Here is a 576,716-nt window from a genome sequence, read left to right on the forward strand (position 1 = left end):
TGCTTAAAACTAATTCCAAATTATGAACATTCTAAATTATTATTGTCATTGAAAACTGATGAACAAACTTAGTGTGATAATTCAACAAAATAGGCATTAAAGTTGGGGAAGACATCAAGTATGAATTTCTCATGATGCCTTTGATTATTACCAGAGGCTCCATGGAGGCCCAGGTGAATGTCCCCGCAAATATAATGATGTCCCTACTGTCGTGAGATCCATGGTGTGCCACAAGTTTATAGCAACCTTTTAGTTCGATGTACATTGATATGACGGTCGGGCTGCTCTAAATAGGAAGGTAATTCATCTGACCATGTGATATGTTTCCACTGATCTCCGGCTTAATCTCGACTATCCTCTGCCCACTGGAATCTTAATTGAGGCTGTCGTTGGGTCAGCATGGGAAGGAATAGGTGTCGTCTGCTGCAGAGCCCCATGTTCAACAATGTGCTCCAAACCACTTGTGCCAGCACTAGCGTTGTACGCTGTTGTGTCACAGATCACCAACTGCATTACTTTCCAGCTCAGGCCAACCTCCAGACTCCAGGTTATGTAGACGCCAAACACCTTGTCACCTACTATTTTCCATACATGCTCTCGACAGTTGCAATTGAACAGTCGACCAGCTTCGCCACTTCTTTGGTGGTGAAAGACGCACATTGCTTTCGTAGCTCTTCCCCAGTTTTGTCATTCCCTTACATGTTACTGTTCTACCAGGGACGTTCAGTAAGTAATACAACACATTTTCTTTCAGACGAGAGATTGTTGGAAATCGTGGAATATTGCCGCTTCAGCCTCCTGTACTTTTATGAAGTTCCGGTAGGTGGCGGTGCTATATGCGGACTAGAAAATGACGTCTGTAACGGGGATGCGTTCCAAGCAGAGAGCTGTCATTGAGTTTCTTTGGAATCACAGATAATCATAGCCGCTCACAGAATGTCTACAGACCTGACAGTGGACAAGGGCACCATGGGTAGTCGGTTAAAGGGTTTGTCATCATCGCAACAATGTCGCACAAACGTGCGGAAATAGTCATTCGATGTGATCGACGGTTCATAAACACCTTGCTGCATAACAGGTGGTAGTGCTGACACACTAGTTCAACAGTTGGGGGTACTCAAGGTATGTGCCCGCTGGGTTCCTTGTGCCTAACAGAAGACAATAAAGGGCACCTTGCACAATGAAGGGTGCACTCCATGGGATGCAGTACTTGGATGATGAAGAATGTATTGGTGCAGCAATACATTTTCGCCGACGTCGACCACATTGGGCTTTACAACAAGATGACGCAAGGTATTTACATTAAAATGGGGTTATGCTGAAAAACAGGGTTTTATAGCCAAAATAGTGCGGAATAAAATCGTGTATTGGACTCTCGAATAAAACCAACCTGGTTTCAGAAAAAATCTGTTCCATTACTTATCGTACACTACTCCGTTTACATGCCTATGCTTGGAGGAGAAATTCTGCAGAGCGTTTTATTTTATTTTGTTTTTCATTTGTGAACAACAGCCTCATACCTTACCACACACTTATTCCTGAGGGCTGAGGGTAGCAACCTGCATTGAATAGGAATATGGCGTCGTACCTGCATGTCACCGGATGCTTCCTTTCTCACCTTCTGGGGAGAATTTATTTGGATTTCCTTTCAAACTTAGTAGGCGAGATAAGTCTCAACAGCATAGCCGGACTTCCCTGGCACCTTCAAAATCTTGTTGTATTATTGGTCGTGTAGCTTCTCGCGCAAAATATTCGAGAAAATTATCGAAGCTTTTCGTCTTCTGAAAAATCTGAGGGCGACGACCACCCGCGCTTTTCCAGCCCCTCTTATCGTCTTAATGCGTCGCGTTTTCCGTGGGACAACTGGCGCCAAGGGTTGGGTTGGAGGGTGGCTAGCAACTTCAGGTCGACACTCTGCTTTGGGGACCAGTTGAGTATGGATTGTCTGCGGAAACGTGGAGGTGTAATTTTAAGTCGGGTTGTATCTTCCGTGTCAGGATACATTTAAGCATGTTGTTATCAGCATCTTCAGACGTAGTGAATGACCATATTTATTTTTAAATTAATTTTTGTGCGTGACGTTTTGTTATCTCAAGTAAAACTTAATGTCATGAATTTCGTTTGATGTAAGGTGCTGTATCCATTACTGTAGATGCTCTATGATATTCGTTGTTAGATTGGTACCGATCCTCCCCGTCCCAGACCATTAAATTCAACTAGATGCGAGGAGCTTCATTTCGCTTTTATCCCAGTAGGGGTGCTGAGTGAGATTCTCATTTCTCACTGTGCAATGGAATGGCGTATGGTCATCCATCAGAGCTACTTAGTTAACGTCCACTTCATCTGGAAACATCTCTGAACCGCTCAATCATCAGAATTTGTACTGTCGATATAAACACAATAATTCCCCCCCCCCCCCCCCCCTTGTACTTCGCGGTGGAACAGTGCACGACGATAAGAATATCCTCAGCTAGATAAGTATAAAGAGGCTTTCTTATGCTGATCGTTACTCAAATTCAGTTTATTCCCCAACATTGTGTTTAAATATGGGCCTATAGCAGTCACTATTTATCAAAGAGGAGGAATTAACCTTTGTCAATAAATAACTAGATTCATTAACGCTAAATTCATTGTCAAACAAGATTATTCCGAATCCCACTCCTTTTATAGAGCAAACATTGTGAATGAGTGGCTTGCCAAGAATGCTCACTGAAATAAATCAAATAAATTCGTCCCTACACGGTTGTCCCGGATTTTAGTGTTTCCATTGCGTTTGCTTTGTTTGATGAGATACAGCAAAATTATATAGCTTAAATGCTGCATAATGTAGTAAGAATCATGTATGAGTCTGCAGGTGCAGTGAACGACTTCTGTCTTCCCTATACGCAGGGTAGTCCACTCAAACGTTTCAGCGCAGATATCTCTGGAACAACAATATATACTGAAATCCTACTTTGATGACAATGAATGTAAGACAGGGGCTCATGAAAATAAATATTAAGAGACATTCTAAAACGTAAGCAAATAGTATTTTTTTAATCTAACCCCGTATTATTTCTTACACAATGAATCCATGAAAAACCACAAAAAGAATGACGTTGGTTTCATCGCAATACGTCAATTACATGCGCGAAGTTGAAGCTCGAAATAAACGAAATGGGCCGCTGTCGCAGATCCTGAGATGCAAGCGTGACCCTTGTAATGCAGTGTGGTTCTCGTGCTGTAATGCGTCAGACGCTGCACCTATTGCTATTTACACTGCTATTAAGTGGGCTGGACACAGTACAGATGTCCAGTCACACACAGTGAAAAATAAGGAAAGGGTTTACTCTTTGGTGCTTTATTGAGTTCTACTACAGTACTAGAACGGACATAACGGTAGCGAAAAACCGAACATCAGCGGACAGGGTAAACACGATTAATCGATAAGTAGGGAGCTAACACAGGGCTAATTGGTATTTGCTCTAGATCTGCCACTGGACATCTGTAATGTTCCGAGACCACTTAACAACACTTTAAGCAGCAGAAGGCGCAGAGTCTACCGCATAATAGTACATCAATCACATCGAATTAAGAACAATGTGAGGTTCAGGCTTGCATCTCGGAACGGGCAATAGCTGTGCGTTTCGTTTATTTCAAGCGTCAACTTCACTCTGCAATTCCTCAGGATGTAAATCAACGTCATTCTTAGTGTGACTCTTTGTTACAGATTGTGCAAGAAGTACACTGAAGCGCCAAAGAAACTGGTATAGGCATACGTATTCAAATACAGAGATATACACACCTTAGAAAAATGTTTGCATCACCCCGGTTTCCAGAACTCCTGAAGGCAGACGTTGACTGTGGATATTGTATCACAGACAAAGTCCCTTTGACTGTTCAGAGACGTCACAAAACCCGCCAAACATCTATGAATGAGCAGCACCTATTAGAAGGAGGGGGTCAGACAGCCGATCGGTTCCAGTCATTCCAACAGGACGAGGTACACGACTCGTGTTGTCTGTAGTTCAACCATGCCTAGACTGTCTATACCGCGATTCGATCGCGTCCGCATTGTTACTTTGTTCCAGGAAGGGCTGTCAACAAGGGAAGCGTCCAGGCGTCAAATCTGAATCAAAGATTTGTCAGTGTTTTTATTACGCCTAACCTTAGCTGGACGAGCAGGTGAAAGCCATATGCATTCTCCTCTTCATCCTCAAGCACTCTTTTCTTTTCTTGTCCCCCTAGGTCAACCTGATTTTCAAACTGAGCGACATCGATTCTGCTGTTGTCGATCTTGTTAAATATCGCGAGAGTCGAAGCTCCTGGGCGCAACCCTAGTACATAGTCTGCCAAGATTACCACAGTTAAAAAATAAACAAGCATCATACGCTGCAAGTTCATCAGCAGTTGTGGAAACAAATGTTGTCTTCGGACATGGTTCTTCTATCAGAGCTGTAAGTTTCTTTGAGATTTTGACTTTTCCACCCACACACTTTTATAGAACTTCTAGATCTACTAAACACCTAAATATTTCCTAGATCGTAACCGCAGAAAACTGGATGGAAGCACCGCAGGAATAAATAATACGAGGAAATACACAAAAACAAAGGTGAGAGCCCACGTTTATGCTTTTGTTAGTTATTATTTTTATCACACTTAGAAACTGAATTGAAACGTAATGTTCAGGAAATGAAATTTAAATACCATGTAGTAAATGATGGTCGAATCACTTTTTTTTTTTTTAGAATTGTGCTCGCTTTGACGTTTCCACCCATTAAAGAATAGTTTAGTTTCTCTGCATTTGTTTGAGAACAGTTGCATAGCAAAATAGCATGCGAATCCAAAATAGTTGTTGTTTTAATAATTATGTTTCAAATAAAACGTTTTCCGAAAAAGTTTTTTAGCTACTTTCATCGTTTACATATAGTACATTCTTTCAGATGCACAGCAGATAATTCAACGCCCAGAGCTGGCCGGAGTGGCCGAGCGGTTCTAGGCGCTTCAGTCGCAGGTCGCAGGTTTGAATCCTGCCTCGGGCATAGATGTGTGTGATGTCCTTAGGTTAGTTAGGTTTATGTAGTTCTAAGAGACTGATGACCTCATAAGTTAAGTTCCATAGTGCTCAGATCCATTAGCCAACACTCAGATTTCTGCTTCCCTTGAAGCAAACCTAGATCTTACAATGAAATGAACACCCTTAGCTGTTTTCAGGCGTTGACATACGTCAACGGGGACAGATGAAAATGTGTGCCCCGACCGGAACTCGAACCCGGTATCTCCTGTTTACATGGCATTCGTGGTGCCCCCGATCCATTATACTCATTACTCGCGGCGCGTTGCCGATTCCCGTAAGAGTTGGTGCACTGTTTGTGCATTCGCACATACGAAGAAGATGGTCAAGTAGTCGGTGAGCCTTAACTATATACATACTAAATATATATAAATTTTAGTATATATAAATGTAAATCTGACACGATTTGTCGCGTGACACGACGATGAAGTCGGCCATGAGGAGCCCACGACAAAGAATTGCAGCAGTAATTTCAACAACGCAGTACAGTGCGCCGGAAGCTTCAAAATAGCTGTGCTACAACACGAGCTAAACATGAGGGTTTTTCCTCATATTTTCTTTGATTTCTGCATCTCAACCAGCCTTCGTTACGTATTGAATCATTCAACCCACATATTCGCATGCTTCGCCTACAATATTTACATTTGTTGTAAACGTTTTACTTACATTACGATGTGCTGCCATAATTACCATGAGATGTCACTCTAAACGCCAGTTCATAACAGTCATAACGTTTATAACATTCGTGCCTCCAGACAACTTTCGTGGCATGCTCTGCTTGCATAACGTAATTTATGTGAAGGTGATATTCACTTACGTAACGTTGTTCAGTGAATTATAATCGTAGCCCCAGGATAAGAGCTGGCCGGAGTGGCCGAGCGGTTCTAGGCGCTACAGTCTGGAACCGCGCGACCGCTACGGTCGCAGGTTCGAATCCTGCCTCGGGCATGGATGTGTGTGATGTCCTTAGGTTAGTTAGGTTTAAGTAGTTCTAAGTTCTAGGGGACTGATGACCCCAGTAGTTAAGTCCCATAGTGCTCAGAGCCATTTGAACCCCAGGATAAGAGACGCTGCACCAGACTAGTCGTTACTTAACACAACCCGTGCGAAGCTGGTCCGGGCTGATAGTAACTGATAAATGACTATGGTGAAATCAGGATACGTATGGCTTTCATCTAACAACCGCTCCCAGAATAAAATCGTTAAAATGTAGACAAGGATAAATGCGCGCACCCGTTACAGGGCCATGAGAACCAGCCTTCTCTCAGAGTCGCTTATGTCAGCGGATTTCCACGGTTGGGGCGCGTATCGTCAGAATTATTCCCTGTTTGTCTCTGTTCTGTTTGTATACTGCTTACGCGGAACACCAGCTGGCGGCATCCAATTTCACGGCAGACCCTGGTCGCAACGTTTTGTTTCATCAGTGTAAGTCAGCGTCAAATGCGCAGTTCGGCCACTGCCTCGCCATTGTGTTTCCAGAAGCGCTGCTTCTATCCATTTTGTCTGGAATGCGCCTTCAGCTATTAATTTTGGCGGACGCGTGCACTGGTTGCGTGTGCACGTAGCGTATGGGTTTTATGCGACCCGCCATGCCTTTATGTCCTGTGGTAACCCCGTTCATGTCAGCTTATGTCAACAAGCACCCCTTCATTTCAACGTCCTCAGTTATTTGTTGCATATATTCCAGCAACACTTGAGTTACTCTCTGACGTAACGCATTTCATATCGTCACGTGCCTTCTTCTAGTCAGTACAACGCTACGGACTTGAGCGAACGAAAATAGTCCTTTTTTGTGATCAGCCATCTGATTGGCTTCGTCTAGTAAAACTCAATTTCTCTCTTGTCTTCTGATCCAGTCCCTTGCTCTCAGAGTATCACTTAAACACTACTTTTATTATGTAGTCCCTTATTACGACGTGTTCTTACACATGTTCCTCTCCGATTCTGCAGAGAACCGCCTCATTTCTTCTTCTAATCTGTTCAGACAATTGTCATCATTCTTATGCAGCGCCGGACGCTTCGATATATATCAATGCAAGTGCTGTACTCTGGATTTACAGCCCCAAACATTTCTTCCTCGAATTAAGGCCTTTGCTTGATAACTACATACATTTTTAAGCGAAGACTGTTGTATAGCCGGCCTGGGTGGCCGAGCGGTTCTAGGCGCTACAGTCTGGAACCGCACGACCGCTACGGTCGCAAGTTCGAATCCTTCCTCGGGCATGGATGTGTATGATGTCGTTGGGTTAGTTAAATTTAAGTAGTTCTAAGTTCTAGGGGACTGATGACCATAGAAGTTAAGTCCTATAGCGCACAGAGATAAAAAAAAATGTTCTGTATACTTCTTTTGTCTTCGCTTCTTTCTCCTTCATGCGCTATTTTGCTTTCAACATACCAGTACCGAGTCACTTTCTGTAATATAATACCCAGACAGGGGACTGTACTGCGTGTGGATAGACATTCAATTACTAAAAATATTTATTGCCCACCCAACCAACTATTTAGGGATAATAATTACAAACATCTTAAATTGGGCCCATAACATAGAAACTGTTTTGGGCGAGGCGTACCATAGACTGTGTTTTATTGGAAACATACCTAAAAATGCCTATTTCTCTCCTTCAGGTAATTCATTATCTATTTGGGGAATCTTTTTTTTCTTCCTATAAAAATCACCCATTTCATCTACTCTTTTCTATCTTGTCACTAACTGAAAAGATTTTTAAATTCGCTCTTATTGTTTCACTACTTATTTAATCCATTTCAATGCAGAAAACTAGGTAGACCACGTAAGAGGTGGATAGATGGGTGACAGCGACGGAACTGGTGATTACAACATTTAATCTTTGGAAGGAGATGATGATGATGATGACTTGTCCGTTCTCTTCTGGAGTATTGTTGTTCTGTACGGGATCTTTAACAGATAGGACTAACAGAGAACAGCGTAAAAGTTCAAAGACGTGCCGCTCGTTTTATATTACCGCCAAATACAGGTGACAGTGTCAAGTGGATATCATAAAGGTTTTAGGGCGGCAACCATTAAAGCAAAAGCGTTTGTCGTTGCGTCGAGTTATTTTCAAGAAATTTCAATCACTAATTTTCTCCTCCGAATAATAGACTACACTCCTGGAAATTGAAATAAGAACACCGTGAATTCATTGTCCCAGGAAGGGGAAACTTTATTGACACATTCCTGGGGTCAGATACATCACATGATCACACTGACAGAACCACAGGCACATAGACACAGGCAACAGAGCATGCACAATGTCGGCACTAGTACAGTGTATATCCACCTTTCGCAGCAATGCAGGCTGCTATTCTCCCATGGAGACGATCGTAGAGATGTTGGATGTAGTCCTGTGGAACGGCTTGCCATGCCATTTCCACCTGGCGCCTCAGTTGGACCAGCGTTCGTGCTGGACGTGCAGACCGCGTGAGACGACGCTTCATCCAGTCCCAAACATGCTCAATGAGGGACAGATCCGGAGATCTTGCTGGCCAGGGTAGTTGACTTACACCTTCTAGAGCACGTTGGGTGGCACGGGATACATGCGGACGTGCATTGTCCTGTTGGAACAGCAAGTTCCCTTGCCGGTCTAGGAATGGTAGAACGATGGGTTCGATGACGGTTTGGATGTACCGTGCACTATTCAGTGTCCCCTCGACGATCACCAGTGGTGTACGGCCAGTGTAGGAGATCGCTCCCCACACCATGATGCCGGGTGTTGGCCCTGTGTGCCTCGGTCGTATGCAGTCCTGACTGTGGCGCTCACCTGCACGGCGCCAAACACGCACACGACCATCATTGGCACCAAGGCAGAAGCGACTCTCATCGCTGAAGACGACACGTCTCCATTCGTCCCTCCATTCACGCCTGTCGCGACACCACTGGAGGCGGGCTGCACGATGTTGGGGCGTGAGCGGAAGACGGCCTAACGGTGTGCGGGACCGTAGCCCAGCTTCATGGAGACGGTTGCGAATGGTCCTCGCCGATACCCCAGGAGCAACAGTGTCCCTAATTTGCTGGGAAGTGGCGGTGCGGTCCCCTACGGCACTGCGTAGGATCCTACGGTCTTGGCGTGCATCCGTGCGTCGCTGCGGTCCGGTCCCAGGTCGACGGGCACGTGCACCTTCCGCCGACCACTGGCGACAACATCGATGTACTGTGGAGACCTCACGCCCCACGTGTTGAGCAATTCGGCGGTACGTCCACCCGGCCTCCCGCATGCCCACTATACGCCCTCGCTCAAAGTCCGTCAACTGCACATACGGTTCACGTCCACGCTGTCGCGGCATGCTACCAGTGTTAAAGACTGCGATGGAGCTCCGTATGCCACGGCAAACTGGCTGACACTGAAGGCGGCGGTGCACAAATGCTGCGCAGCTAGCGCCATTCGACGGCCAACACCGCGGTTCCTGGCGTGTCCGCTGTGCCGTGCGTGTGATCATTGCTTGTACAGCCCTCTCGCAGTGTCCGGAGCAAGTATGGTGGGTCTGACACACCGGTGTCAATGTGTTCTTTTTTCCATTTCCAGGAGTGTATTTTGTTGACTCATATTTGCATAAAGAAAAATGACTACCGTAATAAAACCAGAGAAATAAAATCTCGCGCGTTAAGTTTTAGGTATTCATTTTTTCCCGGTACTATTCCAGACTGGTGAGGTTCAGTACCAAAGAGGCTCTGTGAACGCTATGCGAAACACTCAAGTATGAATTGTAATAATTTACATAAACGGGATGGAGCAAACAAAAATGGCCCAGACGAGTGGATACTAATGGTCGTGAATGTATGCATGTAGCCACACCTCGTGAGCACACATCACGTGTACGCCCGTCACGTGATCCACACCGGTTCAGAGCGTAGTTCGGGCAGTGTCAGTGTGGGTGGAGCGATGCATGGGGGACGATGGTACCCACAGTTGAGCGGCGTGTGTTCGTCGTGGAAAGTTACGTGGCAACAAAGTCGTGGAAACGCTGTAGTCAGTTGTTTGCTGAGAACTTTAGTGACGTTAATCTTTACGCCTGACAAAGTTGTTAGCAGAGATCAGTCTTGTCGCGTTCCTAGCTGGTCACCCATGTCACATGAGCTGTCAGTATGCGATTATTTTTTGTGTGGAGTCGTCATTGTCTTCAAGAACAATAGAAATTCCAGCAGTCTAGCTTCGATCCAAATTCACCATCTGGCTTACCAGGGCATAAAAGTGCCAACATATGGTCATTTTCAACATCTGATATAGTCAGCTGACAAGAATAACATACAAAAGAATGGAAATGAAAATTGAGGATGAGTTAGATGGCGATCAGTTTCGCTTTGAAAAAGGTAAAGGGACGAGAGAGGCAATTCCGACGTTGCGGTTGATAACAGAAGCAAGACTAAAGAAAATTCAAGACACATTCATAGGATTTGTAAACCTGGAAAAAACGTTCCACAATGTAAAATGGTGCAACATGTTCGAAATATAGGCGTGATTGGACGACCAAGAACGAAGTTCTCGATTAAAAAGGGTGTAAGACAGGGGTGTAGTCTTTCGCACCTACTGTTCAATCTGTACATCGAAGAAGCAATAATGGAAATAAAACAAAGGTTCAGGAGTGGAATTAAATTCAAGGTGGACGGATATCAATGATACGGTTCGCTGATGACATTGCTATACTTAGTGAAAGTGAAGAATTAAATAATCTACTGAATCAAATCAACCGTCGGATGAGTACATAATATGGATTAAGAGTGAATCGAAGAAAGATGAAAGTAACGAGGAGTAGCAGAAATGAGAAGTGCAAGAAACGTAACATCCGGATTGATGGTCTCGAAGCAGGCGAAGTGAAGGAATTTTGCTACCTAGGCACTAAAATGACCAATGACAGAGCAAGGAGGACATCAAGAGCAGACTATAAACAGCAAAAAGAGCGAAGAGACGTCTACTAGTATCAAACATAGGTCTTAATTTGCCGATGAAATTTCTGATAATGTACATGTGGAGCACAGCATTGTATGGTAGTGAATCATGGACTGTTGGAAAACCGGAACAGAAGACAATCGAAGAATTTGACGTGTGGTGCTACAGATGGGTGTTGAAAATTAGGCCGGGCGGTGTGGCCGAGCGGTTCTAAGCGCTTCAGTCTGGACCGCGCTGCTGCTACGGTCGCAGGTTCGAATCCTGCCTCGGGCATGGATGTGTGTGATGTCCTTAGGTTAGTTAGGTTTAAGTAGTTCTAAGTTCTAGGGGACTGATGACCTCAGATGTTAAGTCCCATAGTGCTCAGAGCCCTTTCAACCATTTGAAAATTAGGTGATAAGGTATGAGGAGATTCTGAGCAGAATGGGAGAGGAAAGGAATACGTGGAAAACACTGATAAGGAGAACGGACACTATGATAGGACATTTGTTAAGAGATGAGGGAATGACTTCCGTGGTACTAGAGGGAGCTCTGCAGGAAAAAAAAGTGTAGAGTAAGACAGAGATTGGAATGCGTCCAGAAAATAATTGACGACTATGTTGCAATTGTTACTCTAAGCTGAACAGGTCGTTACACAAGAAGAATTCGTGGCGAGTCGCATCAAACCAGTCAGAAGACTGACGGGAAAAAAAGAGTGCTGTATTTCCTTTCCCCTGCTCAGTTTCTTTGTGTCCTGGAACTCTAGTTTCCGGGCAACTTTTATTTCCACCACAGTGTAGATGTGGATGCAGTAGTTGTAGGTTTCTGCCCGTTGTGGAGAGATACTAACTATGCGGCAACCACTGGAAACACTGTACCGCTGTAGACGGGATCACCGATGCGGTAGTCTCGCCTAACGCCACCAACGACCACTGCCGTATGTGTTCAGTAATTGGGAGTGAGTCCTTAACCAGAACCCAAATTGTCGAGCGATGTTTTTTGCTACACTATGCAGTATCTATGCTTGTCACCAGAGTAATCTCTTTCAGTAATTCTAGAAGCACTTCTTCATGAAAGTCTAGACAACGGGGCAGTATAACTGACAAGTCACAATCGCAACTGAAAAATTCCATTATGTAAACACCAGCACAACGTCACAACCTGAACCTCAAAACAATATTGAGAGCAAGAAAAAGGACCACAACAACTGGAGTACCGGCAAGTGAAATGAAAGCTCATTCCTGTAACCAGCTATGCCTCTGTTATCATTATGTATTGAAAAGATGTTACATGCAATTTTTCATTCCAATTAGCCTACGCTGCTACCACCTAAAAATATTTATTACTCCTCTAGGAACTCCCCATATTTATTAAAACCTCGTGTAGGCTCGCAAACTGATTATTAATACACTCTACAGTCCCACTAATAAAACCACTTCTGAAAATCCTTAACAACCAATCTTAGCAGCTGGGATCGCTGCGAGACGTTCAGGAAGAGAGTCAGTGAAGTACAAGAAGGTGTTGATGGGGATACGGAGCCACGCCGACTCCAGAGGCATGGTCAGCTGCGCTACGTTTCTCGATTGAGGGCCCATGGCGGGAACAGCCCGATAGAGGTGGTCCACAGATTCACGATAGGGTTTCAATCCAGGGACTTTGACGACCGGGGTAGTACGGTAAACTCGACCGGGTGCTGTTCGAACCACGCACGTACAGCGCGAGCTGTGTGACAAGTTTTGTTGTCCTGATGGTAGATGCTTGGGTGTAGAGAAATAAAAGGTACAGGTAAGTGTGGACTTGGTCTTCAAAGATAGATGCATTTCCGTATTGATACACTTTGGGTGCCATAATTACGAGATCTCCCAAGGAATGCCACGGAAACATTCCCTAGATCATACTCCTTCGACGGAAGGGGTGCTTCAGCCAGTTGGAGAGTACTTGCTTTCGTAAGTATCACACCGCACACGCCAACGGCTTTTGTCTAATGGAGCACAACATGTGACTTGGCTACCTGTCGCCACTTACACTTGAGGAACTGGCGTGCAAATTCCAACCATCGTCACCGATAAACAGTAAGCGTGGGCGCCTGGTGGAAAGGCGTAAACGCATCAGCGTTCTCTGAATAATCGTTGAGGAGACACTGCTCGTGGCCCCTTGGTTCATCTGGGATGTCAGCTGCTCAACAGTTGTACGTCTATTCACTGTACGAGTCTTCACAGCTATCATTCTTCCCTTTCATCTGTGCGCCTTGGAGCACCGCAGCTACATTAGCGTCGGTTTTGGATGTCGCCAATTTGCCGTGGCAGTATACTGTAACGACAGGGGCACGCGTTTACAAACTTAGCAGTTTCGGAAATTCTTCCAGCCTTAGCTCGAAATCCAATGAGCATGCCGTTTTCGACGTTCGATAAATCGCCCCGTTTCCTCTTTACTACAACGACTGCATTTCCAGTGTTGGTGCTACCACCTGTCGTACGTGAGTGCTCATTGCATGTTGACTTCGAACATAGGGGTTGTCACGTTAATGTGATATAACGTGTATAAATACACTGAAGAGCCAAAGAAACTGGTACACATACCTAAAATCGTGTAGAGCCCCTGTGAACACGCATAAGTGCCGCAACACGACGTGGCATTGACTCGACTGAAACCTGGTAGACAAGGGAAGGCAGGATTCGATTACGATTGTGGATGGGGCCGTAATCAGTTACTATTGGTTGCCTTTTACAGTTACACACAATTTATTTTAAACCAATAATTCCAGACTCAACAATAAATAAAAATACCACACGTTATTAATGAAGGAATAATCAACTGTGTAAATATTAGTCTTTCCAGTTAGTTACAATTTAGCAGATCACCATTAAATACAGAGACAGCAGATAACGTTTTAAAAGCAAGCCACTGTGGTCTGCGCAGAAGGCCTTACACGCCAGGAATGGCAACAAATTATGAATTGTTCAAAACTCGCGGCAACTTACGTATTAAAGGTATTGAAATATTAAAGGAAAATCGCCACAAACACAGCAGAATGCAGCAGTAAATAAGGTTTTAAGGCTTATTGCGTAAATACAAATACCAAATTAGAATTTTAAGGCAAGCGACCACAATCACGGGTGAAGGCCTTACAAGCTAAGAACGGCAACAATATAAAAATTTAGAAACCTGCTGTAAAACAGTAAATACAATAGAAAAGGTTAATTAAAGTAACAAGCAACTAATCACCAAACGGGTGAAATAAGATGATAGTAAACTTTGTAATAGAATCCTTAACATACTCTGAACACTACACTGCTAGATTTATTCCAGAAGACGACAAGAACTATTAACTAGACATATATAACCTTTAATGTAGGCCTTAAAAGGTATTTTAATAAATAATACAATAATAAAACAGAAGGACCAGTACATAAATTCCTTAAAGGGTATTGAGGCAGATTACGCCCGCAGAAGGCGTGGACTCAAGGAGCGTTACACTGAACTACTGGCCATCAGACCTCCTTTCAGAACACATGTCTTACATGAACCAAGAGGCCACAGACGGTGCTCTAGAAATCGACCTCTGAGAAGGTCCAGCAACAAACACTTTCGCGAGCGATGAGATAGGCAGCCAAGAGTTTCATTCATTCACAGGATGGTAAGACTAGTGACAGTCTAACTAATGACTAATGATAATCTTGTCGAAGCTACCTGACGTCCGATAAACCAAATACAACGATGGAACAATACGCCAGAGCCGTAACCGGCGGTCTGCACTACGTCCCCAGAATACTGTGTTTAGAGCGCCTGGGACGAGAAAGGAATCACTACCACCAGACTAGAGGAATCACCAACCGGTCACCATGCAAGAAAACTTACCGCTGATTGAACTTAACAAATTGCAACAAGTTCAACGTAGTAAATAGTAACAAGAAGATCCGCCATCCCCAAGCACTCCACTAGCTGTTCTTCGTCTCGGCGACACTACAAGCAGCAACACGAACCCAAGTCACTGGAGAATCGCGAGATATCACAATAGTGACGGTTTCTCTTCTTGGATTTAAATGCACTCATCTTAAAGCTTGCTGGATCCGATTTACGGCGAGGTCGTGCACCCTCGTGACCACAGCCCTTCCATCCGGCATCCATGCGTGCCGCCAGAGGTCCCGGCGTTTTCTGGCACTACGTGGACCTCGCTCCTCCTGACTCCCCAACCGAAGTGGCCCACTCGCACGACCCGGAAGAACAACGACGTCGCCCGAAAGATAGGACAACAGTTACTACATATCGATAACCGCCACTGCTGCCATTAGTGGACAGGCAACGCTTGCGAAACCGAGAGGCGCCAGTCAACACTAGAGGAAGACCAACAACCACAACCATGCCAACTAAACGATACCGTCTGGCTTCCAACAGAGAGTGGAAACCTACAAACAACATCAATGCGAGCCGCAGCACGGCTCATCGACTATCTGAAGTAATGCTGGACGGAGTAGACACGATGAATCCTGCAGGGCTGTCCATAAATCCGTAAGAGTACGAGGGGATGGAGATCTCTTCTGAACAGCACGTTGCGAGGCATCCCAGATATGCCCAATAATGCTCGTGTCTGGGGAGTCTGGTAGCCAGCGTGTGTGTTTAAACTCAAAAGACTATTCCTAGTGCCACTCTATAGCAGTTCTGGACGTGTGGGATGTCGCATTGTCCTGCTGCAATTGCCCAAGCCCGTTGGAAGGCACAATGTGCATGAATGCATCCAGGTGATCACACAGGATGCTACCGTACGTGTCGCCTATCAGAGTCGTACCTAGACGTATTAGGAGTTCCATATCACTCCATCTGCACTGGCCTCCCACCATTACAGAGCCTCCACCAACCTTAACAGTCCCCTTGCTGACATGCAGCGTCCATGGATTCATAAGGTAGTCTCCACACTCGCACATGTCCATCCACTCGATACAATTTGAAACGAAGCTCGACAAATGAGGCGACATGTTTCCAGTCATCAACAGTCCAATGTCGGTGTTGACGGGCCCAGAGGAGATGTAAATCTTTGTGTCGTGCAGTCCTGAAGGGTACACGAGTGTGTCTTCAGCTCCGCAAGCCCATATCGACGATGTTTCTTTGAATGGTTCGCTCGCTGACACTTGTTGATGGCCCAGCATTGAAATCTGCAGTAGTTTGCGGAAGGGTTGCACTTCTGTCACGTTGAACGATTACCTTCAGTCGTCGTTGGTCTCGTTCTTGCAGGATCTTTTTCCGTCCGCAGCGACGTCGGAGACTTGATGTTTCACCGGATTCCTGATATTCACGGTACACTACCTCGGAGACGCTGTGTCCCATTTACTGTTGCGCCGACTTTAACACCACGTTCAAGCTCACTTAAATATTCATAACCTGCCATTGTGGCAGCAGTAACCGATCTAACAACTGCGCCAGACATTCATTGCCTCATATAGGCGTTGCCGACTGCAGCACCGTATTCTGTTAGTTTACATTTGGAAATTTGCGGTAAGTTCCTATGGGACCAAACTGCTGAGGTCATCGGTCCCTAGGCTTACATACTACTTAATCTGACTTAAACTTACGCTAAGGACAACACACACATTGATGCCCGAGGGAGGACTCAAACCTCATACGGGGAAGCCGCGTGAACCGTGGCAAGACGCCCTCCCAGACCGCGCGGCTACCTCGCACGACCCCGTTTACGTATCCCTGTATTTGAATACCCATGCCTATACCAGTTTCTGTGGCGCTTCAGTGCATCTAAGGGGTTCTGTGCAGAAATGGATGCTGAATCTTTACGTTCTTCCACAGGATTTAGGTGGATTGGTTTCGGTCTGTGGGTTCTGCAGATGTGAGGCTCAATTTCACAATTAATTTACTAAACGTCAGAGTAGGTCTGACAACATAGTAGCTATACAATTTCAGTAATACACGTCCTCCTTCTGTAGCCCGTAACGATAAATTCAATCAATACAATGAAATTTCGTCCACACAAGACACGGACCTGCAACACGTTACACAGAAGCATACATAAGTCCACTGTTACTGCCGACACCAGAATGCTACCACAACAAGCTACTCACAACGCCCTAACAAACTGTCTAAGCATATATCTTAATAAATTCGTATACAGCGAAACATTTACACAGAACCAATAAGAAGATGAACCCTCAGTGCAACTATATCTGACTTAGGCTCATGGCGCAACTCGTACAAAAACACTTTCTGCTTAATTCAGTTCAGCTCACAGTGAGTAATTCGTCCAATTAACTTGCTCCCGCTCACACTGCACATCCTCACACACATCTCATGCCATCAATAAACAACCGCAGACCTCCGTATTAATCTTATACAACACAATATACCACAGTGTACTGTACTAACCACATCATCAGCGTACAACCGTCAGCTGCTCAAGCACTCAGGTACTGCTCCTCTTGATACGCAGAAGCCCATTTTTCCACCTCCACTGAAAAAGAATCCAACTGCTCCACCAGGCTGTTTTTTCACGCAGCGGCCACACCCCACGCTGACTGTAGTAAGGTCTGAACGAACCGCAGATCACCAGCCTTTTGTTGTCCTCGGTCTTGGCTCTGTCCAGAACACTCTCGTTCGTACCTTTGCAATAACTCACTTCACTCCACCTTTTTCGGAAATGCCCAAAATTACAGGCACCTCGGCTGCTGCAGCTGTCCGGCCACTGGTGACGTGCAGCAGGCTTGCCCACCGTTTCCACCACGGAGATGGTGCTGGTTGTACTTTCTCCAGTTGAGTGCATACACCGCCCTTCCCGCTTGCTACTATACAGGGTGGTCGAAAATTCCCGTTAAAAACTTCTATGACATGTAGAGGGTAGTGAGTTGAGAACATTTTGAATAGGAGTCAATATCCGTGCAGCACCGATAGAGAAAACATGTATGCGGAATACACAGACATGCTCCTTGTGTATGGCGAAGCTGGAGGTAACTGAATAGCTGCTAGTCGGCTGTATCACGAACGTTTTCCACACCGTCACACTCCATCGTACAAACTGTTTGCCCAAGTTACACAACGGCTACGAGAAACGGGTACCTTCACCGTCAGGAGGCAGGACTGTGGCGCTCCACGGTGACGCCGCACTCCCGAATTTGAAGAAGGTGTACTGCGTTGCATTGAGGATAACCCGTCAACGAGTTCGCAAACAATTGCGCGTGCAATGTCTGCTAGTCACAGTACCGTCTCGGACGTCCTGCATGAGCAAAAATTACATCCATACCACTTACCAAGGATACACGCTATGGGTCAAGCAGATTTTCCACAACGCGTTGCCTTCTGCACATGGTACCTGCACCGTTGCATCGACGCGCCCCTCTTTCCACGTCGAGTTATCTTCACAGATGAATGTAGGTTCACAAGGGATTGTGTTCTGAATGTTCGAAATAGTCATGTCTGGGTGGACGAAAACCCTCATGCCACGCACGTTCAGAAATTTCAAGAGAGGTTTGAACTTAACATGTGGGCAGGTATTCTGGACGGTCATGTGATAGGACCACACATCCTTCCATCCAAGCTCACGGGTCCCGAGTACTTAGTCTTCCTGCGACACGTAATGGACCCATTCTTGGAAGTTGTGCCATTGAATGTCCGTTTCAGCATAATGGAGCAGCACCTCACTTTTCAATGGCTGTCCGGAGACACCTTGAAACGTCCCCTTTGAACAATTTATACAGGACTGTGCTTAACCTGACACACAATATTTTTAGCGCAACGCAATCTGACTTTCAGAAATCCCTACAAAAGAATGTCCCTGACTAACATTAACCTATACCTTTCACAAATCACTTACCTCACAAAAATCTTCATTACTCGAACTACTGCAATACAGCGAGCGCCACTACTGCCAGCTAAATAAAAGATTCAAACTACGGAAGGCACTAACTACTGATAGGCATAGTCAGCAAATGAAAGATTTTAATAGAGAACAAACAATGTATTTACCTTAATAATCATAATATATCCATTTTTACAAATATCAAACCTCCGCCATCTCTCTCCCCACATACAGCACTGCTGGCGGCTCACCTCCAACTGCGCAACGCTACGCGCTGTTCACATCCAGCTGCCGCTGCCCAATACTACAATGGCAGACAACAATGCAAGCTAGCCACAGACTGCACACAGCACAGCCAGTGATTTTCATACAGAGCGCTACGTAACGTTGCCAATAAGAAAACCTAAACAGCCTACTTACAACCTCAACTGACGGTATGGTGAAAGATGGATAGGCCATGGTGGTTAAACCACGTTGCCACCACTATCGCCGGATTTAACCCCTAAGGACTATTTCTTGTTTGGTCGTATGAAGAGCCTAATTTATGAGACACCTGTAGAGACAGAGGAAGATCTACAGGCACGAATTCTGGCCGCTCCACAAGACATTGAAGAGACACCAGGTGGGATGGGGAGAGTGTACCAGAACATGCCTCGGAGGTACAATGTGCGTAACAACGTTGGTGGTCGCGACATCGAACCGCTGTTGTAATGCATAGATACGTTGCGGCTGGTGCCGTAGATGCTGGGTTCTTGTTGTTGTCGACTAATGTAAACCACAAGGTGTAAGTTGTAAAGCAAATGTGTAAGTAATAACGGAACGAGTCAGCATTCTTTTCAAATGGATTGCAACAATTGTACTGGGTCACGCCCAAGTACATTCCTCACGTGGGTGTGGATGACATAATTACCTGAACTGAAACTGTCTTAGAACGGAAACGATACGTTCCCAGGTTCCTATTCAAAATGTTATATACTCACTACCCTCTACATGTCCAAAAAAGTTTGTAAAGGGAATGTCCGACCACTCTGTATACGCTGTTCACCGTAAGAACGATACTGATGTAAATATACATATTTGCGGCGCTTGTTTAGCGGTTGTGGAGGAGGAGATTTAGTGTTTAACGTCCCGTCGACAACGAGGTCATTAGAGACGGAGCGCAAGCTCCTGTTAGGGAAGGATGGGGAAGGAAATCGGTCGTGCCCTTTCAAAGGATCCATCCCGGCATTTGCCTGAAGCGATTTAGGGAAATCACGGAAAACCTAAATCAGGATGGCCGGAGACGGGATTGAACCGTCGTCTTCCCGAATGCGAGTCCAGTGTGCTAACCACTGCGCCACCTCGCTCGGTTTAGCGGTTGTAATACATGCTCACCTGTGCTGTTACACCAGTGGAAGGATCCACTAATTATGTATTAAATCTATAGGAGAACTGTACAGTAGCTGTGTTGGTCACTACATAAGACGCCACCAGACAATAAACCAATAATTTTATTTGACGCGTTTCAGGAAAAATCCAATACTCACGTTGTCTGCAAACCAGAAGTACATAGCAAATAACGCAAGATCTGACTATACAAAGAATATACAAGACTATGAAACTGCAAATATCGTCAGTATTAAACATCTGAAATACACGCCATGAAATCTTGGTTTTTCAGACAGTACGCAACAAACTAAACTGTCTTGGCTGAGTTTATGTCACAATTACAAGGAATGAATTAGATATTTTGTGTCGTACTACCGTCAATGAAAATGAGACGTTCTAAGGCATTAACGGACAGCAATGCAGTATGCTAATGCTTACATCATGTATTTCGTCGGCCGAAGTAGCCGAGGGGTTCTAGGCGCTACAATCTGGGACCGCGCGACCGCTACGGTCGCAGGTTCGAATCCTGCCTCGGGCGTGGATGTGTGTGATGTCCTTAGGTTATTTAGGTTTAAGTAGTTCTAAGTTCTAGGGGACTGATGACCTCAGAAGTTAAGTCCCATAGTGCTCAGAGCCATTTGCACCATTTTTTGTATTTCTTATTTCAAATAGTGTACAGCCACTTTCTCGGAACAGTTCTGTGGACGACGTTGTGACTAGCTATGATGGGCACATGTTGGCTTGGGTCGTAAATACACTCTTAGTTTCTCCTCTGAACGTGAAATGCCGAAACGGTTAAGTTTTCACCATCTTTTTAAACAATTTGAGAAACGTGGTGTAGGACCATTATAAAATATCACCAAATCTAGGAACTTGTGGTAGCGTATTGGATATAGTAACTGGCTTGTATACACAAGGTTGTGGATTTAGCTCAATTCTAAGTTAATTTTTTTCATATTTATCGCAATAACATCCTGTGTTCTACACTTGAGAGTAGATGGAATGTGCAAAGGAAAGTGAACCCTTGTATGTGACAATACACTTGTCACCATTGCTCAATTTCTTAAGGGGAGTTGGAACGCCTTATTCCAACAATATTAAACTTAGTGACTTGGCTTCCCTGAGTTTCAGGAACCACTGTAGCCATTGGCATGAAACTTTCATAGGTCATTAAACTGTATTTTCTGAGTCTAATGAACTCTCGTAAATGAATTTCAGCCACTGCTTTCGGTAAATACAATTTTTTAACTACACAGTTAAAATTTTGTGTACTTTTTTGTACGTTATCATAAATAATGTAAGCAATACATAACATTATGTTTGTCTTTTTGTTCAGTAGACTCAGGTTATGTATGTTATCACTCCCAGAAAATCTGAATACTTTACTCGAAGTGGTTTCTGAGATTAAGGAAAAAATACAACTGAAGTTTGAAAAGAACGCAACTCACTTAATATACACTCCTGGAAATGGAAAAAAGAACACATTGACACCGGTGTGTCAGACCCACCATACTTGCTCCGGACACTGCGAGAGGGCTGTACAAGCAATGATCACACGCACAGCACAGCGGACACACCAGGAACCGCGGTGTTGGCCGTCGAATGGCGCTAGCTGCGCAGCATTTGTGCACCGCCGCCGTCAGTGTCAGCCAGTTTGCCGTGGCATACGGAGCTCCATCGCAGTCTTTAACACTGGTAGCATGCCGCGACAGCGTGGACGTGAACCGTATGTGCAGTTGACGGACTTTGAGCGAGGGCGTATAGTGGGCATGCGGGAGGCCGGGTGGACGTACCGCCGAATTGTTCAACACGTGGGGCGTGAGGTCTCCACAGTACATCGATGTTGTCGCCAGTGGTCGGCGGAAGGTGCACGTGCCCGTCGACCTGGGACCGGACCGCAGCGACGCACGGATGCACGCGAAGACCGTAGGATCCTACGCAGTGCCGTAGGGGACCGCACCGCCACTTCCCAGCAAATTAGGGACACTGTTGCTCCTGGGGTATCGGCGAGGACCATTCGCAACCGTCTCCATGAAGCTGGGCTACGGTCCCGCACACCGTTAGGCCATCTTCCGCTCACGCCCCAACATCGTGCAGCCCGCCTCAAGTGGTGTCGCGACAGGCGTGAATGGAGGGACGAATGGAGACGTGTCGTCTTCAGCGATGAGAGTCGCTTCTGCCTTGGTGCCAATGATGGTCGTATGCGTGTTTGGCGCCGTGCAGGTGAGCGCCACTATCAGGACTGCATACGACCGAGGTACACAGGGCCAACACCCGGCATCATGGTGTGGGGAGCGATCTCCTACACTGGCCGTACACCACTGGTGATCGTCGAGGGGACACTGAATAGTGCACGGTACATCCAAACCGTCATCGAACCCATCGTTCTACCATTCCTAGACCGGCAAGGGAACGTGCTGTTCCAACAGGACAATGCACGTCCGCATGTATCCCGTGCCACCCAACGTGCTCTAGAAGGTGTAAGTCAACTACCCTGGCCAGCAAGATCTCCGGATCTGTCCCCCATTGAGCATGTTTGGGACTGGATGAAGCGTCGTCTCACGCGGTCTGCACGTCCAGCACGAACGCTGGTCCAACTGAGGCGCCAGGTGGAAATGGCATGGCAAGCCGTTCCACAGGACTACATCCAGCATCTCTACGATCGTCTCCATGGGAGAATAGCAGCCTGCATTGCTGCGAAAGGTGGATATACACTGTACTAGTGCCGACATTGTGCATGCTCTGTTGCCTGTGTCTATGTGCCTGTGGTTCTGTCAGTGTGATCATGTGATGTATCTGACCCCAGGAATGTGTCAATAAAGTTTCCGCTTCCTGGGACAATGAATTCACGGTGTTCTTATTTCAATTTCCAGGGGTGTATGTTTAATTTTTATTTTTTATTTTTAGTCAGTCAGAAGCACCCTGCACCGTACTGTAAATCATCCTCTTGACCTATTTCCAAGTTTTTTTTCTTTTCTTCTTTCTGGACTCCTTAGTGGCGAACTAGGCTTCATACTCTCCTCTATCAATGCGCACCTTGTCCATCAAGCTGGTTCAAATGGCTTTGGCCACTATGGGACTAACATCTTAGAACTTACAACTATTAAACCTAAATAACCGAAGGACATCCCACACATCCATGCCCGAGGCAGGATTCGAACCTGAAACCGTAGCAGTCACGCGGACTGAAGCGCCTAGAACCGCCCGGCCACAACGGCCGGTCCTTGTCCATCCGTTAAAATTCTCTGATGCAGTATGCTCCAGGATATATTCCCATATGCTGTGGCACTTTCGCCCTATCACTGATGCCATCATTAAAAGCAATAACAGCATCACTGACCCCACACTTAAGTGTCTTCATTCGAAACAAAAACATTTTTTGGTAAGCGAGTCCATATAAAATTATTGAACGACTCATTAGGATTTTGAGTCTGACCATGGAGACATTTCTTCAGTAATTCAGGATTTGCCAGGTCTCTGTAAATAGGTTTTACGATAGCCATGACTGCTGCTGGGATGGAATGGTTAAGGCTGTATGAACTGTCTGAGACTGGGCATTGCGGTAATTGCACCACGAAGCAGGTCCAGGAGGGAACAGGAGGCGTACTGGTTTTTCATCAGTTGACAGTCTAAGGAAGAAGGTAGCCTATACTGCCTGCTTCATTTTCAACAGATCCTCAGTAATATTCCTGATGACCATCCCATAATACTGCTGTAGTTCATCAATCATTTTGTCTGTCAGCCTGCCTCTTATGGTTTTACCATCAGAAAGTTTCTTGTCTCTCAAACTTTGTTTCAACTTCCTTAACCTGGTGCCCATCCTCTTCTGGACATGACCAATACAAACACATAATTTAACCTTTACAACACAGCTATCCACAGCCTTCTATATAAAAAATTACCGATTTTATTTTATTCGGAAAATTGCAAATTTTATAATGAGATAACAATCAGAAAGCGTTAAAAATGTTTGTTTTTCTTCTAACTCCCTTTATGTGGTGGTATTCCTGTGCGGGAGCTTTCACCGCAGATATGTACAAAATGGTGACTTTTAAACTGAAATCCGCCCGATCACGGCATAATAGCCGAGAATACTTTATTAACTGTTAGTTTCATAAATTACTCTGAATAAACATCCAGATGGCAGGAGGGTGCAAAAAAACCCTCTCCCACTGTGACCACTGAAGAAAATGGCCGGAAGTCCCCCGCCCCCTATTTCTAACCGCTTGTCAACCAACACTGCGGCAGTCACTGTGGTTGTACTCCGTCGTTCGTATTTCCCATGCTTATGGTGAATATGGCTGAAACTTAGTCATGTTATTTTTGAAACTTCGAAGCGGAACACCGTTACAAAGCGATGAGAACTCGTGAGTCCTCAATGCTTTTGAGAAGTTATCGGGTAGACTTCCGCCGCTACCCATAAAGGAACTTGCAGCAATGACATCCGAGTTTACCGGTGTTTTTGTGTGACAAGTGTAATATTTGCTCGTGAAAATATACGCAATACAGGTAAGCTGTCAGCTTCAGGAGAGATAAGGAAACTTCAATCGTGTGTTTTGGAAAAAGTTCCGATTTCGTTAAAAAAAAAAAGCTGTGCGATCAAAGGTGCACGTATTTCTCTTTTGGAACGAAGCGCCTAAAATGAATAAGGTACTTCAAGCTTCAAATAATGACAATGAGTTGCCCACTTCTAAAAGAATGAATGAAATTTCATAAACTCATAAAATATACTGGTTTTCAATTGAAAAGTAGGAAACGAAGTAGTTTAGTTGTAGATGGAGAGGGTACTGCATTGTGCAGGAGGCGTTGAATCCAGCAGATTCAACAGTTCAGACGCAAGAAACGAAAGATTTATTATCTTGACGAGACCTGGCTTTACATGGGACATGTGAAACGCAAGATGTGGACTGGAAAACCAGTGTCTGGTAAGAAAAACTTTCGTTGCATGTCTATCACAGGGGTTGAAAATCCGACGGGAAATGGAAAAAAGCTAATTATAGTGCATGTAGGAAGCAACTGTGGTTTTGTCGAAGGTGCTGAATTGATTTTTGAATCAAAAAAGACAGCAGATTATCATGAAGACGTAATCGGTGAAGAGTTCCTAAAATGGTTTAAAGATATTTTACCCAGATGAGAGCCCAACAGAGTTACAATTGTGGACAATGCATCATATGATATAGTTAAGCGTAGACCACAAAAGAGTTTGGAAGAAGGTAGACATTGTAAACTGGCTGATGGCGAAAAAGAGCACATGCCTATCCTACTGCGATTAAGCTTGAATTACTGAAACAATTTGAAACTTACATTATAGATCAGTGCATAATTGATGAAACAGCGCAGTCTCCAAGTCACATCGTAGTTAGGATACCGTGTACCATTGCAATATGGACCCCGAATAACTTACTTGGTGCCAACTTAAAGGACGTGTCGCAAGAAGTAATGTATCTAAGTTTCCAGACGTGCTTAAATTCATGCAGGAAGCTCTGTCGCACGTCACTGCCGAACGCTGATGCGATGCAGAAAACACATAATAAAAGAAGAAGGTAAAATGTGGCATAAAATGTGGCACTTGTACTGTCTCATAGATAGTCTTCTTGATCGAATACTCATCAGTGTTGAAGATGATATTTCCAATGATGAGATGTCTTCTTCAGACTCACATTCAAGGATGGAAGGAGTTCAGATGAGTAATACCTTAAGTAGCTTCGCTATTTTATACAGTGTATTATACTACAAAATATGTGCAATCCTCCCTTAAAGTTACACATTGCTCTTACAGAAAAATTATACTGTGTATATGGAAGTATTTACTGATGCATTTTCTCTAAGTTAAAATATGTTACTGCCCGGTCTCTTAAAAAGAGTATTACTGGAGTTTACTCTATGGTAAGGTGGTATAATTGCGATATAGGTACGATTCCGATCAACAAAAGCTTTCGAACCACTTTTCAGTTGCGTGGTGTTGGTAGCACTTGCCTTTGGGTAGCGTTGTAATGCGGAAGGTTTCTCATTTTTTTTCTCCTTTATTGAGATTCGATTCCCCCCAAAGGGGAGCAGACAGGCAGTAGCTTAGGACGCCGCTCTTCAGCCTACAGAATAGTGAAAAACATAATAAGAAGATAATAAGCAATAAAAAGAGTCGATAAAACGGTGACATTTTAAAACTGTGAAATGGCGGAAGAGTTGTGGCAGTTAAAATATAAAAACAAAGGGTTGGTGATGCTACTTAAGACACACAGTAAGTAGACAGGTACAATAGTAGACAGACAATTAAAAAACACGGCGACAGTCTGGTTTCGGTTCGCAAGAGATAAAAAATCACACCTAGTGACAGTATGGTTTCTGTTCGCAACACTTAGAAAAGGGATGCACAACACATAACACTCACTGAAACACAACACTATAGACACGAAACTGACACACCACAGCCTAAGACAGATGGGAGGGGGACTCGGAAGGACCTGGACAGAAAGAAAGAGGGGCAGGAAGGAAAAAAAAGAGCAAAGGGTGGGGGCAGGAGCCAAAGATTTCTCTTTTTTCCTCCTTAATTGCATTTCGATTCCCACCCCCCTCTGAGGGGCGTAATAGGCCGCTCTACAGCCTACAGAAAAGTTGAAAAACATAATGAATATATAAACAAAACAACAAAAACAGCTTATAAAACGGTGACACTGTAAAAAACCGTAAAATGGCGGAAAGTTATGGAATTTAAAATATAAAAACACGGCGTTGACAATGCAGATGAAGACACACAGTAAGTAGGCAATCTGCTTTCTGTTGACACGAGATAAAAAACACAACTAGCAACATAATGGTGGCTGCAACAGGGGATGCACAACACTGAACATTCTCTTTAAACAACACTATAGAGACGACACAGTGGCAGATGGGGGCGGTGGAAGGACCTAGACCAATGAGGGGGAGAAAAAGTAGCGTGGCGAGGAAAAGGGGGGCGGAGTCGACGAAGGGAGCGGACATAGAAAAAAGAGGCAGGGCGGATGCAGAAGAACTGGGGACGGCAGTGGAGGGGAAAGCAAAAGGACTTGGGGGAGAGAAGGGAGTCCGAGAGAGGGTAAACAGAAAAAAACAGGATGGAAAGGGGGGGAGAGGGAGCCCAGGAAAAAGATTGAGGGATGGAGGGGGAGGTGAGGATCAGAGTTGATAGGAGGGATAAAGGGATAAATGGACTGAGAGAGGGCATCAAACGGGAGGGGGACTTGACGGAAGCCACCTTGGGAAACGAGAAAGGTTTCTCTAGCACATCCTGTCTTTTCCCTGAGTACACCAGTTTGTGCTATAGAGATATAATTTTTTTCTTGTTGAGAGGAAAGAGAAGTTACTTAGTTTCATGCTCTCTTATAAATCGACTAGCTTTCATATGCTTGTAAATTCTGTATTAGTGAGGTTGGAGACCTATTTTGCATTCCGGTGTGTTCAGAGGCATCTTTATAGAAAGACTATATGACTGTAGACATATTAACATATAATACAAAGTTACCACAGATAAGTTGTGTACATTTAAACATGTTTTCTCTCGCGAGTTCTTAAAGCAACCCCTTATTTATTTTTCTTAGATGCCCTGAAAACGACCAAAGAAAAAGATGGAGCCCAGCTGTAAGATCTGAAGTTATAAAGAGTGTTATGAATTACGCGATATTCTTGTCAGCACTTTGCACGGTAGAGTTCAAATTATAAAGATGGTGCAAGCTAATGTCCAACGGTACTCAGTTCTGAGTTGGAAGATACTTTAGTTAGTTGGGAGTTGATAGAGGGGAGGGTACTAAACTGCGAGACCATTTGTCCCATCGGATTAGGGAAGGAAGTCAGCTATGCCCTATTAAAGGAACCATCCCAGAATTTTCCTGAAGCGATTTGGTGGTATGACGGGAAACCTAAATCAGGAAGGCCCTACGCGGGTTATCACCGTCGTCGTCTCAAATTCGAGTCCAGTGTACTAACCACTGCGCCACCTCGCTTGGAGATGCCTTGGTCCAGAGAGCTTTATTTCTAGAGCAGTAATGATTGGGTCTGTCGCCACTCCAGTTAAGAAGAGCTTGATTTCGGCTGGCTGAGAAAAATAATTTGAAACATCCATGGAACTTAGAGAGCAAGGTTGCTCGAATCGACTGGTTTAGAGCATTTATTAAGAGATGCACTTACCTTATCCTGCAAAAGGCCGAGGGTCTTTGACGAGCTAGAGCTGAAGGCTTAAACAAAGTGAAAGTAAGCAATTTCTTCCAGAACTTGGAAGAAAATTTAAAGGAATATGCTTTGTCTGATAACCCAGAGTGTATTTATAATATAGATGATTCCAGCTTTCTTTTAGAAACAGATCCCCAAAAACCGTGAGATGTAAAGGTAAGAGAGAAGTTGTTTGAATAACAAACGTGGAAAGATGGGAAAATGTGACTGTTACTGCATGCATGAATGCAGCTGACATGTATTTATCACCAATGGCAATTTTCAAAGAAGTGGAAAAATGCCCTGAATTTCAAAGTCGCTTACCTCCCGGTTCCATTACGGATGTGAGTGAATCGGAGTACATTAATTAAGAACTTACAGTTCTTATTATTGACAACCATGGCAACCATACAAGCTTGAATGCTGTAGAGTATTATTGGGGAAATGTGATGGACGTTTTGGGATTGCTTCCGTACAGTATAAATGTACTATAGCATTAGACAGAACCTTCTTCAAGTCTCCAAAAGCTCAATATCACAGAAATCCATCTGAGTGGATCCATTGAAATCCCAATGGCCCAATGGAAGTATTACAATACAAAGATTCTGTACTATTTTCTGTGATACCTGAAGCAGAACTGCGTCTGTTGGGTGTGCAGTCAAGGGTATCCAGTCAACAGGAATAATGCCTCTTGTTTCCAAAGAGAAATTTGCAACCTTCAACGTTATTCGAGGCTCCTTCAACCCCCAACAACCAAGCTTTCACCAGTATTATGGGCGAAAAGCACGTATCTTTAAAACATGTAACTGAAGAGCATAGCAAATCTGTAACACCAGCATCCAGTACCATTTCTCAGTACGATGCTTCAAAGAACATACTGCCAACTACAAAGTCTCGGAAAAGAAAACACAGACATCAGTTCGACTCATTTCAGATGAAAACCTGGAAAACCTCCGGAGCAAGAGAAATCTTTCTCAACGGGGAGCAAACAAAGAAATAAACAAATGGAACAACAACAATAAACAGACATGTAGTATGTGAGAAATGGTAAAAGAAGTATTAAAAGCTTCAAATCACCAGCTAACAATGAGAATAATTGTGAATTTTGTTTCTTGAACTCTTATAAAGCGGAATCATTGACAAAGGGTGACTGGATTTGCTGCCGAAAATGCAATGTTTGGTACCAAGAAGTTTGCGTTGGTGTCAGAGGGAAAAAGTGCTTTTTATGGGGAAGATGTCAGTGATCATAACTGACCAAGAAGTGATCACAATTTTATCTAGTGTGACATATTTTCCAATAGTTTTACTGAATACTGTAAACTTTTCTTGTGTTTAAACCAACACCTTTGATGGTGTAATATTTGTGTTACATATTCGATAAACATAAAAGAACAAGTGCATAATGTAAATCATTTCTTTTCTGAATGTGTTTCAGTTACAATAGCATTTGTTCGCAATGATCGAAGTTGTACCACCTTACACTATATTAATTCAGATCTTCTAAAATTTAAATGGCTCCTCCAGGTTTGTTAGTTTTCTGTTGCTTATCAATTTTATTAACTGTGCGGTCTAATCTCTTCCGAACGCATTATTTCAATATTTTTGACGAGAACGGTATCAGTGTTCCAGCGTTTTCAAACATCTCTCTGTGACAAGTGTTAAAATGAATCAATAGGAAACAGATTGAATGAAACGTTAGTAACATTCAGTTGTGGAATATCGAACAGAAACAAGCTTCCACACGATGATCTGCCGTTGTTCACAATAGTGTAGGCTTCATGGACCGACTTCCATGTTCATATACGCCGATAAAGCACTCTGCGTATCTTCGCTGAATGGTGCGGGTGAGCTTGACTACCTCATAAAACTTAAGGTTGTTATTGCACTCGACTATACACAGCTAAAGATCCGCGGGAAACCAATGAGATAACAGCAAAAGTGGAAGAATACGCAGACTAATGTTTGCATCACAATTGTCTTTACGAAGAACAGACGGTAGCTTCGCTAAGGAAGCGCTCGCGCAGTCACGTGACCATTCAAAATGACTCTCTGGGGATGGGAAAAAGAACAGTGCCATTCGACGTGTTGCTATCTGAATAGGTCTCGTAGCGTCGGACAACATTAATACCATACGCACCTAATTATCAAAAGGACATACACATTCTGAAGCTTTCTGGTTTATTAAAACTAGGTACTGAACTGCAACGTGAACCTTTGCCTTTCACAGGCCAGTGCTCTTCCATTCTTCTAGGAGACCTAGTTACGAAATATATGAAGAACTTCTTTTAAGTTTGGAAGGTAGGAGATCAGGTACTGGCGCAATGAAGGTGTGATGACTGGTCGTGAGTGTCCTTGGATAGATCAATCGCTTGAGCAAAAGGCAACATTTCCAGGTTCGAGTCCAAGTCTGGTTTCAATCTGACAGGAAGTTTTAAAACAGCCTACACAACGTTGCAGAGTGTAAGTATATTCTGGAAGTAGATGGGCTGCTTATATTATCTTTGTAAACACCAACTGAAGTAAGTGTAAGGCATTTGTGGATGCCCATTACCTCTACATTACAGAAAGCAAAATCAAATTAACAATCACGGAACACTAAGAGCCCTTGACTGACTTCTCACATTTATCACCATTAGCAGTTACATATCGCGAATTCGAATATCATGTATATTTTTGCAAAAAGCAAGGTCCCAACGGTAGACTTGATGCAAAGTCAACACGAAGCAAATGCTACCGCCAAGCTCAGGATTCGTGAAACTAATTTAAACACTCCCATACATATATGAAGAAGGAAAAGGATATGTTGTAAAATTATAAGAATTTGCAAGAACCAGGAAGCTAGCTGTTCGTAGTGTATATACTTACATGGCATGTAGTGCAGTGTGTGCTGAAAAGGAGACAACGATACGCAAGACCACATACACTGAAGAGCCAAAGAAACTGATACACCTGCCTAATATCGTGTAGTGCCGACGCGCGTACGCAGAAGTGCCACAACACGACATGGCACGGACGCCACTAATGTCTGAATTGATGCTGGAGGGAAGTGACACCGTTAATCCTACAGGACTGTCCATAAATCCGAAAGAATACGATGAAGAGGAGATCTCTTTCGAACAGCACATTAAAAGGTATCCCAGATATGGTCAATAATGATGATGTCTGGAGAGTTTTGTGGCCATCGGAAGTGTCTAGTGTTCCTGGAGCCGCTCTGCAGCAATTCTGGACGTGTGAGGTGTCGCATTGTCCTGCTGGAATTGCCCACGTCCGTGGGAATGCACAATGGACGTCAATGGGTGCAGGTGATCACACAGGATGCTGACGTACCTGTCAGAGTCGTATCTAGACGCATCAGGGTTCCCATATCATTCCAGCCGTATACGCCTTCACCAGTTTCATCAGTACCTTACTGACATGCAGGGTCCATGGGTTCATGAGGTTGTCTCTGTCGTGTCACCGCCAGACACCACACTTGCTAGGTGGTAGCTTTAAATCGGCCGCGGTCCATTAGTACATGTCGGACCCGCGTGTCGCCACTGTCAGTAATTGCAGACCGAGTGCCACCACACGGCAGGTCTAGAGAGACGTACTAGGACTCGTCCCAGTTGTACGACGACTTTGCTAGCGACTACACTGACGAAGCCTTTCTCTCATTTGCCGAGAGACAGTTAGAATAGCCTTCAGCTAAGTCCATGGCTACGACCTAGCAAGGCGCCATTAACCATATTCTAGAGAGAGTCTCACTTGTATCATCCAGAATGCTGTATACAAATGATGGATTAAAGTTAAGTATTCCAGCAGCTACGTACTTTTCTTTATAGCATTAATTACGTATCCTGTTTCAGACCTAAGCAAGCCTGCGTGAATTAAACGCGTGCTTTTCGGTTACCCGTCACTGTGGACTGGCTGTCTTGTCAGTCCACTACAGTCTCCACACACTTACACGTCCATCCTCTCGATACAATTCGAAAAATGAGACTCGTCAGGCCAGGCAATATGTTTCCAGTCGTCAAAAGTGCAATATCGGCGTTGACGGCCCCAGGCGAGGTATAAGACTTCGTGTCGTGCAATCATCAATGGTACACGAGTGGCCCTTCTGCTCCGAAAGCCTGTATTGATGACGTTTCGTTGAATGGTTCGCACGCTGACACTTCTTGAGGTTCCAGCAATGAAATCCGCAGCAATTTGCGGAATGTCTGCACTTCTGTCACATTGAGCGTTTCTCTTCAGTCGTCGTTGGTCGCGTTCTTGCATGATCTTTTTCCGGCTGCTGCGATGTCCGAGATTTGATGTTTTACCGGATTCCTGATATCCACTCATGATATAGACGTACGGGAAAATCCCCACTTCATCGTAGCCTCGGAGATGCTCTGTCCCATAGCTCGCGTGCAGACTGTAACACCACGTTCTACCTCACGTAAATCTTGATAAACTTCCGTTGTAGCAGTAGTAACCGATCTAACAACTGCCCCAGACACTTGTCTTGTATCGGCGTTGCCGCCTGCAACGACGTATGCTGTCTGTTTATATACGTCTCTATTTGATACGCATGCCTGGACCAGTTTCTTTGGCGCTTCAGTGTATGTAAACGCTGTAATTTTGTGTGTGTGTGTGTGTGTGAACAAGTTTCAGTAAGCACGTAGCACGAAACAGGTTTTACATGTGATACACACACCAATGCCATGTATCTGAAAATGGCCAAAGGCCGAAACTGGTCAGTAATGTGAACTGCATACTTGGTGCAATAACGGCACTTTGCATGATGAAACTGACAGCGTACGGTGGTTTCTAAAATTGTTTCATCGTTTTAATATTTAGTTCATGTAGGTCCACTTCATTAGTCGAAAATATTAATCTCCTTCTGGAAATCTATATTTTTTTACAATCCAGAATTAACCTCGGTTATTAAACGCTATAATTTCCTACAATCACTAAGAAACTAAGGAGGTGCAGATTTTATGTAAACCGTAGTTAAATTTTTAATTGCGAATGAAACGGTAATGGGAAAAAAACGAATCGCCTTAATTGTGCTCTGTTCATTTAAGCGATCGGAGAGAGATCGAATGACTTAATTCGACATTAATGTCAGAGATGGAAGGCAAATTTAAACGTGGTGAGAGTGCCAGGCATTAAACTCAACATAAAAAATGAGAACTTTTATGTATGACATTTTTACGCATGCCACCAAAAGCTGCTAATGGTGTAACCAACTTGCAGGAATTATATCATCATCAGGCGAACTTCAAACTCTGACAGATAAGTAGGGGTAAACAGTTGCTACAAGACGAGTGACAAAAGCTCTTGAATAACGACTAGGAAATGAAAAAGCCGTAGCATAAAAATTGTCACAGAGGAAAACTAGTCTCTAAAGGAAAGTTTTAGGAACTTGTAAAGTATTAACAGAAACTCTAACATTCACTGTTGTATCACGAGATACTAATAGGATCAATAGTTCTCATGTTATTTGGAAGCAGTGCCTACCATTTTGTAGCAAGGGCCACATGTCCTCTTTTTGTGTGTGTATGTATGTGTGTGTGTGTGTGTGTGAAGGCGATGTATGTCCTAACTTGGAACAAACTGCTATTCTGCTAAAGTTACTGTGCTGTGACATTGTGTTGGGTCATCATGTGTGGGTACGTTGACTGTTTTGTGCGACAACATTGCGGCGGTGGCTAGAGGGACTGCTTTTATGTGTTATATGTCGTATCAGTTTAGATTACATTTGCTTGATGATGTTTGGTCGTTTATTATGTGTCTCTTTTCTGTTATTGCCTTTTCAATTTGGATGTTTTCTTCGGATTAGAAGATGTTTCTTGATGCTCATTATTATTAATTTCATATCTGTTTGTACTGTGTTTCTACTGTGTGTGGGCGAGGAGTGTTTTTTCTAGTTGGAGATGTTCTGGAAATATTGAATGACTCGTACCACACATTTATCTTGTTTATATCTTGTTCTAAATAGTTTTCCGGTCTGTCCTAAGTACAGCTCATCAAGCTGTTACCGCAGAGTTGATAAATGCCAGATTTTCCATACGTCGGTGTCGTCCTAATGCTACGAGAGAACTTCTGAACTAAAACCGCAATCAGAGAAAAGAAACACATAATAAATGTGATGATGATGATGTTTGGTTTGTGGGGCGCTCAACTGCGTGGTTATCAGCGCCCGTACAATTACCAATCTTTGCTCAGTCCAATTTCGCCACTTTCCTGGATGATGATGAAATGATGAGGACAACACAAACACCCAGTCATCTCGAGGCAGGTGAAAATCCCTGACCCCGCCGGGAATCGAACCCGGGACCCCGTGCTCGGGAAGCGAGAACGCTACCGCGAGACCACGAGCGGCGGACACACACATAATAAATGACCAATCAGATATTGTCTGCCAAGGCATTTAAATTAATAAAACCTACAGAAGATAAATATCAATCCCACCAGCCACCAAAAAAAGAATATTACATCAAACAGTCAACATATTTACTCGTTACCGTAGCTTTAACAGAATAGCAACTTATGCACACGGAAGTTAGTACATATTATTCCCTACTCAATCGGTTTCTCACTCACTTACTCACCGTCAGTGCAGTGCAATGTTCTAAAAGGCCGAACAACTATGTGTGGAAGCACATTAGGAATGAAGTAGGAGGCAAAACATCGTGAATAATAATTGTAATTCAATACTATTTCATAGCTGTAATGTAAGCCATGATAACTGGCTACGATCTTGACAAACCGATTTATAAGAAAAACAAAATTGTTATATTGACAACTGAAAATGCTTTGAAATCAATCGAAAACCATGTAGTATACATAAGACTTATTACATAAACAAAAGATGGTTGCAGTCTATATTACTAGGAGACCTTGTAAGATGGACGAATTCTGGTGTAATTTGTGACACATTGTTCCGTCAACACAAAGGAGCTACTCAAGCTTTTACAAAATTCAGACAGCGAGCTCTAAATGTAGGGTATTTTGGCGCATGAAAAGGCCTCTGCCTGAATTTACGTGACCTGACTACAGAGTGCTTCTCTGCACATGCATACCGCCGACTGCCCTTAAAAAGTAAGACAAGAGTGGAGAATAGTTCGTAAACACGGGGAGAGACTGTTTGCTCATGCGTCGTCTTTTAAGGACATGAAAAGAGCACATGTGACATATAAAACCACGTGCTCCTTCTGCTAAATTACCAATTGAGACGCTCAAAGGAAATGGCAAATACTGAGTAATAGTGTACATACTCCAAAAATGTATTTTAATTTTACTTTTCAGTTTCCCCTTAAAGATAATCACAGGAAGCTGGCATTTAATTAATTTGTTTAAAAGATACAGACTGCTTAGTGTATAGCTTTAGCTTTTTAAAACTATAGTAAAATTGAAACTTCCTAGCAGATTAAAACTGTGTGCCGGACCGAGACTCGAACTTGGGACCTTTGGTAAATTTGTTGTCTACTTGTAGGAAACAAGTGTCTAACAATTTCATTTCCATCTAAAGACTGTGACTGATTCCGTTTGAGTTAGAGACGATTGGTATAAGCAGACACAAAATATCTTACCAGTTGTAGGATATCAAGCTCTCAGTTCACTAAAGCCTTTCTATAGCTTTCGTAAGGAGTTTGCAAATACCTTTCACAAGACCAGTTGCTAGCAGAACTCTAAGAGGGAAGTGCTAGAAACTGAAAATAACGTATAATATTAGCACCACTGCCAATGTTAACATTTGAAATTTCCATTAAAAATGAAAACATTGTTTATGTAACGTACATGTGTTTTCGTCGCATTGACTCATTGTTTATCATACAATTTCATACTGATCCATATTGTACGTACAGATTTGAAGTTGCGAAAACGTGCATGACCAGCAGCATCTGAGAAACACCATTTTCTTGATCGTGCCTAAAGCACTGAAGGATACAGTCTGATGAACATTTCAACTGAACAGCAGATTTTCAGGTATTGTTGCTTATTGATAATTGTAAATGTCATACATATATTTCACACGATTTTATCTGAGTTACTAGACGTAGGCTCTTCATGGTTACTTTAATAAAGAAGCCAAATATCATTATTTTCGAGTTTTGCTTTAGTTGTTAGCTATTTCTGTTGTTGTGCTATGGCATCACTTAGCCTAACGAAACAGTCCCGTAACTGATTTAGCAGAAAAATGGTATAGTATGGAGATTCATGAAACCTCAGTGGCAGGGGACAATTAAATGTTCAATCGCGACAAGAATTCTGCATGCTTGTTTCATCATTCATTAGGATATATTTATTCTTTCTGAAATTGACTACAGGGGAAATCGTTAAAATGAATGTCAATAACACTATAAAGCATACTGACTGGAAGTAGGATGTCCTGTGTAATTTGCATGTCTCTCTTTGTTAACCCAGTGATGGATTTTAATGGATTATCAATGATTCAGTGGTGCGTGGGAATCTGATAGACAGTGGACTTGAGACAGCAACAGGAAACGCTTTAACCAAGTAGGTTGGTGATTGCTGAAGTGAGGTCGACTCAGATCCAACAAGGGGCGGCAAGCATTGTCATTCCACGCAACTAATTGTGGCTAAAGCCCCCCATTCACAGACCGACCGGTCGGCCAACATCCCCTTCCCATCTCCTTTGTGGTGCGATTTTGTAGCGATCAGGTCCATGGTCCACTATCTACTAGACCCGACCTCTACCTGCCAAATTACCCTTCGTACTTTTCCCGTCTCTTTTTGCGTGGCAAAAACTTCCACGTGAAAGAAAGAAGGAAGGAAGGTTAGGTTTCACGTCTCGTCGACATTGAGGTCGCTAGAGGCGAGCACAATCTCTGATTGTGTCAAGGATGGAGAAGGAAATCGACCATGTTCTTCTTCACACGAACGGTCTTGACACTTGTCTGAAGCGCTCTGGGGAAATAGAAGAACCTACATCTGGATGGCGAGACCCAATTTTGAACCGTCATCCTCCGGAATGCGAGTCCATTGCCCACTGATCCACCTCACTCAGTACTTCCTCACGACTGGTCACAGATACAGTCTGCACACACAGTTGCAATGTGCCACATGCAGACGGGTTGGCGACTCGCGGAGTTTGAGGGTTTGGCTGACCTATCGGCCTGTGTAAGGGAGGCTCAAGGTCCAAACAAAGATGTAGGTGCTTTGTGCGGGAGTGAAGGGCGCGTTTCCATGTTTTTTCTGACTTCTTTTGAAGATTATCACATGCCGTTTGTAGAATGTACAAGTCACAGAAAAACAAAATCTAGCTTCTTAGCCACCATATTTGAATTTCTCGAAACTAGTTATGAGACTATGAACATTGGCATTAGAACGTGGAGTTGGTCTTAAGATGTGTGAAGTCAGATCGCAGTGTTGAAATCCATCCTTTTGGTACTAGAAGAGAATTTCATGTTACCACTGGATGCTGGAAGATACGAGCTATTTTTGGCGAGATTGTCTGTTGGAGAGAATCCTTGTGACTGGGCAGCAGTACTTCGTAATTTTGCGATACGAGACTGGCAACTTTTGGTGACAACGAACACGAAGAGCGTTAGTGACCGCCGCAAGAGAAGCACCCGGTCGTAGGAAGCGAGAGTTTCTGGTTCAACATTCCTGTAGGATTCAAAGGTGTCCTTCTTGACTTGACATAGCAGCAAGATGGAGGTTGCCAGATCTTGGTTTCCAGGAAAGGTGCTGAGATTTCTGTGTTCACGTAAGGGCCAGAAAATCGGCAGTGCACGGTTCAGTGCCTTCCGGTCATACTTACAATGAGCATAACTCACAACACCATCAGAGTAGTTCAGTATGATTTCCCCACTTGTAGAATTCAGGACGATCGCCTGTCTCGTCCAATTTTGCACTGATATTGAATATGTGGACTTCTGGGATTTAGTTAGCAACTTCCAGTCACTCTTCCGATCGAGAATCACAAGGCCAAATAATTGTCGGTTATCGTGAACATCGAGAGAATTAATTTAACTGATAGAAGAGTGACACAGCCTTCAAACGAATTTGGATAGATGTAATTGCCACACGTCTTATGATTATTCATTTAATATGTTGATCCCGTACATGTTTCTATTTTTTTAATAATTGAAAGTATTGAATTTAATAGTTGTTTCTGTTCGAACTAATCACTTACTTTACGTTGTGGGCTTGTAATCTGCGTCCAGGAAAATATTCCCAGTCATGTCAAAATTTTAATCAAAATATTACTCCAGCCAGATATCGTTAGTCAGAGTGAGACATTTGTTTTTCAATATCCTATCCATTTAACTTCTCACACAAACATTTAGAGGTTAGTTGTTAAAGAGGTGACCTCCCCCCACTTAGTTTTGGAGGGTTGAGGGAATTCTTCATCGCGCGGCTTTGCAGGGTTCTAACTCAAGAAGCCATATTCAGTTAGTGAAGTCATCACCCAATTCACGAAAAATACTTAGTTGCTACACAATCAAGGTACAGCCAAGGCTGTAGTATTGCTGTCAGAGCAGAAAGGCTAGGGCACTGAGGCGGTGGTATCACGAGTGCCCAAACCCGTGCCTCACGTCTCTGTTCTGCTGTGACTTCTTGCTTTGAGTCATCAGTCTCCTGACTGGTTTGATGCGGCCCGCCACGAATTTCTCTCCCGTGCCAACCTCTTCATCTCAGAGTAGCACTTGCAACCTACACCCTCAATTGTCTCTGGGATGTATTCCAATCTCTGTCTTCCCCTTCCCCTTTTTCCCTCTACAGCTCTCTCTAGTACCATGAAAGTCAGTCCCTGATGTCTTAACAGATGCCATATCATCCTGTCCCTTCTCCTGGTCAGTGTTTTCCATATATTGCTTTCCCCTCAGATTCTGCGCAGAACCTCGTCATTCCTTAACTTATTCAACATTCGTCTGTAGCACTACATCTCAAATGATTCGATTCTCTTCTTTTCCGGTTTTCCCACAGTCCATGCTTCACTACCATACAACGCTGTGCTCCAAACGTATATTCTCAGAAACCTCTTCCTCGAATTAAGCCCTATGTTTGATACTAGTAGACTTCTCTTGCCCCAGGATGCCCTTTCGCCTATACTAGTCTGATTCTGATGTCCTCCTTGCTTCGTCCGTCATTAATATTTTGTTGTCTAAGTAGCAGGATTCATTAATTTCATGTATTTCGTGACGATCAATCCAGATGTTAAGTTTCTCACACATCTCATTTCTGCTACTTCTCATTACTTTCGTCTTTCTTCGATTTACTCTTAACCCATACCCTGTACTCATTAGACTGTCCATTCCATTCGGCAGATCATGTAATTCCTCTTCAATGTCATCAGCGAATCATATCATTGATACCCTTTCACCTTGAATTTTGATTCCACTCCTGAACCTTTCTTTTATTTCTCCTGTGACCTAGGGGACGGAAAATGGTGCTGCTTCACAAATGATTGCAGACCGAGCTCATATGCAAACTGCCTATTTTAAACAAGTAGATTCAGCCATCAAGAGGATCGTGCTTCGAGGAGAAGGCCACGCTCGTCATCATCCTGCAATGGGTCATCAAGTTGTCGACGCTAGAAGCTGTCTTCAGTAGCTGGAACTCAAAGAGCAGTGCCTAACTCTGAATGCCGCTGACTTATTGGCCTCTAGCTGAGGGGGTCACCTGCCGACTGACTTGCATACACTGCTCACCATCTATCTGGAGGCCTGTCGTCGATTTCTGAGCCACCTAGCTGCCGATTCGTCATCGTATTGTGCGGGAAAACTGTATGGGTAGACTCTGCTGTTGCTCGCTGCTGATTGTGGGTAACTCCTGTCCGTGCTGAGGCTGCCGTCCACGCCGGGGTCCTTGGTACCACTGTGCATGCCTTGGCGCATCCTGCACTGACATGTGTGCCTATGCCAGACAGCATGGGCATCGCCGCAAATGCTCCCAGTGCTGTATGCCGCCAGGACCAGAATCCTGACTTGGTAGTTCCTCGCATCCACCCTGCTGGTGAAGGACGCGACCACTACCGCCAGCAAGTACCATGGACAGTCCATGGCTTCAAGACTACTCCCTGAGATCAGCACCTCGAGCACTCATGAACACTGACCTGCCCTCAGGCTGCCAGCCACAACATTATTATTGTTATAAAGATGTTAATGAACTTGTGCCAATCTTATGCTCTTGGTTTATCGGATGTCGTTCACTTGGTTTTTATCAACAGTTTTGTTGCAACCACAACCAGATTGAAGAGCTGAACATCATCCTGTCCACTACAAGTACGAATCCGTCACCTACCGTAGAAGTCATTCACCCTTGACCTCTACATTTGGAATCAGAAGCGGCTGCTGCACCGACTACAACCGATGGAAGAAACGGTAGACACTTCTTCCTACATTTGGTAACAGAGTGGCAGCTGACGTCTCCAGTCGGATCGACTATGTTGTCAGCAGCCGTAACGTGCAGCGTCAAGAGTACAGCATCGTGAATGCAGAAACGATTTTCTGTCTGTTTTTCGCTATCGAGAGTGAGTTAGTCGCTTACTGAATTTTCGATTCTGGTTTGCGTATGCACTGTGTGTCTCAGGCTCAGGCGGTAATTTTAGTGTTCGTACAGTGAATTTTGAAAGGAGCATATCTTACTTTGCTCATTCTTGGAATGAGCGAAATATCTTGTTGCAAATAAGGGATATGCGTCATTGTCTTGAAATACACAAAATCATGAGCAGCACTGAAGTTAAGAAACTGAGTTACAGGAAGAATTGTTAAGGTAGTGATACTCTTAAATATCCTTCTCCTTATCCTATTTCGTTTTTATATTGTATTTTTGTATTTTTGAAAGAGGGTCCACAGTTCGAGGGTCAGGAACACGAGCATTAATCACTCAGGAAGGGACTGAACTATTGATAGAACAGGTAGCTCAGTTGAGAGCAGCCAATCTAGACCTCCATAAGCAGTTAGATGCTTTGATGTAAGATTATACGAAGTTGAATACTGTAAGGGCCTCAGTCAGTGCCGGCCGGGGTGGCCGAGCGGTTCTAGGCGCTACAGTCTGGAACCTCGTGGCCGCTACGGTCGCAGGTTCGAATCCTGCCTCGGGCATGGATGTCTGTGATAGGTTCGTTAGATTTAAGTAGCTCTAAGTTCTATGGGACTGATGACCTCAGAAGCTGTCCAATAGTTCCCAGGGCCATTTGAACCATTTTGAACCTCACTCAGTTTTATCGCTCACTCATTAAATTCGTTATCGTTGGCATGATTAGTAATTTTCCGAGCAGAGCAGTAAATGACCTGTTGTCAGCTGTAACGATGAGTATCTTAAAGGATGAGCAGTTGTTACGAATGACCCAGTTGGTCTTGACAGTGGCAGCAAAGCCATATGTTACGTATCACGAAGCCTTAAGAAATGGACTGACATTTGAGCAATTTGCCAGCAGTTAAATGAGGTATTATGAAGGCAGAATGAGTCAGTAGAAAGTTTTGCGGCTGTAACAGGAAAGGTTAACACAAATGCCTATGAATTGAAGGGAATGACTAAGCGAACCAATTTATTCTACTGGAAACAGACAATCGGTTGCTCGATGCTTTCTTAGGACAACCGCCTTCTGATATGTCAAGACGCATGCAGACATAATTGCCGAAGTCCCTGGCTGAGCAAACAGTGAGCCCACAGATTCTGAAGAAATGCATATAGTAACGAAAGCAAGGCACACAAGGAATATCTTCTTTACTGAATGAGGTGTTATCGATGTGAAAGTTCGCGTCCTATTGGAAGGAATTATCGCCAAATATAATGTAAAAATTATGGTGTTGTCAGGCACTAAGGATATAACTGTAGCAGTAAGCCGGCCTGAGTGGCCGAGCGGTTCTAGGCGCTTCAGTCTCGAACCGCGCGACCGCTACGGGCATGGATGTTGTGTGATGTCCTTAGATTAGTTAGGTTTAAGTAGTTCTAAGTTCTAGGGGACTGGTGACCTCAGATGTTAAGTCCCATAGTGCTCAGAGCCATTTGAACCATTTTTGTAGCAGCAAGAGGCATAATGGGAATGGACAGAGTATGAATAATCCGTCGCAAAACACCAACGGTAGCTCCAAACCAGGCAGAAGGCGTACACAGTTAGTTTCAATGCTTCAAAGTCCTATGCAGTGTTGCGTAATTAGCGGAAAAGAGCATGACCACCAGAATATGTGAAACATTTTTTTACCCTGCCTAAGGCACTGAAAGAAACAATTTGATGAACGATTCAGCTGAACAGCAGATTTTCACATATTGTTTCTTATTGATCATTGTAAATGTCATACAAATATTTCACACGATTTTATCTGAGTTACTGGACGTAGGCTTTCATGGTTACTTTAATAATTGAGCCAAATATCATTATTTTCTATTGTGAATTTAGATGTTAACTATTTCTGTTGTTGTGCTATGGCATCACTTAGCCTAACGGAAGTGTCACGCATCTGACGTAGCCGAAAAATGACATGCTAGGGAGATTCATGAAACCTCCGTGGCAGGGGCCAGTTAAATTTTGAATAACTACAAGCATTTGGCATTATGTGTGACACTGGAACATTTGGAAAGAACAGAGGGAAGCAATGGAGAAGCTATTTTTAGAATTTGAGTACATACTTAAGTCTGAGGGATCACTGATAGCAACCAGAATGACGCAGCATAGGATCCCCACTGGAGATAAAACATTTGTACCGTTCGTTTACATTCACAGCTAATGTCACTGCGTCTGTCATAGATCTCTCTGCCACTGATCTGCAAGCAGGATGCAGTGAAAAACTATAGCTATGAAATTATGCAAGAATTTATAATGATATATTGTTTTCCATGCTGTTAACCCGTCTCCAACAGCACACATCCTGTACACAAACATAGTATTGTTTTCATTATATTCATTGTCTTCTTTCTTACAGGTACTTAAGATATTTCTTTGACGATATCCGAGGTCGATCGCAACACAACTCAGAAAAAAATATGTTACTATATAACATGGGAAATAACTCAATGGTCCGCAGCTCGTGGTCGTGCGGTAGCGTTCTCGCTTCCCACGCCCGGGTTCCCGGGTTCGATTCCCGGCGGGGTCAGGGATTTTCTCTGCCTCGTGATGACTGGGTGTTGTGTGATGTCCTTAGGTTAGTTAGGTTTAAGTAGTTCTAAGTTCTAGGGGACTGATGACCACAGATGTTAAGTCCCATAGTGCTCAGAGCCATTTGACCCATTTGAACTCAATGCAAGACAATAAACAGTGTAGCCAATAATTGAAAGCTTATAACAAGAAAAAATTGTCCTTATACAAACGAATTCAAAGAAGCAATCGCAGTACCACAAGTGGGAGTGGAAAACTGCCGTTAAAAACTGACGTTTAGGAGTTTTAATAGGGATTTGGTCTAAAATACTTTTGTATTTGCACAAAGAAAATTTAAACGATCATAATCACCAATAAAAGAAATTCATATCTTCATCATTTTGAAGGTACCTTCTGCCCTTAAAGGTAGCGCACTGTTATGGGATACCTGGTTACAGAAGTCTTAGGATGACAGGTCAAAGAGTAGACGAGCATTGTTGGTGGAAAACACGATGTGAATTCTGTGTTCCATGTGTGCAACTTGCAGATTGAAGTCATCAACAGGTGCCACAACAGAGGTTGCCAGAGGCCGCTAAACATTTGTAGATGGCTGATATGAATACTTCATGACCTTTTCGCCAGATACCAGCGGGAAACCGCTTCGTGCTAACTACACTCCTGGAAATGGAAAAAAGAACACATTGACACCGGTGTGTCAGACCCACCATACTTGCTCCGGACACTGCGAGAGGGCTGTACAAGCAATGATCACACGCACGGCACAGCGGACACACCAGGAACCGCGGTGTTGGCCGTCGAATGGCGCTAGCTGCGCAGCATTTGTGCACCGCCGCCGTCAGTGTCAGCCAGTTTGCCGTGGCATACGGAGCTCCATCGCAGTCTTTAACACTGGTAGCATGCCGCGACAGCGTGGACGTGAACCGTATGTGCAGTTGACGGACTTTGAGCGAGGGCGTATAGTGGGCATGCGGGAGGCCGGGTGGACGTACCGCCGAATTGCTCAACACGTGGGGCGTGAGGTCTCCACAGTACATCGATGTTGTCGCCAGTGGTCGGCGGAAGGTGCACGTGCCCGTCGACCTGAGACCGGACCGCAGCGACGCACGGATGCACGCCAAGACCGCAGGATCCTACGCAGTGCCGTAGGGGACCGCACCGCCACTTCCCAGCAAATTAGGGACACTGTTGCTCCTGGGGTATCGGCGAGGACCATTCGCAACCATCTCCATGAAGCTGGGCTACGGTCCCGCACACCGTTAGGCCGTCTTCCGCTCACGCCCCAACATCGTGCAGCCCGCCTCCAGTGGCGTCGCGACAGGCGTGAATGGAGAGACGAATGGAGACGTGTCGTCTTCAGCGATGAGAGTCGCTTCTGCCTTGGTGCCAATGATGGTCGTATGCGTGTTTGGCGCCGTGCAGGTGAGCGCCACAATCAGGACTGCATACGACCGAGGCACACAGGGCCAACACCCGGCATCATGGTGTAGGAGCGATCTCCTACACTGGCCGTACACCACTGGTGATCGTCGAGGGGACACTGAATAGTGCACGGTACATCCAAACCGTCATCGAACCCATCGTTCTACCATTCCTAGACCGGCAAGGGAACTTGCTGTTCCAACAGGACAATGCACGTCCGCATGTATCCCGTGCCACCCAACGTGCTCTAGAAGGTGTAAGTCAACTACCCTGGCCAGCAAGATCTCCGGATCTGTCCCCCATTGAGCGTGTTTGGGACTGTATGAAGCGTCGTCTCACGCGGTCTGCACGTCCAGCACGAACGCTGGTCCAACTGAGGCGCCAGGTGGAAATGGCATGGCAAGCCGTTCCACAGGACTACATCCAGCATCTCTACGATCGTCTCCATGGGAGAATAGCAGCCTGCATTGCTGCAAAAGGTGGATATACACTGTACTAGTGCCGACATTGTGCATGCTCTGTTGCCTGTGTCTATGTGCCTGTGGTTCTGTCAGTGTGATCATGTGATGTATCTGACCCCAGGAATGTGTCAATAAAGTTTCCCCTTCCTGGAACAATGAATTCACGGTGTTCTTATTTCAATTTCCAGGAGTGTATTATAGATCATTTTTCTCGCTATATTCCGATGATTGCTATTCCAGGCACGCCAATATATGTCATGATAAAGAACTTGTTAAAGTTTGCTGTTCCAGAGACGATAATCACATATCGCGGCATTAAATTTAATTATTTTAAATACGTTGAGATATAGCACCAAAAACCATCATAATACCTGGGATACTTTCTTACCATACGTAATAGCTACGTATAATTGAAAAATCCACCATAGGACGGATCTGTCGCCATATTGTTGTAATATAGCTACATATAATATGCGTATGTTCGTGAGTGAAAATGGACTCGATAAGCAACCCGAGCTATCAGTAAACGGAATCTAACCTACATAACACTGTGTACGTACTGTAGGAGTGTTAGTTTCACTGTCATTTAAGCCCTCAACAGAATGTTACATGCAAAACTTAAAACTAACATTTGGATAAGCTATCTGATCGCGTATTTGAGTATGGAAACCTATAGGAACAAATGAACCTGTAACAATGAATAACTAAGCTATCTGACTGCGATTTTGAATAAGAATTTACAAGTGATACAGAATACACTTGTACAATTTACTGGATTAGAAAACATGACGGGTTATGGTGTGTCAGTGGCTCTGTTTTGGCCCTAAGTTTTGCACTCACCTGTTTAGATGACTGCCTTTTTCCATGTGTTTTACAGCAATACGCAGAAGCATGCAGCAGCAGCGGCTAAAGTTTATTGTTACTAAAAATGAATTACCAAAAAGAAGTTTTCTTGGGTTCTGTTAACTACTAAAGAACATGTAAGAAGGGATTACATGAATTAAGTCTATTTAAAAACTTCAGATATCGTCTATGACAGTTACATAAGGACCAATAATGGCTGAGTGCCAGATTAACAAATTATTTCAATTTCAAAGTTATATTAACATTTAATAACCACAACGTATTATTTAGAAGTGGGGAATAATTATTATTATCTGGAGTATGACAAGCAAAACTTAGGATTATCGCAAACTCGGACTAACAATCACGAACCTAGCCCTGTAATTGCGCTTTACGCTATACTTGCAAATTTTACCTTGAATTCCATATTCAAGCTTAGTTAAGCCATCTACATCTCTCCTGGACATATAAATGAAATCAGGCATTGAGTGTGGTAAGATCTGCCATCAGTGGCGTGAGCGCAGCGTGACACGTCTTCTGTCTCCGAGCTCTCGACCAACACTACTACTTCCTATCTCGCAGACAGGCCTCGTCTCACAACAACGCTTAGAATCGCGTTCCGGTGTTTCGTTCTCAGACTGTTACTATCGATATCTGAGTGCTTATTTATTTCAAATTTTACAAAATGCAAATTAGAGCGTTAAGTTGGCTATATTGTTTTCAATGTAATGGAGAGTTCTGACACACTCCTTACATGTTGCAAATGCTGTGAACATTACTAAACTCCAATTGTCACAATTCGTTCACCTTTCTGTTTCCCAATCATCGTTCCTCGTGTGCAGCCATCCTGATGTTGTCTTTGGGCCTTGTTATAACGAAGAAAACCCATCACAGGGCACCGTAACTGCTTGATGATTAATACACACTGACTTTTCTCGTTATTTTGTTGTCTAGGTAGCAGGATTCATTAACTTCATGTATTTCGTGACGATCAATCCAGATGTTAAGTTTCTCACACATTTCATTTCTGCTACTTCTCATTACTTTCGTCTTTCTTCGATTTACTGCCTCGTGTTGTGGCGCGAGACCAATTTGGCACTAAATGTGACGTCCAGCTTTCTGTGCACGACAGGGAGACCTCTGGCATCATGCTCCCGCACTTTCATACATTTACACCAAGTTCTTAATATATTACGGTACTTTATACAGCGTGAAAAGTATTTAAACCGACGAACTCTGCGAGGTTGCAGTGGACATCAAAACAAATATTTTTCCCTAATGTCATTTTTTCCCATGGGGAAACCGGTGGAGGCCGTATTACGCTCTTCAGTTGTTATAGGTCGTATTACGATCTTGAGTTGTTAGAGGGCGTATTACGCTCTTCAGTTGTAGGCAACTGCTGTCCACCAGAGTAGTAGTGCATTGTCTCTGTTTACTAATGGAGCGATACACCTGGAGTGAGTACACTGATATGGTTGGTGCGTACTACGTAGCGCACCACGACGGACGAGCTGCACAGCAGGTTTATCAACAACAATATCCTAATCGCCGTATCCCGCATCATACGACCTTTGCTGCTGTGTACCAACGTCTGCTTGAGACCGGGTCATTTAGCAGATTACCTAGACAGGGACGCCGTCGCACAGTAAGAACGCTGCAATTTGAGGAAGCTGTCTTGCAGCGGGATCCTTGAATCAGCACTCGTGCAGTTGCACGTAACATGGGGTCGAATCAGACGAATGTAAGAACAGTCCTTGGAGAGCAATTGTTACGTCCATTTCACTTACAGCGTGTCCACAACCTAGAACCAGTTGATTATCCACCCAGAGCACAGTTTTCGCAGTGGTACCTGGAACAGTGTGAAATGCATCCTACATTTCCATCCTCTGTGTTCTTTACCGATGAAGCAACGTTCGGGCGTGATGTTGTCTTCAACATGAACAATTCGCATGTTTGGAATGAGGATAACCCACATGCTACAGTTACTAGCGCTCATCAAGTGCTATTTTTCGTTAATGTGTGGGTCGGTGTTGTTGGGGACTGTTTAATTGGGCCGTTTCTGTTACCTACGCCATTAAATGCCAGGCACTATTATAATCTTCTCGCCAGAGCATTGCCAGAATTGCTGGAAGACGTCCCGTTCCCTACAAGACAATGTGTGTGGTTCCAACGTGACGGGGCGCCTGCACATTTCATTCTTCGTGTGCGTCTATTCCTGGAACGACGGTTCCCAGAAATGTGAACTGGCAGAGGTGGTCCTGTACCATAGCCTGCTCGATCCCCAGATATGTCCCCTCTAGACTTTTTTGTGTGGGGAGAGATGCGCAACCTTGTTTACGCAACTCCTGTTGCATCAGAAGAGGATCTTGTTGTCCGGATTGTAGCAGAAGCAGGAACAATTCAGTTACTTCTGGGGTTTTTGCCCGTGTCGGACAGAACACGATCCGACGGTGTAACCTTTGTTTACCTGTCAATGGAGGCATTTTTGAAAATCTACTGTAATTGAAATTGGGTTGTATTAATGCCTTGTCTCTTGGTCATAAAAAAATGGAAAAGTGTTTGTTGGTTTAATTAATTTGCCGCCAGAGAAATCTTCCTCTACCTGTTTAAATACACCTCATAAGAAAAAATTGCATTAGAGAAAAATATTTGTTTTGATGTTCCCTACAACCTCCCAGAATTTGTCGGTTGAAATACTTTTCACCCTGTATTTCGCGACCCAAAGTCTTAAGGAGCAGTGTATATTGGCATTGTACCAACCTACTTCGTGCGGGAGTGCTAAAATGCTAATCATTCGTATAGCCAAATGTGAAGTATACTTAATGCTAGTACCTCACGCTGTTGGAATTTCAATATTCAGCGGTGTAACACAGCCCGTGGACACCAATTAGCGTTATCTTTTTAAAGTTGTCGTTAGTGCGAATGTCCATTTCCGATGTGACGTGGCGCGTACTGCCGCGCATTGAATGAACTGCTTGGGTCGGTCGCTAGGTTTCTCCCCCTGGTCTGAAGTTGCAGTGGCTGCACACTCCCAGGTGAGCTCCGCAGCGGATATTATGAATGCACCGGACAGTAAATATTCATGAAGTTGGCGACTTACCAGGCAAGAAGTTGCGAAACTTAAGTTCACATTATTACCCAGTTTTGGGGACGGAGAGCGCACGGCTGCTCCTGCAGATGTCCTGGCGCGCTGGATATCCCTGGAGACAAACTGCTGCCCCGCCGAGTTTTACAGTCACGCTATATGGCAAATCCGGCCTGAGAGGGTCTCTTCTTTTATCTCGTATTTTTGTAACTTGTTGCAGCATAGTTACGACAGCGACGTTATATCTTTTTGCTGCATTAATTCTACATCTCTAGAAACGGTAAGAAATACATTTAATTTCAGTACCTAGTTCCTCCACCTCCTCTTGGATTATGCCTCAGAACACTGGAGCGTCCTTTCAGTGCCTGGAGTATTTAGAAAGCTAGTTTCTACGTAACTAAATCTTCGTAACATGATACAAAGCGGTAAGAATCCGGTGTCTTAAATGCACTGATGACGAAAACATTATCACCGCCTACTTAATAGCGGTTCGGTCTGCTTTTGAAAAACAGAGGTTATTAGTGTCATCTATTCGTCATGTCCTTGGTAGGCTTCCAGTTTCCAGAGGTGTTCTCCGTTTCAAACCTAATGACGTTTCTCAAATCAGAATTCCTCTTTCTGGCAATATATTAGAAACATTAATATTCCGTAAATGGTATTTTATTGCTACTATGTCAGAATCAGTATAAGACGATTTATCAGTATCTCGTTACGTGAATACTTACGAAAATTTTTCCATCGCTGATCACATCTGGCCGGCCGAGGTGGTCGAGCAGTTCTAGGAGTTACAGTCTGGAACCACGCGACGCTACGGTCGCATACTCGAATTCTGCCTCGGCCATGGATGTGTGTGATGTCCTTAGGTTAGTTAGGTTTAAGTCGTTCTAAGTCAAGGGAACTGATGAGTTCAGATGTTAGAGCCAGGCCGGCCGGAGTGGCCGAGCGGTTCTAGGCGCTACAGTCTGGAGCCGCGCGACCGCTACGGTCGCAGGTTCGAATCCTGCCTCGGGTTTGGATGTGTGTGATGTCCTTAGGTTAGTTAGGTTTAAGTAGTTCTAAGTTCTAGGGGACTGATGACCGTAGCAGTTAAGTCCCATAGTGCTCAGAGCCATTTTGTTAGAGCCATTTGAACCATTTCTGAATCTAGACAAACCATCGACAACCACTGCAAGACCAAATCGCTTTGGAAAGAAGTGTTTAGTGGGATCAGAAGGGTGTCATCTATTATGAGATGGCTAAATCCTGGTGAAACTGTTAACACTGATCACTGTCAACAACAAATGATCGATTTAAGTCGAACATCGTGTAAAAAAGTCCGGAATATGGAAAAAGGCAACACAAACTCATATTGCTCCACGATAACGCCCTATCACACACAGCAAAACGGCTCAGGGAAGTGACCGAGGCGTTCAGTTGGGAAATACTAGGGCATGCGGCTTATTCTCCAGATCTGGCTCCGTCCGATTATCATCTGTTTGCATCACTGGGACACACCATCGATGAACGACGCTTCGATTCGTATGAAACTGTGCGAAAATGGCTCGTTGACTAGACTAGTTCGCTTCGAAAGAACTGGTTTTTTTTTTTTTTGGAGAAATATATAAATGCCAATGGAGATTATTTCGAATAAAATATTGTTTAACAGTTTCCACCAACAGACGTGTAATTTATGAATGCATTGTTTCGCGGCGATATGGATTAATAATTGACGTCCTCGTTCGACGGAAAACCAATGGGCACCTCAGCCACAGTGTCTACAGGAAACCGACACACACAGATCGGTACCTGCACGCTCTCAGCCACCACCATCCGGCACAAAAACGTGGCGTTCTGAATACCCTCGTCCATCTTGCTAAAGTCGTCTCAGACTCTGAAAGTCTGCCGCTAGAACTGAGCCACCTCCGCAAAGTCTTCCGGGAAAACGGGTACAGCCACGGACAGGTGTCACAGGCTATATGTGGTGTGACACGCAAGAAACACACCAACAGAGAAGAGAACACCACCGAAGAAGAAAGCAAGAAACTTGTGTTTTTGCCTTTCTGTGGTACAATGTCGGGAAAGATTAGCTGGCTCCTGAAGAGATATAACATTTCATCGGTGTTCAGGCCCCCAGCAAAAATTCGTCAGCTCATGACGCCTGCGAAGGACGATCTAGGGCTCAGAACGCCTGGAGTGTACAAGATACCCTTTCAGTGTGGCTGTTACTCAGTCGGCCAAACAGTACGCACTGTGGAGCAACGTCGGACGGAACACGAGAGGTGCTTACGCCTACGCTATCCAGGAATATCAGCCGTGGCAGAACACGTCTTAGAAAATGGACACCGAATTCTACTCGACGATACATCTTCGTTATGAAGACGAAGGTATTTTCGGATAGCTTCATAAAAGAAGCTATTGAAATAAAAACCTCTGGAAACACCACCAACAAGGACGGCGGTTTGAAGCTTAGTACAGGATGGGACCCGGCTACTGCGATGTTAAAACGGGCGCGACGGACGCGGGATGAAAACATTACCGTATACGATGAGGAAGAGAGCACCAGTGACGTCACAGCCACCAATGCGGCTGTATAACGAAGCGGCCACGGCGACACAGTAGTCAGTCTTACCACTTGACAATGACTGGGGAGAGCTCGGTCGAAAGCTCGTGGGATTTTAACCACCTGACGCGGCTGGAAGCCCGAGAAAATTTTATTAAGGCGTGTATTTATTGCAACCAAATTCAGTTTCACCTGCTAATTAAATAATAGTTCAAACAAGAGTAAATAATCCAAGGTGTATCGCTACTGGGGCTTGTTACCGTAACTGGGCTACGCACCAAATGGCAGATGGCCGGTTGTTAAAAATGTACGCCTATAACCGCAAGGACTCCGAAACACGGAGTAAGAGACTGCGCAAATAGAAACACATTATTCACTCGTGCGTATCTTTAAGCTGAGCGCGCACAATTTTAATTGCAGGCCAAATCTTGTAACTCGCCCTAGGAAGGGCCATGGGGTCTACAGCAAACAGAAATTACAATCAGCAGTATCAAGCAGTCAATGTTAACAAAGTATGGTTTGAAGTATCAGATTAAAATTGTAAAATACCAGCTTGGAGCCTACAGAAACCTCCAGACTGTCACAAAGCTCCAAAAGAGGTCACCGTAAGTCATAAAGGAACCAGCCGGCTGGGGTGGCCGCACGGTTCTAGGCGCTGCAGTCTGGAACCGCGCGACCGCTCCGGTCGCCAGGTTCGAATCCTGCCTCGGGCATGGATGTGTGTGATGTCCTTAGGTTAGTTAGGTTTAAGTAGATCTAAGTTCTAGGGGACTGATGACCTCAGAAATTAAGTTCCACAGTGCTCAGAGCCATTTCAACCATAAAGGAACTGGATTCCTGGCAAGCTCGCACCGGGGCAAAATTTACCATCTTCACGTAAAGCACTTACTGAACAGTCTTCATACACAATTTCAAATAAATGCCAAGGAGTCCATTAGTCTCAAGACTCCAGGTAGGCCCTCCTTCTCGTAGCTCCTAACAAGTTGACCAGTACGTCTCGGCGTGTTTACCACACCACAGTTGACTGGTACAATTAGTAACCAAGTTTCACAGAATGGGAGCAGCTCGTAGCCAGCTCAACTCGCCGATAACAACGGTGAACGCTGCAGGGAAACGGGGGCATCCAAGGCCCAGTGGTCAATGGTTTCGTCACGTTGCAATAGGCAGGACCCCGAGCACTGAGGCACACGTGTACAGCTCCGTGTCCCACACACCACTCACCACAACGCAGCTCCAGAGTGAACATATAACCAAGCAAAGATAATACGATGGAGGACCAGAGTCGACGGAACGCGAGACAAGTGGACGCAGTGGAATCGCGCGCGCGCCCTCGTTGAAGCCGCCACGGCTCACAGATAACAGGTCTTCATGGTCGAGGTCTACATCCATGTTCTGCAGACTACTCTGAAGGGCATAACAAAGACTATGTACCACTGCAATACAATTTTCGGTTTCTATCCGTACCAATCGCGTATGGAGAGCGTCCATTCTACCAGTAAATCTTAAATCAATGGACAATTTGTGTTAATAAATGTTGGTTGGCACCGAGTTAACCGCTTTTCGGAAGTGAAGCAAGACTCCATCTGCTTTATTGCCTTGTTCCATGGGTTTCAGGACGCCATATTAGAAAAGCGGAAGTTGGACTTCATATGATCATTGTTTTCGAAATTTGTGCTGCGTAGCGTCGATGAGGTCAAACAAGTTTATATTTACGCTCAGAACATATTCCAGGATTCTACAACAGACGGTCGTCAGCCAAACAGTTTTATGGAAAACCTTTTCTAATCCTCTTGATGATAGATGTGACCTACTTTTCTTTCCAGCCACTGGGAACAGATTTTTGTTCGAGGAATGTTTGTTATATATTAAGATGAAGATAAGGTGGCGGCAAATTATATTTAGGCTATGACAGATTCCAGAGTTTTCGTCTATTCAGACTAATATCGCTCATCCTTATAGAGGTCCCAAATTTAGATCGGGACAGGACTTCTATATCTTCCTTTGCAAAGGAACTTTAGAAAATGCAGTTCAGTATCTTTGTTCTTGTTTTGCTAACCTCAGTTTCAGTTCTTGTGTCATTCGTGAGAGCCTGGACACTGCCTTTGGTAACAAAAATAGTATTCACACATGACCAGGATTTAATTAGATTTTGTGAGGGTTTTTTCGATAATATTGTACTACAGCAGTCACTAAAAGCTTCAGGCATTGCCTTATTGCCAGCGAAACCTGTTTCGTTCAGCACGTCTTCCCGACGATTTGTTTTATATTTATTACGCGGTAGTCACTGTTCCATTACACGTTTGCTTTTACAATGACTATATACCATGAAATTTTCTACTAACTACATACCTATTTATTGCCTTGTCAACCATTGAGCTAATATTCCTCTAAGCGCTCGAGGCCAGAGGTGAAACTTCTAAATTCCTCTTTGATATTTCATACTAATTCTGCTTTATCTACCTTACTCAAGATTTAACTCTTTATAATTGTTTTAGCTACCTTCTATATTTGAATTATCACTACTTCTACAACTGCCTACAAAAATAGCCACATTTCAGTTTCAATGTGGATACCCTCGAAGAGGACAAGTTTGGTGATAGCCGTTAGATCTATTATACCTGCCGCGCAGGATTAGCCGAGCGCTCTCGGGCACTGCAGTCATGGACTGTGCGGCTGGTCCCGGCGGAGGTTAGAGTCCTCCCACGGGCATGGGTGTGTGTGTTTGTCCTTAGGATAATTTAGGTTAAGTAGTGTGTAATCTTAGGGACTGATGACCTTAGCAGTTAAGTCCCATAAGATTTTACACACGTTTGAACATTTTTTATTATATCTGTGTTATGAGTCGGCTTTTCAACTACTTGTTGCAAGCAGCTTTCAGAGACAATTTTGTATTATTTCACAGTGTGTGTTGTCACGCCCTCTGTAATATTTCTGGCTTGGCAGCCGTCATATTCACCTACAAGAAGCTCTTTTTAGAGCAGCTGAGAAGGCAGCAGTGATAAAACGACACAATGTGGTGAGAGCTAGCGATGACAAAGGGTTTGTTCGGTACGGGTATCTTGACAAAGCCCGCCTACATTGTGGTCCTCCTCCGCTACTGCCTCTGCATTCGGAAGTTGGGCGCCAAAATGATAATTTTCTGTTATTAGTTTTAGGCAAACTAAACAGCGTATTTACTTGAATTTTAAATTAAAACATCTCTCAATAGCGTGCTTCCAATCCATTGTCCGTTCCAATAGCTGAATGGTCATCGCGTTGGAATGCCACGCACGGGGGCCCGGGTTCGATTCCCGGCAGGACGGGCGATTTTATCTGGGTGTTGTGCTGTCCTCATCATCATTTCATCCCCATTGTCGACGCGCAAGCCTCCCACTGTGGCGTGGCACTCATTAAGACTTGCACTTGGCGGCCGAACATCCCAAATAGGAACTCCCGACCACTGCCGTCATACGCTCATTTCCACCATTCCATTATTTCAGAAGTATTAATAACCAGCAGCATAATAAACAACTGCTTAACAAAAAGACAGGCGAAGCACTTCGGAAATCTACGATCGCGCCTAAACTGGACGGCTGGCGAAGCGGTTCAGCTGTAAGACCAGAGCTGGTTCGACAGTCTCGGAGGGCGGACGTAGTCTGACGCAGTATCACTTTATTTGCGATATCTAGTTTGTAAGTGTGAGAGCTGGTTGGGCACCCTCGGAGGACAGACATGTTGTCTGCCGCATCCATTGTAAAGACTATTAGCAAACTCATTATTTTCACGTGTATTCGAGAACAGTGTAACAGTAATTACGCATATACGCAGTTCATTATTTTCTTGAAGAATGCAAATTATTTGTGACTCTGAAGTGGGATGTAATTCTACAGTTTCTCACGTTGTTTCTAATAAAAAAAGAGTGGCATCCAACGGAAACAAACTTATTGCAGATGTAATTATTCGTATAATATCAGTTCCTCGCCAAGGGTTTCTTACAGTCTCAACATAGCGGATTCGCCACCTACGTGCTTTTTTTCTACGCAGGGGACAACTATAGAACACACCAGGTTGGTGAACATTTATTAGAACTTATGCATTCCACTCACGGCAGTGGAATCAAATAGGCCCCTCACGTGAACTGCAGTCTTAGTACAAATGAGACTAGTGACACATCATCTGTGGTAACACAGAGGAAGTATAAAAGAGAGAAACATTTTAAGCACATATATACACTATGTGATCAAAACTTCTCGGACACCTGGTGCCCTTCATCGGTAATCCTGAAAAGCCTTGATGACAGCTTCCACTCTCGCAGGCATACGTTCAAGGTTTCTTGGGGAATGGCAGCCCATTCTTCACGGAATGCTGCACTAAGGAGAGGTATCAATGTCGGTCGGTGAGGTTCCGCACGAAGTCGGCGTTCCAAAACATCCCAAAGGTATTCTATAGGATTCAGGTCAGGACTCTGTGCAGGCGTCCATTACAGGCATGTTACTGTCGTGTAACCACTCCGCCACAGGCTGTACATTATGAGCAGATGTACGATTGTGTTTTAAGATTCAATCGCCGTCCCCGAATTGATCTTCAACAGTGGGAAGCGAGGAGGTGCTTAAAACATCAATGTAGGTCTGTGCTATGATAGTGGCACGCAAAACAACAAGGGGTGCAAGCCCCATCCATGAAAAACACGACCACACTATATCAACACCGCCTCTGAATTGTACTATTGGCACTACACAAGCTGGCAGATGACGTTAACCGGCATTCGCCGTACCCACACCCTGCCATCGGATCGCCACATTGTGTATCGTGATTCGTCACTCTAGGCAACATTTTTCCACTCTTCAATCGTCCAATGTTTACGCTATGTTTACACTATGTTTACGTCCAATGTTTACACTAAGCGAGACGTCGTTTGGCATTTACAGGTGTGATGTGTGGCTTATGAGCAGACGTTCAACCATGAATTCCAAGATTTATCACCTCCCTCCTAACTGTCCTAGTACTTGCAGTCTATCCTGATGGAGTTTGGAACTCCTGTGTGATGTTCTGGATAGATGTTTGTCTATTACACATTACGACCCTCTTCAACTGTCAGCGGTCTCTGTCAGTCAAGACACGAGGTCGGCCTGTATGTTTTTGCGCTGTACGTGTCCCCTCACGCTTCCATTTCACTATCACATCGGAGACAGTGGAGCTAGGGGTGTTTAGGAGAATGGAAATCTCGCGTAGAGACGTATGACACAAGTGACACCTAATCACCTGACTACGTTCGAGGTCCAGGACTTCCGCGGAGCGCCCCATTCTGCTCTCTCACTACTGAGGTCGCTGATATGGAGTACCTGGAAGTAGGTGGCAGCACAATGCACCTCATATGAAAAACGTATGTTTTTGGGGGTGTCCGGATACTTTTGATCACATAGTGTATATCCCCCTCTCTCTCCCTCTTACTCTCTCTTTTTTCAACTTGCCGTAGCTCCAGCTACAAAACTCAAAACTGTAATCATCCCAAACGACTGTTGAATGAGTTAAATGATTAAACCCTCCAACAACTGTGGTACGATTACGGAACATCTGCGTCAACATCATACTCTGCAAGCCGCCTAACGTTGTGTGGCGGAAGGTACTGGAACAAAATTATCGTAAGAATAAACCTGATGTAAGCAAACAGAAACGTGATGATTAGTCAGAACCGTAGAACACGTACACTAGTGTTTTCAAAAATGGTTCAAATGGCTCTGAGCACTATGGGACTTAACATCTATGGTCATCAGTCCCCTAGAACTTAGAACTACTTAAACCTAACTAACCTAAGGACAGCACACAACACCCAGCCATCACGAGGCAGAGAAAATCCCTGACCCCGCCGGGAATCGAACCCGGGAACCCGGGCGTGGGAAGCTAGAACGCTACCGCACGACCACGAGATGCGGGCAGTGTTTTCACGCTCTTGGGAGTAGAGCCTACGTATGTATTAGGCATCTTATTACTAAGTTTCGTTAAATGGCACTTTAAGATATTCCAATGTCCTGACAGCCATCAATTTTTTCATAATCGCGCTTTAGGTCAAAAATCGTGTACAGTCACAGTCTCTGTACTGTTGTACTCTGATTGTCCTGCTGTTAACACGCTGTATGAGAATGGCTGAGGCAGCTTTATGCGTAGTCAAACACGCATGTGGGACACGGTTAAAAATTCCGAGAAATAGGTTGTTCTTGACTTGTTTCACAAATTTACATAAAATATCGACTCTGAAGTTTTTCGAGGGACAATATTTCATACAGCCGTCATATAAATACACACTGGGTGTAGTCGCGGCCTAGTGATCAGCCGTCGTGGACGTACGGCACAGCGTTCCGTGTTGTGACTGACTGGTTACGTAAACAAGTACTACGGTACGTTTATATTGAGTTTAAAAAATTGTTCATATGGCTCTGAGCACTATGGGACTTAACTTCTGAGGACCTCAGTCCCCTAGAACCTAAAACTATTTAAACCTAACTAACCTAAGGACATCACACACATCCATGCCCGAGGCAGGATTCGAACCTGCGACCGGAGCGGTCGCGCGGTTACAGACTAGAACCGCTCATTGCGTTCCTTGTGCAGACACAGAACTTATAAGTAGTGATACTTCTTTCGTCGTCTTCATTGTCTTTGTGTACTGTTCGTGAAGCGGGAGGTTCCGCTTCGTATCCGTAAATAATTTGTGTGAATTCGATCAGAAAAAATACTTTGAGCTTCGCCTTTGACAAGAACAACAAGACGTGTGCAACCCATGGCCATGGAAGTTCATGACTGACAACATGAAAATAGATAATGAGAAATACTGTGTTTTTGCAGAATTGCATAGTTCTGTTATGTTAGGTAGAAACGAAACTCCTCCCGCACAGACCATAAAGGCCCAAAGGTACCGACTGGCCGCCGTGTCATCCTCAGCCCAGAGGCGTCACTGGATGCGGATATGGAGGGGCACGTGGTCAGCACACCGCTCTCCCGGCCGTATGTCAGTTTCCGAGACCGGAGCCGCTACTTCTCAATCAAGTAGCTCCTCAGTTTGCCTCACAAGGGCTGAGTGCACCCCACCTGCTAACAGCGCTTGCAGACCGGTTGGTCACCCATCCAAGTGCTAGCCCAGCCCGACAGCGCTATACTTCGTTGATCTGACGGGAACCAGTGTTACCGTTGCGGCAAGGCTGTTGGCATGTTAGGTAGAACATTACTGAAAACCCAGGGCAAATTTTAATTCCGTCCTCGTGATGATTCAGTGAGTGCCGTTGATGTAAGTAACGCCAATAGTGAACTGAATACCGTCAGGATGTTAAACCTTCCCCCAGCGCCTGACAACAAGAGCTTAAAACAGGAACTTTCTAAATACGTACAATTGAAATAGGATCGAATATGAAAAGATATAAAGCCCAGTGTTGCAACTGGATTAGATCTGTACTAATGTTTGTTACTTCCGATATCCCTCCCCACATTCTTGTAGGGGGTTGCAAGGAAGACATACGTTGCGCAAACTCCACCATGTCACGTGTGCAGTGAACCAGGACACTTCCAAGAAAATTGCCAGCGGCGCGTGTTTATTCTAAAAAATAATCGGCAACAGCAGGTAAGATTACAGACGCAAGAACTGATTCCTTCAAGAACTGCAACGCTCAACACCGAAAATAGTCACATGGAATCCACTGGCCAATTTCCCAGTTTAGTTGTAGAGGAATTCCGTGCGTTCAACAAGAGATTAGCAAGAAATAAAGTGCACAATAATGCACACAACGATCAAAAGGATGAAACCAACAAAGACGACACAGGCGGACACAGATATTCTTAAGTCCCGACAACCAAAGTGTCGAGCCCCTTGAGTCAGCCAGAGAAGGAAATAACACTCCAGTAAACAACACAGGAACAACTCGAGCGCCACCGAAGCAGCCGTGTGTGGAGCATGTAAATGCCAAAGCAAAATAGATATTGAGAGTGAGAGGCAAACCAGTTATAAATGCGGCTCGCCGTAAAAATAGCGAAGATGCAGGACGAGAATACTGAGAAGACGAGGAAGGAGAAATGGAAAGTGAAACTTCTGGAAACGCATCCACACAAGGCAACTAAGCAAAGGAATATTAATGGACGTGGACAATAGGAGGGTGCTTACCCTCCTCACGCTAAATATCTGCGGAATGACAAGTGAAAGAAGATTAGGATTGTGGAGAATTCCTTAAAAACCAATGACATTTATTTCCTCCAGGAAGTAGCATGCAAAGTGATGAATCAACAACAGCAGTAGAATGCGTACAATCATGTCGGCTGTAGAGGTAGGGATTGCTGCATTTTAACCAGGATAGAAATTAGAAAATTTAGAAAAGCAACCGATGGGTGCGTTATCAAAGCCTAACTAAATAAAATAATAATTTTAAACTTTTATGCCCCATCAGGAACATATAACAGAACTAGCAGAGAAAAATTTTCTAGTGAAACTATCCTGTAGTTTATGAGACATGCAAAGGGTGACTTAATAATCCGAAGATATTTTAATTGTGTTGTAATTCCACAGAATGAATGAAAACAGAATTTCAAAACGTATTCTTAAAGTCATCAACTCAGGCAGGTGAAAAACAAAATGGATAAAAGAAGTTGAAAAGGATCTCAGACAAGCACACATACCAGTAAACGATGCAGAAAATAGAACTGAATTCAGGAACAACATTAAAAAACCTAAATTTGACACCACAACACCGAAGCGACCAGGACGCAAATAGACAGCGGAGCGAAAGAAACAACACAGTGAACACATGAAGAAAGTTTGGGCTCAGAAAAAACATAAACAATCATCATAAAGGAATTCAAGTTCAAACGCTCTCTTAAATGGGAATCATCGAAAATAATAATAATAATAATAATTGTGTTGTAAGACCGGCAGACACAACAGGATACACCCCTAACTGCGACCCCTTAAATACCATCATTGGAGGACTAAAACTGATAGACGTCATAGGTGACTAGCCGTCAGCCGATCGCTCTATACGTATGTATCTCCACTGTCAAACCTCGATACTGGACAGATTTTATACCACAACAGGAATAGCTGTACAGAACTTTGAAGCTATCACCGTCAGCTTCTCGGACCACCATGCAGTTGTCGTTCAAATAAAAGGCTTACCCCAGCTCACCGTAATGGGAAAGGGATGCTGGAAGTCAAACTGCAATCTACTCAACGTTGAATGGGGAAAAACAGAATTCTGCGATAATTAGCGAAGATGGGTTCATCGGAAGCGGTTCTTCAGTAGCGTTCTCGAATGGGGGATAAACAGGTGAAACCTGGAGATCGTAAACTGTTCAGAAACATAGCATATAGGATCAGTGACACTAGAAGGAACAAAGTATCGAATTCTGTTATGTGATTATCTGTGAGTTGCAAGAAAAAGAGGATAACGGAGAAGACCGATCTCGCAAATTGAAAAAATTCTAAAAAAGATCCTAGAAAACAGGAAAAAGAACTCGAATGCCAAATAACCACTTGCAAAGGTAAGGGATACATTCCAGGCTAACTGCGGAGCATCTACAACCTCAGCAGAGACCAAGAACGATGCAGAGAGAGATATATCGGAAATCTAACATCTTCCAATTAGAACGACACTGTTAGTATGGAAGATATTACATAGCATTTCAGCAGACCGTTCGGAGAACGACCATCAGCTCCTACCGCAAGTTTGTTGCAAAGCTGCACGACTTCCCTCACCAACGACAATGTCACTACATTGAGAGAGCCCATATCTGAAGAATTTTTTTTTCTTCTTTATTGTGATTTTTATCACCTTACACAAGGCAGGCTGTCAGCAGCTGAGTACGCCGCTCTTCAGCCTTGAGTTATACAATAAGTAATACATAGAGGGGGCACAGAGAATACAATCAAAACGGCAGGCAAAACAATGTAGACGCTAAAAAACAAAAACCATGGAGCCGTTCACGCTGGACGAGAAAACATCACTGACACTAGTTGACACGGCGCACATAACATGGATGATGGCGACGGTACACATGAACAGTGGCGGCGTAACGGCGAACAAACACTAAACACAAACGAAGGCACACACACGAGACACTGATGGCAATGACCTCCGGCGCGCGAATGTTCACTGTGCGTGTGCGAGTCCGGGGACCTGCCAAGAAAGGAGGAGGAGGAAGGGGAGTGGGAGAGCGAGAGGGGAGAGCAGAGATGCCACGGGCAGGGGAGATAGGGGGAGGGAGGAAGGGGGAGGGGAAGCCCGGGGGAAGAGGGGTGGAGGGAGGGGACAGGGGAAAAGGAAAGAGAAGGGAAGGGAAGAGAAGGGAGGGAGGGTGCCTAAAGGAAAGGTCACCGGAAGTGGGGGGTGGGGCAGAGTCAAAGTTGATAGGAGGGGTAGATGGAGGGGAGGACGACATCATCAGGGAGGGGGAGCTGGCGGAAGCTACCTTGGGAGAGGGTAAGGACGGTGGAGAGATGGAGACCGTGTGGGACGTGGGAATACAGGTGCGGCAGCGGGCGGGGTTGGGGGAGGATCGGGGAGACTAGCAGGTGAGTAGGATCAAGTTCACGGGAGGTGTACAGGATCCGTATCCTTTCAAGGAAAAGGAGGAGGTGGGGGAAGGGGATGAGATCGTACAGGATCCGCATGGGGGAGGGGAGACGGATGCGATAGGCGAGGCGGAGAGCATGGCGTTCAAGGATTTGGAGGGATTTATAATAGGTAGGGGGGACGGAGATCCAAGCCGGATGGGCATAACAAAGGATAGGGCGGATGATGCATTTATAGGTGTGGAGGATGGTGGAGGGGTCCAGACCCCACGTAAGGCCGGAGAGGAGCTTGAGGAGGCGGAGTCAGGAGCGTGCCTTGGCTTGGATTGTCCGGAGATGGGGAGTCCAGGAGAGCCGACGGTCGAGGGTGACGCCAAGGTACTTAAGGGTGGGAGTGAGGGCGATAGGACGGCCATAGATGGTAAGATAGAAATCAAGGAGGCGGAAGGAAAGGGTGGTTTTGCCTACAATGATCGCCTGGGTTTTGGAGGGATTATCTGAAGAAGAAATCGCAGACATTATAAAAGCAATTATCACGAAATAGGAGTCCGGGCATACCATATAAATTTTACAAAATATTCTAGTCTGTTACCAAATTTTTATGCACGGGAATTACGAAAGAGAAACAAAAGAGTTGGTCAACTATATTCAGAAAATGAACCAGGAATTGTTACCCTTTTACCCAAAACTTCGAAACCAAGAAGAAGAATGAACACTGACTATAGATGTTGTGTACATATTTCCGCTTAGTCAGCGAGTACACAACTTTCCCACTAGAGCGCGCCCCGCTAAACACAACAGCGCAGGCGCAGCGCTCGTCCGTCTCCGCACTACGAGATGGCGCTGCCATAAAGACGGACCAAATTCTGCTTCCGCCGATCCGCGTATTAATATGTAACGCAGCCAATGAGATTGCTGCTAACGTAGAACCTTTTCTCCTCGCGGATCACACTCGCGCAGTGATAGCTGAACGCGCGAGGTATTATAACGAGTGTACAGACCTCCGATTAGTCAGTCTGCATTAGTCTGTAGTCAAGTTTCAGTCTGCGCCTAATAGGATTACCATATTCCAGTACATAGCCATGAAGAGGAATGTATAGACACTTTGTCAAGTATCAGAGATATGTAAGAATAAGATTAACGTACCAAGACCAAAGGAACTTCTGATTGTCAATTGTAAACAGCATCCAGAATAAAGTTACGTAATGTCTATGATTTTTATTATTTTAAGAAATGTGTGTGAAAATTAATCAAGTTCTGTTTAAAGTTGGTCACCGTCAATCTGCTACTCTAAGCGTGCAAGTGGCATTTCTATCGTCTGACCTAACGGCAGAAGGTAAATACGCCACGATAAGACCACGAGACATATTGCTGACATTCGCCTACTTCGTTAGAGCGACAAGTCAAATAATCTGATAGTGTGTGTACCGAAGGTCTTACAGTACGCACACCACAATAGACCAATAACTTTGTCATGTACCGACTCAAAAACAATGGCGCGCATAATAACCGCAACACTAAAAGGGATTGTTTCAGAGATAGCCGGGCCTGGCCAAACGTGTTGTGTTCCCAACATGTAAATCTTTGATGATCTTTGCTCTCTGAGAGACACGACCTTCTTCTCATGGATGTACCAAACTGTAACAGTAGGATCGTTGAAAATTGACCTAGAAAATGCCTGTTACAAAGTCAGTCACCAAGATCTACAAAATGTGCTGCAATGCTGTAACTTCCAACAGGCAACAACAGAACTGCTGCTACCATACTGGAATCTAGTGGTCTCCAAAATACAAATAAACAGCCACTTGGCGGGTTGAATTCTCAATTCAGCGCTCAGTCCGGCAGAGATGCCCTTTATCCATGATACTATGAAAATTTCCTAGGAGCCAGTGATCTCCTCAATCACCAACCAAATCTCTGGGATAAATGTAGGTGCACAAAGATACGCCGTTAACGCTTATACCAATTACATACCAATTTTACTCACGCAGCATGAAGACATTAGTAAGATGTTCGAAATAACGGATTCTCATAAGGAAGCAGCAGAAGCAACTATAAATAACAATAAAACCCGGCTCCTATGCTTGAACAAAAATTCATGACTCACACCACATCCCTTCATAGAATTCGACGAAATGGAAGTGCTCGGCGTTAAACTGAAGAAGAACAAGAACGGAATGGTTGAGGATAACTCCAGATCAATACTGGAAAGTGTAAGAGGAGACTTAATAGCGAACAGTGCTAGGTTCTAAAATCTTATTCAAAGGATACAATATGTCAATATGCTGACTCTTTCAAAAATGTGGTATACAGCTCAAGCAATACCCGCAGAGCGACAATATAATGCTCAAATCAGGAAGTAAATAGGATGCTACTCTGTGTAGCCAGAGGTTGTTGTTGTTGTTGTCTTCAGTCCTGAGACTGGTTTGATGCAGCTCTCCATGCTACTCTATCCTGTGCAAGCTTCTTCATCTCCCAGTACCTACTGCAACCTACATCCTTCTGAATCTGCTTAGTGTATTCATCTCTTGGTCTCCCCCTATGATTTTTACCCTCCACGCTGCCTTCCAATACTAAATTTGAGATCCCTTGATGCCTCAGAACATGTCCTACCAACCGATCCCTTCTTCTGGTCAAGTTATGCCACAAACTTCTCTTCTCCCCAATCCTATTCAATACTTCCTCATTAGTTATGTGATCTACCCATCTAATCTTCAGCATTCTTCTGTAGCACCACATTTCAAAAGCTTCTATTCTCTTCTTGTCCAAACTATTTACCGTCCATGTTTCACTTCCATACATGGCTACACTCCATACAAATACTTTCAGAAATGACTTCCTGACACTTAAATCTATACTCGATGTTAACAAATTTCTCTTCTTCAGAAACGCTTTCCTTGCCATTGCCAGTCTACATTTTACATCCTCTCTACTTCGACCATCATCAGTTATTTTGCTCCCCAAATAGCAAAACTCCTTTACTACTTTAAGTGTCTCATTTCCTAATCTAATACCCTCAGCATCACCCGAATTAATTCGACTACATTCCATTATCCTCGTTTTGCTTTTGTTGATGTTCATCTTATATCCTCCCTTCAAGACACCATCCATTCCGTTCAACTGCTCTTCCAAGTCCTTTGCTGTCTCTGACAGAATTACAATGTCATCGGCGAACCTCAAAGTTTTTATTTCTTCTCCATGGATTTTAATACCTGCTCCAAATTTTTCTTTTGTTTCCTTTACTGCTTGCTCAATATACAGATTGAATAACATTGGGGAGAGGCTGCAACCCTGTCTCACTCCCTTCCCAACCGCTGCTTCCCTCTCATGCCCCTCGACTCTTATAACTGCCATCTGGTTTCTGTACAAATTGTAAATAGCCTTTCGCTCCCTGTATTTTACCCCTGCCACCTTTAGAATTTGAAAGAGAGTATTCCAGTCAACATTGTCAAAAGCTTTCTCTAAGTCTACAAAAGCTAGAAACGTAGGTTTGCCTTTCCTTAATCTTTCTTCTAAGATAAGTCGTAAGGTCAGTATTGCCTCATGTGTTCCAGTATTTCTACGGAATCCAAACTGATCTTCCCCGAGGTCGGCTTCTACTAGTTTTTCCATTCGTCTGTAAAGAATTCGTGTTAGTATTTTGCAGCTGTGGCTTATTAAACTGATTGTTCGGTAATTTTCACATCCGTCAACACCTGCTTTCTTTGGGATTGGAATGATTATATTCTTCTTGAAGTCTGAGGGTATTTCGGCTGTTTCATACATCTTTCTCACCAGATGGTAGAGTTTTGTCAGGACTGGCTCTCCCAAGGCCGTTAGTAGTTCTACTGGAATGTTGTCTACTCCGGGGGGCCTTGTTTCGACTCAGGTCTTTCAGTGCTCTGTCAAACTCTTCACGCAGTATCGTATCTCCCATTTCATCTTCATCTACATCCTCTTCCATTTCCATAATATTGTCCTCAAGTACATCACCCTTGTATAGACCCTCTATATACTCCTTCCACCTTTCTGCTTTCCCTTCTTTGCTTAGTACTGGGTTTCCATCTGAGCTCTTGATGTTCATACACGTGGTTCTCTTATCTCCAAAGGTCTCTTTAATTTTCCTGTAGGCAGTATCTATCTTACCCCTAGTGAGATAAGCCTCTACATCCTTACATTTGTCCTCTAGCCACCCCTGCTTAGCCATTTTGCACTTCCTGTCGATCTCATTTTTGAGACGTTTGTATTCCTTTTTGCCTGCTTCATTTACTGCATTTTTATATTTTCTCCTTTCATCAATTAAATTCATTAAATCATGATAGAAGGTTGTATACATGGAAGAACCCTGGAGATACTAAAAGGTATCAGATAGATTATATAATGGTAAGACAGAGATTTAGGAACCAGGTTTTAAATTGTAAGACATTTCCAGGGGCAGATGTGGACTCTGACTACAATCTATTGGTTATGACCTGTAGATTAAAACTGAAGAAACTGCAAAAAGGTGGGAATTTAAGGAGATGGGACCTCGATAAACTGAAAGAACCAGAGGTTTTACAGAGTTTCAGGAAGAGCATAAGGGAACAGAGGCCGGTTAACAAAACAGTCAAACGAAGGTGGATTAGGCTTAATAGATTGTGAGAAAAAAAATGCACCACCTTCATAGTTAAAAATCTTATAAAATCCTTGAAGTTACCAGCAAGTCAGTCGGTTTTGTTAAAGGCCGCGTGAGGAATTATCACAAGAAGCAGAACTCAAGGACGGACATCCACGCGTATTACTCGCACTCTTAAAATCACAACGGGAATTGTGGAAAAACTCCCCAATGAAAAGAACTTCACAACGATACAAGAATGTGGGAGAGCTACAGAAAGAAACAGTCCACACATCAGTCAGCCAAGTAAAACACAAAGATCGTAACTGGAAGCTAGTGTGGCCTAACTTCTCAAATGGGACTACGTTCAACGCCGCCCTTTGCCACGTACATGATCTTAAACGATCTGCTTCCGACTGCATCACGGCGGCACCACCTGAGACTCACGGGAAACCCTAACTGTGGACATTGTGGATTGACTGACACAGCGCTGCACCGAACGGTACGCTGTTCACGAATCCTAGACATGTGGAAGTGGATTAAATTTAAACGTATAATGCTATTAACGACAACTACGTCTGAAATTAACACCAAGAAGATGATGTTTATTTATTTATTTATTTATTTATTTAATTATGCATTTATTTTACCTGGCAAGATTAGGGCCTTCAGGCCCTCTCTTACACCTAACCAGGCATACTCAGATTCAACAAATTTCAGTTTCTACAGAACATTAAGGACATATAACATGTTGTACAGTATTAATGTTACAGAAAAAAATTAGAGATTATAAAAGTAGTACAATGATAATTATAACAATCAAAAAAATAATTATAACAATCAAGAATAGTAATAATAGTAATGGCTATGTATAGGAAAGTAAACATATTTTTTCTTTTATGAATGTCAGTCCTATTGCTAGTTGGGAATTTTCTCGTTATATTCTTGCAGCTTGTGAGTTATTCTCATCAAGCAGAGGCATAAGACGATAGAATGGGGTGAAAGAGATATAGAAGAGGTAGATAGGTTAGAGGAAGAGAAATAGAATGGTAAAATTCGGAGCTATGATGGAGAGGAGAAAGAAAAAGATGAGAGGGGCACGACAATGGTGGCTATACCGTCCCTAATATGTAAGTTTTGAGTTCCCTCTTGAATGTTAAGTGGTTCTGGATAAGACGCAGATCACAGGGGAGCGCGTTCCATAGTCGTATGGCTGAGATGGAGAATGACACAGAGAAAGATTTTGTGTTATGTAAAGGTACAGCCAAGATGCTAGACGTATCCGATCTGGTATTGCGGTTGTGGAATGATGATAGGTGTTTAATGTGAGAAGATAAGTATTGAGGACACCAGTGGCTAAGAAATCGATGAAGTAAGCACATCGTGTAGAGATCGCGTGCCTTATTTGGGCGTATCCAACCTAGCTGGGAGTATGAAGGACTGATATGATCATACAACCGTATATTGCATACGTATCTAACGCAAGCATTCATCACTAGCTCGAGGCATCTCGAATTTTCACTATTTGTGCCGTGTTGAACTACATCACAGTAGTAAAGATTAGGCAATACTAGTGTTTGGACTAATTTTTGTTTAACATGGGTTGGAAATATTTTTCTAAATTTTTGAATTGCATGTAGGGAGGAGAGCGATTTCCGGCAAGCTGTGACTGATTGTTCTTCCCAGTTTAGGTGTTCATCCAAGATTATTCCAAGGTCTTTTACTGTTTTTTGGTATGGATTTCAAAGCGTTCCCGCCTTAAAAGACGCAAACAGTCACGTGGCTTATATATTGCTACTCAAACTATGTCATCAGAAGGTGAATCTGTAACCAAATTCAAACTGTACTTGTACAAGAAATGGACAAAATTGTCAGTAAAAACTGGAAAAAGGAAAAATTTGGCCCATTCATACACACCTTTTATAAAAATAAAGATGTTTAAATACGGAAACACCAAACAATCACTTTTTGAAGGAAATCTCGAGTTCATGCAGAAGTAGAGGTTAGTACCCTTATTTCAAATGCAGTCAGAACATAATTTTCATTCTTCTAAAATGCCACAAATTAAATAACAACATGCCCTGAAGAAGAAAGAGGTTTTGGTTTCGAGAATAAATTTTAGTTAAATTTGAAGATGAATTTAGTTATTTAAGAGAAAAGAGAGGGTGCGTAAGAGACTGGTAATGTGGTGCGTTTTATGAATCGCTGCTTCAAGTCTCGCTTTGGCCATCCTTGTTTTTATTTCAATTTGAAATACCTACATCTCGTAATTGTAAAATTTGTCATCGTTTATAAGAATAATGCACGTCTTCTTGTTTCTGATAACACACTACACGCGAATTTCCTGTTTTCATTTCAAATGTAAACACGAAATTATCGACATTTTGTGAAATATTGTTAAGAAAGGTTGCTTAAATAAAGAAAATATAACAATTTAATTTTTAAGGACAATAATGAAAAACCAAATACGCTTTATTTGTTTTATTCCACAGACGTAGTCTCAAGAGCCAGAGTGACAGGTGTCGCAAAAACACGAAAAACAATCGTTTTCACCGCATTGAGCACATCATACAAATGCAGCATTTTTAGATTTTCCACTCTACCATTACAATATGAATCTAACTGATCTGGAGCTAAGGCAATGGATTTGGCAGCTTAAAAAGACTTTTACGCTGCCAGAACTGCTGTAACTAACGCCGCACGCAGCTTTTACACACGTTATGCGGAACGCTGGCGGGATACAGAACGGCACGTCAGAAAGGAAGCGGAGAAAATGCGGCGCCTGGGTGGCTTCGTGTAGCACATGGCAGTTCCAGAACTGAAATGTATTTCTCGGATTAGGATAAGCAAGGAGCTAAGAGATTACCAGACGACTGACTCTAGTTAATACCTTCAAGAGTACTGTTAAATCCCTGCAATAAGCTTTTGCATCACACATAGCTCGCTCAGAAAAATTACCCTGCGTTTAAGTTAGGAATTTTCATCACTCTTGTTTGTAATTAGAATACTACGTTCGGTGAGAACGAGAGCATTTTATGCTTTCCGTCTGGTCACGGAAGAAGCTTGCTGTAGTGATGGAGCTTTACCGAATATTACTTCATTCTCTTTAAAAATTAAATGACAACCGGGGCTATGTTGTTTCCCTGCTCGACTCGTTTTACGTCTCAACTGCAACTGCTCTCATCATTGCAGATTATTTGGGCCATCTGACCGGCCAGTGCTGTCCAAGTTAAAATCGCCGGTAAAGCTGTTGTCCTGCACTATCTCTCGGTCCATGTGCGTGTAACACAGCATAAAACGTATCCTTATGATCGTACGTGACTGCTAGACACAGCTCGGCTTCCAATCCAAGTGAAACGAAATCCAATGAGATTCAAGCAAACGCAGAAGCATACATGGTGTAATGTTTACACCAGGTTTACTCTTACGACAGACACAGTACGGAGAGTGCAGGTTTTCTTTATTGTTTGCGGTAACATTTGGAATAGAGTCTGGTTGTCGATTAATGGGTGAAACCTCTCTTAATATCGAGTCTTACCCAAACTATCTTGTGAGGTTCCTCTTATTTGAGAGCATTTTAGTTTTTAAATTTTATATTTCATTGTGCCACTGCAGCTAGAAGAAGTAATTCGCTTTATTAAGCAGCACCGCAGAATAGAACATAATATAGTGAGGAACTGTTTCCCACGCAGACATTGCTAACTAATGTACTACACTCATGCTCATAAATCAAGGATAATTGCCGAATGTGGTACCACACAACGTGGCACTGCACAAAAGTGGCAATAATAGCATAGTTACATGGGGAACACACACGACACAGATCTGTAAGTCCATGGTGTTGGTGATAAGTTGAGAAAACCGTCCCGAAACACATGTGCTACAAAACGCCACTGTTTCCTGTGCATGTACCTCGAAATCAATATGGGATATGATCACCATGCACACGTGCACAGGCCACACAACGGTTTGACATACTCGGGATCAGGTGGTCGAGCAGCTGCTGGGTTATAGCCTCCCATTCTTGCACCAGTACCTGTCGGAGCACCTGAAGTGTCGTAGGGGTTTGAAGACGTGCAGCTGTACATCGACCGAGAGCATCCCAGACGTGCTCGATGGGGCTTAGGTCTGGAGAACTGGCAGGCCACCCCATTCGCCTGATATCTTCTGTTTCAAGGTACTCCTCCTCGATGGCAGCTCGGTGGGGCCGTGCGTTGTCATCCATGAGGAGGAAGATGGGACCCACTGCGCTCCTGAAAAGGCGGACATACTGGTGTAAAATGACGTCCCGATTCACGGGACCTGCTACAGTTCCTCTGTCAAACACATGTAGGGGGTACGTGCACCAATCATAATCCCACCGCACACCATCAAACCACGACCTCCATACAGGTCCCTTTCAAGGACATTAAGGGGTTGGTATCTGGTTCCTGGTTCACGCCAGATGAAAACCCGGCAAGAGTCACTGTTCAGACTATGCCTGGGCTCGTCTGCGAACATAACCTGGGACCATTGTTCCAATGACCATGTACTGTGTTCTTGACAGCAGGCTTTACGGGCTCTACTGTGACCAGGGGCCAGCGGAATGCACGTTGCAGGTCTCCGGGCGAATAAAACATGTCTGTTCAGTCGTCTGGAGACTGTGTGTCTGGAGACAACTGTTCCAGTAGCTGCGGACGTGGTGTTGTACACTGTGGACGTCCCGTACCTTAGCGCCTGGACACGTTTCCTGTCTGCTGCAATCGTTAACATAATCTTGAGATCACACTTTGTTTCACTCGGAAGACCCGTGCTACGACCTGCTTTGTTTGACCAGCCTCCACTTTCCCTAGTATTCTACCCCTCATAACGTCATCAGTATGAGTTCTTTGAGCCATTTTAAAACACACAGTCACAATTAGCACGTCTGAAAACGTCTGCACACTTACTCGCCGCACCGTACTCTGACATGCACAAACACACCTCTGCGTATGTGGATAGCTGCCAGTGCCACCGTGTGACGACCACAGGTCAAATGCGTGGCCATACCGCGAGGTGATTTAAACCCCCAAACCGCCCACCAGGGCGTTGTTTCACCATGTATCAGAATTATTCTTTATTTATGAGCATGAGTGTATATGGTACCATACTCAGTCATTTGAGTAGGGAGGTAAATGCGAGCCATGAGAAAGAATCTTGCTTGGCGATGTCGTGGGCCCACTCGTAGAATGTAAAACTCCTCTTTAATAAATACTGATTATTGGAATGCACCTTTGGCAAAGATGGTAGGAACCTAGTTCTCATTTAAACTACGACGCTACAATACCGCTATGCAGTAAACCCGTTAAGTGTGAAAACAATTGAAAACTATTAGACTATCCGTCACATACCAGTAGTTATGAAGTTGAATTAAACATGCACGATATTTCTACTGTGCGCCAGTCTAGTCAGTCGATGGACTTTCCACAGCGAATATATTCTCTATACTAGTCGTCTTAACTATGCTCTCAATTTTTACTAATTTTTGTGATGAATTGTTTCAACTACTTAACTGTAACTTGTTTTACGAAGTTCGTTAGTAAATGTATCGTAATGGCAACCTGAGATCTATCTGAAATAGATTAGCTACCTGCACTCCCAAATCAGAGCTACGCAACATATCCAAATAAATCCGAAGTGCTGCAAGAATGGGCTATATCAACGAGAGATCTACAGAGAGCAGTTAGGAGGACGTCCTATGCAACGATTCGTTAAAGTAATACAGGAGAAGGTTAATATTATTTCTTGACCATTTATACTATACGTCGAACATACCACTTTTTACAGACTCATGACCAAACTGAGAAACATTCGTGTAGGTTTGGCACCAGGAGAGAATCTTTCAATCTCTCACACAGCTTCAAATTTGATCTTGACAGCCGGCCGGGGTGGCCGAGCGGTTCTAGGCGCTACAGTATGGAACCGCGTGACTGCTTCGGTCGCAATTTCGAATCCTGCCTCGGGCATGGATGTGTGTGATGTCCTTTGGTTAGTTACTTTGAAGTAGTTCTAAGTTCTAGGGGACTGATGACCTCAGCAGTTACGTCCCATAGTGCTCAGAGCCATCTGACCCATCTGATCTTGACAGGTTTAGTTTTGTTTCCTGTTGTAACAAAGACTTCACCTCCATTTCCCATCAGCCTGTCAGTGGGAGGGCAAGAAGACGTATTGGTCAAATATGAACACCGGCTATTCCTCAGACTGTGGCAAGTGGAGGCGAGGACAGATAACATCATCGTAAGCCCTCCACCTTTCCCATCACTCTCCGGAACCCCCTTTCTTGAGAAGAGACCAGTCAGAATGCTTCTAAGCCATCACTCAAATATATAGATCTCCCAATAAAAGTGCAGTATTTTATCGTCCCATCGCTTTTTCAACTCTTTCAAAAAGCGCACCACTTTCTTGGAAATGGCCAGTCAGAAAGCTTCTAAGCCAACACACAAATAATTAGATCTCTCAAATAGAGCACAGTATTTTACCACCATAAAAAATGGAACATGTAGTCAGTATACAACCCGAGTCAACAGCCTTGTTATCTCCACCTCCGATTTCGTACACAAATACTGCTATAGCTATGTGAAGACAAGCAACAAGCATCATTTACACGCCCAGTAGTACTGGCAGTTATTGTAATAAATACGACCAAAGTCAGCTTGATTGTACTCCGACCCCACATTTTCCGACACTTTAGCACAACAAAGCATACTGAAAATGATTTTTTTCGATTGATCTATAATGCAGTGTATCAGTCTGCCTGTTTCGTGATACACAAGTTATCTACGAAAAGTAGCAAATTTGATGTGTCAGCTTTGTAATCACTTAGAACAACAAGATGACTGCTCGGTTTGCTTCTGTCAAAGACATTCCACATTCTGTTAGGTATATTAGTATGTTGGACAAGGTTCCACATGAGTGTAGTTCAATCTGTGAACCAAAGTAAAATACCACGTTAAGAATCAAAAATTTGACAGTATTATTTTTGTTTAAGAATAAAAGAAATGTGCCTCACTCATTGGCACTACCGATCTTACAGGATAAGTTACATACGAGGGTTGAAACTTTAATAGTGGCAACTATTTATTTACAGCTCATACAAAATACACACGTGTTTCAAAAGTCTTACTGACCTTCAAAGTAGTCACCAGCATTGTGTATAACCCGTTGCCAGCGATGTGGAAGTCGTAGGATACTATTAGCAGCGCCAGTTGTGTTGACAGTTCGAGCGGCGCGGTCTGTTTCCCGACGAATTTGTAGCAGTTCTGAAGCGAATACCGTGAAGTGTTTCCTTAAGTTTAGAGATCGATTTGAACTCACGATGGCCTAAGTCAGGGGAGTGCAGTAGGTGGTATAGCACTTAGCACCCCCATTAGTCAAACAAATCAGTAACAGTTTGCACTGTACGTGCTTCAGCGTTTTTCTGCAAAATGATAGTCAGGACCTGCAGAAAGGGTCATCAGGTCTGTCTCTATGGTGTTCATTTTTGGAATACAACCTACGATGACTGATGGGGCTGCTAAGTGCTGTAGCAGCTGCTGCACTGCCCTGATTTAAGCCCTCGTGAGTTCTACTAGAATTCTAAACTGCAGGAAACACTTCGCGGCATTCGCTTCAGAACTGCTACAAATTCGTAGGTCAATATACCGCGCCGCTCGAACGGTCAACACAACTGGCACTGCTACATCCACATCGCTGGCAACGGGTTGTACACAATACTGGTGACTACTTTGAACGTCGGTAAAAATTTGAAACACGTATCTATTTTGAACCAGCTGTAAATAACTAGTTGCACTATTAAAAGTTCCAACTCTCGTATTAGTTCCACATTCATACCAAAGTAAAACTGCCATTTAAAGAAATTTTAAGTCGGAATCATCGTCCAGCTGAGTTCCGATGACCAACGAATACCTATCTGAGGCCGCCTCAGGCAGCGGTGGCAGACCAGCCTGACTGCTGCTCGCCATACAGCATGATGGCGATGAGTAATTTTCCGGGGTGCCATTTCTTTTCATAACTGCACTCTTTGGTTGTCATCCACGCCACCCTTACAGCCCGGCGGTACGACAACGATATCCTACGTCTCGTTTTGTTGCCCTTCATGGTAAGCCATCCTGGGCGTACGTTTCAGCAAGATAATGGCCAACCCCACAGAGCGACAGTTTCTACTGCTATTCTTCGTGCCCATTCTCTCGAATAAATCATCCAGTTTTTATGAATTTGTAATCATTTGTTTCTCCGAACATATAAACATCACATGTGCTTATTTCTGTCTCACTGGGTTATTTCCTCCATGATATAAATGTTTCAAATGGCTCTGAGCACTATCGGACTTAACTTCTGAGGTCATCAGTCCCCTAGAATTTAGAACTACTTAAACCTAACTAAACACACATCCATGCTCGAGGCAGGATTCTAATCTGCGACCGTAGCGGTCGCGCGGCTCCAGATTATAGCGCCTAGAACCGCTCGGCCACCCCGGCCAGCCTGTGTGTGTGTGTGTGTGTGTGTGTGTGTGTGTGTGTGTTTACAACAATTGTGTGTGTTTGTGTTTACAACAACTGTGTGTGTGTGTGTGTGTGTGTGTGTGTGTGTGTGTGTGTGTGTGTGTGTACAACAACTCTGTGTGTGTTTATGTGTGTGTGTGTTTTTGTGTGCGTGTGTGTTTTCTTAGAGTGTTGGAAACAAAATGTACAAACTTGATCCTTGAGATTCTAACATCCGCAAACAGATTTTTTCCTTACTAATCTATCCGAAACTGCGTATTCTTAGAGTAGCACACGTGAAGATCCATGGCGGATTTATCATCTAAATACACTCCTGGAAATTGAAATAAGAACACCGTGAATTCATTGTCCCAGGAAGGGGAAACTTTATTGACACATTCCTGGGGTCAGATACATCACATGATCACACTGACAGAACCACAGGCACATAGACACAGGCAACAGAGCATGCACAATGTCGGCACTAGTACAGTGTATATCCACCTTTCGCAGCAATGCAGGCTGCTATTCTCCCATGGAGACGATCGTAGAGATGCTGGATGTAGTCCTGTGGAACGGCTTGCCATGCCATTTCCACCTGGCACCTCAGTTGGGCCAGCGTTCGTGCTGGACGTGCAGACCACGTGAGACGACGCTTCATCCAGTCCCAAACATGCTCAATGGGGGACAGATCCGGAGATCTTGCTGGCCAGGGTAGTTGACTTACACCTTCTAGAGCACGTTGGGTGGCACGGGATACATGCGGACGTGCATTGTCCTGTTGGAACAGCAAGTTCCCTTGCCGGTCTAGGAATGGTAGAACGATGGGTTCGATGACGGTTTGGATGTACCGTGCACTATTCAGTGTCCCCTCGACGATCACCAGTGGTGTACGGCCAGTGTAGGAGATCGCTACCCACACCATGATGCCGGGTGTTGGCCCTGTGTGCCTCGGTCGTATGCAGTCCTGATTATGGCGCTCACCTGCACGGCGCCAAACACGCATACGACCATCATTGGCACCAAGGCAGAAGCGACTCTCATCGCTGAAGACGACACGTCTCCATTCGTCCCTCCATTCACGCCTGTCGCAACACCACTGGAGGCGGGCTGCACGATGTTGGGGCGTGAGCGGAAGACGGCCTAACGGTGTGCGGGACCGTAGCCCAGCTTCATGGAGACGGTTGCGAATGGTCCTCGCCGATACCCCAGGAGCAACAGTGTCCCTAATTTGCTGGGAAGTGGCGGTGCGGTCCCCTACGGCACTGCGTAGGATCCTACGGTCTTGGCGTGCATCCGTGCGTCGCTGCGGTCCGGTCCCAGGTCGACGGGCACGTGCACCTTCCACCGACCACTGGCGACAACATCGATGTACTGTGGAGACCTCACGCCCCACGTGTTGAGCAATTCGGCGGTACGTCCACCCGGCCTCCCGCATGCCCACTATACGCCCTCGCTCAAAGTCCGTCAACTGCACATACGGTTCACGTCCACGCTGTCGCGGCATGCTACCAGTGTTAAAGACTGCGATGGAGCTCCGTATGCCACGGCAAACTGGCTGACACTGACGGCGGCGGTGCACAAATGCTGCGCAGCTAGCGCCATTCGACGGCCAACACTGCGGTTCCTGGTGTGTCCGCTGTGCCGTGCGTGTGATCATTGCTTGTACAGCCCTCTCGCAGTGTCCGGAGCAAGTATGGTGGGTCTGACACACCGGTGTCAATGTGTTCTTTTTTCCATTTCCAGGAGTGTATTAATTCTGACACGACACTTGGCTTCCCAATTATACTGAACCAAGTATTTCAACCATAAAGTCACGCAATACACAAGCGAAGAGACTTATCTCTACTCCTCATAGACAATGAATTCAAAACTACTCGGAAGTAAAGGTGCACCTTACTGTATATGAATGTTACATCCCCAGTGAACAAATCGAACTTGGTCCGAATTCATCCAATCGAGCAACTCCTCTGGTTAGAAGCTGCCAATGAGCTGGCGCTGTTCTCGCCATCAATAGCGCTTTTTAATTTCTTATTAAATTTACATTATAGAATTCCTGTGAGTTTGAAGGATACGCAGGAAGTCTGGCAACAAATAGTATCACATCCGTTGTCTATTAGTCTCTGCTTTTGTGTGGAGAAACCAATGGCTAACAATTAACATCTTAGTTTCTTGGTCGTCTTTCCTACGGTCGCCCATGTGCGAAAAATTCCAATGACTCCGCCATGCGGGCAGAGGAATGTGGAACAGGAGGCGAAACATTTACGCATCGTCACCATGCTGTTCCCGGCGCCATTCTCTGGCTCGCAGTGACCCTCTCCAGTCCTCATTCCCTCACTTGATTCCGATACTGCTCGTACTGTCTGTAAGCTGTCACAAAAAAGAAGAACACGGTCTTACGGACCACAACAGCGCATTTGGCTCTGAACGGTCCACCATTTCAGTAAATATGGGGTGAATCCGGTTTCTCCGGCAAAATTTGGCGAATCATTAAGAATATTTCCTGTTTTCTACGGGACTCATGCTCGTGACAGGGTAACTGCATTTCGTTTGTTTTCCTCCTATGTACAGTAGTGCAAACCATTATAAAGGCAGGGTTCCACGTTTTGTAAACCCTCGTCGCCAGTATTGTAAAGGCCTCGTCGCTGCTGCTGTGGATCCCTGTTGTAAAGGTAAGTCGAGTTCATGAGTTCGTGAAACGGCTTCTGGTGCAGACACGCAGTAAGATAATTTCTCCCTGCCGCCATTATACAACTATGCCCCAGAGTCAGGTAACAACATAGGTGATCGAAAGTTCTACAACACTCCAACAAATTAGTAACAAACTTTGTAGAACATGGAAAGTGTAATTTACAACAGTTGCATGTTCACTTCTAAGAGTTCACTAAACAAAGTTCCCTGCCTAAATCAACCCTGGACGATGATCTATAACCAAGTAACGAGAGCTGCTCTTCTGTCTTCCGAGTAGGCCTCTGTCCGTTGTCGTCTGGTCAGTGGCGGATTGTAGTCGGCCGGCAACTGGCCGAGGCAAAGTCGATATCTTCATCCTCAGCGCCGCTCGTGACCCTGGTGAAACTCGCGCATGTGGCGAGTCTCTATGACACTGTCACCAGCTCGCATCTTTGCGTCTGTGGTGCGTTTTGCCCTGGCTGTGTCTTGTTTAGACGACACACCACCACGAAAGCAACAGTAGAATGTCTTAAGCATACGTGAACCGAATTTACTATGAAAGTAGTAGATACATGTAAGACAATCATGACCGAATTATATAGTTCCTTTCATAACACTAGTAACAAAATAAGGTATTTGCTTCTCCTGGATGGAAATTGGTATAAAGACACTCACTATCTGTTGTGTTACTGCAGTGTTGATATTTTGTCCAACCTCTGTTCTTCCCAATTGCCTCAAAAATTCTCTTCGGCATTGAATGTGTTAAGTATTGTAGTTCTTGCAGTGACATTGTTTCCCACTCTTCTCGTATAGCTCTTTTCAGCTCACGTACTGCCTCGCATTGCATTCAATTGCGATAAACACACCTTGCAAGTACTGCCCAAATATATTCCACGTGGTTTGTGCAGACCGGTGCAAGACATGAATTTCCTTACTTTCAGGCCACTTTCCGGTTGTAACAGAAACTTGCACAGATGCTTGCATTTTCTTGTTGAAACATTAGATTTCCATCCCAAACGTCCTCATACATTCCAATAAGTTATGACTCTATCATCGCAGTCTACATGGTGGAGTTTATTCTAGTGTTCAGTCCAGCAGTGAGTGATTTACCGTAAGCGCAAAAGGCTGCCCAAATCGTTACACTTCCACCACCACAATTTCTGCTTATTCTTACTTGCTGCTCTGTTCTCGGATCATGCCAATAATACTGAAATCCATCCCGCCCGTCTAAATTAAACTTATTCTCCTCACTGAAGTTCACTTTATCCCATGCTGAAACCATGACATACGTTTTTCAGGAAACTCCAGTCTAGCCTGTTTATGTCTGGGTGTCGTACGCATCTACAGTTACTGGAAACTGTCAATCGGCAACAAGTTTAGAAGAATAACGGTTTGTAGACCTTGCTTTAGGCAAAAGTAATCGTTTCTATGCGTCAGACAATTTTCTACTTTGCCCTCGCTTTCCGTTCTCTCCATATCGTGCGCCCAATCTAACGCAATTTTCCATCAGTGCTCTTGAATAGTCCAACCCCTTGGCAAGTTGACGATCAGACAGTCCCATCTGCACCTACGTGCCAATCACACAATAACTGTTTTCCGTGTAGTACTATTACTGTCGTGGTTTATGTACACAAAACGCACTGTCACTAATTGTGTCTCCTATCTGCAGTAACACCGAACAGAGCCGTCTGGTTTTATGCCGAATACCACCCTCTAGCACCTGAATCGATAATACCTTGTTATATACTGTACTATTGACTTAAAATGTGATACTATGTGATTGCGTATTGTCGGTACACTGGATTTCATACAACTGCATATACATTGTGCGCAACTATTCCAACTGACAATGTTAATTTTCCTGCAAACATCCATGCCTGTATAATGATTTCTACTACTGTCTCTGTATCTGCTTTGCTCTGAAAATATGTGCACAGTAGTCTAAATGTGTACAGCTTGCGCTGGTGTCTCTTTAGGAAACAAAGTTGTTCCACTCAGCCGAAGTACTCTCAGGTGGCAACAGTAATGCCCGTTTTACTGTTCTACTCGACCTCGCATTCTAGCGGTGTTAGGTGCACGTTAGCTGTGACACGCGACAGTACGGATAGGTTTAGGATTGAAGAGCTGGACGATATGCACTTCGTGTATGGGTTCACTGAATGCAATGGTAGAATGACGAACACATCTCAGAATTTTTGCATCTTTTCGTTGAATTACTCTGTGTTTTGTGTTTTGCTGACCTCCCATTACAGAAATTTCCCCTGTGGTGAGGGTATTATCACAAAAAAAACAAAGGGAACAAACCGAATAAGTCACAATCGCACTATTTTTAAAGATCCACTAGAGACCACGATACCTGAACAATACCTGAACAACCTCCTAAAATTGTTTCCCCAGATTTGGGGATGACTCTGTACATGCAAGACCACTCCAAAGTCTGTGCGGTGCATTTCCCTCCGGAGTACAAGATATTTATACCAGCGCGGGCAGTTCGTCAATGTTGTAATCGGAGGAAGATTATAGTGCACTCCTCGTAGACCGTGATGGCGGCCACTTACTAGTAATTTCATTAACAAGTAGGGCTGAAAGCAGCGGTACACCCGGCGAATGCGTCATACAGTCACATGCGTTTGCACAAGAATGATGCAGACCTGAACCACTTCCACGGACGCTATCAGATTTTGCCTCTATGCTTCATCGCCCGACAGTTGCGAACAACTGTTGCTCACTTCAGGCCATGCACAACGGCCTGAATCCACCGTTAGAATCAACACGCCTTCTAACAACCACGCGAGAAAAATATCTCCATGGACGTGGGATCGCTTTCGGATCGGGTAACGTCATTTTCTTTTTCTTGTCTTGTCTAGCAGTGTGTGAGAAACAAATGAAGTAATGATACACAATGGAGACCAAATGAGCGACTTACTGTCGACGCGGGTGAGACAGTGTGTAGTATCAGTGCACTGCTATCGTATTGAATACGAATTCAACATGTTGAACGCATAAGTCGGTTCCCTACGAAATGTGTGTTCTTAGAAAACGTAGCTAAACAGAAAATAGCCAATTTCCAAGACTAAATGAAGATATACATCTTTCAGGTGGCAATGCTGAAAGAATTAAGTGTGTACTTTACACAACTGTACTAAAACAAACTTTAAAGAATTGTAGAGAAGCTTTTGAGGAACAAATTGAGGATATTAACTCAGCGAAAAGAGCACCACATTTTCTTTTATTTGATTTCAGGCATCCATAACCTCGGCAGCAAACATCAGTTAATACGCTGACTCCACTGCGGTTAGCTGTCTCTAGAGTGTGTCTGTGAGAGTTGCGGGCTCTTTCAACGCTTACAAGTCCAGAATTCTGTTAGGTCAATTGCGACAAGTTCTGTTTAAGGTCGGTCAGTACACGAACTGACATTCACTGCCGAATGGATGGCAAATCAGTGGGCATAAGTCCTTTGACTTGGACGCTCTGTAGCGCCTTTTTTTATAAAAATTACCGTATTACCGAATGAAATATACGTCCTTCACAAATTTTTGCACAAAAATTTATTACGTCAAGATCGCTTTAAAATATGTAATATTGACTATATCGATTTTGACACCAGGCTGCCATCTTCAGATGCGCTTCATCCACTATTTTATTAAACCACGACGCTTTTTAGTGGATTAATAACATGTGAGAATGGCAGCTTGGTGCCGAATTAGATAACGGAAATATTAAAATTTTGAGCAATCATGACGTAATAAATTAATATTCAAAAGTGTAGCGTAGCAGTAAATTCATTCTGGACATGGGATTCCATCCTCAATTTTTCCTCAAGGTACCCTCTAGAATCGCTTATAGTTTGTCGGTAACGTTTTGTTACAACCTGTATATCAAATCGAGAAACAAGATTATGTATTTTGGAAACTTAGCAATGGTGTTAAATCCCATCATCAAGCTGAAAGCAGCACTAACGTAATCAACATCGAAACTCTGCTAATAAGTACAGAAACTTATTACAAAGGTTGGGCAAAGTAAGACTGACCCAGAATAACATGCCTTGCGCCTTAAGACAGACAGCCAACTTCCAACTTCCACACTCATTACAGGCGATGGAAGCTCTGTTGCTTATATTTAGATGCATGAGACAATTTTACAAACATTTGAGTCCAGGATCTGTGTAGTTGTCGTTCATCATTCGTGGTTATATTATTAAATCGTTTTCTTTCATTTCACAAACTGAACGACGTCTTTGTGAGCATTACAGCTCTAACCCTCAGTAGTCTAGGAATTACAGAATGAATATTCAAACTGATCATATTTCTCCACTCAAAATTACTCTGTTTCACAAGTAGGACTTCTTAACAATCTTCGCAGTACGTAGACAATACTAAATTTCTGCCACCACACGTTTCACGGATACGAGTGCAACCATCACTACATATTTTGAAATTGATTGTACAAATAAAATTCACGAAATAAACTTCAATATTTACTACCTTCTTTTATAAAGTTTCACTTTCAGTATTGACAAAACAACTGAAACACGCTCAAGATATCTGTCATGCCAGAACTTTAACGATATGGGGGGGAAGAAGCGTAAAAAAATTAGCTCGAAATATCAATCTTTGGAAAAGTTTATCTGTATGAGGTTGCTAATGACTAAGGTGACTCTGCTATTTAAGGAACCTTGGAGGATTCGGAAACATAATGAACAAAGTCAAAATTTATTTTAAAGTTGTCAAACAGTGGTTAGTCTTGCGAGGTGAAACATTTCTCAGTAAAGTAGAGTGCTCATAATATACTTCACGATCATACGAGAATTATAATATGTTCTGTCTTTTTCTCGACAGTTTTATTATGTTGGCAGCCGGCATAACCAACACAACGGCAATAACTCGCGAATATGAAGAAAAATAGTTCATTAGTTTCCATCTACGCGCTGTTGTTAATTCTGAGCTTCATACAATTAAGGTAACATTAGGCGTTCACTATGGAACGATGATGATAAAATGCCAGGAAGTTGACATCGTTTTTTTAGCGCCAGTACGAAGATAATAATAAAAATGATAAACCTTTTCAATTTCGACTAAAGTTAATTTAAAACATTACCCTACAACGAACACACACACACACACACACACACACACACAAAATCACTCACAGAAAATTCGAATATTCTGACTGTGCTTAAAACTTAAAATAGAGAGAAAGGTAAGTTGAGCAACTATTTCTTAGTTTCACTTAGCCCACAAGTCGTTCAGCCCATTTTGCAGTATCCCCAATGATTTACTGTTTGTTGTCTCTGAATTTCCTTACATATAAAAACTTCTGAAAATAGTATACTGGAATGGCGCGACGTTTCGGCGGGTGCAACGCCCATAATCTTCTTCTGAATTGGTGAAACGATGCCTTGGTAGTCCTTATATAGGTCACCCTGCGGCAGCTGCGCTCCTCCCAGTGCCACAGGATGGGGTTGCAACACTTGCGCGGAGTGGAATTTGGACAGACTGACATTTTCACGGAGCCTGGGGCTCTTGCCGAGCTAACCGGCTTTTCACAGCTACAAGCACGCTGAGAAGCCAAGCAGTCCAGCCCAGCTGCTCGTGCGAACTGGCTCGCTCTCACACCACAGCAGTGAGCAACCGCGTATCAATTCAGGGTGGCTGATTAACGCGTTTCGTGGCAAACTTATTTTTCAGACTGTTGTATTAATGACAACTGGCAATGAAATTCAACGTAGAGAGAACTGATAATGAAATTCAGCATCTCTCTTAATATATTGATGTTGAAAAGAACGGTGGGCAGCTAAGTAAGAAACATGGTATTTCAGTAATTAAAACTTCCGGGCTAAGAGGTCGTGGTCCAATAGTAGAAATACTTCTCCCTGACCTTTCGTTGCCAGCTGCGGGCAACATCATCTGAGGTCAGTCTACGACTGGCTGCTAGGCCGTGGAGGTCCTGTTTATATAGAGCGTGTAGAGAGCGCCACCGCTCGTCACGTGTTGTCAACAGATAAGTAGATCTGCTATTGCCGAACATTGTTTGGATATGGTCCCCCTATGTTATATAACAATTCAGAGATATTGACATACTTGTCCAGCTATTGGGACAGTGTTATTAAGGAAGCTATTGAGATTAAATTAGAGAGCAACCTTGTAAACAGCGATGGAGGTTTTTGTTTAAAGGATGGTCCCGGCGGAGGTTCGAGTCCTCCCTCGGGCGTGGGGCAACATTGTTTTTTTGTTTAAACTCTGCTTGGAATCCTGCTCTCTCCCTTGTCAAAAAACAAAGGGACAAAGTCAATGTAACCTCACCTGCTAGTGCGTATTCTTTCACCATTGATACCTCTCTGCTGAGTGTGGTCGTCTTTGGTGGCACTACTGTTCAGTATCTTTGTGTTATCTTTCCTGAATTAGTACAAGAACCGAGGTTTTAATTTGCTTACACATCGCCTGTCCGTTGCAGTTCGTGCCTTGAAAATGGCGGGGGGTATTCCCGCCGAAATATCGGCGGTCGCTGTAAATATGACCTGGCTGAACTCTCGTAAGTTATTTGAACAATCGTTGAGTGTTCCTCCTGAAAACAGAAATGTATTTTCGTAGTAAAAATGTTGGGAAATTATCGAGACGTTTGTTTCTCTGCTCCAATATGATGAATACTTTCTTCAGTCGTATCGCATAAAGCCTTCTTTATTTTTATTTTTTCACATCGTTTTCTCTCTGTTCACCTTCCATGCGTCCATAATCTTTTGCATGAAATCTGTTGTTTTCTTGCTGTAAACTGAATTTTTTCGTTTTGTTTTGAAGCGCATTAATAAAACACTAAGAGCACCAAGACACCATTGCATACAATAAACATGTAGACTAGGCATCCTGCACTGATACGTTGATGTTGATTTGTCTAACCCGACCATCGTGCTACTTTTCATTCTATCAGAAACAGCTACTCTCCATTTTAAGGGGAGACTCCACCCTAAAACTCCAATTTTTTTCAAAAAAATTTAATGCCTTGTATCACATTTCTGGAGTGTTTACTCTTAGATCCCGAAACGATCTGGCTGTATTCGAATGACAAGTACGTCTAAGAAATGTTTGAAATATGGTCTGCGTAAGGAGCTGCAACTCACCGAAAGATGCGAAAGATAATTTTTTATTTCCGTCACCATCAAATACAAACATCTTTATTCTGAACTTGGAATAAACTCAAACTGGGGAAAACAAGTTGCAATATTTCCATAAAAACTGAAGCGAAACAGTTGGCTACCAGACGTTGAAAAACAATTACCTTGCATGCTGGCTGTGTCAATATAAATTTATGGAATATCTGTTGACAGTGTGAGTATAAATTTAGGGATTACACTTGAGTCCTGTTATTATCGACAAGCTCCAAGGCATTGGCTTGCAATCAGATATCCCTACCACTACCTCTCCACAAGAAGTCTGTGAGTAACATTGTATTAAAAAAAATAAAAAAAAAGGCTACTCTGATCTTGAAATTACAAGAGCCAGCCTTACGTAAGCAGGAAGGGAGAACGTTATAGTGCCAGTGAACTTTAATGGGGCTGTGTCTTGTCGTAATAGTCATTTTTTGATAAAATATTAAACCCTAATTTACGGTAAGTTTGTTTTCCTAAGCTCAGTGCCAACTATTTAGCATAAATAATAATTAATTGAAACCCTCAGCTGCCGAGAGGTGTTGTTGATATTCCTCGGTGTGGACAGCTGAAAATGTGTGCTCCGATCGGGACTCGAACCCGAGATCTCCTGCTTACATGGATGACGCTCTATCCAACTTTTTTTTTAATCTCAATTTGTTCGTTATAGTTCATTGCAGTTGTTCGTGGCGGACGTTCTCTGACGCCCGTTGAAGTTCATTATTGATCCATTCACTCAGTTTTTTTTTTTTTTTTTATTACAGAGGGCAGCCAGCCCTCTGACCGAACACGCTGAGCTACCGTGCCGGCATATTTATTAAACTTCCTGGCAGGTTAAAACTGTGTGACGTACCGAGACTCGATCACGGGACCTTTACCTTTCGCGGGCAAGTGCTCTACCATCTGAGCTACCCAAGCACATCCATCTGAGCTACCGAGGACACAGATGAATAGCGCGACTGCAGGGACTTATCCCTTGCACGCTTCCCGTGAGAACCACATTCCCAACTGTCCACAATTCTACATATGTAATATTCCTACTAGATATTTTCCCATCCACTCACTACTCGCACACACTTTTGCGATTCACGTAAGAGTTCGGGCGAAGGTCAATGGCTGGGTAGCCTTTATATATGAAGATAGTAACTGTTCCCGAAAGAACAGATACAATTGATGACTGTGCAGCTTCTCTAGAATAAATGATAATTAATTGAAACCCTCAGCTGAGTCACGGTCATCAATTGTATCTGTTCTTTCGAGAACAGTTACTATCTTTATATATATTTTTAGCATATATATTAATCAATGTAAATTAAATTGTTGCAGGAAGTAGTCTAGATGTGTTTGGATACTACTGTGCATTCACGTTATTAAAAATGTAATTGTTTATTTTGCAATCACATTTATGTACCGATAATTAAAGAAAATTAAGGCTGATATTAAAAATAAACTCTAAAAACTGATTATTAATATTTCTCTTAAAATGAAAGCACGGAACGGTAAAATTATATCTTGTGAATGTGCCTACAAAACCTGGCATGTGAAAATTGTGGTGAGAGTACCAAAAGTTGGTACCGGCTGTCCGGACCCCACTGCCTCTCCGTCCCGGCATATTAAAAATTCAAAAGTCGAAAAAACCAACAAAGTTATGGAATTCAAAACTTTGTTATTGCTACACCATTACGCAACATACATGATTTTACAATTTGGTTGCTATCGGCAAAGCAGAAGAAAAATGAAATTTTTGGGTGGAGTCTTCCCTTAAGCACTGCGCCGTATGTATTGTCATGTTTGTATCCAAGGCTACGCCGAACCTAATTATGATCATTCCTCTGAAGGCAGAGTATTGTTTGTACGTCTCGTGTGCTACCAGTCGGCCGTTAAGCGCTACGGGACAATGGGAATGGCAAAATAAAAGCAAGATTAATAATTTTCTCAGTCTACTATCCACAAGCAGGCATTGAACATGTTTAACGACCATAATCTGAGCCACCTAACTGCATTTTTATAATGCTCTACTGTTTCCTCTGTGGCACTGCCAAAGCTAGAAATGCTACAATGTTCAACACGGCAACAGTTCACACGGAGAGAATGATAACTTGATTTGTATTCTGAAACGTTACTTGGCTGCACCATTCACATGCTAATACGAGGACTGTGTCAGAATTTCTCTCACAGCCACCGAGCGGGTTAATGCATTGATTAGCACGCTGGACTCGCATTCGGGAGGACGACGGTTCAGATCTGCGTCCGGCCATCCTGACTTACGTTTTACATGATTTCCCTAAATTACTTACGGCAAATGCCAGAACGGTTTCTTCGAAACGGCGCGGCCGCTTTCTTTCTCCATCCTTTCCTAATCCGAGCTTGTGCTCCGTCTGTAATGACCGCACTGTCGACGGGACGTTAAAGGCTAATCTCTTCCTCTCTCCCAGCCGTATCACACGATTGTAGCGGTTGGCTTCTAGTATCGATATTTTGTCCGTCATCAAAGTCTACTATCACGGAAGTATATTCCTGATCAGCATACGTCGCACAACACAATACTTATACAATTGATCTGCATACACGTGCATAGTCCGCAAGCCATGATACGTTGCGTGGCGGAGGTTGCCTTGTACCACAATTCATTATTCCCTTTTCTGTTCTACGCGCTAATGGAATTGGGGAAAAAGGACTATCTATTTGCCTTCGTATGAGGTCTAATTTCTCTTGTCTTCATCTTTCTTGCACGAAATTTGCATTGGCGCAGTAGAGTCATACTGCAGTCAGCCGCATTTTCTGAACAGTTTTTCGCGAAAATAATTCCGTCTTCCCTTTAGCGTTGCTCATTTTTCTTCATTCATCTCCGTAATACACACTTGCTGATCAAACCTACCGGTAACAAATCTAACAACATGCCCCTGAATTGCTTCAGTCTCTCCCTCTAACCCGTCTTGTTAGTTATCCGAAGCACTGGAGCAGTACATGATGGGTCGCACTGATATTTCATACGATGTCTCTTTAGAGATGAGCTACACTTTCCTACAGTTTTCCTGATAAATCGAAGTCGACCATTCACCTGGCCAACCTTGCGTGCTCGTTCCATTTCCTATGGTTTTGCAATGTTACGCCTAATATTTAATCGACGTGATTGTGTTAAGCGACGTCCTCCTAATATTACACTCTAAAATTGCAGGATAGATCTTCCTACTTACCTGCAATCCTTGTGTTTCACTTCACAATGACTACATGGCGTAGTCAATGAGCAGACGCGGGTATACGCGAATATAAGTACTTTCAGCGTCAGCAATCGTAAGTTTCGAAATAATTATGAAAAATCAGCCTCTATTGCACAAACTACCTGGTGTTTACCTAGGTTTCAGCGTAAGTAACCACGCCTTCTTCAGAACAAATTGTAAGTAGGCTGTTTATGTTTTCTTATTGGCAACGTTACGTAGCGCTCTGTATGAAAATCACTGGCTGTGCTGTGTGCAGTCTGTGGCTAGTTTGCATTGTTGTCTGCCATTGTAGTGTTGGGCAGCGGCAGCTGGATGTGAACAGTGCGTAGCGTTGCGCACTTGGAGGTGAGCCGCCAGCGGTGCTGGATGTGGGAAATGAGATGGCGGATTTTTGAGTACAGAATGGATATTATGAACTGCTATGTATATTATGCTTTTTCAATACTATTAAGGTAAATACATTGTTTGTTCTCTATTAAAATCTTTCATTTTCTAACTATGCCTATCAGTAGTTAGTGCCTTCCGTAGTTTGAATCTTTTATTTACCTGGCAGTAGTGGCGCTCGCTGTAGTGCAGTAGTTGGAGTAACGGAGATTTTTGGTGAGGTAAGTGATTTGTGAAAGGTATAGATTAATGTTTGTCTGGGCCATTCTTTTGTAGGGATTTTTGACAGTCAGATTGCGTTGCGTTAAAATTATTGTGTGTCAGTTTAAGCACAGTCATGTATAATTTGTTCTAAGGCGACGTTTCATATGTCGACCCTTAGCCGAGGATACCTCACTGGAATCTTCTGATTTTTTCTTGTAGTTTGTGTAATTAGTGTAGATTTTGTTTGTTGCTAGCGCGTAATTGTAGAGAGAATCTCCTTTGCAGTTGCAGACTTTCATTGTTGTACAATAAAACAGTTGTGGCATGTATGTAGATTTGCACCAAGTATTTCGCAGCTGCACTTTCAATTAACTAGATATTATTTTCAGTGCTATGTTAATGTGTTCCCCTATTTTTGCTCTTCAAATTGTGTTTTTCTGTGTTGTGGTGTGAAATATTGTGACAATAATGGCGTGTGAAAAACGTAACACTAGGCTCCAAAGTAAACTGAGAAATGACAGTGAAGACGAAAGCAGTGTGTTAACGCCACCATGTAATGAATTAACTAATATTCAAAGTAGTAATTTGGTAACGGTGTATAGGGAAATGGAGCGGGCGTCAAATAATGGTGTAGACAGTGAAACAGGTAGTAAACAGGGAAGCATTATCGATCGATCGGTCGGCAACATCTCGCCTCAGGAATCGTGAATGATAGAACACAATATTGCAAGTACTGTAGACTCAGGTTTTGGGTTCTCGCCGTTTTCTCAAATGAGTCAAGACACATTTTCCGCTTGTCAAAATGTGAATGTTGGCGGTGCAAATTCACTGCCGAAAAGCACTGAGGAAAATATTTCAGACACCAGTGCATTGTTATTACAGTTAATGCAACAAATGGCACAAAGGCTACAAAACTTAGACACAACACTTGAACAAAATCAGAAACAAATCGGACAAAATCTTCAAAAGTTAGACACAATGGAACAAAATCTTCAAAAGTTAGACACAATGGAACAAAAGCTTCAAAAGTTAGACTCAGTGGAACATAAGCTTGAATAAACACGTGAAGATTTAACTACTGAGTTACATAACATTGAATCGAAATGTCAAAAAGTCTGTAATGATGTAAAAACACAAATTTGTGAGCATTTTCAACTTATTTTTTCGCGGCATGAAAATGCATTACAGAATCACGAAGCAGCCATAAAAGAATTCCAAACTATTGTTCATGAAAATCACGACACCTTGCAAGCTAAAATTGACTCAGTTGCATCTGCCGATTCGGTTACGCAACTTGCAAAAACTCAAGAAAACTTAAAGGACACAGTAGATACGATTTCAACACAAATGGACACTCTGAAACTTGGTTCAGAAAAACACACTGAGGAAATAAGTACACTATCGGAGAAAGTAGCCGAACTTTCGGATCAGTTCACTAACTTATCTGCAAAGGTAGATGATGATCTGAATGACACAAGACCTGTAGCCATCACTGACACAGAAGACTGCGAACAAATTAGGAAATTCAAATAAAATCAGAATCAAATTAATACGCAGCACCAAAGAGAAATCCGGGAAGTACAAGATCAGCTGACACAGGTAATACAAGAATTACGTATTTCAGAGGCCACTCGCGCTCCAATACGGGAAGAGGGACATAGAAATACGGAACAGCCACAAAATAATAACTCAGGGCACTTCGGAAATTATGAAAGAAATTGGCAAGGTACACCGAATTTTGAGATGGAACCGCCGACACGACGTAACTATGACCGATATGCTACTCGCCGACACGATAATTTTGACTATAAGCTGTTCATTACTACACGTAAATTCAAAACGTTTAAGAATTCTGGCAACGACATTCATCCTCAAGCATGGCTCCATCAATTCTCTCATTGTTTTCCTCCAAACTGGTCATTGGAGCACAGGTTAGAATTTATGTGTGGCTACTTGGAGAATGAACCAGCTGTAAGAATGCGATCGGTCATTCATGATTGTCACAGTGAAGGGGATTTTTACCATGCCTTCCTCTCAGCATATTGGTCTCAAGCTACACAAGACCGAGTAAAACATAGCATCATGATGATGAAACACACTGAACAATCTGAATTTTCCAGTCTTGTCAAATATTTTGAAGACATGTTGCATAAGAATCAATATCTTTCAAACCCATATAGCCCTTCAGTACTCATCCACATTTGCTTAATGAAATTGCCTGAACATTTAAGAAATATTATTTTGGCAGGACGTTGCAAAGACGACATTGAAGCTTTTCAGGGACTCTTACAACAATTAGAAATTGACACAGACAGTCGCGGGATGCAAAAACAGGGAAACAATCACTACAGGTCACGTCCGTCACAATTCCGTGACGACAGAAATAATAACTGGACACGACAAGGCTATTCTCACAACACAAATCGTGACCAAAACAGACACCACCCATATGACAACCACTGGCAGAGTAATAGTTACAGAGAAAGATCGCATTTCCGTAGTAATTAATATGATAGAGGCAATCATAGAAACAGACAATATGGTAACCAGAACTATTATTATCAAGGGAGACAGAATAATTTCAGACGCAACAGTTCAGTGGGCAGTTACGATTCAGGGAGAAATTCTCCACGACGTGACCGACAAGAAAGAAACTGTGGGATCTACCGACATGATGACAGACAATATAATCATAACGACAGACCTGAATTTTATCAGAACTGGCGGGATTCAAATAGAGCAGGGCACTTTCGACAACGTGAATTTGTAGAAGCTAGGTCTCCTAATCCCAGTAACGACGCGCGCCAGCAAAGAAACAGACAATGACTCACACTGCAGGTAGCCACCTGCGCCCACTGGCTCAGGGAAAAATAACATAGACGCTAACCTTGAGAAAAATTCCAGTATTCTTTACCGATGTATATGACATGATAATTCTGTTGAAGCTCGAGCTTTGCATAGTAGGAAGAGTAAAGGCTTGCACCACATTTCACATGTAAAACCGTTTATTGAGAGATAATCTGTTTTTTTTTAATTTGGTCATTGCTATAAATTTTTTCACTTCAAGTTACTAGTACTCTTTGTCACACTTACTAACTGTTAACATGTAACTATGTTTTAAAGCTAACTAACCGTCCAGTCAAGAACATAGGTAACTTAGACAAGTAATTGCGAATGCATTGTTATTGCGAACAGACGACACAGTGTTGTTATTTATACATTCTTGCTTGTTAGTTGCACGATTACGTAACGACTATAAGGCTCACATACTTAGAACATATACTGGTACTGCTAATGAGATTTTAATGCAACATTTTGGTTTACTTGAAAATACATTCTGAATTAAAGTACTTTCTGAGAGATACCAGATGACACAGTGGTTAGTTTATGTGACAGCTACACGATTATATCACGACATTACTAATGAGTGACAATTTACAATGTTGCTTTTGTGGTGTTTCTGTTTTATATCTGCACACTTTTTCTGAATTATTCTGGAAAGTAAAACATGTTTTAGTAGTAACTTTTGTGGTATAGCTACAATGAGACAGCCTCTTTCGTAGCACAACAATACGTTACAGCACAGTACGTTCTTCATCACAACAATAAGCGTAATAACTAAGATATCTCTACGCAAAGCATTTCACTTTTGTGTATCATGAGGTAAGTACATTGATTTCTGCAGAACTTAGCTTTCAGAGGAAAATAACTACGACACTTCCACAGAGATTATCTTACAACAAGATGCACATCTAGCGCTACAGGACACGCATTTCAGTGATTAATTTTGTACTTAAACATTTATTTTTAAAGATTTTTGAATTACAAAGAAAGTTTTCCATGATACATTTCATTCCATTGCTGTAATCTGTAACACCTGAAGGTATAATTACATTAATCCTCAGGGGGGTACACGCCTACTTTGTGTACCATGTGTTTGGCAAGCACAAGGAGCCCTAGCTAATATGGTATTTGCTTATACAACTTTACACATTGGTACCATATTTCTCTAACACACAAATTACTCAGCTATCTGATCATTTAACTGAGAGATAAACATTTATTTTACTATGTCAGTGACACATGTTTACACAATTACACAGTTGGATAACTTCACACTTACGAAATTGTATTTTGTCTGTACTTTGTGAACTGTTCATATTTTTTTCTGAACCATTGTGATAGTACGAGAGCTTTGAATGATATATTTGGTATGGGATCATGTTTTTAAAGTATGTTTGAGGCAGATGACACTATTTAAATGAGCAGAGAATTCTTTTTAGGTTTTGAAATTATTGGAGGAAGCTACGACGATTTTGAGATTTGACTGAGGTGTTATGATGTTATTACGACGACGATGTGTATTATGCTGTTGAGGTATGTTTATGTCAATAAGATGATGCTACCATATATGAGGAATGTGATTACATGTTTATATGTATATGAATAATGAATAGAAGTTGGGGACTCTGGTTTGTGGAAAAGGTTGTTGGAAACCAAGAATCGTACTTCAAGAGTTATGAAATGTATGTAAATGCGTGAATGTATCACAATGCCGGTGAAAAATTTTTGGACACTGTTATATCAATATGATTTGGTTTCTACACATTTATAATGCAAATTCTTGACCTGTGAAATATTTTTATTTGAGACTGTCACTGTAGCAGAAACTGCTGTCGTAAATATTTCAGTAAGAAAGGTAAGTGACCATGACGTAATGCGTTTTGGGCGCCCAGCTGAGAGGTAGTCGTCTGACAAAAGAAAGCCATTAGGTGGAGAAAAAAAGAGGCCATTATCCTCGCCATTAACATTCCTTTAGAGAAAGCACCACAAATACGATACGTTCATTACTTGGAAAGATACTTACATCTGCACACTTGACTATGACAAGCGTCTTTCTACGAGAGTTGAGAGATTTTTCTACTAACTTATGAAATGTCACATGACTATTGAATGATATTTTTATGCTTTGCTTTTCATAGTTGCTTATTTCATTTGATATCTAGTTTCCAGCTGTGTTGCAGCATTGGTTTTATAAAATAAAATAAAATTCATTTGCTAATGTGAACACTTTCCGTCAACAGATCTATTAAATAATTATTTTCTGATCCACATTCTTCGAAAAAGGAGCTCTTGGAATGGAAAGAACAATGAGAAGGGACTAATAACAATAACTGCATATATAATTTTCTTTCAAGTACTTGGTAATTTTTTTCGTAGAATAATTTGTGGTGCACCACTTTAATTACATAGACATTAAGATGTGAATATACATTTCCCTTATCTGCATTGTTGTTTTTACTGTAATATTTTTTCTGCTTGAACTATGTCATGTTTAGGTATAAGTTACTGCTGTTTGCCAGGCATAGTGTTACTGAATTTGACTTTGTGTTACTCTGCTAAGCCAGTTTATCACTGATTTATTTTTCTTGTTTGCTGCTCATTGCATATTAGTTGTAATAATGCTGCTTGCTCTGCAAATTTGAATTTTTTGTCATTGCTGTTCGTGTTAATTGTTTTGTGCTGCTGCATTGCCTCGTCCCTTAGTTTAGCATGTGAGCTCAGTAGATTTAAGTTAGCTTAAGAGGGGTAGACTATATAAGAAACTAACTATGATGAATTGGAAGAAATGCATTGAGAAGCTATAAGAAAATGGTGAGGCCAAAAAAAGAATTTTGAAAGAGGATATGAACAAAAAAAAGTAGGGTTTAGGAACAACAGGTTTAGGTAGGATTTTCTTGGAACTAATGTTGAGGTAAGACAATGGTAAATAAATAATGAGGTAAGAAATGTGTGAACAGAATACAGAAAGCATGCTTGGATAGAATTTTTTGGCTGGAGCAAATCTCGAAATAAGAGGAACGATCTATGGAATGAAATTTTGGGTTGGACTGCAGTTCCAAATGTTACACTGAAAACAAACCCTGTCCTTTCCTTTTGTGTTATCCCACTATGTGTTTGTGTACCCTTGTGTATTTGTTTTCTTCCTGTCTCTGTGTAGTTTCATAGATTTTTTCCTTCTTTTAATATTAAGCTACATTCACTATGATGAGAAATACTGTTCTCCTCAAATATAATTGGCATTAATAATATGTTATTTACCTTGTAAAGATGTTTAGACATTATTTATTCTATTCTGTTTTAATGCTCATGTGTGAAGTTGATGTTTCAATAATTATTCTGATTTTTTATGTATTTATTTATGTCATAATTCCTGTAACACGGATGTATATGTTTATTTCTATTCTGTTGTAAAGCCTGTACTACAAATGTTATCTGTATTGTTATGTTCTTTAATGATGTATTTTGTACCTTTGTTATTGTATTCTTATGTTATAAAATTGTAATTGACACCAATTCATCAAATTAAGTGACTTGTAAGTTACATTTCACTACACACATTTCTGTTGGTCATAGTATATGGACAATATGTGAGAAGTAGGGACTGTTAGTGTTTGCACGTGTGTTAATAATTCAGCAAGGGACTGGATAACAGCATTGCTGGTTCTAAAGACAATTCCAAAAACTTTGTGAGTGTAGAAGTGGTGGTTTATGGACTTGCTATCTTCTCTGCAAGACTCTTCGATGGTGATTGTGCACCTACCAATATTCTTCAAAACTTCGACTGACTCTACTGTGGGTTTGCTCTGTTGTGGCCCATTACCTGTCTGCATGTCAAGAGTCAGCACTGTCTTTCCGTTGAAAGGACAACACTACTTCTTCAAGACTGCATGGAAATCCACTATTTCTGTGTGCAATTTCTTTTACTAATGAGACTTTGTGAAACAAAACTGTAATTACTATTAGGATGAATGATCAGGACTGTCTTTATGGACTGTGAGAAACTTTTAGCTTTTGACCAACATTGTATTAATAAGTGTGTGCATTTTATATCTTTCTTACTGTAATTATGAAAAATTTTTTTCAAATCTGTATTGGCCACTGCCCAAAACAATTTGTAAAATTTTTTGTGGGGAGCTTGGGGGCTATGTAAGTAGGCTGTTTATGTTTTCTTATTGGCAACGTTGCGTAGCACTCTGTATGAAAATCACTGGCTGTTTTGTGTGCAGTCTGTGGCTAGTTTGCATTGTTGTCTGCCATTGTAGTGTTGGGCAGCGGCAGCTGGATGTGAACAGTGCGTAGCGTTGCGCAGTTGGAGGTGAGCCGCCAGCGGTGGTGGATGTGGGAAATGAGATGGCGGATTTTTGAGTACAGAATGGATATTATGAACCGCTATGTATATTATGCTTTGTCAACACTATTAAGGTAAATACATTGTTTGTTCTCTATTAAAATCTTTCATTTTTTAACTATGCCTATCAGTAGTTAGTGCCTTCCGTAGTTTGAATCTTTTATTTAGCTGGCAGTAGTGGCGCTCGGTGTATTGCAGTAGTTCGAGTAACGGAGATTTTTGGTGAGGTAAGTGATTTGTGAAAGGTATAGATTAATGTTTGTCTGGGCCATCCTTTTTTAGGGATTTTTGATAGTCAGATTGCGTTGCGCTAAAATTATTGTGTGTCAGTTTAAGCACAGTCATGTATAATTTGTTCTAAAGGGGACGTTTCAAAATATAAAACAGCTTGCCTAAATAGGCATAGTCAAAGGCTAAAATCGCTGTGGGTGTTGATTTTAGCCTTTGACTATGCCTATTTAGGCAAGCTGTTTTATATTTGTTCTGAAGAAGGCGTGGTTACCCACGCTGAAACCTAGGTAAACACCAGGTAGTTTGTGAAATCGAGGCGGATTTTTCATACTTATTTCTATAGGCGAATATGTCTCTTCCAGCTCGAACTGTTTAAAGATAAGCACGGAAATGTGTCGACTGTTCTGTTCGGCGACGTACTGGTAAACGCATCGAGAGTTTCTCATTATAGTCGCAGTGGAACTTTTGTCCAAGCTCCGACAACTAGCCGCCACCTATGGAACTTCTCCAAATACTTTCGCGCGAAAACCCTCATACGACTATGCGTCGAGGTATGGACAAAAAATTCCTGAACTTTGAACACAAGATTTTTCTACGCCTACCATTCACTTATTGTGCATGGTCTCCTCCACAGCTGACACACGGCTCCCAACGCCGTTTTCGCTCCCGGATGCACTCTTGATACGCTTCTGGCTGGATCACGCCACGTGCGAATTTTCTTCTATGTCGTCTATCGATGCAAGTCTTCGTCCTTTCAACGAGGTTTTCGACTTTTGAAATAAATAATAGTCCTCAGTCGCCAGGTCTGGAGAGTACAGAGGATGAGGCAGCACAGCGATTTCATTTTTTGTGCAATAGTCACGCACCAATACGGATGAATGTGCGGGTGCTTTTTTGGGATGCTTAATTGTCTCGGCCCATTTCAGACCGTTTCGTTCTCATATTTTCTCACAGGTGTCGCAACACATCACGATAGTACCTTCGATTAACAACTTGTCTCTGTGGCACGAATTCATGATGAACTAGTCCTTCAAAGAGAACAATTTTTTGTATCTTTTCCGACCTATTGTTATGAAGAAACCTTGTTCTCAGCATCGTTAGCGTAGATCCACCTCTGAGCACCAGTTATGATTGTCTTAAGGAACATCTCATGCTCATATGCGTGATCGCAAAGGTCTTCACGGATTACAAGGCGAAGGTCTTTCTGGTCTTGACTCACCAACCTTACGGCAATTTGATGCCTTCCACGATGCCATGCAAGGATTTTATGACATTTTCCAACTGTAATGTTACATTCTTCTGCAACCTCTGGGACAGTCAGTCTTCGATTGGCGGGTACAATTTCTTAGACGATCTTCACATGAGCGTCGTCGGTAAGCGTCCAGAACGAGGCCATTTTTGAAACGTGTGAACCATTCTTACCACCGAGTACTGCTTAATCACTCATCACCATAGGCTCCCTGTATCATTTGGTGTGTATCTGTAAAGGTTTTCTTGAGTTTCACGAAAATTTAATGCAGACGCGTTGCTCCTCTACTTCTGCCATCTCGAAATTTGCAAACTGAGCGACGTCCATCACTGTGTTACACCGAAGACGAAAAACATGCACTGTAGTGTGACCGCCACAGCTTCAAACCGCAATTACGATATGACCAGATGACCAGCTGCGCTGGCTTGTGCAGCACCTGTCTGACCCATCGCCCCGCGTCCCCTGTATAACAGCAGGAGCCGGCACTATGCACCCACACACATCTTCACACGTGAAAGCAGCAGCGGCGAGCTCCATTAATCTTCATCCCGCCAGGGCGGGGCTCATATTTCTCCTCTCTCGTCCGCAGCCTTACTCCAGCACTCCTTCACACGCCCGGCTATCTGATACGCAAAAATACTGGAACCACACAGACATATTGCCGCAAGCTGTACTGCACGAAGAGAGGCGCTGCTTAGCATCGTTGGCTATCAGGCTGCGGTTTACCCGTTCAAGCCCGACCACAAACAATTATTCAAAATTTATCATTTCCGGAAGGTTCTCCAAATATCTTACGCTTGCAAATTTTGTATACTCTGGAATATTCGAATTTATGTAAACAGCTGCACACTATATCTGCATCACAATCCGCAAGCCACCTGACGATAAGTGAGGGAGGGTATTTCTGTACCACTAACAGTTCCCCCCACCCCACCCCCTCTTTCCCTGTTCCACTCGCGAATGACACTTGGGAAGAAATAGTACCGGTAAGCTTTCGTTTTATCTACAGATGTCGTCCTCGTCATTTCGCTAGAGGAGTGTGGGAGGAAGTAATATGTTGTCGGACTCTTCCCCTCTGTGATGCAAAACGCTTCTCTTGTAGCGTCTGCCATTGGAGTTTGTTCAGCATCTCTGTGATGTTCTTGGGTCTGACCAAACGATCCAGTGACGAAACTCACTGCTCTTCGGTGGATCTTTTCTGTCCCTCCTATCGGTCCTGCCTGGTGTGGATTCCAGATAGATAGCAATAGTAAAATAGTAAATAATCAGTCGAACAAGAGACTTCTATGCCACTTCATTCGTGGATGAATTACACTTCCTTAAGATTTTTCCTTATAAATCTGTCTGTCATCTTTCTATTTGCTTCATGTGGTCACTCCAATCAAGGTCGCTCTGGATAGTTCTCCTAGATATTTTGTGGTAGATATTGTTTCCAGCAATTTGTCATCAATAAGGTAGTGTATTTCTTTTTCAGCGCGTGCGAAATATGTTAATTCAAATGTTTTTTATTTCAGTCTTCGATCACAATATCGATTCTTTTGACGATGACCGGTTTCAGTCAGTAATGACCATCCTCAGATCTTTTCTACACCATGTCCTAAAGTGATAAAGAATTGATACTATGATCAAAGACTGGAATAAAAAACATTTGACAGTACTGGATCACTGCTCATATACGTGACTATGTCGCAGCTGGTTATATGCTACATTTATTGATCTCGAGGGTCAACTGCCTTTCATGAATCCTCTGCAGGTCATTCTCAAAACCGATACTGTCTTCTGTAGTTATTATTGTCTTATAAAATACCACATCAAATGCGAACAGTCTTAAGCTGCTTCCGATGTTTTCTGTTAGATAATTTAAATACAATGAAAGTAGCAACGGCCCTGTCACACTTCCTTGGCGTACTCCGAAAATTAGATTGACACCTGTCAGATTTGTTCCGTTAAGAGCCTCGTGTGCGGTTCTATCTGCAAGGAAGACTTGAATCTATACCGATGGTCTGTCATCTCGAAATTTTTTCCCACTAAACGGCAGTGCGGGACGGTGTCAAATGTCTTCCTGAAGTCACGGAACACAGCATCTACCTGAGAGTCGTTGTCTACAGCGCTATGGATCTCATGGAGGAACAGAGTGCGCCGAGTCTGTAAGATATCTGTTTGAGGAATCCATGTTGATAGTTGTACAGGAGATTTTAGTTCTCCAAAAAAAACGAATAATTGTTGAGCATATAACATATTCCATAATTCTACAAGAGACTGACGTCAACGAAATAGGTAAATAGGTCTATAAGTATGTGCACCTACGATGATTCGTGAGAACGGGAGTGTTCTGCACTTCTTTTCTAGTCGATAGGTACTTTTCGTTGCACCAACAGTATCAACGATAAGCGGCTGCTAGAAGAGGAGCGAGTTATCCCTCTCAGTCTTTCTGTCAGAATTTCATACGAATGTCATCTGGTCCTGATGCCTTTCCAGTACTGAGCGACAGTAGTAACTTCTCTCTTCCGCGATCGATTATCTCAATATCTGCCACCGGCGTTCGTACTACGATTGAAAGCAGGGACCGTGTTACAATCTCCAGAGGGAAACAATTTTGGAAGACATAATTCAGTATTTCGGCCTTCTCTCTGTTGTCTTCCTTTCCGGTGCCAGTGTGGTCACTGAGTGCATGAAGAGAGGATATGGAATCGCATTCCGATTGTATATAAGACCGAAACCACTTAGCACTTTTACTCAGATAGGTTTGTAACCTCCCCCTCACTTATCGACCTAACAGTGAAAAATGAAACCGCGTGTACCTAATGGGAATTTTGGAAAAGCAATCGTCACCGAAGTTAACCTGTCGCTAAAGAGGGAGAAAAGGGTTACATCTAAATGAAAGGAAAAATAGTAACTGAAAAAGAAAGGTTATTACACATATAATTAGCACTAGAAGCGTGGCAACTGAAGGTTGACACGTGTAGTGTGAAAACAGAAAGTTTGTCAGAAGTAATAAATTTCGCTACACTCTGACTTAATTTAGCAAAAGAATTAATAAAACTGGAAAATCGAAAGTTAATTTAGTGACTGAAGTTAATAGTGAGCTTTCTTTCTGAAGCACATCGAAATTCAGTAAAATACGGTTAGTCTTGGACTACCTCAACAATCATTTCAAAAGCTACTTGAATCTACGCAATTTAGAAATAAGAGATTTAACTTTGAACTTGAATTAAATGATTCTGAACAATTAACAATAGTAAAAGTTAGTACGTACCAAGCTGAGCTGCAGTCACAGGTAAGCTAAAATACGGTAACAAAGCTCGCACTCTTAATTCATGCTTGTGTAATCTGAATATTGTAGCCAGCTATGAATGCCATAACTGAACTTTGAAATTAAAGCAGTGAAAACGAGTTAGTTATATTACTTTAATGCTGGCGTTTGAATTTCAACGACACTCGGGTTCATTTCGGAAAAGAAAGGGACTCTGCTTGGTAATGCAATTGGGACAATGAGCAACAAACGTTCATGCTAAGTTGCTGTAATTATAGTGACGAAAATGGAACAGTTTGAAAAGCTGAGGTCTGCCATACACTTCTAAAACTTTACGTGCGTCCAGTCTTCCTTGTTGGTTGATTGAACGTTTGAAGCCGTCGATCGAGGAGGTGGCGACAGTCACTCATTGTCGGCCGTCGCTGTTGCAGAAGCTGGATGTTGGCGCGCCTTCTTCTCGACACGGTCACCAGGCGAAACGGGCTCTTGATGTGCGCCAGCTAATGCTTCCCGTCCGCGACACCATGTCAGAATCTATCATCGCGAGTCGAGCGCAATTACATGCTGCCAAACCCCGAAAGCGCGGCAACTCGCGGGCGCGTCGCACAACACACCTGCTCCACTCGCTACTCCCGCCAGACCCTCCCTCTGCTCAGCCCGCGCTCCATGCGGCAGAGTTAACACTACCAAAGATCCTACACACTTTGATTCTTCACACGACCTATCGATGTAATCGTTCGATAGCAGTTTTCCCTAGGCAAGACCCGGCGTAAAAATACAAATAATATTTACGAAACAAACCAATTATACATCGACATAAATGCATAAATATACAAATAGTAAAACAATTACAATATACAAAGAGACAGAAATGTCATATCTTGAGGTAACAAAGCAAGGAAAGAAAATAATAGCACAATAGATGAAAATAGGAGGATACGCATTTCCGGCGTTACAGGTTGACAAAATTTTACTTTCAAAGTCACTGAACGCCTCTCTCATTGCTCTACCTAAGCATAACTCGGCTCTTTCTCAAAAATCGCGATTTCCGTGCTAAGCGTAGTATTTCATAGACGGCCCCTCTTTCTGATTTGGGTTGTGTGGTTACGATGTGACATTGGATGGTGGTGGCCCCGAGTACTGCGAAATATCTGCATCATCATGGTTCCAATTAGGCAATGTAAAGCCATCGCCTACGCGGACAAGAACTGGACTACAAGAAGTACATAGTTCCCGAGGTTTTCATAATCAGGAACCGATGAATTTCAAAACAGATTTAAGACAGCCGCTTCAACCATCCATCAGTGTTTTCCAGAAACGGTGGTTCGGATCCGAGATATGGCTGAAAGGATTTAACCGAGTCGCCACATGTAACAGGTGTATTGGCATGGTGTATGTGGCAAATTTGTACTTTTTTCTTTGACGTCTCATCACAGCAGAGGTTCGAGAACGACGAAGAGAAACTCGTTATCTGAGAAAATTTCCGGGCCGAACTGAAGGAAACATTTGGTGACAGTACCCCGGATAAGGTGCTCCTCAACACGATAGACAGCATACTTCGACATCTTAAATGGACAATGTGCATTTGTTACCTAGATTACGTTGTCATTTCGCGGACATTTGAAGAAAGTCTAAGTCACCTGACAACCTTGTTGAAGAGTGTTCATGGGACACGGTTGTACGAAAGCTACCTCTTTGGTGCCCAAAAAATAAAAATTTTGGAGCGTCTAATGAATGTGAAACTTTCGTGTTAAACAGCACTTTCATTTCCTCCCCAGTTTTCTTTTCCTTAGATCACGAATTACGCTTCGCATACATTTGCAAAAAGGTGTCCTGTAATAGGTACCAATAAGTCATGCAAACTCTTTGAGCTATATCATTGTGAATCTCTGCTCTAATTGAGTGTTTCACCTTTGGCGAGTTCCGCTAGGCTACACCCAATCAGACGTTAGACAGTTAACTTTGGCAACGTGTTCAATTCATTTTAAATCCCCACTCGCGTTCTGGACATGGCGATCGGAAAAGTGTAATACAATCGGACGTGGCGACTGAGGCTGAAGATTTGGTGTGACCGTTACAGTTATTTGCAGTGGTTATTAACCCGCAACGTGTAAGATATATCATTCGGTAGATTTGGTATTTACACATGTATATTGCTACCATGTCGCATTTTGCATTGATAAGAAATGGTAACACGGTCCAGTATTTAGTCACGTGGTATCACAGAGGTTCGGAGATCGATTACTTTTCCCAAGTTGGAAATTGAATACAGAGCTGTATCATAGTTGTTCAGTCTAATGTTTTATGCACTCAGTTTCGTCATTCTCTCCTGCATTTCAGGTTACTAAAAGTGTTAGTGGAAGAGAAAAGTTGTGTTTCTCTGATTGCTAGGAATTCTATTCGTATTCACTTATGTAGTAAAATCGAGGTGGTGTATACCTACTCTTTGATTATTTTTAGCTGTATCTATATATTTCTATGTGTACCAATACAAAAATTTGTGAAGCGGTAGTGTCTGCTTGACTGTGTGGTTGAACATGCTGATCTCCAAAACTTCTGGGCGAAACTTCACAGTGTTTTCACAGGTGACTGGCACGTAGCTTGGAGCAACGTATAGGCTATATTTGATCAAAATCGGATTACGAAAGTAAAGATATGAAAACTCACAGTTTTATCTAAAGCTGTTGTGTCTGTCAGCTTCAACAAGATAATCTCCAAATCTACAGCACAAATTTTCCTTATGTTTCTACGGTAACATCAGTGTAGCTTGGTGCAACGTATAGGTCGTATTTCATCAAATCGAACAATGGGGGGAAAAGATATCAAATTAAAAATTTTATCTAAAATGGTCTGCTCAGCTCCGTAGTTCTCATGTTTACCTCAGTGACACAACTCTCATGGCACATTACACCAAAGAACAAATATATGGCGCTGTTAGTTTTGTAGTGTAATAAAGAACTAATAGATGGCTCTCTTAGTTTTTTAACTCTGTGACAGATGTGTTGAACACTGAGCGAATTGGGGAAACATATTTACTCTTTGAAAATTCCAATACCTCTCCGAACTTTGAACTTTATTATATTTGTAAAACGATTTTATTGGTTGATAGGGCCTTCGTAATACGGTTCAGTGCAATGTATATAATTTTTATACAATCCTCAACACGTTTCATCCATATTTACATGCCAAATTATTGAATGCGAAAGTAACTCTCTGTGTTACATTTACGCAACTATACTGATGAACCGAGGTAAATGAAGTTTTGGGAAGGGATATCATGAAATATATGGAAGAAATAGGCTATTTCAGAAAGTAGAAAGAAGATGTCATTCTCTAAGAACGTGAAGCAGCGAATGGAAACTTTTTCCTCAGTGAAAGAACCGATGTAAAAAAAATAAGTTTACTAGTCAATGTACACATTCTGTAGTTGATAGCTACTTCAATAACACGATGAATAGAGTTGGGGAGAAACGGGAGGGGGGATGAAATATGACGAGCTGCCCTGACCAAACTGGCAAACACACGAGGGCAGCTGACGTTTCTGCACACACAACAGCTTACTTCCTCACCCTCAATCCTCTTAACAAAACTACTCTTACATGAACGCAACTGTAGGTAGCAGCTAGCACCGAATATCAATGCAGCTTTGTCGATAATAATTTATGCTCTTCTCAATCATTTATTTAATTTTCGTGCATAATATTGAAGCACATGTTACGTGATGTCATCTTGGACGCACTTGTTGCCAATAGTGATCTTAAATGATACGGATAATGAAGTAAGTCAGTAATATACAGTTTGTCGCACGATTTAAAAATAAATATCCCACTCTGCTTGTATAATTTTCGTCGATAATGTCGGGACGGAGATTCGTTGTCGTAGATTAGTGCAAGTCTTTTGGTGTTTTCATGTAATAATTTATGTACAACATGGTACTGGGGACTTTAGTTTTTGGAATGGTTTATGAATATTTCGTCCTTGGAGCACATCAGTATTCAATTACTTTGGTGAAGTATTTTCGGTTATTACATTAAAGGTAAATCATCTCACAGCACCGCATTTACACTATAATTTTTAGAAAATTATTACACACTATTTGCTGTTCGGTTACGCAAGCTATGCGCACCTGTTTCATGTTGCACAGATTTTCTGTAACTTTATGCTACTGTAATTACTGATTCTGCTTACTTTATTGTCAGACAAGTACTCATTGTTGTGGCTAAAAGCGCCCATTGGCGGGCTATTGTCACTGTTCCAGCGCGTGTAATTCTTTCCGCGCCTCTAGCGCTTATTGCAGCGGCGTATATTTGGCACGCTTATGTGCGACTGTTGTGAGGTTAAGTGATTGTCTAATAACTGAATAGCTAACAATTCGAAGGTTTTCGCATTAGTAACGCTACTGCTGAAATAAAAATTATTTAGCATTCATTTTCATGTTCTGAGGAACGGTTTTAGTGGTAGAACTAAAGGAAATACGGATTCTTGAAGAATATTTATTAGAAATTACTCTTGGTATGCTATAGCTCAAAGCAAGGTTAGTTCAAATGGCTCTGAGAACTATGCGACTTAACTTCTGAGGTCATCAGTCGCCTAGAACTTAGAACTAATTAAATCTAACTAACCTAAGGACGTCACACACATCCATGCCCGAGGCAGGATTCGAACCTGCGACCGTAGCGGTCGCTCGGCTCCAGACTGTAGCGCCTAGAACCGCACGGCCACTGCGGCCGGCTCAAAGCAAGGTATTGCACACAATACAACATCGCGCTCTTCTCAATATATACGCGTTTCTCTTCTTACTTTTTCCCGTTGTCATCCAGTTTGCTGCAACACACTCGGCATTTTCGTGTCGGCGCCTTCTTATTTTCAGTAGCTGAAATGTGTCTGGGAAAACTCCGTCCTACCAAACGTGTTGGGGCTGCAACTTGGCAGGGGCGTCCAACCTTACTATGCTGAAAGGGCGAACCAACATGAGCACAGTATTTTTCCAGTGAACTTCCGATTTGACGAATTTGAAAATCGAGTCGTCCCATTTTACACCAAGTTTCTTTTATATAAGGTAGGAATTGAGCGAATGAAATAGCGAAAGAGCTTCATATAATATTATCGCAGGAGGCTTCTGGTGACAGTATGATTTGTCATGTACTGGTCAGACAACGCCGCCAATTCTGTCATTGTATTTCAGTATAACTTCAACCTTTGTTTTTACTGTTCTCCTCAGCTCGTTTCAGTTCGTTACTATAGATATTGGAAGGAGTACACATCTTTTATATTTCGTCATCCCATGGCCATCAACTTTCCTTTATAAAAGATCTTAACTTGACCCTTCTCGAGCTTTCCTTCCCTCAAAGCTCCTGGCATTTCTTTTCTGTTCATCATAACTGTTCCAATACAGTCAGTGCTATTAAATACAAGAAAATCTAACACCTGGGGACTTGAATAGAATCGGTCAGTATAATCCGTACATCGCTTGTCAAAATACCTTTAGAGTAAGGACAAAACAACTTTCGACGCTGAAGAACATTCAGTATATTGTGGCTCAAACACTGTATCTTTTCCTGTGTAAATGATAATGCGACACAAATTGCCACTTTTTGCTTCCCATAGACAAGATGACTTAATTCTTTTTTTTAGGTGGTCAGGGTTTCAGTTTGAACAGTTTGGAATGAATTCCACAGTCTTACGAGTACCAAGTATTGTCATGGAAATGAAGGAACTTCAAGAGAAGACTAAATCTGCTTTCAGACATAATTTTTCGGAAAATTCTTTTGACGAATAATACATTTCGAATTCAGGATTTTGCACAATTCCTTGGAGAAATAGCAAAGCAAACAACGAATAGATTTCTCTATTATTTGTAGGTAGCAATTGTGCACACTGTTTCAGTTTGTTTGCATATGAACTTGTAAAGTTTTCTGCATATTTGTTTGTTTCACTTGATATAATTGTTAACAGCTGTCATTAAAAAAGAAGGTAAAAGTATTTAATGGATATGGAGGATCGTCGAAACTGATTTTTACTCCTGGAGTGCCTGTGAAAGGAAACTTTCTCCTATTAGCACTACATTTAACTGACCAAGAGCTTTGAGTCAGCAGTCAACATCGGCAGTCAGCACTGCCTCTTCGACGTCCTCTACCACATTTAACGTACTGCCACTAGACTGCTCAATCTCGCTTTGGTTTAATAACAGTTCAATGTCTTCATCAATCAAAGACGAAGAAGAATTTTTTTGGTCATCAGTCTACTGACTGGTTTGATGCGGCCCGCACGAATTCCTTTCCTGTGCTAACCTCTTCATCTCAGAGTAGCACTTGCAACCTACGTCCTCAATTATTTGCTTGACGTATTCCAATCTGTGTCTTCCTCTACAGTTTTTGCCCTCTACAGCTCCCTCTAGTACCATGGAAGTCATTCCCTCATGTCTTAGCAGATGTCCTATCATCCTGTCCCTTCTCCTTATCAGTGTTTTCCACATATTCCTTTCCTCTCCGATTCTGCGTAGAACCTCCTCATTCCTTACCTTATCAGTCCACCTAATTTTCAACATTCGTCTACAGCACCACATCTCAAATGCTTCGATTCTCTTCTGGTTCCTGTTTCCCCACAGTCCATGTTTCACTACCATACAATGCTGTACTCCAGACGTACACCCTCAGAAATTTCTTCCTCAAATTAAGGCCGGTATTTGATATTAGTAGACTTCTCTTGACCAGAAATGCCTTTTTTGCCATAGCGAGTCTGCTTTTGATGTCCTCCTTGCTCCGTCCGTCATTGGTTATTTTACTGCCTAGGTAGCAGAATTCCTTAACTTCATTGACTTCGTGACCATCAATTCTGATGTTAAGTTTCTCGCTGTTCTCATTTCTACTACTTCTCATTACCTTCGTCTTTCTCCGATTTACTCTCAAACCATACTGTGCACTCATTAGACTGTTCATTCCGTTCCGCAGATCACTTAATTCTTCTTCACTTTCACTTTCTGTATCACTCTCACTGAAATTTTCATCACTGTCTCCTCCACCGCTCGAAAAAACTGCCACTAGACCGCTCATTCTCGCTTTGGTTTAATAATAGTTCAATATCTTCATCACGCAAAGACAAAGAAGATGCGCGCTTCGACACGTCTGCACTTGGAAAATTCTACTGTCTCATAAAATACATTGTTTCACTGAAAAGACCAACAGCGACCTCCTTTGAAAGAACTTGACACTGTGTAGAGTGACTCTAGCGGCTGATATAGACGTCAAAATGAATTTCGTAGGCGATCGACTGCACGCCTGAGTGCCGTTCGCCGAGCACGCACCACAGCGCCAACAGGTAGCCGAACTCAATTCGACGAGCAGACCCGGCAAGAGAGCACGGCTGGGCGAAGACAGTTCGTCGAGCACGACGACAGTGCAGCAATGGCTCCCGAATCCAGTTCGTCTAGCACGGTCGAGGGGTTAAAAAACTAATTTCTATTACTAATATCTGCCAGGTATTTTGCAAAGAGTATTGCTATTACAATCATCACTAGTATGTGTTACTGAATGAAATGGCATAGCATGGCGAATTCTCTTAAATTTAGCGCGGCTGTGGCTGGAAGGTAAGGGCAATGTTAGAACTTAGTAAATGATTCTACGAGACATGTTACCCAAACCGATCGCAGGCAGGAATGCACAGCCTGGCAGGCACTGTATACAAGTGTGAAGTAACCAGCGTAGCACAAGACACTGACATGCTGTGAAGAATCGATATGTTATAATTACAACAGCGTCTAATGACCAGTGTGTAGGGGCAGGCTGAGGAAATCTGATGAACTGATAATTATTAAAGAGCGCTTCATTTGTCCCCTCCAGGTTAACTACGTCAGGGGCGTAGGGAGAAGACATAAATAAGCGGGCCTGGAAGCTCTAATTAGACAGTCATGTCGCCAGTCTAATCGCGTCTAGAACCGGAGAGAATGACGATTGTTTAAGTTGCAGGCCGATCACGACGACTTTCTGGTTCTGGATATTGGCGGCCAACCGGCCTGCTGACCTCCAACCTCCGCTTCACGGGCGCGTCGTAGCTGTGGCGGGGCGCGCCGCACGTTGGAGCAGCACTGGCGCTAGGAGCTGTGTGACACCGTCCGGCGGAGTGCAAGCTGCCGTCCGCAGGGGTGGGACCGGGGAGCGAAGTCGCGGCCTTCCGGCTGCACAACTGTCTGCGGTCACTGAAAGAGCTTCCTTGGGCGGATGGTCGGAGCTGCTAAGGCTGACTACGACGACGGTGATCGGCTCTTTCTCTTCGGCGCTCAACATGGGGTCCACGAGTCGCTCTTGACGGAGCATTCGGCCGTGTTCCAGGCTATCATGTGCAGCAACACATTCGGCGGCCACATAGCAGTGGCCTGAATAAGAGCACTACGTCCGCAAGGCTGGGCGACCTGGCGCAGACGCAGCAGATTCCGGCACTGGCATTGGTGCCGACTCACACACGCACGGTGTGCGGCGCCATCGCCGAGTTCAGTAAGAGGCCTGCTGTATATCTTCGATGTGATAAATTCAATTACACGCTTGCCTGTGTTTCTTTGCACGCTTCGGCGTGAGCCATTCCTCTCTCCCACATCATAGCTCTCGCTCGTTCCGACGTACTACAACCTCTGAGCATGGGGGGGGGGGGGGTTTGAAGCACAAGGTATTAAAGGGCTTTGGCGGAGCTGTTACTTCTACTCAGGAGATTTATTTGAAAATGTTTCCGACCTGATTGCGGCTGCACCATCGGAATTAACGAGTTTTGAATGCGGAATGGTATTTGGAGCTAGAAGCGTGGTCTGCACTGTCAAAAATTTGACGAGAATACCATAGTTTAGGCATTACATCTCACCACGGAAAATGCAGTGACTGACCGCCTTCAATTAACGATCGAGAGCAGCGGCGTTTGTGTAGGGCTGACAGTGCTAACAGACAAGTAACGCTACTTGAAAACACCGTAGAAATTAATATGAGACGACATACGAACATATTGTTAGGACAGTGTGGTGACATTCGGTGTTAATGGACTGTGGCACTAGACAACCGAAGCGAGTGCCCTCGCTAACAGAACGACATCGCCTGCAGCGGCTCTTCTGGGCTCGTGACTATATCATTTTGACCCTAGACGACTGCAAAATCGTGGCGTGATTTGATGAATCCACATTTGAGCTGGTAATAGCTTTTGGTACGGTCGGGTGTGATGCAGACCCCACGACGTCATACACCCAAGTTGTTCAAGCTGGTGGTGGATCCATGATAGTGTAGGCTGTGATTACGTGGAATGGACTGGGTCCTCTGGATGTTCTGCTATTGGAGGCCATTTACAGCCTTTCACGGACGTCATGTTCCCGAACAACGGCGGAACATTTGTGGATGACAATGGGCCTTATCACCAGACCACAATTGTTCGAAACTGATTTGAAGAACATTCTAGACAAATCGAGCAAATATGGTTTCGCCACCCGGTTCGTCGACATTAATCCCACCGAACATTTATGGGACGCAATCGAGAGGTTAGTTTCTGCACAAAGTCCTGCATCGGCACCGCTTTCGCAATTACAGATCGCTGTAAAGGCAGCATGGCTCAATGTTTCTTGCTGAGTCCATGCCATGCCCAGTTGTTGTACTACACCGTGCAAATGGAGGTCCAAAACGATATGAGGAGGTATCCCATGACTTTTGTCACCTCGGTGTATTTTTACTTGCAGACCAGTTCTTATGTATTTGCGTCAACCATACATGTTACCTCACATAAAGTAAACAGATGCTATATTATTTGTTTATTCCTATTTACATTAGTCTAAAAAATGTGGAGAAAATGCTATTCTTTCGTCAGTTCTTAATAAGTTTATGATTCAAGTGATGGTAAAATTGAATGGAAAGATACAAACTCTACTGCCTTCTTTTGTGAAAATTGGGTATTATTAAAAGGGTGGGAATATTTAAGGTCAGTTATCACGGTACTGTTATTGAATTTCTAGAGTGGAGAAGTAAAATTTATTTGTGTGTTACTGTGTGTAGGATTTCTGGTACTCAGCGCTTAATTAAATGCTGTGGCTACAGTGCAGTAACACACGGTGTCCATAAAGTCCCTTTACAAATTCCAAATTTTATTACTACAGCAGTTGTTGAAATATTTCAACAACAGTTACTATACTGTAATCAGTGTGTATAATAGTAGTTTTGACAGTGTTTAATCGACCTCTATATAGGCGCCTTTAGTTGCACGAAGCACATCAAGTCGATACTCGATTTCTTGCCATGTTCACTATAGTATAGCGTCATCAATGGTGGCAATGTCACTACGAATCCTTTGCTTCAAGTCAGCAGTGTCCCTTATCTGTATTTGATACACAATATCTTTTACATACCACCATAAATAAATTACCAAGGGAGTGATATCTGGCGAAGGCGGTGGTCAAGCAATTGACCCATCCCTCCCAATCCATCTGCTTGCAAATGTTTCATCGAAGAACAGACGAACATGCAGTCTCCAAAGTGGTGGTGCACCATCTTGCTGGAAAATGATAGTTCAAAATGGTTCAAATGGCTCTAAGCACTATGGGACTTAACAGATGAGGTCATCAGTCACCTAAACGTAGAACTACTTAAACCTAACTAACCTAAGGACGTCACACACATCCATGACCGTGGCAGGATTCGAATCTGCGACCGTAGCAGCCGCGTGGTTCCGGACTGAAGCGCCTAGAACCGCTCGGCCACTGCGGCCGGAAATATGATAGTTGGTTTAAGTCAATCGCCGGACGTGGTGGCCGAGCAGTTCTAGGCGCTTCAGTCCGGAACCGCTCGACTGCTACAGTCGCAGGTTCGAATCCTGCCTCAGGCATGGATGTGTGTGATATCCTTAGAATAGTTAGGTTTAAGTAGTTCTAAGTTCTAGGGGACTGATGACCTCCGATGTTAAGTCCCATAGTGCTCAGAGCCATTTGAACCATTTGTAAGTCCATCAGTGGTGGTGCTACATATTCGGTCAGAAGGTAGAGGTAAACATCTGCAGTAATTGTTGACTCGTTGAAGATAAATGGATCAATTGTTCGGTTGCACATGATTCCACAACACGCATTCACTTTTGGACCATCGCTGTGAAGCTCCTAATCACATGGGGGTGTTCTGATCCCCTGATTCTCACATTGTGTCTGTTTAATGTCCCAGAAATATAAAAAGTTGCCTCGTCATTGAAACAAACTCGCTTGAGGAATGCTTTATCCTCCGAAAGGCGTTCCAGGATGTCGATTGCAAAATCTGTCCGTTTTGGCCTGTCATTTGGCTCAAGCATCTGTAACAGTTGCACTTTGTAAGCGTACAACCGTAAGTTCTTGTGGAGGACCTTATACACTGTTGAACGTGGTAGTTGCAACATTGCGGATGGACTTCGTAGGTGAACGAGTGAAGACGTTTAAAACACGATCGATGTTTTCCTCGGCTGTTCTTGGTCGCCCGCTCCTCCCTTTACCAAACACAATCCCTGTCTCCATAATTTTTTATGCCGTTCACGGATTGAAAGGCGCGATGGTGGATCTCTTCCATACTTCGTTCTGAAGTTTCGTTGAGTCTGAACATCCTATTTTGCCTCAATAAACCAGGACACACATTGTGCCTTCACTTGAGGAGTTGCCATTTTCTAGAGGTTCAGTTCCTTCCATCAACAGAGTATCTGAAACATAAAATTTTAGTATATATAAAAACTTTAGTAAACAGTGATTACAATAAAATAAATGTTGTTTAAATATATCAACAGCTGCCGTTGTAATAAAATTTTGAAGTTGTAAAAGGACCTTATGGACACCCCGTATTTCTTGGATTTTGCTTGCGAAGAATACGTTCTTTTCGGAAATTTTGATGTTATTGCAGAGTCAGTTAAAGCTGGGAGTCATACTTACAAATTATTTACCGTTGCTATTACTTGGTAAATTTAGTCATATATAGTGCTTAAGTCTACATACTGCAAACTTTGCACACAATTCTTGAACTACCCGGTATGTGAGTGTGATCTAATTACATGAGAAGTGATGTGGTAAGAAAGTTGTTTGCAATGATCACGGTGGAACTGTTATTTTTCTGTTGCTCTTTGAATACACCTTCGTGTATTTGCTGTCCTCCTAAAGTGCATACTGTCTGTGAGGAACTTACTTTTCCATTGTGTGTATTTGCAGTTGCTAGAAATTTCTTTTATTGTTATTATTCTCGATTATCCCCGTTCTTGAGAATGTGTACTAGAGGCAATGGAGGCTTCGCCTGATTTCCTTCTTTTATTTTTTCTCCAAAACCTGTTCATTAAATCTGTGTTTCCTTCTTCCTTTGTTCTGTACATTTTTTCCTTGTTGTTTCTTTCGTTGAGGTTTGTTCGAGTTTCTTATTTTCTATTGTTTTCTGTACGCAATTTCTTCTTCTGAAATTTTCAAATGTTGCAGGTCCTCATCCGTTCTTCTTCTTGAACTTTCTTGTATCAACGACACTGAAAATTGTTTTCATCTGTCCTACATATGTGTCCAAAGAACTCTAGGCGTCTTCTCGTACATTTTTTGTTATGTTGTCCCTGTCGTCGTAGAATTCAACTGTAGGTCGACTGACCCAAATTCCGGCTCTAAGAAGAACAGTGCAGATTTTTCTAAGAATTTTTCGTTTTTGTTTGTCTATGTCAGTAGTTTTTGTCATCCCTCATAGTCCTGTGGTTTCTGTCAGGTATAAGGCTTCCGATGAAACAACCGTATCGTAGTGTCGTAGTTTTGCGTTAAGGGATATTTCTCTTGTACTGCAGTGATTCCATGTCAGTTTGTATGCCTTTCGTAGTTTGAATATTCTTGCTGTCTTGGATATCGGGTCTAGTCCTCCGAGTTGGATGGTTCCTGCTAAGTACTTCAAGTGAGTGACCTGTGAGATTTCTCCATACTCTGTTTTGAGGGGGAGTTTTCCTTCTGAATTGATATCCATGTACTGAGTTTTGTGTTAGGTTTTACAGGAGATAAAATCCAGTTTATCTAGCGCTACTTTTGTTTCAGCTTCATTGTTCGTTAATACAGCCGAGTCATCTGCAAAGGCCAAACATTTCTTTTTTCCCACTCTTTTCCAATTTGGATACTTTCGACGTTATTCTCCCATTCTCTGTTAATTTTTTCCTGTGCGATGCTGAATGGGAGTTGAGACAAACCGTCTCTTTGTGGGACTCCTGTATGATTTTCGAATAAGTTTGAGATTTCTCCCATGAATTTCACTTTTAAGATGCTTCCTGATAAAGTCTCCTAAATTATGCTCTGGTCGTCTGTCGACCCCTAACTCTTGTAGGCCATTAAACAGCCTTTGTGCGTACGTCTTTTGAAATCTCTTAATGTGTCCATAATGTTCCGGCATTGTCTGAAAGTGTAATGTGGTTTTGAGGTTACTGATCTGTTCACTACACGATCTCCGTCTCCTGAATATCGCCTGGTGCTCCCAAGTCTATGGTCCCCTTCAGATACGCTTTAGAGAAAAAACCGACAGAGAACTGAGATTCCTTAGTAACTGTTCGGATCTGTTTCGCCTCTTTACTTGTGGAGTGGGTGTATCAAGGCGCTCTTCGATTCTTTTGAGACTTTCTCTGTTTTCTAGACGTCTGACATAATTCTGTGAATTTTTAGTGTTACGTGTTTCCGGCCTAATTCCCATATCTCTCGACAGATGCTCCATTGTTTTTCAATGATTTGATTATTTTCACTGTTTTTTTAGTATGATGGTGGAGGCGAATTGGGACTTGATGTTTTGAAAATGGAAATTCTTCAGATGGCTATTCGAAGCTGAGGAGCGTGGTGAAATAGTGGGCTTGAATTTTACATTTATTTCTTGCATTACTTCCCAGGGATCCATCAGGTCATAGGACGTTGGTAGCTACCTAAATTTTTTTCTAAAGATCTTGTAAAAATTGCCGATGCTCTTCTTGGTAAAGTCTTCTTCTATTTCGTTCAGCCTCTTATTATCAATGTTGCGTTTTTATCGCCGAATAATTTTAGAGACTTTTTCCGTATTTCTAAGAATACTTGCTTTTTTTCTGTTGCCTTACGACTATTGAAATTACTCCATGCTTTAATCTTATATTCAATAGCATGATGGCATATAATGTTCCACCAAGTATGTTTTCTCCCTCTCGGGACTTGACCTAATTTCATTGTTTGTTTCACTTTTCCCGAGAGTTCAGGCCAGTTTTTGGTATCCACCCTAAGGATTTCTTCAATAATTCTTTTCTTGTTCAGTTGTAAGTATTCGGGAGAAATGTTTTCAATTGGAAAGCGAGTTTATTTTGATTTAGACTAAGTGGTGGTCTGAAACGAAGAATTTTGATATTTAGACTGAGGACTTCTTTGCTGTTCCTCCTGGAGACGCAGTATCGTCGATTCGGAATTCTCTGAGAGCTATCTCAGAGGATTTGGATGTCTTTAGTTTCTGGAATTAAAATTTTGTCAGGTTTGTTATTAATCCCATTGTGAGCAGTGTACGCCTGTGATTCTCCCGCTTTTCTTTTCTTTTGTTATCAGCCCACTTTCTCCGTGAGTTCAGATCAGTCTGCGGTATTCCTCCTGAGAATATCTTCAATGATTACCTTTCTGAATTCTAGGTTTTTGGAAGTAGTCCGGACATTGTGGTTTACGCTTGTCCATTTTCTGTTGGGGTGCAGTATTACTTTACTAGTAGAATGCTGACATGATGTTCAGGAATTATGATAGGTGATTTCTTCCAGATGTTCCCATAAGTCTTCCGTCACCCGGTGATCTCCTCTGTTGTAGCCATCTGTTTGTACATGCACATTAATCGGAGAATCTTTCCAAAGGTCACGTACTGTCGATGACTGAATCAGTGATGGACCTGTGAATCGCAAAACCTGTGCCAAACTGTTTTGGTATCATGTTGACCTGTACTGCAGCTTTTCTTTTATAGAACCCGTCATTCTCAGAGATGAAGGGATTTTCTGATTTTGTTACGTTTACTCGTTTGGTGTTACATTTTCTGTGGTTTATACGGAGTTTTTGTTATGTACGAAGAGGTTTTGAGAAGATCCAATCCTTCTCTCCGTAGCATGTGTGGTCCACCAGAATCCTGTTACCAGAACGGGAATCCACTCTGTTGACTGAGTCCTGGAGTAGTGGAATACATTCCTTTTCCGCAATTCCTGCTTCAAGTTAAGATTGATTTTTTGGTAATCTCGGTTGAAGATGAGGAGATTTTAAGACTTATTTGCTGAGATGAAGCCATATGTCTAACAGCTGCACCAACTAGATCAACTAACGCTGACCACAGTCCGCTTTTTACCAGGTTAAACGTCGACGCCCGGACACTTCCCCTGATCCACTACCGCAGGAATCACTCCACGGTGATCTAAGAACCCCTTTCGTAACACAGAGGGAAGAGTTTACATCTTATTTGTTATAGAGAGACACAGTGAAGTATTTTGGGCTAAATCAAAGTGGAATACTTTTGGTATACGCTTTTCAACATTTGTGGATAGTGATATGATTCAAAACTAAATGTAATTAAGTTCTTTGCTGAAACTTGTGGTACAGTGAAAGGTACTCTTTTCAAACTCATTACGTGCTTTTGGCATTGGCATTGGCATATTGCATATTCAGTGTTAGGTTATTACACAGTGCAGAGGTCCCTACACTTGTAAAGTGCAACCTTTTTATTTTTATTTCATCTACGAAGTATTTAATACTCTGGGCCTTGCAGTTCAAGGTACTATTACTTATTCATTGGGAATTAATTTACGGTTTGGAGTAGGATTGTTGTTTTGCTACGTACTTTACACAAGTCAGTGACTGAAATGCAATTAAAGGGAGCCGTGTCTGATTTTCTCACGTGGTGTTTCATTATAATATGAGAAGAAGAAAGCTGAGTGATTTCGATTCAGTATTTGAAAACTGGAGAATTCCCCCCACAAACACATGCATTTTAACAGGATGAAATTGTGAGGAAAGATGAGTTAACACTTGTTCTCGTATTAATAGAGGACGGTGAGTACGTAGGATTAATGAACATTTACTGATGGCGAGATGTTAGTGTCCATGAGGCTCAACATTTCGGGCAGCGATCACATCGCGATCGTGAGGGGTGTTGCTGAATTGACTGCTTAGGGGCTGGCATGGCGCTTTTATCTCTTCCTCTCTCCTTCCGTCCTGCCACTGTGCCAGCCATCCATGACATGAAAGCTGATGGCAAAAGAAAAAATTGCACAAAAGAATGGAAAATAAAACTGAGGATCTGTTACAGGACGATAAGTACGGCTTTTGCAAACCATCTCTGACATTACGCTCGACAGGAATTAAGAAAAATCAAGACACTTTCATAGGAGTAGGTAACAGGAAAAATCACACAAATCTAAAACCTGTCAATTCAACTCAATATCTAGGGATTACAATTAGGAACAACTTAAATTAGAATGATCACATAGATAATGTTGTGGGAAAGGGAAACCAAAGACTGAGTTTTATTTGCAGAAGACTTACAAGATGCAATAGGTGTACCATAGAGACTGCCGACACCACACTTGTCTGATACAAAAATGTAAACTTTCACGGCCGGAAATGTAATGTCCATTATAATTATCAGGGCTGTTATGCCGTGGTCGGTTGATGAATTCTGTGTCAATTCCCAACGTTTCGTCATTACGAAGTGTCGTATTCATGATCTATGGAACAAGTATTAATCTAATCTAATCAAGGGGGTCCGAGGCTCGATGGAAGGTCCAACACTCCCACTGGCTCGCTACTGACTGCCACTAAATTCCGTGTCCGCGCGCTTCCGCGCCGCGGCGTGACATCACATATTTTGAAAACGTCAGTGCAATTGGCCGCTGTCCGTAGCCGTCGATCGCCGTTGCCATCACCCAGTAGTGGATGGGTGGTACACATCTTCTTTAACACCGGCATCCATATACCGTTTAATTTCACGCCCTCCTTCTTTCGATTGAAATTATTAGGGTGTTTAGCGATTTCTATTGCCTCCCTGTAGAGCCTTTCGTAATATCCGCTTGTGGCTGCTAGTACTTGCGTCTCCTCGAAACGAATATTGTGGTTCCCTGGCTAGAAAGCATGCTCCGTAACAGCTGATCGTTCCGTTTCTCATCTTCTACAATTGTCCCTGTGCTCTTCCAAACGTTTAGAAACAGTTTTTTTAGTGGTACCCACATAAACATCTCCATAGCTGCATGGGATCCTATACACTCCAGCTTTTTGCAATGGTTTGCGAGCGTCCTTGGCGGGCTTAAGGTATTCCTGTATCTTCCTGGTGGGCTTGTAAATTACGGTAATATTCCGCTTCGTCAGGATCCTCCCTATTTTTTCCGTTACATTTTTAACAAACGGCAGGAAAACCTTAGACTTTGCAGTAGCCTGTACGTCACTATGATTTCTGCGTGGCTGCCTCAACGCACGTTTTATTTTGGCGGACGAATATCCGTTCTTCGTTAGTGCATTGTGGAGATGTTCCATCAGGGAGGAACTAAGCCAGTTCCACGAACATCTGAATAGTATAAACTCGAGAATTCAGTTTACAATGGAGGAGGAGGTAGACGGCAAATTACATATTCTCGATGTGCTTGTTTTTAGAAACGAAAATGGTAGTTTGGGCCACTCAGTATACCGCAAACCGACGCACACGGACCGTTATTTGCACCGGGATTCGAACCACCACCCACAACAGAAGCGGGGTGTTGTCAAGACGTTAGCGGACAGAGCTAGAAATATTTGTGAACCTGAGTTGCTCAACGCTGGAAGATACAGGAATACCTTAAGCCCGCCAAGGACGCTCGCAAACCATTGGAAAAAGCTGGAGTGTATAGCATCCCATGCAGCTGTGGAGATGTTTATGTGGGTACCACTAAAAAAAAACTGTTTCTAAACGTTTGGAAGAGCACAGGGGCAATTCTATAAGAGGAAAAACGGAACGATCAGCTTGTTGCGGAGCATGCTTTCCAGCCAGGGAACCACAATATTCGTTTCGAGGAGACGCAAGTACTAGCGGCCACAAGCGGATATCGCGAAAGGCTCTACAGGGAGGCAATCGAAATCGCTAAACACCCTAATAATTTCAATCGAAAGAAGGAGGGCGTGAAATTAAACGGTATATGGATGCCGGTGTTAAAGAAGATGTGTACCACCCATCCACTACTGAGTGATGGCAACGGCGATCGACGGCTACGGACAGCGGCCAATTGCACTGACGTTTTCAAAATACGTGACGTCACGCCGCGGCGCAGGAGCGCGCGGACACGGAATTTAGCGGCAGTCAGTGGCGAGCCAGTGTGTGTGTTGGACCTTCCATCGAGCTACGGATCCCCTTGAAGATGTCTCCCGCAGTCGCAGAGGAAACGTTGGGAATTGACACAGAATTCATCAACTGACCACGGCGTAACAGCCCGGATAATTATAATGGACACTACACTTGTCTGTCCTCTTCTGTAGTATTTCTGTGCAGTAGGAAATCCTTACCAGACAGGACTGACGGAGGACATCGAAAAAGGTCAAAGAAAACAAGCTCGTTTTGTACTATCGAGAAATATGGGAGAGATTGCTATGGATATATGACACGCGGGGATATATTTTCACGAATTTTCAGTCACCAACGTTTTCCTCTGATTGCGAACATATTTTGTTGACACCAACCTACATAGAGAGAAATGATCATTATATGAAACTAAGATATAGGGTGACAATTATTGATCTATATAAAATAGAAGCGTAAATTAGTTCACACACTTTGTTCATCGTGCAAACAGCACTACAGATATTCAGATTGAAGTCATGACATGTTCGACATGCCTTCCATCATTGGCGACGATATGGCGCAGGCGAATAGCGAAATACCGCATGACCTAATGAAGTGTCGACGACCTCCTAAATGGCTGTTTTCAGCTCATCAGTAGTTTTGGGGGTTATTGCTGTACACCTTTTCGTTAATGGAGCCCCACAAAAAGGAGTCGCGTGTGATCAGATCCGGAGACTATGGGGGCCAATAGAGGCCCATCCCAGTGGCCACTGGGTACCCCAGAACTAGAATGCGGTCCCCAAAGTGCTCCTCCAGAACATCAAACACTCTTCTGCTTTGATGGGTCGATTTCCGCTTTGCATGAACCACATATTGTCGAGTCAAGGTCGCTTTGGATAACTGATAAAATCGTCTTCCAAAACCTTCACATACCATGCCTTCTAGGAATATCCCACCGATTACTCTGTGACTGAACATTGTACGCCACACAGTCACCCATTGAGGGTGAAGAGACTCTTCGATCTCGAAATGCTCATACTCAGTCCCCCAAATGCGCACGTTTTGCTCATTTATGAACCAATCCAAATGAAAGTGGGCTTCGTCCCTAAACCAAACCATGGCATGCGCACCCTAATTCCCATAGTGTCCCGCGGTCAACAGTGTAGTTTCAACGTCTTAACGCAAACCGTTCAGAAGTTGTGACGATTTTATTTCAGATAGTTCTAGAATTGTCACCCTGTAAATCAGAGCTCGCACAGAAAGATTTAAGCGGTCATTTTTCCAGCGCGCTTTTCGAGAGTGAAGCGGTAGAGAAACGCTATTCCGTGAAAGTGCATCGATGAACACTCTGCCAGGCACATAAGTGTAAATTGCAAAATAGTCGGGTAGGTCTAAATGTAAATTCGACAATGTAAAATGGTGCAAGTTTCCAAGAAAATAGGTATAAGCTGTAGGGAAAGACAATATACAATATAGCAGAACTAAGAGAGAACAAAGACAATGTAAGACCGAGAACGAAACGCTCAGATAAAAATGGTGTGAGACAGGACTGCACTCTTTCGTCACTATTGTTCAATTTGTACATCAAACAAATAATAACGGAAACAAAAGAAAGGTTTAAGCGTGGGATTAAAATTAAGGGTGAGAGAATATCCATGATGACTTTCGCTACAGACATTGCTATCTTCATTGAAAGTGAATAAAAATTAGACGACCTGTTGAATGAAACGCATCGTCTGATAGCGTGAATCCAAAGAAAGACGATGGTAACGAGGAGCAGCATAAATGAATTTAGTGAAATCTTAACATTAACACTGGCGACCAAACAGCAGACGTGAAGGAATTCTATTGCCTTGGAAGCAAGGAAACGAGAAACAGACTATAACAGGTGGAGGGAGGATTCTTTGGAAAAAAAGAAGTCTACTGTAAGGCACAACAAAATTGTTTGGAACCCTGTAATTGCCTCCCTTTACACAGTTTCAATCTGCCAGGAAGTTTCATATCAGCGCACACTCCGCTGCGGAGTGAAAATCTCATTCTAGCCTCAGGCTTGTCGACGCTTCAAACAGCAAGGTGTCGAAGCATGAGAAACCACAGCTCTGCCCAATGCCACCGTGGACGTATCGCGATGGGCAGGTCATCAAAGGCCCTCTTACCTATTCTTTTGACGTTTATTCCACGGAGGTCAGAACGGCGACACACAGCGTTGAAATCATGCGTTTAGCTTAGGGAAGGGTGACACATCTCAGAGTGGAAACCAAAAGGCATCAGGGAGTGGCATTAAGGGCGTCAGTGAAAACACCCCTTTCCCTGGAGCGTTGTTTCACACAAATTTCGCAGTTGAAAGCGACAGTTCGCATGCGTTAAGGAACAGGAATATGTTCTTGACAACCTTTGACACCACTGATACCCTCGGACGTTTCAATCCTTCTCAAAGGACATTGCGGGGCTCCATTTTCACTGATTGTGATCACACCCCTTCAGAGTGCAGCGCGGCCACCGTTAAACAAGGTAATTTTGCGTTTCCAGCCCTCCTGTTTTCCGTCTCCTGTGGACTGATCATGCAGAAGTGCAGCATTAACATGTGCTTGAATAATACGGCAAAGGGAGCCTCTAAGTCCCCTCCCTGCCACCCACCTCCCTTCGGCCATCCACGCAACTTTGTTCATCACGTTACAAATATATCTATCAGCATCTTAGAGGCCAATTCAGCATGTAGGCTGCTCTAGCGTCTTAAGGTAGGCAACTACGAAAAGGAGAGTCGAAGGAGTTGCCTAGCCCTCAGGCGCTAGAGCAGCCGCTAGTTTGATTAAGTGTCGAAATTGCTAGAGATACTCAGATCACAATTTAGTAATTATGAAGAGAAAGTCGAAGTCTAGGAACTAGACAGGAAGAATCAGTAGGTAAGGAAGTGGGATTGGGAAGAACTTAGGAACCAAGAGATACTCTTCAAGTTCTCTTAGACTATAGATACTGCGATAATTAATAGTACAATAGGAAGTTCAATTGAAGCGAAATAGACATATCTGAAAAGGGCAATCACAGAAGGTGGAAAGAAAAACCTAGGTACAAGAAAGGTAACTGCAACGAAACGATGCGTTACTATAGTCGATCGATGAAAGCAGGAAGTACAAAAATGTTCAAGCAAATTCAGTAATACAGATATAATAGTCACTTAGGAATGAATAAATAGGAGTGCAGGAAGCTAACGCGAAATGGCTGCTTAAGAAATATGAAAAAAATAAGTAATGGTTGTGGTAAGGACTGACTCAGCACATAGAAAAGCCGAAAAAAAACCTGCGGTGAAATTAAAAGCAAGGGGCATAATACTATATGTGCAATGGGAATTCCACTGTAGACCCAGACGACAGAACGGATAGGTGGAAAGCGTACACTGAAGGCCTCTCTGAGCGGGAAGACTTGTCTCATGACGTCATATAAGAAGAAACAAGAGTCGATAGGGCAGACATAGGGGATCCAGTACTGCAATCGGAATGTAAAAGTGGTTTGGAGGACTGAAGATCAAATAAGGCACAAGGGATAGATGGCAGTGCATCAGAATTTCTAAAATCATTGGGGGAAGTGGCTACAAAACTACTATTTACTTTGTTGTGTATAATGTATGAGACTGGCGATATAGACCTACCATCATCCTCTTTGAAACACTTCATCCTCACAATTCCGAAGGTTGTAAGAGCCGACAACTGCGAGGGACAATCAGCTTAAGACCGAATACATCCAATCTGCTGACAAGAATAATACACAGAAGAATGGAAAAGAAAATTGAGGATGTGTTAGACGACGATAAGTTTAGCTTTAGGAAGGGTAAAGGCACCAGAGAGGCAGTTCTGATGTTGCGATTGACAATGGAAGCAAGACTAAAGAAAAATCAAGACACGTCCATAGGATGTGACGGCCTGGAGAAAGCGTTCGGCTTGTTAAGTGGTGCAAGATGTCCCAAATTCTGAGAAAAATAGGGATAAGTTATATGGAAAAACGGGTAATATACGTTATGTACAAGAACCAACACGGAACATTAAGAGTTGAAAACCAAGAACGAAGTGATCGGATTAAAAACGGTATAAGACAGATGTAGTCTTTAGCCCCCTCAGTTCAGTCTATACGTCGAAGAAGTAATGAAAATTTCAAGACTAGAATTAAAATTCAAAGTGATAGCATATCAATGATAAGATTCGCTGATGACATTGCTATTCCGAGTGATAGTGAAGAAGAATTATTGAACGGAATGAACAGGCTAATGAGTAAAGAATATGGATTAAGAGTAAATCGAAGAAAGGAGAAAGTAATGAAAAGTTGCAGAAATGGGAACAACGAGAAAGTTAACACCAGAGTTGATGATCTACACGTACATCTACACAGATACTCGCAATCCACGGAACGGCGCTCAGCGCTCGGCGCTCTACTAGTCTTTTCCTTTCCTGTTCCGCTCGGAAATGGAGCGAGGGAAAAACGACTGTCTGTATGCCTCTGTACGAGCCTTAATTTCTCGTTTCTTATCTTCGTGGTCACTACGTGCAAAGTATGCTGCAGGCAGCAGACTCGTTCTGCAGTCAGTCGGTTCTCTACATTTTCTCAATAGCGTTCCTCGAAAAGAACGTCGCCATCGCTCCAGGGATTCCCACATGAGTTCCCAAGCATCTCCGTAACACCTGAGTCACGTCAGAACGTCCGATGTCTTCCTTTAATCCGGATCCCAAACACTGGACCAGCACTAGAGTCCTATATGTGAGTCTCCTCTACGGGAGAAACCCACTTTCCTATAATTCTTCCAATAAAGCGAAGTCGACCATTCGGATTCCTTATCAAAATCCTCACATGCTTGTTGCATACCATGTCGCTCTGCAACGTTACGCCCAGATATGTAAATGACTTGACTGTCAGAGAGGACCCTACTAATGCTGTATCCGAATATTTTCGGTCTTTTTTTCCAACTTGTCCGCAATAATTTACGTTTTCTACATTTAGAGCTATCTGCCATTAATCACACCAACTAATAAGTTTGTCTAAGTCATCCTGTATCCTCCTACAGTCACTCCACTTCGACACCTTACCGTCGGCAAACAACGGCGCTCTGCTGCCCATGGAGAACAATAGCGGTGATATCACGCTTCCTGAGGCACTCCTGACGATACCCCCGTCTCTGATGAACACTCGCTTCGAGTAGGACATACTGAGTTCTATAACTTAAGAAGTCTTCGAGCCATTCACATATCTGTGAAAGTATTCCATCTATACGCTCGTTCTTTCTTTAAGAGCCTGCAATGGAGCGCTGTCTCAGACGCTCTCCGGGAGTCCAGATATGTGAAATCTACCTGTTGCTCTTCATCCATACTTCGCAGTGTATCATGTGAGAATAGGGTAAGCTGAGTTCCGCAGGAGCAATACTTTCTAAAATCATGCTGATTCGTTGACATTAGCTTCTCGGCCTCAAGAAAATTCATTATACTCCAACTGAGAATATGTTCAAGGATTCTGCAGCAAACTGATGTTAGGGATATTGGCCTGTCATTTTGAGGGTCCGTTCTTTTGTCCTTCGTATACACAGGAGACACCTGTGCATTTTTTAAGTAACCTGGAACCTTGAGCTAGATGAGAAAGCAGAAGTTAGGCAAGAGGCCAATACCTTAGAGCACTCTTTGAAAAACCAACCTGCGACTTCATCGGCCGGCCGTTGTGGCCGAGCGGTTCTAGACACATCAGTCCGGAACCGCGCTGCTGCTACTGTCGCAGGTTCGAATCCTGCCTCGGGCATGGATGTGTGTGATGTCCTTAGGTTAGTTAGGTTTAAACAGTTTCTAAGTCTAGGGGACTGATGACGTCAGATGTTAAGTCCCACAGTGCTTAGAGCCATTTGAACCATTTGAGACTCCATCCAGACGTGGTGACTTATTTCTTTTCAACCCTTTCATTTGTTTCTCTACGCCAGGGCTGCTTGTCGTCCATACGGGAGTCTGTCCAATGGCCAAACGACGGATATTTGTACGATTCTCCTGCGGGAAAGATTCCTCGAATGTGAAAATAAAACTTCAACCGCCACACCACGCTGTTCAACAAGTGACTGCATAGAAGCCTTAGACCCATTTAACGATTTTACATAACATCACAAAGTGGGTGAAGTTAAGGAGTTCTGCTGCATAGGCAGCAAAATAACCCATGACGGACGGTGCAAGGAGGACATAAAAAGTAGACTAGCCTTGGCGAAAAGGGCATTCCTGGCCAAGAGAAATCTAGCAATGGCAATGATGGGCCACAATTCGAGGAAGAAATTTCTGAGGAAGAGATATGAGGACAGCATTGTATGGTAGTGAAACCTGGATTGCGGGGAAACCGAAACAGAAGATAATAAAACCATTTGAGATGTGGAGCTGCAGAAGAATGTTGGAAATTAGATGTACTGGTAATGTCTGGAATGAGGTGGTTTTCCACAGAATCGGCGAGTAAAGAAATGTATCGAAATCGCTGACAAGAAGAAGGGACAGGATGGTAGGACATCTGTTAATACGAGAGTTGTCCAGAAAGTAAGTTCCGATCTTTCGCTAAATGGAAACCACAGTTAAAATCAGAAAAAATTCATTTTCAAGAGTTAGCTACACTTTCCAGATAGTTCTCTACATAGTCGCCTCTCCGCCTTAGACATTTGTTGGAGCGTTATACCAAATTTCCAACACCATCGTCATACAAGGCAGCCACCTGTGCTTTCCGATAATTCTCTAAGCTACTCTATAGCGCGTAGCCTGCGCCCAAGTGTTGTCTCCGTATCCAGCGTTTCATGTGAACAGAGATCATACTTAGGAGGAGCCAATTAGGACTGTGTTGTTGGTGATGGAACACCTCTCATCGAAGAGGCTGCAGGAGCTTCTTCACTGAACCTGCAGAGAGCGGCTGAGAATTGCGATGAAGACGGAAGTGCGTGGCAGTTGTGTCAGGTGGGCTGCATTCATTAAGGCGAAGCCTCTCAGCAGGCCCTCCTACTTGGCGGGAGACATCATTGTTCTCGGCACCTTTACTCGCTCACAGTGCGCTCAAACCCGGCAAGAGCGTCTTGATGCGATCGACGGTCATACTAGAGACACTACCCAACACATCTGTGCAAAGCTTCACCAGGTTTTCACAGTTGTGAACATTTCGCAACCGATCAGAACTTACTTTCTGGACAACCCTCGTACAATGTTGAGTAACTTCCTTGGTGCTAGAGGGATCTGTAGAGGGCAAAAACTGTAGAGGAAGAGAGAGCAAATAATAGAGGTCATAGGCTGCAAGAACTAGTTTGGCACAGGTGAGGAATTCGTGGTGGACGTCATCAAACCGGTCAGAAGATCCAAAAAACAAAGCAAAAAAATGTACGCACTTATCAAAAGAGCGTGGGTGGTGTTGAGGGTGTTCTCGATCTGTGGTTTCTTAGAGGAACCCTTTCGCGTTTTAGTTACGCTCATTTTTTGTTACACACCCGCATGATCATAGCAGGGTGAAGGGAGGAGAACTGAAAAACCGCATCATTTGATGTTTCAGACCACGTTTAAATTTCATCGAATCGTTTTGAACGGTCCCTAGGGGTGCAAACAGATACTTTAGAGCAAAAATTGCGGTCGGGCTGCAGTCGAAAGGGTTGTCCTAGGCACCTTTACTTGTTCACATTGCGATCACAACTGGAAAGAGGGTCTTCACGCGTTCGACGGTCATACTAGAGACACTACCCAACACATCTGTGCAAAGCTTCATCGGGTTTTCACTGTTGTGTCCATTTCGCAACCCATCAGATGCAGCCCCACAGTGTCTTTATGGAAGCGTTGAAACGTCCGAGGGTATCAGCATTGTCAACGGTTGAAGGGAACGTCTTCCTGGTGCTCATTCACACTGTTAACTGTAGTTTTTAGCCGCGAAATGTGTGAGAATCAACGCCACAGGGAAAGGTATGGTTTCATTGATGTGCGAATTGTGGGTAAGAGTGAGTGTCACGACCCTCTCATTCTGAAATACGTCCAGGGAGGAAATGGGCAGAATTTGTGGTGAAATTTGATGCCAATGTGACATCATTAACCCACCTTGCAAGTCACATGAATTTTTGAGCTGTGCCGGTTTCGACCCCTTGATGTTTGAAAAGTCGCCGAGCACGAGGGTGAGGTAGCAGTGTGCCACGCTTTTGCACCATTACAGACGAAGGCTGTAGGCATCGTTGAGTCATCTGAAACTTATGCGACGCAATGGGAGGCAGGTACGGGATTTCGAAGAAGTGATCCTTTTATAACCGCGTGACCGCTACGGTCGCAGGTTCGAATCCTGCCTCGGGCATGGATGTGTGTGATGTCCTTAGGTTTGTTAGGTTTAAGTAGTTCTAAGTTCTGGGGGACTGATGACCTCAGAAGTTAAGTCCCATAGTGCTCAGAGCTATTTGAACCATTTGATCCTTTTATTTTGTCACGCAGAGCAGTATCAAATATCGGCCTTATTTTGTGAAAGAGATATCTGTAAATGTATGTCTGGAATACATCAGTTTGTGGAAGTGAATCAAGGATTTTGCGAATACCGGAAAAAAGATAGTGGAAGTATTTCAGATGTGGTAGTAGAGAAAGATGTTGAATATAGGTGGACTGATGAGATAAGAGTTGCGAACGTTCTCTGTGGAGTCGGCGTGGAGACGGAAATATGGAAAACAATGACATGACGAAGGTACAGTATATTAGGACTTGTGTTAAGACATCAGGGAACAACTTCCCTGGTACTAGATGGAGCCCTAGAGGGTGAAGGCTGAAGGGGTAGTTGAAGATAGGAATCCATCCTACAGGTAATATAGCAGTAAATGCTAATGTGAGATGAAGATGTTAGGACAGGGGAGGAATTCTTTGGTGTGACATACCAAATCTGTCAGAAGGTGAGATAAACCATCCCCTCGTAGAAGTTATTGTCCTGCTCGTAAATTCAATGTCATCTTCTTATTCATTCATCAAGTTTCACTTTTTTGAGTACATCATCATATTTTACTTTTCATACCAGTTTTAGTTATGTACGTATTAAGAGTAGACCAGCGGAGGCAACGAGAGCTTTCTTCAGTACAAGAGCCCTACCACTATCAGACACTGATACGGAAATGAGGAGAAAATTCCTGCAAGTGTGCGTCTGCAATAAAGCGTTGTACGGAAGTGAAACGTTTTGCCGTCGGAAATCCTGTAATCCAGGCGTGTCCAACCCAGGGCCCGTGAGGCGCATGCGGCCAAAAGCAAGTCTCATTGCTGCCCAAAAAGTGACCATCCGTCACACAACCGAGAAAGGAAGAAATTGCATAAAATTACTTTCATGTAAAGTTATGATGAATATATTCAGTCTGAATTTCCCGTCACACGATGATATTCTCTCATTGATCGATCCTGGTTCTTTTTTCGGCAGTTAAAGCGCCATAAAGGGAACAGAAACTTCAGCGTCATAAATTCGAGCGTATTTCAGAATTTTAAGCACTTATTGTCTTCCAGCAAACTTATAGCACAATTTCAAACCTTCTGAAACTTTTTATCACTTACATGCTTAGAGTAACTAATTCGCAAAGTAATTAATGTTCAAGGCAGTTTTGTACATGAGTTTTATTCTTTAAAGAATAAAGAATCATGTGTTTACTGGTTGTACAAATTGTACACGATCGCGGTCGGAGGTGTCGGTAGCTCTCGAGGTTATACGAGGTGCATTCAAGTTCTAAGGCATCCGATTTATTTTCTCCAGACTGGAAAGAGATAGAAACATGCGCATTGTTTTAAAATGAGGCCGCGTTCATTGTCAATACGTCCCAGAGATGGCAGCACCGTACGGCAGATGGAATTTTACCGCCAGCGGCGAGAATGAGAACTGTTTTAAATACTTAAAATGGCGACGTTTTCCTTACTTGAACAGCGTGCAATCATTCGTTTTCTGAATTTGCGTGGTGTGAAACCAATTGAAATTCATCAACAGTTGAAGGAGAAATGTGGTGATGGAGTTATGGATGCATCGAAAGTGCATTCGTGGGTGCGACAGTTTAATGAGGCAGAACATTGTGTGACAACAAACCGAAACAACCTCGGGCTCGCACAAGCCGGTCTGACGACATGATCGACAAAGTGGAGAGAATTGTTTTGGGGGATCGCCGAATGACTGTTGAACAGATCGCCTCCAGAGTTGGCATTTCTGTGGGTTCTGTGCACACAATCCTGCATGACGACCTGAAAATGCGAAAAGTGCCATCCAGGTGGGTGCCACGAATGCTGACGGACGACCACATGGCTGCCCGGGTGGCATGTTGCCAAGCAATGTTGACGCGCAACGACAGCATGAATGGGACTTTCTTTTCGTCGGTTGTGACAATGGATGAGACGTGGATGCCATTTTTTAATCCAGAAACAAAGCGTCAGTCAGCACAATGGAAACACACAGATTCACCGCCACCAAAAAAATTTCGGGTAACCGCCAGTGCTGAAAAAATGATGGTGTCCCTGTTCTGGGACAGCGAGGGCGTAATCCTTACCCATTGCGTTCCAAAGGGCACTACGGTAACAGGTGCATCCTATGAAAATGTTTTGAAGAACAAATTCCTTCCTGCACTGCAACAAAAACGTCCTGGAAGGGTTGCGCGTGTGCTGTTTCACCAAGACAACGCACCCGCACATCGAGCTAACGTTACGCAACAGTTTCTTCGTGATAACAACTTTGAAGTGATTACTCATGCTCCCTACACACCTGACCTGGCTCCTAGTGACTTTTGGCTTTTTTCAACAATGAAAGACACTCTCCGTGGCCGCACATTCACCAGCCGTGCTGCTATTGCCTCAGCGGTTTTCCAGTGGTCAAAACAGACTCTTAAAGAAGCCTTCACCGCTGCCATGGAATCCATGTTCTGGGAGCAGCGAGGGCGTAATAATTACCCATTGCGTTCCAAAGGGCACTACGGTAACAGGTGCATCCTACGAAAATGTTTTGAAGAACAAATTCCTTCCTGCACTGCAACAAAAACGTCCTGGAAGGGTTGCGCGTGTGCTGTTTCACCAAGACAACGCACCCGCACATCGAGCTAACGTTACGCAACAGTTTCTTCGTGATAACAACTTTGAAGTGATTCCTCATGCTCCCTACTCACCTGACCTGGCTCCTAGTGACTTTTGGCTTTTTCCAACAATGAAAGACACTCTCCATGGCCTCACATTCACCAGCCGTGCTGCAATTGGCTCAGCGATTTTCCAGCGGTCAAAACAGACTCCTAAGGAAGCCTTCGCCGCTGCCATGAAATCATGGTGTCAGCGTTGTGAAAAATGTGTACGTCTGCAGAGCGATTACGTCGAGAAGTAACGCCAGTTTCATCGATTTCGGGTGAGTAGTTAATTAGGAAAAAAATCGGAGGCCTCAGAACTTGAATGCACCTCGTATACCACTGATGCACACACACACACACACACACACACACACACACACTGCGGCCCCTCTAGTGGTCTCATTGCTGCCGACTCCTCAAGTTCGTTCTCGTAATTTTTTTTACTCAGTTGTCTTTCTTCCACGAAAAGGAGAGCAGGGGCCCTTGTAAAACATATTCCTTTTGAGAACATACCAGGCGTAGAAGTATGAAACCGGAATTTGGTTGCAATGATCACACGTCTGTTGTTTGAAACTGATAAACAATATTTTATTCAAAATAATCTCCATTGCTATTTATACATTTCTCCCATCTTCCCGGCAAGCTATGCCACGCCACGCCACGCCAATAAAACAGTTTTCCTTTTAAAGCGAACCAGCCAGTGAGCCCTTTTCGTACATTTTCATAGGAACTGAAGCGCTGTTCAGCGAGATCTTGTCCCCGTGATGAAATGAAGTGAAATGATTGTTGGCCGGGAGGTCCCACGCGGGGCAGTTCGGTCGACGTATTGCAAGTCCTTATTAGTTGACGCCACTTCTGCGACTTGCGAGTCAGTAATGAAGGGCACACAGCACCCAGTCATCTCGGGCAGAGAAAATCTCTGACCCCGTCAGGAATCGAAACCGGGATCCCCTGCGTGGGAAGCGAGGAGCGAGAACGCTACTGCAAGACCACGAGCTGCGGACAGTCCCAGTGATGCTAACAGACGATAACCGTAGGGAGTCAAGTCTGGAGAATACGCCGCATGCCCTATTACTGAACGCGTGGAACGTTTCCGTGACCCGTTTTGCTGCTTATGGTTATCGTGGAGCAATATGACTTTGTGTTGCCTTTTTGTCATATTCCGGTCGTTTTTCACGTAATGCTTGACTTAAATCGATCATTTGTTGTTGGTAGCGATCAGTGTTCAGTGTTAACGGTTCCACAAGGTTTTAGCAGCTCATAATAGATGACACACGTCTGGTCCCACAAAACACAGGGCGTTGTCTTCTTTACAAGGCTGTGTGGTCTTGCAGTGGATGTCTGTAGTTTTCCCGGACTCACCCATGATATGCGACGCTTAGGACTCTCAGAATATATCCGTGTTTCATCACCTGTCACTACTCGTTGGAGAAAGGACTTCCTTTTGTATCAGGGAGCAGCATTTCACAAGGGGTCTTTCGATTTGCTTGCTTGCTTTTACTCATTTCATGTGGAATGCATTTTCCCACATTCCGTATCATTCCCATAGCTTTTAACCGAAGATAAATGGCATTCTGTTTCACATTCAATTGTCCAGCGAGTTCCTGTTAAGTTTGAGTGCCATCTTCATCCAATAACGTCTGCAGTTCATCACTTTTGAATTTTTTGGACCCCTCGAAACACTGCATTCTTCCAAGAGCATGTTCACCGAAAGCTTCGACAAGCATTCGAAGCGATTCTGCAGCAGTTTTCTTCAAATGAGAACAGAAAACCAATGCTCTCTACAAATCATTGTTTGTAGGCGCAAAAGTCGACATATCTGCGGGACTTAAACAGATACTGATCTGTGGAACTTGGGTTACTGTGTGTTGACATTCGTCGTCAGTCGTTACAGGAAGGAGATGAGGCTGCAGACGCTGTCTCACGGGCCCTACACCGACGGGAAACTGTGGTTTTGTACTTCTACATCTGGTATTATCGGAAGTACATTTGTTTATTAAAGAGAGTATTTGTCTAACAAATAACTTTTTCTCTCTCCTCTTGCGGCCCTTTACGTAGTCACAGTGAAGGGTTTGCAGCAAGCGGTTTTACAAAGTCTGTACAACCCTGTAACACAGTATAAGAAGCGGCGCGCCTACAATCGGGGGTTTTCCGGCAGGCCGCGGCTGTGCAGAATCGTCCTTCGAGAAGCTGCATACCCCTCTCTGTCTCTCTCTCTCTCACACACACTCACACACACACACGATGGTTCCACCTAAGTGCAGATCCCAGCTTCTCCACCACAGTAATGAACGATCGATTTCTTTTCAAAGAATATTCTTAAAAATTTATTTTATTTACTAGCGGTTCATCAAGAACAATAACACATTTAATCACACTATGTGAGCGTGGAAATAGTTGCCAGGGAGTAACTGATGAAATCATCATCAAATTGCTTTTATCAAATGGGAATTTTGTTCCTAAAAGCGTTTTTTTATTTTTATTTTTTTTTTTTTTTAAGAGCAGATTTAAAATTATAATCAGAAAGTACGCTTTAAATATCAGGTTACAATTTATTCAGAGGCAGAAAGAACAAATTTTTGACTGTATGATCTTTCGGGCTGAGAACCTTGACGCTCCCTTTTAACATAGCCGTAGTCAAGACCGCTCTCAACAACCTCTGAAAGACTACACTGGTGCAAATCTGCAACACACCAGATTATTTTAAACTAAAAGTTTTAACAGTTCACACAAGCACGTAAGCTATGCACTCCGTAGGAGGGATGGAAAAGGTACAAAACACTAAATAATTAAAATATTAAATTGCCACCGAAGGTGCAACTTCATTTTAACTTCCAAGAAAGTGTTACAGTGGAAGGGTAGCAACTTTATATACTAAAATGACCATTTAAATAAAAGCCCATGAAATGCTATCTTATATAAAATTATACAAGGTTGGCCAAACAAGTTAACATGCTCTACAGTACACATATACCGCCTCTCAAGATGATAGGCAAGATCAAAACATATTTCAGGAATTAGGCCGTTACGCTCCAAGCACCAAATTCATTAACACACGGAATACGACAAACATGACAGAGGCAGCCCCGAATGATAGACATACCATCACTCCGACTGACAATCTGACCGATTTCCAACCGTCAGATCCAACTGCACAAACAACAGAGAATATCGGCCGATGTCGAGTAAACCAAGATACCTACACCTTCTAACTCGGTCTCACCAAGATCAAGGCATCAAACACCACTCAAGACAAGTTTAAAAGAATACAGAAAACACAAGTCACAACTGTCAAATCACTACGGAAGAAGGCTGCGGGTTCTAGACAACAACACACACCACTTGTTATTCACACGCGTGAACGGCTGAGGAAACAACAATCCACAAATAACGAACAAATCGTAACAGTCGATATTTAAAAAGAAATTACTAATTACTCAACTTGAGGATCCTGCTTCGGAGGAAAGCTAAAAGTCGCTCTTGCAGGTAGCGCCTCCAAATACAACAGCGCGTGCCCGCCGCCAGAAGACCCCGCCGGTCTTCGCGCTGTGGAGATTACGTCGGTGCTCAGTTCCAACGAACCAACAAGGTCCAGCCACTCCCCGACTCGGAAAATGGTGTTCACCCTGAGGATCCAAGACGTCGTCGACCAAGATGACCGGCCGAGCAAACGACCAACGGCAGCCCGCTTTCGCCGACAGCGGTCCCGGCGAATACTAACATCATACGGACCCGACTGTTGCTGGCTGCCAACTCTTCCCGACTGACACTGGCGCGACCGCCAGAAACGGAGGGCGACTGCTTGACACTACGCGCTGCGGCGCGCTCTTCAAAACAGCAATTTTTACCACGGCTCAACTTGCTGATACTAAAAGATATTGAATGAACTGTTTCTCATGGACACCTATGCGTTTCTAAATAACTTCGGTGGTCCTTCAGGTAGGGATGCACTGATGTTTCCCAAACCTTCTTTAGAGCCACTAGTTTTTTCACCTGGTGGGATGTTACGCTCCAGCTTTTCCTGTTTTAATACTGATCTTTCAATTCCTACGTAACTACATGTTCTTAGCGAAACAGGTACCCGGGTAATGTTATGAAAGTGAAGACAACACATTCTCTTCTCTAATGCCACCTAAACCTAGCATAATGGAGCTCAAACTGAGAAGAGGAGAAGTTGAAGCACTGGAATTACCTACGTAATCTGTGCCATTTTGGTGAACACATTGCCACGTAGTGATTAATAATCCGAGAGAGCTCTGCGTTTGTGAATGGGAGAGGAGACGAAGGAAAATTTGTTATGGCCGCATCATGGTAACATAGCAGCGAATATTGTAAAATAAAAAGCGTTTTTAATGTAAAACATCTTATGCGTTTCACAGTCAACTACATTTTCTACGATTACAAACTGTTACGTATCAGAAAATCTGATATTTTAGTACATCCTACGCTTGAGTTATAATCAGTTCACTGTTGCAAAATATTTGATACCGAATGGAAGAGTGTGCGAAAACCTATCGCCTGATAACTGACATAAAGAACTACGCCCTGTATCTAATACTCGTAAGGCACTATATTTCAGGATTGTCATTGTGGAAAAACATCGCATTTGATCATAAAATCAGCCAGCACCTTCTTGTAATATACACTCCTGGAAACTGAAATAAGAACACCGTGAATTCATTGTCCCAGGAAGGGGAAACTTTATTGACACATTCCTGGGGTCAGATACATCACATGATCACACTGACAGAACCACAGGCACATAGACACAGGCAACAGAGCATGCACAATGTCGGCACTAGTACAGTGTATATCCACCTTTCGCAGCAATGCAGGCTGCTATTCTCCCATGGAGACGATCGTAGAGATGCTGGATGTAGTCCTGTGGAACGGCTTGCCATGCCATTTCCACCTGGCGCCTCGGTTGGACCAGCGTTCGTGCTGGACGTGCAGACCGCGTGAGACGACGCTTCATCCAGTCCCAAACATGCTCAATGGGGGACAGATCCGGAGATCTTGCTGGCCAGGGTAGTTGACTTACACCTTCTAGAGCACGGTGGGTGGCACGGGATACATGCGGACGTGCATTGTCCTGTTGGAACAGCAAGTTCCCTTGCCCGTCTAGGAATGGTAGAACGATGGGTTCGATGACGGTTTGGATGTACCGTGCACTATTCAGTGTCCCCTCGACGATCACCAGTGGTGTACGGCCAGTGTAGGAGATCGCTCCCCACACCATGATGCCGGGTGTTGGCCCTGTGTGCCTCGGTCGTATGCAGTCCTGATTGTGGCGCTCACCTGCACGGCGCCAAACACGCATACGACCATCATTGGCACCACGGCAGAAGCGACTCTCATCGCTGAAGACGACACGTCTCCATTCGTCCCTCCATTCACGCCTGTCGCGACACCACTGGAGGCGGGCTACACGATGTTGGGGCGTGAGCGGAAGACGGCCTAACGGTGTGCGGGACCGTAGCCCAGCTTCATGGAGACGGTTGCGAATGGTCCTCGCCGATACCCCAGGAGCAACAGTGTCCCTAATTTGCTGGGAAGTGGCGGTGCGGTCCCTTACGGCACTGCGTAGGATCCTACGGTCTTGGCGTGCATCCGTGCGTCGCTGCGGTCCGGTCCCAGGTCGACGGGCACGTGCACCTTCCGCCGACCACTGGCGACAACATCGATGTACTGTGGAGACCTCACGCCCCACGTGTTGAGCAATTCGGCGGTACGTCCACCCGGCCTCCCGCATGCCCACTATACGCCCTCGCTCAAAGTCCGTCAACTGCACATACGGTTCACGTCCACGCTGTCGCGGCATGCTACCAGTGTTAAAGACTGCGATGGAGCTCCGTATGCCACGGCAAACTGGCTGACACTGACGGCGGCGGTGCACAAATGCTGCGCAGCTAGCGCCATTCGACGGCCAACACCGCGGTTCCTGGTGTGTCCGCTGTGCCGTGCGTGTGATCATTGCTTGTACAGCCCTCTCGCAGTGTCCGGAGCAAGTATGGTGGGTCTGACACACCGGTGTCAATGTGTTCTTTTTTCCATTTCTAGGAGTGTAGGTGTAACAGAGTCGCGTCCAAAATCATAGACGATGTAACCGTTACTGTGAATGTAAATGAGGTATTAATTTCAAACGCTTTTAGATTTTAAAAAATGCTTAGGATTGTTCTGCCCCATCGAGATCAATAGCATGAAGTTATGCCTGGTGCGAGAGCCTCGACTACAAGTACGGGATGCAAGTGACGATTCAGAAAACGGTCTACCGTCTCCTCCCTCCCTCCTCCCACCACACCACCAGCAGCGACGGAAATTTCCGCTTTCCACGGCAGCGTCCGCAACTGAGATGAATGTGCGCGGAAGGAATGTGGCTGCAAATACAGTGACGCACTCTATAAAGGATATTTTGCGCTGCTCTAAAAACACTTTGGTGAATGCTACTACGTGAAAATTGTAGCGGTGACTGAATCGCGTCAAGTCGTCTGTGCACTGATACTTCTGAAATAACGTCGCTCATATTGCGCACGCAACTACCGAAATTTGTGTTTCCATATTTCTGTTACAATACACGTTTCGTTTTGTTCACTGGAAACATTGCCAGTGGTAGGATTTTCTGGTCGGTTTTCCTTTTTTTTTGTGAGTGTGATGTCTGCATTCAGGTTTCACTCGAATTTATCCCTTTGTCATCGGAGCTGTGAATAAAAAAATGGAAGTCACCGACCATAACCAGTGAACAATGACACACAATGCTTACATTCAAATCTGCTAGCATGGTGCAGTATTTTTCGGACGGCAAATGATACAGTTCACGCACTTGCGCAACGCAGAAGGGGTCGATGGGAAGGGCTGTTTCCACCCCCATCACCGCTACATCTCCCCGCCTCAGCCATCGCAGGCTTCCTTCTCGGCTGCCTGCTTTATCCCAGTCTTTCTCTCCCTCCCTGTCAGACACACTCTCTCTCTATGATGTTTGATACTACAGTTACAAATATCGCAGAACATAGTAACAATTCGCGAGATTTTTAAAAATACGAACAGCCAACCAGAGCAGTTTAGCGTAAAGTGAACAAGTCTGTGCGCAGCTATCAGTCAGTTGCCATTAAAGTTGACTATTTCTGTTTTTCCTGTTCGATTGTCCCACAGGTTCCGCTTTTTTTCTGGAATGTGGCTACTTGCACAGTAAGAGGCCTATTTACTGACAGGTGAGTTGTTTATTCAAAAATGGCATTTCTTGTATCGTCTGACGAGAAGTGATTCGTTCGAGATATAAAAAAATAATGGAGTTCCCAACAAAGAGAAGAAGTAGATAATGAATAAGTGCTGGTTTCGAAAACGTTAACTACCACGCTACAGGAACTGTCCCACTTTATGTCAACATGTAATATTTCTGGCTTTGCAGCCATCATATTCGGCTACAAGAAGCTCTCCTCTTAGAGCAGTTGAGAAGACAGCTGTGGCAAGATGATGTAATGGGGTGTGAGGTACCGATGACTGACTGTTTGTTGAGTACGGGTATCGTGAGAAAGCCCACCTAAATTGTTATCCTTCTCTGCTATTGGCTGCTGCGTTCAGAAGTTGCGCACCAAAATGGTAATCTTCTATCATTGATATTAGATAAATTAAGCAGCGTATTTACTTGAATTTTAAATTAAAGCATCCTTCAATAGCGTGCTATCATTCAATTATTTCACAAGTATTAATAACCAGCAGAATAATAAACAACGGTGAAACGAAAACGCAGACGAATCGCTTCGGTGATCGGATGGCGGATAACTTGTATTGCTGGCGAAGTGGTTCGGCTATAAGATCAGAGCTCATTCTGCAGCTTCGGAGGATGGACATTTTGTCAGTTAAGACTCTTAGACATATAGTTGAGAACATTGTGATACTAATTACGGAAATACGCAGTTCATTAATTTGCTGAAGAATAGAAATCATTTGTGACTCTAAAAAGGAATGTAATTTTGCAGTTTCTCGTGTTCTGCTAATAAAAAGCGTGTGGCATTCCGTATAAACAAACTGATGGGAAATTTAATGATTTCTAAAAGAACAGTTCCTCGCTGAGAGTTTCTTACAGCCTCAAGATTACTGATTCAAGACTTACACGCTGTTTTCTGCGCTGGGGACATTAACTATAGAAGACTGAAAGTTCCTGAATATTTGTTAGAACTTATGCTTTCCGTTCAGGCGGTGTAAGGAAATAGGCACCTCGCGTGCACTGCAATCTTAGTACAAATGAGATGAGTGACACGTCATATGTGGTAACACAGCGGAGGTATAAAGAAGAGAAGTAGTTTTGAAGGAAGGGTTGTCCATACACATGTATACATCACTTCTCATTCACTCTCTTTGTCAACTTACCGTAAAAAGCAAATAAATTACTTTTCAAATTGAGAATGTCTAAGCGCACTTTGAAGTATATTTTAAATCTTAGTGAATTAGAAATTGATTTGATCCAACATTGCTAATTTTCTGTGGAAGAGCAGTTGGTACTCAGGTATTACGTCACTTTTTGTTTACTTGATTTGCTACATCCACCTCATGACGATTTTTTACCTAATACGTAACAAATAAGATTTATGATGAACGAATGGTCCCAGTTTCCAAGAATTATTGCACCCGGTGTTATCGAACAGGAAAAAATTGTGCTAATAAGATGTTCAAATCTGAGTGCATTCCAAAGACACCAAACTGCTTAGGTCATCGGTCCCTAAACTTACACGCTAATTAAACTAACTTCTTCTAAGAACAACACACACAATATTTTGGGAATGGCAGCCCATGCTTCACGGAGTACTGCAGTGATGAGAGATATCGATGTCGGTCGGTGAGGCATGGCAAGATGTCGGCGTTCCAAAACATCCCAAAGGCGTTCTGTAGGATTCAGGTCATGACTCTGTGCAGGCCAGCATTACAGAGATGTTATTGTCGTGTAACCACTCCGCCACAGGCCGTGCATTATGAACAGGTGCTCGATCGTGTTGAAAGATGCAATCGCCATCCCCCGAATTGCTCTTCAACAGTGGGAACCAAGAAGGTGCTTAAAACATCAGTGTAGGCCTGTGCTGTGATAGTGCCACGCAAAACAAGGAGTGCAAGTCCATCTATGAAAAACACGTCCACACCACAACACCATTGCCTCCGAATTTTACTGTTGGCACTACACTCGCTAACAGATGACGTTCACCGGGCATTCGCCATACCCACATTCTGCAATCGAATCGCCACATTCTGTACCGTGATTCGTTGCTCCACACAACGTTTTTCCACTGTTCAGTCGTCCAATGTTTACGTTCCTTACAACAAGCGAGGCGTCGTTTGGCATTCACTGGCGTGATGTGTGGCTTATGAGCAGCCGCACACGAGCCACCTAACTGTCATTGTTGTTGAAGTGGATCCTGATTCAGTTTGGAATTCCTGCGCTATGGTCGGGATAGATGTTTGCCTGTTACACATTACGACCCTCTTCTACAGTCGGCTGTTTCTGTCAGTCAACAGACGAGGTCGGCCTGTACACTTTCGTGCTGTACGTGTCCCTTCACTTTTCCACTTACCTATCACATCGGAAACAGTGGACCTAGGGATGTTTAGGAGTGTGGAAATGTCGCGTACAGGCTTATGACACAAGGTACAACCAATCACCTGACCACGTTCGAAGTCTGTGATTTCCACCTAGCGCCCCATTCTACTCTCTCACGATGTCTAATGACCACTGAGGTCGCTGATATGGAGCACCTGACAATAGGTGGCAGCACAATGTACCTCTTGTGAAAAACGTTTGTTTTGGAGTGTCCGGATACTTTTGATCACATAGCGTATTTTACCGTGAAAATGTAAAACTATTCAAAGATAAGAAAATAAACGAAATACCATAAGAGGTGTGACGAACATCGTCATCACTGATGAATTTGCATTGTGTATGACCTAGTAGAAATTTCTAGCGAGAAAACTGTTGAGAAAACTATTAAGTTAATCTTGGGAACATCTGAGACATAATTACTATATCGTGTCATTTACGAAGGGGATTTATTTACGAATGACTCGGCATGTGGCAACGTGCGAGCAGTTGCTATCCACCCCCACCATTCTAGTTGTAAGTAGGATGTTTATGTTTTCTTATTGGCAACGTTACGTAGCGCTCTGTATGGAAATCACTGGCTGTGCTGTGTGCGTGCAGTCTGTGGCTAGTTTGCATTGTTATCTGCCATTGTAGTGTTGGGCAGCGGCAGCTGGATGTGAACAGCGCGTAGCGTTGCGCAGTTGGAGGTGAGCCGCCAGCAGTGGTGGATGTGGGGAGAGAAATGGCGGAGTTTTGATATTTGTAAGAATGGATGTTATGAACTGATATATATATATATATATATATATTATGACTATTAAGGTAAATACAATGTTTGTTCTCTATAAAAATCTTTCATTTGCTAACTATGCCTATCAGTAGTTAGTGCCTTCAGTAGTTTGGATCTTTTATTTAGCTGGCAGTAGTGGTGCTCGCTGTATTGCAGTAGTTCGAGTAACAAAGATTTTTCTGAGGTAAGTGATTTGTGAAGGGTATAGCTTAATGTTAGTCAGGGCCATTCTTTTATAGGGATTTTTGAAAGTCAGATTGCGTTGCGCTAAAAAAATATTGTGTGTCAGTTTAAGCACAGTCGTGTATAATTGTTCTAAGGGGACGTTTCATAGTGGACAGCTCACTTTAATCGGACTGATAACATTCCCTAAGTACAAAAGACATTACTATAAGCGGTGCCCGGGAAGTAAGGACGAATTTGAATATTGCGCCATTTTGTCATATGACGGTTGGCAGCCGTGACTTTTTCATGTTTGTTATCTGTGATCCTTCCCTATAGTAGCTTTATAGCTTTCGTGTGGTGAGCATTATTTTTTTACGTTTAATTTAGTCATGGAGCAGATGACAATTGAGCAACGTATCAAAATGATAAGAAGTTATTACAAAATTAGTGAAAGTCCCACGGCAACCGCTGGTGAACTGCGTGTGATACTCGGAAGTAATATTGCTCCAAACGAATCATCAGTACGGAAGTTGATCCGAAGTTTGAGACCCCTGGTTCTGTTTCAAACGTTAAGATAAGAGGACGACCGCGTTCTGATCAAACACAATTAAACACTGCTGCCGTGCGTGAGAAAGTGACCATACGTCCCAGAAAATCGGTTCGACGACCATCTCAACAACTGAATTTATCAACAAGATCACTGCATGAAATCCTTGCAAAAGATCTGAAAATTCAGGTGTACAAGATTCAACTTACACAAGAGTTGAAACCTGCAGATCATGAAAAGAGACTTCGATTGCCTCTGTGAGTATTGGCTCGACAAGCGGAGAACGAGAACTTCAGAAAAAGAATAATTTTCTCAGATGAGGCGCACTTCCACCTCAGTCGGTTTGTCAATAAGCAGAACTTCGGAATTTGGGGTAACGAAAATCCGCTAGTGACTGTGGAAGATGAGATGCCTCCACAACGCACGACTGTATGGTGTGGATTCTGAGCAGGAGGGGTTATGGGCCCTCAGTCTTTTGAAAATGATGAGGCAACTGCTGTCACTGTGAACGACGACCGTTACCAAATGGCTGAAATGGCTCTGAGCAGTATGGGACTTAACGTCGGAGGTCATGAGTCCCCTGGAACTTAGAACTACTTAAAGCTAACTAACCTAAAGACATCACACACATCCATGCTCGAGGTAGGAATCAAACCTGCGACCGTAGCAGTCGGGCGGTTCCGGACTGAAGCGCCTAGAGCCGCTCGGCCACCGCGCCCGGCTGACGACCGTTACCGAAAAATGCTTTCTGATTGATTTTTCCCTCTTGTTGCCGTAAATGAAGATTTTTGTTTTCAACGAGATGGTGCGACATAAGACACATCTCGTGAAAAGATTGCTCCGGTAAATGAAAAGTTTCCTCAAAAAAATATCTCTTTGCGTGGATACCAGGAATGGCCTGCCAGATCATGCGGTCTTGCGCCTTGTGACTTTTTTGTGGAGATTTATGAAATCAAAAGTGTACGTGAACAAACCACAAACAATAAACCAATTGAGGGATCAAATTATAAGAGTTATTAACGGTGTCCCGCAGCTGCCTGTGGACGCGTCATCGAGAACTTCAATGAACGCACTGCTCGGTGCCTCGCTGTCATGAGTGGTCACATGGAGGACATAATTGTTCATACGTAAATGGGAGAAGTTACTTGATTTGTTTGTAAGCAAATTACGTTTCCAATAAATTTGTATGTTCTATGGCACTTTAATATTCGTCCCTACTTCCCGGAGACTGTCTTCAGGGTGTAAATAAATTCCGGGAACACTTTCAATTATTTATTGTGCAAGAACCAAACATTGTACAGATATCATATTTCATTTTGAAGAGAAATCCTGACAGTTTTTTCATCTATACTGCCATAGCATAGGTTGCTAATTTGCCGATAGTCAGCGCTAGTCGCAAACGTGGCGAGTTCAGGTGCTTGTCTTTGTCGTCACATTGAGCTTCTGCACCAATTTGAATGGTTTCATAGACAGCTTCTGTCACAGGACTTTCCACACTGCCATTGGAGCCATTTAGAGTTCACGGGATGCACGACGCACCGATTTCTTTAGACTACTTATGAATGTCTCTCGTACACGCTCCCTCACACTGCGACATGTGCTTCTCTTTGCACGAATCAAGCAACCAGTCGCAACGAATTTGTTGTGCCAGTGGTAAATGGCCTTCCTTGTCGGTGGCTTATTACCGTACTTGGTTCCAAACATCCGTTGAACAGCTGTAGCACACTTGCTTTTGTCGAACTCCAACACACAGAAAGCTCGCTTCGCACCCGAACTCGCCCTGTTTGCGACTAGTGCTGACCATCTGCAAAGTAGTAAACTACGTTGTGTCGTTACACATGAAAAAAAAAGACTTTCAGAGTTTCTCTTCAAAATGACATACGTATGATATCTGTGCAATGTTTGGTTCTTGTGTAATAAATAATTGACAGTGTTCCCGGACTTTACGTACACCTTGAACATGCAGCTGTAACAGAATCGCCATCGCTGCAACCATCATCCAAAACATCAATATACACTACCTTAGGTACTTTCAGGACAGCATTCTCTTGGGGTCAGGGGGGAGCGTGCTAGTAACTGCCGCAATTGTCTATTACAGCTACACACAATACACTTTCTTCTACTTTTAAACATCAGTTTCAGTGGCGGGCGTACTCCACACTCATAAAACGCACTGTTAACTCGGGGGCATATAGAACATTGACGGCTGTCAATTCGACAGGCGCCAGTTCGGAAGGCCACAGGGGCTTCGCAGCTGCTCGCTACACACCTGTAACTTCCCAGCAACAGCGATTAACGGTGCTCGCATCCCATTGCTAGGTACATCCCCCACCCACTACCGCTAAAGACAGAGAAGGAAGGCTGTGCAACTGTTAAAATTTGTCGATAATCGTGTAGCGTCTACGGTTCTCTAGTGCTTTTAAAAGACATGTGTGTTATTCTTTCAGTCTTTACAGTGCCGAAAGTGTTCGAAAACACACTGGAGAGCCAAAGAAACTGGTACATCTAATTAATATCGTAAAGGGCCATCGCGAGCACGCAGAAGTGCCGCAACACGACATGGCACGGACTCGACTAATGTCTGAAGTATTGCTGGAGGGAACTGACACCTGGAATCCAGCAGGGCTGTCCATAAATCCGTAATAGTAGGAGGGAGTGGAGTTCTCTTCTGAATAGCACGTTGCAAGGCATTCCAGATATGCTCACAAGGAAACCTCCCCATCGCACCCCCCTCAGATTTAGTTGTAAGTTGGAACAATGGATATGCCTTGAAAAACTGAACACAGACCAATTGAGAAAACAGGAAAAACTTGGTGGAACTATGAAAAAAATAAGCAAAATATACAAACTGAGTAGTCCATGCGCAAGATAGGCTACTTCAAGGATAGTGTGAGGTCAGGAGCGCCCTAGTCCTGTGGTTAGCGTGAGCAGCTGCGGAACGAGAGGTCCCTGGTTCAAATTTTCCTCCGAGTGAAAAGTTTAATTTTCAGACAATTATTATCTGTCCGTCCGTCCGTCCGATGCGAGGTAACTGCGCCGTAGTAAGGGGACGCTACACCTAAACAAACATCGAAACACACGTCAGTCGACTACAGCGCTCGGAAGAGAGAGTATTCCTGCTAACGAGGCTCCCTGGCTGGCAGTTGACTGTTCGCTACTTTGGACGAGAGAGCATTAAATACGTGAGATGTATTCCGTGGGCACTATGAATCCAGCAAATATAGCTCGCGACTTCAATAACAAGGTCAATGAACATTTTCCGAACTGTAAGGAATGGGAATGTTCCTTAAGGGATCGAACGTATAGAATATATCAGACGTGTCTTCCTGTGGAGGAATCGGTGGACCTATGACCTTGTGATCAAATGTTTTCGGTTCTCATTGGAGAGGCACATCCTCTCGTGTACTAATAGCACGGTTTTGCGGTGCGGTCGCAAAACACAGACACTAATCTTATTACAGTGAACAGAGACGTCAATGAACGAATGGACAGGTCATAACTTTGCGAAAATAAAGGAAGTAAACTCTTCTCTCGAGGGAAGACTTGAACCGAGGACCTCTCGTTCCGCAGCTGCTCACGCTAACCACGGGACCAGGGCGCTCCTGACCTCAGACTATCCTTGATGTTGCCTATCTAGCGCATGGACTACTCAGTTTGCATATTTTGCTTATTTTTTTCATAGTTCCACACCACTTCCTTCTGTCTTCTCGATTAATGTGTGTTCAGTTTTTCAAGGCCTATCCACTGTGCAAACTTATAACTAAATCTGAGGGGGGTGCGATGGGGAGGTTCCCTTGTCAGTAATGTTCATGTCTGGGAATGGGGGGGGGGAGGGAGAGGGTTAGTGGCCAGCGGAAGTGTTTAAACTCAGAAGAGTGTTCCTGGAGACACTCTGTAGCAATTCTGGACGTTTTGAGTGTCGCATTATCCTGCTCGAATTGCGCAAATACGTCGGAATGCACAATGGAAAAAATGTGTATGAAATCTTATGGGACTTAACTGCTAAGGTCATCAGTCCCTAAGCTTACACACTACTTAACCTAAATTATCCTAAGGACAAACACAAACACCCATGCACGAGGGAGGACTTGAATCTCGACCAAACGCACAATAGACATGAATGGATGCAGATGATCAGCTTGGATGCTTACGTACGAATCTAGACGTATCAGGGGTCCAATTTCACTCCCACTGTACAAGCCCCACATAGTTACAGAGTCTCCACCAGCTAGAACAGTCCCCTGCTGAGATGCAGGGTCCATGGATTCATGAGGTTTTCTCCATATCCGTACACATCCATCAGCTCGATACAATTTGAAACGAGACTGGTCCTACCAGTTAAGATGTTTCCAGTCATCAACAGTCCATTGTCAGTAATGACGGGCCCAGGCGATGCGTAAAGCTTTGTGTCGTGCAGCCATCAAGGGTACGTGCGTGGGCCTTCGGCTCCGAAAGACCATAGCGATGACGTTTCGTTGAATGGTTCACATTCTGACACTTGATGATGGTTCAGCACTGAAATCTGTAGCAGTTTGCGGAAGGGTTGCACTTCCGTCACGTTGAACGATTCTCTTCAGCCGTCATTGGTCTCGTTCTTGCACTCTCTTTTTCAGACTGCAGCGATGTCGGAGATTTGATGTTTTACCGGATTCCTGACATTCACTGTACACTCGTGGAATGGTCGTACGGGAAAATCCCCACTTCATCGCTACCTCGGAGAAGCTGTGTCCCATCCCTCGTGCGCCGACTATAACACCACGTTCAAAGTCATTTAAATCTTGAGAACCCGCCATTGTAGCAGCAGAAACCTGTCTAACAACTGCGCCAGACTGTTGTTGTCTCACATAGGCTTTGCCGACCGCAGCGCCGTATTGTCTCTGTTTACGTATCTTTGTATTTGAATACGCATGCCTATACCAGTTCGTTTGGCGCTTCAGTGTAAATCAGGGAACATATATTAGTGTTTCTTTTTTAGTGCATATTATTGGTCATACATTATAGTTCTAGTGAAGAGATTTATTTCTTAATGATAAAAATAATTTTGTGAGTAAGTGTGAAGTTGAATTGATGAAACAATATGTGCGAAGTAGAGGGTTCCTCAAAAAAGTCAGTGGAAACATCCGTTCTGAGGGAAAAATGTAGTGATCAAACTGGGACGCCCTACACCTAATACTCCACATTTAAATACAGAAACTAAAAATCATGGCAGACGTTTTCAATAACTTTGGTAATCTTCTTACAAATGGTATGTGGCTGTTAAGAGACACAAAAATTCTACTGAGGGCCATACCTTTCCTTTTCTCACGATGGGTTGTGGACAAAACAATGGTTTGACTGACGTGAACCGTATCGACATCTTAAGAAAACGGCATGAAAATTCCAAACATATATTACATGTGTATAGTCACTTATTAAATTTGGCAGAACAAGATAGATTTTTTTTAAAGATTCCTTGATATTGAATGTTCAAAAGCATAACGAATAAGTGAAGAAAAATACATACATTCCAAGCTGTTGATGTCGCATGTTTAATAGCTGCACAATAACTTCCTTTCAGAGGACAAGACAAAACAGAGGACAGCAATAATAAGAGAAGTTATGTTGAATTGTTTTACTTAATGGCACAGAAAGATGAATATTTGTCAAATTAGTTGCAGACTTCGTCTATCTTTCAAGGTATCTCAAGTGACATAAAGAATAATCTAATCGATTCCATTGCTGAATTCATTCGCTCAAAAACTTGGAAAGAACCGAAAGAAACGCAATTTCTCCCTGTTGTTATGCATAAATAATAATAGTTACAACAGCTGTACTGTCACTTTGATAAAAGTAAACAATAACATAATAATAACAACAATGAGAATAGTAATAACAATTACAACAACACTGTTACTTTTAATGTTTTTTTCAAAGCGACTGCGGTTACGAATACATCACGCCTCGTCACTGCTTGAGGTTTTCCCGAATATTTTTTCTTGTATGGTTTTGCGAAACTTAAGTTTAGTCCAAGAAAACCACAGGCATTATGGCTCCCGTATGATATAAATACACAACTTACGAAACTGTACCTGTCTGGGAGGCAATATACCTTCCTCCTATACGATATTTGTCCGTTGTTACATTTCCTGAACTTATAACTGATGTCTTTTAGATGGCAAATAATGGACATTTCTGAGCACTCATACCGCATTTTGTATTATAGTTGGACGCCAACGTTTCTAGCAGTAGGATATTCTACTACAGTATTCTCCAAACAACTTCTTTGTTTAAATCGTCCGTTTGAGTAAATGTACTTTCCCGTTTATATCCCTTCCGTGGCGAATCGACGACAGCACTCACATCTTCAGTTTCTGAAGTTAGAATAATCCTAACACGTTACACCATTCTGTGTGAGACTCCACATGCTTTTGTCATCAGTTTTTATGTTTGGTCAAAGTTAATGTTTCGCCTTGTTTCATCATGACGAGCTAAGCTGAAACCTTTAATGTACTAGTTGTTACATGTTTACAAGGCATTTATTTTTCGCGTTAAAAATAAACGCGACAGAAGGTATTTTGAATCGATTTTGTGATGTCTTTACGAAGCACATGTTTCCGGCTAAGAAAATAATGATCTTATTTCCGCGAATTATGGCGATAAGTTACACTATATGATCAAAAATATGCGGACACCTGGCTGATAATGACTTACAAGTTCGTGGTGCCCTCCATCGATAATGCTGGAATTCAGTATGGAGTTGATGACAGCTTCCACTCTCGCAGGCATACGTTGAATCAGGTGCTGGAAGGTTTCTTGGGGGATGGCAGCCTATTCCTCACGGACTACTGCACTGAGGAGAGGTATCGTTGTCGGTCACTGAGACTTGGCACGAAGTCGGCGTTCCAAAACATCCCAAAGGCGTTCTATAAGACTCAGGTCAGGACTCTGAGCAGGCCAGTCCATTACAGGGATGTTATTGTCGTGTAACCACTCCTCCACAGGCCGTGCATAATGGACAGGTGCTCGGTCGTGTTGATAGATGCAATCGCCATCCCCGAATTGCTCTTCAACAGTGGGAAGCAGGTAGGTGCTTAAAACATTAATGTAGTCCTGTGCTGTTATTGCAAAGCAACAAGAAGTGCTCTACGCATAGTGGCTGATGACTTTCACTGGCCATTCGCCATACCCAAACCCTACCATCGGATCGCGCCACATTGTGTATCGTGATCCGTCACTCCACATACGTATTGCCACTGTTCAATCGTCCAATGTTTACGCTCCTTACAGCAAGCGAAGCGTGATTTGGCATTTACTAGCGTGATTTGTGGCTTATGGTCAGCTGCGCGACCATAAAACCCATGTTTTCTCACCTGCTGCCGAACTCTCATAGCACTTGCAATGGATCCTGATGTAGTTTGGAATTCCTGGGTGATGGTCTGGATAGATGTCCGCTTATTACACATTATGACCCTCTTCAACGGTCGGCGGTCCCTGTCAGTCAACAGACGAGGTCGGCCTGTAGGGTTTTGTGCTGTACGTGTTCCTTCACGTTTTCACTTCACTATCACATCTGAAACAGTGGACCTAGCGATGTTTAGGAGTGTGTAAATCTCGCGTACAGACGTATGACACAAGTGGCACCCAATCACCTGACCACGTTCGAAGTCCGTGGGCTGCTGTCTCACGATGTCTAGTGACTACTGAGGTCGCTGATATAGAGTATCTGTCAGTAGGTGGCATCACAATACACCTAATATGAAAAACGTATGTTTTTTTGGGTGTCCGGATACTTTTCATCACATAGTGTAGATTTAAAAAGAAAATTACCTATTTCGCGATAAACGCGATATTACAATGAAGTTTGTAGAGAATAACGAGCTTGAAATTCTGTTCCTAGATTATATTTATGATGAGAAAGGGAAGAGAGAACAAATATTCCTCCACAGAACAGAAATATCTGTTAACTTTAATAATCCGGTAAAACTCTTTAAGGCATGACGCTCAAGAGTGGACGAGTTTAGGGAGGGCCGGGTGTTTTCTAAGTAATCCTGCACGAATATTGGCTTCCATGCACCCAGGCTTCTTGCGAAATTAAACGTTTGCAATGTTGCTCTCAGGGTTGGTGGGAATCCCACTTCAACCAATGTCCTTGCGCTACAGTGCTAATATTCTTGGTACTCCCTAATGACATCTACTGGCTTGAGGCTGACTGCACAGAGTTGGTGTATTTCGGCGTCCTGGTTCAGGTAAAATAAATAAAGCTACCACATGCATGCGCGAACTATAACTTGGCTAGCGGACTACATATTTCCGATTTCGGTAGCAATTGGCAACAGTCGAGTAGCCGTGAGTTGTAGATATTCGTTGCCACCTGTGCAGGGCACCATCGGCCTTTTTTTAACTGGATTGTCATTTTCTTTGTTGCTGAGCTGTACTGTCACTGTTTGTGTTTTGTTGCGCTATTTTCATTGTGATTTCTCTCGAAAATGAGTGACGATGCAGTTGCTGGCGCACTGCAGGGTTACCTTCTACTCCAGGTCAGAAAAGGAATCCAATTATAAGGAGTTGGTGGAAGCTGAAAACCCGTGTACTTACAGTACAGCATAACCCACCCACTCTCCGCAATAACCTCTCGTCAAATGCCAAGTGATTGTTCGTGCCTAACAGCGCAAACGAGTGTTACGGTACACGGCAGGGCCGATAGTTTGCGAGTGAAGGTTTGTACATTTCAGAAAGCAATATTTCAATGTGTAAGTTTTTAATGTTCATATCCAGTGGGAGAACCGAAACAGTGTCTGAAAACATTGCTGTAAAGATAAGAAACATGTAAAATAGGAGTGTACAACCTGAAACCCACGGGTCGCATGCCCCGCAAAGCAAATTTCAGTGCGATCCAAGAAGTGAAGCATTCTTCAAACGATCGGGAAAAAAATTCCATAAAATTTCATTTGTGTAAGGTTATGATACACTGAATATTTTCAATTTGAAACTCTCGTCACATATGGCTAGTGTCTCATTGGTCCATTCTTTTTTTCCTTTGCGGTTATTGTTAATGTTAGGTATGTTATGTGTGGGCCCAAAAGTATTCGTCCTCTTCCATTGTGGCCCGAACAATAACTGTTGCAAACGACTGCAACATTGATTACCTCAGCAAAGTGTTTTTCTGGGTTCAGAAAAACTATTACACTCGCCCTTTGCACCACAGTTTCTTTGAAGTTTCCTGCCAAACTGTGTTCCGGACCGCGACTCGATCCTTTGCATTTTGCACAGAAGTGCCTGTATAGTTCAGCCAGCACGGCAACTCACCGTGTTCGGTCACAGGACTGGCGGCACTCTGTAATAATAAAAGACTGAGTGAAGGAAGCACGGATGAACTTTTACAGGTGTCATGTGACGTCCATCCACACCAAATGCAACAAACAATGACGAACAAAATGAAAAAAAAACGTTATTCCCACGGCAAGCAAAGATCCCCGGTTGGAATTCCGGTCCGGCATAAGATTTTAGCCCTTTATTTACTGTAAGCGTGAAAAAAAATAAAAAATCATGGTTTAAAGTTTTTACGTAAATACTTGATGAACCCTTAATGAATTAAAAGCAATTTATCTTATTTCAGAAGTGATACAAAAATGCATAGCGTGTTCGGAAGACTTGTCAGTCCCGACAGGAATACACAGCTGAGGTACATTAAGGGACTGAGAATTCAAAAATAATCGTAGTCAGTGTTATTGCTTCTAATGATAGTTTCAAAATAGTTGTTTTTTTCATTAATACGCAAATAATACTATGCTCTGAATATTTTGAGTGGGGTCTTGACTAACTTTATAGATGATCAAATTTCACATCTGCCTCTTGAAGTGACAAATGTTTGCTCCTGTATTCTAAAAACGTACTTAGTTTTGTACGGAAAATCCTGTCTTTCTTCTGCTTCGAGTTGAAAGAGGAGAATTTTGATCCTTTTTGGGCCTTTCCCGTTTCTTGGAAATTAGCTTTCCAAGTGTGAGTAGACCAAGGGTAGTCCTGTGTTTGAAGTCAATCGACGTAGGTGTATCTTTTATGTCACAATTGAAATATAGGAATTCACAAGCTTCATTTCCACTACTACATAAATAAGTCCGTATCAAAACTTTTTCGATTATCTATTTCATGAAAAGATGTTACCAAGTCATATCCAGAACATTCAGTACTAGCTGGACGCGACTTTAACCTGTAGAGTGTGGACTGCGATATCTATGGACTCATTGCGGGGGGTTCATACACCCATGCGAAATACTTCTGAACCCGTTTTCTGAAAACTGTCTTGAGCAGCTAGCTCAGCAGCCCACACGCAATGAAAATGTCTCAGATCTTGTAGTTACAAATAGGCTGGACCTAACGGACAATGTCAGTAAATAAATGGGGATTAGTGATCATGATTTCACTATATCAATTATGGTTACTTAAGTTAATAAATCCGTCAAGAAGGCTAGAACAGTGTTTCTGCTAGACAGAGCAGATAAACAGTTGTTGGAATCTCATTTAGACAGCGAATGAACATCACTTACTTTCAGTGAGATGGACGTCGAGGAATCAAGGGCAGAGATTAAGCAGATCGTGGTGTGGGGAGTTATGTTCCTAGCAAGTGGATAAAGGATAGAAAAGACACACCATGGTTTAATAACTAAAGTCGGAAGATGATGAGGAAGTAGAGCCTCTTCCATTCTCAGTTCAAAAGAGAACTCATAAATGACGACAAGCAAAGATTAGTAGAGATTCGTGCGTCTGTGAAAAGACCTGTGCGTGAAGCGTGCAACAACTACCACCGCCACACATTAGCAAAACATCTGTCAGGGAAAATGAGAAAATTCTGGTTGTAAGTAAAATCGCTAAGCGGGTCTAAGGCTTCCACTCAGCCCCTTGTTCACCAGTCTGGTGTGGCAGTTGAATAGAGCTAAACGAAAGCCAAAGTTTTAAATTTCAAGTCCACGAAATAGTTCACACAGGAGAATCGTACAAACATAGCGTCACTTGACCATCAGATAGACGTCCGGAAGGACAACATAGTAATAAGCATTCCTCGCGTAGGAAAACAACTGGAAGATTTGAAAGCAAATAAATCACCAAGTCCAGTTGGAATCCCAATTCGGTTTTACAAAGAACATTCTAGGGCACTGACCCCTTACCTAGCTTGCATTTAGCGTGACTTTCCCGCGCAGCACGAAGTCCCAAGCGACTGGAAAAAACCAGGTGACTCCAGTACAAAGGAAGGGTAACAGAACGGACCTGCAAAACTTCAGACCAATATCCTTGCCGGCCGGTGTGGCAGAGCGGTTCTAGGCGCTTCAGTCTGGAACCGCGCGACCGGTACAGTCGCAGGAGCAAATCCTGGCCCAGGCATGGATGTGTGTGATGTCCTTAGATTAGTTAGGGTTAAGTAGTTCTGAGTTCTAGGGGACTGATGACCTCAAATGTTAAGTCCCATAGTGCTCAGAGCCATTTGAACCATTTTTGAACCAATATCCCTAACTTCGGTTTGCTGCAGAGTCCTTCGAAGCATTCCAAGTTCGAATATAATAAATTTGCTTGAGACTGAGATGATTATATCCACGAATTAGCATGGTCTTTGAAGGAACTGCTGGTGCAAAACTCAGCTTGTCCTTTTCTCACATAATATACTGTGAACTATGGATGAAGAGCAACAGGCATGTTCCATATTTCTAGATTTACGGATAGCATGTGACTCGGTGCCCCATTTCAGGCTGTTCACGAAGGTACGAGCATATTGAATACGTTCACAAATATGTGAGTTGCTCGAAGACTTCTTTGGACCTAGCATGTCCTCCACGGCGAATGTTCATCAGACACAAATGTATCGGTAGGAGTGCCCCGGCAAAGTGTGATACGACCACTGTCGTTCTCTATATACATAAATGACTTGGGAGACCGGGCGGGCAGCAGTCTGCGGTCGTTTGCTGATGATGCCGTGATGTACGGTAAGATGTCGAAGTTGAGTGACTTTGGGAAGATAAGAGTCGACTTAGGCAAAATTTCTAGTACATGTGATGAATGGCAGGTAGCTCTAAATGTAAAAAAAATGGAAGTTTATGTGGATGAGTAGGATGAACAAACCTGTAATGTTCGGTTACAGTAATAATAGTGTCCTGGTTGACACAGTCAAGTCTTTTAAATATCTGGGCGTAACGTTGCAAAGCGATATGAAATGGAACGAACATGTGAGAACTGTGATAGGAAAGGCGAATGGTTACTTCGGTTTATTGGAAGAATTTTAGGAAACAGTAGTTTAGGTGTAAAGGACGATGTTTCCACCTAATCTTGAGTACTGCTGCAATGTTTGGGATGGGTACCAAGTCGGATGGCAGGAAGACATTGAAACGATGCAGATGTAGGCTACTAGATTTCTTACCGATAGGTTCGAGCAACACGTAAGTGTTACGGAGATATTTCGGGATCTCAAATGTGACTCTATGGAGAGAAGACTATGTTCTTTTCGCGGAACACCACTGAGAAAATTTAGAGAACCGGCATTTGAAGCTTACTGCCGAACGGTTCTACTGGCGTCAACATACATTCCCCGTAAGGACCACGAAGACAAGATAGGACAGATTTGGGCTCATGCTCAGATATACAGACAGTCGTGTTTTCCCCGCTCTGTTTGCAAGCGGAACAGGAAAGAGAATTACGAGTTGTGGTACAGGGTACGCTCCGCAAGGCAACGTACCGTGAGTCGCTCAGTAATTATGTAGATGTAGATGAACATTATGTAGGCCATCAAGGTGCTCATTAGAATCACGTACAACTTTCAGTGCTCCACTTCAGTCTTTGTTCCATCTTTCTGGGTTCTGGATAGGGTGCATACTATATTTCCATGATAATTTGAAAGCAGGTGAACTGCATATTTGTCTGTCCATATGCTATGAAGAACTAGCACATACCAGAGTAGATATACAGGGTGATACAAAAAGGTACGGCAAAACTTTCAGGAAACATTCCTCATACACAAAGAAAGAAAATATGTCATGCGGACATGTATCCTTAAACGCTAACTTTCCATGTTAGACCTCATTTTATTACTTCTCTTCAAATCACATTAATCATGGAATGGAAACATACAGCAACAGAACGTACCAGCGTGACTTCAAACACTTTGTTACAGGAAATGTGCAAAATGTCCTCCGTTAGCTAGGATACATGCATCCACCCTACGTAGCATGGAATCCCTGACCCGCTGACGCAGCCCTGGAGAATGGCGTATTGTATCACAGCCGTCCACAGTACGAGCACGAAGAGTCTCTACATTTGGTACCGGGGTTACGTAGACAAGAGCTTTCAAATTCCCCGATAAATGAAAGTCCAGAGGGTTGAGGTCAGGAGAACGTGGAGGCCATGGAATTGGTCCGCCTCTACCAATCCATCGGTCACCGAATCTGTTGTTGAGAAGCGTACGAACACTTCGACTGAAATGTGTAGGAGCTCCATCGTGCATGGACCACATGTTGTGCCGTACTTCTAAAGGCACATGTTCTAGCAGCACATGTAGAGTATCCCGTATGAGATCATGATAACGTTCTCCATTGAGCGTAGGTGGAAGAACAAACTAAAATGAGCTATAACATGGAAAATAAGCGTTTCCGGACACATGTCCACACAACATCTTTTCTTTATTTGTGTGTGAGGAATGTTTCCTGAACGTTTGGCCGTACCTTTTTGTAACACCCTTTAGTTTGAATAGTTTCTTCATTGTCTGCCTTTTACTCATTGGCACCTAGTTCAGGTAATGTAATATTTTCTTAAGTACTAGCACCATCATCATCATTTAAGACTGATTATGCATTTCAGCGTTCAGTCTGGAGCATAGCCCCCCTTATACAGTTCCTCCATGATCCTCTATTCAGTGCTAACATTGGTGCCTCTTCTGATGTTAAACCTATTACTTCAAAATCATTCTTAACCGAATCCAGGTACCTTCTCCTCGGTCTGCCCCGACTCCTCCTACCCTCTACTGCTGAATCCATGAGTCTCTTGGGTAACCTTGCTTCTCCCATGCGTGTAACATCACCCCACCATCTAAGCCTGTTCGCCCTGACTGCTACATCTATAGAGTTCATTCCCAGTTTTTCTTTGATTTCCTCATTGTGGACACCCTCCTGCCATTGTTCCCATCTACTAGTACCTGCTATCATCCTAGCTACTTTCATATCCGTAACCTCAACCTTGTTGTTAAGGTAACCTGAATCCACCCAGTTTTCGCTCCCATACAACAAAGTTGGTCAAAAGATTGCACGGTGCACAGATAACTTAGTCTTGGTACTGACTTCCTTCTTGCAGAAGAGAGTAGAACGTAGCTGAGCGCTCACTGCGTTAGCTTTGCTACACCTCGCTTCCAGTTCTTTCACTATGTTGCCATCCTGTGAGAATATGCATCCTAAGTACTTGAAACCGTCCACCTGTTCTAACTTTGTTCCTCCTATTTGACACTCAGTCCGTTTATATTTCTTTCCCACTGACATTACTTTCGTTTTGGAGATGCTAATCTTCATACCATAGTCCTTACATTTCTGATCTAGCTCTGAGATATTACTTTGCAAACTTTCAATCGAATCTGCCATCACAACTAAGTCACCTGCATATGCAAGACTGCTTATTTTGTGTTCACATATCTTAATCTCACCCAGCCAGTCTATTGTTTTCAACATATGATCCATAAATAATATGAACAACAGTGGAGACAGGTTGCAGCCTTGTCTTACCCCTGAAACTACTCTGAACCATGAACTCAATTTATCGTCAACTCTAACTGCTGCCTGACTATCCATGTAAAGACCTTTAATTGCTTGCAAACGTTTGCCTCCTATTCAATAATCTTGTAGAACAGACAATAACTTCCTCCTAGGAACCCGGTCATATGCCTTTTCTAGATCTATATAGCATAGATACAATTTCCTGTTCCACTCATAACACTTCTCCATTATTTGCCGTAAGCTAAAGATCTGGTCCTGACAACCTCTAAGAGGCCTAAACCCACACTGATTTTCATCCAATTGGTCCTCAACTAATACTCGCACTTTCCTTTCAACAATACCTGAGAAGATTTTACCCACAACGCTGATTAAAGAGATACCTCTGTAGTTGTTACAATCTTTTCTGTTTCCATGTTTAAAGATTGGTGTGATTACTGCTTTTGTCCAGTCTGATGGAACCTGTCCCGACTCCCAGTCCATTTCAATTATCCTGTGTAGCCATTTAAGACCTGACATTCCACTGTATTTGATGAGTTCCGACTTAATTTCATCCACCCCAGCCGCTTTATTGCACTGAAATCTATTGACCATTTTTTCCACTTCCTCAAATGTGATCCTATTTCCATCATCATTCCTATCCCATTCTACTTCGAAATCTGAAACATTACTGATCGCATTTTCACCTACATTCAGCAACTCTTCAAAATATTCCCTCCATCTGCCCAAGGCATCCACAGGATTCACCAGCAGTTTTCCTGACCTGTCCAAAATACTTGTCATTTCCTTCTTACCTCCCTTTCGAAGACTGCTAATTACACTCCAGAATGGTTTTCCAGCAGCTTGACCCATAGTCTCCAACCTGTTTCCAAAGTCTTCCCACGATTTCTTCTTGGATGCTGCAATTATCTGTTTCGCTTTGTTTCTTTCTTCAACATAACTTTCTCTGTCTACCTGGGTTCTGGTATGTAGCCATTTTTGATACGCCTTCTTTTTCCTTTTACAGGCTGCCTTAACTGTGTCATTCCACCAAGCTGTTTGCTTCATCCTATTTTTACACACTACTGTTAGCCACTTCTAGTACTGTGTCCCTGTATCTTGTCCATTCCTTTTCCAGTGACTGTAATTGACTACATTCAACTAACTGGTACCTTTCTGAGATCGCTGTTATGTACTTGTGCCTGATTTCCTTATCCTGAAGTTTCTCCACTCTTATCCTCCTACATATGGACCTGACCTGCTGCACTTTCGGCCTCACAATCCCAATTTCACTGCAGATTAAATAATGATCAGTGTCATCAAAGAATCCCCTGAATACACGTGTGTCCCTCACAGCCTTCCTGAATTCCTGATCTGTTATTATATAGTCAATGACAGATCTGGTTCCCCTGCCTTCCCAAGTATACCGGTGAATGTTCTTATGTTTAAAAAAGGAGTTTGTGATTACTAAGCCCATACTGGCACAGAAATCCAAGAGTTGTTTCCCGTTCCTGTTGGCCTCCATATCCTCTCCAAATTTACCCATAACCTTTTCATATCCTTCTGTTCGATTTCCAATCCTGGCGTTAAAATCCCCCATGAGCAGAACACTGTCCTTGTCCTTTACTCTATCAACTACATCACTGAGTGCCTCATAAAAACTATCCATCTTATCTTGATCTGTTCCTTCACAATGTGAATATACTGACACAATCCTAATTTTCTTGCTAGGCACTGTCAAATCTATCCACATCAGTACTAGCGCATGAATGAAAAATTTTTGCCTTATTATTCTGCGGAGTACTACGCATCATTTCACCTTCACTGTCTTCACTGTATCAGATGGTGAATCTGGAAAATTTTGTGGTTGAGTACGAATTTCTTCGTCTCTAAAGCCTCTACAATAATACGTAGCCATATCCCGGAAAAAAATTACGAAGTTCACTAATGTTTTACAAGTCAGGGATTATTTCTGCTGCTTTTTATAAAATGAAACTCTGTATTGTCATCAGCAAGGATATGATCTTATTTACAAAAGATCCTGAAAGCAAGAAAAGAGGTAAACATCACAGCAACCATAAGTAATGTAAGCTGAACTTGTGAACTCACTTACCCTGGACCTGCGGGATTGCTAAGTCCCAGTCATATTTTACGTTATAGTTTCATAGTACAAGGGTACTGTATTCATATTTCATCAAGATTAATATTAGTACGTATAAAGGTAACTGCATAGAAATCACTCACCTCGTTTCATATATGTACCTTACTTTTATTTATGTAACATTACAGTGTTGTTTCACACGCCAAGTCGCTGTTCTCAGTACAGCTGTTCAGATTTGATGTGCAGACTTCGGAATGGTCTGCAGGGTGTTCTGACATGCAATGTAGAAAGCACGAATTGTATGCGGTGGGACCTTTCTGTTCCACAAAGAATCTGCCGGAACTCGTAAGTCCACCTAGTAAATGAAGGGTTAATGTGGATGGAAACTTCAGGTCAGTGTATCCTCAGACGCAGAGATAAAATTCCTTCTGGATTATTTCTTTGCACTGAAACCGCACCGCTTGTCAAGCTGTCTCGTCATTACGTCATAGTTCCTCATATGTTGTTTTCAGTGTTTAGGACAAATTTAAGAAGGCTCAGTTTGAAATCATCTTAGGTGAAGTCACTCAACGACTCAGTTAAATTTTCATACCTAAGGATTTCATAGTTGCAATTTAACAAAAAAAAAACTCTTCAGGAAGTGCAACAGTATTATGCTACTGTAAACCATCTGTTATCGAATTCTGGTTCGTATTGGTGAGCTGTTTACTGGCGCAAGCTAAATCAATGTTTGTAGACCAAACATCTCTGACAGCGCAGGTGCACTCTAGCGCCCCACTGACCAATAAACAACAAACAGTCGGCAGACATATGACTTCTTCTTGCGTTAGAGTATCTTGTGCTGAAAGATTGTATCACCTTCCGAGTCTTCAATTGTTCTGAAAGCACAAAGAAACATAATCTTAGGTATTTATAAAGCTGTGCGTGATCTCGTCTGTGGTCCGGAAGCAATGCCGCTGATCTTTGGAAACGGAAACTGGAAACTCTTAGAAAATTTAATGTTTGTATCTGATTTTAATTACACTGAAGTGACAAAAGTAATGGAATAACGATATGGACATTTACAGATGGTGGCAGCATCGTGTTCACAAGGTATAGAAGGGCTGTGAATTGGTGGAGCTATCATTTGCACTCAGGTGGTTTATATGAAAATGTTTCCGGCATTATTATGGCCTTACGACGGGAGTCACGAGACTTTGAACGCGGAATGGTAGTTGGAGCTTGGTGCTTGGAACACTCCGGCTCAGAAATCGTTAGGGTATTCAGTATTCCGTGATCCACAGTGACAAGAGCGTGCCGAAAATACCAAATTTCACACTAGACAAAACAGCGGGCGACGACCGTCACTTAACGTCCAAGAGCAGTGCTAGCAGACAAAGAACACTACGTGGAATAACCGCTGAAATCAACATGGGACGTACGACGAATGTTTCCGTTAGAACAGTGCAGCGAGACCTGGCATGGCAGCAGACAAACGATGCGGCTGCCTTTACTAAAAGAACATCATAAGCAGCGTTTCTCCTGGGCTCGTGACCATATCAGTCGAAGACTAGACGACTTGAAAACTGTGGCCTAGTCAGATGATTCCTAAGTTCACTTGGTGAAAACTGAAAGTAGGGTTCGAACGTGGCGCAGGCTCTACGCAGACGTGGGCACAAGTTGTCTACAAGGCACTGTGCAAGCCGGTGGTAGCTCCATAATGGGGTGGGCTATGTTTATATGGGATGGGCTGGGTCCTCTGGCGCAAGTGAACCGATCATTGACTGGGAATAGTTATGTTAGGCTACCTGAGACTATTTGCAGCCATTCATGGACTTCATGTTCCAGATAACATGTCACAGGTATTCGCATCTGGCTTGAAGAACATTCTGAACAGTTCGAGCGAATGATGTGACCACTGAGATCACCGACATGGATCCCATCGAAAATTTATCAGACAAAACTGAAAGGTCAATTCGTGTACAACGTCCTGCACCGGCAACACTTTCAAAATTATGTACATCTATTAAAAACATTAGGCGCAAATGCATCATCTTATTTAAAACCCATATTAGAAATAAACCAGAGATGAAATGGGTGATGTTACGCTGAACCTAGCGTCGGCGGAGATTAACTGTATGCATTAGAGTTGCAGGAACGCTTACGACTGTACGCAGTGTTTCGATGATTAATTGACACATTGCCATATAGTCTTGTGTGAGTGAAAGTGAAAGTTTTTTTTAAAATCACAATTATGCATTTTCAGAACAATGGTTGTGGTACAAGTGTTGTAAGTAGGCTGTTTAGTTTTTTATGTTGGTAATGCCGCGTAGTGCTGTGTATGAAAATCGCTGACTGTGATGTGTGCAGTCTGTGGCTGGTTGGACTCATTGTTCGAATATTCGCTTGTGTAGTGTTGGGCAGTTGGAGGTGAGCCGCCAGCAGTGGAGGATATGGCGAGAGACATGCCAGAGTTTTGAGCGGACGATCTGGATGTGTGTCCACCAGAAAAAGGAAATTTATTTTATTGGATGTCACAAAATTATATATATATATATATATATATATATATATATATATATATATATATATATATATGATGACTATTCAACATTATTAACGTAAATACATTGTTTGTTCTCTATCAAAATCTTTCATTGGCTAACTGTGTCTATCAGTAGGTAGTGCATTTAGTTGGCAGTATTGGCGCTCGCTGTGTTGCTGTAGTTCGAGTAACGAAGATTTTTGTGAGGTAAGTTATTCATGAAAGGTATAGGTTACTGTTAGTCAGGGCCATTCTTTCGTAGGGATTATTGAAAGTCAGATTGCGTTGCGCTAAAAATATTGTGTGTCGGTTTAGTGATGATCAGAATAAGTAAAGAGAAAACTGTCTGAGTACGTTGAGTTTTGCTCAGCTGTTTGAAAATCAAATAAGTTAGAAGTTTACCAGCACAGTAATTTTTAATTTTTGAAGGGGAAGTTTCTGTGTTTAGACGATAGTTGTTCGTTTGCTAAATGCTTAGACAACGGAGAATTCTGTGACGTGATTAGGAAAAAATAATTAGCGGCGTTGAAAAAGTTTAGTGAGTACAGTGTTCTCAGAATGCCATTCAAGCGGAGATTAGCTGGTTAGAATTTGGTCCGACGACGTTCCTCGCCCTGGATTCTGCTCGTAGCGAATGAAAACGGCCCTAAAACCCAAAACGAAGCGGAGTCGCTTCAGGCTGGGCCAGATATTGATTACAGTGGGGAATGTTGTCTGGAAACTGGATCACTTGTACCGCGTAGTTACTTGTGTGACCGTGACTCAAGCATATGTTGTTGTCGTTGTGGTCTTCAGTCCTGAGACTGGATTGATGCAGCTCTCCATGCTACTCTATCCTGTGCAAGCTTCTTCATCTCCCAATACGTACTGCAGCCTACATCCTTCTAAATCTGATCAGTGTATCCATCTCTTGGTCTCCCTCTACGATTTTTACCCTCCACGCTGCCCTCCAATACTAAATTGGTGATCGCTTGATGCCTCAGAACATGTCCTACCAACCGATCCCTTCTTCTTGTCAAGTTGTGCCACAAACTCCTCTTCTCCCCAATCCTATTCAATACTTCCTCATTAGTTACGTGGTCTACCCATCTAATCTTCAGCATTCTTCTGTAGCACGACACTTCAAAGGCTTCTATTATCTTCTTGTCCGAACTATTTATCGTCCATGTTTCACTTCCATACCTGGCTACACTCCATACAAATACTTTCAGAAAGAACTTCCTGACACTTAAATCTATACTAGATGTTAACAAATTTCTCTTCTTCAGAAACGCTTTCCTTGCCATTGCCAGTCTGCATTTTATATCCTCTCTACTTCCACCATCATCAGTTACTTTGCTCCCCAAATAGCAAAACTCATTTACTACTTTAAGTGTCTCATTTCCTAATCTAATTCCCTCAGCATCGCTCGACTTAATTCGACTACATTCCATTATCCTCGTTTTGCTTTTGTTGATGTTCATCTTATATCCTCCCTTCAAGACACTGTCCATTCCGTTCAACTGCTCTTCCAAGTCCTTTGCTGTCTCTGACAGAAATACAATGTCATCGGCGAACCTCAAAGTTTTTATTTCTTCTCCATTGATTTTAGTACCTACTCCTAATTTTTCTTTTGTTTCCTTTACTGCTTGCTCAATATACAGATTGAATAACATCGGGGAGAGGCTACAACCCTGTCTCACTCCCTTCCCAACCACTGCTTCCGTTTCATGTCCCTCGACTCTTATAACTGCCATATGATTTCTGTACAAATTGTAAATAGCCTTTCGCTCCCTGTATTTTACCCCTGCCACCTTCAGAATTTGAAAGAGATTATTCCAGTCAACATTGTCAAAAGCTTTCTCTAAGTCTACAAATGCTAGAAACGTAGGTTTGCCTTTTCTTAATTTAGCTTCTAAGATAAGTCGTAGGGTCAGTATTGCCTCACGTGTTCCCATATTTCTACGGAATCCAAACAGATCTTCCCCGAGGTCGGCTTCTACCAGTTTTTCCATTCGTCTGCACAGAATTCGCGTTAGTATTTTGCAGCCGTGTCTTATTAAACTGACAGTTCGGTAATTTTCACATCTGACAAGGGCTGCTTTCTTTGGGATTGGAATTATTATATTCTTCTTGAAGTCTGAGGGTATTTCGCCTGTCTCGTACATCTTGCTCACCAGATGGTAGAGTTTTGTCAGGACTGGCTCTCCCAAGGCCGTCAGTTCTAATGGAATGTTGTCTGCTCCCGGGGCCTTGTTTCGACTTAGGTCTTTCAGTGCTCTATCAAATTCTTCACGCAGTATCATATCTCCCATTTCATCTGCATCTACATCCTCTTCCATGTCCATAATATTGTCCTCAAGATCATCGCCCTTGTATAGTCCGTCTATATACTCCTTCCACCTTTCTGCTTTCCCTTCTTTGCTTATAACTGGGTTTCCATCTGAGCCCTCGATATTCATACAAGTCGTTCTCTTTTCTCCAAAGGTCTCTTTAATTTTCTGTTGGCAGTATCTATCTTACCCCAAGTGAGGTAAGCCTCTACATCCTTACATTTGCCCTCTAGCCATGCCTGCTTAGCTATTTTGCACTTCCTGTCAATCTCATTTTTGAGACGTTTGTGTTCCTTTTTGCCTGCTTCATTTACTTTTACATTTTTTATATTTTCTCCTTTCATCAATTAAATTCAGTATTTCTTCTGTCACCCAAGGATTTCTGCTAGCCCTCGTCTTTTTACCTACTTGATTTTCTGTTGCCTTCACCACTTCATCCCTCAAAGCTATCCATTCTTCTTCTACTGTATTTCCTTCCCCCATTCTTGTGAATTGTTCCTTTATGCTCTTCCTGAAACTCTCTAGAATCTCTCAGTTTATCCAGGTCCCATCTCCTCAAATTCCCACCTTTTTGCAGTTTCGAAACACATAATCAAGGGCGTGTGAATACATTCTACTATGGGCTCCCTGAAATGACACAGGTTAACTTCTGCTATGACATGAGTGTTTATATCATACAGGAGTAAGTGAAGTTCTTATATACTGTTTATTTTAAACGTTTATCCAGCTGTAAAGGAAAATAAAACAATCAGTATGTACATACGTATGTAGATGAGTACTTAAGTTTGATCGAAGTATATTACTGGCAGTGACGCATCGTGTGAAAAATATTTTAGCTTTAATTTTTGCAAGCTATTGTATCTTAAGGTACTATGTAAAAATGACAAATAAGGCCAATAAATACTTTACTACTCCTCTAATCCGGGGAAATGCTATAGCGACCTTTTCCAGAAGTTTTTGGTCCTATGGGATGCGATTCTCCCTTACATCATCTATTAATTGCTTCACTGTATTAACAAACGATACATGTCCTCAATATTGATTGCGTATGTCTCCTCATACTGTGAAACAAACTTTATTAACTTAATTTTCTCCGTATTTTGCCGCTGTGACGTGACCGTATTCAATACACAGGAAGTTCGAATAAACAACGCCTTCAGTCAAACTTTTTTCGTGCTTTATTAAATTACACGATGTATTTCGTAACCTTTGAGTCCATCTTCGGGTGGAAGATAGATGTTACGTTTCGTAATTTCGTTAATCGAGCGCCGAATATGCTTCCATTAAACTAATGAAGATTTGGACCCAGCAAGATGCGACCCAGGAACTCAACAACGTGACTTTACAACTCTGCGTCTCATTATGCTACACCAACCACAAACGATAGGCGACCATATTTTGCGTACTACCGTCTCGTGAAAGCTTCACTCGTATATATATTACTTTATTGACACTTCATAATAACGATCTGTACCAAGATCAATGCGTTTTTGATGGATCCTCAATGTGCTGTTGGCTTGAAACGCCATACTTTCATAATATGCATCTTACAGTTACTTAATATCTAATATGACCTATTCCGTCATTTTATTCAACTAAGCGTAACCATCAAAGATGTGTTTGTGAGAGATCCACTCTTTCCTGGTGCTTAGAGATGGTACACATGATCAGCTAGAACATTTTGATCACCGACCCCGCATCGACATAAAACCGTTCCGACGATAGCAGCGTCACCTGGCAAGGAATAGCTGTAAGACTCACGAAAGGCACATGTAGTACCAGTGTGCGCGCTATCCGTGTGTAGAATCAGCCAGGTGCGCCATCTATCTAGGTTTGATCGAGGGAGATGGTGATGGCTCAGAGGCTCGGGACGAGCATTTCGAAACTGCAAGACTACTCAGGTGGTCGATGAGCAGAGTAGTGAGTGTTTTCAACAGCAGGAGAAACCAAGGTAAAACCACATCCAGATGTCGTGGGGGTGAGCAGCTATCCCTCATTGCAGATGTTGGACCTCGTAGGCGGGGCAGACTGGTAAAACTGAACAGGCGGCGAACTGTGGCGGAACTAACATCAGATGATGGAAATAAAATCAGACTTTAATGGGTGGCAGAGTACAAGCGTGTCTGAATTCATAGTGTACCGAACACTTCTAACGTTAGGCCTCCACAGCCGCCAACCCATGCATGTACGAATGTTAACAACACGACATCGGCACGTACGACTGAAATGGGCACATGGCCATCGGCACTTCTGCACTGGACGTTGGTGCAGTGGCAGAGCGTTGCATGATCTGATGAATCCCAATACCATCTTCATCATACCGATGGCAGCGCTCGAAACCGTCGTCTTCCAATGGAACAGCTCCTTGACATCTGCACTGCAGGACACAGAAGCTGGTAAGGCTCCATTATGCTCTGGGGAACATTCACTTGGGCACCCATGGGTCCAGTGGAGGTCGGGAACACACCTTGAGAGCCGAGGAGTATCGTACACTGGTTACAAACGATGTACACCCCCTTCATAACGATCACGTTTCCTGCTGGCAGTCGAAGTTTTCAACACGACAATGCGCCTTGACACAAGGATTGCAGTGACGAGTTTAGGTTGATGTGCTGGACCCCCAACTCGTCAGATCTGAGCTCGATCGAACACATCTGGGTTGTCATTGAACGTGCCGTCAGAGCTCATCGTCCTCCTCCTCAGAATTAACGCCAATTAGGTGACTTGTGTGTGTGCAGCTGTGGTGCCAACTCCCTTACCAAGGCCTCATTGCTTCCATTTCATGACGCATCGTCACTGTTATCCGTGCCAAATGTCGAAATACCGGCTATTACGTCATAATGTTCTGGCCGAACAGTGTATATGCTTCAGCTGAAAGACAATATGGCGTCTCGCGACTCTGTACTGACGAGAGATGGCGGCATTTCACGTAGGTGGCGTTCATCCATCTCACTGGATGACTCTGGAACTCGAGCTCAGAATATCTGACATGCCAGATATTGTCGGAAAGGCTCCTCAACGTGTTTTTTCCATGCAGTGACGACAGAATCTCTGCACGTTCAGCGTTGCCGTTCAAATGCACGGTCTACGTGCCGACAGCTTTATGCTGTCTGTGACGAGGAATGTCTATAGTACCGCAGTAGAAAGGTGGACAAGCGTCCAATAACTGTCTCAGTGAAACTGTCTTCGCTCCTGACTAATGATAGACCTATGACAGAGATGTTAACAAAGGCTTAGTATCACGGTGAAGGTTCTCTGTAAATAATAAAAATATGACTGACGTACTATGTTTTGGAAAATAAGAGACGTGCAGAAGTAATAATGAATCGTAATAGAAAACTGTACTGGTAAAGTGAATAACCTGCAAGAATTTTGAGCAGTATAAACTGACTGAATAATGAATCCTGACAAAGAACTACTACGATAATTAATTTTGCAAAACTGATCGCTATTCCCAGAACTAAAACTGATACACATCACAAAAAAATCTAACTGTCCCTGAATGACAGAAGTTGTTCCTGACTGAAGAAAAAATTCTGGATAACGCGTTGCAGTACTGCTCTGTCTTACGTGCCACTATGCTAAAGCTGCAAATCACTGTATCTACACAGAGACACTCGTGAGGTGGGATGAGTTTTCTATTAGTTGCAAATTGTAGTATTTTTGGAACACACTTTATTCCTGTTCTGCTTTTGAAAAAACCATGATCAATTAACAATTGTAAGAGAAAGATAGATCAAAAATGGCGCTGCAATAATAAAAGAGGGACTGCAAAAGTATTACCTTACAATTACACTTCACGTAAACAGAAAATTCCATTACACTTCCTCCTTCTCAGATCATTTACTATCACATAATCAGCTTAACTAAACACGCCGATAAATGGAGACTTTAGATTTGAAACATAGCATTACGATTGCTTCCTGACTTTAGCACAGATAACCACTGTCTTCTTCTGCGCCAAAGATGATAACCTAACCCTGGGATACAGCTTACAACATCGCTGTTCGCCCACATGTAACAGCTCGAGAGCAAAGTTATGGCATTATTGTACATTCGATTAACACTGAAATGAGACCTATCAACGGAAATAACTTTTCCTGGCATGACAAAATTTCAGCAAGCGTATAATCCAATGGGACTATAACTTTACTTTCAGTTAACTGCATCTCAAATTTTAGGAATTTCATATGTTTGTTGTGGGCCGCCTTTGTGATATACCGCATGACAAGTGGAATTTTAGCATAATCATCTACATTATTGTGAACATATTTGTACTAAACGCACCTGCAGATAGTTTTCGAGTCACTTGAGTGAAACTGAGGAACTTTCATAACCTTGCAATTCGAACAGATGTGAGGTGTTGCTACGAATAGAATTAAAATGCCATATCTGAACTTGGAAGATATGGAATCAATAGAAAAATTATTATTACGAGAAGGAACTATCTTGTTAAGTAAAATAAAGACTTTACGACTCAAACGCAGATTTAAGTGTTTTTTAAGTTCATGAAAAAATAGTTAATAATCTTTCAGTCCTGGAACTGGAATGTCAGCAAGTCAGAAAATCACAGATAACTTATTTTGTCTATTTTCTAATTACTAACAAAAGTGGTCAGGTGGCTCTTGCTGAGTGGGCAGCAGAAAGAAGGGACAACCATCAAAAGCAGATGACGACCGCTCATATCTTTAGTTGTTCTTCAATAATGTACCTTGTACTGTCAACAGAGTTATGTAAGACGTTAATAATTATGTAGTCATAATAAGTCACTACAATTAAGATAATGAGTACGGTACCTCGGATGTTGCTTAGATTACTATTTTTGAGTCCTCTCTCAGTCAGGGGAAGACTATGTGTAAGCCTGTGTCACTTACGAGCTCTGACATTTCATACGGTATTAAAGTAACGCCGAAATAATCTCAATACTACGAGGTGCATTCAAGTTCTAAGCCCTCCGATTTTTTTTCTCCGGACTGGAAAGAGATAGAAACATGCTCATTGTTTTAAAATGAGGCCGCATTCATTGTCAATACGTCCCAGAGATGGCAGCACCGTATAGCAGATGGAATTTTACTGCCAGCGGCGAGAATGAGAACTGTTTTAAATACTTAAAATGGCGACGTTTTCCTTACTTGAACAGCGTGCAATCATTCGTTTTCTGTATTTGCGTGGTGTGAAACCAATTGAAATTCATCGACAGTTGAAGTAGACATGTGGTGATGGAGTCATGGATGTGACGAAAGTGCGTTCGTGGGTGTGACAGTTTAATGAAGGCACAACATCGTGTGACAACAAACCGAAACAACCTCGGGCTCGCACAAGCCGGTCTGACGACATGATCGACAAAGTGGAGACAATTGTTTTGGGCGATCGCCGAATGACTGTTGAACAGATCGCCTCCCGAGTTGGCATTTCTGTGGGTTTTGTGCACACAATCCTGCATGACGATTTGAAAATTCGAAAAGTGCCATCCAGGTGGGTGCCACGAATGCTGATGGACGACCACATGGCTGCCCGTGTGGCATGTTGCCAAGCAATGTTGACGCGCAACGACAGCAAGAATGGGACTTTCTTTTCGTCGGTTGTGACAATGGATGAGACGTGGATGCCATTTTTCAATCCAGAAACAAAGCGCCAGTCAGCTCAATGGAAGCACACAGATTCACCGCCACCAAAAAAATTTCTGGTAACCGCCAGTGCTGAAAATAATGATGGTGTCCATGTTCTGGGACAGCGAGGGCGTAATCCTTACCCACTGCGTTCCAAAGGGCACTACGATAACAGGTGCATTCTACGAAAATGTATTGAAGAACAAATTACTTCCTGCACTGCAACAAAAACGTCCGGGAAGGGCTGCGCGTGTGCTGTTTCATCAAGACGACGCACCCGCACATCGAGCTAACGTTACGCAACAGTTTCTTTGTGATAACAACTTTGATGTGATTCCTCATGCTCCCTACTCACCTGACCTGGCTCCTAGTGACTTTTGGCTTTTTCAACAATGAAAGACACTCTCGGTGGCCGCACATTCACCAGCCGTGCTGCTATTGGCTCAGCGATTTTCCAGTGGTCAAAACTGACTCCTAAAGAAGCCTTCGCCGCTGACATGGAATCATGGTGTCAGCGTTTTGAAAAATGTGTACGTCTGCAGGGCGATGACGTCGAGAAGTAACGCCAGTTTCATCGATTTCGGGTGAGTAGTTAATTAGAAAAAAAATCGGAGGCCTTAGAACTTGAATGCACACTGGTACGTCGATACATAAATCTAAAGTGGGTAATGCCCCGAACGGACAATAAAAAGAGGTTGCGTGTGAAAACTGTTGTATTTTAACTCTAGCTTCATCTTTTATTCTTCATACAATTACCTCTCAGCAGTTCCGCATTCGTGCAACATGTCCACCGTCGCTGCTGCTTTTGATCGTTACGATACACATCGATAACTGATGGTGTAGTTCCACAAAGCGATACAGCAAAAGAGAAGCCAGAGACATTTCGCAAGCGTAGATAACTAATTAGGCTTCCTCGAACCGCCTCATTCACAATTTAAAGCTACGCGCAGCCGACACAACGACAGTTGCTGGTGTATCAAACGATCGTAATCGCGATTCGTAATTGGTGGGTGTCATGCAAAGTGGCTTGCGCATGTCTCTTATTGCTTGTGTTTTTGGATCTTTAGAGCAATGTCACGGCATGTGAAAGCGTCGCTTGTCGGTGACACACACGAGAGCAGTTTTACAGTCCACTGAAGGATACTAGAAGTTACCCTGAGGCTGGTAATTCGACTACCGTACGGAGCAACCGACTCAGGTTAGTGCGACTGAATATGCTAGATAGATTTTATTTCTGCGGTTACTGTGCACGTTTCATTTATGATTACTAGCGATCACTCATAGATGACAAAACTACTGCGCCACAAAGAAATTACAAGATCAGCCATAAGTTCGTTGTGTATAGGTAGGCCTATACAATTAGACACGCTTTGTAAGAATTTCTGAGGTCATGCACGGGACGGCCGTTTTAAGCAAGAATGCAACTCGCTGACGTACATACGTTTGGGATCAGGTAGTGAAGTGTCGTTTGCCTTTTGTGTCTCATCTAGCTATGCTATTGCTAGATTATAGCTCTGTGCCAAACAACCTCCCGAACGTACGTAGTACTATAGCAGACACCCATATTTCGTAGTAGCTGAAGTACAGTGCACCGCAACGCCGATTATTTCGTTGCTTCTTTTTTTTATTTCCCAAGTCATAACTCCTTCGCATTTACTGCTGCCTTACATATTACGCAACCGGGCATCTACTTCACATATTGCCACATTTTTGTCTAGTACTGCAATCTTTCACTGTTAATACCACATCCAGTGTCAAGTTCCGTGAGCCTACATACCATAAGGTCTATCTCAAGGAATGCCCTCATTTTTCCATTAAGTGCTCCTTCTAATTGTACACTGATGAGCCAAAACGTTATCATCACTGCCCACCGCGACGTTATGTGGCGCGTTGTGGCGTTGCGGGCAACTGACGCGGTAACAAAAGCATGTAGGCGGAACAGACACGGACGGGGGTCACCCCAGAGAAAATATGGGCCGAAAGTAGGGAAATCTAGTGAGAAAAGCGAATTTGACAAAAGGCAGATTATTATCACTCAGGACCTGTGAACGAGAATCTCGAAAACGGCCAAGCTGGTCGAATGTTCACGTGCTACTGTCGTCAGCATCTACGGAAACAGGTAGGACAGTGAAACTATCACTAGGCGCTAAATGGTTAGACGTCCACAACTCTTCGCCGAACGTGGGGTTCGAAGGCTTGTCTGTTCTGTAAAGTAGACGGTGATCTGTGCTGTTCTGTAAAGTAGACGGTGATCTGTGGCATTTGCGCCGACAGAGCACAATTCTAGTGCACACACAGGTCTTTCGGAGCACACTGTTCATCATACGTTGTTGAACATGGGGTTCTTTTGAAGACCACTCCGACGTGTTTACATGTTGACCCAACGGCATCGTCAGGCACGGCACCATCGGAATTTCCCGTTGATCGACGGAAACGTGTCGGCTCTTCGAGTAAATCTCATTTTTGCTACGCTAGGTCAATGGTCGTGTCCGCAAACGCTGTCATCATGGTGAACTGTGGTTCGAAACGTGCCGTGCGCCACCGACACAGGCTGCTGGGAGCAGTATTATGCTGTGGCAGACATTCTCCTGCGCTTGCTTCGGACGGTGGTAGTAATCGCGAAGACACACTGATAGCTGCGAACCGCCTGTATCCCTTCATGCTTGATTCCTTCCCCGACGGCGGTGTCGTCTTTCAGTAACCGTCCGTGTATCGGAGCCAGAACCGTGCAACAGTGGTTTGAAGAGCGTTATAGTGAACACATTTTGATGTCTCCGCCGGGTGTAAATCCTATGGAACACATCTGGGTCACTATCGGGCGCCATCGCCAAGTACGCATATCAGTGGCCCGTTATTTACGCGAACTGCGTGACCTGTGCGTAAATACCTAATGCCACATAGCCCCACAAACATGCCAACAAACAGTCGGATCCCTGATACGGAGAATCAGTAACGTATTTCGTTCCAAAGACGGCAAAACAAGCTATTAAGCAGATGTCATGGTTTGGCTCATCAGTTTCGTCAGCTTATTTCTCATAATGACGTTGTAATTGTGATAAAGATGGCAAATGATTTGCAAGATCAGTTGAATAGAATCGATTCTGTCTTGAAAAGAGCTCGTAAGATGAATGTCAACAAAATTAAAGTAAGTTTGATACAGTGTTATCGAAATAAATCAGGTGATGCTGAGGGAATTAAAAAATGAGACACTAATTTTAATACATGAGGTTTGCTTTTTGGGCAGCTTAATAAATGATGGTAGCAGATGTAAAGAGGATATAAATTGCGGACTATAAATAGCAAGGAAAACTTTTCTGAAAAGGAGACACATGTTAACATGAAATATAAATTTAAGTGTCAGGAAGTCTCTTCTGAAAGTATTTGCCTCGATTATTGCCTGACAGTGAGAGAAACATGGACTATAAGCAGTACAGGCAAGAGGATTACAAAAGCTTTTCAAATATGGTGTGGCGGAAGAATGGTGAAGATAATATAGTGGGATACGATAACCAGTGATGAGATACTGAACCGAGTAGGCCCACATCAGTATTAAAAACAACCAAACTAAAATAATATGTTAAAATCATCAACAGGGATCGAACCACGCAGTGTCCTGCAATCTTGCGAGCCGCAGCTAAATAAAAATGGAAGGAGGAAGTTGTAGAAGTAAAACTGTATCACTCATCCATTACATCCATTTGTAAAGCAAGTGATGTAGTGTGAAAGCTTTATGCAATGGCAAAAAGAATGAAAATTGTTCCACAGCTTGGTTGCCAAGAGTGTTAGATTCGATTAGATACATTAGATTCATTTTTTGTTCCGTAGACCCAAAAATGAGATGATTCTCGTAGGTGTGGAACAAGTAAGAAAGTACAACATAAAAATTATTAGGCATTTGAATATAATATTTACTGCCCTGACCATTTGTCAGCAGATTATCAAAATCTGTGAATACATTACAACAAACTTAAAAAAAAAAACTAAACCCCGACCGACTGCCGCGTCATCCTCAGCCCACAGGCGTCACTGGATGCAGATATGGAGAGGCATGTGGTCAGCACACCGTACTCCCGGCCGTAGATCGGTTTTCGAGACCGGAGCAGCTACTTCTCAATCAAGTAGCCCCTCAGTTTGCCTCACAAGGGCTGAGTGCAGCCAAGTTGCCAACAGAGCTCGGCAGACCTGATGGTCACCCATTCAAGTGCTATCCCAGCCCAACAGGCTTAACTTTGGTGATCTGACGGGAACTGGTGTTACCACTACGACAAGGCCGTTGGCACATTACAACAAATTGGAACTGCTAATAAATTAATACACAGTCAGGATGAAACATATTTACGCACTTTTAATAAATTTATCATACACAAAAGACCCAATTTTCATTGCTGCAATCAGGTGCTGTCAGAACTGAAATCTAACAGACATTTTCAATTAAGCTGGTCTAACAGTCCCTGTTAAGATATTCATCTCTAGAGTAGAAGGAGTTACCCATAAAAAAGTCTTCAAACTCTATTTAAACTGAGCTTTATCCGAAAGCAAGTTTTTAATGGTTGCTTGCAATTTATTGAAAATGTGTGTTTCTGAATACTGGACCCCTTTTTTGACAAAGGTAAGTGATTTTAGGTCTTTATGTAGATTGTTCTTACTCCTAGTACTGATACTATGTATTGAGCTATTGGTTGGATATAGAGACATATTAGTTGCAACAAATTTCATTAAGGAATAAATATACTAAGCAGCAGTGGGTAAAATAACCAGTTCCTTGAACAGGTTTCTACATAATGTTCTTGAATTTACACCAAAAATGAGTCTTATTGCACTCTAAAACCTTTTGCTCAGTTTGACGAGCTACACCAGAATACGATCCCATACTACATAAGAGAATGAAAGCATCAAAAGTATGCAGGTTTTTTTATATTTATATCTCCTACAACTGACATCATTCGCACGGCAAATACAGACTTGTTTAGGCACTACAGAAATTCTGTGATATTCCCTTCTCCAATTGAATTAATTATCGAGTTGTAACTCCAGAAATTTAACACTGTCGACTTTTTCGATCTGCAAGTCTTCATATGTTATACACATGCTGGAAGGAAATTTCTTATGGGTTCTTAACTGCATATAGTGAGTCTTTTCAAAATTTAATACCAGTATTTAGCTTTAAACCATTTATTAATGTCCATGAAAATATGATTAGCGGCCATTACTAAATATGTACTTGACTTGCTATTTATTACAATGTTTGTATCATCTGCAAACAAAACAAACTTAGCAACTGGTAATGTAACAGACGAGAGGTCATTAATACGCACAGGAAGAAGCAATGGACCCAAGATGGAACCTTGAGGAACACCACGTGAAATTAATTCCCAGTGAGATAAAGACTGATCACTTACTCCACAGATATTTCACAATAACATCTTTTTTTTCCTGTTAGTTATGCAAGACTCGAAACGTCTCGCAGAGCTGCTGGTGACACCATAATATTCTAATTTAATTGATATGATTCACACAATCAAAGGCATCTGACAGGTCACAGAAAATGCCAGTAGCCTCTAATCTGTTATATAATGTAAGTGCATTCTCATTATATGCATAAATAGCTTTATCTGTATTGGAACTCCTAAGGGACCCAAACTGAAACTTGAACAGTATATTATTTGCAATCAGATACTTAAGCAGACACGAGGATGCCACGTACTCGTGTAACACAGCGTTATCAGGACCTGGCACTGAAAGAGGTCTTATAGTGTAAGTCCATTTATGCCGATTCGTGGGTCATTCGGATATGACAGTGTCCGATGCTGGACTGCATTTGAACGTGAGGGCAAGTGTACTTACAGCCAAGATTCTGTCACATAAGCGCCGTATTCTGTACCTAACGCAGATCCTCAGCCCTTCCAGTTGGCACCAGCCATCATCCGAGGACTTTCAGTAGATATTTTGTGCCATCTCACACCTTTGGTCTGAGGCTACCAGTATCCAGAATAGGAAATCATCGTCCCATTCCGTTAACACCGCAATGCAACGAATGCGTTTGCAATGGTGCCATCTGCAGGCAGCATCTACAGTCACTGAATTGCACCGCATTGTGTTCACCAATGACGCGCGCTTCTGCACTAGGGCTGTGTATGAAATACCGATATATCAATATTTTTCCAAAAAGATATCATGTGTCGGCCACTTGTTCCCTACCGATATATCGATATGGCTATATCGAGCACCGATTATACTAGAGGGGGAGGGGGGGTGAATGGAAGGAGATTTCCTAGGCGAAGAAACAGCACACCAGTTGCGTTAAAAATCAATTTTAACGCAATTATTGTGATGTTTCTTGACATCGGCATTCTTAAAAAACAGTTGTTGAAAATAATAAAAAAAACTCTAAATGATTATATTAGTCTTTGTGGTGGACGCAGACGTTTGAGGGGAAGTGCTGACGTAATCGGTGCTACCCGCATAAACTGCAACGTTTAACTTCAGCACACAATACTGACATTACAACTGGTAGTTCGTTGATATCTGTAGGAATGAAAAACGGAGGAAGTGTTCCAGACAAGTCTGGTATGTGACGAAAACGAAAGACGGACCCATCCGACACCTTTTATTGTGACACTTACGTGCAGTTACAATTGTTAATGTCTTTTATCGGCAAGCACAAACGTGCATCGATTTTCTTTTAATTCATACTCTAGGTGGAATATCTAATAATAAATCAGTACTTAAACATACAGCTCTAAAACGGGCAGTATATTTACAATGTGCAGCCGATATTTTTGTATGTCAGTACGTCGATATTATTTTCCGTAGATGCATCCATGTATCGAAACATTTTCGATATGTGGAGGGATGATAATACCTTTTAGATATCTATATATCGGATTCGCTATATTTTTAAAAGTATCAACAATCCTGTTTTGCCCTACTGCAGTTGAGCATGGTCGGGAAGTATGGCAGCGACCTAGGGATAGAAGCCATTCTTCCATTGCTTTTGAGATACATAGCCTTTCTTCCAGTGTTTCGGAGATACACGGCGGCGTTGCTCCTGGTGGTATGGTGTGGGGAGCCACCGGGTGTGACCTCAGGTCACTCTGACGGCACAACTGTACGCCACGGTCATTTTGCGTCCTCTTCTGTGACCTCTCTTGTGACAATAAAATGGCGCAATTTTTCATCGGGAAAATGCCCATCCACATGAACCACATGTCTCTATGAACTATATGCGTAGCTTTGGGGTATTCCTGTGGCCAACAACAACCCCCGATCTGTCCTCGATAGCAAACGTGGGCGATTAAAGCAAATCTCGACTTCGTCCTATTGCCAGCATCCAGCCACGCGGGATTAGCCGAGCGGTCTCGAACGCTGCAGTCATGGACTGTGCGGCTGGTCCAGGTGGAGGTTCGAGTCCTCCCTCGCGCATGGGTGTATGTGTTTGTCCTTAGCATAATTTATGATAAGTAGTGTGTAAGCTTAGGGACTGATGACCTTAGCAGTTAATTCCCATAGGATTTCACACACATTTGAACATTTTTTTGCCAGAATCCAAGATATCAGGAACCAGATGCAACAGTTGTTGGCCATCTTGTCTCAGCAGAGGCTACAACGGCTTTATGACGCCCTTCCCAACAGAATCAGTGCCTGCATCCAAACCGAAGATGGTGCATCCTTACGCAGATAAAAAGTTACTTGTACTCGATTTTGTAATTACTAAAACAACATTACATAGACCCTTAGTCTGAATCTTCAGTTTGCTCTTCCTCCCTTCTGTTTGCTTCATTCCTATTGTCAGGCATCGACCTACGAGACATGTCAACAAGTTATCGGATCAATGTAGAGTGATCAGCCAGAACATTATGACCAGCTACCTAATACCCTCTACGTCGATCTTTGGTACGGGTAACAGCGTCGTTATATGGAAGAAATGAGGCCTTAGCAGGTCCCTGGACGGGGCTGTCACCAGATCTGCACACACTTGCCACCTAGTTCCCGTAATTTCCGGAAAGGGGCGCGACGAGCTCTGACGCCTCGTCCAATCACATGCCAGATGTGTTCGATCAGGTTCAGATCTGGCGAGTTGGGTCACCAGCACATCAATTGGAATTTGCCACTGTGTTCCTCGAACCACTCCATCACACTCCTGGCTTTGTGACACGGAGCATTATCTTGCTGAAAAATGCCACTGCCATTTGGAAACACGATCGTTACGAAAGCGCGTACGTGGTCTGCCACCAGGGTAAGGTACTCCTTGGCCATCATAGGGTTTCGCACGAGCTCCAGTGGACCAGTGGATGCCTATGCGAATGTTCCCCAGAGCCGGCCGGAGTGGCCGAGCGGTTCCAGGCGCTACAGTCTGGAACCGCGCTACCGCTACGGTCACAGGTTCGAATCCTGCCTCTGGCATGGATGTGTGTGATGCCCTTAGGTTAGTTAGGTTTAAGTAGTTCTTTGTTCTAGGGTACTGATGACCTCAGAAGTTAAGTCCCATAGTGCTCAGAGCCATTTGAACCATTTGTTCCCTAGAGTATGATGGAGCTGCCGTCTGCTTGTCTCCGTCCTGTACGGGTGTCAAGGAGCTCTACCCCTCAAGAAGACGGATTCGCGCCCACCCATCGGCACTATGAAGAAGGTATCGGGATTCACCAGACCATGGAACGCTCTGACACTGCGCCAACGTCGAGTGCCGATGGACAGGTGCCCAATTCACTGATAGTTGCCGATGTCGTGGCGTTAACATCGGTACACACATGGGTCGTCGTCTCTCGAGACCCATCGTTAGGAGTAATCTGTGCACTAAGTGTTCAGACACACTTGCGCTCTGCCCAGCATTAAAGTCTGATGTTAGTTCCGCCACAGTTATCCACTTGTCCTGTTTTACCAGTCTTCCCAACCTACGACGTCCGACATCTGTATTGAGGGGTGATTTCACATTGGTTTCGCCAGGTGTTGAAGACTCTCACCACAGAACTCCTCGAGCACGCGATAAGTTGTGCAGTTTCCGAAATGATCGGGCAGAGCCTCCGGGCCATCGCAATCTGTCCTCGGTCGAATAGATCGTACGCCTTCTGCATGTGTCTGACTAGACAAACGTTTCTGCTTTCGAGGAGGCCAGTAACTAATACCTGAGAAATAAAAGACTTTAGAAGAACTTACTTCAACACCTTACAAAAGCCGGCCGGGGAGGCCGAGCGGTCTAGGCGTTACAGTCTATAACCGCACGACAGCTACGGTCGCAGGTTCGAATCCTGCCTCGGACATGGATGTGTGTGATTTCAGAGTCATTTTTGAACATTACGAAATGTTTGGGAAAACACAGTGATCTGACACTAGATGAACATAATGAGATACATCCTGGCAGATTAAAACTGTGTGCCCGACCGAGAGTCGAACTCGGTACCTTTGCCTTTCGCGGGCAAGTGCTCTACCATCTGAGCTACCGAAGCACGACTCACGCCCGGTCCTCACAGCTTTACTTCTGCCAGGAAGTTTCATATCAGCGCACACTCCGCTGCAGAGTGAAAATCTTAATTTGGAGAATGAGAATAGTTTCCTTCTACAACTATCAGACACAAACGACAACATTTCCTTGTGCTCCTGCAAGGTTGTTCTCCAGTGGCGTATGTTATCATTTTGCTAGCTATACTCGTTAGATGAGACAAACTGGTAGCTAATAATTCTCATCCAACTGACCCATTTAAATGGTCGTTCAGAGTACAATCTGCAATACCACTAATGTCTCTTCGAACTGAAATGGATCTGTATCTGTCCTAATCGTGGTCCAGGTATCAGGTTTCTCTCACACTTGCGTTGGAGGTATAATGAACTACGAGCTCTCGCTTAATCACTGTGCTCATGGTCAATGTACCAATCGAAATTGATGCCAAGTGGAGAGATGAAAACGCTACGTAAATTGAATCGCCATAAGCTATAAGGGCCTCAGTCGTTCCAACATAATTTCTAGAAAACTGATAAAAACGTCAGTACACTTGAAACATTCGTTCTCTTCTCCTGAATATATTACTTTTATACGTTGAATGTAAATCAAATGCCGTTTGAATGGTAGAGCGATAGAGCTATCTATCCGGATCGCCAATATCCGACGCGTCAGGAAATTGCACGAATTATGAAGACACCAGTGCGAACAAGCTGCTTAAGATGACAAGAAAGGAGACTGCAACTAACAGAGAACATTAACAAGCTGTTGTGGCTACGACGCTAATGAGTCTGCACTGGGGTATGACACACATTTTTAAACATATGGAATCAGCCAGACGAGTGTCATTCGCATCCTGTGAAAGGTGGCGACACTGAGCCACAGCGCCAGAGACTGCGTCAAAGATTATTATTCCGCCGCCTCCACTGGGCAGTAGTAGTCCAGAGGATGTCGAGGGCAGTTGTTGTTCTGTTGGGCGAGAGAGTAGACGCTGTTCGGTTGGTGTAATGTATAGATGGAAGAAGTTGTAATTGCCAGAATATATTTGAGAAAGGAGATGGGATTTTGATTTATGATGCTGGTGTAGTCGAATATTTTCGTCAATATATAATGAGGTAAAAAGGTATTACAGTTTTCTTTAATGACAATCCCTCTTGCTCATAGGTACAGTCAACAAAACATCTGGCTCATGTTCATTTATTAGATCTGTAATTCTGGTTTCTATGCACAGTTGTAGTATTGCTGGTATTTCAATTAATTCATTGCAAATGGTGTTTAAGATATTTTGTCGTATTGAGAAAGAACCGAGCTAGATACATGTACGTAGAGTCACACTACCACCCACAGAACAGTTACAATTGTGTTTTGTTGTTTCGTAGCTTTTATAGTTGCAGGGGATTGATTAATCAGTTGTGTTAATGGAAATTCCATGTCATTTTTTATTTTTATTTTTTGCAACAGATTGCTTGCTAATACTAGTAAGGGCCAACCGGTTACGAGACTTCGTAACCGGTCACACAGCTACTAAAATTATTGCATGATTCATTAATATTAGTCCTTTCTTTTTAATTAAGCCCTCATGCACGTGGCGACCGCTGCTTCGGATCGTCCTTTGGAATTGTTTTGATAGTAAAAACATCAGACAGTAGTATTGTTGTAGTACTTTGTAGTTTAGTAATTGTAGTCTATATTGCACTTGTAGATTTTGTAATTGAACATTTGTAGTTGTCTTGTCATTCTTCTGATGGTATTTTTGTAGAATTTAATTTCTGATGTGTCGCATACCGGTTTGATAATTTTGTGCAATTGTGAAGGTTTTAATTGTTCGTTAGTCGTGTTTGTCGGGAAGCATTTCGTGTGAATGGTATTGTTGGTGATAAAGTGTTATATTGTGTGTAATTTGCGTATAGTGACGAGTTTTGTATGTTTTGTAAATGATCACGCGATCGATGAAAAAGGCGAGAATGATGGATAGTCAGAATAACGAAATTGTTAACATCGCGAACTCGCCAACAAAGGAGAACACTACATTCGTTCGTCCTCTGTTAGAATACTGCTGCGCGGTGTGGGATCCTTACCAGGTGGGATTGACCGCGGACATCGAAAGGGTGCAAAAAAGGGCAGCTCGTTTTGTATTATCACGTAATAGGGGAGACAGTGTGGCAGATATGATACGCGAGTTGGGATGGAAGTCATTAAAGCAAAGACGTTTTTCATCGCGGCGAAATCTATTTACGAAATTTCAGTCACCAACTTTCTCTTCCGATTGCGAAAATATTTTGTTGAGCCCAACCTATATAGGTAGGAATGATAATCAAAATAAAATAAGAGAAATCAGAGCTCGGACAGAAAGGTTTAGGTGTTCGTTTATCCCACGTGCTGTTCGGGAGTGGAATGGTAGGGACATAGTATGATTGTGGTTCGATGAACCCTCTGCCAAGCACTTAAATGTGGATTGCAGAGTAATCATGTAGATGTAAATGTAGATGTAGAGAATAATTAAGTAAAAAACAATTTAATAAACCGGGAAAATAGTCGGGAACCAGTTCAAATTTTTTAACAATCGAAAATTTTTCAGAATACGAGATGAATAATAGAAGATTCTGGAATAGTATAGAACACAGATAGCTTTAAGGCTATGACGAAGGAAGTTAGTTTTACGGGAAATGTTAGGGGTGAAAAGAATTTCGAACCAGTTAATATGGAGCAGTTGATGAGTGCAATATCAAATTTGGGATCACAAATAGGAACAATTAAAACTGATATGGGAACAATGGAAACACGGTTAGACTGACGAATAGGGATATGTTTTAAAAACATGAAAGATGTATTAAAGAAAGAAATTACAGAAGAAGTACAACCGATTTTGAATGCTCACAATAATACACTCCTGGAAATTGAAATAAGAACACCGTGAATTCATTGTCCCAGGAAGGGGAAACTTTATTGACACATTCCTGGGGTCAGATACATCACATGATCACACTGACAGAACCACAGGCACATAGACACAGGCAACAGAGCATGCACAATGTCGGCACTAGTACATTGTATATCCACCTTTCGCAGCAATGCAGGCTGCTATTCTCCCATGGAGACTACCGTAGAGATGCTGGATGTAGTCCTGTGGAACGGCTTGCCATGCCATTTCCACCTGGCGCCTCAGTTGGACCAGCGTTCGTGCTGGACGTGCAGACCGCGTGAGACGACGCTTCATCCAGTCCCAAACATGCTCAATGGGGGACAGATCCGGAGATCTTGCTGGCCAGGGTAGTTGACTTACACCTTCTAGAGCACGTTGGGTGGCACGGGATACATGCGGACGTGCATTGTCCTGTTGGAACAGCATGTTCCCTTGCCGGTCTAGGAATGGTAGAACGATGGGTACGATGACGGTTTGGATGTACCGTGCACTATTCAGTGTCCCCTCGACGATCACCAGTGGTGTACGGCCAGTGTAGGAGATCGCTCCCCACACCATGATGCCGGTGTTGGCCCTGTGTGCCTCGGTCGTATGCAGTCCTGATTGTGGCGCTCACCTGCACGGCACCAAACACGCATACGACCATCATTGGCACCAAGGCAGAAGCGACTCTCAGTGCTGAAGACGACACGTCTCCATTCGTCCCTCCATTCACGCCTGTCGCGACACCACTGGAGGCGGGCTGCACGATGTTGGGCGTGAGCGGAAGACGGCCTAACGGTGCGCGGGACCGTAGCCCAGCTTCATGGAGACGGTTGCGAATGGTCCTCGCCGATACCCCAGGAGCAACAGTGTCCCTAATTTGCTGGGAAGTGGCGGTGCGGTCCCCTACGGCACTGCGTAGGATCCTACGGTCTTGGCGTGCATCCGTGCGTCGCTGCGGTCCGGTCCCAGGTTGACGGGCACGTGCACCTTCCGCCGACCACTGGCGACAACATTGATGTACTGTGGAGACCTCACGCCCCACGTGTTGAGCAATTCGGCGGTACGTCCACCCAGCCTCCCGCATGCTCACTATACGCCCTCGCTCAAAGTCGGTCAACTGCACATACAGTTCACGTCCACGCTGTCGCGGCATGCTACCAGTGTTAAAGACTGCGATGGAGCTCCGTATGCCACGGCAAACTGGCTGACACTGACGGCGGCGGTGCGCAAATGCTGCGCAGCTAGCGCCATTCGACGGCCAACACCGCGGTTCCTGGTGTGTCCGCTGTGCCGTGCGTGTGATCATTGCTTGTACAGCCCTCTCGCAGTGTCCGGAGCAAGTATGGTGGGTCTGACACACCGGTGTCAATGTGTTCTTTTTTCCATTTCCAGGAGTGTAGATTAACTGCAATAGAAATTAGACCAAAGGACCAGGATAGAGAACAGGGAGAAAGAGATCGCGTGACAGTACAAAAAAATTCAGAGTTAAATTTATAACGTGCACACAATAAGAAAGAACTTTTTGAAAGAATCGAGGAATCCGTACCATATGACAGAATAAATAACCTAACACAACAATATGAACAGTTAACTACCAAAAGTGTCAATACTTAAACTCGAGTCACGACGCTTACGGAAGACGTGAATTAACAGAAAGAACAAATATGTGACTTATCGGAAAAAGTTGAGGAGGTTTCAGATAAATTGACAAGTCTTAGTGTAAATGGGGACAGAGATTCAGATGATATAGCTCCATTGTCATTTGCAGAAATAGAGGAGTTCCAGAATATAAATAAACATATTGAAAATCAGGGAAATTTTAATGAACGCGTTAAAAGGGAATTTGAGGCTTTATGAAAGCAAGAAAGCGGAATCGTAGGAAAAGACAGTACAAGAAATTTAGAATCACCGATAGAGGGGGGTTTGAAGAAAATAATTTGTTTCATTTACGAGATGCAACAAGAGAGCTCCAGGTGCGCGAACTTGACAATAATCGACATTCGGACTGGGACAGAGGCGATAGGTCTTTGTCGCCACGAGGCGAAAACTTTGATTATAAACACTTTTTAACTGTTCGGAAATTTAAAATCTTTCGCAATTCTAGTAATGACATACATCGATGTTCATGGTTAGATCAATTTATGTACACACTTCCGCCAAATTGGCCACTAAGTCACAAACTGGAATTTACGTGTGGATATTTAGAAAACGAACCGGCGACGCGCATGAGCGCACTTACTAGAGATTGTAATAGTTTAAATGATTTTTATCATGCATTTCTATCGGCATACTGGTCCGAAAACACGCAAGACAGAGTCAAACATAGTCTTATTATGCAGCGTAATTTTAAACAGTCTGAGTTCCGCACTTTCCAGACATGATTCGAAAGAATCAATTCCTTTCCAACCCTTGTAGCCCAAATGAATTAATTCGCATTTGTTTAACTTATCTGCCACAATCGATAAGACACATTGCTTTAGCCGGAAGATGTAAAGACGACATTGAAACTTTTAAGACTTTGCTACAAGAACTTGGGTATGACAACGACGACGGAACTTCTTGTAATTTTTTCAGTAACGGTAATCACAATAGATTTTCAGAGAAAAGGGATAATGATCGGAACGGACGTTATAGCGGTAATTTTGAAAATGACAGACGAAACAGACAGGACAATAGATACCAGCCTTATGACAATAACAGACGTTCTAACAGAAATTACACAGACAATTATAATAACAGAAATTCTTGCTGGAATGATCAATCATACGGAAACTATAATCGGTAACACCAAAACAGAAATTATTCATACAATAATAGAAATTCTTACTACAGAAATAACTATGGTAGTAGATCTAACAATAATTTCAGAAGTGACAGTCGAAATTACACAAGAAGTAGTCATGCAGATAGTCAGGAAAATAGCAAATTTAATAACAGACACAACGAAGAATTTACATCTGACAGACAGGAGGGACCTAATTGGCATCCTCCACGTGACATAAATTCAGAGAGATAAGTGCCAATCGTAGAAATTGATCCACGAGGTGACGCGAATTATCACAGACGTGACGGGAACAATCGACAATGACATATAGCTTCAGCTTCTGGCAGCAATATAGACGGTTCAGAAAGTAATGACACTACGACTTTACACTACGTACGCTTGGAAGATATGAGAGATATTTTGCTACACGAAAAGGAAAATAATGTAGACGCATTTTTACATCCTGTTATTGAAGTATGTGTGAGTAAGAATAAGTTCACTCCGGGTTTAGATTCTGGGAGCCCATTGAACGTTACTAGTGGATCAGTTTTTCGTATATGTGTAAGAACTATTGCTTGTCCTGTGTTACCTGTTTCTAAAACCACAATTCGAGGAGCTATTTCTGGAAAAAGCGTGGAAGTCAAACAACAGACCAACTTAAATTTCATTTGTCAATGATATGAATTTTCTGCTAATATTATTATTGTTCCATTACTCAGTACAAAAATTATATTAGGTTGGGAGTTTCTTAACAGATATAAAGCAATTTTAAACTTTAAGGAAGGAAGTGTGAAGTTGACTGTTGCCGGAATGCGAGATGTTTGAAATTTTTCGAGTGTGTAACGAAATCTGAATCAGAAACAAATTGTTTAAGGTTTCTTACTTCTGATGTTTTCGCTGAGTATTATGACGACAATGTGTTCATTCATGACAACGACAATAGATACAGAGACTCGATGGATGGCATGATTAATAGTGAAGAATTAATTAATGAAAAGGTTATCAAAGCTGAAGTGACAGATGACGTTGCAAGAGAAGAATTACACCAAATTTTGACTTCACATGCTACAGTATTTAGTCATCACAAGGGAACTATACAAGGATTACAATATTTATTTAAAGTAAAAGAACACACACCATTTCGGGGGAAAACGTACGTTATTCCTTTGGCTTATAGAGACAAGATTAAGAAGAACGTCAATACATGTTAGATCAAGGCGTTATTGAGCCAGCAGTCAGTCCTTATACCAGCCCATTACATGTCGTTCTTAATAAGGATGGGTCAGTTCGTTTGGTTCTGGATTCCAGACAGATAAATAATATCATCATTCCTGAAACTGACCGTCCACAAAATTTAGATGAACTTCTTCAACATTTCCATGGAATTAAAGTTTTATCCACAACTGATCTCCCCGAAAGTTTTCGGCAAATGGAACTCCACCCTGATTGTAGAAAACACACTGCTTTTTTACCCTTCGGCAACTTTTATCAATTTCGGAAACTACCGTTTGGACTAACTGTATCTTCAGCAGCATTCATTCATTCGTGTTTTAAATGAAATTTTACCAGTTTATCTTCGTAACAATATTACTTCATATGTTGACGATATTCTTATTGCTAAACGTTCTTGGAGTGAGCATAACAGAATTTTGGATTCATTATTACGTATTTTTGCAAGAGTTGGCATTACAGTGAACGTGGAAAAATCTGAATTTGGTCGTTCTCAGGTGAAATTTCTTGGTCATATTACTTCTACCGAAGGTATTCTTCCTGTTTCAGAGAAACTAGACGCAATTCGTAATTATGTTGTTCCTACTACTAAACTTGATGTTCATAGTTTCCTTGGTGTCTGTAATTTTCTTAGACGCTTTGTTAAATTGGACTATTTGGCCACACCTCGTTTATGTGAACTTTCTGGAAAGCATCCTAATTGATGTTGGGATGACGAAGCTCAATTAGAATTTGAACAACTTCGTGATGCTTTAGTTGCTGCTCCACTTCTTTCACACCTGGACTTATCTAAAGATTTTTGTTTGGCGACGGACTCATCATACAAAGGCCTAGGTGCACACTTATTTCAAGAGATAGAAGAAAATGGCGTTGTAGTACAGAAACTATTGCATTTGTAAGTGTGTTCTCTCTAAATCAGAAAAGAATTATTCGACCACGGAACTTGAAGCTTTGGCTGTTGTTTGGGCTTTCACAAAATTTCGCATCTTTCTCTATGGCAGACATACTAAGGTTTACACCGTTCATCGAGCTCTGGAATTTCTTATGTCAACAAAATTAACACATGGAAGATTATCACGATTGGCACTGCATCTACAGGAATTTGATTTTAGTATTGTTTACATCCAGGGTTCTTCTAATATTATTGCTGATGCTTTATCACGTGCACCTATGGGTTTGAAACAAAGTGCTGAGGAAGACTGCAAAGAAAACAATTATTGTTTGATGTATATTCAAGGTGTTGCGTTTGAAAATTTCATTTCGTCTTCGCTCCAAGACATCTCTAAGGAGCAAAACAAGGATCCAATCTGGAAGGACATTAAGGAGAAGTGAAGGAGAAAGGAATGCGTAGCGATTAGACGGTATTGTTCGTAATGATATTCTTTTTAAAGGAAAATCGGTTGACAACTCTGTTTGGTTAGTTTGCATTCCTGATGAGTGGGTTAATAAATTGATTTTTTATACACATTTCAGCTATGCACACTTTGGTCCCAGAGAATGCTTTCAAAAATTACGAGAAAATTGCCACTTCAGTAATATGGAAAAACTTATTCGATTTGTTCTTGCTAAATGCAAATTATGTCAAAAGGCTAAGCTGCCAACTATTTTTCATGGAGCACCGTTGTTTCCTATCATTCCACCGAGATTAAAGGAGATGACTGTAGTCGATTTGTTCGGTCCAGTGGTTCGTTCTACTAATGGTTTTGCGTACATTGTGGTAGTAGAGGAATTGACATCAAAATATGTGTGTTTTACACCTTTACGCAAAGCAACAGCTCGTTCTGTATCTAACGCTTTCATCAAACATTTTCTTAAAGAAGTTGGTCATGTTGATAAGGTTATATCAGATAATGGATCACAGTTTCGTTCTAAAATTTGGCTTCGTACTCTACAGCGTCGTAAAATTATACCAATCTTCATTTCACTTTTTCACCCTCACTCTAACGTGTCAGAGAGAGGGATGAAGGAAATTAATAAAATGTGTCGACTTTATTGTCATCATAATCACAGAACGTGGGATCAGTATCTTCATATTTTTCAAAACATTCTGAATGAACTCCCTAACGATTCAACTTCTTTACCGCCTATATTGATATTAAAAAATAAAGCACCGACAAATCGTGTTTCTGAAATCGTTCCTTTTCCACCTACATGGAAACTGCTGCTTTCTGAAGTTGTCAACCTGGCTCTACAAAATTGGCATCTGCAGCTGCTAGAAGAAAGAAATCAGCTAAACGTCCTGGTCATTTAAAAACTTTGTCAGTTGGTCAAAAGGTGTTAATTAATCATTTGTCTCACAAAGGAAAGGACTTGCGTCGCAAATTTTTTCTGCTTTATAACGGTCCATATAGAGTTCGCAAAATTATTCATGATAACACGAAGTAGAAACTCTTAAATGACCTCGGTCTAAGGGAATACATCATGTATCGAACGTTAAAGTTTTTGTGGAATGACATACCCTGGAGAAAATTAAAATTTACACGTAAAAACGCAGAGAACACAGGGATACAGCGCCGTGTTTTGGCAGCAGCACATACACAAAGCGACAGTCAGTCCGTGCGCCGCACAAGGAAGCCGTTGACCGCAACACAATTACTTCCTACGTCACGCTTACCTACAACTGATCGAGCGCTCAGTGCAAATGCACTGACAGCCGTAGACAAATACACAGTCTAATTTCTCCGGGTAAATTCAGCATAAGGCTACAGTGACTTGATAACTTATGTTATTAACGTTCAGTTTTTCCAGGATACAGTTGTATAAAGTCTTTAAGAACTACAGGTAAATTCTCTGCATGTCCGACATTAAGAAGACTTGCTATCGAGAAAATTTCACGAAGAATGTAATTTCGAGGAAGAAAGTAATAAACTAAAAAGGTAACTTTTAATTGAGTTTATTTTTCAGGTAACATATTTCTACTTAGTTATGTACTTTATACGTAATTTGCTACTCGCGATTACGTGATTTATACCTTGTGTTAAATTTTATGCTCTATGAATTTACTTGTGAAGCGACATGCTTGCGTACATTTGCTGATTTTGATAATCTTTTATAATGAGCAGGGTTGATACTTGTGTATATTATGCATCGCTTGGCTGCTATGCTTTTTCACTGATTTCATATATTTCATTATGTGCCTAGTGGGCCTAATTATTTAAATTATATGTGTCACTTGATTAGTTGTACTGATATGGCTATGTATGTAAGTTATACTTTGTGATTTATCTGAATGCATCTTCATGTTTACTTATTAAGATTACATATGAACAAGGCTATTTACAATTTGTACAGAAACCAGATGGCAGTTATAAGAGTCGAGGGGCATGAAAGGGAAGCAGCGGTTGGGAAGGGATTGAGACAGGGTTGTAGCCTGCCCCTATGTTATTCAATCTGTATATTGAGCAAGCAATAAAGGAAACAACAGAAAAATTCGGAGTAGGTATGAAAGTCCATGGAGAAGAAATAAAAACGTTGAGGTTCACCGATGACATAGTAATTCCGTCAGAGACAACAAAGGACGTGGAAGAGCAGTTGAACGGAATGGACAGCGTCTTGAAAGGAGGATATAAGATGAACATCAGCAAAAGCAAAACGAGGATAATGGAATGTAGTCGAAATAAGTCGGGTGATTCTGAGGGAATTAGATTAGGAATTGAGACACGTAAAGTAGTAAAGGAGTTTTGCTATTTGGCGAGCAAAATAACTGATGATGGTCGAAGTAGAGAGGATATAAAATGTAAACTGACAATGGGAAGGAAAGCGTTTCTGAAGAAGAGAAATTTGTTAACATCTAGTATAGATTTAAGTGTCAGGAAGTCGTTTCTGAAAGTATTTGTATGGAGTGTAGCCGTGTATGGAATTGAAACGCGGACGATAAACAGTTTGGACAATAAGAGAATAGAATCTTTCGAAATGTGGTGCTACAGAAGAATGCTGAAGGTTAGATGGGTAGATCACATAACTAATGAGGAGGTATTGAATATAATTGGGGAGAAGAGAAATTTGTGGCACAACTTGACTAGAAGAAGGGATCGGTTGGTAGGACATATTCTGAGCGATCAAGGGATCATGAATTTAGTACTTGAGGGCAGCGCGGAGGGTGAAAATCGTAGAGGGAGACCAAGAGATGAATACACTAAGCAGATTCAGAAGGATGTAGGTTGCAGTATGCACTGGGAGATGAAGAAGCTTGCACGGGATAGAGTAGCATGGAGAGCTGCATCAAAGGAGTCTCATGACTGAGGACAACAACAACAACAACAACTACATGAACATTTATCTGCCTACGCTGATATGATGTTATGACTGATTTATTATGTAAGATACATACTTGCTGCTTTGCGTATGGATTGCATATTGACACATTTCTGTTTTTTTTGTCATAACTACTCTTTAATTTAGTATATAGAAATGCTTATATAGTGTGTATGAACATAGAGACTAGGCTACATTATGGCATTAATTATAGATTGTTCGCTTGGCAGAGCCTCGTTGTAGGGATTGTGCTGCTTCCACTTGTTGACATTATAGTTGTGACTATTACAGCGCCATCTATCACAAAGCGAAAAAAGTGGTCCAACTATAACATTCATATTTCTTTACGTACTAAAAGGTATCAGATAGTTTATATAATGGTAAGACAGAGATTTTGGAACCAAGTTTTAAATTGTAACACATTTCCAGGGTTAGATAAGGACTCTGACTACAATCTATTGGTTATGAACTGTAGATTAAAACTGAAGAAACTGCAAAAAAGTGGGAATTTAAGGAGATGGGACCTGGATGAACTGACTAAACCAGAGGTTATACAGAGTATCAGCGAGAGCATAAGGGAACAATTGGCAGGAATGGGGGAAAGAAATACAGTAGAAGAAGATTGGGTAGCTCTGAGGGATGAAGTAGTGAAGGCAGCAGAGGATCAAGTAGGAAAAGAGACGAGGGCTAGCAGAAATATTAAATTTAATTGATGAAAAACGAAAATATAAAAATGCAGTACATGAAGCAGGCAAAAAGGAATACAAACGTCTCAAAAATGAGATCGACAGGAAGTGCAAAATATCTAAGCAGGGATGGCTAGAGGACAAATGTAAGGATGTAGAGGCTTATCTCACTAGGGGTAAGTAAGATACTGCCTACAGGACAATTAAAGGGACCTTTGGAGAAAAGAGAACCACTTGCATGAATATCAAGAGCTCAGATGGAAACCCAATTCTAAGCAAAGAGGGGAAAGCAGAAAGGTAGAAGGAGTATATAGAGGGTGTATACAAGGGCGACGTACTTGAGGGCAATATTATGGAAATGGAAGAGGATGTAGATGAAGATGAAATGGGAGATATGATACTGCGTAAAGAGTTTGACAGAGTACAGAAAGACCTGAGTCGAAACAAGGCCCCAGGAGTAGACATCATTCCATTAGAACTACTGACAGCCTTGGGAGAGCCAGTCCTGACAAAACTCTACCATCTGATGAGTAAGATGTATGAGACAGGCGAAATACCCCCAGACTTCAAGAAGAATATAATAAACCCAATCCCAAAGAAAGCAGGTGTTGACAGATGTGAAAATTAACGATCAGTTTAATAAGTCACGGCTGCAAAAAACTAACGCGAATTCTTTACAGAAGAATGGAAAAACTGGTAGAAGCCCACCTCAGGGAAGATCAGTTTGGATTCCGTTGAAATATGGGAACACGTGAGGCAATACTTAGAAACTAGATTAAAAAAAGGCAAACCTACGTTTCTAGCATTTGTAGACTTGGAGAAAGCTTTTGACAATGTTGACTGGAATAATCTCTTTCAAATTCTGAAGGTGGCAGGGGTAAAATTCTGGGAGCGAAAGGCTATTTACAATTTGTATAGAAACCAGATGGCAGTTATAAAAGTTGGGGGGCATGAAAGGAAGCAATGGTTGGGAAAGGAGTGAGACAAGGTTGTACCCTGTCCCCGATGTTATTCAATCTGTATATTGAGCAAGCAGTAAAGGAAACAAAAGAAAAACTCGTAGTAGGTACTAAAATCAATGGAGAAGAAATAAAAACGTTGAGGTTCGCCGATGACATTGTATTTCTGTCAGAGACAGCAAAGGACTTGGAAGAGCAGTTGAGCGGAATGGACAGTGTCTTGAAGGGAGAATATCAGATGAACATAAACAAAAGCAAAACGAGGATAATGGAATGTAGTCGAATTAAATCGGGTGAAGCTGAGGGAATTGGATTAGGAAATGAGACACTTAAATTAGTAAATGAGTTTTGCTATTTGGGGAGCAAAATAACTGAGGATGGTCGGAGATGATATAAAATGTAGACTGGCAATGGCAAGGAAAGCTTTTCTGAAGAAGAGAAATTTGTTAACATCGAATATAGATTTAAGTGTCAGGAAATCGTTTTTGAAAGTATTTGTATGGAGTGTAGCCATGTACGGAAGTGAAACATGAACGATAAACAGTTTGGACAAGAAGAGAACCGAAGCTTCCGAAATGTGGTGCTACAGAAGAATGCTGAAGATTAGATGGGTAGATCACATAACTAATGAGGAGGTATTGAATAGGATTGGGGAGAAGAGGAGTTTGTGGCACAACTTAAACTAGAAGAAGGGATCGGTTGGTAGGACACGTTCTGAGGCATCAAGGGGTCACCAATTTAGTATTAGAGGGCAGCATGGAGGGTAGAAATCTCAGAGGGAGACCAAGAGATGAATACACTAAGCAGATTCAGAAGGATGTAGGCTGCAGTACGTACTGGGAGATGAAGAAGTTTGCCCTGGATAGAGTAGCATGGAGAGCTGCATCAAACCAGTCTCAGGACTGAAGACCACAACAACAACACTTCTAAATCCTACTAACTACTAATTAACCTACTAGCCCTTACTACTTCGATTTACTTTCACATTCCTTCGAATGGTTTTGAATGGTCTCTAGTGGTTCAGAGCAAAAATTGCACTCGCACTAGATTTCAAAGTGGTGCGAACATGTTCAGTGGAGATGCAGCCCCACAGTGTCCTTAGAGAAGGGCTGAAACGTCAGACTGTAAGCAGTGTCGAAATATGTCGAGAACATCTTCCTGTTGGTCGTCGCTCTGGGAACTATCTTTTTTGACAGCAAAATGTGTGAGACTCAGCGGCTCAGGGAAAGGAGTGGGATCATTGACGCCCTTTTATGTCTTCCCCTGAGATCTTTTCGTGTGTGTTCTAAGCGTCGGTATGTCTGGAATGTTTTCCTCGGCCAACCATAACAAATCCACGTGATCTCAAGGCTGAGTGTTGCTGTTCTGATCTCAATATCAGAGACGTCTAAAGAAGGGGTGAATTTTGGTTAAGGGGGGCTGTGATGACTTTTCTATTGTAACGGTGGCTTTAGCAGAATTGTGGTAATATTTGGTGTCAAAGTGACACCATTAACCCACCTCACACATCACATGAGCTTCTGAGCTTTAGCGCTTTTTTAGTATGTGGTGACGCCTTGCTATATGAAGTGTTCCACAGCCCGAAGATTACGTCGAAGGGCACCGCGCTTTTGTACCATTACGTAGGAATTCTGTCGGTACCTTTGAGCCGAAACTGAAATTAATGCGTTGCAATTGAAAGCAGTCATGGATGAACCATAGATTTAGACTTTCAAAATCTTTTCTTAAACAATTTACATTATGTACTAGCGATTTATCAAGAACATTAACACATTTAATCACACTAGGTGAGCATGGAAGAAGTTGCCAGGACGTAACTGATGGAAAATAAAATTACCTTTAACAAATGTGAATTTTATTCCTGAAAGCATTTTCAAAAACACATATCAATTACAATCAGAAAACACCCTCTAAATATCAAGTTACAATTCTTCAGAGACAGAATAACAATTTTTTTTTTATACACACACTAGGAGCCTTCGGGCTGAGAAGCTTCCACTCCCTTTCAACACGGCCGTAGTCACGACCGCTCACAACGACCTCTGAAAAACTACACTGGTGCAAATCTGCAACACACCAGATTACTTTAAACTAAAAATTTCAACAACTCTCACAAACACATTAACTATGCACCCTGTAAGAGGGATGGAAATGGTACAAACACTCACACTAAGAAATTATTTGCCACGGAAAGCGCAATTTGTTTTTAAAAGGGCTCTTACGGTTAAAAGGTGGCAACTTTATAAAAATGACTATTTAAATAAAACCCATGAAATTCAGACTTACATAAAGTGTACAACTTGCTCTACATTACACATAAACCGCCTCCCAAGATGATAGGCAAGATAAAAACATATTTCAGGAATTCGGCCTTTACCTTAATTCTATAAATTCGTTAACACCGAATCCGACAAACATGACAGAGGCAGCTATTAAGGTACGGCAGAACGACAGACAGACAGACAGACACTAACTGCCTAACAATTGCGGACAAGCGACAGACGAGCAAGCTGGGGACGAGAGACTGACCAAGAACACAAGTAGAATTTAACAAGTAACTGAAACAACATATCACTAATCACTTAGCTTCTAATAACTGCGATTTCTGGCAAAGACCTGGCGCAGCACCCCCAAAACGCTCTCCCAAATCGTCCGCTGCCACCCGCTTCAACGGACGCAGGAAGGCGCGCCGATCTCCCGTCTCACGGCGTCGCAGCTCGCCCCGGCCAGCCCGATGTCGTGGGTTGACTCCTGTTGCTGTCGTGTCGGCCACGAAGCCACTACCCCTCGCCATACGGCGCGGCCACTGGTCTCACGCGGCGACCTCACATGCGCCGACGCTCCCGACGGATAAGTCATCTTGTGTCCCAATGCGCGACCGACCAACCGATCGATCCAACCGCCAATGCCCATTGCCTGAGCCAACTCGAGCAGACTGGCGGCCTAACACATACTAGCACTCCGGCCGACAGACAGACACTAACCGCCTCACCAATGCAGACGACAGACAGACCCAGACTAACTTGGCTGACCAACTGACCAGACTCGCCCAGAATGACAGACTGCCCAGGCTGACCAACTGCCTCCGACTGACTGACTGACTAGCTTATCGTACGGCAGACCGATAGACCGACAGTCCGACAGACACTGACTGCCCGACACTGAGCCGGCTGACCAACTGACTAGACTCAGACTGACAGACTAACTGACTGCGGAGATTTTTTTTTTCTTTATTGATTTTCAATTCCCCCCGAAGTGGGTGGGCTGGCAGCAGCTTAGTACACTGCTCTACAGCCTACAGACTTTTTTTTTAAAAAAAAAGGAAGAAGAAAGAAACAAGTAAAAACAGGCGATAAAATGGTGACTTAAAGTGTAAAATGGCGTAAAAATGCGGAAAGTTAAAACAGAAAGCAAATGGGGTTGGCAATGTTGATAAAATACACAAGAATCAGACAAGTAACATAGTAGACACACAATTAAAAAACAGGGCGACAGTCTGGTTTCTGTTCACAAGAGATAAAAAATTACACCCAGCGACAGTATGATGGCTGTTCGCTACACTTCCCAAAAGATCCAACACGGAACACTCACTGGAAAAACACACACGGTAAAACACTGCACGAAAATGGCGGCACAAATATGGCACTCCCGAGCCAAAGGCAGATGGGGGGGGGGGGAACCTGGAGGAGGGGGACAAACAAGGAAGGAGGAGAGGAAAAAACGAAAAGGGGAGGGGGAACCAAGGAGGGAGAGGACTAATAAAGGGGGAGAAGGGCAGACACAAGAGGGAATGAGAGGAGGCAGAGGAGGGAAATGTAAAAGGACTTGGGGGAGAGAAGGGGGCAAAGAGAGGGGAGGTGTGGAAGAAAGAGGGTGGAAGGGGGGAGAGGGAGCCCAGATAAAGGACAGAGGAAAGGAGGGGGAGTGAGGATCAGAGTTATGAGGAGGGATAAAAGGAGGGAGAGAGGGGCACGCGGAGCTCATAGCGCCTCTTAAATGGATGTGAACAGGCAACTTTTCCCCTTTCCCACCAGAGGGAGACACCAAAGCTGCAATTACCACAGCGGCGCCACCGCCAGAAACGGAAAGCGACTGCTTTACACTACGCGCTGGGGCGCGCTCTTCAAAACAGCAGATTTTAGTACGGCTCAATGGAGTTTCAAAAAAGTGATCCTTTAATTCTTTTGCGCAGTGTATTTTGGTAAATGTCCCCCCGTTTGTGCTCTGCCTCTTTCGCTTTCTATCCAGTGAATGGTCCAGTAATAGTAGCCGGAAGAATTTTATCCATTTTCCCACTTTTTCAGCAAAGCATGTATCTTCTCTTATCTATTGACCATGGCGCACAAATAGTAAGCGTAATAATTTTATCTGATAACGCCATTTCTTCAGCTCAAGCACGATAAAACTACTTCTTATAAGTGATCGTGACACTGGCGCTTGGCAGTGTTCAGCTAAGCGTCACTCACCAGAAGAACCTGAAGAAGATCCCAGCAGAATGGTCGAAAAGTCGATCGTGTAGAAGAAATTGAATATGAAGTGACCTAACATCCTAGAAGATGTGACATCAAGGACAAAAAGACTGGGCACACTAGCGTTGCATTGATCTTCAGGTTGTTGAAGTTTAAATCGACGCGAAGTTCCATTAGATGATTACAGAGTGGCGTGCACATAATGCGCCTGCCGTTAGTTCATTTTTGACCGAACGAGGTGGCTTATTCATCGCAGGGAAATCGCATTCGGAAGGCGTCTCAAGTCACGGCCCAGAGATGTAGATTTATATTTTCCGTAGTCTTCGTAAACCAGCTAAAGCAAATATCGGGATGGTTCCTTTGCAACAGACACGGGCCACTTCGTTTGCCGTTCTTTAGCCAAGACTAGCTAGTGGTCTGACTCCAACGATGTCGTTCAACCGTAATCTTACATCTTCCTTTGTTATTGATTGGTTTAGTTTCATGAGTTCATCATGGAGTGAGCGATGCGGCAGTGGAATGAGCACAATTTATCGATTGCCATTTCAGAGCAATTCCTTTGGGGCACACCGCACGTAAACTAGGCATCAGCGTAGACGCGTTAGACAATGTCTACAAAAAACTGATAGTCTTTTACTCCATTAGCGTTCATGATTATCATTAAGAAATGTTCCCATCTCCAGGCAAAAAATATATTCGTCGTTGGTTTCTACATGCACATGGAGTCGTCGGATCGTGATTACTATTTAAAAACACTGTGTACACTACGTAAAATACAGTATTCCATTTGAGTCCGTAGACGTGTCTCGGCACTGTGCTGAACAGGTATTTGAATGTTGTGTAGGGGCAGTTGTATTTGGTGAAACTACACTTCTAATTGTTGTTCTTTATAAGTCCCCTAACTCTGATATCAGAGCATTTCTGCTCAAGCTAGAAAGGGTTCTTGGTTCACTTTATAGGAAGTACCAAGAATCAGTTGTATGTGGTGACTTCAGTAATAATTATCTATGTGCAAGAAAAAGTATGTTGGAAGATCTCCTAAACCCATATGATCTAATGCAGACTGTATGCATGGGAACAGTAGCACAGTCATAGACAGTATTTTTATTCAGTCTTCATTACTAGATGGACATTCTGTTCGCAAAAGAGTGAATGGCCTTTCAGACCATGATGTGCAAATTTGAACACTAAAAGGTTTTTTTACTCAAACAATTACTATATATAACAACAAACTATGTAGAAAAACTAATCCAATGGCAATAGAGAGTTTTTTAAACCTCATTAAGGAACAAGAGCGGCAGGATGTTTATAGTGCCGATAACATAGATGACAAATATAATGTTTCATTAACACATTTCTCGTGCTCTTTGAGAGCCGCTTTCCATTATAACAATCTAAGCAGGGTACTAGCAGTAAAAGGCAGCCTGGGTGGCTTACTAGTGGGATAAGGACATCATGAAGAACAAATTGGGAATTATGACAAAATGTTATAAGTAGTCACAATTAAGCTACAGCAGCCCATTACAAACAGTATTGTAAGGAGTTTAAAATTGTTTCCAGGAAGGCAAAGAGTATGTGGTATGCAAATAGACTAGCTAAGTCACAGCATAAAATTGAAACGATATGGTCAGTTGTGTAGGAAGTCTCTGATCAGCAGCACAAGGTCGACGATATAAAGTCAGTTTGTAGTAAAAATATTTCTCTTACTGCTAAGTCAGATATATGTATAGTATTTAACAATCATTATCTGAGCACTGCTGATGACTTAAACAAAAACATAGTTTCTATCATATACCTCTTTTGGAAAATGCCTTTCCGAGATTGATGTCTGAAATACACCTCTGTGATACTGACAAGTGGAAGACTGAGTCAGTAACAAAATCACTGAAGACTAAGGACTCTCATGTATATCATGGAGTACCTAACAGAATATTAAAGTACTGTGCTGCACATTTTAGCTCTGTACTTAGGCATATTTGTACTTTTCCTTTAAGAACGCTCAGTTTCCTGATCAATTAAAGTACTCAGTAGTAAAGCTGCGTTATAAAAAGAGAGAAAGGGATAATGTAGACAATTTTAGACCTATTTCTACGCAATCAGTGTTTGCTAAACTTATGAAAAGGCTATTTACGTAATTATAATTGATATAATTATAATTGATAATTTTATGTCACTCGAGTAGCTATCAAACGTAGAGTTCGCCTTTAGAAGTTGTTTAACAGCTGAAAATGCTATTTCCTCTTTTCTCTGTGACGTATTGGATTGGTTAACCTAAAGTTTCGAATGCTAGGCATATTTTTTGATTTAAGTAAGGCATTTGATTGTGTTAATCACAAAATATTGCTCCTAAAGATGGACCATTACAGAATACTGGCAGCAGCTCACAATTGGTTCACCTCTTAGTTTAGCAACAGACACCAAAAGGCATTGAGAATGGCTGTGATGTGGGTTCTGAGTGCCCTCTAGTATTATGGGTAACTCTAAAATATTTCTATTTGCTGATGACACTATCTTGGTAGAAAAAGACTGTGGTGTGGAGCGTTGGCTCTCTTTCAAATAGTGCAGTTCATGATTTGTACAAAATAGTCACTAATAACACAAAATCACAGTAAGACTCAGTTTTTACAGTTCATAACACACAATTCAACAAAACCCGATGTTTCAATTTCACCGAATGGGCATATTAGTAGTGAAACTGAAAAGTTCAAATTTCTAGGTGTTCTGACAGATAGCAAACTGTCGTGGAAAGCCCACATCCACGATCTTGTCAAACGACTTAATGGTATCATTTTTACTATTCGAACAGTATCTGAATTGAGTAATCATTCGACACGAGTGTTAGTCTACTTGACTTATTTTCATTCGCTTATGTCTAATGGTATTATATTTTGGAGTAAGTCTTCCCATTCTCAAGGGATATTTTTGGAACAGAAACGGGCAGTTCGAGTAATAAGTGGGGTAAGTTCAAGAACCTCTTGTAGAACTCCGTTCAGTAGTCTGGGTTTTCCTACGTTGACCTCTCAATATACGTATTCTTTACCGTCATTTCTTGTTAAGAGTATCAGCTTATTCCCAAAATTAGAAGCTTTCAGTCAGTTAATACTAGACAGACATCTAATCTGCATTTGGATCACACTTCCTTCACTATTGTGTAGAAAGTTGTACATTATACTGCTGGGTCCATTTTCAATAAGCTACCACAATAATTCAAAAATGTTACCAGTGATCGACGCGTTTTCAAATCGAAACTGAAGAGTTTCCTCATGGGTCACTTCTACTATTCTGTTGAGGAGTTCCTTGAAAAATTAAGCTGATTCCAATGTTATATTGCTGATTGCGTTTACTTAAACTTATGGCTTGACTTTTTGCGTTCATAAACATTTTATTTTATCTGTTATTACTTTTATGTTGTAATTTCATGTACTGACGTGTTCCATTACCTTGGTGATTTGTTCCTCAGTTTGGTACTAAAGATGTGTAAAATAAAAAGTAAAAAAGAAACAGTTTGAGATCTCTAGTACCTCACGCCGCGGAAGTCGAACACGCGCCAGAACAAATGGACGTGGTCAGCCCATAGAGGGCTCCGCGCCTGCGGCGGGTATTCCGCGCAGCGGCTCTCGCGCAGCGAGGGCGCCACCGCTACCCCACGTGGAGACAGCGGCCAATAGCCGCTCCCTCCGGTTTTGTATATAGGGACCCGCTCTGCCCTAGTCCAGGACGGTCAGCCTTCCACCGCCTTACTGGTAGCCATCCCACCCCGCATTACCCCATCCTCCATGACGATCGACCCTCTCCTGACAACCTCAGTAAGGCTAACTATTTTGCTTCCTACCTATCCGAGGTCTTCTCCATTCCTGACGATCCCCATTTTGATTACTCCCTCTTCCCCACCGTCCTTGACCACACTGACACCTCCGTCCCCCCGCTCGCCCCTAGCTACCAGTACTTGGATCGGTTATGCCCCTCAGACATCAACACTCCCATCACCACGCAAGACATCACACTCGTCCTCTGCTCCAAAAGCATCACCGCCCCTGGTCATGATGGCGTCACCAACCGTCACCTCAAGGCACCCCCCCCCCTTCTTCCTGTCTGTCCTTGCTACCCTGTACAATGTCCTCCTCTCCACTAGATTTTACCCTGACCTGTGAAAGACTTCCCGTGTCCTGCTGTTCCCTAAGCCTAACAAACCCCCCTCTGCTACCTCTTCCTATTGTCCCATCTGCCTCACCTCCGTGTTCAATAAGGTCTTTGAGGCCATCCTCTCTCGCCGTATCCACCGCCACCTTAACCAGCACCCCCTCCTTCCTCTTACCCAATGTGGCTTCCGGCCTTCCTTCTCTGCCGATGACCAGCTCCTTAACCTTACCAATCTTCTTTCCCTCCAACTTAACTCCCGTCGCTCTGCTATCTATGTTTCCCTTGATCTCCAGAACGCCTATGACCGTGTCTGGCATCCCGGGCTCCTTTTCAAACTCCAGACCTATGCTCTCCCCATCAACTCCGTCCGTCTCGTTGCTTCCTTCCTCTCCCATCGTCCCTCCTATGTGACTATCCACAATTCCAACTCCTGTACTTTCTACCCCTCTGCCGGCATGCCCCAAGGTTCTGTCCTTTCCCCTCTCCTCTATCTCCTGTACACTGCTGATATGCCCACACCTCCCCTCCTGTTCATCTTCTCCAGTTCGCTGATGACACCGCCTTCCCAGCCCTTTATCCTACCCTTCAAAGGTCCCAACGTACCCTCCAAACCCACCTTGACCAATTCACCGCTTGGTGCAACCAGTGGTTCCTCTGTGTTAATCCCTCCAAGACCCAGGCGATCATCATAGGCCGCACCACCCGCTCCTTCCGCCTCCATGATTTCTACCTCACCATTTATGGCCGTCCTATCCACCTCACTCCTACCCTCAAATACCTTGGCCTCACACTCGACCGCCACCTCACCTGGACTCCCCATCTCCTTACCATCCAAAACAAAGCTCACAACCGTCTCCGCCTCCTTAAACTCCTGTCCGGCCGGACGTGGGGTCTGCATCCTTCCACTATCCTTCACACCTACAAATCCATGATCCACCCCATCCTTTGTTATGCCAGCATCGCTTGGATTTCCGCCCCTCCCCGGTTCTATAACGCCCTCCAAATCCTCGAACGCCATGCACTCCACCTCGCCTTCCGTATCCGCCTTCCGTCCCCCACGCGCATCCTCTATGACCTCATCCCCTTCCCCACCTTCTCCTTTTCCTTGAACACATCCGCACACTATATATTGTCCGCCACCTTGATCCCCCTCACCCCCTGGTGTCTCCCTTCCTCTCCACTCCCAACCAGTTGCTGCGCCTTTACCATTGTGTCCCTCCCTCTCTCCATCTCCACACCCTCCATCTCCTTTCCCAACACAACTTCCACCGTCTACCCCTCCCGGCTGATGAGCTTCGCCCTGACATATACCCTTCCTACCAACTCTAACCCCCTCTTCCTGCCTCCTCCTCAGGGCTCCCTCTCCTCCCCCTCCCTCCTTCTGAGCGGATTTCCCCTCCTACTCCCCCTCCATCTCTTGTGCCTTCTTTCAGTGTCTCTGCGCTCCCTCCTGCCCTGTCTTCCCTTTTCCACTCCCGCCCCATGTTTCTCCTGCCTCTTCGTGAACCCACAGTTGCCCCTCCTCTCTTCATCCCGCTGCTTCCCCAGCTGCCCCATGCTCTCCCCTCCCTTTCTATCCTCTCTGACCTTTCCCTCGGCAGGTCCCACCTGGTAGTTTTATTCTTCGTCGTGTGTGCTCCAAGTGGGTTTTAAGTGTGTTGTTTCGGAGTGTTTTTAATACTGTGGCCAACTTTTAACCTGTGCATGGGCATCCAGTGTCTTCTCTGTGTTTTAAGAATCGCCAACTGTGTTTTTTAACTTTCTGGTGACTTTTTTAACTGTCCCCCAGGAACGTCTACATGTCCATGTCTTTTTACCTCCATTTTCTCCCCTTACTCTGTTTTATGTTCCCCTTTTTTATCTCCTTATGTATGTATTACTTTATTCTTGTTTTAGTTGTCGTGTCACTCGGCTGAAGAGCGGCGGATTTTGCTGCTGACAGCCCTCCCCTGCCCATATGGGGCAGGGGAATGAAATCACAATAAAGAAAAAAAAAACCTAGTCCAGTCAGTCTGGTACTCGCTCTTGATTGAGTTTCTGTCTTGGCGGTACTGCGTTCTTGTAGTTGCTCGATGTTGACTTTTGCCTGGCTCTGGTTCCGAGTGGATTTACTGTTGGTGTTTGGTGTTGTGGTTTCCACAAGCCTCCGTTGTTTATCTCTTCCTTGTTTTGTCGGTCCTCGTCGGTCGTGGTAGGTTGTTGTCGTTGGTCTGTCGTCCGACTCGTCCTTGTGTTTACCCAGTGGTGCGTGCTCCACCACTGGCGGCTTCCCCGCCTGGCGGCTCTGATCCGCTGTCCAAATCGTTCCCGCAGTTGGTTGTGGTTACAACATTGGCGACGAGGTAAACGGAACATATGAGTATGGAAGAGAAATTACTCTCTCTCTTAGAGCAACAGCAGCAGCTCATGCGACAGCAGCAGCAGCAGTTCGAGGTCTTACAGACGTCAGTGCAGTTGCTCTCGGAAAGGGTCAATAAGCGGGATTCCCTCCCACCTCTTCATCCAGGTGCGCCGCCTTCAGACACACTCCCACGTCCGCCGTCGTTCCCACCGTTCAACGACGCAAAAGAGGATTGGGAAACGTACCTGCATCGTCTGAAGCAAAATTTCATGGCCTTTCAGGTGTCGTTATTCTTGTCTTGGGCCTCACCGGACACGTTTTTCTTGCTCCACAAGTTGGCACCGTTGGTTGACCCTGTGGCTCTCTCCTTTAACGAGATCTGTGTGTTGCTAACAAACTATTATTCACAGCGATACCGCGTGGTTGCATTTCACTTGGAATTCCATCAATACCACAAGCAGCCGGATCAGTCCTACCGTTCCTGGGTGACGGATTTGCAAGGCCTCAGCCGCAAATGCAACTTCACGTGCACCAATCAGCAGTGCAAGGCGTCATATGCAGATTCGTTAATTCGGGATGTGGTCGTTCAACTGGCGCCCGATCCAAAGGTCCGCACTGCGGCGTTAAAGTTGGATAACCCCTCGTTGGAAGACATTCTGCGTATTGCCCATTCCTTCGAAATTGCTCAGGTGGCGAACGAACGTCTCATGGCGCGGCCCCAGGTGGCAGCGGTCGAGTCCACTTCCCGATCCACTCCTTCCCGCCGTCGACGGGGCGCAGTCTTCAGAGGGCACCGCCGTCGAGAATCCTCGCTGTCTGACGTCTCTATGGCGTTCGAACCGCCGGTCACCCCTCGACGTCGGCCGCGTGGCCACCTCCCGTCGTGCCCCGAGTGCTTCTCGGCCCACACTCGAGCTGACTGTCCCCATCGCTGGAAGACCTGTTCGCTCTGTGAGAAAGAAGACCACATTCGATCAGTCTGTCGTAACCGCTCGACCCGTCCCTGCAGGCCAACAGGAAGCCGTCCATGCTTTACACGCAGTTTTCCCTCGGACCGACACATTGGCTCAAAACTTATTCCTCACCCTACGCATCTTTAACGAGGACGTCCGTTTCCAGGTCGATACGGGGGCCACAGTTTATGTGGTCAATCTGAGGACGTATGCACGTCTCAGGCCTCCAGAATTGTCCCCACCCTCTCGGAGTTTGGTCGCCTACGGCGAAGGTTCCATACCTCTCCGTGGGCAGTTTTCTGTTATGGCCATCTACAAAAACGTTCCCCGGCCCCTTACCCTATTTGTGGTGGACCACCCGTCGGCTTCGGACATTTTTGGACTAGATGCGTTTACACGGTTCGTCTTTTCCATTCAAGACGAAGTTCAGTTCGTTTCAACTACGGTTTCATTTCAGGACCTAGACGATCTGTGCACGTCCTTTTCCTCCCTGTTTTCGGCAGACCTAGGCTGCGCTTCCGATTTCCAGGCACACATCGCTTTACTGCCGAACGCACGGCCTCGCTTTTGTCAGGCTCGGCCTACTCCGGTAGCTTTGCTTGCGGCCGTCAAGCAGGAACTCGATCGCCTCCAGGCTGCGTGGGTTATCGAGCCAGTACAATAGAGTGCCTGGGCAACACCCTTAGTGGTCATCAAGAAACCCAATGGATCACTTCGTCTTTGTGGGGATTTTGGGGCTACGGTCAACGCTTAGTCTTTGGTCGAAACTTATCCCATTCCTCGACAGGAAGACCTTCTCGCTAAACTGGCAGGTGGCGAGTACTTTCCTAAGATTGATCTGGCAGAAGCCTATCACCAGTTGCCGTTGGATGAGGAATCGCAGGCCATCGTCGTCATCAACACGCCTTTTGGTCTCTATAAATAGAAGCGTCTTCCGTTTGGCATTTCATCTGCCCCTGCGATTTTCCAGCAGTATCTCGATCAACTTACGCACCCAATACCGGCTTGTGTCAATTACCTCGATGATATCTTAGTCACGGGGCGCACGCGCCAGGAACATCTGGGCAACCTCAGTACCTTATTTCACGCCCTGCAGGCTGTGGGTTTACGTTGTCGGCTGGAGAAGTGCAGCTTTTTCAACCGGAAGTGGAGTACTTAGCACATTGGCTCAGTAAAGGCATTCGCCCTTCGGATCGCAATGTCGCAGACATTGATGTCCTTCCCCGTCCACAAAACTTATCCGAAGTTTTTTGGGTAAAGTCAATTATTACTTAAAGTTCTTACCCCAAGCCGCCCACGTCGCGCGTCCCCTAAATCGCCTGCACCGCAAAGGTGTACCTTACACGTGGACTTCTGCCTGCGATCAGCATTTCACCCGCCTGTAGACGATGCTGAAAACTTCCCCTTGGCTTACGCCTTTCTCTCTGGATCGTTCCTTGGTGGTGGCTGCCGATGCCTCAGCGTACGGAATTGGGGCGGTCCTGGCACACAGGAATGAGGATGGGTCGGAGCAAGCTGTGGCATATGCATCCAAGACGTTAACCCCTGCGCAAAGGAATTACTCTCAGATCGAAAAGGAGGCTGTTGCCATTATTTTTGTAGTTCAGAAATTTCACATTTACCTGTTTTGGGCGCAGTTCACCCTACTCACGGATCACAAGCCCTTAGTGTCGCTTTTAGGGCCCCATTCGCACCTCCCAGAACGGACGGCTCAGCATATTCAGTGCTGGGCGTTGTTCTTGCGTAATTGCAGTTACACCATCCGCTATAATCCCACCAGTTAACACTCTACTGCAGATGCCTTGTCACGTTTCCTAGCAGGACCCGATCCGGCGTTCGACCAGCAGGAAGTCCTGTGCTTCCACATCGACTCTGCCCGCCGGGAGACTCTCAATGGGTTTCCTCTGATGGCTACGCAAATCGCCGCTTGCACGCGCAGGGACCCCATTCTGCAGCGAGTCCTCCGCTATGTGAACCATGGTTGGCCTCCCTACCTTACCCGACGTTTGAAAACTGACTTCAGCTCGCTGCGTCACGTCTCACACAGACTTTCGATAATGGAGGACGTCCTCCTGTTGTCCACGGACTCGGACGCCCATCGGGTGGTCATCCCTCCAGACTTACGCCACCGAGTCCTGCACTTATTACACCACGGACACTGGGGGATGTGTTGCATGAAGGTGTTGGCTCGACGACATGTCTATTGGCCAGGGATCGATGGAGACATTGAGCACCTGGTCCGCAGTTGCACAGTATGTGCGCGTCATCAGGCTAGTCCTCCACAATCTTTCGCACACTGGCCAATGCCCAGCCAACCCTGGGACATGATCCATCTAGATTTTGCTCGCCCCTTCTTAGGCTCCATGTGGCTCCTCATCATTGATGCATATTCCAAATGCCTATATGTGGTCCGCATTGCGTCCACCACAACTGACGCCACCCTCACCGCGTTAGCCCAGGAGTTGGCCATTGAAGGCCTTCCCCACACGTTGGTCACAGATAACGGGCCCCAATTCACGGCGTCCTTGTTTCAGAACTTTTGCTCCGGTATCAACCTCATTAGATCTCCCCCCTTCCATCCTTCATCCAATGGCGCGGCGGAACGCCTGGTCTGCACTTTCAAAGAGCAGCTGATGAAATCAGTGGAGCCGTCGGCCACCACCTCGGCCCTCACCTTGTTTCTAAGCACCTACCGCACTACGCCGGTGGCCGGTCATGGTCCTGCCGAACTCCTTCATGGGCGACAACCTTGGACCCTCCTCCACCTGCTGACGCCATCCCCTTCTGGGCCCCGCTCTCGCCCCTCCCAGCGCTACGCCCCGGGCATGGCCGTGTGTGCCCGCTCCTATGGCAGCACACCTGCATGGACGCCTGCTACGGTGACGGCGGCTCATGGGCGGCTTGTGACGACCGTACAGACACACAGGGGGCTCGAGCGTCGCCACCATAACCAAATCCACCCTCGGGCTCCTGCCTTGCTTCCTCCTCCACTGCCTTCCCTGCTTCCTGGTGCGGACACGTCCCTCGAGGTGGAGCCCTCCCCTTCCATCTCCTCGCCAGCTCTGCAGACACCCCTTCCGCCTCGTCAGGGTATAGAGACGCTCTCTGACCCCCTGACCTCTAGTGACACCTTGATGGAGGCCGTAGACAGTCTGCCCTTCCCAGTGGTTTCTCAGGACGTCTCACAACCCGTGCCCTCGTTCTACCCGCCTCGGCATCGTCCGAGGCATTTCCACCCCTATGCACCAATTTTGGGGGGGGGGGGAGGGGTCTAGTACCTCACGCTGCGGAAGTCGAACACGCGGCAGAACAAATGGACGTGGTCAGCCCATAGAGGGCTCCGCGTCCGCGGCGGCTATCCCGCGAAGCGGCTCTCGCGCAGCGAGGGCGCCACCGCTACGCCAATAGCCGCTCCCTCCGGTTTTGTATATAGGGACCCGCTCTGCCCTAGTCCAGTCAGTCTCGTACTCGCTCTTGATTGAGTTTCTATCTCGGCGGTACTGCGTTCTTGTCATTGCTCGTTGTTGACTTTTACCTGGCTCTGGTTCCGAGTGGATTTACTGTTGGTGTTTGGTATTGTGGTTTCTACAAGCCCCCGTTGTTTATCTCTTCCTTGTTGTGTCGGTCCTAGTCGGTCGTGGTCGGTTGTTGTCGGTCTGTCGTCCGACTCGTCCTTGTGTTTACCTGGTGGTGCGTGCTCCACCGCCGGCGGCTTCCCCGCCTGGCGCCTTCCCCACCTGGCGGCTCTGATCCGCAGTCCAAGTCGTTCCCGCAGTTGGTTGTGGTTACAACAAGATCAGCATCAACTACATTGAACAGTAAGTAAAAAGAAAGGGAAGAACAGTTTTGATACGAGCAATAGTTGTAAAACGAAACATGGCCTTTTATCAAATTATAACTCTTTGTAGCCAAGTCCATAAAAGTGGAAAAGTCGAATCTCAGATTACGACTAAATGTTATAATTTAAACCACAGACTATACTTGTTTTAACAAAGACCACAGCTTGGGAGAACAGCAACGGCCGCAATAAGTCAAATATAATTTTCCATAATTTTTGACAAGAATGTTACAAACTAGCCCTACAGGGCTGATTCAACATTTAAACGAGCATGAAACTAAGGCGCAAAGACCTTAATTTAAGAGTTGTACAAAAAGTAACAAACATTAAATGTGAGGACCAGGCACTGATTCTCTATATCTCCAGTGAAAAACAAATTCTGGATCCGTATTTAACCTTAGAATTCAATGAGTGGAGAAGCAAATCTAATATTTTGGGCTGCAGTCTTTTTCTTACCACCTTTAAATAAATAAAATAAGGAATTCTAATCCGCACGTGTTCGGTCACAGTTAACAACGCGCGGCCAGAACGTCCGCCACTGATAAACCCCTAAGCACAAAGTTTAAGCAACCTCATGGGAGAGTGAGAAAACAATAATAAAGGGATGTCCCCAGGGTTCTGTTCTCGGACCCATGTTCCAGAACATCCACATGGAGCCACTGTTGGACAATCTACGAAAAGGTGAAGAAGTGCTAGAGGTGATAGCCTACACAGATGACCTCCTCCTGTTGGTTGGCGGCTGAAGCCGAGAAGACATAGAGCCAAAAATAGAAAGGGCTATAGGGGAATTACATTTATGGTCCTGAAATACGAAAATGACAATTTCCCCAAGCAAGTTGACATATCTTTTACTGAAAGGACAGATGATAAGAAATACCACCGTGAGAATTGAGGGCTCACCAGTTCTCTGGCGACGCGAGACGCGTTACCCAGGTATCATCATTGACGAAAGGTGGAACTTCGGAAAGCACATTGAAACCGTAACCCAGAGAGTTCTGAAAGTACTTAACAATCTCATCTCCATATGGCACAAAAGATTTTACCTTGCCCCTCATCTCATAAAAGTATACCATAACCGCATCTTAACGTCAATAGTGGGTTACGGCTCGGCAGTCTGAGTGTGCAGGCTGACGAGGGTAATGCCCGCCATGGCAGTGAGACGAGTGCAGAGGAACATGATTTTAAGGTCTGTGGGAGACTACTGTACATCTCCAGGGGGGGTCCCTGTTAGTCATAATGGGGCTCTGTCCTCTGGACATCAAAATCCGGGAACAGGCAGCGTGGTACTGGGCCAGAAAAGGGGAGTTCAAGAAAAGAGGGGATATGCTGGGCGTAAGGGATGAGAACAAGGGAGCGATAAGGAGAAGAGGTATATAGTTGTGGCAGGAAACATGGGAAGCAGAAGAAACAGGACGAAGAACATTTGAATTTTTACCGGATGTGAAGGAACGACTAGGGATGAAATACTTCGAGCCAACACGGGGACAGTTTCATTTTCTCACTGGTCATGGGCCCTACCCTACATACATATATAGGTTTGGGAAAAGGGCTACGCCTGCGTGTGACTGTGGCGCATCAGAGGGTACTCCTGACCATGTGGTTTACGAGTGCCTCCTTTTCAGTGATGTAGCAACTACATTACGACACCAACTACCTATCAATGTCACCTACCACTTACTGAGACGTGAAGACACATTTCGAACTCTGAACAGTTTGGCAAATGTAACACGGGAAGTATTGACAGATAACTGAAAGACATCCGTGAATAACAATAAACCCCAAACGTGTCCAGTGCCCTAATCCTATACCACCTGTGCGTCGACAGGCCGACTTACATCATAGTTGGGATCCGCCACGTGCAGGACCAGGGGGGAGCGGGGTACAATAACACAGAATAGTGACATGCACCAAAATTGGCAGACTGGAACCTTAGTTTGTAGGACTTACAATTAGGAAATTTAAATACTTACGTGCAGCGATTAGACATCCTTGGTCTCTGTTGGACCCGGCGGAAGTTCGAGTCCTCCCTCGGGTATGGTTTTGTGTGTTTGTCCTTAGGATGATTTAGGTTCAATAGGGTGTAAGCTTAGGGACTGATGACCTTAGCAGTTAAGTCCCATAAGATTTCACACATACACATCCTCGGTCTGCCTAGTGTCAGGGGCACGCTCTTTGGTGTTAGCTCGATGAGCAAGGCTGTAAGTAGGTTTATATACTAGCTGACACACCCGTGACGCTGAAGGCAGTAGTAGCTCAAAAAGTAGATTTTCAATAGTAATATAGCTGCCCATCGTAAATCTGTACTGTCTGTAATTCACTTGTTAACATGTAAACTAGATGCAGTTATAATGATTTGTAGCGTCTAAGGACCCACTAATTATATAATGTGGTGGGTTACATTGTATAATTATAATGGTTTTGCAAATAAAGAATTTTTTTAAACTATATGCTTTACTCTGACAAAATTTAGCTGATAACGCCAAACACGGTAATAGAATCCAATAGGACAATGACCTGACAAAATAAGGAACAATAATGTGTGACATCTTATGGGACTCAACTGCTAAGGTCATCAGTCCCTAAGCTTACACACTACTTAACCTAATTTGTCCTAGCCGGCCGTGGTGGCCAAGCGGTTAAAGGCGCTACAGTCTGGAACCGCGCGGCCGCTACGGTCGCAGGTTCGAATCCTGCCTCGGGCATGGATGTGTGTGACGTCTTTAGGTTAGTTAGGTTTAAGTAGTTCTAAGTTCTAGGGGACTGATGGCCTTAGAAGTTAAGTCCCATAGTGCTCAGAACCATCTGAACCATTTTTTTGTCCTAAGGACAAACACACACCAAGGCCCGACGGAGGACTCCACCACCGCCGGGACCAGCCGCAAAGGCCATAACTGCAGCGCTAATCCCGAGAGGCAAAAAATAGTAAAAACAATATGTTTGCACCTAGGCACCGCGCTTACGAAATACAGTCAGGTGTGGCCAAACCAAGCACGAGGTGTCCGAAGTCAGTACTGTTGCGGTACCTGACATTAAAACAAAGGGAACGCGGGAGAGTCCACTAAATGATCTACTAAACGAAAAGACTGAGCAGTTTACAACACAAGTAACTTCCCATACTGATCAAAAAGACGTGGCCAAGTTTAAAACCATATTACACTGCCAAAAAGAGGGGTACCATACTGCTATAGGATAACTGGTCGCTTAGCTCCTCAGAAAAACAGCAATTACAACGAAGAATTACAGTGAAATCTCAGTGGGCGCCTCGGGATAAACAACTTAACGGGTGAGAGGGAGGTGCAGGTTGACTTTACAGAACGCCATTTGATGCTTCTCAATATTTGGTAATCCTTTATTTAGTAAGTTATACTTCAGAAACCTCAGTAACATGTAACTCAGTATTAACTGTCAGATATTTTTCAGGACGGCGAACCAAAAGGACCAAACTTACGATAACGTTATTTTCTTTTTCAGAACAAGTAATATCTCTTTAAAATAACAAGTTAAACGTTTATAAAAATAGAGATCGAATGCCCTTCAAGCGTCCGTAAGATTTCAGCCAGCCAAATGTGACATCACTAGAATTACAGAAAGAGCGTTACCATACAATTTGAAAATCACATTAGACAGTAAACTTGAAACAAGGAAGGTAGCCCTTATTTAGAAAAAATTGTAGAAGTTCAGAATTAAAATTAATATAACCTGAGTGCTCTTTTGGAGCAAGCAATTTAGCAACATTTCAAACAGGAAAGTAACGACATTCAAAATTTTACAATACTTTGACAAAATTTTAAAATTTACGCGAATAGCATTACAACAAAGATATGAGCACCCTTTGGGCAATAAAGATTTTGGACCTGAAGGTAACAACGAGTTTCAAATTTACAAAAATGCGCGAATAAGAATTGAAAGATCTAGAAATCGAGCAGCTATACAAGTCAAAACGGCTTGCGGTAGCGGACAGTTTGATTTAAACTTAAGTCCGAACGCCATAAGATTAAGAAAATAGCTTATAGAAGCAAGGGGAAATTGCAGCCGTAATTTTTAGAGAGGGCATGCAGCTTTACTGTATGATTTAATGATGATGGCGTCCTCTTGGGTAAAATATTCTGGAGGTAAAATAGTCCCCCATTCGGATCTCCGGACGGGGACTACTCAAGAGGACGTCGTTATCAGGAGAAAGAAAACTGGCGTTCTACGGATCGGAGCGTGGAATGTCAGATCTCTTTATCGGGCAGGTAGGTTAGAAAATTTTAAAAAGGAAATGGATAGGTTAAAGTTAGATATAGTGGGAATTAGTGAAGTTCGGTGGCAGGAGGAACAAGACTTTTGGTCAGGTGAATAGAGGGTTATAAATACAAAATCAAATAGGGGTAATGCAGGAGTAGGTTTAATAATGAATAAAAACACAGGAGTGCAGGTAAGCTACTACAAACAGCATAGTGAACGCATTATTGTGGCCAAGATAGATACGAAGCCCATGCCTACTATAGCAGTACAAGTTTGTATGCCAACTAGTTCTGCAGATGATGAAGAAATTGATGAAATGTATGATGAGATAAAAGAAATTATTCAGGTAGTGAAGGGGAGACGAAAACTTAATAGTAATGGCAGACTAGAATTCGAGAGTAGGAAAAGGGAGAGAAGGAAACATAGTGGGTAAATATGGATTGGGGGAGAGTAATGAAAGAGGAAGCCGGATGGTAGAATTTTGCACAGAGCATAACTTAATCATAGCTAACACTTGGTTCAAGAATCATAAAAGAAGGTTGTATACATGGAAGAATTCTGGAGATACTAGAAGGTATCAGATAGATTATATAATGGTAAGACAGAGATTTAGGAACCAGGTTTTAAATTGTAAGACATTTCCAGGGGCAGATGTGGATTCTGACCACAATCTATTGGTTATGAACTGTAGATTAAAACTGAAGAAACTGAAAAAGGTAGGAATTAATGACATGGGACCTGGATAAACTGAATAAACCAGAGGTTGTACAGAGTTTCAGGGAGAGCATAAGGAAACAATTGACAGTAATGGGGGAAAGAAATACAGTAGAAAAGAATGGGTCGCTCTGAGAGATGAAGTAGTGAAGGCAGCAGAGAATCAAGTAGGTAAAAAGACGAGGTCTAGTAGAAATCCTTGGGTAACAGCAGAAATATTGAATTTAATTGATGAAAGGAGATAATTTAAAAACGCAGTAAATGAAGCAGGCAAAAAGGAATACAAACGTCTCAAAAATGAGATCGACAGGAAGTGCAAAATGGCTAAGCAGGGATGGCTAGAGGACAAATGTAAGGATGTAGAGGCTTATCTCTCTAGGGGTAAGATAGATACTGCCTACAGGAAAATTAAAGAGACCTTTGGAGAAAAGAGAACCACTTGCATGAATATCAAGAGCTCAGATGGAAACCAAATTCTAAGCAAAGAGGGGAAAGCAGAAAGGTAGAAGGAGTATATAGAGGGTCTATACAAGGGCGACGTACTTGAGGACAATATTTTGGAAATGGAAGAGGACGTAGATGAAGATGAAATGGGAGATATGATACTGGGTAAAGAGTTTGACAGAGCACTGAAAGACCTGAGTCGAAACAAGGCCCCAGGAGTAGACATCATTCCAGAATGAAGGCTTTCACGACCGGGTGACATGGAGTCGGCAAGACTCAGCGGAGCAGCGTCTCTGAGGAAGTCCAGCGCAGTCCTGGACGAAACGTAAGGAGCAGAAAAGTTCTTGGACCACGACCTCACATCCCGGAAAGTATATCAACAGTCAGACATCATTCCATTAGAACTACTGACAGCCTTGGGAGAGCTACTCCTGACAAAACTCTACCATCTGGTGAGCAAGATGTATGAGACAGGCGAAGAGAATATAATAATCCCAATCCAAAAGAAAGCAGGTGTTGACAGATGTGAAAATTACCGAACTATCAGTTTAATAAGTCACAGCTGCAAAATACTAACGCGAATTCTTTACAGACGAACGGAAAAACTGATAGAAGCCGACCTCGGCGAATATCAGTTTGGATTCCGTAGAAATGTTGGAACACGTGAGGCAATACTGACCCTACGACTTATCTTAGAAGAAAGATTAAGGAAAGCCAAACCTACATTTCTAGCATTTGTAGACTTAGGGAAAGCTTTTGACAATGTTGACTGGAATACTCTCTTTCAAATTCTGAAGATGGCAGGAGTAAAATACAGGGAGCGAAAGGCTATTTACAATTTGCACAGAAACCAGATGGCAATTATAAGAGTCGAGGGGTATGAAAGGGAAGCAGTGGTTGGGAAGGGAGTGAGACAGGATTGTAGCCTGTCCCCGATGTTATTCAATCTGTATATTGAGCAAGCAACAAAGGAAACAAAAGAAAAGTTCGGATTAGGTATTAACATCCATGGAGAAGAAATCAAAACTCTGAGGTTCGCCGATGACATTGTAATTCTGTCAGAGACAGCAAAGGACTTGGAAGAGCAGCTGAACGGAATGGACAGTGTCTTGAAAGGAGGGTACAAGATGAACATCAACAAAAGCAAAACGAGGATAATGGAATTAGGCGAATTAAGTCGGGTGATGCTGAGGGAATTAGATTAGGAAATGAGACAAATTAGTAAAGGTATTTTGCTATTTGGGGAGCAAAATAACTGACGATGGTCGAAGTAGAGAGGATATAAAATGTAGACTGGCAATGGCAAGGAAAGCGTTTCTGAAGAACAGAAATTTGTTAACATCGAGTATAGATTTCAGTGTCAGGAGGTCGTTTCTGAAATTATTTGTATGGAGTGTAACTATGTATGGAAGTGAAACGTGGACGATAAATAGTTTAGACAAGAAGAGAATAGAAGCTTTCGAAATGTGGTGCTACAGAAGAATGCTGCAGATTAGGTGGGTAGATCACATAACTAGTGAGGAGGTATTGAATAGAATTGGGGAGAAGAGGAGCTTGTGGCAAAACTTGACTAGAAGAAGGGATCTGTTGGTAGGACATGTTCTGAGACATCGAGGGATCACCAATTTAGTATTGGAGGACAGCGTGGATGGTAAAAATCGTAGAGGAAGACCAAGAGATGAATACACTAAGCAGATTCAGAAGGATGTAGGTTGCAGTAGGTACTGGGAGATAAAGAAGCTTGCACAGGATAGAGTAGCATGGAGAGCTGCATCAAGTCTCAGGACTGAAGACCACAACAACAGAAAGACGGCGCGATGAGCGAGGAGGCCACGCCACCTCCGTGGCTGCCACAAGACAGGAGGCGAAACACCACACCTCACACACGTACACAGCCGACGTGGACTAACCACGCCATGTGAATCGGCAGGCAGTGGATAACATACCGGGCCTAGAGGCCCCAGCGCTACGACTAACTCGGGAAGCCGATGGCAAACAAACGGATACTGTACTTAATTCATGCAACACTGGGTATCAAATAAGTAAATTCCCAAGGCTCGACACAAGAATACCGAATGAACTCCCCCCTCCCCTCCACCGCACACCGAATGAACTCCCCCCTCCCCTCCACCGCACTTCCCCTAGACACCGATCGAAATGTAGATTACAGTTAGGTAAGTTAGCAAGCGGCGACCTCCAATGACCACTTAAGCCTCTAGAACGAGGAAAACGGCACAAACATGAAACAGTTACAGTTTACAATCACATAACCATTCTTTCTTTCTTTATTTTAAACGGACTTGTAGTCCGGGGTGATATCTTACAATACAGCATCACCGGTCTATTGTGGTCTAACTGTGTTGGTGATATAACCAAGCGTGCTGTAGTGTAATAAATGTGTAATGTACTGAATCGACTGTGAGAAAGCTAAGTGGCAAAGACATTATCTGAGAGACCCTATGATAATTATATCGTTGACTCGGAATATTACTCTCTCTGTAGTTTACTCGTAACTAAGGGTAACTAGAGTTTTCTGTTCGCTTCTTTTGATGTTATGTGGAGAATTGTACTAGAGACACAATAAACCGTTATTATTTCATGATAACAAAGGTGACCGCCACGACCTTTATCAGTATTTTTGGGAGTATTGAAATAGCAGAACTGTTTCAGATTGAATGCGACGTGTACGAGAAGAGACGTGGACAACATCAGTCGAACCTGCAATCTCATGTATCAATAGTTGCTAAAAATAACCAGCCGTCTCTCCCAAGATTCTTCATACGCGCAACAAACAGTAATTCTTTTAACGGCACTATCAGAGATAATATTATCACTTTGTTACGACCTTTTACTGCGAGCATAATACATCGACAACAGACGGCAAAGATGGTGTAGGCCGGCTTTGGGCTTTGCGTGTAGAATCACTACAGTCCAAGTGGCCCATAAAGACAAATACCGCATTGTCCTGGGTGCTGGATGAGACTAAAGGCGCAGTTACAACGCTCTGCGAGGTGGCTAAGGTTGAGTAAACTTGTTATAGTACACGTGCACTGTGGATATCACAAAACAAGATGGTAAGATAGAAAAATAATTCCAGAAGTAATGCCGAACGTGGACTAAGAAACCTAAACAGTCAGAAATTTGCAACTCACCTCGGCTCTCCGATATACAAAGGTCTCGGAAACGAGACAGGCGGGGCAGCGAGACTCTTACAAGACCGGGGCAATCACACTAACACTCACACGCGAAACTACGGCGTACGCTTTCAGACAGAAACTGGGTTCCTCTGAGCCAAAACTCACACCAGGCGAACAAGCAACAATGAAGGCTAATACCGCGGCCACGAACCAGCTACCATGCCAAACTACGCTGAAGAGACCGCAACACGACGTGCCATGGACTCGACTAAAGTTAAAATATTCTGGATTGTTAGGCCGCGTCATATTCCCTTCTAAAGTAATCGAAGTTTGGAGCCCTCTGCTGGGAACTTCTTCAGGATGTTTCGGTGTCCACTATTGCTAGAACACAGACCAGTGTCGCGTTCTCTTATAAAGGGAAATTTCCCGCGTTTGTGCTGTAGAAGTGGGAGTATTGGTTAAAATTCTTGTGGCTCCCATCGGTGGGCCACCGTCATTGGCTAATATTCCTGCGCTGATGCAGAAGAAGGGGCGTTAACGGCCAAACTCTTGTGGATAGTATTGGTAGCCTATCGTCGTTGATTAGGAAGGCACTACTCCACACTTACGCTGGGGAAAGGTCATTGGTTGAAATTTCTCCTGCTGCTATTGGTTGACCATGATCATTGGCTTGATATGAAACGGGCAGAGCGAGAAAGGGAGAATGTTTGCCCAAAATATTATTGTCCGCCGATGTCTGTTGCAGCGCGTTGTTTGTATTGCTCGTACACCGCGGCCGCATATTCACTGCGTTGAAGGCGAGGAGCCACGATGCGGAAGCCTATAGCCGTCCTCTGTACTGAAATTACATACGTTCTGGGAAATTTCAGCCACTTCTCAGTCCTTTCTTCTATAAATGTTGGTTTCCTTAGGCAGCACAAGAACATTATCACACGTATGTTATTAAAATCGATGTCAGAGCCACTGTTATCATGGAGTTCCGCTACTGCCGAATTTACACTTTGTTTTAGCCGCGTGTGCCGTTCGTATCGTTTAATGTACTCTTTAACAGTTTTTCCCGTTTCGCCTATATACACTTGGCCGCAGCCACATGACACTTGATAGACGTCTGCATTGTGGAGGTAATCAGGTGCATCCGTATTTCGTCAGAAATAATCTCTTATTCTTTTTTTGACTAAAGAAAGATGTCTGGATACCATTTTCTTTCGAATTCTGCTTATGGGGTCAGCAGCTCCAGAAACTAACGGTAGCCTAATGGAGTGAGAAGGCGATTCCTCGTCATTCTTATTGGCGTGATTAATATTCCGCCTAAAAGCCTGTCGATTGAACAACTATCACAGCCATTTGCTTTCATTGTCCCCTTTAAAAAATCCAACTCCGGTTCCAGGTTGTCGTCATCGCTGATACGAAAGGCACGTGAAGACAAAGTCTTGAACACTGCTTGCTTCTGGGCTGGGTGGTGGTGCGAACTGGCATCTAAACATCTGTTTGTGTTGGTCGGTTTTCTATACACTCTGTGACCTAGAGTGTTATCAGATCTTCTGTATACCAACACATCTAAGACCGACCCCACCTTAACCTCCTAGGTAAATTTGATTTTGGGGTGAATTCCATTTACCTGTGGAACGCATGAAGTTCTTCTTCGCTGGGTGACCATATAATAAATGTATCGTCCACAAAGCGAAGTCAACGAGAAGGATTCAAAGAGGCACTGTTGCTCAAAATATTCCTCAAAAATGTCAGTTGCAAATGGTGATGTGGGTGAGCCCATAGCAAGGCCGTCAGCCTTTCGTAGAGTTCACTATTGTGTTTAAAATAGCTCGAACGAAGACAGTATTCAGTTAAGTCAACCGTTCAGAAGTTACTCGATTTTATTCCATATAGATCAATAATTATCACCCTGTACTTAGTGGTTCTGACAAGCCTAAAAACATACTACTCCTCATAGCTACAACTGTTGGTCGGCGAAGAAGTAAAAAACTGATGTAGAGTTGTTCAGTACACCATCCTCAGTCACAACAGAAATATCTGTACGGGTGCGTCATGCAGAATTAACCACGATGATGTGACCAGACCTTGGACTGGACGTCAGACGGGCAAGACAACATATTTCCTCGCCGTTATATCACTTCGACTATTAGCACAGAGCATACTGAAACTTCCCTGGAGACTGAAGATGTCCTCTGGACACGGATGCGAACCACGGACCTGTTCCTTTCGTGGGCAGTGCTCTTACCGACCGAGCTACGTAAGTAAGGCTAACAGTTCGTCCACACAGCTTTATTGCCGCCGATACTTCTCTCTTACTTTCCAAACTGAAGTTCTTCTACATACATTGCGGGAGTAATACTTTTTGATGAAGGATGTTGCAGTAATGGGCTATTCATATCCTATAGAATTGTTTCAAGAATGAATCTTCCACTCTAGAAGATTCGTTTTAGAAAATTTCACTACTTACAGCACGCAAAATAGGGCCATATGGTGCAGTTTCAAGTAAATTATCTTTAGAAAAAAAAGCACTAAAAAGGCCAAATTTTCGCTTGCCTATCAACAGCAGACACAACGCTAAATACGAAAAGCACAAGAGATTTAAATTAAATACTGTTTTCTCTTAAATACCTACGCTTGGTTTGCGAGATATACCTCTGTATGTAACTCAGCTGCCATCTTGTCATATCCATTGCCTCTTTTGCAAAGACTTCTGGTCCCAAACGCTGTTGTAGAACAGCTTTCAGTAAATGTGCCAGTTAAGTACACTCATTAATTTATCACCCTCAGAATAAGATAATCTCTCTCTAGGGAGTGGGCATGTTTTTCCTTCTGTTACTTTTGCTAAGTATTACAACGTCTGTTTTTATTCCGTTGTCTTGGTGACTTTCCTTTAGTTAGTGTTCTACGTATGGTGAACTCTTACACTCTTATACACTCAAAAAATAAAACAAAAAAAAAGACACTCCACGAAGAAATTATCCCAGTGGGAGAAAAATCAGTAGATGTGACATACATCCAAAGACCAAAAAAAAACTATTACAATTGCGTAATAATTGGATCATTTATTTAAGAGAGAGAGCTTCACATCTGGTCTTTATGCCTTTATGCAAGTAGTTATTCGGCTTGGCATTGAAATTCTGTAATTCTGTCAAACTGGAGCGGTAGGTTGTCAAAAACCCAAAGTCGTTGGAGGGCCCTGCCCATAATACTCCAATCATTCTCAACTGTAGAGATATCCGACGCTGTTGATGGCAATTAAGAAGATAAGCAGTAGTAGAAACTCTTGTTGTCCGTTGGGGGGTTGGGGGGGGGGGGGGGCTGGCGCGGAGGCCTTATGTTACTGAAATGTTAAGTCCAGGATGGTTGCTGTGAAGGGTAACAAATCGGGGCTCAGATATCGTCGAAATACCCCTGTGCTTGTAAGAGAACCGCGAATGACAACCTGAAGGGTATTGCTATGAAAAGAATTGGCGCCCTAGACCATCACTCCTGGGTGTCAGGCTGTATGGTGGGCGACAGTCAAGTTGTCATCCCATTTCCGTCTGGGGTGTCTCCATGCTGGTCATCGGATCTCTCTGCCAAGAGGATCTCATCACTGAAGGCAATTCTACTCCAGTCAATCTGATTCAAGGTCCCGATGACCAGCAGGAACATGCGTGGCGACGCACCACACAGTGGTGGGGTACCATCCTGGTGCCACCTGTCATACAGCCTGACAACCAGGTGTGACCGAGCGGGCCATTTCTTTTCACAGCAGGACCGATTGGGTTGTCATCTACGGCACCCTTACAGTACAGCGGTAAGTTGACGATATTCTACGCCCCGTTTTGTTGCCTCTCATGGGAAACCATCCAGGGCTTACATTTCAACAAGATAATACTCGCCCGCACATGGCAGAGTTTCTGCTGCTTGTCTTCGTGCTTGCCAAACCCTGACTTTGCCAGCAAGGTTGCCGCATCTCCCCCAACTGAAAACGTTTGGAGCATCATGAGCAGGGCCCTCCTCGCAGGTCAGGATTTTGGCGATCTGATGCGCACGTTGGACAGAATCTGGTTCTGTATCACACAGAAAGACATCGAAGAACTCTGTCAATCAATCCCAAGTCAAATAACTGCCTTCTTAATCGTCAGAAGTTGATCAACGCGTTATTGACCTGCTCAGTCTGTGAAGCTCTTTCTCTTGATAAAATCATCCAGCTTTTCTGAAACTGTAACCGTATGTACATCGCATTTACTGATTTCCGTCGCATTCGGATAATTCCTTCGTCGTGTATTTCCCTCTTTTTTTTTTTCTTTGAGTGTATTTCGTACGCAACATTAAAATAAATTTTTATTCGTTCATTTCAATCATGACAATTCCATAATGTCATATGGGATTATTTTTCGGGGTAATTCATCAAGCCAAGCTAATGTTTTCAGGGCACAAAAACGTGCTGTAAGAGTTATATGTGGTGCGAACTCAAGAACATCCTGCAGAAGCCTGTTTAGGTAACTAGGGATACTTACTACTGCTTCCCACTAATTTTTTCTTTAATGAAATTTGTCATTAAAAATATATCACTTTTCCAAACCAACAGCTCAATTCATGATATCAATACTAGAAATAAGAATAATCTGCACAAGGATTTAAAGTCACTTAGTCTTGTACAAAAAGGTGTGCATTATTCAGGAACTTAGATTTTCAATAACTTGCCAGCAGCCATAAAAAGCTTAGCAATCAATGAAATTGAGTTTAAGAGAAGCCTAAAGGATTTACTGGTGGCCACCTCCTTCCACTCCATTGATGAATTTCTCAGTAGAACCAACTGATTTGTGTGTGTGTGTGTGTATATATATATAAGTACAATATAACTTCTGCACCATTTCAGTGCATGTGGTGTGCGTACTGTAAGACCTTCGGTACACACACCATCAGATTATTTGACTTGTCGCTCTAGCGAAGTAGGCGAGTGTCAGCAATATATCTCGTGGTCTTATGGTGCCGTGTTTATCTTCTGCCGTTAGGTCAGACGACAGAAATGCCACTGGCATGCTTAGAGTAGCAGATTGACGGTGACCAAATTTAAACAGAACTTGATTAATTTTCACACATATTTATTAAAATAATAACAATCATAAACCTTACTTAGCTTGATTCTGGATGCTATTTACAATTGACAATCTGAAGTTCCTTTGCTCTTGATACGGTAATCTTATTCTCACATATCTCTGATACTTGACAAGTGTCTATTCATTTATCTTCATGACTATGTACAGGAATATGATAATCTTATTAGGCACAGACTGGAACTTGACTAGAGACTGGTACAGACAAATGCAGACTAATGCAGACAAATGCAGACTGACTAATCGCAGGTCTGTACACTCGTTATAATACCTCGCGCGTTCAGATATCACTGCGCGAGTGTCATCCGCAAGGAGAAAAGGTTCTACGTCAGCAGCAATCTCATTGGCTGCGTTACATATTAATACGCGTATCGACGGAAGCAGAATTTGGTCCGTCTCTATGACAGCGCCATCTCGTAGTGCAGAAATGGACGAGCGCTACGCCTGCGCTGTTGTGCTTAGCGGGGCGCGCTCTAATGGGAAAGTTGTGTACACGCTGACTACACGGAACTACGTACACAACAGTGCAGTAATGTGTTCATTGTAAATAAGTATTGTAGTAGTTGTGTTACACGTTTATTACCTTATAAATAAATAAAAAAACTTTGTTATTTTAAATTCAGTGCATCAGTAATTGTAAAATGATTCATTCATATAGTGTTCATTAAAAATGACGATCATTTCAGTTGGTTCAAATGGCTCTGAGCACTATGGGACTTAACAGCTATGCTCATCAGTCCCCTAGAACTTAGAACTACTTAAACCTAACTAACCTAAGGACATCACACAACACCCACTCATCACGAGGCAGAGAAAACCCCTGACCCCGCCGGGAATCGAACCGGGAACCCGGGCGCGGGAAGCGAGAACGCTACCGCACGACCACGACCTGCGGACCATTTCACTTGGAACCTGTGGAATGGTACATTAGCTTATTTGTTTTAGTTGGAAATATTTGTCATGCACTGTTGTTTTTCTCACATGTTCTACATCCTGGAGGACCTCCTCACTACGGATCAATTGGAATGAAAGTGAATCTAATCTAATTTAATCTGTTTAAATTGCAGTTATTACATATTAACTCGTATACCACTAGACAATCTTTTGGATTGTATTATTTGCTTTAAGACTATTTTATTCCATTTTGTTTTTTTCTTTTTTTGTAATAGAAAGTTCCTGATACTTTTTGCTAGCTGTTTGTGTTGTTGGGTGTCCTCTGAGAGGGCAGATAGAGCCATGTGTGAATACATCACGGCAGGTCGCTGGTTTGGCTCACTGGAGAGCGCCACGGTAATGCTGAAAACCCTGAATTGAAGACGCATGGAAAAAAAATACCACAACAGCCTACCTACTAAATTTCAAGATCAAGTATTAACAGAAGAATGTGGAAAAATATACGTCCTGCCAAAATAAAGTGAAACACACAAAATGGGAAGAGAAACGAAATATAACTTCACGGGTTGAGAGGATATGTGACGTTATTTTAGAGATTACAGAGTCTATTCAAATTTACGAGTGCGTGCTGAAACGTAATGCCTCCGGATTTTGCTTTCGTTCTCAATATCACATGACATGCAATCTTATTCCATCGAGTTTCCCGCTCTGCTTACGCAAGTTGCAACCCTATGCCGCTAGAGGGCAGGGGTGTTACATGACATTGTGCAACGTAACTATGCCGGTGTAATGCGAGACTTCAGAAAACCGAATGCACGAATTCTAAGAGTCGGTCTATACGTGGAGCACCCTCTCCTCTGGCACGACAGTGTCAGACCACACACAGGTGCTGCGACATCTGCAACAACCCGACAGCTTGGTGTATCAATGATCATCCTCTGCACTGACCTGTTTTGTTCCATCCAACATCTATCTGTTCCGAAAACTTAAAGAACACCTTCGAGGACCTCACGTTCACAGTGATGAAACGGTGCAAGCAAAGGTGAAGTAGTGGTTCCGCCAGCAACGTCAAACCTTCAGCAGTGATTGTATCAACGAACTGGTCTCTCGTTGGAAGAAAAGTGTTCGTCAGCAGACACAGTATGTTGACAAAAAAGCATGTAGACACGAAGAATGAAAACATTGAATGTTTATTAAAGTTTTTTTTAAGAAGCTTTAAGAGTTTTCACATAAAAAATTTGGAGGCACTACTTTCCGTACAAATATCTGGGAAGTAGGAGTCCACTAATCTGTATGACGTTGCACCCAATACAGCCTTGATGTATGGACTGATTCTGTTGGGAAGGGTGTCAAAAATCAGTTGTGTTCTCTCCTGAGGCAAGCAAGCCCATAGCTGTTGCAGTTGGTTCTTTATATCGTGGATGTTAGCACTGGGATGGCGTTTACGTCTGAGCTGGTACAACCGCTGTGCCTCCACAAAACGTTAAAAGAAAGAGATCTCTCCCAGGTCGTCATCATACTCGCTGACGAAGGTCACCCAGGATAATGCAGAAATCCAGTTCATCGCTGAACACAATTCGATGCCACCCACAGCAGTCCGTGCTTACCGTCCACTGTACCACCGCAAACGCAGACGTTGCACCCCATACGGCCTGGATGCATGCGCTGATTCTGTTGGTAAGGACGTCAGAAATCGATTGAGTTCTCTCCTGAGGCAAGCTGGCCAACAACAACTGTTGTAATTGGCTCTTCACATCCTGGATATTAGCACTGGGATGGCGTTAACGTCCGAGCTGGTAAAACCGTGTGTGTCTCGAAAACGTTAAAAGAAAGGGATCTCTCCCCAGGTCGCCATCGTACTCGCCGACGATGGTAACCAGGGATAATGCATAAACGCACTTCATTGCTGAACACAATGCGACGTCTTTCGCAGCAGTTCGTGCTTGCCGTTTGTGCTGCGTTAACGGCAACCTACATAGGGGAGGGTGAGTCCCCATTGCGGCTCCTGCTCATCTCCAACCATTGCTGCGGGTGAATCAGAACATACTGTGGCAGGGCGTACTTGTTCGCGGATAGCAGACGCCAGTGTGAAAGGGTCACGGGTTACCTGGTACACAATAAGACGATCGTTTCTTGTGGATATCAGAGATGGTCGTCCGGAAACTTGACAGCGAGATATGTCTGCCCTCACGTTTCTCTTTAGTCAGCCATCTGGCAAATGTCACATCTGAATGCGAAATAGAAACCCACGATGAGACCTCTTTAAAACTCTGTCAGGTGCTGGTAATACTGTCTCACGAGAGGACACAGGATCTCCGTGTCCCCCACACACTAAACTTTCCAAATTCTAAAGGTGGCAGGGGTAAAATACAGGGAGCGAAAGGCTATTTTCAATTTGTACAGAAACCAGATGGCGGTTATAATAGTCGAGGGGCATGAAAGGGAAGCAGCGGTTGGGAAGGGAGTGAGACAGGGTTATAGCCTGTCCCCGATGTTATTCGATCTGTATATTGAGCAAGCAGTAAAGGAAACAAAAGAAAAATTCGGAGTAGGTATTAAAGTCCATGGAGAAGAAATAAAAACTTTGAGGTTCGCCGATGACATTGTAATTCTGTCAGAGACAGCAAAGGACTTGGAAGAGCAGTTGAACGGAATGGACAGTGTCTTGAAAGGAGGGTATAAGATGAACATCAACAAAAGCAAAACGAGGATAATGGAATGTAGTCGAATTAAGTCGGATGATGCTGAGGGAATTAGATTAGGAAATGAGACACTTAAAGTAGTAAAGGAGTTTTGCCATTTGGGGAGCAAAATAACTGATGATGGTCGAAGTAGAGAGGATATAAAATGTAGACTGGCAATGGCAAGGAAAGCGTTCTGAAGAAGAGAAATTTGTTAACATCCGGTATAGATTTAAGTGTCAGGAAGTCGTTTCTGAAAGTATTTGTGTTGAGTGTAGCCATGTATGGAAGTGAAACATGGACGATAAATAGTTTTGACAAGAAGAGAATAGAAGCTTTCGAAATGTGGTGTTACAGAAGAATGCTGAAGATTAGATGGGTAGATCACATAACTAATGAGGAGGTATTGAATAGAATTGGGGAGCAGAGGAGTTTGTGGCACAACTTGACAAGAAGAAGAGACCGGTTGGTAGGACATCTTCTGAGGTTTCAAGGGATCACAAATTTAGCGTTGGAGGGTAGCGTGGAGGGTAAAAATCGTAGAGGGAGACCAAGAGATGAATACACTAAGCAGATTCAGAAGGATGTAGGTTGCAGTAAGTACTGGGAGATGAAGAAGCTTGCACAGGATAGAGTAGCATGGAGAGCTGCATCAAACCAGTCTCAGGACTGAAGACCACAACAACAACAAAAACAATTTGGGAATCAGCATGTAGAGGTTGGTTCTGAATTTGTATTCAGTATTTGTGATCATCTAATATTATGCGCCTGGTGTAACCATCAAAACCATAGCGAAACTATCATGCAGACAACGTGTAATTAATTTCAATGCAATCTTGGCATATCTCCCCTGTCCTTCATAGCATTGTTTTTTCTTTGAGTCATCAGTCTTCCGACTAGTTTGATGTGGTCCACCGTGAATTCCTCTCCTGTGACTACCGTCCCATCTCAGAGTAACACCTGAAACATACATCCTGAATTATTTGCTGAATATATTCCAATCTCTGTCTTACTCTACTGTTATTATCCCCTACAGCTCCCTCTAGCGTCATGGAAGTTATTTCCTTGTGTCTGAACAGATGTCCTATCGTCCTGTCGCTTTTTTTTGTCAGGTTTCCCCTATATTCTTTTCTTCGCGGATTCTGCAAAGAACCTCCTCGATCCTTACCTTATCAGTATATCTAATTTTCAACTTTTGTCCATAGCACCACTTCTCAAATGCTTCGATTCTCTGCTGTCCAGGTTTTCCACAGTCCAAGTTTCACTGCTATACTCTCGATCTTCCACCATAACCGAGTCCATCAACATGAGGTAATAAATGTGAGGTAGCCAAGGAGGTGGAAATGTGGGTTCTACTATGCGAAGACCGATTGGTAACTAGAACAGGAGAACACAATTAATTAGCAGGAGTACAAAATAAGAAAGTATTTATTACTTAACTTTGTTGTAGTCCATGACCTGTTGGTTGACAGTTATAGAAGACGCGACTAGATTAAACGTCTGTAGAATGACATAATGTACAAGTCACAAATCTTGCAGTGACGAATTAATCTGTCATAATCTTGAATGTCGAATCCGGTGAATCTGAAGACGGAACTGGGCTACGAAGTCTTGATGACTGACTAACATCGGCGCTGGCTGACCATTGAGCGCGGCTACGAACTGTAGACTGTCACAACTGCACTACACTCTTACTAAACATGAAGCGGCCTAGCGGCGCCTCGCGACGAGCATAAGTACTGCAGCCGGCTGTGTACTCCTTGGCTGGCACAGCCGTTCTTCTGTTCCGTTTATCGAGAGAATCGCATCCGTCAGATCGATCTCTCAGGCGGTGTGGTCGTATGACTGACGAACGTCACACATACAGTGCTGTGCTCCAAAAGCACATTCTCAGCAATTTCTGCCTCAAATGAAGACTGGTGTTTGATACTTGTAGACTTCTCTTGGCGAGGAATGCCGGTGTTGCCATAGGAAGTCTGCTGGCTCTGTCCATCATTTATTTTACTGTCTAGGTAGCAACATTTCTGAATTGCATCTAGTTCGTGATCCCCAATTCTGGTGTTAGTCTCTCGGTATTCTCATTTCTGCTACTTCTCCTTATTTCTGTTTTTCTTTGATTCACTCTCACATCTTACTCTTTACGCATTAGACTGTTCATTGCATTGGAGAGATCCTGTAATTCACCTTCATCTACACTGAGGTCAGCAATGACATCAGCAAATCTAATCATTGATATCCTTTTATCCCGAATTTCCCTTCCAATCTTGAACCTTTCTTTTATTTTCGCCATTGCTTCTTCGAAGTATAGATTGAAAAGTAGGGGCGAAAAACTGCATCCCTGTCTTATCCCTTTCTAATGCGAGCTCTTCGTTCTTTATTTTCCAATCTTATTGTTCCCTTTTGGTTCTCGTACGTACTGTATATTACGCATATTTCACTATAGCTTACCCTAAATTTCTCAGATTTCGAAAACCTTGTACCTTCTAACTCTAATGACCGCTTTTTCCAGGTCGACAAATCCTTTGAACGTGTCTTGACTTATCTTCAGTCTTCCTAGGTCAGGCTCGTCCAAACTGTGCCCCTGGGGCGCTAGCGCCCGCGATCGCCCGCGGCCAGCGCCCCGGGCGAATTCGTGTGTTGTCGCAGTGGCCGAGCCGTGCCGCTTAGCTGGCCGTGCGGACCGCCCGAACGCCAGCCGATAGATATATTTGTTCGCGCGTTTCCCCTTCGGGGAGAGGACGTCTCACAAGTGCTTCAACTAGAGCCGATTGACCTACAGTGCCATATCCGCCTGGAGGACCGCTTTCTTATGTGTAAAACTTTGGATGACTTTTACACCTGTCATATTCTCTTTTGCACAAGCACGCGGCCAAAGTTCTCTCAATGTTTGGTTCCACGTATATTTGTGAGCGCTTTTAAAGCTTGCTAAAACCAAGTACCTTTCATTCCTTGACGATAAAAATTTGACCAATTCCTTGAGGTTAGCAGTCTCACGGAATATTGTACCAAGCCTAGACAAAAGCGTTTCCTCGAAAAAAAAAAAGGTGTAAAATGCTAATTGTCTTCTTTAACAATGTTGACTGTAAGAATTAAAGGAATTTAAGAGCTTTATAACCTTAATTCTATTTTAATAAGTTTTCAAACTTGGTCAGTTAAAATTATTACGTACAAAACAGCAAACTAAGGATCCGATTTCTAAACTCTGAAAAGGGATACAAAAAATTGTAGCACGAAGTATAACAAAAAATACTTACTTGTAACTACTAACAGTAATAATGAGACTCTATATCTCTTACATAAAATTAATTCTAAAATAGAATATTTTGTTTACGTTAGATCTGACCGCGGGACAGTCCAGCGCAGAGCAGTGCTGCGCGGTCTCACTCGCTCTGCAGCTCTCTCTCTCTCTCTCTCTCTCTCTCTCTCTCCCTCGCTCCTATGGCGACACTAGCGACACACGGTCGCGGACGGGGCGCTGAACTACACACTGTCTTACGACCGCGGGACGCGGGCGCGCCCGCCGGCCGCAATTCTTGGATGAGCCTGTCCTAGGTTATCCATTACTACCTGCCAATTTAGAGGTTTAGTTACTTGTAATTACATTGCCACCACTCTCAGTTCGCAGGGCGCCGCTTTGTCAGCGTCGACGCCGGAGAACATCGGAATTGGGAAGGAGCACTGTCATGGACTACAGAGTCGGCGGCGGAGGGAGGGCAAAGGCTCACCAGCGCATTGTGCGGACTCCTTCGGTGGCCACCCGCTCCGACGGCGGACGACCGCCTCCACCGCAGACAGAACCCCCTGATGTCGGGTACGCCCTGCGGCCGCTAGTGGCGCTGTCGGCGCTGGTGGGGGTTCCCCCCTGCCGGCCCAGGCGGTCACCGCTGCTGGATGCCGCGTCGCGCGCCTACAGCCTCGCCGTCGTCGGCTGCCTGGCGTACATGGGCTACGCCACGGCGGCGTACATCGTAGAGGCCTACGGCGCCGCCTGCCACAGCTACTACGTGCCCGAGTCCGTCGGTCGCTCCGTGGTCAGCTGCGCCGCCTGCGTGTCCGTCCTGTCGCTGCTACTCGCCCGTGGGGATTGGCTGTCCGTGTTTTCTGCGGAGATCCGGCAGGTGGACGACCTCCTGGCCGTCGACAAGTGGAAGGCGCACCGTGCCACCAAGTTCTACCTGTTTACTTCTCTGGGACTGCTACTAGCGGGCTACACAGGGAATGTAATTTGGGACGTCATCGTCATTTCCCCTTACGATGCACTAGTCGAGGTCGTTGACTTTGTAATCGTCGTGACGTTCGAGCAGTTTCTCGTGTTCGCACTGATTATCAAATACAGGTTCCTCTTGCTCAACGAAACTGTGCTACACTTGTTTAGCTCTCCACTGAAAACATTCAGAAAAATGAATGTGCCAACAATAAAAAGTGGACAATGTCATCTTCCCTATCTCCATCCATCGGGGTTGGATGATTGTCCAAAGCAAAGCACTTGGCCAGTCTCCTGCGACCAGTTGGTAACGATAAAGATCGTACACATGAAACTCACCAAACTGGCCGATGCCTTGAATGACGTGTACGCAGTACCTATTACAGTGATGGCCTTCCAAGCGCTGGTGACCAGCGTGCAGGTGGTTTTCAACATCCTACTGTGCCTTTTGGACCAGGATGAAGGCAATGACGTGATCATTCTTCCTGACCTCTGTTACCTCCTAATGACTGTGACAACTGTGCTAGTTCTGACGTACTGCTGTCAATCCACTACTTCACAAGCAAGAAGAACGGCCAGCATAGCAGAGGACCTCGTACTGGCCAACACAGCAGGTGGGTGCGCAAGTTTTTTTGTACAGTGACAGGGAGAAGTGGCGCAGTGGACGAGCACTTACATTTGTGATGATGACGGATCAACACCCAGCTCCATAAAAGATTTTAGGGATTGCCATAGAGCTATAAAATTGCCAACTCTTCTCTTAATTGTCCAGCTATTCAGCTTTAAAATTTCATTTATTTTTTTACATCATTTCTCGGTAACGTCCAGGCCGATTTCCTTCCCCTATCTGGACTTGTGCTCCGTTTCTAACGACCCCATCGTCGACGGCACCTTTAATTTTCCTGTCTTTCTTTTCATTGATATTCACAGTAATGGCAGTGTGCATCCATTGCCAATACACTCTTGACGCGCCCCATTCCTCCACCAGTAAAGGAAAAGGAAAGGAAACCCAGCGATCAAGCCCTAAGACCAATCGATATTCGACTGCCTGCCGTATCATCCTCAGTTGCTCATAATCGGATGCGGTCAGTATGAGCTGACGGCACTCCCAGTTTTGGTCGGGATTCAGATACTGGAGCCGCCACCTCTCAGTCAGGAAGCTGCTGAATCGGCATCATGAAACTGAGGGCAGTCCTTTCACCAAGGAAAAGAAAGGGCCAGATGCGAGTAGGTCTAGCACACTGAAGGTTCCGTACGAACTTACTTGTTTTTTTATATGTTCATCCTTGTGATTGGAGGTCTGGGGGACTTGGACCGCACACTTATGTAAGCAAATGAAACATTTTGAGCTGTTCTCATAATATCATTTATTGAATGGCTACTAGTTTCGTTGCTTCAACGCACTTGATAGGTGGTGATTGGAGAGAAAACATTGTGGTCATAGGTAGTCTGCAAAAACATATGTTAGTCGCTCATACCACATGTATAGGGATGGTGTTTATCCTCTTGGCGTCAGCCAATGCCTGAGGATGTTGCACTGAAGTACAGAAACTTGTAGCCATACAATAAATGATATCGTAAGGACGGCTGAGGTGTTTCATTTTCTTACATACACTTAGTTATTTACATAGATGCTTCATCCAGCCTGAGAATCGAGACTTTTAATTTCAAGTCTGAACTCGGATAACTAATGACAAAAACAATTTTTTTTTGTGACACATAATTACAAATTCACAATCTTCTGAATTCTTTTTCCTTACTTGTACAGTACAAGTATTTCATGTTTCTACGTCAAGGGGTAGTCCCTAAGGAATTTAAGGATTTACTTTATATCAAAATGTGTCACATAAATGGCTGTATCTGTTCATTGCATTCACTTACAAGCTTAATATTGTCACACCACCAGATGACTCTAAATCTCAGATTTAAACGTTTTACGTCCACCAGCTCCTCTGAAAAAATAATCTTAACAGACAGAAAGAGAGAGAATCTGATAACAAATGATAAAAAAGTTGTTTCATGTGATGTTGTTTGTTGTGGTCTTCAGTCCAGAGACAGGTTTGATGCAGCTCTCCATGCTACTCTATCCTGTGCAAGCTTCTTCATCTCCCAGTACCTACTGCAACCTACATCCTTCTGAATCTGTTTAGTGTATTCATCTCTTGGTATCCCTCTACGATTTTTACCCTCCGCGCTGCCCTCAAGTACTAAACTGATGATCCCTTGATCCCTCAGAATATGTCCTACCAACCGATCCCTTCTTCTAGTCAAGTTGTGCCACAAATTTCTCTTCTCCCCAATTATATCCAATACCTCCTCATTAGTTATGTGATCTACCCATCTAACCTTCATGGTCGTACCTTTTGATTGCATTGACTTAAAAGTTTCACTCTTTTACATCGTCAAGGGAGAGTAGACCTTAATATCTGGTACATATTTCATCTTGATACGTCTACCCATTCCTGAGAAAAATTGGTTTGAACAGTCGGACAAATAGACAGACTGATATCAAAGTGATGTTTGAAGGATTTCGTTTTTCCCAAAAGAATTTCTATAGGACAGAGACTCGATCTGGAGTCCTCCGCATGAGGATCTGTCTCGTTGACCACTCGGCTACAGAAGTGGACATTCCTCCTACAGTACGTTACACAACGCGTAAAGCCGACAGTCGCGAATTCTAGCCACGGAGCGACAGTTCTGGAAGTTTGAATCGATATGCACTGCAGTAACAAGAATTTGTTCCAAACACAATGTCGCAAATCTGCCAGAGAGAAATCTAGACAGAAGAGGTCGCAGTCGTAAAATGTAGAAAATTAGCACCATGAGGTGATAGCCGTAAGCTTTTCACTTCATTAGAACTTTCTTATATACGCTTTTCGGGGATGGCACGTCATGAAAACAGCAGAGAAAAAGATTTGATACGGATTATCGTGTCAATGGTAACACCATCGTTCATTGCCGAGCATCAGTATTACGACAGATATCACTTGACGCGACAGACTGTCTGTATTAACATTTTCTCTGTGATGATGGACCACGCCTGAAACGCGTAATTAAAAAAGTATTAGCAAGTGGGCTCACGTTATTATCGGCCGAAAAAGCGGTGATTATGACTTGCTCAATTATTCAGGTAATGCTTGCACGCCTTCTGCGCTATTTTATGTCACAAGTTAAAAGTTCTCGTTCAGGCAATGTGATAAAGAACAAATATTTCTCATTAGCACAACAATTCCGTTAATCGAGGCATCAATGTCAGTTCGTTGATAACAATTATTAAATGATATATTTTTATGGATATTAGTATATTTTTAGTCTTCTGATACTTGGCTCCTTCAGCTATACAGGATTCTGTATTTCTCCCTTTCAATCGCATTCCGACTCCAGAGATTCTCTTTGTTTATTTCCAATCACTTGAGTCTATGTCGGTTTTACTGGCCCTCTTCAACTGTATCTAAGACCATTACACACTTTTTGGCATGTCAGTATGTACTTTGAAACATGGCCTCATTAACACATTTTCCACATCTCCATTGTCTCCTCTCGCTCTCTTTTTCTCTCACTCTCTCTCTCTCTTTCTCTCACTTTTTGCATTTTTCTGTCTCTTTTCTGGTTTGCAGGTGAATCATCTCACTTGATTCAGGCTACCAGACTTAACTATTAATTTTATTTTTTGGAGAAAAAATAGTTCAAATGGCTCTGAGCATTATGGGACTTAACAACTGAGGTCATCAGTACCCTAGAACCTAGCACTACTTAAATATAACTAACCTAAGGACATCACACACATCCATGCCCGAGGCAGGATTCGAACCTGCGGCCGTAGCAGTCGCTCGGATCCAGACTGGAGCGCCTAGAACCGCTCGGCCACAACGGCAGGCTATTTTTAGTACAAACAATCATAAACCATGGAGTTACTATGATGATTCTCACAATCATGAAAACCAGTGCATATTCCAACACACAAACACAATCATTGTAATTGTTATCTTCTAGGGTATTCATCTTATGAGTCATCAGGTGGATTTCTTCTGATGTTTTGGCAGATGTTTGCGATTTCGTTTTTTCTGTATGTAATTTGTGTCACCCCACACAAGTACTACTTATCATGTCTTTCGGACGACACCCACTGTCGACAGAAAGAGTTTGTTGGATTCCTCTTACAAACAAATTGAGTTTTCAAGAAGGATTTTACATGTCCATTCAATAGAACTGTCCCAAATTAGCCTAGCGCAATGTTTGCTTTACCAATACGTATTAAATGACACAGTAAAAGGCAAAGAATAGCGATTAAGCAGCGTGCCGCATGGCGTTAACAGTCAGTGCGGTAATGGTTGTTCTTCGTGTTTTACTGGCCAAGTTAAAAAAAATTGTAAATAAAATATTGCATTAGACTAACATAGACCACTCTATCGAATGAGCATATAAAGCTCTCTTTTAAAATTCATTTAAGCATCGTCGCGTTGGATGACACCCTAATTTCGTCGTTCTTGTTAAATGTGGTTGATACATAAGGTTTATGAGAGAAGTATTCCTGGCGTATAACAAACTCATCATATTCCACCGGACTAGTTATATCGAACGAAGTCACTTCGAGGTTTCAGCCCTGCTGATATAATAAACTCCTAGTTCGGACGTGTCATCAGCTTGCTGTTATGTTGTGAAGTGCCACAGGGTGCGTTGTGCAAATTGGTTTCGTATCTTGCGCCTTTCCTGTCTTTGTAGACAACACGCAGACACTGGGAAGCTGGGGCTGCTGTGAACCCTGACTGGCTGAAGGTCGCCGCCGCCCCTTTCGGCCTTTACAAGTTTCTGCACGTCCGTATCCACTGGTGGATTTCCTCGCTACGTAAGTCGATGAGTTGGTTATCCTGGTCCACAATACACAGCTCCAGATAGTCTAAAGTCTGAACTGTTACTGGGAGGTAAATAGCAATGGTAGGTGTCCCAATGATCTTATACCATGTTGCAACCTGAAGGAAGAATCCTCAACTTGTATCACTCAATCTGTTGTAGAGATCGGAGTTTGTTGCAATGTTACACTCGACACGGATTTTACTGATAGAAAGTATATCCGCTTACTGGTCCGATCTGTAACATTTATGAGCGTCCTTCAAAACCTGTCCTTTTGTGAAACCCAGTAGTCGCCTTATTGAGCCTTTCTGGTTAAAGTCCATCACTGCACTCGATGACTTTATTTCAGATTTTTGTGCATTGATGTTTGCATGTTGTACCATACCTTTTCCACAGCGTTTTAAAACGTCGTTTTAACAGTCGTATGCACCAAGATCTAGTTCCACAATTTCTTTTCTACCATTAATTTCCAGATAAATTTCATTGGTAGCCTCTGTGATATTAGTAATGCTGTTGTTTGTCTCTAATCCAGTCAGCACAATACACTACTCTCCATTGGTTAAATCAATCGGTGGGAGGTAATTCACGTGTAATACTCACGATCATTCTTTTAAAGTCGAAATATGTGACACTACACATGAACCTCAACTGATGAGTGATACTTAATCCACCTCCTTATATATCTCCGAAGTTGGAGAAACTGATGCGCAGATTCCCACAGAGGTAAGTATTAAAGTCTTGGTAGCGATGAAAATTGTAGGAAACGTCTGTTGCCGATGAAGTATCGATATAACTCTTCTGGTGGTTGCAAATATCCGAATGACTCGAAATAGTTGGCGTTATACGTATTGTTCTATCAAAAGCCACACAGTGGGTTCCTCTTCCCCTAGCAACATCTGAATTCACACTCCCATATTCTCAAGATTTCCGTATAGTCTTCAGTATTGTATCCCACATAAACACACCAGAGAATCATGGAATGCTGCATTTTTTCCTAACAAACTTGAACAGATCTTTATTTGCAAGCGGTCTACCCAGTAGGATAGCTAACGGACTTTTTTTTCTGTTTGTGAAGAGACCTAGTCTTTTTGCATGGTTTTAGGTACAGCTCATTTACAATGGTTTCTCCTCCCATCATGCAGTTATGTCTTCCTCTAGCTGATCCTTGTACTTCTGTGCGTTCTTGGTTGTTCTGGCAATAGCCACAGCACTAGCAGCCAATGAACCCATCGCTGAGAGACCTGCAAGGGCGGGACTGAGGAACGGGACAATTCCGCCTGATACCTTAATTATCGGCAGAAGCAGCGGGCTTTATCGCTCCTTTATACTTTAGGCCACTTTTAGCTGCACACCAAACTCTCAGGATAGTTTTTTAAACACTCCAGCCTTGGCTTCTTCTTTATAGATTTACTTTTCTTCTTCAGTGTTCCACATGTGACGTTCATAATTTCCCTGAAATTCACATCCAATCCCAAGTTAATTTCACCATGCATGCTTTTATGAACTACAAATGCTGCAATGCGCTGTCCTATATCACTGTCCTTTCTTACACGTATTTCCTTGGCTTTGTCAGCTAAGATTCGATCTGCAGCATGACATCCTTGGAGATATTTACGTTTTGTGTAAGCAATGTTGTGTTTACAAACCTGTCGCATCAACCAGATTAATCCCATTATCACCACGAGCCAAACGTATTTGATGCTTTGTAACTATATCCCTGACTGTGCAGTTCAGCTGGAAATTCGGCGAGAATAACACCACCGCCCTTAATGTTTCTCCCATTGTGCATGTTACGCTGCGGTCTGAGCAGCCCATTATATAGCAAATCGTCAGCATAAATCAGGATGCTTTGTGTTGCAGGAAAACCAAGCCATTTAACTAATGCTCTATTCCCTCAAGATCTCAACATCTCATGACACACTCTTTGTGAAAGACGTGTTGTTCTGAGCTGTTCTATATTTTATCCGTGCAAAATCATCCCGAAATTTAAGTGCCACTATTTTCCTTTTAGATTTTAAGTTCTGGAATTTGTTCTCTGCACTTTGGAAACTGTGAATATCTCACTGAACCATTTTGGGAGGTCTGACTTCTCAAAAACTGTCTTGTGTTTTGAGATGCCTCCCAAATCTATCTATATCTGGATTCCGCTCCAGCTACTGCCGAGTCTGGGTGCTGACAAGTCCTCTCCATTTGGCTCGGTCCTCCCACCACTTTTCTTCCTCCACTTGCTGCCAGGTGACACCTCTCCTTTCCACAGATATTCTCACTTCCGTTTTCCACCGTGTTCTTCGGAGCACTCTAGGTCTTTTTCCATCCATCTTTAGTTCTTCCATAATTTTGAGGAGTCTCTGCCCACACATCCTCTTAACATGCCTGTACCATCTTAATCTCTTTTATCAATTCCTTCTCTCATACTTTCTTTTTTAAGGTCCTTTCTGATATCTACGTTCATTACTCTGTCCATTCTTGTTTTTCCCTTAACTGCCTTGAGGAACTTCATTTCCCCTGATTGCAGTCTGCTTCAGTACCTTTCTGTCATTGTCCATGTTTCTCCTCCATAGGTGACTATAGGGAAGTAGTAACTTTTATACATAAGGGGTTTTGCTTTTTCTGAAACTTCGTTATTCCAAATCAGGTGTTTTATTGTTTGGCAGAAATTGCCTCCCTTCTGCAACCTCCTATTAATTTCGTTGGTTATTCTTCCATTACTAGATATTTCACTCCCTAAATAAGTGAAACTCTCTATCACTTAGAGGGCTTCTCCATTCAAAGTAATATTTCCATTGATCCCTTTGTCTCTTCCAAATACCATTACTTCACTCTTATCTTTCGTTATTTTTAATCCATACCTTTTCATTATTTCCTTCCACACTATTGTTGTTGTTGTTGTTGTGGTTTTCAGTCCTGAGACTGGTTTGATGCAGCTGTCCATCCTACTCTATCCTGTGCAAGCTTCTTTATCTCCCAGTACCTACTGCAACCTACATTCTTCTGAATCTACTTAGTGTATTCATCTCTTGGTCTCCCTGTTCGATTTTTACCTTCCACACTGCCCTCCAATACTAAATTGGTGATCCTTCGATGTCTCAGAACATGTCCTACCAACCGATCCCTTCTTCTAGTCAAGTTGTCCACAAACTCCTCTTCTCCCCCATTCTATTCAATACCTGCTCATTAGTTATGTGATCTACTCATCTAATCTTCAGCATTCTTCTGTAGCACCACATTTCGAAAGCTTCTATTCTCTTCTTGTCTAAATTATTTATCATCCATGTTTCACTTCCATACATGGCTACACTCCAGAAACTTTCAGAAACGACTTCCTGACATTTAAATCTATACTCGATGTTAACAAATTTTTCTTCTTCAGAAACGCTTTCCTTCCCATTGCCAGTCTACATTTTATATCCTCTTTACTTCGACCATCATCAATTATTTTGCTCCCCAAATAAAAACTGCTTTACTACTTTAACTGTTTCATTTCCTAATCTAATTCCCTCAGCATCATCCGACTTAATTCGACTACATTCCATTATCCTCGTTTTGCTTTTGTTGATGTTCATCTTATACCCTCCTTCAAGACACTGTCCATTCCGTTCAGCTGCTCTTCCAAGTCCTTTGCTGTCTCTGACAGAAGTACAATGTCATCAGCGAACCTCAAAGTTCTTATCTCTTCTCCATGGATTTTAATACCTACTCCGAACTTTTCTTTTGTTTCCTTTACTGCTTGCTCCATATACAGATTGAATAACATCGGGGATAGGCTACAACCCTGCCTCACTCCCTTCCCAACCACTGCTTCCCTTTCATGCCCCTCGACTCTTATAACTGCCATCTGGTTTCTGTACAAATTGTAAATAGCTTTTTGCTCCCTGTATTTTACCCCTGCCACCTTTAGAATTTGAAAGAGAGTATTCCAGTCAACATTGTCAAATACTTTCTCTAAGTCTACAAATGCTAGAAACGTAGGTTTGTCTTTCCTTAATCTTTCTTCTAAGATAAGTCGTAGGGTCAGTATTGCCTCACGTGTTCCAACATTTCTACGGAATTCAAATTGATCTTCCCCGAGGTTCCTTCCACGCATCAAGTTGTAACTGCACATCTACCTCTTTATCGCCCCATATTAGCATGTCATCTGCAAAAATCATCTTTTTATCTTTTTCTTTTACTATATCTTTAACTGCCCTATTCATTCCCTCCATCACAACATTAAAAAGTGCAGGATATAGAATACTTCCTTGTTTAAGCCCTTGTGTTATTTCGAAGTATTCGGAGTTCACCAGTGGTGTTCTAATTCTACAATTGTGTCCTTTGTACAGTGTCTTTATTACATTAATGTATCCATCTTCTATATCTATTTTCTTCATTTCTTCCGAGAGTCTTTCCCTGTTAACTGAGCCATAGGCCTTTTCTATGTCCATAAAAGCCATATCACCCTTTTGGTACACTCCCAACTTTTTTCCATCACTTGACGGATAGAAAAATCAGGTCGATCGTGCTTCTTCTTATCCTAAACCCAAGCTGTTCTTCACTCAGTTCCTTTTCTATCTTTTCACTTATTCGATTTAGTAAAATTCTTTCAAAAACGTTGGCTGTAAAAATCATAAGGGTTATTCCTCTGTAGTTTTCACAAAACCTTTTATTGCCTTTTTTGAAGATGGGAACAATGTCTCCTCTTCTCCAATCGTCAGGTATTGTGCTATTTCTCCACACACTTGATAGTACTCTATACAGCCACTACATTCCCACTAGATCTGCTGCTCTTATCATGTCCATTGATACTTCACCAGATCCTTGGGCTTTCCCCCATCCATCTTGGTCACAGCTATTTCCATTTCTTCCCGTGTAATTTGTTCTAATTCTGCTTCCCAACTTCTCTCAATTTCTCCATAATTTTTGGTTTCCTCGTGTACCTGCTCCTTAGCGTTTAACAGTTTCTTAAAATGTTCTTTATAGAGATCTTTTATATTCCCTGGGTTTTCAATTACAGTACCATCCTCTGTTTGCATCTTTACTGGTACTTCAGAAGCCGTCCTTTTATTTTTCATCATTTTATATAACATTTTCTTATTGCTCTTCACATCTTCTTCAAGTTTTTTTGTAAACTCTTCCCATGCCTTTTTCTTTGCTGTTTCCACTATTTCTTTGCATTTCTTCCTTTCCTCTATATATCTTTTATTGTCCTCATCATTTTTAGTTTTCCACCACTTTCTCCATGCTCCATTTTTTCTTCTAACTGCTTGGATTGTGGTACCATCCCACCAACTTGTCTGTTTTACTTTTTCCTTCCCAGAAGTTCTACACTTACTTTTTGTGCTGCTTCGACTAAAGTGTCTTTGAATAAACTGCATTCTTTTACTACATAGCAGAAAGCTTCTTTTCGAAATTTTTGTGTGATTAATTCTCTATACTTCTCAGCACTTTCACTCTCCTTCAGTTTCCAATCCTGCATCCTCATCACTTTCTTCTGTTTTATATTTTTCACTCACTGATTCATTTTCTATTGTACCACCAGCAATCTACAGTCTCCATCTGCACTCACACTTGGAATTACCTTCACATTTGTTAGTTTATCTCCCCATTCCCTATCTACTAGAATATCATCAATTACACACTTGGTTCTTCCATCCCAACTGTATCTTGTGATAACATGACTTTCTCTCTTAATCACCCATCTGTTTGCTATTTTCATTCCATTCCTCTGGCACAAATCCAGGAGTCTTTCCCCTTCTTCATTTCTGCCTCCATATCCAAACCATCCCAACACTTGCTCAAATCCCTTTCTGTCTTTGCTCTTATTCACCATCACTGCTACACCATTTCTTCCACACCTGTTATTCCCACTACAGTACAGTTTTCCTCCTCCTCTCAAATTCTTCTCACCTTTTCCCTTCCACTTCGTTTCGCCTAATCCCAAAATATCTAACTTTATCTCTGTTAGTACATCTGTCATTTCTTCCATTTTTTCATTGAGGGTTGATATATTAAGGGTGCCAATATTTAGGTGACTTTTTAGTCCATTTGGTTTCATCTTCTTGTACTGCTAAATGTCATCAGGTCCCCCATCATTCGCACCAGTGCTTGAAGACGCAGTAGAGTCAAATCCTGAGTGGTTCCTTCCGAGGCTCGTCTGTGTTTTGAAAGCAATATATGAAGACTTTCCTACTGGCTTGCTAGGCTTAACGCAAGAAAGGATTTTCTGTTGGGGTTGTCTCCCTTAGCCTTTGGAGTTTCTCCTCCACCACAAGGCAGTGGTTCCCTTGTCATTTAATCCTCAGAAAGGAGGGTTAACTCATTTGCCAGCTACACCATTCTGGTCTTTATTCTACGTCGTTGCCATTAAGGTCTTCTACCAAATCACCCACATTAAATTTCCGTTTATGTAGACCAGCGTTTTAGTATATAATTATACCATATCCATGAGTCCAATAACACAAACACTGAATAGTCTTGTTTTTTGTGCCGTGTTTGGCTGGATTATACTGTGCAATTAATTCTGGAGGATATTTGTCCATTCGTATGAATATGAACCATGAAGATTAAAACATATATGCGTGTAACCTTTTATTGTTCTGTTGAGACATTTCATGATACTCGCCTTTAGATGGGCGAGTACTGAATGCTCCATCAAGGTCTTGAAATACCTACTGTAAAATTCTCCACCAGGATCAGTTTGGAGTCAGTCCTGACACCAGTCCATACCTGTCAGCAACAAACACTCAAACACCTCTGTGTCATCTCTACCTGTTTTTATTTTAATAGCTAACGCCCAGGCAAGTTTGTAGTATGGATCAACAAGTATTAAAATATATTTGAATCCATTATTCGTATGTGACTATTACCGTTTCTCTACAAGATCAGCTTCTCATAAGTCATTCAAACCTTTAATCATAACATGCCTATGAGGGTATGTTTGCAAGCTGGTTTTTGCAGTTCTCGAAGTAATTTCTCCACATTTATTCGATTATACCTCACTCTCTAAGCTCGGAGATTACTGAAACAACCTCATTCGAATCCGCAGTATTACCAGCAGCAGCTGATGCCATGAACAGTCACAGTAAGGCTATTTACCTTACTGGGATCGTTGTAATATATATACTGTGTGGGTTGATTGCTGGATGTTAATACCATGGCCAGTGCTATATCAAGCATAATGGTTCTGTATTTCGCACTGCAACTGTATCCCACTTTCCTATGTACACCAGTCAGTTACAGTATTTCACCACATATCTCCTGATGTTTGGGTGAATAATTTACAGTTTTGTGGGACGTAGAAAAATGAGATTCATTAGACCAGTTGTTCTTTGAAATTCCCTATCGCATACCTGCATTTTTTTTCTTTTAAGCAATGCTGGAGACTGCTTCCAGGCATGACATGCCAGAGGTCGTTGAACAAGGAAGAAGAAGAAACAATAAGAATCCACTGAGAATGATGTGAAGCTGAACAAAGACATGGAATTGAATCACATGTACTTACTTTTATGCCTCTTCTGCAAGATAGAGGCAATGAGGATCTTAGTTGCTGCTGACACTTTGTGGGCCTTCCACTGACTTACTGACATCTCCCATATGTCGTGCTTACGTGACCAGGTTCAGTGCTCCAATTGGCTCCTGCCGATACTCAGGTGGGGAAGGGGGTGAAAGATGCTAAATTCCTATTTCAAGCATGCTATGTTCCCATTTCAAGCATTCTCAGTCAAGCCCTATACACCAAGGCGAGCACCTCTGACTCATTCAGTGTGGGGTAGTGGAATAGGATGAAGTTGTCTCATGTCTTGTGGATAGACTGGCTGTTTCAAAAAAACATGACCAGCAGCTCCATCATAGGCAGTAGACTCTATGAGTTGTGAAATGCATCTTCAGCCCATCATGCTGCATTGCCATTGTTTGCTGAAAAGTATTCACCCCACACTCATCCATTAGCACCTCCGTCCATTTCTTGTGTACGAGGCGTAGACTCTGTCCTTAGCTGTATGCTTACAGGTAACATGTTTATTAAACACCTCTCTGTCCATCAGCAACATCTCCTCAATTGAATACGTTATGACAATACCTACCCAGGAGAGCACTACATGCTGAGACTCTGCAGTAGCGGTTCTAGGCGCTTCAGTCTGGAACCGCATTACTGCTACGGTCGCAGGTTCGAATCCTGCCTCGGGCATGGATATGTGTGATGTCCTTAGGTTAGTTAGGTTTAAGTAGTTCTAAATTCTAGGGGACTGATGACCTCAGATGTTAAGTCACATAGTGCTCAGAGCCATTTGAACCATTTGCACTCTGCAGTAACACAGTTCTGAACTGACCTAAATTATCCAGAAAGATGCATGCTCTGCCACAACATCTCTCTTTTCTTGGCTTTTATTCATTATATGATCACTCCATTGTGTGATCCTTCCCATTCAAAAGCTCAAGAGTGACAGCAATTTGGGGGTGGTAGACAGTATGAACATTGCTGCTGATGTCACATGAAACTAGAGCCTCAATAGTGGCCCAACCTCTGCTGTGTGCAGATACATAGAGTACCACGAGTGGCTGACGTGCATGTGGGTGACCCAAAACGGTGACTAATATGTTGCACTTCATTAGATTCCTCAGCGCTTATGTTTATTAGATCATGGAAAGTAGAGGCAGGAAGGAAAGGTATCCTGTCGCCCAAAAACGTATCTAAAAAAATATGCTGATTGAATTGAACAATCTATTCTTACATGAATAAGCAGTGATTTGAATTTCGTATCGTGAGGACGTTCCATTCTAGCAGGTCAGCACAGACTGTCTTTTTTCCGCCAATTTCCAGATTGGGAAGGGAGGGGGAATGGAGGGGGTGGCTGAGGGGCTTCACAGGAGGGAAAGTGCTTCAGAATTGAACCAGGGAGGGTGACAAACATGTTCCTTTCCCCAGAGTGGTGGGGCAGGAGGACAGGGAGGGGATGGGGTGGGGGATTTCTCAGGAGGATAGGTTATCCCCAGAGGGGTCATAACTCACAGGAGGTATAATCTATTTAGCGTAACAATAAGTTAAGGGGAGGAAAGGGGGAGGAGTGGTTTAATTGTTGCATCAATACCACCCCCCCTCCTTCAAGCATGTACAATGCAAGTAATTCTTCACAGGTGGGCCTTCGTTCTTCTTTATGTTCTTCTGTTAGGTGGCGACGAACCCACCAAGCACACACCTTTGAGTATCCCAACAGGTGCAACTGGTGGACGAAAGTGTCAGCACTACCAACACAGACGTGCAAAACAGCAACGAGGTGTTCGATGATGATCCATCAGTCACTTCGAATCAGAGTGTCTGCAGATTCCAACACTGCCGGAGTCGCAGCTGTGTGGAGCCGACCTACAAGTGGGAGATCGGGCAGGTTTGCGCGACCTTGTTGTGATGAAGATGGACGCCTTGCCCAGTGACTCACAGTACTTTTGTTTGCAGCCAGGTCTGAGAAGACATTGTGCAAGCCCCTATGAATATCCAATTTTGATTCCATCAAGAGCTGTTGCGCATAGCAACTGTAGATTGTATGGAAGGAGAGGCACAAAGCAGTCAGTTGCAATCCCATTAGTTTTCAGTATGCTTGCAGATCTAGATTTCGGCTATAAATAGCCACCCTCAGTGCATTTTTGCTACAATTCAACAGGCCCGTGGCAGTTCATGACACCATATGTTCTTGCAGGTGTACAGGCAGAAGGACACTCAGGTAGTTGTTTACTAACCGCTTCATTGTCCTTCTACCTACACACCTGTAAGAACATATGGTCACATGAACTGGCATGGGCCTATTGAATTGTAGCGAAAATGCACTGAGGATGGCTAGTTATAGCCGAAATCTAGATCTGCAAGCATACTGAAATACGTAATAAAGAGTAATGGGATTGCGACTGATTGCTGTGTGCCTCTCCTACCTATGATTATCTATGACCTTTCTTTCTCCATCAAAATAAACTCAATGACAGCTCTGCTTGGATGCATCTTCGTCACAGACACCATTCCCAAGGCTACATATAGCGCCATGACCTATTGGTACTACATGAAACTATAAGGTCTGAAGCAGGAATATTCCCCGATGTCCCACAGCAAATTCCACAATTTTTTCAACCAAAATTGACCATGAAAAAACGTATTGCATTACTTATTGAACGCAGGTATGCGATAGGGAATTTCAACCTGTTGACTACATGTGCTGTGAGCATTTCGCTACTCTCTACACAACCATACAACTGAGTTTCTACTGATATGTAAGTCGAAGTAATCTGGTATTGATGACTGTTGCACATATTACACCAGTCCAATGCTCTTATTTCTTGGGAGAAAAAATGCATACGCTGTTATAAGAAGCTAGACACTTAGGAGCACATCTATATCAGGAACGCTTCCCTCACAGATGAAACCTACTTCATATACTGTTCCAGAGGCTACACCAGCGACTGTGTGAAAATGGCACTTTGCATCCACGGTGTGAGGGTGTCAACGCCAGAAGAGCGGTACATTGCAATTTAATAGGAAGTACTTACAGAGTTGAGGTGAACCTGGCTACCAGCACATGAGCAACCGCAAGAGATACGGGCATCACTCACTCGTCTGTAAGGAGATTGCTTCATCTACACCAGTTACAACCATTCCAGTTGCAAGAGGTACAAGGTCTTAGACCAGATGACTTTGAGCCCCGTATATGTTTTTCAGAGTGATTTATGCAGCAATGCATCGCTGAGCCAGAGTTGGCATCGTATACGTTGTTTAGAGATGGTGTACGTTTTACAAGCGACAACTTTGTTAATAGCCACTACAGCCACGTGTGGGCAGAGGAAACGCGAAGTGCACTTGTGACTGCACATTGACCAACAACAGTTTTCAGTAAACATGTGGTCTGGCATTGTCGGGGGACATATTAGAGGATTCTTTATGCACCCAGCTCAACTCGACAGACAGATGTATTACATGTTGTGATTTTGTTCATAGCCGTAGTTCAGCAGCTAAAGAATATTTCACAAATAAAAAGTCAGTCGTCAGCTGCACAAGAAAACTTAATTTGGGTTACTTTACCGGTTTCGACAGTTTAAGCAGTCATCTTCATAACTGAAATAGGCTCAAATCATTGGGAAGCCAACGTTAAAATAAGAACCGGACGGTATTGACCTTTGCTTCAGAGATGAAAAACGAAAACGACAACAAAGTCATCCACCAAACCGATCAGTTTAGTGGACACCATATACGATGTGAAATTCTACAGTTAACTGTCAGCCACTCATAGCAGGCATCACATATTTTCAAAGATGTCACTCTGTTCCTTTTTTGACTCTGTATCAAAAGACACTACCGTCTGATTCCTATTTTGACTTTCGCTTACCAATGATCTGAATCTATTTCACTTATGAAGATGACAATTTAAACTGTCGAAACCAGTAACGTGAACCAAATAAATGTTTTCTTGTGCAGCTGACGACTGACTTTTTATCTTTGTGAGGTATCACAACTTTTTGGCAAATGACCTACCTAAGCTACTAGACGATGTTTCACTAAAGTACGAGCGAAAATATGGTTTCAACACGATGGCACACCACCACATTTTAACCGTCATGTGCGCCAGGACCTCACTGACACTGGACTGGGAGGGTAGCCTAGTGCCATGGCCACCATGCACTACATTTATAGTTTGAGACTGGACTGAACGTTCGGTAAACCAATGTGACACTTCCTATGCCTTACTTTTATTCAGTTTTGCACCTGTTTATTCCTTTAAATGTTCTGCAGCAGAGGAGAAGGGAATACGTAACCTGCGACAGACGTTCAATTATATTTTGTTTTTGCTTTGACAAGGACTTTTTGTCATGCATCGTCGCTTGTTTTACAGACGCGATTTTTTCGTGTCTTTTTCTGGTATCCATAGTGGAAAGACGTGTAGCTGTTCGGAGAAGAAGAGATTGTTGTGATAAAATTGCTCTGTCTTTCAGTGCTTAAAATGAGGTGGTGCTTCGGTTAGAAATTAATCTGCGGCTGTCACTGGGAGGACATTCTGCTAATATTCGGAAGAGCTTTGCTATAAATCGTTGGGAAACTTACTTCCCTTGTAGAAGAGGCTATGGAACAAATTTAGCACACCGCAGGCTAGCGCATAGAAACAGCCGAGTAGGAGGAAAACTACTGGGAGAACTAGTAAGAATAGGTGAGCTGTCTACAATGAATTTCCCGGCCCTGGAATAACGTGACTTCACCGACTAGCTGCACGGCACGTTACTAACTCCCTACTTGGGAACAATTAGTAATTATAGAAGTGGCCGCAACAACTAAGTTATGATCGTCGGTTCACATAGTCATAGTACAATATGGAACAAGATTACTCTACGAAATGAAAGTCTACGATCCAACAATATGGATTTATTCAGGAAACACAAGAAAATAAGCAAATCAGTATTGCCAAGGGCGGCATATTTACTTGAAGTGAAAAGTGAATTGAACATTGTAACATACGAAATTACACAGTGTCAATAATAATGAACACTTAAAAAAACTCTTCTCAGGAATGTGTAGAGCACAGACCGAGGTGATTATCGCTAAGAAAATAGGTGCGTTCACCTTTCTCATGGGGTCAACGGCACGAGTTCCCACGGCTTTAACTAGTGAGATGAGTGATTACTCCACTCAAACAATAAAAGAAGAAAAAAAACAAGAGATAATTAGCTGAACGCCTACGCTTTATTTTCCATGCAAAGTCATCTTACCGTTAATTTAACTCTCATGTTGCATAACTTCAAATCTACCCGTCCATCTCTCGTTACTGGCTCTAAACCTCGCACTGCACGCTGATCTTACCTCGGCTCGCTCAAAGAGTATTGTTTGAGACGACGTGATGCAGTTGCAAGTCGTGATCTTACTTCATTCGCGAGTAGCGTATGCAGACAGGCTGCTGCCACAGTGTGCCTCCGTGGAAAAATGAATTGAGCGTACGGCATTGAGGGCCGGGAGTCCCCCATTCGGGGAAGTTCGGCCGCCAGCGCAAGTACTAATTGCATTCGACGCCACATCGGACGACTTGCGCGTCGGAGATGGGAATGAAATTATGATGAGGACAACACCCAGTCCCTGCATGGAGAAAATCTCCTACCCCAGCCAGGAATCGAACCCGGGCCCTTGGCGTGGTATTCCGCCGCGCTGACCACTCAGTTAACGAGGGAGGACTGTGCCTCCGTAAGTCATCGGTGCAGATGCCGAAGTCCACTCCACTGTCCTGTGCAGGATACAAGCCTGCAACAGTCAACCAAAACCGAATGAATCTTGCCACGGTGTCCCGAATCAGAATGACCAAGTTTCGCTCTCGAGTTCGGAGCAGTGTCCTCTCCACTCCCACGAACAATCGCGAGGCAGAGAGAAAATGCAGCTCCCAGTCAAAGGCATTGGCAACAACAATTAATTTCCACTGCCGTAGTCAGCACAGAAGAGCCAATCTAATACTCTCCCACCTGAGTCAGATGCACACGCCAGTTCCCACACGGGCATCGAGCGTCTCCCCCGCAGCAACGCACGTCAAAAGCAAAACGTGTAACGTTGCGTGCTCTATGCTTTCGTGTGGCTCTGGAGGATATGTCTGACCTGAAATGCTCTGTCGCCGCATTCCAAAGGCTCATCACTTTTTATCGAGCAGAGTTTTCTGGCGTCCCCTCGGCCAGCAGAGAGTAGCAGAAGACTCAGTTATCTTAGCCAGATGGTCGCTGTGCTTTGTTCACTGCTTGTTTCCAAAGACTAGGCTTGCTCCGGCGAGTTTGCAGAACATAGGCAGTGTGACACACCTTGCCATCTCCAGACGTATGTAAACGTAGGAGCCACAGTCACCCCCCCCCCTCCAATGACACGAATAACCGGCATGCAGCCGTCTCTTCCCACGCTCTCAATCCAACAGGAAGAAGGCCATAAATTTCTTTCTCCTTCAGCGCGGAACACACAACATTTGGCTCACTGTAGCCCATGCAGCAATTTTATGGTAAATAAGATCAACTAAAGAATCCAATACATGTCAACCCGTAATCAATCAGCATCCGTTTGTAAATCAGTCTGTAATCAAAATGGAAACAAAGTCTTGTAAACTAGATCTTATTTATTTATTTATTTATTTTGTATGTCCATCCTTCTGATTGATTTAGTGAACTGTTGAATTAGAAATGGATGGAGGAGGGTCAGAAGAGGCTGGCGCCTCTCTGTCGCACCATTATTATCGGTTTTCTTTCCTGTTCCTTTTTCTGGTGTCCACCGCTATGAAATCTCCGCACCGAGCAGCGGTGCGCTCCAATATGCGCGGCCGAGAAACGCTTCGTTTGCCGCATTTCTCAGTGCGTAGCACCGCACGCCGCCTTCTCGCTCTCGCGCTTCAAACCGTAGCGATTGGCCACCAATAACACTCAGAGATTGGCCGCCCACAAGATGCAGCGACCCCTGTCGCCGGTTCCATTAACTATGGAGCCTTATTTAACGCCGCTACTGACGCCCACGAGCTCCGGCCGTACATGGGGTCTGGACCCCTCCACCATCCTCCACACCTATAAATCCCTCATCCGCTCTATCCTTTGTTACGCCCATCCAGCCTGGATCTCCGCCCCCCCCCTACCTTTTATAAATCCCTCCAAATCCTTGAACGCCATGCTCTCCGCCTTGCCTATCGCATCCGTCTCCCCTCCCCCACACGGATCCTGTATGATCTCATCCCCTTCCCCACCTCCTCCTTTTCCTTGAAAGGGTACGGATCCTGTACACCTCCCATAAACTTGATCCTCCTCACCCACTCGTGTCCCCCATCCTCTCCCACCTCCGCCCGCTGCCGCGCCTGTATTCCCACTTCCCACCCGGTCTCCATCTCTCCACCCTCCTTACCCTCTCCCAAGGTGGCTTCCGCCAGCTCCCCCTCCCTGATGATGTCCTCGTCCCCTCCATCTACCCCTCCTATCAACTTTGACCCTGCCCCACCCCCCACTTACGATGTCCTTTCCTTTCGGCACCCTCCCTCCCTTCTCTTTTCTTCCCTTCTTTTTCCTTTTCCCCCGTCCCCTCCCTCCACCCCTCTACCCCCGGGCTTCCCCTCCCCCTTCCTCCCTCCCCCCTATTTCCCCTGCCCGTGGCATCTCTGCTCTCCCCTCTCGCTCTCCCACTCCCCTTCCTCCTCCTCTCTTGGCAGGTCCCCGGACTCGTACACGCTCAGTGGACTTTCGCGCGCCGGAGATCATCGCCATCTGTGTGTCGTGTGTGTGCCTCGATTTGTGTTTAGTGTTCTGTCACCATCACGCATCAACTGTTCACGTGTGCCGTCGCCGTCATCCGTGTTCTGTGCGCCGTGTCACCAAGTGTTTCCTGTTTTTTCGAGTCCAGCGTGAACGGCTTCATGTTTATTGTTTTTTAAATCTCCTTTTTTTGACCGCCGTTTTTACTGTAGTGTCTGTATCACCTATATGTCTTATTATTGTTCCACTTAAGGCTGAAGAGCAGCGTACTATGCTGCTAACAGCCCGCCTGTATCAGGTGATGAAAATTACCATAAAGGAAAAAAAAAAAGCCCACGAGCCAGTTCTTATCGTGCTGTGTTTCTGCTGCACAACACCGGAATGCTACGCTGCGGTGGACCAGCTGTTCTACAGTCGTTTGGCTGCGCTCTGGACTTAGAATCCGAATGCTACAATGAACTTGGACTTCAACGTTCAATAGGCTTAGTATTGAAACGTATTTATTTATTTTTACTTAAACTGAAAATAATTGAGGTGGTTAAACTGAAGTACTGTCTCCTTGCTTGTCTTTATCATTTCATTTACGACCTACACAATTGTTCCTGACAAATACAACTCAAACTTATTCATTTATAAGCCAGAATATACAAGGATAACGTAATCTGACTAGTACTTAACACAAAAGAATGGCCCTGAATTAGAAGAAACCCTAACAATAACCCATACATTTCTTAAGTCACTTACCTCACAGAAAATCTTCACTACGTGAACTACAGCGATACACCAAGCACCAATACAGCCAGCTAAATAAAAGATTCTAATAACTGTAGGCTCTAACTACTAATAGTCATGCGTTCAGCACAGGAAAGATATTGTTACAGAGGAAACAACGTATTCAGCAGATTTTACCTTAATCGTGTGACAACCAGTTCAAAAATCGTGAGATCCAGTCAAAAAATTACATAATCGTCAACAAAATTATATCTCCTTGACGGACACGTCCCGACCGTCCGCTCGCGCTAACACTTCGGACCTCTAACCTCCATCACTGCTAACTATAAACTTCCAACTTTCATCACTGCTGGCTCACTTTTAACTTCCATCACTGCTGACTATTAACTTCCAACTGCGAGTCCGACCAGCCACAAAGTCTCTTACAGAAGGCGCACAGCGCTGTCAATGATATTACAGCCGACTAAAGAGCTTCCAACATACAATCACATAAACAGGCTACTTACAGTATGTCAACAGACCTGTGATTTCCGCTCGAATTCTGCAATTCACTTGCACTTCCTGGACGATAGTATAACCACCATCAATTTATGTAATTTTCCATAAAGTCTTCATCTACAACTTGGCGCTTGGTAACAGAATTACATGTATTAGCGTTGTGTCAATAAACCGCGATATATTTATTGTGTTGAGCGCGGGAAAAATTCTATTCTTCTATATGTGGCATAATGTCTGTTATTTTCAGTATCCGTACACAGGATATACGATGGTAGCAGTAGGGTTTCGTGAGAAGTACGTCGTATCATTTTCGAAAGGTTCCCATTTTAGTTCCCCCAAGCAATGCTGTAACGCGTTTTATGGGCTGTAAACCTAACAGCTCATCTCTGAATCTGTTCAATGCCTGTCAACATGTATGCATTTGAGGATGTATTTCGCTTGATATGTTTTCTGTAAGAGACAGGTGTTCGTATTTTCTTCCACAACTGGAAGTCACACGACTACGATCTGTTTTTCTTGCTATACATTCATCTGTCTACCTTGCTCGTGCAAACGAAAATGGTGCCTCAGATTACCAGAAAGGTACGGCAGCATGGGAAGAACAGGCTTTATACTTCCTTTCAGGCTGCTCTATAACCGGGTTGTACCAGCGGCATTTAATTTTGCATCTTAGTGCACTGTTAACTCACACATAACACGTTATATAACCAATTCATTTCTCACTTAGTAATCACGCCGTAACCAGTTACGTTTATACTGACGTGAAGTCCTTAACTTTATTATTATATCTGAGATAATCATGTCGTAACTGATAGATGGTTATCAGTCACTAGAAACTAGGGAAACGTTCCACTGCCAACAGGTCTTTTCTTTCCAAAGCCAGTAGTCCATCTCAGTGTGAACATGGCTGAAAACTTTTTTAGCATCGGATGGCATTAAGTACAGTAATCTTCCTCTGACATGCAACCACAAGTCGTTACCGCCAGTCAGCAAAATTTTGCCTTCCGATCTGACAGACAAATTCAGACCGAGTTCGGACACACAGTTTTAATCTGCCAGGAAGTTTCACATCAGCGCACACTCCGCTGCAGAGTGAAAATCTCATTCTGGAAACATCCCCCAGGCTCTGGCTAAGCCATGTCTCCGCAATATCCTTTCTTTCAGGAGTGCTAGTTCTGCAAGGTTCGCAGGAGACCTTCTGTAATATTTGGAAGGTGGGAGACGAGATACTGGCAGAAGTAAAAGCTGTGAGTACCGGGCGTGAGTCGTGCTTCGGTAGCTCAGATAGTAGAGCACTTGCCCGTGAAAGGCAAAGGTCCCGATTTCGAGTCTCGGTCGGGCACACAGTTTTAATCTGCCAGGAAGTTTCACATCAGCGCACACTCCGCTGCAGAGTGGAAATCTCATTCTGGAAACATCCCCCAGGCTGTGGCTAAGCCATGTCTCCGCAATATCCTTTCTTTCAGGAGTGCTAGTTCTGCAAGGTTCGCAGGAGACCTTCTGTAAAGTTTGGAAGGTGGGAGACGATATACAGGCAGAAGTAAAAGCTGTGAGTACCGGGCGTGAGTCGTGCTTCGGTAGCTCATATGGTGAGCACTTGCCCGTGAAAGGCAAAGGTCCCAAGTTCGAGTCTCGGACGGGCACACAGTTTTAATCTGCCAGGAAGTTTCAAATTCTAAAAGATTTTATTCATACTTGATATCGCTAAGCGTCTCAAAGTCATCGACATAGCTACCGGCGCCGTAGTGAAAAAGGCCGACATACTGAGTTGCGTCACCGAAAGTTGTTCAAGCCTGCGTAATTCTTTCAGTCATCGCACGGCGCCCAACATGACATTTACCAAGATCAATGACAGCGAATTAGAAAATTTAATGAAGTTTTTCGAAAGATGAAAGGCGACTGGAGCTATGCATGAGAGTGGTCGGACTTGTTTTGTTTTGACTAGTCTTTCGTTAGTGCAGCTATACCTTTTTCATTGTTGCGTGAGAATATATTGACTTAGAACATCTACATTCGTCGAATTATTCATTCTACTGGCATAATCTGTGAACATAAGCGTTTACGGACTTGCTATCTGTGGCTTACAAATTACGCATTTATGTGTAGGCTTCAGCTGTCGATCTGCCCCTTCCCTATTTCTCTGTGACTTGCAACGAAGACCCATCCGCTACCACTGTCCCCTCCTTCACCAACGCGTCTGCACAGTTATGGGTCAATTTACTGTGTGCGCATTCTACCTGGAAATAATGTCTCGGTGGGCGAAAACACGATACGAGACTAGATGTGACAAGACTTTAACTCTCGACTGGTACTCTCTAAGTTAGAAGTAAATATTTCTGTCGAAATTCCTATATTCTCATAAATTAATGCATATTCACTTGAAATACAGAATTAATTTTTTGTAACAAAGACGAGTACGTGATAATATATCGCCGTATCAACAATGAAAATGTTTCACCATTTTACGTGCTTGGTGATTGAGCCACTTGTTTTTCTGCATTACTGTTGGTGTCAAGTTCTGTTATACATATGTCATTGCACTGCTGCAGAAAATTTTGTGTTATGGGCATCCACAGCTGTGGAATTGCATTGAGATGAAAAAGACCGCTACAGGTGGATGATAAATATTTATTTAGACTATGATCATGAAAAATATTTATCTTACAGTTGAAGTGGTCTTTTCCATCACATTGCATGACACTACTGTACGATACATTACACTAAAGCTATAATTTTACTATTTCGTTTCTTTACCAGGTGATAAAAGTAAATTGGAGGCAATCGATCATTTAAATAAGACTGTGTTTATACATCTGTCCACTCAAAGACTCCAAACCCATCGACATTTGCTTACATAATCCTCAAGCCTCTTTACACTGTATGGTGGAGGGCACTTTGTGTACCTATGTCATTTCCCGCCATTCCTGTTCCCGTCTCCACTGATCCATGTTCTTCCCTTATTCTCCTCTGTTTCCTCTATCAGTCCTACAATCCTGTTGTATACAGATCTCAGATTGAAGAGCATTCTTCAAATACTGGTTTGTACGCTTTTCTTTTCTTTAGTCATCAGTCTTATGACTGATCTGATGTGGCCCGCCAGGACTAGGACTGTAACCTATGTCCTCAGTTATTAGCTGAATGTATTCCACTCTCTGTCTTCCACTACAGTTTTTAACCTCTACAGCTCCGTCTTATACCATAGTACCATGGAGGCTATTCCCTGATGTCTCAGCATATGTCCTACGACACTGCTTCTTCTTCTTGTCGTTGTTTCCCGTATATTCTTTTCCTTGCCGATTCTACAGACAACCTCCTAATTTTATCTATCGAATTTTCTGTGGTGTCACCGCCAGACACCACACTTGCTAGGTGGTAGCCTTTAAATCGGCCGCGGTCCGCTAGTATACGACGGATCCGCGTGTCGCCACTGTCAGTGATTGCAGACCGAGCGCCGCCACACGGCAGGTCTAGAGAGACGTCCTAGCACTCGCCCCAGTTGTACTGCCGACGTTGCTAGCAATGGTTCACTGACAAATTACGCTCTCATTTGCCGAGACGATAGTTAGCATAGCCTTCAGCTACGTCTTTTGCTACGACCTAGCAAGGCGCCATTATCATTGCTATTTATCTTGTGTTGCATGTACCGTCAGACCGATGTTCACCAATTATGAATTAAAGTTAAGTATTCCATCAGCTACGTACTTTATTTGCTACTATAAATTCCCTTAATGTTCCAGACCTCACGCCAGTCTGCGTGAGCTTAACGCGTGCCTTTCGGCTACCGGTCATAGTGGCTTGGCTCTCTTGCCAAGTCACAACATTTTCAACATTCTTCGGTAACGCCTCATCTCATATTCTTCGATTACCTTCTGTTCTGGTCTTTCCCACAGTCCATGTTTCACTGCCACACAATACTGTGCTCCAAACGCACATTCTCAGATACTTCATCTTCAAGTTAAGGCCTATGTTTGATACTGTTGACTTCAATGGTCATGAATGCCCTATTTGCCAGTGCTAGCCTGCTTTTGTCTCGCCTTTGCTCCGTCCATCATGAATTATTTTGCTGCCTAGGTAGCAGAATTCCTTAACTTTGTCTACATGGTTATTCTCAATTCCGATGTTAAGTTCCTCGCCGTTGTAACTTCTGCCACTTATAATTACTTTCGTCTTTTCTTCGATTTACTCTCAGTCCACATTCTGTAAACATATTCGCAGATATTTAATGGATTCACTACTTACAGTGATTGTTCTGCCTACAATAACAGCTCTTTCTGCCAATGTAAACGCATACATTTCATTTGCTTACGATGAATGTCAATTTTCAGTCCCTGAACAAAGCATCGTCCTCCTTCACGTCCTCTTTCATTTCGCTACAATCTTCATACTTGCGATTTCCATGTGTACAAAAGCATCATCCACAAAAAGCCTCATGGGACTTACAACGTTATCGATTGTGTCAGTGTGAAAAGCAGTGGCCCTGTAATAGTCACCGAGGGTATTCCAGAAGTTACTTTCAAATCTAAGATTTCTCTCCATTAAGGATGATGCTCTATGTCCTATTTGCCAAGAACTTTTCAGTTCAATGACATTACTTCTGGTGTTCCATTCGTGACCCGTGGTCTAGGGGTAGCGTCGTGTTTTCTTCTATGGAGACTTCCATACCTTACCAATAATCGCAACCAATGAACGGATTACAAAATGGTGTAAGACTGGGATGTAGACTATCTCTCCTACTGTTCAGTATGTACACAGAAGGAGCGATGACAAAAATAAAAGAAAGGTGAAAGAGTGGGATTAAAACTCAAGATGCAACGATATCCGTGTTAAAACGGTTCACATGTCTCTAAGCACTATGGGACATCATCTGAGGTCATCAGTCCCCTAGACTTAGAACTACTTAAACCTAAGTAACGGAAATACATCACACACATCCATGTCCCAGGCAGGATTCGAACCTGCGACCGTAGCAGTAGCGCTGTTCCGAACTGAAGCGCCTAGAACCGCTCGGCTACAGTGGCCGGCAATATCAGTGTTAAGATTCACTAACGGCATTGCTGTCCTCAGTGAAAGTGAAGAAATATTACAATAATGAGCGTGAACATTATTACTGGCACGAGAAACACTAAGGTAAGAATGTAAGTAGAAGAGAGAAGATTGGGCAGTCAATATAGCGAAGATACGGCCCGATAATTCGGAAATCCACTGATATAAGCGGTTCTGGTAAAGGACAGATTGTTGTGGTGCTATGGCTGGAATCTCCGAAACGGCGAAGCTGGTCGCCTGTTGGCGTACAACTGTCGTGAGCTCCTATGGGAAGTGGTTGAAGGATGGTGAAGTAACAAGTAGGCCGTACGGTACTGGACGACCACGTCTCATGACAAAATGTAGAGGCTGGATGGGAAGATAATGCTGTTGCAGGCACAAGTGTTTCAGGGCACACCGTTCAAAGGCCGTTGTCGAACATGGAGCGCCACGTGACGCGACCCCTATGTGCACCTGTGTTGACCAGTGCAGTGGGCACAGCATCATTGAGTTTTCACCTTGTCTCCTGTCGGATGAATCGCATTTATTTTTACACCAGATGGATAGTTGGATCCTTACACGCCGTCATCCACGAAGTAAGCACGCGCCACAGATGCAGGCCGTTGAGGGCAGAATTATGCCATGGGGTACATTGAGCTACGCTTCCAAGGGATCTGGGATGGTAATCGAAGGCATCACGACATCAGTGAGCTACGTGAACATTATTAATAACCACCTGCATCGCTTCATGCTTTAAAACTCCCCAAACGGCGACGACACCTTCCAGTAGGATAGCTGACCGTGGTGCAAATTCAGAACCGTGCCACAGTGGTTTGAGGGGCATTACAGTGACTCTTTTATTGATGTCTTGTTCTGAACTGTGCCTGCTCTGCACTCGTTGGAACACACACTAAAGCACCAAAGACACTGGTATAAACACGCGTCTTCAAATGTAAACAGGCAGGATACGGCGCAACGCCTATAGAAAACAAGTGTCTGGTGCGGTTTTTATAGCGGTTACTGCTGCTACAGTGGCGGGTTATCAAGATTTAAGGGAATTTGAATGTGGTGTTATAGTCGGGGCACGAGCGATGGGACGCAGCATCTCCGAGGTAGCAATGGAGAGGGTATTTTCCCATACCATTTCACGAGTGTACCGTGGATATCAGGATTCAGGTAAAACATCAGATCTCCGACATCGCTGCGGCCTGAAAAAGATCCTGCAAGAACGGGACCAACGACGACTGAAAAGATTCGTTCAACGTGACAGAAGGGTAACCCTTCCTCAAATTGCTGTAGATTTCAATGCTGCGCCATCTACAAGTGTCAATGTGTGAGCCATTCAACGAAACATCATCGATATGGGCTTTCGGAGCCAAAGACCCGCTCGTGTACCCATGATTACTGCACGATACAAAGCTTTACACCTCGCCTGGGCCCGCCAACACCGACATTAGACTGTCGGGCGCCTCTTTCCAGATTCTATCGAACGGATGGACGTGTACGGGTATGCAGACAACCTCATGAGCTCATGATACCTGCATGTAAACAGGAGACTGTTAAAGCTGGTAGAGGCTCTGTAAAGGTGTGGGGCGTGTGCAGTTGGAGTGATGTGGGACCCCTGATAGTCTAGATACGCCTCTTACAGGTGACATGTATGTAGGCATCCTCTCTGATCACCTGCATCCATTCATGTCCATTGTGCATTCCTCCGTACTTGGGCAATTCCAGCAGGACAGTACGACATGCTACACGTCCAGAATTGCTACAGAGTGGCTCCAGGAACACTGTTCTGAGCATAAGTACATCCGCTGGCCACTAAACTTCCTAGACATGAACATTACTGAGCATATCTGGGATGCCTTGCAACTTGCTATTCAGAAGAGATCTCTACCCCTTCATATCCTTATGGATTTGTGGACAGTCCTGTAGGATTCATAGTGTCAGTTCGCTCCAGCACTACTTCAGACATTAGTCGAGTCCATGTCACATCGTGCTGCGGCACTTGTGCGTGCTCGCGGGGGGCCCTATGCGATGTTAGGTAGGTGTACTAGTTTCTTTGGCTCTTCAGCGTATATCGGGCGGCAGCTGCGTGTCCGTATAACACCATCCTGTAATTCGTGGGAATTGTTTGACCTCTGCTTAGACTTCTGGTGCCACATACTTCTAGAATCCTATCAAGGACTTGTAGAATCCATACCAAGCAGATTCACTGCTATATTGTGTTTGAATAGTGGACCAACATGCTATTGAACAGGTGGTCATAATGTTTTGGGTCGTCGGTTTGCAGGCTTTGTTGAATGAAATGAACAATTTAATGAGTATGGTGTGAGAGGAAATCGAAGAAATACGAAGTAATGAGAAGTAGCATATATGAGGAGAGTGAGAAATTTAACATCATACTTGGTGGTCACGAAGTAGATGAAGTTAAGCTGTACTGCTACATAGGCAGCAACGTTATCCATGACGGACGGAGCAAGGAGGACAGAAATGTTGATTGTCACCGGGAAAAAGGGCGTTCCTGGCCAAGAGAATCCTACCAACATCATTCATCAAACATAGGCCTTAATGAAAAAATTCCCGAGAATGTACGTTTGGAGCACAGCATTGTATGATTGCGAGACATAGACTGTGGGGAAACCGGAACAGAAGAGAATAGGAGCATTTAAGATGTGATGCTACAGAAGAATGTTGAAAATTAGGGGGACTGATAAGGTAAGTAACGGCGAGGCTTTCGGTAGGATTGGCGAGAAGAGTAATATATTCAGAGCAACGGCAAGACAAAGGGACAGGATGGTAGGACATCTGCCAAGACATCAGGGAATGACTTCCCTGGTACTAGAGGGACCTGTAGAGGGTAAAAATTGTGGAGGAAGACAGAGACTGGAAAACATCCAGTAAATAACTCAGGACGTAGGTTGCAAGAGCTACTCTGAAATGGAAAGGTTGCACGGGAGAAGAACTTGTGGTGAGCCCCATCAAACCAGACAGAAGACTGATGACTAAAAAAAAATCGCAGCAGGACGGCAGTAAACGAAGTCAGCGCATCTGAAAATGGTAGTTAGCACAGCATGTTGATATAACTCCAGAATTAATGAAATAAATTTAAAAAAAAACCATAGCGAATGCGAAATTAAACAAAAAGTTCTGTAAAGTTTAGGATCTGATGTGACCGATATCTCGCTAGTATCGACATCGGTAGCAGGCAAAAATTGTCGAGATTATTGATCCCCAGGATGGTCGAACTGTTTGTATACAGAATGAAGTTTGACAAAAACTCTCGGAGCGCGGTGCTATTCACACTCGTCTGGCTTTTTATTAATGTATAAATGAATATTACTGCACTTGTGGCATTTGCCAGATACGCTTGAATACAAAGACCTTTGGACTCAGGTCTCAAACATAACATCACATTACATAATTTTACTTGTAATGGGAGACTTACATTGGTTTTGTAACTGTTTTCGCTACTCTCATAACTTTTACAATTTTCCAGAATGAGATTTTCACTCTGCAGCGGAGTGAAAATCTCATTCTGGAAACATCCCCCAGGCTGTGGCTAAGCCATGTCTCCGCAATATCCTTTCTTTCAGGAGTGCTAGTTCTGCAAGGTTCGCAGGAGAGCTTCTGTAAAGTTTGGAAGGTAGGAGACGAAGGAGACGAAGTACTGGCAGAAGTAAAGCTGTGAGTACCGGGCGTGAGTCGTGCTCAGTTGGTAGAGCACTTGCCCGCGAAAGGCAAAGGTCCCGAGTTCGAGTCTCGGTCGGTCACACAGTTTTAATCTGCCAGGAAGTTTTTACAATTTTCTACAATTTTTGATACTATTGTATGTTTCTTAAACTCCATTTTACTGTGCAGCACTCTTGGGATGAGCTTTCGTTTACTGTGGTTCTTCTTCCCCCCGTCCCAGTGGGCGGCAGCGAGGCGTTCTCGCAGCAGCTGCGGCAGCTGTCTCGGCAGGTACGTCACAACCCCGTGGTGTTCAGCGCGTGCTCGCTGTTCAGCGTGGACGCCTCTCTGCTGACGGGATTCATGTCAACCGTCGCCACTTACTCCATCATACTGCTGCAGTTCGTCGTCTCCAACGAGGGGTGCCCGCTAGGAGGAGAGCCAGCCAGTAGCATGGGTTTAGATGTCAACGAGACAACTTCTTCAGCACCGGAAGACACTCAGTATTCGTAAAATAAATGCATGTTTAGCGACTATAATCATGTGCATTTCACACACTATTTCAAGTAATAATAACGTGAAGTTTGGTGGCCGTCGTTGGAACACGTCAAGATCTTTGACCCTTTTTGCGCAAGAACCTTCCGAAAGAAAATTCCATTTACCACCTCTAAAAAATAAATTGCGCCTAGTTAAACAATTTGTGAAAGCTTTGCACAAAGACAGGAAATGCTTCAAGTACCTCTCAAGAAACGTCCTCATCTGGATTGAAAGAAGAAGTGTCTATTCGAACTGAGTTTCGGAAAACGCTGTTTGATACCAACTTTGATCAATAATGGCTGCGAATTCTAGGAAACTTGAGTATCATTCAAGAGGTTTAAAACTTCTTACGCAAAGAGGACCCACGAGGGTCGTTCAATCAGTAATGCCCCATTTTTTTTCTCGGAACATATGTATTGTTAAGAGTCAGAATTTGGTGACAATATACATCAACATGTCTTGTCCATGACTTATTTTTCTAGACAGTCTCCATCACATTCCATTGCTGTACGCACTTTGTAGAAGAGCGTGTTTTCCCTGCTGGTGAAACCTCCTGTCCTCTACACGTAGCCATGTTTTCACTGTATGACTGACACTCTCGTCATCTTCAAAGTGTGTTCCCCGTAGAGAATCTTTAGGCTCCAATAATTCAGATGAAATGACATTTCTTTGAATCGTGTGGTCCGCTGTGAGCATTCGTGGAACCCATCGTGAGCACCTCTCTGAATATCTGAGAGTCCCGATCACTGCAGATGCACCTCCAGTGCTGACAGACAGCTATAGAGCCAATTGTCAAGTTTTGATGCACCGGTCGGCACGAATGATTGCATCCCCATGATTCAGCATGTCCGGATCAGTGGCTGTGACAGGACGTCTCGAGCGTGGAGCTCTGTTTCTGCATTTCCTGAGGCTTTAACTTTCTTTACCCATCGCCCAACTGTGTTCCAATCAAGTGCAACATCGCCAAACACTGCACACAAACCTTTATGGATGTTCACTACGGTTTCCTTTTCTGCACACAATAATTCAATAACAGCACGCTGTTTGTAACGTGACTCGTATGTAGACGCCATTTTGTCGTTGTACCACGACTCTGCCATCTGCCAGAACGGTTCGCAACGACACCGGCGCGCAGAACAAACATCAGATGTGAAGCAGTAACAAAGACGTTTGTCTATGTATATTGATGGCTATTTAAAAAAAAAAAATCTGGGGCTTTACTTACTGAACGACCCTCGTACACTGTATTTGCGTTGTAGCTCACATGTTCGAAAAACTTCACATGTTTACCTGTTTGGTTAGCCACAAAATTCACTTTCGAGATTCGATCAAAATTAGGGTGATATCAGTAAATAAGTCAGGTGAGCTCTTACGTCGTGTGACAGAAATAACGCATTGGCTAGAATAACAATGTGATACAACACAAGTGCCAACCCCATCACCAAGAAGTACAACAGACAGTCCACAGAAGAAAATGTTTGTATTAGATGTTTTAAGAAGAAAAGAAAAAAGAAATGTAAGTCAGTGGATACAAATTTCCTATGCAATAAAGAGGTTTTTAGGTTTTTCACGATTATACTTCAACATAATCTTTCTCCATATTAACAGCTTCATTTTTTGTACTAATGAAAAGCATATCACTTACAAAACTGAACCTTAACTTCTTTCTCTATGTAGTCAACTCGATCTCGATTATTTACGTATTTGTCACGTCTGTCCCCCAGTTCCAGTATTTTCACGGCCTAGACGGCTGCCGGCACTCGAACAACTCAAATGTTCGCCGGCCGTAGTGGCCGAGCGGTTCTAGGCGCTACAGCCTGGAACCGCGCGACCGCTACGGTCGCAGGTTTCGAATCCTGCCTCGGGCATGGGTGTGTGTGTGTGATGTCCTTAGGTTAGTTAGGTTTAAGTAGTTGTGAGTTCTAGGGGACTGATGATCTCAGAAGTTAAGTCCCATAGTGCTCAGAGCCATTTGAACCATTTAAACTCAATTGTTCGCTGCATTCCACACCCCATAATCACTTTCAAAACGTTTCTGCCCAGCAACTCTTTCAGCGAACGTGATAAAATGAGAATCGATAAGCAGCAAGGTGAGAGACTTTGAACTCAAATTGATCCATCAAGCATGTGTTTGCAGCATGTGATTGAAGTAGTAGACCACGTCCTTTATTGATTTCTTTATTCATTTGACAGCTGGATAAACTACAGAAAAATGTGACACATGTAAAACAGTAAAAGGGAATAAAGCGAACCTAGAAAAAAATTAACAATCTAGTAAGGCAGATCAGAGATTTGTAATTATAATTGCTATTTATGATAAGAAACCTGTGTGTATGTGTGTGTGTGTGTGTGTGTGTGTGTGTGTCTGCACTCAAAATTGTTCCTCATTATGATAATTTACAGTCTTATTTCAGTGGCCAAGATTGTATTTTCGATTTATAGACCATACGTCACTGTCTTGTTCCACCTTTATCTCTGACAAAGTTTCATTTCTGTCTTGTTCCACTACCATCTTTTGTCATATGTTGTAAGATGTAAACGTTTCGTATTATGACGTCCACCTTTTGCATTACGAGAATATGAGGCTTAAGTGTTACATTGCAATAACAATCTCGTAAAAACACCTTCCTCCTTCCTTCCTTCCTACAATGAGGTTTGGCTATTTTGTGTGTTTTTGCATCATATGTTTTGTAATATTATTTAATAGTTGATTATGGGAAATCTAGTTCGTAAAGGTTTTAGAAAGCCTTGGCACCATAGTTTCGACTGGTACAAATGGCAGATTTCGTCCAAATTTGTTTCTGTAAATAACCTTCGATAGGCGTGATTCATTCGTACTAAAAGCAGGAACTGCTGCTAAGTATCATCGACTGGTGAAACATTACTGAAAAACTTGTAAAAACGTTACATAATGAAAGTTCGTTCTATGAAGCACCAATAACGTAGTATCAGATTGGAATGGCAATGCCCTTTACGTATTTGAGACGTGACGATACCACTGTAACGCTTGACAAGCATCACAGGATAATTTAGATGTGGAAATATGTAATCTGAGGATGCACTGAGTCTTATACCAAGTATAGGCTTAAAAATGCGATTAATTACATTCATCCAGCAGCTGACTGTGTTTGTGAGCTTGCCTGCTTAGCACAGTATTTTAGCAAATATGTGTTTTCTCCAGTTACAAGATTGGTCATATTACTTTTGCTGCATCGCTTCATTTAGGAATAACATAAAAAGTCTTGTGAAGTGTTTTGATTTGGAAATAGGGCATGACACATCCTTTACATAATTTTTGGACAAATGCTTCTGAACATGGCGCTAAAAATTCAGATCAATAGAATTTTTTTGAGCTTAGCCGAGATGACTACTGTGGGGCTACGTTGTGATTGGCTGTCACTGAAATAGTATAACCTGACTGGCCGCTTTGTTTGTGGATTACACTCTCACTAACAAGACAATGGAGAGGGAATGGCAGTATGATGAGACAAATGGCATGTCATATGATGGCATCATACCTGTGGATGGCATGGATTGTCGAATCATAGATAAGGGGGTCGTGTCCTGCCACCATCATAGGTTTTCGGTTTGCGACACTGCCAATGACTGTTACTCCACGACATCAACGCTGTCTAAAGGCAGAAACTTGAACTGTATTTCAGAACATTCATTGATATACTACTGCAGTGTAAACAGTGATGGAATACAGTGCTGCATCAGAGGTGGTGTGTCTTTCACTCTTATATCTACTTCCGTCATCAACAAGATTATAGTATCAAAAGTTATTTAATTAATTCTTTGAACATTTCATTGTAAACATGGTATCTACTGCTTCATTGCTTTTTGAAATCTCAGTGGACGGCCCAGGATACGACAACAATTTAACGGGCAGTTGGAAGGTGCTGACTGAGTTTACAGAAGGCCATTTGTTGCTTCACAATAGTTGCTAATCCTTTATTTAAGAAGATATACTTAGAACCTTTAATAACATATAAATCAGTAGTAACTATCAGATTGATTTCAGTGCGACAAATCAAAAGGACCAAACTTACAATAACTTTTTCTCTTCTTTTTCAGAACAAATAATACCTATTTAAAATAACAAGTTTAACATTCACAAAAATACAGCTCGGAAGCCCTTTAGGCATCCGTAAGGTTTCGACCAGACAAATCTGACTTCACTACGATTACAGAATGAGAATTACCATAACAATTTGAAAACCGCTCATTAGATAGTAAACTGCAAACAAGGAAGATGGCCATTATTTCCAAAAAAAATTATGGATATAGAAAATTTTACAAATTCAGTATTTGACAATAATAAAAAATTTAAGTTCCAGGATCACAACCAAGATTTGGGACGCCCTTTGGGCTCTAACGATTTTGGAACATAAGGTAACAACGATTTTAAGGTTTACAGCAAACCACCGAATTGAAAGATCTTCAAATCAAGCAGCAATACAAGAAAAGGCTGGGTTGGAGGAGGCAAGGTTTCGCTGGTATGGCTTAGGGTAGCGGGACAGCTTGATTTGAACTTAAGTCTGAATGCCGTAAGATTAAGAACCTAACTTACGGAGAGACGCCGTGGTAAACGAGGAGGTCACACAGCCTCAGAGGCTGCCGCAAGGCAGAGGCGGAACATTTCACCGCACACACGCACACAGCCGACGTGGAGTAGATACGCCCGGTGAATCGGCGGGTAGTGGATAACACTTCGGGGCCATCAGCTCGAACGCTACCAACAACTCAGGAAGCCGAGGGCAAACAAACAGACATATAATTCACGCAAGACTGACCATCAAATAATTAAATTCCCACGTCCTGACACAAGAATAGCAAATGCAAACCTCGCTCCAGACACCGATCGAAATCTAAGTGTTACAATGACCGCATAATTAAAACAAACATTAACCGGTTAGTCGTGTGACAGTAATTACCAAGCACAGAATTAATTTAATTAGACAGCCAAGTGTGAATCATGCCCCCCCCCCCAAAAAAAAATTCACTTAAGTAAGCTTAAAAGTAAGAAGAAATGCTTAAGCGGTAATAACTAGGCACGAGATAATGGAAATGTCGCGTGGCTAGGGCCTCCCGTCCGGTAGACCGTTCCCCTGGTGCAAGTCTTTCGAGTTGACGCGACTTCAGCGACTTGAGTGTCGATGGGGATGAAACGATGATGATAAGGACAACACAACACCCACTCCCTGAGCGGAGAAAATCTCCGACCCAGCCGGTAATCGAACCCGGGCCAGTAGGTATGACATTCCGTCGTGCTGACCACTCAGCTACCAGGGGTGGACAGCACGATATCACAGTAGTAATAAAATATACATCAATAAAACAATAAATCCCTTCTTTTAAGAGAGGTTCTGGATCTCACCAAGACCTTTCAGCGTGAGTATAGGAAATGAGCCAACATTCATCAGGCTGCTGGCGTTTGCTCATCGCGACCTTGTCCGATGTTACAAGCAATAACTTGCCACCTTAAGGGTCAGGCTCGACATTTGACCTCAGTGGTCACTAATACATCATCTAGAACATATTACAACCAATTTAATTTCACACCCAAGCAATAATGACAAGATCGAAATTCGGAATGCTGTCAAATTAAACACCTTTCAGCCTTCTAGTTTCCAACCTTATTTTATTTGACATCCTCTTTGCGGTATCCTGCCCGCTCGTATAATATGGAATACCTAGAAAGCTGCTTTCTCGGATAGCTAAATATAAATTCGAACAAATCTTATTAATGGAGTTTATTACAATATGTTATATTGACAATAATTAACTTGAGTTTCTACAAATATGGCACGCAAGCAAATGGCGACATGCAAATAATCAGTGTTCTTCAATATCTACAATTTACTTGCAAGAAAATCACACAAGCTCATAAGTCACTGTTATACAGTTTATATCTCAGTTCGTGTTCTAGTAAGCGTCTTCATAGTGCCGCCGAGTCTAGCTGGAGCGGCGCTTATTTGCTCTTCATTTGGAGGCTACTCTTGTCGTGGTGCGGCCCTGGACCGCGTTCGACTGGCTGACGTCATATCACAGTCTTCTCGGCTGCTACGTTCCAGGCCGACGTGCCGAAACACTCTTACCAGGGAAAGTCAACGCAATGACGACGCCCACCTGAGCAAGATGGAAATGTTCGTATGGCACTGTTGGCCAGGAGTAGGCGGTCACTCGCAAACCCGGATAGTCAATCGGGCGCAACAGCGTAGGGTCCAACACTCCACACCAACACGGCCCCGTACAAGTAGCCGCCCACATGGACGAGCGGTCGTCCCGTTATCACACGCTCACCATTCGTCACTCATTCCTGTCTCTCACTGCTTCGCTTCCCGTCAACAACCTGCTTCCAACTTTCTCTAACCAAAGAGCCAACTGCAAGAAGACGGAAGCGCCACCTGGTGCCATGAAAACGGATCGTGCCAGTAATCAACGATATAACAGCTCGGAAAACGAGCCGACACGGCTCACTTTTGTTTCGTCTAAAAAGTGACTGGCCCCTCTCTTACGTGTCCACCTCGTTGGAACGATTATGGGGGCTTTTCCTATTCATTTGTTCTTTTTTCTGTTCGCAATTCAGCATGCAAATAGGTCATAATTAACATATTGTCATTTTATTCCTGCAATGGGATGCAAGGCATGATTCGGTGGTTGAGCTCACAGTGCCTGCATGCCTGGGGAATGTCATCGGTGCAGGGGGCCGGGGGGGGGAGGGGAGGAATTTCTTTTCTCAGTACTGCGTTTCGATCGCTGCAAGCGGCGGCTGCATCCGGCCGAGGCAGGGTAGCCTGGGGTCGTGTGAGTGTGGCAGGGCGTGGACCTTCCCTGAACGATGCCATGGCAATTACGTGAAAGCGGTGACGGGCTCCACAGTAACAGTCCGTCCTTCAAGTTGGTGCCGCGTTGCCTCGCCTGAGCGCCGGCTACATCGGTTGACAGCTCGCTCTTCTGGAAGCCTTGTTTTCTTTCCATACAGCAGAGTGCTTGGCTGCGGTGCAGGCGCTACTTGGTGTGATACAATTCGCGGAAATTGCTGTCTGGCTCCGGGGAACGCCCGCCGGAGAGGCACCAAACGCAGAGCAGCAAACTTACGCGGGTCGTTCTGTAAGTAATGCCCACACTTTTTTAAAAAAAAATCCAGTAATATACACAGATAAACGTACTTGTTGATGCTTCACATTTGATACTTGTTCTGTGCGCTGATGAAGTTTCGAGCCGTTCTAGAAGATGGCAGAGCCGTAGTACAGCGTCAAAATGGCGTGTACATGCGACTCACGTTACAAACAGCATGCTGTTATTGAATTCTTGTGTGAAGAAAAGGAAACCTTTGTGTGAAGTGAAACTTCCTGGCAGATTAAAACTGTGTGCCGGACCGAGACTCGAACTAGGGACCTTACACTTGCCCGCGAAAGGCAAAGGTCCCGAGTTCGAGCCTCGGTCCGGCACACAGTTTTAATCTGCCAGTAAGTTTCATATCAGCGCACACTCCGCTGCAGAGTGAAGATCTCATTTTGTGTGAAGTGTTTGGCGATGCGGCACTTTTTTTTTATGGGACTTAACAGCTGTGGTCATCAGTCCCCTAGAACTAACCTAAGGACATCACACACATCCATGCCCGAGGCAGGATTCGAACCTGCGACCGTAGCAGTCGCGCTGTTGATGCGGCACTTGATTGGAGTACAGCTGATCGATGGGTAAAGAAAGTTACAGCCTCAGGAAATACAAAAACAAAATAATGATTCAAATGGCTCTGAGCACTATGGGACTCAACTGCTGTGGTCATAAGTCCCCTAGAACTTAGAACTACTTAAACCTAACTAACCTAAAGACATCACACACATCCATGCCCGAGGCAGGATTCGAACCTGCGACCGTACGGTCGTGCGGTTCCAGACTGTAGCGCCTTTAAACGCTCGGCCACTCCGGCCGGCCAATACTAAAACAGAGCTCCATTATCAGCCATGCCCGGGACGTCCTGTCCCAGCCACTGCTCCAGACATGCTGAACAGTGCAGATACCATTATTCGTGCCGACCGGCGGACCACAACTCGTCAGTTGGCTCTATAGTCGATCAGCATTGGAAGTGTGTTTGCGATGATCGAGACTCTCGGATATTCAAATAGGTGCTCACGATGGGTTCCACGAATGCTCACAGCGGACCACAAGATTCAAAGAAAGGCCATTTCATCTGAATTGTTGGAGCGTTTTGAGACCTACGGAAAGGCCTTTCTATCGAGAATCGTTAAGGGGGAAGAAAGGTGGGTGCCCGACTTTGCGCTGGAAACAAAAAGGCAGTCCATGGAGTGGCATCATCCTCATTCACCACAAAAGAAGAAATTCAAGACAATCCGCTCTGACGGAAAAGTCATTGTGACAGTTTTCTGGGATTGTGATGCCGTCATTTTCTTGGATTTGATGCGAAGAGGGTCAACCATCAATTCAGAGGCATACGTGAAGGCTCTGAATAAACTCAAGAACCGTTTCCGACGTGTTAGATCGGACAAGAATCCAGGAGAAATCTTGCTCCAACACGATAATTCACGCCCACACAAGTCTGAGAACCCGGGAAATCGCCAAGCTGGGTGGGACATCACTCCCTCATCCACCCACCACCCCAGACCTGGCACCCTCGGATTTCCATCTCCACGGGGAACAAACTTTGAAGATGACGAGAGTGTCAGTCATGCAGTCAAAACATGACTACGCCTACAGGACAAGAGCTTTTACCAGCAGGGAATACACGCTCTTTCACAACGCTGGTATACAGCCGTAGAACGTGATGGAGACTACGTAGAAAAATAGGACATGCACAACACATGTTGACGTATATTGTTTCAAATGGTTCAAATGGCTCTGAGCACTATGCGACTTAACTTCTGAGGTCATCAGTCGCCTAGAACTTAGAACTAATTAAACCTAACTAACTTAAGGACATCACACACATCCATGCCCGAGGCAGGATTCGAACCTGCGACCGTAGTAGCCGCGTGGTTCCGGACTGAAGCGCCTAGAACCGCTCGGCCACAGCTGCCGGCACCGGAAGGCTTAATTAATGAAGACGCCGCCCGTGAAAGCCTACATGTTATGATTCACGTCATACCTCTGTGCTTTGGGTAAGGTGTCGCACCAGCGGCAGACAGGGAATTCTGAACTACGTTGCCACAACTTGCTACCTTGTTACCGTCTGCAGTGGCTGCAGTCGGCAGCCTCTCTGTTTACAGACGATGCCACCTATTTTCTGCATGTGGTCAATCACCGTTTTCAGTTAGGCAAATTGTGCCTTAGTATTAATGGCCGTCCACTCGCAATAGAGTCAAGATCACGTTTGCTGTAGGCAAACTAGGAACGCAGGTGATTACTGTTAGCAAACCAGCAGTAATTGCTCATGGTCGTGGTTTTTTGTACAGCCTGCCACTGCAATATTCTGTGTCAATACCCATGTTTTAATTTTCTACTTTTACAAATAAATCCATATGTTATGGCTTAACAGATTGTCATCTTGGTTTCTGGTCATAGCTTAACTACCTTTTCCAGCTCACTTATTTTGGAGGCGTTATCACATAATTTCTGTAGCAATTATATTCAGTGCTGTTTTTCTGGGAGAACGCTGGGGGATGCGTACCCCTAAACTTTTTTACGATGTTGAGTACTTGGAAGAGTGCCAAACATTTATTTCACAGACGTAATTTTTTTATTTCATTTTTTCGTGTTGGTAATTGCTATACGGAACGATACCAGTGCAGTTTTTGGTGGGAAAAGCGATGTCATTCACTGTTTCAAGCATTTCGAAGCTGCGGCAACCGTTCTCGACAACTGAATCGCTGGCAGCCACTTCGACGAGCGTGTTGTGTCCACGCCCGCTAATAGTGGGCGACGGTAGTGCTAAACGAATATGCGTACGCTCAAACGCCGAGCTACCGATAGATGTCTGTACCATGATCCTTCGCGATTCATTGCCGTTTCTGTTTTGTTGTTCTTTATTCGTTTGCGCTTGCTGTTCCGTTCTTGTCGGTTGTGCGAAGTTTTACAGTGTGTCCTGTCTTTCGTTGGAACTTTTAAGTTAAGTTGGACGTGAGAGATGAGCAGAAAACTAAGAAACTGTGCTTCATTTGAGGTTATGTAAACTGACGTGTTCGATACCACATTCTCTTGTATGTTTGGGCGTTTCTTGGTATCGCCTGCTTCATTTGAGCTGTCAACTGAAGAGTCCGATACCTTTTTTTTGTACATGTTGATCACGTCATGGCTAAAAGCAGACAGGTGATATCCCATGCTTCAGTTATAAGTAATTTTCGCTGCATTATATCGAATGTCGGCGTACCCTCAAACTCTTTTTAGAAAAAAAAGCACTGATTATATTTATGAGAAATTAGCCATATCATTAGTGCAGGATGAGGCAGAGGAATGTGCCCCAGACGAGTGAATGTGATTGAACGTCATTTTGTGGCGGCGTTAACGAAAGAGGAAAAGACCTACAGTTACTTCCAACTGGATGGTGCAACTACCCGTACAGCTTGTCGAACCTTGGAGCAAATTTGCACAGTCTTCAGGCCTGACAGATTTGTTAGCATATGTGAGTGTGGTCACGTCGCGGCCGTAGCTGGCCACCCAGGTGACCCGATCTGTGCGATTACTTTGTTTGGGGAGCCCTCAAGTGTAAGTGTATCGTAACAACCATCAGAGACTTCAAGAACTGCATCAGAACATTTCGGGTAACACTGCAGCAGTTCCGGCAGTCCAGCTTCGACTCGCCTTCAGCAACTTGCTGACCAGGGCCCAAATGTGCCAAGAGATGAATGGTGGTCATTTTCAGCAGCTGCTATAATCAGGTTAGTACTGAATCTCCTTTCTGAGCCCTGATCTCCTTCCCCTGCGGCATCGCCAGAGTGGGTCAGACGCAGGCAACTCATAAGCGATCGCCGGCCAACATACACGTCGTCCGACAAGACGACTGACCGACGACCAACCAAGGCGGTCCGTACTCAAGTGATATGTATGGGCAACCATCAGGCCAGTCATGGCTGTCAGGACCTCACTGCAGCCGCACCGCGACTGAACTTCTGCCGCATCCCAAGTCAAACACTGCTTAGCGTACGATCGCTGGCTGCTTTCGGAGAGAGAGGTACGTACTAGTCTACGGCCAGTTGGTGGCAGGTGGTCCGCTTGGACGGCAGCGTTACTGTGGCCGTTGTTACTCGAAGCTGCCTCACGCAGACTTGACTCTTGGTTGCTAGTATGTGCCGGTTGTTTGCTGTTTATTTTGCTGTCCGCAAGGTCGCATCGGTGAGATTGCCTCCTGGTAGAGCGACGCTCACCGTTTGACATTTTGAATCTGCCTGTGGTCGCGTGTGTGTGTTCACCGTTAAATGGTATATTCTCAACTTGATCTGCAAGTTCGCACCTTGCGGATTAGTGTCGTGGCTTTCTGGTAGTGTTCCCCGAATTTTCCTCTTGTTGCTAACGTGCACCGTTGAATGACAATATGTATAACGGCAAGCTACAACAATAGCCTTTCGACAGAACGCCGATGATTGTTCAATCAACGTACAGTTGAAATTACTGTTATAACCAAATACGTCGCTGCTCTGTGACTAGCCGGCCGGATGGCCGAGCGGTTCTAGGCGCTTCAGTCTGGCTGGATGTGTGTGCTGTCCTTAGGTTAGTTAGGTTTGAGTAGTTCTAAGTTAAGTCCCATAGTGCTCAGAGCCATTTGAACCATTTTTTGCTCTGTGGCTATTACAACTTGGCAAGATTACTATATTTCGACAGAGCGCCGTCGATATTTAACGTTGTTATTAACGTGCACCGTTGAATCACAATTTCTTTAACGGCAAGACACAAGAAGAGCCTTTCGACAGAGCGCCATTCAGTGTTCATTCAGCGTACAGTTGAAAATACTGTTGTTACCAAATGTTCTACAGCCACTAGCAGTTGTACTCTGTGCTTGTGACTTGGTTGATTAAATAGTTTTAATTTTTTAAAACATATATTTGTTGTGATTTAAGCCCCTTTTATATATGTATATGTTGCGTGGCAGCAGGTCTGGCGACTAAGTATTACTATTGTCAGTAACACCGTCTACTTGTTGCTTCAACGATTATCTTGTTGTAGTCCTGTATCTATGCCTGTTAATACACTCCTGGAAATGGAAAAAAGAACACATTGACACCGGTGTGTCAGACCCACCATACTTGCTCCGGACACTGCGAGAGGGCTGTACAAACAATGATCACACGCACGGCACAGCGGACACACCAGGAACCGCGGTGTTGGCCGTCGATGGCGCTAGCTGCGCAGCATTTGTGCACCGCCGCCGTCAGTGTCAGCCAGTTTGCCGTGGCATACGGAGCTCCATCGCAGTCTTTAACACTGGTAGCATGCCGCGACAGCGTGGACGTGAACCGTATGTGCAGTTGACGGACTTTGAGCGAGGGCGTATAGTGGGCATGCGGGAGGCCGAGTGGACGTACCGCCGCATTGCTCAACACGTGGGGCGTGAGGTCTCCACAGTACATGGATGTTGTCGCCAGTGGTCGGCGGAAGGTGCACGTGCCCGTCGACCTGGGACCGGACCGCAGCGACGCACGGATGCACGCCAAGACCGTAGGGTGAGCGCCACAATCAGGACTGCATACGACCGAGGCACACAGGGCCAACACCCGGCATCATGGTGTGGGGAGCGATCTCCTACACTGGCAGTACACCACTGGTGATCGTCGAGGGGACACTGAATAGTGCACGGTACATCCAAATCGTCATCGAACCCATCGTCCTACCATTCCTAGACCGGCAAGGGAACTTGCTGTTCCAACAGGACAATGCACGTCCGCATGTATCCCGTGCCACCCAACGTGCTCTAGAAGGTGTAAGTCAACTACCCTGGCCAGCAAGATCTCCGGATCGGTCCCCCATTGAGCATGTTTGGGACTGGATGAAGCGTCGTCTCACGCGGTCTGCACGTCCAGCACGAACGCTGGTCCAACTGAGGCGCCAGGTGGAAATGGCATGGCAAGCCGTTCCACAGGACTACATCCAGCATCTCTACGATCGTCTCCATGGGAGAATAGCAGCCTGCATTGCTGCGAAAGGTGGATATACACTGTACTAGTGCCGACATTGTGCATGCTCTGTTGCCTGTGTCTATGTGCCTGTGGTTCTGTCAGTATGATCATGTGATGTATCTGACCCCAGGAATGTGTCAATAAAGTTTCCCCTTCCTGGGACAATGAATTCACGGTATTCTTATTTCAATTTCCAGGAGTGTATTTAAAAGATAAAATAATTCTGGGCATTTAATAGTCTTACACGCAGCAGGTTTACCTGGTAGCTTACGGCCATCACCTGTAGTATTCTGGGCTTGTTGCTTGGTTGATTACATTTTCTAGTTTTATGTACATATGTACTGTTTAAATCTTTTATATACAGGGTGGTCCATTGATAGTGACCGAGCCAAATATCTCAAGAAATAAGCATCAAACGAAAGAACTACAAAGAACGAAACTCGTCCAGCTTGCAGGAGGAAACCAGATGGCGCTGTGGTTGGCTCGATAGATGGCGCTGCCATAGCTCAAACGGATATCAACAGCGTTTTTTAAAATAGGAACCTCCATTTTTTGTCACATATTCGAGTAGTACGTAAAGACATGTGAATGTTTTAGTTGGACCACTTTTTTCGCTTTATGATAGATGGCGCTGTAATAGTCACAAACGTATAAGTACGTGGTATCACGTAACATTCCGCCAGCGCGAACGGTACTTGCTTCGTGACACATTACCCGTGTTAAAATGGACCGTTTACCAATTGCGGAAAAGGTCGGTATCGTGTTGATGTATGACTATTGTGATCAAAATGCTCAACGGGCGTGTGCTATGTATGCTGCTCGGTATCCTTGACGAAATCATCCAAGTGTCCGGACCGTTCGCGGGATAGTTACGTTATTTAAGGATACATGAAGTGTTCAGCCACATGCGAAACGTCAACCACGTGATGCTCAAGTAGGTCTTTTTTTGTTGCTTTCGCGGCTAACCCGCACTTCAGTAGCAGACAAATAGCGCGAGAATCGGGAATCTCAAAACCGTCGGCGTTGCGAATGCTATATCAACTTGTACTGCACCCGTACCATATTTCTATGCACCAGAAATTGCATGGCGACGACTTTGAACGTCGTGTACAGTTCTGCTCTGGGCACAAGAGAAATTACGGGACGATGACAGATTTTTTGCACGCGTTCTAATTAGCGACGAAGTGTCATTCACCAACACCGGTAACGTAAACTGGCATAATATGCACTATTGGGCAACGGAAAGTCCACGATGGTTGCGACAGGTGGAACATCAGCGACTTTGGCGGGTTAATATATGATGCGGCATTATGGGAGGAAGCATAATTGGCCCCCATTTTATCGATGGCAATTCAAATGGTGCAAAGTACGCTGATTTCCTACGTAATGTTCTACCGATGTTACCACAAGATGTTTCACTGCATAACAGAATGGCGACGTACTTCCAACATGATGAATATCCGGCACATAGATCGCGTGCAGTTGAAACGGTATTCAATAGCATATTTCATGACAAGTGGATTGGTCGTCGAAGCACTATACCGTGGCCCGCACGTTCACCGGATCCGACGTCCCCGGATTTCTTTCTGTGGGGATAGTTGAAGGATATTTTCTGTCATGGTCCACCGACAACGCCTGACAACATGCGTCAGTGCATTGTCAATGCATGTGCGAACATTACGGAAGGCGGACTACTCGCTGTTGAGAGTCGCTACACGTATTACCAAATGCATTAAGATTGACGGACATCATTTTGAGTATTTATTGCATTAATGTGGTATTTACAGCTAATCACGCTGTAACAGCATGCGTTCTCAGAAATGATAAGTTCACAAAGGCACATGTATCACATTGGAACAACCGAAGTAAAATGTTCAAATGTACCTACGTTCTGTATTTTAATTTAAAAGACCTATATGTTACCAGCTGTTCGTCTAAAATTGTTAGCCATATGTTTGTGACTATTACAGCGCTATCTATCACAAAGCGAAAATTGGTCCAAGTAAAACATTCATGTTTCTTTACATACTACACCAATATCTAATAAAAAATGGGGGTTCCTACTTTAAAAAACGCAGTTGATATCCGTTTGATCTAACGGGCCAACCATAGCGCCATCAGGTTTCCCCTTCAAGCTAGACAAGTTTCGTTCTTTGTAGTTTTTTTTCGTTTGACGCTTATTTCGTGAGATACTTGGCCCGGTCACGGTCAATGGACCACCCTCTAGATATATGTTTGGTCGCAACAGGTCTGAGAATTGACCTGTCATTATTGAGAATTGTCCCCCGGTTTTTGGTTTGATTGCGTAGCGACCATAATTTTGGTATATCCTTTTATATACATTCTTCCGACTTAAGGTTTGAGAAGACAAGAAACATCGGTATTTATGATCATTGCAGGACCGACATTGGTTTCCGATGTCCCGCACCAAACCGTGGTCTTATACCCTGTACCTTGGGCGCGTATTTGCTTTGAGAGAGTTGCTTATCCTGAGGCGCGCCACTCTCTATCACTGTAGGAGCCTGAACTGCTCGATCCCAAGGAACTTGGCCCAACCCTCCCACTCCCATCACAGTCGATAAATCCAGACTTGAGTAGGACCATATCACTTTCCTCTGCTGTGTTTCATTGTAACCGGTATATATGGAAAGGTTAAAGTAAATTAGAATTCGGTAACCTTTGCGCCAAAATATCGATGCCCATCCTCTTGAGAATGGTGGATATAAAAATTCTTCCACTTTCATACTGACAAATATACGTCAGTCACACACACTCTGGCTAACTTCCACATCCACTTCTTTAGAGGGGCTTACTTACTAACTTACTTACTTGCAATGAAACCGCAGCCAGTACTTGGCCTCACTCAGTCCAGCTTTCCACACTTTCCTGTCATCTGCGTCTTCATCACCCAGACCCAGTATCTGCATGTCTCCCGCCGTATTCCATCTCATTCTCGGCCATCCCAGTGGTCTCTTTCCTTCAGCCTTTATTACTGTGTTCTCCCCTCTCCTCCACACATGTATGTATCATCTTAGTCTCTAATTTTCACACGCGCTACGACGTCAGGCAGTGTGTATAATCGCTGCGTTCTCTGTTTTTCCTTATTCACCACTCTTCATTTTCTTCCACTGGTCGATATATCTTTCTCAGTACTTTATTTTCAAAAGTGACGAGTTTTTTCTCTGTTTTCTTTGTCAGCGTCTATGTCTCACTTGCATATCACAATATTGGCTTGATGATGGTCTGATATATTCTTATTTTTGCCTGCCTAGAAAGTAACTTCGATCTTATGATGTTGCGCATAGCTCCTAGACATCTTCCCCCCACCCCCCCACCCCCAGTTTGAATTTTTGTTACTATCTCTTGTTCTATAAGGTTTTGTTGGTTGATGTTGACACCGAGGTACGTGAATGTGTCTCCCTTCTGTATTATTAGATTTCCGATTTTTAGATGGATTGGTCCTAAATGAGCACTTCTTCCTACTACCATGAACTTTGTTTTACTTTCATTTATGCTTAGACCTACTTTCTTAGCTTTCTTAGCACAGTCCCCATTTTTTCCAGGTCTTACATGTTCTTTCCTATCAGCGCAATATCATCCGCTAAAGCCAGGACATATATCTTTTTTCAAATGGTGAGTCCTACACTTTCACATGTTACCCTCCTCAAGGTGTTGATGACGGCCAAATTGAACAGGGTTAGTGATATAATATCTTCCTGTCTCGCTCCTGTTTTTACTTCAAATGCTTCTGAGAACTCCCCCTGTACTTTTACTCTACATTTTGATTCCATTACACCCATTTTAGTTAGCTTTATCAGCTTGTCAGGTAGTCCATAATCTGCCATTGTCCTCTACATTTCCTCTCTTACTATGCTGTCACATGCTTTGTTGAAATTTATAAACAGGCAAAAGGTATCATGATTATACTCCCAGTTCTTATCTAACATTTGTCTTAGTGTGAATATTCGCACGATTGCTGATTTACCTTTCCTGAACCCTGCTCGTGCTGTGTCTAATATTTCCACAATGTATGTGTTGAGCCTGTTCAGTATAATTCTTTATATTACTTGTGCATAGGAGAGATATCCCTCTATAGTTCTGTGTCAGCATTTTGTCTCCTTTCTTGTGTATGGGACATACAGCAGCAATTTTCCATTCCTCCGGCATTACTTCTTTTCTCCACACTTCTTTTATCACCATGGCTAACCATTCATTTGTCTTCTCTCCCCCTTCTTTGATGAGCTCTCCTGATTTTATGTCGATGCTTGGGCCATTCCCAGTTTTTAGTCTCTTTACTGCCTCCTTCACCTCCATCAGAGTTGGTCCTTCGACTAATGGTTGTACGTTCAGATTGTTTTCTGCCTTGTTTTCATTGTTGTAGGTATCTACTGCGTTGTTCAGCAGTTCTTTGAAGTATTTTCTCCAGTTCTCTAAATTTCCTTCATTCGTAGAGATCACTTTTCCATTCTCCTCCTTCAATATCACAGACTTAACTATGTGCTCTTTTCTATACCTAATCATTGTCCTGTAAAACTGTTTACTGTTGTTCTGGTTATAGTTCTCCTCAACCTTCTTTATCTGTTTATACAGGGTAGTCCATTGATGGTGACCAGGGCAAAAATCTCACGAAATAAGCGTCAAACGAAAAACCTACAACGAACGAAACACGTTTAGCTTGAAGGGGGAAACCAGATGGCGCTATGGTTGGCCCGCTAGATGACGCTGCCATAGGTCAAACGGGTATCAACAGCGTTTTTTTTTTAAATATGAACCCCCATTTTTATTACATATTCGTGTAGTACTTAAAGAAATATGAGTGTTTTAGTTGGACCACATTTTTCGCTTTGTGATAGATGGCGCTGTAATAGTCACAAATATATGGCACACAATTTTAGACGAACAGGTAGGTTTTTTAAATTAAAATACAGAACGTAGGTACGTTTGAACATTTTATTTCGGTTGTTGCAATGTGATACATGTACCTTTGTGAACTTACCGTTTCTGAGAACGCATGCTGTTACAGCGTGCCGGCCGCGGTGGCCGTGCGGTTCTAGGCGCTCCAGTCCGGAGCCGCGCTGCTGCTACGGTTGTTGTTGTTGTTGTGGTCTTCAGTCCTGAGACTGGTTTGATGCAGCTCTCCATGCTACTCTATCCTGTGCAAGCTTCTTCATCTCCCAGTACCTACTGCAACCTACATCCTTCTGAATCTGCTTAGTGTATTCATCTCTTGGTCTCCCCCTACGATTTTTACCCTCCACTCTGCCCTCCAATACTAAATTGGTGATCCCTTGATGCCTCAGAACATGTCCTACCAAACGATCCCTTCTTCTGGTCAAGTTGTGCCACAAACTCCTCTTCTCCCCAATCCTATTCAGTACCTCCTCATTAGTTATGCGATCTACCCATCTAATCTTCAGCATTCTTCTGTAGCACCACATTTCGAAAGCTTCTATTCTCTTCTTGTCCAAACTATTTATCGTCCATGTTTCACTTCCATACATGGCTACACTCCATACAAATACTTTCAGAAATGACTTCCTGACACTTAAATCTATACTCGATGTTAACAAATTTCTCTTCCTCAGAAACGCTTTCCTTCCCATTGCCAGTCTACATTTTATATCCTCTCTACTTCGACCATCATCAGTTATTTTGCTCCCCAAATAGCAAAACTCCTTTACTACTTTAAGTGTCTCATTTCCTAATCTAATACCCTCAACATCACCCGACTTAATTCGACTACATTCCATTATCCTCGTTTTGCTTTTGTTGATGTTTATTTTATATCCTCCCTTCAAGACACCATCCATTCCGTTCAACTGCTCTTCCAAGTCCTTGGCTGTCTCTGACAGAATTACAATGTCATCGGCGAACCTTAAAGTTTTTATTTCTTCTCCATGGATTTTAATACCTACTCCGAATTTTTCTTTTGTTTCCTTTACTGCTTGCTCAATATATAGATTGAATAACATCGGGGAGAGGCTACAACCCTGTCTTACTCCCTTCCCAACCACTGCTTCCCTTTCATGTCCCTCGACTCTTATAACTGCCATCTGCATTCTGTACAAATTGTAAATAGCCTTTCGCTCCCTGTATTTTACCCCTGCCACCTTTAGAATTTGAAAGAGAGTATTCCAGTCAACATTGTCAAAAGCTTTCTCTAAGTCCACAAATGCTAGAAACGTAGGTTTGCCTTTCCTTAATCTTTCTTCTAAGATAAGTCGTAAGGTCAGTATTGCCTCACATGTTCCAGTATTTCTACGGAATCCAAACTGATCTTCCCCGAGGTCGGCTTCTACTAGTTTTTCCATTCGTCTGTAAAGAATTCGTGTTAGTATTTTGCAGCTGTGGCTTATTAAGCTGATTGTTCGGTAATTCTCACATCTGTCAACACCTGCTTTCTGTGGGATTGGAATTATTATATTCTTCTTGAAGTCTGAGGGTATTTCGCCTGTTTCATACATCTTGCTCACCAGATGGTAGAGTTTTGTCAGGACTGGCTCTCCCAAGGCCGCCAGTAGTTCCAATGGAATGTTGTCTACTCCGGGGGCCTTGTTTCGACTCAGGTCTTTCAGTGCTCTGTCAAACTCTTCACGCAGCATCGTATCTCCCATTTCATCTTCATCTACATCCTCTTCCATTTCCATAATATTGTCCTCAAGTACATCGCCCTTGTATAGACCCTTTATATACTCCTTCCACCTTTCTGCTTTCCCTTCTTTGCTTAGAACTGGGTTTCCATCTGAGCTCTTGATGTTCATACAAGTGGTTCTCTTATCTCCAAAGGTCTCTTTAATTTTCCTGTAGGCAGTATCTATCTTACCCCTAGTGAGATAAGCCTCTACATCCTTACATTTGTCCTCTATCCATTCCTGCTTAGCCATTTTGCACTTCCTGTCGATCTCATTTTTGAGACGTTTGTATTCCTTTTTGCCTGCTTCATTTACTGCATTTTTATATTTTCTCCTTTCATCAATTAAATTCAATATTTCTTCTGTTACCCAAGGATTTCTACTAGCCCTCGTCTTTTTACCTACTTGATCCTCTGCTGCCTTCACTACTTCATCCCTCAAAGCTACCCACTCTTCTTCTACTGTATTTCTTTCCCCCATTACTGTCAATTGTTCCCTTATGCTCTCCCTGAAACTCTGTACAACCTCTGGTTCTTTCAGTTTATCCAGGTCCCATCTCCTTAAATTCCCACCTTTTTGCAGTTTCTTCAGTTTTAATCTACAGGTCATAACTAATAGATTGTGGTCAGAGTCCACATCTGCCCCTGGAAATGTCGTACAATTTAAAACCTGGTTCCGAAATCTCTGTCTTACCATTATATAATCTATCTGATACCTTTTAGTATCTCCAGGGTTCTTCCATGTATACAACCTTCTATCATGATTCTTAAACCAAGTGTTAGATATGATTAAGTTGTGCTCTGTGCAAAATTCTACCAGGCGGCTTTCTCTTTCATTTCTTAGTCCCAATCCATATTCACCTACTACGTTTCCTTCTCTCCCTTTTCCTACACTCGAATTCCAGTCACCCATGACTATCAAATTTTCGTCTCCCTTCACTATCTGAATAATTTCTTTTATTTCATCATACATTTCTTCAATTTCTTCGTCATCTGCAGAGCTAGTTGGCATATAAACTTGTACTACTGTAGTAGGTGTGGGCTTCGTATCTATCTTGGCCACAATAATGCGTTCACTATGCTGTTTATAGTAGCTTACCCGCGTTCCTATTTTCCTATTCATTATTAAACTTACTCCTGCATTACCCTTATTTGACTTTGTGTTTATAACCCTGTAGTCACCTGACCAGAAGTCTTGTTCCTCCTGCCACCGAACTTCACTAATTCCCACTATATCTAACTTTAACCTATCCATTTCCCTTTTCAAATTTTCTAACCTACCTGCCCGATTAAGGGATCTGACATTCCACGCTCCGATCCGTAGAACGCCAGTTTTCTTTCTCCTGATAGTGACATCCTCTTGAGTAGTCCCCGCCCGGAGATCCGAATGGGGGACTATTTTACCTCCGGAATATTTTACCCAAGAGGACGCCATCATCATTTAATCATACAGTAAAGCTGCATGCCCTCGGGAAAAATTACGGCCGTAGTTTCCCCTTGCTTTCAGCCGCTCGCAGTACCAGCACAGCAAGGCCATTTTGGTTATTGTTACAAGGCCAGATCAGTCAATCAACCAGACTGTTGCCCTTGCAACTACTGAAAAGGCTGCTGCCCCTCTTCAGGAACCACACGTTTGTCTGGCCTCTCAACAGATACCCCTCCGTTGTGGTTGTACCTACGGTACAGCTATCTGTATCGCTGAGGCACGCAAGCCTCCCCACCAACGGCAAGGTCCATGGTTCATGGGGGGGGGGGGGGGGGGGCTGCTACGGTAGCAGGTTCGAATCCTGCCTCGGGCATGGGTGTGTGTGATGTCCTTAGGTTGGTTGGTTAGGTTTAAGTAGTTCTAAGATCTAGGGGACTAATGACCACAGCATTTGAGTCCCATAGTGCTCAGAGCCATTTGAACCATTTTTGTTACAGCGTGATTACCTGTAAATACCACATTAATGCAATAAATGCTCAAAATGATGTCCGTCAACCTCAATGCATTTGACAATGCGTGTAACGATATTTATCTCAACAGCGAGTAGTTCGCCTTCCGTAATGTTCGCACATGCATTGACAATGTGCTGACGCATGTTGTCAGGCGTTGTCGGTGGATCACGATAGCAAATATCCTTCAACTTTCCCCACAGAAAGAAATCCGGGGACGTCAGATCCGGTGAACGTGATGGTCATGGTATGGTGCTTCGACGACCAATCCACCTGTCAGGAAATATGCTATTCAATTCCGCTTCAACCGCACCTGAGCTATGTGCTGGACATACATCATGTTGGAAGCCCATCGTCATTCTGTTATGCAGTGAAACATCTTGAAGTAACATCGGTAGAACATTACGTTGGAAATCAGCGTACATTGCACCATTTAGATTGCCATCGATAAAATGGGGGCCAATTACCTTTCCTACCATAATGCTGCACCATACATTAACCCGCCAAGGTCACTGATGTTCCACTTGTCGCAGCCATCGTGGATTTTCCGTTACCCAGTAGTGCATATTATGCCGGTTTACATTACCGCTGTTGGTGAATGACGCTTCGTCGCTAAATAGAACGCGTGCAGAAAATCTGTCATCGTCCCGTAATTTCCCTTGAACCCAGTGGCAGAACTGTACACGGCGTTCAAAGTTGTCGCCATGCAATTCCTGGTGCATAGAAATATGATACGGGTGCAATCGATGTTGAATATGTAATAAAAAATGGGGGTTCCTATTAAAAAAAACGCAGTTGATATCCGTTTGAACTATGGCAGCGCCATCTAGCGGGCCAACCATAACACCATCTGGTTTCCCCCTATAAGTTGGACGAGTTTGGTCTTTGTAGTTTTTTCGTTTGGTGCTTATTTCGTGAGATATTTGGCCCGGTCACTATCAATGGACCACCCTGTGTATGAATGCTCTTTTCTCTCGCCTTATTACACTCTTCATTTCTCTCTTGGCTTTCCTGTACGTTGTTTGATTTTCATGGTTGTTAGTGTTCATCATTGGCTGTCTGGCACTCTTCCTGCCCTGTACTACTTTTCTGCATGTTTCATTGAATCATGATTTGCGCTTTATATTGCTATAATTATTATCTCCTAGTAGTTCATGCGCTGTCTCCCTTATAGCTGTTGTCATCTTACATTTTGTGTTAATACCTTCATCTTATTTTCTGTTGTTGTCATTCTCTAATTCAGCGAATCTATTTTAACGCTTAATCTTAAACTGTTTATTCACCTCCTCCTCTTTTATCCTACTCACATCTAGTCTTTAGATTCTTTTATCACTGTTGTTCTTACTTGGTGGTTTTAGTAATGGTTCTTTCATATTTATTACCACAAGAGGATGGTCTGATCCTATCTCAGCCCCTCTCATTGTTCTGTTATTGCGTTTTTGTTTTCTTCCCTACCAAAATAGTCTATTTGGTTCCAAGTTAATCCATGCAGTGAGGTCCATGTTGCTCTGTGTATGTCTTTATGCAGGAATTATGTACTTGCTATTTTCATGTTTCTAGCTGTGGCGAAGATAATAAGCATTATACCATTATCATATGATTCAGTGTGAAGGCTCAACATGCTTATATATGGTTCCCACTTCTGTTCTTGTCCTATTTTGGCATTTAAGTCTCCCACCATAGTTTTGATGTCATACTGTGGTAATCTGGAGTACATCTGCTCTAAGGTGTCATAGAATTCGTCTTTTGTGTCTTCCAGGATCACCTTCTCGATCATGGACAGATGGAAATAGCCAGTTGCAATCGTGACATTGAGTAAAAGTATCTAAATTGGTCAGTCGGTGCTCTACCGGACAGTACAATCAACAAAGTTTAGCACCTTACTAATCTGTCTCTTTATTCTTGGTGAGGTGGGGAGGAAGATGTGATATTTCCATTTTTATACTGGCAAATGATGAATAACTCTTAATTATTGTTCCAACCAATATCCCATAAGTTTTTCTGTGACTTTTTTTGCTAAACAAATGAATAATGAGACAATGAGACGTTAGGTGCTGCCTTTTTGTGACTGCCTTTTCTTTACATTCGGTTTTGTTTCTCATTGTAACGGTGAAAGTTCATTTGCTTTCTTGCTTTGGCTCATTGTTGCCATAGCCGAAAATAAATTGAATGAAAGTAATAAACTCAACTTGTTTATCGGTAATATTGGATAATAGACACCAACAATCCCACGATATATTGAAATCAAGTATGTTGTCTTTGAGGAGTAAAGCAACTGTACTTTGGCTTAAATTTCACTATTTGAAAATATTTCTTCATTCATTGAAAATTTTTTTAGAATTTAGGAAATCATACGTCGATTTTCCAGATGGATAAAAGAAATCTTAATGGAATTTAGTAGTGTCTATTAAGACTGAAAGAGCAACAGAAAGAAAAAAAACGAGCTGAAATGATCTGATACTTTTGGTAATGTTTTCAAAACAATGATTTATATATTTATAATCAATGTACAATCTGTCACTACTTCATGAACTATACTGAATGTTCATAAAAATTATGCACCCGATTTCTGCCCTGAAATCTATCCGAAGACAATGACCATGCCCATTAATCATGCAGTCTGACTTCACCAACTAAGTTCGACAATAGCAAAGCATACTAAAAACGCAAAGGAATGGAGGGGAGAGGGGTGGGGAGGTGGGCCAGTTACTCGGAAGTAACGCAACTGAATATTTAACTAGATCATTAACAGCAAATCCCAGTCGATACTGCCTCGGACTGGAGTAAACCGTGTCTTATTAGCTCTGTTTGTATAAGACGAATATTTTTGTCAACTGTTTCCCACAAAACCTAATAATCTAAAGACAGACAGCGGTTGTGGAGAGAGAGAGATAGTTGCCACCGCCGTATAATTCGAAGAAACTGCATCATCGTTACCTGTATTGTTGAAACCTCTTGCAGTAAACAAATGCAAGCACTGCAAGCGCGCGTAACGTTGCCCCTGTGCAAACTACAAGATTTGACACGAGCACGTTTCGTGAAAAACAAATATTGCGTATTCAAACAGGGAGATAAGGTACACGGAGCAGAATTTGTGAACAAAGTAAAGGTATAAGGAAGAGAATTCACTGCGTCCTGAAGTCCGAAAAATCCATTGTAATACGTGAACATCTGTTATATATAGTCAGCCGTTATGATTAAGGACAAACATTACATCAGAACATTTAAAATCTCATCTGAACCCCATGGCACAAAATGACGTAAAAATAATTTTTCAAACGGGGTATAAATAGACTTGCAACAGAGAGAATCAGCTAGTAGGTCATTTGAATTATTGGATGGTTAACTGAGAGAAAGTTACCGATCATCATTTGTTCTGAAGCAGTTGAAAACGAGAACAAATAAGCAGCGTTGTACACGGCAAGTCTACAGGCAAAAGGCAACTCGAAAAGAACACGATTGTACCCTATTTCAAGGCTACTGCTGTTTCCAGTCGTGTGAGTGCAACTGGAACAGTCGGTGCTTGCTGTAACGTCACTATTGTGTTGAATGTTGCTGCTCGAATGAGCCCATCATCAGATACACAGGATAAAATGTCTGAATTCCTCTGTTTCCGCATGCCGCCCACGTTGTGAGGGGAGTCAAGTGCACCTTTGTGTTTCAAACTCTTTGGGGTAACCAACCGAACTATGCGCGCTCTTCACTTTGGCCGGTGTCGATCAAAGCGCTAGCATTGCAGAAAGGGAACCATGCTCTCTCCCGTTTTTTGGCACAGATATACCGATCCTGCAGAAGGGAATGCCTAGTGAATGATTTTCTGTGAATCAGTAAGTGAAATCGCGCGAGTGCCCAACGTACGACATGCGTGCGCGACTCAACGGCCGCCTTTCAACTGTTCCTATAATGCTTTATGGCAATGTGACATTGACCTAACAAGCAGAAACCATTCAAAACTGAGAGGAGCCATCGCGAGATGCGTGATGGGAATGACTACAACAGAGAGGAAAACAAAGGGTTGGATAAGGTTACACTCTGAAGTGGAAGACACAATCTTCACTGTAATTGGGGGAGAGGAGGGGGAGGGGAATGGGAAGACACGTAGCCAAACGAATGATTCGCAGATGGACCGAGAAGTTCTTCGATGCACTGCAAGACATAAAAAACTGGAGACAACCTAACAAAAAGTGCGTAGATCACATTAGAAAATATGTGGGAGCGACATGCAAGCAAATCGCTGTAGGCCACAATGCAAAAAAAATGGCTGACGATGATGGCGACAATTATGATGGCGTCATTGCCAATAGAATCACGATTCAAAAATGGCTCACGGCTATCACGGTGGTGATGAACCCTCTGCCAGGCACTTAAATGTGATTTGCAGAGTATCCATGTAGATGTAGATGTAGATTATGATGGTTGACGATTATAATGGCATCATTGCCAATACCATCACGAGTCGGTGGCACCAGAATCCACTAGGTAATGACACTAACAACGAAACTGGACGATTGTGAAATCTATTGTTTTTTTTTTCAGTAAAACGCAGTCTTGATCCTTATCCTTATCCTTATCTTTGAATAAGACGGATCTGATCAGCCAGGATATGATGTTACTGATTGAGGAAAACTAGTTCACTGTGCTAGTTTTGGACCTTGGGCTCGAATTAATGATGCAGTCTTGTGTAATATTATATACTATGTGATCAAAAGTTTCCGGACACCCCCAAAATCATACGTTTTCATATTATCTGCATTGTGCTGCCACCTACTTCCTGGTACTCCGTATCAGCGACCTCAGTAGTGAGAGATCAGGATGGGGCGCTTCGCGGAAATCCTGGACGTCGAACGTGGTCAGGTGATTGGGTATCGCTTGTGTCATACGTCTGTACGCGAGATTTCCACACTCCTAAACATCACTAGATCCACTGTTTCCGATGTGATAGTGAAGTCGAAACGTGAAGGGACACGTGCAGCACAAAAGCGTACAGGCCGACCTCGCCTGTTGACTGACAGAGACCGCCGACAGTTGAAGAGTGTAATGTGTAGTAGGCAGATATCTATCCAGACCATCACACAGGAATTCCAAACTGCATCATGATCCACTGCAGGTACTATGACGGTTAGGTGGGAGATTAGAAAACTTGGACTTCATGGTCAAGCGGCTGTTGATAAGACACACATCACGCCGGTAAATGCCAAACGACACCTCGCTTGGTGTAAGAAGCGTGAACGTAGGATGATTGAACAGTGGAAAATGGTTGTGTGGAGTGACGAATCACGGTACACAATGTGGCGATCCGATGTCAAGGTGTGGGTATGGCGAATGCACGGTGAACGTCATCTGCCAGCGTGTGTAGTGCCAACGGTAAAATTCGGAGGCGGTGGTGTTATGGTGTGGTCGTGTTTTTCACGGAGGTTGCGTGCATCCTTTGCTGTTTTACGTAGCACTATAACAGCACAGGCCTACACTGATGTTTTAAGCGTCTTCTTGCTCCCCACTGTTGAAGAGCAATTCGGGGATGGCGACTGCATCTTTCAACACGATCGCGCTCTTTATAATGCACGGCCTGTGGCGGAATGGTTACACGACAATAACATCCCTGTAATGGACTGGCCTGCACAGAGTTCTGACCTGAGTCCTATCGAATACCTTTGGGATGTTCTGGAACGCCGACTTCATACCAGCCCTCACCGAGCGACATCGATACCTCTCCCTAGTGCAGCACTCCGTGAAGAATGGGCTGCCATTCCCCAAGAAACCTTGCAGAACCTGATTGAATATATGCGTGCTAAAATGGAAGCAGTCATCAAGGCTAAGGGTGGGCCAACATCACAGTGAATTCCAGCATTAGCGATGGAGAGCGCCACGAACTTGTAAGTCATTTTCATACTTTTGATCACATAGTGTATAATGTGAAATTGTGTACATGGAATCAGATGACGTGTAAACAGCATTCGGCATCGTTAACACGCGCTTGGTGCGTGGGAAATCACATGAAAGGGTACACAGCAACATGTTTAAAGACTCCAACTGGTTGTTGCATACGCAGGTGAACGTAATCCTGCCTTTTGATTGGCTCTTGGTAGAAAATAAAGAACCCCGGTGCAACTTGAAGACCACTGTCGGGAAAGGTCGAGTGGAGTGTAAAGATGGTTGGGTCAGATCATAATTTCGTGGGTACACGTCTCGCTTGATGCCGAACTTTAGAATCGAGCATAATTTTCATTAAGTGTGTAAATAGTGTTAATACAGCATACTAGTATTATACATATGAATTTCGCTTGGAATTTGTTCGATACGCTGAGATAACATCGTTGTTTCCATATGCAAACGAGCTTGTGTATCATTTGTATTAAATAAAAAGTGTAGTAGTATCCAATAATAATTGCTCGTGACCATTGCCAATCAGACCTGTCAAATAACAGTCTAAAGCTTTACAGTAATCCTTTCATCATCAAAGGAGAGTGAACACATAAAACGATCTCTGGCCGTTCGCTGTGACCAACATCTTCACAAGATTCGAGGTGAGTGGAACGGAACTTGTAGCGTGTATCTACGCATCAACCTGCATCTCCTGCGTTAAATGTGAGCTAGGGAACAACCTGACGCCACCGTCATGTCTTCGACAGTGATGTTGAGTGCGTAGTAAAACTGCATGTAGTCCCGCACTAAATATTATTTAATTTAACGATTCTCCTGTTCGATAACTTTTTAAGTCCAAGAGTAAGACGCCTAGAATCAAATTTCATAAATTTCTACAGAGTGTGAGTTAACATTGCCAGGTTATGAGCCGAAATACTCCTTCACATTTGTCGCTGCTTCACAGTCACCAGTCTCGGCACCTGCAGAACATTTTAACATTCAATCATTTGGTGAAGGCTGCAGCGTATTCGTTCATCTGAGTAACCCTTAATGTCAAATTTATGAGCTTCCGTTACCGCCTCATAAATTCAAATAGCTCTAAGTACTATGGGGCTTAACAGCTGAGGTCATCAGTCCCCTAGACTTAGAACTACTTAAACCTAACTAACATAAGGACCTCACACACATCCATGCCCGAGGCAGGATTCGAAACTGCGACCGTAGCAGCAGCGCGGTTCCGGACTGAAGCGCCTAGAACCGCTCGCACACAATAGCCGGCAGCCTCGTAAATAACACGTTTGTAGCGTCTGCGAAAAATGTCGATCATCAAGAGGAGAGATCTTATGCCCACTCACCGTGGCAGCATTGGATGACTACCCTAAGGCAGTTATTTCCGCAAGACTGCGTCATTTAAAAAAAAATCAGTGGCAATGCCACAAACCAGTAAGCAGCAAACAATAAATTAAGGAATAATTATATATTTAATTTTTAGGAACAATTTTCGATACGAGGTAGCCTTGATACAGCATGGGACGACATAAATGCATAATTCTTGTTTACTCCTCTGTTGGAAGAAAAAACAATTGAACGAGAAATAATAGTGAGACGCCCTGCTTAATCCCGCAGGACAGAACAAGTAGTTGGAATTGTGGAAAGGGGCCAAAAGGGGTCTTTCAGTTACACTCAAACACATATAACTTTATTTAGTTGTACAAACAATACAGCAAAAGTTTTTGAACTTAGTTATCGGCTGAATAGGCCACACTAACTTACGACTTAAATTTAAAAAACGGCTGAAAGCTATCAACTTAAAATTTAGAATCAAAACAGAGTATTTAGAAGACAGAAAGCTTCACATAAGTAAGTTCTATAATTTGGCTGATGGCCCAACATGTCTAACACTTGAAAAGCAAACAAGTTTAATTTAAAGACCCATGATTTAAGACAGCAGGTAAAATTAATTTTAAAAAAACCACAAGGCCGAAGGCCTTATCACCAATTACGCTAAAGGCCCCACACAGTCTGATACTTGAAAGACAAGAACTTTAATTTAAAAACGGCTGAAGGCCGATTACTTAAAACAACTAAAATAATTTTTAGTAGACAGAAGGCCCAAAGCTTTATCTTTAAACAATATTTTACACAGGCTGAAGGCCCAAACAATCTAACAAGTAAGTAATTTAAATTTTAAAGCGGCTTAGGGCCCATTATTGACAATCACAACTACAATAAATTTTCAAAAGACTGAAGGCCCAAAGCTTTATCCAAAAAATATTTTAAATGCGACTGAAGTCCCAGACTTGACAAGTAAGGAACTTTCAATTTTAAAGCGGCTCAGGGTCCATTATTTAAAACCCAACTAAAAGCATACAAATTCAAACTATCGTCTATAATCCAATAAAATACCCAGTCAAACACCAATAAGAATAGGCAGTACAGCCAGCGGCACTCAGAAGTTTCCGGGGATTGGTCTGCACTTGAAATATTAACGTTCGCTTAGGGGAGACAGACAGTCGGCCCACGTTTATCCGATCAGCCGGCAACCCAACCAAGAGACAGTCAACGGACCCACAGACAAGACGACTTGCTTTCCATCGACCAGTGCACAAGGAACTCCCAAGCCAAAACGTAAAAGGCATAGCCGCCCACAACCAAGTATGCATAAGTTGTCAAAACTACACACACGTGTTCGACAGCGACAACACGTTGAGGAAAGGACACTGCCTGAATTTTATGTCAGCGGCCAGGGCAGGTAACCGGAACGCCAACGGCCACAAGGTAGAAAACTCCGCTGGTGCACTTGGACTTTAAATAACCAAAATACAGTTAAACTGCACCGGATGTTGGCTGAACTTCCGCCAACTCGAACACTCGTTGTTGCTCACGGGAATACCCCCAACAGCCAACCATGAAAACCAATGGCACAATGTGAACAGTCTGGCTTCGGTAATTAAATCACCACTCAACTTTGATGTCCTGGATCGGTGAGCCATCAACCCCGTAGCAATCGGAACAGCTCCCACACACTCTGACACTGTGTAGAGGCCGCCAGCGGGCCCAGCCCACTGAGCCGCACGGAGATTTTCTGGCTGATCCACACCAGCCGACAGACTGCTCCGAGCCAGTACGCCGACAACATTTAAAATAACTTGTCAGTCAAAATCACACAAACCACACACAGTTTCATGAACACTTGCAGAAAGGACTAGACAGTGCTAACGGCAGCTACTGTGCAATAACAAGGACATCACGAGTCGGCACACGCAGGCAACCCATTAAGCGATCGCCGGCCAACATACACGTCGTCCGACGAGACGACCGACCGACGACCAACCAAGATGGTCCACACTCAAGTGATATGTATCGGCAACCGTCGGGCGAGTCATGTCTGTCCGGACCTCTTTACAGCCGCACCCCAACTGAACTTCTGCCGCGTCCTAAGTCAAACACTGCCAGGTCCGAACTACACTGCTTGCGCCTCGCCACTCACTGGCAGATCCGAACTAACCCCGAACACACGACAACCGGGAAGCAATAGCAATCAGCAAAGATAATACGCCAGGGCTTATATCGATAAGCGCCGCTGCTGCCGCTCACGAGCAGGCAAGGTGGCAACTCAGTGACACCACTAATAGAAATTAACATAACGAGGTGGTAGTACAGTAAAAACAGGATGTCAAATGAGATATGGCACGAACACGAGCCACGCCCGGCTCAAGTAGACTGTCCAGTAGTTAGAGACTCCTAACTTCTGAAACGTTGACAAAACGTCGGAAGTGACATACAGGAGATGTACCTAAGAGGCAGGAAGGCAAAGGGCAGGAAGCGCAGAAATTCTCCTTATTACTTACCTTATCAGTCCATCTAATTTTGAACAGTCTTCTGTAGAACCACATTTCAAATGCTTCGATTCATTACTGGTCCGGTTTCCCCACAATCTATGTTTCACTACCATACAATGATGTGCTCCAAACGCATATTCTCAGAATTTTGTTCCTGAAATTAAGGCCTATATTTGATACCAGTACACTCCTCTCTACCAGGAATGCCCCTTTTTGCCAGAGCTAGTCTGCTTTTCATTTCCTCCATTCTACGTCCGTCATTTGTTATTTTGCTTCCAATGTAGCAGAATTCCTTAACTTCGTCTTCTTTTCGTGATTACTAATATGGTTGCTAAGTTTCTCGTTATTCCCATTTCTGCTACTTCCCAGTAGCTTTGTCTTTCAAATCTTGAGCATGGCTGGAGGCAGCATCTTTAATGTACTCTTCGTGTAGGAAGGAGTGAAAAAACAGCCAAATCAGTTGCACTGGTACTAGGTTTACTGAAAACTCCTTGACCTAGGTTTCGACGTCTTAAAAAAACGTCCTCTTCAGAAGGATCAATGATTAATGTTGGTTACATGATGTTGCAGAGGCACGTTGAATATGTAGCCATAAGCATTTTGCACAGTATTCAGTAAGTATGTCCGAGAGTGAAAGACGTACCACCTCTGATGCAGCACTATATTGCATCACTGCTTACACAGCTGTAGTATGTTAATGAATGTTCTGAAGAGGACTTTTTAAAGATGTCGAAACCTAGGTCAAGGGATATTCAATAAACCATGTACTATCGCCACTCATTTGGCTATTTTTTTCATCTTTCCCTACATTTTAATTTCTATTCGCTTTACTCTCAATGCGTCTTCTGCACTCATGAGACTGTTCATTCTATTCAACAGATCCTGCAATACTTCTTTATCTTCACTGAGGATAGTCACGTCATCAGCGAATATATCATTGATATCCTTCACCCTGAATTTTAATCCCACTCTAGAAATTTTCTTTTTATTTCCGTCATTGCTACTTCGATGTATAGACTGACATCAGGGCGAAAGACTACATGCCTGGTTTACAAAGTCTTTGTAACCCGAACACTTCTTTCTTGGTCTTCAAGTCCTATTGTTGCGACTTAGTTCTTGTACATATGGCATATTAACCATTTTTACCTCTAACTTATCCCTACTAGTATCAGTATTTCAAACATTATGCACTATTGAACATTGTCGAACGTAAACAGGTAGACAAATTCTATGAACATGTCTTGTTTCTTCTCCAGTCTTGCTTCCATCATCAACCCCAACGCCAGAACAGCCTCTTTAGTGGCTTCATCTTTCCTAAACCCAAACTGATCGTCATCTAAGACATCCTTGGTTTTTTTCCAGCCTTCTGAATATTGTTCTTGTCAACGACTTGGAAACGTGAGCTGTTAAGCTGATTGTACGACTTTTTCCGCATTGATCTACTCTTAATATCTTCGGAATTAGGTGGATGATGTTTTTTCCGAGAGTTTGATGGTATTAATGCCCTTCTGACGGATTTAAACACACCTGCTTCAATAGTCGTTTATTTGCCATTTCCAATTATCAGAGAAATTCCGACGTAATTTATCCATTCCTTCTGCCTTATTTGATCTCAAGTCTTCCAAAGCTTTTTAAATTATGAGTTTAATACTAGATCCCGTACCTCTTCCATATCGACTCCAGTTTCCTTCTCTATTACGTCATGAGATAATTTCCCCCTACACAGAGGCCATTAATGTACTCTTTCCACCTATCTACTCTCTCCTCTACATTTAAAAGTGGAATTCGCATTGCATTCTTAATGTTACTGTCGTTGCTTTTTATTTCACCGAAGGTTATTTTGACTTTTCTGTGTGGCTTTTGTGTATGGTTGTCCTACCCCTAACCATTTCTCTTTCGATTTCTTCATACTTCTGCTGTACCCATTTCGTCTTGGCATCCCTGCGCTTCCAATTTATTGCGTTCCTAAGTGATGTACATTCCTGTAGTCCTGCCTTTCCAGGGACAGTTTTTCACAAATTAGTATTAAGAGATAACTGATTGCCAAGAAATGCAAGCCAGTGCATGTTAATTAAAGATGGTATCAAGTTCCACACTAAAACCGTTAAGATTCTGAGTACGAGTTGCGTCATGAAAAAGATCTCTGTGTTTTTATTGGCTCAACGGAAACACAGCAGTGTGTCTGCTTAGAGAAAAAGAATATCCTGCATCCAGTCTTATATGGGGGACAGCGATGACTTGATCTGCGGCCTTCTGGCCGGAGGAATAGGAACACTTCCTCGCACTTAGGTTGGACCTGTTGTGATGGCCCTCCAACGAGTATCAGCTCTCCTTGCACTCTGGCCTGTGTCTAAAAATGGTTCAAATGGCTCTGAGCACTATGGGACTCAACATCTTAGGTCATAAGTCCCCTAGAACTTAGAACTACTTAAACCTAACTAACCTAAGGACATCACACACACCCATGCCCGAGGCAGGATTCGAACCTGCGACCGTAGCTGTCCCGCGGTTCCGGACTGCAGCGCCAGAACCGCTAGACCACCGCGGCAGGCGGCCTGTGTCTACAATTTGATAGCAACAGCCAGATTTTTTTACCGATCTGCACATTTTTGTGGCTTTCTTAAATTGTTCGGCAGATGTTAAAATTAATTCGCCCCTTCCATCCGATGCTACTACACCTAGGAAACACATCAGTGGGTCCAGACGGCCAAGGAAAATTGATGATATTATATATTTTTGCCTAATTACGTTTTCAGATATAGGAGATATTATAAAAATCGGCCCATGATTGCTAGCAGTCGATTTGTATTTAGTTTTCAGTATGAATCTGTGATCGGTAATATGCTGACCGAAAAAAAATTTCAGCACCAAGTGTGATATAAACGAAAGTTGGTAGGCGTGTTTCTACATCTGAAAGGTGATGTCTATGCAAGTTTAGCATCATTCGCGAACGAGTGGTGCTAGTGGCGTCACTTCGGAGATGCAAATGAGGTTTGCTCTAAATACACTCTGTAACGGTTGTGTGCGTTATTAACGTCTGAGAATGGACGTGGTGAGTTGATGTTAGTCAAGGATGCCATTATCAATACCTCACTGACTTCGAACGAAATATTTCAACCTTAAAAAACTAACAGGGTTATGTTTATTGGGGGGGGGGGGCGTGGCAGAGGGGTTACTAAACTTGCCCCCTTACCATTTCTCTGATTAGATCTTCTATTGCTTTTAAGACTTAGGACTGCATCTCTGACTGGACTGGATCTACCTCGTAACTGGTAATAACCAACACCCGTGTTTCCAATTCCTGTAATAAAGGTGACAAGGGACTTGCCACCTATCCCGGTGTGATCTTGCCACATACTTCGCCTAAAATTTGTTTTACATGCAAACATGTGGCAGGGATCGTAGCTACATGAAAGTGTCACAACAAAACATCCAGCCTCCATTCTTAGCAGTGCAAGATAGCTTGCCTCCAGCAGTGATGAGTATGACAGAATTAGTGGCATCACTTCTCTGACTTATACACCAACATCCCACGCCTCCACTTACTCAAGCATGGTCTTGTTTCTTTTTCTATCCGTCTCTAATGTGCAAGGTCGGCACGAGATACGGCAAATACAGTCAGCAAATGTTTCAAAATCGTCTCCGAGCCTAAGAGTAGATAACTTGTCCTCGAAGTAACTCACAGTTCATTTATCTGAACACCTCTCTGTTAATTCGTTGACCAGCACGTCAAACCTAGTCGCTTTTCTTAAAGTGTCGGCCAATTCTACACGCGGACAGGCATGTTCTGGCAGTTTCAAATGTGCCACAGTCGACTGAAACCCATAAGGCCATGAACAAACACGACAAACACCACAAACACTGTGCAAGAAAGGTAGGTTTTCCCAAAAAGGAGGGAATAATAGTCATCACAGTGAAACGTCCCCCGTACCTTATTACACATATACATATTCGTCGACACTTCTTAAGTATTTAATCATAATAAATACGTATCCTAATAAACATTCCTCAACAGCATAATACACATCGTTGTCGTAATAATAACATCATAACACCTCAGTCAAATCTCAAAAACGTCGCAGTTTTCTGCATTAATTTCAAAAACCTAAAAAAAAATTCTCTGCTCATTTCAATAGTGTCATCTACCTCAAATGTACTTTAAAACCATGATCCCATACCAAACACATCATTGAAAGCTCTCATAGTATCACAATGGTTCCGAAAAAAATATGAACAGTTCACCAAGTACAGACGAAATACAATTTCATAAGTATGAAGTTATCCAACTGTGTAATTGCGTAAACATGTGTCAGTGACGTAGTAAAATAAATGTTTGTCTCTCCAGTTAAATGATCAGATAGCTGTGTAATTCTGTGTTGGAGAAATATGGTTCCGATGTGTAAAGTTGTGTAAGCAAACACCATATTAGCTAGGGCTCCTTGTGCTTGCCAAACACATGGTACACAAAGTAAGCGTGTACCCCCCTGAGGATTAATGTAATTATACCCTCAGGCGTTACAGATTACAGCAATGGAATGAAATGTATCACGGAAAACTTCCTTTGTAATTCAAAAATCTTTAAAAGTAAATGTTTTAAGTACAAAATTAATCACTCAAATGCGTGCCCTGTAGCGCTAAATGTGCGTCTTGCTGTAAGATAATTCAGTGGAAGTGTCGTAGTTATCGTCCTCTGTAAGCAAAGTTCTGCAGAAGTCAATGTTCTTACCTCATGATAAACAAAAGTGAAATGCTTTGCGTATAGATATCGTAGTTATTACGTACATTACCGTGATCAAGAAAGTACTATTATGTAAGTAGGCTGTTTAGGTTTTTTTTATTGGTAACGCCACGTAGCGCTCTGTATGAGAATCACTAGCTGTGCTGTGTGCAGTCTGTGATTTTGTTCCATTGTGTCTAACTGTTGCTGTGTTTGTCTCTGATTTTGTTTCATTTGTTGCATTAATTGCAATAATAATGTATTAGTGTCTGGAATCTGTTCCTCTATGCTTTTCGGCAGTGCATTTCCACCGGCAACATTCATATTTTGACAAGCAGAAAATGTATCTTGACTTATTTGAGAAAACGGTGAGGACGTAAAACCTGAATCTACAGTATTTGCAAAATTGTGTCCTGTCATTTCGGATTCCTGAAGCGAGCTGTTGCCGACGGATCGATCGATAATGCTTTCCTGTTCACTAATTGTTTCACTGCCTACACCATTATTTGCAGCCCGCTCCGTTCCCCTATGCACAATTACCAAATTACTACTTTGAACAATAGTTAATTCATTACTCGGCGGCGCTAACACACTGCTTTCCTCTTCACTGTCATTTCTCAGTTTACTTTGGAGCCTAGTATTACGTTTTTCACACGCCATTATTGTCACAATATTTCACACGACAACACAGAAAAGCACAATTTGAATAGCAAAATAAGAAAACACATTAACATAGCATTGAAAATAATATCTCGTTAATTGCAACCGCAGCTGCAAAATACTTGGTGCAAATCTACATGCATGCCACAACTGTTTTACTGTACAAGAATGAAAAACTACAACTACAAAGGAAATTCTCTCTACAGTTACGCGCTAGCAATAAACAAATGCTGCACTAATTACACAAACTACAAGAAAAAATCAGAAGATTCCAGTGAGGTGTCCTCGGCTAAGGGTGACATATGAAACGTCCCCTTAGAAAAATTATACATGACTGAGCTTAAACTGACACACAATATTTTTTTAGCGCAACGCAATCTGACTTTCAATAATCCCTAGAAAAGAATGGCCCTCACTGACATTAATCTGTACGTTTCACAAATCACTTACCTCACAAAAATCTTGGTTACTCGAACTACTTCAATACAGCGAGCGCCACTACTGCCGGCTAAATAAAAGATTCAAACTATGGAAGGCACTAACTGCTGATAGGCATAGTTAGCAAATGAAAGATTTTGATAGGGAACAAACAATGTATTTACCTTACTAGTGTTCAAAAGTCATAATATATATAGCAATTCAGACATCCATTCTTACAAATGTACTGTTTCTGATGGTCACACGTCCAGATCATCCGCTCTAAAAAATCCGCCATCTCACTTCCCCACATCCACCACTGCTGGCGGCTCACCTCCAACTGCGCAACGCTATGCGCTTTTAACATCCAGCTGCCCAACACTACAATGGCAGACAACAATGCAAACTAGCCACAGACTGCACACAGCACAGCCAGTGATTTTCATACAGAGCGCTACGTGGTGTTACCAATAAAAAAACCTAAACAGCCTACTTACAACAGCAAGACTGCCTACTCTACTAGAATGTAGTGCAGTATATGTGCTAGCCTCACATTCCTTAGACCTTTCAGTAGCAGCCTGAACATTTAAACCACTTTTTGGTGCTGACGAAATGCCCGTAAGCCTTGAACAGTTCTAGCAACTTTTTGGAGTACAGGGGTGTTTGCCTGACCCCACAAAGTTTTTAGTCCTTCTCACGAACAACCTCTGCTATACCCTCTGCTGTGAACGTATCGTAGACATTTTCACTAAAGAAAGGATAAATTTACAGCTAACACAATATTGCACACCTAAACAAAGCAAAGAGCTACACCCTTTCACACCCTTTCTGGAATGCAACATTTGTAAAACAAAAACAGTTCTCTTCTTGCTCGCCACATTCTCGATGTTCTCCTCTGGCAGATCACAGGCTACAATACACTGGCAGGTGACACTTACATTGGCTGCATCGAGATGAGTTGGCGGTGCGCCATCAGACAAAGGGACGGTGATAGCGATGAAACTAAGACGCTCATGACTGAACAGTGGCGGAGTGGCGACGATGGTCAAATGAAGGTGCCTCAGCATCGATGCCAGGACTGGGGAGAGGAGATGTGAGCGTCTCACAGCTTGCTGGCGAGTGCCGCCAGAATGTTGGCTGCACGACATCTGGCGGCGCTCGGATCACTTGCTGTCAATGGTTGGCGACAACGGACTGTACCTGGCCATACAGGCAGGCTTGCAATCGAACACAGTGATGATTGACAAAGGCCAACCACGGCTGGCTTGTGCCCAGGCCTCCTTCACTCCCAACCAACCGTAAAATGTAAACCTCGGTGTACAGGTACGAAAATGCCGCCATCTTCACAGACTGAAAGATGGGGTATCCCACTTCCCTGATAGCACAGTGTATCACTGCATGCTGTGCTGACTGATAAGAAGTTATCAGGGTACTAGGATGTTGGTTTCCATGATATTATTCAATCAACCATAGGGATGAGAAGGTAAAAGTTCCATGTATATTCTCAGTAACAGTGTACAGGGGGGGGGGGGGGTGGCATTAGGAAAGACACGCTAGCCACAAAGCACTCAGAAGAGCCATCATGGCTGATCTGTGATGGGCCAAACACTAGAGAGAACTACTTCTGGCCTGACTTTGTCAAGTAGGCGACGAGAAAGCAAGACGATTACGGAACACAACTCCGAGAGCGAACCAAAAACTTCAAATTGTTAATAAATTACTCCCGGTGATCCCCTAAAGTGTGGTGGTCTGTAAAACACATCACGTAGGCAGGGAGTCAGGGAGACATTAGGCATTCAAGGTTTAGCATGCTAAAGCTTTTATTTTAAGATGTTAACTAATTTATCATATGAGAGTGCTGACGTATATTGTCTGCCATGTGGTAATACGTGCGTCACTTTCTTTGTAGTTCAATAAGCAAAAGGATGTCAACTGACGAGATTTACTACGCGGTAATTTTGTATTTTTATTTTGCATATTATTGTGCGTACAGTATTTTGTCACCTTACGACTATCTTTGTTATATCACAGCCCTCTTATTTCCTTTTAATAATTAACACATCTGAGTGTTAGTTAGAGTAAGGTCGAAACCAGTTATCCATCAAATTAGAAAAGTAAACTAGATGGCATTTGGCTTTCTGTATAAAAATAGGAATATTCCAGGATCTCAATTATGCAGAGATGGCAATAGCAAGTTGCAGTACTGATGTCGGGAAAGTCTGAACTGGTCAGTCTAGGTACTTAAGTTGCATTCTAACGTTTCAGGAGGGAACAATAGTGGAGGTTCCTTTGCGAAAGACCATGGTGTTGTAGGGCCGGTACAATTCAACAGCTGAAGCATATGCATAAACGTATAATTTACGTAACTTCTAACCTGCAGCTAGCGAGTGTGCAAATGCTCCCATTAACAGTTGTCAGTGTGACCTATAATTCAACAAATATAATTTCAATAGTTGCTCCTAGAATATCGAAACAAATATCCATACATACTATAAAAGTGGACTTGTGTACGTATGTTCAGCATCTCCTCCTAAATCATAAGACCAATTTCAACCAAACTTGCTACACGTATTACTTGATGTCTGGGAAGAACTACTGTGGGGGATTAGAACCACCTACCTCTCAAAGGGTTGGGTAGCCAGACTATATTCATACAGTATTTGAGAATGAGAGCACTAACTGACTTGCAATGAATTTGATACAAAATTTAAAATCTTTACTTTTTCTCGCTGACACCCCATACAAAATGATTGAAGGATAAAAGTTTATCGATTGCAATATTTTCGGTGTTCATGCAGTAAAACTGCCACATCAGGGACAAATGTTTTAGTATCTCTTTGCTATTAACTCTATTCCCAACATATTTTGCAATCAGTATTGACATATACCACTAAACGTATCTGCAAAAGATATTATTGTACGTCACATAGTTCAGGAGGTACGAGATCATAAACGCTGATATGTGTGAAAAACAGCCACATCGTACATGACCTTTTAATTTATACCTTTTTACTACTAACTCCATCCGCAATACATTTCGCAGACAGTATGCACACATAACATTGGAAGTACCTGCAAAGATATAGTTATCATTGTACAACACATAGTTCAGGAGATATGACGTCATAAACATTGAGCTGCGTCGAAAGGAAATTGTAGGGTGAAATTCGCTAGAGATTCAGGCGAAATATGTGTACAAATAAGTATGAAATATGTTAAATATGTGTGAAATACATGTGGCATGTTCGTATGCAAGAAAAGTCATGGGTAGATAGTTGGTCCTACATCATCGATTACAGCCAAACTTACTATCTGAGAAGAAATACTGTTGGGTAAGAACCAACCTACTAGTGGGTTGGGGGCGATAACCAGAGTGGAGAAGGGGGAGGAAGAAATGGACATATTTAAGGCGAGGAAGAGATGAACAGAGACAGGAGAGGGTGAAATGGACAGAAAGGGAATAGAAGGGGATAGACAGAGATAGGGCAGAAAGACACAGATGTTGACAGAGTGAGGGGGAGTAGGAAGATGAAAAGACAGATAGAGAGGGGAGAGGAGAAGATGGGCAGAAAGAGAGGGAAGAGACAATGGACAGAGAACGTGAATAGAAGGGGATGGACAGAGATAGGGATGAAGAGGAGATAGACAAAGAAAAGACACAGAGGTGGACAGAGTGAGGGGGTGATGAAAAGACAAAGAGAGGGGGAGAGGAGCAGATGGGCAGAAAAAGGGGAAAGAGACAATGGACAGAGAACATGAATAGCAGGGAATGAACAAAAATATGGGGGGAGATAGACAAAGGAAAGATACAGAGACGAACAGAGTGAGGAGAGATGAAAAGACAGAGAGGGGGAGGAGAAGTTGGGCATAAAGAGAGGGAAGAGACAGTGAACAGAGAATGTGATTAGAAGGAGACAGAGAGAGGGGAGAGTAGGAGATGGACAAAGAAAGAAAAGAGGAGGAGATGAATATAGAAAGGGTAAGGAGGAAATGGTCAGAGAGATGTGAAGGATGTTATAGATTTAGTAGGGGTGAGGAGGAGATATAGTGGGAACAACAACTTGGAGGGAGAAGAAGAAAATGGACAGAGAGGGAAAGAGCAGGTGGACAGAGGGGGTAGGAGGACAGATGGGCAGAGGTGGGAGGAGCAGACTGGCAAAGGAAGGATAGAGGAGGAGATGGGTAGAGATAAGGGACAGGAAAGATGGAGAGTCAGAGGAGGAGATGAGCAGAGAGGGAGAGGTAGGAAATGGACAGAGAGAAGGGGGAAGAGGAGACGCACAAAGAGAGGGCAAGGAGAGGAAGAGAGAGTGAGAAAGAAACAGTGAGGAGGAGGAGGAGGTAGACAGAGAGGGGGGTAAAGAGTAAATCGACAGAGAGAGAAATAGTGGACAAAGAGACGAAGGAGAATAGGATAAACAGAGTTGGTGAGGAGGAGGAGGTAAGAGGATAGGAACAGGTCGACTTATACACTCCTGGAAATGGAAAAAAGAACACATTGACACCGGTGTGTCAGACCCACCATACTTGCTCCGGACACTGCGAGAGGGCTGTACAAGCAATGATCACACGCACGGCACAGCGGACACACCAGGAACCGCGGTGTTGGCCGTCGAATGGCGCTAGCTGCGCAGCATTTGTGCACCGCCGCCGTCAGTGTCAGCCAGTTTGCCGTGGCATACGGAGTTCCATCGCAGTCCTTAACACTGGTAGCATGCCGCGACAGCGTGGACGTGAACCGTATGTGCAGTTGACGGACTTTGAGCGAGGGCGTATAGTGGGCATGCGGGAGGCCGGGTGGACGTACCGCCGAATTGCTCAACACGTGGGGCGTGAGGTCTCCACAGTACATCGATGTTGTCGCCAGTGGTCGGCGGAAGTTGCACGTGCCCGTCGACCTGGGACCGGACCGCAGCGACGCACGGATGCACGCCAAGACGGTCGGATCCTACGCAGTGCCGTAGGGGACCGCACCGCCACTTCCCAGCAAATTAGGGACACTGTTGCTCCTGGGGTATCGGCGAGGACCATTCGCAACCGTCTCCATGAAGCTGGGCTACGGTCCCGCACACCGTTAGGCCGTCTTCCGCTCACGCCCCAACATCGTGCAGCCCGCCTCCAGTGGTGTCGCGACAGGCGTGAATGGAGGGACGAATGGAGACGTGTCGTCTTCAGCGATGAGAGTCGCTTCTGCCTTGGTGCCAATGATGGTCGTATGCGTGTTTGGCGCCGTGCAGGTGAGCGCCACAATCAGGACTGCATACGACCGAGGCACACAGGGCCAACACCCGGCATCATGGTGTGGGGAGCGATCTCCTACACTGGCCGTACACCACTGGTGATCGTCGAGGGGACACTGAATAGTGCACGGTACATCCAAACCGTCATCGAACCCATCGTTCTACCATTCCTAGACCGGCAAGGGAACTTGCTGTTCCAACAGGACAATGCACGTCCGCATGTATCCCGTGCCACCCAACGTGTTCTAGAAGGTGTAAGTCAACTACCCTGGCCAGCAAGATCTCCGGATCTGTCCCCCATTGAGCATGTTTGGGACTGGATGAAGCGTCGTCTCACGCGGTCTGCACGTCCAGCACGAACGCTGGTCCAACTGAGGCGCCAGGTGGAAATGGCATGGCAAGCCGTTCCACAGGACTACATCCAGCATCTATACTATCGTCTCCATGGGAGAATAGCAGCCTGCATTGCTGCGAAAGGTGGATATACACTGTACTAGTGCCGACATTGTGCATGCTCTGTTGCCTGTGTCTATGTGCCTGTGGTTCTGTCAGTGTGATCATGTGATGTATCTGACCCCAGGAATGTGTCAATAAAGTTTCCCCTTCCTGGGACAATGAATTCACGGTGTTCTTATTTCAATTTCCAGGAGTGTAGTAGGTATAGCGGGATGGAGCAGAAGACAGAGGGAGAGGAACAGATGGACAGAGAGAGGGCGAAGGAGCAGATGGACAGAGATGTAGGGTGGGGGAGATGGTTAGAGAGGGTGGGGGAGAAGGAGATGGACGGAAGGATTCGAAGAAATACATAACTGAGCAATGCCAAGTACTTAGCTACTAATAATGTAAATAAAGGATCAACAAAAGCAAAAAAATAGGAACATGTGTCATTTGGAAATAATGTGTCAGTCACCCGACAATCTGTTTGTCAATATTACTTTAAAATAAAGTTACGTGCCCGCTTGCAGTACAGTGCAGTACAGTGTGTCATTGAACATAATGTGGACAGTGACCAGTGATGTGATACAAATGAATATTTTAAAAGTTTTTTTTTTTATTTGCTGGAGTTTCTGGGCACCCTTAGATCTAACGTAAACTTTTTTGAAAATACGTATAAGTAAACGCTGTACACAATATACCAAAATCAACAGACCCACATTAGTTAGTTAACATTTTAAACAGTTGCTACATTTTTGTTAAGACGACATTTCTGATATCACTTTGTAAATGATCTGTGGATGAATGAACAACTAACGATATTTGGCCAAAACTAGGAAATTGGAAATTTGTGTTAAGTTCCTACGGGACCAAACTGCTGAGGTCATCGGTCCCTAGGCTTGCACGCTATTTAACCTAACTTAAAATACCTTACGCTAAGGACAACTCACATACACCCATGCCTAATGGAGGATTCGAACCTCAGACGGGGGGAAGCGCGCTTACTGTAGCTAGGCGCCTTTGACCGCGCGGCTACCCCGCTCTGCCCAAACTCAGATACAAACGTCCAGCCTACTTTCTTCCCTCTTTTTATTTCATGCGCATGTGTTTGACGTCATTCATACTTCTGTAATTACGCGGCTGCCTTCCTAAAGTCGTTCCCTAAGAAACGCGAAATTGTCTGCAGTTTTACGACTGGGCCAGCTGTAGACTGCGCTTTTCCACTGTGACGGTGAAGCAGAATTTACCGTCCAGGTGTTTGACGGAATTAAAATTCATATTTTAATTTAAAAACTGCAAGTTGGTGGAGTGATACGAAGTTATGAAATTTCATCCTGAACTGTGGAAGTTCTACTGTACCGTATAACCCTTCGAGTCTAAACGATAGGGCAGTGTACCAGATTGCTACCGTCCTACATGTGCAAAGCACGTTTGGGCAGGACTGGTGCAGTCGAGTGCGAAGTTCCCAACAACAGGCGCGGCATCAAACAGAATACATCAACTCCAGCAGCCGAGTGCCGAAATGAAGCCAAGGCTTCCCTGTTGTATTTATAATGACGCACTATCTGGGATTGCTTTAATTCTCTATCGAACCAATATACCCATTCGTACTTTCGGCTGAATCTCAAAAGGCCTCATTGCATATTTTTCCGTCAGCTTCCTATGGATTCTTCTGATAATTAGCGAGATGAAAAAAATTTCCTATTAATGATTGTTTAAATGGCTATCAACACGATCCCTCTGAAACTAAAGCGCTCGCCCCTTCATCTGACTTTCGTAGCCGCTAATCCAGAGAGAATTGCAACCACGATATAAGTCCAATTTAGCAGACTGCCATAACAGAATGTCACGTTGTCGGCAGAAGAGATCCGATTTCCAATCGAGGATTTAACGCCAATTCTTGAATTTATGGAGTAGAACATTAAGCTAATAAACGAATGAATTGTTCCGGAATAGGTAGAATGAATGTAAGGTTGCGTATTTGAGAAATAATTATTCTGATAGCATCGCAAAAGTAATGAAAAGAAGCCTCTGAAGCAGTATTTCAAGCAGCTTATGGAAATTATGAAAACAGCAAAATCTTACTGGCGAAGCGTGTATCGACGCAAACTTGGACTTCGTAGGTCTTCATGAAATGGTCAATTGCTTGATGTAATTGTCACCTTAAAAGTGTGGACCTGTCTTCCATATAGAGTACATTAATACGGAACATGCCAATTTCGTAAACTCATTTAATGAAGCTCCAACAAAACTCAGTATTCTCGACACTAAGACTTCAGTCTAACATAGCCCGTTGATGGTGGCACAAATGAACCGTACCATGACTGGGCCGTAAGCTAGTTTCTTTTTTGTTTTCGTTTTTTTCTAGCGTATCCAGACAGAATCCCATTCCCATAACTTGGTGTGTAAACATGGCTGCTGATACTGCATCAAAAACCGAAGAAAGATGATTTTAGACTGATGTGTTGGCAGATGTGCCAACACTTTGTAGTTCGAGGAGGCCGAAATGCACGCTACAATCTAACGCAGACTGGCGTGAGGTCTGGAACAGGATACGTAATGAATGCTATAAAGAAAAGTACGAAGCTGCTGAATACTTAACTTTAATCCATCATTTGTATACAGCATTCTTGATGATGAAAGTGAGACTCTCTCTAGAAATGGTTAATGGCGCCTTGCTAGGTCGTAGCCATGGACTTAGCCGAAGGCTATTCTAACTATCTCTCGGAAAATGAGAGAAAGGCATCGTCAGTGTAGTCGCTAGCAAGTCGTCCGTACAATGGGGCGAGTGCTCGTACGTCTCTCTAGACCTGCCGCTCGGTCTTCAATTACTGACAGTGGCGACACGCGGGTCCGACATGTACTAATGGACCGCGGCCGATTTAAAGCTACCACCTAGCAAGTGTGGTGTCTGGCGGTGACACCACATAGACAATCTCGTTAATAGAATGTTACAGTGATATGTGTTTAAAGCTCCAGTCGGTAAAAACAGACCCCTTATAGCATCGGTGACTGTCTGTCTGTGGGACTGTTAAGACCATTTTCCACAGGAAATGGTAGAGCTGTTAAATTTAAATTCATCTCAGATACTGTGGTCTACGGTCCCTTGAAGGTGTAAGAAATTTAAGTCTGTAAGTCATTGCAATCAAAAGATACGCACGTTTTTTCATACTCGCAAACTCACTCATCAAAACCTATAGGGTACTTCCCGTCAACCCAGAATCATGAAATCTGGCAAGGAGCAAGGTTTCACAGTGCAAGTAAAGAAAAATATCCGAGAATTGATAATTTATAATTATATCAAATAAATATGTTTTTTGCCATTCCAAACTTCCAGTGAATTCTTAATCCGTCAAAAACCTCAAGAACTGTTGTACGAATGTAGATCTGGTTTTCGTTAATAGGTAAAATGATTCACGAGGGATGTTTGTGTATGTAATTTGCTATAATATTTCATGCTAATTGAGCGAGCTACGATGTAGTGTAGTCACCTGCCCCTGTCAAAACGACGCCTTTGCCACCTGGCTTTGACTGGCGGAAGTCCACCCGACTGTCGCACAACGCCGCCACTAGCATCGCAGGTCCTTCATTAACTGCTCATTCTGCATACAACCATTCCCTGACATTCAGTGCCTATGACACGTATAGCATCTGTAACTTACCAGAGCAAAGTAATACTGGCGACTGATGAAGCACTACTCTTCCATTGTTTGGGAAGAGGTTCCAATACACATCCATTGAAACCTTCCACTGAACAATAACAACAATATCCCCACGGCCGACAATGCCGTTTTCTTCTCTGGCTAACTTGAGTGAAATTTTACCAGTAATCAAAACAGGGGTGAGGGCAGATAAAGTCAATACATCTGCAACTGCCTTTCAGCGTAGCTCGTAACAAGTAAAATAAATGAAAAATTACAATAGCAAATGCGAAACTGCGCAAAACATTTAAACATTTAATTTAAAAAATTTCGAAAGTGTTGGATTTCCCGGGACCGATATCTTGCCAGTATCGATATCGATAACAGGCTAGATTCCTGGGATGGACGAACTATCTGTATGTGTAATTAAGTATATGGTGTTTCCGAAAGAGCGAGCAAAAATTTTATAGGACACAGAGGATGCTGCACTGAACAATTTGATGTAGGGAACCTGGGGTGTGAGAAGCCAGCTTAAGGAGCTAATAGGAATAAAGTCACAATACTGAGTACTTTTTTTATTTACATTAGTTACAGTTTATTGCAAATACCGTCACTGACACAATGAGCGTACCGTTCAAATGGTTCATATGGCTCTAAGCACTATGGCGCTTGACATCTGAGGTCATCAGTCCCCTACACTTAGAACTAACTAACCTAAGGACATCACACACATCTATGCCCGAGGCAGGATTCGAACCTGCGACCGTAGCAGCAGCGCCGTTCCGGACTGAAGCGGCTAGAACCGTTCGGCCACAACGCCGGCTAGCGTACCATTCGTACTTACCTTACATAATATGCTGAAATTGATGGCCACCAACCTCAATGCAAACATGACATTGGCGAACAAGATTCTGACGCAACCTGACAAATATCCCTGGTCTGTTTCGAATCACATTACAGGCAGCTACAATTCCAGCAAATTAGTTCCATCTCCTTAACAACTGAGGTCTCATGCACAAGTGACTTTAGACATCCCCGAAGGAAATAACGAAGGAGGTTCAAGCCAGGTGGCCTCGCAGGCCTCCTCCTAAACATCGGGTGTGCGGGTGCGGGTCCTCTTACTGCCAGGTCCCTCGTTCCTTCTTTCCAATGAACCAGACTCCTGCATTAGTCGTAACGAATGATGCCTGTTAAGAAATCGTTCGCTGTGCAGCCTTTCAGCAGCGATAGCATTGCAACGTACTTCCCCATACACAAGGTGCATGTCAGTGAGTTCTGTGAAACTGTAACGGTACTGCTCCATAGTATGGTACTGTATTCTGATAGCACCGCTTAATGACTGGGTCTGTCGTTGATTCATAGCACGTTCTGTCATGGAAGAATGTAAATACGATGCAACAGAGCCACCTTATGCACAAGTACGAGGTGCATTCAGGTTCTAAGGCCTCCGATTTTTTTTCTAATTAACTACTCACCCGAAATCGATGAAACTGGCGTTACTTCTCGACGTAATCGCCCTGCAGACGTACACATTTTTCACAACCCTGACGCCATGATTCCATGGCAGTGGCGAAGGCTTCTTTAGGAGTCTGTTTTGACCACTGGACAATCGCTGAGGCAATAGCAGCACGGCTGGTGAATGTGCGGCCAAGGAGAGTGTCTTTCATTGTTGGAAAAAGCCAAAAGTCACTAGGAGCTAGGTCAGGTGAGTAGGGAGCACTTCAAAGTTGTTATCACGAAGAAACTGTTGCGTAACGTTAGCTCGATGTGCGGGTGCATTGTCTTGGTGAAACAGCACACGCGCAGCCCTTCCCGGACGTTTTTGTTGCTGTCCAGGAAGGAATTTGGTCTTCAAAACATTTTCGTAGGATGCACCTGTTACCGTAGTGCCCTTTGGAACGCAATGGGTAAGGATTACGCCCTCGCTGTTCCAGAACATGCACACCATCATTTTTTCAGCACTGGCGGTTACCCGAAATTTTTTTGTTGGCGGTGAATCTGTGTGCTTCCATTGAGCTGACTGGCGCTGTGTTTCTGGATTGAAAAATGGCGTCCACGTCTCATCCATTGTCACAACTGACGAAAAGAAAGTCACATTCATGCTGTCGTTGCGCGTCAACATTGCTTGGCAACATGCCACACGGGCAGCCATGTGGTCATCCGTCAGCATTCGTGGCACCCACCTGGATGACACTTTTCGCATTTTTAGGTCGTCATGCAGGATTGTGTGCACAGAACCAACAGAAATGCCAACTTTGGAGGCAATCTGTTCAACAGTAATTCGGCGATCCCCCAAAACAATTCTCTCCACTTTCTCGATCATGTCATCAGACCGGCTTGTGCGAGCCCGAGGTTGTTTCGGTATTTTTTTTTCCTGATTGTAATTTTAAGCACCTCATACAAGGCGGGCTGTCAGCAGCATATTACGCCGCTCTTCAGCCTTAAGTGGTACAATAATATGACATATAGGTGACACAAACAATACAATAAAAACGGCGGGCAAAAATGTAGATACAAAAACAATAAACATGAAGCTGTTCACGCTGGACGAAAAAAAACACTAACATTGTTGACACGGCACACATAACACGGACGACTGCTACGGCACACGTGAACAGTGGAGGCGTGACGACGAAAGAACACTAAACACAGACGAAGGCACACACACGAGACACTGATGGCGATGATCTCCGGCGCGCGAATGTTCACTGAGCGTGTGCGAGTCCGGGGACCTGCCAAGAGAGGAGGAGGAGGAAGGGGAGTGGTAGAGGGAGAGGGGAGAGCAGAGATTCCATGGGCAGGGGAGAGTGGGGGAGGTAGGAAGGGGGACGAGAAGCCCGGGGGAAGAGGGGCGGAGGAAGGGGGACGGGGAAAAAGGAAAAAGAAGGGAGGGAGGGAGGGTGCCTAAAGGAAAGGAAACAGGAAGTGGAGGGAGGATCAAAGTTGATAGGAGGGGTAAATGGAAGGGAGGAGGACATCATCAGGGAGGGGGAGCTGGCGGAAGCCACCTCGGGAGAGGGTAAGGAGGGTAGAGAGATGGAGACCGGATGGGACGTGGGAATACAGGCGCGGCAGCGGGCGGGGGTGGGAGAGGATCGGGGAGACGAGCAGGTGAGGAGGATCGAGTTTGCGGGAGGTGTACAGGATCCGTATCCTTTCAAGGAAAAGGAGGAGGTGGGGGAAGGGGATGAGATCGTACAGGATCCGCGTGGGGGAGGGGATACGGATGCGATAGGCGAGGCGGAGAGCATGGCGTTCAAGGATTTGGAGGGATTTATAAAAGGGAGGGGGGGGGGCGCAGATCCAGGCTGGATGGGCATAACAAAGGATAGGGCGGATGAGGGATTTATAGGTGTGGAGGATGGTGGAGGGGTCCAGACCCCACGTACGGCCGGAGAGGAGCTTGAGGAGACTGCGTCGGGAGCGTGCCTTGGCTTGGATTGTCCGGAGATGGGGAGTCCAGGAGAGGCGACGGTCGAGGGTGCCGCCAAGGTACTTAAGGGTGGGAGTGAGGGCGACAGGATGGCCATAGACGGTGAGATATAAATCAAGAAGGCGGAAGGAAGGGGTGGTTTTGCCTACAATGATCGCCTGGGTTTTGGAGGGATTGACCTTGAGCAACCACTGGTTGCACCAAGCGGTGAACCGATCAAGATGGGGTTGGAGAAGTGTTGGGAGCGCTGCAGGGTGGGGGCAAGGGCAAGGAAGGCGGTGTCATCGGCAAACTGGAGAAGGTGGATGGGGGGTGACGGCTGCGGCATGTCCGCCGTGTACAAAAGGTACAGAAGGGGGGACAGAGCCTTGGGGCACACTGGCAGAGGGGAAAAAGGTGTAGGAATCTGTGTTATGGATGGTGACATAGGAAGGACGGCGGGAGAGAAAGGAGCCGATCAGATGGACGTAGTTGATGGGAAGGGCGAAGGTTTGGAGCTTGAGACCGGAACCCCATACACGGTCATAAGCTCGATCGAGGTCCAGGGAGTGGAAGATTGCGGAGCGACGGGAATTAAGCAGGTCAGAAAGGAGATGAGTGAGGTGAAGGAGAAGGTCGTCGGAAGAGAAGGACGGCCGAAAGCCACACTGGGTAACGGGAAGGAGGCGGTGCTGGCAGAGATGCTGGTGGATGCGTCGGGTGAGGATAGATTCCAGGACCTTGCTGAAGACTGAGGTAAGGCTGATGGGACGGTAGGAGGAGATGGCGGACGGCGGTTTGCCAGGTTTTAGGAACATGAGGATACAGGAGGTTTTCCACAGGTCGGGGTAGTAACCGGTGTAGAGCCTCGCCAGCGTGGAGAGGAAAGAGACAGGAGCTTCACGAAGGTGACGGTAGGTGACACGATCGTGACCAGGAGTGGTGGTGCGTTTTGTGCGGAGTGTAGCAATGAGATCCTGTGTAGTGATAGGGGCATTGAGTTCCATGTGTGCAATGTTGTCTAAGTACTGGAAACCAGGAGCGAGGGGAGGGACAGCGGTGTCAGTTCGATCGCAGATATCCGGGAAGAGGGAGTAATCGAACTGGGGAACATCGGGTATGGAAAATACTTCGGAGAGGTAGGAGGCATAGTGATTGGCCTTACTGAGGGTGTCAGGGAAGGGGTGGTCATCATGGAGAAGAGGATAGTAGGGGGAGGGTTTAGTTCCAGTAAGGCCACAGAATGCTGACCAGAACTTGGACGAGTTGATAGGTAGGGTAGTATTTAAACGGGTGCATGTCTGTCGCCAGTCCCGGCGTTTCTTAGTCGCGAGCAAATTACGAATGTTTCGCTGGAGTTTCTGGTGGCGTCGTAGTGTGTCCGGGTCACGCGTGTGGAGGAAGGCACGGTAGAGACGGCGGGATTCACGGAGGAGGAGGATGCCCTATGGGGGTAAGATAGGACGGTGGGGGTGGATGGCGACAGTAGGGACGTGGGCCTCCATGGCCTCAGACAAGGTCTGCTGGAGAAAGGAGGCAGCATGGGTGACATCATCAGGAAAGGGTGGCTATCGACCTGGGTGGAAAGGATATCCCGGTAGGCATTCCAGTTGGCACGGGAATAGTCATGGACGTACTTAGGGGGAGGGTCATTACGAGGGTCGGGTCGGGGGCGACGTCCATCTGAAACGGTGAGGAGGACCGGGAGATGGTCACTACCAATAGGCTCCAGGACATCCACCGTTATGCGACCAAGGAGGTTGGGGGAGGAGAGAATAACATCGGGATTGGAGTTGGATTCGGGACGGGTGTGCTGCGGGATGGGGATGAGGTCGCTTTGAAGGGTGGAGAGGAACCGATGCCACCACCGTAACTGGGCAGTGGAACGACTATGGATGTTGAGGTCAGTGGCGATCACATAGGAGGAGAGGAAGTCGAAGGGAATAGGAGCGTTGGGGCGGACATAGATGGTGGCACATGTAACGGTAAGGCCAGGGCAGAAGAGACTAACGATCAGGTGTTCGGTGGGGTCAGGAAGGAGAGGTTGGAGCCGAATGGGGATCTGGCGATGGTGCCCAATGGTAACTCTGCCACGCGCAATCAGGAGGGGATTATCGGAGCAGTGGAGGAGGTAGGGCGAAGTATGGACTGTGTGGTGGAGTTGCAGGAGGGTTTCATTGCGGAGGAAGGCATCCACGCGGTGGGTGGCAAGGGTGTGCAGGAAGAGGTTCTTGTTGGCGGGAAGGGAGCGTATGTTGTAGAAAAGGATACGGTGCTGTCGTGCCATGATTGGGATTTAAACGAGGGTGTCAAGACGGGAGAAGGTGAAATGGGCCTGGTTGTTGGAGTAGGTGGCGTACATTTTGAGTTGGAAAACGGAACGGGCGGCGAGGGAGATCTGTTGGAGGGTGTGCGGGCGCTGAAAAGGATGGACATTCTGAAGGACAATGGTGAGGAATCTGATGTCCTCAGCGGTAGGGGGTAGGCGAAGGGAGTTGCCGGGAGGGGTGGGGGCGTCCAGAGGGCGGACGGGAATGGTGAGTTCGGGAGTGGTAGGAGGGGGTCGGGCCTTACACTTCTGGGAGTAGGTGGGATGAGGGAGGTTACAGGTATTACAGGAGGGGGGGACTGGAGTTGGGGCACTGCCGTAAAAAGTAGGCTTGCCTACAGTCCGGGCAGGTGGGGGCCTCGCGGCACTCAGATGTTGGGTGCGCATTATACCACAAGCACCTTTGGCAGTGAAGGGATTGAGGAGGGGAACGGGAGGGTCCAACTTTATAACGTTGGTTAAAAAGGAGGGCACCCTCCTTCTGGAGACGGTCTATGGAGGGGGCGTTCTCAGAAAAAACCCACATAAGGCGGGTGGGGCCAGCAGCGTTGTGGATGCGACGAACCGCACGCACCTCCAGATGGGGATGGGGCTGAAGCTCCGCCAACACCTCCTCGTCCGTGATCGCCGGACTCAGCCGAGTGATCACAGCGGTGAGAGTCGGCGGGCGATGTGGGGGTTGGGGTTGGTGGGAGAGAGGCGGTGAAGGAGCAGGGGTGAGGGAGGCATGAGGGCCAAAGCGGGTGACAGGGATGCGGGAAAGGAGGTCTGTGTGGAGGGTAGGGCTGGGGGAGGAAATGAGCACCGAATCACGGCGAGGAGTGAGGAGCGAGATGGGGGCACCAGGACAATGCTGGCGAAGGAAGAGGGTGAGGTTCCGGGCTTCAAGGAGGGAGGGATCAGGATGGGAGGGGAGGTAGCGGTAGGAGGAGGGGGTAGAGGAGGAGGAGGAGGGGGCAGGGACGGGCGGGGAGACATCCATGGCATCATGGGTGGGGTAAGGGGGACGAGGCGGAGCCTTTTTGGGAGCAGAAGAGGCAGGGGTGCCACTGGGGCGCTTGACGGCGGCGGAGGAGGTGTGGGAGATGGGAACAACTGGAATGTGGCGGGGAGTGGCAGGTCCCGGGGCTGGAGTCGGCGCCAGAGACAGTGAGGGCGATGGCGATGGCGACGGTGAAGATGATGACGAGGACGATGAAGGTGAAGGGGAGAGTGGAGCGTGGGCCGTAGCCCGCCGGGCGACAACCCTGGCGGGGGCCGCAGAAACGGCAGGAGCAGAGGGAGGGAGCAGAGTGAAGGGATCAGAGGAGGCGCAGGAGGGAGGAGCCGGGGATGGGGCGACAAATAGGGAGGGAGAGGAGAGAGTGAGGAGTGGTGGGATGGACTGAGGGGGGAGTGAAGCGGCACACCACGTGATAGTGGCGGCAGCAGTGGAGGGGGAGGTGTATATAATGGCAGTGGTGGTGGCTGTAGAAGAGGTGGTGGGGGTTGACATTATGATAAGGGGAAAAAAACACAGTACTAGACAAAGGAGCCAACGAGAGACGGGCAGGGCGACGAGAGACACAGAGGAGAAAGGGACGGAGAAGGACGAAGGAGACTGGGGCCTAAGCCCCACTCTGCTGCCGCTGGGGGGGGGGGGCGACCCGGCTGGCTGGCTGGCTGGCTGGTGGGGACGCCTCTGCTGCTGCTGCTGCTACTGCTGCGGCTGGCGGATGGTGGGGGCAGCGAGCTGGCCGCTGGCTGCGACCGCTGGTGGCTGCGACCGCTGGCGGCAGGGATCGGTGGAAGCTGCTGGATGCTGGCTGGAGCCGGCGCGGGTGAAGACCGGTGCATGGCGCTGGCGGGGACGCTGCTGGCTGCTGGCGTAGACCACTGCTGGCGAGGACCGCTGCTGGCTGCTGGCGGGGACCGCTGCTGGCAGGGAACGCTACTGGCTGCCGTTGCTGGCTGGACCGCTGCTGCTGGAGAGCTGGCTGGCTGCCGTCGGCTGGATCGCTGTTGCTGGCTGGGACCGATTCCGCTGGCCGGGACCGATTCTGCTGGCCGGGACGACTGCTGCTGCTGCTGCTGCTGCTCGGCTGGAACGCTGGCTGGCTGGCTGGCTGGCTGGCTGGCTGGCTGGCTGGCGCCTGAAACCTAGCGCTTCGATTAGTGCTGGAATGCCACAATCGAAGGGCGGTAACCTTGCGGTGTACCGCCGGAGATGTTGTTTCGGTTTGTTATCACACGATGTTCTGCCTTCATTAAACTGTCGCACCCACGAACGCACTTTCGACACATCCATAACTCCGTCACCACATGTCTCCTTCAACTGTCGATGATTTTCAATTGGTTTCACACCACGCAAATTCAGAAAACGAATGATTGCACGCTGTTCAAGTAAGGAAAACGTCGCCATTTTAAGTATTTAAAACAGTTCTCATTCTCGTCGCTGGCGGTAAAATTCCATCTGCCGTACGGTGCTGCCATCTCTGGGACGTATTGACAATGAACGTGGCCTCATTTTAAAACAATGCGCATATTTCTATCTCTTTCCAGTCTGGAGAAAAAAATCGGAGGCCTTAGAACTTGAATGCACCTCGTAACGTGATCAAAACCTGCATCATTACTTTTTAGTAATCACGTTCACCATCCTTGTTTCCTAGCAGGAAATAAACAGCACAGTGCGTGTAAACTCGTACGCGTGTTAGCTGTAAATAAGTTGGAAAACTGTAATGCCCGACAAAGCGGTAGATCTGCTTAGGCTAGCGTCTCCGACCCCGGGTTCCATACATCAAACTGTCCAGTGGAGCATTCGCCCTGTCCTGTTACATTTTTGGGCGCTCTTACGGAAACACCCTCTATGTACGGAACTGATGAAGCGCGCGTCCTACTGGCACTTGTTCTCATTTTTTATATCTGTAAAACCTTTATCATATGTATGTATCTGGGGTACAGCGAGTGGCGCGAACATACCGGGCTTGTATGTGTAAAACTGCGATTACGATATAGCGACGTTAATAAAAAGACAGGGTGGACTCAAAATATTGTATGCTTGATACAGGCAATTCAGTGGTGTCTCAGAGACTGAACAGTAAGTTATGATTATAAATGGAAATGCGACCTCGCTGCCATCGTACAGAAATGTGAGTGCCACAGTGAGAGGCTTCTGCTAAACACCACCCTAAATTCATACCAACATTTGTAGCGAACTGTTCTGTCACCTACATTTGAGTAGAAATCTGTGAAATGCAGCGAAACAGAGGTTGACTAACAGAGGACCCGGACTTCAGTTCGACAAATTTTTACCAGCTCGTTGCAACATTACTTGGAAGATCTGGAGTGTACACTATTCAAGAAAAATATCCGGAAATCTATTAGTGGAAATATGATGAAGGCTGTGTCCACCCTTCGACTTCATGACAGCTTGAATTCTGCTGGGGTCACTTTCAATGAGATCTGTGACTATTTATGAAGAGCCAGAAGTTGAAAATACCGTTACAGTTGTAAGGTTCTTTTACTTAGAACCTTACAATTGTAGCGGTATTTTCAACCTCTGGTATAATGCTCTATTGAAGATGTTCTCCGACAGGATTGTTTGTATCTATGAAGGAATGTCAGCCCCTTTTTTTCTCAAGAGCTGAAACCAGAGAAAGGATGCTGGGGTCTGAAGAGAAATCGACATTCTAATCATCACAAGGCTGTTGTATTGGGTTTACGTGGGGACTCTGGGCTAGCGAATCCTTTCCGGAAATGTTATTGACCACTATTAATTGCTTTACTGAGGCTGCTTTATGACAAGTTGCAATGTCATGCTGATGTAAATAACCCATTGTCTCCGAACTTATCCTTTACTGTACACAGTACACAATGGTATAAAATCTGTCCATATCCTCCCACATCTAGTGTTTTCTTAAACACAATAAGCGACCTAAACGCAAAAACCACACCCGTCCCATACGACCACCACCTCTGTACTTTACTGCTCGCATCACATACGATGGCAGATAACGTTCCCCAGGAATTCGCCAAACCCAAACCCTTCCATCGGATTGCCGTACCTATAGTGTGTTTCCCCACTCCAGATCACTCATTTCCCAGTTAGCCACCTCAAGTGTCACCCAGCATTCATTACAGATATGTGTGGTTTAGGAGGAGCTGTTCTCTTCTTTTTAACTTCCTGCGCTTAGGCGTTGTGCTAGCTGGACTGCTGGTAGCTGTCCTGGTGAAAGACGTACGGAAATATGTAAAGCTCTGTCTCTGAAAAAATTGTTACCTATACTTTTTCTAGCGAAACTCTGTTATCGTTATTATGATATCTGGTATGTAGCCCTACAACTTGAATTATGAAAACCCTTATTTCGAAATGTTAGTATTATGACAGAGAACAAAACAGAAATTAATTATTCTTCCTATAAATCATGAAAAATCAAATACTCTATGAATGCGGTTTTAAAAATATTCTCTAACGTCTGCTGACAATATACTGCAATGCTTCTGCACGAAACAGACAACTTACTTCGTCTTGCCGCTGCAGTTGGTTAAATATATAGCATCCAGCAACGTGCTACAATAATTCGAAAGAAATACTGCGATCCAAGCAGAGTGCAATGCATGGTCACAATTCCTTTGTTCTTTTTTTATAGAAATTAAATGATAAGGAGGGTTTTAGTCAAGAAGTGAATCAATAAAAGTTTTTAATTTAATATAGTCTAAACACTGGAGGTTCATACACTGAGAAACTTTACTCAGACCTTTATTTCCCTTGGACAGTTTGGTTGGCAAAAATATTAATTATCCCATAATGTCTGTAGTCAGTACGAAACATCCCCTTAGAAAATTACGTATTATTGTGCTGGTAAACCTCTTATGTTATTTCGTTTTCAAACAGCTGAGCAAAACTGACCGTTAAAAAATGGCTCTGCGCACTATGGGACTTAACTGCTGAGGTCATCAGTCCCCTAGACTTAGAACTACTTAAACCTAACTAACCGAAGGACATCACACACATCCATGCCCGGGATAGGATTCGAAACTGCGACCGTAGCGGTCACGCGGTTCCAGACTGAACCGCCTAGAACCGCTCGGCCACACCGGCCAGCAAACTGAACGTACTCAGACATTTCTCTCTCTACTTATTCTGATCAACACTAAACTGACACATAATATTTTTAGCGCAAAGCAATCTGACATTCAATAATGCCTTCAAAAGAATGGCCCTGACTATCAATAACTTATACCTTTCATGAATCACTTACCTCACAAAAATCTTTGTTACTTGTACTACTGCAATACAGCGAGCGCCAATACTCCCAGCTAAATAAAAGACTCTAACCACTGAAGGCACTAACTACTGATAGGCATAGTTAGCAAATGAAAGATTTTGTAATCATCTATAAAAGTTCATGATATCCAGTATTACAAATTTACTCTTTCTGGTGGACACACGTCCAGATCGTCCGCTCTCAAAATTCAGCCATCTCTCTCCCGACAACCACCATTGCTGGCGGCTCACCTCCAACTCCGCAACGCTACGCCCTGTTCACACCCAACTGTCCAACACTACAATAGCAAATATCCAACAATGCAAACCAGCCACAGACTGCACACAGCATAGTCAGTGATTTTCATACAGAGCGCTACGCGGTATTACCAACACAAAAACCTAAACAGCATACTTTCAAACAATCACGTATCTAGGCATAAGAAAAATGTGACTATTACTTTCAATGTATGCAGTACACAGATCTGACAAATGCCCTCCAGTGCGCAAGCAAGTAACAACTACGTGCACCAAAATTGCAAATTACCAAAAATCATTAATTAATACAATAATCTCCTCTGGCGTTACTAGCACGGTAATGGCAGGCTGCGACCTTTCGAGATGCGCCGCTTCTCTCCACGCCACTCAGAGTCCGACTACTACCGACGACTGTTCGCTCGCTACTACTCGCTACTAATAATATCGCAGACCCAGAGATTGTGTGCTCGCAACAGCAGAATCAATAGTTTACTTTTCCAAAAACGAATACGAACATCCAACTTTTCGGCATTTTGGGATTCGCGTCTGTTTCCTTCCACTGATTTCAAACGATGTACTCTTACAACCACCCTCAGAAATGTTAGAAATATTGAAATATACCTGATGGATTTGTTATTCCGATGACAACCAATGACTAGTCCAAGATCGAAGTCAACTGAGCTCTCCTTGCCTACCCATTCTGCTGGTACTGCTTCTCTAATGACAGCACAGTATTCTTCGCCTCCTTTTATCCTGTCACGTCAGGCACTCGTGAAATACCGAGCGAGGTGGCGCCGTGATTGGCACACTGGGCTCGAATTGGGGAGGACGACGGTTCAATCCCGCGTCCGGCCATCCTGATTTAGGTTTCCCGTGATTTCCCTAAATCGCTCCAGGCAATTGCCGGGATAGTTCCTTTGAAAGGGCACGGTCGACTTCCTTCCTCGTCTTTTCCTAATCCGATGAGACTGATGACCTCTCTGTTTGGTCTCCTCCTCCAAACAACCCAGCAACAACCCAACTCATGAAATCTGGTGGTCATTTCCGCAATACATAAGCTACTTTTGATAAGGTATTCTATGTATTCTTTACGAGTAGATTTAAATGCCTTGTTCTGAAAAAATGTGTTTATATTCGACAACAATCTAATAAGGTTCTCTTGAATGTTGGTACCCTCAAGCAAAACATACAGCGATTTTGGCACTCAGGATAAACTGACGGTATGCACATCACGTTGTTGTTCAGTTATGTTAATCTGGGATCAATAGGTAAGGGTAATTTCTACATACGTTTCCTGCAAGTCTTTGAAAGGTGATTGGGAAGCAAATAGTGCACAAAAAGTAACCATAATAAATTATTTGAACGTCGAGTGTTATCACTTTCAGAGGAAAGAACTGTCATACATTTCTAGGACAACACAGGAAATTTTTGTATCTTCGCAAATTCTAAGCAAAACTGTAGGCAAACGAATGTATTTATTTGCGTTTACGAAGAGTAATATCGACATCCAGTTTGTAATGGTACTTGAATTACGCAACCATTACGGCACCTCACCTGAACCTCTCGATACCAGCAATATTCTACTGTGTTTCTGTAAAGTAGTTGACATATTTCTGAGACAACATTCAAATTTGATTTCATTAATGTAGAGGTACTTTGATACATCGATATGTTTATGTTGCAATGATATTATTCTTATGTGTATTCTTTCTTTTGTCACTATGATCTTTGACGTACTTGTAACTCTGATTTTTGGGCGCGTAAGCGATTATTAGTTAGTTGTTAGAGAGTCGGATCTTGAGAAGGTCAAATCTTGGACGTCATGTTGGAAAGACGCATATTGTAACCAGTTTATAAAATGTGAACTTTAACAGTGGGGAAGATCTTTTCAAGTCTAATCTTCAAGAATGGTTTTTGAAGCGCATCTACAAAACTTTTGAATAAAGCAGAATAAAACCTAGGCCTCTTTGCATCCGAGCTTGGAATCATCACCACCTAGATTTTCGGCGATTGAGCCATAATTTTACAACGAAACCAGCGTTCGAAACACGAAAAGATGAGTGCCTAGTTTATTCATTATTACATGAAATGACTTTATTAACTGTGCTCTAATGACACCTGCCAGACAATAACTTAGTTGTTGCCCGAAAATGCAGTATTTAGCAGCGTGAGCAACAACACAATCGTTATTAAATTTTGACCTTTGTTGTGGTAGGGTTGTTAGAAGTTCCGTACGTAGACACTCAACATTCCTCCGGTACAAGCTAGGTTTCCGCTGTGTAAAACTGCTTTGCGATGTTCCGCTACGCGAACTTCTAGACGTGAAACATTTGCAGGAGTACAGTGCCTAATCTCTCGTGGAGACATCTCATAGCAAACGTGAGCCATATACGGGCAGTACTCCAGCAGACCTCGTCAAATTTGTGTTGGACGCTGAGTTTTTAATTTCATTTCACATGCACGCTTCAGTTTTGCTTCGCGGGCTTAAAATAATTGCACAACTCAATTAACAGCGAGGCGGATATTAGGGTAGGAACCGGAAGGAAGTACTCAGTGTGCAAAGTACGTGTGTGGGTTTGTGCGTCCTCGCCTCTGTGCTCTTACAGAACGACAGTACTGCGAACGCACTGGAAGTCAGCCTGGAATCCTATTTAATTTCCGAGTACGCTTATCATGGCAAATTAACGTTAAAAGCGGAGCACGGGGCAGAAACTGCACCGCAACAGAAGAGGGGTAAAATATGCAAACAGCGGAGAGGTAGTGTTACGCACAGAGTTTGATTACTGAGCAGAGAGGAGCGCAATGTGTCTCAGGCAGTCGTAGCCTCACAGAGGGGACAGCCAACATCTGTGCGGACGGGGAGCTAGTTCTGGCTTGCGAGGACTATGCATACTGCAGAGAGACGACTGGTTTTCCGATTAGGGTTACAGCACTTACAGTCAGGAAAATTAGAGTGAGAAAAGCAGCGAGTGTATTCCTAACTGGGTTTAAATAACTAGATACCTACAGTAGCAGAACGGAGGCCTCGTTTTTTGTAGCGATCTTATTCCGAGGACTGGTTTGATGCAGTAATCTGCATTAGCCTTACATGTGCAAGTTTTTGACCTTTTCTGCACTATTCCAACATACATTCACTTGAACTGGTTTACTACAGTCATACGTTGACCTTTCTCTACCATTTGTACCCCACACACCTCCCACTTCTTCTTCTTTGGTTTTGCGCCCTCATTGGGCACTTCAGTCAATCATTTTCTGGTCATCTTCTTAAATAGTTTTTCGTTCCGAATTGCCCAGTATCTTTCCATTCGTCCTGCGTGTCTTTTTTTTTTTTTTTTTTTTTGTCGTTCCTCAACTGTAAATACCCTATTTATTGAAACTCGGACTCGGATCCGGCACACAGTTTTAATCTGCCAGGAAGTTTCATATCAGCGCACACTCCGCTCCAGAGTGAAAATCTCATTCTGTAAACATCCCCCATGCTGTGGCTAAGCCATGTCTCCGCAATATCCTTTCTTTCAGGAGTGCTAGTTCTGCAAGGCTCGCAGGAGAGCTTCTCTAAAGGTAGGAGACGAGATACTGGCAGCAGTAAAGCTGTGAGGACGGGGCGTGAGTGGTGCTTGGATAGCTCAGATGGTAGAGCACTTGCCCGCGAAAGGCAAAGGTCCCGATTTCGAGTCTCGGTCCGGGACACAGTTTTAATCTGCCAGGAAGTTTCATATCAGCGCAAACTCCGCTGCAGAGTGAAAATCTCATTCTGGAGACACCCTATTTGTCGATTGTCGTCTGTCTATTTTCGATTTAAATCTAATTTTTATGTTTTGAAGTTTCTTTAAATTGTCTTTTTTTTTTTTTTTGCAAATAGTCCAGTGTTAATTCTATCTCCTTCATGTCCTCTCTGATTTCCTTCACTCATCCTATTTGTTGCTTCGTGTTCAAATGTTTCCCTGACATTTTTTCTCGGTAATCTGGTTTCTGGTGTCATAACGTGACCAAAAAATGAGATCCTTTCTTCCGCTGAGTAACTGTGACAGGCTCCAGTTCTCTGTTCACCCCTTAATTTGGCACTATCCTCCATTGTCGTTCTTTCTCATATTTCTGATTTATGCATGATGTTGCTATTCCTCTCTCTAATTTCAGGATTTTATCGATTCTGTTTTGCTGGGTTATTTTGAAAACCTTTCACTTCCGTACGTCACCTCTGGTCAACCCACATTCTTGTAATGTTTTAATTTAGTTTTAGACTGATAGGTATTTATTGCTGTATGTAGAGCATATTAATTTCTGATCCCTGAATTATCAGCAAATCAAGTTTTTCTGTGTAGCAGGGTATGTCTCATCAACCTACGACTCCGTCGTTTTCTTCTTCTTCTTCTTCTTTTTCTTTTTCTTCTTTATTCAAGTGTTAGGTATTTGTCTGTTACGTCATCTCCTACATCTTCTTTTACTCAGATTGTGCCATAAAACACCTTTTCTCCCCAATTCAACACAATATCCGTAGCTCTACTTTAGTTTCTTGTTCCGCCCATCTAATCTGTATAATTGCGCAACACGACATCTCAGATACGCCAGTTCAAAAGAACGAGAGCTTTTGAAATGCGATGTTACAGAAGAAAGCTGAACATTTTATGGGTACATTGGATATCTAATGAGGAGTTATGTGTCGTCCATTAAATACGGTCAGAGCCAAGAAGGAAACACGAAAAATCTTTCAGATTCAATAATGTCCAAAGTTGGACTGATTCATTAGCGAATCGTGGTTTCAGATCACACAGAACGTCTGTCTCATCGGTGACAGAGACAACTATACTGAAGTTCCTCGCAATGAGATGAAATGATCGCATGGAATCGTTGACGGGAGTTCTCACCTGAGGAAGTTCGTCCGCGGAGTTACAGGTCTTTTTAGTTGACGCCACACTGGGTGACTGCCACATCGATGATGAAGAAACGATGATGGCGACAAATGGTTCAAATGGCTCTGAGCTCTGTGTGACTTAACTTCTGAGGTCATCAGTCCCCTAGAACTTAGAACTACTTAAACCTAACTAACCTAAGGACATCACACACATGCATGCCCGAGACAGGATTCGAACCTGCGACCGTAGCGATCGCGCGGTTCCAGACTGCAGCGCCTAGAACCGCTCGGCCACAACGGCCGGCTGATGAGGACAACCCGTTATCCAGTCACCGAACGGAGAAAATCTCCGACCCGGCCGGGAATCGGATCCGGACCCACTGCGCGCCTATCATTCAACTAAGGAGGCGGACAGTTTCTCATAACAAATATTTTTATCTTTCTCTCACACTATAACTAAGAAATGAGAACACGAAGTATTACCTTTTGAATTATCTGGCTTGGTTAAAAGTTCTATGAACGTAAAATTTAAAGTTACAAGTGTCAATTTCTGTTTGCAGTGCCAAATCAGATTTCGTCAAGGTTCTATGTAACAAATACAAATATCAATTACTTCAGTGAGATGGCCACAGTGGTGGCTGAGCAGATCACGACCAAGCCTGTTAATTTTGATCACAGAAAGTCACCGCTTGATCCGTGAGATGACCTATTAAAACGTAATACGTAATGTCGACATTTAAATAAAGAAGAATAAAGAAATTCATTTATCGTTACTTATTATTCAATATGTCTTTCATGGTCAATACGTCCGTACACATATAACCAAGAAGGAGACCATTAGAACATCTAGGAAGAAAAGAATGTAACAGCTGACAAAAGATGACAGAGATTCTCTCTTTTAATCATGGAGATAAAAATTAAGTCAGGGTTATTACAGTTCTAGTGCAAACATTATACGAGTTCTTTTCTCGACGTAAAAGTAATGTTACCTGTATAAGACATCACTATTAAAGATAAGTTACACAGGCTAAGAAAGAAATAATTCTGACGCTTCACGTAGTGAATCGAATTGAAGGAAGAAATTTGTTGAACAACTTCACTGAATTAAGGGATTCGTTGATAAGAAACATCCAATTATTAATTTGATAATGGAGACATATGCAGATGGTGAAAATTGTAGAGGGAGGCATGGACATGTACACAATAAGACATCAGTACAACAAGCAGGTTCAAATGTATATTGGTTGTAGCAGTTATTCACGGACGAAAAGGCTTGCACGGGATGAAATAGTATGAAGAGCTTCAACAAACTAGTTTTCAGATTGAACACGACACATCACCAACAAACGCTAGTGCCGTTCACATTTTGTACACCTTGATGTCGTGTATAGAAATATTTATTTTTATTGTTTTCCCCGATCTGGAATTTACATTTTCATTTTGTTCTTGTTTTAAAATTATGCTTAGTGGGTAAAATGAGAATATGTGATTATGCTACTCACCTTTGCCGCTCCTAGTGGCACTACTGTTGCTTTTTCCCATAGGACAGGACAAACTGTCCAGTAAAATTGCTGCCAGTCGGGATCTCCAGTAACTTCGTTAGGTTCGCCTACGTGGGCCATTGGGGCATTTATTAAGGGCAGACAGGTAGCTTGGAGACACCGCAGCGAGCAGATGTATGTCTGAGCCTGGCAAACTTAGCAGTAAGCAGGCCACATTCTATATTATCTTTAAACGTTATAAAGGAGCTTTGTGCAAAATAACTCTTGTTATGGTGTATCATTTGATTAGAAATAATGGCACGACAGCGACTCCTCTCGCACTTTGCTCTCGTAACTGTAATGTACCAACGCATGAACCGGTTACCTCCAGGTGAAGAGTTGCGCACATCTGTCTTTCCTTGTAATTTACAGCATTTTTCGGAGAATTTCGGACATCTTATACCCTTTCCTATGGTCTAATGCTTCTTCTATATAGCCTAGTAAGATGAAGGTGTTTGCACACACCAGATATTACAAGCATTAAATAAGAAAATAGCGCCGCTAGGTATTTTCCGTGACCTATCCAAGGCATTTGATTATGTGAATCATAGTACACTCCTAGATAGATTGAAGTTTTATGGGATTGATGGTATGTGCAACCAGTTGATCATGTCACACCTAACCGGAAGTTGTACGTAGTAGTAATTCAACCAACAGAATCCTGGGACACAATTCTGACTGAGGAGAAATCACGTATGGGGTTCCCCAAGGCTCGATCTTATGTCCAGTACTGTTTCTCATATATGTACATGATCCACCGTCTGTTGTACAACAAGCAGAATTAGTTCTTTTTGCAGATGACACCAGTATTGTAGTCACTCCCAGTATACATACAGAAATAGAATAAAAGGTGAACAAAGTTCTCAAAAGTATCATTGAATGGTTTTCTGCGAATGGTCTCACCTTGAATTACACAAAGACACACCATATACAGCTCTGCACCTCTAGGGGTACTGCATCGCTGATAAGTGTAACACATGATGATGAAATAAATTGGAATAAACACATTTTGAAACTCCTAAAACAATGTGCACTTAGAATTATAGCAAATTTTGGGGAGAGAGAAATCAGTAGTTGACATATTTTGCTTAGTTTCCCTCAGTAATGTCATATGGAATAACGTTCTGGGCTACCTCTTCTTTAAGAAAGAAGGTCTTCATTGCCCAAAAACATGCTGTAAGAATAATATGTGGTGCTCACCCACGACCATCTTGTAGGCATCTGTTTAAGGAGTTGGGCCTTCTGACTGTATTGCGGTCAGGTATTGAAAAGGGAGCCACGTTTAGTTATTCCGTGATATAAATTATAATAGCGATCTGGGAATTTTAGTAAACTATAAATCTAACTGAAAGCAGCTTACTTCACCAACCGAGGTCTTCATCTGAAACTGTCCTGCAGCTTTCTTCACATTTTTTCGTTTCTTGGTAATTATAGATACATTAGATGGGAGAGGTACTCGTTCAGGATCTTATAGTAGGAACCATCCTTGCAGTTACCTGAAGTAATTTAGGAAAACCACGGAAAATTTGAATCAGAATGAAGCCTCGGTTATTTTGATTTCGGTTTTCTGTGGTTACCCTAATTCAGTTAAATAAAAAAGGAAAATTGTTCGAGTTACAACTAACATCAGTGTAGTAATACATTCCTCAAATAATTTTGTCTGTTTGACAGTGCGTGTTATAGTGATAACATCGTGTTACTATTGTCCCCAATTTTCGAAGAGCTATATTTAGCAATCTCTTCTGAATCCGATCACGTTATTCTTTATTGATGGAAATTTGTGAACATTCGTTCTTATACTGATTATCACATAAAAGGTTCGCTGCAAGGGTCAGTATGTGTATCTATGGTACCGGTATTCATCCCATATCTTTGTCTTCTACAATTCTCGAATTTCTGCAATATGCGAATATGGAATTGTAAACTACGAAGTGATTGCAGTGTATCCATATTTTCTATGTAGTAAAGAATGTGTTGCACCTTAGTGGGTGTAAATTATTACTTCAGCAATAATGTCAAGTTGTGAATGTCGTAGATGTGTTTACCATCAAACGTTTCTTAGAACAAACAACTGTTGCTAGTGCCAGTTAAATGAGTCTACTACAAAGTAAGTTTGGTGTAAATGAACATGCATGTGGTACATACACTCCTGGAAATGGAAAAAAGAACACATTGACACCGGTGTGTCAGACCCACCATACTTGCTCCGGACACTGCGAGAGGGCTGTACAAGCAATGATCACACGCACGGCACAGCGGACACACCAGGAACCGCGGTGTTGGCCGTCGAATGGCGCTAGCTGCGCAGCATTTGTGCACCGCCGCCGTCAGTGTCAGCCAGTGTGCCGTGGCATACGGAGCTCCATCGCAGTCTTTAACACTGGTAGCATGCCGCGACAGCGTGGACGTGAACCGTATGTGCAGTTGACGGACTTTGAGCGAGGGCGTATAGTGGGCATGCGGGAGGCCGGGTGGACGTACCGCCGAATTGCTCAACACGTGGGGCGTGAGGTCTCCACAGTACATCGATGTTGTCGCCAGTGGTCGGCGGAAGGTGCACGATCCTACGCAGTGCCGTAGGGGACCGCACCGCCACTTCCCAGCAAATTAGGGACACTGTTGCTCCTGGGGTATCGGCGAGGACCATTCGCAACAGTCTCCTTGAAGCTGGGCTACGGTCCCGCACACCGTTAGGCCGTCTTCCGCTCACGCCCCAACATCGTGCAGCCCGCCTCCAGTGGTGTCGCGACAGGCGTGAATGGAGGGACGAATGGAGACGTGTCGTCTTCAGCGATGAGAGTCGCATCTGCCTTGGTGCCAATGATGGTCGTATGCGTGTTTGGCGCCGTGCAGGTGAGCGCCACAATCAGGACTGCATACGACCGAGGCACACAGGGCCAACACCCGGCATCATGGTGTGGGGAGCGATCTCCTACACTGGCCGTACACCACTGGTGATCGTCGAGGGGACACGGAATAGTGCACGGTACATCCAAACCGTTATCGAACCCATCGTTCTACCATTCCTAGACCGGCAAGGGAACTTGCTGTTCCAACAGGACAATGCACGTCCGCATGTATCCCGTGCCACCCAACGTGCTCTAGAAGGTGTAAGTCAACTACCCTGGCCAGCAAGATCTCCGGATTTGTCCCCCATTGAGCATGTTTGGGACTGGATGAAGCGTCGTCTCACGCGGTCTGCACGTCCAGCACGAACGCTGGTCCAACTGAGGCGCCAGGTGGAAATGGCATGGCAAGCCGTTCCACAGGACTACATCCAGCATCTCTACGATCGTCTCCATGGGAGAATAGCAGCCTGCATTGCTGCGAAAGGTGGATATACACTGTACTAGTGCCGACATTGTGCATGCTCTGTTGCCTGTGTCTATGTGCCTGTGGTTCTGTCAGTGTGATCATGTGATGTATCTGACCCCAGGAATGTGTCAATAAAGTTTCCCCTTCCTGGGACAATGAATTCACTGTGTTCTTATTTCAGTTTCCAGGAGTGTATTTTCGTGTGTCAGTATTGTAGGCCTGAGACGCCCTGCGACCGTGGCTGTCGTTCGGTTCCAGACTGTAGCGCCTAGAACCACACGACCACTCCGGACGGCCCGTTAGTCAGAAGGCGATTCTTAAAAGGTCTGAATATGGCAGTTACGTAATGTAAGAATGCAGACACGGGCCAAGGAATGCTTGGCTGAAAGGTCATGTAGTTTTAATCACTTGACTTCGACGGAAACCCGATAACTTTTTATTCAATGGAAGTTACATGTTTTTGCATTTCTAAGACCTTATATGTGGCAAATATACGACAGATGCCGGACCGAAACGTTTCTAATTCTAGGGGATATTTTATAAAATTCTTATTTTAAGAGACCATCTCAGTTTATACTGTAGCGAACGAAAGTTAGTGTGTTCTTCAAATAAATATAGATCTGTGTGTAGAGTTGTCTAGCTCGTTAGTTTTCTGTTCTTAACAGAATGTTTATTTTATTCGCGTTTACTACTTTTACTTTTCAATTCACTTTCCTAGATTTACGTCGGGTGTGACGAAACCTACATGGCTTTCACGGTATTAGAGCGTTTAAAGCTTTATGCCCCCATCTCATGTTGCAAATCGGAAAAATACTCTTGGCACTGCCACGCCTGCACTTTTACGTATCACCAATGCAGTGACGTCACTGGAGGCAGTTTCACAGCGGACTAAAAATACTGGCCTCGTTATCGGAAGCCATTCTGTTGGTAGCGTAAGCATAGTAGATCACACGGCCGACTAAAAATACTGACAACAGTGCTGGAAGCCATCTTGTTCGTGACGCAAGCATAGTATATTTTTGCCCATGGGTCAAACAGTTCTCTCGAGTATGGACAGCAGAATTTATTATACTTCGTATTGATTGGTGTGTTAATTCATATTATACTTAGCTATTATAATGAAAATTATAAAGTTGCTATCCTAAACCGCTTCATTAGTAAAAGACATTCAGTTTCTCTCGTTTATGGCCTTACATCCTTCCGATAATCAGAAGAAGAATATTGATGCAGGACTTAACGATTTTAATTAAAGATATGTACACGCTATAGAGGTCTTAGCTTCTACGGACAAACATACAATATCACTTATAAAATCGTTTGTAACTGGTGGCACATTGTTTATATGAAGGTGATAGTTTTAATAATTAACATAGACAGGCTATTGGGGTGAATAGCTCCTTACATTTAGATATTTTTTAAAAGAAAATGTCATTATGATTTGAAAACTGGAGGCAGTACACTCCAATCTTGAGGCTCTCGGAATTTTCAGCATTTAAACGACACAATTGATGGATGTTTCCCGTCGATTTAATATGAATTTGAACATCTTAAACCACATTACATATAACTGAGTAAATTTCAGAACGACAGTCTGGAAGGTAGATTTAGCAGTCACCATCAACTGACTGTGATAGATTTCCACGTAAATGTCCAAGTACTTGAAAGTGAAAAACATATTAAAAATCAAATTCTTTGAACTAAAAAGATCAATTTGGGTCTTTGCTTTCCTGTTCTGGTATATTTCGTAAAATATGGTTACAAAATTTACACTAGCTCAATCACTTCTCCTTGTGCTATCCTTTGCGTGTGAGGAGATGGTTTTTGATGATTTCTTCAGTTTCTTTCAAGGGGTATTTTTACATTAACTGGTGTCTGTTGGTTTCTGTAAGGGAGCGAGGAGACGTGTACAACATGCGTGGAAGACCTTAGCGTTTGACTGTAAGTTACGCAGAACATACAAGACAAAAATAATCTGCTGTAGTGTTGGTATGTAACGAGCTTCCTACATTTAGAAATTTTCCGGAATCAATTCGGCAGTTGCAATCTCAGAATCCATTAAATTATACCACAGCTTCAGTTTCTGGAAAGGGACACAGTTTCACTTCTTTCTCGAACGCCGATACGTGGCTCTACTGCGAGGAATCGTTAAATATAGACTGTTGACGTGGGTAAAGGATCCCCTCCGCTCTTCAGTGGAGTCATTAAATACAGGGAGGGGAAAAACAGCTGGACGCCTCATCGATCTTCCCCACTTACTTCCCGTAAACATTCGTGGGCGTTATGAGTAAAAACACCGTTACCATACTTAGCGGCTACGTGGCAACGGAAACACATTGAGTATGGTGCAGTCTATACGCAAACAGACATCACTTACATTTATAGGAACAATTTTCTTCAGTATATTTTGGATTATTTGAAATTTCGGACTGTGCACATCGTTAGGAACTTGAATTGAAAATAATATGCTCTAAGGCTCCTTATTCGCTTAATTTCAATATTCTCTGCTCTCCATGCTTGCACACTTCCTTTACTTAATTTCATTCGAAATTTTCTCTTCTTATTTACACGAAAATTGTAAAATAAGTTTCCAGCAGCAGCAGAATGAATCAGTTGACGTCACTGTTGAATACAGGCTTCCTCTCCAGACTTCTCTAAGAATTCTGGTCTCCAACGATATGTAACCATGCTGCTCTAACATATTTTCTCACATTTGCTACCTCTCTTACACTGTCAGCTCTGCCTTTCCGTACTCAGTGGGATATAGTAAGGTATTTCCTTCGTGATCTAACATCAATCCGCCGTGCTATTTGCTCCACCCATCATAAATAACTACACATCTACAATGCTAATTTTTTGTAAATAAAGCCAACATAATTGCTTCATACAGGTATTTACAACAACGTTTTGGCTACTGCCATCATAAAAACTTTGAACTTGTATAAGTACGTCCAGTGCCAGAGGCAATAAAATAGACATTTTGCTTACAAGTGACGCAAAGTAGTTTTACTAGTTCTATGTTTTGGTTTGATGATGGAACTAGCAGAAATGTCATTATCAATAAAGAAATACGGTATGTGATATAGACGGGTTTATTTTCAAAATTCCACAATAATCGGAGGCTCATTCAGGATTTTTTAATATTTTTGGTAAGTTCCCATCGGACCAAACTTCTGAGGTCATCGGTTCCTAGGCTTACACACTACTTAATCTAACTTAAACTAAATTACGCTGAGGACAGCACACACACCCATGCCCGAGGGAGTACTCGAACCTCCGACGGGAAGAGCCGCCCGAATCGTGGCAAGGCTTCTTAGACTGAGGAAATTTGTTTCCCTTATTAATACAGTACGTGGTATCAACAAGTGACAACCAATAGAGGCCACCACTGCAGGGCAGTCTGTGCGCATGTCCCCTAGTATAGTCGAGGGCTTCAGCGAATACAGTCGATATTACACCGTACTTCCGTCGACAGTTATCACAAGAGATACATTAATAATGATAATTAAAACCAACACCACTATTGTAATCCAAAGTCGTTTATTCAAAACATGCTACCAGTTTAGACACCAGAAAGCTTCGTCTTCAGGCCCCGAGCGTAACTTGCCATGAACGTGCGAGCTGCAGTGACAAAGACCAACGCAATCTTCAAATGTAAACAGTACAACTTACTAAGCATGTACGCCAGCATGTGAGACCAACAATGCCGTTTGCAACCGGGCCAAAATCACAAAATCATTTGGACTCCGTATCTTCGCAGCAGCCGGCCGCGGTGGCCGAGCGGTTCTAGCCCTCAGTCCGGAACCGCGCGACTGCTACGGTCGCAGGTTCGAATCCTGCCTCGGGACATATGTGTCGGATGCCCTTAGGTTAGTTAGGTTTAAGTAGTTCTAAGTTCTAGGGGACTGATGACCACAGATGTTAAGCCCCATAGTGCTCAGAGCCATTTGAACCATCTTCGCAGCAGTAACAAGCCCAGTTGTGGCTAGCAACCTTTGCTGAGCTTCTCACGGCCCTATTTACACGGGGATACTCTAGTCATGCCTCCAGATACCTGGCAGCCAGGTGACTGGGAGACTGGATGACTCGAGTAACCGATCACATTCACACAGGCTCGAAATGAGTGTCCCCTACTGCCAAATCACTTGCGAAGTGAATAAAAGATTAAATTAGCTTCACTAGCTGCGTGCGAACGACGTATGTAGCGTGCTTTTTTGTGTGCTCTGCCCCCAGTAGTACAATGTCCATTGATTCTAGTAGAGATGACGATATTATACTGAAGAGCCAAAGAAGATGGTACACCCGCCTAATATAGTGTAGGGCCCCTCCAGTACGCAGAAGTGCTGTAACACGTCGTGGCATGGACTCGACTAATGTCTGAAATAGTGCTGCAGAGAACTGAGACCATGAACCCTGAAGGGCTGTCCATAAATCCGTAAGAGTGGGAGGGGGTGGAAATCTCTTCTGAACAGCACGTTGCAAGGCATCCCACATATGCTCGGTAATGCTCATGTCTTGGGAGTTTGGTGGCCATTGGAAGTGTTTAAACTCAGAAGATTGTTCCTGAAGCCACTCTGTAGCAATTCTGGACGTGTGGGGTGTCGCATTGTCCTGCTGGAATTGCCCAAGTCCGTCGGAAGGCACAATGGGCTTGAATGGTTGCAGGTGATCAGGCAGGATGCTTACGTACGAGTCACCTCTCAGAATCATATTAGACATACTAGCTGTGCCACATTATTCCAGCTGCACTTGCCCCACACCATTACAGAGCCTCCACCAACTTGAACAGTCCGCTGCTGACATGAAGGGTTCATGGATTAATGAGGTTCTCTCCATACCCGTAACGTCCATCCGCTCGATACAATTTGAAACGAGATTCGTCCGATCAGTCAATATATTTCCAGCCATCAACAGTCCAATGTCGGTGTTGACGGGCCCAGGCGAGGCGTAAACCTCTGTGTCGTGCAGTCATCAAAGGTACACGAATGGGTCTTCGGTTCCGAAAGACCATATCCATTATGTTTCGTTGAATGGTTCGCAAGCCGACACTTGATGGTCCAGCATTGAAACCTGCAGAAATTTGCGGAAGGGTTGCACTTCTGTCACGTTCAACGATTCTCTTCATTCGTCGTTGGTCCCGTTCTTGCAGGATGTTTTTCCGGCAGCAGCGATGTCGGGGTTTGATGTTTTACCAGATTCCTGATATTCACTGTCCTCTCGTGAAATGGTCGTATTGGAAAATCCCCACTTCATCGCTACCTCAGAAATGCTGTGTCCCATCCCTCGTACGCCGACTATAACACCACGTTCAAACTCAATTAAATCTTGGTAACCTGTCATTGTAGCTGCAGTAGCCGATCTAACAACTGCGAGAGACACTAATTGTCTTATATAGGCGTTGCCGACCGCAGCACCGTTTCCTGCCTGTTTACATACATCTGTATTTGAACACGCATGCCTATACCATTTTCATTGGCGCTCCAGTGTATAATACAGTGTTATTATTACCGCCGGTAGAGAAGGATAAAAGTGAGGAAATTCTGGGTTCAACTTTAAACTGAGAATAGTATAAGTTGTAGGTTATAAGTTGCTGGCTGGTCCCGTCGGAGGTTCGAGTCCTCCCTCGGGCATTGGTGTGTGTGTTTGTCCTTAGGATAATTTAGGTTCAGTAGTTTGCAAGCTTAGGGACTGATAACCTTAGCAGTTAAGTCCCATAGGATTTCACACACATTTGAACAAGTTGCTGCAAAAGAACAGCAGGTGGCGGCGGTATGGGCATGGAGATATTTTCTTCCTCCTCTACCAAATTCCTCATGTTCTACGGATGGAAAAGGAAACTTACCTAGAACTAACGCGGACGGTTACTCTTTACATTCATTACACTGACACTAACATGAGGGCATGAGAGCTCAAATCACATACTAGCGATATTTTGAAATTAAGTTTTGCACAAGAACGAACAATGCAGATGTATATTTTCATTAAAGAAAACAAAATATTAATTTAATGATCAGTGTAAAAATTATGTACAGACTGAACGAAACATAGGAATTATTTAGCTAGTGCTTCTGCAAGAACAAATTCCGCGGTGGTATCGGCGGAATGGGAAACGTCACACACAACTTCGTATTATACTGAAGAGTCCTGTTCCTTATCCTCCTCCACTGACATTTGGCTTCCACTTGTCTCTGCGTAGAATACGTGGAGGCCTCCGTAAGAGCCTGTCGGCTGTGTACTTCGGGTTGGTCGCAATACATTACGTCGTCAACTGCTTGCAGAGCTCTACGATTGTCTGTCCTTGGTTTCTTTTCTGGCTGAAAACTGAGAAGAATAGTTCTTTTGGGTTTGGAATCGTTGGCCGTAGTAGCAAGCGTCCTTTCTTTGGTATCAAGATATTCCTTGAATGATTTATCCACATCTGTGAGAGACTACTGTTTTCTTTAAATCGTCGTGGGCTGTCTGATTCATGGACCTGGAGCACGTCTTGCTGCGGTAGCGAAGTTGTTGAAAAAGGTGGTGGTGGTGGTGGTGGCGGTAGTGATGGTGGTAGAGGTGGTCGTGGTGGCGGCGGTAGCGGGAACGAGATGGGCGTGGAGATATATTCTTTCTCCTCTGCCAGATATTCTTTGTGAGACAATTCACACAAGTGCTGCGACACAGTATGCGTAATTTCTGCTTCCTCCGACAAATTTCCATCATGTGTAGCCTCATTCTGATAAACGGAAGAGTGAACTTCATCACGTCTGACAAATAACACGGTTCCTTACTTTTACGGGAACCACTGGTCAGGGGCTTTAGATGGCGTATAAATACGGATCGTAGATTTCACCACTCCTCCTTGCGCACGTTCGCTGCACGAAAAATGTGTTATGGATAAGTAACATAATAATTGAAACTTCCTGGCAGATTAAAACTGTGTCCCGGACCGAGACTCGAACTCGGCACCTTTGCCTTTCGCGGGCAAGTTCTCTACCAACTGAGCTACCCAAGCACGACTCACGCCCCCTCCTCGCACCTCTACTTCTACCAGTACCTCGTCTCCTACCTTCCAAACTTCACATAAGCTCTCCTGCGAACCTTTCAGATCTAGTACTCCTGAAAGAAAGGATATAGCAAGGTTCGCAGGAGAGCTTGTGTTAAGTTTGGAAGGTAGGAGACGAGACACTGGCAGAAGTAAAGCTGTGAGGACGGGGCGTGAGTCGTGCTTGGGTAGCTCAGCTGGTAGAGCACTTGCCCGCGAAAGGCAAAGGTCCCGAGTTCGATTCTCGGTCCGGCCAGGAAGTTTCATATCAGCGCACACTCCGCTGCAGAGTGAAAATCTCATTCTGGAAACATAATAATTAATTATGTACATTTCAGATGTATTATCAAATACAAACATACACACACGTACTTATGGTACGGATGTTAATGTAGTACAACTGTGTTATCTCTTGCAGGCTCGTGGCAACGGGATGTAGTTTTGCGTCGCTGTCAGTGTATTTTGCTAGAGGGCACAGTACAACTACATACATTGTTCGTGAAACTACCACAATCACTTGGGAAGAGCTGAATCCAACCTCACGTGCCTATACCAAACGAAGGGAAGTGAACAAAGATATCTCAACGTCTTTTTTTTTTCGCTTTGGCTATTTACCTAATTCCTTGGGCGCATTGGACGTGAAACATACCTACGTTGAAAAATTACTTGTGACGGGCTCAGCTAACTCCACTTATAAACAGTACTACTCCATAGTATTATTAGCAAGCAGTGATGCTGATGGTTTCTTCCTTACCATTGAAACTATTTACACAGATAGGAACATTGATGGAGGGATATTTCGTGCTTGAGCAACCAAACACGGGGCTAAAAATGGAATATTAAATTTGTCATTGCCTTCGAGATTACCAGATGACCAAACTGATTTCCCTAATTACTTTGTATGAGATGAAGTGTTTCCATTATCACGCTACTTGATTAGACCGTAGCCACAAAGACCACCTGATAATGGGAAGAGAATTTATAATTATAGAATAAGAAGAGCACAAAAATCTATGGAATATGGATTTGAAATGATGATACAGAAGTTCCAAGTCCTGAGCTTTCCTATTTGTTCTCGAACTACAGAAAGAGTTGTTGACGCAATTAAATTAGAGGGCATTTCGCATAAATTCGTTAGAAAACATGAAAGTACTGCAATAACTCCGTAACGTCAACCATCTGAATAAAACCACGGACAGGCATAGCACTCCATACTCATTCAACCGTTCATGAAGTAAGAAATTATGTAGCCAGCTACTTTCTGACACCTCGTGCTTCCCTCCCACGGCAGTGGAAGCACTGCATCAACAATAATCAGGACCTATATAACTGTCTTTGTTTAAAAAAATTATTTATAATGTTTATTTGTGTATAGCTTGTAAATGAATTTCCGTACGTTTTTATTTACGTATGATTACTTAGTTAAAAACGTTCAGTTATCTATTTATTCAAGGTATTGTGTAGTGGGTGTTAATAAATCTTTGATTCGTTTCGTAGTCAAATGTCCGTAGCTCGTGCTCTTGCGGTAGAGTTCTCGCTTGTCCCGCACGGGGTCCCGGGTTCGATTCCCGGTGGGGCCAGGGATTTTCCCTGCCTCGAAATGATTGGGTGTTGTTGTGTCATCTTCATCATCATCAGTCATCCCCATCACGGTCGGTGGAAGGCAATGGCAAACCACCTCCGCTAGGACCCCGTTCAGTCGGCGGTGAGGGTCTCCCGCATCGTCCCCTACGCTGTTTGGAGTAGGGGACCTCCTGATTGGCAAAATGGATCTTAAGGCATTGTGAGTAGGACATATTTATGTTAAAATTTTAATTATTGTTAATGAACACACTTGGTATATTAACTTCCTTGGCTACACCGTGCCATGCTATAGATTAACCTCCTTGCCTACTTCGTGCTATGATCTCCATCACCTCCTACCTTGAATACTCTTTTTATTTGCAATTGTATGGAGTGACCGAGCGGTTCTAGGCTCTACAGTCTGGAACCGCGTGACTGCTACGGTCGCAGGTTCTAATCCTGCCTCGGGCATGGAGGGTTTTTTTTTCCATCAGTCTACTGACTGGTTTGATGCGGACCGCCACGTATTCCTTTCCTGTGCTAACCTGTTCATCTCAGAGTAGCACTTGCAACCTACGTCCTCAATTATTTGCTTGACGTATTCCAATCTCTGTCTTCCTCTACAGTTTTTGCCCTCTACAGCTCCCTCTAGTACCATGGAAGTTATTCCCTCATGTCTTAGCAGATGTCCTATCATCCTGTCCTCCTTATCAGTGTTTTCCACATATTCCTTTCCTCTCCGATTCTGCGTAGAACCTCCTCATTCCTTACCTTATCAGTCCACCTAATTTTCAACATTCGTCTATAGCACCACATCTCAAATGCTTCGATTCTCTTCTGTTCCGGTTTTCCCACAGTCCATATTTCACTACCATACAATTCTGTACTCCAGACGTACATCCTCAGAAATTTCTTCCTCAAATTAAGGCCGGTATTTGATATTAGTAGACTTCTCTTGGCCAGAAATGCCTTCTTTGCCATAGAGAGTCTGCTTTTGATGTCCTCCTTGCTCCGTCCGTCATTGGTTATTTTACTGCCTAGGTAGCAGAATTCCTTAACTTCATTGACTTCGTGACCATCAATCCTGATGTTAAGTTTCTCGCTGTTCTCATTTCTACTACTTCTCATTACCTTCGTCTTTCTCCGATTTACTCTCAAACCATACTGTGTACTCATTAGACTTCATTCCGTTCAGCAGATCATTTAAATCTTCTTCACTTTCACTCAGGATAGCAATGTCATCAGCGAATCGTATCATTGATATCCTTTCACCTTGTATTTTAATTCCACTCCTGAACCTTTCTTTTATTTCCATCATTGCTTCCTCGATGTACAGATTGAAGAGTAGGGGCGAAAGGCTACAGCCTTGTCTTACACCCTTCTTAATACGAGCACTTCGTTCTTGATCGTCCACTCTTATTTTTCCCTCTTGGTTCTTGTACATATTCTATATGACCCGTCTCTCCCTATAGCTTACCCCTACTTTTTTCAGAATCTCGAACAGCTTGCACCATTTTATATTGTCGAACGCTTTTTCCAGGTCGACAAATCCTATGAAAGTGTCATGATTTTTCTTTAGCCTTGCTTCCATTATTAGCCATAACGTCAGAATTGCGATGTCTCGTCCCTTTACTTTTCCTAAAGCCAAACCGATCGTCACCTAGCGCATTCTCAATTTTCTTTTCCATTCTTCTGTATATTATTCTTGTAAGCAGCTTCGATGCATGAGCTGTTAAGCTGATTGTGCGATAATTCTCGCACTTGTCAGCTTTTGCCGTCTTCGGAAATGTGTAGATGATGCTTTTCCGAAAGTCAGATGGTATATCGCCAGACTCATATATTCTACACACCAACGTGAATAGTCGTTTTGTTGCCACTTCCCCCAATGATTTTAGAAATTCTGATGGAATGTTATTGTTGTGGGTTGGCAAGAGAGCCAACCCGGTACTACTAGATGAAGCCGAAAGGCACGCGTTTTAGCTCACGCAGGCTGGCGTGAGGTCTGTAACAGAACAAGGAAATTAGACTTAGAAAAAACTGACGTAGCTGGTGGAATACTTAACTTGAATCCATGAATGGTGAACGTCGCTCTTGACGGTACATGTTTTACAGTATCAATAGTAATTGGAATGGCGCCTTGCTAGGTCGTAGCAAATGACGTAGCTGAAGGCTATGCTAACTATCGTCTCGGCAAATGAGAGCGTATTTTGTCAGTGAACCATCGCTAGCAAAGTCAGTTGAACAACTGGGGCGAGTGCTAGGAAGTCTCTCTAGACCTGCCGTGTGGCGGCGCTGGGTCTTCAATCACTGATAGTGGCGACACGCGGGTCTGACGTATACTAACGGACCGCGGCCGATTTAAGGGCTACCACCTAGCAAGTGTGGTGTCTGGCGGTGACACCACAGTTATCTATCCCTTCTGCCTTATTTGACCGTAAGTCCTCCAAAGCTCTTTTAAATTCCGATTCTAATACTGGATCCCCTATCTCTTCTAAATCGACTCCTGTTCCTTCTTCTATCACATCAGACAAATCTTCACCCTCATAGAGGCTTTCAATGTATTCTTTCCACCTATCTGCTCTCTCCTCTGCATTTAACAGTGGAATTCCCGTTGCACTCTTAATGTTACCACCGTTGCTTTTAATGTCACCAAAGGTTGTTTTGACTTTCCTGTATGCTGAGTCTGTCCTTCCGACAATCATATCTTTTTAGATATCTTCACACTTTTCCTGCAGCCATTTCGTCTTAGCTTCCCTGCACTTCCTATTTACTTCATTCCTCAGCGACTTGTATTTCTGTATTCCTGATTGTCCCGGAACATGTTTGTACTTCCTCCTTTCATCAATCAACTGAAATATTTCTTCTGTTACTCATGGTTTCTACGCAGGCTACCTTCTTTGTACCTATGTTTTCCTTCCCAACTTCTGTGATGGCCCTTTTTAGAGATGTCCATTCCTCTTCAACTGTACTGCCTACTGCGCTTTTCCTTATTGCTGTATCTATAGCGTTTGAGAATTTCAAACGTATCTCGTCATTCCTTAGTACTTCCGTATCCCACTTCTTTGCGTTTTGATTCTTCCTGACCAATGTCTTGAACTTCAGCCTACTCTTCATCACTACCATATTGTGATCTGAGTCTATATCTCTGCCCTACCTTCCTATTCATAACGAATCCTACACCTGTTATACCATTTTCTGCTACTGTTGATATTACCCGATACTCATCTGACCAGAAATCCATGTCTTCCTTCCACTTCACTTCACTGACCCCTACTATATCTTGATTGAGCCTTTGCATTTCCCTTTTCAGATTTTCTAGTTTCCCTACCACGTTCAAGCTTCTGACATTCCACGCCCCGACTCGTAGAACGTTATCCTTTCGTTGATTATTCAATCTTTTTCTCATGGTAACCTCCCCCTTGGCAGCCCCATCCCGGAGATCCGAATGGGGGACTATTCCGGAATCTTTTGCCAATGGAGAGATCATCATGACACTTCTTCAATTACAGGCCACATGTCCTGTGGATACACGTTACGTGTCTTTAATGCAGTGGTTTCCATTGCCTTCTGCATCTTCATGTCGTTGATCATTGCTGATTCTTCCGCCTTTAGGGGAAATTTCCCACCCCTAGGACAAGAGAGTTCCCTGAACCTCTATCCGCTCCTCCGCCCTCTTTGACAAGGCCGTTGGCAGAATGAGGCTGACTTCTTATGCCGGAAGTCTTCGGCCACCAATGCTGATTATTTATCAAAATTTACGCAGTGGTGGGGATCGAACCCGGGACCGAAGACGTTTTGATTATGAATCCAAGACGCTACACTTTTTTTTTTGTTAGTCATAACATTCCACAGTAGTACATAATTTTAAACTGACATTTAAAAGTAATAAAACAAACTACAATTAATTACAGGTTCCTGGGCATTTTAGAAAAAAATCCAAGTCTAAACCAGATAGTGATGTTCGTCACTTGATCGTATTTGTTTTTCAAAGATCAGATTGTCTCTCGTTTCTTCATGTTCTGAATCGCATCATCGAGAATGGAGTTCACATGACTGTTCTTCTGAGGAAGTTGGCGTATGTATCATAATAATTATTCATGCGTAGTAGCTTGTGATGCTGGTCGGAAATGTACGTCCAAAAATCTCCTTCGCTCCTTTCTTTACTGGACAGCAGGTAAAATACCGCGTGTCTCTTCAACCAGTTCACGGCATTTTTCTTCCAGGTGGGGTATAGCTCTTCTTCCGGGTATAAAAGGCACGCTGGCGTTATCAAATACGGCGGTTTTCTCTGCATAGTTGCTAATTTTTTTCTGATTGACAACCATATATTATTCGCATTTCCACAGAAAAATTGATGTTCATCCGTATCAATCAGGTTGCAAGTGGTACACAAAGGGGAATCAGCCAGGTGAATGGAATGTATTCTGGAGTTCGTTGGAAATTTCCTGTTCACAAAGTAGTACCACAATGACCGCACTTTTGTTGGTAAATACGGGTGGTGTATGTTCCTCCAGATATCATGCCAAGAGTGACCGACGTATTTTTCTTCTACGATTTTCTTGGTCTGAAAGCTCATTAAGTTTTGGTATATTTTCTTGACTTTGATGACATCTTTCTCGGGTGTTCCCAGTCCAATGTAGCTATATTCTACGAAGAAATGTTTTACGTGGTAAAGTTCATTCGGGATGTGGTGAACGTCTATTGGGGCGTCCTGACTGGCCTGCGCTATTTCATTTAACAAGAATGTGGTGACACTGTCGACTGACCGCTTCCACAGTTTATATGTTTTACAGACGTACAATGCTTGTGCTTTATTGTACACGTCTGTGAGATTCAATCCTCCGTTCTCAATCGATAGAGTCAATGTTTGGTACTTGACTTTGAAGATGTGGCCGCGGCTGACGAAGTGGCCAAAAGCAGCCAAAATCCTGTTCGCCACTTCCCTCGGCATTGGCAGGGCTTGCGCCACGTAATTTGATTTAGAGGACAAATAGATGTTGACGAGAGCCACTCTTTGTATCTCATCAAGAGTACGGAGATTGTGCTGACGTATACAGGCACGGATGGTGTTGAGGATTCTTCTGTAATTAACTGCGATGGTCTGCCGAATATTCCTTTTATACTCCACCCTGAGACATGTCATGGTGACAATTTCCTTTACTGGCCCATGAATGGGAACTCCTAATCCGCTTCGAATATTCATTATGCCAGACTTCTTTGTATTCAGTTTCGCACCAGATACTTGTTCATATTTGTTTATTATGTCGAGTGCTTTCTCTATCTCGTCGTTGTCTTTGACAATAAATGCAACGTCATCGGCATATGCCCTGCAGACAATCCTACGGCCACGTCTAGTGAATCCTTGTAAGTTGTGGCTCAGGCGAAAAAGCAATGGCTCGTTTGCTATTGCAAAGAGTGACATAGACATCGGGTACCCATGTCGCACCGAACTTAGACCACGGGTAGTTAGGTTTAAATAGTTCTAACAAGGGAACCTCCCCATCGCACCCCCCTCAGATTTAGTTATAAGTTGGCACAGTGGATAGGCCTTGAAAAACTGAACACAGATCAATCGAGAAAACAGGAAGAAGTTGTGTGGAACTATGCAAAAAAATAAGCAAAATATACAAACTAAGTAGCACACGTGCAGGATAGGCAACATCACGGATAATGTGAGCTCAGGAGCGCCGTGGTCCCGTGGTTAGCGTGAGCAGCTGTGTAGTGAGAGGTCCTTGGTTCAAGTCTTCCCTCGAGTGAAAAGTTTATTTTCGCAAAGTTATCATCTTTCCGTGCGTTCATTGACGTCTCTGTTCACTGTAATAAGTTTAGTGTCTGTGTTTTGCGACCGCACCGCAAAACCGTGCGATTAGTAGACGAAAGGACGTGCCTCTCCAATGGGAACCGAAAACATTTGATCGCTAGATCATAGGTCAACCGATTCCTCCACAAGAAAACACGTCTGATATATTCTACACGACACTGGTGATGGCATGTGCGTCACATGACAGGAATATGTTGTCGACCCACCCAACTTGTACACTTGGCGAATGAGTACCTTGCCCGAAACTACGGCGCAGTTATCTCGCATCGGACGGACGGACGGACAGATAATAATTGTCTGAAATTAAAAAATTAACTTTTCGCTCGAAGGGAGACTTGAACCAAGCACCTCTCGTTCCGTACCTACTCACGCTAACCCCGGGACCACGGCGCTCCCGTGCTCAGACTCTCCATGATGTTGCCTATCTTGCGCATATTTTGCTTATTTTTTTCTTAGTTCCACACAGCTTCTTCCTGTTTTCTCGATTGATCTGTGTTCAGTTTTTCAAGGCCTATCCACTGTGCCATCTTATAACTAAATCTGAGGGGGGTGCGATGGGGAGGTTCCCTTGTAAGTTCTAGGGGACTGATGACCTCAGAAGTTAAGTCCCATAGTGCTCAGAGCCATTTGAACCATTTTTGCAGTTGTATAGTTCCGGATGTTACTCCACTTTTGCCACTAATTTCAAATTAAACATTTGTTCACACATTGCACAACCCAGTGGTAAGGAAGAAGGAAGGAAGGAAGATTAACGTCCCATCGACATCGATGTCATTAGAGATTGAGCTCAATTTCGGATTGTGTCAAGAATGAAGAAGGAAATTGGCCGTGCCTTTGAAAGGCGCGATTTAGGGAAATCGCGGAAAATCTAAATCAGGATGGCCGGATGCGGGTTTGAACCACCGTCCTCCCGAATGCGAGTCCAGTGTGCTAACCATTACGCCACCTCACTTGGCACCAATGGTACGAATGGAACTGAGGGACTGGATCGCGCGATATCAAAATCGCGACGGCTCTGGGACGCCGGTACTGAAGTATCCCAGGCTGAATGACCCCATTTGTTTACACATGTCGGGTTGCAGAGTATCTCACACACTTAACGACTAACGTATTCCAGTGCGAACAGGGCCTACGACCACGAATATACCGTATGGAGTTTATTTTTGCCCCTCTGCACCTGCTGGCGTACATTGTTAATAAGTTGCACTGTTTTCTTTTTAAAACTCCATTGGTCTTTGTCACTGCGGTCCGTACGTTGAGAGCAGATTCAGCTTAGGGCCTGAAGACGACTTTTTTTGGAATCGAAAGTTGTAACATGTTTTGAATACATGACTTTGGATTACAATACAGTTTTGGTTTTGATTATCATTATTCAGTTACTTCATGCCCGGGCGCTGTCCCATGGTCCTCGATTGATTGCCAGAGAACCACAAGAAGCTGACTGCTGATGTTGTTTTCTTTGGTGATAAGTCTGGTTTAATGCAGTTCTCCATGTTGGTCTATTCTTTGTTAGCCTCTTCTTCTCTGCATAACTACTGAAACCGACATCGATTTGAGACTTTAGTGTAGTCAAGCTTTGGTCCCACTCTAAAATTACTCCTGTCCAACTAACCCCCCCCCCCCCACCCCCAATACACACACACACACACACACACACACACACACACATATATATATATATATATATATATATATATATATATATATATATATATATACACTCACACAGACACACACATACACACACACACACACACACTTCCTTGCGTTACCAGACTGACGATTTCTTGATCCATCAAGAAGTGACCTATCATCCAATCAGACGATGCCTTCTTTTAGTCAAAGTGTGCACAAATTTTGTTTTTTCCCAGTCTGATTCAGTACCTCCTTATTTGTTATTCGATCTATCCATCTAATTTTTAGCATTATTCTGTGGTGCCACATATCAAAAGCCTCTATTCTCTTCTTGTCAGGACTGTTTATTAGCCACGTTCCCCGTATAGAGATACACTTCACACAAATACCCCATATTCTATGTTAAAAAATTTCTCTTTTTGAGGAACGCTTGCTATTTCGCCTTCTGTTTTATATCCTCTCTTCTTCAGCAATCCTCAACTACTTTGGTGCCCAAACAGTAAAGCTAACCGCTTAATAAGAAAATTTTATCGAACTTCCAGCCATAAAGTGGTTTAAAATCGACGAGCTCTCGACCGAGTAGTCCTCGGACAATGTCTAGTGGTGACCATCTTTGTGTTGCTGCTACCGTCCTTATATAGCCGCACTGCCTTCTGTGACGTCACCTGTGCTCTCTCCACCGCCATAAAGATAATGTTTTCGTTGCGCGACTGCCGCTCCCGCTTTAACTTACCAAGCTGTGCTTACCTGCAGGTCGCCATCATTACTCAGTGAGTTATCAGATATTTTTAACTTGATCACTTCTGTTATTATGCTATCCCAGAAACTGTTAGCCTGTGTAATAATAGATGTCTCTTCGAAAGCACCACACCCACGCATTATTTTATATACTCCCGCCGTTCTAAGGCCTACATCGTCTTTCACGAGTCTCTTGAGTTGTCGAATTATTGTTGGAGCCCTGAAAGCCGATTCGAATTTGTGCCTCTTTCCGTGTAATTTTTGTTGTATCGGCAGAACAGCCAACGCCATGTTACTAGGGCAGGCCGAAATGCACGCGTTTTAGCTCACGCAGGCTTGTGTGAAGAGGGAAGAACTATACTGACGTGAGGTCTGGAACATGACAAGGAATTAGAATTCAGAAAGCGGACGTAATTAGTTTGATACTTAACTTTAATCCATTAATGATGACGGTACATGATTCACAATATTATCTGTTCAGAATACATTCATAGTAACTGAGTATGGTGCCTTGCTAGGTCCTAGCAAATGACGTAGCTGAAGGCTATGCTAAACTGTCATCTCTGCAAATGAGAACGTATGTAGACAGTGAACCATCGCTAGCAAAGTCGGCTGTAAAACTGGGGCGAGTGCTAGGGAGTCTCTCTAGACTAGACCTGCCTTGTGGCGGGGCTCGGTCTGCAATCACTGATAGTGGCGGCACGCGGGTCCGACGTACACTAACGGTCCGGGGCCGATTTAAAGGCTACCACCTAGCAAGTGTGGTGTCTGGCGGTGACACCACAATTTTTCCCGTTACTGAGCCGCAGAACGGCAAAAATTTAAACTTCTTGAAATACTCCTCGGGATATTTCTGCTTCCGCGTTTTCAGAAAGATGACTTGCGAAATCTGGAAATTGTTGTAACCGTTTTCCTTGAATAGTTTCCGTAAGTGGCTGAGTTTCTTCGGCAGGTTTTCAGTGTCTCAGAAAGCTTCCGCTCTATTCATCAAAGTCCTCACAACAGAACGTTTCTGCGACGGATGATGGTAGGTGCTAGAGTCCATATATTGGTCTATGTGGGTGGGCTTCCTTTAAAGACTACAGCTGAGACACCCAATTACCTTACAACGGACGATGACACCAAGGAACGGTAAGTCCCACCTGGCTCTACCTCCATCGTGAACTTGATGCTGTCATGGATGTTGCAGCAGTAGCAGTAGATTCATTGATTCGTAGATCTCTTTTTACAAGTGTATAGAACGTGTGAAAGTATTTACAAGTGTAGACCAATTTAAAATAAGCTAATTGTTATACACATACATTTACAGACAACTAGTTAGAGACAATCATTAGATTTACTTGTGGCATACAACACTTCTTTTACCAGTAACTTATTAAATAATGTAATGTCACACCGTTCACCCGTATCTCACTATCGGTCACTGCACACACTATACACACATTGCTTCATAACACTACACACACAAACACACTCACACACACTGGTGATCTCCGTTCCATTTTCTGTACCGCAACTTCCCATTTGCTATCCTGAAAAACTGAGTCATCATCTCCGTATAATGAGTGAGATGTTGAGCTCAGAAAGAAGAAGAGGTATTAGTATTGTGCTATGCATAGCTTTGGGGTAAGTTTTTCTAGAAAAGGAAAAAAGAAGGAAAAAACACAGTGTGAAGGTGTTATATGGATTGTCGGATGTTTTATAACCATTACTATTATTTATTTATTTGTATAACGTTTTTTTACCAAACCCATACTCTCTTTTATCCAAGTAATCCTTCAATGTATAAAATGTATTGGATAATGGATACTTTTTAGCTGCCTTCTTAAATAAGTGTATTTTGCAATTTCTTTAATCTATTTTGGTAATTTATTGTACAGTTTGATTCCTTGTCAGAAAATCTGTTTTGTGTTTTATGTTTATTTTTTTCTTGGTAAATATAAGTTGAGTCTAGCTCTTGTTCCATGATCATGGACAGAGCTCTTTGTGCAGTAATTGCCAACGTTATTTTTGATGTGCACGGAGCAGTTAAAATCCCCAGTGTTTTGAACATATCTTTACAATGGGCTCGACTACTATTTATGGTTATTATTCTTATTGCTCTTTTCTCGAATTTGAAAATTGTGTTCATAATTTTTGCTTATGTTTCCCAAAGAAGAACGCCATAGTTAAGAACTGAATGTACCTGTGACTAGTATGTAACTAAAAGTCCAAGCATTCTCCCAGCTCTTCAGGTCCATGAGACCAGACAAAGAACGTGTTGACACTATTCTGCATGCTGGGTCCCTTTATAATTTTTTTGTGTCTCCTCCTCCAGCATCAACCGAATCTTCGCATCATAGTCGTCTCGTTCGATAATGACGGCTGCATGCCCCTTGTCAGCTGGCAAGACTACGAGGAGAGGGTTGTGGCGCAGTTCGTTGCCACCATTACGCTCAGCCCTTGTCATGTTCGGGGCTGGTGATTTGGCTTTTGAAACACTGCGGCTCGTTTCTCGACGAATTTCTTCTGAATTTTCACTGCGCGTCTTGCTAAACGCTTTTTCCACACCATTTATGATATCAGCAAACTGGATACTCCCCGGTGATGATGCAAAAAGGTCCCTTCTTACGAGTTAACGCGGCACCCACGTCGATGTTTCTCGTTGTCATGTTAACAACGGCATGTTAAATTGATTTCCGTTATGCGTCATCCTGTTGCTGTGAATGCCGGCTGAATTTCTCTTTCTGCTTTTCCGTGGTTGTCCTCTGTGATGATATTTGTTGTGCTTCGGTGGCTGCATCATCCCATTCCCAGACCCAAGGCTGAGAGCTGCAAATGGACGGCCACTAGTTGCTGCCTTTTCTATCTTCTTTCTGGTGTGATGTATTCTTTCTCGCAGTAGGTCTCTCTAGCCATCTAACTAAGCTGCCGTGAAGAGATGATGATTCCACATTTTGTTTTTGTGAGCCATCATTTCAACACTGCTGCAACCAAGAGAAAATTCCGTCGTGCCAGCTTCGCCCTGCTGCGAGAAAGGATACATCACACCAGAAAGGATACAAACGGTCGCGAGCTAATGACCGTCTACTTGCAGCTCTCAGATTGGGGTTGGGAATGGATTGATGTAGCCACAGTAACACCAGCTGCAAGGGCAATGCATTCGTCCTTATGGAACGAGCCGACTCTGACGCAATGATTTGTTTGATGCTGGAGCAGGAGACATCACAAAAATTATCAAGGGACCCAACATCTAGGATAACAAAGAGGTGCCGGAGTTTCTTGAGCGGCCTCCACTGGTAGAGAATGTCATTAATAATATTCTCCCTCGTGCACCTCGACCACTTACCTTGCACGGCCCTTCGAAGTTTCAGAAGAAGAACACACATCTGTGTCCCATCGTCATCACCACTGGATCGCCGACTTACAGACTCGCGAAATGTGCCAGCCTCTTACTCAACACGTCGCCCACTGTGTGCACCACATCAAGAATACGGCCGACTTCAAAAGTCGAATTAAATGCCCACGTCTTGGAGAAGGGGATATTATAATCGGTAGTGATGTGTTGTCATTATTCTCACGCGTTCTATCAATGATAGCAGAGATCTGCTCCACGTGTCGTGGATTTATTTAAGCAAAGTCTGACGTCATAGTATTTTCTGTATGATGGAGAATATTTTAATATGACGGATGGTCTTACAGTGGGGAGCCCATTAGCACCGTGTATAGCCAACCTGTTTGTGGAGCACTTTGAGGACATTTCCCCGGAGACGGTTCCTTCAAGGCTTAGTTGCTTTTGTCGTTACGTCGATGACACGTTCGTTATCTTGTCTTATGGACGTGAAAAACCGGGACAGTTGTTGGCCACGATATCCATGACAACATCAAGTTCACGATGTAGGTGGAGACAGATTGTGACTTGCCGTTCCTTGATGTCCTCGTACGACGAAAAGTAAGTGGGTATGTCAGCCAGAAGCCCACCAACACGTACTGATATCTGCAGGCCAACACCTATCATCACCGGTCGCGAAAATGTTCTGTTCTGAGGACCTTGATGTATCGAGCAAAAGCCGTCTCAGACTACGAAAACATGCCGAAGGAACCGAGCCACTTACGAAAAGTACTCAAGGCAAACGGCTACAAGAACCGCCAGATTTCGCAAGCCATCTTGTCGAAAACAAGGACGGAGAAAGACCCCGAGGAGTACTCTAAGAAGCTAGCGTTTTTGCCGTTCTGCGGCTCATTAACGGAGAGATTAGCCGGGTCCAAAAGAGGCAAAAATCGGTTCGGGCTTTAGCGCTCCAACAAAAATTCGACGGCTCATGGCGCTTGTGGAAGAAGACGCAGGTCTCAGAAGGCCAGGAGTATGCAAAAGACTGTGTCGGTGTGGAGAGATTTATGTCTGGCTGGCTGAGCGTGCTATTGAACAGCGCTGTGTAGAGCACGAGGGATGGTTTCGCCTTCGGTACCCTGAGAAATAAGCTGTATCCTAACATGGTCTAGAGAACAGACATCGTACTGCATTCGCAGAGACGTCTATTACTACTCAGATTAATAGCTTCTGGAATAGCGTAATAAGAGAAGAGATCGAGACAAGAATTTGTGACAGTACCCTGAATAAAGACGGGGGCCTGCAGCTAGTCACGGTTCGAGACCCTCCCATTGGAAAGCTGAAGCGGGCGCGGCTGTCGCGCAACGGAAACATTACCCGGTATGGCGGTGGAGTGAGTACCAGCGACGTCACAGAAGGTAGCGAGACTATACAAGGACAGTACCAGCAATCCAAAGACAGTCGCCACTTGACTATATACGAGGAGTATTCAGCCGAAAGCTCATGTATTTTAAACAATTTGACGCTCCTGGAAACTCGACAGAATATTTTCAGTATATATCGTCGCGAAAGCATGCATTCGTATATCTCTGACTTACTTTTAGTGTGTTATGTGTCTTTTGCTCACCTAATTCCCCCGCTGTAGCTTCATTTAATTTGACCATAATCCTATTATCATTGCTTCACTTTTCACTTCTGTTGGTATTAATCTAAAAACTTCTTTTTAAGAAACTGTTAATTCCGTCGATTTTTTTTTTTTTTTTTTTTTTTTTTTTTTTGCTGTCTCTGACACAATCACAATGTCATGACAAATCTCAAAGGTGTAATTCCTTGTTTCTGAATTTTAATTCAAGTTTTCAAATTTTTCCTACGTTTCCTTCACTTCTTGTTCAATATACGGGCAGAATAACATCGGGGATAGGCTACAAGCCTGTCTCACTCTCTCGTCAACTACCACTTTCATGTTCTTCGATTGTTACAATCGCAGTTTGGTTTCTATACAAGGTGGTAGCAAACTGCCCTAAACGTCATCCCCACTATATTAACTACGTGCGTAATGGAGCCTACGAAGCCCTTTTGTATTTTCACCACCTTCACAAACTCTCCCAACACGATCAAACTAAGTTCCTTACCAGAACCAGGAATTTATTTCTTTACAAACACTACTCGTCAAATGTACACCAGGGGTCGTTTTATAACCACACACGTTTCCTCTTTGCATACCGTCTTAGATGTGTGGAGCACTGCCCTTCTTTGACGTTTTAATGAAACGCTTCTGTGTGCATACCATTTTACGAAATTCACACCGACTGAAGGGCTAAGCTGGCACGACGAAATTTTCTCTCGGCTGCAGCAGTGTTAAAATGATGGCTCATAAAAACAAAATGTTGAATCATCTTCACGGCAGCTTAGTTAGATGACGAGAGAGCCCTGCTGCGGGAAAGAACACATCACAAATACAAAAGGCCGCGACTAATTGCCGTCCATTTGCGGCTCTTGGCTTTGGATTGGGAATGGGATGATGCAGCCACCGCAGCACAATAAATATCATCACAGAGGACAACCACGGAAAAGCAGAAAGGGTAAATCAGCCGCCATTCGCCGCAAAAGGATGACGGGTAACGGTAAACAATTTAACATGTCATTGTCAACATGACAACGAGAAATATCGACGTGGATGCGGAGTCGGCTCGTAAGAAGGGACCTTTCCGCACCACCGCCGCGGGGTATCCAGTTTGCTGATATAATATGTGGTGTGAAACAAGTGGTTGCCAAGATGCCTAGTGAAAATGCAGAAGAAATTCATCGAGAAACGAGCTGCAGTCTGTCAAAAACCAAAGCACCAACCCACGAGAGCTGAGCATAATGGTGGCAACGAACTCCGTAACTATCCTCTCTTTGTAGTCCTGCCAGCTGACAAGGGCAGACGACTATGGTGAGGAGATTCACTTGATGCTGGAGAAGGAGATTCAACAAAAATTATCAATGGACCGAACATCCACAATAGTGAGGAAGACGTCAGAGCTTCTCCAGACGTCTTCACTGGAAGAGAATGTCATTAGAAATCTCCTCCTTTGGGCATCTCAATCACCTAACTCGTACGGCCTTCCAAAGATTAAGAAGAAGAACACTCTTGTGCATCCCAACCTGAGCACCATTGGATCGCCGACTTACGAAACATGTCAGTCTCCTTACTCCACACTTTGGCCTCTGTGTGTACCACAATAACTAATCAAACAGTTAGCTTTGCGAAGCGTTTTACCGTTGGGTTAAGGTGTACTCTAAAACAAAAGAAAGCAACCACCACGAAGGAATTATCCGTATAGGACGTAAAACGATTGATGTGATGTTCATGTACAGACAAACAAATGAATAGAATTTTAGAAAAGTTTGATGATTTATTCAAGAGGAAGAGCTTTACAAATTGAGTAAGTCAATAACGCGTTGGTCCGCCTCTGGCACTTATGCAAGCAGTTATTCGACTTGGTTGATGTAGTTGTTGGATGTCCTCCTGAAGGGTATCGGACCAGATCCTGTCCAATTAGCGCGTTAGACCTCCAACATCCCTACCCACACTGCTCCATACGTTCTCAGTCTGGCGGAGGTAGGGTTTGACGGGCTCAAAGGCAAGCAGTAGGAATCCTTGGCGTATGAGGGTGGACATTATCCTGCTGAAATGTAAACCTCGGATGTTTTGCCATAGAGATCAAGAAAACAGGTCGTAGAATATCGTCGACGTACCGCTATGCGGTAAGGGTGCCGCGGATGACAAATAATGAGGTCCTTTCAACGAAATGTAACGGCACCCTAGACCCTCACTACTGGTTGTCGGGCCGTATGGCGCGCGACAATCAGGCTGGTATCCCACCGCTGTCCATGTGTCTCCAAACATGTCCTCGCTGGTCACTGGGACTCAGTCCGAAGCAGGACTCATCACCGAAGACAATTCTACCCAGTCAATGAGATCGCATGCGTAGGGTGCCTGACAACAGTGCAGATGGGCTTGTTGGTGTATAAAGGTCAATAGCAGTGGGCACAAGAGGCGATGCTAGTTCTGCCCCCTCACTAATAGCCGCCTATTAATGATCCCTGTTGTCAGTGAAGTACAGGTTGCACGTCGGATAGGTGATAATGATGAATCCGCTTCCCTGAGTGACACTGCTCGGTCCCCACAACCTATCATATCTCCGGATCGGCGGCTTACTTCTTGACGCTGTATTCGGCCATGGTTCATCCATTCCTGCCAACATCGTCAAATAGTGGCACCACTCCTTTGCAAATGTCGAGTGATCCGCCAATTACTCCAACCGACTTCTTTGAGCCCAATAACACATCCTTTCTCAAGAGCAGACATCTGTGTATATTGTTCACGTACCCGCCTATGGGTCATAGTTACTGTACAAATGAGAACACGGAATGAAATTCGTGAAGACTTTATGCCCTAGTATCGACAGGTTCTCTGATTCCAGAATGAGATTTTCGCTCTGCAGCGGAGTGTGCGTTGATATGAAACTTCCTGGCAGATTAAAACTGTGTGCTGGACCTAGACTCGAACTCGGGACCTTTGCCTTTCGCGGGCAAGTGCTGCACAGTCTGAGCTACCCAAGCACGACTCACGTCCCGTCCTCACAGCGCTGCAGAGTGATAATTTCATTCTGAAACCATCCCCCTGGCTGTGACTAAGCCATGTCTCCGCAATATCCTTTCTTCCAGGAGTGCTAGTTCTGCAAGGTTCGCAGGAGAGCTTCTGTGAAGTTTTGAATGTAGGAGACGAGGTACTGACAGAAGAAAAGCTGTTGGAATGGGGCGTGAGTCGTGCTTGGGTAGCTCAGATCGTAGAGCAATTGACCGCGAAAGGCAAAGCTCCCGAGTTTGATTCTCGGTCCGGCACACAGTTTTAATCTGCCAGGAAGCTTCATGTCCTCTGATTACTATACGTAAGAGCTGCGTGGTGAAATTACGGTGTAGCATCCCGCATTCAACTACACTCCTGGAAATGGAAAAAAGAACACATTGACACCGGTGTGTCAGACCCACCATACTTGCTCCGGACACTGCGAGAGGGCTGTACAAGCAATGATCACACGCACGGCACAGTGGACACACCAGGAACCGCGGTGTTGGCCGTCGAATGGCGCTAGCTGCGCAGCATTTGTGCACCGCCGCCGTCAGTGTCAGCCAGTTTGCCGTGGCATACGGAGCTCCATCGCAGTCTTTAACACTGGTAGCATGCCGCGACAGCGTGGACGTGAACCGTATGTGCAGTTGACGGACTTTGAGCGAGGGCGTATAGTGGGCTTGCGGGAGGCCGGCTGGACGTACCGCCGAATTGCTCAACTCGTGGGGCGTGAGGTCTCCACAGTACATCGATGTTGTCGCCAGTGGTCGGCGGAAGGTGCACGTGCCCGTCAACCTGGGACCGGACCGCAGCGACGCACGAATGCACGCCAAGACCGTAGGATCCTACGCAGTGCCGTAGGGGACCGCACCGCCACTTCCCAGCAAATTGGGGACACTGTTGCTCCTGGGGTATCGGCGAGGACCATTCGCAACCGTCTCCATGAAGCTGGGCTACGGTCCCGCACACCGTTAGGCCGTCTTCCGCTCACGCCCCAACATCGTGCAGCCCGCCTCCAGTGGTGTCGCGACAGGCCTGAATGGAGGGACGAATGGAGACGTGTCGTCTTCAGCGATGAGAGTCGCTTCTGCCTTGGTGCCAATGATGGTCGTATGCGTGTTTGGCGCCGTGCAGGTGAGCGCCACAATCAGGACTGCATACGACCGACGCACACAGGGCCAACACCCGGCATCATGGTGTGGGGAGCGATCTCCTACACTGGCCGTTCACCACTGGTGATCGTCGAGGGGACACTGAATAGTGCACGGTACATCCAAACCGTCATCGAACCCATCGTTCTACCATTCCTAGAGCGGCAAGGGAACTTGCTGTTCCAACAGGACAATGCACGTCCGCATGTATCCCGTGCCACCCAACGTGCTCTAGAAGGTGTAAGTCAACTACTCTGGCCAGCAAGATCTCCGGATCTGTCCCCCATTGAGCATGTTTGGGACTGGATGAAGCGTCGTCTCACGCGGTCTGCATGTCCAGCACAAACGCTGGTCCAACTGAGGCGCCAGGTGGAAATGGCATGGCAAGCCGTTCCACAGGACTACATCCAGCATCTCTACGATCGTCTCCATGGGAGAATAGCAGCCTGCATTGCTGCGAAAGGTGGATATACACTGTACTAGTGCCGACATTGTGCATGCTCTGTTGCCTGTGTCTATGTGCCTGTGGTTCTGTCAGTGTGATCATGTGATGTATCTGACCCCAGGAATGTGTCAATAAAGTTTCCCCTTCCTGGGACAATGAATTCACGGTGTTCTTATTTCAATTTCCAGGAGTGTATATTGAACAGTGTTGGTGATAAACAACAACCTTGTCTTACACCTCTTCCCAGTACAATTTCTTCACTCACCACACAAAATTAGAAGAATATGGAATGAAGATTAAGATGAAGAAAACGAAATCATGGTAATTGGAGGAAAGGGGAGAAAATGCCGTATGAAAATAGGGGGAGAGGAAATAGAGCAAATGAATAACTTCAATTACTTGGGAAGTGTAATAATGGATGATATGTATTGCTTAGCAGAAATTAGGAAAAGAATTGGATTGGCAAAAGAAGGATTCAAGAGGAAACAGAAATTACTTTGAGGACCACCAAACAAAGATTTGAGGAAATGGACTTGTCAATTGTTACATCTGGAGCGTTGCACTATATGGTGCGGAGACCTGGACATTGAGGAAGGAAGATGAAAGAACACTGGAGGCACTAGAGATGTGGATATGGAGAAGAATGGAAAAAGTGAGATGTGAAGACCGAGTAAGGAATGAAATATTAAGAAGAGTTAGAGATGAAAGAAACATGCTGAAAGTCATCAGAAAGAGAAAACGGATCTGGATTGGACATTGTTTGAGGAGGGACTGTTTATTGAGGGAAGGAATAAAAGGAATGGAGGAGGGAAAAATGGGAAGAGGAAAAAGAAGATATCAAATGCTGGACAATATCAAAAGAGGACAATATTCGGAAATGAAAAGACTGGTTATGGACATACAAAAGTGGAGAGGCTTAACCCATGATAAGACCTGCCGTAAGACAGAATACCATACTACTAATAAACTTACTCTGCATCGTTTACCTGACCTGTGTTCCCAATGCGCCTCCAGTAGTGCAGAACACAGCATTTTCCATTGCTACTTCATATTTTGGTGATGAAGTGTTTGTTTATGACCACAGTTTTTCACATGTATCCTACATTCCGGATAGACAATGTTTCCTTCCATGTGACTTTACTGTGCGTACGGTCTGATATTGACTTTTTCATTGCAGCATGGCTAAGCCGCTGGACGTTACTGCGCAAGTAGGGCCTACTACTGTTGCTGCAGAATACACAACGGACCATGCAAATAATGGTCTTCAGGATGGCTACCATCGGCATGACGCCTCCTGAACCCACCATCTACTTGTCACGCGTCGATTCCATGGTGCAAGGATTCCAGACAGCCTCTCCACAATTCGAGCTGCTCGAATAAAAGGTCGAGACAAGGGTAAAATATGTGGCCAGGATGTAGCAAAATTTTACGGCTCGTGGTATCAGCACGCGTTTATTTTAGCATATAGAGGGACTGAAATGTATTACGTAGCGGCGGCTTGGCCTCCTGTGTCAACGTTTGAAGTCATGCCGTCTAGAATATTTCAAGTAAACGTTGCGGCTTCCCGTCACAATTTATTCAGCGGCCGTAAGCTCAGAGAACAAGCTTACAGGGAGTGGGTAGCCAAGTTGCAGGGTCTGTTCAGAGATTGAAAGTTCCACTGTACAAACGTTCAATTCAAACAATGCATCCCTAAACCTCTACATGAACCTCGTCCGCTCGCCAATGGCCTCCTCAACCTCAAAGATCCGATCCAAAGTTGGATACTTGGCTCCCATCATTAGGGCCGTCGAACAGTTTCTTGGATCCTCGGCAGCACTGCAAGACCCCTCTCAGGTGTTTGCTGGCCGCCTGAGTTGGCTGCCCACCTATCTCTGGGCGCAGCTCTCTTTGATCCGATTCGTCCATCATGGACAAAATCTCCTGCAGGCACGTGATGCCCACATCAGCCGCCCTCTTCAGCAACTGTTCCAGAATCCATCAGCATCAACAGTGCTTTCAGTGCAAGCAAAGTGCTCGACTTTTGGCAAAACGGGACACAAAGCAGTCATTCCTGAAGATGAACGTCGATTGCGCCCTTCTGAACCCTCTGTATTCTGGCTTAGAATGCCCAACGCCTACTCCCCAGATGTCTTGCATGTCCAGGCCATGCTCCCCCTTTTGGGCAGACTCTTAACACTTACAGTGGACGACAATACCACGCCTCTGGTTTTTCAGATTGATACAGTTTTTTACGACTGTATAGGTGCGGACAGATTGAGTACGGGAGTCCTTTATTTTCAATAAAAGAAAAGGGATTTTTTTTAAATGCATGAGCTATGGATGGCAATGGATCTTCACAAAGCCGTGCACGGGCCCTGGGTTGGCGACACATCAGATTTTTCCAGTATTTGCCGCTATCCCACGGCTTGTTCACGTGCTCGACAAATTCAGTTTCATATTTCAGTTGCAGAAGATTGGAATAATATTTTAATTAAATGAAATGTAGTTATATGAACATTCCAACACTTCATTTAAAGTTTTTTATTATCAGCTACACCATTTGCCCTTATTTACTTTATCTCAATAAATGTATCAAACAGAAGATACATTTGAGTTTTCCTGTAACACAATAATTACAAAATAATATTTATTTCATTACTAACTATTGAGTAATTTCTGTACTTTCTGTAAAGTTTACCATTTTCTACGTTACATTTTGTACGAGTTAAGACATTTCCTTAGCCGCCCTTTTACCGCAAAGCTAACCGAATGTGCATCCATGAACGCCTGGAATGTCTACTGATTTGTTCTGAGCACTCGGTCACATGAAGCATTCTCTTCTTTTATTACTATTCCTGATGCTGCATCGTTGCTGCGTTGTAAAGTTTCCAGAAGTTCGGAAGATGACTATTGCTTTACAACTAGTCGGTAAATCTTAAGAACGAAATAGGGTTGCTGTGGGAAAATGACTAACGGGTGCATGTCAAACATTTTCATTAATAGTCCCAAGGCTAGTTAGTCTGCCCCATGTTTCTTAGATCATATGACGGTAAACTGCATGATGTGGAACGTGTCAGTTGAAAAAAAGATTGAAGAAACTGTTAAATCCTGCCTATTTGTCAACTACGGGGAATCTAGGAAACCTGCTTTTTCGGATAGCTAGACAACATTCAAACAAATCGTATTAATGAGTTTTCTTAAAACAAGATAAACTTTGAGAATTACACAGGTGTGTCGCAAGCATAGGGCGACAGACAAAATAAGAAATCTGTTCATTATATACAGTTCCTAGGTCACTGCTCTGCAAGTGCCTATTCTTCATGCTGCTGTAGAACTCGGCCGCGGCCAGTCGGTCGCCGCGCTTATGTCCTCTTCGCACAGAGGCCGCTGCTGTTGCGTTGTCGTCCTGGAGAGGGGCGGTCAGCGTGCAATTGGCTAACGTCTTCTTCACAGACCTCTGTGCTCCCTCGTTCCCGACTGGCGTGCCGGAGCTTGACTTTCAGCCGTAACAGAAACAGTTAAATGGTAATTAAACGACACCCCACCAGCAAACAGATGTTGATTTACATCATTGAGGACATGACTCCCGGCCGGGAGTCGAACCCGGGATTTCCTGTATACATGGCAGACGCTCTATCCATCTGAGCCACCGAAGGCACAGCAGATAGTACGCCTGCAGGGACTTATCCTTTGCACGCTCCCCGTGAGACCCACTTTCCCAGCATGTCAACACCACTACAATCGCCGTGCACCTGATAGATGTTTGCCCATCACACTCATTACTTGTGGCAGATAAATGTACCAAGTGCCGTACGAGTTGGGGCATAGCGTGTGCATTCGCACAAGAAGGTCAATGGCCGGGTAGCCATATTTTAACTATATATTAAGGTAGTATCTGTTCCCGAAAGACCAGATACCATTGGTGACCGTGCAGCTTCTCTAGAATGAAATGTCATGGGCAAACATCTATTAGGCGCACTGCGAATGTAGTGGTGTGGACATGTTGGGAATGTGGGTTTCACGTGGAGCGTGCTAAAGACAAGTCCCTGCAGACGCACCATCTGCTGTGCCTATGGTGGCTCAGCTGGATAGAGTGTCTGTTATGTAACCAGGAGATCCTGGGTTCGAGTCCCGGTCTTGGCACACATTTTCAACATGTCCCCAATGATGTAAATCAACACTTGTTTGTAGCTTGGGTGTCGATTCAATTATCATTTCATTCTAGAGAAGCTGCACGGGCATCACTGGTATCTGTTCTTTTGGGAACAGTTACTACCTGCATATATAGAGGCAGTCAAAGTATTCTGTCTCCATTGATCATCCCGAATAACTTTTTGTTCGGAAGGAAAATTAAAAATAAATCAAGCTAACGTCGCTTAGCTGTCAGGCGGAAATTACCTAATATGGTAACCTTTCTAGTAACTTTTTTCGCTACGGAAATAACAGCAATACGTCTTCTTTAAATATCACCCTATATCCCAAATTAGTAATGACGAAGAAGAGAAGGTTCAGGTTTAAGAGGATGATTCGGAAGAATCAATGGGAAAATTAGTGGGATTCTGTCTGAATATGAATAGTAACCTATAAAACTGGGAATCACAGAAGCTGAACAGACAAATAAGGCACATAGAAGGTAACTACAAAGAAAGCATAGGTAACAGAAGAAATATTTCTACTGATCGATTGAGCAAGGCTTTATAAATATATTTACGAAAAGAAATAAGAAAGCAACAATATAAATCACTTTCGAAGGGAATAAATAGGGAATGAAGGGAAAGAAAATCGAAATGGTTGCAGGGAAAATATGGGACTATCCATAGAAAATGCAATACAACGTTGATGAAAATAAAAGTGAAGGTGTCAACACCAAGAGTGCAAGATGAATTCCACTGGTAAACACAGATGACTGATCATATAGGTGGAAGGAGTACATTGAAGGCTTCTACGACGATGGGGAGCTTTCTGTGGGGTGCTAGAAGAAGAAATAAGAGTCAGTATGGCAGACTCAGAAGGTCCGGTAATAGATTCAGAGAACCAATAGAGCTTTGAAAGACTTGCGACCGAATAAGGCAAAACGTATATATAGCAGTCCTTCGCAACTGCTAAAATCAATGGCGGATGTCGCAACCAAATGACTATTCAAGATTTTATGTAGAATTTCTTAGAGTGGAGACATTCCATTGGCCTTTCGGAAAAATACAGGGTTATTACAAATGATTGAAGCGATTTCACAGCTCTACAATAACTTTATTATTTGAGATATTTTCACAATGCTTTGCACACACATACAAAAACTCAAAAAGTTTTTTTAGGCATTCACAAATGTTCGATATGTGCCCCTTTAGTGATTCGGCAGACATCAAGCCGATAATCAAGTTCCTCCCACACTCGGCGCAGCATGTCCCCATCAATGAGTTCGAAACCATCGTTGATGCGAGCTCGCAGTTCTGGCACGTTTCTTGGTAGAGGAGGTTTAAACACTGAATCTTTCACATAACCCCACAGAAAGAAATCGTATGGGGTTAAGTCGGCAGAGCGTGGAGGCCATGACATGAATTGCTGATCATGATCTCCACCACGACCGATCCATCGGTTTTCCAATCTCCTGTTTAAGAAATGCGGAACATCATGATTGAAGTGCAGTGGAGCACCATCCTGTTGAAAGATGAAGTCGGCGCTGTCGGTCTCCAGTTGTGGCATGAGCCAATTTTCCAGCATGTCCAGATACACGTGTTCAACCGTTTCTTCGCTCACTGCAGGCCGACCCGTTGATTTCCCCTTACAGAGGCATCCAGAAGCTTTAAACTGCGCATACAATCGCCGAATGGAGTTAGCAGTTGGTGGATCTTTGTTGAACCTCGTCCTGAAGTGTCGTTGCACTGTTATGACTGACTGATGTGAGTGCATTTCAAGCACGACATACGCTTTCTCGGCTCCTGTCGCCATTTTGTCTCACTGCGCTCTCGAGCGCTCTGGCGGCAGAAACCTGAAGTGCGGCTTCAGCCAAACAAAACTTTATGAGTTTTTCTACGTATCTGTAGTGTGTCGTGACCATACGTCAATGAATGGAGCTACAGTGAATTTATGAAATCGCTTCAATCATTTGTAATAGCCCTGTATAATCCACTCAATCCCGAAGAGAGGAAGGGTGAGTAGGTGCGACAACTATCACATAGTCGCTTAAAACTCATGCATCCTAGTTGCTAACAAGATTAATACACAGAGGGAAGATTAGGATCTGTTACATAACGATAAGTTTAGCCATCGGAGTGGACGATGAATTTCGCTATCGGAAAGGTAAAGACACCAGAGAGGCAGTCCTAACATTTCGCATAATAATGGAAGCACGACTTAGGAAGAATCAGGTTCATAAGGTCTGTCGAACTAGAAAAAGCCTTAGACAAAGTAATATCGTGCAAGATGTTCGACATTTGCAGAAAAATTTATGGAAGCCATAGGGAAACGCGCTTAATATTCAGTATGTATATATAATAACTAGGAAAGAACAATAAGAAAGGAAGATCAAGAGCGAAATGAATGCACTTAAAAAGGGCGTAGAAATAGGGGTGCAGTCTTTCTCCCCTACTGTTCAATAGCTAAGTCGATGAAACAATAATGGAGATAAAAGGAATTGTGAGGGTTCAGATTAAAACTGAGGGCGAAAGGATATCAGTTATAAGATTTTCTGATTGCATTGCTTTCCCAAGTGAAAGCGAAGAATAATTACATAAGATATTGAATGGAAAGAACAGCCTGCTGATCACAGAATATGGATTAAGACTAAACCGAAGGAAAGCGAAAGTAATGAGGAGTAGCGGAAATGAGATTCGTGAGACAAGAACCATCATGACTGCGGTTCACAAAGTAGACGACGTGAAGGTATATTGCTACATTAGAAGCACTTGAGACACAGAGCGAGGCACAGTGAAAGAATACATTCTTGGTCTCAAGAAGTTTACTAATATAAAACATCGGCCTTAGTTAGAGGAGTAAACATCTGAGGAAGTATGTTTGGCGCACAGGATTGTATAGAAGTAAATCAAGGACTGTGGGAATACCTGAAAAGACAAAATCGACTTGTTTGAGATGTGGTGCTTGAGAGAGATTAAGTGGGCCGATACGAAATGAGAAGGTTCTAAGTAGAACCGGCGAAGAAAGGAAGATACGGAAAATATTGAAAAGAAGAAGGGACTGGATGACGGGTCACGTGTTAAGACATCAAGAAATAACTTTCACGGTACTGGAGGGAGATGGCGAAGGAAAAAATTGTAGGGGAAGTCAGAGATTGGATATACAACAAATAACTGAGTATTTTGTGTACAAGTGCTGCTTTAAATTGTAGGGGAAGTCAGAGACTGGAATGTGGAATACATCCAACAAATAACTGAGGATTTTGTGTACAAGTGGTGCTTTGAGATGATGAGTTTAGCACAGATCACAAACAACCAGACGACTGATAACTCAAACAAGAAGTAGTAGGGGTACTTTGTCTTTCATACAGATTCATAGGGATAGTTAACCACGCACACCTAATAGATGTCTTTCTAAGAAGAATGACAAACTGACTTTGGCAATCAGACAATACCACCTGACATGATTCAACAAAAAAAGGAACACTCAATTTCTTTGGATGTGTAGCACAGTGAAGTGAATTACTGAAACTTTACAGTCACGGCAAAAAGTAAATTAAGATATTATTCGATAGTGATTTAATTCGGTTCTTAACAATGAATAGTTCGTTGATGCCAATAAACCTACACAAAAAGATCATTTGCATACAGGCACACTGTACACATACAAACAACACTGGCGCTCGTGCTTATGAAAGAATCCTTGTGGAACGAAGCTGAATCACTGGAATGTGAACCGCAGTCTGGTGGTAAACGTGCACCCAGCGGAGACCTGGCCAGCTTCCCTCTCGGAACGCCGCAGCGCCAGCCGAGCAGACAACTAACACCCCTTATCCGTAGACGAAAGCCTCGCCGAGCTGCTGCGAGCCAGTGATCAAAGGCGCGGGCAGACCGGCCAACTCGAGGGCCGACCAGCTAAGGGTCTGCCCTAGTGGGCCCGTAAGGGCGAGCGTCACTGGAGGCAAACTTGTTTGATCCAATCAAGTTAGAGGAGCAGAGCGGAGAGCTGAGCGGAAAAATGCTCTAACAACGAATCATTGCTAACAGCCGTAATAAAAGCGCAATGTGGGTAGCATTTCAATCATTTAGGCACAATTTCGTCAGTTTTTGCTTTCTGTCAACGTTGCATCATTGTTCGTTTGTTAAAGAGTGACAATTATTGAACTACACTCATGCTCCTAAATTAAGGCTAATGCTGATACATGGTAAAACAACGCTCTGGTGCGACGGAGTACGACCATGCGGTGAATTTGACCTGCGGTCGTCAAACATTGGCGCTGGCAGCAGTCCACATATGGAGACGTGTGTTGGTACATGTCAGAGTACGGTGCAGCGAGTAAGTGTGCAGACGTTTTCAGACGTGCTAATGGTGACTGTGTTGAAAATGGCTCAAAAACACATATTGATGACGTTATGACGGGTAGAATACTCGGGCGACTCGAGGCTGGTCAAACACAGCAAGTCGTAGAACGGCACCTCCGTGTGCCACAAAATGTGATCTTAAGGTCATGGCAACGATTCCAGCAGACAGGAAACGTGTCCAGGCGCTACAGCACGGGACGTCCACAGTGTAAAACACCATCAGTGCCCGCAGATGGCCACGGAGTACTGCAGGTAGCCTTGCTCGGGACCTTACCACAGCCACTGGAACAGTTGTCTCCAGCCACACAGTCTGCAGACGGCTGAACAGACATGTTTTATTCGCCCAGAGACCTGCAAGGTGCATTCCATTGACCCCTGCTCACAGGAGAGCCCGTAAAGTCTGGTGTCAAGAACACAGTACATGGTCATTGGAACAGTGGTCCCAGGTTATGTTCACGGACGAGCCCAAGTATAGTCTGAACAGTGATTCTCACCGGGTTTTCATCTGGCGTGAACCAGGAACCAGATACCAACCCTTGAAAGGAACCTGTATGGAGGTCGTGGTTTGATGGTATGGGGTGGGATTATGATTGGTGCACGTACACCCCTGCATGTCTTTGACAGAGGAACTGTAATAGGTCAGGTGTATCGGGACGTCATTTTGCACCAGTGTGCCCACCTCTTCAGGAGTGCAGTGGGTCCCACCTTCCTCTTGATGGATGATAACGCACGGCCCCACCGAGCTGCCATCGTGGAGGAGTACCTTGGACCAGAAGATATCAGGCGAATGGAGTGGCCTGCTTGTTCTCCAGACCTAAACCCCATCGAGCAAGTCTGGGATGCTCTTAGTCGACGTGTCGCAGCACAACTTCAAACCCCTACGACACTTCAGGAGCTCCGATAGGCACTAGTACAAGAATGGGAGGCTATACCCCAGCAGCTGCTCGACCACCTGATCCAGAGTATGTCAACCCGTTGTGCGGCCTGTGTACGTGTGTATTGTGATCATATCCCATATTGATGTCGGGGTACATGCGCAGGAAACAATGGCGATTTGTAGCACATGTGTTCCGGGACGGTTTTCTCAACTAATCATCAATACCGTGGACTTACATATCTGTATAGTGTATTAAAGACAAGGTGTACAGCAATGACCACAAAACCATTGCTGAGCTGGAAACAGCCATTCAAGAGGTCATCGACAGCATCGATTTTCTGACACCTTACCGGGTAATGCAGAATTTCGCTATTCGTCTACTCCACACGGCAACGGCCTTGCTGCAGTGGATACACCGGTTCCCGTGAGATCACCGAAGGTAAGCGCTGTCGGGCGTGGCAGGCAATTGGATGGGTGGCCATCCAGGCCGCTATGCGCTGTTGCATTCAGCCACGTGATGCCAACTGAGGAGCTCCAGTCACGGAAAACTCATAACGACCGAGAGAGCAGTGTGCTGACCACACGCCCCTCCTATCCACATCCTCAATTGAGGATGACACGTCGGTCTGATGGTCCCTACGGGCCACTTGTGGCCTGAAAATGGAGTGCTGCTGCTGCTGCTGCTATTCCACATCATCACCAATGATGGCAGGCGCATCAAACCTATCATAACCTAAACCTGAATATCAGTAGTAACGTTTGCATGTTGATTAAATTGTGTGCACGCCGAATTTTGTAAGTAAACTACCTTTTTTTCCATATAGTTCAATGTTCAATAATTGCCACTCTGTACGTATCGTAGGTCTAACTGAAGGTATAACGTCTCAGAGCACCGTGGCCACTTTAAATATGCGGAAGAAAGACAGAAACGGCCTGGATACTTCATCACATTCTAACATAATAATAAGAATTTCAGTAAAAAATAGTTATTAGAAATGTTTACTGGAGCCTAAACAGTTTATACTGTAGTAAGTATATTTTAAGAAGGTGGTTCCCCACAGCTCGTAAATACAGTGGTGTCCGAAACTTACGGACAAAAGTAATTTTCGCGTGATGCGTCACTGCCAGATAAGATACGGGTACCTCGATGAAACATGAAGCATACACAGAAAAAACAGCTGCAGTAGGGCGCAGCTGGGTAGGTCGATCTCTTACAACCCATTAAAAAATCTTTACACCTAACTGGATAGGTTTCAGGTTGTCTGCCGCCCGCTTTACTCTGCAGTGGTAGATACTGGCTTAGCCGACAAAAGCAGCGTTGACGAAAATTCCACTAAATACCTACTACGCAAAGGCCACATAACTCCGTTCTATGGGCAATAGTTGAAAGTTAAACTATCGAGCGTTTGGGATTCTTGCATGACTTGCTTGGAAAAATGTCTAAAATTTCCTCTAAGTTGGTTTATTGTCTTAATAAACAGAAAATGGCTATCAAGTCCGTATCTGATATCCTGACATCAGTTATCCAATGTTACTGATTGTCACTGTTACAAGTTCACACTCGAAAGCAGCCAGAAGATACGTAGTCCGACCCGATATTTTGAACATCCTCAACAATCACTGACCCACGATTACTGCTAAGATATTCAGTCATTCAGTGGGCTTCTTTTAAAGTAGCGCTCGTCATAATGGCTCGTTACTTGCACCAAATACGCCACGCGGAGATTATATACGACGTGAAATATTCACACGCGAATATCTCCTAAAATAACAACGCTCAAATCTTCACAGATTACTCGGTACTGTAGTCGCTTTCGTCAGAGACGTGAGAACCGATCAAATGCGTGAATTTCTTCATTTTGATACAAATTTGATCAGTGCGATTTAACATAGGTGTTTACGAGAAGACGGCTCCCGAGCGACTATCTCGACTCATAGATCCGAGACACAAAGCCCAACTCTGACTGCCGTTTACAAAATCAAGCACACTCGGACAAGCGTCACAAATTCCCCTGTTGCACAACAACTTTCTCGTGCATACATTTACACAGTTTTAGTAAAAGGTCACTTTCTCACTCTACTATGTCCTCTATTCACTCTCTCAGTCTCTCCAAAACACTCATATAACCAAAGCACTTTACTTTTAATTACGTCAGACATTTATGATAGTGAAACTAAATAAAATTCCAGAAAATTAGATTATGTCAAGCTATCCTCTTTGGTGTAATTTCAATTGATACTATAGATACAGTCCTTATCTCGGTTTCACAATGCCAGCACGTTTATTATGTGTTTTAGGTAAAAATTTACATCTCCGCGGTACAGTGTAGAAGCGGCGCACATAAAACCGGCCCCTGTGCTGAAAGGAATATAAATGAAGAAAATCAACGTACATCATCGCCTTCTTACATTTTTATTGTACAGTTTCATTATTAACTGTGTAATTAACAGTTTAAGTAACAGATTTCCTTTTATTAGTTTAATAGGCATATTTTAGAAAGCAATTTAAAGTCTGTGTTCAAAATATTCTCCGCCAACATCGAAGCAAAGTTGTCAAGCATGTTAAGGAAAACGCTTTTCAGTACTCTTTGAGGAATGTTCGAAATTTCTTCTCATGTGTGTCTTTTTTTTATGTGGCAGGTGTTCTGGGATTGTTGCGGTAGACTCTAGCTTTCAGGGATTAGCCGATCGGTCTAAGACGCTGCCGTCATGGATTGTGCGGCTGGTCCCGGGGAGGTTCGAGTCCTTCCACGGGCATTGGGTGTGTGTGTTTGTCCTTAGGATAATTTAGGTTAAGTAGTGTGTAAGTTTAGTGACTGATGACCTTAGCAATTAAGTCCCATAACATTTCACACACATTTGAACATTTTTTTTCTAGCCTTCAGAAATCCCCTGAGGTAAAAGTCACATGGTGACAAGTCGGGAGAGCACGGTGGCCACAAGACCTTACTAATGGTCCAATATCTGTAAAACCAGTATGTATACGAGGTAAGTACAAATCAGACGTATGAGGAGTTGCTCCATCTTGCTGAAAATAGGCACAACATTTTTCGTTTGGAGTTAACTGAGGCGAAAATTCATTGGAGAGTTGCAAGTAAACATGTGTGTTGACAGTTTCGTTGAAGAACAATGGCCCAATAATTCTGTTACCAGATACAGTACACCATACACCAATTTTTAAATCGTGTAACGGCTTTTGCAGTATGCCATGGGGATTCTCTGTAGCCCAGTGTCCTGTGTTTTGTGAATTAACATAACCGTACAGATGAAACCAAGCTACGTCCGTCGAAAAACGGAGGAACGGATCAAGTTGTCCCACAGTGACACTTTCCATCAACCAATTACAGTAATGTGAACGCTTACCCATGTCCGCTTCTTTTATTTGCTCACCATCACTCACACGGTAAGGTTCGATTTTTAAGCCACTTAGGATGCGTTGACATTACCTGTGAGATATTCCACATTACTGTGAAAATCGTCGTGTTGACTTGTAGGGACTTATTTCAATGTGTGCCATCACGTTTGCCACAACTTCAGGTGTACGTGCAGCCAGTGCCTTATTCCTCCTTGAATTAACAACACTGCCCGTCGAACAACACTTTCTCACTAGATCCTGAATCGCTGATTTTTCACGAATATTACTTTCAGAAAACTTTTCATGAAAAGTGTTGCGAACAACTTTAATGGGTTCAGACCGCAAGTATTCTTCAACAATGAACACACGTTCTTCAGTGGAGTAAGGCATGACAGTAAAGTACGCGGTTTATAATGACTACTTTCCGTATGAACTACTCACACGCTACTGTAGTTGGAAGGTGGCAAAGAAGCTGACTAGCTAGTAACGCTACTCACACGCAGTCCGGTTCGGGCCGGTTTTATGTGCGCCAATCTGTATTCTGTATGAAGACAACAGTTACACTGAAGTCACCGCTATTCATGATGGCTCCCTGAGCATTACAAAAAGCGGGAAATAGTTCCTAAGAGGGTGTGGGAGCACCACGGATGGCTTTGCATGTTGGGCAGGAGGTTGGTAAGGAGTTCTTAGAGTAGGGCATTTCATTCCTCGATTACCACTCTTGACAGCTGCTGTATGTTCGTTGTTGCATGTGGACATTTCTCATTTCTCGATGGAATTTAAATCGGTGGAATGGGCACGCCAGTCCATTCGTCGAATATCCTCTCGTTCCCAGAGCCCCTCCACAATCCCTTTTCGATGCGGTCGCGCATTGTCGTAGATAAAAAGGAAATCAGAACCGAATGCACCCCTGAAAAGACGCCCGTGGTGGTCGAGTACAGTGCCACAATACTGTTGACCGGTGAGCGCATCATGTTCAAAGATTTGGACGTCAGTACGCCCATGCAACATTGTGCTTCTTCTCACAATAGCACGTGGACCACCAAAACGATCGTGTTCGACAATATTCCTGGGTGCATTACATGTACCCACCTCTCGCCATATGAGGGTATGTCCAGCATTGATGAAAATAGCCGTTTTGGTGATCCAGAGTTTATGATGCGGTGAGTCATAATGATGCTTGGGTGTACTGACCTTCAGATCTTTGAACACAATACACTCACCGGTCACCATTATTGTGACACCGTAACAGTTTTGTAGATGACGATGCTCAACCAAAAAAATTTATTATTTGGAGTAAGATCGTATGGGACCAAACTGCTGAGGTCTTCGGTCCCTAGGCTTACGCTCTACTTAATCTATCTTAAACTACCTTAGGCTAAGGACAACACACACACACCCATGCCTGAGGAAGGACTCGAACCTCGGACGGGGGAACCGCACTAACCGTGACAAGACGCCTACGATCGCACGGCTACCCCGTGCACTGCATCCAATAGTGCTGGTGGAGGATCTCTTGGAACCAGAGAATATTTGACGGATGCACTGGCCTGCCCACTCCCCAATCTCAAATCCCATCGAGCACGTTTGGGATACATTGGGGAAATGTATTGCCGTACGTCCATATGCACCAACGACCATCCAGTCATTGTCTACAGCGCTGGAGGAGGTCTGGAACGCCAGCACTGGAGCACTTTGCAGAGCATGCACTGCCGCCAGCGGTTGTTCAAATGGTTCAAATGGCTCTGAGCACTATGGGACTTAACATCCCAGGTCATCAGTCCCCTAGAACTTAGAACTATGAAACGTCCCCTTTGAACAATTTTACAAGACTGTGCTTATAAACCTCTTACACTATTTGCTTTTCAAACAGCTGAGCAAAACTGAACGTACTCACACATTCACTAAAGTGACACACAATATTTTTAGCGCAACGCAATCTGACTATCAAAAATCCCTACAAAAGAATGGCCCTGACTAACATTAACCTATACCTTTCACAAATCACTTACCTCACAAAAATCTTCGTTACTGGAACTACTGCAATACAGCGAGCGCCACTACTGCCAGCTAAATAAAAGATTCAAACTACTGAAGGCACTAACTACTGATAGGGATAGTTAGCAAATGAAAGATTTTAATAGAGAACAAACACTGTATTTACCTTAATATCATCAAAAGTCATAATATATGTAATTTCAAAACTCCGCCATCTCTCTCCTCACATCCACCACTACTGGCGGCTCACCTCCAACTGCCCAACGCTACGCGCTGTTCACATCCAGCTGCCCAACAATACAATGGCAGACAACAACGCAAACTAGCCACAGACTGCACACAGCACAGCCAGTGATTTTCATACAGAGCGATACGTGGCATTACCAATATAAAAATCTAAACAGCCTACTTACATAGCCGCCATGCTCCCCACAAAAAATTTTACAAATGGTGTTGGGCACTGGCCAACACAGATTTGAAAAATTTTTTCATAATTACAGTAAGAAAGATATCAAATGCACACACTTATTAATACAATGTTGGTCAAAAGCTAAAATTTTCTCACAGTCCATAAAGATAGTCCTGATCATTCATCATAATAGTAATTACAGTTTTTTTTCACAAAGTCTCATTAGTAAAAGACAATGCACACGGAAGTAGTGGATTTCCATGCAGTCTTGAAGAAGTAGTGTTGTCCTTCCAACTGAAAGACAGTGCTGACTCTTGACATGCTGACAGGTAATGGGCCACAACAGAGCAAGCCCACAGCAGAGTCATTCGACGTTTTGAAGAAGATTGGTAGGTAGGTCATCACAGAGCAGACCCACTGTAGTCCTGGTAGAGAGTATGGTATTGGTGGGCCACCAGAGGTGCAGACCCACTGCAGTCCTTGTAGAGATAATGGTATTGGTGGGCCATCAAAGATGCAGACCCACTGTAGTCCTTGTAGAGATAATGGTATTGGTGAGTCATCAGAGATGCAGACCCACTGCAGTCCTTGTAGAAATAATTGTATTGGTGAGTCTTGCGGATAATATAGCAAGTCCATAACCACCACTTGTGCACTCACAAAGTTTGTGGAATTGTCCTTAGAACCAGCAATGCTGTTATCCAGTCCCTTGCTGAATTATTAACACACGTGCAAACACTAACAGTCCCAACTTCTCACATATTGTCCATATACTATGACCAACAGAAACGTGTGCAGTGAAATGTAACTTACAAGTTACTTAATTTGTTTAACTGGCGTCAATTACAATATTATAACATGAGAATACAATTACAAAGGTACAAAATACATCATTAAAGAACATAACAATACAGATAACATTTGTAGTACAGACTTTACAATAGAATATAAATAAACATATACATCAGTGTTACAGGAATTATGACATGAGTAAATACATAAACGATCAGAATCACTTTTGAAACATCACCTTCACATGTGAGCAACCAAACAGTATAAATGATAAATGATATCTAAACATCTTTCCAAAGTAAATAACAGAGTATTAGCAAATGTCTACAACATAGCTCTCATCATCTATACACATAAAGACAGGAAAAACACAAATACACAAGGGTACACAAACATATAGTGGGATAACACAAGGAAAGGACAGGGTTTGTTTTACTGCAGTATTTTGCATGGAGATCTCCCTTCGATCATCATTATTCCCAAAAGTCCTATCTAAGCCTGCTTTCTGTATTCTGTTCACATCCTCTGTCAAAATAGTTTTTCTCCACTGTACAGTATCCTTTTTTTTTTTTTTTTTGCCCAAACCATTTTCATATTGCTTCTCAATACATTTCTTCCAAGTCATCATAGTTAGTTTCTTATATAGTCTACCCCTCTTAAACTAACTTAAATCTACTGAGCTCAGATGCTAAACTAAGGGACGAGGCAATGCAGCATCACATAAAACAATTAATACAAACATCAATGACAAAAAATAGAAATGGCAAAGCAAGCAGCATAAATTACAACTAATATAAGGCACTGTGCAGGAAACAAGAAAAACTAGCTTAGAAGAGTAACACAAAGTCAAATTCAGTGACACTATGCCTGGCAAACAGCAGCAGCAAATATAAAAAATATAAAACTTATATCTATACATGACAAAGCTCAAGCAGAAAAAATATTACACTAAAATGGCCATGTCTAATACCTATGTCACATCTTAACACTAGAGTGATGCATCACGAGAACTTACACTAGCAGATAAGTTACCAAATCGTAAAGAAATTATTTATGCAATTCCTGTGAAGGGAAATGTCTATTTATGTGCCCTCGTTTTCTTGGAAGTAGATCATAAATTTCTTATTGACTGGATCTGTAGGCATAAAATAACTATATTAGTAATCCCTACAAAAGAATGGCCCTGACTAACATTAAACTATACCTTTCACAAATAACTTACCTCACAAAAATCTTCGTTACTCGAACTACTGCAGTACAGCGAGCGCCACTACTGCCAGCTAAATAAAAGATTCAAACTACGGAAGGCACTAACTACTGATAGGGATAGTTAGCAAATGAAAGATTTTAATAGAGAACAAACACTGTATTTACCTTAATATCATCAAAAGTCATAATATATGTAATTTCAAAACTCCGCCAACTCTCTCCTCACATCCACCACTACTGGCGGCTCACCTCCAACTGCGCAACGCTACGCGCTGTTCACATCCAGCTGCTTAGCAATACAATGGCAGACAACAATGCAAACTAGCCACAGACTGCACACAGCACAGCCAGTGATTTTCATACAGAGCGATACGTGGCATTACCAATATAAAAATCTAAACAGCCTACTTACAGAACTACTTAATCCTAACTAACCTAAGGACATCACACACATCCGTGCCCGAGGCAAGATTCGAACTTGCGACCGTAGCGGTCGCCCGGTTCCAGACCGAAGCGACTAGAACCGCTCGGTCGCAGCGGCCGGCTGTCAGCGGTGGTCACAGACCTTATTAAGAACCGTGTCCGTCCTTGGAGAAGTTGATCATATTGGATCCACTATACCCGTTCCGTTCATTGCCACTGCCTGCCATCATGGCGTAATATGGTCTGAAGGTGTTCGAACTTTCACCGAAACCGATTACCATTCCCAGAAAATATTTTATTGCGATCGAGACTATTTTAATACACTTTCAAAAATGGAAGGAACATGTAAACAGAATGCAACAAGGCAGATATCATAAAAAACGCTTTGCAGTATAAAAGGGCTAACGGTCATAGGTTGTCCCAGGGTACAAAGGATCAACGGAGCTGAAACCCATGCAGGTTCCTCGAACGGAGTCCATGAAGTAGATGATGATGATAACTTCTGATGGTAAGAATTCAACTAGATACGATTTTCTAAAATTTATTAATTTTCACAACTTGCTACGTTCCAACTGCTGTTGGCATTCCCCAGATTCTGTGCAGACGTGGCATTGCCTCACATACATCTTATTCAGTCAACATAATATGGTTTATTCGAGAAAAATGTCTCTATAAGATTGTGCGGACACGATAGTCCTACTACCTAATAACCCAAATGCAATTTCATTTGGTCTGACAAAGCAATACTACCCATCATAATTTTGCAACTTTGACTGGTTGTCAGCGTAGTCTCCGCGTAGTGGTATAGGTCACTTTCATTGAGTTGATACATCAGCGAAAATCTCTAATGGAATTTTAAAATATGACTGACATTGTCATTGTAACATATTGTAAATGAAAATTTAAAACAAAATAGAAAACAAACTTTCCTACCGATTTTCTATGTACTCCCGAGGTGAGAGTGAGTCATAAATTAAATATCGAATCATCATTCTCTATGCACAGGCGTATTTTTTGACCAGGTTAACTTTAATACAACGTCTCTCAAATTGTGGTTATTGGTGGTCGCTAAGACGCTGGTAAACGTCAGAGAGGTCTTCTTCGTTAGAAGACAACAGCACCTGGTTACCTTCCTGGGAGGTAACTGGCGGTTAACAGTATCAACGAATGGCAGCCTAACAGATCTAGAGAGTTACCTAAGAACTCCAAAGAATAGGTGCCTTTACACTGGAGTTCGCAACATGTTTCATATAATGTTTCCAACAATGTTTCTGACAACTACCGGATGGCTGATGTTTGCAACATGATGCAGACACGTTTAATACACGTAAACGGCTATCTGTAGCAATGACTGTTTCCAGTCAGCTATTCAATATCGACGTCGATTTATTTTTTATGCTCTGCCGTTCGTCCAAATTTCTGATTGGTTGGTTTCTGGGATTGAAGGGACCAGACCAAATTTGAGGTTGCACGGATTATTGTTTGCAGTGGACGAGGCAACTAGTGTTGGAATTGATAACAGTGTACCAATATGAGGAAAGTAAATTCTAATGGAACGTAAGAAGTTCCACTTATAAAAATGCTAATAGGGAACAGGACTCGCTCGGAAAAAAATTGCTGCTGCAGTTCACATCAACAACAACTTGACAGACAGAAGGATTAGTTCACTGGTTGTGCAATACTGACGGAAGAAGAAGATTGAGGTCAGTAAGAAGTCGGGTAGCGCCCCTGATACGATTTGCAAACCGACGTGGTTCGGTTACGGAGCCATGTGGTTCTCGGTGACGACGATAGAATACCCATACGGTATCTGTGCCACTTTTTATGCAGCATGTTTAAGACGTGGGCTACACTGCTTTCCGAGCCCCACCATCTTTGATAGGTGGGTGGTTCATATCCCCACTTTGATTCTTTCCAGACAGTAAGTGTCATAATGTACGAAGTCTGTTTGAAATCGGTCCAGTGGCTTAGGAGGACTTGTGCAACATTCACACACGCACATACGTAACTTACATCCAGTTTTGTAATTTGTAAAGATGAATATTCTTGATTTGATAGAGCTCTGGTAAAGGTGTGGTTTGGAAAAGTTAATGAACGAATCAGGGATCGTGGTAGTACTAATACACAATGTAGTAATATTCCAGTATTCTTAAAATATTTACTTTTTCTCTCACATAAAAGTAGTTGCACTGAATGTGTCATTTTGGAGCCAGTACATAGTCGGATGAATTGCGTAGTATCAAATTTTAAAACATTTTAGACTGTATAAATACTCATTAATTTTGTAAATTAGTGTTCCTCAGTGACATGATTAAAAAAGTGCAGCATTTCCACGTGGAGAGAACAAAGACCTGTGAAGAGTTTTTCACTCTTTACCAAAGACTAGATTACACTGTAGGCGTTTGTCTGGGGCCACTAGCAGCGGAAGCATTAAAAATAAAGCAGGAAACCGTCCTTTCAGCAGGAGACTGCCTGCCGTGAAATATTTATAAAGGGCTCTCGCCGGCTCCTCTGCTTCCCACGGAATTTACCGTCTTCGCTCTCTCGACTTCCTGGCGGCTACACGGAACACTGGACCTGTACATGACGCACTTGGATAACTTACGACTCGTGTCAGGCTCGTATATAGGATCCATAGATCCCTAGGTTACATCTGTGCTATGGGCCCCTCGTACGGGAAGTTTCATGATAATTAAATAAAAAAAAAAGCATATTAGGGGTGGGTTCCAACCAAACGCCTGTGACGCAGCGTTTCAGGGATTTTATTTAATGAATAATACTTTATTATTCTACAATGGTGTCCAAAATTAAAGCAAAAAACCGCTATTTCCCCATGTTGTGTCTAATTCACGGTATAATCGTACCAAATACCAACAGATGTCCGAAGAACAGTCTTCTGCACAGAAGATGGCATTCTGATCAATGGACAAGCCCGTCTACGATGACAACAGGGCACCTATTAAATGGCGTAGTGTTTTCCGGGTAGTCCCACATCCACAATCACTGGGTATTGAGTCACAGAGGGTGCAGTGTGGCACACAGAGGACGCCTACCAGACTCTCTGTGGTGGAGAGCCACAAGAAGAGCTGAAACAGTACATTCGCAAACTGAAGTGACCTGATGGCTTAAAGTGAATCGTTCTGTGGTTTCTTAATGACAATAGATAGAGACCGAACCGTATCCCGAAGACCAGGGCAGGGCCGACCACGTTTGATATAATTAAGACAGGACCGTTATTTGGCCGTAAGGGCACGACGGTACCGCCTTAGTACTGCACGGCAACTGGCACCTGACCTGACAGCATCCACTGGACGTGTTGCATCGAGATAAACGGTATACAGAAGGCTTCGGCAGAGTGACCTTTATTATCAGAGACTTTCTGTATGTGTATCTCTGATGCGTCTTCAGAGAAGGGAGCGTCTAGAGTGGAGTCGTCAACTTGCCATTTGGACGGTCAAAATGTGGGCCAATGTTCTTTTCGCAGATGAGTCCCGATTTGGTCTGGAGAGTTCTTCTTGACGCATTCACATTTGGAGTGAACGTGAAACGCGATTTCGGAATACAGACATTGTGGAAAGAAATCGATAGCGATTTTTGTTTTTTAATCATATGGCTAGGATCCCCCGTCGGGCAGACCTTTCACCGGGTGCCGGTCTTTCAATTTGAAGCCACTTCCGCGACCTTCAGTCGATGAGGATGATAGGATGATGATGAGGACAAGTCAACACACAGTCCCTGGGTGGACAAAATTCCCCGACCCAGCCAGGAATCGAACCCGGGCCCAGAGGATTAACAATCCGTCACGCTGACCATTTTCTTTTTTTTTTTAAAAAAAAATAAGGAACCGCTGCAGGAGCAATACGACGGGTAGGGCAGAGGTCGACACCCGAAGCCTGGCCATCCCGCCGCCACGCCCAAGCAACGTGTCCGAGGATCGAAGGATCAGGAAGAGGATGTACTGGGTTGGTCTATGTTGTTTTATTTATTTATTTCTTTAACTTTTATAACATTTTCAATTTTTTGGTAATTATGGATTTATTTTTGTTTCATGCCGTAGCAGAGTCATTCAGCTACCGGGGGCGGACATCGATATCGATGAGGATCGTTAATGGAGTTGATCACTCGAACACCTGTTCACGAAACTGTACGGGTAAAATGGCAAGGTTTAACTGGTGTCAGGCATCGCGTCGAGATCTTGGGACCTCCTGTAAGGTTGTATCAGACTGCTGTGGGCCCAGACTTCGTATCGATGGACGATAATGCTAGACCTCATAGAACATTGGTGGTTGATGTTCTCTCGGAAACTGAAGGTACTGCCCGTACGGCGTGGCCTGCTTGCTCTAAAGATTTGAATCCCGTAGAGCATCTCTGGGATGCGCTAAGGAGACAGATATCATGTCGTCAGCATCCACCAACCACTCTCCAAGGCTTGAGAGCATCTCTGCGGGAAGAGTGGGCGCTATTGCCTCAATATGAACAGCATGATCTGTGGATGTCAGGCCTGTACTGTTACCAGAAGTGGTCACATGTCGTACTGAGCACATTAATCAATCTGTGAAGTTGGGTAAAACTAAGAACGTTTTTGTCTTCCGTTACACAAATTGCGCTCCCTTACTGTCTGTATTCTTTTTATTGTTTCTACTTTACTGCCACCAATTTATGCTGATTTGTGGCAAAATAAACACAACCTTGCAAAATTCCTGTTTGGTAATTTAATTTTGGACTGCAGTGTACTAACACGTCTATACTCCAACAGCCGGTAAGTCTCCGTATGGGACCGCATCTCTCTAATTTCATCTTCATGGTCTTTTCGCGAGTTACGCGTAGGAAGAGGTAATATGTTTGTTGATGTTTTAGGGACGTACGCTCTCGGAGCTTTAACGGTAAACAACACCGCGATGCAGAGCGCCTCTCTTGCAGCGTCTGCCAGTGGGGTTCGTTGATCATCTTTCTGACGCTTTCGTGCTTACCAAATGAACGTGGAACGAAAAGCGATACTCTTCTTTCGATCCTCTATCAGTCCTCTGATATGAATCCCGTAGTAACGAGCAATAGTCGAGCATTGGCCGAACGAGTGTTTTGCAGGTTACATTCATTATTGACGGATTACATTTCCTGAGGATTCTTCCAATGAATCACAGTCTGGCAGCTTCCTTTCCTGCGATTAGTTTTCTGTGTTCGTTCCACTTTAAATTTCTCAGTGCGCATACACTTGGAAATTCTATGTAAGTAACTGCTTCCATTCATTGTTCTGCAACCGTCTAATCACACAATAAAACCGAGCCGGGTAGCCGTGCGGTCTAAGGCGCCTTGCCACGGTTCGCGGCTCTCCCCCCCCCCCCCCCGTCGGAGGTTCGAGTCCTATCTCGAGCATGGGTGTGCCTGTTGTCCTTGGCGTAAGTTAGTTTAAGTTAAATTAAGTAGTCTGCATTTCGCTAAAATTTTCTAGCGTTGGGACTTATCTATGTAGAATAGCATTATCTGTGAAAACCTGGTGGAACTTCCGATGTCGTCTACTATAGCATTTATATATATTGTAAAAAATAACGGTCCTAAAACAGTCCTTTAGGGTGCTCCCGAAGTTACTTTTATGTGTGAAGTCTTCTCTCCATGGAGAATTACATGCTGTGTTCTGTTTGCTTGAAATTAACCAATCCGACCACACTGTTGGTCTCATACTCCATACTCTCGTATTTCGTTCAATACGCAGCAGTGCTTGCTTGCTTTGTGTCATCTCGAAGCTGCAGCTTCGTTGGGTTGAAGGGTTAGCAGGTCTAGCTGCTTTTCCTTCTTGTTCCTCTGGTTTGATTTTCTGTTCACCGTGTCTTGGTTTGTTTCTTCCTCTTGCTACCTGAGCAGCGTTGCTACTCTCTTAGCAAGTCCGGCCATCTTGTTGTCTCTCGCCAGTGATTCAGGTTTCCCAGCTTCCTGATGAGAGGATTTGTGGATCTTCTCCTGTCGGCATAGAAGTGTCTCGCCGATTGCTTGAAGCGATCCTTCAGCATCGGCACGCCCATTAGCCGATGTAATTCGGCCGTGCTGAAGTCACGCGAGAGATGTAGTGCCAGTCTGCGGCAACTGTTCTGGATCTTCTGGAGAGTGCTGATGTGCGTCTCGCCGGCATTCCCCCGCACCACGGCGGTGTATTCCAGCACGGGCCTGATAAGTGCCACATACAGTGACTTTCCGCAGTGTGGAGACAGTGTGGTCGTGGGATTGTGGAAGGGGCACAGGAGGCGCATTGTGCCACGCGTCTTACCCCATATTTCGGTGATGTGTGTCTTCTACGTAAGGCACCGATCCAGTGTGACGCCCAGGTAGCGGCCGGTGTTCGTCCATGGGATGTGGCCTCCCATGATGAGGATTGGTGGCAGAGCTTCAGGTATACGTTTCTTCTGTGAAGATCACGGCCTGGCTCTTCGCCCTATTGAACTTGAGCCGCCACTTGGTGGCTCAAGTTCCCGTCTCGTTGCAGGCTATTAGTAACCTTCCTGGCGTCATATGTGGGTTGATGCTCTTGGTATACAGGGCTGTATCACCGAAATACAGCCCCGTCTGCACCCGTTGCGTTCGCGGCATGCCAGCCGTGAATAGGGTATACAAGAGGGGCCCCAATACTGAGCCATGTGGGACTCCGGTGGCTACTTCTCGTGCTGTTGAGATCCCGTCTTCTATCTTCACGTGGAAGGTAAGTCCTGCCAGGTAAGAGTGAATCAGTTGGGTGTGTGACATACTAGCAACTTGTATACTACTCCGCCGTGCCACACACTGTCGAAGGCGCGGGAGACGTCTAGGTGCACCGCCCCAAGGTACTCCCGCCTCTCCAGTGCCCCCATCGCCTGCTCCACTAGTCGCAGCAGCTGGTGTGTTGTCCCGTGCCCCCTCCGGAAGCCGAACTGCCCGTCGGGAAACAGGCCTTCCTCTCCGACGTGACAGTGCAGCCTCCTGACATATATTCTCTCAAATACCTTTGAGACTGTAGGTAGCAGGCTGATAGGCCGGTAATTTTGCGCCAGCCTGTTGTCTTTGCCAGCCTTAGGAGTCGCCACCACCTCCGCATGGTTCAAATGGTTCAAATGGCTCTGTGCACTATTGGACTACACTTCGGAGGTCATCAGTCCTCTAGAACTTAGAACTACTTAAACCTAACTAAGGACATCACAGACATCCATGCCCGAGGTAGGATTCGAACCTGCGACCGTAGCGGTCACGCGGTTCCAGACGGTAGCGCCTAGAACCGCTCGGCCACCCCGGCCGGCACCTCCGCATGATGTTTCCAGGCGGGACAGAGGGGGGTGGGGGGTAGTGGCCGGTCCTAAGGATGGGGTTGAATATCTTCGTGAGCAGTTTCACAGCTTTTGCGGGGACCTCCTTCAGAATTGCGCCGCCGACGTTATCTCACTAACAAATCTCTCATCTATCCTATTTTCTTTTTATATTCTTCTTAAAAATAACAAAATTTTATTTATATTTCAATCTCAAATTATTGTTATTTTGAATCATTCTTTGTAAATGTTGTAGATAAAACAAAAGGAAAGAAAACTGTAAAAAGATGAAAATCGAAAATTGTAAGATGTACGACCTGTTTTAAACATCAGGTAACAGGTCTATAATTTGGCAATAAATAAATTTACAAAAAAAATTTACAAAAAAATCTCACCCACCCGCTTTGCGCGGGTCAAGGTGCCATAGCTGCCGTTGAACCTCTTCTTCCCTTGTGGGTTCGATGGAGTCCTCAGGGTCTTCTGCTGCGAGGTATACACGGAGCCTAACTTCCACCACTCGGATATGGTCGTTATCTACATCTTCTTCAACCAGCGTGAAGTTGGCCGCGAAGATATTGACCAGTACTCCAGTTTTGGCGTCAGGCTCGGCCACTCCATGCTGTCCGACGTGTAGCGACGGGACTCGTTGCCTCCTGCGAAGGAACTGCTTGGTTGCTTGCCAAGCAGTGCCGTCTGCGATGTTCAGAGTCGCTATCCTCCCAGCCCAGTCCCTGTTCCTGTGTTCCGCGACTGCATACTGTGTGGACCAGCTGGTTCTTCTCCCGGATCATCTGCAGGGTGTCCGGCGGTAGCTGGCGGGAGAAATCCCGCGGCTTATGACGTCTGTGCTGCGTTGCTGCATCAGTCACTCTGATCGCGAAATGCGAGAACGCTGCGAGTGTGGCGTCCACGCCGTCAACATCAGGATCCGGTACCGCGGCGAGCGTCTCTGCCAGGTGCACCCGGTAGTGTTCCCAGTCGGTGTTGAAGTAGGTCTTACGTCCTTCAGGTGGTGCGGTCCCGTCTGTGCTCAGATCGGAGATTACTGGCAGGTGATCTGAGGACAGGGCCACATGTGTCGTTGCGACTGCGTCATGGGCCACCCCTTTGAAGATCGCGATGTCCAGGACATCCGGGCGGCCTCTCTTGGGATACTGTGTAGGGTCGCGTCATTACCTGTTGCTGCCCTATGAAGCCTCCTGCTGCTGGTTGTTGTGACCCTGGAGTTTCACACTGAGTGCTTGGCATTGAAGTCGTCGCCGATAAAGATGTTGCCACGCATTGACAACAGCGTCTCCAAGTCCTGTTGTCGTAGGACTCATCTAGGCGTCCGGTTTGCGGCGATGAAGGTCACTTGACCCACTAAGGTGCTGACTGCGACTCCTGTTGCTTGTAGTTGCGTCAGCTCTGGTAGCAGGATTTGGTGATGTCGTAGCGTTCTTCTTACGCAGACCGCAGGTCCGCCGCCTGCTGTTGGTCTATCGTCGCGGTAGCACCTATAGTTAGGTGCCCTCGCGTTTACGCTGGGCTTTAGCCATGTCTCACACACGCGGCACAGATCCACGGCCTCGTCGCGTAAAAACTGCCTAAATTCGCCCCCTTGCTCCCTTATGCTGTTAGCGTTCCATACGCAGACGGTTAGACCCATGATGTGATTAGGCATGATGGGTGTTGTTGGCTTCTCTTGTGGTGTTGGCCTGGTTGGCCGCAATCAGTGCAGCCACCATCATCTGCGGTAGTTGGAGTAGCAGCTGTTTGAACTCCCGCAGCATCTCTCGAAGTTCTGCAGCCTCGGTGGTTACAGTGGTCCGAAGTGGTAGGGCGGGCGTAGGTGGCGGCCCCCCTTTTTCGCGCACACGAGTGCGGCAGGCCCTGCTCGGCGGCTCGGGTTCCTCTCGTGGGGGCCGGGGAACGCCTTCCGCTGCGCGGGTAGGCCGCTCTGCCTGCCGCACCTGCTCGGCGTGTTGCTGTGGCCGTCTTGCAGGCGTTTCCCTTGCGGCCACTGCCGCGGTCGCCGCTGCTGCTGCAGTAGCGAAGTTTCTTCCCGGCTGAATTCTCCTCGCTGGTGCCTGCCGCCCTTTTGCAGTTGCTTTTTTGAAGGCTTTGCAGCCGCGGAAGCTGGCGGCGTGTTCTTCATTGCAGGTGTCTTCTCGATCGGGAACGGACATTCCCAGCTCAGGTGCTCCCCAGCACACTTTACGCAGCGTGGGGACATTTTGCAATATTCCCTGGCAGTTGAAGCATTGAAGCGGGCCTCTCCACCTCCCCATTTTTTCAACTGTGAACCCTCTGACACTTCCCACTCTCGTTTCTTGAAAGATCCTTCTATGCTCTGATGTGTCGTCCAGTATGATCTGGAAGAGCGCTTTGGCTGCGTTGTCTTTCAGCGACTTCATCCGGGGTATATGGTGTACCCCTTGACCTCAAGAAGCTCCTTGAGGTACTGGGGGTCCATACTGAAGGACAGCCGTCGGAATACTACTTTGAGCATCTTTGTAGGTTCCGACGAGTACGTGAACCACGTGATCACGACTGTCAATTAGGTCAGTAATGCTTTTGTAGTCTTCCGCGGTTTGCGTCACGATTCTGTACATATCGTGACTTGCTGTCTTCGTGGTAAAGTAGTTCTTGACGACCGCTAGGATCACCTGTTCAGCTTCTTTAAAGGGGCACGGCCATTTCACCATGATGGGTGACGGCGGAGGCCCCTTGCTTCTCTGTTGTTGGTCTGCTGTCTCCTCCTCCTTCCCTTCGAGCTCAGCAAACCGGTTTTCTACGACCATGCCTGAAGCAGTGGCAATCTGTATAGTTCTTCTAATCTTCTTGCGTTTGGGTATTTGAAACCCATCCGCGTCAGTGGTCGTCTTAGGGGCTTTGCACCCTTTCGACGACTTCTTTCGGCGTGTTTTCAGCGTCAGTGCGGTGCTGTGAGCGGCGGTAGTCGCACGTTTCAGGTGGCTTTCCGAACTCGTTTCCACCGGGCGCTTCTTAGTGCGACTTTCCTCCACCTCCATGTCCTCCGTGTCTTCAGCTTCCTTTCCGTCGTTCCCCAGCATGAACTGGGCCGTCCGTTGAATGACGTCTTTTATCTGCTTTCGTGACCCGACTTCAGGCCCGGAGGCTGGGTCTTCAGTGAGCTATGCTACAACGGGTGTCTTGATGTTGACAGTGGCGTTCTTTGGTCCGCTCACGTCGAGTGCACTCGTTACCGCGTAAGAGGGCATCCCCCTGCGATGGTAATGTTGCACTTCTGCTTCTTCTTGTTCCCTTTCTGGGAACGGGTTGCTGTAGGTTGCGGACAGGGTGTGGCCGCCGGTAATGTATTACCCTCCGGTCGGCGACTCCTCCCGCTACTAGCTTCCTCGACCGAGGTCAAAGTCGCATAACAGCTACCCGATCCATCAGCGTTGTCTCGTGCTTTTGCGTCTTCATCTTCCGTTGTCTTCCCGGAGCGAGACGTCGTAGGTAGCGGACAGTCTGGTATAACCAGGCGGCGACTTCCCCCGCTACTCGTGGCCTCCACCGAGGCATTGGCCGCATAACGCCGTCTCGTCTCCCTTCCTTCCTCCCCCTGGATCTTCATTGGCCGGTCCGTGGTAAGCAGAGGGTCGGATGGGGCCACCGACGGAGCAAGCTCCACCGGGCGGCGATCCGCCACTCTGCGCTCGTCTCCTAGTCCCAGGAAATCAGCCACCTCGACTTCCGGGTCACACAGCCGGTCCATCTCGGTTGGGGGGCCGGATGGGGTTGTCAATAGAGCAAGCTCTCCCGATCGGCGATCCGCCACACCCTTCGCATCAGCGTCTCGTTCAACACGGTGCGCCATCTCGGAGCTCCTCTCCTGACGGTAGCTAGCAGCTCTCACGCCGTAGGCAGCGGTGTGGAACTGTATCCAATGCCTTTACGGAAGTCAAGCATGAACTGATGAGAGCAAGGTATTTAATACTGTTTATTAAAGTCACTATAAACAAGTAATTAAAGAAAAGAGCAAAATATTGAGATTCAGGTCCATGAAATATCAGAATATCAGTTTTACAAATACGGTATTGTAACTATAAGTAAACATGTTTGTTAATCAGATGCGAGATAAAAGAAATGTACCAACCAAGTAAATTTTACATAAATTTATATAAATACAGTACTTTCCCAAATAATCAACCTTAAAATGAAAGATTGAAATAATTTTATTTGCTAACTGCTTTGTGCGTACATGAAGTTACAGTAAACATGTTTGTTAATCAGATGCAAGATAAGAGAAATGTACCAACCAAGTAAATTTTGCATAAATTTGTGTAAATACTGTATTTTCCCAAATAATCAACCTCAAAATGAAAGACTGAAATAATCTTGGAACTTCCTGGCAGATTAAAACTGTGTGCCGGACCGAGACTCGAACTCGGGACCTTTGCCTTTCGGGGGCTAGTGCTCTACAGACTGAGCTACCCTAGCACGACTCACACACCCCCTCCTCACAGCTTTAATTGCGCCAGTACCTCTGCCAGGAAATTTCATATCAGCGCACACTCCGTTGTAGAGTGAAAATTTCATTCTAGAAACATCTCCGGCTGTGGCTAAGCCATGTCTCCGCAATATCCTTTCTTCCAGGAGTGCTAGTTCTGCAAGGTTCGCAGGAGAGCTTGCGTGAAGTTTGGAAGGTAGGAGACGAGGTACTGGTGGAATGAAAGCTGTGAGGACGGGGCGTGAGTCGTGCTAAGGTAGCTCAGTCGGTAGAGCACTTGCCGCCGAAAGGCAAAGTTCCCGATTTCGACTCTCGGTCCGGCACACAGTTTTAATCTGCCAGGAAGTTTCATGTCAGCACACACTCCAATGTAGAGTGAAAATTTCGTTGCCGGCACGGTAGCTCAGCGTGTTCGGTCAGAGGGTTAGCAGCCCTCTGTAACAAAAAAACTGAGTTAATCGATCAACAACGAACTTAAACGGATGTCTTACGACGTCCGCCCCGAGCAGATTCAACGAACAAAAAAAAAAAAAAAAAAAAAAAAAAAAAAAAAAAAAAAAAGTCGGTAGAGCACTTGCCGCCAAAAGGCAAAGTTCCCGATTTCGACTCTCGGTCCGGCACACAGTTTTAATCTGCCAGGAAGTTTCATGTCAGCACACACTCCAATGTAGAGTGAAAATTTCGTTCTTGAAATAATTTTATTTGCTAACTGCTTTGTGCCTGCATGAAGTTACTTGCAATCTGTGCATATTACTACTAAAGTAAAGACTACAACTGCATCTTTCTGTCTCTATGTGAAGGACAATTATAGGAATTACTGTAGAAATTCTGATATCGTTTTCACTAATAGATGAGCTGGTTTCTGTACGTAATTTATAATTAGTACTGATAACTGTGGAACCAAGATAGTGTTATGCGTTCCATATTTAACTGATGTGTGGTGTGACATGTGGTAGCTCTGATGGGAGATATGAGCTGATCAGTTGGAGAGAAGGTGGTATCTGGTAGCCAACCGAGTAAAGTAAACAGCCGCCACAACTCCAGAGAGCAATCCATTAACCATTCGTTTACAGGTGTTGGCAGTTTTTCCAATTGAAATACCACGCATTTGACTGGGTGTCATAGGAAATTTGAAGGGAGGGGGGAAGGTTTGAGAGTGGATTTTCACTTACTTTGTATCAACTAAGAACTGAAAAATTCAGTCGAATGAGACTGTACAAATTAATTATATCTATGTCTTTTACGATCATAGGCGTTAACAGAAAGAGACACTTTTTTTTAAATTTTGTGCTGTCTGTGCGTGACTCCAGTCCTATATGGTATACCTTATGCTGACATATCTTGAATGAATTAAAAGAGATAAAAAACAATGGATTTTGAGAATTTAGACCTTCAGGAGGGCTTCTCCAACACTGCCCCATAGGGGCATGGGTGCCCATCAGCATACTCACAGGCAAGCGCAGCTGGTGTAAGCAAATCGCTAGGCGGACCTACTGCACGTGATCTGCACACGCGCTAACTACTTGACCATCCCTCTCTGCGGATACACGGGAGCTATAGTATGATCATGTACACTACAGCCAGGCTGCAGAGGCTACTTGTTCAGCTGCCTGCACATTTGCTAACAAGTGTCCACTAGCGGGTACGCTAGCTGCAACAGCCTACCGTAAGGGGAGACGGTGGCGGTTTTCTCACTGGTATCTTCATATCTATATCACTTTTTGTTCAACCTCACTGAAATTTTGCATACTTACATATTGGGATCCAATATGCTTTAAATAAGTTTTAGGGAATTGTTAATATTTTAATGTTCTGATAGAATTTTGAATTTTTTGTTACATTATTATTATTATTTTAAGGTACATTTTTTTCATTATTTCCAGGCAATTTTGGCAAATGTTTTCTGTGGTAAACTAATCTGCACCAATAAGTGTATAGTTAAGTGCAGTAATTTTAGGGAAATTGTTTCTATTATTTTGTGATATTTTTTGGATTTGAACATTTTTACGACAAATTTTCCATATATTATCAACCATAACAATGTTTATAATGTCGACATTAAAATTTTGTTCAGCTTAAATATTGCTTCGATCTGAATGAAAAGATGTGCCAGTTTTCAATTAATTTCTTCTAATAGTTTCTGATGTATATGTTCCTGAAAGGGGAAAACCTTAAGTTGCAGAAAAATCGTTTTGAATTTTTAATGAAACGTTTTAAAAATGACAGCTTAGCCAAAACTGACCACATAATGAACTAAAACGTAATCTTTAAGATAGCTGGTTTAAAGCTTACTATTATATTTTATAAAATAAATTTCCTCATCATCCTCTGCAGCTCTCTTTGCTCCTCTGATCCTTGTCCTAGCAGTTTTTTCTATGTTCTGTCCTGAAGTCTCCGCCTTCGCGATTCGATGCTCACCGATGATCTGCAGTATCTGCTCTGTGAAGACTCTACCTGTGAAGCCCAACTTGCTGTGGAGGTGAAGTCTTGCCACATTCCCATCACAGAACACAGCCACAGCTTCCAAAGCAGATATCTTCACTACCAAACTAGCAACGAACACAATCTTTGGACATCTCTTCCAAATAACAGCCTTGAAACTTTCACTTGGGTTCTGCATTTTGCCATGCAGACACTTTTTCTAGTAATTCTGCTAGGGCCAGTGCTCGAAAAGTTGGTTTAATGGCCATTGCAACCTCATAACGGAGGTTATTTTCACGGGTGGAAGCTACCCCACTTTTCTCGCTTTTCAAAAATTTGCACCATTCACTTCAACGAACGTACGTTATATTGAGGTGTAGTGTCAGTCGACAGTTAATGAAACCAGTTATTTTACACCATTTGTAGTTCGAATTTCAAAGAAAAAATGTGGGATAATAATCACAATTACATTTACTTTCAAGTAAGCAAAAAAAAAAAAAACATGTGATTTTTTTTTCAAGATTTCTGACACAGTCTGCCCTTGAAGCAGTAGCTGGAAAACTAGCGTTAATTACCGATCACAACGTAAAATCAAAATTTCTGAGAGGTGAGAACATAAAAGCTTCAGTTATGACGTCATCACAAAGTTCAGTTATAAAAATTGAAAAAAAATGAAACTAAATATAAATGCAGAAAAGCAAATATTGAAAATGTATACTTTGTGGATAAGGAATTATATATATGAAGATGGTATCCGTTCTTTCAGATATATATATAAGGATCACCGGCCATTTGACCATCTTCTTCTGTGTGGATGCACAAACAATGCCCGAACTCTTACGGGAATCGGAAAAAAGCCACGAGTAATGAGTATAACGGGCAGGGGCACTGTGAATATAGTGCGGGACAATAATCAGCCGACACGGTAGCTCAGCGTGTTCGGTCAGAGGGTTAGCTGCCCTCTGTAATAAAAAATTGAGTTAATCGATCAACGACGAACTTAAAACGGGTGTCTTATGACGTCCGCCCCGAGCAGATGCAACGAACGAAAGCGAACAAAATGAGATTTTTATTTAAAAAATGGATAGAGCGCCTGCGATGTAAGAAGGAGATCCCGGGTTCGAGTCCCGGTCGGGTCACACATTTTCAACTGTCTCCATTAACTTATATCAACGTCTGTATGCAGCTAGGGATACTCATTTCATTAGAATAAATGAATAAGGAATAAAGGTTATCGCAGCTGCAACCAGAAGGCACGGCACTGCTTTACTTTTTTAACTCAGACTGGTGCTGACTTCGTTACAGACAAGCACATTGTTATTCAAAACGTTTTGGATTATAGTATGACTTGGTTACCTTTTCTCCGATACATAAACAGAAAGTCGCCAGGTCCGACTGGAATCCCAATTCGGTGTTAACAATGAGTACTCTACAGTATTAGCCTCTTACTTAGCTGGAAACAAGTACAGCTAACTCCTGTATACGAGAAAGGTAAACAAACGGACCCATAAAATTACAGATCAGTATACTTAATATCTATTTGCTGGAGAGTTCTTGAATATATTCTCAATTCGAATGTAATAAATTATCTTGGGCAGAAAAGCTCCTGGCCACAGGCCAGCACGGATTTAGAAAGCATCGTTCTTGCGAAACTCAGCTTGCCCTTTCCTCAAGCGATATACCGCAAACTGTGGATGAAGGGCACCAGGCAGATTCCCTGTTTCCAGCTTCTTTCCGAAAAGCGTAGGACATGGTGCCCCGCAGCAGACTGTTAACGTGGATATGGGCATACTGAATAGGTTCCCAGAAAAGTGAGTGGCTCGATGACTTCTTAAGTAACAGAAGCCAGCGCATTGTCCTCGACAGCGAATGTTCATCAGAGACGAGGTCTAGTGAGTTGTGCCCCAAGGAAGTGTGACAGGAGCGCTATTATTCTCCATATACAGGGTATTTCACAATTCATGTTACACACTTCTAGATGTTTTAGAGGAGACTTTATTTAGTAGACCAAAGGAGCCAATGTCAGGAAACGTCATCAAATGGTGTCAGTCAGCATCAAAGTTACAGGCACCGGCACCTATAAATTTATGTATATACAATGCGATTCCGTGACGATGTTACCAACTTTCAAAGACTATGGAGAAGGATAGATGTATCAAGTTGAGGTAAGGGTCCCTGTACCAGAAATGAACGAGTCAAAATTTATAAACGAAAACTGTTCAGATACCTCTAACAGTGGAGTAAATGTACCGGTACTGTTGTTGATAAGACTGTAGGACAGGAAACTTTCAGAGATGGTAGTGTGGAACAAAACCAGAAAAAAAATGTGTAGCGAACAAGGGCTCTGAAATGCATGCCTTAAGAGCTACCAGCACTTCCTTAATAGAGGACATGAGTTTCACACCAGCCAAGATGAACAGATGCTCACAGCTCCTCAGGTATGTGTTTTTGAGCCCATGTTTACTAAGATTTTCTCTTGTTTTGGTCCACACTATCCCCTCGGAAAGTTGCAAACCCTACATTCTCAGCAACAGCAGTATGTGTACATGTATCCACTGTGAGATGTATCGGAATGATTTTTGCTTGTAACTTTCCATCCGTTCGTTTCCGAACCAGGGACCCTTACCTCAAACTAAAACATTTATCCGTCTCCATCATCCTTGAAAGTTTGTAACTTCATGACGGAATCATCCTGTGTATACATACATATACAGGTTCCGCCACCTATAAGTTTAACGCTCTAAAGCGTCGTTAGATGACGTTTTCAGATATGGTTCCAGCGTAAAACGTGATCTACTACCTCCCCTCTGAAGCAATGCTTCGCAATTGCTAAATATGTATGAAAATTGGATGTGCATCGTACTCTCTTTACCCCATCACCTCGCCCTCTGTCTATCCCCTCTTCACCCACCTTGATTCATCTCTCCTTGTCCACCATCGCCGTGCGGGATTAGCCGAGCGGTCTTAGGCGCTGCAGTCATGGACTGTGCGACTGGTCTCGGCGGAGGCTCGAGTCCTCCCTCGGGCATGGGTGTGTGTGTTTGTCCTTAGGATAATTTAGGTTAAGTAGTGTGTAAGCTTAGGGACTGATGACCTTAGCAGTTAAGTCCCATAAGATTTCACACACATTTGAACATTTTCTCCACCATCTGTCTATTCTGGGTCATCTCCCTGTCTATCTCCTCCTGCCCCTGTCTCTCTCCCTCTCTCCATCTCCTCCTCCTACCTTTCTTTATACATCCCTTGCCTATGTCCATTTATTCCCCCATCCCCCTTTCTCTCTCTCCGTCTACCAGACAATGAACCTCCTAATTGTTATTTCAAATTCATATTCTGTAATACTATTCTAATAGCGTAAGTTAGTTTAAGTTAGATTAAGTAGTGTGTAAGCTTAGGGACCGATGACCTCAGCAGTTTGGTCCCATAAAACCTTAACACAAATTTCCAAATTACAGCCAGACATGGTGAGAAGTAATGCCTGCAATTTGGTACTCTTCACGCACTCTTGACACTGAGGATCTTTAAATATTGAATTCCCTGACGATTTTCGAAATTTAAAGTCCCATGCGTCTAGCTCAAACTATCATTCCGCGTTCAGAGTCTGTTAATTCCCCTATGCAGCCATAATCACGTCGAAAACCGTTTCTTATGAGTCACCTGAATACAAATGACAGCTCAGCCAATCCATTGGCCTTTCATACCTTGTGCACGCGATACTTCCACCATCTGTATATGTACGTATTGCTAGCCCATGACTTTCGATGTCTCAGTCTACAGCCCTGATTTCGAAAATCCGAGACGTCCTACGATAATTTCCAGTAATGAGAGAACAATTTCAGCTAGTAAAACTCTAGCAAACGTGTAATTTCTGGGACTCCCCAGACACAACACTGCAACATTCTCGCGAAAAAATTGGTGGCGATTATTCAATATCATCAGTAAATTACTGACTCCAGTCTCCACGTCCATCAGAAATGAAAGTAGATTTTTGGTTGAGGTAGCAATGAAATAAGAAACAGGAAACTTAATAAACTAGGAGCATTGCTCATTCGTCATTTTAAAAATAGAGATGTTGTCGTCCTTTAGCTACGTGATAAACTTATTAGGGGATACTGACATACATCTGCTCTAGTTCAAAAATTAAGTCACTGTCGGGGTACAGACACAATTGTTCAGTGCATTCCTGCACACTGTGACACACCACTTCCCACAGTATTACACCACTGGCCAGATTTACAGGTAACGATGTCCTAGATCAGAACTTCTCAGTCCCTTTCCCTCTCTCCCCTCCAATCCCATTTTTTTTTTTTCATCAGTCTACTGACTGGTTTGATGCTGCCCGCCACGAATTCCTTTCCTGTGCCAACCACTTCATCTCAGAGTAGCACTTGCAACCTACGTCCTCAATTATTTGCTTGACGTATTCCAATCTCTGTCTTCCTCTACAGTTTTTGCCCGCTACAGCTCCCTCTAGTACCATGGAAGTCATTCCCTCATGTCTTAGCAGATGTCCTATCATCCTGTCCCTTCTCCTTATCAGTGTTTTCCACATATTCCTTTCCTCTCCGATTCTGCGTAGAACCTCCTCATTCCTTACCTTATCAGTCCACCTAATTTTCAACATTCGTCTATAGCACCACATCTCAAATGCTTCGATTCTCTTCTGTTCCGGTTTTCCCACAGTCCATGTTTCACTGCCATACAATGCTGTATTCCAGACGTACATCCTCAGAAATTTCTGCCTCAAATTAAGGCCGGTATTTGATATTAGTAGACTTCTCTTGGCCAGAAATGCCTTTTTTGCCATAGCGAGTCTGCTTTTGATGTCCTCCTTGCTCCGTCCGTCATTGGTTATTTTACTGCCTAGGTGCAGAATTCCTTAACTTCATTGACTTCGTGACCACCAATCCTGATGTTAAGTTTCTCGCTGTTCTCATTTCTACTACTTCTCATTACCTTCGTCTTTCTCCGATTTACTCGCAGACCATACTGTGTACTCATTAGACTGTTCATTCCGTTCAGCAGATCATTTAATTCTTCTTCACTTTCACTCAGGATATCAATGTCATCAGCGAATCGTATCATTGATAACCTTTCACCTTGTATTTTAATTCCACTCCTGAACCTTTCTTTTGTATCCATCATTGCTTCCTCGATGTACAGATTGAAGAGTAGGGGTGAAAGACTACAGCCTTGTCTTACACCCTTCTTAATACGAGCACTTCGTTCTTTATCGTCCACTCTTATTATTCCCTCTTGGTTGTTGTAAATATTGTATATGACCCGTCTCTCCCTATAGCTTACCCCTACTTTTTTCAGAATCTCGAACAGCTTGCACCATTTTATATTGTCGAACGCTTTTTCCAGGTCGACAAATCCTATGAAAGTGTCTTGATTTTTCTTTAGCCTTGCCTCCATTATTAGCCGTAACGTCAGAATTGCCTGTCCCGTCCCTTTACTTTTCCTAAAGCCAAACTGATCGTCACCTAGCGCATTCTCAATTTTCTTTTCCATTCTTCTGTATATTATTCTTGTAAGCAGCTTCGATGCGTGAGCTGTTAAGCTGATTGTGCGATAATTCTCGCACTTGTCAGCTCTTGCCGTCTTCGGAATTGTGTGGATGATGCTTTTCCGAAAGTCAGATGGTATATCGCCAGACTCACATATTCTACACACCAACGTGAATAGTCGTTTTGTTGCCACTTCCTCCAATGATTTTAGAAATTCTGGTGGAATGTTATCTATCCCTTCTGCCTTATTTGACCGTAAGTCCTCCAAAGCTCTTTTAAATTCCGATTCTAATACTGGATCCCCTATCTCTTCTAAATCGACTCCTGTTTCTTCTTCTATCACATCAGACAAATCTTCACCCTCATAGAGGCTTTCAATGTATTCTTTCCACCTATCTGCTCTCTGCTCTGCATTTAACAGTGGAATTCCCGTTGCACTCTTAATGTTACCACCGTTGCTTTTAATGTCACCAAAGGTTGTTTTGACTTTCCTGTATGCTGAGTCTGTCCTTCCGACAATCATATCTTTTTCGATGTCTTCACATTTTTCCTGCAGCCATTTCGTCTTAGCTTCCCTACACTTCCTATTTATTTCATTCCTCAGTGACTTGTATTTCTGTATTCCTGAGTGTCTTGGAACATGTTTGTACTTCCTCCTTTCATCAATCAACTGAAGTATGTCTTCTGTTACCCATGGTTTCTTCGCAGCTACCTTCTTTGTACCTATGTTTTCCTTCCCAACTTCTGTGATGGCCCTTTTTAGAGATGTCCATTCCTGTTCAACTGTACTGCCTACTGCGCTATTCCTTATCGCTGTATCTATAGCGTTAGAGAACTTCAAACGTATCTCGTCATTCCTTAGTACTTCCGTATCCCACTTCTTTGCGTATTGATTCTTCCTGACTAATGTCTTGAATTTCAGCCTACTCTTCATCACTACTATATTGTGATCTGAGTCTATATCTGCTCCTGGGTACGCCTTACAATCCAGTATCTAATTTCGGAATCTCTGTCTGACCATGATGTAATCTAATTGAAATCTTCCCGTATCTCCCGGCCATTTCCAACTATACCTCCTCCTCTTGTGATTCTTGAACAGGGTATTCGCTATTACTAGCTCAAACTTGTTACAGAACTCAATTTGTCTTTCTCCTCTTTCATTCCTTGTCCCAAGCCCATATTCTCCTGTAACCTTTTCTTCTACTCCTTCCCCTACAACTGCATTCCAGTCGCCCATGACTATTAGATTTTCGTCCCCCTTTACATACTGCATTACCCTTTCAATCTCCTCATACACTTTCTCTACCTGTTCATCTTCAGCTTGCAACGTCGGCATGTATACCTGAACTACCGTTGTCGGTGTTGGTCTGCTGTCGATTCTGATTAGAGCAACCCGGTCACTGAACTGTTCACAGTAACACACCCTCTGTCCTACCTTCCTATTCATAACGAATCCTACACCTGTTATACCATTTTCTGCTGCTGTTGATATTACCCGATACTCATCTGACCAGAAATCCTTGTCTTCCTTCCACTTCACTTCACTGACCCTTACTATATCTAGATTGAGCCTTTGCATTTCGCTTTTCAGATTTTCTAGTTTCCCTACCACGTTCAAGCTTCTGACATTCCACGCCCCGACTCGTAGAACGTTATCCTTTCGTTGATTATTCAATCTTTTTTTCTCATGGGAACCTCCCTCTTGGCAGTCCCCTCCCGGAGATTCGAATGGGGGACTATTCCGGAATCTTTTGCCAATGGAGAGATCAACATGACACTTCTTCAATTACAGGCCACATGTCCTGTGGATACACGTTACGTGTCTTTAATGCAGTGGTTTTCATTGCCTTCTGCATCCTCATGTCGTTGATCATTGCTGATTCTTCCGCCTTTTGGGGCAATTTCCCACCCCTAGGACAAGAGAGTGCCCTGAACCTCTATCCGCTTCTCCGCCCTCTTTGACAAGGCCGTTGGCAGAATGAGTCTGACTTCTTATGCCGGAAGTCTTCGGCCGCTAATGCTGATTTTTTTCTTTTTTTTCTGGCGAAAAAGTCGGTGGCGATTATTCAATATTATCAGTAAATTACTGATTCCAGTCCCCACGTCTATCAGAAATGAACCCCCAACATTAAGTCCGTTTTCGATTTTCGAAATTTTTCTTTTCCATACGTTTTTGTTGTCCAGCAAAATTGAGGTTATCTATTACAATACACATAAGTAAAAATGAATTATCTTTCTGGTTATAGTTATGTATCTGTTGTGCAAAGGAAAACTATATCTGGGCTGTAGAACAGAGCCGTTGGTAAGTGGCGAATGCAGTGAGAATATTCTCGTTTTGAATCAGCAGAATCACAATCTTCGTTTCCCCGAGTACCATGTACAGCTGTGAACTTTAGGATAACGTCATTTATAATACCAGTCGACACGTCATTGAAGCCGACCGTTGTGGCCGAGCGGTTCTAGGCACTTCAGTTCGGGACCGCGCTGCTGCTGCGGTCGCAGGTTCGAATCCTGCCACTGGCATGGATGTGTGTGATGTCCTCAGGTCAGTTAGGTTTAAGTAGTTCTAAGTCTAGGGGACTGGTGACCTCAGATGTTAAGTCCCATAGCGCTTAGAGCCATTTTAACGTCATTGACTGTCCACAACACCCACAAACAATTTTGTTTCCACATCTACAACTTGCACTCATGCGTTATTTGTTCTTTGTGATCCAGACATTCTTCGTGACAGTTCTTCTCGCCATTTGTCTCCTCCGTTTCCTCGTTCACAGATGTTGGAAACTCCGTGCTCGTATCACAAACCTTCATCTCTAGCGCCTCCTGGTCATTAAATGGTGTTAAAATTTCACGTTGACTCTTAATGTTACTGGTACTAACCCCGCGGTTCAGATATGCATTTGCACGATTAGGAATTAATTCACTAAACCTTTTACCTTGAAAAACGTATCCGTATTTTCGTTCAAGATTTCCGTTCCTCTTTTCTTCACCTCTTTGCATCTTGCTGGATACAGGGCCGCACCGAGGGGTGTCGAGATAGGCTTTCTCTAAGGACACAGTCACAAAGGGACACTAACAACCTGCCGAAAAACAGACACATTAAAAATTAAATTGTTGAAATGGGTCTGGCCGGCAAACCACGATGGTTGTAAATGAAATAAACTATTCCTTCCATTTAATTTGTGAAATCATCGATTTGTAAGGTATGCGTCCATTCAGACTTGGCATGTAATAATTCCTTGAAAATGTCTTGATCATGAAATGCATTGTGATTCTTCAGTTTCTCCCGGCGTATTTCTTGCTCGAACAGTCCACGGACACTATGGACCGGCAGTACACCTGTGAACTGTTCGAGCATTAAATGCATTATTTATAACGAGTTTCGAATAATCATCCTGAGAATACTGTGGCAAATTTTACGTGAAAGTCACATTAGAGAAGCTTATGTGTAAATTTTTGTATCCCTCCTGGGAGGCGGTGCGTGGGTAGGAACGGGAAAATGTAATACAAGTCGGTACTGCAAGAAAATGGTTTACTGGTGCAAAAACACGGTGATATCTTTGTACGTAGGTGCGATGCTGAAGCGAAGTGTCCTGGCTGGCTGCACCTGATGAAATGGGCTGAAGCAGTCGCGGAGCTCGTAGACCTCGACAGCACCGGCTAGAGGATGCTGTCGTCGGTGTGTCTTGTAGAGCCAACCTAGCAGAGCGGATCTACGTTGTGGCATCGTAGCTATCGATACGACATAAATATTATAAGACCAATGTAACATCAGAACCGAAAGTACATATTGAGTACAAGCACTTGCAATATGCTTAGAAAAGCTCGTACAAGAGAGCAATACAAAAAAAATGCACACTCTCATATGCAACTGCCTTTAGGCGTATTTGCAAGAGACGTTACTCTGAGACCTCGGATGCCACACTGAAGGCAACAAACTCGAGGAACGATTAATTTAACTTGGCGCCCGATGACGTTAATCTCAAAGATCGAAATATACTAGGACATAGCGTTCATAATAAATAAAATATGGTAAGTATCCCTTACCACATTACATGTGTTTTTTTTTTACAATAAGCGACACATCGTCAGTGGAAATATAAGACATAAAAATCGTGATGAGTAAAAACTGTCATTGTACATACACAAAGAACCTACTGTATACTAGGCACAATGACCAAATATTCCATCGACAGAAAGAGCAATAATAATGCCGTCGTTATAAAGGAAGTCATTACAATTTTTAATTACTATTTTTCAGACTATGCAATCGAACTTCAACCTATTGACACCAGAGATTGGCCATGTCAAAAAACAAAACCCTATCACTAAATAATATATATTCCAGCCAAGTGAGGGTGGACTAGACATAGCCAGAGATAAGGGGTCTATGGGATGGAGGGAGGATGGCACTAAGGACGGGGTAGGGGGCAGATGAGACACATGTTGAGTTAGTTTGGGGGGGGAGAGGGAGAGGACAGGGAAACGAGAGTTGGAGCATAGGCAAGGGATGGCGGGGGTAGGGTGTGGAACCGAAGAACTTGAGGGAGAATAATATAATAATGTACTGAAAAAAATAATTATCATTTCTGCTTTAATGTAATTTTAAATATCATTATATAATATTTAGTGCAAATGTAGCATTGGAGTAACATTCGTGGGGAATGGCCTGTTCTCCTACTCTCGTCCCCCTGTCCCTCCCCCTCTCCCCTCCCAGTCTGTTTCAACATGTGTCTCATCTTCCCGCAACGCTCTACAGCCCCTCCCCCCTGTCTCTGTCTGTCCCCAGTCCACTATGACACAGTTGAAAAATTTATTGTTTGGCAATTCGGTTTTGTTTTTTGGCATGACCCATGTCTAGTCTCAATAGGGTGAAGTTCTCTTGTTTGGAAAATAGTAATTAAAATTGTAATAGCTTCCTTTATAATGAGAGACTTTACATTGCTCTCCCTCCCGATGCAATAATTGTACATTGCGCCTGGTGCACAGTAGGTTCTTTGTGTATGTTCCATATCAGGTTCTACTCAGAACGATATCTAAGTTTCATTTTTTTCACCTGCGATTTGACGCTTACTGTAAAAAAACAGATTATATTCTCGTGTCAGAAACATAAAAAGGTGTACAGTTTAGATCTCATATAGAATATTACCAAAATTTGGCCACTTCCAGTCTATTTTCTGTTGCTTGATTAAGGCCTTCTGCAATACAGGAGGCTATACACAGTCGACACTGAAACATATTGTTGGGCAATCTGGACTTCTCCACAATAACACTTCAGATTGTTTTATGTCCTGTAGCCCTATCTTGCCAGATTAAACCTTCATCTACCCACTCCTGATCTTAGCATATTCGAAGATTAGCAGGTAAATCATTCCTCGTCACGTCCTGGAGGCAGGGTTTCACATACTCTTTTTCCAAACAAAGGGAAGGGAGGTCTTACTCCTCCGAAGTTGTACCCTGATATTTTCAGCAGTGGTAGTAAGTACCTTTGCCGTTCAGTGCGGTTTATCGCTATACAGGATACGGGGTTGCTCTTGTTCCACTTTCTTTCATTCCTTATTAGCCGCAATTTCTCTTCTAATTGGAGGTGATACTATTCCTGCAAGGTGGTTAATCCGTTCGACAGGAGTAGATTTCAAACAGCCCGTTATAATTCTGCAAGTGTCGTTGAGAGCTACACTACGTGGTTAAAAGTATTCGTACACCTGGCTGAAAATTACAAGTTCGTGGCGCCCTCCATCGGTAATGCTGGAATTCAATATGGTGTTGGCCCATGCTTAGCCTTGATGACAGCTTCCACTCTCGCAGGCATGCGTTCAATCAGATGCTGGTAGGTTCCTTGGGGAATGGCAGCCCATTCTTCAAGGAGTGCTGCACTGAGGAGAGGTATCGATGTCGCTCGGTGAGGCCTGCCACGAATTCGGCGTTCCAAAACATCCCAAACGTAATTCTACAGGATTCAGGTCAGGACTCAGTGCCGGCCAGTCCATTACAGGGATGTTATTGTTATGTAACCACTCCACCACAGGCACTATGGACAGGTGTTCGAGCGTGTTGAAAGATGCAATAGTCATCCCCGAACTGCTCTTCAACTGTGGGAAGCAAGAATGTGCTTAAAATATCAATGTAGGCCTGTGCTGCGATAGTGCCACGCAAAACAACAAGGGGTGCAGGCCCCATCCATGAAAAACACGACCACACCGTAACACCACCGCCTCCGAATTTTACTGTTGCCATTACACACACTGCAGATGACTTTCAACGGGTATTCGCTATATGAACAACCTGCCATCGGATAGCCACATTGTGTACCATGATTCGTTCACACAACTTTTTTCCACTTTTCAATCGTCCAATGTTTTCGCTCATTACGGGGTACCCGTGGTCTAGGGGTAGCATCTTTGATTCATAATCAAAACTTCGGTCCTGGGTTCGATCTCCGCCACTGCCTAAATTTTGATAAATAAACAGCATTGGCGGCCGAAGACTTCCGGCATAAGAAGTCAGCCGCATTCTGCCAACGGCCTTGTCAAAGAGGGCGGAGGAGCGGATAGAGGTTCAGGGCACTCTCTTGTCCTATGGGTGGGAAATTGCTCCTAAAGGCGGAAGAATCAGCAAAGATCAACGACATGAGGATGCAGAAAGCAATGGAAACCACTGCATTAAAGACACGTAACGTGTATCCACAGGACATGTGGCCTGTAATTGAAGAAGTGTCATGATGATCGCTCCATTGGCAAAAGATTCCGGAATAGTCCCCCATTCGGGGGAGGTTACCATGAGAAAAAGATTGAATAATCAACGAAGGATAACGTTCTACGAGTCGGGGCGTGGAATGTCAGGAGCTTGAACTTGGTAGGGAAACTAGAAAATCTGAAAAGGGAAATGCAAAGGCTCAATCTAGATATAGTAGGGGTCAGTGAAGTGAAGTGGAAGGAAGACGTGTTTGTGGTCAGATGAGTATCGGGTAATATCAACAGCAGCAGAAAATGGTATAACAGGTGTAAGATTTGTTATGGCCGGCCGGAGTGGCCGAGCGGTTAAAGGCGCTAGAGTCTGGAACCGCACGACCGCTACGGTCGCAGGTTCGAATCTTGCCTCGGGCATGGATGTGTGTGATGTCCTTAGGTTAGTTAGGTTTAAGTAGTTCTAAGTTCTAGAGGACTTATGACCACAGCAGTTGAGTCCCATAGTCCTCAGAGCCATTTGAACCATTTGATTCGATATGAATAGGAAGGTAGGGCAGAGGGTGTGTTACTGTGAACAGTTCAGTGACCGGGTTGTTCTAATCAGAATCGACAACAGACCAACACCGACAACGATAGTTCAGGTATACATGCCGACGTCGCAAGCTGAAGATGAACAGATAGAGAAAGTGTATGAGGATATTGAAAGGGTAATGCAGTCTGTAAAGGGGGACGAAAATCTAATAGTCATGGGCGACTGGAATGCAGTTGTAAGGGAAGGAGCAGAAGAAAAGGTTACAGGAGAATATGGGCTTGGGACAAGGAATGAAAGAGGAGAAAGACTAATTGAGTTCTGTAACAAGTTTCAGCTAGTAATAGCGAATACCCTGTTCAAGAATCACAAGAGGAGGATGTATACTTGGAAAAGGCCTGGAGATACGGGAAGATTTCAATTAGATTACATCATGGTCAGACAGAGATTCAGAAATTAGATACTGGATTGTAAGGCGTATCCAGGAGCAGATATAGACTCAGATCACAATATAGTAGTGATGAAGAGTAGGCTGAAGTTCAAGACATTAGTCAGGAAGAATCAATACGCAAAGAAGTGGGATACGGAATTACTAAGGAATGACGAGATACGTTTGAAGTTCTCTAACGCTATAGATACAGCAATTAGGAATAGCGCAGTAGTCATTACAGTTGAACAGGAATGGACATCTCTAAAAAGGGCCTTCACAGAAGTTGGGAAGGAAAACATAGGTACAAAGAAGGTAGCTGCGAAGAAACCATGGGTAACAGAAGAAATACTTCAGTTGATTGATGAAAGGAGGAAGTACAAACATGTTCCGGTACAATCAGGAATACAGAAATACAAGTCGCTGAGGAATGAAATAAATAGGAAGTGTAGGGAAGCTAAGACGAAATGGCTGCAGGAAAAATGTGAAGACATCGAATAAGGTATGATTGTCGGAAGGACAGACTCAGTATACAAGAAAGTCAGAACAACCTTTGGTGACATTAAAAGCAACGGTGGTAACATTAAGAGTGCAACGGGAATTCCACTGTTAAATGCAGAGCAGAGAGCAGATAGGTGGAGAGAATACATTGAAAGCCTCTATGAGGGTGAAGATTTGTGTGATGTGATAGAAGAAGAAACACGAGTCGATTTAGAAGAGATAGGGGATCCAGTATTAGAATCGGAATTTAAAAGAGCTTTGGAGGACTTACGGTCAAATAAGGCAGAAGGGATAGATAACATTCCATCAGAATTTCTAAAATCATTGGCGGAAGTGGCAACAAAACGACTATTCACGTTGGTGTGTAGAATATATGAGTCTGGCGATATACCGTCTGACTTTCGGAAAAGCATCATCCACACAATTCCGAAGACGGCAAGAGCTGACAAGTGCGAGAATTATCGCACAATCAGCTTAACAGCTCATGCATCGAAGCTGATTACAAGAATAATATACAGAAGAATGGAAAAGAAAATTGAGAATGCGCTAGGTGACGATCAGCTTGGCTTTAGGAAAAGTAAAGGGGCGAGACAGGCAATTCTGACGTTACGCCTAATAATGGAAGCAAGGCTAAAGAAAAATCAAAACACTTTCATAGGATTTGTCGACCTGGAAAAAGCGTTCGACAGTATCAAATGGTGCAAGCTGTTCGAGATTCTGAAAAAAGTAGGGGTAAGCTATAGGGAGAGACGGGTCATATACAATATGTACAACAACCAAGAGGGAATAATAAGAAGTGCTCGTATTAAGAAGGGTGTAGGACAAGGCTGTAGCCTTTCACCCCTACTCTTCAATCTGTGCATCGAGGAAGCAATGATGGATACAAAAGAAAGGTTCAGGAGTGGAATTAAAATACAAGGTGGAAGGATATCAATGATCCGATTCGCTGATGACATTGCTATCCTGAGTGAAAGTGAAGAAGAATTAAATGATCTGCTGAACGGAATGAACAGTCTAATGAGTACACAGTATGGTTTGAGAGTAAATCAGAGAAAGACGAAGGTAATGAGAAGTAGTAGAAATGAGAACAGCGAAAAACTTAACATCAGGATTGATGGTCACGAAGTCAATGAAGTTAAGGAATTCTGCTACCTAGGCAGTAAAATAACCAATGACGGACGGAGCAAGGAGGACATCAAAAGCAGACTCGCTATGGCAAAAAAGGCATTTCTGGTCAAGAGAAGTCTGCTAATATCAAATACCGGTCTTAATTTGAGGAAGAAATTTCTGAGGATGTACGTCTGGAGTACAGCATTGTATAGTAGCGAAACATGGACTGTGGGAAAACCGGAACAGAAGAGAATCGAAGCATTTGAGATGTGGTGCTATAGACGAATGTTGAAAATTAGGTGGACTGATAAGATAAGGAATGAGGAGGTTCTACGCAGAATCGGAGAGGAAAGGAATATGTCGAAAACACTGATAAGGAGAAGGGACAGGATGATAGGACATCTGCTAAGACATGAGGGAATGATTTCTATGGTACTAGAGGGCGCTGTAGAGGGCAAAAACTGTAGAGGAAGACAGAGATTGGAATACGTCAAGCAAATAATTGAGGACGTAGGTTGCAAGTGCTACTCTGAGATGAAGAGGTTAGCACAGGAAAGGAATTCGTGGCGGGCCGCATCAAACCAGTCAGTAGACTGATGATCAAAAAAATAAAAAATAAAAACACCATGCAAGGCGTCGTTTGGCATTTACTGGCGCGTGGCGCGGTGAGTGGCTTATGAGCATCCGCTCGACCATGAAATCCAAGTTTTCTCACTTCCGCTTAACTGTCATTTTACTTGCAATGGACCTTGATGCAGTCTGGAATTCCTGCGTGATGGTTTGGATAGATGTCTGCTTATTACACACTACGACCCTCTTCATCTGTCGGCGGTCTCTGTCACTCAACAGACGAGGTCGGCCTGTACGCTTTGTGCTGTACGTGTCCCTTCACGTTCCCGCTTCACTATCACATCAGGAACAGTGGACTTAGTGACGTTTAGGAGTGTGGAAATCTCGCGTACAGACGTATGACACAAGTGACACTCAACAAATCACCTGGCCACGTTCGAAGTCCGTCAGTTCCGCGGAGCGCCGCATTCTGCAGCCTCACGATGTCTAATGACTACTGAGTTCGCTAATATGGAGTACCTGGCAGTAGGTGGCAACACAATGCACCTAATATGAAAAACGTATGTTTTTTGGGCGTGTCCGGATACTTTTGATCCTTTATTGTATGTCTACCTGTCTGGCATGTGATGTATTACACCAAACATGACAAGTGTATTCTGCTGCAGAACAGGCGATGTACTGGTATCTTTCAGTCCTTGAGATTGACGCCATCTAGCGCCAAGTTGAAATAATATGGTCCTCGAGTTTGCTCCCTTTATTCTGTTATGTTACGCCTCAGAATAACATGTTTTGCAAATACGCCTAACGACAATTCCAGCTGAAAGTGAGCATTTTTCTTGTATTGCTCACTTGTATGAGCTTTCCTAAGCATATTGGAAGTACTTGAACTCAGTATGTACTTTCGTTCCTGATGTTACATTGGTCTAGTGATATTTATATATAAGCTTTTGTACTTAGTTTCTTGGGGCCACCCTCCATGTTGACCTTGTTCCTCTCCCACAGCACACCCGTCCTGAAAGTAACTCCACCCCCGATTTTATCCTCGCTTCCCCCAACCTCCTTGGTCGCATTGCCGTTGATGTCCTCATTCCCATAGGTAGTGACCATCTCCCTGTCCTTATACCATCTCCTCTATCCGTCCCGCCACTGCAGACAACTGCCCATCCAAAGTCTGTCCATGACTAACACCGTGCCAACTGGGATGCCTACCGGGAATCCATTGCCTTACAGGTCGAACGCCACCCCCTCACTTTCCGCCACCCTGATGACATCACCCATGCCTCTTCCTTCCTTCAGAAGACCATCACTGACGCCGTGGAGGCTCATGTCCCTACCAAACTCATCCACCCTCACCGCCCTACGCTTCCTCCTCAGGCCGTCCTTCTTCTGCGTGAATCCCGCAGGCTCTACCGCTCCTTCCTCCACACTCGTGACCGGGATACTCTCACCCGCCACCGGCAATTACAGCGACATATCCGGAACCTCCTTACAGCACAGAAACGCCGGGACTGGCGTCAGACATGCACATGCCTCAACTCCACCCTCCCTGTCAACTCCTCCAAGTACTGTTCAGCCTTCCACCGCCTTACTGGTAGCCATCCCACCCCGCATTACCCCATCCTCCATGACGATCGACCCTTTCCTGACTACCTCAGTAAGGCTAACCATTTTGCTTCCCACCTATCCGAGGTCTTCTCCATTCCTGACGATACCCATTTTGATTACTCCCTCTTCCCCACCGTCCTTGAGCGCACTGACACCTCTGTCCCCCCGCTCGCCCCTAGCTTCCCGTACTTGGATCGGTTACCCCCCTCCGACATCAACACTCCCATCACCATGCAAGACATCACACTCGTCCTCGGCTCCAAACGCAACACCGCCCCTGGTCATGATGGAGTCACCTACCGTCATCTCAAGGAATCCCCTCCATCCTTCCTGTCTGTCCTTGCTACCCTGTACAATGTCCTCCTCTCCACTGGATTTTACCCTGACCTGTCGAAGACTTCCCATGTCCTGCTGTTCCCTAGGCCTAACAAACCCCCCTCTGCTACCTCTTCCTATCGTCCCATCTGCCTCACCTCCGTGTTCAGTAAGGTCTTTGAGCCCATCCTCTCTCGCCGTATCCACCGCCACCTTAACCAGCACCGCCTCCTTCCTCTTACCCAATGTGGCTTCCAGCCTTCCTTCTCTGCTACGACCAGCTCCTTAACCTTACTCATCTTCTTTCCCTCCAACTTAACTCCCGTCACTCTGCTATCTTTGTTTCCCTTGATCTCCAGAACGCCTATGACCGTGTCTGGCATCCCGGGCTCCTTTTCAAACTCCAGACCTATGCTCTCCCCATCAACTTTGTCCGTCTCGTTGCTTCCTTCCTCTCCCATCGTCCCTCCTATGTGACTATCCACAATTCCAACTCCCGTACTTTCTACCCCTCTGCTGGCGTGCCCCAAGGTTCTGTCCTTTCCCCTCTCCTCTATCTCCTGTACACTGCTGATATGCCCAAACCTCCCCCTCCTGTTCATCTTGTCCAGTTCGCTGATGACACCGCCTTCCTAGCCCTTTATCCTACCCTTCAACGGTCCCAACGTACCCTCCAAACCCACCTTGACCAATTCACCACTTGGTGCAACCAGTGGTTCCTCCGTGTTAATCCCTCCAAGACCCAGGTGATCATCATATGCCTCCATGATTTCTACCTCACCATTTATGGCCGTCCTATCCACCTCACTCCTACCCTCAAATACCTTGGCCTCACACTCGACCGCCACCTCATCTGGACTCCTCATCTCCTTACCATCCATAACAAAGCTCACAACCGCCTCCGCCTCCTGAAACTCCTGTCCGGCCGGACTTGGGGTCTGCATCCTTCCACCATCCTTCACACCTACAAATCCATGATCCGCCCCATCCTTTGTTATGCCAGCATCGCTTGGATTTCCACCCCTCCCCGGTTCTATAAAGCCCTCCAAATCCTCGAACGCCATGCACTCCACCTCGCCTTCTGCATCCGCCTTCCGTCCACCACGCGCATCCTCTATGACCTCATCCCCTTTCCCCACCTTCTCCTTTTCCTTGAACACATCCGCACACTATATATTGTCCGCCGCCTTGATGCCCCTCACCCCCTGGTGTCTCCCTTCCTCTCCACTCCCAACCAGTTGCTGCGCCTTTACCGTTGTGTCCCTCCCTTCCTCCCTCCATCTCCACACCCTCCATCTCCTTTCCCAACACAACTTCCACCGTCTACCCCTTCCGGCTGATGAACTTCGCCCTGACGTCTACCCTTCCTACCAACTCTCACCCCCTCTTCCTCCCTCCTCCTCAAGGCTCCCTCTCCCCCCCTCCCTCCTTCTGAGCGGATTTCCCCTCCTACTCCCCCTCCATCTCTTGTGCCTTCTTTCAGTGTCTCTGCGCTCCCTCCTGCCCTGTCTTCCCTTTTCCTCTCCCGCCCCATGTGCCTCCTGCCTCTTCGTGAACCCACGGTTGCCCCTCCTCTCTTCATTCCGCCGCTTCCCCAGCTGCCCCATGCTCTCCCCTCCTTCTCCATCCTCTCTGACCTTTCCCTCGGCAGGTCCCACATGGTAGTTTTATTCTTCGTCGTGTGTGCTCCAAGTGGGTTTTAAGTGTGTTGTTTTGGAGTGTTTTTAATACTGTGGCCAACTTTTAACCTGTGCATGCGCATCCAGTGTCTTCTCTGTGTTCTAAGAATCGCCAACTGTGTTTTTTAACTTTCTGGTGACTTTTTTAACTGTCCCCAATGAACGTCTACATGTCAGTGTATTTTTACCTCCATTTTCTCCCCTTACTCTGTTTTATGTTCCCCTTTTTTATCTCCTTATGTATGTATTATTTTATTCTTGTTTTAGTTGTCATGTCACTCGGCTGAAGAGCGGCGGATTGTGCTGCTGACAGCCCTCCCCCGCCCATATGGGGCAGGTGAATGAAATCACAATAAAGAAAAAAAAATTGTTTCTTGCCCCCCTACCCTCCATCTCTACACCCTACATCTCCTTTCCCAAGGCGGCTTCCATCAACTCCCCCTCCCGGACGATGCCCTCTCTCCCTCCATTTATCCCTCCTATCAACTCTGATCCTCACTCCCCCTCCTTTCCTCTGTCCTTTCCCTGGGCTCCCTCTTCCCCCCTTCCATCCTGTTTTCTCCCCACTAAACCTCTCCCTACCTCCCTTCTCCCCCCCCCAAGTCCTTTTGTATTCCCCTCCTCTGCCTACCCCACACCCTGTTGCGTCTGCCCCCCACCCCTCTTATGGGTCCTCATCCTCCATCAGCTCCTTTCCCGGTTCCCCCCTTCACTTTTACTCTCCTTTCCCCCCCTTTTTTTTCCCATCATCTGTCCAGTTTCCCCCCACCTGCTCTCGGCTGTGGTATGTCACATTTGCCAACTTTTTAGTGCAGTATTCCAGTGACTATTCAGTGTTGTTCATCTTTCTCGCATTGCGAACAGAAACCATGCTGTCGCTAGGTGTGAATTTTATGTCTTTTGCGAACAGACTCCAGACTGTCGCCGTGTTTTTTTAATTGTCTGTCTATTGTTTTACCTGTCTGCTTCGTATGTATTTTATTAGCATCATCATCCCTCTGTTCTATGTTTTAAGTTCCACGATTTCTTTTCACCATGTTACTCTTTAAGTCTCCGATTTTATCACCTGTTTTTATTATTTATTCTCTTCATCTTTCTCACAACGTCTGTAGGCTGAAGAGCGGCATACTAAGCTGCTGCCATCCCGCCCCCTTCGGCGGGAATTGAAATTCAATGAAGAAAAAAAAAACTTTGTTTCTTGAGCCATTTCCGCCTCCGCCTCTTGAAACTCCTTCCACCATCCTCCACATCTACAAATCCCTCATCCGTCCTATCCTCTGTTATGCCAGCATTGCCTTGATCTCCACATCCACCCACTTTTACAACGCCCTCCAAATCCTGCAACGCCATGCGCTCCACTTTGCCTTCTGTATCTGTCTTTGTTTCCTCACACGGCTCCTGTATGAACTCATCCCCTTCTCCCACCTCCTCCTTTTCCTCCAACATCTCTGCATCCTTTACACTGTCCACAGGCTTGATCCCCCGCTCCCCGTGGTTTCCTTCTTCCTCTCCATCCCCCACCCGTTGCCGCGCCTCTATCACTGTATCCTTCCCTCTCTCCACCTCCACACCCTCCATCTCCTTCATCAGGACAAATTCCAGTGCCTCGCCCTCCAGGGTGATGAACTTCACCGTGACAAATACCCTTCCTTCCAACTATAGCTTGGCCTTTTTCCCCCCTCCCCAGGGCCCACTTTATCGTCTCCCCTCCTTCTGCCAGAGCTGATTTTCCTCCTTCCCCCCCCCCAAGACCATGCACCCCATCCTCGCCTCTCCCTCCCACATCCCTCCCTGCCCTCTTGGGCGCCCCCCCTCACCTCCTCCTCTCTTCCCACCCCATCCTTCTTCCCCTCATCTCTTTGCACCTGGCAGATCCTCCGTTTTGATCATTGTCCTCAATGTGCCTCATCAGTGTTGTGTTTGGTGCTTGTCTCCTGTGCGTCGAGAGGTGTGATTTTAATTGCGTGCTGGCCTTGTACTTAGTGTTACTGTCAATGATTGTTATGTGCTATGCCATCTGTCGATACTTTTATGCTCTGGTCATACTGTGTCTTGTGTTCTTTTAACTGTCCCAGTGTGTGGTTTTTTCGTGTGTGCTACTTTTTTATGGTATTTATCTCCATTTTACAGTCGCCCCTTTTTGTCTGTTGTCTTACATAATATTACCCCCTTTTTTATATCTATGTACACCATGTTTTCTCCCTTATGCTACTTTTAAATGTCTTCTATTGTACACTCCTGGAAATTGAAATAAGAACACCGTGAATTCATTGTCCCAGGAAGGGGGAACTTTATTGACACATTCCTGGGGTCAGATACATCACATGATCACACTGACAGAACCACAGGCACATAGACACAGGCAACAGAGCATGCACAATGTCGGCACTAGTACAGTGTATATCCACCTTTCGCAGCAATGCAGGCTGCTATTCTCCCATGGAGACGATCGTAGAGATGCTGGATGTAGTCCTGTGGAACGGCTTGCCATGCCATTTCCACCTGGCGCCTCAGTTGGACCAGCGTTCGTGCTGGACGTGCAGACCGCGTCAGACGACGCTTCATCCAGTCCCAAACATGCTCAATGGGGGACAGATCCGGAGATCTTGCTGGCCAGGGTAGTTGACTTACACCTTCTAGAGCACGTTGGGTGGCACGGGATACATGCGGACCTGCATTGTCCTGTTGGAACAGCAAGTTCCCTTGCCGGTCTAGGAATGGTAGAACGATGGGATCGATGACGGTTTGGATGTACCGTGCACTATTCAGTGTCCCCTCGACGATCACCAGTGGTGTACGGCCAGTGTAGGAGATCGCTCCCCACACCATGATGCCGGGTGTTGGCCCTGTGTGCCTCGGTCGTATGCAGTCCTGATTGTGGCGCTCACCTGCACGGCGCCAAACACGCATACGACCATCATTGGCACCAAGGCAGAAGCGACTCTCATCGCTGAAGACGACACGTCTCCATTCGTCCCTCCATTCACGCCTGTCGCGACACCACTGGAGGCGGGCTGCACGATGTTGGGGCGTGAGCGGAAGACGGCCTAACGGTGTGCGGGACCGTAGCCCAGCTTCATGGAGACGGTTGCGAATGGTCCTCGCCGATACCCCAGGAGCAACAGTGTCCCTAATTTGCTGGGAAGTGGCGATGCGGTCCCCTACGGCACTGCGTAGGATCCTACGGTCTTGGCGTGCATCCGTGCGTCGCTGCGGTCCGGTCCCAGGTCGACGGGCACGTGCACCTTCCGCCGACCACTGGCGACAACATCGATGTACTGTGGAGACCTCACGCCCCACGTGTTGAGCATTTCGGCGGTACGTCCACCCGGCCTCCCGCATGCCCACAATACGCCCTCGCTCAAAGTCCGTCAACTGCACATACGGTTCACGTCCACGCTGTCGCGGCATGCTACCAGTGTTAAAGACTGCGATGGAGCTCCGTATGCCACGGCAAACTGGCTGACACTGACGGCGGCGGTGCACAAATGCTGCGCAGCTAGCACCATTCGACGGCCAACACCGCGGTTCATGGTGTGTCCGCTGTGCCGTGCGTGTGATCATTGCTTGTACAGCCCTCTCGCAGTGTCCGGAGCAAGTATGGTGGGTCTGACACACCGGTGTCAATGTGTTCTTTTTTCCATTTCCAGGAGTGTATGTTCTATATCTTTCGGCTGAAGAGCAGCGCATATGCTGCTGCCAGCTCGCCCCAGTGGAGAATTGAAATACCACAAAGAGAAAAAAAATTTCTTTCTTGTGTAAATTTCGTCACATTTATCTCCTGACAACTACTCGAAAGGTATTACCGTTAAAGAATTTAGCGATCAAGACGTTTCCAAGCAAATATTATCTGCCAAAGTAAATTATTCGATGCGTTCTTGGTATATGTATGTTGTGGTAATACTTTTAGGTACTCACTCTCATGAAGAGAGTTAAGGGGCATGGATCATATTTCCGATTAAAATTTCGATTTTTTTAGTGTTTTAAGATATTCCATGGGACTTTCTCTTTAAATGCACGTAGTTGTACTCCAAACCTAACCATATAAATTTACCTGTTTTCCGAAGTGGTGCGCGGTTCCTGTAACCATATAAATTTACCTGTTTTCCGAAGTGGTGCGCGGTTCCTGTCATGGCCGACTGGGGATATATCAGTCTTTCATCGTGATTTCAAGATCACTAGTTTCCAGTGATTAATTTGTGTTATGTGACATATTCGCAGTTTCACTGTTTGCCAGCTTGAAAAGAAGCTCCCTGGTTTTCTGCCCATATCTTTGACTTCGGTGTTTATTTACGTGTGGTGAATACACGAAGAAAATTCCAGCGCATTATTTGTATTTTTGTTTTAAGATGGAAGGGCTAGTGGAAATGTGTTCAGACAACTTGTGACTTGGTAGAAGAAAGTGAAGAGCAGGTTACACTCGGTAGGAAACATTGTTTCAATATGTTCAGTGATGGAAGAACCAAGATGTGCCTATGCAGCTGATCCACAGAACCCCAGCGAATGTCGTGCACCTTCCCCTGCTGCAAGAGCATCCAGTAGGAAGCTCAAGAACGCTGAAAATATGTATAAAATACTTAAAAAGGACAAGGAAGTTTTTGAGATCATTGACACCAGTAAATTGTCTGAAGTTCTTTAACAGAATCTGAGTTGCAAAAAGTATTATAAGGGAACGTTTCTCAACACGTTGAAAGCTATATCGGTCTGGCTGCTAGGTTTGTACTAATTGGCAGCGAATGTAATGACAGTACAAGTTTTCCAGATCTCATTCAGTAAAAATCAGTGACATTGAAGTTTATAATGTAAATATTAGATTATTGTATGGGCTGGGAGCTACAGGCAAAGGAAGAGCAGCAGGAGCTATGCTGTGTGGTGTTATGAATCTTCCTCCACCGCCCTCAAAATTTTACATGTACAACTTTGCATTGCACTCTGCAGCTGAGAGTGTAGCCCACAGAACTGTGCGTGAAGCTGTAGAAGAAGCAGTCAGAGAAAATGAAAATTCCCTTTCGATGATACATGCTAGTAATTGGGTCATACTTCCAACAATGGCATTGTTACAGCTACGAGTGATGACACCCGCTTGACGCGGCTGTTATATCAAAATACTGTCGCTGTGCTTCTGAAGTGAATAACGAACATAGCGATAAGTGTACAGGCAACAGTGGTGGTATGGAGGTTGCTTGGAGTAAAGACAGTATTTGGCCGCCTTCTCAATGGTATAATGTACGTTATTTCGATTATTTGGGAGATGGTGATTCCAAAGCCTTCAAACATGTTATGGAGAGCAAATTATATGCAAACAATGCTGAGATACAGAAGCTCGAGTGTGTGGGGCACATTCACAAATGAACGGGAACTAAACTTAGACGTCTGAAGACGACAATGAAAGGAAAAATTCTAAATGAAGGAAAAAAATTAGATGGTAATGGTAGGCTGACTGATGCTGCAAAGGACTATATTCAGAACTGTTATAGTCTACCAATCATACAAAATACAAATGGCATGCAAGCTACGAGGAAAGCCGTATGAGTATTGCTTTTGCCGCATTGCTTCCACAAATGAGTACCCTAGTCATGGATTATGTCCTGATGACCAGAACAGTTGGTGTAAGTATAAGAGACGAAACACAACAGGAGAGAATTACAGTCATCGCCACAGTTTACCAGCAGCTGTAATGGAGGAAGTTAAATCAGTCTTCAGGGATCTGTCTGGTGAACCTACTGAAGAAATGTCATCATGGGAAAACACAGAACTCAAATGAAAGTGTAAACAGTTTAATATGGCATCTTCTCTCAAAAACAATGTTTGTGGGAATTAACAAGCTTCATTTTGGTGTGTATGATGCTATGGCATCGTTTAACCAAGGTAAAATCACAAAATGGTTCAAATGGCTCTGAGCACTATGGGACTCAACATCTGAGGTCATCAGTCCCCTAGATCTTAGAACTACTTAAACCTAACTAACCTAAGTACATCACACAGATCCGTGCCCGAGGCAGGATTCGAACCTGCGGTCGCGCGGTTCCAGACTGCAGCGCCTAGAACCGCTCGGCCACATAACATCACAAAATGCCAGGTTCTTGAGCTACTTCCTGCTGTCTACCAGATGGTTAGTGCCGAGCTGGCCTTAGATCAGGCTAAGATACAAGAAGCAGACAACTCTGTCAAAAGTTTAGCAAAGGAAGCACGGAACATGAAAAGAGGTGCCGTAAACATCTTCAAGATGCATAGGTAGGTGAAGATGAAGACTGTAGCGATGCACCAATGCTGTTTTACCTTCGAAGTCAATTTCCCGAAAGTTTTGTTTTTCCACTTTTAATGTACCTTTTCTCTGCTTTTACTGAAAATAGAACTATCAAATTCTCTGTGAGTGATTGTACAGGTAATGTGTACGTGTTGAAACAATATTATGTCCATTACTTTCAAAATAAAATAAAAAATTACAGGCAATGGACACCGCGTCTTGTAATCGTCCACCGCGGCGCTCGGGGTCCAGTACCTAGTTACGACACCTAAAGATGGTCGTATAAAAGCGGGAAACCAGTCGTGTTCCGAATAAAAGAACCTTACAATTGTAGCGATATTTTCAACCTCTCATTAGCAGAGGATGAGATGGCGGCCGGTCTGAAATGAATAGCCCGACAGGGCTAGTAGGCGGAGATGTAGTTTTAACTAATCACTTAGTTCACTAATGAAAAAATATTTTCCATTCATCCATGAACATGCCTCTTTTGGCTCTGAATATCCGATACTATCATTTTTATGCATTAAACGAACATACCAGCCTTTTATGATAACAATTTAGTTTGTATCTTCTGTTACAGTATCAGGCTGTGGTGAAAGTCATGTTTCTCTGCCTAATGTTTCGTCGTCCGATCCAAGAAATATCATCACAGGCCATTACGACTCAGAATTTGAAAAGGCTCAGCAAGTCGAATTGTTTACACGCTGACAACGAAACACAGACTACGCTTATTCCTGCCCCCCCTCCCCCCCCAAAAAAAAAGAACATTCACATTCTTAGTAATCAAAGTGGCAGCTAAATTACAACCCTTCCCAGAGGAACGAACTTCAGAAGTATATCTCCCTACGCAGACTGAATTCTACGGAGTTATAGTGTAAGGTGAAGAATGAAACTTGTCGGCTTGTTTACATGTTCAGTACGACACCACACCTTGCAAGACAGAATTGAACTTAAACTAAATACTGTTAATTCATTCGCCGCGATTATCTTTTAAGATTAAGTTTTTCATCGTGATTGTGTCGTCGTTTGTTCCTTCTCTCTAAACCGGATGCAGAAATATCAGTTTAAACCTGGATAATTAGAGGAGAAAGAGCTCTGACACGAATATCAGATAATGCCGTTACAAAAATCAAAATCGAAGTGAAAATTATAAATTCATGAAATTTCTAACATATCTCGAACGCTGTACGCATTGATCTGGAAGTACGAAGAAAAATGTTCAACTTATTCATCGCTGTGGACAAAACTCACGTTAAAAATTAGAGCACGCTTTCAATCTTTATGAAAGGGCCAGTCTCTTCCATCCCTTGAAAAGGGGTAGTGAAATAAAAGGGATGAAATATTAGAATTGCAAATTAAGGTTTGTAATGTAACTCTTTGTTGCCATACAAGCTTCATTTCCATCATTCTGTCTATGCTATGGCATTATCGCACTTCGAATGCAAATGTCAACATTTATTTCAGAGAAGGTACGCATTGTATGTATTCGTCCAGAATCGGAGATTAAAGAGTATCGGTAAAAGTACGAATATTGTATACTTTACACGCAATAGTGTTGTTAAGAAGGTAAGAGGTGATGCAATGAATATAGTTTACTCCTAAATTATTTTCTTTTCATAAAGTCAGTTATAACAGGTGGGTCAACGATGGTCATAAACAGTAAGAGCGAAGAAAATAAATCTTTCACCACATATAAAACAACGCGAAATAAGACTGCGGCATTGAAAATCGTAACATATTAAACAACACAATACGATATATCGAGAAAACTTCGGTCTGAAAATGAAAACCCGAAAAATAGAAAAACTTTTGTTATTTTCAAGTGACAGGCTCTGGAATACATGGTACATAAATATATGGTATATGTACACAAAACGAACAGAAAAAAATTACTGTCTTAAATACATACATAAACCAACTTCAAATTTGATGCGTAATTATTGTCTCTTTGTAGAAGTAATTTTAAACCGAAATTCATACAATATGCTATCATGTTATAATAAATTTCATACAAAATGATAAACGAAAATCCACTGAAGACAGGAAGTACTGAAGCACGTTTGGATAAAACAAAAACAGACACGGGGCAATTTATCTCCAAGTAGTTACTATTTTGAGAGGATGACGGTTTTCGGAATTCAATGTTTTTTCAAAAACTGTAATTTAGCACAGTAATTGTACGTCATTTTTTTTACTGAAAAAACGAAATGATATACAATGAACCGGCACACACAGAAATCAATTCAAGAGGAGGCCAGACTGTAAAACATCGTTGCTGGAATAACTGATATATGTGAGTTTGAGAATGTACTAAGCACAGAATTAAAACTGACAGTAAGTACTTGAAAGTATTGTATCTCAAACAAGTGAAAGGTATCCATTCTATGATTATAAGATAGATTACTTTCATGTCTAAGTGGTCAGAATGTTTCATAATATACATAAAGTAATTAATAATATGTAAAGAGGAAAATAATTAATACGTAAAGTAATTGATGCCGATATAAATGCCACCTTTTTCATTCAGTATTCCAAAATTACATCATTCTTACGATTAAATCGTCAGTATCCAACGGGTTATTCAGAAATAAATGTTTTTATTCTTATATCAGTGATTTTAGGTGTTGTGAATTGGCAGGAGCCAATTCACGGAGTTTGGAGGAAGCCGAAAGGCACGCGTTTAAGCTCACGCAGACTGGCGTGAGGTCTGGAACAATTAAAGGAGTTGAGTCTAATAAATAAAGTACGTAGTTGATGTAATACTTAACTTTAATCCATAATTGGTGTACATCGCTCTTGACGGTACATGTTTTATAATCTCAATATAAACTGGTAATGGCGCCTTGCTAGGTCATAGCAAATGACGTAGCTGAAGGCTATGCTAACTATCGTCTCGGCAAATGAGAGCGTATTTGTCAGTGTAGCTTCGCTAGCAAAGTCGGCTGTACAACTGGGGCGAGTGCTAGGACGTCTCTCTAGACCTGCCGTGTGGCGGCGCTCGGTCTGCAATCACTGACAGTGGCGACACGCGTGTCCGACGTATACTAACGGACCGCGGCCGATTTAAAGGCTACCACCTAGCACGTGTGGTGTCTGGCGGCGACACCACATTAGGTTGTCACGAAAAATTAGACATACGAAATACAGGACGTCCCACGTAAAACCGTTACGCCTCACGTCCGAGAGTCAAGCAATAAAATAAGTAATAAAAGAATAGATAATATTAACGTTGAAAACATGTACTTCCTTGTTTATAAGAGACACTGGAAGTGGTGGCCATAGGCATCCAGGAATCCTTGCCTTGATGTGATGACGTTACCAACAACATGCTCCAAATGTATACAATGAATTTTGTTTTTTTGATGAATGGTAAACTCAAAAAGTTTTTTTTCATACCAATTCAAAAGTGTTCAATATGCCCCACTTGAGATGCACGGCATATGACAAAGCGGTATTCATATTGTTCCCAAGCTGCAACGCGCGTGTATTGAGTTACAGCTTCCACAGCTGCTGTTATGCGATGTCTCATTTCATTCATAGTTGTTGGTAATGGAGGCACATAAACAGAGTCTTTTACAAACCTCCACAAGAAATCATCACATACCGTCCGGTCCGGTGACCTTGGAGGCCAGTAACTTAAGGCTGAATCATTTGGTCCAGGACGACCGATCCATCGTTCAGTAATCCTTTCATTTAAAAATTCCCACACTTCCTGATGCCAGTGTGGCGGTGCCCCATCCTGTTGGTAAATAAACTCGTTCGAATTAGTCTCCATCTATGGGAAAAGAAAGTTCTCAAGTATATCGAGGTGCTTCCTGTAACAGTGTTCTCAGCAAAGAAAAATATACCACACACCTTTCCCCTTGAAACTTTTCGCTTCGTCTCTTTTCTATTTGTTTTGTTTTATTATTATTATTCGCGTAACAACTAATGTATGAGATAAAATATGTTACTACGAAAAGAGACCCGAAATACCTTTTAGTGATGTCTTTCTTTGGATCATTAATTTTCAACAAAACAAAATATATTATGTTCTTATTGTTCTGGATCTGGATTTCTATTAAAGGAACATTTTTTCGTTACTGTAACTCGCCATAAAGTTTAACCTATCTTCCTTACTTTATAGTTATTGAAAAGGTTAATGAAAATTACTTCGTTATCAATACTGATGTTACAGTACGCAATGATTGTTCAACATAATAATTTAGCAGTGGATTTTTGTTAACAGTAAAACAACAATAAGTACCACGACTAACACAAGAACATGAGACTATTATCGGAGAAAAAAGATGTTTTTACTATAAGGTTGCCAGACCAGAACTACGCACAACAAGATTTATTTTATGTGATGAAAGTAAGTTATCTTTTTGCACTGTTAGTAATATATTATCAGCAGCCCGCGTCAACCTGTAAAACACATCATAAAATCTGCTGCTCTGCTCTGCAACTTCGAAAGCTGAAAGAAATAATTTATACTTCACTATTACCTGCCCGCTTCTTTGCGGTATGATAGATTTCATTTAATGAAATATGAATGCGCCGCGGCAACGGCTTGTTCGTTCGTAGCGCAGCTCTGCACCACGAATAATATTTAACTAACTGAAAATGTCTTAAGGGGATGGGATAAAATACCAGGCAAGCTTATCATAAATCATAATGCAAGGTTTCATTAAGTAACTCTATTCAAAACATTTAAATATATTAATTATTACACACCTTTACAATGAGTACGTAATGGCGTACATCTCTCGACCTTGACAAAAGAATGCTTCCCTAGCGTACACTATCACGTCACAGGCTATCCTACTCCCGTAACTCCAAGAAGACGACAGAGAAATTAATGTTCGTTCTGTATTATTTATACTAGTCACATATTCTCATCTTTGTTTGATATTTAATAAGTATCGTCTGTGGCGGTTTCAGTACTCGCTGACACAGATATTACCTAAAATAAATAAAAAAATAGTACATAATTTTATACAAGAACAAAACATGACACATAATGTTTTCTCTTTATTACATAATATGACTTTTGCTAAAGACGTTACAAACTGCACAAAACACATTAAATTTTGGAAAGTCCCTTTCATGTTGTACAACATCATGTGGTTCTTCCGTACCCCATATCCACAAGTTATGAAGATTCATCTTTCCCTTCAAATGGAATGTTGCCTCGTCACTAAACACTAAGCATGAAACAAAGCTGTCATCCTCTATCTTTCCAAGAACGAAATTACAGAGCTCCACACGTTGTTGTTTGGCACCTTCACGAAGAGCTTGCAGTAGCAGAATTTTGTATACTTTCATGTGTGAACGTCGACGCAACGCACGCCAGACGGACATCGGAGGCGTACTGAGCTGTCGAGCTGCACGGTGAACCGATTTCTGCGGACTTCTGAAACTATGGCAGATGCGTTCGACGTCTGTGTCAGACACTCGAGGACGGCCCAGCGATTTCCTTTTACACAGACAACCTGTTTCTCTGAATTGGTCATGCCATCGTCTAGCCGGCCGCAGTCACCGAGTGGTTCTAGGTGCCTCAGTCTGGACCCGCGCGACCTCTGCGGTCGCGGGTTCCAATCATGCCTCGGTCATGTATGTGTGTGACGTCCATAGGTTAGTTAGGTTTAAGTCCTTCTAAGTACTAGGGGACTAATGGCCGCATATGTTAAGTCCCATAGTGCTCACAGCCATCTCCACCATTTTTCAAGCCATCGTCTAATGCTCTGTGCTGTAGGAGAATACACACCATACCTAGTGCGAAAGTCACACTGAACACTTATTACTGGCCCGTTCTACGTTTTGGAGAAAACAATTACAAACATTTCTTTCTGTGGGGAAAGTTGAAGGATATTTGCTATCGTGATCCACCGACAGTGCCTGGCAACATGCGTCAGCGCGTTGTCAATGCATGTGCTAACATTATGGAAGGCGAATTCCTCGCTGTTGAGAGGAATGTCGTTACACGTATTGCCAAATGCGTTGAGGCTGACGGACATCATTTTGAGCATTTATTGCATTAATGTGGTATTTACAGGTAATCACGCTGTAATCGCGAGGAGGAGGTACCGCACCAGGACATTGAAAATCTTTCGTATTTGTTATATTGTTGTCCAGTGATCAAAAATACAACAATTAAGACAATAACAATAAAAGTCAACAATAAAATTAATACTTTTAAAATCTTTACCAGAAACAGGCAAATACTTAAAATCACTCAACAGTATAGGACAGCAGCGCCACATACGTCGCATATGACAAAGTTGTATGCCATGCTGGCACGTAAAAAGTCGTTAATGTGAAACATAGCATTAATATCAAAAGAAAATAAATAATAGAACATTAAAAGAGCTTCATCACTTCCAACCCTTTACAAGTGTAAAAACTTAAGCATAACAAACCTTACAAAATTACAGGGTGTTACAAAAAGGTACGGCCAAACTTTCAGGAAACATTCCTCACACACAAAGAAAGAAAATATGTTATGTGGACATGTGTCTGGAAACGCTTACTTTCCGTATTAGAGCTCATTTTATTACTTCTCTTCAAATCACATTAATCATGGAATGGAAACACACAGCAACAGAACGTACCAGCGTGACTTCAAACACTTTGTTACAGAAAATGTTCAAAATATCCTCCGTTAGCGAAATACACGCATCCACCCTCCGTCGCATGGAATCCCTGATGCGCTGATGCAGCCCTGGAGAATGGCGTATTGTATCACAGCCGTCCACAATACGAGCACGAAGAGTCTCTACATTTGGTACCGGGGTTGCGTAGACAAGAGCTTTCAAATACCCCCCTAAATGAAAGTCAAGAGGGTTGAGGTCAGGAGAGCGTGGAGGCCATGGAATTGGTCCGCCTCTACCAATCCATCGGTCACCGAATCTGTTGTTGAGAAGCGTACGAACACTTCGACCGAAATGTGCAGGAGCTCCATCGTGCATGAACCACATGTTGTGTCGTACCTGTAAAGACACATGTTCTAGCAGCACAGGTAGAGTATCGCGTATGAAATCATGATAACGTTCTCCATTGAGCGTAGGTGGAAGAACATGGGGCCCAATCAAGACATCACCAACAATGCCTGCCCAAACGTTCACAGAAAATCTGTGTTGATGACGTGATTGCACAATTGCGTGCGGATTCTCGTCAGCCCATACAAGTTGATTGTGAAAATTTACAATTTGATCACGTTGGAATGAAGCCTCATCCGTAAAGAGAACATTTGCACTGAAATGAGGATTGACACATTGTTGGATGAACCATTCGCAGAAGTGTACCCGTGGAGGTAATCTGCTGATTAGTGCCTGCACACGCTGTACATGGTACGGAAACAACTGGTTCGCCCGTAGCACTCTCCATACAGTGACGTGGTCAACATTATCTTGTACAGCAGCAACTTCTCTGACGCTGACATTAGTGTTATCGTCAACTGCACGAAGAATTGCCTCGTCCATTGCAGGTGTCCTCGACGTTCTAGGTCTTCCCCAGTCGCGAGTCATAGGCTGGAATGTTCCGTGCTCCCTAAGACGCCGATCAATTGCTTCGAACGTCTTCCTGTCGGGACACCTTCATTCTGGAAATCTGTGTCGATACAAACGTACCGCGCCACGGCTATTGCCCCGTGCTAATCCATACATCAAATGGGCATCTGCCAACTCCGCATTTGTAAACATTGCACTGACTGCAAAACCACGTTTGTGATGAACACTAACCTGTTGATGCTACGTACTGATGTGCTTGATGCTAGTACTGTAGAGCAATGAGTCACATGTCAACACAAGCACCGAAGTCAACATTACATCCCTTCAATTGGGCCAACTGGCGGTGAATCGAGGAAGTACAGTACACACTGACGAAACTAAAATGAGCTATAACATGTAAATTAAGCGTTTCCGGACCCATGTCCACATAACATATTTTCTTTATTTGTGTGTGAGGAATGTTTCCTGAAAGTTTGTCCGTACCTTTTTGTAACACCCTGTATATGAAGTGGAAACAGTTTTTTTCCTGAAATGTCGCAGGTAAAACCAGACACTAAACCACAAAGTTGTCTTTCGCGTGCCAATATTATATATATCTTTGTCACACGCGCCATATGTGGCTTTGTTGTTCAGTGATTTTAAGTAGGCCTTCTCGTATTTGACTGTTTCTGGTAATATATTTTAAAAGTATTAATTTTATAGTTGACTTCTACTGTTATTGTTATATTTTTGTTGATTGGAAAATATTGTAATAAATAAAAAAGGTTTCCTATATTCTGATATGGCGTCCTCTTCCCGAGGTTTCCTTACGGCAGGGGGAAGACTAGACTGCCAGTATGCGCTGTAACTGTTAATTTGTGCTTCATACGACGTATATTTTTAACTTTTTAACTTAGAGTAACTGGTTTGTAAATCTTGAAGCAATACGTTATATACTTTTGGGATGCGCTTAAAAAAATTGGCAATATCTTTACTGTACATGATCGTAAATTTGGTTTGCTGTCCTGCGGGGTGATCTGAAAATGGGTCCCGGCCCGAAACTAGTCGTCAAGGTAATTTAAAAAAAAAAAAGTGAAATTTGCAACTCTGAGTGGTTTCCCGTTGCATAGACTAACAGAAATTGCTGGCCTGCAGTTATTCGACCTAGCTGGAAATTCGAAAATAAGTGGTGTTTTGAGACCAGAAGTTGGCAGGTAAACAGTTACCCCGGAATCCTTCACGTGTGTTGCCTATGTTTTAAGAAGTCTTGGCAGCTGCAGCCCAGTCACTCTGCGTATCTGTGTACATCTAAATACATATTTCGCAAACACTACACGGTGCATGGCGGAGGGTACCTTTGCGATACTTACGTAATATGTATGTTGGCGGCAGTACAATCGTCTGCTACACATGCCGGTTGTCTAACCTTCTCAATAGTATTACGCAAAAAGAACGTCTTCCCATTTGAGTTCACGCAGTACTTTTGTGATACGTGTTGATCGAACCACATCCAACCTGGTGCAGTTCCGAAACACTCGAGAAGTATTCTAGAATGGGTCTCACAACAGCTTTGCACAAGGTATTCCTTATAGATGAACCGTACTTCCCTAAAATTCTCCCAATAAACCGAAACCGACCGCTAATGTTCCCTGCAACCGAACGTAAATTCCATTTCATGTTCCTTTGTAATTTTACCTGCAGATATTTAATGGGATCGACTGTGTGAAGCAGCACACCACCAATAAAATTGGAACATTATAACACTGATTCTCCTATTCAAATGTATCAGTTTACATTTTCCACATTTAGAGGGTGCTTCAATTCATCACACCAATTAGAAATTCCACCCACGTCATCCTGTATCCTACTACACCCACCAATCAGCGACACCATTCCGTAAACGACGGTATCATCAGCAAACAGTAGCTGATTGCAGCTTACCCTATCCTTCAGGTCGTTTATATACATTAGAGCGCAAGACTGGTCCTATCAGAGGATGACACGCGTAAAGCTGAAATACTAAACACCTTTTTCCAAAGCTGTTTCACAGAGGAAGACTGCACTGCAGTTCCTTCTCTAAATCCTCGCACAAACGAAAAAATGGCTGACATCGAAATAAGTGTCCAAGGAATAGTAAAGCAACTGGAATCACTCAACAGAGGAAAGTCCACTGGACCTGACGGGATACCAATTCGATTCTACACAGAGTACGCGAAAGAACTTGCCCCCTTCTAATAACCGTGTACCGGAAGTCTCTAGAGGAACAGAAGGTTCCAAATGATTGGAAAAGAGCACAGGTAGTCCCAGTCTTCAAGAATGGTCGTCGAGAAGATGCGAAAAACTATAGACCTATATCTCTGACGTCGATCTGTTGTAGAATTTTAGAACATGTTTTTTGCTCGAGTATCATGTCGTTTTTGGAAACCCAGAATCTACTATGTAGGAATCAACATGGATTCCGGAAACAGCGATCGTGTGAGACCCAACTCGCTTTATTTGTTCATGAGACCCTGAAAATATTAGATACAGGCTCCCAGGTAGATGCTATTTTTCTTGACTTCCAGGAGGCGTTCGATACAGTTCCGCACTGTCGCCTGATAAACAAAATAAGAGCCTACGGAATATCAGACCAGCTGTGTGGCTGGATTGAAGAGTTTTTAGCAAACAGAACACAGCATGTTGTTATCAATGGAGAGACGTCTACAGACGTTAAAGTAACCTCTGGCGTGCCACAGGGGAGTGTTATGGGACCATTGCTTTTCACAATATATATAAATGACTTAGTAGATAGTGTCGGAAGTTCCATGCGGCTTTTCGCGGATGATGCTGTAGTATACAGAGAAGTTGCAGCATTAGAAAATTGCAGCGAAATGCAGGAAGATCTGCAGCGGATAGGCACTTGGTGCAGGGAGTGGCAACTGACCCTTAACATAGACAAATGTAATGTATTGCGAATACATAGAAAGAAGGATCCTTTATTGTATGATTATATGATAGCGGAACAAACACTGGTAGCAGTTACTTCTGTAAAACATCTGGGAGTATGCGTGCGGAACGATTTGAAGTGGAATGATCATATAAAATTAATTGTTGGTAAGGCGGGTACCAAGTTGAGATTCATTGGGACAGTCCTTAGAAAATGTAGTCCATCAACAAAGGAGGTGGCTTACAAAACACTCGTTCGACCTATACTTGAATATTGCTCATCAGTGTGGGATCCGTACCAGATCGGGTTGACGGAGGAGATAGAGAAGATCCAAAGAAGAGCGGCGCGTTTCGTCACAGGGTTATTTGGTAACCGTGATAGCGTTACGGAGATGTTTAACAAACTCAAGTGGCAGACTCTGCAAGAGAGGCGCTCTGCATCGCGGTGTAGCTTACTCGTCAGGTTTCGAGAGTGTGCGTTTCTGGATGAGGTATCTAATATATTGCTTCCCCCTACATATACCTCCCGAGGAGATCACGAATGTAAAATTAGAGAGATTAGAGCGCGCACGGAGGCTTTCAGACAGTCGTTCTTCCCGCGAACCATACGCGACTGGAACAGGAAAGGGAGGTAATGACAGTGGCACGTAAAGTGCCCTCCGCCACACACCGTAGGGTGGCTTGCGGAGTATAAATGTAGATGTAGATGTAGATCACACTTCCCTGGGGTACTCTGACGGTACCCTTGTATCTGACGTACACTCGCCGTCCAGGACAACGCATTGGGTTATACTGCTTAAAACTTTTCAGGTCATTTCCATAGCTGAGAACCTATTCCGTATGCCTGGACTTTTTTTTTTACAGTCTTAGTGTGGCACTGTGGCAAAGGCTTTCCGGAAATCTAGATACACGGAATTTAAATGTTACCCTTCATCTTTGGTTCGCAGAATATCGTGCGAAAAAGAACAAGCTTCAGATCAATATTATGAGTGCAAAGGTAGTGCAGTATTTACATCTTGATCTCCTAAAACGACGAATCGACATATTTGAATGAACAATGCTGCCAAGTGGCGCAAAGTATTTAGGATAAATAAAACAGCTTACTACTGCAGAGTAGCCATTGACGGACATGATATTTCGTTGACAGTAGAAGCGGTAACATGGGAAAGCGTACGAAATCAAACAATCTAATTTTACAAAAGTGAGGATCGTTTGTACGCTTGTTAAAAACGACCTTCCGTTGTGTAAACTTCTTGCTAAACCCACAGAAATCTTGTGAAACAACATCATATTGCATCAGAGGCGCCGACTTGAAAATATTTATGGGGGAGCAAGAATCATTTTACTAGGCACTACATTTGACAGATAACTTTGCGTTTCCATCTACATGTTCGACACTCCAAACCAGTCCTATTTGCAGATGACACCAGTGTATTGATTGAAGGTAGAAATAGAAAGGCTCTTAGGTTGTATGCTGAAGTCACAAATGAAAAGATTTCACAGTGGTTTGTGAGGAATAAGCTACTGATAAACCCTCAACAAAAAAAAAAGAAAGAAAACGCCACTATACAATTCCACACACAGAAAAATTAAAAATCCATTAAAACCAAATATTTCTTTGGAAAACCAAAAAATTAAGTGTCACTGAAACAAAATTGCTTTGTTTACTTACAAGACAATCTGAAATGGAATTCCCAAATCGCATTCTTAAATTCTAAGCTATCTAAAATGACCTATGCAATGAGAATTATATGGAACAACACGGAAGTGCTGAAGGAGAGACGTGTATTAAGCATGCATACTTTCCCTTTTGAGTTATGACATCATATTCTTGGGAAATTCCCCTCACAGCATAACAACTTTCAAGAAATAAAAAAAGATTGTGAGGATAATGAAAAATGCAAACAGCATTTTTGCAAACTACGATTGACTGGCGACTAGCCCCTACCCCTCGACTCACTGAAACGTCAATCACATTGTCATTTGAGTCGGAGTATACGTCAGTAGTGGTACAAAACAAATACATAAATAAAGTTGAAAAAACATACCTTAATTTTTGATGGCAAATGTACTCCTCCTCAGATCATTCCTGCGTTTGAACTCGTCACATTCGGCATCAAGGTCGAGTTTCATCTATTCGTCTCTATGGGCGTTGAGAAGGGCGGTGGCATTAAGACGATCCTGCCTCATTATAGAACGAAGATACGTTTTCACCCTCCGCAGACAAGAAAACGATCGCTCAGCGGTGCAGGACGTTACCGGAATCGTCAGCACTACACGTATGAATTTCACTAGTTCAGGCAGTAGGTCAAACAGGTAGTTTTCCTGTTTTAGGTATTTCACTATGTCATACAACGAACTAATATTTGCAGAATCACTAATTTGGATAATCTCATGAATCATGCTTCGGTGGAGAAGCAAGCGTTCTTTGTCTGGATCTGATTCGTGGAAAGATAAAATATCGAATGAATGTTTGTTATCACCAAGAAGAAATTGTCCAATTTGATTTACAAACATGAATGATTGAGTTTTGAACTGTCATTCCAAGAAGCTGATGGATGTATCCATTGTTTCTTAATACAATTTTCTATATTTGTCACATACTTCAGTGAATGTTTCTACAGATGAATTGATGGAGTCATCGTATTTCTTAAGGAGTTTCCTTCTACGGGGTAATTTTGGAGGATCAACATCCATATCTTGATATTTTGAAGTTACTTCACCACATAATGATTCAAAATTGATTCTCATAAATTTAATAGAAGTTACAAGAGTGTAAATCATCTTATTGGCCTCCTCTAAGTGTAGGGATTTCCTCTGTAGTGCTTTGTTTACGGTATCAATGTGACCAAACAGTTTAACCAAAAGTGATAACATGAAAAAGAAATCATATGTCTGCATATTAATCAAAAATGCCGTTTGCTTTGGCCCCATTGTCTGAATTGTCATTTCTTGGAACATTTACAAAAAATTCCTGAAGTTCTGTATAGATGGACAAAACTGAAGACATTGCCTAGTATCTTACAGCCCACCTTGTAGGACAGAGTGGTTTCAAATTTCTAGAGGCATCTGCCTTCAGGTGAGCAAAAAGATCTAATCTTTTAGGTGAATCTCTCACAAAATATATTAAGTCCTTCATAACATTCAATGCATTTCGACATTCTGGAACTGCTTTCACAGTGTCTTGTAGTGTTATATTTAAACAGTGTGCTAGGCAGAGAACAAACATAGCTCTCTTCTCCATTTCCATAAACTTTGCCTGGACACCATTATATAATCCGGACATGTTAGCTGAACCGTCAAAGTATTGGCCCCTACAATTAGATGCAAGCAAATCAAATCGTCTTAAAATGTCGATAATAATATCAAACAGAGCCTTAGCTGTGATATTTTGTATTGAGTATAGCCCTAAAAAATATTCTTCTATCTCTATCGAAGCATCAACAAATCTTATACAGATACTAAATTGCTTTTTGGTGGCTATGTCTGTTGTTTCGTATGTTATTATTGCAAAATACTCTGCAATCTTGATATCCTCCAATAGTTTCCTAAGAATTGTATGACTTAAAATGGCCAAAATTTCGTTTTGCACATCATGGGATGTCCATTTGTAAGTTTCGCGCTGTAGCCATATTAAAAGTAGCTGGTTATCTTCACATCGAAGGCGTAATAAATTGTCGAAGTTACTTGTTTCATCAGTATGCCCACGTATTGCGAGCCCCTGCACTGCTAAATAACGGAGCGAAGATATGATTTTTAGTAAACGAGCTCTTTTTTCTTTCATTTGTGTCAGATTTTCTTTGGAAATCTGGCTAAATACATTGACATTCGATTTTAAGGATTTGAATTTCAGTACAGCTTCTCTGTGGCAGTCCGATGCTTCATGCGCTTTCAACTTTTCTACCCCTTTCTTCAAGTTCTAAAAACCAATTTCCATGAAAGTCTTTTCCATTTTGTGAGAAAACTGAAAATGATTTTCTTCGAACATTTGTCTCCAAATTTTGCAAAAAACAACATCTTTTACCTGATTGTAATCGATCCAGGCCAACTGCTGTTTCCAAGAGGGCTGATAACAGCGTTGTTTTTTCCGGGGACAGTGTTTTTTGTCACCGCCACAGTTCCGTTACTATCTGTGTTTTTGTTGTCACACACAGCACCACTAACACTGGGTCTAGCTTCACCATCACTAACACTTGCCACATTGTCGCATTTCTTCCTAATTATAAACTTGTCCATTTTAAACTGGACAGTAAGGGACGAAAGATTAACAACTGAACCGAGTCACAGTAAGACTAACTAACCACTGGCGACGCCCAGCTCCGGAATATTTACGTTCGCTGCCAACATTAGCTGCGGCCTGCGTAACAGTATTGTGCGGCAACAAGAAGTAGCCATGTAACAATAGTGTTGATTATTGCCAGCTACGACTATAAGGGGGTGCGAACCGTGCCATCGCCCAGGGCGGCAGATTTTTGGGGGCGGCAAGTCCATCTCGCGTAAATGAAGGAATGTGAGAATAAATTGGAAATACAAATTATTCATAAAATCAAGGGTCTTACTGAAAATTATCTATGGTACAGAAACAGTGTGCTCCGATTTACGAAAGAAACGTTTCCTCCAACAAAAATGGCTTAAAACGTATTGCACTGTAAACGTATCACTGACTGCTGCTTTGATCTTTGTACCTAGTGATTGTCAATAGAATTTACAAAAATGAATGAAGAGTCTTTAACGTTACCTAGTCCTTCTAGCGATCGCCATCAAATTCGGTGTCACTATGGCTCATTAGTTCCTTTTACAAGCTGCCAGCAGGCGGCTGTGGGAGGAAGTGGAGCTCGTCCTAGCAGCCAAAGGGCTGCAAGCTCAAGGTGAGCTTTCGTTCCCCGCATACCTCCGTACAGTAACAGTGTGCGAATAGAACAGATACAGGGGACAAACCCTGTCACGACAGTTCGTCATATGGAGAGGTTGGAGGAGTAGCAGAAAGGAATACGCAATAGCACGTAAAATCGGTATTTTTTCCTACATAATCATTACATACTATTATGCAAAAATGTATGTGCAAGTTTTAACCAATTTCCCAGTAAAGGATGAGGAAGGGGGAGAGAGTGGTGAGAAATGCGTGTTTGAATAATGGGTGAGGGGGGGGGGCATACTTTTAACTATTGGGGGGGGGGCACAAAGTACCTTGCCCCCCCCCCCCTAAGTCGGCGCCACTGTATTGCATAAAAACATAAATAGACAGACAAATATTATAGTTGCACAACTATTTGTTGAAAAATTTATTAAATTGACTTGCATATCGCTTCTTGCACAAGGTATACAGATGACAACTGGACGCAATCGAGATTTACTGTTGTCATATTCAAGGGTTTTCAACGTTTTTCACAGAAGCTTTCTTACCTCAACATCTCAGCTTCTCTGCTTTCAGTTTCACTTTCTTCATGTTCGCCATTAGGCAACAAGCCGCTGAAGTTTGTTGATGTGTCTTCTAAAAACGCCTGATAAATGCTCTTTGTATGATGAGCTGTCTGAAATTCTTTAGAAGTTTCATTCAGGATTTAAGAATATTTTAATTGAATTGTGTCACGAACAATGACTTTCTAATGTTTGGAAACAAGAAATCTGAATTTTGATTGAATCGACAGCGTATTCTGTGTATCGCTGCTTAGTGCCAATTCTCCGAAAGCGAATGACACACGTGTCCTTCCGCGACGGCGTGGCTGTATCTTATATTAGAACGAACGTCCTGAATTTTATTGATTTTCATTATCTTCCGAACTTCCTAAATTAATTAAATGGTGAATGTGAAATTTATTTCGCCCCCAGTAATCGATGCTCCTCCACGCAGGCAAGCCTTCGGTGGTTTCCGTTTGTCGGAGTAAATATATCTTATTACATAAAATGATTAGTTTAATGAATTTTTAATTGATTATCAGTTAGGTCTGTCTGTAAAGAACTGTGACTACTGCAAGCATCTAGAATCCGTGATTGAAATCACGAACTTATTTCTATTTAGCTCTCTTTCTTTAATATGGGGACTTGTCTGGACAGCCTCTGTGGCTTCGCACGTGTACTGTATGCCTGGTGCCGAGAGCAAAGGGAACGCTGAGAGATCTCGAACAGCAACTATTTTCGATACATTTGGTCCAAAATCCTGTAGTTTGAAAACAGAAGGCAAACCAGCAGTAATTCTTAGCGTGACGTTTTGTTCATCGTTGAGTTTACAAGGAGGGCTACTGTTAATGTCACTGATTGCAACTGCCATATGTTGTGTTCCGCATCGACTCGGGTACTAGTTGACATTCCTTTGGTCGTCAGTTGTCATCGTTTCAAGTGTTAAGTATTACTAATTAACCCTTACCCCCGATTCCTTAAAGAGATCGTTTTCAACCTTTTTGATTTCATAGCTCCCCCTGACCAACTACATTGTTTCCGGTGCTTCTCCAGAGATACCTTAAGAAATGAAATTATTAATCAGAAAAATTAGCCTACGAATAAAATCCTTCTCGCCTCATTGCGACACTTGAGCTTGCTTCTTGTCAAATTCGGCACCAAATAAGCTACAGCTACCCTCGTTTCCCTCTCACAAAGCCTTTATCTGTACTTGGTTTTAATGACAGCCACTCTCAAAAAGGTAGAAAGTTTCAAAATGAAACAAGGCGCTTTCTAGCTCAAGTTTGGAAAATATTTTGTAACTGAATAGGCCTACCGAAATTTTGGCAATGTCATTGATGAAAACTTCGCGTCTTGTGAAGAATCTGACGAAAGTTCCATCAACTCTTCTTCTTGTATAGCACTGAACTCAGAAAGATAATCATTATGGAAGAGATTTTGAACCCACTGAGACCTATCACGCTTTGAAGAAAGTATATTTCAAAATGAACATGAAGCTTACATAAATTTACTTCATTACAGAAAAGGTATCTGCAGTAAGGCGTAACTCATTGTCGTTTATAAAATGCTGCAAACTCACTTTCTGACAGTCTTTCGTTGTGCCTATCTCCGACTCATCGTCTCTGCAATATGGTGAGTAGCAACTATCCTTCTCACAATACTGATATACGTATACCACATTTTTGGGGAATATATTTCATGTTCTGGCAGGGGGACAGTTTGCTAGTACTCCACCCCACATGCCTGCTTATCTATCTGCCTCTGAGACATATTTATGAGTTTTGATATTTTGCCTTGCCCAACACTTATTGCGAAGAAGCCTTTATTGCGTACTTTCAGTTTGATGGTTAGTGATCAGTAGGTCATATTTTTCTGGTTTATAATTTTAATCTTTGTAAATTTGTCTACTTGCTTTTTTAGAGAAATTTTGTACAAGGACTACAGCAGCAGCAGTACGTTTCTGTAACTGCGTGTAAGCGAAAGAAAGTGATAATGATAAATAAAGAGTATTTGTAAAGATTTTTACTTGATGGATATATAATTTTTTCCCACAGAGGTCACAAGTTATTTTAGCAGTCGTAGTAATGCCAATGGTGTTCAGCATCCAAATTACAAAATCATTACCATCTCTCAAGTAAAATGAGAAGTAACGTCTTTAGATTTTCTTGTTTTTTGACATCAAATGTTGGCACTTTAAGTTATTTGACCTACAAAAGATGATATCATTGTATGAATCTAGCGCATACGATATTCAAGTTGAGTTTATTTATTATTCATTTTATACAAATATATGCAGTTGATTTTATCAGTATACTTAATCTACAGTACTAATATTTCTGAGTATGATAGTTTACATAAACACAGTATTAGAATGTTATGCTCATATTGGCAATATGAAGGAACTCTAATGAATAATCTGAAGGCATACATTGGGTGTAATTTGAGAATCTGTCACACACTTTAATAGCTATGGATATTGGATATTGGATATCAGTTTGGATGTTGTTAGTATTGTAATATGTTTTATGGTAAATACCAGAGATGTCTATTTGCATTAAATTCAATAAATGTGAGTTTCTTGGAGATGACAAAGGGGAATGGCCTGAAGACTTCCTTGCAACAGTTATGATACCAATAGAGAAAAACAGGAACACTAAAAAATGTGAAGAGCATAGGACCATCAGTCTAATTTCTCATGCAGATAAAGTGTTGCTGAGAGTGTTGAATAGAAGACTACATGGCAAGCTGGATAGAGGGATTTCAGAGGAACAGTTCGGATTTAGAAGAGAAAAATGAACAAGAGATGCAATTTTCCTGTTAAGAACTGTAGGGGAAAGACATATGGAAAAAGGTAGAGAAATCTTTGCTGTTTTTATAGATTTAGAAAAAGCTGTTGATAGAGTTCAGTGGAACATGTTGATGGATATTTTGAAGAGGAAAGGAGTGGATTGGAAAGAGAGAGTAAACTGATACAGAATCTATATTTACACCAGAAAGTAAGAATAAGGATTGTAATGAAATGTCAGAAGGAAGCAGCATTGGACGATATGTTAGACAATCTTATTGCCTTTCCCCCACTCTTGTTTAATGGATATCTTGAAGAGATTATTGCAAAAGGCTTAGATGGGAAAAGAGCATAGAATGTATAAGATTTGTATAAGATTTGCTAATGACATGGTATTAGTGGCAGAAAATGAGCAGACAGTGAATAACATGCTGAAAGATCTGAATGAAGCTTGTATGGAATATCAGATGCAAATAAACAAAGCAAAAACAAAGAGTGTAGTCATCAGTACAAGATGAAATCTACCATTAGCCAAGTAAGGGCATTTAAATATCTTGGAAGCACAATAACTGAAGACTTGAGATGTCACTGTGAGGTGAAAATTCAAATTTCCATAGTGAAGGAGGGCTTCAACAGAAAGAGGAGACTCTTATGTGGCAAATTAGACAAAGGTGTACAGAAAAAGCTTGGCAAATTTTTTGTCTGGAGTGTGGCACTATATGGGGCAGAAACATGGATACTAAGATGAGAGAATGAAAAAAGTTAGAAGCATCTGAGATCTGGATGTGGAGGAGAATGGAGAGAATAACCTGGATGTAAAGAGTGAGTAATGAAAGAGTATTGGGAAGGGTTGATGAGAGAGGATGTCTGCTGAAAGTTGTAAGAGAAAGGAAAAAAACGTGGTAGGGACATTCATTGAGAAGGGTATGCTTCCTAGCAGATGATTTGGAAGGATTGGTTTGTGGGAGAATACTGAGAGGAAGAAGGAGATACAAGATGGTAGATGACATAAAGGGAAGAGGAAATTATGCAGACCTGAAGAGGATATCAGAAGACTGGACAGCCTGGAGAACTACTATGTGAAAACCTACCATTTGAAAGAACACTGATGAAGATGATGATGATGATATAAAACATGCTAGCTATGAAATATATTAATATGCCCCCCTGAGAAACTATATAAAAATGTAAGGAATAAAATAAATAATTATCAATGAAAACATTATAACTGTAATACTACATGATTTTCTGTTTTGTTTTTCTTTGTGAAATACTTCATATAATTAAAATTAACATTATGATTTTTGATGAGAACCTTTTATTAAAGAGGCCAAACTGAAAGGAACTCTGTGTATCTTTTTCTTTAAAACAAATGAAATATTGCACATCAGTTATTCTTGCCACAATCAGGCACCTTTAATATCTTGCAGTAGTAAAGTAAGCATCCATGTTTCTATGAACCACAATTTTGATTTAAAAGCGTGTAATGTTATAACTATGTATGAGGCATTCTGTCAGTAATATTAAATCACATCAACTCTCAAGTTAACAATCATAATTCTGCAAAAATTTCTAATATCTCATTAAAGAGGTAGACTATTTCTTTTCTTGCCTTGTTTCCCAGACCCTTCAACAATTCTGCTGGTAAATCATCAATTCCACGTGCCTTCCTATTCTTCATCTCCTTCAGTGCCTTTTCTACTTCTGCTTCCAAGATGGTGAATCCCTTTCCATCTTCCAGCACATATTGCTCCTCTTAAACCTTAACTTTGCTTTGTATTTCATCCCCCTTGTACAGACATTCAATATATTCTTGCCACCTGTTCAAAACCTCCTGTGGTTCTCCTCCTAGAGTACCATCCACTCTTTCTATTTCCATGTTATTCCTCTTTCCTTTATGTTCAAAAACTATCTCACTAGTCAGTCTATGCATCGTTTCATGCTTTCCCTCTTTCTCCATTTTCTCTATTTTGTCACATTTCTGTTTCATCTATTTTTCCCTTGCTTCTTCAGTTTCTCTTCTTAATTCATTATTCAGTTTCCTGTACCTCTTTTTGCCTTCTTCAGTTTCTACATTTTTCCACTTTCTCCGCTCTTTGATCTTTTTCAACATGTTTTCTGTTATCCATTCTCCCCTGTTACTTTGGGATACTATAATTCCTGTTACTTCTTTGGCAGAGTCCATGAGTCCTTCCCTCATTTTTATCCATTTGTCATTAACACTTTAATTGACACTACCTCTTTCCCACTTTCCATAAATTTGTTTTTCCAAATCTGATGCCTTTCCTACCTCTTTGAGTCTTACTATGTTTAGTCTTTCTTTTGCTTTACCTCTCCAGATTTTTTTCAACTTCACTTGTATTTCTCCCCACACTTGGTTGTGATCTGAATTTATATCTGCTCCTGGATGAGTTTTGGTATTCCTCAAACAGTTCCTAAACTTTTTCTGTTCCAGGATTTAGTCCAACTGATATCTTTCTCCATTAAAATTTGATATCTATGTGCAACGTCTCCTTTTGTGGTGTTCAAATAATGTGTTACCAACTGCTAATGAATTTTCTTTACAGAAGCTAATTAGTCATTCACCTCTCTCATTTCTTATTCCTAATCCAAATTTCCCTACTGCATCTTCATCTCTTCCTTTACCCACCATTGCATTCTGGTTCCCCATGATGATAATGCGGGCATTACTATTTCTTTCTCAATGAGTTCTTGTATTTTCTCATAATATTCTTCCACTTCCTCATCTCTATGCTGGCTGGTTGGCATATATACCTGTATTAACACAAAATCTTTTAAACTACCCTTCAGTCTTATCATCATCAGTCTTTCATCAGTATATTGTACCTTCATTACCTTATTTTTCATCTTTTGCCCTATCAATATTCCTACTCTGTTTTCACCACTCTTGATTTCCCCTGAGTAAAAGAGCTTATAATCTCCACTTTCTGTCTCATCATTCTCACTCCATCTCATTTCACAGAAACCAGTGGCATCTAATATGTTCCTTTTCATCTCCTGTTTTGCATTTTCTAGCTTTCCTGCTTGCAGCAGTGTCCTCACATGCCATGTTCCGATCATTTTCTTTCCTTCATTCACTGTCTCTTTCTTCCTTTCAAATATGTCTACTCTCAATCTGTTCCCCTCCTGAAGATCTTAATGAGGGGAAGTTTTAACTCCAGAATATTTCACATGGAGAGACATACCATGTACTGCTTGGAAATGTAATGTGGTAGTTTCTCATTACAGTAGGATCCCCATCCTAAAATCAGCCACTCACTATGAGTCAGACACTGTCGTAGCCGCCACTCTAGGGCACAGTCACTACTTATATGCTTTTTGTACCCAAAGAGAAAAGTGCCTCTTCCGCCAGCTTCACTGTTCCGAAAGACTCTTTCTCCGCTGTAGCTGCCCTTGAGGTCTTATACAAGGTGCATTCAAGTTCTAAGGCCACCAATTTTTTCTCTCTGGACTGGAAAGAGATAGAAACATGCGCTTTGTTTTAAAATGAGGCTGCGTTCATTGTCAATATGTCCCAGAGATGGCACCACCGTACAGCAGATGGAATTTTACCGCCAGCGGCGAGAATGAGAACTGTTTTAAATACTTAAAGTAGTGACGTTTTCCTTACTTGAACAGCGTGCAATCATTCGTTTTCTGAATTTGTGTGGTGTGAAACCAATTGAAATTCATCGACAGTTGCAGGAGACATGTGGTGATGGAGTTATGGATGTGTCGAAAGTGCGTTTGTGGGTGCGACAGTTCAATGAAGGCAGAACATCATGTGACAACAAACCAAAACAACCTCAGGCTCACACAAGCCGGTCTGACGACATGATCGAGAAAGTGGAGAGAATTGTTTTGGGGGATCGCCGAATGACTGTTGAACAGATCGCCTCCAGAGTTGACATTTCTGTGGGTTCTGTGCACACAATCCTGCATGACGACCTGAAAATGCAAAAAGTCTCATCCAGGTGGGTGCCACGAATGCTGACGGATGACCACATGGCTGCCCGTGTTGCATGTTGCCAAGCAATGTTGACGTGCAACGACAGCATGAATGGGACTTTCTTTTCGTCAGTTGTGAAATGTATGAGATGTGGATGCCATTTTTCAATCCAGAAACAAAGTGGCAGTCAGCTCAATGGAAGCACACAGATTCACCGCCACCAAAAAAATTTCGGGTAACCACCAGTGCTGAAAAAATGATGGTGTCCATGTTCTGGGACAGTGAGGGCGTAATCCTTACCCATTACGTTCCAAAGGGCACTACGGTAACAGGTGCTTCCTGCGAAAATGTTTTGAAGAACAAATTCCTTCCTGCACTGCAACAGAAACGTCCAGGAAGGGCTGAGTGTGTGCTGTTTCACCAAGACAAGGCACCCGCACATCGAGCTAACGTTATGCAACAGTTTCTTCGTGATAACAACTTTGAAGTGATTCCTCATGCTCCCTACTCACCTGACCTGGCTCCTAGTGACTTTTGGCTTTTTCCAACAATGAAAGACACTCTCCGTGGCTGCATATTCACCAGCCGTGCTGCTATTGCCTCAGCGATTTTCCAGTGGTCAAAACAGACTCCTAAAGAAGTCTTTGCCGCTGCCATGGAATCATGGCATCAGCGTTGTGAAAAATGTGTACGTCTGCAGGGCGATTACATCGAGAAGTAACGCCAGTTTCATCGATTTTGGGTGAGTAGTTAATTAGAAAAAAAAATCGGAGGCCTTAGAACTTGAATGCACCTCGTACATATAACAGGAAATGACAGGAAAAGGACATGGTGAGGAAAGGTTTGGGATAGGAAAGGGGCAGTGGTAGGCCGTTGTGGGACACACTTTGTGTGGCTCCTCCCCTTTGGCCTGTCCAGCTGGGGTGTCCCTTCGGGTAGCTAAGCTACCGCCAGCATAGCCCTCCGGATCCAGGATCCAGAGCACACAAACCTCCTCGCTGACACAGACAGTGCTATGTTAAGGCAGTGTCCCCTGAGGAGGATGTTTTGTAGAGGTCCCTTGAATGCATAAAGTTATGTGATGGACAGAACACACTTTATAGAATCAAGTAGATAGTAACTAGTATTTAGGTTCATGTCAAATATTTGGTAAGAGAATCTGAGTTTTGGTGAAGGACTCGATTAAGAACATCAAACAATGAGATACTCTCAGGAATGCTTTAGTTTTCTCTACTCACCTAAACAGATTCTTGCTGTTTTGGTTAATGAGTGCTGTAGAGGTAAGCTATCCATTATTGTTACAAAGTTTTCTTTGATTCAGCACTGGATGAGGTATGTGATTTAGTTACACATAACTTTATAAGGCTCAAGTAAATATTTGCATTTACATAACATTATATGAGAGCTGTTTGGAGAAGTAAGTTCCGAGCGGTCTTGAAATGGAAACCAGTGTGAAAATCTGGTGAATTTTTGCACAGATGTGTTGGGTAGCATCTCTATTATGCTTGTTAACCACAGAACAATGCTCTTTTCAATTCTAAGTGCGCAGTGAGCATGTGAAGATGCCTAGAAAATAGTGCTCCCTGCCAAGTATGAGGGCCTAGTGAGAGATTTCGTCTGACGTCACACAGCCCACATAACATAACTGTCATCCATTTTGTTCTGCATGACAATTCTCTGTTGCAGGGTCGATGAAGATGCTCCTGCAGCACTTTCAATGGAAAGTATTTAGTCACCCACAACACAGCCCTTAATTGTCTCATCCTGAGCTTCATCTATGCTCACATTAACTGATGGCTGTGAAGACAACATTTCTGGCACAGATAACGATCTGTGAGCATAGAGAATTGGCAGAAAGCACTGGCAGCTGCCTTCTATGACAAAGGTCCTGGAAAGTTGGTGCAATGTTTTGATGCGTCTAAGTTGGAACAGTGACTATATAGAGAATTAGCTGTAAGTTGTAGCTAACTATTACAAATACAACAGTTTTGAGTTTCGCAGTGGTTTCCATTTCGCAACCAATCAGAACTTACTTTCCACATAGCCCTAGTATTTCATTTGCTGACATCCCTCTGGCATGATGTCTCTAACAATATGCAGTTGCTACTCACCATATAGTGAAAATGCTGAGTCACAGATAGGCACAATAGAAATACTGTCAGAAAGTGGGCTTTTGGCCAACTAAGCCTTCATCACAGACAACATGACCATAGTCTGTGGCTATTGAAGGCAGACTGAAAGCAGCAGCGCATGGTGGAAGAAGCAGGTGGGTGATGGGGACAGGGAGGAGATTGGGACAGGGAAGGGGTGGGATAGCAGGAAGGGGGTGAGAGATGGTAAAGTGCTGCCTGTGGGAGTGTACAGGGATGAAGTAGAGAGAGGGTATCGCAGCTAGCTGCTGTCTCGGGAGGTTAGACAGTGGTCAGGAAGAATTTTTTTTTTTTTTTTGGGGGGGGGGGGGGGCAGAAAAGAAGAGAGGTAAAAAGAGTGTGGGTGCATTTGAGGATATATAGCTGTGTAGTGCTGGAATGGGAACAGGGAAGAGGCTAGATGGGTAAGGAAAATGACTAACCAAGGTTGAGGCCAGAGACTAGAAGGGTTTGTGTTTCTCACAAAATTTACAATGGTAACACTGTTGATGGTCTGCTTTATACATAGCTTTGACTGAAAGGTCTCTGTTAGCATGTCACATATAGTTCAGCTCTCTGCTAACTGCTTTTATAAAAGTCTCTACCACAAATTTTGGTTAAGTATTCTTGTAAGGCACAGATTTTTATACATTCTTTAAAGTTTTTGTATGTTACACAAGCAAGATTATACACAACAACAATAGTGGTCACATCGAACACTGTTGATGGCTACCATTACAGCAAATGGCAGTTCACTGTAGCAGGACCAAGTTCATCACATATGTTTATTCATGTTTCTGTGCAACATCAGTTATTGATGGCACTCAGGATTAAAAGCACTTGTGGAACACCAGATGATTACTTCCTTAATCTGTCACAGCAGAGGTGAGTATAAGTTCACATACCAGTACTACAGTGCACTTTCAAATGTTTCATCCACTTTGCTTTGCATAGTCTTTCAGTTTCACTTAAGTAAGTGTCCTGAGTTTCTCTCTTTGTTTAAATTGTGATTTACAGGGAATAATTCACTCTATTATTTTGCACAAAAAAATGGTTCAAATGGCTCTGAGCACTATGCGACTTAACTTCTGAGGTCATCAGTCACCTAGAACTTAGAACTAATTAAACCTAACTAACCTAAGGACATCACACACATCCATGCCCGAGGCAGGATTCGAACCTGCAACCATAGCAGTCGCTCGGCTCCAGACTGTAGCACCTAGAACCACACGGCCACTCCGCCGGCTATTTTGCACATTTCTATGAACCCTGAAAATTAATAGACATCATTCTGATATTTAGTTCCCATGGATCGTGAAACTTCTCAGGAGGCTAAAACTATTTACATATTTAATGTTTCCCTCTGATGTTAAAAGTGTAATTATATACATACAGGATTTTTATGCTCTCTTCTTATTTGGCCAAGTTGATAATTACTTGGTTCAGTTGACTGATGTGTGTATGAATTGTTTTCCAAACTATAAAATTTCTCATACAGGACACCACGATTCTACACTTATATCCATAGTAAACTAGGAAGCTATGAACAGATCAAAATAAATAATCAAAACATGAAAGTGGGAAAAGAAATCATCCATCACTTACACAAACCAAAAATGGATATCCAAAGATACAAAAGGAGAACTTTTGCCTAACCTTTTGTTCAACTTGTCACTGCAATAAGTAACTCATGGTTAGATACTACAATTAGTATCATGAGCTTCCATCAGTTTCATTTGAAAAATCACTAAGCATTTCTTAATTACTAAAATCTGAGCAAAACTTAACTATTATGTTTGAAATAATAAAACTAGATCATAAGCCATAAATATTTACATATTTGTATCTCACCTGCAAGGCTAATGCTTTGTATTTCATGCTTTTTCAGAGAATTGCACCCATAATTGGCTGTCCTGACAGTGAGTCTGTCACTTTGCAATCTGCATGTCAGTATTCATTAGCATACTATGTGCGTTTCGCACAGATTCTGACGCTCAAACTATGTAACTTAAATATCATGCTTTCCATGTTGCCCTCACAGTTTGTGGCTGCACATGTAAGTGTCTAACTACTTTATCAAAAAAGTTACTTCTACTGCTTCCAAAACTGTTTAAATTTCAGCCCCTATGTACAAAAGTATGTGACTATTTACATAAGTCCATTTCAGTAGCACAACTGGTCATCTTTCTCTAACTGGGTAGACTTGAAAAAAATATCTACAGTCTGTTTACAAAATTTCATTCACTTTAGAGCAAGTATTCTTCAGACTTATACACCACAAAATTCCAGCATAACTCACTGAAATGGTATTATGTACAAATACTAGATATTGCTTGTGTTTCACACCTAGCTACAAAATAAATGCCATGCTTAAATACTGTCTTTGCTTTCCCAATCAGTGCACTAACTGGTTACTTGATACACATGTAAACAACAAGATTACACACATATTCATGTACTTAAACACCTTAACTGAAACCTATTATATACAGAGATCAATGTAGGAAAATATCTTTCTAGTGCAGCTACTTTTTAACATCTTTCGTAATTTGCTCTTTACCACCTCCCTTTGTAACCAGGGAATGTAACAATATGTCTGATGCTGGTACCCCTTAACAATACCAGGCTTATTCAAGAAGATGTTTACATACCAGGTGGTTATAATTAAAGTGCAACCACCCAAAGAGTTCCAGAGTAAGCTGTAATTATCATATAGCAGTGAAATTTGGTAGGTATTCAAATTTGTTAATGTGGAACTGATTTATGCTGAAAAAAAATTAGTTCCAATTTTGGAGACCATGTGCAAATCTGGCACTGTGAATGCAATGAAGACATTTAAAAATGTTTTCTTATGTAATGGATTAGGAATGGGACATGGGCAGAAAAAAAAACAATCAAGTGAGAAAGGTACAGTATTGATTTTATCGATAACTGCCACTTACTGGAGACATTGATGAGATGCTTTACAGTGCCAGATTAGCACCTGGTGGTCAATATTGGAACTAATTTTTTTTGCTGGAAATCGGCCCCTCATTAATGCATTAGAATATCTACCACATTTCACTGATAGATGATAATTACATCCCACAATAAACCTCCATGAGCAGCTGCACTTTAATTATAATCGCCTGGTATCTGGTGGTATCTGGATAGCAAGTTGGCTAGTTCAGCTTTTTGTTGGTCAGGCAAACACTCTGATTCTCCCATTTTCATCTGATATGGGATAAGATAGCTAAATCATCTTCTGTATTCTGATACTATAGTGCTTTACATGCATAGTACTGTTACCATTAGTGTATAGCACTTCAGCCTTTAATACTTTAACCTTTACCTTCTAGCAGTATCTGCCATGAGTGCCTTTTTCCTTAACATATTTAAAAGTAATTCCCTGCAACTCTTAAATAAAAGACATGTTCTGCTTAGAAAATTAATCTTTGGATCCCTGTCTTGTTGAATTCAGGGGTGGAACAATAGAATGTATATTTGTCATGCTAAAATGTTTGTCTGTGACCTGTTTGTTAGAAATGAACAGGTCACGGACAAACTTTTTAGCATGACAAATATACATTCTGTAGTTCCATCCTTGAACTGAACACCTATTTGCCCTTGCCATTTAATTAATTATCCTTAGGCACAAATAATGTCACTATACAATTATGGATAGGAAATGACAGTACTGGCATTTTATCAGTAAGTCTCTTTAAAAAATTTGAACGAATGACATGTACACTTACACTTGCGTGTAGCACAACTGTCATGAGTATACTTCCCACTACAGCATTCACTGCTGCCTGAAATAAGTCTTCCTTAGATTCTGTAAGTGACTCAAAATTGCCACAAAGTTCTTCTCAAATGTCAACATCTTCATTGTGTGTCAGTATATTAAATTGTTCAGACTGACTGTTATTCCCTTTCCATCCCTATCCGACCATCATCAGGGAGCACGATGGGATTGGTTTTAGTTTTATATGCTTGTTGTCTGAGGGCCACTCCCTGGACAGATCTACCATCCTATTGTCTGACCCTGCAGGGGTGGTCGCCAGTTAGGTGGAAGCCCCATGTTTTGTACAGCTATACCCTAGCAGTTATTATTATAGTTACTTGGTGGCAAGTGCCTGAAATCTGGCTGCTACTGGTTCAAATAATTTGGTTGCCATCTTCCATTATTTCTGTTACTCTGATGACCATTGTTTCCAGGAGTAAAATGATGTTCATTATTTTGATGTTGTTGTCACCTGTCTGATTGTGATAGATGGTGCATATTTTCTCTCTATGTTGATGTTTGCTCATGTGGTATGGTGCTGCACCATTGCCACCCTAAGTAATGTACTCACTTGTGGTTATTGGCTGGTGGAGACTACACTCCACCGTTGGCATTGCACCCTTTTACAGACTTCCTCCATCAAATCAACTGCATCAAAGACATATAAGATGTTTTTTCAAATTATTGTCTGGCATATGAATGAGTTTTTTTTTCACATAATGGTGTTGGCAGAGTATTTTCAAAATATCCTTATTCACTATTGATTCATCCCAATAGCTGGCTTTTGTTACATATTTCTCAAAGTACTTCTGAAGGCTTCCCTGTTTTGAATTGAATTTGACTGTAAACTTCTCTCTTCAGCCTGTGTTGAACACATACCAACAATACTTTGTGAGGAACACCTTCTCAAATTCATCATATATTGTACAAGTTTTTGTTGCCTCAGTTGCCCATAAGGTTGCATCATCCTGGATGTGATATATGGCAAATTGAATTTTCTGCTTCTCATTCCATGACCTTGGCAGTACTCCTCTGAGAGCTTTTATAAACACAAGATTTCCTCTCTTGCAAGAAAACCTGGAACTGCTGGTGCTTTAAGAAGTTTTCCTCTAATAGTGCAGTTGTTGAGGCCAAAGCTGCCCCCACAACTTGGTTGAATAATTAGTGTATGGACTAGCCTGTTTCAACTCACCTTAGTGAACTCAATGATATAAGTTTGCGTTTCCATACTTGTCATGTTCAGGTGTAGATGTCAGATATGCATCATGTCTGGTATCCTTAATGGCAGCAACTTCACAGTGAGGTTCAGTGACCTGTGCATTTACACTATTGCACCCATCTGGTAATTCACTCTTCAATATCTGTTTAATTTCTGGCAGGTCATGTTGAATGTTTTCACTTCCAGTACCTGATACACATGATAATGCTGCAGCTATAATTGTGTGCCAACATGTAACTCAGTCTCAAGTTTTTCAATGATTAGGGTATTCTTCACCCATAACCAGTGATTGAAGTCATGTATCAGCTATTCTGCAAGCCCCTCACTTATCTTTTAGTCTTGTCTAATGGTTAATTCATTCAACTGCTATGTAAATTGAGTGACATTTCTGAGTAGTGTGTCATGAACAGTTTTTGTGTACCAATACTGTCCAATAATCTTTTTGTGCCTCATGTGTTCCTTTAAGTATTTTTAATGCAGTAATTTCTGTATGTATCACGCCAAAATTCTCATCAATTTTTGATGCTTGTTCTTTGACATGTAATAAAGAGTTGTGTTGAACTCTGTTGCCTGCTGCTGTGACAGATTATCAGAATTTTCTATTAATCATTCTTGTGCAATGTGATCAAAATCATTTCTCAATTCCTCAGATTGTTCTTTAAATACATGTTTTAAAGTCTGATTTATTTGCATTCTCCGTTGATGAGACATGTGGTCAAAGTTAGATGTTAATTGTTCTGACTGTTTCTGTGGTAAGTGTTGGAAACAGTTGCTCTTCATATTGCTAATTCATCAAATAAAGTTATGAAAGGATCTTGAAAAGCACTCACCTGTGGAATTTTTTCATTAAAACAGGTTGCATATTTATATCATTTCTTACATTATTTAAATCTAGAGCAGGAATTGTCAGATTGACTACATCATCATCATTGACATTTGAACTTGTTTTGATATTTTCAATGTCATCCTCAGCTACTTTTCCAATCTTTGTCATACTATGGATGACAAATAATTCTACAGTTTGTAGCCACTCAGATGAGACAAATAACTTCAAGCAATCACACACCGCAATGTCTGACTTAATACACGGTAACAAGATGTAAGCTTCTAATTCAAACAAGAGACAGAAATCCTCCCTCCTACCTGTTCACACACAGTGTAATATCTGCCCCATTGCTTTGACTTCCTTTGTTCCAATAACAAATTTAACAAATGTTAAATTTTATCAGTTAAAAAATTTGAAATAATAACAAATATAGGAGTGAAACATGGACCACATAAGGCACTGTCTGAGAGTCACAGCAATGCAAAATGCAAGCACATATTAGTGAGGCCCTTACCTGATTGTACTGTGTTGCATCTTCATAATTCATACAGTAATGTTACTTGCTTTTCAATGGCAAAAAAGTCATTCCTTCATAAATTCTTCCTCTTGAAATTTGTTATCACAGTTTAGATTTACATCTGCAGTTTCCAACCACATAGTTACACACAACAGTGAAGAACATCATATAGACACATCTACCACAGTTTGTCATTTATCTCAACCACATTGTTCGTCTCTCAAATTATTTGGCAATGAAGAAAAATGCTGAGATATTTTGAATGAAAGTTTCTAAGAAAATCAATGGAATGATGAAATGTAATTGTCAAAGCACTGAATTTAATATAATACTGTGACACGAGAGAGAAACCCACACTTATGATGAACCTCACAGAAAAATTTTAGACAAAAGAAAATAATAATTGCTGATGATATCAGATAATTACACATTACCATAATATATTAGGCCACTGTCCATTCATACTGTGAGGCTACACACATCAGCCTAATGAAGCAATTGCTGAATCATTGTTCAGAGATAACTTACCAAACAATCAAACAAAAATTTTCTGTACACAGTTATAAAAATACACTTTATTACATCAAAATAAGGGTGTACAGAAACATGGAGGCTTTTGTTACAACAGAAAGATGATAGAAGGTGTCCGAGAATAAATGAAGCACAGCATTTCATTTGTTTTAAACAAAAAGATATACAGAGTTCCTTTTAATTTGGCCTCTTTAACAAAAGTCTCTGACCAAACTTCACTAAGTTGATTTTAGTTACATGAAATATTTCTCAAAGAAAAACAAAATAGAAATTTGTATGGTATTATAGTAGTAATATGTTTTCATTGGTATACCATTTCTTTTTATTCCTGATACATTTACATAATTTCTTGGGGGAATGCATTAATATATTTCATAGCTAGCATATATAATGTTATAAGTTACAGGTTGACTAGAAGTCTTTTCAGACTACTGATGACCAGACTAATTTGCCCCCCCCCCCAACCATTTCACTTGGTTTCTCAGTAAAAGATCACTTTCTATGCAATCTCATTACAAAGCAGGAGCTCCAGCTGGCAGTTGAGCACATCTCTAATACTTTCACCAGGGTAGACAACATTTTTTGCCATGGTCACTCAGTTACGGTAAGAGGCATTACAATTCCTGCTATGTATTATCAATGAAATGTGACCCATGGAATCACTCTCTATAACACAAGTCACACAAATCATTGTGCCAGAACTATAGAGACAGACTTTGGACACACCTTGTATTATTGGACAATTGCACTGATCCCATGTTTAAGAAAAACAATGGAATCTTTTCTTAAAACAGGACTGTAATGGTGACTGGAACACAATTATTTACTGCCATACACCGAAAATGCCTTTATAAACACATTTTTCATCAGTAAAAAGTGATAGCTGTGTTTGTTTGGTGCTGCTTCCTTGCCACTTCACTTCATCAATATCTCACCTGCATATAACAGAGTACAATTGCCTCTGCTGAAGTATCTTAATTCTATTGGAATACCAGATACCATTATCAAATATTTATGGATATAGATTGCTTCACAATCATTGAGGGACAGTCTTTAGCAGAACATTATTGTGCGGTGTGCCCAAGTTTAATTTTGCATAATTTCCGTGGATTTGGAATCCGTCCAGCCACAAGAGAGCATCAAGCATTACTGTCATCAGTAGGGGGCAGGTCAGAGGAGAAGGTAGTTAAGGGTGGCCGTGAGCTGGGGGAGAGGAGAGAGTGTGACACAGGTGGTGAGGAGCGCAAGTGAGGTGTGTTTTGTGGCCAAGTGTCTGCCGTAGCCTTTTAGCAAGATTGGTACCTTTTCTCACTGTGGGTTTGGTGGGGCCAAGTGATGGTCGCAGCTGTGAACATTGCTCGTTAAAGGCTACTTTGGCAGGATTCACAGCATTCAGCGTGTCCTCTGCTATTGAAGTTGCAAGCAGTTTGTGTCCATTGTGGTGCCAGGTAGGAGTCTGGTCTGACCTTTGCAAGTACCGGATGCAGTGGCATCTGCTGGATTGTACCCGTGGGTTTCTGACTATGGGTAATTTTTGTTACATCCTTCTCTCAGCACCCTCTAAGCAAGCATTTTGTCAATGGGCACTGGATTTTATGAGAAATCGCGGTGAGCATCCAATTAGTGTGCACATCACTTGGTGTTGTGTGGTGGCTATTTTGACTTCATATATAAATGTTGTATTTACAGAGGTTTTACCTGGTACTACTGGCGTTCACATCTGTCAATGTGTGTGGGCTTGTGACTGCCACTATTCCAAACTGATTTTAGAATCTAAGGGTATAGAATGCAGATGTAATTCTTCTGATTTACAAATTGTGGTTTATAGTCAGTGAAAATTGTTGAATCTACCTACCTTATTTCTGAGGCATGTCTGTAGCTACCTGTTAGCTAGTATCAAGAGCCCGAGCTGTTTACTAAATTGTTGCATCTACAAAAAAAAAACTAAAGAAGAATTTCTGCATTTGTAGTATGCTTAATTTTTACTAAATAATTAATGAGTTGTCTCTGTGTTACAGGATAGGTGATTGTATCTCTTGTGAATTGTGATTGAGTTGAAGATACCTGTGTACCATGATGGAAATTTTTAATGAAGGTTTCTAGTACTGTGGTAGTGGCAACCACTGTCTATGTTAGTAGAGAAGGAGGAATTATTGCTACTGGCATTGCCAATGCCACCACCCACACCATCAAAAATTTGAACCACATATGTCAGTCATTTCAGCTAGTTTGAAGGCAATGGTGCTGTGATAATTACTGGCAATAGTCAATGATTGATATTTGTGACATAATCATTTGATCATATGTTTTGCTGTTTGTAATGTAAATGTTTTTTCTACTTCATTTAATATTCTTTACTAAAAGGAAGTGATTTTATACTGTTACTGTTTTGACGTGTTTGCTATCAGTTGTGATATTGAAATTTAGTCTTTTCAGTTAATGTTATTCTTGGAATTTTGCTTTTAAAAAATAAATTCATTTGTGTTTCTGGAAAAGTTAATAAAGTCATTGTGGCTCAGTATCTTTACACTCAGCACCAGTTCTCTACTGCATTTCAGTCATATGCAATAAATACTGCTAATACTGAAACTTCTCTGCCACAATTATTACAGTATATAGATAATGTGCAGTTCTAAAGCATCGATTACACAACGACCAGCACAGTGCCATGAAATAGCATCAAGAAGGTGCTGACCCACTCACCAATGGGAAGAGCAGGCAGTGCCACACCTCCAGGAAGACAGAGTTCAATGCTGACTTAATCAGTCAACCATTGCTCATTGACCACAGTTTAGTGCCGACTTTGAGGGCATTAGTACTGAGTAATAGGAAGATGATACCTAGCCTGCATTCTGCGAGTAGTAATACTGTACAAAAATACTTGCATGCAGGAGGCACAGCACAGGATGCCAATAAATCCACTTCATAATGAGAAATTATATTACATTCCTCTTCTTTTTATAAATAAAGTGTCCTTTAGAATGAGATAAGGCAAAGTTCCCGAGTTCGAGTCTCAGTCCGGCACACAGTTTTAATCTGCCAGGAGGTTTCAAAGTGTCCTTTAATTTGAAAGTATTATGTACAGATCATTTTGGATTCCTGCCACTGGTCACTGCAGCTTTTCTCCTTCCCTGTTTGTATCAGTGATGACTCCCACAGTAACCAACACAACAGATGATACAACCTATACTCAACAGCCAAAGCTCTCCATTATACTTGGCATAGTCTAGATCAAGCTATGACACCATATTTACTTAATGGATGGCTTATAAAATATGAACTAACAATATCACTATGCTATTAACAAGTACTGGCATTTACTTACAAATATGTGCAGCATTTTGTATCACGTGTGAAGTTAGAAGAATATACAGCAATAAACTCATCTGCACATTTATTGGGACTAATTGGCAATGCACAAATAGTATGATGCGTCCCACATCAGATCTGTTGCTGAAGTTAAGACAAGTGATAAACTTCCTCCATCTGTTGGTCCATAATTAATGAACTGCCCACATAACCACAGTGCACACCCTGTACCGATTGTTGGTGTAATATCAACTAGATTACAGTGTGATCTTCTACCACAGTGGTATGATGTTATCACTCACCAAATTAAACAAAACATAGTACTGACGTATTAGAGATTGTGTTGTGGTGATGTCTTCAATGTCAATCAGTTATCTGCTCTTGGAAGCTGTGGACATGCCTCTTCATGTATGACACCGGTACCTGTCAGATAGATTAATGTCATCGAGGATCCAAACCCTGGAGACTCCTACTGACTAAGCTACAGGAACTTTCTCAGATTAATTATTGTTTGTCTTGTGAAATGAAAAGCAGGTTGCTAAACTATCAAAGAGATTACGAAAATCATTGTGTCACTGAAAAGTAGTGTGTCTCCTGGTTTTGGTAGTGGTATTTAAATTAAATTACTTCAATCTTGTGTTGGAATTATAGAGATCCCCCACTTTTTGAGCTACCTGTTTCATCAGTCAGTCAGTGAAGATGTATTTGCTGGAAGACTGAAATATGCAGTAGTAATTCCATTCAAAACAGTGCAGAGAAGCTAATTACCTCAATCGTACTTTTCCTTTCCAATGTTCTCATAAATGTTTTTGAGATTGTTGTTCACAATAGAATACTGAACTGTGTTTGTGAAGAATAACTTTTCAACAAAAGTTAATTTTATCTTCCAGATAGAATTTTCTAAAAGAAAGGATGATATGATCTCACAAGCACAGTCCTGAAACAACAAGCAAGAAAAGTCCTTTATTCGCATTTTCTGTTATATTCCCGAAACTTCATAAACTTCCGCCAGAGAAACTCAGGTGTTATGTTGCTAACCACATTCAATCTGTGCTACAGGAGTCATAACATACAAGTAGAAAGTACAGAGTCATATTAAAGAATAATTCCACTGCATTAGAGGTAAATTTATAGTGTAGAAATATTGCATATTGTACCTTAAATTTTCTGCATTAGGGTTCTCTTATTTTTAGCCTACATAAATGACTCATGATTCATTCTTCAAATCTGATGTTTGCTGTTGATGCAAATATACTGATAAATGTCACAAACACATCCTTATGAGACACAGCTATGAGAATAGTGGAACAAGAATACAACTGGTTGATGGCAAACAGCTCAGTCATTATCTTACAAAGATTCATATTGTACAATCCCACACACAGTGAGAAGATCTATGCACGAAGCCTGTAACAACTACTGCCACCATACCTTAGCAAATGATCTGGCAGAGAACCCAAGAAAATTCTGGTGCTATCTAAAATTGCTAAGCAGGTCTAAGGCTTCCATTCAGTCCACTGTTGACCAGTCCACTGTGGAAGTTGAAGATAGCAAAACAAAAACCAAAGTTTTAAATTTCATGTTCAGGAAATTGTTCACACAGAAGAATAATATAAATGAGCCATCATTTAATCAATAGACTGAAAAACCAGTCCAAGTTGCAAATATTTTATTTTTCATTCGATGGTGTTTTGGGCTGAGACCCATTTTCAAATCAACATAACAATGTCAAAAACAACATTTCTGAAGATGTCAAAAAATATGTAATGTGCATTTACAGTGCATGCAGATCATCATTTGATCATTGGACAGACTCTAGGGTGGGTGACATCATCGACTCATTTGAAGGCAAATAAATCACCAGGTCTGGATGCAATCCCAGTTTTGTTTTGCAAAGAGTACTCTGTGGCATTGGACCCCTATCTAGCTTGCATTTACCATAAATCTTTTGCCCAGTGCAAAGTCACAAGCGATTGGAAAAAAGCACAGGCGACTGCCGTATATAAGAAGGGTAAAAGAATGGACCCACAGAATTACAGATTAATATCTCTAACTTCAGTTTACTGTAGAATCATTGAACATGTTCTCAGTTCTGAATAAAATAAATTTTCTGGAGACTGAGAAGCTTATGTCCATGAATCAGCATGGTTTTATGAAGCATCACTCATGTGAAACTCAGCTTATCCTTTTCTCACATGATACACTGCAAACTATGGATGAAGGGCAACAGGCAGATTCCATATTTCTAGATTTTGGTGCCCAATTGTAGACTGTTAACAAAGGTACAATGGAAAGGTTCTCAGATATGCATGTGGCTTGAAGACTTTTTAAATTACAGAACCCAATATGTTGTCCTCGACAGCAAGTGTTCATCAGAGACAGGGGTATAGTCAGGAGTGTTCCACGGAAGTGCCATAGGAGTGCTGTTGTGCTCTATATACATAAATGATCTGGTGGACAGAATGGGTATCAATCAGTGGTTGTTTGCTGATGATACAGTGGTGTATGCTAAGGTGTTGAAATTGAGTGAATGTAGGAGGTACAAGATAACTTAGACAAAATTTCTAATTGGTGTCTTGAATGGTGTCTAGAGCTAAATGTAGGAAAATGTAAGTTAATGTGGATGAGTCGGAAAAACAAACCTGTAATGTTCAGATACAGCATTAGTAGTGTCCTGCTTCACACTGTCATATTATTTAAATATCTGGGAACAATGTTGCAAAGTGATATGAAATGGAATTAGCATGCGAGGACTGTGATAGGAAAGGCAAATGTTCAACTTCAGTTTATTGGGAGAATTTAGAATAATGTTGCAAAGTGATATGAAATGGAACTGTGGTAGGAAAGGTGAATGGTCAACTTCAGTTTATTGGGAGAGTTTAGGAAAGTGTGGTTCATCTGTAAAGGAGGTCACATATAGGACACTGGTGTGACCTATTCTTGAGTACTGCTTGAGTGTTTGAAATCCGCTCCAGGTCAGATTAGAGGAACACGTCAGAGCAATTCTGAGGTGGTGTGCTAGATTTGTTACCAGTAGGTTCGAACAATACATATTACAGAGATGCTTTGGGAACACAAATGGGAATCCATGGAGGGAAGGCAACATTCTTTTTGAGGAACACGATTGAGAAAATTTAGAGAACAAACATTTGAAGCTAACCACCAAACAATTCTACTGCGGTCAACATACACTGCATGTAAGGACCACGAAGATAATGTGACATTCACTTGCTTTCTTTCTTCATTGATAGTCCTCAGTGTCGATGTACTGCATTGTTATACTGGCTGAAAAATGTGGGGGTGGGGGAGGGGAGGGGTGTGGAAGCTCAACACTGACTACTGCAAATGATGTAGCTGACAATTACACAGTTGCATATCACAGTTCTTTAGTTTCACTATTGACAAACCCCCCATATTACACGGTTATGTGGCCAGTTCACTATTGGTTAACTTCTGTTAAGCCTCATCAATTGTTTGCAAGCAAACATCAGCATACTGCTACTGTTAAATATCTATGAGCAGTAAAAATCTAACCACATAGTTCACAGTTCTTTCAGAATAATAAGGTATGTGTGACACTATTTCTCAAATAAATTGAACAGACACTGTCATTGTTTTAACACACCGCCTATTAGTGTTACACTAATTCCACTGTTCAGTTGATGCATTGCTGTTTCTCTAAATTGATACAGGCTTCATATCTGAAAATCGTGTGTGGACTTACTGTCTAAGGGACCGAAAATCAGGCCTTTATTATCCTCACAATAGTAGGTACTGAAACTATACATTGTTGAATGTTCAACTTACAGAAATTACAATGAAAATATAACTCATTTGGTTAACTAAATACCTCAAAAATTATTTCTTTTTTAACAGTTTCAACTATTACCAAGGTTATGCCAAATTATTTGTTTAAATAATGAAATTAACAGATATAGTTATGCAAACAATGTTTTTGACAGATCTGGTAATTATCTTGGAATTAAGGGCTGGTTTTGCTAATATGTTTTCGAATAGAGCTAAATGAATACTTACAGAAGCGGAAGCTTTCCCTCACGCTCCGCCTTTTCACTGAGGATGTGAGTTTTCAGGTCAACACTGTGGCCACTGTCTCCCTGATTAATATGACGACATATACCCGGCCTGGCTCTCCTGAGTTGTCACCTCCCTCTCGCCGTTTGGTCGCCTACAAAGACGATTCCATTCCCGTTCGTGAACAGTTCGTTGTCAAGGCGACGCACAAGCGTGTTCCCAAACTCCTTACCCTCTTTGTCGTCGACCATGAATCGGCTTCGAATATTTTCGGCCTGGATGCGTTTCAGCTGTTTGGCTTTTCAATTTCCGATGAAGTTAAGGTAGTTTCCAAGACTGTTCCTTTTCAGGACCTGGACGATCTGTGCTCCGCTTTTGCATCGTTGTTCACAACGGATCTCAGATGTGTTTCTGGTTTTCACGCGCACATCACCCTTTGGCCGGGTGCACAGCCTCGCTTTTTCCGTGCCTGGCCCCTTCCGGCGGCCTTACGGCCAGTAGTCTAGCAGAACTTGATCGGCTCCAGGCTGCTGGCGCTCTGGAACCTGTGACTTACAGTGCCTGGGCGACACAATTGGTGGCCATACGGAAACCCAATGGGTCCCTTCGGCTATGTGGGGACTTCGGAATTACTGTCAGTGCTCAGACCCTCGTCAAAACTTACCCCATTCCCTGACAGGAAGATCTTCTCGCCAAGCTTGCCGGGGAAGAGTAGTTTTCAAAGATCGACCTGGCTGAGGCATACCACCAGTTACCCCTGGATGCCGAATCTCGGGACATCATGGTTCTCAACACGCCTTTTGGATTGTACAAGTACAAGCATCTTCCCTTTGGTGTCTCATTGGCGCCGGCCATTTTCCACTGGTTCCTGGAGCAGCTTACACAGCCTATCCCCGCCTGTGTGAATTATCTGGATGATATCTTGGACACCAGGCATTCCCGCCAGGAACATTTGCAAAATCTTAGCGCCTTGTTTCACGCTCTGCAATCTGCGGGTTTACGCTGTCGGCTGGACAAGTGTTGTTTTTTTCAACCGGAAGTGGAATACTTAGGCCACTGGCATAGCAAAGATGGCATTCGCCCTTCTGGTCGTAATGTCGTGGCCATTGAGGCCCTTCCTCGTCCCAATGACTCATCTGAGCTCCAGGTGTTTTTGGGCAAGCTTACTTTTTACTTAACGTTCTTGTCCCAGGCTGCCTCCATTGCTGAACCCCTCAATCACTTGCGTCTGTGTGTATTGGTTTCCGATATATGGCATGCTAATGTGCTATCAACTTTATGGCAAATGACAACATCCAAACAGGGGAGGCAGCTGTCTTTTTCTATTTCCATAGTAAATCTGATACCAGCATGGATAGAATTCAAATGCTCAAGAAATCATTGTAATTCATCCATCCCGGGCGGCCATACCACAAATGTGTAGTCCACATACCTTCAGAAGACCATTGGTTTAAAACTTGCTGAGTCCATAGCCTTGTCCTTGAAGTCTCCCAAGAATAAATTAGCTACCAGAGGGGAGAAGGGGCTTCCCATAGCAGCGCCACCAATCTGCTCATCAAATTCATCATTAAACTGAAAATAAGATGATAGAAGCACATGTTCAAATAAGGCTGTAATGTTCTTATCAAAATGTTGGCTGATATGAGATAAAGAGTCCTTTAAAGGTACCTCGGTGTATAATGATACCACGTCAAACTAACAAGCACCTCATTAGTATTTGGCCTGATATTGCTAAGTCTCTGAATAAAATCCATAGACTTATGAATGCAGTGACTACATTTTCCTACCAATGGTTAAAATTCATAAGGAAGCTAAATATTTGGCAGAAAAATATGTTGTTGAAACAATAGTGCCCATTATAGGTCTCATAGACAAGTGCTCTAGACACTCATCTTTATTTATTTATTTTTTTACATGTTAAGTTCCGTAGGACCAAATTGAGGAGCAAATCTCCAAGGTCATGGAACGTATCAGTAGATGAACTTACAACATAAAAGTAATAACAAATAAAAATAAATGTTCATGAACCTGAAAGAAAATCAGTCCACAAGTTTAAGCAAACGCTATCAGCAATACAATGAGAATCAGCTTAATTTTTCAAGGAACTCCTCGACAGAATAGAAGGAGTGACCCATGAGGAAACTCTTCAGTTTCAATTTGAAAGCACGTGGATTACTGCTAAGATTTTTGAATTCGAGTGGCAGCTTATTGAAAATGGATGCAGCAGTATACTGCACACCTTTTTGCACAAGAGTTAAGGAAGTCCAATCCAAATGGAGGTTTGGTTTCTGCCGAGTATTAACAGAGTGAAAGCTGCTAATTCCTTCTCTACTTGGAAACATTACATCCTCTGGAGGTGAGCCCTTAGTTAGAGGCACTTCCTTTAAGCAGGTATACCTATCAGCTGACTTCAGCCTAAAAAAGGTGCAGCTCTAACACCAACTACTACAGGATTTTTTCCATTAGTGATACCACTACCATCACCACCATCCACTACACTGTCACCTATAAGCTTAGCCAGCCGCCCTTTCCCATACCTATTGAGGTGCAGGCCATGCCTAGTGAAACACCATCTACTGATAAACCAAACTGGCACCACTGAGATGTGATCCATCTTCTGGACTTTAGGAAGACCATAAAATATCGGTGGTACTGCACCTCGCACTTTTATATGTCTTATGACTTCCTTTGGTAGTGATGAAGCATTCAGCAAGGCAGCAGCCCTTATCGTCACCTTGTTAGCAGGATCATTGTTAATCTTCTGGTATGTATCAGAACTAGGTAGACCACATATTTTTTCTTGTAGACTTCTTGAGGCAAAAATACGGTAGCATTACCTTTATCAGCACACAGGACAACTGTGATAGTATCCTCAGGCAGCTTTTGTATCACATATCTTTCTTCCTTAGAAACAGTGCTTCTTTGTGGATGATATTTCGTAATTGCTCAACATGTTTCTTGTCTGATTTCTTCAGCAGAATCCTCTGATAGTGGTCAGAAAGTTTCTTCAATAGCACTGATGAAAGATCAGTCTTTGGAGTAGGGGCAAAATTTAGTCCTTTACTTAAGACAGATAACATAGCTTTGTCCAGACCCTTACCCATCAAATTTATGACAGGACGTTGAATAACAGAGTCCACCTGAGAAGGCTGGTCCAATTGGCTGTTCTTGGCAGTCTGTTGTTTTGTAGCCACTCTGTGAACAATACTCTCTATAAACACTTGGTACAGGAAAACAAACTCAGTAGCAGACAGTTGGAATTTTAAAAAAGGGTGTTAACTGAGCAGGCAATATTTACGTTGGCAGATGATGTACTGAAATCAGTAAATCAGAAATTATTACCACTTGGTTTTTGGTTGTGTGCACCATGGTACCCTCATGTAAAAATTAAAATATTGTGGAACAGTAAACACAATTTGGTTAATGTCCACCCCTGGTAGCTGAGTGGTCAGCTCATTGCAATGTCATACCTAATGGCCCAGGTTCCATTGCCAGCTGGGTCAGAGATTTTCTCTGTTCAAGGACTGGGTGTTGTGTTGCCCTTATCATCATTATTTCATCACCATTGACACAGAAGTTGCCAAAGTGACATCAATTCAAAAGACTTGCACCAGGTGAACAGTCTATTGGCCCTAGCCACACGGCATTTCCGTTTCCATTTGGTTAATGGTTTTTGAATTATCTGAATGACAAAAAGCAGAGAGTATCAGCTCCATGTCAACCACATAGCATTTGGAGCAATCAGACACAGTGTACATCAGATTTCTGTTTTGGGTGTTCTGTTTCTGTTGTAATAAAAATACCTGTTTTGTTACTATAAAGGCAGCTCATAATATATTTGAAAACATCAACAGATGGTGCCAAAACTCTGCCAATTTTGTGTCAATTGCATAATTACTGTGAAAATTCCATACATACAAATGATGTATATAATAATGAATTCAGTGAAGTAATTTTTTTTTTTTTTTTTTTAATAGAAGTTTGTCAACATAAATTGGTGAACAGAAACTGATGTGAGCCTCAGAAGCTCATGTGATACACAAGATATCCATGTACAGAATGCAACTGCACGGATTTATATAGATCACAAGTACATACGTTAGTTGTGGAAGTAGAGAAGGAATATTAGTGATAAAGTGTTATGTGGCACACACACATTTGAGAATGTTTACTATCAATATAAAATCAGAGAACAGCAATCACAGCATAATAAGTGAACACTATGAGCAAGAAAGCAGCTTCATCCAGTGACAGGAAAGATAAGAATCAGGCAATACTGACAGCTCCTCACATATTCAGTATCCAGCAGGAGACGAGCAGCATCTACATCTACATTTATACTCTGCAAGCCACCCAACAGCATGTGGCGGAGGGCACTTTACGTGCCACTGTCATTACCTCCCTTTTGTGTTCCAGTCGCGTATGGTTCGCGGGAAGAACGACTGCCGGAAAGCCTCCGTGCGCGCTCGAATCTCTCTAATTTTACATTCATGATCTCCTCAGGAGGTATAAGTAGGGGGAAGCAATATATTCGATACCTCATCCAGAAACGCACCCTCTCGAAACCTGGCGAGCAAAGCTACACCGCGATGCAGAGCACCTCTCTTGCAGAGTCGGCCACTTGAGTTTGCTAAACATCTCTGTAACACTATCACTGTTACCAAATAACCCTGTGATGAAACGTGCCGCTCTTCTTTGGATCTTCTCTACCGTATTTACTCGAATCTAAGCCGCACTTTTTTCCGGTTTTTGTAATCCAAAAAACCACCTGCGGCTTAGAATCGAGTGCAAAGCAAGCGGAAGTTCTGAAAAATGTTGGTAGGTGCCACCACAACTAACTTCTGCCGTCAAATATATGTAGCGCTACACAAGCATGCATTGTGGGCACAAAGATAAATACTGGCGCCAAAACCTTTTTTTTTCTCCGCCCCGAGTTTCGACCACTGCATTTTCATACATTGTCCAACGAAGTAAATACAAATTCCGTATTGTTCATCTTCAAATGTAGCAGAATTTCAATGTACTACGAAAATCCAACTGGCAAGACTGTTAGGGATGTTTGTCAATATGGCCAACTCTACGTTCAGAGTTTTTTCCTACTCGTGAGAAGAGATGGTTGCTAATAGGAACCTGATGAAATGTGTATCACATGCAGTATTCTCTTCACCATAAGAATAATACGAAAATAAACATTTTGCCATGTATTCTTTTGTGTTTGCTGCTCTCATTTAAATCCTGTCTGCCTAATAAACTATGAAACTAGAGTGAAACAACAGCAAACGCGGAAGAATATACGTATCGTGTCATGTTTATATTCGTATTATTCTTATGCCTAATAGTGATATAGTCAGAAATGAAGCACGGCAACTGACTAGATTTTAAATGTAAGATGACTAATTTCTGTGCAGAATTTGATGTACTAAAGAAGCGGCCGCAAAGATTTTCAAACGGAGAAAAATTTGCGCCTAACTCTCGTTCAGAACATGTTCTATCATACGCAGTCTATTATTTGGTTCTTGTTGATCATTATCAAAGAAAGCAGCAGTGTAAGTAACAACAAACTGCAGTCTCTTGCCATTGTTTCACTAATGAGATGATTCCTCTTTTTTTTTTTTTTTTTAAGCGGCGGTAGCGCGCACAAAAGCAAGTCATCCCGCGAGCGGCGACAGGCCGTACACACGCACTATCAGAATACGACAAACAATGCATGACACAGTACAGTAATGCATTTTCAGCTTAGAGTGACGTAAACACCTATAACAAAGAAAACGGCACTTATCAGATCAAAGCAAAATAAGCAATCGATTCAAACCAGACGAAGCACGTGGAGGTGCGGCCTAAAACTTTTCTCTCCCCTTGAATTTCGAGTCTCAAATTTCAGGTGCGGCTTAGATTCGGGAAATATTTTTTCCTTTATTTCGAGTCTCATTTTTCAGGTGCGGCTTAGATTAGAGTGCGGCTTAGATTCGAGTAAATACGGTATCTCTTCCGTCAACCCGATCTGGTATGAATCCCACACTGATGAGCTACTCAAGTATAGGTCGAACGAATGTTTTGTAAGCCACCTCCGTTGTTAATGGACTACATTTTCTAAGGACTCTCCCAATGAATCTCAACCTGGTACCCGCCTTACCAACAATTAATTTTGTATGATCATTCCGCTTCAAATCGTTCCGCACACATACTCCCAGATATTTTACAGAAGTGACTGCTACCAGTGTTTGTTCCGCTATCATATAATCATACAATAAAGGATCCTTCTTTCTATGTATTCGCAATACATTACATTTGTCTATGTTAAGGGTCAGTTGCCACTCCCTGCACCAAGTGCCTATCCGCTGCAGATCTTCCTGCATTTCGCTACAATTTTCTAATGCTGCAACTTCTCTGTATACTACAGCATCATCCGCGAAAAGCCGCATGGAACTTCCGACACTATTACTAGGTCATTTATATATATTGTGAAAAGCAATGGCCAGAGGTTACTTTAACGTCTGTAGACGTCTCTCCATTGATAACAACATGCTGTGTTCTGTTTGCTAAAAACTCTTCAATCCAGCCACACAGCTGGTCTGATATTCCGTAGGCTCTTACTTTGTTTATCAGGTGACAGTGCGGAACTGTATCGAATGCCTTTCGGAAGTCAAGGAAAATAGCATCTACCTGGGAGCCTGTATCTAATATTTTCTGGGTCTCATGAACAAGTAAAGAGAGTTGGGTCTCACACAATCGCTGTTTCCGGAATCCATGTTGATTTCTACAAAGTAGGAGTGGCATACTGGCCAGCTAGTGGTATTAGACATGAAACCAAATGTATGCATAAATTTCAACTCAAAAGATAATTAAAGATGGCAGAAAACTAGTTCCTATTGAACTGATTCTGCTTATTTAGCATGCAGTGCAATTCCTTCATCCTTGACACTCTAATGTAGAACATTAAGATCATCATGAATAAGACCCACTTCCTGTTTACCTCTACTGAAGTACTATTATTCTCATAGGCATGCTCCCTGTATTAGGCAGAGAAGTCCTTTTCCATCTGACAAATGTTTTAGTTTTCACAATTTCTACAGTCAATTACATGGCCTTTTAAATAATTTGTCAAACTTTATTTTGACTTCATAAACTTCATTTTCATAATGTCATCAGCATACCAAAATATAAGACAGTTTTGGAGTATTCTTGGATAGGATGTGAAAATTTGTTTTCAAGTTTTTTAATGACAATAACTGCTGTAGTTACTGCCAGACTATTGCCTATTTCAAGTCCTCTTTCTGATGAAAAATTTTGTTGTTAAAAATAAAGTAATCAGCCAAAAAAGTCTTCTTCCTTTGATAGGACTAGGGGGAAACTGCAGCAAGGACTTAAATAACTAGAAAATAAATGTGAGTGAATAGAACTTAGTAGTGAGGGTTGCAGCAGATGTGTTAAAAAAGGCAGAAATAAGTAGGGAACAGGAGATTCAAGGAAGAGATGTAACTGATTAGTAAAAAGGGTTACAGATTCAATCAAACAGTTAAAAACATTGAGTAGGTGCAAAGAGATGACAGAAGCTGGAAGTGGTACTACAATAGTGCTCTTGAAATAATTTTACTGTGAGGCAGCAATTGCAAGGCAAGGCACAAAAAGCTTTAGAATGGAGAAGAGACATGTTGGAAGCAGTGGAGTGCACATCAGTTGAAGATGTATAGGCTCAAACATGGCAGAAATAGGATGATGTAAAAACTTTTTTATCAGAGTGTGGAAACATTGGTTGAGAATCAGAGGATGTCAAAGCAAGAACTCCAATATGAATAATGGCAGGGATATAAAGAACTCAGTCTAAAGCTGGTACTGAAGAGAACAGAAATTCACAAAGAGTTAGGAAATTAGTACAAACTTCTGCAAAGAGTGTGCTGAAGAAGAGCATGTCCAGTAATATAACATTTACAAGTACAAGTACAAAAACTCTGCAAGATGATGGACAACTACTTAACTTAGATAGCACAGCAAAATGCAGAAGTGAAACATCTGGAGGGAAAAATTTGAAGGACAGGGAAAGTTAAACCTTCAGTCATTGGTATGCATTCCTTCTCATCATATCCCAGCTGTTTTCTTTCTGTCCACTGAACCAGCACCTCTGTCACACTTTTCTCATCCCATTCTGTTTCTATTATCTTCCTCCCAACTAATCTGCTAATCTTCTCCTTTATTTTCTGCTCTCCCTGTGACCAGTCAACTACTTCACATTTGATTCATTATGTCCCATTGGCATACATTTCTGTTGGATGTAAGTGCTCATGTTCAAGAAGAATTTAATGAAGCAATTGATTAACACAGTGTTAATAAGACTGACATTTCTGAAATTCTACATACACATTACTGTGTTTATTATTACTATTATCATTATGACAAACTGTAATGTACCATGTAGCATCTATACAGTAATCTTAACTCACTAAGAATGTCTGATAAGATGCAAGAGAGGGCCTGAAAGTCCCATCTAGCCAGGTGAAATAAATACATGAATATATAAATTCTGAAATGCTTTCCTCCATCTTATTCTTATTGTTGCAGTGATCGTTGTTTTATTTACTTTTCTCTACAATAGTCACTATGAATTTTGACCCTTACAATTTCCTAGTATATGTAACAAAGATCTGAAGTTGTTCCATGGCTTTTTTTCTAAATTGAATGTTGTAACAGATTGTGAACAACAAATACAATATAGAAGTTGGGTACAGGCACCCATTTACCTACAGTTATTGATGGGCACACACGCTTGCTTCTAAAAGAGTTAGAGAATTATACTAGATTTTTCTGTTTTAACAATTTTAACACAATTTCTCTCTCTCCATGACAAAAACACACACACTCAATCATTCAGCTATGACAATGTTGATTTTTATTGCAGCCATAGCATAGGAACAAATGTTCAAAACCTAATACTTTTTCAAGTGGTGCTATGTGCCACCCATTACACACCAGTATATTTCAGGTTTTTTCCCCTATCCTGAGTTTTGGTGTGATAGATTTCACTAGTAGTACTACTACTACTGTGGTGGTGATCAGGGCTACAATGTTGGACAAGATAAGGTCTATTGTTCTCCTACTTCTAACTGAAATGTTCAGGACCCTCTTTCTTACAACTTCTATAGTAGATAATGATAGAGATGCAGGATGAACAGTTTATTTTGAACTGTCTAGTTGTTTATATGTCTTCATTACAATAATTGTCAGGGCCCCTTACACAACTTTTTGATGTGTTATCAGAAATGGCTTGATTAAGAATTTACTTTGAGCATAAAGTTTTCTCTAGTTTTACAATTAGCAGTCATATGGGAGACATGGGAGACAGGGAAGGTGCCTGTAAGTTGAGAATGCCATCACCATATGATATACAAGTTCTCTTGGTCAAAAATCACCTGTCAAGTTGGTATTTTTATTTAATTATTTGCTATGGCAGTGCTTAGTGTTACTCCATTATGTTTTACAGTAAATATGGATCACATATAGCAATAATGTTTTGTCATCCTACAAAATAATATCATGAAAAATATTGTTAGGCTGATATTAAAACAAAGCACATTGGAAAACAAGACCTGTGACAAGAAGTGAGCACCATGAATAACTTACAGTACCAGTGAACTTTCATGATGATAGAACTGAGAGATAATTTTAACTGTGATTAAAGTTAAAATGTGATGGATGATGAATGGTACTAATGAATTTGTGGTTCCTCTACTAGTAGTAATACCAAGAAACAAAGTAAAAATAACCAAGTAAGACTCTCAACATGGGTACTATATGTCAAATTTTATTTAATTGAAATGTGCTCTGAATGTAGTAAATGAATGCTACTCTTAATTCAGGTCAACAGGTCAAACATTTACAGTAGCAGAAAATGTTTCCAGGCTACATTTCCTGAATGGTGGTTGTTGCTTGTTTTGTGTTGGCAGAAGAGCCAACACCGTGTTACGAGTGAAGTCCGAAGTGCACGCGTTTTAACTCACGCAGGCTGGCGTGAGGAGAGAAGGACTATACTGACATGAGGTCTGGAACATGACAAGGAATGAGAATTCAGAAAGCGGACGTAATTAGTTTGATACTCAACTTTAATCCATTAATGATGAATGTTGCTCTTGATGGTACATGATTCACAATATTATCTGTTCAGAATACATTATTGAAGTAATTATAATAACTGAATATGGCACCTTGCTAGGTCATAGCAAATGATGTATCTGAAGGCTATGCTAAACTGTCATCTCTGCGAAGTTGGCAAAGTCAGCTGTACAACTGGGCGAGTGCTAGGGAGTCTCTCTAGACTAGACCTGCTGTGTGGCAGCGCTCGGTCTGCAACCACTGATAGGGGCGACACGCGGGTCCGACGTATACTAACAGACCGTGGCCGATTTAAAGGCTACCACCTAGCAAGTGTGGTGTGTGGCGGTGACACTACAGCTTGCTATGATTATTAAACAAGTATCTTATAGGATGACATGATAACAAGTATGTGGCAACACAATAAGAAATAACATAACATTTATTAAGAGAGTGTCGCAAATGGTACCTAAATTTGGTATAGTTCGATGTCTGACATTTAATTTTCTAAATCTAATGCAATGATATCTAACAAATTTATTGTCTCTTGGCAGTCTATGGTACTGTTAGTATCACTGATAACAATGTTTACAGACACTCATTTACTGCTTGTACTTCTCCATAAACAGCAACAGCTATGTCAAAAGGTAGTCTTCATAGTATTCTACAGAGCTAACTGCAGGCACTGAATGGTGCTGTATAATTGCTGGTGCAGAACTGTCTGAATGTCTGTGGTATGTCGTCTTTTGAGCCTGTTGATGGAAGAACTGGTAAGACTGCCAGCACATGGTAAAAGTGAAGTAGTTCATGGTTGACAGCATTCACTATTGGCTATCCCCACTATCGGCTGACATACAATGTACTGGAGGAAATGGCACAGAAGTAGAAAACACCATCTGGAGGTTATTGCAAGGTGCTGAGAGGTGCTAGGTGAATAGTTGTGCCTATGTGGTGGTGCCCTCTTGTGGTATTTGTTGTGTACCTAGTCTCAGAAGTTCATTAATTTTCTGCTTCCTTGCTTTCAGCCATGTGTATTTGATGGGTGCATGGTTCTTGAACCCACACAGAATCACATTGATGGGGTGGCCAGTCAAGTCTGGCTGGTCTGAGGTGGCAGGCATGATGTCCACCTCCATCAGTTCAACGTAGGCTGGATGCAGTTGGGGCCTACTGCTGGAGGAGTTGGTGGGAGTGGCTACTGGCTGCAGTGGAAGATCACTCAGGTAGCTGGGTCCATACAGGTCTTCTACTTCTGTAAAGGAAAAGAACCTAGAAGTTATGCCTGTATGTATGTGAATGTGGTGCAGCCTGATTTGATGTTTATGGTGAGTTGTAACACTATGTGCTCATTTAATCTTAAAGGCAGCATTACTGAGCTGCTCTGTGACTGTGTCTGGTACCCATGTCTTAGTACTTGTACACTTAAATGAGTCCTAGATCTTTCAGTTTAAAAAATTGTCATCTACTCTGTTTCTGATGCTTGGCATGTGGAAGCATGAGTGGCTTTAAAATTGGTGCTAATGTTCAGTGTGGTCTCCCATGGAGTTTCTGCACTGGAGACTGTGCATGGCATAGAGTGCCTCCATACTGAGATTGGAAGATCAGTAAGACAGTGACTTTATTCTATTGTTGAACCAGCTTCATCACGTGGGACTTGAAAGTTCATATGATCCTTTCAGTGAATCTATTAGCCTCATGATGAAATGGTGCAGTCCTGAAGTATAAAATGCTATTGATTTCACAAAATAGTTCAAATTACTGAGAAGAAAATTGGACTGCCAAAATCTATTGTCAGTGACAACAGATTTTGGTAGTCCTTCAAAAAAGAATACCTTAAATAAAGCCTGAACACCCTTTGATAAAGATATCTATGATTGATTATATCTGTAAGATTTTGAATATGGCTGCACATTAACAACTGTGCATGTAAGAGCTTCAATGCATTAGAAATAATAGCGAATCAGTTGCAAAATACATGTTTATTAAACCTTGAGCATTGTTTTGACAGTTCTAAAATGATCTTCTTCAGAAGATGTAGGATGTAAAATCAATTATATGTAGTCGGAGTGGGAGTTGTTGTCTGTTTGGTACACGTCATGTCATCCACACAGTCACCATGCAAATACATTAAATAAAAGTAGCAGCTGTCTGCTGTAGGGCTTAGTCTTAAGAAAAAGGAGATAAAACCTTACAGCAGATGGCTGTTACTTTTGTATAATGTATTTACATGGTGATTAACTGAATTACATTTACTAGACAGTCAACAATTCCCACTTTGACTATGGGTAATGTGATTTTATGTCCTACATCTTCCGAAGAAGACAGTTTTAAAACCATTAAAACTGTGCTCAAGATTTAATAAACCTGCATTTTGCAGCTGGTTGGCTGTTGTTTATAATGCATTGATGACATTTGTATCACAAATGGAAATTTGGAGCAAACATTGATGAGGATGAAATCAAGCAAAATCAGTATGCAGATGTGTCCAGGGTTCTCATACCTATGGCTATGGATGATGTTGATGAGGCTGTGGTATCATTCACTGTCAATACCATGCCAAGCCAGTTCACGTTCTGAAGTTGGCAGCAAGCATGTGATTGCACTGCCAATCTGTGGCCCCCTCTGAGACATGCCCTCATCAGCATGCAGGGCCAGCAGTGTGCCCAGAGGCACCTTAAGGATATCACACCTGCCTGGTCTAGATCACGTATAATTGTGGTGGATGGCACTCAGCCTCTGCTGCTACTCTGTTTGTATGAACTTGGACTAGCTCATGCATTTGTGCTCTTTAATTATTTGGACTTGTCACTGGAAACTGAGTTAAGTAAATGAAGTTTATCATGCACTATTAATGGGTCTCATTCTTTTGCTCCATGTCATAGCAACCACCAACACCTTGGCATCCACACAGGATGACCACACAGATAGGAGACTGACTGTTATTTCTTACACAAGCAGAATGTAGCCAACATCATTTCAGTGTCCTTGTCAATATTCTTCCAGTACCAATGCCCTCTGGCAATGCGTTTGGTGTGAACCATGTACCAGTGGCACTAATTAGCATCTGAAGTACCCAATATTTAATACAGTAATAACCACTCATGTCTTGCCTGATTATGAATGTACCAGAGTGACACCTTCATACTCTGCATCACAAATGGAAACCTGGAGAAAGCATCAATGAAGATGAGCCAGTAACTTTTGAGAAATGGTCATACAAAATCAATATGTAGATATGACCTGGAGTCTCATACCTTTGGCCATGGGCAATATTGTTGAGGCTGTGGTATGATTCACCATCAATATCACACCAACCCAATCCATGTTCCGAAGTTTTTGCACTTTTACGTGCCTGATATAGTGCATGCTTGATACTGCAATACAATTTAATCTCTGGCTGCTTAACTAACTTATTTTCATTAGGCCATTCCATTTGAAAATACTGTTTAACCTATGACAAAACAGGATCTTTAGGTACAAGTCTGAAAACTAAATTTGAGTTTACTGGGAAATTTTTGTGTTGTCACTACTGATATCTATTGAAAAATGACATCAGCTGATGAGCCAAACTTTTTGTCTTACCCTGTTGACAAATATGAAAGGAATCTGCATTCATCTGTTGTGCTGTGAACCTGAATATAATTTCAGAATCATTATTCAGCAGAAGTAACATCCATCACTGCAGATTTTGAGCTGTCTGTGTATGAACAATACTGTTTGGTCCAAATATAGCCACTAAAGATTTGTGGTGTTGAAGTAGGATAAATGTAATCATGAAATTTCTTGACAGCAGATACTGCTAGATCGGACTGTATTTTCTTTGTGCCAGTGTTGTGTCACAGTCCTTGAAGCCAATGCAATTATTCGTTCAAAACCACGATGTCTGTTCTGTGCCTTAATCTGAAACATCTGCAAAAATGGAGCATTTTGATCAGATTATATGTTGTAAGACATCTGACATCAAGCAAACATTGTATCAGCTTCTTAAACGCATGTTGGAATTTGCTGTTCCACTTTGATTTTGAGCCTTTACACAACAACTTCTGCAGGGGTTCACTGATGGAAGCTGCATGAACGAGGAATTTCTGATTATAATTTATCTGTCCCACCATAATTGCTTGATGACCTGGTGAGCCAGATTTTTAATAGCATCAGTACATTGTGGTATCAACTTGATGCTGTTTGCAGACAGTATATCTCCTTTGTATTGTACTTCACACTGAAAGAAGATGCACTTACCTTCGTTGCATTTCAAATTGGCTGTTTATAGAATTTTGTAAGCAGATTCCAAATTCTGTAAGAGTGCATGTGGAATTGTGCCTGAGACAGTTATGGTAGTTCACAACATTCAGAGCTTTCCAAATTAATTGTTCTAAATGCCATTGGAACAGACTCAGTGTAAGCTACTGTGAAGGGAAATCTTTAGTAGTGATAGAGACCAAATGGAGTGTTTATCACCGTAACTCTCTGTGTGCCTTTGTCCAAAGGGAGTTGCAAATATGTTCTCTATGATCCAGAATGGTAAAGTATGCACCAACAGCTAATTTTGATGTCAGTTCTCTCTGCCTGGGAAAAGGATGTGAATCAATAATAGACTGAGAATTAACCCATGCTTTGAAATCTCTGCTGATGTAAAGAGAGCTGATCGGTTTATGTACAACTACAATTGGTATTACCCATTCTCTACTGGTTATGGCTTTGATAACTTCATTCTGTTTAAAAGAGTTGAGTTCCTACTTTATTTTATCTTTCACCACAAAAGGAATGTTGTGAGCTTTGCAAACCTTTGTCATTGCATTCAACTTCAACATTTGTAAACTCTACTGCTTATTGCTTTGCAAAAAATATTATCATATTTTTGCAACAGCTGATTTAATTTTACATTCTGAATGTTAGATGGAATTTGATTTGTTCCCATGCAAATGGTGAAGCCCAAAGCATAAGAGACTCAGTCCTAGTAAACACTTTCTTTATTGGCACTTACAACTGTGAATGTAGCCACTTTCGTAAATTATTTACACACCTGTTGAAAACTGTCCTTTTACTGTATTCTCCTGATTGCTGTTAACACTGACATTCCTATGTTTCATATACCTGCAGGTTAACAATTGAAATTGATGACCATGTGTCAATCTGAAAATTGATCAGACCTTTGTTAACTCAAAGAATTACAGTTATGCTTATTATTGCAGCAAAGTGGCATTTATGTGATTTTTCACCTTTGAAAATATTTTAGCTCATACATGTTCATTTTGAACAACACCAGACTTGAGTGTATACTATTACTCATTGACATATGCTTGAGAGTGTGCTGATTTTGACAGTTGTGCTTTGTTTTACTCACCTTAGCCCTCAGTTGGTCTTTTTACATTAAGTGCAATGTGTATAGTGATTGAAAAAATTATCTCTTTTGTGTTTTATGTCACAGCATGAACGAAATTGTAATTTATACTTTATAAACTTGTTTTCTGACAGTCTGAGTCAAGTAGCATGTGTGCCATGTGATTTCCAGGTCTCACCATGCTAGTTGCTGGGCCATCTGGCTGTTGATGAGTAATGAATATGTCAGAATCTTCACACTGTATAGCATCTGCAGGTACATGTGTTTGTTCATATGCTGAATTCAATGTCAAACAATTTTGTAAAAATGTGTTTATTAAAATAAACACTTTCTTCTTTAATTCATTGTCTGGCGATTGCATGTTAAGCATGTCGCAAATTAGTGAGTCTGGATAAGATTTCTTATATTGATCCCTTTCACCATGAAATTTAGAAATTTATTTAACCATATCAAGCTCTGTAACTGATTAATCCACTCTTTATGGCTTTGATCTGACTTCTTGAAACATTGAGAAAAGTGTATGTGTTGCAGCAGTACCACGAATTTGCAAGCCAAAAGGAGTCTTTCTTTAGTGTCTGAATATGAGAGAGTCATTGGTTCACATGTAAGACACAATTTTTTAAGAAGTTGAAATGTACTGGAGCCTGCATATGCTAATAAAAATTATTTGCATTCCACATCACCCAATATCTAATAAGTAAGATAGGCTATTGCTGCTCTAGTCACTGAATGCAGTTGTCATAAGAATCAATTTTTTTTGGTCAGAAAGGGTGGCAGTGGCAGCTTGAATTGCAGTGCTTTGTGTGTATGTGTGGTGATCATCAGTGCCCTTACAATCATTAAAGCAAATGAATGTGGATCAAATATCTAAAACAGTTGCGTACTCATGCTCTCACTACCACCCCACTCGCACTGACCACACAGTCACTATCTCATATGCACTAAAACAACTTAGATAGAGGAAAAGTAGATAAACATGGAATTAAAACACAATAAAAATGATAAAGGAGCTAAAAGAAAAGCACAAGGAAATGTTACTGGCTGACCATTTACAAAAAAAATTGTGTGAGCCAGTCACCCTGATTACACATTAAAACCATCTCTCTAAAATTTTTTGACAAATATTGAACAATTCACAAAAATCTTAAATGCAAACCACATTCATTTGAACACCACTTGGAATGGAGGGCAGAACCTGTAGCAAATCAGCCATGGCCTGCTGGTCAGAAAATAAATCACAGACCAATAAAATGTGGTACACACTGATCTGTATGCCACAAGCACCATACATTGAAATTTCCTCATGTTGGAGCAAGAAGCCATGAGTCATATGGCTGTGGCCTCCACAGAAACAAGTAAGGAGGACCTCGTCCCACTGACATGGCTAGAAAGAGATATGCCACAGCCATGTTGTGGGCTATATTAGACGGAGCTTATTTTCTGTCATTCCCTGCCACTCATCTTCCAATTGATGCATGACCTCGTACCTCAACAGTGAGGTGGCAGCAGGCAAGGGAATAGTACACTGCAATAAATCAGGACCAGGACATGCCTACTAGGCTGATAGCTCTGCCCTTTCATTCCCCGCAATACCCATGTGTCCTGGTACCCAGCAGAAAGACGTCTTCTTCCCTAGTCATTGTAGCTGGCGGAGGGCATCCTGGATATTCAGCACCACTTTATCTGCTGGGTATAAACATTGTAGAGAGTGAAGGGCACTCAGAAAATTGGAACAGACAATAAATTGATCACTGGAAGAACATCCCATCTGCTCCAGTACCTGCAATATTACATGTAATTCTACATTGAAGACAGTAAATTCTTGAAGCTGTGGGACATTGAGGACACGATCCAGAAAAATGGCACAGCAACACAGCAACCAATGGGGTCCCCCTGTTTAGACCCATCTCTAAAGCAGCTACATAGTTCTGGTGCTCATATAAAATTCAGAAAATATCACATTAAAAACAGAAAGAGGAGTGCAATCACTCCTGTACAGCATTAAATTTAAAATGACACTGGGCCTCCACAGTAATCAGGGTGGCAGATGGTTAAAATCCTGGATTTGCAGTTGTACTTGCTCCACTTTAAGTGATGCCAATACTTGCCGCACGTGGATCCCAAATGGCCTGTGGTTGTTTTTGTTGGCAATCATCCTAGTGTACTTGAAGGCAGGTGAAGCATGCCACCAAGAGTTCCTGCTGTCAGTTGTTGCAATAAGGTTAGCACTGGTTGCAGGATCAGTCCTGTTTGGGTCATGTCTGAAAAACATGCTCAGAACGGTATACAAAATTCACAAAAATTGTTCTGGAATCAAAACAGATTAGCAATCCTAATTATAATAAACAGAGAATAAAGCCATGCATTGTTGGCAGAAAAATCGATTAAATGAACATGCACACAAAGCAAGTAAAATAAAATTTTCCTGGTAAGGAATTGTAATTTTTTTCTTTTCTTGTTCCAGAGAATCTTTTTTCTCATCTCCTTACGTCTTTTTTCTTCTCATTCATAAGAATGATGTGGGTTTGCACTGTCATGTTGTCAACAATTTCCAATTTGACACATCACCAAATGTTGAGAATTGGTGAAAAAGTGTGAACAATATTTAAACTATCTCCACATTACCAAAATGTTCAATGCTGAAAACTGTTATCACTTCTTAATGGTTTACCTTGTCATCAAACACATTCTGAAAGCAGTAAATGAATGCTACTCTTAATTCAGCCCAAATATCCACAGTATCAGAAAACAGTTTTTCAGCTACAGTTTGTGATGTTCTGCTAGTCTGTTGTTTTGTTGCACTGAGTTATGAGTGAAGGTCACAAAGAACTGTGACTGATGCCTGAACAACAGGGACTTACACACACTGAAAAAAAAAAAAAAAAAAAAAAAAAAAAAAAAAAAAAAAAAAAAAAAAAAAAAAAAAAGGAAAGCACATTGAGAATGGCTAGCTACTAGCCGAAATCTGGATTTGCATAGTAAAATCTAGTTATGAAGAATCTTGAAGTCTCATATCTCACTGAATTGAAATAACAGACTGAGAGGTGATGTCAAGTAATGTCAAATAAGAGAGAGTCAAATGATGTATGGGGATCTGTATAACAAGTATTGGGAAAAAATTTTCCTGGCATGACTGTACATTGGAATGTGCCGGCATCATGCATGCTAGATGGTGGAGGGTGTGACTTTCAACAAACTTCAAGCACTAGTTGACAGCAACCATGCATTCAGGCAAGATCATGTTTTTAGTGGAACCTTGTCAAGTGACTCAGTGCAAGTGCAATATGCAGAGGATGATTGAAAAGTGGTATGCCATCAGATTTTGTGTTGGGCTGGGGAAGTTAGGGACACAGACATTGGCCATGATTCGCCAAGTGATCAAGGATGAAAGCATATCACAAACTGCATTTTTAACTGGCACTAGTCCAACAAAGATGGCTGAGAGAGTGTGGAGATGAGCCCTGAGTTTGGATACTCATTGACGTCAAGGGCCGATGACAATGTGCAAAGCATGCGCCAAGCGCTGAATTCAGACCATCAATTAAGTGCACGCATGATCACAGTAGCACTTGACATTGATAAGCTGACAGCACACATCATCATAACTGACAATTCTGTGATAAGAATGATCTGCACTAAATTCATTCTGAAGGTCTCGTAGACAACCAAAAGCATAGGTGAGTGTCTGCTTGTGAAGACTGTCTGCAGTTTGTTGAAGAAGACCCCATGACACCACAGTCATGGCAGACAAAAGTTGGCTATTTGAATATGACTCAGAAAAAAAGTGGCAAAGTTGTGAATGGCACACTACAGCAGCATCTCATTCAAGAAAGTCTTGAATGAGTGAATCAAGGGTGAAAGACATGCTTATAGTTTTATTTGATATCAAGGAGGTGTGCTGCTACAAATTTGTACCTGAGGGGCAGACAGTCAATGGTGCTTTTTACCAAGAAGTGCTAATAAGACTGAAGACAAGAGTCAACCAGGTGAGTCCAGCCACCAGTGGAAATTGGAAATTGCATCATGCCAATGCACCCAGCCACACCTGGTCCACAACCACTGACTACCTGATGATAAATGGCATCACAATGATTCCTTAATCCCCTTACAGTCCCAACTTAACACCAGCAGACTATTTCAAGTCAGGAAAAGCCACTGGCAAAAGTGTGTTGTTTCTAAAGGGCTCTACTTCGAAGAATTGTGAGATACTATAGCAATAGCTCAAATAAGTCTATTTTTTTGAAACTTTTCCTGATACTTTTTGTGCAGATCCTGTAAACTGCACATGAAATGAGTTTAAAGTTGTTTCATCCCAATATATATATTTGCACTGTATTATGGTTGGTGGCCAGTTCCAGTTTCACAGTTCACTCTATATACAGGTAATGGAACTGCATCGTCTTCTTTGTATTCCTTAAGCAGACTCACGCAACTACTAAGCAACATCACAGATTTGGTTGAAGCTCACAGTGGCAGATTATATGATTACTGAAATTTGATTGTATCAGTGCCCACAAAAGGATTTGCAGCATTGTTACCAGATTGAGTCATGCTGTCCATTAGATCATTCACATCTTCAGGTTGGCTACCCACTGGATCACCCAAGATTCTTTAAACTCAAAGCCAGTTACACAGTTTCTCACCCTTAGGACTTCCACTTGTTACATGTTTTACATTGATATGCAGTACTTCACTGTGGCTGACATAGAAATTTGAACATAACAATATCACCGTGCAGCATCCCACACAGAACAACATACTGACGTTAATCGAAGAGTGTGGTTGGACATAGAGATGTCAATATCATAAACTTTGGGTGCATACTTTACTAACATATAAATATTACCAAATTGCTGATCAACCATGAGCTCAAACATGAACCAACATATGGATGTTAATAGTATGTTAGCCGGTCACTGACTTTCTTATGTAATCTGACATGATGATGCTACAAGTTTGATCCCCTGTTGCAGACTTTAATGCACATATATGTTTAGCGTTTACTTCCTGATGCAAACTTTCACTTTTACTGACACAGAAATGTGGCCTTGATGCTGGTCTGGCTCAGACACTTTTGTTTGAGGGTGGCTATTTAATGACAGGTGTAAAAAAAATGATGTGAATTCTGAAACTATGTAATGTTTTGAAATTCAGCTAGGTTAGGTTTTACTATTTTGCAGGGGCTCTAAGACAGTACAGGTATATTATTATAATGCAGTTTTTGGAGTCCCCTATTTATGAGTACGGCTTTCATCTTGAAATGGATACTTTAGGATTCTGAATTACTTGAAATCTTAATTACTGACTGAATTAATTAGTAACATGTTAACTGATTCAGAACAAATACATCAATAAAATTATATTGTCAAATTTCATAATCTTGCAGTCATTAAAGCAAAATAGGCAATTGAAATTTGGAGGGTTCAAATTTGTAATGTAAATTATTTTATGAGTTAATTAATTTGTGATCATTCAAAATATGCTCTCAGAATGTTTGGAGTGTATACTTTCAAATGGTTGGTAACAATACCTTCTCTGCTGTTTGTTTGCTCACAATGCTTTTTACATCAAACAACATTGTTGTAACTTTAATTTGGTGTCAATTTTAATTACTCGAGCTTCCAATAAAACCAATTCCATCATTATACTTTTGAACATGAATATAAAAATGAGATTTGCATAAATAATAATAAAATATATACCTGTACATATGGTATATTATGTGTCCACTGCATTGGATACAGAACAAAAAGTGAAAAAAAAAGTTGTTCTTAGGTGCAGAAAACATAGCAGATGGATTAGACTCCAGCTTGCTACATCTCAACACCCCCTCAACAGCCAATCACTGACAAAGAGCAGACAGCGTAATTTAGTGACCTATAAAAGTTTATTCTATTTATGCAAAACAAAAAAGAAATAACCTCATAATAATATTTGAGACTAATTTTCAAATTAGCTATCATAAATTGATTTTACCTAATAAACTTTATTGGACATCATTTTTACAACATTATTTTACAAAACTTCAAAGCATAGAAGTGCATTTCATTAGAATTTACAATATTTCACTTCGTATATGTCATATTTCCTCATGTCTTTGGCTTATGAGTTATTTCATAATTTTTTGTCACTTTACCAACAAGATTTATTACTCACTGTGAGCACAAAGTTTACAAAAACCACTCTCACTGCCTTCTTCAGTTCTATTCTGTGACTCCTTCCCTACATATTCACTTGTATTCATTGACAAGTCAGAGTTAGCAAACATGAAAAGACAAACAATTTTTTTTATATTAATACAATAGCCCTTGAAATCAACTTGGTAGCAGGTTTTATTCAAAAGTTGTTACATAAATTATTACTTCAGTTAGTTGTTGCACAAACTTTCATTAGTACCATTATTTCTTGCAGGAAATACCAAATGGTTACTGATTACAGTGCCAAACTTATAATTAGTTTCTCAGGAAGTTGTCTCACATTATTTAAATGTGTCACTACAACAATATTCACCTGTACCTCCTCACAGTCTACTCGTCAGTGCCTGTTATTCCTCTTCTTGTCAACTAAAGAGATGTATTCACAAAAGAAGCTACTATAAAGACAAAGTTTCTAAGTCCATTTCATCACATATACTTCATAATATTAAATTATTTAATCATTTCATGTACCTCTTTACCCATATAATTATACAGTTGGAATTGAATTACACACACTCTAAAGATTTTTCCCTCTTGCTGCTACAAAATTTTCAATTCATTTTCCTAAGGTACTTAAAGATTCCCAGAATTTTCTGATAATCAGGATTTCCACAAACCCTGGCTTACCTCTTATTCTAAGTTTCATTCTTAGCTGATATAAATTCATTGTTATTAGCACAAAAATTACACCAAAGCAGGAAACAAGACAATTCTTTATAAACTTTATCCAATCTTTAATAGAATTCCAGTCTCTTACCTTTCTTTGATTAGTGTTTTAGGGCGCACAACAGCGAGGTTATCAGCGCCCGTTACCTTTCTTTAAATATACATTAACATACACAATTTTTAATTTAAAAGTACTCATGGAGAATTTAATCCTTAACATACTGATTTATTACACACATTGGTGAATAGTAGGAGATAACTGTCTTTTTCTTCTTACAAACTAAGGTTAGGATAGTCAGGATAGCCAGAGAATGGAGTGATACTAGAAAAGAAGGATAGAACCACCAAGCTTGGAAAAGCACAATGCTCCAAATAGTGTATTCATCAAAGTGTAATGATCCCTCTACTAACAGTTAGATTCACTATAGAACTAACTTCCATCTCTCCTTGCAACATGAGGTGTAATTTCACTCTCATACATTGACACATTTGCCATTACACTATAGAACACATTAAAATCCTTGAATATTTGACCCCCAGCAAACACAAATACTTTACCAATCATATTTACATTGAACTTGCCTTGCCTTGCCTTGACATTATTACTACAGATTGATATTTGTACATTCTCACTTAAAATTGTCCTTTGCACACAAGTATTAAAAATTGTCCTTTGTACACTGTCAATATCTCTTTACACAGCCTCACCAAATATTACTCTTTGCAAACTGTTCATTACTTCACTCATCTCTGTACACGTCACTTGTTGGCACTTAATAAACGGTTCCTTTATTTTGATGAATTTTCTTTCCTAAACAAAACACATTCCTCCACAACATAATTTATATTTATCTTAAGCATCTGCATTTATCTTACATTACTGTTATTGATTGCCAAATCTATATATTTTTGGACAAACAGATCACTAACTTTGTTAAAAGATTCATTTACTATTGGTACCATTCCATTCCCACATCATCAGAAACATCAGTATATACATCAACATCCTCTGTAGTTACCTCCATTCTTTCGTTAACAACAAGATTTATCTACGTTGTATTGGAAATCACCTCAGTACTATCACCAAAACAGATTTCCACAACATCACTTAATTTATACTGAAAAAATTTGACAACTTCCATTCCCTTTTTGGATTAATTGTTATCAATTACATTTGTTTTGACAACTCGTCAATGAAAAAGTTTTCTAAATTTTAACCAGAATTTCCTGTTACAGTTACATCAAATTGTATATTCTGAACCCCATTATTGAATTTGTTGTTCATGTTCTGTATATCTGAATTTAAATTTCTGAGGTAGTTATTCATTATGGTTATATCTAAAAATAAACTTGCAATGTCTTCTGTAGTACATGTTTGTTTTTAAACTACCTATGTGTTTTTTCCAGTCACTCCTACTTAATTTAATTCCCACATTAACTTCAAAATTTCAGACTGAAAATCTTCCTGTGCTGTCACTCCCCAATTGTCTTATTCCACCAGTATTACATTGATCACTTCTTCATGCACACTTGTGGTCAGTGAGAGAGGCCCTGGACATTTAATACATGATTTGGCTACCGTTAATCTCATCTTCACTTTATCAAATGGAATCCAGATTAACCCTAATATGATCCACTGTCATCCTCACATTCTGTTTGTTACTACTCTAGGTTCCCTGACAACCCTTAATTTTCTCATTTTATCTTCTGACATACTGTCTTCACAAGACTCTTTCTTCACAAATACTGCATGCCACTCACTACTAAACACTTTGTCCTCTTCCTCTCAATCATTCATTCTGACAGGATAGTTCACCATTGAATAACTAGAAAACTGTACCTTGTTTTTTCTTTGATACCAGATGTTGCTGTGGACTGCGATCCCCTTTCCACACTGTCTGCTTGACTGCTGGTAATCTGATTTGATTTGATTTGATTTTTTATTGGTCCAGTTTTATCATATAGCACTAATTGTACAATTGATATTGGACAGGTCAAAGATAAGTTACAATAATACATAGTATTAGCAATTAAAATTAGGTACCTACTACAATTAATTTTGTTATGTATTCAGAAATTCTCTGACAGAATAGAAACAGTGCTTTATTAGAAATGCCTTTAGTTTAGCTTTAAATATTGGATGAGTAGTATTTTTTATTTCCTCTGGTATCTTATTGTGTAGTATTACACCAATGTTAATTATGCTCCTCTGATAGGTTCTGTGATATTTTTGATGTTTACATCAGATCTGCTCCTAATTGCTAGACTGTCATGATCTAGGATGTGAAACTGGTTGGTTCTGCACACTGACTGGCTGCTGTAGTCAGTCCCATAGCCGGCAGGATATGTTTGCAGTCAGCATTTCTGTTTCCTGTCTTTCACAGTTAGTTTATTCCACATACTTTGTCACTATGATGCAATGTCATTACACTACTGCTTCATATGCATATGAGTAGTTACATTGCATCAAAAAGGGAGATGCCCCCACACAGCATGACTTCTCATCAATTGTGCCCTTATGGAAAAAATCCTCACACTGGAGCACCAGATGTAATGTTCTATTTTCATGCTGTTTTTTTGCACTCAGTTTCAAAGAAGCCTCGTATCTCATCAAACTGAGATAACGTACTGAGAAAGTGAGGTCACGTAAGAAATATCCAAATGATGTCAACGGACATGGAATGAGTTTTGTAGCTGGTTCATTGGCAATTCCAGTTTCACAATTCACAGTACATTCAGGTAAACAGAAGTGCCTCTCCTTCATTACAGCCTCATAAGGAAGCAGAATCACCTGACTACCAAGTTGTGTCACAGACTTGGTTAAAGCTCACAGTGGCCGAGTATATGACAGAAATGTGATTGTATCAATGCACACAAAAGGGTTTGTAGTATTGTAACCAGCCTAAGTAATATTGTCCAGCACATATAGTTTGCAAATAATTAACATCTTCAGGTTGGATACTCATTGGCTCACCTGAGATTCTTTAAATACAAAAGTTCAGAATGTTGTGGTCATTAAAGCTAAATGGGTAATTGAAATTTGGAAGGTCCAAACATTTTCTCTCAATTATTTTGTGAGTTGATTAATTTCTGGTAATTCTAAATACAATCTTCAAAAGCTGGGAGTGTCTGCTTTTGAATGAGTGCTAACAATACCTCCTCTGCTGTTTATTTGCTCACAATGGTTTTTCCGTCACATGATGTTGTTGTAATACTAATCAGGTGTCACTTTTAATTATTCAGAGTTCTAGGGAAACTAACTGTATCATTGTACTCATGAACTTGAACAATTGAGCTACAAGCTTAAATGAGGTTTTGCATAAATAGTAATAATACATATTCCTGTACATATGGTGTATTACATGTGCACTGCTTCAGATACAGAATGAAAAGTCAAAAAAATTTAGATACTCTTGTGAATGGAAAACATAGGAGATGGATTAGACTCCAACTTGCTATGTTTAAAATTGCTTTACAATGGTCATTGCACATTATGATTATTAATCACTTATCTGATAGGGTGGCACTGTAACAATGATGTGGCAATAATAAATAACATTTATTAAAAGTATGTTACAAATAGTGTCAGATATGGGCTCTCAGAGCCAAAGGGAGAAACACTCTACAGGTACACCAAAGGCAAATGCAGAGGAAGATCCTTGGAAATCTCTCTGAAAGACAGAATATCGAACACCTCAAAACACAAGATGTCAGCAAAATAGACATAGCACAACAGGCTACAGAGACCAAATGGAAATGGGGTTGCCATGTGGCAAGGCTGCAAGATGACAGATGGATGGCATGAGCTACCACATGGTACCCCTACATTGGCAAGAGACTCACAGGGAGACCAAAATGCAAATGGTCAGACTTATTCAGAAAACAAGCAGGAAGGAAGTACACCAGCATAGTCAGAAACAGAAAGGAGTGGAAAGAACTACAACTACAATTAAGTGATCAAGTGTAATTAAATGTGTAGTGTGCATTAAGTGCAGTACCCTCTTATGCAGATTAGCTCACCAAGCAAGTCTTTAAAAGCAGTTACCCCTACTTGTAGGATGCCTTTGCCTTCAATGGGACAACACAGGCTGTTTTCATTCATTCATGTTATAAATAGTACTTGATTTTGGTGCATTTGATGCATAACACTTGATGTCCTAGACCTAATACAATGATATCTAATAACTTTGGTTATTATACTTGATTTATTATACTTGATTTTGGTGCATTTTATGCATAACACTTGATGTCCTAGACCTAATACAATGATATCTAATAACTTTGGTGTCTTGTGGCAGTCTGTGATGCTGTATCAGTGATTGTTATGTTCACAGACATGCAGTTACTAGTCATAGTTGTCTGCAAATAGTGACAGCTTAGTCAGGAGGTAACTTTCACAGTACTGTGCTGAGCTAACTGCAGGCACTGAATGGTGCTTCCTAATTTCTGATATGGAACTGAGTGTCCACAACATATTGTGTATCAAGCCTATAGACAGAAGAATTCATATGTCTGCTGTTACAAGATGGTAGCACAGTATGTCATGCCAATGTATGTCCATAGTTTCCTATTGGCTGTCTCCACTTTTTGTGGGCATATGCCACACTGGAAAAAATGGCATGGAAGCAGTAAGTGCCATCTGCGAACTGCTGCACAAACCTGCCAGGCAAGTGGTTGTGCCTGTGTGGTGGTGGTCTCTCATTGTCTCTGTTGTCTACATCTTGCCTGGTCCACAGCAGAATCACTTTATCATAAGACTGAGAATTTTACTGAAGGAATGGACAAATACAGATTATACAACACAAATTAAAGGATTCTAGTAACAGCTGTTGGTCAGGAGACTGTTGTAAATACTGATTTTACCAGTAAAAATAAATATACTTTCTTGTCTTAACGTTCAAAATGATATGATGGATAGATTTTCCAGATTTCATTTTCATTCAGTATGTTGAAACTACGAACTTTTAAAATATGAATAATAAGAATTTCTTACCAAATCATTTGAATTTTAACTGTGAAATGATATAATAAAACAAGTTTGGAATTGATAAAGGTTACAAACAATAATGGTTGCACAGAAATTGATGAAAGTTGTAGTAGTAATTCAAAGGATAAACTGGAAAGTGTAAATGCATAACAAAATGGGAAGTTGTATAGCCCCTGCTGGCAACAGACTTACATGTACCTAGATTCATACCCACCAATACACCTTCTGGCATATGGCAAAATGACATTTATTAATTTTAAGTCTATACATTCTTCAGCTGGGAGTAGAAGATATAGTGTCACCAAACACCATTTTATTTTAACCAATTATATGTATGTTAAATTTTCTGTTTAGTTGTGTTTTTGGATGGAGTGAGTTGCATGTACATTGCGTTTGTTGTTGAATTTGTTTTGTGTACATTACTGCAGGAGTGGCTGTTATTTTTTCCTATTCCATATCAGTGGTTAATGCAGGCATTACATGGCACATCATGAGAGCAAGTAAGGCTGCATGTATCTGGCCAATAGTCATTGCAAGACTCCGAGACATGCCCGCATTGTTCACAGAATTCACAAAAATGAATTAAAAATAATTATTGATGGAAGTTTCATTTTTTGTCTACTAAGAAGAGTTAATTAGTCTTTGCCATACCCTTAAACATTACATAACTTGTTATAGAGGGTGAGTCAAAGAAACATTTACAAACTGACATGGCACATCAGGCATACAACAAGGATCCATAACACCCTAGATCCAGGGGTTCACAAAGGCCATTCAGCGCTATTAAATGGCATTCCAGTTATTTAGTTACATGCTACAAATGGACACCCACTACAGGAGATGTTCAAAGTTTTGTCCAGAAGCATCAGAACACGTCTGACATTGATACTGCATTGGACAGAGCACTCTCCTAAAGATAACTGGTGTATCTCAAAGACATCCTGCTGCTGCAACAATCCTCCCCACTAGGTCTTCTGGTAATATAACAAGTGTTGTGTACACACAGCCCTTCAGATAACTCCACAGGAAAAAAATCAGTTGGGGACAGATCAGGTCATTGTGGTGGCCATGTGGCTGGCCCATCACAACCAATCCAGCAGCTTGGAAAGATTGTCTGTAGATGTACCCTAACTTGTCTGCTGAAATGTACAGGGGCTCTGTCATGCTGAAATTGAATAAGGTGACAAATAGCCAAGGTAACATAATTCAGCATTTCCAGCAGAACCCTTTCCATGAGTACAAGATATGTGCAACCATCAAGTTGGTCTGGGAGAATGTATTTCCCAAATAAACAGTCTCCAATGTTGTGAGGCATGTGTGCATATAGCATGTGGGTTTATATCTACCCATGTGTGCAAGTTGTGATCATTCACTACACACTCAAGTGAGAACACACCCTCAACAATTAAGAGGACACTCACTGTGAAGCTTTAGTCTGCAGTGGATTCCTGCAGAAACCATAGCAAATTCCATGAACTTGTAGAAGTCCCCCAGTTGCAATACCTGGAAGCATTGTAAATTAAACATATGCAGTCCTACATAATGAAATATGCAGCAGACATAAGGTTGGAGGATATCTGTGGTGCATGGGATACACTTCTTGTACAGGGTTATTACAAATGATTGAAGCGATTTCACAGCTCTACAATAACTTTATTATTTGAGATATTTTCACAATGCTTTGCACACACATACAAAAACTCAAAAAGTTTTTTAGGCATTCACAAATGTTTGATATGTGCCCCTTTAGTGATTCGGCAGACATCAAGCCGATAATCAAGTTCCTCCCACACTCGGCGCAGCATGTCCCCATCAATGACTTCGAAAGCATCGTTGATGCGAGCTCGCAGTTCTGGCACATTTCTTGGTAGAGGAGGTTTAAACACTGAATCTTTCACATAACCCCACAGAAAGAAATCACATGGGGTTAAGTCGGGAGAGCATGGAGGCCATGACATGAATTGCTGATCATGATCTCCACCATGACCGATCCATCAGTTTTCCAATCTCCTGTTTAAGAAATGCTGAACATCATGATGGAAGTGCGGTGGAGCGCCATCCTGTTGAAAGATGAAGTCAGCGCTGTTGGTCTCCAGTTGTGGCATAAGCCTATTTTCCAGCATGTCCAGATACACATGTCCTGTAATGTTTTTTTCGCAGAAGAAAAAGGGCCCATAAACTTTAAACCGTGAGATTGCACAAAACACGTTAACTTTTGGTGAATTGCGAATGTGTGAGGATCCTCTAACGCCCAGATTCGCACATTGTGTCTGTTCACCATTAAGAAAAAATGTTGCTTCATCACTGAAAACAAGTTTTGCACTGAACGCATCCTCTTCCATGAGCTGTTGCAACCGCGCCGAAAATTCAAAGCGTTTGACTTTGTCATCGGGTGTCAGGGCTTGTAGCAATTGTAAACAGTAAGGCTTCTGCTTTAGCCTTTTCCATAAGATTTTCCAAACCATCGGCTGTGGTACATTTAGCTCCCTGCTTGCTTTATTCATCGACTTCTGCGGACTACGCGTGAAACTTGCCCGCACGCGTTCAACAGTTTCTTCGCTCACTGCAGGCTGACCTGTGGATTTCCCCTTACAGAGGCATCCAGAAGCTTTAAACTGCGCATACCATCGCCGAATGGAGTTAGCAGTTCATGGATCTTTGTTGAACTTCATCCTGAAGTGTCGTTGGACTGTTATGACTGACTGATGTGAGTGCATTTCAAGCACGCCATACGCTTTCTCGGCTCCTGTCGCCATTTTGTCTCACTGCGCTCTGGTGGCAGAAACCTGAAGTGCGGCTTCAGCTGAACAAAACTTTATGAATTTTTCTACATATCTCTAGTGTGTCGTGACCATATGTCAATGAATGGCACTACAGTGAATTTATGAAATCGCTTCAATCCTTTGTAATAGCCCTGTACTTGTTGCCAGCAAACACTGCACCCTTTTGAGAATGCTTTCTTCCATTGCAACTGCCCTTGTTGTTCATTGGTAACCAGCATCTGCCTTGTGAACATGGAATGAGCTGGTTTCACACAACTGGCAATGCAGGTAAAGAGTAGTGTGTGGTACAGTACCTTTGTATTGAGATATTTTGGACAATACAATCTCATCGCTTCTCATCCATTGCTGTTGGCCATGCCACAAATCAAATGCAACTCAGCAATTTTGCAGTACATATAGCTAAGCCATGTTACCCTTAATGGTTCCACAGCATGAATGGCATGAATGATCTCCATGTACTTCACCTGTGTTTGTATACCAATGTCCTCATGTGTGCACAGTGCCCTCTCATAGTGTTAGCAACTCCCCAGTTCCTATGTGACTGCTAATCCTTTTTGTATGCCCAAAGTACCATGTCAGTTTGCAAACTTTTTTGTCCCCCCATCACTCTGTATAGTCAGATGTGCTTTAAACAGCTATGTTCAACTAGAGTTCTGAATTTCTTGCTGCAGATGTAGTACAGTATTAGCGCAAACTGTCTTAATTTTTTTCAACTAACTGTTGGTGGAGATTTAAGGATTTTTCCTAATCTGCTGCATCTACAGACACTTCTTTCAAATTATTTGATCAGGAGAAGATCAATGAAGGACTTTCACTTATACTTGTTATGAAGTGTTTTCCCTACAGAGAAAATTTCTGAAGCATTTGGAGTTAATATAAAATCTCTTTGCCAACATTGCAGCTCTTCTGGTATAGAGCTCTGATGGCAGAATTTTTTTCATCTGGAGTTTTACAACACTGACACTCTCCCAACATCTTTCTTGTGCTGAAAATATTAACCTGCATAAGTCTTACCTAACAACAAAGCCATGGAACAAAGGCTAGAACACAACATAAATGGTCCCTGTTCTGTGAGAAGACAGTGTATCAGTGCATTACTTCAGTTTTCAACATAATTTCATCCATTTTCTCCTGTCATTTGGTTCCACTTCATAATTTTCCTCAGAAAAATGAAGGAAAAGATCTTGTGTGCAACTTCTTCAATGATTAAAATTGTGTGCAGGATCTGGACTCAAAACTGGGACCTTTGTCTTTAGCAGGCAGGTGCTTTACTGACTGAGCTATCCAAGATTGACTCCTGACCTGCCCTCACATCTTTACCTCCACCAGTACTCCATCACCTATCTTCCAAACTCTGCTGCAGAGTGAAAATTCATTTAAGGAATGGTGTATTTGTAAACTGTGTGGAATAGTTCATTTCCTTGCTAAGAAGGTTTCCTGGCTGATACTTGTAAGACAACTATGGTAGTACAGAAGCATGTGAACACAAAATATACACTCCTGGAAATGGAAAAAAGAACACATTGACACCGGTGTGTCAGACCCACCATACTTGCTCCAGACACTGCGAGAGGGCTGTACAAGCACTGATCACACGCACGGCACAGCGGACACACCAGGAACCGCGGTGTTGGCCGTCGAATGGCGCTAGCTGCGCAGCATTTGTGCACCGCCGCCGTCAGTGTCAGCCAGTTTGCCGTGGCATACGGAGCTCCATCGCAGTCTTTAACACTGGTAGCATGCCGCGACAGCGTGGACGTGAACCGTATGTGCAGTTGACGGACTTTGAGCGAGGGCATATAGTGGGCATGCGGGAGGCCGGGTGGACGTACTGCCGAATTGCTCAACACGTGGGGCGTGAGGTCTCCACAGTACATCGATGTTGTTGCCAGTGGTCGGCGGAAGGTGCACGTGCCCGTCGACCTGGGACCGGACCGCAGCGACGCCCGGATGCACGCCAAGACCGTAGGATCCTACGCAGTGCCGTAGGGGACCGCACCGCCACTTCCCAGCAAATTAGGGACACTGTTGCTCCTGAGGTATCGGCGAGGACCATTCGCAATCGTCTCCATGAAGCTGGGCTATGGTCCCGCACACCGTTAGGCCGTCTTCCGCTCACGCCCCAACATCGTGCAGCCCGCCTCCAGTGGTGTCGCGACAGGCATGAATGGAGGTACGAATGGAGACGTGTCGTCTTCAGCGATGAGAGTCGCTTCTGCCTTGGTGCCAATGATGGTCGTATGCGTGTTTGGCGCCGTGCAGGTGAGCGCCACAATCTGGACTGCATACGACCGAGGCACACAGGGCCAACACCCGGCATCATGGTGTGGGGAGCGATCTCCTACACTGGCTGTACACCACTGGTGATCGTCGAGGAGACACTGAATAGTGCACGGTACATCCAAACCATCATCGAACCCATCGTTCTACCATTCCTAGACCGGCAAGGGAACTTGCTGTCCCAACAGGACAATGCACGTCCACATGTATCCCGTGCCACCCAACGTGCTCTAGAAGGTGTAAGTCAACTACCCTGGCCAGCAAGATCTCCGGATCTGTCCCCCATTGAGCATGTTTGGGACTGGATGAAGCGTCGTCTCACGCGGTCTGCACGTCCAGCACGAACGCTGGTCCAACTGAGGCGCCAGGTGGAAATGGCATGGCAAGCCGTTCCACAGGACTACATCCAGCATCTCTACGATCGTCTCCATGGGAGAATAGCAGCCTGCATTGCTGCGAAAGGTGGATATACACTGTACTAGTGCCGACATTGTGCATGCTCTGTTGCCTGTGTCTATGTGCCTGTGGTTCTGTCAGTGTGATCATGTGATGTATCTGACCCCAGGAATGTGTCAATAAAGTTTCCCCTTCCTGGGACAATGAATTCACGGTGTTCTTATTTCAATTTCCAGGAGTGTATATGATACCATCTACACTTAAATGAATTAATTTTGTGCAACACATTTTCCAGTTAAAAATTTCAGAAGATATACATTTCTGAGGTGTTGCGTTTGGAACTTGTCAGAAAAGAAATATTACAGTATGTGAGGGTTACTGAAATGATAAATGAAAATAATATATTACAACTGAGGAGTAACCTATTTGCACAATGATGCATATTCACTTCTTACAAACCCCTTATAGCGTTCTTCACAAGAACCAGAAGTGTTTTCATTAAAAAAAATCTGTAAATAAATATGTTAGCATGTATAATGGAAGATATGTGGCATTATAATACATATACTGGAAACAATAAGCTATGTTGCTAAATAGTTTGATTCAGAGATCAGAGTACTGGTCATCTGTTTTGGACTGAAGTACATGTAGTGAAATGGTTCATTCAGTTTCAAAGAGCTGAAATTTAGGTACATTTTTATACAAATTTCTTAACTCTTATTTGCCCATGCAACTACCTCCGAATCAAATCATTCCTCCTAAAACATGATACATAGTATAAAAGATTAGCATACTGCTTTTAACTAAATAATCTCTTAAATTATTTCATTTCACATCCTTATCTTGTGCTCTTTAAGCAATCAATGATACATCAAAATAGTTTTTTCCTTCTTATCAGTTTTTATCATGTTTTCTACATTGTTGGGCAAATTATATTTTCTATACAGGATGTCAATGTATTTTCTCCATTTCTTATTCTTTTCTCTACACTTAACACTGCTTATGCACTGTTACTTCCATGTTAATGACTTTTTGTGACCCAAAAGTTATGTTTAATCCTTCTCTTATGCACCAGACCAATAATAATTCTCCCTAAAGGTAAACATATTTTATTGTATACCTTAGCACGAGATCACACAGATGGTATCATTACCAATTTCGACTTCTTAGCAAACCAACATAATATGATCTATTTTTAAAAAAGTTGAGAGGAACATTAGAAAAGTAAATTACACAATCAAATGAACTTCTGTACACAATTATCCTGATTGTGTGTAGAACTTACTTTGATTTTGTTTGCAGTTTATTGATTTTGTATGTAGTTTCCTAGTATTTTACTATCATGTATTTTATTTCTTTGCAAAGCAAAGCTATTAAGCCAAATCTGGTAACTGTGTGAACTGAGACTTAAATATACAAGAAATATTTTAACAGTTTGGAAAGGATAGATTAATTCTCACCACATACAGGAGCTGTAGAGTCAAAGACAGTCACAGCAAAACAGAATACTGAATACTTAAGTTTTCAGATACAGTCCTTCTTTCAGGGTGAAAAACAAACATGTTCATGAAAACACACACAAGGCCTTTGCGTCTGGGCATTAAGGCCTGACAGAGACTGCATCTGACATGAACAGCAGTGTAGCAGGGGTGGATAGTGGGGGTAAGGAAGAGGTGTATGGCAGGGTGAGGTAGGAGAGCAGGGGTAAGGAAAGATGCTAATGTGGCCTGTGAGGGCAGGCGAAGACATGTTGGGGATAGGGCTGCTAGCTGCAGCATCACTGGAAGTGGGAAGGGGGGATCAGTCGACACCATTTGCCTTATTTAGTTCACCTGATCCTTCTCAGCCCAAAAAGCAGACTTCCTCAATGCTAACCTCCACCTCACCACAAGCATGGCTACATCACTATGTCCACCCACATCAAATCTACCAATCACCAACAATACCTCTGCTTCGACAGCTCCCACACATTCCACACCAAGAAGTCTCTTTCATACAGTCTCCCCATCTGTGGTCATCACATCTGAAGTGACAACTAGCTCCTCTCCAAATATGCCAAAGTTCTCACTGAGGTCTTCACAGATTGAAATTATTCTCCCAGCATTGTCAAGAAACAGATGTCCTGTGCCTTGTAATGTGTCACCCTCCTGCCAAACCTCCCCCTCCCCCCCCCCCCTCCTACATACTCACTGTCTGAGCATAAGGGTGCAATCTTCTTGTGACTCAGTAACACGAGCAACTGAATCACATCCTCCCCCGGTGTTGCAACTACCTTTTATAATGCCCTGAAATGAGAAATATCCCCTACATCTACATACATTCTCCACAAACCACTGTGTGGTGTACTGGGGAGGGTGCTGTGTACCACTTCAGGTCTCTTGAAAATTGAATGAGAGAAAAACAACATCTGTATTACTCTGTACAAGCCATAAGTTCTCTTGTCTCCTTGTTTTTTTTTTTTTTTTGTGACATGTATGATGGCAGCAGTAGAATCATTCTGCAATCAGCTGCAAAAGCTTGTTCTCTAAATCTTCTCAGTAGTGTTTCACAAAAGCAATGTTGTCTCCACCAAAGGGGTCCCCAGTTGAGTTCACTAAGCATCTGTGTAACACTTGTATGCTGATTTAATCTACTAATAACAAATCTAGCAGCATTCTTCTGAATTGCTTCAATAGTAACCTTTAATCCAACTTGGTGGAGATCACAAACACTTGATCAACACTCAAAAATGCATCAAACTAGTATCTTATGTATGATTTACTTTATAGAATAGTTTTATAGAATTCTCCCAACAAACCAAAACTGACCATTCACATTCCCTACCACCATCTTTATAATCTTGTTCTATTTCTTATCACTTTGCAACATCATGCCTAGATATTTAACTGAAATAAATGTGTCCAGCAGCACATCACTAATAATGTATTCAATCATTATAGGATTGTTTTTCCTACTTATCTCCGTTAACTTACATTTTTTAAATATTCAGGGCAAGCTGTCATATACCATAACAAATGTAAATTTTGTCTAAGACATATTGTATCCTCCTACAGTCACTCAACAGTGATACTTTCTGGTATATCATAGTGTCATCAGCAAATATTATCAGATTGCTGCTCACACTGCCCGTCAGATCAGTTTTATATATAGAGAACAAGAGCAGTCCTGTCACTCTTCCCTGAAGCCCTTCTGGTGATACCATTGTCTCTGATGAACTCTTGCTGTTGAGGACAATATAGTCTCTGATGAACATTTGCTGTTAAGGACAACGTACTGGATCTTGTACTTAAGAAATATTTAAGGTGTTCACATATCTGGGAGCATATTTGTTATGCTTGGAGCTTCATTAATAGTGTGCAGTGGGACCCCATGTCAAGTTCTTTCTGGAAATCTAGGAACTTCCAGTTATCCTTCCCACCCCTCCCTCAGTAGTTTCCAACTGGTTTAGATGCAAAACTGTCCTGTACATACTCCCACTATGCCCTAATTCAATCCTCTCACAGATATCTCTTACCCCATCAAAGGAAGGACCACCTAATCTACAAACTAGGCTGCAACTATTGTACTACATTTTATGTGGGCATGACAACTAACAAGCTGTCGGTCTTCATGACTGGTCACTGCAAAACTGTGGCCAAGAGACAGATGAACCACCCAGAGCTGAACACACCATCCACCTTCAGGTTCTACATCTACATCTACATCTATATCCATACTCCGAGAGCCACCCAACGGTGTTTGGCAGAGGGTGCTTTGAGTACCTCTATCGGTTCTCCCTTCTATTCCAGTCTCATATTGTTTGTGGAAAGAAAGATTGTCAGTATGCCTCTGTGTGGGCTCTAATCTCTCTCATTTTATCCTCATGGTCTCTTCGCGAGATATACGTAGGAAGGAACAATATACTGCTTGGCTCCTCAGTGAAGGTATGTTTTTGAAACTTCAACAAAAGCCCATACCGAGCTACTGAGCATCTCTCCTGTAGAGTCTAGCACTGGAGTTTATCTGTCATCTCCGTAACACTTTGACAATTACTAAATAATCCTGTACCGAAGTGTGCTGCTCTCCATTGGATCTTCTCTATCTCTTCTATCAACCCCATCTGGTACGGATCCCACACAGGTGAGCAACATTCAAGCAGTGGGCGAACAAGTGTACTGTAACCAACTTCCCTTGTTTTCAGATTGCATTTACTTAGGATTCTTCCAATGAATCTTAGCCTGGCATCCACTTTACTGATGATCAACTTTATGTGATCATTCCATTTTAAATCACTCCTAATACCTACTCCAGATTATTCACAGAATTAACTGCTTCCAATTGCTGACCTGCTATATTGTAGCTAACTGATAAAGGATCTTTCTTTCTATGTATTCACAGCACACTATACTTGTCTACATTGAGATTCAATTGCCATTCCCTGCACCATGCGCCAATTCATTGCAGATCCTCATGCATTTATGTACAATTCAATTTTCCGTTGTTACAACCTCTCGTTATACCACAGCATCATCTGCAAAAAGCCTCAGTGAACTTCCAATGTTATCCACAAGGTCATTTATGTATATTATGAATAGCAACAGTCCCACAACACTCCCTTGTGGCACACCTGAAATCACTCTTACTTCAGAAGACTTCTCTCCATTGAAAATGACATGCTGCATTCTGTTATCTAGGAACTCTTCAATCCAATCACACAATTGGTGTGATAGTCCATATGCTCTTACTTTGTTCATTAAATGGCTGTGGGAACTGTATCGAATGCCTTGCGGAAGTCAAGAAACATGGCTTCTACCTGGGAACCCATGTCTATGGCCCTCTGAGTCTTGTGGACTGCGCGAGCTGGGTTTCGCACAATTGTCTTTTCCAAAACCCATGCTGATTCCTACAGAGTAGATTTCTAGTCTCCAGAAAAGTCATTATACTCGAACATAATACCTGTTACAAAATTCTACAACTGATCAAGGTTAGAGGTATAGGTCTACAGTTCTGCACATATGTTCAACATGCCTTCTTGAAAACGGGGATGACCTGTGCCCTTTTCCAATCCTTTGGAACACTACGCTCTTCTAGAGACCTATGGTACAGCGCTGCAAGAATGGGGGTAAGTTCCTTCACATACTCTGTGTAAAATTGAACTGGTATCCCATCAGGTCCAGTGCCGTTTCCTCTTTCGAGTGATTTTAATTGTTTCTCTATCCCTCTGCCGTCTATTTCGATATCTACCATTTTGTAATCTGTGCGACAATCTAGAGAAGGTTAATGACTGCTTCACAGTGTGTGCTATTTGGCTTCTGCCAACCAACATCAGATTTTTTGAATCGAACTAGTGGGAACTCTTCCTACATTTCCTTTGTTCCTATAACCTACCATTCTTCAATAATCACTAGGTCCCTCTTCTTCACTTCACATCCCTTTCCCTGCTTTCCCTCCCATTCTACACATATTTTATCCCATCAACACACCTACATAGTCCTTTCCCCTTATCTTCTCCTCTTTTCTCCCTCTCTCCTTCCTCCCCCCCCCCCCCCCCCCACACACACACACAAATCCCCACCCTGCCTTCCTCAGCACAGCACCTAGCATTCCTATCCTAACCCCATCAGGTCCTTGCATGCTCCCACAGGCAGCAATAGCATTTTCACCCAACCCACTCCTGCAATACCTTCCCATTCCCACCCCACATCTATTCCTTAGCCCCCTACCTATTCAAGCTAGACTCCTATTCACATCAGCCACAGTTACAATTAGACCTTAGAGTTCAGAGACAGTGGCCATGTTTGTGTGCATGTCAGTGTGTATGTGTTCTCTACTTCAGGAGAAGAACAAAGTCCAAAAGCATAAATATTCAGCAGACTATTTCATTATACCTGCCTGCAACTCAATGGCTCCTCTATGTCGTGAGTAGCAACTATCCCTTCCAAATTGTTGTTGTGCCATCCTGGAATTCCAGTTTAAGGAAAAAGTTTTGTTTACAAGTACTGTGCTCCTCAAAGGCAGTATGCATGGACTGTGTAAAAATATTTTTATAAACAATTTCATCCATTTTTTTGAGAAAAAATAGATATGTAGTTCCCTAGAGCTCTTTGTGTGTTTTTTTTTGTATAAAAATGTTATTGGATTATTAAATTATTTAATTATATACTTCCATGAAGAAATAGGTATTACTAAGATCACTTAAACTACATTTCCATGGTCTACCATGAAAATTAAGTTGTATTTAGTGCAATCTTATGAGGTAACAGAAAACACTCTGTTGTATAATATTCCATTATAATGTAGAAAGTATTAATGTGCAGTTATGATTTTTGCCAGTGATGGCGAGTCCTCTCATTGTGCCAAGCATTATTGGGAGTCTTAAATCTCACTAAATCCCTTGCATTTCTTGAATCCAAGAAGAGTAAATAATTCACCAATAAATCTTGACTGTTTGTTCAAAATACATTTTCCTTATGTGACTTTCCTCAGTTACAATAGAGACACCTGTTCTGATATACAGTGGGGCAAGGCTTAAGAAAACGGAGAGTAATTACTGCCACTAGAACTCATCAATAGTTTACTGTGCAAAATGAACATATGTAAGAAACTACACTACTGGCCATTTAAGTTGCTAAACCAAAAAGGAATGCAGATGATAAACGGGTATTCATTGGACAAATATATTATACTAGAACTGACATGTGATTACATTTTCATGCAATTTGGGTGCATAGATCCTGAGAAATCAGTACCCAGAACAACCACCTCTGGCTGTAATAACGGCCTTGATACGCCTGGGCATTGAGTCAAACAGAGTTTGGATGGCGTGTACAGGTACAGCTGCCCATGCAGCTTCAACATGATACCACAGTTCATCAAGAGTAGTGACTGGCCTTCACCAGTTGCTTGGCCACCATTGATCAGTCGTTTTCAATTGGAGAGAGATCTGGAGAATGTGCTGGCCAGGGCTGCAGTCAAACATTTTCCATACCAAGAAAGGCCCGTACAGGACCTGCAACATGTGGTCGTGCATTATCCTGCTGAAACGTAGGGTTTTGCAGGGATCAAATGAAGGGTAGAGCCACAGGTCGTAACACAACTGAAATGTAATGTCCACTGTTCGAAGTGGTGTCAATGCGAACAAGAGGTGACTGAGACATGTAACCAATGGCACCCCGTACCGTCACTCCGGGTGATACGCCAGTGTGGCGATGACGAATACAAACTTCCAATGTGCTTTCACCGCGATGTCACCAAACACGGATGCAACCATCATGATGCTGTAAACAGAACCTGAATTCATCCGAAAAAATGATGTTTTGCCATTCGTGCACCCAGGTTCCTTGTTGAGTACACCATCACAGGCACTCCTGTCTGCGATGCAGCGTCAAGGGTAACTGCAGCCATGGTCTCCAAGCTGATAGTCCATGCTGCTGCAAACTTCATCAAACTGTTTGTGCAAATGGTTGTTGTCTTGCAAACGTCCCCGTCTGTTGACTTAGGGATCGAGATGTGGCTGCACGATCTGTTACAGCCATGTGCATAAGATGTCTGTCATCTCGACTGCTAGTGGTACGAGGCCATTGGGATCCAGCTCGGCATTGCATATTACCCTTCTGAACCCACCAGTTCCATATTATGCCAACAGTCATTGGATCTCAACCAACACGAGCAGCAATGTTGCGATACGATAAACCACAATCGCGATAGGCTATAATCCAACTTTTATCAAAGTCAGAAATGTTATGGTACACATTTCTCCTCCTTACATGAGGCATCACAATAACGTTTCACCAGGCAACGCTGGTCAACTGCTGTTTGTGTATGAGAAATTGGATGGTAACTTTCCTCATGTCAGGACATTGTAGGTGTCGCCACCGGCGCCAACCTTGCGTGAATGCTCTGAAAAGCCAATCATTTGCATATCACAGCATCTTCTTCCTGTCAGTTAAACTTCAAGTCTGTAGCACATCATCTTCATGGTGTAGCAATTTTAATGGCCAGTAGTGTATATTAAAGATAGGCATTCCTACTGTGTCTAGCTACATAAACGAAAATGTAAATGTTCAAACAATGGAAATTCCAGGATGGAATGTAACAATATTATGAGGAGGAAAGTTACTACTTCCCCCAAATAGCTGAGATGCTGTGTTGCAGATAGGCACAACAAAAAGATTTTCACACTTAAAGCTTTTGGCCAATGGCTTTTGTCACCAACATACACACACATGCACACACACACTCACACAAATGCAGCTCACACATATGACTCATGTCATGGCCATTGACCATTGGCCAAAAGCTTTAAATGTAAATGTTCATTTGCTCAAAATCTTATATCTCAAAGTTATTCACCAATTGCTTTGAAATTCTGACACAATGTTGCACTCAGTATGTGCATTTTTGCAGACCTACTGGAGTACCGTTTGTTGAATGTAACAACACATGCAATTCGAAACATTTCTCACGCCAGATAGCTTGCTTATTGACAGCCACAGTTTCAATTTTTTTCTCACAGACAGTTTTAACTATGATAGCAGAGCATTTAAGTCACTAGACAAATTGTTATCATGTATATTGTCTTTAAAGTTACTGTCCTCACAGATCCAACAACAAACAAGGTCTCTTATACCCTGTGTTCCAATAATCCCAACCAATTTACCCTTTCACTTTAAGTGACTCTAATTGCCAATCAGTGTTGTTGGCAATAACAATAAACAAGTCTCAGTGTCAGAGAGAGAGAGGGGAAGAGCAGATGGATGCAGGAAGGGGGGGGGGGGGTAAATGGACAAAGGAAGGGGGAAGGAGTATGTGGAGAGAGCTGGCAGAGAAGATTAGGATGTATATCCAATTCCAATACACATTTAGCAATTGCAAAGCATTGTGGACTGTAACATGCAATAAGCCATTTGGACCATGTATATTGTCAAATTTATGATCTTATCTTTTTTTATCTTATTCGAAATTTAGTAAGCTCTGACTGTATAGCAGTATATGTCATATTAACACAGTTAACCCTGTGATTAAAAAACAAATTTCATTAATTTACTGCACTACAAAAACATATTTTTATGTGAATATATGTTAGCATAAATTTTTCTATTGTGCTGTTGAGCAAATGTCATTTCTTCATATTTATTTTTGATTTAATGCTCTTATGTTTCGACCTTGATATGACTATATCATTACTGATGTACTTTGGAATGATGTTAACTGGGTGAGGTTTGCTGGTATGTTGTATGTGTGGTGGGAAGGAAGGAAGGAGAAATGTAAAATTTTCCTGAGGTGCGTAGAAATGGAATGTATTTCACTGAGTGAATATTGTAAATTAATCAGGGGAAATGGTTGTGACTTCTATTTTTCAGCTTTATACTAAATAATATGCAGTATTTAACTAAAAGTGATTGGTTGCACCCTATTTATTTATAATGTTTACATTTTTCAGGAAGATCAAATTTTATGGAATAGAAATTATCAGTTTAAAAAGCATCAATGATCGCTCATTCTCATGTTTTACACTCTTAGTTTTATGTTATGTATCTTCAATGATTGATGGTGTTGTGTTGTGTTGTGTTACATGGAAATTCATAGCTTTGTAAAGCTTTCTCTTTAATATCTCAATAGTATTCATATTTTTACATCTGACAAGAGGGTGCATACAACATGCATAATTACTGTTAAATTCCCCCCCCCCCCTCCCCCCCACTCAAACTCTGCTCCTATTCCTGTCACAAATGATGCACTGTCAGTAAACCAAAGAACAATTTGGAGTAGTAATTAAAGTCCAAGGAGAAGAAATAAAAAAATTTAGGTTTACCAAAATAAAAAAAATTGAGGTGACAGTGACATTGCAATTCTTTCAGAGACAGCAAAGGGCTTGGAAGAGCAGTTGAATGGAATGGACTGTGTCTCATAAGGTTGGGTGGTTTAAAAGAGGGGGAAAGGGACCAAACTATGAGGTGATTGGTCCCTTGTTCCAAAGGAAACAATGTCACAAGGGTCCGAATAAGACAATGAGACAACACGAAACAGAATGAAAGGAAAAACCATGACGACTGAAGGGCAACAAACACTTAAATGGACAAAAGAGGACAATAAAACCACAAAGATGCAAAAAACAGGTAGAAGTGGTTAAAACAAGAAAGCAGGTTACCATGGCTGGCTGACCATGAGGATAAAAAGGAAAAGCCAGCCTCACTGCAACACATTAAAACCCCAACCCTGAAAGCACTAGGATAAAGGACACACAGGGACAAAGGTCATGCACTGAAACTTAGAGCAAGTGATAAAACTCACCCTCAGGAACAAAATGTAAAACTAAAGCTGCTGTTGAGGCATTGTCACCAAATACCAAAGGTAGGGTGCTGGGAAGGTTAAAAGTATGCTGCAAAGTGGCTAAAAGTGGGCAGTCCAGCAAGAGATGTATGACCATCACTTGTGAGCCACAGTGAGACCGAGGTTGGTCCTCACGATGGAGAAGGTAACCATGCGTCAGCCACGTATGGCCAATGCAGAGCTGGCAGAAAACCACAGAGTCCCTGCGAGAGGTGTGCACAGAGGTCTTTGGCACAATTGTAGTTTTCTTAATGACACACAGCTAGTTGTGTGTACTGAGGTTATGCCATTCCATCTCTCAAAGCTGCAAAATCTTGCGGTGTAATACTGAACACAGGTCACTTTCAGAGAAGCCGATCTCCATAAGCGGTTTCTGGGTAGCCTGTCGGCAAGTTTGTTGCCTGGGATTCCGACATGATCTGGGGTGCAGACAAACACCACTGATCGACTGGATCATTCCAGGGCATAGATGGGCTCCTGGATGGTCGCTACCAAAGGATGAAGAGGGTAGCACTGGTCGACAGCTTGTAGACTGCTCAAGGAGTCAGTACACAGGAGAAATGATTCGCCTGAGCATGAGTGGATGTTCTCAAGAGCACGATATGGCCACCAGCTCTGAAATGAAAACACTGCAGCCATCTAGCAAGGAGTGTTGTTCTATATGTCATCCATGAACACAGGCAAAGCCAATGCGACCATCAGCCATCGAGCCATTGGTGTAAACCACTTCATGGGCCCGGTACATGTCGAAAATCGAGAGGAGGTGACAGCAGAGAGTCGCAGGGTTAACTGAGTCCTTAGGGCCATTTGAAAGGTCCAGGCAAGGCGGCAGCCTAGGTGTACACCATGGAGGTGTTTGTGAATGGACCTCAAGTATAGGTGGTAAAGGAGAGAAGGGGTCACACATGGAATGCAGTTGTAAGCCCTGACCTGGGCTGCCAATGTGGGAGATGAACTGCCATGGGTGGGAAAAGGAGATGGTAATTCGGATGCACAGGAGAACTATAAACATGAGCAATGTAACTGGAGAGCAATTGCGCACACCTAACCTGCAATGGAGGGATTCCAGCCTCCACCAGGACACTGGTCACCGGGCTCGTCCTAAAAGCTCCTGTCAGTAGCCAAATTCCTCAGTGGTGTACTGGGTTGAATAAAAACAAATCTGAGGGTGCCACCAAACCATAAACCATACTCCCGTAGCCAAGGCGGGATTGAACAAGTGCTCTGTAGAGGTGCAGCAGCTAGAGCGATCTGCACCCCAGATAATGTAGCTCAGGCAGCGGAGGGAACTGAGGTGCTGCCAGCATTTCCACTTAAGCTGACAGAGGTGAGGAAGCCAAGTCAATTGGGTGTCGAAAACCAGTCCTAAACATCAATATGTCTCCACTACAGTGAGTGGATCATCATTAAGGTAAAGTTCTGGTTCTGGATGAATGGTATGATTCTGGCAGAAGTGCATAACACATGACCTTGCAGCCGAAAACTGGAAACCGTAGGCTAGAGCCCATGACTGCACCTTGTGGATGGCTCCCTGTAGGCACTGCTCAGGAACATCAATACTTGTGGAGCAGTAAGAAACGCAGAAGTCATCTGCATAAGAGACGGTGAGATGGACGGTGCTACAGCTGCTGCTAGACTATTAATGGCCACTAAAAGTAGAGAGACACTCAATTTGGAGCTCTGCGGGACCACATTCTCCTGGATATGGGGCGAACTATGGGAGGGACCAACTTGTACATAGAAAGTACGAAGCAACAGGAGATTTCCGATAAAAATCAGGAGTGGGCCTCTGAGACCCCACTTGTATAATGTGGCAAGGATATGATGTCGCCAGGTCGTGTCATACACTTTTCGTAAATCAAAAAAGACAGCAACCAGGTGTTTGCATCTGGAAAAGGCTGTTTGGATGGCAGACTCGAGAGACACAAGATTATCAGTGGTAGAGCAACCTTGGCGGAAGCTGCCCTGTCATGGAGCCAGTAGGTCATGTGACTCCAGAAGCCAACCCCACCTGCCGACACACCATATGTTCCAGCAGGTTACAAAGAAATTTAGTGAGGCTAATGGGCTGATAGCTATCCACACAAGGGGGTTTTTGCTGGACTTAAGCACTGGAATGGTGGTGTTCTCCTGCCATTGCAATGGAGAGACACCATTGCACCACCTTCGGTTGAAGATGACGAGAAGATGTCACTTGTAGTCAGATGAGAGATGTTTAATCATCTAACCATGGATCTAATCTGATCCAGGAGCTGTGTTGGGGCAATGTGCAAGGACACTGAGGAGCTCTCACTCTGTAAATGGGGCGTTATAGGGTTCACTGTGATGTGTAGCAAACAAGAGGACTATCCTTTCCATCCACTGTTTGAAGGTGCAAAAGGCTGGAGGTTAGTTCTCCAATGCAGTCTCGAGCATAGTGCTCAGCAAATTGCTCAGCAATCACGTTTGAGTCAGTAGACAACACGCCATTAATGTTAATGCCAGGGACACCTGTTGGGGTCTGGTACCCAAAGAGACGTCTGATCTACATCCAGACTCAGGAAAGTGACGTATGGTGCCCAATAGTCGAGACATATCTCTCCCACCATTCTGCCGCTGTCTTTTGATAAGCTGGCGAACATGGCCATGGAGCCACTTAAAGGCTTTGAGGTGCTTCAGGGAAGGGTACTGTGGTAGTGCTTGCTGACGCTCCTTAATTGCCTCAGCGACTTCTGGCGACTACCACGGAACTGCCTTTTGATGGGGGCACCCGAAAGAGCGTGGGATCGTGTTTTCTGCCGCATTAATGATTGTTGTAGTCACCTGCTCAACCATCACATTACCGTGTGCAGGAGAGTCAACAGTGACAGCAGAGGTGAAAGTTTCCCAGTCCGCCTTGTTTAAAGCTCATCTGGGCAAGCGTCCATGGGCCTGATGTGGGGGCAGTGACAGGAAGATGAGGAAGTGGTTACTACCACACAGGTCGGCATGTGCTTTCCAGTGGATAGATGGGAGAAGTCCTGGGCTACAAATGGATAAAGCAGTGAATGAGTAACTACCACACTGAAATGTGTGGTGGCCCCAGTATTTAAGAGGCAGAGGTCGAACTGAGACAGTAAAGTTTCGACATCTCTGCCTCACCAGTAAGCATGGTGCCACCACACAAGGTGTTTTGGGCATTAAAATCTCCCAAAAGTAGGAAATGTTTAGGGAGTTGATCAATCAGTGCAGCTAATACATTCAGTGCTACTACAACATCTGGAGGAAGATATACACTGCAGACAATTATTTCTTATGTAGCCATTATTCTGACAGCGACAGCTTCAAGAGGGGTTTTGAAGGGGCACAGTCGAACTACAGACAGAGTATAGGACATAAACGCAATCTCCACTTGACACTCGATTATAGTCACTACGGTTCCTTTAATATCCCTTACAGCCATGGAGGGCAGGGGTCCGCATTGCCTGGAACCAGATTTCCTGGATTTCCTGGAGAGCAATGCAGAAAGCAGGTGTAAAGCTCAACAGTTGGTGTAGCTCGGCCAGGTGGTGGAGAAAACCGATCGCAAGACTGGGAAGGCATGGAACATTCGATGAGGCAGTTTGCGTCTGAGGGTCACCTACTGCCACGGACTTAATGCCTGAGCAGTCTATATCCATTGTTCTTTCAGACATGTCTGAAAGAACAGATACCATCTTAGTATAGATATAGTTCAGGCTCACCAGTCACTTGACCTTCTTCTTAGGTGTGGATGCACAAACAGTGACTGAACTCTTATGGGAATTGGCAACGCGCTGCGAGTAATGAGTGTAATGGGCAGGGGCACTACTAATGCAGTGTGGGACAATATATTGAGAATGTGGGTTTCACAGGAGGCATGTCAGAGATAAATTCCTGCAGTTGCACTATCCTCTGTGTCCTCCGTGGCTCAGATGGATAGAGTGTCTGCCATGTAAGCAGGTGATCCTGGGTTCAAATCCCAGTTGGGGCACACATTTTCATCTGTCTCCATTGATGTATGTCAATGCCTGTAAGCAGCTAAGGGTTTTCATTTCATTGTAATTATATTCATTGTTGATTGGCGACTCCATGTTGTCCTGTGCACTACGACCAGATAACAAGTAAACTTGAAAAAAGAGACAGCATTGGTCGTATATTTTTTACTATCGCAAACTCGATTTTCTGTCACTGAGTGACCATGTTCAGTGCTATATTGTATAACTTAAATTAGGATGCACTGTTGTCAATAAGCTTACGGCAATCACATAGACTCTATAGCTTATTGACAACAGTGCATCCTAATTTAAGTTATACAATATAGCACTGAAGATGGTCATTCAGTGACAGAAAATCGATTTTGCGATAGTAAAAAATATACGACCAATGCTGTCTCTTTTTTCATATATTCATTGTGTTTGAGGGTCTGGCGAGATATAGGTCCTCAGTGGACACCACAATCTCCACCTCATCCCCAGACACAGAGCTTATAGGTAATGGTGGTGTGGGTGCCACCACAATTTCCTTGGTCTCAGGGGTCTTCTTTTTGGACTTTTCTCACTGCTCCTTGGGTTTCTCTGGCTGGGAGGGCTTCACTGATTCAGTCTCCTGGACTGAGGAGGATTGTGAAGCCATGCAACGAGCTGCTTTTGGGCACTTCAGTCACTGCCAGATGTCATCTTTTGCACTAGCAGAAACCTGGGAAGGGAGTGGTGAGAGGAGCTGAAGAAGACGCTTCTCCAGCTGGGAAGTGGGGACTGATGAACCCAATGGTTCAATGGTTGGGGAGGGGGGGGGGGGGAGGGCAGGGCAGTGCTCCTGAGGTAGGTGGTGTAGGAGCAACAGGTGGAGGGGGGGGGGGGGCAGGGCAGTGCTCCTGAGGTAGGTGGTGTAGGAGCAACAGGTGGGGGGGGGGGGGGGGAGAGAGGAGGGGAATTGCCCCACAACATCAAGGGGGCAGGTGCAGACTTCTGGCTCTGAGAACCGACTGGAATTCACTGAACTGATGGGGCTACAACTGTTCTTATGGTGGCGGCGTATGAGATCATAGCCACAGGATGCAGGTACTCACATTTTCTCTTAGCCTCAGTGTAGGTCAGTCAGCCCAATATCTTGTATTCCATGACTTTCCTCTCTTTCTGCAAAACCCAGCAGTCTGGTGAACAAGGTGAATGATGCTTGCCGCAGTTGACACAGATGGGAGATGGGGCATATGGAGTATTGGGATGTGATGGATATCCACAGTCTTGACATGTGACACTGGAAGTACAGTGGGAAGATATGTGGCCAAACTTCCAGCACTGAAGGAGTCCACACCCTGCCTATCTAACCCATGTTAATTTAGGCAAGTATTTGACCCATTTCTGAAAAAAAAACTATTTGATGCAGGACCTTAATATTTTTACTGTATGTTACATGAAGCTAATAGAGTCAACTGTACTAAATTCTACTTTATCCATTTAATAGTTTTTAAGAAATACTTTTTTAAATTTATTAACAAAAAATATTAAGTTTTTTCTGCAGAAATTTTTTTTTAGCTTCCTAATGGGGGAATATTAATGAATGTAGTACCAGAGGCGGCTTTTTATGTTATGCAGAGTCTCTGAAAATTTCATTCATTTATCTATGATAGTTTCTGATATAATGGGGCATATGTACTGAAAATTTTAGTTTGCGGGAAATTGACTTTAAAGACAAAACTTTTGAAATTTGTTACTCACAGTTAATTGGAACTGTTCTGCTGCATATATGACCGTTTTTTGGCCTCTAGCAGGTCTTCCAGCTTCTTTTTAACCTTCCTGGATGTTTGTCTTGCTTTCTTGGCCATATTAGATGCAGACCTGTCCGCATTGGCTATCCTCATTTTATCGCAATGTTGGAGCCCAGTGATCATATTTTCAGCAGGATTAATTCCCAGATTTTTCAGTACAAACACTTTCCAATATTACCACAATTAAATGTAATAACAGCATGATGAACCCCTAGTTTCATTTTATGTATGCCTACAAATACAGTTTTAGGAAGGCGGTTCCAAATTATGCTGTTGAAACATTCGTTTGGGTTCTGTGTCTGCCCATGTAGACATTTCCTTAGAAGGTCAGGATGAGCCAAGTCTCCAAAAATAGGTTTAATTGCTGTAATAACAGCAGCAGGAAGAGAAGGCTGGTGAGAATAAGATTCTCCAGTTGCCTGAGCCCTATTGTATTTACACCATGAATTTTCTCCTGATGGACACATTCCATGACATCAGTAGAGGACTTATGGAAGAATATGGCCCAAACATCTCTCTTCATTTCCTCCAGACTTTTTTATTTCTCCTAACTGGCTGCCCATAGTATACCTGCAAGTTTTCTATTTCAGTTTTAGTTAACCGACCCTGTCTGGTCAACAGTTTTCATTCTTCTAATTTTTTTCCTCTCATATCAACAATTAGTTTCTTCAGCCTTGTTTCCAAACGTTTTTGCACATGGCCTACTCATTCTATTTTGCTAATAATGGCATCTCCATATGGCTTAGAGTTCACTACATTGTCATATGCCTTACTGTCACCATCGCCCAAATATTTGATGTACCGTAAACCTCTTGTTTCTATGGAGCGATGAAATATTTGTTGTACTCCATGAACTTCCATACCACCACTTGTTCCTCTAAAATTAGCCACACAGTTGTGTTCTTCATGTTCATTGACTTTACAACATTTGCAATATTAAGACATTATCTCCACATCTAACACTTTACCGTTGTCTTCACTCGTGGCAATCACTACTCCACTCAGAAAAGTATGTCCTCTTTTCTGCCAACTTCCATCAAGTGCAACTGCAATATCTGAACATTCATCATTTTCTTACATGGCTTCCCTAGTAGCCAGTTTCATGCTTTCCTCACTGACCTCACAGTCAGCTTTCTCTAATATTGCAGTCAGTTTTTCAAATTTATTTGGTGGTTGGTGTAAGTTCATCACTGAACAAAATATTCTCCCTGCAACCATGCTCTTGCCAATGGATCATAAAGCTTAAACTAATCTAGTACTGATTTCATTAGGGCCACTTGCATCTGGTTTTGAAGAACTAATAAATGAAATTACAACTGAGCATTTAGTGCAAATTAAATCCAGAGCAATTGCTAGGCCATTTCTCCCATTGGCACTTTCACAAATTTACACACTATGTGACTCACCACACTGTCTACATTGCACAAATTTAGAAATTACATCTCATAATATTCTCAAATTTATAATAATGTTACTGCACCCCTTGTCACTTACAATAAATTCATTGTAGCTCTCTTGAAATGGTGAGAGCTACCTTGATGATGCACTTGTTGAAGAATTATGATTAGAAACATTGTTGCCAGGTGATATAACCTCTTGTAGAGAAAGCTTTCTAAACTTGTTTCCTCTAAATTTTTGTTTCTTGAAAATGCCTATATGTTTCGTCATCTTCAATAAACACAACAAAACACACATAAACAAGCACTGCATATGTAAGTATAACAGCTACTGGCAATCACACTTGAACAAAACTAACCGTTTAAATGTGTGTTGTTTACAAACAGCAGAAACAAAACAATACTGACTGTTTCATTCCAAGGACAGCCAACACGCTTGGGAGTAAAAAAAAAATCCCTAGTGTGCAATGTAGGGGATATAAAGATCTAAAATATATGCAGAAAAGCGGGTGACAGAAAAGTGGGCTTGGCACATAAACACACATGGTAGGAAAATGCTCTTTAAATGGTTGAAATTTTTTTTTTCATAAAAACTCTTTTCAGAGTACTTAAATAAAACCTTACTCTATTGAAATATGATGAAAACCAAATATCATTTTTTTTTTCAACTTGAACCATGGTGTGGTCCCCTTAAAACACATCAGGGCAGGGATATATGGCTTGACATCACAGCAGTAGACCGTCACCTTGACCTTCTCGGGTAAAGTGTCACCCTCGAAGGCCAAGATGAAGGCACCAGTGGCAACCTGATTATCCCTCAGACCCCAGTGTATGCACCACACAAAATGAACACCTTGCAGCTCTGAATTGGTGTGCAGCTCATCATCAGACTGCAAATAATGGTCCCTGTAGAATATAACATGCTGGACCATATTTAAGCTCTTATGTGGCATGATGGTAACAGAAAAATCCCCCATTTGTTACAAGCGAGTAAAGCCCATGACTGGGCAGATGATGCTGTTTTTATCAAGACTGACCCAGAGCCCTCCACCTCCCCAAATGTGTCCCTTAAATGCTCTACAAAAAACTGTGGCATCATCAAAACACAGGAGTCCCCATTAGTTCTCATACATACAAGGTACCAGGCCGAATAAGGTTCACTGCCATCCTTAGCCCGGCATTCCTCCCATGGTGTGGTCAGGGAGGAGAATGATTTAGGGTTGTACTTTCTTGCATTGTACTGAGACTTGGAACACTTAGGGGCCGCTGGTGTCTGATCACCAGCCAGTGATGATGTGATACGCTTCATCACACATCATCCACCCTGATGCCACCCACTCTGACCAAGGACCCTCCCCATGGGTGCCATCCAGTTGCAGAAAAAGTCATCTGGCAGGATGGCCTTTGCTGAGAGTCCCTATGCCCCAGGGTGATGGGCATCTACTCCTTGGCATACTTAGGGAGTTAAAGGCACAAGCATCAGCAGAGTGATCCCTGTGTTGTCAGGGGGCTGCAACCAACAGGGTACATGGTGGCCCCACAACAATGGACCACTCTGATCAGGTGACCAGGGGCCCTCCCCACGGGTGCCACCCACCACCACAACAGACTTGCTACCATGCTGGATATGAGATGAAGTCCATGGTTATCATAGGCCCAGAAAGCAACACTGTATAGTGCATAGTGGAAAACACACCCAGGAAGGTGTCCTCGCCCAATAGATGGAGAATGAGCTGGACTGCAATGCGATGAAGAGAAAGTGGGCTAATGATGGACACAATGCACCATATAAGGTGCTCTTCCCCAACTGGCTTGCTCTTCAGGAAAATTTTGAAAAATGGAGGTCAAACCCTACAGTGAACTATCACATAAAGGCCAAAACGTGAGAGACTCCTTTTAGCCACCTCTTATGACAGGCAGGAATACCTTGGGCCTATTCTAATCCCCAGACCCAGAGGGGTGTCTCAAAAGGATGATATAAGATGAATATAAAAAAAAGCAAAGAATTAAATCAGGTGATGATAATGGAATTAGATTAGGAAATGAGGCTCTTAAAGCAGTAGATGAATTTTGCTATTTGAGTAACAAAATAACTTATTATAACCAAAGTTGAGAGTAGATCAAATGCAAACTGGCAACAGCAAGAAAAGCATTTCTGATTAAGAAAAGTTTGTTAACACTGAATACAGGTTTAAGTGTTACGAAGTATTTTCTGAAGATATTTGTATGGAGTGTAGCCATGTATGGGAATGAAACATGGATGGTAAACAGTTTAGACAAAAAGATAATAGAAGATCTTTAAATATGGGGTGAAAGAATGCTGAAAATTAGATTTGTAGATTATGTAACTAATGATGAGGTAGTGAATTAACAGGGAAGAAAAGAAATCTGTGGCACAATTTGAATGAAGGAAGGGATTGTTTGATAGGGCACATTCTGAGACATCAAGTAATCACCAACTTAGTATTGAAGGGAGATGTGGGTGGTAAAAATCATAGAGGCACACCAAGAGATGAATACAGTAAGCAGATTCAGAAGGATGTTGGTTGTGGTAGTTATTTGGAGATGAGGAGCATTAAGAAACTTCCTGGCAGATTAAAACTGTGTGCCAGTCTGAGACTCGAACTCGGGAACTTTGCCTTTCATGGGCAAATGCTCTACCATCAGAGCTACCCCAGCACAACTCACAACCCATCCTCACAGCTTCAATTCTGCCAGTACCTCATCTCCTACCTTCCAAACTTCACAGAAGCTCTTCTGCAAATCTGGAGAACGAGCACTCCTGGAAGAAAGGATATTGTGGAGACATGGCTTAGCCACAGCCTGGGGGATGTTTCCAGAATGAGATTTTCATTCTGCAAAGGAGTGTGCACTGATATGAAACTTCCTGGCAGATTAAAACTGTATGCCGGACCGAGACTCGAACTCGGGACCTTTGCCTTTCACGGACAAGTGCTCCACCATGAGGAGCATTGCACAGGATAGAGTACCATGGAAATCTGCTCCAAACCAGTGTTTGAACTGAGGAACAATGACAACAACAACAGTCTGTATAAGAATGACTTTCTATGATATGAACAAACTTTGTAGAATTATTTAATTTGTAACATATATAAGGATGGTCCATCCTATCATGAACTATTGTACTAAGTACATAATACACTGATGACCCAAAATTTTATGAGCACCTCCTTAACAGCATGTTTGTTCACCTGTAGAATGCAATACAGCAGCAATTCTGCATAGCATGGATTCAATAAGACCCTTTTTAGGTCCCTAGAATTATGTGATACAAGAATCCGATCCACAGATCACACTATTTCTACAAACTGTAGGCCAGAAGTTTGTAGTCAAGGACCTGGTGCCTGATAGTATTCCTGGTATGTTCATACCATAAGAATGTGATGGTCAAGGCATCAGTGTGAGTTCACTGCCATGTTCCTCAAGTCACTGTAGCATCATTCTGGCCTTGTAATAGGGATAGTCGTCCTGCTTAAAGATGCCACTGCTGTTGAGGAAGATATCAGACACAAAAGGACACATGTGGTCCACAATAATATTCATGTGGTCTACAGCTGTGATGGTGCCTTTGATTACTGCCACAGGTCCCCTGAAATCCCAGATGGATGTGTCCTACAGCATAATACTGTCCCCACAGGCCTGCATCCATGGCATGGTGCCCTATTTCCAACATCCTTTCGCCTGGATGATGGTGTATCTAGACGTGACAACTGACTTTGTGTGACAAGAAATGAGATTTGTTTGACCAGGTGACATGTTCGCATTGATTTATTGTCCAATCTCAATGATCCAGTGCCTACTGCAGTTATAACTGATGATGTCACAGAGTCATCATGGGAACAGGTAGGAGTCATCTGTTGCAGATGTTCTACACTGTGTGCTGAATTGTGTGTCTCCATCAACACTGAACTCTGTCATGAGATGTGCCACAGATCACTGCCTATCCTACTTTAGAGAGTGGAGAAGCCTATGAGATAAGGTCCGTCATAAGGTTTGGATGCCCAATGTATTTTTGGCCACTTGTAGTTTCATCATCCTTCAACTACTTTACATATGTTCTCACGACAGTAACATGCAACCAGCCAACCAGCATTCTCATTTCCAAGATGCTCATTCGAAGGTGCCAGTCATAACAATCTGCCCTTTGTCAAAGTTGCTTATATCAATGTATTTCCCCATTTGTGGCCCTTATCATCGGAAGAATGATTCTCTATTCACTTCTGGTCTGTTTGTATACTTTCATTAGCATGTTATGTGCCTATAATGTCATCAGACATTATTCAGTCCACAGTGGTCTGTGGTCACAATGTTTTGGACCTTGCCATTGGTGGAGAGGCTCACGTGCCTCAGCGATACAGATGGCCATACCGTAGGTACAACCACAATGAAGGGGTATCTGTTGAGAGGCCAGACAAACATGTGGTTCCTGAAGAGGGACAGCAGCCTTTTCACTAGTAGCAGGAGCAACAGTCTCGATGATTGACTAATCTGGCCTTGTAACACTAATCAAAATGGCCTTGCTGTCCTGGTACTGTGAACGGCTGAAAGCTAGGGGAAACTACAGCCGTAATTTTTCCCGAGGGCATGCAGCTTTACTGTATGGTTTAATGATGATGGCGTCCTCTTGGGGAAAATATTCCAGAGGTGAAATAGTCCCCCCTTTGGATCTATGGGCGGGGACTACTCAAGAGGATGTTGTTATCAGGAGAAAGAAAACTGGCATTCTACGGATTGGATCGTGGAATGTCAGATCCCTTAATTGGGCAGGTAGGTTAGAAAATTTAAAAAGGGAAATGGATAGGTTAAAGTTGGATATAGTGGGAATTAATGAAGTTCGGTGGCAGGAGGAACAAGACTTTTGGTCAGGTGAATACAGGGTTATAAATACAAAATCAGGTACGGGTAATGAGGGAGTAGGTTTGATAATGAATAAAAAAATAGGAGTGCAGGTAAGCTACTACAAACAGCACAGTGAACACATTATTGTGGCCAAGGTACACACAAAGCCCATGCCTACTACAGTAGTACAAGTTTATGTGCCAACTAGCTGTGCGGATGATGAAGAAATTGATGAAATGTATGATGAGACAAAATAAATTATTCAGGTAGTGAAGGGAGATGACAACTTAATAGTCATGGGTGACTGGAATTCAAGAGTAGGAAAAGGGAGAGAAGGAAACATAGTAGGTGAACATGGATTGGGGTAAGAAATGAAAGAGGAAGCCGTCTGGTAGAATTTTGCACAGAGCATAACTTAATCATAGCTAACACTTGGTTCAAGAATCATGAAAGAAGGTTGTGCACATGGAGGAATCCTGGATATACTAGAAGGTATCAGATAGATTATATAATGGTAAGATGGAGATTTAGGAACCAGGTTTTAAATTGTAAGACATTTCCAGGGGCAGATGTGGACTCTGACTACAATCTATTGGTTATGAACTGTAGATTAAAACTGAAGAAACTGCAAAAAGGTGGGAATTTAAGGACATGGGACCTGCATAAACTGACTAAACCAGAGGTTGTACAGAGTTTCAGGGAGAGCATAAGGGAACAATTGTCATGAATGGGGGAAATAAATACAGTAGAAGAAGAATGGGTAGCTCTGACGGATGAAGTAGTGAAGGCAGCAGAGGACCAAGTAGGTAAAAAGATGAGGGCTAGTATAAATACTTGGGTAACAGAAGAAATACAGATTTTAATTGATGAAAGGAGAAAATATAAAACTGCAGTAAATGAAACAGGCAAAAATGAATACAAACGTCTCAAAAATGAGATCGACAGGAAGTGCAAAATGGCTATGCAGGGATGGCCAAATATAAGGCTGTGGAGGCTTATCTCACTAGGAGTAAGATAGATACTGCCTACAGAAAAATTAAAGAGACCTTTGGATAAAGGATAACCACTTGTATGAATATCAAGAGCTCAGATGGAAACCCAGTTCTAAGCAAAGAAGGGAAAGCAAAAAGGTGGAAGGAGTATATAGAGGGTCTACACAAGGGCGATGTTCTTGAGGACAATATTATGGAAACGGAAGAGGATGTAGATGAAGATTAAATGGGAGATACGATACTGCATGAGGAGTTTGACAGAGCACTGAAAGACCTAAGCTGAAACAAGGCCCTGGGAGTAGACAACATTCCATTAGAACTACTGACGGCCTTGGGAGAGCCAGTCCTGACAAAACTCTACCATCTGGTGAGCAAGATGTATGAAACAGGCGAAATAACCTCAGACTTCAAGAAGAATACAATAATTCCAATCCCAAAGAAATCAGGTGTTGACAGATGTGGAAATTGCTGAACTATCAATTTAATAAGCCACAGCTGCAAAATACTAATGCGAATTCTTTACAGATGAATGGAAAAACTGGTATAAGCCGACCTTGGGGAAGATCAGTTTGGATTCTGTAGAAATATTGGAACAAGTGAGGCAATACTGACTCTACGACTTATCTTAGAAGAAAGACTAAGGAAAGGCAAACCTACGTTTCTAGTATTTGTAGACTTAGAGAAAGTTTTTGACAATGTTGACTGGAATACTCTCTTTCAAATTCTAAAGGTGGCAGAGGTAAAATACAGAGAACAAAAAGCCATTTACAATTAGTAGAGAAACCAGATAGCAGTTATAAGAGCAGCAGTTGGGAAGGGAGTGAGACAGGGTTGTAGCCTCTCCCTGATGTTATTCAATCTGTATATTGAGCAAGCAGTAAAGGAAACAAAAGAAAAATTCAGAGTAGGTATTAAAATCCATGGAAAAGAAATAAAAACTTTGAGGTTCGCCGATGACATTGTAATTCTGTCAGAGACAGCAAAGGACTTGGAAGAGCAGTTGAACGGAATGGATGGTGTCTTGAAAGGAGGATATAAGATGAACATCAACAAAAGCAAAATGAGGATAATGGAATGTAGTTGAATTAAGTCAGGAAATGCTGAGGGAATGAGATTAGGAAATGAGACACTTAAAATAGTAAAGGAGTCTTGCTATTTGGGAATCAAAATAACTGATGATGGTTGAAGTAGAGAGGATATAAAATGTAGTCTGGCAATGCCAAGGAAAGCATTTCTGAAGAAGAGAAATTTGTTAACATCGAGTAGAGATTAAGTGTCAGGAAGTCGTTTCTGAAAGTATTTGTCCGGAGTGTAGCTATGTATGGAAGTGAAACATTGACGGTAAATAGTTTGGACAAGAAGAGAATAGAAGCTTTCAAAATGTGGTGCTACAGAAGAATGCTGAAGATTAGATGGGTAGGTCACATAACTAATGAGGAGGTATTGAATAGAATTGGAGAGAAGAGGAGTTTGTGGCACAACTTGACAAGAAGAAGTGACCGGTTGGTGGGACATGTTCTGAGGCATCAAGGGATCACCAATTTAGTTTTTTTTTTTTTTTTTTGTGGTTTTAGGGCGCAAAACTTCTATGGTCATTAGCGCCCAGCCCCTGACTTAAGACAGTAAAAAACCGAAATTGAAGACTAGCAGCAATAGGAACAAACTCATAAAATTGGAGAAACTAAAAGTAGAAAGAATGCTTAAAAATCCACTACAGACAGGGGGTGATTGTCCCCAAAAAAAAACTTCAAATGACTGACGTCATTTCACTGTCACTAATAAACTGGAGAACGCGGTCGGCTGAGCGCGTGTCATCTGCTAAAATCGACGATAGATCAGGCGATAGCTGTAGACGGGAGCGTAACGGATTAAAATAGGGGCATTCAATTAAAAGGTGTCTGACCGTCCACGGCTGAGAGCAGTGGGGACAGAGTGGAGGATGATCACCACTTAAAAGATGTCTATGGCTAAAAAGACAGAGCCCTATCCGGAGTCTAGCTAAAATTACCTCCTCCCGACGACGCGTTCGGGAGGAAGAGGTCCAAGCGCAAGGAAGGGCTTTCACTTCCCGCAATTTATTACGGGGAAGTGTTGACCAATGCGCATGCCATAAATGAGCAACTTGGCGACATAAACCGCTCCGTAGATCGGTGAAGGGAAGCGACTGAATAGCTGGCCGAGGAAGAGAGACTGCAGCCTTGGCCGCCATATCGGCCACCTCATTCCCACAGATACCAGCGTGTCCCGGGAGCCAGAGGAACGCCACCGAGATGCCCCCCAGGTGGAGCAAGCGCAGAGAGTCCTGAATCCGGTGGACCAGAGGGTGCACAGGGTAAAGAGCTTGGAGACTGAGGAGAGAGCTGAGAGAATCGGAGCAGATAACGTACTGTATCCGCTGATGGCGGCGGATGTAGTGGACAGCCTGGAGAACAGCGTAAAGCTCCGCAGTATAAACCGAACACTGGTCGGGAAGTCGAAAGCGATTTGGGGTGTCGCCAACAATATAGGCACTCCCTACACCTAAGGATGTTTTCGAGCCGTCGGTGTAAATAAATGTGGCGTCCGTCATTTGTGCACATAGAGCAGCAAATGCCCGACGATAAACAAGTGTAGGGGTACCATCCTTGGGAAACTGACAAAGGTCACGGAGCAGGCAGATCCGGGGACGGAGCCAAGGCGGTGCTGTACCCCAAGTTGTCAAGAAGGTTTTCGGAAAGCGGCAGGAAAGAGAATGGAGCAATTGACGGAAGCGGACTCCCGGGGGTAGTAGGGAGGAGGAGCGGCCTGCATACCCTACATCAAAGGAGGCGTCGAAAAAGAGGTCATGGGCTGGATTAGCAGGCATGGAAGACAGATGGCTAGCATAACGACTCAGGAGGACTGCTCGCCGATTGGACAGCGGAGGTTCAGCAGTCTCAGCATAAAGGCTTTCCACAGGGCTAGTGTAAAAAGCTCCAGACACTAAACGTAATCCACGGTGGTGGATAGAGTCGAGACGCCGAAGAATAGACGGCCGAGCAGAGGAGTAGACTATGCTTCCGTAATCCAATTTTGAGCGCACTAAGGCGCGATAGAGGCGGAGAAGGACCACTCGGTCCGCTCCCCAGGAGGTACCATTCAGGACACGGAGGGTGTTAAGCGATCGCAGACAGCGAGCCGAAAGATAGGAAACGTGGGAGGAACAGCACAGTTTTCTGTCAAACATAAGACCCAAGAATTTAGCGACGTCTGAAAACGGAAGGTTGACAGGACCTAGATGTAAGGAGGGCGGAAGAAACTCCTTCCGTCGCCAAAAATTGACACAAACGGTCTTACTGGGTGAGAAACGGAAGCCAGTTTCGATGCTCCACGAGTGGAGGCGATCAAGACATCCTTGAAGACGTCGTTCAAGAAGGCTGGTCCGTTGAGAGCTGTAGTAGATCGCAAAATCGTCCACAAAGAGGGAGCCCGAGACATCAGGAAGGAGACAATCCATAATTGGATTTATGGCGATGGCAAACAGTACAACACTCAGCACGGATCCCTGGGGTACCCCGTTTTCTTGGGAGAAAGTACGGGAGAGAGTAGTGTTCACCCGCACCCTAAAAGTGCGCTCTGCCATAAATTCGCAAAGAAAAAGGGGCAGCCGGCCTCGAAAGCCCCAAGAGAACAGTGTGCGAAGGATGCCTGTCCTCCAACAGGTATCGTATGCTCTCTCCAGATCAAAAAATATTGCTACCGTTTGGCGTTTCCGGAGAAAATTGTTCATGATATAAGTGGAGAGAGCAACAAGATGGTCAACTGCAGAACGATGCTTCCGAAATCCGCATTGGGCTGGTGTTAAAAGACTGCGGGATTCCAGCCACCAAGCTAAACGGTAATTCACCATACGCTCCAAAACCTTACAGACACTACTCGTGAGAGAAATGGGGCGATAGCTAGAGGGGAGATGTTTGTCCTTTCCAGGTTTCGGAACGGGAACGACAATAGCTTCCCGCCACCGTTTAGGAAAGGTACTGTCGGTCCAAATTCGATTATAAAGGCGAAGGAGGTAACGCAGACTAGGGGTTGGTAAATGCAGCAACATTTGGACATGGATACCATCCGGTCCTGGGGCGGAGGAGCGAGAAGATGAGAGGGCATGTTGGAGTTCCCGCATGGAGAAAACAGTATTGTAGCTTTCGTGATTTTGGGAGGAGAAAGCAAGAGGTCGCACTTCCGCTGCACGTTTCTTCGGGAGAAACGCTGGCGGGTAATTTGAAGAGCTCGAAATCTCAGCAAAGTGCTGACCCAACGAGTTAGAAATTGCGACGGGGTCCACTAAGGTATCATGCGCGACAGTGAGCCCAGAAACCGGGGAGAAACTAGGCGCGCCTGAGAACCGTCGAAGCCGACTCCAAACTTCCGAGGAGGGAGTGAAGGTGTTAAATGAGCTAATAAAGAATTTCCAGCTTGCCTTCTTGCTATCGCGGATGACGCGACGGCATCGCGCACGGAGCTGCTTATAGCGGATACAGTTGGCCAAAGTAGGATGGTGGCGGAAAATGCGAAGAGCACGTCGCCGCTCACGTATTGCGTCACGGCATGCCTTGTTCCATCAAGGAACTGGGGGGTGCCGGGGCAATTCGGAGGTGCGTGGTATTGAACGTTCTGCAGCTGTAAGGATAACGTTGGTAATGTGTGTGACCTCATCGTCGACGCTGGGAAAGCGACGGTCATCGAATGTCACGAGAGACCGAAAATGTGTCCAATCGGCTTGGGCAAACTTCCAGCGTCGCGGGCGCATATATGGCAGTTGAGGCTGCAGTCTGAGGACACATGGAAAGTGGTCACTCGAGTGTGTATCATCAAGGGCGAACCATTCGAAGCGCCGAGCTAGCGGAACAGTACTGACCGCAAGGTCCAAATGAGATAAGGTTGTCGTGGAGGCAGACAAAAATGTGGGGACCCCAGTGTTGAGGCAAACTAGATCCGCTTGGTGGAAGACGTCTAGCAATACGGAGCCACGTGGACAAGGGTGTGGAGATCCCCAAAGCGGGTGGTGGCCATTGAAGTCCCCAACCAGCAAATAGGGGGGTGGAAGCTGACCAAGAAGATGAAGGAGATCAGCTCGTGCCATTGGTGTGGACGATGGAATGTATACAGTACAAAGAGAGAACGTGTATCCGGAAAGTGAAAGACGGACGGCGACAGCTTGGAAGGAAGTGTTTAAGGGGATTGGGTGATAATGGAGAGTATCACGGAGAAGAATCATGAGTCCTCCATGGGCTGGAGAGCCTTCAACAGAGGGGAGATCATATCGGACAGACTGAAAATGAGGGAGAACAAAGCGGTCATGGGGACGCAGCTTTGTTTCCTGAAGACAGAAGATGACCGGCGAGTAGGAGCGTAAGAGGACCGACAATTCATCCCGATTGGCTCGAATGCCGCGGATATTCCAGTGGATAATGGACAGGGGGTGAAAAGAAAATGGAGGAATGTGACCAAAGTTGCTGTCAACTCAAAGACTGCTCGGAGCTAGCAACCGACAGCATGGAATGGCATTCAGCCGAAGGCAGAAGATCCTGATCCATAGGTTGGTCAGGAGCAGTCCCTGCCACCAGCGATCGGCCGGTTGACCGGCCACCAGCAGTGCGCCTCGGCGACACAGAAGATGGCCGAGGGCGATTTCCGCCAGGTGGTGCTGTAGAGGGGGCACGCCTTGGCGGAGAAGGAGAGGAACTGGGTTTCTTTGTAGCCTTCTTGGAAGAATGTTGTTTAGATGAAGGAGGAACCGATGGTTGTGAAGTTGCGGTACGTAAAAACTCTTCACGAGTATGCTCTTTTTTCGAAGACTTGGCATCCGACTTTTGGGCTCAAGATTTAGCAGAACCCGACGAAGGGTGAGCCATAGAATGGGCAGGCGAAAGTGGTGAGGTTGAACGAGCGATCTTTGCGCTGGCCGATCTGACGACCGTGGTACTAAAGGTGAGGTCGCAAGTCTGCGTGGCCGCCTCCTTTGTTGGCCGAGGAGAAGCAAGGACAGTGCTGTATTTTCCTGTCTGAGGCACGGTGGGCTTGCGACTAGCGAATAATTTTCGAGCAGCAAAGGTCGACACCTTTTCCTTCACCCTTATTTCCTGGATGAGCTTCTCGTCCTTAAAAACGGGGCAATCTCGAGAGGAAGCAGCGTGGTCACCCATACAGTTGATGCAGCGAGGGGATGGAGGTGGACAAGCACCCTCATGGGCATCCTTGCCACACGTAACACATTTGGCTGGATTGGAACAGGACTGGCTGGTGTGATTGAACCGCTGACATCGATAGCAACGCGTAGGGTTTGGGACGTAAGGGCGAACGGAAATTATCTCATAGCCTGCTTTGATTTTCGATGGGAGTTGAACTGTGTCAAATGTCAAGAAGACAGTGCGGGTTGGAATGATGTTCGTGTCAACCCGTTTCATTACTCTATGAACTGCCGTTACGCCCTGGTCAGACAGATAGTGCTGAATTTCTTCGTCAGACAATCCATCGAGGGAGAGTGTATAAACGACTCCACGCGAGGAATTCAAGGTGCGGTGCGGTTCCACCTGGACAGGGAAGGTGTGGAGCAGAGAAGTACGCAGCAATTTTTGTGCCTGGAGGGCACTGTGAGTTTCTAACAACAGGGTGCCATTCCGTAATCTGGAACAAGACTTTACAGGACCTGCTATTGCGTCGACTCCTTTCTGAATAATGAAAGGGTTGACCGTGGAGAAGTCGTGACCTTCATCAGACCGAGAAACAACAAGGAACTGTGGCAACGATGGAAGAATCGTCTGTGGCTGAGACTCAGTATACTTACGTTTGTGAGCAGACTTAGTGGAAGGTGAGGAAACCATTGCGGAAGAATCCCCCATGATTACCGGCGTCTCCGATGGCGCGCTCCTCCCTTGTGGGGGCCCTCTCTGAGGGCACTCCCGCCTTAGGTGATTGTTCACACCTCAGGTCACACCTCCCGACAAACGGACGGAGGGACCAATCGGCATTTTCGGAAGGTATCAGCTCGGGTAATCACCCCTCCCTGGGCCTGGCCGTTACCAGGGGGTACGTACGTGTCCTACCTGTCTACCCGGGGCGGGGAATTACGCGTTACCCCGTCACCGGCTACGCACGAAGGGCGTGGGTCGGCCTTCAGACACGCACAGGGAGGAAGAAAGAGAAAGGGAAGGGAAGGAAGAGAGGTCTCAAACGCCGCAGCGGAGAAAAGAGAAAGAGAAGAGGTAAGGAAAAGAGAAGGACAAAGGAAGGAAGAAGACAGAAGGACAACGGAAGGAAGAAGACATAAAAGCAAGGAAGGCAAAGAATGCAGTACATTTACGAGCGTCCGTCTCCGGACGTAGGCACAAACCATGCTCCCAGATGGGGAGAAAGGGAAGGAAAGAGCCAGAGGTGAGGGGAGGAGGGGTGAAGATAGGGATGGGGAAGGATGCGGAAAGGGAAGGTATGCAGCCCGGAAAGGAAGGAAGGCCACATTAGCTCGGGGTCCCGTGCTCGCTACGCACGTATCCACAAAAGAGTTGTGGACCCCCTGGGGGACACCAATTTAGTATTGGAGGGCAGCGTGGGGGTAAAAATTATAGAAGTAGGCCAAGAGATGAATACACTAAGGAGATTCAGAAGGATGTAGGTTGCAATGAGTACTGGGAGATGAAGAAGCTTGCACAGGATAGAGTAGCATGGAAAGCTGCATCAAACCAGTCTCAGGACTGAATACCACAACAACAACAACAGTGTAGTGTGTGTGTGTGTGTGTGTGTGTGTGTGTGTGTGTGTGTGTGTGTTTCGTTCTTTGTCAACTGAATTGGAGCTACAGCTCTTCCACATGCTAGTGCTCAGGGCTACGAGTTTCTCTTTTGCGCTTTGCTGCGCTACTATTTCTGGCACTGCAGGTTACCTATATAGAACAGCACCATAACACTCCCTGGTTGATGATAATCATTTTTTATATTGTAAACATAACTTGTGTAAGGGTGTAGATCAGTAAACTCACAGATTATAATGAGTCCAAATTACCCATACAAGTGGCAATAATTCATTACCCATACTCAGTAATTATACAACCCAGCTGATTGTATATTATGGTCATTCACTGTAAACTAACTTACTTACTGTACATACTGCTGATAGAAAACTTCACATAACTGCAAGTGACTTACTATAACAACACTACCCTAGGAAACTGCAAGAGCACTGATTATAAACAGCTGACTGTAATATAATGGTGACAGGCAAGGAATTTTACACAATGAATTTTGGACACAGACTGACTGCATGAACATTCCCCCATTGCTTAGCATTATCTATGTACATAACATAGTGAAAGCTTTAGGCAGACTGAGTAACATAGTGTTGCACCATAAAAATCATTGCCTCACACTAACATAGTGTCTGTACATAATGAATGCATGTCCATTGCAGACTGTATGAACATAACTTACAGAATGTGTAACTGAGACTGACTGTGTGTTTGTTAGACATGTGTTAAGGTTTTCACTAACTGTCTGAACACAGCATAACTGCATGTTTAATAACATAATAATACAGGCATAATAGTTAATATAAATATCTTCAACATTTCGCGGCCATGTCAGCAACTCTATAAATATTAATTTTAATTTTAATAATCAACAGCCTCAGTTGCCCCGTTTACCTAGACTTTACCTAGGTTTTGGTCAGGATAACCCAAACTTCTTCAGAATAACAGTAACTGCCTTTTGTCCATAGTGGACATCGTAAAGCTAAAACTACAAATCCATAAATTATTGTCAGACTATAAAACTTGTCTGGAACTGCCTTGGCCCCAGTGTACTGGAACTTAGTTCCAGTACAGCACTCATGGCTGGTGCATCACAGTCATGAAGTGGGGCTGAGGCAGTTCCAGATAAGTTTTATAGTCTGACGATAATTTATGGATTTTTAGTTTAAGCTTGACAATGTCCACTATGGACAAACGGTAGTTACTGTTATTCTGAAGAAGGTTGAGTTATCCTGAATGAAACCTAGGTAAATTCTAGGTAAATGGTGCAACTGAGGCTGTTGATTATTAAAATTAAAATTAACAATAGTTAATACACATGTACTTTAGATAAATAAATTATTTTGCTTAAAAATAAACTAGGTATTCTTCAAATGACAGAAATGACTTATTCTATTTTCCATGACATAATTTTGGATGCACACTTTCATCACTGAAATACAGCAAAGCCCACCAAGAAATTTCTGGATACTCATATTTTCTAACTGAAAAGTTTTAATAACTAAAATGTTATTCCTGTAAAAGAATATATCTCAGGAAATAAAAAAAAAATATGGCTACAAGACTATGACACCAGATTTTCAAAAGGATTACATTCTAAGATTGAACATTCTGGTAACCAACAATTTTAAATAAACTTTTCAGAAAAGATATGTTCTCAGAAAGAAGACAATGGGAGCTGTCAGACAATGTAGGTCACTCATGCAGCAAATGACTAGCAGAGTCCAATTTTCAAGTGAACCTGTCCTTTGTGAATTGTAAATGTTGAATATTTCTTTAAACAAAATATTTCCATGTGAAGTATTTATACTCTTCTTATTGGATACCCTTAAAATATACACTGAATAATAAGGTTTTGAAAAATACAGCTTGGCTAATAATCTGGGTATTTATTATTTGCATAGTGTGTGTGCTACATATAAAACAGAGACCTTTCAATGCTTCAAAGTGGAGTTTGTCAGGGTATCTATTACTACTCAGGAATGAAAGTCTATCTTTAATATTATGTCTTCATTCTCACCTCTATAATCCCATAAAAGGAATATGAATAAAATTTTTCATCTGGTGACACTGCCACAGAAAATACACAACATATTGTCTTAGTCTAACTGCCACCGGACCCTGCGGTAGTAGCATCCTGCTGTATCCTGCTGCTACTGCATACTGCATGTGAGTGTGAGAATGCTGAGTGTAGTGTTGCTGCACATGTATACTTAAACTGTTAACTGTATCAGCATGGGCCAACTGCTACAGGCCACCTACAGGAAGTGTGCACACGGCACCATCTCTGCTGTGCCATCTACTAATGACTTGCACCTATATAACCATGGAGCAGTGCTGACTTAGCCTAACTATGTCCTTTTAGTTTGTACCACTCACATCAGTTGTTCTGTGTATCACTTATGTTGGACCTTCTGTATGATTCTTTTCTCTTGTTACATATGGAGTCTCAAGAGGCTTATTTCTGATTGTTCAGATGTTTGTGAATAAAGCAATGTTTGTGTTACTTGGATCATTTTCTTGTGTTACTTGGTTACTACATGACTGGTGATGAGTTTGGAATCATTCCCATGTGATCAGACTTTAAGGCCATTTTCATCAGGTTTTGTCATTATAGATGCCATCCTACCACCCCTGACTGAACTGCTCATGTTAGCAGTGACCACATTGTCAGCTTCCATTAACAGGCAGGGTAACATCCCACTGGTCTATCCACCCACTTTCTACCTTATGATGATTCAGCTGAGGAGCGGGAAGCTTACAAAAAAAAGACTCAGACAGCATCTTTTGGCTTTTGGTGTGACAGACTCAAATTTTGCAAAGCCTTATTGCTGTCATGGGTTCTGCCTAACATTTATAAATTACTGAGTCAGCTTCCCCTTTACAAGAACTGTCAGCTCTTACATTTGATTACATATGCACCACTGACCATGAAGCATGGACCTTGCCATTGGTGGGGAGGCTTGCGTGCCTCAGCGATACAGATAGCTGTACCGTAGGTACAACCACAATGGAGGGGTATCTGTTGAGAGGCCAGACAAAAATGTGGTTCCTGAAGAGGGGCAGCAGCCTTTTCAGTAGTTGCAAGGTCAACAGTCTGGATGATTGACTGATCTGGCCTTGTAACAATAACCAAAACGGCCTTGCTGTGCTGGTACTGCGAACGGCTGAAAGCAAGGGGAACCTACAGCCGTAATTTTTCCCGAGGGCATGCAGCCTTACTGTATGATTAAATGATGATGGCATCCTCTTGGGTAAAATATTCTGGAGGTAAAATAGTCCCCCATTCGGATCTCCGGGCGGGGACTACTCAAGAGGATGTCGTTATCAGGAGAAAGAAAACTGGCGTTCTACGGATCGGGTCGTGGAATGTCAGATCCCTTAATTGGGCAGGTAGGTTAGAAAATTTAAGAAGGGAAATGGATAGGTTAAAGTTAGATATAGTGGGAATTAGTGAAGTTCGGTGGCAGGAGGAACAAGACTTCTGGTCAGGTGACTACAGGGTTACAAACGCGAAGTCAAATAGGGGTAATGCAGGAGTAGGTTTAATAATGAATAGGAAGATAGGAATGTGGATATGCTACTACAAACAGCATAGTGAACACATTATTGTGGCCAAGATAGATACGAAGCCCACACCTACTACAGTAGTATAAGTTTCTATGCCAACTAGCTCTGCAGATGACGAAGAAATTGAAGAAATGTATGATGAAATAAAAGAAATTATTCAGATAGTGAAGGCAGATGAAAATTTAATAGTCATGGGTGACTGGAATTTGAGTGTAGGAAAAGGGAGAGAAGGAAACATAGTAGGTGAATATGGATTGGGGCTAAGAAATGAAAGAGGAAGCCGCCTGGTAGAAATTTGCACAGAGCATAACTTATTCATAGCTAACACTTGGTTTAAGAATCATGATAGAAGGTTGTATACATGGAAGAACCCTGGAGATACTAAAAGGTATCAGATAGATTATATTATGGTAAGACAGAGATTTAGGAACCAAGTTTTAAATTGTAAGACATTTCCAGGGGCAGATGTGGGCTCTGACCACAATCTATTGGTTATGACCTGTAGAATAAAACTGAAGAAACTGCAAAAAGGTGGGAATTTAAGGACATGGGACCTGGATAAACTGAAAGAACCAGAGGTTGGACAGAGTTTCAGGGAGAGCATATGAGAACAATTGACAGGAATGGGGGGAAAAATACAGTAGAAGAAGAACGGGTAGCTTTGAGGGATGAAGTAGTGAAGGCAGCAGAGGATCAAGTAGGTAAAAAGACGAGGGATAGTAGAAATCCTTGGGTAACAGAAGAAATATTGAATTTAATTGATGAAAGGAGAAAATATAAAAATGCAGTAAATGAAGCAGGCAAAAAAGGAATACAAACGTCTCAAAAATGAGATCGACAGGAAGTGCAAAATGGCTAAGCAGGGATGGCTAGAGGACAAATGTAAGGATGTAGAGGCTTATCTCACTGGGGGTAAGATAGATACTGTCTACAGGAAAATTAAAGAGACCTTTGGAGATAAGAGAACCACTTGTATGAACATCAGGAGCTCAGATGGAAACCCAGTTCTAAGCAAAGAAGGGAAAGCAGAAAGGTGGAAGGAGTATATAGAGGGTCTATACAAGGGTGATGTACTTGAGGGCAATATTATGGAAATGGAAGAGGATGTAGATGAAATGGGAGATACGATACTGTGTGAAGAGTTTGACAGAGCATTGAAAGACCTGAGTCGAAACAAGGTCCCTGGAGTAGACAACATTCCATTAGAACTACTGACAGCCTTGGGAGAGCCAGTCCTGACAAAACTCTACCATCTGCTGAGCAGGATGTATGAAACAGGCGAAATACCCTCAGACTTCAAGAAGAATACAATAATTCCAATCCCAAAGAAAGCAGGTGTTGACAGATGTGAAAATTACTGAACAATCAGTTTAATAAGTCACAGCTGCAAAATACTAACACGAACTCTTTACAGACGAATGGAAAAACTAGTAGAAGCCGACCTCGGGGAAGATCAGTTTGGATTCCGTACAGGTACTGGAATACGTGAGGCAATACTGACCTTACGACTTATCTTAGAAGAAAGATTAAGGAAAGGCAAACCTACATTTCTAGCCTTTTGTAGACTTAGAGAAAGCTTTTGACAATGTTGACTGGAAAATTCTCTTTCAAATTCTAAAGGTGGCAGGGGTAAAATACAGAGAACAAAAAGCTATTACAATTTGTTCAGAAACCAGATGGCAGTTATAAGAGTCGAGGGACATGAAAGGGAAGCAGTGGTTGGGAAGGGAGTAAGACAGGGTTGTAGCCTCTCCCCGATGTTATTCAATCTGTATATTGAGCAAGCAGTAAAGGAAACAAAAGAAAAATTTGGAGTAGGTATTAAAATCCATGGAGAAGAAATAAAAACTTTGAGGTTTGCCGATGGCATTGTAATTCTGTCAGAGCCAGCAAAGGACTTGGAAGAGCAGTTGAACGGAATGGATGGTGTCTTGAAGGGAGGATATAAGATGAACATCAACAAAAGCAAAACGAGGATAATGGAATGTAGTCAAATTAAGTCGGGTGATGTTGAGGGTATTAGATTAGGAAATGAGACACTTAAAGTAATAAAGGAGTTTTGCTATTTGGGGGGCAAAGTAACTGATGATGGTCGAAGTAGAGAGGATATAAAATGTAGACTGGCAATGGCAAGGAAAGCGTTTCTGAAGAAGAGAAATTTGTTAACAACGAGTATAGATTTAACTGTCAGGAAGTCATTTCTGAAAGTATTTGTATGGAGTGTAGCCATGTATGGAAGTTTCTTTGAGCTACACAGGTGAAAAGTGTTTCTCTAGCACAAGCTCCATTCTCACAATCCCCTGGCCTAAACCTCCACTAACCTGTTTCCCACTGTGTCACCTTACCTTTTCCCTCTTCTCAGCTGTCACTGCACACAGCACTCCATCTAAGCCCATTTCATGTTCTGCCTTCTCCCATCATGCTTCCTCCCCCTCCCTCCTACCATGTAGGTATTCATTCAGTCTCTTACTGGTGGCCCCTCCCCATTTCCATCCCTCTCTCCTCCCTGTCTCCCTCCCCTCTCATCTTGTTGTGCAATCACTGCATGAACTGTCTTTGGTGCTCCTGCCTTGTGCTTTCCCTCAAACCCCTCCTTGCCTAGTACATCCTTCCCTACCCACTCCCCATATCCATCAGCCCAGTGAACTGCTCTCTCATAATCAGTGTCACCACAACTGCAGTAGTGTGCATTTGGGTGTCTGTGTGGTTGTGTGTGGGAATATGTGTACTTTTTGCCAGTATAAGAGCCAGGGCTTAAAAAAAGCTAGTTACTGCTGTGTTCTCTTACGTGTATCTAAGCACTACACATTAGTCTGCTAAAAGCAAATGGTTGCTACTTATTAGAATTTCTTAAATCTGAAACACACTGCCCTAAGAAAATTCTAGAAGACTGTTTTTTTACCCTATCTTTAATTGCATGTTGAATCTACCACTGCTTCCTTTCTTGTTAACCCTTTTCACAGATAAGAAGCAGTAAAAGGGAAAAAAATTACTACATCTTCTATACTGAAAAAAAAAAATGCACAAGAGAATGGTATCATTTTGTTTGTGCTATCACTTCATACGGACAAGATATTTCAGCATCAGAAATACAAAAGATATGTTGGAGGAGGATACAGTCAATAATGAATAAGTCTTGGAAATAGGAGTACCAGGTTGGCAATACTTCAATATCCGTGCAGGTGATGTGTCAGCCAGCAGCACCCAAATGATAGTCTCTAGGGAGGCCTAGACCAGGAGGTATGGAGTATTTTTAATATTTTAGAAGACAAATGGTCATTTATAAGTAACCAAAAAATGTTCCAGTTCCAGTTAAAAACCCATGCACTTTTGCCTGAGAGCTAGGATGGGTGGTTGAAGGGTGGGGTCAGAGGGGGAGGGAGGGGGGGGGGTTTGTGGTCCCCCTTGCCTTCCAGATACGGATGCCCTCACATTCAGTGTTGGAGGTGCTAACCTCTACATACCAGAAAATGGAAATGGAATGTTCAATTGTTTTGTTTGTGCACTGTATCTTGCTGGAGAGAGCTTGACAAGTGCCATAAACAGGTTTATGGATGATGAAACAGACATGCAGCTCAGTGTTGCACAGTGTCTTATTGGTCATTCATTGGCCCGGACTCAAAAGATGGCCTTATTCACCTTCACAACAAACAACACCTCACCTGTAGTGGTGGCCAATGATCATATGTTAATGTGGTGCAGCACACTAAATACCACACTAAAATTATATCATTTCACTTTTAATGCAGGCCAGAAATTGTACTAAAATTACACCATTTCTCTTCGAATGCATGCTGATATGCAAATAAAATGGACGAAAACATGTTTTGTAGCACTCTTTAAATGATAACTAGAAACCAATGTTGAGTACTGAAATGATGGTCCACCATGCTATGATCAACTAGAGAAGAGACGCAGATGTCTGCTTTTGACTGTGTATGCTATGATGAGGCACCATTCCTAGTGGCACTTGGGTACTGCATTGCTCACAGCAATGAGTCAAAATTTTTCTTTGAAAGTGCTTGTAAAGTATTGTGCAAGTAACATGGTGAGTTCTGTAGATGATCTGCTAAAGAGTCACTTTTCCAGCAGATCTTTGAGAGAGAAAGTGACAGATAAAGAGTCAGGTACACCTACTCCAAATTTAAATCTAACAAGAGGAGTGCAAGGGATGGGGCTCACAAATTTAGCTCAAATTATGACAGTAGAGGCAGGTAGAAGCCCGTTTCTAGTTCTTAGAATATTTTGCCTGAGTGGACCGCAGGGAAATGTAAGAGGTCTCTAAGGATTTATGAGTAGAGTATGAAGGATTTTTGAAAAATTCTTGACATATTGGTGTTGTGGTGTAGTGATCAAGTGTAGCTACTGGCAGTTCATCAGCTCGGCTACAGTTCTCACTGCTACCACTTTTTTCCGTTTATTTTATTCCTGGCAATTTTAATCCATTAATTATAAAATTTAAATATATTTAAACCGTTAAATTTATATACATGCAATTCATATATTCATTTTTTGTAAGAGTAAACCACCATTTGACTGTGTGTTTATTATATTTATCATTTTCACTATTCAGTTTTCAGCTTTTATGCCATTATCAAGTCCTGCTTTGGACTGCCTTAACAAACATGACTTAATAATGGTCTAACAACTTTTAGCATTGTACTTGATGATTGTGCAAAAGCCTAAATCTGGATAGTGAAAAAGATAAATATATTCATACACAGTCAAATGGTAGTTTACTCTTTGAAAAAGTATCACATGACTGTGGTTCAATGCCATGAAAAGTTTCTGATATATTCAGTTTAGGCATGGTTACTACCCATCTATATCAAAAGGTTACATGTGGTGAAAAAGTGAGTACATGAGGAAGTTTAGTAGAAAAGAGTTCCAAAGAGTTGGATCTGTAGATGTGATGTTTGCAATGCACTTTTTTGCTTTTCATGTCATTTGGGAACAGTCGTGTGGGAAAGGAGGGGGAGGGGCGTTACAGGGGGGAGTGAAAGATCTAGGGCATATTAATGCATTAATAAAAAAAAGTAGCAGAAGTCATAAGCATATAAACAGCATACTTGATCCTAGTGTATCAGTTAAAGCCAATATCACAACAGTATAAGTTGTGCATTTATTTTTGCAGTAGTGTTGCAAATTAGTAAAATTTTGTATGATCTCACTTCCATCTGCCTAAAATCATTGTAGTGCACACATACGAAATATTGTAATGTTTTGTATGAATCTCTCATACATAACATGCAGTGCAGGTGGACACCAGTCCTGAAGAGAAATTTGACAGATATTCAAATTGTGGAAATGAAAGATGTTCACTGTGGAAGAAATACCCTCTCCTGGAATCTAGGTACAGGATTTTTATTCACTGCAGAATTACAATTCATTTCTAGCAATTATTGTCTGCAACTCTACTAAAGTGCAGATATGGCACTGCGAAGTGCAACTGGAAATATGATGATAGCTCGGGTCCTTCAGTTGACATACTATTCGTAGGAAATCATGCTGATTGAAAAATTCAGTGGTGATTTTTGGTGTACTGCAGTCAAGAGGTATGCAAACTCTCAGAGAAAAGTGTCAAAATAATGTCCTCAAATTTTTCTCTGTTGCTTCTTTGAACATCCCTTACTGAGTTGCCAAAATTTTCAGATACTGTTCACAATTCCAGAAGCATCATAAAATTGTTGGCAATATACTTACCTGACATGAACCCATGACTCAGAAGGACAAGCTCTACCTTTGCTGATCATGAGAAACACACCAGTAGTTCACTGTTTGTGGACAAAGAAGAGTCATGAGCACTTGCTGATTCTGCATCAAATGTTACAGAGTATAGCTAAAGGATTCTGATGAACATTGCCGTACTATACTGTAGGCGTGTACACCTGCATTTCATCCATGGAACCCAATACAGCAGTTGAAAATATAAAAATACACTTTCTGCACTAGAGGAGGGGGGAAAATTTTGAAATTCTTCTCAAATGCTATGGTATTCAGAAAAGCACCACATGGAGCCATAGAGCTATGAATTCAATTTTCCAGCTGGTGTGGCTACACAGGAATGTGAAAAACTGAGAAACTGAAGAGACAAGAACAACTTAGGTTCAGTCTCAAGCTGTTAAAAGTTGGACTTATTGTCCAATTTGGTGGTATTTTGGGAGATTTCACTCATTCACATAGTCATATACTAGCTCTGTTTTACACTATATCCAAACAACTCAGAAACTGCGGCTTTCAAAACACATTTTGTCCCACTTCAGTTATGAAACTCAACTTTACAAAACAGAAAACATAAAAATAATGCAGTAAATCTGCTAATGTGATCAGATGTGAACCTTTTTAAGCAAGCAAACTGTTATGGATTTCATCAAAGAAAAATAAGTGGTTTTTAAATTTTATGTCTAGTTTCTTCATTTTTGAGGGGCTTTTTTGGTTGGTTATTTTTGTTGAATGTGACAGGTTTTTGTCAATCATTCTTACTTTTTTTTTATTTTTCAGCTTTTGAATTTTCAGTGTCAACTTAGTATTATTGGAGTAGGTAAAATAAGTATTTTATGAACATTACATTGTTATATTTCATAACTCATTTGACATCATGGGTAAAAAAATGGTACCCATGTTCATAATAATAATGTAAAATGATGCACTTTGTATATACTATGGTAGACAATCTCTATTAAGAAACAGAGATTACTGCATAACAGGTGTAAAATAAAGCATAGGCCTACATTCAGATGGATGCTGAATGAAACATGTTTGTCTGTCAAGAGAGCAACATATGGAGTCTTCAATGATTACCATAGCAGAATACTGTCAAATTATTTTCACAAAACTGACAAAAATTCTGGTCTTCTGTAAAGGCCTTTAGTGACACCAAAGTTAGTGTCCAGTCCCTATCAAATGAGACAAGAACTGAAATTGAGAGTTATGAAGCAGAAGCTGAAATTCTTAATTCCATCTTCAAATGTTTCTTTAGAAAGGAAAACCCAATAGAATGGTCCCAGTTTAATCCTCATACCACTAAAAAGTATTAGTGTCAGCAATGCTGCCAAACAGCTGAAATTGTTAAAATTGAACAAAGCTGCAGGGTCCAACAGAATCCCTATCAGATTCTATACTGAATTTGCAGCTGAGTTAGCAGCTCTTCTAACTATGAGCAATGATAGATCCCTTGGACAAAAAGCTGTGCACATTTCCTGGAGAGCAACATGTCACACCCATCTACAAGAAGAGCAGTAGAAGTGATCCACAAAACTACTGTCCAGTATCCTTGACATCAATTTGTTGTAGAATCTTACAATACATTCTGAGCTCAAACATAGTGAGGTATCTCAAACAGAATGACCTCCTCCATGACAGCCAGCACAGATTCTGAGAACATTGGTTACATGAAACCAAACTCGCACTTTTCTCGCATGACATCCTGAAAGCTTTGTATCAAGGCAGTCAGGTAGATGCAGTATTTCTTGATTTTTGAAAAGCATTTGACTCAGTACAACACCTATACTTATTGTCAAAACTATAGTCATATGGGGTATCAAGTGAAATATATGACTGGATTAAACATTTTAGTAGGGAGGAAACATGTTATCTCTGATGGACAGTCGTTGTCAGATGTGGAAGTAACTTCACGTGTGCCCTAGGGAAGTGTTTGGGACCCTTGCTGTTTGTGTTGTGTATTAAAGATCTTGCAGATAATATCAATAATAACCTCAGGCTTATTTGCAGATGATGCAGTTACCTATAGTGAAGTACTATCTGAAATAAGCTGCATAAATATTTAATCAGATATTGATAAGATTTCAAAGTGGTGCAACTTTCTTTAAATGTTCAGAAATGCACAAGTGTGCATTTCAAAAAACGAAGAAATTTAGTATCCTATGACTATAATATCACTGAGTCACTGCTGAATTGGCCAACTCATACTGGTACCTGGGTGAAACATTTTGTATGGATATGGAATGGAATGATCATATAGGCTCAGTCATGGTTAAGGCATATGGTAGATTTCAGTCTATTGGTGAAATACTGGGGAAGTGCAATCAGTCTACAAAGAAGATTGCTTACAAATTACTCATTCAACTGGTTCTAGAATATTGCTCAAGGGAATGAGCTCCCACAAAATAGGAATAACAATGGATATTGAATGTATACAGAGTAGGGCAGCATGAACAGGTTTGTTTGATCTGTGGCAGAGCCTCACAGAGGTACTGAAGAAACTGAACTGTCAGACTCTTGAAGATAGACATAAACTCTCCTGAGAAAGTCTACAATTAAAATTTCAGGAACTGGCTTTAAATGATGACTCTAGGAATATACTACAACTCCTTACATTTTGCTCACACAGGGACTGTGAGAATAAGGTTAGAATAATTACAGCAAGTACAGAGGCATTCAAATAATCAATCTTCCTGTGCTCCATATGTGAATGGAGTAGGAAGAAACCATAATAATTGTTACAATGGGATATACAGTCTGCCAACCACTTCACAGTGGTTTGCAGAATATAGATTTAGATGTATGTGTAGATACTACTGAGGCACGTTTACTGTATCGGTACCAAATTAACCTACCATAAATGTACTGTGTGGATAACTGTTTCAAAGTTTTCAAAATGAATGTCCCATTTTCAAGTCTCAGTAAAAAACACAGTTTTTTCTTGCAAGAAGTTTCAGAATAAATTTTGTTTACTTTCTGTCAAATGTAATTTCTGGGTCCTGGTATGTTTTGAAAGTCAGTTAATCAGTAAAGTAAATGGAAATTTTAGAAACAAGCAATTTCTCAGATAAATTTCTGCAGACACCCATGCGTTCTAATAGTGTTTGCTCCTCTCTTTCTTTTATTTTCTTTTTTAATATAAAAAGAAGAAAAATGATAAAGCTGATACTACAATAATTATTATTGTAAAATAGCATTAATACGTAAAATAAGGGAAAGGCAACCACTCACCTAGCACAGAACATGTAACAGAAAACAGTATTCACACCCCACTAGCTTTCAAGCTCTTGCTCTTTTCATAGTAAATGTACACACATCCACACAGACATCCAGATGCACACTTCTGCACTAATAGCAAGACTTATTATTGATTACTGAAAACAGTTGCCTGAGCAGATGGAGGTAGGATGGGTTTAGGAAGGACGTACAAGGCAAGAAGGGGGTAGCAGTGTAGTGTGAGACAAGTCTTTCCATAGATGACTCAGTGGCTTCACAAAGTGACAGAAGACAGAGCATGTACAAGAGAGAAAGAAGGAGAAGAGGGAGGGGGGGAGGAGTAAATAAGAAGGTGGTGAAGAGGATGAAAATGAGGGGAGAGAGAGATAGAGAGGGGTGAAAAATGGGAGAAAGTAGGGGGGAGAAAGAGGAGGGGGGAGAGAGAGAGACATGGAAAGAGAGAGAGAGAATGGTGGGAGGGAGGGAGGGAGAGAGAGAGAGAGAGAGAGAGAGAGAGAGAAATGACTGGGGAAGGACTGGTGTAGACAAAAGAGGGGGGGGGGGGAGATAAGGCGAGGCAGAGAGAAACAGGTTAGAGGAATTTATGCCAGAGGGATTGCAGAAGTGAAGGCAAGCTGAAGATACAGTTCCCACTTGTGTAGTTCAGAGAAACATGTACTAGAAGGGAGTGTCCAAACAGCTCATGTTGTGAAGCATCTACCTCTACATGATTACTTGGCAATTCACAATTAAGTGCCTGGTGTAGAGTTAATCAAACCATCTTCAAGCTATTACTCTAACATTCCACTCTCGAACAGCACACAGGAAAAACAAACACTTAAGTTTTCCCATGTGAATTCTAATTTCTCTTATTTTATTATTATGATCCGTTCTCCCCACATAGCTGAGTGCCAACAAAATATTTTCACACTCAGAGGACAAAGCCGAGTGACTGAAGTTTCATGAGAAGATCCTGCCACTATGAAAAGCACCTTTGTTTTAATGATTGCCACCCCCATTTGCATATCGTATCTGTGGCACTCTCTCCCCTATTTTGTGATAATGCAAAACCAGCTGCCCTTCTTTAAACTCTTCGATGTCCTCTCTCCATCAAACCTATTTGACATGGATCCCGCACCATACAGCAACACTCCACAAGAGGGCAGTCAAGCATAGTGTAAGCAGTCTCTTTAGTAGACCTGCTCCATTCTTGAAGTGTTCTTCCATTAAATCACAGTCTTCGGTTTGCTTTCCTTACAACGTTGTGATTGTTCCAGTTGAAATTATTCATAATTGTAATCCCTAAGTATTTAGTTGAATGTACAGCTTTTAGATTTATGTGATTTACCATGTGAAAATTCACAATGTTTGGACACAGTACATATTCCAAAATTCTACAGCAAATCAGCATTAGTGATGTGGGTCTGTAATGCAGTGGATTACTCCTATTTCCTTTTGAGTATTGGAGTGACTTGTGCAACTTTCCACTGTTATGTTTAGTAACTCTGGTGTAGTGACACTGTCACCAGTAACATAACCATTGTTATCATACAGTGAAGGTATTGATTGTGTCTTGCCAGTGGTGTACTTCACATATGATCAGAATCTCTGTGGGTTTACTGTGAGGTTTCAAGACAGAGTTTTGCTGTGAAAACAAATTTATTTATTTTATTTATTTATTTATTGTTCCATGGGACCAAATTAAGGAAAAGTCTCCATGGTCATGGAACGAGTCAATACATGAAATTATAACACGATATTAGAAACAGATAAAATGAAATATAAAAAAAACATGTTCAGGTGACAAGTCATAAGTTTAAATGAAGACAATCAACAATGTAACACTGGAATTTGCTTGATTTTTTAGCTCTTCCAGGAGCTCCTCGACAGAATAGAAGGAGTGAGCCATGAGGAAACTCTTCAGTTTAGACTTAAAAGAGTTTGGGCTACTGCTAAGATCTTTGAGTTCTTGTGGTAGCTTATTGAAAATGGATGCAGCAGAATACTGCACTCCTTTCTGCACAAGAGTCAAGGAAGTGCATTCTACATGCAGATTTGATTTCTGCCTAGTATTAACTGAGTGAAAGCTGCTAACTCTTGGGAATAGGCTAATATTGCTAACAACAAACGACATTAAAGAAAATATATACTGTGAGGGCAATGTCAGAATTCCCAGATTTTTGAATAGGGGTCGACAAGAGTTTCTTGAACTTACATCACATATAGCTCGAACAGCCTGTTTTTGAGCCAGAAATACCCTTTTTGAATCAGAAGAATTACCCCAAAAAATAATACCATACGACATAAGCGTATGAAAATATGCGAAGTAGACTACTTTTCGTGTTGAAGTGTCACTTATTTGAGATACTGTTCTAATGGTAAATAAAGCAGCATTTAGCTTCTGAACAAGATCCTGGACATGGGCTTTCCACAACAGCTTACTATCTATCCGAACGCCTAGGAATTTGAACTGTTCCATCTCGCTTATAATATGCCCCTTCTGTCTGATCAAAATATCAGTTCTTGTTGAATTGTGAGTTAGAAAATGTAAAAACTGAGTCTTACTGTGATTTAGCATCAAATTATTTCCCACAAGTCACGAACTTATTTCATGAACTACATTATTTGTTACTGTTTCAATATTACACACAAGATCCTTTACTATCAAGCTGGTGTCATCAGCAAACAGAAATATTTTTGAATCACCTGTAATACTAGAAGGCATATCATTTATATAAATAAGAAACAGCAGTGGCCCCAGCACTGACCCTTGGGGAACGCCCCACTTAACAGTGCTCCATTGGGACTGAACATCACTACCACTCTCAATATTGCGGAGAATTACCCTCTGCTTCCTGTTCTTAAAGTAAGAGGCGAACCAATTGTAAGCTACTCCCCTTACTCCATAATGGTCCAACTTCTGCAGTAATATTTTGTGGTCAACACAGTCAAAAGCCATCGTTAAATCAAAGAAAACACCTAGCGTTCGCAACCTTTTATTTAATCTGTCCAAAACCTCACAGCGAAAAGAGAATATAGCATTTTCAGTTGTTAAACCATTTCTAAAACCAAACTGAACATTTGACAGCAAAGTATGTGAATTTAAATGCTCCAGTAACCTTGTATGTACAACCTTCTTGATAACTTTAGCAAACACCGATGGCATAGAAATAGGTCTAAAATTGTCAACATTATCAATGTCTCCCTTCTTATAAAGTGGCTACACTACTGAGTACTTTAATCGGTCAGGAAACCGACCACTCCTAAAGGAAAAGTTACAGATATGGCTGAAAACTGGGCTAACATACATAGAACAATACTTCAGTATTCTGCTAGATACCCCGTCATATCCATGAGAGTTCTTGGTCTTTAGTGATTTAATTATTAACTCAATCTCCATCTTGTCAGTATCATGGAGGAGCATTTCAGGTAACAGTCTCGGAACACTTTTTTCTAAGAGCGCTATATGGTTCCCTGTTGGGACTAGGTTTCTATTTAGTTCACCTGCTATATTCAGAAAGTGATTATTAAATACTGTACATATATGCGACTTATCAGTAACATGGACATTCCCACTACACACTGATTCTATATCCTCGACCTGTCTCTGCAGACCAGCAACTTCCTTTACGACTTACCATATGGTTTTAATTTTATCCTGAGACTTAGCTATTCTATCTGCATACCACATACTTTTTGCCTTCCTAATAAAAATTTTAAGCACCTTACAATACTGTTTGTAATGGGCTGCTGCATTTAGATTTTGACTGTTTCTAACGTTTTGATATAATTGCCACTTTGTTCTACAAGATATTCTTATCCCTCTAGTCAGCCACCCAGGCTGCCTGTTTGTGCTAGTACCCTGTTTTAAACATTCTAACGGAAAGCAACTTTCAAAGAGCATGAGAAAAGTCTTGAGAAAAGCATTATATTTATCGTCTACTGTATCAGCGCTATAAACATCTTGCCACTCTTGTTCCTTTATAAGGTTTACAAAGGTCTCTACAGCAACTGGATCAGCTTTCCTGAACAGCTGATGACTATATTTAACACGTGTTGCAGCATAAAAATCTTTTAAAGTTAAAATTTGCGCATCATGATCTGAAAGGCCATTCACCTTTTTGCTAACAGAATGCCCTTCTAGTAATGAGGAATGAACAAAAATGTTGTCTATGGTTGTTCTACTATTCCCTTGCACGCTCGTTGGAAAGAATACGGTTTGCATAAGATTATATGAATTAAAGAGGTCTACCAGCATCCTCTTCCTTGCACAATCACTTATACAATTAATATTGAAGTCACCACATATAACTAACTTTTTGTATTTCCTATAAAGTGAACCAAGAACCTCCTCTAGCTTTTGCAAAAATGTTGTGAAATCGGAGTCTGGGGATCTATAAATAACAACAGTTACAAGTTTAGCTCTGTTAAATTTAACCACACCTGCACAACATTCAAACACCTTTTCAGTGCAGTACTTTGAAACATCAATTGACTCAAATGCGATGCCGTTTTTCACATACATGGCTACTCCCCCACACCGCAAAGAGCTCCTCGAAAAGCAGCCAGCCAACCTGTATCCTGGTAAAGGAAGCCTCTGAATTATCTCCTTATTTAAGAAGTGTTCAGATATACCAATAATTTCAGAGTCAACATCTATAAGCAGTTCACTAACTTTATCTCTAATACCTTGTATATTTGAAAGCACCTCAAATTGCTTCTGTAAATCTTCACCAGCCTTGGGGGTTAGACATTCTTTTAAATTCTGTATGCTCCTGTATGCTCTTTTTGTTGCTTCTGCAATAGTATTCTGGCCTGTTTCATATACCATGGGGGATCAGTACCATCTCCTATTAATTTGTTTGGTACATATCCCTCAATTGCTGACAGTGCTATTGCTTTGAATTTAAACCACATCTGATCGACGCATACAAAGTCAGACTGGAAGAAATGGAGAATGTCTCTTAGAAAGGTGCCAAGTGAATTTTTATCCTGTTTTTTAAATAGATGTATTTTGCATTTATTTTTGGTAAGTTTAAAAGTTTAAGTATTCAGTCCCACTACAACAGCCATGGGGTCACTAATCACTGTATCTGTCATGATGCTTCCTCTACGCTCAGGATTATTTGTTGCTAAGAGGTCAAGTATGTTTTCACAACTATTTACACTTTGAATGGGCTCCTGAACTAACTGATCAAAATAATACTCTGAGAAAGCATTCAGTATGATTTTTAGTGATATTTTATTCCTAGCATCTACTTGATAACCATGTATTTTCCTCAATGTATCGAGGGTAGATTGAAGTCACCATGAACTATGAGTGGTATACTGATTTGAAATAAGACTCACGTCTTCATTGAGCTGTTCTGCAACTGTACCCTCTGAGTCTGGGGCCAGTGGAACCAGTTTTAACATATTCTGGTTGTCAAGTATAACCTCTACCTATACAAACTCACAGGAACCATCTACTTCAAAGTCACACAAAGCAAACAACTTCTGACAGAAATAAATGTATCACCATCAGCTGTTTTTAATCTATCCTTTCCGAAAAAGGTCAAGTCCTTTGCAAAAATTTCAGCTGAATTTATTTCCAACTTTAGCCACTTTTCTATACCTGTAATGATTTGAGCTTCAGTGCTCTCTATTAGTGCTTGGAGCTCTGGTTCTTTCACAACACAGCTACAACAATTTACTACTACAATACTAATTTGCTAGGTCTACCTTCCTGCATTTGCCCTGGACCATTTTAGACCGATGCGCTTTCCGAAGTTTTCCCGAGTCTCTAATCTTAAGACCACCTAGTCCCCTTCACACACCTCCCACTATTCATGTAGCCACTTTCTCTATGTGTTGCTCCTGAGCTATTAAGCAGAACCTGGAAACCTACCACTCTACAGTGCAAGTCAAAGAATCTAAAGCCTACACAGATGCAGAACTGTCTGAGCCTCTGATTCATACCCCCCACTCAGCTGTGCACCAAAGGACCACTGTCAGTTCTGTCAACTATGTTACAGATGACGAGCTCTGCCTTCATCTCCTAAGCAAAACTGGCAGTCTTTACCACTTCAACTAGGTGCCTGAAACCAGAGACAGCATCTTCTGATGCAAAGTGACACACATTGCTAGTACCAACACGAACCACCATCCACCTAACATGAGCTATCATCTACAATTGGCTGCACCCTGTGCTCTTCATAACATCCAGAAGCAGCCTTTTCACATCAGCAATGACTCCTCTATGTATGAACACAGAGTGCACATTTATTCCTTCCCCTCCTTGGCAAGCATACCCACTAAGGGGACCTATTATGCACTCATAAATTTGGAGCTCCCAGCTACCAGTAATACCACTCTCTGTGAAAGCCCAGACCACACAGGCCAAGAGGTTTCCTCTAGATCAGGGCAACTGACTGCATCTGGCTCAGGGTCTCTGTCAGCCACAGATAGCACCTGAAATCTGTTCATCAGACAAACCAGGGAGGCCTTCCATTCGGCCTTGTGGAATGTTTCTTGCTGCCTGCCACACCTTTGAATGACCTTCCACTTGACCTCAGAGTGGGCAACACCCAGGGTGGCCAAAGTAGTGGGACACATGGGACTTCCTTCAGATTCCAATATCTGCCCCTCCCCCTCCCCCCACAGTGATGTAATTCTGACGTTACGGCTAATAATAGAAGCAAGGCTAAAGAAAAATCAAGACACTTTCATAGGATTTGTCAACCTGGAAAAAGCGTTCTACAATATAAAATGGTGCAAGCTGTTCGAGATTCTGAAAGAAGTAGGGGTAAGCTATAGGGAGAGACGGGTCATATACAATATGTACAACAACCAAGAGGGAATAATAAGAGTGGACTATCAAGAACGAAGTGCTCGTATTAAGAAGGGTGTAAGACAAGGCTGTAGCCTTTCGCCCCTACTCTTCAATCTGTACATCGAGGAAGCAATGATGGAAATAAAAGAAAGGTTCAGGAGTGGAATTAAAATACAAGATGAAGGGATATCAATGAAACGATTCACTGATGACATTGCTATCCTGAGTGAAAGCGAAGAAGAATTAAATGATCTGCTGAACGGAATGAACAGTATAATGAGTACACAGTATGGTTTGAGAGTAAATCAGAGAAAGATGAAGGTAATGAGAAGTAGTAGAAATGAGAACAGTGAGAAACTTAACATCAGGATTGATGGTCATGAAGTCAATGAAGTTAAGGAATTCTGCTACCTAGGTAAAATAACCAATGACGGACGGAGCAAGGAGGACATCAAAAGCAGACTCGCTATGGCAAAAAAGGCATTTCTGGCCAAGAGAAGTCTACTAACATCAAATACCGGCCTTAATTTGAGGAAGAAATTTCTGAGGATGTACGTCTGGAGTACAGCATTGTATGGTAGTGAAACATGGACTGTGGGAAAACCGGAACAGAAGAGAATCGAAGCATTTGAGATGTGGTGCTATAGACGAATGTTGAAAATTAGGTGGACTGATAAGGTAAGGAATGAGGAGGTTCTACGCAGAATTGGAGAGGAAAGGAATATGTGGAAAACACTGATAAGGAGAAGGGACAGGATGATAGGACATCTGCTAAGACATGAGGGAATGGCTTCCATGGTACTAGAGGGAGCTGTAGAGGGCAAAAACTGTAGAGGAAGATAGAGATTGGAATACGTCAAGCAAATAATTGTGGACGTAGTTTGCAAGTGCTACTCTGAAATGAAGAGGTTAGCACATGAAAGGAATTCGTGGCGGGCCGCATCAAACCAGTCAGTAGACTGCTGACCAAAAAAAAAAAAAATCTGCGACTCAGCATCTCCACTATGTGGTGAGTAGCAAGTTTCCTTCTCATAATATTGTTAATGTCCTATGTCTAGTCATTTAAGGTATTCTTTTTTTCTGAAAATGAGTGTAAAAAATCATTTTAAAACCTTTGTTTATAATGATGGCATTACTGCACAAAATTTGTACAGAAGTCAGACTGAACACAATATTCACACTATGTGATATTACTAACAGCATACCATACAAAAGTCAGTGGATTCTGCTGAGAAATTCATTAATGGAGTAGAAGAAATTGGCCACCAATAAAGCCTTTAGACTCATTCAAAATGAATTTTATTGTTAGTTTAACTTTTTATGGCTGCTGACACATTATTGAAACTGTATTGCTGAATACTGGACACCTTCCTGAAACAAAATAAGTGACTTTAAATATTTATGACATTTAATCTTATTTCAAGTGTTGCTTCCATGAACTCAACTGCTGATTAGAATATATATATATATATATATATATATATATATATATATATATATATATATATATATATATAAAAACAAAGATGATATGACTTACCAAATGAAAGTGCTGGCAGGTCGACAGACACACAAACGAACACAAACATACACACAAAATTCAAGCTTTCGCAACAAACTGTTGCCTCATCAGGAAAGAGGGAAGGAGAGGGAAAGACGAAAGGATGTGGGTTTTAAGGGAGAGGGTAAGGAGTCATTCCAGTCCCGGGAGCGGAAAGACTGACCTTAGGGGGAAAAAAGGACGGGTACACACTCGCACACACACACATATCCATCCACACATATACAGACACAAGCACGAAGGAAAAATATATCTAAAAACAAAGATGATGTGACTTACCAAATGAAAGTGCTGGCAGGTCGACAGACACACAAACGAACACAAACATACACACAAAATTCAAGCTTTCGCAACAAACTGTTGCCTCATCAGGAAAGAGGGAAGGAGAGGGAAAGACGAAAGGATGTGGGTTTTAAGGGAGAGGGTAAGGAGTCATTCCAGTCCCGGGAGCGGAAAGACTTACCTTAGGGGGAAAAAAGGACGGATATACACTCGCACACACACACAAATCCATCCACACATATACAGACACAAGCAGACATCATATATATATATATATATATATATATATATAAAATAGAGGGAAACATTCCACGTGGGAAAAATATTTCTAAAAAGAAAGATGATGAGACTTACCAAACAAAAGCGCTGGCAGGTCGATAGACACACAAACAAACACAAACATACACACAAAATTTTAGCTTTTGCAACCAACGGTTGCCTCGTCAGGAAAGAGGGAAGGAGAGGGAAAGACAAAAGGATTTGGGATTTAAGGGAGAGGGTAAGGAGTCATTCCAATCCCGGGAGCGGAAAGATTTACCTTAGGGGGAAAAAAGAACAGGTATACACTCGCACACACACACATATCCATTCGCATATACACAGACACAAGCAGACATTTGTAAAGGCAAAGAGTTTGGGCAGAGATGTCAGTCGAGGTGGAAGTACAGAGGCAAAGATGATGTTGAAAGACAGGTGAGGTATGAGCGGCGGCAAATTGAAATTAGAAATTAGCAGAGATTGAGGCCTGGCGGATAGCGAGAAGAAAGGATATGCTGAAGGGCAAGTTCGCATCTCCGGAATTCTGACAGGTTGGTGTTAGTGGGAAGTATCCAGATAACCTGGACGGTGTAACACTGTGCCAAGATGTGCTGGCTATGCACCAAGGCATGTTTAGCCACAGGGTGATCCTCATTACCAACAAACACTGTCTGCCTGTGTCCATTCATGTGAATAGACAGTTTGTTGCTGGTCATTCCCACATAGAACGCTTCACAGTGTAGGCAGGTCAGTTGGTAAATCACGTGGGTGCTTTCACACGTGGCTCTGCCTTTGACCGTGTACACCTTCCTGGTTACAGGACTGGAATCGGTGGTGGTGGGAGGGTGCATGGGACAGGTTTTACACCGGGGGCGGTTACAGGGGTAGGAGCCAGAGGGTAGGGAAGGTGGTTTGTGGATTTCATAGGGATGAACTAAGAGGTTACGAAGGTTAGGTGGATGGCGGAAAGACACTCTTGGTGGAGTGGGAAGGATTTCATGAAGGATGGATCTCATTTCAGGGCAGGATTTGAGGCAGTCGTATCCCTGCTGGAGAGCCACATTCAGAATCTGGTCCAGTCCCGGAAAGTATCCTGTCACAAGTGGGGCACTTTTGGGGTTCTTCTGTGGAAGGTTCCGGGCTTGAGGAGATGAGGAAGTGGCTCTGGTTATTTGCTTCTGTACCAGGTCGGGAGGGTAGTTATGGGATGCAAAAGCTGTTTTCAGGTTGTTGGTGTATTGGTGTGTGGTACTTGATCGTCGGGAGTATGTGGCTGAGGGACTGCGTCAGCTTTCAGACAACACCACTTACAAAGTTTGCCAAGGTAATCCCATTCCTGATGTCCAGACGGAGCTTCAAGGAATCCTCAGAACCTTAGGCCCCCTACAAAACCTTTCACCTGACTCCATCAACCTCCTGACCCCACCAACACCCCGCACCCCTACCTTCTACCTTCTTCCCAAAATTCACAAACCCAATCATCCCGGCCATCCCATTGTGGCTGGTTACCAAGCCCCCACAGAACGCATCTCTGCCTACGTAGATCAACACCTTCAACCCATTACATGCAGTCTCCCATCCTTCATCAAAGACACCAACCACTTTCTCGAATGCTTGGAATCCCTACCCAGTCTGTTACCCCTGGAAAACATCCTTGTAACCATTGATGCCACTTCCTCATACACAAATATTCCGCATGTCCAGGGCCTCGCTGCAATGGAGCACTTCCTTTCACGCCGATCACCTGCCGCCCTACCTAAAACCTCTTTCCTCATTACCTTAGCCAGCTTCATCCTGACCCACAACTTCTTCACTTTTGAAGGCCAGACATACCAACAATTAAAGGGAACAGCCATGGGTACCAGGATGGCCCCCTTGTACGCCAACCTATTCATGGGTCGCTTAGAGGAAGCCTTCGTGGTTACCCAGGCCTGCCAATCCAAAGTTTGGTACAGATTTATTGATGACATTTTCATGATCTGGACTCACAGTGAAGAAGAACTGCAGAATTTCCTCTCTGACTTCAACTCCTTTGGTTCCATCAGATGCACCTGGTCCTACTCTAAATCCCATGCCACTTTCCTTGACGTTGACCTCCACCTGTCCAATGGCCAGCTTCATACGTCCGTCCACGTCAAACCCACCAAAAAGCAACAGTACCTCCATTATGACAGCTGCCACCCATTCCACATCAAACGGTCCCTTCCCTACAGCCTAGGTCTTCATGGCAAACGAATCTGCTCCAGTCCGGAATCGTTGAACCAATACACCAACAACCTGAAAACAGCTTTTGCATCCCGTAACTACCCTCCCGACCTGGTACAGAAGCAAATAACCAGAGCCACTTCCTCATCTCCTCAAACCCGGAACCTTCCACAGAAGAACCCCAAAAGTGCCCCACTTGTGACAGGATACTTTCCGGGACTGGATCAGATTCTGAATGTGGCTCTCCAGCAGGGATACGACTGCCTCAAATCCTGCCCTGAAATGAGATCCATCCTTCATGAAAACCTCCCCACTCCACCAAGAGTGTCTTTCCGCCGTCCACCTAACCTTCATAACCTCGTAGTTCATCCCTATGAAATCCACAAACCACCTTCCCTACCCTCTGGCTCCTACCCCTGTAACCGCACCCGGTGTAAAACCTGTCCCATGCACCCTCCAACCACCACCTATTCCAGTCCTGTAACCAGGAAGGTGTACACGATCAAAAGGCAGAGCCATGTGTGAAAGCACCCACGTGATTTACCAACTGACCTGCCTACACTGTGAAGCGTTCTATGTGGGAATGACCAGCAACAAACTGTCCATTCGCATGAATGGACACAGGCAGACAGTGTTTGTTGGTAATGAGGATCACCCTGTGGCTAAACATGCCTTGGTGCATGGCCAGCACATCTTGGCACAGTGTTACACCGTCCGGGTTATCTGGATACTTCCCACTAACACCAACCTGTCAGAACTCCGGAGATGCGAACTTGCCCTTCAGCATATCCTTTCTTCTCGCTATCCGCCAGGCCTCAATCTCTGCTAATTTCTAATTTCAATTTGCCGCCGCTCATACCTCACCTGTCTTTCAACATCATCTTTGCCTCTGTACTTCCACCTCGACTGACATCTCTGCCCAAACTCTTTGCCTTTACAAATGTCTGCTTGTGTCTGTGTATATGCGGATGGATATGTGTGTGTGTGTGTGTGCGAGTGTATACCTGTTCTTTTTTCCCCCTAAGGTAAATCTTTCTGCTCCCGGGATTGGAATGACTCCTTACCCTCTCCCTTAAAACCCAAATCCTTTTGTCTTTCCCTCTCCTTCCCTCTTTCCTGACGAGGCAACCGTTGGTTGCAAAAGCTAAAATTTTGTGTGTATGTTTGTGTTTGTTTGTGTGTCTATCGACCTGCCAGCGCTTTTGTTTGGTAAGTCTCATCATCTTTCTTTTTAGAAATATTTTTCCCACGTGGAATGTTTCCCTCTATTATATTCATATCATTAATTTGAACCCAACAATCACATTTGTTATTGTTATCGTTATTGTTATTGTCTCTGTTACATTTCGTAGTCTTTTCTGTCGTCTTATTTCCTCCTTCTGTTTTTTCCAGCAGTTTCACTTTCTATTCACCTTTTCCTTTTTTACCGTAATCCAGTATACAATTTCATCCCGCCGATATATACTCAATAATACGTAATAATACGTAACCCACTTCCAAACCATAACCAAAAAATTTTTTTCCGCTTTGCTGCTATAAAATCCACCGTTTCCAGTTCACAAACAGTTCCTTTCAGCTATTAAACAACCTTTTCGGCTAGTTTTAATAACTTTTGCTTTATTTCCATTTCCGTTTTTCTCACATCACCGATCACTTTTAGCCGCTTCCCGCAGGTTTTAACGTCATTATTTCTTCATCAGACAATTGTTAGCTTCATTTCCATAATCTGCCCCCACCCAACCACTCCTTTTAATACATCCTCACGTAGTTTTTTCGAAATTTTCCCGTATTTCTCCACCCTTTAACGTGTTTTGGCGGCAACACAACCACCTAACCTTTATGCACATCATTATCTACCTACACAAGTTCACCACAGGATCAACATAGCCCAGCTCTAACCAACCCTTTTTCGCCTTTTTTCACACCAGATCTCCATTTGCTTTCTAGTTTTACCTTTATCTCTCCCCATATATTTTTATATTTATTTTCATTTTCATTTCAGCCTCGTGTTCCACTTTCCACCTTCTAGTACCATGTCACCCTCACAACACCTCCACCAAGACCCCATTAAGTTTTATTTACATTCCCTCCGCAAACATACCTTCTCCCTAGCCAGATTACACTCCCATATTTTATTTTCTCAGGCTTGTCTGACATTTGGCATCACCCCCAAGGGCCTCACACTTAAACTTCCCATCTCTGGCTGCAACCCTTCTTTCCATCAGTCCCTATACCAGTTCCAAACCGAACAATCCATTGCCCTCACCCACCTAATCCTTCACCTACACATCCACTCAGCGAATCAACACACCCATCAACTCCTATCCTTAATAAAAGTCCTCAATCTTTCTTCTCCCACATCCACACCGGTTGTTCAGAGCATCTTCCTACAGGCCAACCGCAAATTAGAACAGCATGCCACCCTCCACCTTAAAAAACTATCCAATCTCCTGGTTTCCCACCTCCGGAAAGGCAACTCACTCACCCTTCACAACCTTTCCAGCAAACCTCAACCTCCTCTCATTGCACACAAACCCAGTCTCTCCCATCTACTCAATCTCCGACTTCCAGCTCCACTCCCTCCAAAACCTCAAAATTCCAATCAACACAATCTGGAACCACAACACCCCAATTCAGTAGTTAACCTTTCCTCCAAACCTCTCTCCCAATCCGAAACCTCTGTCCTATCCAAAGGCCTCACCTTCAGCCCCACTCCCAGATTTAACCAAACAGCCCTCATCAAAGATTTACTGTCCTACACCCGTACTCTCTGCTGGAAATATCACTTTGCCACGAAGAAAAATGATCCTAATCCTACTCCTAACGATCCAACTCCCCAAGACACTATCCAAATTGAACCATGCCTGGAACAGTTCCGTCCTCCGTCACAGCGGGACCCACCTCCTCTTCCTCAAAATCACCCTCTCCTAACCTTCCAGGAATTTCTGACTTCCAGCCTTGCCTCTCAGTCCTTCTTAAAAAACCTTAATCCTACTCCCAACATCACCACTGCTGAAGCCCAGGCTATCCGTGATCTGAAGGCTGACCGATCCATCGTCATTCTTCCGGCGGACAATGGTTCCACGACTGTGGTACTTGATCGTCGGGAGTATGTGGCTGAGGGACTGCGTCAGCATTCAGACAACACCACTTACAAAGTTTGCCAAGGTAATCCCATTCCTGATGTCCAGGCGGAGCTTCAAGGAATCCTCAGAACCTTAGGCCCCCTACAAAACCTTTCACCTGACTCCATCAACCTCCTGACCCCACCAACACCCCGCACCCCTACCTTCTACCTTCTTCCCAAAATTCACAAACCCAATCATCCCAGCCGTCCCATTGTAGCTGGTTACCAAGCCCCCACAGAACGCATCTCTGCCTACGTAGATCAACACCTTCAACCCATTACATACAGTCTCCCATCCTTCATCAAAGACACCAACCACTTTCTCGAATGCCTGGAATCCCTACCCAGTCTGTTACCCCCGGAAAACATCCTTGTAACCATTGATGCCACTTCCTCATACACAAATATTCTGCATGTCCAGGGCCTCGCTGCAATGGAGCACTTCCTTTCACGCCGATCACCTGCCGCCCTACCTAAAACCTCTTTCCTCATTACCTTAGCCAGCTTCATCCTGACCCACAACTTCTTCACTTTTGAAGGCCAGACATACCAACAACTAAAGGGAACAGCCATGGGTACCAGGATGGCCCCCTCGTACGCCAACCTATTCATGGGTCGCTCAGAGGAAGCCTTCTTGGTTACCCAGGCCAGCCAACCCAAAGTTTGGTACAGATTTATTGATGACATTTTCATGATCTGGACTCACAGTGAAGAAGAACTCCAGAATTTCCTCTCCAACCTCAACTCCTTTGGTTCCATCAGATTCACCTGGTCCTACTCTAAATCCCATGCCACTTTCCTTGACGTTGACCTCCACCTGTCCAATGGCCAGCTTCACACGTCCGTCCACATCAGACCCACCAACAAGCAACAGTATCTCCATTATGACAGCTGCCCCCCATTCCACATCAAACGGCCCCTTCCCTACAGCCTAGGTCTTCATGGCAAACGAATCTGCTCCAGTCCGGAATCCTTGAACCAATACACCAACAACCTGAAAACGGCTTTTGCATCCCGTAACTACCCTCCCGACCTGGTACAGAAGCAAATAACCAGAGCCACTTCCTCATCTCCTCAAACCCGGAACCTTCCACAGAAGAACCCCAAAAGTGCCCCACTTGTGACAGGATACTTTCCGGGACTGGATCAGATTCTGAATGTGGCTCTCCAGCAGGGATACGACTGCCTCAAATCCTGCCCTGAAATGAGATCCATCCTTCATGAAATCCTCCCCACTCCACCAAGAGTGTCTTTCCGCCGTCCACCTAACCTTCATAACCTCTTAGTTCATCCCAATGAAATCCCCAAACCAGCATCCCTACCATCTGGCACCTACCCCTGTAACCGCCCCCGGTGTAAAACCTGTCCCATGCACCCTCCCACCACCACCTATTCCAGTCCTGTAACCAGGAAGGTGTACACGATCAAAGGCAGAGCCACGTGTGAAAGCACCCACGTGATTTACCAACTGACCTGCCTACACTGTGAAGCGTTCTATGTGGGAATGACCAGCAACAAACAGTCCATTCGCATGAATGGACACAGGCAGACAGTGTTTGTTGGTAATGAGGATCACCCTGTGGCTAAACATGCCTTGGTGCACGGCCAGCACATCTTGGCACAGTGTTACACCGTCCGGGTTATCTGGATACTTCCCACTAACACCAACCTGTCAGAACTCTGGAGATGGGAACTTGCCCTTCAGCATATCCTCTCTTCTTGCTATCCGCCAGGCCTCAATCTCCGCTAATTTCTAATTTCAATTTGCCGCCGCTCATACCTCACCTGTCTTTCAACATCATCTTTGCCTCTGTACTTCCGCCTCGACTGACATCTCTGCCCAAACTCTTTGCCTTTACAAATGTCTGCTTGTGTCTGTGTATATGCGGATGGATATGTGTGTGTGTGCGAGTGTATACCTGTCCTTTTTCCCCCCTAAGGTAAGTCTTTCTGCTCCCGGGATTGGAATGACTCCTTACCCTCTCCCTTAAAACCCAAATCCTTTTGTCTTTCCCTCTCCTTCCCTCTTTCCTGATGAGGCAACCGTTGGTTGCGAAAGCTAGAATTTTGTGTGTATGCTTGTGTTTGTTTGTGTGTCTATCGACCTACCAGCGCTTTTGTTAGGTAAGTCTCATCATCTTTCTATATATATATATATATATATATATATATATATATATATATATATATATATATATATATAATAGAGGGAAACATTCCACATGGGAAAAATATATCTAAAAAGAAAGATGATGAGACTTACCAAACAAAAGTGCTGGCAGGTCGATAGACACACAAACAAACACAAACATACAGACAAAATTCTAGCTTTCACAACCAACGGTTGCCTCGTCAGGAAAGAGGGAAGGAGAGGGAAAGACAAAAGGATTTGGGTTTTAAGGGAGTGGGTAAGGAGTCATTCCAATCCCGGGAGCGGAAAGACTTACCTTAGGGGGAAAAAAGGGCAGGTGTATATATATATATATATATATATATATATATATATATATATATATATATATATATAGACACACACACACACACACTCCTGGAAATTGAAATAAGAACACCGTGAATTCATTGTCCCAGGAAGGGGAAACTTTATTGACACATACCTGGGGTCAGATACATCACATGATCACACTGACAGAACCACAGGCACATAGACACAGGCAACAGAGCATGCACAATGTTGGCACTAGTACAGTGTATATCCACCTTTCGCAGCAATGCAGGCTACTATTCTCCCATGGAGACGATCGTAGAGATGCTGGATGTAGTCCTGTGGGACGGCTTGCCATGCCATTTCCACCTGGCGCCTCAGTTGGACCAGCATTCGTGCTGGACGTGCAGACCGCGTGAGACGACGCATTATCCAGTCCCAAACATGCTCAATGGGGGACAGATCCGGAGATCTTGCTGGCCAGGGTAGTTGACTTACATCTTCTAGAGCACGTTGGGTGGCACGGGATACATGCGGACGTGCATTGTCCTGTTGGAACAGCAAGTTCCCTTGCCGGTCTAGGAATGGTAGAACGATGGGTTTGATGACGGTTTGGATGTACCGTGCACTATTCAGTGTCCCCTCGACGATCACCAGCGGTGTACGGCCAGTGTAGGAGATCGCTCCCCACACCATGATGCCGGGTGTTGGCCTTGTGTGCCTCGGTCGTATGCAGTCCTGATTGTAGCGCTCACCTGCACGGCGCCAAACACGCATACGACCATCATTGGCACCAAGGCAGAAGCGACTCTCATCGCTGAAGACGACACGTCTCCATTCGTCCCTCCATTCATGCCTGTCGCGACACCACTGGAGGCGAGCTGCATGATGTTGGGGCGTGAGCGGAAGACGGCCTAACGGTGTGCGGGACCGTAGGCCAGCTTCATGGCGATGTTTGCGAATGGTCCTCGCCGATACCCCAGGAGCAACAGTGTCCCTAATTTGCTTGGAAGTGGCGGTGCCACGGCAAACTGGCTGACACTGACGGCGGCGGTGCACAAATGCTGCTCAGCTAGCGCCATTCGACGGCCAACACCGCGGTTCCTGGTGTGTCCGCTGTGCCGTGCGTGTGATCATTGCTTGTACAGCCCTCTCGCAGTGTCTGGAGCAAGTATGGTGGGTCTGACACACCGGTGTCAATGTGTTATGTGTTCTTTTTTCCATTTCTAGGAGTGTGTGTGTCTATATATATATATATATATATATATATATATATATATATATATATATATATATATATATATATAACAAATTTTATTAAGGAATAAATACATTGGGAAGGAGTAGTTAGTATCCCTAGCTACTTAAACAGTCCTGTGTTGGATGTTCTTGAATTCACACCACAAATAACTCAAACTGCACATTTTTGGGCTCGGAAAACTTAAACTTGGCGTGATGAGTTACCTCAGAAAATACTTTTGTATGACTTTACGGACTGAAAGTAAGCATAGTACACTAGCTTTTTTTAATTATTTTTATTTCACCTGTGTCTGACAACATTTACATAGCAAATAGAAATTTGAGTAGGTGCTTCATCAGTTCTGTGGTAAGATCCTCCCAGTTAAATTTATTGTCAAACTGTAGTTCCAAGAACTTAACAGTGTCAACTTCTTCTATCTGCTTGCCCTCATATCTTAGGCATACACTAGCAGGAAACATTTTACAGGTTGAGAACTGCATATAGGATATTTTTTCAATGTTTAGTGACAGAGTTGGCTAAGAGCCATTAATTAATTTCTATAAAAATTTAATTAACCGACTTTTCTAAGGCTCTACTTGATTTACTATTTACTGTAATGTTTGTGTCATCTGCAAAAAAATCAACTTGGAATCTGGTGATGTTACTGATGAAAGATCATTGGTATACACAATAAAAAGTAAGGGCCCTAAGATGGAACACTTGGGGACACAACATGTAATTGGCTTAAAAATAGGTCAGAAGGTACTAATCAAAACACAATGCCCACTGAATACACAAAAACAAGAGTGTCGCAAATACTGTCTTGCATATAGGGGCCCAGTCAAACTCTGTTGTATTGCCCATGCAAATGCAGTAGAACTGGTCAAACACAAAAGTCATTGGTAGTGCATCATATAAGCCACCTCAAGGCATATTAAGAATTGTTCTGTAAGCTATGAATATAAAAGTTAATACAGAATAAATACTGGTATAAGGGCATGAGTTTAAGGTATAACATTCCATAATACACTGTGGATAGGAGACAACAATGTGATTGTCAACCATTACAAAAACAGGTCGCACATAGCATTTTAAAACAGTTGTGAAAGAATGAGCTGGAAAAAATGGAGGCAGATAATCTTAACATGATAAAGTAATTCGAATCTGCAATATTTTTTAATGAATGGGTTCATGAAGAAATGTAATGTTGCTTCAAGGCTAGCTATTTATATCCATAGAATCGAGAACTGATTTGAATAAGAACAACCTATTGGAAGTTAAGACTACTGTCAATGGTTTATTGGATGTGTAACAGAATGAAGCCTAAGAAACAAAAATCAAGAGCTCACTGAATGAAAAGGTAGTCAGAGTTGTCATAATAATACAAAATAAGTTTGTGGACTCAAAGGTGACAATTATCAATATGTGAAGTATATTTTATATGTGTGACGGAAGGTGTAAAATACACTCCTGGAAATTGAAATAAGAACACCGTGAATTCATTGTCCCAGGAAGGGGAAACTTTATTGACACATTCCTGGGGTCAGATACATCACATGATCACACTGACAGAACCACAGGCACATAGACACAGGCAACAGAGCATGCACAATGTCGGCACTAGTACAGTGTATATCCACCTTTCGCAGCAATGCAGGCTGCTATTCTCCCATGGAGACGATCGTAGAGATGCTGGATGTAGTCCTGTGGAACGGCTTGCCATGCCATTTCCACCTGGTGCCTCAGTTGGACCAGCGTTCGTGCTGGACGTGCAGACCGCGTGAGAAGACGCTTCATCCAGTCCCAAACATGCTCAATGGGGGACAGATCCGGAGATCTTGCTGGCCAGGGTAGTTGACTTACACCTTCTAGAGCATGTTGGGTGGCACGGGATACATGCGGACGTGCATTGTCCTGTTGGAACAGCAAGTTCCCTTGCCGGTCTAGGAATGGTAGAACGATGGGTTCGATGACGGTTTGGATGTACCGTGCACTATTCAGTGTCCCCTCGACGATCACCAGTGGTGTACGGCCAGTGTAGGAGATCGCTCCCCACACCATGATGCCGGGTGTTGGCCCTGTGTGCCTCGGTCGTATGCAGTCCTGATTGTGGCGCTCACCTGCACGGCGCCAAACACGCATACGACCATCATTGGCACCAAGGCAGAAGCGACTCTCATCGCTGAAGACGACACGTCTCCATTCGTCCCTCCATTCACGCCTGTCGCGACACCACTTGAGGCGGGCTGCACGATGTTGAGGCGTGAGCGGAAGACGGCCTAACGGTGTGCAGGACCGTAGCCCAGCTTCATGGAGACGGTTGCGAATGGTCCTCGCCGATACCCCAGGAGCAACAGTGTCCCTAATTTGCTGGGAAGTGGCGGTGCGGTCCCCTACGGCACTGCGTACGATCCTACGGTCTTGGCGTGCATCCGTGCGTCGCTGCTGTCCGGTCCCAGGTCGACGGGCACGTGCACCTTCCGCCGACCACTGGCGACAACATCGATGTACTGTGGAGACCTCACGCCCCATGTGTTGAGCAATTCGGCGGTACGTCCACCCGGCCTCCCGCATGCCCACTATACGCCCTCGCTCAAAGTCCGTCAACTGCACATACGGTTCACGTCCACGCTGTCGCGGCATGCTACCAGTGTTAAAGACTGCGATGGAGCTCCGTATGCCACGGCAAACTGGCTGACACTGACGGCGGCGGTGCACAAATGCTGCGCAGCTAGCGCCATTCGACGGCCAACACCGCGGTTCCTGGTGTGTCCGCTGTGCCGTGCGTGTGATCATTGCTTGTACAGCCCTCTCGCAGTGTCCGGAGCAAGTATGGTGGGTCTGACACACCAGTGTCAATGTATTCTTTTTTCCATTTCCAGGAGTGTAATTATGGGCTCATAGCAACGCATATGAGATTCCAATACTTAATAGGACTCTTCAAAATGTGAGGACCTTAATTATTATTAATATGTCGGGCAGGATGGACTGCAAATGAAATGTTGTGCTGAGGGCAAAATAAAGTAGTGTTAATACTATCATACATAATGGGAGATGGAGACTAAGGAGGATTAAGTCAGGAACGGCTGTTGAGAAAGACAATACACGACACCACAGGTGTCTTTAAGTGAATACACATAGTGTATGCAAATCTAATCCATTTCTATTTTGTAGGTAGACATGAGTCAAGTAGAGAATGGAAGAAAGGGGATGAGTACACAAATATGAGAAGAAGGTAATTAAATCATAGATGAAACCAGTGTAGTAAGTAAAAATACAAGTACATGACTCAATTTGATGATTAGACCTAAGGAAGGGAAAAACAACTAATTGTTTATGCCAGGAAGAGGCGACAGCAAACACTCTGTTTCAGATGAAAAAACATGCATGTGGAGAGCCGATGGGTGAAAATCAGTGGGGATGGAGAGGAGACATGATCAAAGAGTAACTAAGAACTTATAGATCATGCACAGCTAGTAATTAACTACAAGTAGTAAAACAAAAACTAACACCATGCAAATTATAACCCTGAACCCATGCACCATAAACACCTTTCAGTCATAAACTGTGAACTAGGAAGATGAGGAAACTGGTACCATTAAATGGTATGCAGTACTTTTAACAAGTTTTACTTATAACCTGTTATGACAGTCTTTGCTTTTCAGAGCCACGGAAACTTAAAATTAGATTATTACATAGATTAAATATTAACTTTGTATACAACATTGAAAATACGAGATGCACACACAAAAGGACAATGCTGTTGAAACATTGGGCCAGAGGTGGATCATGGGACAACAGAATGGAACATCAGAGAGACAGCACAAGTAAAAGGTGAGACATCAATGACTCTTGTTGGGTACCAAATGACATGATAGTTTATGGACAATAAAATAAAAGCAATGGATCAAAAAGGGCGAAAGGGCCAGTATGAAGATGAACAAAGTCAAGAATGACCAGTGTGGAACCTCACTTCATAAAAGGAGCCACACTGGTGGGTGACAGCCTTTGACAAATAATGAAAAATGATACAGGAACAAGAGTGTTACACAATGGCATGATGTCGAGCAAAGAATTACTAAGGTCACCTTGAACATCCAATACAGTCAACTCACATATTATGAGATCACACCCTATCCCAGCCCTAGAAGAATGAAAATACAAGTAATAATGACAGAAGTTGCTATAAGAAAAGAAGAAAAGGCCATGAGGGAGAAGAAAGAAGACTTGTGCTTGAAAAATGAAGATTCACCTCCCACCGTCCTCTCTTGAGATCTCAAAAATCAAATATGTTAAAATACCATGCAAAAACTCCATAACACTTCAATTTAATGCTGAGCCAATAGTATGAACTCTGACCATCAAACAGTAAACATCAACATAGAATTGCTGCTAGTCTTCATACAGTGGAAATATGGGCAAATCATCAAGAATAATGGCCTACAATCTCTAGCAATCCATGATTTGTTATGTCACCAAAGCAATGACCCTGGTAATACAATACTACCATGGACGTCATGTTGGTGTCTGTACAAACAGACGTGTAACAGATTGCCTAACACAAAACACTGTCACCAAAGGTCGTACCATATTGTGCAGCTACACTACAACTAAAATAGCCTGCCCGGCTAACTGCATGGTGTAACATGCTGCTTCCCAAGTGGGAAGGCTTGCTGGTCCCTGGCACGAATTTGCTGGGCAGATCTGTGTCGAGGTCTGGTGTGCTGGCCAGCCTGTGGATGGTTTTTAAGGCGGTTTTCCATCTGCCTCTGCGAATGTGGGCTGGTTCCCGTTATTCCACCTCAGTTAACTATGTCAGAGATTGCTTCACAAACACTGTCTCCATGTACATGTACACCATAATTACTCTATCACTCAAACATTGGGGTTGCACTCATCTGGTATGAGATGTTCCTGGGAGGGGGGGGGGGGGGGGGGGTCCGCTGGGGGCCGAACTGCACAATACCCTGGGTTTGATGTGGGGTGGTGAGGTTGGTGGACTGCTGTGGCCTGTTGTGGGGTTGTGAACCACTGAGGGCTATGGCGGGACGAAGCCTCTCTGTCATTTCTAGGTCTCCGGTTCAATAAACGCAATACAATTCAATACACAACTAAAATAATCAACCTATGTCATTACATATGTCTCTACCATATGAAAACAAGAACATGCGAGCTATGACAGACTGTGGTCTGCACAGCCACTCAACTTACAGGAACTGTATTCAGCAGTCCGCAAATAAGTGTATGTGTATGAAAGGAACTGTGTACTACAATCCACAAAGAAATGTACAAGTACAAGCAGAACTGTATACCACAGTCCACAAATAAGTGTAATAGTGCAACTGTAGTATTTGAAAAAAAGTTCATTCCAGTACCAAGTCACAAAAAGGAAAAATTGTCCTTTACGAGTGTCAAGAAACATTACCTCATTGTCACTCACATCTGATGTAATAAGTACCTTCTAAAGTTCTTACATAAGTGCATACTTTTGTAATTGCAATTATTTTATGTAGGTATATACCTTTGTAGTCTTCAACTATTTTATAGATATGTGTTCAGTTTACCATCAACAACAGTGAATTTAATAATATTCCATATGGAGATATAGAGAGACATATATTTTAAATGCACATGTAATGCAAAGGGTTTAGAGAAAATAATTTGGAAGATTAGACAATGGTTTCCACATCTTCAACCATACATGTCATCACTACTAATAAGTGGAATGATTGTGTGCTTTTCTTTCCACAAATATGAAACACAGTTATACCAGTTAAAAGGATGAGTGAAATACTGATTCAAGTGTGAAAAAGACAGTCTAGTGTAATTATTTATAAAGAGTCATCAAAGAGCTAAACAATAATTCTGGCCACTTGGTCCATTAACATATAATATTTCAGTATAATAATTTTAAGAATTAAGATTATACTAAATTATCTTGTCAGTCACTTCTTTGAAACTTTTATGTATTAAAGATAAATAATTAAATAATATTATAAGATGACTCATCTTAACTTAAGACAAGGTAGCTGGACAAAGAAGGACACAGCTCAATAAGCAAATTGAGAACTTAGCTAATTTGGCACTGCTTTAGCCAATACCTCAACCCTTGACTAAATCCAGTTCCAAATTAACTGGAAACAGGAAGGTTATTTAAGGTGACAGTCCACTTTTACTACCTTTTGCATCTACATCTACATCTACTTGTACGTGATTACTCTGCTATTCACAATAAAGTGCGAGGCAGACGGTTCAGTGAACCACCTTCAAGCTGTCTCTCTACCATATCACTTTGAATGGCATGCACGAAAAACGAGCACTAAAATTTTCTACACAAGCCCTGATTTCTCCTATTTTATTGTGATGATCATTTCTCCCTATGTAGGTGGGTGGCAAAGAATGTTTTTGCAATCGGAGGAGAAAACTAGTGATTTAAATTTCATGGGAAGATCCCATGATGACAAGAAATGCCTTTGTTTTAATGATTGCCACTCCAATTCACGAATCACGACTGTGGCACTCTACCCCCTATTTCATGATAATATAAAATGAGCTGCCCTTCTTAGAACTTTTTTGATGTTATCTGTCAGTCTCACCTGATGTGGATCCCATACCATACAGCAATACTCCAGAATAGGACGGACAAGCGTGGTGTAAGCAGTCTCTTTAGTAGAACTTTTGCACCTTCTAAGTGTTCTGCTAATAAATCACAGTCTTTGGTTTGCTCTGCCCACAACATTATCGATGTGATCATTCCAACTTAGGCTCCATCAGTGATTAGCACACTGGCCTTGCATTCGGGAGGATGATGGTTCAAACTCATGTCCGGCCATCCCGATTTATGTTTTCCATGATTTCCCTAAATCACTTCAGGCAAATGCCAGAGTGGTCCCTTTGAAAGGGCATGGCCAACTTCCTTCCCCATCCTTACCTTATCTGAAGGAACTGATGAACTTGCTGTTTGGTCCCCTCCCCCAAATCAACCAACCAACCACATTTCATGGGCAACAAATAAGGTGACAGTCCATTTTACCACCTTCCATGGGCAACAGGTAAAGGTGACAGTCCATTCTACTACCTTTCACTGGTATCTCCTCAATGAGATGAAGTGAATGATGTGTCACAGGCCATATTTTTGGCACTGGTGAAAATTTTTAACCAACAGCTGTGTTTGCTGATATAATGTGCCAGAATTATGCTGTTTAGTTTCTTTCTCAAAATGGAGGTTCGTTTCAGTCCTGGTGTGTCTTACAGCTTGACTGCTTTCTAAACCACCTACCCTAAAAAAAAGTGCTGCTCAAACACCTTTAACTACTGGTATTTTACCACTCATGAGAGTGCCTGCTACCCCCTAAATCCTCTGTCACCTGGCCCAGACTAGCACTAGGTTCAAAAAAATTGGTGATCTGGTACTCTGATCCTAACTCAGCCTGCAGAAGTTGGTCTACACCTATGTAATATAGTGCCAGGCAATAAGACTTATGGAACAAAGTTGCAAAGAACACAAGCATTATATCTAATTCGAGCAGTCAACTAAATCAAATATCACTCAATACTACATCACAAGTGAGCATAAAATTAAGCACTAATGCATTCTGGAAAAATATATTAAAGGAAGCAACAGAGATCAGAGTAGTGAGTAATCATCACTGACAGCAGCTATAGTTTAAGTAAAGTAGGGGGTTCAGCACTCAGTTTGTTTAAACAACATCAGATTGCATCTGAATGCCCTCCGTTTTCTCATCAGTAAACACTTGTTAAAAGGCTTTTTAGTGAAAGCATTATGGCATTTTGCTTATTTAAACTTTTTTACATTTTGTTTAGTTTCTTGGTTGGATTTGATGCACTATTATTGTTTAATGACCCCATAAAATGATTGCTAGGGCAGTGCACAGGATGTATCATTAACAGTTTCCAGTATAAAAAGTGAGCAAAGAAATCTGTGATCAACATTTGATGAAAACAGAGAACTTGTTAAAATATCATATAAAGAGGAAAGAACAACTCACCAGCACCCAAAAACTATCTATGTTGGTTTGGATTGATATACAAGAGCCAAATTCCAAGTACAAATGTTTGTTCCAGCCTTGGTCACTTCTGTCCAAGTTTCAGAGTTACATTTAGGGGTTCAACTTTGTAATAGCCATGACCGATGAAGACGTGAAAGTTGTAGATGTCACTGGTTTGAACACTTTTTATTTTCGTTCACCAAATGAAACTTCTCTGGTCATAATAAGTCCTTACACATTTCTTCCTTCTAAATATCTAGTATATTCTCTGCTCCATACACTGTGGTTTCCTGAGTGTTAACACAATTAGATTGGTCCATGCACATTGATTCTAAATTAGGATTGATCCAGATTTACCACAGGTAGCATTGCCTTCACAAGGTACATTGGTGTGTATACATGTTTAACTTTTGAAGCATACAACATTATGGATATGGTATCAGTAGATTCAGTAAAACTAAGAAAGTACGAATTGTTCACAGATTTTGACAGATAACATCTGTAGACACCCTGTAAGTTCTAGAGACAAGTAATGGAATACAGATTTTACAGTACAACCAAATTTGCAACAACACAATTAGCAAGAAAACAAATTTTGAAACAGACAAAAAGCGTATTGCATGTATGCAAAACTCAGTACTAACACAGAAAAACAGCCATGTTAATTTCAATAATAGACCAAAAGACAAAAATTACAAATCGTGCAATATTGTTAAATTAATAATTAAATTATCTTTTGGAACTTGTTCATCTACAGCTATTATACTCTGCACACCACCGTCATCTGAAAACTTAGGAAACAGAGATGCTTCCTAGTTTTTGTCAGTTCTGTCCCAAACCCAAAACAGCCAAATTTGAAATTTGAAAATTGTGTTTTAAGTCTGAATTTAAAAATATGGTAGAATCTTAAAACTGTTCACGCCAAAATTACTTTTATTATTCGTAAATCCTTATAGGGAACATAAAACAAATGTGACCTATTCATAGAAAAACATAAAACTGTAGAACACCTGTTTGACAATCAGAGTGGGAAACATGCCCAAATCACATTAATTATACCACTGTCAGCACAATATAAACATCATATTCCCATAAATAATTACCAATAGTTACTGTACATGTTATTCTCAAACTGTACATCTTCCTAGTTTTAAAATGACATTAACCTACCTCAAAAAGTGTATAAACTAATACAAGAACAATTCCAGCCTGAACCAGGAGGTTTACAAGATCTTTGATGTGTCAGTGGAGACAATGCATTTGGTTGTCAGGGATGCACAAAAGTGCATGTGTGTTTAAAGGTCTCTCTATAAATTGTTGTCATCACTAATACATACGAATGTTGTTAACAGCTGTGGTGAATGTGTAACAGAATCTACAATAAAACCATCTGATGGAAAATGATCCTATTTATTTAGAGGCAAACATCAACTTAAACCTACTACCGCAACCTATTTTTAGAAGCTTGTATAAGAAGAAGCAGCAGCCTTGAGACATTGTTAGAACTTTGACAACTTTGTCCAAATTTGGATACTTTAGGACAAAAGGCAGGTACTAGAATCTTGTCACACCCAAAATGGAATTAGGACAGGTGGATGAAGTGGCATTAGGAGCATCTCAGGATGCTTGAGATAAACAGTTGAGTTTTAATGTGTTCAGATTTCTGGTTCTACAGTAATACAGGTCTGTTGAAAATTGATACAAATGCTGCATTTTCTCTAATATTCAATTAATTTTCCCTTTATATGTTTCACTCTAATGACACCAATAGCAAATCACTCTACCAGTAGCTTTTACTCATCAACATTGATTATATTACAGCATAATAGAACACATTGCAAACCATTGTTAATTAAATATAGAATTTAAACAGTTATTAATCTATATATTCTTGACAGCATTAACTACATACTTGCTGAACTACCTAATTTAAGTGTAACAAATCAAAGGTATGACTACTATACAAGAACCTGTACTTCTCTGCTGTTGCCACAAAATAGATTAGCTAATCCTAACAATAGTCATAAGTATATCGCAATTAAAATATTTAACAAATTGTCTAAGAATGCATCAATCAGGCCTGACAAAATATTTAAAGAAAATGCACATAACTTCTTGTTAACTGATCCAGTCTATTCATTAAAAGAATTTTTAGAAATGCCCAATATCAAATTAAATATTTAAAAATTTATTTTGTAAAATTAATAGGTTAAGTGAACCAACAAAGTCTATTGCATGTAATAATGCTGAATGACCAATAAAGAATCTGAATCTGAATCTGAACTGTTAGGTAAGTTAAGATGTAAAATTCTGAGATGACATAGCTATTATCAAGTGTTTCTGTTCTTGTTGGTTTAGCAGTCTGTTATGCTGTCACAGTCTCACTGAGAAGGCTGTTGATATAGTTTTTCTATAGATTTCAAGGTACCATATATTTTTCTGAATATTCCAATATTCTCTTTGTAGGTTGGATTCTGATATTCTCAAGTGACACAACAAGAGTGAACATTCCATTCCTATCCAACAAGTTGTTGAGGAAAGTATTTTATACCGCCCTCACAATCCACGTGATTAAACTAAGAATCCCACTCTCCACCACATAAGTCACTCCTTAAGGTGGCTGCAGAAGTGTGCCCAGCATTAATAGTACTAGAGGACAAGCAGGGATGACAAATTGTTGGGTGAAAAGAATTAACTAGATAGATGTGATTTTTATCTAAAACCACAGTCTTTCACTGTTACAATCAGACCAAGAACTTCCCCCTTGTCTGTGTACATAACTTACACCATCATTCAAATAATGTTGGTTAACCAGTATATACATAATAACTCATACTTACAGTCATTTACAGGTCATAAACTGCTTTTCATGTCACATAAAATCATTTGCATGTTTCCTTCACAGTACTGCACTTTTCTCAATAAAAGTATCTTTTTATTATTTTTCAAACACATGGTAAATTACTTTATTTTTTTCTTATTCATTTACCCACACATTAACTTTGACAGATCTTAGCATGAAGCAGAACTTAAAGAGGTGTAACAAACCAGAAAATACATTTGTATAAATGTCATTTACTATAACCAATCCTACAGTTAGAATTTTTAAATTCACTTATCTATTCGAAACAAACTTGCTGCTTTGTTACAGAATACTGAGCTAATAATAAGAATAGACTACTGCATGCCAGAAGATGATCTTAAGACCGTGAATAGGTTCCTCAATATAATTATTACCATGTTGAGGTAGAGAATGAGAGCATGAGAGGATTTATTTCATTTCAGTTTCTCCATTTTGGTCCTGTCTTGAAAGAATCTAATACCTCATACAGTATGATTGATGATTTCCTGTTAAGGAAGGGCAAAAGTGGATTATTATAGTCATTAGTGGCCACTTTTAACTTACTTCCCATGGTAAAAGTGGAACTGCTACTGCCAGTTGCTTTCTATATTTATATTTTACACTAAAAAATTATGTTTTACTAACCAGCTTTTTTCTCATGCTGATTATAATATAATTTTAAATCACTTTGACAGGAAACCAGTATCCATCACACACCAGTCATGTATGTAGGATACATAAATGGGATCTCCATCCCACCAAATATGAGTTTATAACAAGCAACAAAATAGGGCTTACTGCACAAACACATTATCTTTGTTGCTTCCTACAGGATACAAGGGTAGCTGTGCAAAACGGAAGGCATAAGCTTAAATTCCCTCTTATACTGTAGCTACTGAGAGTACTGGAAGCCATGTTTAAGATATTTATGAAGAAACTCCTACAGCACTTTTAATACCAATTTTGCCTAAGAAAAAAAAAAAAAAGAGGATGAAACAGAGGAAAAGACTGGATAACATCTGTTGAAGCATTGACAGGCAGTCACAGATCTACATTTTTCACAGACAAAGCAGTAAACATTGACTGAATTACAAAACCTATTGTAAAGTTTTGCCAAAAAAAATAAAGAAATAAAACTTACCTCAACATTGACTTCCTGGTCAATTCTGACACAAATGATGATACAATGATATGAGTGCCTGTCAAATTTATAAACAGGACTGTCCTACTTTCTGAAAGTGGCAGCAAACACAAGTACACAATCATAAGTTGCTACAGCAGGTCTACTCCAACTGAAATAATATGAACCACCAATTCCCTTCTGTTATTTGTTTCTTTATTTTTTAAATGCAGTGACACCTTCATACTATATACCAAGAGAAAGATTGTTGAAAAGTAATAATTATTTTAATATGGGGGTGTTCTTAGAACAGTACTTAAATACTTGATGGAAATTCATATGAACTATTTTCATAATTTAGTCAGAAATATGCAGCAGCACAACTCATTTATAAAAATAAGCATCAATGAACACTCATTGTTTAAGAATTTATGAGCTGCCTTTTGCATTGGTTTCTGTAAGGAATTATCCATATACGAGGGTCACTCCAAAAGAAATGCACATTACTTTTTTTTTAATCCATCTTTTATTCTACATGTTTGAAAGTTTTACAGTGTGTAGATACATCCTTTAGGAACAATATTTTCATTTCCCCACATAATTTCCATCCCCCTCAACTGCCTTATGCCACTTGGAACCAAAGCCTGTATACCGGCACAGTAAAATTCTGGACTAACCTGTGGGAGCCACTGTTTTGCAGCGTGCACAAGGGAGTCAGCATCTTCAAACCTTGTTTCACGAAGAGAGTCTTTCAGTTTCACAAAGAGATGATAGTCACATGGAGCCAGGTCAGGACTGTAAGGTGGGTGTTTCAGTGTTGTCCATCTGAGTTTTGTAATCACTTCCATGGTTTTTTGACTGAATTGTAGCCGTGCATTGTCGTGCAACAGCAAAACATCTTGCTTTTGCTGATGTGGTTGAACACAACTCAGTCGAGCTTGAAGTTTCTTCAGTGTCACATATGCATCAGAATTTATGGTGGTTGCACTTGGCATGATGTCCACAAGCAAGAGTCCTTCAAAATCGAAAACACCGTAGTCATAACTTTTCCTACAGAAGGTGTGGTTATGAATTTTTTTTTTTTCTTGGGTGAATTTGTGTGATGGCACTCCACTGATTGCCTTTTCGTCTCTGGTGAAAAATGATGGAGCCATGTTTCATTGCCTGTCACAATTCTTCCAAGAAATTCATCTCCACCATTCACGTACTGTTTCAATAGTTCGCTGCATACCATTTTTCTCGTTTCTTTGTGAGCCACTGTCAACATCCTGGGAACCCACCTGGCACAAAATTTCAGTATATATATATATATATATATATATATATATATATATATATATATATATATATATATATATATGAATATAATAGAGGGAAACATTCCACGTGGGAAAAATATATCTAAAAAGAAAGATGATGAGACTTACCAAATAAAAGCGCTGGCAGGTCGATAGACACACAAACAAACACAAACATACACACAAAATTCTAGCTTTCGCAACCAACGGTTGCCTCATCAGGAAAGAAGGAAGAAGAGGGAAAGACAAAAGGATTTGGGTTTTAAGGGAGAGGGTACGGAGTCATTCCAATCCCGGGAGCAGAAAGACTTACCTTAGGGGGAAAAAAGGACAGGTATACACTCGCACACACACACATATCCATCCGCATCCGCCCAAACTCTTTGCCTTTACAAATGTCTGCTTGTGTCTGTGTATATGCGGATGGATATGTGTGTGTGTGCGCGAGTGTATACCTGTCCTTTTTTCCCCCTAAGGTAAGTCTTTCCGCTCCCAGAATTGGAATGACTCCTTACCCTCTCCCTTAAAACCCAAATCCTTTTGTCTTTCCCTCTCCTTCCTTCTTTCCTGACGAGGCAACCGTTGGTTGCGAAAGCTAGAATTTTGTGTGTATGTTTGTGTGTCTATCGACCTGCCAGCGCTTTTGTTTGGTAAGTCTCACCATCTTTCTTTATATATATATATATATATATATATATATATATATATATATATATATATATATATATATATATATATATAATAGAAGGAAACATTCCACGTGGGAAAAAATATATCTAAAAACAAAGATGATGTGACTTACCAAACGAAAGTGCTGGCACATCGATAGACACACAAACAAACACAAACATACACACAAAATTCAAGATTTCGCAACCAACAGTTGCCTCATCAGGAAAGAGGGAAGGAGAGGGAAAGACGAAAGGATTTGGGTTTTAAGGGAGAGGGTAAGGAGTCATTCCAATCCCGGGAGTGGAAAGACTTACCTTAGGGGGAAAAAAAGGACACACACACAAATATCCATCCACACATACACAGACACAAGCTTTCGTTTGATAAGTCACATAATCTTTGTTTATATATGGGCTACTCAGTGGTTTGAGTCCTCGTCCATCATACTGGTCCAAACTGCGAGGACTTTCTCCATTTCACTGCCAGTTTCTCTTTTCTGGCATGCTGAAATCAAGCAAGGGATGCAATCAAATCAAACCTGAACTTTCGTAAACTAAGGCTTTACGATACAAATCGAAAATCACCATATAACTTTATAAGAATATTACTCAGAAAGAAACAATTTCTGACTACCTTATTATGATACAGTGTATCATACATACACCTCTGGTGTCTCTGACGTGAAGTGACACTTCTTTGATAATTCTCTCTGGCTTTGCATTCTGCCTTTGTTCTCTTGCACCACGTTCGACGTCCACTTCTATATTCGCTCTTTTGAGTGCCGCAATAAATGTTCATCTTGACTCTAAAAACTGTGTTATCATGGTTCTATGCCATATAAAACCAACAGTGGTGATCCCAACTTCAACGTCATGCATTTGGGAATTATTTTGTGCTTATTTTCATCATTAACATACTTCGTATGCCGGTCCACATTGTCTTCACACCAATGGATCTACCAGTGTCGTTTTGTGCTTGTTTCATGCACCTTTTTAACTGTGCTTGTGTATATACAAGTTTCCCTAATGTACAGTTGGTTAAAAGTGATTAATTTACTGACCCCTGCCATGCCAGCGGCCACTTAACCGTTGCCTGCCCAACATGGTCACTGTCTAATGCTACTATGCAGCAAGGCCCACAACCGGCACAGTGATGCCGCTCACCGACATTGTGAACAATAATCATGTGTAGGACACCCCTCTGGTTAAGCATTCATTTTCTGGTTGGTTTGATGAGCAGACGCAGTTTGAGAACTATAATTCAAATGAGCACACACACAGGGTTGCACATTCTTATATGCCTGACATCAGTGCACCCCCCCCCCCCCCTCTCCCTCCTTGTCCCCTCGCATGCTGTCTTGGTGACACTGGTCATCTCAGTGATCATCGCTCCGTGGTCACCATGATTGCCTTCTACCTGCCCCCATAACAGAACCGGCCGTTTCTTCTGCACTGGCTTCCGCATCAGCCCCTCTTGGCTGCTTCACGATTGCCTTCCGCCCGCTGTTGCAACGGCACTGGCCGTTACACCCACGCCGTGCCTGCCTCCCAGCCTGCAGTTGCAACCCATTGTGCCATCAGTTACACCGGCTCACTCCACATCATGCGCTGCTTGCAGCCACCCCCGTACACAGACCTTGGTGACACACCATTCACGGCTACTGCAGTGTCAGGGGCTCCCTCCACTGCCAGCACAGATCTTCGCCTACCAGTGCTGTATGTGTTGCAAAAGGACAACCCTAGGACTTGGTTTGCACAGGTGGATCATCTACTGGATAGCCACGGAATTTGGGATGACAACACACATTTCGTCTGCCTGGTGAGCCACCTACAGACCAATCCAGACCACATCAGTGATCTGCTACTCTCACTGCCCACCTTGCTCAAGTATTTAATGGCAAAACATTACTTATCAAACGCCTTTCTCGCTCTCTGGCAGAGGCTATCCACCCCATGATGAGCACCTCGACGACTGCACATTTTCGCAGATTTGGCGGCACATTCGTGCATTAATTGATGATCAAACACTGCCAGATGTGGCACTTTGGACTTTGTGGTTGGTCAAACTGCCATCAAACCTGCAACTTCACCTGTTATCTCACGTCACCAACCCTCTCAAGGTTTGGATACGCATGACCGACTGGACATGCGCAATCATTCATCACTGATACTGACTGTCACAAACATCCCCGTCACCACCAGTTAGCATTCCTGTGCCTTCGGTTCCATGCTCTGCTGACAGAGACCAGTGCGCTCGCCTCAGTACCTTAACTCCCTGTCAGGAGCTGCCACCTAGCGGACTACAGGAGATACTGCCTGCAGCCTCCCGACAGCCATCGACCTCGCCCGAGCAGCTACCCGCTTGGCTTCCTGTCCTGACGCAGTCAGCTGCACTGTGATGGTTCCACACTGCTTACAAGGATGACGCTCATAACTGTCATGCGCCTTGTGCCTTTCCCAGCTGAGACTGGCGGGCACACTTAGGCACTCTGTCCTGCCACGATTGTTCATGGTGCCTACCGTCAGGAGCCACACCACTTGGTCTGGTGGCTCGATGCCTCTACATCACTGACTTATCATCAGGCACTCACGTTCTCTTCGACACCTGCGCCAATGTCAGCATTATTCCGGCCAAGCATGCACGCAGCATGCTTCCTCCTCCTAATCTCGATTTGATCGCTGCAACACAATCTCCTATCATGGTCCTTGGCTCCATCAAGATGTCGCTTCGTCTGTCACTAAACGTGACGTTTCCTTGAACTTCCCACATCTCTGACATGGACGAACCTGTGACAAGGTTAGTCTTTCTACACCATTATCAACTTTCGCCCAATCTGCGGGCTGCTAAGCTCTGCCATGCATCTGGTTGTATCGTTCTGTCCTCGAACGAACTTGGCATGTCTCCACTCTCTGCCTCCTTGGCTATGCTTTCCACATCTGCATCTCGCGCTTGAAGGTTTTACAGCACATCTCTCCGATTTACCAGACGTTTACAAACAGATCAACAGGCTCCGCACACATAATGCGGAGTTATGCTCTCGCATTGCTACTGCCTCTGCTGAATTGGCTCATGCACGGAGTACCTTACACAGCCTCACTGCGGAGCTGCTTCTTTCGATACCACCTCCCTCTCCTACTTTGTCTTCACTCTGCTTTGCTCCTGTGTTGAGCTGCAGTTTCCCTGCTGCCAGTTACGTGCCAACGCTGGCCGCTCCTGTTCTGGCTTTGCAGGACCCATTGCATCGCGTGGCCACCACTCCACGTCCTTTGTCGTTGTCTGCTGCCAACGCCCCACCCACTTTACTCTGGCCTGGTAGGAACACTCATGTTCTCACTTCTTGGGATCCACAGAATTTTGTGGCTACTGCGGTGCATCCTCAGTCCTCTCCTGCTGTTAGCACTTCGCACATGCCAACCTGGCATACCAAGGTCAGTCAACTGCCGCCGCTCGTGCCCCCCCTCTTGCCCCTCCATGTGTGCCACCCTTTGCAGGTCCCAGCAGTCAGCAACAGCACTGGTCACCAAATCTGCACCATGGACAGACCCACCCATATGTCACAAAGTTCGACGTCTCAATGCTTCAAAACTGCTACAAGCTAGTACACTTTCTGTTCATTGAGTAAAGCCTATGTGGTTCCTCCCAGAGGCACATCCCGCCACTCCCTGCTGACCTACCTCCACTGATGCCTCATCCACCACCGCCACCACCTCCGCAGTCCCCGTCAACTCGCCAGCACTTGCGCAGCTCCCCGCTGCTTGAGACCACGATGACGCACCTGAGCCACATACTTCTTGCGTTGGATGCTGCCTCCGCCATGGTACAAAGATTTTTCTGTGGACTTGTGCTAGCATTGCCCACCCATGTTCTGCACTGCCATGGCATCTCTGATGCAAAGTGGCACTTCTTTGATCATTCTCTTTGGCTTTGCATTTTGTCTTTGTTCTCTTGCACCATGTTCGACGTCCACTTCTGTATTCACTCTAATTCAGTGCCGAAATAAATGTTCATCTTGACTCTAAAAGTGTGTTATAATGGTTTGATGCCACGTAAAACCAAAACACCTTTGCTTGCTACATGCCTAATTTAAGACGCTTAACATTTCTTTGCTCCATTTCATTTCTAGAATATGAAGCTATCAACAGAAAAAAATCCTTTCACAAACAGTATTAAAGAAATTACTGCAAAACAAGTTTCTTTTCTGCTTTCATGAAACCTGCTAGCCATTAGCCACCTAACAATAACCAAGCAACAAGCAGAAAGCTCTGTGGTACACCCTTCTGCCCATGCACGAGTTATCACTGCTTACTGCACATGTGCGGATTGATGGCAGTTAAGAACTGTTGTCTATTCTGGTGTGCAGATAATGTGTCTGCTAATTTTCGTAGTTTCATCCATTCTACCACTAGATGGCTGTTGCGCTAGATCAGTACCATTCGTGGTGGATTGTCATGTAACACCTGCTTTCGGTCCATTCTCCAAATGCCCCCAAATGGTTCTTAGTCTTAAACTAATTACATTACACCTACATTATGAGAAGGATAGATTGCTACTCACCACATAGAGGAAAATATTGAGTTGCCAACAGGCACAATGAAAAAACTACTAAACTTGTAACCTTTCAGGCAAAAGGCCCTCTTATTAAAAAGAAAGCAAACACAGAATAATAATAATAATAATAATAATAATAATAGTTGCAGTAGTAGTAATGCTGCCATTATTCCAGCCTAAACTTGCCACTATTACATTACATCTTTCAGACAATGTCTTGGTTACATTTTATTACCACACAGTGTTAATGCCATCTCTCTCCCCTTACCATCTCCTGTCCCCTAATCAATTATAAATGACACATTCATCTACATGGTGCGAAGTAGTTTTTATAAAATGCTGGATACCACAAAATGTAGCCACAAAAGTATTATGATGCTGTACCTTTTATTTTACAACTTAAGATAGTGTTATTTTTGAAACATATTTGATTTATCATGACCCAATTAAACAAGCACAATTTTAAGAATTATTTTACATATTGTCAGTCTATGTTATCTATTTATTCAGTTACAATTTTAAGGAATATGAATAACAAATATTTTCATTCTGTGTTATCTATTTAATTATATATTACCACATTATTCTGTTTTATTTTTAGATCTGCAGATAATCATTAAATGTGACCAAAAGTAGTGATCAAGTATGACTAATTGCAGTTGAATCTGTTAGCTGGTTGACACCCTGAACAGCAGAATTAAGAGTAAATTGCACTTCATACTCTTCAAGTATTTCAAGTCAGTTGCATCCATGATGGTAGATGTGCTACAGTTTCATTAAAATACATAGAAAAAACTTAAATCTCTTCAGGAAAAGTGCCTGCCCTCTACTATTTCTTTCACCCCTTGTCGAACTACTTCCTCCTGCCCCTCGTTTTGTCCCTCTCAACCTGCCTGCAATAGATAATAAAGAACATGTATGTGGCCTCTTTCTAGACTCACAAAAAGCATTTGACTGTGTTGATATGACCATATTGCTGGAAAAATTGTGAAGCTATGGCATTTGAGGCACAGCCCATAATCTGATGACGTCCTACTTGACAAATAGGAAGCAGTTTGTGTCTATTAGCACTACAGAGGGAGCATAAAAATCGAACACCACTGACATAAATTTTGGTATTCCACAGGGATCAATATTAGGACCACTTATTTTTATTATTTATGTTAATGATATTCAGTACATGACAAACCATGCTACAGCTATCTTATATGCAGATGATACCATGTTAATATGCCGCAATCCAAGCTATTCAGAGCTCTGAGGGGAATCCAATACTGCAGCAGGCTTAATTCTACAGTATTTTAATGAAAACAAACTAAAATTAAACACAAATTAATCTGTCTATATTGAATTTGATCTTGGGAGGCAAAAAACTCATGCAAACCAAATTTTAATGGGTGATGAATACATTAAAAAACAATACTCGACCAAATTTCTTGGCCTGACACTTGATGCAGAGTTAAACTGGTCTGATCATGTAAATGAAATTTGCGAAAAGCTATATACTATCATATATGTCCTAACAAAACTGACAAATTTTTGTAACATCACCACTCTGAGGCAAATATATTTTGCACTATTTGAATCACATCTAAGCTATGGGATAGAGGTATTGGGATCCAGCAGTAAAGGTAATATGAAAAGTGTATTTATCTTACAAAAGAAGGCACTTAGAATTATGGGAAAGAAATGTGTCACGGAGTCCTGCAGAAATTTGTTAAAAGAATTTAAAATACTAACTGTTCATAATATGTATGTACTGAAGATCATTATGGCAGTAAACAGTAACAAAACACTTAATAATACAACTGCTGGTAAATCATTTATATAAATAAGGAAAAGGAAAGGTTCAAGAACAGATCCTTGAGGTACACCCTTTACAACTGGGAGACATTTTGACATATTATTATTTACCTTAACTAACTGTTCTCTATTGTCCAAGTATCACTGCATTAGGCATATACCACTCTCTCTCACTCCATAGTGGTAGAGTGTTTGATGAGAAAATTGTGGGAGACCATATCAAAAGCTTACCTGAGGTCCAACAATGTTGCACAGATAATATCTTTATTTTCAAAGCAATTGTATATTTTGACTACCATACTCTCAACTGCTTTGACTGTAGAAAGGCTAGATCTGCAACTATACAGTGAAGAGGTGAGTATATTATTATGTTCAAAATATTGACTCATCCGTTTATATATGCAGTATTCTATTATTTTGATAGTATAGATATAACTCATATTGGTCAACAGTCATCTGGTGATGCTATATCTCCTATCGTTTGTTCTGGTTTAAATACAGATATTTTTAAACATTCTGGATAATTACCTTCATGTAAAATTTTGTTGATTATTTTAGACAGTGGTGTTACAATTTGATTTCTGATGTATTTAATAACATAATTTGAGAGACCATAGTAATCCTCTGCTCTAGAATTACTGAGCTTAGATATTGATTCATTGACCATCTTCTCAGTTATTATTCTTATTCTACCTAGCTATGGGGTGTATCAGCTTTTTAGATTTTGTGGTTTGGTGTAACGATTTTGCTTTGATATTTTCTTGCAGTGTTTAGGACAACATACTTCAAAATTTTCAGTTAACAGTTCTAGAAATTTGTTGGTAGATTCATTTGCACCTGCAGTGGTTATTATTTTATCCCATTTTATTAAAATCAGTTTACTTATCAACTTCTTTAGCTTTGATTTGTTAATTAGCCTTATAATTTTTCTACAGTCTGTGAAAGTTTCAGTAGCTTTACTGTTAAGAGTCCCTCATGATCTGAAATGCCTAGCTCGGTTGTGTTGAATTCTGTTTTGTTTAGATTAAAATTACAAATTATGTTATCTAGACATGCTTCCTGTCTTGTGGGTTTGTCATTTACGCAACTGAAGTAAAGGGATCTTAATGTATTTAGCAAGTGATCAACCTTTCTATTCTTAAACCTAATGTCTACAGTGATATCACCAATTATTAGTACTCTGTAATTTTTGTATTTGAGTAGCAAGAGTATCTGCTTCTCCAGAAGCTCCACAAACAGGTCTTCATTGTGTTTTGGGAGGCGGTATACTGAAGCTATTATAATTTCCTGGTCTGGCTGCAGCTTCAAATTTTGCTTCTATGCACAGTCCACTTACAACTATAACTTCATAGATTAGGTTCACACTATTTTTAACATATGCAGATACAGCACCATGTTTAATACTTCTTCTACAGCAGCTGGTTGCCAATTCATATCCAAATGGTACACTTAATTTTAGTTCCTCATTGCTAAGCCAGTGTTCATTTATTGAAATAACAGTGCAGTTTCAGATTTCCAGTCAATACTGAAGTTCATTAAATTTGTTTTTTAGAGACTGCACATTAATATGTAAGAACATTACACTTGTACTTATCTTACCGTGGTTTTGCTGTAGCCCATCAGCAAAAAATTATTGAGTTGGGATGGGTCTGCCGTTTCCTCTTCTTCAGTATGCGACCATTTGATGGAATTTCCAGTGTTGACTGCTCCTTCAGATGTCATGGTGGTGAAGCTCTTGTCTTGTTAAGGGGATGAGTGGCTGAACATAAATAACGTTGGATTTGCTTTCTGTTGCATGTAGGGTAGGCGACAGTTTCTGCTGCATGTGTTGATGTTTCAGCTCTTGGTTCTGCCACTGATGATTCTCGTGCTTTAGACGATGCTGCTTCTCCTGCTTCTGAGCTTAATCCCATACCAATACATGGAATTTTGCCGTTTGCTCCCTTCCTGTTCGCAATGATATCATTTATCATTTTACACACAAAGCATTATCCTTCGTAATGTAGATGCATTCCGTGTTTTGTATGCTTTCATCTGTCCAATTTGCCTATATCTAAGATACTAAATTTTCCAAACAAAGAACACATTTGTTTTATATTAATGTTCATTTTTCGTTTTCCTTTGTTGACACACGAGTGTTACATTAAATCATATCCTAGGAGCCAAGTTGCTTGTTCCCGATGAACCACTGACAGCTTATTGAGTATGACGTATTGACGATGGAACACACATATTGAGACGCGATTCAATACCAGTCTCCAGCCGACTTCTCTCAGAGCGACTAACGAGGCTATGGTCACCGAGTAGACGTTCTCCGGGAATTCACGTTGCTTGTTTCCGATGCACCATTGACAGTTCACTCTAACCTGCGCACCCTCGTATGGACGATGAAACACACAAATTGAATTGCCATTCAATGCTACACTTTCTAGCAGACTTCTCTCTAAGCCACAAATGCGGCTAAAGTAACCGTATGGACATTTTTCTTGGAGTCAAGTTGCTGCTTTCCGTTGCACCACTGACAGTTTATTGTAATCGTATTGACGACGGATCACACAAATTCCGTCGCGGTTCAATCCTACAGTCCCGAAGCGACTTCACTCTAAGCGACAAACGCGGCTACAGTCACCATATATAAGACCTCCTGAGAATGAAGTTGCTTGTTTCCAATGCAACACTGACGGGTTATTGTAGCCCTCACAAACTCGTATTGATGATGGAACCCAACAACTGCGTCGCGATTCAATACTACAGTCCCAAGCCGATTTCTCGAGAAGGGACTCATTCGACTACGGTCGCCGTATGGACGTTCTCGTAGGAGTCAAGTTGCTTCTTTCCGATGCACCACTGACAGTTTACAGTAACCCTTGCAACCTCATATTTACGATGGAAGACACCAATAGCGTCGCGATATAGTACTACAGTCTGCCAGCCGATTTCTCTCATAGCCACTAACGCAGCTACGGTAACAGTAAGGACGTTCTTCTGGGAGTCAAGCTGCATCTTTCTGATGCACCACTGACAGTTTATTGTAACCCTCGCAGCCTTGAGTAGACGAAGCAACACACAAATTGCATCGCGAATCAATACCTCCACCTTCAGCCGACTTCTCTCCAAGGGACTAATGCGGCTAAAGTCACCGTATGCATGTTCTCCTAGGAGTCAAGTTGCTTGCTTCCGATGCACCACTGACAGTTTAATGTAACACTTGTACCCTCATATTCACGATGGAACACAAACATTGCGTCGATATTCGATGCTACAGTATCCAGACGAGTTGTCTCCAACCGACTAACATGGCTATGGTTGCTGTATATTCGTTCTCCTGGGAGTCAAGTTGCTTCTTTCCGATGCACCACTGACTTTTTAGTGTAACCCTCGCTGCTGCGTATTGACGATGGAAGACACAAATTGCGTCACAATTCAATACTACAGTCGCCAGCCGAATTCTCTCCAAGTGGTTGTTCTCCTGGGAGTCCAGTTGCTTGTTTCTGATGCACCACTGACTGTTTATTGAAACCCTCTCACCCCCGTCGCGATTCAATACTACAGTTTCCTGACGACTACTTCCTAAACGAAAAATGCGGCTATTGTCACCAAATGGACGTTCTCCTGGATGTCAGGAATCTTGTTTCCGATGCACCACTGATAGATTGTGTGTTCCCTCGCACACTCATATTGACGATGGAACACACAAATTGCCTCACGATTCAATACTACAGCCAACAGCCGAATTCACTCCAAGCGATAAACGCGGTTATGGTCACCGTACGGACGTTCTCCTAGGGCTAGGCATCAAGGTTCTTGTTTCCGATGCACCACCAACAGTTTAGTGTAACCTTCGTTCCGTCGTATTGACGATGGAAAACACAATTTGCGTCGCGATTCAATACTTCATTCTCCAGCAGACTTCTATCACAGCGACTAACGTGACAATGGTCGCCGTATGAATGTTAAGTTCAGGTAGAGTTTATTGTTCCCAATGCACCACTGACGGTTTACTGTAACCCTCCCAAACTCGTACTAACGATGGAAACCATAAATTGCGTCGCGATTCGATACTTCAGTCTCAAGCAGACTTCTCGCCAAGCGACTAAAGCAGCTATGGTCACCGTATTGACGATATCGTGGGAGTCTAGGTGCTTGTTCCCGATGCAGCACTGACAGTTTACTATAACCGTCGCAACCTCGTATTGACGATGGAAGACACAAATTCCGTCCAGATTCAGTACTTTATTCTGCCAACTGACTTGTCTCATAGCGACTAACACAGCTACAGTCACAGTATGGATGTTCTCCTGGAAGACAAGTTGCTTGATTCCGATGCACCATCGACAGTTTAGTGATACCCTCGCACCCTCGTATTGACGATGGAACACACAAATTGCGTCGCAGTTCAATACTACAGTCTCCAGCCGACTTCTCTCCAAGCGACAATTCGCGGCTTTGGTCACCGTATGGACGTTCTCCTGCGAGTCCAGTTGCTTGTTTCCGATGCACCACTGACCGTTCATTGTAACCCTAGCACGATCGTACTGACGATGGAACACACAAATTGAATCGCCATTCGGTACTGCATTCTCCAGTCGAATTCTCTCAAAGCGCTTGATGCAGCTACGGTCGCTGTATGGATGTGATCCTAGGAGGCAAGCTGCTTGTTTCCGATGCACCAACGACAGTTTAGTGTAACCCTCGCACTTTCGTAACGACAATGGAGCACACAATCGGGTTGCGATTCAATTCTACAACCTCCAGCCGACTTCTCTCAAAGCGACAAACGCAGCTACGGTCTTCCTATGGACGTTCTCCTGGTACTCAAGTTGCTTGTTTGTGATGCGCCACTGAAAGTTTACTGTAACCCTCTCAAACTCGTATTGACGATGGAACACACAAATTACGTCTCGATTCAAAACAACAGTCTCCAGCCGAATTCTCTCCAAGTGACGAGCGTGGCTACGGTCACCATATGGACATTCTCTTGGGAGTCAAGTTGCTTGATTATGTTGCACCACTGACAGTTTATTGTGTCCCCCGAACCCTCATATTAAAGATGAAACACACAGATCCGCAATTCAATACAACAGCCTCCAGCCGAGTTCTCTCGAAGCAATAGATGCAGATACGGTCACAGTACGAACGTTTTGTAGGAGTCATGCTGCTGGTTTCTGATGCACCACCGACAGTTTAATGAAACCCTCACGATCTCTTATTGACGATGGGACACGTAAATTGCACCATGATGAAATACTACAGTCTCCAGCTGATTTCTCTCCAAGCGACAAACGCAGATATTGTCACCATATGGACGTTCTCCTGTAAGTCGAGTTGCTTGTTTGCGATGCACCACTGGCACTTCACTCTTACCCGCGCACCCTCGTATTGAGATGGAACACACAAATTGAATCGCCATTCAATACTACAGTCTCCAGCCGTCTTCTCTCCAAGCCAAAGGTGCTGTTAAAGTCACCGAATGGACGTTCATCTCGGAGTAAAAAATCTTGATTCTGATGCTCCACTGAAAGTTTGTTGTAACCCTCGCACCCTCGAATTGACAGTGGAACACATATGTTGCGTCGCTATTCAACACCTCAGTCTCCATATGTGTTCTCTCCAAGCGATAAACACAGCTACAGTCAACGTATGGACGTTCTCCTAGGAGTGAAGCAGCTTGTATCCGATTCATCACCGACAGTTTGGTGTAACCCTCGCGATTCCACAATAGTCTCGAGATGACTTTTCTCCAAACCACAAACGAGGTAAAGTCCCCATGTGAACGTTCACCTGGGAGTCAAGTTGCTTGCTTCCGATGCGCTGCTGACAGATTATTGTAACCTTCACACCCTCGTACTGACGATGGAACACACAAAGTGCGTCGCGATTCAATACTACAGTCTCCAGCCGACTTCACTCCAAGCGACAAACGTGGCTACCGTCACCATATTGTCGTTCTCCTGTAAGTCAAATTTGTTGCTTCCGATGCACCACTGATAGTTCAATGTAACCCTTGCACCTTCGTATTGGCGATGGAACAGACAAATTGAATCGCCATTCAATAGAACACTCTCCAGCCGACTTCTCTCCACGCCACAAAGGTGGCTACGGTCACCATATAGACGTTTTCCTGAGAATCAAAAATCTTGCGTGCGATGCACCACTGACAGTTTATTGTAACCTTCGTCGCCTCGTATTGACTATGGAACAGACAAATTGCGTCGCGACTTTATACTACAGTCCCCGGCCGGCTTCTCTCCAAGTGACTAAAGCAGCTATGACGAACGGACTTACGGTTTCCAGGATGTGAAGTTACATATTGTCGATGCATCACTGACAGTTTATTGTAACCCTTGCACCCTTGCATTGACGTGGGAGTACACAAATTGTGTGGCGATTCAATACTAGACTCTCCGGCTGAGTTCTCTCAGTATGCAGCTACGGTCGCCGTATGGACGTCCCTCTGTGAGTCAAGTTGCTTGTTTATCAATGCACCACTGACAGCTTACAAATTGCGTCGCAGTTCAATACTATAGTCTATCTTCTCTCCAATCGTCAAACGCGGCTACAGACTCCGGAGGACGTTCTTCTGGGAGTCAAGGTAACAGTTTTCGATGCACAATTGCCATTTCTTTGTAATCCTCGCATCCTTGTATTGAAAGTCTAACACACAAATTGCGCCGCTATTCTATACTTCAGTCACCAGACGTGTTCTCACCAATTAGGAGGCCTAGGTTAGTTGTAAAGTCAATCAGAAAGATGATTCTGCTGCTAGGTAGTTCCCACGGTAGAGGTGTGGGTCAGCAGTTGCAGGAAGCGTTGGGGAGTGAGTACCAGGTCACCAGCATTGTGAAGCCTAGTGCAGGATTGTCTCAGATGACTGAAAGCATAGGGGAGTTATGTAAGAATTTTACGAAAGAGGATCAGGTAGTGATAGTCGGTGGAGCAGGGAACAGTCTCGATAGGGACGGGGAATATGATGTCAGTGGTGACTTGGTTAAGATAGTTACTCAAACTGGTGGCACTAATGTGCATTTCGTGCAACTGTTTCAGCGTCATGATCGGCCTCACCTTAATGCGGCTGTTAGGCGCGTTAATGTGGGGCTGGGGAGGGCACTGATGGCGGAGGTCATGGACCACATCTCAGTGGTGTCAGTTGGGTCTATCAGTAGATGGTGTTTCGCTAGGTATGGCCTGCACCTCATTAGGTAAGGGATGGGGAGGCGGGCTAAGCTTATAAGTGACAGTGTAGTGGGTGGTGGTGGTGGTGGTAGTGGTATCACTCATGGAAAAATTCCTGTAGTAGTTGGTGTTAGAGCTGCACCTTTTTTAGACTGAAGTCAGCTGATAGGTATACCTGCTTAAAGGAAGGGCCTCTAACTAAGGGCTCACCTACAGAGGATGTAATGTTTCCAAGTAGAGAAGGAATTCGCATATTTCATCAAAATATAAGAGGTATTACAGATAAAGTTAGTGAACTGCTAATAGATGTTAACTCTGAAATTATTGGTATATCAGAGCACCACTTAAATAATTTGATAATTCAGAGGCTTCCTTTACCAGGCTACCGATTAGCTGGCTGTTTCTCAAGGAGTTCCTTGTGGGGTGGGGCAGTGGCTCTATACGTAAAAAACAGTATTTCATTTGAGTCCATAGACGTATCACGACACTGTACTGAACAGCTATTTGAAAGTTGTGCAGCATTAGTTGAATTTAGTGAAACTAAATTTCTAATTGCTGTTGTTTATAGGTCCCCTAACTCCGACTTCAGAGCATTTCTACTCAAGCCAGAGATGGTTCTTGATTCACTTTGCAGGAAGTACCAGAAAGTAGTTATATGTGGTGAATGCAATATTAATTTTGTACATGATTGTGCAAGAAAAAGGATGTTGGTAGATCTCCTAAATTCATATGATCTGATGCAAATTGTGTTTTTTCCAACTAGGGTGCAGGGGAACAGTAGCACAGTCATAGACAATATTTTTATTCATTCTTCATTACTAGATGGGCATTCTGTTAGTAATAGGGTCAATGGCCTTTCAGACCATGATGCACAAATTTTAACATTAAAAGGTTTTTGTACTATAATCAACGTCGTATTTAATTACAAACTACGTAGCAAAGTTAATCCAACAGCAATAGAGAGTTTTTCAAAACTTGTCAAGGAACAAGAGTGGCAAGATGTTTATAGTGCTGATAATATAGATGATAAATAAAATGCTTTCCATAACACATTTCTCATGCTCTCTGAGAGTTGCTTTCCATTAGAACATTCTAAACGAGGTACTAGCAGTAATGGACAGCCCGGTTGGCTGACTAGTGGGATAAGGATATCATGTAGAACAAAGCGGGAATTATATCAGAATGTTAGAAGTAGTCACAATCAAGCTACGGTAGCCCATTACAAACAGTATCGTAAGGTGCTTAAAAATGTTTTATCAAGGCAAAAAGTATGGGGTATGGAAATAGAATAGCTAATTCACAGGATAAAATTAAAGCCATATGGTCAGTTGTGAAGGAAGTGTCTGGTCAGCAGCGTAAAGCTGACGATATAAAGTCAGTTCGCAGTAATATTATTTCTGTTACTGATAAAACAGATATATTTACAGTATTTAACAACCATTTTTTGAGCATTGCTGGTGAATTAAATGAAAATTTAGTTTCTACAAGATGTCATATAAATTTCTTAGCAAATGCCTTTCCAAGATTGACGTTTGAAATACTCCTCTGTGATACAAACAAGAGGGAGATTGAGTCAATAATTAAATCACTGAAGACTAAGGACTCTCATGGTTATTAAGGGTGTCTAGTAGAATATTAAAGTACTGTGCTGCACATGTTAGCCCTGTATTTAGCCATATTTGAAATTTTTCCTTTAGGAATGGTCAGTTTCCTGAGCGATTAAAGTACTCAGTAGTAAAGCCGCTTTATATAAAGGGAGAAAGGGATAATGTAGATAATTTTATACCTATTTCTATGCCATCAGTGTTTGCAAAAGTTATCGAAAAGGCTGTGTATATAAGGTTAACTGATCATTTTATATAACACGATTTGGAAAATGCTATGTTCTCTTTTCTCTGTGAGGTACTGGATGGGCTAAACAAAAAGTTTCGAACGCTTTGCGTATTTTTTGATTTAACAAAGGCATTTGACTGTGTTGATCTCACAATATTGCTCCAGAAGTTGGATCATTACGGAATAAGGGGAGTAGCTCACAATTGGTTCACCTCTTACTTTAGCAACAGGCAGCAAAAGGTCATTATTCACAATGTTGATAACGGCTGTGATGTGGGATCTGAGTGGGGTACTGTCAAGTACAAGGGATCAGTGTTGGTGCCGCCCCTGTTCCTTCTTTATATAAATGATATGCCCTCTAGTATTATGGGTAACTCTAAAATATTACTGTTTGCTGATGACACTAGCTTGGTAGTAAAGGATGTTGTGTGCAACATTGACTCGGTTTCAAGTGGTGCAGTACATGACCTCAGTTCATGGCTTGTAGAAAATAAACTAACGTTAAATCACAGTAAGACTCAGTTTTTATAATTTCTAACACACAATTCAACAAAACCTGACGTTTTAATCTCACAGAACGGGCATATGATTAGTGAAACTGAACAGTTCAAATTGCTAGGTGTTCAGATAGATAGTAAGCTGTCGTGGAAAGCCCACGTTCAGGATCTTGTTCAAAGACTTAATACTGCCATTTTCACTATTCGAACGGTATCGAAAGTGAGTGATACTTCGACACGTAAATTAGTCTACTTTACTTATTTTCATTCACTTATGTCGTATGGTATTCTGTTTTGGGGTAACTCTTCCCATTCTAGAAGGATATTTTTGGCTCAGAAACAGGCGGTTCGAGCATTGAGTGGTGTGAGTTCACGAACCTCTTGTCGACCTCTGTTCACGTGTCTGGGTATTTTGACATTGGTCTCTCAATATGTATATTCCTTATTGTCGTTTCTTGTTACCAATCTTAGTTAATTTCCAACAATAAGCAGCTTTCACTCGGTTAATACTCGGCAGAAATCAAACCTGCATTTGGATCGGACTTCCTTAACTCTTGTGTGCAAAAAGGTGTGCAGTATACTGCTGCATCCATTTTCAATAAGCTGCCACTCGAATTCAAAAATCTTAGCAGTAATCCACGCGCCTTAAAATCGAAACTGAAGAGTTTCCTCATGGGTCACTCCTCCTATTCTGTCGAGGAGTTCCTTGAAAAATTAAGCTGATTCTCATTGTATTGCTGTTAGCGTTTGCTTAAACGTATGGACTGATTTTCTTTCAGGTTCATGAACATTTATTTTTAGCTGTTATTGCTTTTATGTTGTAAGTTCATGTACTGACACGTTCCATGACTTTGGAGATTTGCTCCTCAATTTGGTCCTACGGAACTTGACATGTAAATAAATAAATAAATAACCAAGTGACTAATGCGGCTATGGTTACGGTATGGTCGTTCTCCTGGGAGTCAAGTTGCATGTTTCCGATACACCTCTGACAGCTAATTGTGGCCCTCGCTAACCTGTAATGACTTATGTAATGACGATGGAACACACAAATTGCGTAACGATTCAGTGCTACAGTTTCCAGATGAATTCTTTCAAAACGACAAACAGGGCTACGGTCACCGTATGGACGTTCTCCTGGGAGTCAAGAATCTTGCTTCCGATGCACCACTGGCAGTTTATTGTAACCGTGGCACCCTCGTACAGACAACGTCTACACCTAGACCGTAGCCGTGTTTGTCGCTTTGAGAGAATTCGGTTGGAGGCTGCAGAATTTAATCGCAGTGCAACTCTTTTGTTCCTTCGTCACTACGAGTGTGCGAGGAATACAGTAAGCATTCAGTGGTGCAGCGCAAACAAGCAACTTGACTCCCAGGAGAACGTCCATATGGTGATTGTGGCCGCTTCTGTCACTTGGAGAGAAGGCGACTGGAGATTGTAGTATTGAATCGTCAGACAATTTATGTGTTCCATCGTCAATAAGGGTGGGCTAGTGTCAGAATAAACTATCAGTGGAACATCGGAAGCAAGCACTTGACTAATAGGAGAAAGTCCTTACGGTGACCATAGACGCGTTAGTCGCTTGGCGCAAAGTCAGCTGGAGACTGAACTATTGATTCGTGACGCCATTGGAGTGTTCCATAGTCAATACGAGGGTGCGGTGGTTACACTAAACTGTCAACTACAAGCCATGAACTAAGGTCATGTACTGCACTACTTGAAACCGAGTCAATGTTGCACACAACATCCTTTACTACCAAGCTAGTGTCATCAGCAAACAGAAATATTTTAGAGTTACCCATAATACTAGAGGGCATATCATTTATATGAATAAGGAACAGGATCGGCCCCAACACTGATCCCTGGGGCACCCCCCACTTGACAGTACCCCACTCAGATCCCACATCACTGCCGTTATCAACATTGTGAATAATGACCTTTTGCGCCTGTTGCTAAAGTAAGAGGTGAACCATTTGTGAACCAATTCCGTAATGATCCAACATCTGGAGCAATATTGTGAGATCAACACAGTCAAATGCCTTTGTTAAATAAAAAAATGCGCCAAGCGTTCGAAACTTTTTGTTTAGCCCATCCAGTACCTCACAGAGAAAAGAGAACATAGCATTTTCTAAATCGTGTGATATAAAATGATCAATTAACCTTACATACACAGCCTTTTCGATAACTTTTGCAAACACTGATGGCATAGAAATAGGTATAAAATTATCTACATTATCCCTTTCTCCCTTTATATAAAGCGGCTTTACTACTGAGTACTTTAATCGCTCAGGAAACTGACCATTCATAGAGCAAAAATTACAAATATGGCTAAAAACAGGGCTGACATGTGCAGCACAGTACTTTAATATTGCACTAGACACTCCATCATAACCATGAGAGTCCTTGCAATGGAAAGAAGCAACTTGACTCCCAGGAGAACGTCAGTTCGGAGACGCTAGCCGCGTTAGGCGCTTTGAGAGAAGTCGGCTGCAGAATGAAGTATTTAATAGCGACGAATTTGTGTGCTCCATCATCAAACGAGGGTGCGTGGGATACAGTATGTTGCCAGTGGTGTATCGGAAACGACCAACTGACTCCCAGGAGGACGTCCATACAGTGGCTGTAGCTGCTTTAGTAGCATAGAGAGATAATTATGAATAATCCGCCTCGATTGCACAAACTACCTGGTGTTTACCTAGGTTTCAGCGTGGGTAACCACGCCTTCTTACGTACAGATATAAAACAGCTTGCCTAAATAGGCATAGTCAAAGGCTAAAATCAACACCTACAGCGGCAAGGACTTATCCCAACCCTGTGTGTAGTGTCTCGCCCCAGCCAACGTACGATGGTCGCAGGCTCCCCACCGAACTGAGGCACCGTAGGCTGCTTACGTGCGCGGCTATCGAAATCACTGCGAATGCGCGCGGCCAGGAAACGCTCTTCTTATGCATGGGAGCGGGATTACAAGGTTAAAACGGGTCGGGACCTAACTCATTACCAAACGTTGTCGCACAAATAGCAAATTGAGGAAACGATAAAACCTATGATGCGGCAATTAAGACATATTTAATAGCAACGCAAGACAAACTTTGTACACGGATGGCAAATCAGCCACAAGCTAATATAGAGGCACCAGAATTAGGTAGAATTTACAACTAAACTAAAAAGATAGCTGTGCTTAGGACGTTATTGTTAACGGATAAAACCGCACTAATAATCTCTGCAGCAAAAACAACCATAGTCGCTACATCGCCATAATACTAAGCGGCCAACCATTCTGTAATCAGAAGAGGTTAAAGATTTATAACATATCTTGGCTCCATGATCTCATAATTACATAGAAGCCAAACGAAGATACCTCCTAAAAGCGCGCAGCAATAAGAAAATAAAAATGGTGTTATTCTTGGCTGACCAAACCCTAAACACAGTAGGAGGGGAAAGGTACCACAATGAGGGGTGGAGGTGAGGGGGCGTCATTACCATCCGTTACTTTACATTAAGTAACATGATGGCAATCGCTGCTATGGTCACCCTATGGACGTGCTCCTGGGAGCGAAGTTGCTTGTTTCTGATGGACCGCTGACAATTTATAGTAACTTTCACACCCTCGTATTGACGATGGAACACACAAATTGTGTCGATAGCCAGTATTATAGTCTCCAGAAGAATACTCTAAAACTGACTTATGCGGCTATGTTCGTCTTATAGACGTTCTCCTGGGAGTCAAGTTACTTGTTTCCGATGCACCACTGATAGTTTATAGTAACTCTTACACCCTCGTACTGACGATGAAACACACAATTTGCGTCGCGATTCAATACTAGTCTCCAGCCGCATCTTCCAAAACGACAAACTGGGCTATAGATACTAAACGAACTTTCTCCTAGGAGTCAAGAAATTTGTTTCTGATGCACCACTGGAAGTTTACTGTAACCCTCACACCTTCGTATTGACGAATTAACACCCAAATTATGTCGCGATTGAATATTACAAACCCTAGCCGACTTCTCCAAGCGACTAAAGCAGCTACGGTCACCGGAATGACGGTCTCCTGGGAGCCAAGTTACTAGTTTCAGATGCGCCATTATTGTAACACTTGCACCCTCGGATTCAGGATAGAACATACATATGGTGTCGATATTCAATAGTACTGTACCTAGCCGAATTGTGTCCAACCGACTAACGACTCTTTGGTCGTCGTATAGACGTTCTCCTGGGAGTCATGCAGCTACTTTCCGATGCACCACTAACAGTTGGTTCTAACCCTTGCACCCTCATATTGTGGACGGAACACACAAATTGTGTCGCGATTCAATACTACAGTCTCAAGATGACTTCCATCCAAGCGATGCATGTGGCTACGGTCACGGTATGGACGTTCTCCAGGGAGTCAAGCATCTTGCTTCCGATGCGCCACTGACAGTTTTTCTGACACTCGCACACGCTTATTGACGATGGCATACACAAGTTGTGGCGCGATTCAATACTACAGTCTCCGGTCGACTTATCTCCAAACGACAGACGCGGTTACAGTCACTGTATGGACGTTCTTTTGAGAGTCAAATTGCTTGTTTCCTATGCAACACTGACAGTTCTTTGTAAATCTTGCAGCTTCCTACTGACAATGGAACAGACAAATTGCGTCGCGATTCAATACTACTGTCTCCAGCCGAGTTCTCTCTAAACGCTTAATGCAGTTACGGTCACTGTATGGATGTTCCACTGGAGTTCAAATTGCTTATTTCCGATGCACCACTGACATTTTATTGTAACTGTTGCACCCACTAATTGACGATGGAACACACAAATACCGTTGCAATTCAATTCTACATTCAAGACACAACTTCTTTCAAAACGACAAACGTGGCTGCAGTCACTGCATGGACTTTATCCTGGAAATCAAGTTCGTTGTTTCCGATGCACCACCGAATGTTTATTGTAACCCTCGACACCTCGTATTGAGATTGGAAAACAATGTGCGTC

This window comes from Schistocerca cancellata, chromosome 2 (assembly GCF_023864275.1).
Source record: "Schistocerca cancellata isolate TAMUIC-IGC-003103 chromosome 2, iqSchCanc2.1, whole genome shotgun sequence".
In the NCBI taxonomy this organism is placed as follows: Eukaryota; Metazoa; Arthropoda; class Insecta; order Orthoptera; family Acrididae; genus Schistocerca; species Schistocerca cancellata.